Raw genomic sequence first — 562,721 nt, forward strand, 5'->3', positions numbered from 1 at the left:
TAAAATTTGTATGGAGACACAAAAGACCCCAAAGAGCCAAAGTGGTCTTGAGGGAAAAAAACAGAGCTGGAAGAATCAGGCTCCCTGACTTCAGACTATACTACAAATCTCCAGTAATCAAGACAGTATGGTACTGGCACAAAAACAGAAATATAGATCAATGGAACAGGATAGAAAGCCCAGAGATAAACCCATGCACCTATGGGCAACTAATCTATGACAAAGGAGGCAAGGATATACAATGGAGAAAAGACAGTCTCTTCAATAAGTGGTGCTGGGAAAACTGGACAGCTACATGTAAAAGAATGAAATTAGAACACTCCCTAACACCATACACAAAAATAAACTCAAAGTGGATTAAAGACCTAAATGTAAGAGCAGTCACTATAAAACTCTTAGAGGAAAACATAGGAAGAACACTCTTTGACATAAATCACAGCAAGATCTTTTTTGATCCACCTCCTAGAGTAATGGAAATAAAAACAAAAATAAACAAATGGGACCTAATGATACTTAAAAGCTTTTGCACAGCAAAGGAAATCATAAACAAGACGAAAAGACAACCCTCAGAATGGGAGAAAAGATTTGCAAACGGATCAATGGACAAAGGATTAATCTCCAAAATATATAAACAGCTCATGCAGCTCAATATTAAAGAAACAAACAACCCAATCCGAAAATGGGCAGAAGACCTAAACAGACATTTCTCCAAAGAAGACAGACAGATGGCCAAGAAGCACGTGAAAAGCTGCTCAACATCACTAATCATTAGAGAAATGCAAATCATAACTACAATGGGGTCCTCACACCAGTTAGAATGGGCAAGGTCAGAAAATCTACAAACAACAAACGCTGGAGAGGGTGTGGAGAAAAGGGAACCCTCTTGCACTGTTGGTGGGAATGTAAATTGATACAGCCACTATGGAGAACAATATGGAGGTTCCTTGAAAGACTAAAAATAGAACTACCATATGACCCAGCAATCCTACTACTGGGCATATACCCAGAGAAAACCATAATTTAAAAAGACTCATTCACCACAATCTTCATTGCAGCACTATTTACAATAGCCAGGTCATGGAAGCAACCTAAATGCTCATCAGCAGAGGAATGGATCAAGAAGATGTGGCACATATATACAATGGAATATTACTCAGCCATAAAAAGGAACGAAATTGGGTCATTTGTAGAGATGTGGATGAATCTAGAGACTGTCATGCAGAGTGAAGTAAGTCAGAAAGAGAAAAGCAAACATTGTATATTAACACATATATATGGAACCTAGAAAAATGGTACAGATGAACCGGTTTGCAGGGCAGAAACTGAGACACAGATGTAGAGACAAACGTATGGACACCAAGGGGGAAAGTGGCTGGGGGGGCTGGGATGAACTGGGAGATTGAGATTGACATGTATACACTAATATGTATAAATGGATAACTAATAAGAACCTGCTAATAAAAAAAAGAAAAAAATTCAAAAATTCAAAAATTCAAAAATAAATAAATAAGAAAACAAATTTGCAGAAATGTCAACAATGCCCCTCTTCTTACTAATTTTTTTGTAGTGTGGAAAATATAGTTATTTTAAAAATGTGTTATTTATATTAACATGTAATGTTTTTATTATTTTTGAAAATAAAAGTATAAATAATTTCTTTTCAGTTTTAACTTTGAATACAGTAGGTGTGGATAGATATAACCTACACAAACGTTGTTTGGGTCCTCAATATTTTTCAGAGCATAAAAGTGTTTGGGGGATATAATGTTTGAGAACTGTTGGGTGAAAGGATAACTATGATTTCCAATTAAACTTCTTTCAGAAAACTCATTCAGGCAAGCCTAGTTTCTTTTTGGCTTCTGACACCTAGACTCCAGGCACAAAGTGCAATATGAACTGGAGATTTAGCCATTGATGGGTACTATGATCAGCACAGTTGAAAACAATTTGTATAACTTTGGCCAAAAGTTCCTTTTGGGATCAAAATGAATTTGTTGCCTATTTTGATCAAATTGATCAGAAATGGACTGGCTCTATTCGTTACTATGTAGATACATAAAGCAATTGGGATTTTGTGTAGTGAGAGGTATCATTCTGGTGGCAAGCAACAGAAGGTGACTCAGGCTAACTGGGCAGAGAAGTTGTTTATCAAGAGGATCCTGGGAGCTCTCAGAGTTGTTAGGAGAAATGGAGAGCCAGGCTTGAAGCTGAGCTTCCAGGAGCAATGAAAACATCACTCCCTAGAACTGGACTGAGGGGGGATCACTGCCCCTTCTGTGGTGGAGGGACCACCAAGCCCCCGAGGAAACCACCACTGCTTCTGCGCCAGGATCTCAACCTTACAAATGTTGTCATCCCAAAAGTCAGACCTCTTGCCACCATTCTGCCAGCAAAACGGATCTTCTGGAAATTTCTTTCCTTAAGTTGCTCTTTTGGAATCAAAGTGTATAGGAGTGTGTCCGATTGGTGGAACCTGAGATGCATGTCTTCATTCAAGTTGCAAGAAAGGCTGGAATTTGCTTTGAGATTTCTAAGTTCTGCTTAGGAGAAGTGGGATGCACAGAGCTGAAATTATCCCAAACATAGCAAAATCATTTAACAGGAGCCAAGAAGTCAGAAAACACAACTGATTTTTGCAGTACGTGGTATAAGAAACCATAGAGTTGTGGTTATGTAAGAAGCTGCAGGGTTAGGCAGATTTGGGTTCAAATTCTGCCCCTGTTACTGCCATCAGCTGTAGAACCTTAAGAAAGTCACTTAAATTCTCAAAGCCTCAATGATCTCACCTGCATCTAAGTTAATTTCCTGGATGAAATAACATGTAATATAATATTGTGTGTACCCAGTAGGCACCCCAAAAATGATAGCCATTAATATTACCAATCTTCAGGCTCTGCAATAGACAGACACATTTTTCCCTAAAGGGGTAAGGGGAAGCCGAGGCACAGGGAGGCCAAGGGACTTGCATAAAATTTGAGCAAGAGCTAACTAACATCAGGACGTGCTTCTGAGCTCACTGATTCTGGGTCCAGCTCCCATCCCAGTTCCTAAGCCTCATCACCTCCTTCTGTAATCAAAATGTGGCACAAATAATAAAGATCTCATTTTAGCCAGTTATTTTTGGGTGGCTTTACTTATCCTTATATTTAAGGTGAGCTTTACTTATCTTTCTTATTCTTTTCCGCATTCTTTGAAAATTTACTAACGAGTACATAGTATTAAAAAAATTTTTAAATAGCCATAAAGATGATTTTATTCTGGGGAACAAAGATCTGTTTCAGTTTGGGTTCCCCTCAAAGCTGAGCCTAAAATGAGGATTTGGGATTTGGGGATAGTTTATGTAGGAGGTGATAGAAGTCTAAGTCCTGGTTTTCTAATGAACTAGAGATATTAATCTAGACGACTATTTCCCAAGGGTGGATCAGTGATCAAGAGAGTGCTACCAGAGATTATCTAAATAATAGGGTTCCATGGTGAAATTAATGTGGGAGATGCTGGGACAAAAAGGTATTTTTACCATAGGACTTCTCAGAGCCTTTGGCCTGCTAATGCACAGTGAGAGTCTCTGAGAGGGACTCGTAGCACCACTCCCCACTGTTATCCCAAAAGGACTTTGTAGGATTAATACTCTCATGAGTATTTTGGGAAATGCTGCATGATCTCAGAGGTCACTTCAAATTATATAGTTAGTAATTTCTATAATCTCATTTAATCTTCCTCCCAAGTCAGCAAGATGAGGAACCATGTTGAAAATCACTTGTCAACACCAAGAAGCCAGTTATGGGCATAAATGAAATCAAATCCAAATCTTTTGGGCCATTTTTTTTCTACAGAGTGAGAAGGGCAGGCATTATAGGCTGAAGTGTGCTCCCCAAGAAGATATGTCAAAGTTTAACCCCTACACCTCAGAATGTGACCTAATTTGGAAAAACAGCCTTTGCAGAGGTAACCAAGTAAAAATGAGGTCATTGTGGTAGGCCCTAATCCAAATGACTTGTGTCCTTCTAAGAAGGGGAAACTTGGACACAGGTGCTCCTAGACAGAAGATGGTGTGAAGCTACGGGGAGAATGCCATGGGGGAGGCAGAGATTGGAGGTATGAGGTCACAAGCTGAGGAGTCTCCAGAGCTATTGAAACAGGCTGGGACTTGGGACCCTTTACCGGAGTGCTTACACGTGGACAAACGTCTCCTCCGAGCAACAGAATACAAAGAAACTATAAGGGACTAAAAGTACTGCACGCGTCCACAGCTGGAGCAATTATGAACAATAAGATACACAAAGGTCACAAACCAACTGCCACTTCTGAGGTGCCAGGAGCAAAAGCAGGGTGCAACACAGGACCCCTGCACACAGGGGGTGGGCAGTCCACTGAAACCAGCCCTGCAGCCCAACCCATCCATCTGCCCCTACCCTCCTTCCACCTTCGGAACCAGCCCGCCCCTCCTCAGGGAGTGAACAAAGGAACCTGTTACTTGTTTTTGCTCCCTCATCCTGTAGCACAGGTCCCAGTAAAGCCTTGCCTGAATTCCTTGTCTAGCCTATCAATTTCTATTGATTAAAGAGTCCAAGGACCAGAGTCAGTAACACTATCAGAAGCTGAAAGAGGCCAGAAGGATCTTTCTCCTATACATTTCAGAGGGAATATGGCCCTGCCACCACCTTGATTTTGGACTTCTAGCCTCCAGAGCTGTTAAACAGTACATTTCTATTTCTCTAAGCCACCCAGTTTGTGGGTACTTTGCTACAACAACTCCAGGAAATGAACACAGCAGATGTGATAGAAGCCCTAAAATGATGCTTCTAGGCTCCTGTTAATCAGACCCAAGGCTGAGCTGCGAACACAGCAGAGCATAGCCAGCCTGTAGAGAAAGCTATTGGCCTCAGCCTGGGGGAGACAGTGCTTTTGTTTAACAGCTAAGAACAAGGAGATCCTCCATGCTTTCCTTGGACCCAGTCTCTCTCCTCCCTTGTCTTCTCACCTTGGCAACGAACAAGAGAACTTGGAGGCTCATAATACTTTTATAAACCAACAGAGCCCCTTTGATGTTCATTTTCCTTGTGTCTGAGCAGGGCTGTTTCCTGGTGCTGGGCTGCCAGGCTGTGGAATGTGCTTCTCTCCATGGAAAGAGCCAAGAGCAAGCTTTGCCAGCAGAATTGGCTGGGTCAGAGCTGCCCCCCGGTGCAGACACCTGTTACTCCAGTCTACTTGTGGAGACCTCCTGGGTGTTCAATGCCTCAGGCAGGACTCGAACCTCTGACTATGTGTCACTTCTGCATCGACATAATAAGACCTTTCGATTATGTGTCCCAAACAGGTTTCTGAGGTATTAGGAGCAGAGGATTAAATCCCTACACTGACTATAAAAAAGGGAGGGCATCCCCATTTTATTGATAGGCAAACTGAGGCCCAGGTAGCTTAAAGGACTTTTTCCAGGGTCACAGAACTAATTCATGGCAGAGCTGAGACTCCCCCGACAAATGAGCTGCACGTGGGAGGAACTGGATGTTTACGTGAGAAAACACAGCTGCAAGGCAATGGGTACTTGGTGGGTAGAGAAAGGGGCAGCTGCCCAAGGGAAGTGCTGAGAAATGGGAGATTGGTGGGCCATAGAGCCCCAGCTTTGGAGTAAGAACCAGCTTTGAATCTAGGTTTTGCAAAATACCAGCCGCAAGTTGCTCTCTGTGCCTCAGTTTATCTGATAAATGAAGAAAATACTTGTACCTACTTCATTAAGCTGTTCTGGCCATCAGATGACAGGACACATGTACTAAACTTGACATTCACCATGTGGGAATCGAGTCATTCGATAGATCACAAGTATTTTGGTGGTGGTGTTCATTAACAGCTCTAGTCATCCTTCACCTCTGCCTGGAGCTGACCTGGTAAATGCTGGTCCCCCTGTGGTAGGTAGGCTCAATTTTGGAAAGAAGATGACCACGCTGATGAGGACTTGGGTGTGGCTCCAAGCCAGGAAAGGCCCTCGGCAGCTCGTGGGAGCGGGGGAGCAATAGGAGATCCAAGACCGCAGAAGCCTATTCCTGCAGCTTACTCTGAGGGCCTGTGAACAAAACAAAGCAAAACCTGGTATGAAGTTTCCAAACAGTTCTCAACTGCTGCCAAGCCTGGATCTGTTTTCTGAGTCACACCGAGGCAGCTTCATCCCCCACTCCTTCCAGGGGCAAGGCCTCATGACCCTTGGGAGCTGGAATCCCCCCTGAGCAATGGAGCAACTGATGGCGAGAGCTTGTGTTCCCAGGGAGGCTCCTGGCTCTTGCCCCTGCAGCTCTCACGCTGAGCCATGCCAAAAGGTGGAGACACAGGGTTGCAATAAAATCCAGAAGGTCAACTCGGCTGAAAGTGAGTATTAGCCCCTCAGGTATTAAATAGGAGGGCGAGTCCTCAGACTCTTCACTCTTCTCACATAGAAATGTCTATTCCCTGCCTATACCCAAGCGTAGGTCTCACAGTGATATTTCCCTGCTTCTGAGCCTTCCATGGCTCCCTATTATCTGTGTCCTATAGGATAAACTTAAACTTCAAGACCCTTGAAGAACTGGCTTTGGTCTTCCTCTGCACCCTGGCCCCCCCCTTTTTTTTAAACATCTTTATTGGAGTATAATTGCTTTACAATGGTGTGTTAGTTTCTGCTGTATAACAAAGTGAATCAGCTATATGTATACATATATCCCCATATCCCCTCCCTCTTACGTCTCCCTCCCACACTCCCCATCCCGCCTCTCTAGTGGGACACAAAGCACCGAGCTGATCTCACTGTGCTATGCAGCTGCTTCCCACTAGCTATCTGTTTTACATTTGGTAGTGTACATATGTCCATGCCACTCTCTCACTTCGTCCCACCTTACACTTCGCCCTCCCTGTGTCCTCAAGTCCATTCTCTACCTGTGCATCTTTATTCCTGTCCTGCCCCTAGGTTCTTCAGAACCTTTTTTTTGTTTTCTTTAAGATTCCATATATATGTGTTAGCATACAGTATTTGTATTTCTCTTTCTGACTTACTTCACACTGTATGACACTCTCTAGGTCCATCCACCTCACTACAAATAACTCAATTTAGTTTCTTTTTATGGTTGAGTAATATTCCATTGTATATATGTGCCACATCTTCTTTATCCATACATCTGTCGATGGACACTTAGGATGCTTCCATGCCCTGGCTACTGTAAATAGTGCTGCAATGAACACTGTGGTACATGATTCATTTGGAATTATGTTTTTCTCAGGGTATATGCCAAGTGGTGGGATTGCTGAGTCATACAGTACTTCTATTTTTAGTTTTCTAAGGAACCTCCATACTGTTCTCCATAGTGGCTGTATCAATTTACATTCCCTCCAACAGTGCAAGAGGGTTCCCTTTTCTCCACACCCTCTCCAGCATTTATTGTTTGTAGATTTTTTTGATGATGACCATTCTGACCGTTGTGAGGTGATACCTCATTGTAGTTTTGATTTGCATTTCTCTCATGATTAGTGATGTTAAGCATCCTTTCCTGTGTTTGTTGGCAATCTGTATATCTTCTTTGGAGAAATGTCTATTTAGGTCTTCTGCCCATTTATGGATTGGGTTGTTTGTACTTTTGATATTGAGCTGCATGAGCTGCTTGTATATCTTGGAGATTAATCCTTTGTCAGTTGCTTCGTTTGCAAATATTTTCTCCCATTCTGAGGGTTGTCTTTTCATCCTGTGTATAGTTTCCCTTGCTGTGCAAAAGCTTTTAAGTTTCATTAGGTCCCATTTGTTTATTTTTGTTTTTATTTCATTTCACTAGGAGGTGGGTCACAAAGGATCTTGCTGTAATTTATGTCATAGAGTGTTCTGCCTATGTTTTCCTCTAAGAGTTTGATAGTGTCTGGCCTTACATTTAGGTCTTTAATCCATTTGGAGTTTATTTTTGTGTATGGTGTTAGGGAGTGTTCTAATTTCATTCTTTTACATGCAGCTGTCCACTTTTCCCAGCACCACTTCTTAAAGAGGTTGTCTTCTCCATTGTTTATTCTTGCCTCCTTTATCAAAGATAAGGTGACCATATGTGTGTGGCTTTATCTTTGGGCTTTCTATCCTGTTCCATTGATCTATATTTCTGTTTTTGTGCCAGTACCATACTCTCTTGATTACTGTAGCTTTGTAATATAGTCTGAAGTCCGGGAGCCTGATTCCTCCAGCTCTGTTTTTCTTTCTCAAGATCGCTTTGGCTATTCAGGGTCTTTTGTGTTTCCATACAAATTGTGAAATTTTCTGTTCTAGTTCTATAAAAAATGCCATTGGTAGTTTGATAGGGATTAAACTGAATCTGTAGATTGCTTTGCGTAGTATAGTCATTTTCACAATGTTGATTCTTCCAATCCAAGAACATGGTATATCTCTCTATCTGCTTATATCATCTTTAATTTCTTTCTATCAGTGTCTTATAGTTTTCTGCATACAGGTCTTTTGTCTCCTTAGGTAGGTTTATTCCTTTTCCTTGCAATGGTAAATGGGAGTGTTTCCTTAATTTCTCTTTCAGATTTTTCATCATTAGTGTATAGGAATGCCAGAGATTTGTGTGCATTAATTTTGTATCCTGCTACTTTACCAAATTCATTGATTAGCTCTAGTAGTTTTCTGGTGGCATCTTTAGGATTCTCTATGTATAGTATGTCACCTGCAAACAGTGACAGTTTTTCTTCTTCTTTTCCAATTTGTATTCCTTTTATTTCTTTTTCTTCTCTGTTGCTGTGGCTAAAACTTCCAAAACTATGTCGAATAAGAGTGGTGAGAGTGGGCAACTTTGTCTTGTTTCTGATCTTAGTGGAAATGGTTTCAGTTTTTCACCATTGAGAACAATGCTAGCTGTGGGTTTGTCGTATATGGCCTTTATTATTTTGAGGTAAGTTCCCTCTATGCCTGCTTTCTGGAGGGTTTTTAACATAAATGGGTGTTGAATTTTGTTGAAAGCTTTCTCTGCATCTATTGAGATGATCATATGGTTTTTATCCTCCAATTTGTTAATATGATGTATCACATTGATTGATTTGTGTATACTGAAGAATCTTGCATTCCTAGGATAACCCCACTTGATCATCGAGTATGATCCCTTTAATGTGCTGTTGGATTCTGATTGCTAGTATTTTGTTGAGGATTTTTGCATCTATGTTCATCAGCGATATTGGCCTGTAGTTTTCTTTCTTTGTGACATCTTTGTCGGGTTTTGGTATTAGGGTGATGGTGGACTCGTAGAATGAGTTTGGGAGTGTTCCTCCCTCTGCTATGTTTTGGAAGAATTTGAGAAGGATAGGTGTTAGCTCTTCTCTAAATGTTTGACAGAATTCACCTGTGAAGCCATCTGGTCCTGGGCTTTTGTTTGTTGGAAGGTTTTTAATCACAGTCTCAATTTCAGTGCTTGTGATTGGTCTGTTTATTTAATTTAATTTAATTTAATTTATTTTTCTTTTGTGGTATGCAGGCCTCTCACTGTTGTTGCCTCTCCCGTTGCGGAGCACAGGCTCCGGACGCGCAGGCTCAGCAGCCATGGCTAACGGGCCCAGCCGCTCCGCGGCATGTGGGATCCTCCCGGACTGGGGCACGAACCCGTGTCCCCTGCATCAGCAGGTGGACTCTCAACCACTGTGCCACCAGGGAAGCCCTGGTCTGTTTATATTTTCTATTTCTTCCTGGTCCAGTCTCAGAAGGTTGTGCTTTTCTAAGAATTGGTCCATTTCTTCCAGGTTGTCCATTTTATTGGCATAGAGTTGCTTGTAGGAATCTCTCATGATCCTTTGTATTTCTGCAGTGTCAGTTGTTACTTCTCCTTTTTCTTTTCTAATTCTACTGATTTGAGTCTTCTCTCTTTTTTTCTGGATGAATCAGGCTAATGGTTTATCAATTTTGTGTATCTTCTCAAAGAACCAGCTTTTAGTTTTATTGATCCTTGCTACTGTTTCCTTCATTTCTTTTTCATTTATTTCTGGTCTGATCTTTATGATTTCTTTCCTTCTGCTAACTTTGGGTTTTTTTTGTTTTACTTTCTCTAATTGCTTTAGGTGTAAGCTTAGGTTGTGTGTTTGAGATGTTTCTTGTTTCTTGAGGTAGGACTGTACTGCTATAAACTTCCCTCATAGAACTGCTTTTGCTGCATCCCATAGGTTTTGGGTTACCGTATTTTCATTGTCATTTGTTTCTAGGTATTTTTTGATTCCCTGTTTGATTTCTTCAGTGATCTCTTGGTTGTTAAGTAGTGTATTGTTTAGCCTCCATGTGTTTGTATTTTTTACAGATTTTTTTTCCTGTAATTGATATCTAGTCTCATAGCGTTGTGGTCAGAAAAGATAGTTGATATGATTTCAATTTTCTTAAATTTACTGAGGCTTGATTTGTGACCCAAATATGATCTATCCTCGAGAATGTTCCATGAGCACTTGAGAAGAAGGTGTATTCTGTTATTTCTGGATGGAATGTCCTATAAATATCAATTAAGTCCATCTTGTTTAATGTGCCATTTGAAGCTTGTGTTTCCTTATTTATTTTCATCTTGGATGATCTGTCCATTGGTGAAAGTGGGGTGTTAAAGTCCCCTCCTATGATTGTGTTACTGTCGATTTCCCCTTTCATGGCTGTTAGCATTTGCCTTATGTATTGAGGTGCTCCTATGTTGGGTGCATAAATATTTACAATTGTTATTATTTTCTTCTTGTATTGATCCCTTGATCATTATGTAGTGTCCTTCTTTGTCTCTTGTAATAGTCTTTATTTTAAAGTCTGTTTTGTCTGATATGAGAATTGCTTCTCCAGCTTTCTTTTGAATTCCATTTGCATGGAATATCTTTTTCCATCCCCTCACTTTCAGTCTGTATGTATCCCTAGGTTTGAAGAAGTGGGTCTCTTGTAGACAGCATATATACTGGTTTTGTTTTTTATCCATTCAGCCAGTCTATGTCTTTTGGCTGGAGCATTTAATTCATTTACATTTAAGGTAATTATCGATATGTATGTTCCTATTACCATTTTCTTAATTGTTTTCGGTTTGTTATTGTAGGTCTTTTCCTTCTCTTGTGTTTCCTGCCTAAAGAAGTTCCTTTAGCATTTGTTGTAATGCTGGTTTGGTGGTGCTGAATTTTCTTAGCTTTTGTTTGTCTGTAAAGGTTTTAATTTCTTCATTGAGTCTGAATGAGATCCTTGCTGGGTAGAGTAATCTTGGTTGTAGGTTTTTCCCTTTCATCACTTGAAATATGTCCTGCCACTCCCTTCTGGCTTGCAGAGTTTCTGCTGAAAGATCAGCTGTTAGCCTTATGGGGATTCCCATGTATGTTATTGGTTGCTTTTCCCTTGCTGCTTTTCATATTTTTTCTTTGTATTTAATTTTTGATAGTTTGATTAATATCAAACTATTAATATTGGCATGTTTCTCCTTGGATTTATCCTGTATGGGACTCTCTTCACTTCCTGGACTTGATTGGCTATTTCTTTTCCCATATTAGGGAAGTTTTCAACTATAATCTCTTCAAATATTTTCTCAATCTCTTTCTTTTTCTCTTCTTCTTCTGGGACCCCTATAATTCAAATGTTGGTGCGTTTAATTTTGTCCCATAAGTCTCTTAGACTGTCCTCAATTCTTTTCATTCTTTTTTCTGCTCTGTGGTAGTTACTTCCACTATTTTATCTTCCAGGTCACTTATCCATTCTTCTGCCTCAGTTATTCTGCTATTGATTCCTTCTAGAGAATTTTTAATTTCATTTATTGTGTTGTTCATCATTGTTTGTTTACTCTTTAGTTCTTCTAGTTCCTTGTTAAATATTTCTTGTATTTTCTCCATTCTAGTTCCAAGATTTGCGATCATCTTTACTATCATTACTCTGAATCCTTTTCCAGGTAGGCTGCCTATTTCCTCTTCATTTGTTTGGTCTGTTGGGTTTTTACCTTGCTTCTTCATCTGCTGTGTGTTTCTCTGTCTTCTCATTTTGCTTAACTTACTGTGTTTGGGGTCTCCTTTTCACAGGCTGCAGGTTCGTAGTTCCCATTGTTTTTGGTGTCTGCCCCCAGTGGCTAAGGTTGGTTCAGTGGGTTGTGTAGCCTTCCTGGTGGAGGGGACTGGTGCCTGTGTTCTGGTGGATGAGACTGGATCTTGTCTTTCTGGTGGGCAGGACCGCGTCCAATGGTGGTTTTTGGGGTGTCTGTGACCTTATTATGATTTTAGGCAGCCTCTCTGCTAATGAGTGGGGTCGTGTTCCTGTCTTGCTAGTTTTTTGGCATAGGGTGTCCAGCACTGTAGCTTGCTGGTTGTTCAGTGGAGCTGGGTCTTAGCCTTGAGATGGAGATCTCTGTGAGATCTTTCACCATTTGATATTACGTGTGGTCGGGAGGTCTCTGGTGGACCAGTGTCCTGAAGTTGGCTCTCCCACCTCAGAGGCTCAGGCCTGACACCCGGCCAGAGCACCAAGACCCTGTCAGCCACTCGGCTAACGTTTTAGGAATAATCCTTTGAAGAGCTAATTTACTGAGATTCCAGCCTGAAAAATATGATCTCAATCACTTCTTAGCAGAGATGTTCATGCCACGCTCATCCTGGGGCCAACCTGGCTGTTGACCCCCGCCTAGACCCCAGCATAAGCAAAGGAAGCAGCCTGGTCCTTTTTGGGCCCCACAGGAACCCACACTCCAGCCATATCCAGGACATGCAGTTCCTCAGATGCACCTGGGGATTCTATCCCACTGTGCCTTTTCTTGTGCCCATGAGAAAACTGATGTAGTGAAGACAAGGTAGGGGCTTGTTATATATCTGTTGAATCAAATCATACTTTATTTTTCCCTCTTGTCGTCTTTAAAAAGCACAACAAAAATAAAGACACAGATCAACATAGCTATGAAAACTGTACCTTAAACAACAGGGATAACTGAAATAAATTCCTGATGCTGACTTGTCTATCTTGAGCCAGGATTGCAAGAGGCTTGTCCTAGCACTAAAAAGGGCAAATTGGAGCTTTTGTCTTATCCTTTGTCTGGGGGCTAATAGCCCTGGAATGGAATATCCCCCCTAGGTTCCATCACTCTTTGCCCCTTACCCCACATTACTTTTACTCAAGTAGAGAACCGGAGGCTATGGAAGAAGCCTGTATGCCACAGAATATGGAGGTAAAACAACATTTTGTAAGAGGGCATTTGTCTTTTCTCTACTGGGGACCAATTCATGCTGCCCCTAATTTGGTGGCTAAAACCATTTTGTATGCAGGATTCTTGGGTTAAGAAAGACTCAAGTCAGCCCCAGTAACCTTATGGTGTTAGCTATAGTAGGGTCTATATTAGTTCTCATCCGGGGGCATTTTTGTCCCCCAGGGATACTGGCAATGTGCAACATTTGGAAATGACTCGGGGTGCTCTTCTCCAGATGATCCCATGACACAGCTCAACTGGAGCCTCCTCAGGGAGGTCTTCCCTGTCCATCTTACAATCAACATCTATGGTAATCATTTCATTTCATATTCTTCATAGCATTCAACAATATCTGAAATTAGCTTATGTATTTGTATACTTGTCTAAGTCCCTCACTAGAAAGTAAGTTCCATGAAAGCAGGACTCCCTCCTGTCTTGTTAACCCTTACATCCCAGTGCCTAAGGCAATGTTAGGCAGTAGGAAACTTTCATCCTTGGTAGATCAGTGAGTAACTGAAGCCACTGTTCCTTCCTGCCCATCCTCATCTATTCATCCTTCACTAATAGTCTAAAGTTCACACCGTAGGCCTATGTAACCCCTTCCTGTTTTTGACTCCTCCTAGCACTTTATAACTCTGATTGACTTTTATCTTACTCTGCTGTGCATTTGGATTCTGTGGCTGTTGTGCTGACCTCTCTGCCCTACTGTAATCTCCTCAAGGACAAGGAGTGGGCTTTACTCCTGGATGTATTTCCTGGTATCCTCCCAGAGTCTACACTGTGTAGAGTGCTGCTTAGATATTTGTTAGTGCCTGTTGCATTGAATTCCACTTGGATTGCCCCCCACAGGGCGGACAGGGAGCTTTCTTCTCCTCCAGCATCTTCAAGGTAGAGACACAGCCTTTAGCAAACTAGATTTCACACCTAGTGAATTTTCAAGCAGACGAGCAGTTTTTAAGGCAAGAGACTGTTGAGTCAGGCTACTGTTTGAGCTCCTCTATGTGTATATTCTCAGCAGAATCAGAGAACTTATGAAAGGATAAGTAGAGCACTGCAAAACGTGCAAAATTCCATGCTATCGATGAAATGTGGTTTCTGATCTCCTCTCAACTGCTCTTTTAAGCTGGCCCAAACAATGCTGAGATTCTCTTTTACTAGAATAATTCCACTGAAGAATAGTAACCATTACATTCAAGAGAGTTAGAGCTAGGACGGATCTCAGAAATAATCCAGCCTGACTCTCCTTATTAAGAGACGAGGAAGCTGAAGTTTCAGGAGTGGTTGTGTCCAACATTACACAGAAGTCAGGGGCAAATGTGGGATACCCAGGCAGGCCTCCTGACCTTTGGTCAGTGCTGTTTTCAACTCAAGTTTCATCCCTTTATCTCCGCAGCTCTTCTGATGCTGTCACGTAACATGTTTCTTCCCCCAAACTGCAAGTTTTAGTCTTTTCTGCACCCTGGCTGGTGGAATGGGGACTTGCCTCCATGGTCCGAGTTCAAGGACATCGGGAAATCTTCTCTGTTTCCTTCCTGCCCCCGTCTCCCACCCTAGTCAGTCACTGCTGCCAGAATTGCACCATAAGAGACAAGCTACTTTATGTCTGGACATAATCTGTCTTTAGATCGAAGGTTCAACCTCAAATGCCTATGGGGGCTAAGAAGGTAATATGAATGGTAAGTTGGCACAGGTGGGGCTCTGGGGGGCTGGAGAGCACAGGCCATGTCCAGTGGGCCTAAAGAGGCAGCTGTGGCTCCACTCCAGCCGGAGAGGCCATATCTTCTGTGTTTTCAAAAGAAGCTAGAAACGAGGATTTTTTTCATTGGAACTCTTCTGAATTTTAAGCACTGGCAACAACAACAACAGAAAAATTAAAGTACTGTCTGGCTAAAAAACAAACAAACAGAAAGACCTCTCCAAGCTGGACTTGATCTTTTACATAGGAGTGTGAAGCCACGTATAGATTTTTTCTAATGGATGGAGTTTGGGAGAGATCAGAGAAATAAACTATATCCTCAGGGACCAGGTTTAGGTAGCATCTGCAGGACCTGCAGTAGGATGGGGGGAATGACACACCCAGAGTGCAAAAAACACTGAACTTGCATGACCTGGAGAGTGATTGCCTCCTTCAATTTTGCACCTTGGGTCCCTCACTCACCTCGTCCTACCTGCAACCCTAAGCAAGGCAGGGGTGGGGTATAGCGGAGAGAGGTGATGTGAGTCAGGGGAAACCATATCTACAGGTCAGGCTGAGTGAAGCGGACAAAGTGGTGTGAAGGCCACTGAAGGCCAGTTTTGCAAGCTGTATGATGCTGCTCTGATTCCCCTGCTGTGGAGGCGGCTGGGGAGAGTGTGTCCTGTGCTAATAGCACCACTGTTTGCTTCCACGCTATTGCCAGACCTTCTGGAAGCCCTGACTCAGTCTTGCCCCAAGTGACTTCAGTGGAAATTGTGAGAAAGCAAGAAGCAGCAGTTGTTTTTATCTCCAAACCAAGCAGAGAAAACAGTTGTGGACACTGCCTGGATCTCAGGCCTCAGCCTTTTGACTCTCTGGGAGCCCCCAGAGCTGCTGGGGACCATTCCTGGCAGGTAGGGAAGGAGGTGGCAGGTAGGGAAGGAGGTATCAGCTAACTCAGAGGCCTCAGGAGCTTGCATAGGCCTCTACCTCCTGTGAGCCACCTCGGGGGCAGGGCAGACTTGTTGCCCTTGAGGTGCTGTCCTGTTTAATTGTGAAGAAGGGGAGGCTGGGTCTTTGCAGAACACAGCCTCCCTGCCTCCTGAGTGGAGCCCAGCAGGAATCTGGAGGAGCAAGACTCTGAGCAGCTCCTCCTGCTGCCTCTTTGGCTCCCCAGCCACACGCCTGTGGTTTGGGCCCAGCACTGGGGACAGCTAGGTTTGTTTTGGTGTTCAAACCAGGGGGGAGGGACATGATTTTAACATCGAAAAAATAAAGTGTTTTCAAGAGAGAGAGAAGGCTTCCAGTGGGAGCCTTTGAAGGCTCTAACCCCGCCGGCTCCCTCCCAATCTCAGAGAATTTAATGCCTGATGGGAACCAGCAGTTAGCAGCAGCTGTAGGGAAATGAACAAGCAATGCTGTGGGAGTTGGACCAGTTATCCCCAAGATGTTGGGAGGGTCCACATAACCTTTACAGTGGGGGTCTCTGTGACCTCCTTGTTTACCTGAATCCTTGCTGCTACTGGCTATTCTTAATAACTGCAGCACATATCTGGGTCTCCAAACCCTGTGGGGCTGCTTGAAGGGGTCCAGGGGAAGGAGGGATTTGAGGGGATAGGAGAGATGTGACAGCTGTCTGCAAATACTGAATATTGGAGAAGCTGTCAATTGGTAATCGGAAAAAACAGACTTTTCTGGGACCCCAGACTATAATTAGGGCCCGACATGGAGCTAAAGGAGACTTATCTTCCTATTAAAATAAGCAAAACAACAACAAGAAAAACCTCAAGTTTTCTTTTCTTTTCTTTTTTTTTAAACAATCATGGATATCTGCCAATTGTTGTATCTGGTCTCAGTCACCTCCTCAGACAAGACTTCGACGAACTCCTCCCCCTCTCTTCCTCCACTACACTTGATCCTCCCTCAGTTATTCTGTGCCAGCAATCTGCTTGTTTCCCTCAAGTTACTTATCAAAGTCAATAAACATTGCACCTACTGCCTGCTCACTTGTTCAGTTTCTGTCTACCAGTCTGGATGACAAGCTTCATGAGGGCAGAGATCTTGTGCCTCATTCATCCTTGCTTCCCCAGTGCCTAGCATGTGGCCTGGCACATAGTAGGAACTCAATAAACATTAGTTCTAACCAAAGCAATCTACAGATTCAATGCAATCCCTATCAAAATTACCAATGGCATTTTTCACAAAACTAGAACAAATAATTTTAAAATTTATATGGAAACATAAAAGACCCTGAATAGCCAAAACAATCTTGAGAAAGAAGAACATAGCTGGAGGAATCATGCACCCTGACTTCAGACTATACTACAAAGCTACAGTAATCAAAACAGTATGGTACTGGCACAAAACAGAAATATAGATCAATGCAACAAGATAGATAGCACATAAATAAACCCATGCACTGATGTTCAATTAATTTATGACAAAGGAGGCAAGAATACACAGTGGAGATAAGAGAGTGTCTTCAATAAGTGGTGTTGGGAAAACTTGTAAAAGAATGAACTTAAAACATTCTCTAACACCATACACAAAAATAAACTCAAAATGGATTAAAGACCTAAATGTAAAGCCTGAAACCATAAAACTCCTAGAAGAGAACATAGGCAGAACACTCTTTGACATGAATCATAGCAATATTTTTTGGATTTGTCCTCTAAAGCAAAGGAAATAAAAGCAAAAATAAACAAATAGGATCTAATTAAACTTAAAAGGGAACCACTGACATAACAAAAAGACAACCAAATGATAGGACTGATAAGGGGTTAATATTCAAAATATATAAACAGCTCATCCAACTCAACATTAAAAAAAAATCAAACCAATTATAAAATGAGAAGATCTGAATAGACATTTTACCAAAGAAGACACAGATGGCCAACAGGAACATGAAAAAATGCTCAACATTGTTAATCATCAGAGAAATGCAAGTTAAAACCACAATGAAATATCACCTCACACCTGTCAGAATGACTATTATCAAAACGAACAAAAATAATAAACGTTGGAGAAGATGTGGAGAAAAGGGACCCTTCATACACTGTTGGTGGGAACGTAAATTGGTGCAGCCACTGTGGAAAACAGTATGGAGGTTCCTCAGAAAACTAAAATTAGAACTACCATATGACCCAGCAATCCCACTACTGGTTATATATATGAAAAAAATAAAAACACTAATTCGAAAGGATACATGCACTCCAATGTTCATAGCAGCATTATTTACAATTGCTAATGGAAGCAACCTAAATGTCCACCAACAAATGAATAGATAAAGAAGATGTGGTGTGTGTGTGTATATATATATATATATATATATATATATATATATATATATATATATATATAATGGGATACTACTCAGCCACAAAAAAGAATGAAATTTTGCCATTTGCAACAACATGGATGGACCTGGGGAGTAATTATGCTAAGTGAAATAAGTCAGATATCACTTAAATGTGGACTCTAAAAAGTAAAACTAGTGAATATAACAAAAAGACTCACAGATATAAAGAACAAACTAGTGGTTACCAGTGGGGATATGGAAGGTGAAAGGGGCAAGATAGGGTTAAGGGATTAAGAAGTACAAACCCTTATGCATAAAATAAATAAGGTACAAGGATATATTGTACAACACAGGTAATATAGCCAATACATTATAAATAACTATAAATGGAGTACAACCTTTAAAAATTGTGACTATGTTGTACACCTGAAACTTATATATATATATTGTACTATATACCTCAATAAAAACCAAACCAAACCAAACAAAAACCCGTTAGTTGATTGATTGAATGAAGAGTGAACGAATACTTCAGGAAGAAAAGAACTCCCTACCACTGGAAAGATTTAGGCAGAAGTTGGGTGGTCAATAGTCAGGGATGCTAGAAAGCTCTCCTTCCTCCTATTTCCTGCAGTGGTAAGTCAGGCTAGCTGCTGGGACAAACAGACCCAAACTATATAATTGTTCAACTATCAAAGTGAGTTCTTTTTGCTTATGCTTAGTTTCAGCTGGGCAATTCTGATGGGTAGGCAACACCTCTCTAAGGGGTGGTTCAGGGACTTAGGACCCTTCCATCTTGTGGATCCATCATCTTCAATACGGTAGTTCTCCCCTTAACTGCAGTTTCACTTTCTGCGGTTTCAGATTCTGATAGTCAACCATGGCCCAAACATATTAAATGGAAAATTCCAGAAGTAAACAATTCATAAGTTTAAATTGCATGCCATTCTGAGTAGTGTGATGAAATCTCATGCTGCCCGGCTCTGTCTCACCTGGAACGTGTATCCTCCCTTTGTCCAGAGCATCCTGCCCATTATCACTTAGTAGCCACCTCAGTTATAAGATTTACTATCACAGTATCATAATGTTTGTGTTCAAGTCACCCTTATTTTATTTACCAGTGGCCCCAAAGTGCAAGAGTAGTGATGCTGGCAATTTGGATATGGCAAAGTGAAGCTATAGTGCCTCCTTTAAGTGGAAGGGTAAAAGTTCTCTACTTAATATGAAAAAAAAATCATATGCTGAAGTTGCTAAGATTTATGCTAAAAATGAATCTTCTATCCATGAAAATGTGAAGGGAAAAGGAATTCATGCTAGTTTTGCTGTCACAGACTACAAAACTTATGGCCACGGTGCTTGTTAAGTGCTTAGTTAAGATGGAAAATGCATTAAATTTATACACCAAGCTAACAAGGTTTGGGTCATGGCCCAGGAGAGAGAGGGGATGAGTTTGGTTCATAATCCGTCAGGCTGTGCTGTGCCTACATAGGCAGGAGGTGGGAGCAGATCTTTTCTGGAAGCCTCTCCAGTCCCCAGCATTTGTGTTTAAAGGTTTGTGTTTCCTTTTTGTAACAGCTTAGCACGTAAGGAAAAGTCCAGATACTTATCACCTCTCTTTCTTTTTTTCACTTTTTAAATCCTTTTTCTTTTGCTCATGAGTTCCCTTAAGCATTTCTGGTGTGTCATTAGGGACAGTGAGAATATTTGCTTAGGCAACCACAAAAATGCCCAGGTCTAACAGACCTGTCTAGGAATCCCAGCTTTATCACTCCCTAGGTATGTGGCACTGGACAAGTGATTCAACCTCTCTGTCCCTCTACTTTCTCCCCTGGAAAATAAGGACAATAACAGTAATACTACCTACTCTGTAATGCTGTGAGTTTTAAAAGAGCAGAGGTATGTATCATTCATGGTGCATTCACTCCAGGTTGTTGTCCCAGGTGCTTTATTTTTATCATCTTTTTTAATCCTTCACAGGAATTCTATGACTTACAGACTATTGTTTGTCCTAGTTTTATAGAGGAAAACACGGAATCACTGAGAGATAAAGCAGCTTGCCTCAAGTCATGCAGCTAATAGATTGGCAACACAGACTTGCACAAAGTCATCCAATTTCAGAGTCCACAAGGTTTGTAAAAGATGATAGCAATCATGATTACCAAGAGGATGATTTTTTTTGGTTGTTATCATTTGCTCTCGAGCCAGTTCTAGGATTACTTATAATATTAGTCATGAGTTGCAGAACATTTCACAGTCTATAAAGTGCTTTTGTGGCTCTTAGCTAGATAGTTCTTCACAATGACTCTGAGGTCCAATCACTATGGTACCCCTTTGATAGGTGATAGAAATGAGCCTCAGAAGGCATGAGTCACTGGCCCAAGGTCACACAGCTAGAATATGGTGGAGGTGGCTCTCAAGCTCGAATTTTTGACAAAGCTGTTGCCCTGGTTAAATTCAAGTTAATATGTCAGAATGGTGCCTGGCACATAGTAAGCATGATATAAATGTTTGTTAAATAAATTAATTAGATAAATATCACACGCCACTGATCTCCTCAACAAATATTTCTCTAGCACCTGCTATCATCTGGGAAGTGAGGGGGGGGTTGTAACTGTGAGCCTGGGTCTCTTGTCCCCCCACCCCACCCCCACCTCGTGTCCAGTGTCCTTAGGCTGCCTCTTGGCTGGGCTGGTCTGTTTCTGTTCACCTTCCGCCTTGCTCTGGTCTGCTCTTTTTGGCAGCTCCCTATGACCTGGGCTCCTCCCCACAATTAAAAAAAAGATTGGCTTCTCACTGTTCCTGTTTTTCAGGCCTCTGCTTGCTACAGTCTGACGGAATTGTCTTCTAGAAGGTGTTGTTAACTAACAGTGATCTGATGGGTCATAGTGCCCTCTCACATAACTGATTTACAGTGGGCTTCAATTAACCTGAAGGAATTATTAGTGGTGGAATTTCAGGCCTCTGCATAGGCAAGGGGGAGACAATTTGATGAGAGGGCCTGAAGTCACAGCACAGAAACCTGTGAAGCAGGAGGGCCAACACTGCTCAGGGTTTTTACATGAAGTCCACTCTGACTGGAAGACTGGTGATGCTTCTTTCACTCTGCCCTCTTTCGTAAAAGTTCTTCCTTAAGTTGCTTCGGAAGATTCCTAACATTCCTTGTCAAATGGAGCCCCACATGATTTGTAACTCATGTTTTTTATGGAACAGACCCATAAATTCCCAAACAATGAGGAAATAGAATTGAGAAACATGTGTACACTTAGTCAACAAGTTTTATTGAGTCTCTGTTATATGTCAGGTACTGTTTGAGGTGCCAAGGAGGCAAGAACAAGCAAGTAAGCCATGGGTTCCCAAGAGCTTTGAGACGGCCTGTAAAATGTGTTTCTGCCTTTTAAACCTTGAGGGGGAGTTGCACCAGGTGGTCCCCTAAAGTATCTTGGGCTTTAAGACCTATGATCACATGACATGACAACCTATTGCTTTGCTAGTTCAAAGAACTCCTTCCTTCTACAAGTAAAGACATCATGAAAATGGGGTGTGTCTGAGACTTCCAGTCACATCCTAGTATCCCTTCTTTCTTCACCTGTAGTAACAGAACTTCTGATTTATAGCTGGGCATTTGGCTACAGGGGATAAAGACTGTATTTTCCATCTTCTTTTGTAGCTGAAGGTGGCCATGTGACTAAATTCTGACCAAGGAGATGTGAGCAGAAACACGTGTGCAACTTCTTCTGGCCGCACTCTTAAACTGAAGGGATATGCTCCCTCCCATTTCCTCTTCTGACTCTCAGAGAGTGAGGATGTGGTGATGAGCCATCAAGGGCCATGGGGATAAAGGTATACCCTGGGGATAGTGGAGCAACAAGATAGAAGAAGAGATGTAAATAGCTTTTTTTGTTGTTGTTTAAGCTACTGATATTTGGGGGCCTCCATCATAGCACCCAATTAGCTCTATCAATTAGTGAAAGAGTGGAGTTAAATTTTTCTATTATGATTCCTGATTTGTCTATGTATTTCTTTGATTCTGTCCATTTTCATGTCTTTTGAAACTTTTTATTAGGCATTTACCTATTTATGATTACATGTATTTTTGATGAATTGACACTGTTATTTTGAAATGCCCCTATTTACCTCTGGTATCACTTTTTTGCCTCAAAATATATTTAATTTTAATTTAATATAGCCACTCTAGCCTTTTTATTCTTATTATATGCATGGTATAGTGATTTACTCCACGGATGTGCATGGGACATCCATCTACTTTCAACCTATATGTGTCTTTATGTTTGAAGTGTGAGTTGCAGGCAGTACATAGTCTAGTCTTGCTTTTACATACATTCTCATAATTTAGTTGAAGTGTTTAGTCCCATCACATTTTAAAAAATAAAATTTACATTTTAAAACAGTTTAAGAATTACAGAAGAATTGCAAACACCATCCAGAGAGTTCCCTCAAACTATCAGTACATACATAATTTCCCCTATTAGTAACATATTACATTAGTAGCCCGTTAACTTTAATATAATTATTGATGTGGCTGGATTTAGATCTACCATTTCAATATTTGATTTCTGGTTTTCCCTCTGTTTTCTGCTCTTGTTTTCTTTTGAATTACTTTAATTTTAGAATCCTCAATTTCTCTATTGGCTCTTTAGCTATACATCTTTGCATTACATTTTTAGTGGTTACTCTAAAGGACTACAATATAAAATTTTCACTTTTCAAAGTTTGATTAGAGTTAATACTGTGCCACAGCACATAAAATGTAGAATACTTGTGATGATATAATTTCATTTACTTCCCCATAATCTGCCAGCTTTTATGGTATAGTTGTCATATATAGTCTATTTACCTATGTTATAAACCCTGCAAGACAATATTATAGTTTTTCCTTAGACCGTCATATGCATTTAAAAAAATTAAGAGTAAAAAACAGCTTTTATATTTATCCAGATATTTATTATTTCTGATGCCCTTAATTCCTTCCTGAAGATTTGATTTTTCCTCTGGTATCATCTGCTTTAAGCTTGATGAATTTTCTTTATCATTTCTTGTAATACAAGTGCTCTGGCAACAAACTGTCTCAGTTTTAACTGAAAATTTCATTTTAGTCTCCTTTTTGAAGAGGTTGGGTATAGAATTGTGTCCCTGGATATAACAATATGGATTGATTGTTTTTTTGCTTGTAACATTTTAAAGCTGCTGCTCCCCTGTCTTCTGACCACTATGATTTCTGATAAGAAGTTCATGGTCATTTGAGTCATTGGTCCCTTGTATATAATGTGTTTTTCTCCAGCTTCCTTAAAGATTTTCTCTTTATATATATATATATAATATTTTCTCTTTTTATATTTATTTTCCAGCAACTTAACTATAATCTGTTAGGCATTGTTCCCCTTCTGCTTTGATTTTTCTGACTATTTTGAATCTATAAATTTATGTCTTTCAACAAAATTTAGAAAGTTTTCAGTCATTATTTCTTCACATATTTTTTCTATCCCATATTTTTCCACCTTCTCCTTCTGAGAATCTAATTACATGTATGTTAAATCTTTTGATCTTATCCCATAGTTTTCTGAGGCCATGGCCATTTTTTTAGATTCAGCATTTCTATTCCTCTGTTTTTCAAGTTTACCAATGCTTTTCTGTCTACTTCATTCTGCTATTAAACCCAACCAATGGCTTTTAAAAAAAATTCAGGTATTACATTTTTCAGTTCTAGAGTTTCCATTGGGTTTAAAAATATTTTCCATTTATCTGTTTAGATTTCCTATGTTTTTATTCATTACAAGTATATTTTCTTTTTTCTCATTACATGGTTATATTAGCTGCTTTATAGTCCTTGTATAATTCCAACATCTGGGTCATCTTGGAGTTTGATTGTCCTTAGAGAATGATTCACATTTTCTTGGTTCTTCATTTGCTGAGTAATTCTGAATTATATCCTGGATATTACAATTGCTACATTGTGATGACTCTGGATTCTATCACATTCCCTGAAAGAGTATAGATGTTTTAGTTTCAGCTGGAAATTAACTTGGTTAGACTCAAACTGCAAATTCTTGCCTGTGGTTAGTGACAACTCAGATCTTGGTTCAGTTCTAGCTGCAAGATGCTATATGTGTGATTTGCTCATGCATGGTGTATGAGTTAGCCAGACACTAGGGAAGAGTTTTTGCATAGAATTTGCAGCACTCCTTTTCTGGTCCTCTCTTTTCTGAGTTTTGCTCTCACTGTCTAGTAGCTGTGTTTACCTAGTCTCTGTTCTCTAGTTCTTCAGGTTAGAAAGATGGTGGATTTTCTTTGGGATTTTAGCTGCTTCATGCTGTATTGCTACTTAGGTCTCACCTGAGGCTAAAGCTATAAAAACTGGAAATTCTGTACTAGTACCTTCTTTCAAGTTTTGATTTTCCTCCAAATATGCCTGCTTTTGTTAATTTTATGGAGCCTTCTGATAGTTGTTTTTAAAAATGTTCTCCAGAGTTTACAGTTGTTGTTTGAAGGATGGTCAGTCTGTTAGGAGTTTAATTTGCTGCACTGAAATGGAACTCTGGAACTCTGAATGTATTAACTTTTTATACTTATGTTTAAAATTATTTGAAAGAATCTAAAAATTCTGAACTTACGGAACATCAACTTAATGGCGTATTGTGCAGACATTAAAATAGAGTTAAGACTAAGTAATAACTGAAAAAAATGGTACAAATGAACCTATTTACAAAACAGAAATAGAGTCATAGATGTAGAAAACAAACTTATGGTTACCAAAGAGGAAAGAGGTGGGGAGGGATAAACTGGGAGACTGGGACTGACATATACACACTACTATATATAAAATAGGTAACTAATAAGAACCTACTGTATAGCATAGAGAACTCTACTCAATACTCTGTAATGACCTAATTGGGAATGGAATCTAAAAAAGAGTGGATATATGTATATGTATAGATTTACTTTGCTGTACAGCAGAAACTAACATAACATTGTAAATCAACTATACTTCAATAAAAATCAATTTAAAAAAGACTAGCAACTAAGAAACATTTATGATTAAATGAAATTTTCATTATGTAAAATCATGTCTCCACTTTGATTACAGCTTTGTAAGAATTTGTGAATATGTGTAAAAAACAAACGGGAGGAAATGGGAAGAAAAGGAAAATGTTTTATTTTTAATGTATTCTTTATCTTTTAAAAAAGCATTTCTGTTGTCCTTGCAGTAAATTTCAATGCAGTTAAAAATAATTCAGGGAGAGAAATATTTGATTCCAATCCTATGCCAAATTTTGGATACAGTATTGGAGGAAAAGGAAGATGAAACAGATTATGGTTCTGGGCAGTGAATGAAGTGTTTCTGGACTGAGGCTTCCAAGAGAGGGGTGGGGAAGCAGAGCCCAGCCAGGATTGGAAACCACATGCACCTTGGAGCTTGGAATTCATCCTCTTCCCTTTGAGGGTCAAGTCCAGTGCCCTCATGGGAAATGTAACTTCCTGCTCTAAAGACAAGTAGCTCAGAGCAACTCCAAAAGTCATAGACTTTAAATGGGCCTTGCAAAACATGGAGATAAGTTTGAGGAAGTGAATTAGAAACATATGGACTATATTTTGCCTGAAACTACACAGAGATTTTAATACACAGAGAAGAACATTCTCAAGAGAACTAGCACATTTTAGCATTCCTTACCCAAATCTCAAACATTTCAGAGATGTTTTTGAATAACTTCTTTAAAAAACAAAACCCCAAAAGCCCCCAAACCCTCCTAGTTCCAGAACTTGAAAAGAAAGTTCTGGATTATTATGTCTTTTCCATAGCTTGTCCCAGTTACTCTTTCTCTATATCAAAGGATTTTCCTGGTATAATACTGCCTCAGAGGTAAAAGGAAAAAGATCTGTGATCTGCCATTTACCACCTCTGGGAACTGGGGGAGTTTATTTTAGTGGCATGAGCTCTAGTTTCCTCATCTATAAAACAGGGCTATTATATCTTCTTTGCAGAGTTGTAGATGAGAGATAATATCTATATACAATGTCTCTGTATAAAATGTCTGGCCCATAGTTAACTTTTGGTAAGCACCTAGCAATTATTATTACATTGCTAAATAAATCTGTCCATTCAACATAGGGTTTTTCTTATTCTCTAAATATACAGTAGTAATTTTTTTCTAGTTAAATTACTATTTAATTTATTGTTTGCATTAGAAGACAGGAGAAGATAAGGATTGAGCTAGAAAATGGGTTAAATATGCTATTTTTACATCATTAGCACTGGGTTAAAAATTTGCCTCTACTAGATATGGGCTATATGACTAAGTTAAGAAATTTAAATTCTTTTATCTACAAAATGGAAACAATAGCACTTACCTCTTAGTGTTGTGAAGATGAACTAAGACAAGGGATTAATCTCCAAAATTTACAAACAGTTCAAGCGGCTCAATATCAAAAAAAAAAACAATCAAAAAATGGGCAGAAGACTGAAATAGACATTTCTCCAAAGAAGACATACAGATGACCAAGAAGCACATGAAAAGATGCTCAACATCACTAATTATTAGAGAAATGCAAATCAAAACTACAATGAGGTATCACCTCACACCAGTGAGAATGGCCATCATCAAAAAGCCTACAAACAATACATGCAGGAGAGGGTGTGGAGAAAAGGGAACCCTCCTACACTGTTGGTGGGAATGTAAATTGGTACAGCCACTGTGGAGAATAGTATAGAAGTTCCTTAAAAAACCAGAATTGAGCTACCATATGATCCAGCAATCGCACTCCTGGGCATGTATTGGGAGAAGATCATGGTTTGAAAGGATACATGCACCCCAATGTTCATTGCAGCACTGTTTACAAGAGCCAAGGCATGGAAGCAACCGAAAATGTCCATCAACAGAGGAATGAATAAAGATGTGGTACATATATACAATGGAATATTACTCAGCCATTAAAAAGAATGAAATAATGCCATTTGAAGCAACATGGATGGACATGGAGATTATCATACTAAGTGAAGTAAGTCAGACAGAGAAAGACAAATATCATATGATATGGCTTACATGAGGAATGTAAAAAAAATACAAATGAACTTATTTACAAAACAGAAACAGACTCACAGACTTAGAGAAGGTTACCCGGGGGAAGGGGGGGGGAAGGATAGATGGGGAGTTTGGGATTGACATGTACACACTGCTATATTGATTTATTGATTATTTTTCCCTGTTCAGCCTTGATCTTTATTTTTTTAATTTAATTTAATTTTTTTAGAATCTTTATTGGAGTATAACTGCTTTACAATGGTGTGTTAGTTTCTGCTGTGTAACAAAGTGAATCAGCTATACGTATACATATATCCACATGTCTCCTCTCTCTTGCGTCTCCCTCCCACCCTCCCTATCCCACACCTCTAGGTGGACACAAAGCACTGAGCTGATCTCCCTGGGCTATGTGGCTGCTTCCCACTAGCTATCTACTTTACATTTGGTAGTGTATATATGTCCATGCCACTCTCTCACTTCATCCCAGCTTACACTTCCCCCTCCCTGTGTCCTCAAGTCCATTGTCTATGTCTGCATCTTTATTCCTGTCCTGCACCTAGGTTCTTCAGAACTTTTTTTTTTTTTTGGTTCCATTTATATGTGTTAGCACACAGTATTTGTTTTTCTCTTTCTGACTTATTCACTCTGTATGACAGTCTCTAGGTCCATCTACCTCACTACAAATAACTCAATTTCGTTTCTTTTTATGGCTGAGTAATATTCCATTGTATATATGTGCCACATCTTCTTTATCCATTCATCTGTCGCTGGACACTTAGGTTGTTTCCATGTCCTGGCTATTGTAAATAAAGCTGCAATGAACATTGGGGTACATGACTCCTTTTGAATTACGGTTTTCTCGGGGCATATGCCCAGTACTGGGATTGCTGGGTCATATGGTAGTTCTATTTTTAGTTTTTTCAGGAGCCTCCATACTGTTCTCCATAGTGGCTCTATCAATTTACATTCCCACAAACAGTGCAAGAGGGTTCCCTTTTCTCCAAACCCTCTCCAGCATTTATTGTTTGTAGATTTTTTGATGATGGCCATTCTGACTGGTGTGAGGTGACACCTCATTGTAGCTTTCATTTGCATTTCTCTAATGATTAGTGATGTGGAGCATCCTTTCATGTGTTTATTGGCAATCTGTATATCTTATCTGGAAAAATGTCTATTTAGGTCTTCTGCTCATTTTTGGATTGGGTTGTTTGTTTTTTTGATATTGAGCTGCATGAGCTGCTTGTATATTTTGGAGATTAATCCTTTGTCAGTTGCTTCATTTGCAAATATTTTCTCCCATTCTGAGGGTTGTCTTTTCGTCTTGTTTATGATTTCCTTTGCTGTGCAAAAAGCTTTTAAGTTTCATTAGGTCCCATTTGTTTATTTTTGTTTTTATTTCTGTTTCACTAGGAGGTGGGTCAAAAAGGATCTTGCTGTGATTTATGTCATAGAGTGTTCTGGCTATGTTTTCCTCTAAGAGTTTTATAGTGTCCGGTCTTATATTTAGGTCTTTAATTCATTTTGAGTTTATTTTCGTGTATGGTCTTAGGGAGTGTTCTAATTTCATTCTTTTACATGCAGCTGTCCACTCTTCCCAGCACCACTTATTGAAAAGGCTGTCTTTTCTCCATTGTATATTCTTGCCTCCTTTATCAAAGATGAGGTGACCATACGTGCGTGGGTTTATCTCTGGGCTTTCTATCCTGTTCCATTGATCTATATTTCTGTTTTTGTGCCAGTACCAAATTATCTTGATTACTATAGCTTTGTAGTATAATCACAAGTCAGGGAGCCTGATTCCTCCAGCTCCGTTTTTCGTTCTCAAGATTGCTTTGGCTGTTCGGGGTCTTTTGTGTTTCCATACAAATGGTGCAATTTTTTGTTCTAGTTCTGTGAGAAATGCCATTGGTAGTTTGACAGGGATTGCACTGAAACTGTAGATTGCTTTGCGTAGTATAGTCATTTTCACAATGTTGATTCTTCCAATCCAAGAACATGGTATATCTCTCCATCTGTTGGTGTCATCTTTAATTTCTTTCATCAGTGTCTTATAGTTTTCTGCATACACGTCTTTTGTCTCCTTTCCTAGGTATTTTATTCTTTTTATTGCAGTGGTAAATGGGAGTGTTTCCTTAATTTCTCTTTCAGATTTTCCATCATTAGTGTATAAGAATGCAAGAGATTTCTGTGCATTAATTTTGTATCCTGCTACTTTACCAAATTCATTGATTAGCTCTGGTAGCATCTTTAGGAGTCTCTGTGTATACTATTATGTCATCTGCAAACAGTGACAGTTTTACTTCTTCTTTTCCAATCTGGATTCCTTTTATTTCTTTTTCTTCTCTGATTGCTGTGACTAAAGCTTCCAAAATTATGTTGAATAATAGTGGTGATAGTGGGCAACCTTGTCTTGTTCCTGATCTGAGTGGAAATGGTTTCAGTTTTTCACCATTGAGAACAATGCTGGCTGTGGGTTTGTCATATATGGTCTTTATTATTTTGAGGTAAGTTCCCTCTATGCCTATTTTCTGGAGGGTTTTTATCATAAATGGGTACTGAATATTTTCAAAAGCTTTTTCTGCATCTATTGAGATGATCATATGGTTTTTATCCTTCAATTTGTTAATATGATGTATCACATTGATTTATTTGTGTATATTGAAGAATCCCTGCACTCCTGGGATAAACCCCACTTGATCATGGTGTATAGTCCTTTCAGTGTACTGACACACTGCTATATTTAAAACAGATAAACAACAAGGATCAACTGTGTAGCACAGGGAGTTCTGCTCAATACTCTGTAATAACCTAAATGGGAAAAGAATCTGAAAAAGAATAGATACATGTATATGTATAACTGAATCATTTTGCTGTACACTTGAAACTAACACAACATTGTTAATCAGCTATACCCCAATATAAAATAAAAATTAAAAAAACCACAATATATGTAACTGGCATAGCACCTGAATATAGTAATTGCTCTCAAAACAGTAACTGTCATCATCATCCTATCAATATTCTATCAGTTGGCAAATATTCTTTCGTTTCCTTACTCTTCCCTATCTTAAATATCCCAATCTAGTTAGATACCAAAAATCACCATCTACAATAAAACGCTACACACAAATATACTAGATTTTTGGTTTCTTCCATCCTTTTCTTCTTGGGTCAACTTTACTTAATATTATTATTCACAATTACCTCTTGGAAGCATTTGCAGCTATAGTTTGCTGGAAAGATGGTGTCTAACCACATATTCTTTACAAGTAGATTCACTACTAGTGTGAAATTGAAAGTTTTGGTGACGTAGTGAATGATCATTGAATGAGTCAATTTCATGTCTCTTAACTGAACCCCAAGATTCTCAGGCCCTCATTCTACAAAAAGAGCAGGCTACCCCAGGTATAATTTTACCCTCTGTATCTCCTTGAGAGGTCTGTTGGAAGTAGATATAGCATGTAAATGTGGAAAGGCACTTTGGAGGCAATCTTTTGACCCATACTTATTGATCACTTGCTCTGTGTTCAGTACTGTGCTAAATGGCATAAAAAGGCATAAAAAGGAAAATCTTTAAGGTACAGTCCCTAACCTCAGTGAGCTCACAACCCAAGTAGGATATTAAAGGCTACTAAAATGCAAAATTTCCCCAAAGATTAATATCTTCAGCAGGGGACATTAATTGACTTGGCCTAGGGAAGAAAGGAGGGGAAGACCTAGTGGTGCTTTGCATGAATTATCTCATTTAATTCTTTTAACATCCTATGACACAAGCACTTCATTATCCCCATTTAACAGATGAAGAAGACCCAGAGAGGTTATATAGTCTCTCCTACTAAGACAAAACAAAACAGTGAGCTGAGTTTATGATTGTGCTGAAAGTCAGAGAGAAATGATCCTTCTAGTTTAGGGGGGGAAAAAAGGAGGACAAACCTTTCCACTTTGCCCATCTGTAAAATGGGTTAATAGCTACTAACAAGCAAGGAAAAAGGAGACAAAGTGAAATCCTCTATGGGAAATATATATTTTTTATGGTTAGAATACTATAAAAATGTTACAGTTCAATTCAGACCTCTAGGCTCTTTCCTCTTTTTGTGACAACTTCCCTAAATCGAGTTGGCTTCTAAAAGAGTGCTCTGAATGTACTAAAACATCATCTCACTTCACATAACAAAACACCATGCAGCCTACATGCAGATCATTTTTGCAATAATGTTATAGTGACAAAAATCGACAAGTTTCTTGTCAGAACATCTTGGTTATTAAAAATACATTAATAGCTCATTTTTCAAGATACTGTACTAATTCTGCTCATTTCCTATTGAAACTTATTGAATACTAAGAGCCTAATCAACCAGAAGTAGTGTTCAGTGGCCACAAAGAGTATGCTCCATTAAAGAAAAAAAAGAATTATGACCAAAAAGGTAATTATAATACATTGTATTTATCTGGCGCTGCGATCCTCTAATGGTTGAAGGGCTTTATAATTCACATAGGAAAGGGTTGAAGATGTAAGGTGTCCAAAAGTAAAATTAAAGACAGTGGCAGGCAATAAGGTTTAAGAGCTTTTCAGAACTCTTCAGAAAAGAAGGTCTGCTTAAAGTGCTTTTGCAATGGGTTTTCCTTTTTCTGTTTTCTTCCCTCCACTATCTTAATATCTACATATCTAAATGATCAGAAACAACTACAAGCCACCTCGAAACCAGAAATTTCCACTCTACTACATATTAGCAGTGTGACTTTGGACATTCTCAACACTTTATTTAGTCCAAACGACATCAGATTTTAGGTGTCATTCTCTGGGTATCAGTAAAATCATACTGAAATAATATGTCATACCTTGCAGGGGTTGTGCTAAGACTTAAGATTAATGTATGTGGAATATAGGCACACTGTAGATACTCAATAAATTATGGTATTACTGTTCTTACTCCAAATAGATGAGACTTTTTAAGGGTGGGGATTATATTTTATTCAACTTGGTATCTACAGCACTAGCACCATGCTTGGCATACAGTAGATATTTAGGATATGTTTGTCACACTACACTGGAGTCCCAGATCTGAAGCAACGTCTAATCTTAAAATCCCTCTAAGCATCATGTTCTCTCTGGGTGCCCAATAAATGTTTGCTTTTGACTATTCAATAACAACTTAATGATTATTGATTAAATATTGAGCTTCATTTTTACCCTCAAGGATCTTAAAATTGATTTGGAAAAGCTAGGTTTATACATATGAAACGATGGGAGAACACAGCCTGCGATGGATCTTCATTTCTCTTCTCTGCCCAAACTCCATTTCCTCTTTTTCCTCTTTTTCTGGTAACACATCTTGGTTTTCCTTGCTGGAATTGTTACTCCACACTCCATGCTATTAGGAGCTGTTCAGCATTCTCCAGAAAATATATACTATTAAAGAATCTAACACTAGAGTCATTTTTGCCATGTGGAGCTACTCAGGTCATCATGTGACTCAGGCCAGACTAATTGGAGCATCACATTCCTGTGGCTACAGCAATTGACCCAGAGATGGGTAGAAAGTCATCAGAAGCTTGTCAAAAATGTACCCTCTGAACTGAATCTTACAGAAGTTACAGACTACTCTGATAAGCTCAAAGAATATATTATCAGCAGAATACCAGGAGACCACAGGCTGTAGGATGTTCAGAGACTTCAGCTGCTTGAGATGCTTCAGCTTCCCATGGAAGATGCTCTTGGGTTGGTGATGATGGAACTGGGCCCATCAGGCACAAGGTCCTGACAGTCTCAGGAAATTCCCAGTGAGGCATCATACTGTAAAACTGTAGCTTCGCGGTTGCAAAAACTGACTTTAGCAACTCTTGTCAATTTCTTCATTCTCCATGAACACCAGTATGCTGCATTGTGCACAAGTCATGCAATAATAACCAAGTGTCCCTATCCTGGTGCCACAGTTATCTAATGATGACAGTCATGGCCTGGGTCTAGGAGGAGGTGAGCACAGCAGACCAACAACAAGTATGTGCCCAATCAGACCCAATGATACTCCTGCATGGGAATTCTGTGGAACTGCTGGGAAAGAGGAAATCTGCTTCTTGCTGGTGTTATTGAGAGGACAAGATTCAACTTGGAGCTGCTGGCAGCTATCATGCCATCGTGAGGTGGAGATCTTGAGAAAGGAGCTCACCCAGAGGAAGAGGGAGTGCAGAAAATCAAGCTGAGTCCTGACGGTATCATTGAGCCTCAGGATCCAGTCATGCCTGAAGTAAGTTTACCCCTGGACTTTTCAGTTTTGCAGCAAACAAATTGTCTCTTTTTGTTTTTGCTTAAGACAGTTTAAATTGTAAACCGTCATTTGCAAGCTACCACACAAACAAATGCGTGACTCAGATGACAAATGTGATTTCAGAGAACAAAGCAGAAATTATTCCTAGAATAACTAGGTTAACTTCTTGAAGCACATGGAATATAGACTGGTTCTTTGCAAACTAGAGAATATTTGCGTTAGTACAAAAGGGAGGATTTCTACATGCTGAAACAGATTTTTAAAAACAACATTAAAGAGGATAAACGAAGGAACGGAATGTGGAAACAGTCTGACAGAAAGAGCACCAGAGGGTCAAGGTTCTAGTCCTTACTCGGCTATCAACCAACCTGATGGCCTTAGAAAGACTGCTTTTCCTCTTCAGGACTCAGTCTCCCCTTATGTCAAGCACAGAATTGGACTTGTAGGTCTCTAAGATTCTCTCCGACTCTACCTTCTAAGGGTCTATGAAATCATAAAAGGCTGTTCACAGTCCTGTATATTTAAACATCTCCACAGTCACTTACCCATTCTCGGAATATAGACTCTTCCTGGTCTTTTGTCTTTCCCTCCACCCCCCATTCCTTCATGTTCTGAATGAAATGGAAATAGACAAGCTACATTCGCTGAAAAGCCATGACTTTTAAGCTCTGAAAGCACTTGATTGTGCCCAGAGAAAGCTCCTCTCTGAGTGAGGGTGATGAAAGCAATGGGAAGGGGTCTCCTGGTTAATTGCACCTCTGTGGAGATTAAAGCGTGAGCAAGGAATCTGGAGGAACTTTGCTCTTTCTGAGTTGTCTTCCTCTGCCCTCTTCCTTTTCTGTGGAGAGAGGCTTTGGCATCAAGGTCCAAATTAACATCCAAGCTGTATTGTATGCAAAATAGATACTGAACTAGCTTATAACTGTGCAGCCTGTAGCATCTGCTAAAAATAGAGTCATGTATCCCCCAAAGAAACATTTTCATGTTCATAATCCAATGAAGATTGACACCAATTCTCACCAAGGCTTGCACTCTTGGTTGGAATGTGTTCTACCTTAAAACCATTGCAGGTAGCACAGGGAGATCAGTTCAGTGCTTTGTGACCACCTGGAGGGGTGGGATAGGGACGGTGGGAGGGAGACGCAAGAGGGAGGAGATATGGGGATATATTATGGGGATATATATATGTATAGCTGATGCACTTTGTTATAAAGCAGAAACTAACACACCATTGTAAAGCAATTATACTCCAATAAAGATGTTTAAAAAAAAAAAAACCTTGCAGGAAGATATGTAAAAATGATGAGAACTCTTCAGGCTGGATTTGAAAGGGGGGCTTACAAAGGCATATACCTTCGAATTCTAAGTGCCCAAGTCATTATCTAACACTATTATGCAAATTTATTTGTTTACTTACTGTCTGCCACCACCTTGAAGGCAGTGACTTCATCTTGTTTACCACTGAATACCGGAGCCTGGCACAGACTAATTGATCAATAAATGTTTATTGAATGAGTGAATGATCAAATTTTAAGTAGTAAAGGATTTAGCTCTTTTAATTAACCAGAAACATAAACAGTTGTTATCAGAATTTGGTGAGAAAACCACAGACCTGATATAATTCTAGCTTAAAGCAAAGACACCTGACATTGTATGTTCCTTCACTGTAGATAAATGTGTAGTATTAATCTGGCTTTTGAAAAGAGTTCATGGTCCTGGGGTTCAGGGAACTCAGTCTGGGCATCTTCGATGTCTCTTAACCTCTTCATTTTGCATTTAATGTATAGAAAAAGATTTGTGTTCTCAGCAGATGCTCGAGATTCCCGTTTAAAGTAAACCTGGCATTATTGAGACAATGCTTGGTTGGCTACACCTGCTTGGCCAGGGAGTCCCTGCAGTCAACGAATGTTGGCCAACCTCCAGGCTTTCAAGAAAGGGCCAGAACCGCTGCACCCAAGACATTTTGGGGTCCTGGGGGAAGGAGAGAGAAGAGACAGTTGGCCAATGGAGTGGGATGAGGGCAAGGCTAAACTGTGAGCTGTGACTCCTCCCGTGACCTCTCATGTTGTTTTTAAACTCACTACACCCATGGATTCCTAGCTGCACTTTCCTTTTTTTCTTTTTTGGATGCATGGGACCTGAGTTTCTCATCTGAGAATGTTGGTATGGGATGGACAGAGACAGGACTTGCAGATCCAAAGTCAAAAATGCCCATGATAAAGGATGCCCTTGAGGATTTGGAGAAATTGAGATCTGCCACAGGCAGCGGACGGGGAGATGTCTGAGTTGAGGTTATTTAGATGTCTGAGAGATGGCGGCTTCAGTGCCACTGGGGTTGCATGCAGTTGAGGAAGCCAAGGCAACAAGACATTGGTAAAAACAAACAAACATAACACAACAAAAAAGATTCTGGTTCTAGAGCCAAATGCCCTGTAATTGAGTTAGAATCCCAGCTGTCATAACTGTTCCAATGGGCCCTACTCAAGTCAAAAGCCCTTTGAGCCTCCATTTCCTTGGCCACTACCTTAGAAGGTTGCAGGAGACAAAGCTTATCAGCTCTTAGCACAGAGCTCAACAAGGAGTTCATGTTATTTTGAGTTGAAGAGATCTGCCCAAAGCATCCAGACCAGAAACGAAAACAAGGACAAGAACCTGGCCCTCCTGTCACCTCGTTTGCTGCCCTTTTCCCAAACTCTGAGGCTCCATCCCTATTTTCAAGGTAACAGCACAGATGCAAGCGCCAGCTTTGTGTTTTTTAAAGGCCCAGCTGCTTACTTGATGGAAACATCCTGCCCAATGTGACTTTATAAAAGTGAGAACAACATGACTACTTTAACTAATAGCAGTGAATTATGACTTCCTGTGTATTTATTAGGACAACACTATAAATGGGAAATTGTTGTGGTGTCCTTGGGGAGAGGAAGAATTTAATTCCATGGGAATCCCATTGTCTTTTCCCATCTGGGCTCTCTTTGCTGGGGAGAAGTCACATTTATCATCTGATGTCTAACATGACATTTATAGTCTTGTTGAAGTTGTTTGCAGTGTTGATGGGCTGCTGGCTAGAGAAGTCTGAGCTTGGAGCTTCACTGAGACAGTGAACCAAGGAGGAAGTCTGGCTGGATGTGGAGCCCAGCCATCTGTGTCCAAGAACCAACTCGATTTTCTGTGCAGACATAGGAAGATAATTTCCCATCTCAGCGCCTCAGTCAATGCAAGTGAAAGGTTTAAAGGTTTGGCTTAGACAAATTTTAAGGGTCTTTCCATCTGTAATATCACATTATTCTAATAATTGAAGCCAATTTCATTGCTGGTCGAAAGGGAAATCATTCCTTTGCTGACATTTGCTTTGCGTGCTCTTTGCGTTGGGTCTCCGTATGTCCACATGCTGGCTGCACAGTAGACAGATTTCTGTTTTCAAAGTGAATTTCCAGGCAGCTGAGCTCTCTGTTAATTTCAAATTGTCAGCTTTGTCTAGCTACCCAGTATCCTTCTCTTCACCCTGTGCTCTGCCCTTGGCATCTGCCTGGGCTTGTCCAAGGGGATTCAGAATTATGTGGAATTCATGTTGTCTTCTTTGAAGATGACAGACTTCTTAGGGCTGCAATGAGGAAAATGTGGGACTTGGTGTATGAGAAATTGTGGCGGTTTTAGATGATGTCATCTTTCTCCAGAGAAAACTTTATTTTCTTCTGGCCAGCAGTGAGAGGAAGAACAGATCCTGCCTATCCAATCAGGAATGGAGATGGGTCTCAACTGAGAGTTAGTAGGGGTTAGTCTACTTCCAGTTTGTCAATCTGTCTTTACTCTTGGTCTTAACTGGAGGGCTCCTCATTCTAACGTCTATGAACTTCACCTTTGTCTCTCCACCTCTGTGTGAGTTAGTTTTTTAGCTTCTGACCAGCCGCCTTCTGCTTGGTTTCTTGACCTTTCTCTCCCACCCAGTTTAGGATGCAACAAATTCCTTAAGGTAAAAAGCAGAGCAGAATATCAGGCTCACTTCTCTTAGAGTCTCTGTCCCCTGGAATCTCGTGCCCTCAAGTCCTGGCTGCCATGGTTGTTCTCTGATGCCATCAAACAGACTTTTTCTTTTGTCTTTGAATTTAATCTAGCTTTTATAGTTATTTTAATTAAGATTAATGGGAGGGTTGGTCTAAATCAAGGCACTCCACCATAACTGGAAGCAGAAATTATATAATGATTTAATTTTAACTATAACCTTCAAGAGGCAATTGTCTGCATGCTCTGGTTTGGAAGAACATCAGAGTCACATTGAACCCACTTTGAATGCCAATGATGACTTTCACTTATTCATTCAAGAAATATTTATTGAGTGCCAACAATATTCCAGGTATTGCATATCAGGCACTAGGGAGACAATGGTGTACAAAACACGAGGTCTCTATTCTTATAAAGTCTTCTTGGGAAGTATATACGTTAAATAATACATAGATATAGATTATAGTAAGATCTTTGAAGAAAAAGAACATGATGCCTAGTCAGAGAAATAACAAGGTAGAAGTAATTTAGAGGGAGATGGTGCTCAGGGAAAGTCTTTGAGGAGTCATGCAGGTTGAAAGCTGAAGGCTACATTGCAGTTAGCAGGATGGAAAGTGCGGGTGCCGGGTGGGTGGGGAGCATTTCAAGCATAAGGACCAGCACATGCAAAGACCATGAGATGGTCAAGTCTGATGAACGAGAATAACTAAAAGTAAGTGCATCTGGATGAAACACAGAGATCAAGGATGAGATGAGGTAGGACTAGGATAAGGACTAGGATTGCTGGCCTAGGAAAAAGTCCAGGTTGTACCCCAGGAGGACTGGGGAGCCACTGCAATATTTTTAAGTACGGGAGTGATGAGGTATGATTTATTTGATGAAGATTGCCCTGGCTATTTTGAGGAAAATGGATTTGAGCTGGGATAGGGCAAGAGTTAAGGAAACCTGATAGAAAGTGGTTATGATGATCCAGCTGAAAGATGATGGTAGCCTGAAGGACAGAAATGGCAATGGAGATGGAAAGAGGTGATGAATCAGAAATATTAAGGAGGAAAAGCATCAGTAGGATTTGGTGATGGACCAGACTGGAGCGGAAGGGAAGGGAAGGAATCAATAATGACACCCACATTTCTGACTTGAACAACCAAGTGGTCATGTGTGGATCCACAGTCACTAATTTGCCACAGCCACTATAACAACGTATCACAAACCAGTGGCTTAAACAAGAGAACTTTATTACGTCACAGTTCTGGAGGCTAGAAGTCTGAGATCAAGGTGTTGGCAGAGTTGGTTCTTTCTGAGGGTTGTGAGAAAGAATCTGTTCCATGCCTCTCCCCCAGCTTCTGGTGGTTTGCTGGCAATCTTTGGCATTCCTTGGCTTGTAGATGCTTCACCCCACTCTCTGCCTTCATCTTTACGTGGTGCTTTCCCTCTGGGCATGACTCTATGTCCAAACTTCCCCTTTTTATAAGGATACCAGTCATATTGGATTAGGGCCCACTCTGATGACCTCATCTTACTTACCTGCTTACATTCCCAACGACGCTTTCCAAATAAGGTCACATTCTGGGGTACTGGGAGTTAGGGCTTCAACGTGTGTTTTGGGGGAAGATGCAATTTGACCCAAATAGTCACATAGCATCTCTGGGCCTGTTTTTTCACCTGCAGACCGGGGACAAAAATACCTCACAGAGCTCTTATGAGGAATAAACAAGAAGATATGTTTAACATGCCAAGCATAGTATTTGAAACATAACGGAATTGAGGAATTGTTAGTCCCTTTCTGCTCCGTTGCCTAACCCAGATAGAATGGGGAACTTCAGATCAGAAGGGAGGAAAATCCATTAGGGAGGCCTCCTGGGGCACTTGGGGGTCTCAAAGTGCCCCCTAAATCATGCTCTGTTGGTGAATACCTCCAAAACAGGGCAGGCTTGATTCCCTGGGACTAGGCCAGCCAAGAGTTGGAGGAATGATTGAGACTCGACTGCTCTGGCCAGGGAAAGAGCACTGGCCTGGGAGTTGGATGCCTGAGTTCTAATGACTGTGTGAGTAACCTTGGGCAGGCATCTGCCTCCTCTGGGCCTGAGATTTCTATTCAAATTATCAGGCACTATTTATTTGTTGGCTGAACACATGTTGAATGAGTAAGTCACAGAGCACTTGCTGTGTGGCAGGCCCTGTGATAGATGGTTTATATCCATGCTCTAATTTAATGCTATCAAGAGCCCCATGAGATTTCATAGGTGGGGAGCCTTGGCCTTAGAGAGGTCCATCACTTGTCTAAGCTGACACTAGGTCTGTCCTCCCTTACCATCTGGGTTCTGAATTTCCCTGTTCCCAGGCTTTAATAGTTCAACATTCCATACATTCCCGCCAACATTCTCATGCTTCTTCCTCTGCCTCTGATGCCCCATGGATGAGGCTGGACCCTGGTACAGCTACAGGCACGTGACACCAGGGGGACCCAGAATGCGGCTGTTGCATAGTTTCCCAGCCTTGCCCAGGGAAGCCCATTAAACATGAAAGGAGCAATTACAAGCTGCAATCAAAGGCACATGAATCAGAGATTCCTTCCCTTTAAATATTTTGACTCACTTGCCACTTATTTGACTTCTAACCTACATTTTTGTCTCTGTCATTCTGAAACAGATTTCGAAAGGGATAGAAGTGGGCATGGAGATGGAAGTTTCTCTTTCTGAACAGTTAGCTAGGATTGTTTACTGCAGGCTGATTTTTACCCTTAGGTAATTTCGGGCTTCCTTCTTGTTGGCTCTAATAATATTAATTCTGATTTCTTCTGCCAATATTTGGGCTGTCCCTGTAATGATGAGGAATTGTGTGGTGATTCAGAGGCAGCAGCTGTGGCAGTGTCATTTGAATATTAGAACCTGAAATTTGCTCAGATGGGGTCCCTAGTATAGGATATGGCTTTGATGGGTATATGATCCTCATGGTGCTTTCTTTCATAATGGCTGGAGGAAAGGTACAGATGACAGTAAGAAAAGGACAACCACTTGGGTCTGACCTAGAGTACATCAAGAGCTCAGATCTGCAAAGGGAAGGTAAACCAATCGGGAACTTGCCTTTTGTGTGTGTGTGTGTGTATTTAAAATATATTTTAATAGAAACACTTTCTCACCATCTTTAAATAAAGATGATTTGCATTTTTTAATCTGAAATGCTCTGGCATTAGGACTTAATTGCTCCCTGGTCCACAGGGTTTAGATGCCATGCACTACTAATTCTCCAGTGTTCATGAGGCAGGCATTACGCATGTCCTCCTTTGCTGCAAGTCCTTGTGGCAACTTCAGGGACTTGATTCTTTTTTTGTTTGTCTGTTTGTTTCTAACAGCTTTATTGAGGTATAATAGACATACAACAAAATGCACACACTTGAAAAGCATATGGTGCTAAGTTTGACATATGTATACACCCATGAATCCATCACCTCAACGGGGACTTGATTCTTTTCAAATGTTCAACCACTTTCTTTTTTGCCTTCACTGAAGGGATATTCTTGTGAACCTGAGGAATAGGTGCTTTTTCTAATCCAAGCATCTTTATTGTAACCTTTTTCCCAAATGGATGTCTTTTCCTAGTTCTTATTCTGGTAACAATATGCAGTTTATGAAGGTGCTTTGGATCCCCACCATATTTTTCATGGTCTGCAGGTGAAGGCTGAAAAACTTTATCTGGAATTCTTGACCTGGTAAATTTGTGATGAATCAAATCTGTACAGATGAGAGGCTCTATACCTTTTGTCACTGTTTGCAGTCTGCCTGCTGGCCGCTGACCTACCGAGTGCAAAATCCCTGCAGTGAATATGGTGATTATTCTCTTTATAGGCCACTGAGGGAAAGCCAAGCAAAAGAAGGACCTTGCCTTTGTAATACTAACAATAGTAACCACCTTTTGAGAGTTTGCTAAGGTAGGTACTGTCATCACCCCCATTTTGTATATATAAAAAAAAATGAGGCTCACTGAGGATACATAATCCCAACTCACTCCTTTGGAAAGTGGCAGACTTGGGATCCAATCTCAAACTGTCTAAACTATAGCTCTTATACACTTGACCACTATACCTACAAACCCAGACTTGCAAAGTAAAGTCATCTAAGGTCCCAGGACTGCTGATGGGCATCTTGGAAAAACAGCCCTGCCCAAACCACAGCCATTCACAGGGCTTATGATGAACCATCACTGTACTTAATACACACTTAAATGCATTATTTCATTTAATTCTCACAATGTTCCTAATGAAGTAGGTACTATTATCATTCCCATTTTATAGGTGAAGAAACTTGGGTTCAGAAAAAAAGAAGTGACATCCTTGTGCCATGCCACTAGTAAATGGTACAGCTGTATTTTATTTTACTTTCATTATTCTCCTCTCAACATCAATGACTCAGAAACTTTTTACCAGCTGGAGATTTAAATTGGGGGCATTTTTATGAATCTAAAAGCAATGTTCTTTTATAATAAAGCATTTGCCGTCTTCTCCTCTGTAGGAATATATTCTGAGTGAGTCTTTCTTTAGCATCTTAAACCCACATGGCCCTAATAATCATCCATTTCCTGGGCAGCTACAGAGCTTTTTGCTAACTCTAATTCTCTTCCCTTCAGGGCTCAGATCACATCATTCTGTCCTCAGATCCTGTGAGGACTGGCAAATCCAGGTGGCTCAAATGGAGCCCTTTCTAGTGTCCTCTGCTCACCTGAACCCCAGGCATTTCCCTCTTTTGAACAACCTTCCTCCACACCAAACTGCCATCTACCCCCTTCCACCTTCCCTCTCTGACTCTCACTTATGCCCTCCATCCCAAACGTCCTAGTCTCCGTTCTTCCTCCTGTAAATAGTTTTTAATGGTGCACTGGAAAGAACCTCATGGTCCCTTAAAACCATAGTCAGATTATTGCATTCTTGCCTGGGGCGGGTCTCTTATTCCTTTCCAAAGGAGCTGAGAAATACAGAAAAGAAAAATGGCGAAACACGCTGTGTGATTATGGATAAAAGGAAAAGTCAGCACAATCATTTCCTGATATACATGGTGAAACCTCGACTAAATGAAAACAGCAGAGTGTGGAATTCTGGGTAAAGGAATTTTCTGGCTATTTCAGGATTAATCCTCTACAGTCTACTTTCCTGCTTCTGTCAGAGTAGCATGCCAGATAAAATGACCCTCTGTGGACTGAGGATTTTATACAGTCCTGACATCGTTGTTCTGGGCAGCCACGGCTTCCACAGTTCCTCAGGCAGACCCAAGCCTGCAATTCCCCTCCCCTTGTGAGACATGCTACATCTAAAGAATTTCGTCTTCTCTCTTCATTCCTGGCAACTGGAGATTTTCTTTCCTGATTTTCAGCCAATACATTTTGTGAAAAATTAAAAATAATATTTAGCTTGGTATTTCTAATGTTGAGGGGGCAGGGCTTCCTGCCTCTGTTCACTCTGCCATCTTCACGGGGACTGAAGTTGACCCCGTGTCTCCCGGCATCTAGTACTCAGCCATCAGGCCATTAACAATGGGGGAGAGCTCTCTTATTTGCCAAGATCTGTCCACTAGCCTATGTCACTGAGGTGAATCGGGAGGAGAAGGAAGGCACCTACTACTTACTTCTTTTAATCCTTACAGAAAACCAGAGACACAGGCATTTATTATCTACAACTTTAAAGCCTGGGGAAACAGAGGTTTGAAGAGGTTAAGCTGTCCAAGGTCAGTGAGGAAGTGGCTAAGAGAGGATTTGAATTTAGGATTCTCTGCCTTCAGTGCAGTTGCTTTTCCCACTAGCCTCCACTGGCTGGGATACAGTCCAAATCTGGAAAACTAATTCCTCCCAATTTGTAGCAGTCCTTCTTCCCTTAGGCGGTGGCCTTGTGCAAGGGTGGGCTATTGGGTGCCTGGCAAAGGTACATTCTGGAGGCCTCATCCTCCTGTAAGCTCTAACTACACCTACACGGTCATGGAATGGCCTCATCGAGAGCATCCCTCCCTTTCCTGACCTCTTCCACCTGCCCTCCTCCCTCCCCAGCAAATAAACTTTCCTTTAGTAAGGTCAGCTGGGGAGCCATTTTCTTATAATCTCTGATGTGAGTTCATTTGCCAAACCAGTGATGCCTGGCTATGCAGCTTGGCCAAATCTGGTAACATTTCTGAATTTCATTTACATCCTTGTATATAGGGACTCATAATTCCTCACAGTAATATACAGTGTCCCAAGAACATTACCATTCCTGTGGTTTTATTTTGTTTCCAGGAAGTTAAATTAATAGTACTTTTTTTTAAATGCTCACAGTTATTGAGCACTGAAGTGCCAGGGGCCAAATCTGTTTATATACATGTTCTCATTTATCCTCACAACTCTTCTATAGAGTATGCATTTCATTATTTCCATTTTGCGGACTAGGAAACTAAGATTAAGTAACTCATCCAAAGTCACATACCCAAGAAGTGAATGAGACTGTCTGAATTAACAGCTCAAATACGTGACTTCTATCTTACGTGACTTCTATATTCTGATCTTTATTAGATTATAAAGTGTTCTTTCCATTTTTCAGGTGTCAAGAGATATGTTTAAATTCACACATCAGCAGAATGAGGAGTAGATCTGGCCTGGGGCTTAGCTTTCTGGATGGGGCTTTTGTGACACAATCACATGGTCTCATAAGGATGTGGAGACTCGGAAATTGGTGACTCCATGAAACGAACTGTGTTTGGATGAAGCCTCTAGGCACAGCCTCCTCCCTGCCAAGGTCTGGAGGCTGCCTGAGGTCTTTCCTCAAGCAGCTGGCCCTCCCTGTCCACTGCTCTCTAAGTGAGCTCGCTGGCTCTGTGCCCATGCCCAGGCCTGGGACTTACACTCTGGGCTGCCCTCCCACCGCCTCCCGAGCCTGGACTGTGGCCTGAGGACCTGGCTCCCCCAGAAGGCATTGCTCCCTTCTGGCAAGGTGCCAACTGTGGGTGGGTTGGGCTAAGCCCAGGGCAAGGGAGGAACGAGTAGAGAGACAGCTTGATTCTGTGCCCTGAGAGATGCTTGGGGGAGTGTGAATCCCAGTGACCAGCCCCAGAAGCTTGCAGGGATTTTAAATTCCTGAGTTGGCCCTGAATAACCCCCTGCTGGATCTGCAGATGTTTCCATTGCCAAAAGGCCCAAGGATGACCCAAGTCCTCTCCCACGGAGACCTCTCATCCCTGAGCCCCCTGGATGTATACACTGGGGCCCTCCACACAAGGACAGTGTGCCTCACTCACGGAGGTCAACTGAGGCTGGAAGGACAGCTGGGGTCAACAACACCCAATTCCCAAGGGTTGATCGTTTTGTTTTATGCTTCAACTCCCCCTCCTCCCCTCTTCCTCCAACTTCTTATCTCTTTTCTCTTCTCTTCCATCACAGAGCCAACACATTCTGGGTTCAAACACCAGTTCCACTTATAATCAGTCATGTGTCTTTTGGAAAACTACTTAACCTCTCCGTGGCTCAGCTTTTTTTACCTGTAAAATAAGGGTGATAAAATCTTTGCCATTTCTAAGAATTGGAAATAGAGTGTGCTAAATGCCAAATACTTGATAAATGGTAATATGATAATAACTTAGTATTACTATTATGCAGTGTGGTAAGGAAATTAGCTAAAGGGATTTCACTGTATCTCCAAGTATACCTACCAGGTGTGTATAACATTACAGCTCAAGACTTTTAGGAATAAGCCCTTAATCAAGGTTCAAAGGCTTTTAAGAATAAAAATATGGGCATTACAGCTACGGAAAACATTGCAGAGACTGCATGAGGATCAATTGCACATGTCACCCTCTGTGTGCACAGATTTTTCTGTTCCTTCGGGTCTCTCTAGGTCCTCAGATACAAGTTCTTTTATCTGTCACTGCACAACACACACACACTTACAGACCACTCCCACTTTGGGTCCTTCAATCTTGAAGAGAGCAGAATAATGAACTATAAGTTCACTGCTCAAGAGAGAGCAAGAAATCTGCTGTGATGTTGGATGGGCTCAGCATCCCTGTCAGCAGAAGACCCTATGGTTGATGAAGCTGACCACGGGAAAGGCAGTCCTTGGGAAAGAATGCTGTCAAAAGTCTCTCGCAGGTAATTTACTGTCCCAGATTAGAGTCTACTCCACATCATGCCAAGCCCTCTCTTCTCCAACCAAATGGCTCTCTGTGTGTCACATGCTAGGAACAGATAACCATATCTAACAGATAACCAGATCTAAACTGGGAGATCAGAAGGCTAGCTCTCCAAACTGGGAGACTTTTGCAGGGTCGGGGGAGGGTGCTAAAGCATCAAGTGCAGGAGGCAACAAACAGACTGCATGTTCTTAATGTTCAAGACTAATTATTCACTAGAGTAAAAAACGCAAGAGATAGAAAGAAAACAAGCCTCTGATCTAAAATATCTAAAACTGAAATCCTTCCCCTGAAGAAGCACACATCTGGAATTCATTTTCTACTGCAGCAAGCCATGGACTAGCTCTCCACCAGAACCCTGCCCAGCCACTGCACGACGGCGACTGAATGCAGGCTGTGCTGCATGGGGGGCTGATAGAATTTTTCACAGATAAATATTCCTGCCAAAGTTAGTTTTCAAGCCACGGGTCATAAATATACAGTATTCCAGCAAAAAAGTACAGAATGTCCTCCTGGGGTTGACAAGCAAATAGTTTTATAAATAACCCTCTTGACACGTGCAAGATGTTAACATTTTTGAGGTTTTGGGTAGGGGCAGACGCAGATTTAATTGCTCGATTCAGACTGGAGCCACTCTGGACTTGGACGTTAGGGGGCCTATGGCAATGTTTTTCTTGGTTTGAGAGAGTTCATGTTGCTTGTCAGCACTGAGGACAAAGGCTTCTTCTCAGAAAATTCTGGGCCAGTGTGCTGCACAGGTGAGTCTGACCAGATCTGTAAGCGAGGGGACCTGCACTGGGGCGTCAAATAAATTGCAATCCCTTATGTAGGAGGAGGGCTAGGCTGAGCCACAGTGTTGACTGTTGTAGAGGCACTGAGTGCCCAGCCCAGGCAATGTGTACAGGAAAGAAGGAAAACGTTCCAAAGAAGCCTCATATTTTGATAGTAATTTTATTTTCTTTTTTAACAGCAAATTTTGGGCAGATCCTGGAGTGGGCCAGATAAACACTGAGTCTAGGGGGATTTTAGTATCAGAAACACCACTGGATCTTAAATTAGTGCGTGGGACAGATTGGGGTTTGTCAAATACGCTTTTCATACTGACCCTAACACATTGCTAGATTTCCCACCTCTGAAGTCCACTGGGGTCCAGCCTATTCACATGCAGAGTGTTATCTGGACTTAATGAGGACATTACACTCCTGAGCATCTCTCAATGTCATTTATATGGTGCTTTAAAGTTTTCCAAGCCCTCTCACATCCACAATTGCAACTGAACCCCAGAGTAGCCCTGTGAGATAAACAGGGCAGGCACTACAATTCCCGTTTTACAGATGGAAATGCAGAAGCCAGGTGAAAGGAAGAAAATTGCCCAGGGATCCCAGATAGTAAACGGCAGAACAAGGATTCACATTTAGGCCCTTGGCCTCTTGAAGCTCTGTCAACAAACTGCTTGGTTTATCAGACATGCTAGGAAAGCAGAGAGCAGGGCCAGAAGGAAATGAGCACTAGGACAGCAAGGTTTTGATGAGGGACAATAAGAGGAAGGCTCATGCTGGGGACTCTGTTCTGATGGGAAGCCCACAGTGTCCGACTTTCATTACACCTTAACCAGGAGTTGGGAAGATAACTAGTCACATCAGTAACCTCTCGCTCCAACTCTGTGGCTGAAGCTGGTGACAGATACAACATCGCCATGATGTTCTGAGGTGTGAGAAGGGCCTTTGCAGCTCTCAATTACAATACATCGACAGACTGCACGGCAACCTGATTCTGCAGGTAGTTCTGAATTTGCCGGTGAAGACAGGAGCTTCCTAAATTTTTAAAAGCAGAATAAGAAATCTCTCCTTCCTCTCACTTACTAGGCATACTGGGTTTCTGTACATTGACTAAAAGGTCTAAATCAGTTTGCAATGAATGTTAAGATAAAGATAATAGTAGTAATCACTGTCATCTAACAGCTGAGCCAGGCTGCAGTGCCTCAGTTAAGCACTTGACATACATACCCAATTTATTGAGTGGGCTGAACTCAAGGGAGGTACAACCAAGCAGTGGATGTCTTTTGCCTTCCAAACGCTGCATCCCCAATGCTCCGCAGACTCCCGCCCAGCCCCTTGATGACATCTTGGACAGTTCCATCTGCTGCTTTCTCATCAGTTTAAGTTATGAAAACAAGTTCTGTTTTGTTTGTTCACACTCAATTCAGGTATTAAATGGTCCCCTTGAGGTGAGATCAGAACTTCAATATCCCATCTCATTCACACTCCGCCTCCCCCCCTCCCCCACCGCCAACCTCTCCAACTCTAACTACAGGGACCTGCAGTGGGGATTTTGTGGGGGACTGTAATCTCTTTTATCACTTAACTTTCTTTCCTGTCCCTGTGACTGGCTGGCTTTTTCAGAGTCAGGGTAGAGGAGGGGATTAAGGGAAAAGGGACCCTCTTACAGGGCTGCTGGAATCAGTCATCAGTGCCCTCTCTGGCAGGTGCCTGCTTGGTGGCCTCATGGGCACACTTGGAGATTCTCAGAGGCTCTGGTTGTACACTCAGGCTGACCTCTTGTGACATTCTTAGCTCCTGTTCTGGTTGTCTGTGCTAGAGCATCTTATTGCTGGGGGCCCATCATGAGGGCTCAGGCTCTGCTGGCTTCTGCAGCATCCCCTTGGCCCATGGGAAACTCATGCATTCTTGCCTTAGCAACGGGTAGGCTGTTGTCTACCAAGTCCTATCTCCTGGCCCCAGTGTGGTGTGTATCACCACCCAACCTCCTGTCTTTTGTAGACCAGCCTCTGTGGTCACGAATGTCACCAAAAGCATGCCATGCTATCCCAGGAGTCCTCCCACTGTTCTTGGCCCTAGCCCCAAAACAGCACTGGATCCTGTGATCCTGCACCCTTTGTGAAGATGCGGCCAGGTGTAAGTGCCTGCCTCGGCTTCTTCTAGGCATCCCCAATCTCTGTGAATGTTTCTCTTGGCTGCACTCCCACCTCCAACACATTTGGGTTTTGAAGGGACACTCCTGAGCTGGGGAGGGGACAGCCAACAAAATCCCTTTCTAGACTCTTCCAACACCCTTTGAACCTCCAATCTTCTTTACCATTGCTGGTTCATGGGGTTATTTTGCTGAAATGGTTCTGCTCTCCTATTTTTTAAATTAAATCTGCCCCAGGGAACTAGCACCCCTGTTTAGCATATGGGAGTACTTACCGTTTATTGTATTCTGTGTGGGAGATATAACTGAATTTTAAAGACAACAGGAGGAATTTAAATTTAACATCCTATCTATATACCTAAACCTTACAAAAACACATGCCAGCTAGCTCTAATTATTCCTAGAGCTAGGAATACTAAACACGGGGACACTGAGGCTCGGAGAGTTCAGCGAGTTGCCAAACCACACACAGCAAGGCAGTGGACTGGGTCTCTCTCTGGTCTGTCTGACCCCAAAGCCAGTGCTCTTAACATGGAACGTGAGGATGGTGAGGAAGTCATTAGCCAAAAAGTCTGCAGACACAGCTAAAGACAGAAGTGGGAAGGACAAATCTCAAACCTGTGTCCTGTTTATACTTGTTTTCTTTCAAATAATTGTCATGTGTTAGTCCAAACAACGGTATCCCAAAGCCTTGACTTTGGTTGTCTATAAGCCTTGATTTCGGTTGTCTATAAGCAATGGTGGGGCAGTTAAACTTGTGAAAACTCAATCGCGCTGGCCTCAATTGACAAGCACAAATGGCTGTGACGAAGGTGAGGGAGCCAAGTGCAAATAACAATGCCATTAGAGTCGACAGCCGAAGTGCGATTAAAGAATGTGCTAACCAGAGTTCCCTGTGTGATGTCAGTCCTCTCACCATCTCCTGCTTGTAGTCAAATGAATAATTATACTCAACCTGCGAACACGGATTTTCCCTTTCAAAATGCATTCACATCTGTGACCGCTTTTTTTTTTTTCCATTGGAGTATGGATGCTTTACAATGTTGTGTTAGTTTCTACTGTACAGCAAAGTGAATCAGCTATACGTATACAAGTACCCCCCCTTTTTTGGATTTCTTTCCCATTTAGGTCACTGCAGAGCATTAAGTAGAGTTTCCTGTGATATACAGTAGGTTCTCATTAGTTATCTATTTTATACATAGTATCAAAAGTGTATATATATATCAATCCCCATCTCCCAATTAAACCCACCCCTCCCTTCCCCCTTGGTATCCATACGTTTGTTCTCTACATCTGTGTCTCTATTTCTGCTTTGCAAATAAGATCATCTACACCAGCAGTCCCCACACTTTTTGGCACCAGGGACCAGTTTCATGGAAGACAATTTTTCCATGGATGGAGGGGTGGGGGGGAGATGGTGCAGATGGTAATGCGAGTGATAGAGGGGGTGATTCAGGCAGTAACACGAGCCATGGGGAGTGCCAGGTGAAGCTTTGCTTGCTTGTCCACCACTCACCTCCTGTTGTGCGGCCCGGGGGTTGGGGACCCCTGCTCTATACCATTTTTTTACATTCCACATACACATGTTAGTATACAATATTTGTTCTCTTTCTGACTTACTTCACTCTGTATGACAGTCTCTAGGTCCATCTACGTCTCTACAAATGACCCAATTTCATTCCTTTTCATGGCTGAGTAATATTCCATTGTATATATGTACCATATCTTCTTTATCCATTCCTCTGTTGATGGGCATTTAGGTTGCTTCCATGTCCTGGCTATTGTAAATAGTGCTGCAGTGAACATTGGGACCGCTTTTAACGTGGCCCCTGCAATACGGCAGTTGGAGCCGGGATTGCATTATTGTCCGGTTGTCACATAAGAAAGCTGAGACCTGTGAAGATGAAGACATCCCAAGTGCCCCCAGCAGGTGAATGGCAGGGTAAGGACTGGAGTCTTTTGCTCAAGTGACACTCTTCAACAGTATATTCAAAGAGGCCTCAAGGAAAGCAACTGTCCTTGGCTGCCTATGAAGCTGCATTCCTGCCAGCTGCTTCTGTGGGCACAGGGGAGAACCCTTTCCACCTGCCTGAGTCTTGCTTTTGTTCCACCTTGCTGTCTGCACCCTCATGGTATACATTCATTTCCATGCATTTTTTTATTTTTCAGGAGAAAACAGAAGACAAATCAAAGGGCTAAAAACACAGGGACAAACTTGATCCTGTCCTATGTATCTTCAGGGGACCCACAGACCCTGCCTCCTGAATTCCCTACCCCTCTGTCCGAGGGAAGCACCGGGATGAACAATAACTTCAGTAATAACTCCTGTCTGTTGAGCACTTACTTTGTGTTAGGTATGGTGCTCAGTGTCTTACAAGCGCTTTTTCCTTCCCTTCAGGTCCGTAGTGTCTGCTCTAAAATTTTGAGGCCAGGTGTGTTTCCGAAATCAGTTTTTTAGTTGTTAGAAAGCTAAATGGTACACCTGCCATATGTTATTCTAAGCCCAGCAGCATCTGCAGCAGTATTTAATTATCAAACCCATTCATATTTCTGTGATGAAACACAGAAATAGTCATAAGAGGCATAAAATAAAAGCTGTAAACAGCCTCATGTCAATATATGTCAGCTTTTCCTGCCAGGTCACAGTATGCCAAACAGTGAAGAAACTTACAGTTTCAGAGCTCTTTGGATTGTGGAATCACAGATGACAAATGGTGGATCTGTATTATTATGCTCATTTTATAGATTAGATACAGATGTTCAGAGAGTTTCCATAACTCGCCCAAACCACAGAGCTGCTGAGGAGCAGAACTTGGATACCAACCCAGGCCTCCCAATTCTAGCACCTGCTCATCAACCTCCACATAGAACATTTGTCTGTGGAAGCAATTGACACAGACACTTCCACCAACAAGCAGCTGTAATTTCCATTCATCAAGGGCAGGGGCAGTAGAACCTTTGCAATCTCTCAATCCAGTTTTAAGAATAATCTACCATGTCTGGACACTGATCTAAAATCCTTGCTACTAAGGGATGGTCCATGAACCAGCAATATAGGCATCATTGGGAGCTTGTTGGAAATGCAAGATCTCAGGCCTCATCCAAGACCTTTGAATCACAAATACATGCTAACAAGCTCCCTTAGTAGTTTGCTGGCACAGCCTAGTTTAAGTAGCTCTGGCCTAAAACTCTTTTTTTGTATGATCTCATTTAATCCTCACAATAACCCCATAAGGTAGGTGCTATTGTCATCCACCTTATACAGCTAAGGAAAGTGAGGTCCAGAGAGGTTAATAACTTGCCCAAGGTCACACAACTGGTAGGTTCCAGACATGAATGCGGGTTGGCCTGACTCCAGGGCCCAGGCTGTTCACTACTACACTGTCCTTTTTCTTGCAGGCAGGAAGTGAGGCTCAGGGACATTGGATAAGGCTGCTCCTCTTGATTAGTAAAGACAGAGATGAAAATCAAATTGCAAATTGGTGGCTCCAAGGAGACTTCCCTCCACTGTCCCCATCCGCCCTCCCTCAGCTCCTTTATCTGACTACAGTAGTTGGCAGAGTTGTTTACACCTTTTCTCATTCTCTTCCTCCTGGACACATGGTATATCTTCACTTCCTTATCCCACTTCAACACAAGCAGGGCCATGTGACTTGCACTGGCCAATGAAACGTGAGTGAAGGTGCTATGCATCATTTCCAGGCTGGTGCATTCAGTTGTCAGTGCCCAACAGGGCAGCAACCCCTGACCCCTGTAGTGATCCTGGAAGCACTCGGGGAGATGAAGCCTTTATCAGCCTGGGTCCCTGACTGCTTACAAGGAGCAGAGCCCCTACTAAACCCACACTGGACAAACAGGAATGAGAAACAAACCATTGTGCTTTGAAGCCTCTGAGATTTGAGGGGTTGTTTGTTACCCTGGCATAACCTAGCTTATCCTGGCTGATCCTCTGACTCATCTTCCTCTGCTCTGGAGGGACTGATTTACCCTGTAGGAATGCCAGCCAGCAGCTCTGTGTGTGGGAAAAATGTACCTGTTTTTAGGTACCCAAGCTAATAACCTCTTTCTCCTTATTTCTTGTGAGAGTTCGTCTCCTTCTCCTCCTTTCTTTCTTGGTGCCAAATTTATTTCTGATTTGTTTTCCTTGTTGAACCTCTACAACTCCTTATTTTCCAAGGCTATTTTTAGTGGCTCCACTCTACCCTGAAGGAAATAGTTCACATCTTGGTGCCCAGGGCTTTTTTAGCTCCTTTTAATGGGAGAGGATAGTACATATCAACAATTCTTTTAGCCACCATGTCATTTCCCCAAGAGCCTCAGAGAAGAACACAATGTCTCCATCAGATGAGTTGTGGTTATTAGTCGCCAAACTCCTCACTGTACATAGTTCTCTCTGGTACAAATGAGATATTAACTTTCCATTGCCTCTTTCCTTTTGGAGGTTAAGCCTATGTTCCTTCTACCTGGTGATTTCCTAGTCCTACTGAATCAGTCTTTGGGAGTGGGGCTCAAAAATCTATGCCTTCTATAAACTCCTTGAGAGATTTATCTACAGACAATTTGGGGACAGGTGTTTGGGAGGCTTTGGGTTGACTACGTATCCTACTTACTGAGCCACATATGTTTGTTGGAACTCATCCTTGCTCATCTGGAAGTCATCATTGATTAGAAATATAATTAAAAACAACATTCCCCATGAATGTTTACAGCAACTTTATTCATACTTGCCAAAACGTGGAAACAATCAAGATGTCCTTCACCAGGTGAACGGATCAATAAACTGTGATACACCCAGACAATGGAATATTACTCAGTGCCAAAAAGAAATGAGCTATCCAGACATGAAAAGACATGGAGAAACTTAAATGCATGTTACTAAGTGAAAGACGCCAATCAGAAAAGGCTACATACTGTATGATTCCCATTATATGACATTGTGGAAAAGGCAAAACTATGGAGACAGTGAAAGGATAAGTAGTTGCCAGGGGTCACAGGGGATGGAGGGATGAACAGGTGGAGCACAGAGAATATTTAGGGCAGTGAAACTCTTCTGCATGATACTGTAATGGTGGGTACATGTCAGTATACATTTGTCAAAACCCACAGAATATACAACACCAAGAATGAGCCCTAACGTAAACTACAGACTTTGATGATAAGGATGTATTCATGCAGGTTCATCAACTGTAGCAACTGTTCACTCTGGTGCAGGATGTTGATAGTGGGGGAGGATGGGCATTTGGGGGGATGGGGGTATTCGGAAACCCTGTGTTTCTGTTCAACTTCGCTGTGAACCAAAAACTGCTCTAAAAAACAACGTCTATTAAAAAAATAATAATATTCTCTTTCATGCTTCTGGAGGAAATTGTGTCCCTGTGAGCAAAGCTGAGGGGAGAAGTTGAAACTCCACTTCTATGGATTTGCCATTTTCAGTGTCTTCCATCTTATCAGGAAGGCCGGTCAGGATAAAAAAGAAGCATCAGAGTGTAGCTGGGATCATGTTAGGAAGAGCTTAGGCCATGGACTGGATAACAAGAATGAGCAAGGCCCTGCTTGCAGCAAGTTGTGACCCATTTCTTGTCCAGCAATTTTCAGCCAGACTGCTAAGTTCTGTCATTTCCAGGGGGTGTTGGGAAAGGTATGGCTCTATATCCTCTGTATTTCTTCTGTGGGGGGAGGCAGGGTCATGATGGCTTACAGAGACTAGGTAGGAAGCTAGGGGGAATCAGGCAAAAGGGCAGCATGTATTGAAGGAACATCTGGAGGAGAGAAATCCAAGCAGACCACGGACGAGGAGTCAAGAAATATATGGAATTCGGAAGGTAGGAGATCAGAAGCCAGGGAAATAGACTGGGTAATGGATAGGAGAAAGGAGCACCTGACCAGTGAGAAAGCCTCTTATCAGCTTTCTTCTACAGGGGAGCCGTGTGAAATGGAGACAGCCACCCTGGGGTACAGTGGTGGCTGCCATGGTGAAGAACAAGTAGGGTAACCTCCCTGTACAGGGAGGGAAGTGCTCAGAGTCAAGGATGCTACTGGCTCATCACTGGAACATGTAACAACGAGCTTAACCACTTTTTACAAAGTCCTCCAAAATCAGCCACTGAACTGAGGGTCTCCCCTCCATGGGAAGGAGAAGAAACTGGTTAAGAGACAAAGACACGTGTCTCTATTAGACCACGACTCTATCTTGTGCTTATTATCCCCAAAGAAATCCTTTCCTCTTAGTTCCAGTTCTGTTTAAGTTAACTAGCCATCAAAACCTTTCCCTTTGAGAGTTTGTGAATATTTTAACAGAACATCTGTTGACACTTAGTAAAAACAAAAGGATCAGCCTCCTTATGAATAGCTGTGAAAACGTAATTGACACTTGAGCTTACATGTCACAAAGGAAGCTGAAATTTGCCAGGCTCATGTTTAGATAGTAGAAGCACACTAATGGTAACAGCAGTAGTAGTTGTTGTAATAATAGCAATAATAAAAAGATGTTAGTAACTGATGAACCGCTCTACTATGGTTCAGAGATTTGTGGCTGGGCAGGTCTGGATGGAGCCAATTATCTGGACTTTCCTGTGCTTTTCCAGCTTTCTTTCCTCTGTGTTATAATCCACCTTCAGCAAAGGATCTGGTATAATTTACACTACCATGTTAAAAAATGTGATTATCAATGTGATGCCTGTTTTAGGGGAGGTAGTCTCTAAATCTTATTATTTTTTTTCTAAATCTTATTTTAACGTGGAATGAAAGCTTTAAGTTTGCTGATGTTGGACTTTAAGGTTGAGGGAGTTGGGGTTAGAGGCAGTATTTGGGTGGGTGCAGCCTGGGTGATACTGGGGCTTGTTAGGGGTTCTCCCACAGTCCTTGAAACTGTACTTTACATTAACAAGTGAAAACCTTTGCAAGCTGTAAAGGATCACTAGATGCCAAAACAAATTATTTTTCTTAGTACAGGTGACCAAGAGCAGATGCTGACACCAGGGTAAGACCAGAAGGAACTGGAAGAGTGATGGCCGAAGGGTGAATAACTAACAATTTCAAAGTATTAGAGTGCAGCAGTTAAGAAACAGCTGTTCTCTATAGCCACCAAAGCCAGAAAAGTAAGTACTAATGAGTGCAGGAGGAGAAAGTTAAGAAAGATATAGAACAATACTAACTACAGGAGGGGGTGGGAAGTAGGACTCATTCATGCAGTCATTCAGCAAGCATTTATTAAGCACCTACTACGCAGCAAGAACTGGGCTAGGTGTTGGGAGTATAAAGGCCAAAGCCTCTGCCCTCAAGTGCTCACAGAATCATGAGCTCGCCTGACTGTAAAGCTCCTAAGGGCAGGAGCACAGCAGTCCAGTCACTACATCCCAGATATATGTCTTCCTCCTAGAAGATACCTCATAGATATTCCTTGCATGAACAGCTGAACTAAGATTGAACCAGTAGGCAAGACAAGGAAGTCATTAGGTATCACAGAATCTTTTCTCTGGCCTGCAGCTGATGTATTTCTGCCTGAAGGCAGGAGGCTGGCTGACAGAGCTCTATATTCAACTGAAGCCTCCACTTATCTTTAGGCCTGATTCCCTGGAGTGCTGTTTTTGGAGAACATTGCCCAGTCTTTGGAAAAAGCTAAGTTTAACAAGTCAGACCTGAAACTTCACCAACCCTCCAAGTTGAGTTCTTGGGCTGAGCATTTATATTTAATTGTATGTTGTCACCAGTCATCTGCTGCTCCAAGAACACAGAATGCTGCTTCCAGAGCAGATACCATTTTTGGAGCTGCACTTCTTGAATCTTGACAACTGGAGTCAAAACAGCGCCTGGCAGCGTGAATGACAACTGCACATCGGCGAGCGGCTGGAGTCACTCAACTCTGAGAAAGATCTGGAAAGCTTCCACCTCCCTGCCTGCCTCAATGCAAAGAGCTGGGCTAAGCATGGCTGCCATGAAATAACTCACACACCATTTGCATCTGGCTGGACATCTAATGGGTAGAGGTGGCAGCTTTGTCTGTGAATCCCAGCCTTCTCTCTTCTGTGTATCCTAAGCCGTCCCTGATTCCCTTGAAGCCCACTGGAAGACACCCACACAAAGGCCTTTCTGCCTACATGAGCTCCTCCCTGTTGCTTTGCATTCCTTTTTTCTAACATCTCAATAAACCCTTCTCATCTCATATTTATCAAATGCAATCACAAAGGGACCACTTAATTAACAGGCTGCCATTGTGTGGAAGATGACTTGGAAACTTAAAGCCATTTAAGAAACCTCATGCTGTTCCTGACGACAAAAACAGTGGGACGCACCATCTGGGAGGGAGCTTCCGCCGAAACAGATGCCAGTGTTTCCATGATTAAGTACCTAATATTATAACATCATAGTATGTGGTGCCATTTGGTTAGGAGAGACAGCCTTGTGAGCGAGTGTTCTCAGGTCTCGCCTGCTTGGATGCAGCCAAATCATTCAACACCACAATATTTGCTCTGGCAAGGTGCCCCGGTTTATACGGATCTTGTTATCTATTCCCTAATAGACCCTATGTGGGGCTGAGCACACTGAAAAAGCTCAATTAAAACTTGCTGAGGCATTTGTTGGCTGTGACTAGCATACACTGAGGTTATTATGGTCATTCTGTGCTATGATGGTGACTACAGGTGAATTAAGAGTTTCAACAGTTTGTTTCAAGGCTGATTGATTTTTGACATGAGGACCAGAAATTTGTTTCAGAATAAAGTGCCAGACTTGGCCTTCTATCATCCTTAATCCTATCTCAAATTATTTTATCGTTTAACTTATTTTATTGAGCACCTACTACCTTATTTTATTGAGCACCTACTATGTGCCCGGCATTGTGCTGGGCTCCACAGGACAATAAAAAATAATAAATACGATGTAGATGCTGCCTATGAGAACTGAAAAAGCTTATATGATCCCCTGAAAATATAACTGCTGGTACTTCCCCTATTTATCCAAGAAACAAATTTTCATCATGGAAAATTAAGAAAACACAGTCAAGCAAAAATTAAACAATAAAAATTACCCATAACCCTTAGAGATAAGCTTCTGAGAGCAAACTCTTTGTACTTTTCCTTCCAGTCTTTTTTTCTGCATTATGTTCTATGCAGGCAGTTCCTGCATTGCTTCTCTTTCAGGCCATTCTTTGTTTCATCTCTATACTGCTGATGACTTGCCCTTACGGGGAAAGCCTTTTCATGTCCCTTCTGGCTATCCAAGTCCTACTTTATACTAACTTCTGGCCCCGTCTTCTGGGAGACTAATCTCATTCCCATTAGAAAGATCAGGGGTTACAGAGACTGTTGTTTGGGTCTTCGACTTAGCAAACTGTGGAGGAGGGCAAATCACTTAACTTATTTGAACCTCAGGTTTCTCATCAAGACACTGGAGATTAGAAACTGGCAGAGTTATTGTCAAAGTTAAACGAGGTCAGAGGAATAAAGAATGAAGTCAGTAAGTGATGTGTCTCTGTTTCCTCTCTGGTTCTCTGCACACCCAGAGCACTTGGGGTGTGTCGCCCACAATTTCGCCCATGTTATACGCACTTCACGACCTCTACTGTTGCTAGGACACACTCCCCAGTTGTTATGGTGGTTCATAAGACCCTGCTGCTCCACAGCCTCATTTTGTCCCAAGCTCCCCCTCATTCTCCATCCCAGTCACCCTTCCCTCCCTTCTCTGTCTTGTTACCTATTTCTCTTTCAGACCCTGGCTCAGTTGTAACACCATTAATACTCTTGCCTGGGCTCTCCAGAATGGAATAATCCTCTCCCGCCTTTTCATGGCACCACATAACTATTTGTGGGTCTTATTCATTTATTTGGGTCTTTTTTTTTTAATTAATTAATTTATTTATTTATTTTGGGCTGTGTTGGGTCTTCATTTCTGTGCGAGGGCTTTCTCTAGTTGTGGCGAGTGGGGGCCACTCCTCATTGCGGTGCACAGGCCTCTCACTATCGTGGCCTCTTTTGTTGCGGAGCACAGGCTCCAGACGCGCAGGCTCAGTAGTTGTGGCTCATGGGCCGAGCTGCTCCGTGGCATGTGGGATCCTCCCGGACCAGGGCTCGAACCCGTGTCTCCTGCATTGGCAGGCAGACTCTCAACCACTGCGCCACCAGGGAAGCCCCTATTTGGGTCTTTTTTTACATTAATATTTTCTCTTCCAGAATTAGTCTCCATGAGTGTAGCCCACGTCCTTTTTTGTTCTCCACTGGATTTCTAATGCCTAACACAGAAACTGCCACATAGTAGGTGCTCCATACATACTGTTGAAGACTTAAGCAATTCTGTTTTCTAGTTAGTTGCTGGCACCAACGAATGGTAGTCTCTTAAGGAACAGGGCTGTGTCTTCTGCTTTCATGGTGTCATTGTGGGCTACTTCATCCACACCATAGACCCCACACACATTCAGGCCTAGAAGTATCATGCTGCATTAGCCCTGGTTCTGTGACTCTCTCTCTGGCCTTTCCAGAAGGTCTGTAAAGAGCTGGATGAGGTTCTATGTCATCCATCCCGCTTCCAAGATGATTCCTCTTGCTCTCTCCCCTTCCCCTTTCAACAGTAAGTCTATCAACCAGGCACAGCCTAAATGCCTCCTCCGCCATGTAGCCTTCTATGGTATCCCTTTCCCATCAGCATGGCATTTTTTTTCTGCCCTCTTTGGCACAAATAGAAATGATATCAATCTGCTCCTCATAAAAGAAGCTGGCTGTGTGCCGAGTTGTTAGCTCTTTTGCCCTCTGGCTAAGTCCCAAGTCCTTAGCAAGTTTCCCTTCCCCACCTGGCTCTTACTTCCTGTTTCTCAACACTCTTGCTTCTTTGCTCTCATCTTTGCAGGTATACTGAATGCTTTCCAGTTCTTCAAACCCAGCATGATCTCTCACATTTCTGGGCTTAGGCACACGCTGTTCTCTCTTACTGAAACTCTCTTCCCACCTCCTGTCCATATGCCTAACTTCCAATTATCCTCCAAGACTTGGCATCAAGTTTGCTTCACCAGGAAAGCTCCCTTGATTGCCTGGGTTAGGCTGGTTGCTCCCTCTCTGTGTTGTGTCCCTCTAGCCCTTGATGTGGCACTCCTTCCACCTTGTTCACCCATCTTCCCCAGGGGGTGTAAGCTCCATGAGGGCAGAAGCCAGTCAGGGTTACCTTGCTCACCTGGAGCATAGTAGGTGCTGAATAACTACTTGGTGGATGAACAGATGAATGAATTAAGGCTGCCACAGTCACCTTTGTAACCGTCATTCTGTCCCCTCTGCCACTGAGCTCTGCACACAGTAGGGCTCAGAAATGTTTGTGGAGTAGAAAGGGATGGAATTGAGTTCCCCCAGGTAAACACTTGTGGAAATGGCACAGAAAGAGCATCCGTGAGCTCCCCGCAGCGGGGTCCAAGCTCATCCATCTCAGTGCCACCAGCACAGGCCTGGGCATGCAGCAGGGGTTCCACAGTATCTGTCAAATTACAATTTTACTGAATATATTGAGAGACTTGGTTGTACCAGCTGTGTCATATCTAGCAAGTTCCTTTCTCTCTGGCCTTAGTATCCGATCTGCAAAGGAGAGATAAACAGGTCACCTCCCTTAAGGGCTGTTTTGAGGGTTAAGTGAATTAAGATCAAGAGAGTGCTTAGGAGAACGGAGTGTGAGCCACCTGCCATTTGCCACCTGCCACATGGGGCTCTTTATGCCACAAAGGCTGCCTCTGAGCTCGCAGCAGTAGAACCCAGGCTGGGCGGCCAGGCTGAGGCAGGGGAGTTGCTGCCGGCTCTGGGGACTCCCGGGCTCCCTCCCGACCCCGTGCCATGGTCCTAGCCACCGTGCTTTCGAGCCACACCTGGCCGCAGCCCGGCGCCCCGGGCGCCGCCACAGGTCTGCATCCCCGCCCCTGCGCCGCCAGCGCTCGTGGAAGTTTCCGCTGTGAGTCACTGCCCTTTTTTTAGCAGCAGCACTGGATGTGCATCATAACTCACGGCGGACCCCAGAGAGCCCGCGCCGCGCCGCCGCAGACGTCAATGCAGACGAGCAGGCAAGGGCCAGGCGCTCGGCTGCCGGGTGTGGGGCGAGCGGGTGGGCGGGGCACTGGAGAGGATGGGGGAGGCGATGCCGGCCCACGCCTCTCTGCACTGCCCCGCGGGTCACAGCACCATGGCCTGCGGGTCCTCAGAGCTCCGGGGCAGCCGGGATGCTCGTCAAGGAAGCTCACCCCTCGGGAGCGCCCTGGCAGGGGTCGGTGCTTCGAGGACTCAGGACTGAGGACGGATGGGCTACGGCGATGGAGGGGGAGAAAAGCAGCCTTCTGTGCGTCTGTCCATCTGTCAATCATCCATCCAGTTACCTGCCCAACTACCAGCCTTCCCATCTATCTGGGCCTTCCCCGCACACGAAGTCACTGAAGATTCTTCCTCCCATCCATCCATCCATCCATCCATCCACTCGCTCATCCACCCATCCACCCATTCCATCATTTATCCACCCTTCTGCTCCACCACTCAACCACCTGCCTTCCCAATCAGGCATCTGACATACTAAGTTACCTAAGGTCCTCCCTCCCCACATCCACCCACCAGTAATGCACTCATTTATTTATCTCCCACCAATCTGTCTCCGTCCATATTTCCATCCATCTATCCATCTACCTACTCATCAATTCAAATTAGCATCCACTATACTGGATGCTCAGAATTCAAAGATGGTTTGAGCAGCATCTCCACTCTTGCAGAACTCAGAATCAGCGTGGTTTAATGTGCCCCAGGAGAAAAACACTTGCCCTTATTATTCTCAGAATTAAATATGTGTACTAGAATCCTATTACAGCAGGATGCTAATATAATAAAAATAGTAGCTAATATTTATTGAGCATGATTTGCCAGGCAATGTTCTAAACTTTTCACATGCAGTATCTCATTTGATCCTCATACCAACCCTGGAGGTAGGTACTATTATTACACGCAATTTTCAGATGAAAGAAAAGAGGCTCGCAGAAGAAACTTCTGTGGCTACACAACTGTTAAATGACCAAACATTTAGAAACTAAACTCCGACTCTGAAACAAGTACTTCTAGTCGCTTTACTGGCATTTGTTACCTGGGAGAGGTAACACATTAAAAGGAGTTAAGTTGGATCAGCTTTGGTTTTCTTTTCTGTAAAAGTATTTTCAGAGATATTGTATATATTCAGCCTAGTATCCATTTGCAAGGACTAATGTATCTGATAAACTTGTTACTAGCCAAGATTAGAGAATAAGAGTGGGATCCAGGGGAAATGAGACTTATCTATTATTATCCATGCTCATTATAGAACAATTAAAAGTAATTTTTAAAATCTCTTGTGATTCTATTATCTAAAAACCACAGCTGCTAACATTTGGTTTGTGTTCTTTAAAATGTTTTTTATCCATATACACAGATGCATGTGTATATATTTTTCTTTGCAAAAATTGGATATTTATACACATTTTTTAAAAATGTAGTATTTGCCATGGACATCTTTCCAGAGGTTCACCATACTTTTAAGAAATCTATAAAGAGATTTCTTTAATACATACGCTGCCTTCTTGATTGCTGCTCCTCTTGTGCTTATTTTCCTCCTCCCCTCCTCTTTCTGCTTCTTCCCTTCCCCCTCCTTGATACTGGTTAGAGGTCCTAGTTCTAGGCAAAAGAACCCACTCTAGTAAGTTGTAATAGGAGGAGGTTTATTAATAAATAGATCAATAGTGTTTATTACTATTTTTGTTGTTAGGGGATTATTATTAAATAGTTCATACAATTATTGGATGGGCTGAATAGAGGACAACTCTGCAAATCACAGGACAGAAGTGGGCCTCCAACAGAGCTGCAAAATGAGAAACTGCCACTATGGCCACTGACCCTAGAAGCATGCTACCTCTGCTACCATTCACTTGCAAAATTATGTCTCTTAGTCTGTCCTCTCTCCTACATTCAGTTCCAGATCAAAGTCTTGTGCATATACATCTAATGGGCAGAACTTAAACCACATCTGAAGCCTAGCTAAAAGGGAGTCTGTAAAGCATAGATTTTAGCTTTCCAATTTTTGCACACTAGAGTGAGGTTGAAGAGGGCATCGAGTGAGCCAGTCCACAGGACCAGCTATGGGTTATTTTAGTAGAAGAGTTAGTAGGGCTCATCCTGTTGAGCACCCTCATTTTACCAATATGGAAACTGAGGCCTATGGGGGGGGCTTCCTCATAAGTTTATACTGAAAGATGGCTAGAACCCAGAGTTGAACCAGGATCACGTCATGGGACGTTGAGGACACTGGGGATCTATCATTTCCCTGGGCTCGCGTCGAAGACTTCATATGACTGGATCTACCCTGTATTCCTTTGGTCACCACCCCATCACCATATTACCTGAAAATTCATCCTTAAAATCCCCAGGGTTGTCAGCATCAGGGGAGCCCATGTGTTAAATGATTGTCATAATTGTTGCTGACATCCTCGTTTCCCACCCTCTTTGTTTCTTTGCCAGGCTGATATCATGGGATGTCCATCTGTACAACAACTCCACAAGGTTGGTACTACTTTCCTCATTTTAAAGATGAGAAAACTGAGGATCGGAAAGGTTGATTTAATTCCTGCAGGATAAAACCACTAATAAGCAGTTGAGTTGGGAGTAAAGCCCAGCTGTGCTAACTGCTGATTCTCATGAAGCTCTGCTCTTGTTAAACACATTTATCTGGCAGGCTCACCCCAACCTCTGTCTTTGTGCATGCCTTTCCCTCTCGTTATACAAACTATCCCTTGCATCTAGATTGAACACTTGATCTCTTTCTCTTTGGGGGTGAGGGGGTGGGAGAAGGGCTTATTTATTTTGAATGATAAACAAAAGCATTTGTAAATTGCAACTGCCAACTCAACCATTATGAGATGAAAAAAGAAATACCATAGTTGCTCTGTTACAATTTATTTATCAGATATTTATTGAGGGTCTTCTGTGTGTCAGCTACTATGCTAGGCACTGAGATACAAAGTTGAGGATGAATTAGACACAGACCCTGATCTCATGAACAGTGTGTGTTAGTAGGAAAGACAGTAATCAGACAGCTGCAATATAGTAGGACACCTGCTGAGCTATGACAGAGGTACACCAAGCTTGACATGGGAACACAGAGAAAAGGCACCTAACCTAGTCTGGAGGTCAGGTGTATTAGTTATTTATTACCAAAATAATTCTGTATAACAAATCACCCCAAAACTCAGTGGCTTCAACAAGCATTCATTTAGTTCATGAGTCTTTGGGTTAGCTGGCTGGTTCTTCTGGTCTAGGATGGGTTCACTCAAATCTCTGTGGTCAGCTCTAGGTCAGTTAGTTGGTCCAGCTGATCTTGGCTGGGCTCTCTCACACATTTGGGCATGGACTGGCTGTTGGTTGGTCAGTGATGGCCTTGGCTGGGGTCTGCTCTGCTCTAACTCTGCTCTGTTCCAGGTACCTCATCCTCCAACAGGCTAGTCTGGGTAGGCACTCATGGTGAAAGCAGAGAACAAAAAAGTGCAAATGCTTTTGTAGGTTTCTCTTTGTGGGACAACTGTTAAAACCCCATTGCCATTGGCCAAAGCAAGTCACGTTGTCATACTAAGAATCAAAATGTGGGGAAGTAGATTCTACCTCTTAACTGGAGGAGCTATTCAGCCACCTTGTAAAGGGTGAGAATACAGAGAGGAGTGAGGAACTCAGGCCAGTTTTGCCGTCTATCACATCAGGAAGACTTTCTGGAGGAGGTGGTAACTGAGCTAGTTTTAAAGAACGAATTTTCAGGTGAAAAGCTTTCGGGGTGGTGGGAAAGGGTATGCAGGGGAGATGTGCCAGCATGTTCAAATGTCCAAATGCCTTATTAGGGAATTGCTAGTGGTTCCATGTGGTTAAAGGCTAAGAGAGCAAGAGGAGGGTATCAGGAGATGAGGTAGGCAGAGGCCAGATCACGCGGGAGCTTACGTTAAGGAGCTTGGATTGTGTACTGGTAGTGGAACTTTATGAGTTTTAGGAGAATTAATGTTTGTGTTTTCAAAAGAAAACTCTGGACAACAATTGGAGACAAGAGTAGCAGTGAAGAGCTTGTGGTAGTAATCCAGATTAGAAGTAATGATGGCTCAAACCAAGGTATCAGTAGTAGAGGTGGAAAGAAGTGAATTTAGTTGAGAGATAGTAAGAATCAATAGGACAGGCTCATTAACTGGATGGGGGGATGAGAGAAAAGGAGGAGTCAAGGATGATGCCATGTTTCTGGCTGGCCCAGTGGGGCGGATGATGGTTCATCACCAAGATAGAGGCATCTCGGTTCAAAAGAGGTTGGACATGCTGAGTTTGACTGGTGTTGTAGGCAGAATAATGTCTGCCCTAAGACGTCCACATCCTAATTCCCAGAACCTGTGACTATGTTGCTTTACATGGCAAATGAGATTTTGCAGATGTGACTAAGTTAATGATTTTGAGATGGATTATCCTGGATTATCTGGGTGAATCCAATGCAATCACAAGGGTCCTTATAAGAGCAACGCAGGAGGGTCAGAGTCAGGGGAGCTATGACCACAGAAGCAGAAGTTGAAGTTTCAGAGTCACAAGCCAAGAAATGCAGGCAGCTATAGAAGATAAAAAGGTAAGGAAATGGATTCTCCCCTGAATCCTCCAGAAGGGACAAAGCCCTGCAGACACCTTGATTTCAGCCTACTGAGACTGATTTTGGGCTTCTGACCTCTAGAAATGTAATATTATAAACTTGTGTGTTTTAAACTATTATGTTTGTGGAAATTTGTTACAGCAGCAATAGGAAACCAATGCAAGAGGCCTGTGGGATATCCAGATGGGGATGTACAGGAGTTGAGAAAACATCTGGGATGCAGAACTGAACATGATGCGAGTCACTGGCAAATGGACTGGACCATAGCATCAGATCTTCCAGTAAGACAGCCTCAAGTGAGAGGTTAGGACAGCCTGGAAAGGGCTCAATTCAGGGGAAATCTTTGAAGGAAAGTGAAAAGGAGGACCTGGAGAAATATGAGAAAATCTAGTGATGGGAAATCGAGAGCAGAGTTTCAAGAAGGAAACCCTTCCTGTCCATCATCACAGAGCAAGATTGCTGGATCTGATCATCAAGAATACAGTCATGGTGTGAGCAGTTTAAGAGGCAGAAGAGGAGTGAAACCTGTCTGACTGCAGGGAGAAATAGTGGGGGGTGAGAAATTAAAGACATAAGGAGAGACAAGTTCCTTAGATCATTGGCTTTGATGGGGAAAGAGATAAGATAATAGCTGGAAAAGGATGGGGGATCAAGGGAGGACTTTATTTTTTAAGATGAGAGAGAGCTATAAGCTTAGTTGCTTCTGGGAAGGAGCCACCTAGGGGGCTGGGGGATGGCTGAAGATGAAGGACAGAGGGAGAGTTTATGATGCAGTCAGGTCTCTGAGGAGGTACGTGTTGGGGGTGGGATCCAAAGTGCCGGAGGGATTAGCCTTAGATTGAAGGAGGATGATCCTTCCATCAGGGAAGGAGGCAAAGACAGCTGTGGAGGTGTTAAGGTGTATAAGTAAGGATCGTATGGGGGACAACTTTCCATGTGCTAGTTAAAGCATTCCAACATTTTAGGACAATTCCTTTCTGACTTGCTATAGTGAATTGCCACCAAAATTTCACTACTCAGATCAAGAAAGTAGAATTTAGATGGAACAAAGAGACTGGGCTAGTGGTCAGTGGATCAGCATAGAAACCAAAGTAATAGCTGAGAAAAATTTTTATCTTAAGAATCATAACACCATAAAATATAGGAATTGCCATACTGGGGCAGACCCGTGGTCCACTCAGACTGACACGCTGCTGCCAACAGAGGTCCCATGGGATGGGCACCCAGAGGGCACAGTCATGCTGTACCCACTCTTGATCTTGCTTAAGAGACAGAGAAACCACTTCCCTCCTGACGTCAACCATAAAGGTTAGGTATATCCCAGCACCCATTTATGGCCCTGTCATGCATAAACATACCCAAACCCTCTCCAACTGCCTGCACCATCCCCCTTGGGGTTATGTGTTTCATTAGTTTATTTCCCACTGTGTGACACAGAATTTTGAAAAAAATCTATTTCTAGCTTATTTCGTTTGGGGTTTAAAGAGTGGCCATTTATCCCAGCAGGCATGAAATGTAATAGTGCAAATGAAGTACATTTAGCACATCATAAAACCTGACACATTATAGATGATTCATAAAGGCTAGTGATGATGATGATGATGATGATAAAGATAATGATGATGTTTCAATCCTCATTAACTCTCCTTGCTATGCATTATCTTCCCCTTTTACATAAGGGCAAACTAAGGAAGGCTCAGTGAGGTTACTAGACTTGATAAAGGAGATCGGGGAAGAAAAACATTGGAGATCAGAGAGCAGTTAATTGAAAAGTGGAAGCTTGGGGTGTGGGCTAGAAGCTTAAGGAGAAGCAGCTTGGAAACACCCTCTGCCGACTTCCTGTAACCCACCCACCCCCTGCCAGCCTGCGGCTGCATTTGCTGGTCAGCTTCCTTTACCATAGGTGGAAAGGCTGCACCCAGTTCAACCAAGCCCGGAGCCAACCAGCCTGACATGATCTTTCAGGTTCAGAGAGCAAAAGGATCCGGCTTATTTATTCTACCCTCGTGATGGAAACAGCCCCAGAAAATGTCCTTGTGCTTACCAAGCTATTTCCCTTCTAAAGCCTGCCAGAGAATGTTAATTATCTCATCCTTTTTTCCCCCTCCATGATGAATTACTGACTTCCAGTGCACGCTGTCATTAATTGTGAGGTACTCCAGAATGAGTAGGTTATCAAAAATGTGCAGAGGGGGAGAGCTTTGGTCCAGCCCTGGGAAGCTAAGGTGGGGAAATTTATCCTTATTTATTTACATGGTAATGCGATGAGATTTTGCCAGCTTGCTAATGGGTTCTTAAAGAGAAATAGGCTTCCTGTGGCCTAGTTAGAACGACTGGTTGCCTGCCACCACGTAAAACACCAAATCAAGAAGGCAGTGGCTCTTTTTTCTAAAAGTGTCTTCTGTTTGGGGGACTATATGAATTATTTGCATGGGAGAGGGATGTGTAATTTATAGTGGGAGGCAGGGTGATAAGGTGGACACAGCTGCTGCATGGTTTAAATGCACCAGCCCTTGGCTCTGCAACCAAACAGGTATTTGGACTCAGATGGTGCATTTAATCACCCCTAAGTCTCAGTTTTTCTATCAGTCACATGGGGATGGTTATGATTTGCACTAAACCAACTTAGCAAGCTTGTTGTAAAGACAAGATGAAAAAAAGTTGGTTTTAGGAGTGCTTAATGATTGTATTTTGTATCTCTGAGAAGCTCATGTGATTTTCCAGAAAGCAAGAGACAGGTCCTAATCACATTTAAAAATAAACCTTAGCATTTTCTAAGTACTTGGGCAATTACTCCAAATAACGTTCATTCTAGAGGCTGCTGGGGGTGGGAGGATGGAGGTGTGAGTCACGTGATGAATGTATGGGCTGGCCAAAAATTCGTTCAGGTTTTCCTGTGAGCTCTTACGGAAAATAGGCCAACCCAAATATTAGATTGTGGAACAGCCAGAGATGGGCTTTACAGGGTATCATTCCAAAATCAAGGAGGAAGGATCTAGGTCCACAGACAGCCACAAATCTCTCTCGCTGCAGCCACTGGTTTCTCTTCCCTAGAGATGTCTGGAAACCTCTCTGGGATCTTCCTACCTTGTCTTCTTTACCCTTTTGGACTTTTCATTGATTCAGCACGTGTTTGTTGAGCACCTCCTATGAGCCAGGCGCTGGGCTAGGCAATGAGTAGAGACACAGCCTGGGAGGAGGGAAGAATTTAAACTAACCCACAAATAAATATGCAATTACAAAGGGAGGTAGGACCATGGGCTTTCAGAGGGAAGGTAAGGGGCAGGGGCAGTTTACATCAGAGGGTCAGGGAAGGCCTCTCTGAGGTCCTTACATTTGAACCAAGGTGCAAAAGATGCACTGGTCAGACGGAGAGCAGGGAGAAGGGCATTCTGGTCAGAGGGAACAGCAGCTGTGAAGGCAGGTGTGAGTGGGGAAGAGCTTGGCACGTTGGAGGACTGAAAGTGGAGTGGGTGGTGTGTGTGACCGTGTGTGTGCAGGTGTGTGTATGTGTGTGTGTGAATGTGGTGTGTGTGAGCATGCACATGCAGATGCATGAATGGACAGTAGTGAGAGAGGGAAGGGTAGGGTCAGGTGAAGCAGAAGGGGCCAGGTAGGCCTGGGTTTGAATCCTGGCTCTGCTAACTGTTTTCCGTATAATCCTTGGTAAGTCACATCAGCTCTTTGAGCCTCAGTCCCCTCCTTTGCAAAGGAGAATGGATGACAAGTAGCTCGTGAGTTACCTGAGGTTCAAAGGTCAATCAACCTGAGGTTCAAACGTCTCCACAATAGCCTACGAGGGCCTCTTAATCTGGCCTATGTTACCTCTTGGACCTTCTCTCTGATTAGTCTCTCCCTCCCTCTTTCAGCTCCAGCCAAGTGGCCTCTTTGCTGCTCTTCATACACACTAGGCACATTCCACCCCAGGGCCTTTGCACTTGCTGTTCTCTCTGTTGGCAGTGCTCTTCATCTGCAAGTCTCACCCCTTCATTTCCTTCAGATCTTCACTCAAATACTATGTTTTCAGCTAGGCCTTCCTGATCACTTTATTTAAGATCATCACTCTATTCTTTTCCAAACATCCATCCCTGCTCCCTGCTTTATTTTTCTCCATAGCACTTAGCACCATCCAGCCCACTAAATATTTATTTTGTACATTATCTGCCCTCCCCATAAGAAGGGGGGTTCTATGAAGGCATGGAGTTTGTCCATTTTGTTCACTGCAGTGCCCCTAGCACCAAAAGAGAGTGCCTGGTGTATATTAGGTGCTCAGTAAATAATGATGAATGTAAAGATATGTGATAAGTAAATAGAACGGTTACATCACTTTTAGAAGCTTTTTTTGCTTCAAGGTCTCATTCAAGTCCCATCTCTTCCTCAAATCCTTCTTTTACTTCCTTCCCCAGGCCACGGGTATCTCTCCCTCCTCTAGTCACTTTCAGTTCTTATCTCTTAAATGAGCCTTATTACTGAACGCTTTGTGACATCTCCCATTCTGTCATTTAACCCTTTGATATACAGGTTCTTCTATCTATCTTCATCTATCTTCTAACCAAGACTTAAAACCCTGAATTCTAGAATTTTAGAGTGGGGAGGGATCTTAGTGATCCTTTTCTTCAGTTTTACACAGCAGGGCACTTTCTGCAAGCTCCTTGACGCACAGGGTTTTATGCTAAATTTCTTGTAACCCTTTTGTTAATTTATTTGGCAAGTGTTTGTTGAATGTTGCTGTGTGCCAAGTCATGGATTAGGTACCGTGCTATGCTGGTGAACCTGACACAGTTTGTACTCTCAATTTCTGACCTGTTGGAGCTCTGCACACAGTAGATGATGAATAAATTTGTGCTAAAGGAATGAATAAATGAATGAGTATTCATAGCCAATTTGAAGTTGACTGTGGTCAAATGACTTACAAATAATGAGGTTGCCTTTGTAAGTTATAGGATGTCAGGCTTTCTAGAAGAGTAAATATTACTCCATGAAGATTTGGGATGGATAGAGGTGTGGAGGGTACTTGAATGATATGGAGAGGTCTTGAATTAAGATTCTCAACAGGGCCAGAAGAGGGAGTTGAACTGAGCTCCCTGTGGGAGACACATCAAAGCTTGGAGGATGGGTGGGTATGGGGTGTGTGGTGGTTACTACTGGCTTAGAGGTGAATCGCCTCTTGATGTTAATAAGGTGAAGGTCAAGGATGCTACATTCTGGCATCTACTTGGGAAGACCCTGAGATCTACCAGGAGGTTCTAACCTTCTCACTGGGGACCCCTTCTCTGGAGGACAGAATTCTCTTACTGTCTTGCAAGTGATTGCTTATGGGAAACAGTTTTATGCTTGGCAATAGCAAACACTGTCAAGTCCATTTATTTCACTTCCAGTTTGCTTCCCGAGGGGGACATTGTACTGCCAAGTGGTTCAGCCTATGTGCCAGGCTCCAGTGGCTTCCAGCACCTGGGGGTCTGATTTCCAGTGATGCTACACTCCATCACTCAGCCTGAGAACATCTTAATTTAGCACAAAGTGTGACTGCCAAGGCTGAAAGCTGCTAAGGGCAAAGCGTTGTCATTGCTGGTCACTGCTAGTTGCAAATGTGGTCAATCTCTGGATCCAGGTTCCTTAGAGCCTGCTACCCATTTGGAGTTATTTCGCATTCCAATACTGTATCCTCCTCCTCCTCATCCACCACCACCATCATTATCATCATCATCAATCACCATTACAGATTAAGCCCCATCAGATAGGTTTGTAATTATCCTATAATAGGGGCAATTTTCTGGGTGAAGAATCGCTAATCAACAAAATCTGCTTGGCCCTACCACAACCTCCAAAATGTTTGTCAGCCAAGAAGGTGCTTCTATTCTACCAAATTCAAACTAGGAATCACAATTCTGAGAACAAAGCTACAAAACTGGCAAGTGCAGAAATGAAGTGTGGGGGAAACGTCGAGGAAGATTTAACAAAAGAACCTGAGCTAAGAATCAGAAGACCTGGGCTCTAGTCCAGGGATTTTGTTATAATTTGGGGACTCCCACTGAGAGCGACAGTAACTCAGCTTCTTTGGATTAAAGTTAATGCTTTTACCTACTGGGATCAATAATTCTTACCCTATTTTACTTCAGAAAAGTGTGGTAAGAATTGAGTATGTTACTGGATGGCCAGGTTTAGGAAGAACAAGTAAAAAGTGATAGTGTGAGATGTTCTTTGTGAAGCATGTTAGATGTTATAGTCAAGATGTTATACTGAAGTGAGGCTAAGGACTTTAACACTAAGGACTCTTGGTTATAAATGACAGAAACTCAACTCACAATAGAGTAATCAAGAAAAGGGACTTGATTGGTGTATGCATTTGAAAAGACCACAGGTGGAACTTGCTTTAGGCATAGCTGGATTCAGGACTCTGCTTCTGTGTGGTGCCATCCTTTTCAGGCTTTGCGTGAAAGAAAGGGAGCTGGAGCAAGTGCAACCTCTCAAGTGCAAGCCTGGTGCGGAAGTGTGCATGCCTCTTTCTTTTCGGTCTTACAAGTGAAGTTCGTCAATGAACTTCAAGGGAGCCTGACTAGTTTGGTGTGGGTCACACACCTATCCCAAAGTAATCGTTGCGGCTAAGGAATGGAGTTGACTTAGACCTTGGTGTTGGGACGCAAGTTTTATCCTTGGAGTAAGAGATGGGGAGGCCCATATGTATCACCATATGAAAATTAAGGTAAATATCGTGATGTTGGGTGGTCAAAACATTTCTAATGTCCACCAGGATGACTAACCAATCAGGAACTCTTTAGAGGAAAAAAAAGTGTTGATCAGTCATTACTACCAGCAAATAGTAATGTAATGTAACTAAAATCTCCTTATTATCTTACTAATCCTGACAGGTTGTGTGTTTGCATCTCACATATATGTGCTGTGCATTTCACATCTTAGGTTTTCTAGAATGGACCCAAACTCACCCAACATTTTCTCCTAATGACAGGAATGATCAAGGCCATAACTAATGTCTTCATGCTCTCTCCATCATTCTAATTCAAAGCACTCAGTTGGCAATTAACCATGCAGTGACTGTGATATAGTTTACATTATTATTTGTATTATTTTAGCTCATATAATTAAAAAAACTTTTAACGGGTTCATGTCTTCCCATCCAGACAGATTTCCTTGAAGGCAGAGACTATACCTCATGCTCCTTTGCCTAATACCGTATGCTCAAAAAGTTGGTTTCCTTTAAATTTAATATTCTAATTAAAGCTATAACCTCTAATAAACAAAAATACCATGTAAATACCACTAGAATCTTAGGCAAAGAAGCTCATTTTCATATTAAAAGTATAACCATGAAAGCTTATTTGGTGACTATAGAATGGGATGGTAGTTATTCAAAAATCCTTGAGAAGATGGCAAAATTATCAAGGGTATTTGATAAGTGCTACTCATTTTTCCAGGTCCATGGTAGCCAAACCTAATTAATCATGCCACTCTTTAAATCTGGATGTGGCTTTAGAATCTGAATGCGGTTTTAGCACTTTAGGAGGGCATTACTAATTGATGAAGGTGTTGGCCCAAGAAAGAAACCCGTTTGTCATCATGCAAATCCTGTTTTCTGTCCTGGGTTGTTGCCCTCTTTGCCCAAATTAAGAGCTTTAAGGGGAGCTAGATGGGATGAAAGGGACACTTGCTCAGTTAGCCAGAGAAGTCAGTGCAACTCAGCAACTGGAGGTGACAGAGGACAGAGCCAAACCACCCCCACAGTTGACATTAAACTATATACTCTTTATTACCATATAATCCTAAGTACTAAGATAAAGTATCTGGTAGTCTCTAGTAGGACCAAATTCTCTTTTATGTTTAAGAGTCCGATAAGATGCATTCATTCATGTGAGCCTGTCTTAGGAAACTCACTCGTTCATTGACAAATCTGAAGTAGAAATTACCATGTGCTACGTTATCCCAGGGAAACTCCTTTTGGAAGAGATCAGGGGAGCTGTTTTCAACTCGTCTTTTCAGGGTGTGTAAAACTTTTCCAGTGAAACACAGTATGTATGTAGGGAAGGAGGGGTCAGACTGTTGGTGTAGAGAGGATGGTAACATTTTTTTGTAATATTTGCAAAGGAAATACATGAGTACGACAAACAAAATACAGTTTGTGATTAAGGAATAATGAGTCATCAACTGTGGCTACGATGTAGGGTTCATGAAGAGATGTGTCAAGAGGTAAAGCTGAAAGAACAGAGTGAGATCCTATTTTGAAGATCCTTGAATATCATGTTAAGGAGTTTGGATTTATCCTATGAATAACAGGAGCCACTTATATTATTAAGTAGGAGAGGGGAGAGAGTGGGAATTAGTAGATGGGCTTGGATGCAGTGCACAGTATGGCCAAGAGGAGTTGCAAGACCAGGAAAATGGGCAGGGAGAAGCCACTGCACCTGTCCAGATAAGCAATTATGAGAATCTGAGCCAGGACAGTGATCACAGTATAGGGACAAGGGAAAAGAATAAAGAAAGTCATTGATGGGCTTCCCTGGTGGTGCAGTGGTTGAGAGTCCACCTGCCGATGCAGGGGACACGGGTTCGTGCCCCAGTCCGGGAAGATCCCACATGCCACAGAGCGGCTGGGCCCATGAGCCATGGCCGCTGAGCCTGCACGTCCGGAGCCTGTGCTCCGCAACGGGAGAGGCCACAGCAGTGAGAGGCCCGCATACCGAAAAAAAAAAAAAAGGGAATCAATTCTGAGCTTGATGATGCTTTTAACTGAGATAGAAAACACAGGAGGAGGACCATCTTCAGCAAGGAGCTAGTGTGGTTTAAGGCAATGTGAGGTTAAGATTTTAATGTGACACCCCAGTGGAGATATCCAGTTACTTGTTAGGTGTGCCAATTTAGGGCTTGTGAGGCATGATGAAATTGGCAGCGGATATCTGGAAGTCAGCATAAATGAGATGAAACCACAGAGTGGGTAAGTACACATAGAACGAGAAGAGTGCTGAAATGTAACTCTGGGAACACCAACATTTATAGTCCAGATTAAAACAGAAGAACTCCCAAGGAGATAGAAAAAGAGGAGTTACAGAGGTAGGAAGAGAAATATAATGGTGTCCTGAGACTATAGAAGATTCCAAAGAAGTAACTGCACCGAGATCAGATTAGAAGAGGGGAAAGTTGCTAAAGTCCTCAGATTTAATAATAAAAATACAGGACGCCCAGTTAAATGTTCATTTCAGATAAATTATATATATAATTTTATATACGTGTGTGTGTGTGTGTGTGTGTGCCCCCAAATAATGCATATAACTGGGAATTTTGTATTTTATCTGTGAACCCTACAAGTTGACCAAAGGATGACAGGAAATCACTGGCTTTGACAATCAGGAAGCTGTTGATGTGCTCTGCATGGGCAGTTTCACCACAGCAGTGTGAACAGAATCTGAAAGTTGGTGAGCTCGTGACAAGGAAACAAATACGGTGAGGAAGTGAGGTGGTGAGGAAGTGAGGTGGTAAGCAAGCAAGATTAGTGAGGGAGTCAATTCTGTGTAAGATTTTTGTGTCCAAGGAAGGTGAGAAATAGAAAAGTAGTCTGAGAAGAAGAGAAAATCAGGTAAGATGTTTTCTGTTTTGTTTTAGAAAAAGAGGGAAACTTCCACATTTGTAGGTGGACAGGGAAAAAAATGTAGAGAGAAAAATGAATGAAAGAAACAAAAAAGAGAAGGTAATTGCTGGAGTGGGATTCTGAAGGAGGATTAAGAGAACAGTGGAGAGATCAGCCTCGGACAGGAGATGGAACAGCTTTTCCATGAGCTGAGACGCAAGGAGGAAGGACGAACAATGGTAGAAATAAATCTGGGAATATAGGAGAGAAGTTGGAGTTCATGCATGACAGTCTCTCTTTTTCTTTGTGATCTAGGAAGGTTCATCATTTGATGGAAGCTGGTAAAAGGGCTTCTGTGAGAGCAGGATATTGAACCTAAGGAAAACAGTAAAAGAAAATGTCTTGAGTGCTGGAAAGGGGAAGGCTTAAAGGCATGGGTCTGAAAAATCAGTATCTGTCAGTGAGGCTAATGCAGACTGGAGTGGATAGACAGGAATGTGTGATGGATAAAAGGGCATCAAATTTGGAGGTATATAGGCCTGGGTAGGGATCCTGGCTCTATATGTATTTAGTAGCTTTTACTAGGGCATGGTGTATGACATGCAGCCCCCAAGTCTCAGTGGCTTACAAAAACATTTCCTTCTTTCTCATGTTGTGTGGAAATGGCTGCAGGTCAGTTGTCACAGCTCTTCTCCAGGCAATGGTTAGGGTTCAAATCCATTTCATACTCCAGGATTCGTGTTAGCAGAAAAGCAGCTACTGTGGCATGACTCCTCATGGCAGGGGACAAAGGAGCAAGAACCCAAATTGAACCAAGCAATTGCATTTAAATGTTTTTTCTTGGATGATTTATGTCGTGTTTGTTCATGTTCCATTGGCCAAAGCAAGTCAAATGGCCAAGCCCCCCACCTCCTAGAGAAATGGAAATAAAAACAAAAATAAACAAATGGAACCTAATGAAACTTAAAAGCTTTTGCATAGCAAAGGAAACCATAAACAAGACGAAAAGACAACCCTCAGAATGGGAGAAAATATTTGCAAACAAAGCAACTGACAAAGGATTAATCTCCAAAATATACAAGCAGCTCATGCAGCTCAATATCAAAAGAACAGGGCTTCCCTGGTGGCACTGTGGTTGGGAGTCTGCCTGCCGATGCAGGGGGCACAGGTTTGTGCCCCGGTCCGGGAGGATCCTGCGTGCCGCGGGGCGGCTGGGCCCGTGAGCCATGGCCGCTGAGCCTGTGCGTCCGGGGCCTGTGCTCCGCGGCGGGAGAGGCCGCAGCAGTGAGAGGCCCGCGTACCGCAAAAAAAAAAACAATCCAATCCAAAAATGGGCAGAAGACCTAAACAGACATTTCTCCAAAGAAGATATACAGAGTGCCAACAAACACATGAAAGGATGCTCAACATCACTAATCATGAGAGAAATGCAAATCAAAACTACAATGAGGTATCACCTCACACGGGTCAGAATGGCCATCATCAAAAAATCTATAATCAATAAATGCTGGAAAGGGTGTGGAGAAAAGGGAACCTTTTTGCACTGCTGGTGAGAATGTAAACTGATACAGCCACTATGGAAAACAGTATGGAGGTTCCTTAAAAAACTAAAAATAGAACTACCACATGACCCAGCAATCCCACCACTGGGCATATACCTTGAGAAAACCGTAATTCAAAAAGAGACATGTACGTACCACAATGTTCATTGCAGCACTATTTACAATAGCCAGGACATGGAAGCAACCTAAGTGTCCAGCAACAGATGAATGGATAAAGAAGATGTGGCACATACATACAATGGAATATTACTCAGCCATTAAAAAGAAACAAAATTAAGTTATTTGTAGTGAGGTGGATGGACCTAGAGTCTGTCATACAGAGTGAAGTAAGTCAGAAAGAGAAAAATAAATACTGTATGCTAACACATATATATGGAATCTAAAAAAAAAAAAATGGTTTTGAAGAACCCAGGGGTAAGACAGGAATAAAGATGCAGACATAGAGAATGGACTTGACGACACAGGGGTGGGGGAAGGGTAACCTAGGATGAAGTGAGAGAGTGGCATGGACATATGTACACTACCAAATGTAAAACAGATCGCTAGTGGGAAGCAGCCGCATAGCACAGGGAGATCAGCTCAGTGCTTTGTGTCCAAATAGGGGGGTGGGATAGGGAGGGTGGGAGGGAGACGCAAGAGGGAGGAGACATGGGGATATATGTATATGTATAGCTGATTCACTTTGTTATATAAAAGCAACTAACACACCATTGTAAAGCAATTATACTCCAATAAAGATGTTAAAAAAAAATGGCCAAGCCCAACATGTATGGGATAGGGAAATATTTTCCAATATGGGGAAAGGAAAGTGAATATTTGCAAATAATAATACAACTGCCATATCATCTAAAGATTTTGTAACTCTGGTCAAGTTACTGCAGCATTCTGGCCTTCAGTTTCCCCACGTGTAATATGGTGATATTAGCATCTGTTTCCTATGATTACTGGGAGGATGAAATAAGATTAATGTGTCTAAAACCTGCTATAGTGCCTAATACATAACAGATACTTTATATGTGTAAGATTGACTCACCTTGGTGCTAAAATTCCACAAATTCATGCTCATAGGAAATCAAATAAACTTTATGCTATACATTTTCCTTCTCCCAACTGACTGGGTGAACTGTAAGACCCTTTCTGGCTCTAAAATCTGTTCTAAAAATCTTATACCAAATAATCAAACAGTCCCTTACCTCCAAAGAACACTCTGGCTTAAGAGGAAATTATAAGATTTGATTTATATCTCATTTGGTTTATATCTCTTTGGCTCAGCCAATTACCAAGGGCAGAGAGAAGACTTGTTCAAATAAACATAAACCTATACGAACGAAAGTGTATGGTAGCCCATCTCATCATCCATTAGCAACACTGTTTAAAGCTTACAGAAAGTGTGATACTTCACAGAGAAAGATCAAGATATACTCACTTCACGTGGAGGAGTTTAGCCACCTTGAATAATAAGCTCTGAAGATGAGATGTGAAATCTGACAGCAAGTGAGGAAATAGTTGAAGAGGAGGCATTGGAAATGCCCAGAGGCTTCTCAGGTGCCACCTGCTGCCTTGAAAATGTGTGAAAGCCTTGAAATGGTGTCTGGCAGAGCCCCGGAAACTACCCACCATATATCACTGACTGTTTCAGACTGGAAGCAGGTAGAGACATGTCTGAACAATGTTTAAGTGACCAATTATATCAATTAGGATTGTGGGTGGCTACAAGGTACAGAGACCAGACCACAATGGCTTATATAAAACAGAGGTTTATTTTCCCAGCTAGCCATCCTTTGGAAGTAAATAGGCAACTATTTCAGCATGGTATCAATGTCATGGGAATTTCTGGTGTGCATTAGTCTAGAAGAAGGTTGGCATGGAACGTTTTACTAGTTGGCAGGTTGAAATTCAAGCTCAAACCCAAGGATTTCACAGGTGCATTCCAACTTTAGTGTATAGCTTAAGGGGGTTGACCAGGTGCCCAATTTAAATACCTAGCTTTAGGGCTTCCCTGGTGGCGCAGTTGTTGAGAGTCCGCCTGCCGATGCAGGGGACACGGGTTCGTGCCCCGGTCCGGGAAGATCCCACATGCCGCAGAGCGACTGGGCCCGGGAGCCATAGCCGCTAAGCCTGCGCATCCGGAGCCTGTGCTCCGCAACGGGAGAAGCCACAACAGTGGGAAGCCCGCATACCGCAAAAAAAATAAATAAATAAATACCTAGCTTTAAAACCAAGCAGAGTTAATTGGTCAAATATCTAAGTACTTACCACAGGTCCTATCCTGGTTTGGGTTTGTAAATAACAGAACAAAACACAAGATTCAGTCCAAGTTTAAAAGCAAGCAGACAACATACAGAGGAAAGAGATTATTACATTCAGGGAAAAGCTGGTTAAAAAAATTATTACAATTTTTCTCCCATCTTTGTCCAAATCTCTATTATTTTTAGTGGAAAAGCTATCACATTCTATCTTTCCAGTTAATCTAGTCTTGACACAGCAGTCAAAAGGATCTTTAATAAACATTAATCAGATACAACTTCTATGCTTAAATCCCTCCAATACTTCAATCGCATTTAGAGCAAAATCCAAACTCCTTACTCTGACATCCTTGGTAGGCCAGCCCTTCCTCTCCAGTCCTATTCTGCACTACTGAATTCTCATCCTCTCTGTTCCAACCACACTGCTCACAAGACTAGTTTCTGCCTCAGGGCCTTTGCATTTGTGATATCCTTCACCCAGGCTGCTCTTTCTGCAGAGGAGAGGGTTGGGTCTTTTCTTTTTTTTCCTTTTTTTAAATTTGGGGATTTTTTGGATCACCCATGTTCTATGTTCCTAAATGTTATCAAGCTAAACACAATTAATCTTCCATTTTTCATGGATGTAATAAACAAATGTCCAGGACCAGATGGCTTCACAGGCAAATTCTATCAAATATTTAGAGAAGAGTTAACACCTATCCTTCTCAAACTCTTCCAAAAAATTGCAGAGGGAGGAACACTCCCAAATTTGTTCTACAAGGCCATGATCACCCTGATACCAAAACCAGACAAAGATATCACACACAAAAAAGAAAATTACAGACCAATATCACTGATGAACATAGATGTAAAAATCCTCAACAAAATACTAGCAAAAAGAATCCAACAACACATTAAAAGGATCATACACCACGATCAAGTGGGATTTATCCCAGGAATGCAAGGATTCTTGCAAGGATTCTATACGCAAATCAATCAATGTGATACATCATATTAACAAATTAAGGAATAAAAATCATATACTCATCTCAATAGACGCAGAAAAAGCTTTTGACAAAATTCAACACCCATTTATGATAAAAACTCTTCAGAAAATGGGCATAGAGGGAACCTACCTCATCATAACAAAGGCCATATACGACAAACCCACAGCAAACATCATTCTCAATGGTGAAAACTGAAAGCATTTCCACTAAGATCAGGAGCAAAACAAGGATTTCCACTCTCACCACTCTGATTCAACATAGTATTGGAAGTTTTAGCCACAGCAATCAGAGAAGAAAAAGAAATAAAAGGAATACAAATTGGAAAATAAGAAGTAAAACTGTCACTGTTTGCAGATGACATGATACTATACATACAGAATCCTAAAGATGCCATCAGAAAACTACTAGAACTAATCAATGAATTTGGTAAGGTTGCAGGATACAAAATTAATGCACAGAAATCTCTTGCATTTCTATACACTAACAATGAAAAATCAGAAAGAGAAATTAAGTAAACAAGCCCATTTACCATCACAACAGAAAGTATAAATACCTACCTAAATGGGAAGGAAATCCAAAAAAGAGGGGATATATGTATATGTATAGCTGATTCACTTTGCTGTACAGCAGAAATTAACACAACATTGTAAAGCAAATATACTCCAATAAAAATTAATTTAAAAAAGAATAAAATACCTAGGAATAAACCTACCTAAGGAGGCAAAAGACTTCTACTCAGAAAACTGTAAGATACTGATGAAAGAAATCAAAGACAACACAAACAGATGGAGAGACATACCATGTTCCTGGATTGGAAGAATCAATATTGTGAAAATGACTATAGTACCCAAAGCAATCTACAGATTCAGTGCAATCCGTAGCAAGTTACCAATGGCATTCTACACAGAATTAGAACAAAAAATTTGTATGGAAACACAAAAGACCCTGAATAGCCAAAGCAATCTTGAGAACAAAAAACGGAGCTGGAGGAATCAGGCTCCCCGACTTCAAACTATACTACAAAGCTACAGTAATCCAGACAGTATAGTACTGGCACAAAAACAGAAATATAGATCAATGGTACAGGATAGAAAGCCCAGAGATAAACCCATGCACATATGGTCACCTACTTTATGACAAAGGAGGCAAGAACATACAATGGAGAAAAGACACAGCCTCTTCAATAAGTGGTGCTGGGAAAAGTGGACAGCTACATGCAAAAGAATGAAATTAGAACACTCCCTAACACCATACACACAAATATACTCAAAATGGATTAAAGACCTAAATGTAAGACCATATACTATAAAATTGTTAGAGGAAAACATAGGAAAAACTCTTTGACATAAGCCACAGCAAGATCTTTTTTGACCCACCTCCTACAGTAATGAAAATAAAAACAAAAATAAACAAATGGAACTTAATTAAACTTAAAAGCTTTTGCACAGCAAAGGAAACCATAAACAAGATGAAAAGACAACCCTCAGAATGGGATAAAATATTTGCAAATGAAGCAACAGACAAAAGATTAATCTCCAAAATATACAAACAGCTCTTGGAGCTCAATATCAAAAAAACAAACAACCCAATCCAAAAATGGGCAGAAGACCTAAATAGACATTTTACCAAAGAAGACATACAGATGGCCAAGAGGCTCATGAAATGATGTTCAACATCACTAATCATTAGAAAAATGCAAATCACAACTACCAGTAACACCTCCCACCAGTCAGAATGGCCATCATCAAAAAATCTACAAACAATAACTGCTGGAGAGGGTGTGGAGAAAAGGAAACCCTTTTGCACTGTTGGCGGGAATGTAAAGTGATATAGCCACTGTGGAGAACAGTATGGAGGTTCCTTAAAAAACTAAAAATAGAACTACCATATGACCCAGCAGTCCCACTACTAGGCATATACCCTGAGAAAACCATAATTCAAAAGGACACATGTACCCCAGTGTTCACCGCAGCAGTATTTACAATAGCCAGGACATGGAAACAACCTGAATATCCAACATTGTATGTACCAACATTGTGGTACATATATACAATGGAATATTACTCAGCCATTAAAAGGAACAAAATTGGCTGATTTGCAGAGATGTGGATGGACCTAGAGTCTGTCATACAGAGTGAAGTAAGCCAGAAAGAGGAAAACAAATATAGCATATTTACACATATATGTGGAATCTAGCAAAATGGTACAGATGAATCTATGTGCAGGGCAGGAATAGAGAAGCAGACGTAGAGAATGGACATGTGGACACAGCAGGGGAAGGGAGGGTGGGACGAATTGGGAGACTAGGATTGACATATACACACTACCATGTGTAAAATAGATAGCTAGCAGGAACATGCTATAAAGCACAGGAAGCTCAGCTCGGTGCTCTGTGACGACCTGTGGGTGGGATGTCGGGGGTGGGAGGGAGGTCCAAGAGGGAGGGGATATAGGTGTACATATAGCTGATTCACTTCACTATATAGCAGATACTAACACAACACAACATTGTAAAGCAATTATACTCCAATAAAAAAAATTCAGCTTTTTTGAGGTATAATGACATAAAATTGTGAGATATTTAAAGGTGCATCGTGGTGATTTGATATGTGTATGCAATGTGAAAGGATTCCCCCCAAGTAGTTAATTAACATTCATCACCTCACATATTTCCCTTTTCTTCCACCCTCCCTCCCTCCTTTCCTTTTTAGAGAATATTTAGGATTTTCCCTCTTATCAAATTTCAATTATATAAAACACATTAACCATAATCACCATGTTTTACATTAGATCCTCAGATCTTTTTTTTTTACATCTTTATTAGATTTATAATTGCTTTACAATGTTGTGTTAGTTTCTGCTGTACAACAAAGCGAACCAGCTATATGTATATCTATATCCCCTCCCTGTTGGCCCTCCCTCCTACCCTCCCTATCCCACCTCTCTAGGTCATCACAAAGCACCAAGCTGATCTCCCTGTGCTATACAGCAGCTTCGCACTAGCTATCTACTTTACACATGGTGGTTTATATACGTCAATGCTACTCTCTCAATTCGGGTTGGATCTTTTCAACACAAATGTCACCTTCCTAGAGATCATTTCCCCCATCACCTTATATGAAGCAGCCCTCTGATCCTCCTATCATTCTATTCCATTATCCTATTTTTTAAATTATTATTATTACTACCTGACTATATCTTATTTGTTTGTGGCTTCACTATCCTTAGTAGACTGTAAGCTCTCTGCAGGTAGAGCCTGGCACATGTATACACTCAGTGAGTATGTGCTAAATAATTTCATAATCAAGTGTTTCAGACTCTAATCATTCAGAAAAGAGGGATATTGTCATGATCCCTGAATCAGGGAACTTTTCATGGAGGAGAAGCAAATGGGTTGGCCTTGGAAGAAGAGAAGGATTTGGATTAGAGGTATCCAGGTGATGCCATGGGTGGGGTTTGTGGGGACTGGAGGCATGGCCTTAGTCTGTGGCAATGTCATTTCAGAACTGACAGCAAACAGCACCCACACCCCTGCCCCTGGCAGGTCAGAGAGGCCAACCTTTCTTAAGGAAATACGATCAAGGGCCTGGAAGCAAAATACTCTGATGACTTAATCAAAAGAAAACATGTGATTCTTGCATAGACCAAAATAAATTCCCAGACCGAGGGGGTGTGGCTGAGCAACAGTTCTTGAGCTGAACAGAAAATGCAAGACCTTCCAAAGCATTCTGTGAAAAATGCTCTTTGGATATAACTGCAAGTTAAAAATAACTTCTGTTGGGTGTGGAGAGAACAACTCAAATATTGGGCCCAGAAACCCAGAATGAGGGCCAAATTTGGGCTAAGAAAATGCTAGATTCTTGAGATCTTTGGAAAGCAATTCCCCTCCCATCGTTTATTTACAATGAACAAAGTTTCTTAGAAACAAATATGAGGAAACTGAAAATCTGTGATTTTTTAAAGTGTGAAACCAATATGCTAATAAATAGATCATCTTCCAGTGTGATGAGGGAAGAAAAATATCTGAGAAAGACAGGTCTATGACCCAAGATAAACAAATATGACAACACTGGAGAAAAAGATGGTATCTAGAATAAGGCCAAGGTGTGTGGTTCTGACCTTGGGAGCAAGGGACATAAGGCAGGCAAATACAGCAGAAATTGAGAACTGTCATGGGAAGCACGCTCACCTGGGGGAGAATTCACCTCTGCCACTCTTTCCGTGTGACCTTAGGTAACTTACTTCACCCCTCTTGCCTCAGTTTCTTCATCTGTAGAATGGAAAAATGTCTATCTACCTGGCAAGGATATTGTGGAGATTAAATGAAGTACTTCATAAAAACTGCCTCACAGAGTACCTAAACGTTAGAAAGCTTTAAAAATCTTGTAATTCTATTTCTGTCCCTTCTCCTGAGAGGGTTGGGGAAATTGGAGAGCTTCAGAATTACAATGGATAAGATATAAGACAAGATTTTTGCTTTCCTAGTTAGGGAGTATAATGCTTATCTTTTGCCACAATAGTGATGTGGAACAAACCAATAGTAAATTCAGTGGCTTAAAACAGAGAACATTTACTTAGCTCACAAATCTGCCAGTTGGCAGTTTAGTCTGGACTCAGCTGGGCAGTTCTTCTGGTTTAGGATCATCTGTCTGAGGGGTTGACTGACTATTGGTTGGTCTAGGGTGGCCTCACCTGGGGTAACTGACTGGTTGACTTGGCTTTCCTCCAGGAGGCTAGCCCAGGCATGCTCTCATGGTGAAGGCAGAGGAGCAAAAGTGAGCAAGCCCAGTTGTGCAAGTGTTTTTCAAGGCTCCGTTTATGTCACATCTGCTAACATACTACTGGCCAAAGCAAGGCACAGAGTCAAATCCAGAGTCAGAGCTGGAGGGCACTACAAGGTTGCATGTTATAGGATGCAGATATAGGACAGATAAAGAAATGAGGCCATCGATGCAATTAACCTACTGCAGGGAGACTGGACAGATGCATGCACAGATAATTAAATTTTATATAAACACATAATAAAATACATATATAATTAACACAAGATGGAAGATAATGGCTTGTAATCCCATAGCATTTCACTAATTCTAAAGAACTTTTTCCCAAAATCTTCTGCCTTAATCACTCCCTGTGATTAGGGAACAGGCATCACTGTCCCATCTTACAGACAGTAAAGAGAGAAACCTAGACGTGAACTTCTGATGACAAAACTCCCCTTTACTCCATGGCCTCTTAAACCAAGACTCAAACAAGTGGAACACACACAAAAGGGGCAAGGATCTCCATGAGCTTGGGTAGCCAAGAAGACTTTGTAGAGACCAAATCTACCTGGGACGTGGATATATGCACAATGATGAGTTTTCAACCTTTTAAATGCAGCAAACCCACTCTTTTTGGACAAATTTTTATGTAGAAATTGCCAACTGTACTGTATAAACTAAAAAAAAGAGCTATTTCATTAGCATACATTTACTTTTAGATTCACATGTATAACATTTACTTATTACCAAATCAATATATAAGGATGATGAGGTCATTTTTGGGGAACTCAGGAGTTTGAAATCAGGGACTGGTATCAAGGGGAGACAGTGAAGTCTTGGGGGAGTTTGCTTAGTCTGCCCAGTAGGATGGACTTCTGTCGTTTTGCTGCCCAGTCCCTATTCCTCATTTCCCATCTCACTTCTGGTCAAGTGGCTCTAGAGTGGCTGGTCCCACTCCCAGCTACAAAGGTGGGTCTGGGAGGCAGGGCCAGGGAGTGCTGGAAATGGAAGTGCTTCCCAGAAACTGGAAGAGTGTCAGCCTGGAGTTTCTGGGGACTATTGCACACAGACAACCCTGTCAAGGAAGCCAACCCAGGGGAAAGCTCTGCTAAGAGAAGGAGGATGTGGTGTCACCATCAAAGTGTCTAGATCTAGCTGGAACTTAATCCAGCCTGACCCTTGGACTTTTCTGTTATGTAAAAGACAATAATATCGCTTTTGTCTTTCAGGCCAGTTTGACTTAGATTTCTGTCTCTTGCAACCAAAACATTTCTGACTATTATCCAGTATTAAGGAAATCTGATTCAAACAGATAAGTAGTTGCAAGAAGTAATGGTTTTAAAAGCAGTTCATCTTGCAATATCAGGACATTCCTTCTAAAAAAAATAGGAGAAGCTTCATTCCAAATCTCTACCCACTCACCCATGAATGTTTAACCCAACAGCACAATTTTACATGATAGACTCAAAGGGCTAAAATTTAGTATATAGCACATTTGAGGAGATGTTTATTACATATTTTACAGTTGATTATATGTATTTAAAAATGAAACGATGAATTTTTTAAGGACTCAAGATGTCCTTTAGATCCCTTCGGTTGCCAGGATGTAGTTGAAAAACTATTGATAGAGCAGAACAGAAGGGGTCTATGAGAATATTCTAGGCCTCTGACAGTTGCCTTTTTAGCACCAGAATGAAACTAACAATGCCACCTAAGAAATATTAATTCACTGACAAGTCCCACTTAGTCGTTCTGATTGAAGCCAGAGCAGTTCTGTAATCATCTGGTGGACTGGATGTAGGGTGGTGGGGGACATAACCACTGCCCATGCCTTCACCTTTCTTTCATTTCACTAACTCTCATGTCCCATCCCAGGACAGGACACTCTTTCTGCCCCTGGGGGGTTAGGGTGGGTGGGTTTCTAGCAGCAAGAGCAAGTGACTAACTGGTGTGGCTCTGACCCAAACCCTGTGAATCATCAAATAGGGGGTAAAAAGGCTGAGTCTCCAGGGATGGGAACAACCTCATAACCTGTGAGATTGTTCAGAAATGTCCAATGGTAAGTGGGTTCAGGTAGAGAAAGCCCCATGCTGTTCTCAGCTTTGCTATGTGATTAAATCCCATCCTACCTGGCCGTGGAGGCAGGTGGTGCATCCTCCTCACCTTCCCAGGGAAAGGCTAGAACCTGTTCGTCTCTTTCTTCCCTCCACCTGGTCTCTCTACACTCTCCTGTGGACAAAGTCTGGCTTCTCTGTTTCTCCTGATCAGTGGTCCTTCTCCTCATACCACTTTCCTGCTACTTAGCATCCCTACCCTGCCGAGATCTGCCTGCCCTCCTGACCCCTGGATCCTTGCTTACTGCTTTTTCTTCACCAAAACTTAGCTCCCCTCTGTCCCATGCCCTCCAGGTTTTACTAGATGAGGGAAGTTAGTTCACAGTGCTTTCACTGGTATCATGACATTTGATCAGCACACCAATCCTGAAGGCAGGTAAGGCAACTAGGATGGTTTTCCATCCCACCTTACAGATGAGGAAACTGAGATTTTGACTCATAAGCCACAGAGCAGGGAAGTGAGAGAACTGACTCAAATCCCAAGTGTTAAGATTCCCACCCCCCGCCATTAGTACAGATAATAAGACACTAAGTACAAATAACCAGTTAATAGTCTATGTTTTTAGGATAGCTTTTTATAGTGAAATGGTACTTTGCATACGGTTGGTAGTCAATAAATATTTCTTGTCTGATTCTAAAGATCGGCCACACCCTTAACTCATTAATTCAGTCACATAGCAAACTTTTATGGAGCATTTATAATATCCTAGGCACTGTAATAAGCACTGGGGAACCCAAAACCTGGTCCATCATCACCAGTCTTAAGGAGGCACTAATCTGTTCAGGGGATGGATGGGAGTGAATCCCTAAAAGAAGAAGGAATATTAACGGAGCTCCCAGGAGAGAGAAATAAATCCACCCCATTTCCCCATCTCTAGGGATGGTATTGGTGACAAAGAACCAGGGGAGGAGTTCATGGAAAAGGTAACTTGTGAGTTATATTTGGAAGGGATTTCTGGAAGCAGAAAGGAAAATTCCTGGCAGAGGGCACAGCTTGAAAGAAGGAATGGAGGTGTGAAAGCACATGTGTGCTTTAGGGATGCAAGCAGCACAGAATGGCTACAGCACAGTGTATATGGAGATGGAGGGTGTGGGGTGGCAGGAAATAAAGCTGAAAACGTAGGTTGGAGTCTGAGTAAGAGGATAACTGAATGCCATGCTCATAATACAAGACTTGACCTCCTAGGCAATGAGACCATTAAAGCTTTGCTTATGGTCTGCTTTTCAGAAGTAGAAAGTGGGCATGATTCTATCTGTGCTTCAAAAAACAAAAATTGTCCAGGTAGCAATACGAAGGTTATATGAAAGACACAGTGAGTGGAAAGAAGGCATGTGCAGGGAGAGAGAGAAAATATGCCCCAAGTCATGTATGCAGTTACTTTCTTTGCCCATCAACCAGACAGCAAAGTAACTGAGAGGCTAGAAGTAACTGTGTGGTTAGATGTGCTGTTACCATCAGACCAGAGACTCAGTGATACCACTCCTCCTTACACACAAGGGTCTAGGTTAAATGGGAAACGCATGTACCACTTGATTATTAGCTGGTCTTGGGCCTGACACCCCTGCGCAAGCTCTTTGACAAATTGGGCTGGAACATTGAGCTTAGGCTCAAGACCATAGCTTTCTAGCACACATACAAGGACTTTGCCTACTGTTATTGAGACCCAATTAGCCTCCTCAAATGGGATCCATTAGATAATTCTTTTCTCCTGGAAAAAGGTGGACAGGGAGGTGCTGGGAGAAAAAGACTAAGACCTTCTCCTTCCCTCCTCCCCCCAAACCAGTAAAACCAGTGTTCTAAAAAGGTTTGACTTTTTTATTTTTGCAAAATATAGCTGGAAGCAGTGTTTGTAAGAACAGCAACAAAACCTTTGTTGCACAAGCTTTTCTTTTTCTTTTAAAATAAAGATACAGAAGTTTCTCTCCATTAATGCACATATCCAAAAAAAAAAGAGAAATTGTCTCCTTGAGGTGAATATTATTTTTGGGGTTCCTGAAGACTATGAGATGAAATAAATATAAAATCATGACAACCCATGCTGTTGACTCAGAGTATGAGTTCATGGAAAGCAGGAGCAATGACTGCCACTTTGGACGGTCTAATGCAGTCAAGAAAAAATGGAACTTCTTTTATAATAGCATTTGCAGGTCTATAATTATGAATATGTGAGTAGAGGATTCCAGTCTTGTTCTGGTGACCTCTGGAAGTCTCAAATTCAAAGGCATGGTGATTCAAACGCCAGGGATGCTTACTGCTATCTTAAGATAAGATTAATTAAAAGAAGCTGGGAGTTCTTGGGGAGTTCTTCCTGAGTCAGGTCTTAAGACACTAGAGATGGAAGGGATTTTAAATCTGTAGTCCAACTTCCTCCCACTATGGGATTCTTTGATCTCTTTTCAGCTCTGTTCATTGCTAAATGTTTTAAAACGATCTCTTATGTTGAGGTAAACCCTGTTGTGAAGAAATATAGACCCATCTTGCCAGAGCATACCGACTGTTTCCACCCCCAGAGACAGAAAGTGGGGTTGGGTCGATCATGAGGCAGGCACTTGTGGGATACATTTGGTGGTCTTCCATGCATAAGGGAGAAGCCAGGTCTGGACAGGGTCCTGTGATCAAAGGAGGACTCAAGAGTTCTAGGGGATTTGGGAAGATGAGAGTGGTGATAGAATCATTTTGAATTTACCCCAATCTCCACATAAAAACAAACAGAGCAAATACATAACAAAATCAAACCAGAATTAGATGGTGTTCCCATGAATCCCAAAATATAAGCTATGGGGACAAAGCAGCAACTGCTCCCAGGCTCACATGGTATCAGCGCCTGTTGGTGAGGAAGGAAGAAAGTGATGGGGTATCTGACAGCCCTGAGAATAGGAGAAATCCAACATAGGCAGCAGGTACTTACTGGAAAACACATGAACCAATCTGAGAGTGGCAGCTGAACCTGGGAGGATTTTGCCCAAGCCAGCAGTGGAGGAGTACAAGGGGTCCAGAGACAGGCTGGAGGGCTGGAGCAGTCTAGCCATCATGGGCTCCCAAAATTGACCACCAGGGATCCCCTTCCAGGACAGGGACCCACATTCGAGAGAAACTGCTGGGAGCAGAACAAGAATTGAGCAGGAAATGGACAACAGAGATGAAAAAAAAGAAGTCTAGTTAAAAGTTGGGGGTGAGGAAAGAGTTGGGAAACATCAGAAAACAAGCTAGAAAATTTGTAAGAGAAAGAACTGGAAGTGGAGGTGAAGTGGGGGCAGAAGCCTATAGATTAAAAGAGACAGAAAGCATCCTAACGAATAAGCAAAGCTAGCTATACTGTCTAGGAATGCACAATGGGTTAGAAAACTAAAAGGAAATTCAACAAAATTATTGCAATGGACCAAATGTTTGCATCTCAACCTCCCCCCCTCTCCAATTCCTATGTTGAAACGTTACCTGGCAATATGATGGTATAAGAAGGTGTGGCCTTTGATACATGGTTAGGTCATGATGGTGGAACCCTCATGAATGAGATTGGTGGCCTATGAAAAGGATCCCAGAGAGCTCTCTTGCTCTCTTTCCACCATGCAAGGACACAACAGGAAGTTAACAATTTGCACCCTGGAAGAGGGCCCTCTCCAGAACCCTATCATGCTGGCACCCTGATCTCAGACTTCCAGCCTCCAGAACCATAAGAAATAAATTTCTGTTGTTTATAAGCCACCCAATCTATAGCACTTTGTTACAGCAGCCTGAACTAAGACAGGTATTTCCACAGAAGTCACGATCACAGTTACTTTTGGTGGGAATCTGTGATTGGATGGGGCCTGTGTGCTTTATTTATTTTATTTATATCTGTGCTTTATTCTACCATAAACAAGTAATAAAAGGAGAGAAGGATTACGGAACCTGAGGTCCCAACTAAATACTGAACATTAATACTAAAGCCAATGTAATTCTAGCTCATATCTATTGAACATGTTCTCATACGCAAGGTGCTGTGCTAAGTACTTCACCACAGTGGTTATGTGCACTGAGTCTAGATCAAGTGGCTTAGTTAGTTTCCTATACTAGCTGTGTGACTTTAGGCAAGTAACTAATTCTCTTTGAGCCTCTGTATCCTCATCTGTAAAATGGGATAACAGTAGTATATCTCTCATAAGGCTGTTGGGATAAGTGAGTTTTGCTTGTAAAGCCCTTAACATAGTACCTAATTCATAGAACACGCTCCATCAATCGTAACCATTGCTACACCCCAGTGAGGTTGCTGTTATTACTCTCATATTATGGGTGAAAAAATTAAGGCTCAGAGAGGTTAAGTCATAGAATTATTCAGCGTTGAAGCTAGGCTCTCAACCTTTTCCTTTTGCTTTCCCAACTCATTAACTTCCTTCAAAAGAAAGATAGTGAAATGGCAAATGACAGTGACCTGGTCTGGTTCCACAGCTCTGTTCTGAAGGATATCTGGGGTCTTGTTCCCTCCCTTGCCCTAACACATGATGTTGCAATTTCACTACAAGACAGAGAATCCAGCAGCGCTGTCTGAAGCACGTCTTTCTGAAGCAATCTTGGAAAAGGGAGTAAGGGCGAGAAGGATGCAGGGCTATGCGCCCCCTTCAGCAGAGCCATAAGCAATCCCCCATTCCCAGAGGGGGTCAGGAGCCCAGTGAGGCAGCTGGCTGGATGCGTCACACACATCATGCCGAAAAAGAAAATAAGCGGCATTCCTCAGTGCTAAAGTTTAAGTGTAAACAAGGAGCAAGTAGTTTTCATGATAATTACCAAATATTAGAAATGTATTTGTTCCTTTCCCACTCCCAAGACACTTATAGGAGCTCCAGCTGTGCTAATAATGTTACGTGTACCGTTTCTGGGGCCAGAAGTATTGTTCCAAGACAAAGGCTCTTCATCTGTGTTTGTTCTTGTTTTCCATCAACACTTGAAACCTAGTTCACCTAGATTTTCTTAGGGCTCTGTGTTTTGTTTGGTAAAACAAACAAACAAACAGCATTTGGAGTTAAGATCTTAGTTTGGAGTTAAGGTCTTAATCTCTCTGATCCCCATCTATCAGAAGGGGAAGTAATATTTACGTGATAGAACTGACCAGAAGAGCCTAGCATATAGCTTGGCATATAGTAGACACCATAAATGAAGGTGCCTCCCTCACTCCCATGCCAGCACACCTTGAAAACAAGAGCCAGTATGGCAGATATGTAGCACATGTGCTTCTTTCCCCTACGGTATCCAGGGTAGACATTATTAATTGATCACAATATTTTTTCCTGCTTGGATTAGTTTTCTATTGCTGTGGTAGCAACTTACCACAAACTTAATAGATTAAAACAGCACAACTTTATTACCTTACAGTTCTATAGGTCTGAAGTCCCAACAGTTCTCACTGGACTAAACTCAGTTTTGGCAGGGTTGCTTTCCTTTTTGGAAATGCAAGGGGAGAATTCATTTCCTTGCCTTTTCCAACTTCTAGAAGCCTCTCTCCAGTCCACGAACATAGCTCCCTACCTCTCGGAATCAGCAACAAGGCATCAAATGCTTCTCATGCTGCTATCACTCTCTGACCATAGCCAGGAAATGTTCTACATTTTTAAGGACCCATCTGATTAGATTGGGCCCACCAGATAATCCAGGGTTATCTCCCCATCTCAAGATCCATAACCTTCATCAGTCAGCAAAGTCAGGAGTTGCCATGTCAGGAAGCATAGTACATGTTTCCGGGATTAGGATGAGGACATCTTTGGGGGCTACTGTTCTACTTACCCCACTTCTCAATGCACTGCAGCCACTACCTTTGGATTAGAATTTGACCTATGAGATCAAATCTATCTGACCTGTGAGATCAAATCTATTTATCCTGTGAGATCAAAGTTGTCCCTACTTTAGAGATTCACCAGGAAAGAAAGAAAGAAAAAAAAAAAGCAAAGCCAATCAGGGGATAATTGGTATCAAAAGAAAGTACCTACCACATGCTAAATACTTAAAAAAAAAAAAAATCTACCTGGATTCTCTTACTGCCACAGTCAGGAGTAGAAGCAGTAGCAGACCAGTCCTCAGCAGCTACAGAAGGGGGCATGTTCTTTTGGGGCTGCCTTTCTACCAGTGGGGTCCTAGAGTGCCACCTCCAGGTCTCTCAGCTTCGGGTCCCCTTCATGTGGGATCATGCATGGTTGCACATTGGCCTAAACTTTTTAAAAAACAGCTTCACTGAGATATAAATGACATATAACAATCTGTACATGTTCAAAGTGTACAAAGTGATATGTTTTGACATGTCTATACCTGTGAAACTATTACCTTATTCAGGATTATGAACATATCTATCCTTACCAAAGTCTGCTTGTGCCCCTTTGGTATCCCTCCCTATCCCCACTTGTTCCCAGATAACCACTGATCTGCTACTGTCACTATAGATTAGTTTCCATTTTCTAGAATTTTATATAAATGATATCATATAATAAGTATCCTTTTTTGGCCTGGTTTCTTATAGTTAGTGTAATGATTTTGAGATTCATCCATGTTGTATGTATCAATAGTTCACTGTTTTTACCGCTGAGTAGCATTTCAATGTAAACTGCAGTTTTGTTTATCTTTTCACCAACTATCAGAAATTTTCAGTTTTGGGCTATTACAAATAAAACTCTTACGAATATTCAGGTACAAGTCTTTGTATTGGGCATACACTTTCATTTTTCTTGGGTAAATATCTAGGAGCGCAATCACTGGGTCACACAGTAGGTATATGTTTAACTTTATAAGAAACTGGCAAACTGTTTTTCAAAATGGTTGTACCATTTTATATCCTCATCAGCAGTGTATGAGAGCTTCAGTACTTCCATGTCCTTGGCAGTACTTAGTATGGTTAGTCTTTTTAGTTTGGGCCATTCTAACGGGTGTATGGTAGTATCTCATTGTTTTATTTGCATTTACTTAATGACAATGATGTTGAGCATCTTTGTAATTTGCTTATCTGCCATCCATGTATCTTCTTCGGTGAAGTGTAAGTTCAATCTTTTATCCACTTTTCAAGTTAGATTGTTTTCTTATTATTGGGTTTTAGAGTTCTTTATATATTCTGAATACAATTCTCTTGACACATATATGATTTACAAATATTGTCTCTCATTTTGTGATTTGTCTTTCCATTCTCTTAACAGTGTAATTGAAAGAGAAGTTCTTAATTTTGATGTAGTATAAGATATTGGTTTTTCTTCATGAATTGTGCTTTGTGTTATATTTAAGAAATCTTGCCCAAACCTGGATCATAAAGATTTACTCCTATGTTTTCTTCTAGGAGTTTTATAGCTTCAGGTTTTACATTTAGGTCTATGATCCATTTTGAGTTAATTTTTGTATATGGTGCAATGTATGAATTAAAGTTCTGTCTCCCTAACCCTGTACTCATATTCAACTGTTCTAGCAGTATTTGTTGAAAAGACTTTCCTTTCTCCACTAAATTGCTTCTGCACATTTACTGAAAAACAGTTGTCCATATGTCTCTGGATCTATTTCTGGACTCTCTATTCTGATCCATTTATTTATTTATCATGACACTAACATCACACTGATGGTTAGTATATCTTTATAATAAGTGTTGAAATTAGGTAGTAATTCATCTGTAATGGTGGGCTCATAGAATGAATTGATAAGTATTCCTTCCTCTTCAATTTTTTCAGAGTTTGTATATTATTTCTTTCTTAAATATTTGATAGAATTCCCCAAGGAAACTGCCAAATCCTTGAGTTTTGTTTTTTTTCTGAGAAAGTTGTTAACTACAAATCCAGGTTATTTCTTCTTGAGTGAACTATGGTAGATTATGTCTTTCAAGGAATTTGTCCATTTCATTTAAGTTGTCAAATTTATATGCATTTATTAGTTATTTTATAGGCATGTTCATAATATCCTCTTATTATTGCTTTAATAGCCATAGAATCTGTAGGGTTGTTACTTTTTTCATTCAACATATTTAGCAATGTATGTCTCCTCTCTTTTATCCTATTCAATTTGGTTAGAGGTTTATGAATTTTATTGATCTCAAAGAATCAGCTTCTGATTTTAACAATTTTCTTCATTGTTTTTCTATTTCACTGACATGTTCATTTTTATTATTTCCTTTCTTCTGCTTACATTGGCTTTAACTTACCTTCTTTTTCTAGTTTCTTAAAGTGGGAGCTCATATCATTGATTTGAGACCTTTCTTCTTTAAAGCATAGGCATTTTAGTGCTATAAATTTCCCCCTAAGCACTGCTTTAGCAGCTTCCTGTAAATTCTGATATGCTATGTTTTTGTTTTCATTCAGTAAAAAAGACTTTATTTCCCTTTTGATTTCTTCTTTAACTCAAGGGTTATTAAGGAGTATTTTACATAATTTCCAAATACTTGGGGATTTTATAGATAGCTATCTGTTATTGATCTCTAACTTAATTCCATTTTGTTCAGAAAATATACTTTGTATGACTTGAATCCTTTTAAATGTATTAAGACTTGTTTTTTGTCCCAGAATACGGCCTATTTTTGTAAATGTTCCAAAGAGTACTGAGCACTTTAAATATTTTTTCATATTATAATCTTCACAACAATGCTTACTGTTTTATCTCCATTTTAATGAAGAGGAAATAGGTGATACTTGATACCTGGTTTAAAGAGAAAAGGCTGAGGGTTATCAATTTAAATAACAATTTAAGGCCAGACAGCCATTAAGTAGTAGAACCAGGATATGCTCTCAGGTCTGACACCAAAGCCAAGCTATTGGTATCACTCTTGTATAATTCCTCCATACCCATCCCTCATCCTGATAGGCAGGGATAACCACTTGTGGTCAAGAGGCTGAGTTTAGAAGTTAATTTCCTCTTTCTGAAAGTGTGGGGATCTATCTCCTCAATTGCTCCTTCCTAGCGTAAACACAATTGCTTCAACTGTTGATGCAAACATAAAGGTGGGTTCTGTCTGATGGTAAGAAATGCCTCAACCCACGACTGCTAATCTGAGTCAGAACCTTGCTACTGAGACCTGCTGCTGACTGATGCTCAATCACTAGGTCATTCCAATAACACCCACAACCAAAGACTGACATCAGGTGCTTTTGCCTCTTCCCAGCAGATAGCAGGGGATGGCTGATTATCCTTCAGAGCCAATGGTAACTCAGGAAGCCTCTGGACTAACAGACTGTATTTATATGTTTCCTGAATTTGCATAATAGTCTTCAAGTCAACCTGGATGGAAATGACTATTTCCTTACTCCTTTCTCGAATTTAACTGTCAGGTATCAAAGGCATGATCTTATTGCTAGTAAATGTGATTACAGTTCTTGTTCACTGGGACTGATGCCAATTTGGGACCTATAATTCAATTCAACAAAAGAGTTTTTGATCAACTGCAGCTCCAATTATCTAAGTGATCCAGTCCCTTTCTTCCTCCTACTACCACAGTCATTTGACTGGCCTGTTAATGATCTTTTTGGCTGCATCCATGGCCCTGCACAATGGTTATTTGAATAGATGTCTTCCAGGAGTTTATTCGTCTTACAAAGTCAATTTAACTTCCACAGTTATTTGCAGGATCCCAAATTGTCCATAATTGACTGCTTCCTAATGCCAATTAGCCTAAAATCTGAAAGGAAAAGAGTGTGTTGCCTAAGTGAGCTATTCATTCCGAGTGCCATTTCTTCACCACTTGAAATGCTAAATGGTCAGCACCAAAGAAAGGAAAAGAACTCCTGGGGATCTTCTTTGAGTACCTAAGCATCTAACCTTTCACTGAAGTAGACTGGCTTCTACATGCTAATTATTAGCCTGCAGATTACTAAGGAGTTAAAACTCTTTGGTAAGAGTATAGAGTCCCCAAAAGTTAATCTGTGGTGTGCAGTATCTGATTTTTAAAATTTCTTCTGATGAGTGATGTAAGGGATGTAGAATGGAAGAGTTCTGCATCAACCTCAAAGCCTAAAGCAGCCACTATTCTGGTTGATAGATAATACCTAGTTGATAAGATAACTGCTTAAGTCTCTACTTTCTCCTAAATGGAAACTGCATAGTTAAAGAAATCTTTCCATAAGATTCTGCAAACCTTTGACAAACTACTACAGTTAGAAATAGCAAATCAGTTTTAACTTATGTGTCAATTGATTGGTTGGCCTTAGATTCTTGGGATTCAGAGACCACACTCTTTTTTTAAATGAAATATAGTTGATTTACAATATTAGTTTCAGTCAGCATAGTGACTTAGTATTTTTATAGATTATATTCTATTAAAAGTTATTATAGGGGCTTCCCTGGTGGCGCAGTGGTTGAGAGTCCGCCTGCTGATGCAGGGGACACGGGTTCGTGCCCCGGTCCGGGAAGATCCCACATGCCGCGGAGCGGCTGGGCCCGTGAGCCATGGCCGCTGAGCCTGCGCGTCCGGAGCCTGTGCTCCGCAACGGGAGAGGCCACAACTGTGAGAGGCCCGCGTACCGCAAAAAAAAAAAAAAAAAAGTTATTATAAAATGATGGCTATAATTCCCTCTGCTATACAATATATCCATATATATATCCATGTGTGATTGATATATATATACGGATATATATATATCACATCTTCTTTATCCATTTGTTTGTTGATGGACACTTGGGCTGCTTCCATAGCTTGCCTATTGTAAATAGTGCTGCTATGAACACTGAGGCGGCATATATCTTTTTGAATTAGTGTTTTCATTTTCTCTGGATACATATCCAGGAGTGGAATTGCTGGTTCACATGGTAGTTCTATTTTTAGTTTTTTGAGGAACCTCCATACTGTTTTCCACAGTGGCTATACCAATTTACATTCCCACCAAAAGTGTACAAGGGTTCCCCTTTCTCCACATCCTCACCAACATTTGTTATTTGTATTCTTTTTGATGATAGCCATTCTGACAGGTGTGAGGTGATATCTCATTGTTATTTTGATTTGCATTTCTCTAGTAATTAGTGATGTTGAGCATCTTTTCATGCGCCTGTTAGCAATCTGTATGTCTTCTTTGAAAAAATGTCTATTTAGATCTTCTGCCCATTTTTTAATTGGGTCATTTGTTTTCTTGTTAGAGTTGTTTATATATTTTGGATTTTAACTCCTTGTCAGTCATATCATTTGCAAATATTTTCTCCCATTCAGTAGACTTTTTGTTTTGTTAGTGGTTTCCTTTGCTGTGCAAAAGCTTAAGTAGGTCCTATTTGTTTCTTTTTATTTCTTTTGCCTTAGGGGAGAGATGAAAAAAATACTGCTGTGATTTATGTCAAAGTGTGTTCTGCCTATGTTCTCTTCCAGGAGTTTTATGGTTTCAGGTCTACTTTAGGTCTTTAATCTATTTTGAGTTTATTTTTCTATATGGTGTGAAGAAATGTTCTAGTCTCATTCTTTTACATGTAGCTGCCCAGTATCCCCAACACTTTTTAAAAAAATAATTTATTTATTTTATTTATTTAATCTTGGCTGTGTTAGGTCTTCGTTGCCATGTGCAGACTTTCTCTAGTTACAGCAAGCGGGGGCTACTCTTCGTTGCAGTGCATGGGCTTCTCATTGCAGTGACATCTCTTGTTGTGGAGCATGGGCTCTAGGCATGTGGGCTTCAGTAGTTGTGGCTCATGGGCTCTAGAGCGCAGGCTCGGTAATTGGGGTGCATGGGCTTAGTTGTTCTGCGGCATGTGGGATCCTCCTGGACCAGGGATCGAACTCATGTCCCCTGCATTGGCAGGCAGATTCTTAACCACTGCGCCACCAGGGAAGTCCCAACACCACTTATTGAAGAGACTGTCTTTTCTCCATTGTATATTCTTGCCTCCTTTATCGTAGATTAATTAACCATAGGTGTGTGGGCTTATCTCTGGGCTCTCTATTTTCTTCCATTGATATATGTGTCTATTTTTGTGCCAGTACTATGCTGTTTTGATTACCATAGGTTTGTAGTACAGTCTGAAGTCAGGAAGGGTGATACCTCCAGTTTTGTTCTTTTTTCTCAAGACCGCTTTGGCAGTTTGGGGTCTTTTGTGGTTCCATATAAATTTTGGGATTATTTGTTCTAGTTCTGTGAAAAATGTCATGGGTATTTTGATAGGGATTGTATTAAATCTGTAGATTGCTTTAGGTAGTATAACCATTTTAATAATATTAATTCTTCCATTCCAAGAGCCCAGGGTCTTTCCATTTCTTTGTGTCATCTTCAATTTCCTTCATCAATGTTTTATAGTTTTCCAGAGTGTAGGTCTTTCACCTTTTTGGTTAAGTTTATTCCTAGGTATTTTATTATTTTCAATGCAACTTTAAATGGGATTTTTTTTAACTTTCTCTTTCTGATGGTTCATTATTAGTGTATAGAAAAACAACATATTTCTGTATATTAATCTTGTATCCTGCAACTTCACTGAACTTATTAGTCCTAATAGTTTTTTGGTGGAGACTTTAGGGTCTTCTATATAAAGTATCATGTCATCTATAAATACTGGCAGTTTTACTTCTTCTCCTCCAATCTGGATGCCTTTTATTTCTTTTTCTTGTCTGACTGCTGTGGCTAGGACTTCCAATACTATGTTAAATAGAAGTGGTGAGAGTGGGCATCCTTGTCTTGTTCCTGAAATTAGAGGAAAGGCCTTCAGCTTTTCACTGCTGAGTATGATGTTAACTGTGGGTTTGTCATAAATGGGCTTTATTATGTTGAGATATGTATACCAACTTTGATGAGAGCTTTTATCATGAACAGATGTTGAATTTTGTCAAATACTTTTTTTGGATCTATTGAGATGATCATGTGATTTTTATTCTTCCTTTTGTTAATTTGGTGTATTGCATGGATTTATTTGCGAATATTGAACCATCCTTGTGTCCTTGGAATAAATTCCATTTTATCACAGTATATGATCCTTTTTTTTTTTGCGGTACGCGGGCCTCTCACTGCTGTGGCCTCTCCTGTTGCAGAGCACAGGCTCCGGACGCGCAGGCTCAGTGGCCGTGGCTCACGGGCCTAGCTGCTCCGCGGCATGTGGGATCTTCCTGGACCGGGGCATGAACCCGTGTCCCCTGCATCGGCAGGCGGACTCTCAACCACTGCGCCACCAGGGAAGCCCTATGATCCTTTTTATATATTGTTGGATTTGGTTTGCTAATATTTTGTTCAGTATTTTTGCATCAAAGATACTGGCCTATAATTTTCTCTTTTGGTAGTGTCTTTGTCTGGTTTTTGTATCAGGGTAATGGTGGCCTCGTAGAATGAATTTGCGAGTGTTCCATCTTCTTCAATTTTTTTGGAATAGTTTGAGGAGGATAGGTATTACCTCTTCTTCATATGTTTGGTAGAATTCCCCTGTGAAGCTCTCCAGTCTTGGCCTTTTGTTTGCTGGGGTTTTTTAATTGCCAAGTCAGTTTCACTGCTAGTGATTGGTCTGTTTAAATTGTCTGTTTCTTCTTGATTCAGTCTTGACAGATTGTATATTCTAGAAATCTGTCCATTTCTTCTGGGTTGTCCAATTTGTTGGCATATAATTGTTTGTAGCACTCTCTTACGATTTTTTTATATCTTGGTATTGGTTGTTATTTCTCCTCTTTCATTTTTTTTCCTCTTTCATTTTTTACTTTGTTTATTTGAGTCCTCTTTCTTCTTCTTGGTGAGCCTGGCTAAAGATTTATCTATCTTGTTTATGTTTTCAAAAAAAACAGCTCTTGATTTTATTGATCTTTTCTATATATATATAGGTTTCTATTTTATTTATTTCCTCTCTGATCTTTATTATTTCTTTCTTTCTGCTAACTTTTGGGCTTTTATTGTTCTTCTTTTTCTAATTCCTTTAGGTGGTAGTTAGGTTATTTCTTCTGAGACCATAATCTTGGATCAATGGAAAAGTAAGGTGATTGATCAGTGATGCCTGCCACAAACAGTAATAAGGAATGTGTGCTAGACACTATGCCAGACACTGGGAATACAGCAGTGAACAAGATGGATTCAGATGATGAACTCACAAAGCTACAGGGTGGGAATGATAAAGTCACTTTTTATTTTGTTATTCTAAAATTTGATGGTCCTTGTTCTGCCCACCACTGTTAATGGATTATTATAAAATAGCCACAATGTCAATTAAGACCTCTTAGTACAGTTCTTGCAGGAAAACGTAACAAGAGGAAAGGTGTTTATCACAGCAAATAAGATGTGTCTTTCAGTTGTATTTTCTTTCTCTTCAAGAGTACACTGGCCAAGAAGACCTTCATCTTCATGAAGATGCTCCTTGCCAAACCAGTACATTTCTCCATGGTGGTAGGTAGCTGTAATCCTGGCCAGGGTCAACTCTTGCTAATGGAGAATGGAAAAAAATTAGGAAAAGATCAAGTGCAGGGGTGGAACGGTGAAGTACTGTCTTTTCTGGGGCCACATGAAAAGGTAATACCTGAGACAGAGCAATCAGATTGAGCAAAAGGCATTCACCTTCTTGCTAACTAACCAGCAGCTGTCCCCAGATGTTCCCCCCCATGCTGGTTATGTAAAAGGTATTCAGTCACATGCAGAGGTCCTCTTAACCTAGTCAGCGGATGCCATCAATGGCTCTTCTGTCTGGTGGGGACAGGCTCTCTCTGTGTGGGCCTCATAAGTGCAACTTTGAAATGCTAGCACCAAAGTCAGAGTCCTGAGTTTGCTGCAAAAGGCCCCCCTCCATGCACAGATGATGCAATGGATTGGTATCCTTGTCACCATGGTGACAGCAATTGACATGGAAACAGTTGTTCCTGCTTCTACACATAATCACTGTACCCTACTTAGGCTTGCAAAATACCAAAAATATTTGCCTGCCCAGTACCCATTTCTTCTATCTCTCGGAACTGTATAAAGATTATCTTTTGGGAAATCATCCTTTCCAAACATCCAAACCAGTGGTGCTGGATAATATCTGTCCCACCCTATGCCTAAGCCCAGCAGGTAACCAATACCTGATCAAGCTGAGTCACAGGAATTGGTTTAGGTATAGACATGTGGCCCATTCTGAGTCTATGAGTATCAGGTCCAGATTCTGTTAAAATGATTGGGAAAGTGACAGGGTTTTGCCTTTTGTTGTCAAGCTGACAGAGCATAAGCCTGAAGCTGTTGGCAGCTCCTTGCCACCAGCTGTGTAGAACATGCTTGAAAATTTAGAAGGAAGATAGAGTCAAGGGACTGAGAGAGATGTATTCCTGCTGATAAAATTTGAGCACTTGGATCCAGCTTTACCTGAACTTAACTATACCTTTGGACTTTTTCAGTTATGTGAACCAATTTCTGCCCTTTTTTGCTTAAGAAAGTTTGAGTTAGGTTTCTGTCACTTATACCCTCAAAAGTCTTGATGAATATATAATTTTTTTCCTTTAGAGAGATTTTCATAGGAACTGGGCAAAACTATAGACATGCCTCTGAAATTTCTAGCATTTGAACAACATATATTTTTCTGTAAGTGTTGCAGATGAAATATAAGCCTGAAGCTGTTAAGCCTGATATAAGTTCATCAGCACAGGACTAGTTAACAACAGTTACATGCCAACCACTATGCTGGGCACCATGGTGGGGAGGGAAGAAGTCAGCCAGGGTCCCTGTCCTCACAGAGTTTTTACAGTCTAGCCAGGAAGGCAAAACTAACACAAGTAAAAACCTTAGCAGAAGTTCTCACCTTCAGGGCCACAGTGCACTGGTGAGTCACCATATATTATGAGGTCTGCCACAAGGAATGTGTGACTCATGAAGCTACAGTACCAATGTTGGCAGATGATTAAAAAATAAACATGAATTAGAGTGGATTCAAGGTTATCACAATAATAATGTCACATTCATTCACTTAGTTCCCCAGAATGTTTTCCTCAGGGGAAGAGAAAGGGTTGGTATAACAGCTAACACCCACACACCCACATCCCCAGCAGTGTGTTGTTCCCAAGGATGCCACCCACCATGTGTCCCCAAGCAGCGACAATAATATCGATGTGAGGAAGAGGAGGAGAACTGCCAGTGCTTACTGTACACTGATTAGGTGCCAGGTACTGTGCTGAGTGCTTATAAGAGTTGTTCCATTTACTCTACGTGAAAAACCTTGGAGTAGTCATCTTCCCTGGTTGGCAGAGTAAAGAATAACTTCAGTGCTAAACAGTTTGAGTCTGTCTCTAGCACAACCTGAGTTCAGAGAAGGGAGAGATCAGCACAGGCTGGAGTTGTTGGAAAAGGTTCCAAGTAGGGCATGAGCTTGAACAGGGCCATGGAGGACAAGCAGGTTCCACACAACCAGGCGAGAAGGCAGGGCATGCAGGCTCTGGTATAAATGAGACAAAGGCACCACACCGGTGCCAGTCTCACATTCTGCACACCTCTGAGCAGGGACCAGGGTGTTGCAAGACAAATGCAACTGCCCAATACCCACTTGGCTATTCCATGCACTGCATCCTACCTCTGGGCCTTTGTCTGTGCTCTTTCCTCCACCCTTGTCCCATTCAGTTAAGTAGCTCCCGAGGGCTACTCTGGAAGCTCTGAGGTCCTCTCTACCCTCTCTTGAGAAGAGAAACTGCTTCCCTGAGACAACTAAAGCAAACTATTCCTCCCTTGGCTGCCGACAAAGTTCAGCTTCCCTTCAGGCTCCCCAGTGCAGTGCTGCCCGTAGGCCCAACCCCACCTGCAGACTTGTCCCCATCCTTTCCCTCAGCCTACCCCAAATTCTGGACCAGCTCCTCCTAATGCCAGAATGCAGCCACCCTGCCTTCCACTCCCTCAGTTTCCTTCACTCAGCCAGGCAGCTTGTCTGGGTAGCCACAAGCTGTATCCTGAAAAAAACAACCCACCAACAAACCAAGCACCCCTCAATTTAATCACTTCCCTTACCAAAACATTTATAGTTAATAATGAGCGTTTATTAACTGCTTAGTGTGTGCCCAGCACTGTTCTAAGCAGTTGTATGCATTATGTTATGAAAATTTTACAAGGAGGCTGTGAAATAGGACAAGTGCCACCTGCATTTTATAGATCAGGAGACTGTGGTTCTGGAAGTGATTTCAGTGATGCCCTGAGCGAGGACAGCAGCATGAGGCCAGGCAGACCAGTGCCCCTAGGCATGCTGCTCTCCTGCATCAGCCGTGGCCTTCAGGATCAACCCTCACAGCCTCAAGATGGCAGTCCAGGCCCTCCACCACCAAGACTGGGTTGAGTTCTCTAGTCTTAAATTCCCACGTGGCCTCATAGCGTGTTCCAACCACCAGACCAGATAACACGTAGCTGCTGGGCATACTCTGCCTTTCCCCATCGCCATGCCTTTGCTTATGCTGGGTCCTCTGTCTGGAATGCCATTCCTCGTTACCTCCACGTGTAGATTCACCCTTTAAAAGCTGCCTATTCCTCGAGGTTTTTCAATTTACCCTATCGCCTCACTGCTATCAAAATTAATCCCTGCCTTTCCCATGTACGTCCTTCATATCCCTTTCATAGTGCACTTCCCTTGCTTTACTGTTATTTGTGTGCAGTTACTTTATCATGAATCCCTGATAGGCAGGAACTGGGATTTCTCTTAGTGAGTTCCACTTGGGCATTTAGATCAGTGCCCTGCATGTGGGAGCTGCTCAAGAAATGTTTGCAGACTTAAGTTGAATGGCCACAGTTCTACCTTTCTCCAAACATCTTCCCACAGCAGCCTACCAAAATGCATGAAAATTCCACTGTTAGAGTCACTCCCTTGATTTAAAACCTTGCCTCCAGAAGGTCTCTGCTGAAATGTAGATATAATAGCTAGAAATGTAATGGATTGATTCATTAATACCTCAGGTTATTAGTTATTCAACCACTGGAGTTAAATCAGCACTGGTCTGGAAAGAATGGACTCATTTTCCAAGGTAAGCAATGCCTTATTTCTTGGTGGTGGACACAGGTCAGGAAACTCTCAAACCTGCCTCCTTCACCAGCAAAATGATTCCCAAGTGGTTGTAGGCTTCTAGCGCATTCCCTGTGATGATTCAATAGCTATTTACAGAGAGACAGCATGATCTTTCTGGTTCGAGAGGTGATACAGGTGAAATAAGGGGGATGCAATGCTCTCCAGGTTCTGACCATGAAGCCTGCTATATCTCACTCAAAAATCTTTGCTCAGAAACCCTGCAATGGAGGAGAGAGGTTAGGAAGGAACTGTAATGAGTTGAATAGTGTCCCTCCCAAATTCATGTCCACCTGGAAGTTTGGAATGTGACCTTACTTGAAAAAAGGTTCTTAGCTAATATAATTAAGATGAGGACATACTGGATTAGGATGGGCTCTAAATCCAATGACTGGTGTCCTTACAAGAATAGGAGAGGCGGGACTTCCCTGGTGGTGCAGTGGTTAAGAATCTGCCTGCCAATGCAGGGGACATGGGTTTGAGCCCTGGTCCAGGAAGATTCCACATGCTGTGGAGCAACTAAGCCCGTGCACCACAACTAATGAGCCTGTACTCTAGAGCCCGTGAGCCACAACTACTGAGCCCACATGCCACAACTACTGAAGCCCACGCACATAGAGCTTGTGCTGCTCCGCAACGAGAGCAGCCACCACAATGAGACGCCTACACACCACAACAAAGAGTAGCTCCCGCTCACCGCAACTAGAGAAAGCCCGCAAACAGCAACGAAGACCCAACGCAGCCAAGAATAATTAATTAATTAATTTAAATCAAATAAAATTAAAATTACTGGCTTAAAAAAAAAAGGAGGAGAGGACATGCAGACACATGGAGTAGAACAGGTGGAAATGCAGGCAGAGATCACACGGATGCGGCTAGAAGCCAAAGAATGCCAAGCGTTGCCTACAAGCTAGAACCAGGGGCAGGGAACAGATTTTCCCTCTGAGCCTCCAGAAAGAACCATTTCTGCCAACACCTTGATTTTGGACTTCTGACCTTTAGAACTATGAGAGAATACATTTCTGCTATTTTATGCCACCAAGTTTGTTATGGCAGCCCTAGGCAACTAATACAGTAACCAACTTGCAGAGATGGCCTAACATGTACCAGGCACTTTACTTTGGTACTACAAGACCCTCAAGAAGGGAGTTGTTACCACTTTTTTACAGACAAGAAAGACTGACACCCAGAGAGGTTAAGAACTTGTCCAATGTCACAAAGCTGGGAAAATGGCAAATATGGGTTTTGAGTCTACGAAGCTGTATTAGGTTGTAGGTGGTCTTCTTCTGTCACTGACACTCTCTTCATTTCTTTCCCTGAGGGCTTACTAAGTGCCAGGAACTCCTCCAGAAGGCCTACATGTTGGCTCCCAGCACAGGTGTCTCGACCTATTTTGTTCACAGATGTATCCCAAGTGCACAGGGCAGCTCCTGGCACATAACAGTTGCTTAATAAATATTTGCTGAATAAATGAATCCTCTCCTAAATCCCATGGGATAGATATAATTATTATACTTCTTCTGCAGAAGGTGAAAATGAGGCACAGAGGGGGTCAGGGACTTTCCCAGAGTCCTGACCCTTGGTATCAGATAACATGATATGATTCATTCCCTGACCCACAACCCAAGTGACACTGACATTTACAAACCCAGTTCCTTAGAATTAACTGCACTTCATCATCTTCACCATAGCATTTATTGAGCCAGTCCCAGGCTAGGTGCACAGGCTAGGTGTTTTGTAGACAGTCTCACCTTTAACCCTTATTATACTCCTATGCGCTAGTTACTATTAGCATCCTGATTTAACATACTGGAATCTGAGACACAGAGAAATTAAGTAATATTTTTGGTGTCACACAACCAGTAGGTGACAGGATCAGTGTTCAACGTCAAGTCTCTCTGATTCCAAAGCCTGTACTCAAAGCCATTAAGTAGACTGCCTCTCTTAGCAGGAGCCCCACCCAATGTCAAAAGAATGGAAGCTGATGCTGGTGATGGGCTCCGCTGCCCTGCCCTCCTAGCCTCCTCCAGGTTTCCTTCTTCTGTGGCCTGTGGATGAGACCTCCAACTCCAAGCAGCTCTGAATTGTCTCTGCTCACTCAACTTATCTTGGATTGGTTCTGTTCACCCTCTGCCAGAAAGCATGAAGCTCTTCGCAGGACTTCTCTCTAACTTCCTTCATCCAAAGCTAAGGATTGTTCATTTGCTTCTCTGTCAAATAAAGATGGGCTTAAAGATAGAAGAGGACCATGGATATACCAGGAATATAGCAGTGAAAAGACAAATGCTGTTTCTCCTCCCCAGAGACTTCATCTAATGTTTTCTCCCTGCTAGCTCCCAAAAGCCCTTATTTATTTCCCTTGGCAACTGCCAGCTTCACACCACAGTGAAAGTTTTTTAATGCAATCCCAAGATGCATTCCTCTTTAGAGCTAAGGATACTTAAAGCTAAGATTCTCTGATGATATTGCATTTTAACATGGATTCAGTCTTCCTAAATGATTATAATTTGGGAGAGTTTCTGTCATCAGGAAGGTGGAAGGGCCTCCCATTCCTGGAATTACACCATAGAGGTGGATGTCTATCCTGCTTGTAAGAAATCCTGGCTTTGCCTAGAGTGACCCTGTATCCCCTTCCATCTGTCTGAGTGTTTAAGAAGATCTTTTGAATATGATAGTGATAACAGTAAGGAAACCCAGAGAACATCTTGACCAGCCTTCCCAGTTCACTCATGGAGAAAATGGGACTCCCCAGAGGGAAGTCACTCTCCCAGCTGACAAGCACCAGCTGGCCTGAATCCCAGTACCTTCCCGTACACACTATTGGGCCACCACATCACTGGTCTTTCTGGATGTCCTTGAAATTCCCCAAAGTAGGAGGAAAGAGTTTGTCCTGTGAGAAGAGAAGGGAAGCAGGTTCATCCAGGCCCTCTCCTAGAACTTGCCATTTAAAATCATGTCAAGGTGACTTGTCACGGACTTGACCCTGGACCCAGGAATAGGAATGTGAGGAGGAAAGAGATTCTGGGAAGGGGCCTTAGTGCAGAGCAGGCAAAGGCAGCAAAGGTGGTGTTGAGTGACACAACGGCTTGAGGATTTATCATCCACTCACAGGCTGACAACAGATTGAGCAGAGGGCCTCAGCAGTTCTGCAAAGCATAAGGGCCCTCAGGGCAGGCTTTTACCACTGAACTGTGCATTCTCTGGAAAGAACCACCTAGCTTAAGAACAAAGCCAAGTGGTGTGCCTAGTCTAGGGCCATGTGGTAGGAGGAGGGGGCACTCCTCATCTCTCATGACCCCACTTTGGACGGAGTCTTGGAGATTCTAGAACCTCCTACATGCATCCCTACATCCAGGGTGAAATAGTGAATGTTCAATCAATATTTATTGAGTGAATGAGTCCCTTGGGAAGGATAATATATTAACATATTATCTGCTGCTAATAGCTTTGTGCAAATTAGTTTAAAATTAAAATGAACACTTCTTTAGTACTTTGCATCTTATTAATGTAGCACATGCAGAATCCCATTTAGTTTTCAAAGTATTCTTGGGAAAGGTGTATTTGTGACCTTGGGTAAAACATTTAACCTTTCTTTGCCTTAGTTCCCCCATCTATAAAATGAAATTAATAGTACCTACCCCACAGAGGAAGAATTAATGGATAATATCTGTAAAGCATTAGAGTCTTTCCATAGGGACTGTTATTTCTATGTACTGTGGCCTGTTCTCTATTTCTGGGAGACAGGCTATTTAAATGGTACCTTGGGACGTGGGGACAGAGCTGTGACTAATGTCAGCTGCTTCTCAAGGTCGCCATCCTGGACCCTGACCACTAGCAGACAGTTTCCCACCAAGACAGAATGTGGACTGGTGTCCACTCTGGCCTCACAACTTTAGCCCAGAATTTTGCTTTGGAAGGCATCAGAAATTCTTTCTTTGGTTGTTTACTTATTGTTCTCAGATCGTATGGAAAGCTCTCTGGAACCTTCGGACAATGTTATCATGAGACTGGAGAACTGATGAGGGAGAAGCTGAGAGGAAAATAAGAGAAGAGCATGGGGGCTGCTGGGGCCCCTGCCTTGGTGTTTATTTGCCACATTTTTCTAAGCTGGATCTTCGTAAGTACTCAGGGGCTATGGCCAAGCCAAGTTCCCTCACTGTACTCTGTTGCCTTCCACCGCAAGCCCCCAGCCTGAGCCTGGTAACCAGGTCTCCACTCTTCCTTGCCCCACCTTTCTTCTCTCCACTAACTCTGCCTTGCAAGGGAATGCAACTCTGTAAACATCAGAGCACAGAGAGAGCAAAAGAGAGAGAAACTAAACTAAAAAAAAAAAAACAAAAAGGAGTACATGCTGGGCTGTGTTTGTCTTTGGGGGGTGGGGGGGGTGGGAAGGGAGGAGGAGAGTAAGACAGGAAGATGAGGTCCCAGGAGGTGGAGTGGGTTCAGCCATCGATAAGGACTCTGAGCCAAGTTCACTTAACATCAAGTTTGCAAATAGCCAGCCTATGGGCTGAATCCAGCCCTAAAAAAGTTGGGGGTTTTAAAATTTGAAAAATTTCCCATAAAAACCCAAATATCCAGCTTGAACAACCTGGTCATGCAGGGTTCACATTTCATGGCAACAATGGACTGGAGCTACGGAGTCGCTCTCTCCTCTAGAAGGGGCACATGCCAGCCCTATTTGCCACATTCTCCACCACTCTCTACTGTGTGGCATTCAGCCTGGTTCACTTACTTAAATTATCTAAGTCCCCGTAGGTACCTGAGTTTGGGAGCCTTAGTTTTGTGTGTGTGTGTGTGTGTGTGTGTGTGTGTGTGTGTGTGTGTGTGTGTGTGTGTGTGTGTGTGTGTGTGTGTGTGTGTGTGTGTTTGCGGTACGCGGGTCTCTCACTATTGTGGCCTCTCCCGTTGCGGAGCACAGGCTCCGGACGCGCAGGCCCAGCGGCCATGGCTTACAGCCCCAGCCGCTCCGCGGCATGTGGGATCTTCCCGGACCGGGGCACGAACCCTTGTCCCCTGCATCAGCAGGCGGACTCTCAACCACTGCGCCACCAGGGAAGCCCGGGAGCCTTAGTTTTTATGTATCATTGTTTAGTACCAGTTGGTGAAATCACCTCCTTCTTACCCAGCTACCCCCAAAATACAGACCTGAGGGCAAAGGTAATAAGTGAAAGATGGTTTTGAAAGGCAGAGTAGAGAAGGGTGGAGACAGGGAGTAGAGGTGAAAAGGGAGAGAAAATTTGCAAGTGGGAAAGGAAAAAAATCCAGGTTGAGGAGAGGAAGGTTTGACAAATGGAGAGAGGGAGGAGTCAGAATTCTGCTTTCTCATCTGTCCCCACTGGCTCCCTGGATTTCCTTAAACAAGGCACGTAATCTTTGTGGGTCAGTAACTCTCCTCATTAGCACAAGGTTGCATCACCATGTTCATCATCAAATAATGAAATTTCCATGGAGCTCCTCTGAGAGTAAATCAGATGGTGATTCTTAAATAAATTAATCAACGATAACACACTGTTTATATTGGCTTCCCTGGATGACTGATTTAATATTTATCAAGCCTAGAATTTGTGCACCCGTATAAATGTTACCATTACTACCTTCTTCCAGTTTGCATTAATTTCACAAAACAAGGCATTTGGTCTCAAGCATTTCTAGGTTAAAGCTTTCAAAAGGGTGGTCGAGTTGTGTGGGTGGGGTAAGGAGAGAGAGAAAGGTGAGGTTTATTGTATGCTGTTTCATTAAAGCATCGATCTTAACCACCCTTTAAACAGCTCTCATCTCCCTGACTACCGGTGTTTGCCAATACTGCAGCTGATTTGCTGTAAAAATGCTGAAATTGTATGCTATTTCTGAAAGAAAGAGCTCTTATGCTAGAGAGATTTAAGGACTTCCTGTTTATTTGTTTGCATCTATCAGTATTAACTCTGATCGGTTTTTCCTAACCCAGACACCAAGTTGGTCTAGATACCGCACATTTCATTGATTCACTGAATAACTCTTGAGCACCAGCTACACACCAGGCATTGTTCCAGATGCTGGAACAAAGCAGGAGAGGCCTTCCTCTCATGAAGCCTCCAGCCTAGAAGGTGGAGACAGGCATTAAATACACCCACACAGATCCAGATTAATTCCCAGTGAGGGCTGGGAATGCAGTAGTTTAAACCAAGCCGAGTGAGGTAGTGTGAAGGGAGAGGGCTCTTTTAGCAAGGTGCACACTGAGGAATGAACATGCCCTGGCACCAGTAATGAGAAGGAAACTTCTCTGTGAAGATCTGGGGGAGGGTGCTCCTGGCAATGGGAACAGCAAATGCAAAGGTCTGGAGGCATGGAAGAGCTTGCTCTGTGCAAAGAAATGGCAGCACCAGAGCTGGGAGACATGGGCTTGCTGGAACCAGTGAGAAGATCAATTACAAAATATTTTAAGGGACATGCAGTGTTGTTACGTTTAAGCACCAATACTATTTGGAAGCAGGCTAATAAATAAGTGTACCATAGAAACCCCTTAGGGAACCTACTTTAATGAATAGAGAAGAAGTGTTTGTAATTATCATAACAGGGTTCTCTGTAAATAATTGCTTCTAAAAACACCTAATTTGACATTTTAAAAACAATTTGTCCTTTTAAGTAATTTAAACACACTGTTTCCCAAATGTTAAGACCTTCTATTTGCATTCTAACTCTTTTGTCTCCTTTCCCTCTTCCCCTCAAATAAGTTCTGAAGAGCTCTTAAGAGCTTAGAGTTCTTCATAGTTTTTACCTGACCTATCACAAATTTTTAATTCATAAAGTCTAGATTTTTTGAGGCATTCCTAGAGTGGTAATAGTTGATAGTTATTATATTAGTTATATCGATTTACAATGTGGATACATTATTAACTCCATTTTGCAAATGAAGAAAATGAGGCTTAGAAAAGCTATGTTACTTCATCAAGGTTACAAGGCAAGGAAATGGAAGAGTCAAGGTTAAAACCCAGGTCCTCTGAACTACGTACACATAAGTATAGTAAGTATCCTGTATTAGAAGTTAAGTGGCCTAGTTTCTAGTCTCTGCTCTGCCATTAACTAGCTCATGACCTTGGGTGAGGTGCTTAACCTCTCTAAGGGTTTAGTTACTTTATGGGGAAAAATGCTGTTCATGATACCTGCTTAGTCTAACTAGACTGCATCCATTCCACAGATGTCTCCTTGTGCCATGAAGTGTGCTGGGGGCTGCAGATAGCAGGGAACCAGTGTAGAGAAGCTGGCTTCATGGAGATTACCATCATGGGAAAGGAATAGATACTATTCAAATGATCCCACAAATAAGTATAAAATTACAGTGAAAGCAGGTGTTCTGAGTCCTTACATTGGTGGCCCTGCCTTGCCCAAAAGTCCAGTCATGGCGACCTGAGTCTGTGACTTTAGAACTAAGAGCTGAGTGTTAAGTGCAATTAGATAGATAAAGGGCAGGTTGTACTAGTGGTGCGGTGTGGGATGTTCCAGGAGCTAAGACAGCTTGTGCAAAAGGCCCTGTGGAGGGAGGGAACTTGGCCCTGAAATAAGGCAAGTGTGTCTAGGGAACAGGGTGTGAGGGGGTGTGAAGGGAGAGGAAACTGAAGAATTAGAGGTCAAGCATGCAGGGCCTTGAAGGACATGTAAGAGTCCTTAGGTATCTAACATTTTCCTGATTTTATGACTTCTTTGTGTTGACTTCTGCCTTTCTCCTTTCCAAGGACCCGGTTCCCCTAACCCTGCTATCCTCTTTTCTTTCAAAAGAATGGGAAGGCCTGACTAAAGGGGTACCATGCTGAGGGCCTTGGCATAGCTTCAGGCCAATCTTCATTGCAACTAGTCAACAACCAGCACATACAAGGCTCCGACCTGGCATCTGGTGTCTCAGGAACCTGCTGCAGGCCAGTGAGAGAGCACATTCCCTTCTAAGACAAGAAAGACCCTGACATTTGTTCTTTGGCAAAAAAAAGCCAGACCTGTCAGGAAGACTCGGTGGCCAAGGCCTCAAATGCTGGAAAGGAAATTAGTTTCAGCAAAAACACAGGGCTGAACATTAGGCCTTTCCACTACCTGCCTCAGATGCTAATCTGGCTGGTGACAGTGGTCCACAGGAGACAAAAGGTCCCATAGATACTCTGTAATGTATGCCTCCCCCCGCCCGCCAAACACCTTTTTTATTTCTGATGGTGTGATGAAGGACTGGGGATGCTGGGATCCTGCGTTAATCAGATTCATTCCACTCTGTTAGGGAGGGCTGTTCTCTGGTGTCTCTGAGGAAATAAGGATGATAAATAGAGGGAAGTCTCATACTTTATTAGCATGGATGGGCAGAGAGATCCCAGTAGTAATTAATCCCAGGATGTTCACAAATTTTTTCTTCTTTGTCAACCAAGAGTCAGAGTTTGCAGGTGTTGCCATAAAGGAAGAATGGAAGCTAAACAACCATGTCCTCCTCATGGAGTTGAAAAGAGAGATGGCAAAATACTGATTAACCATCCCATGATGCTTAACAAGTAGCAGTGTCCTACAAGTCAAGACCCTAGGTACTTAAGGTAAAACAAGTTTTAGGCATGCAGGACCCTCTTAGGACAGCTTAGAAAATCCTGTGGCTTAAGCCTGAGTTAGCAAAGACCTTTTTTTTTTTTTTTTTTTGATAGGGCAAAAGGGGATACAGAGAATGTAAGGGCCCCCCAAATGATGCAAAACAGCAATGAATGCTTATGGAAATTGGGCTGTTTGGGAACTTTTGTGTGTAATTAAGGGTGAAGCAGAAAATCCTTTTGCTCCAATCCTGGGATAGTTCAACATGTTTCCAGAATGTCCATGTTCTCTTTCTTACCTGCAGTAAGGACTGCAGAATGGCTAAAGGTCAGTCATTCCAGGACAGTCATTCTGGGATGATCTAAGCTGTTGTGAGGCTTTGGGAACAGTACTGTGAATATTAATTCTTTTTATGCTCTGACCTGAGAACAGGAGATTCAAGTTTTGGTTCTGGCTCCATAAAGCATGAATCATGTGACCTTGGGTAAGTCACTTCACCTCTCTGAACCTCAGTTTACTCATCTGAAAAATCAAGGTATTATGTTCTGGATAGCTTGAAATTTCTATGTTCCTGACTTTAAAAGTCTGCACTTACAGCAATTTTAGAATACTGGGCTGAGTATGTAATCAAACCAGGACAGACACCTCTCAGGCTTTTTAAATATATTTTAGCTGTGAGATGTGTATTTGTGGAGTGGTGGTGGTGGGAGGGCATTTATCTCTTTCTTCTTAAAGATTTTGGGGAATCACTAAAAATAAACAACTAAGTATCTCTCAAACTCTTCCAAAAGATTTAAGAGAAGGGAACACTCCCAAAGTCATTCTCTAAATCCACCATCGCCCTGATACCAAAACTAGACAATACCAAAAAAGAAAACTACAGGCCAATAACTTTGATGAATATACATGTAAAAATTCTCAATAAAATATTAGCAAAATGAAGCCAACAACACATAAAAAAGATCACACACCATGATCAAGTTGGATTCATCCCACGGTCACAAGGATGGTTCAACATATGCAAATCAATCAATGTGATAACCATATCAACAAAAGAAAAAACAAAAATCACATGATCATCTCTAGATGCAGAAAAATCATTTGATAAAATTCAGCATCCATTCATGATAAGAACCTTTACCAAAGTGGGTATAGAGGGAACATATGTCAACATAATAAAAGGTATTTATGACAAACATAATACTCAACAGTGAAAAGCTGAAAGGCTTCCTGCTAAAATCTGGAACAAGACAAGGATGTCCACTCTCACCACTTCTACTCAACAGAGTATTGGAAGTCCTAGCCACAGCAATCAGACAAGAAAAAGAAATAAAATGTATCCAAATTGGAAAAGAAGAGGTAAAACTGTCATTGTATGCAGATGACATGATACTATATATAGAAAACCCTAAAGACTCCACACAATAACTACTAGAACCGATCAATTCAGCAAGGTAGCAGGATACAAGATTAACATACAGAAACCTGTTGCTAACAATGAAATATCACAAAGGGAAAGTTTAAGAAAACCCTTTTAAAATCACATAAAATATATAAAATACTTAGGAATAAACTTGACCAAGGAGTTGAAAGACTTATATGCTGAGAACTATAAAACATTGATAAAGGAAACTAAAGATGATTCAAAGAAATGGAAAGATATCCCATGCTCTTAGACTGGGAGAATTAATACTGTTGAAATGGCCATACTACCCAAAGCAATCTACAGATTTAATGTGATCCCTACCAAATTACCAATGACATTTTTCACAGATCTAGAACAAATAATCCTAAAATTTATGTGAAAGCATAAAAGACCCAGAATTGCCCAGCAATCCTGAGGAAAAAGAAAGCTGGAGGCATAACCCTTCTAGAATTCAGACAGTACTACAAAGCTACAGCAATCAAAATGGCATGGTATTGGCACAAAAACAGACATATGGATCAACGGAACAGAATACAGAGCCCAGAACTAAACCCACACACCTAGAGTCAATTAATCTTTGACAAAGGAAGCAAGAATATACAATGGAGAAAAGACAGTCTCTTCAGCAAGTGGTGTTGGAAAGGCTGGACAGACAAATGTAAATCAATGAATTTAGAACACACCTACAAACTGTACACATAAATAAACTCAAAATGGCATAAAGACTTAAATATAAGACATGACACCATAAAACTCCTGGAAAGAGAACGTAGACAAAATATTCTCTGACGTAAATCATATCAATGTTTTCTTGGGACAGTCTCCCAAGGCAATAGAAATAAAAGCAAAAATAGACAAATGGGATCTAATCAAGCTTACAAGCTTTTGCACAGCAAAGGAAACCATAAACACCACAAAAAGACAACCTATGGACTGGGAGTAAATATTTGCAAACAATGGGACAAACAAGGCCTTAATTTCTAAAACATACAAATAGCTCATACAACTCAATAAAAAACAAAACAAAAGAAAGAAAAACAAACAACCCAATCAAAAAATGGGCAGAAGACCGAAACAGACGTTTCTCCAAAGGCAACATACAGATGACCAAGAGGCACGTGAAAAGATGCTCAACAACACTAATTATTAGAGAAATGTAAATCAAAACTGCAATGAGTTACCACCTCATACTGGTCAGAATGGCCATCATTAAAAAGTCTACAAGTAACAAATGCTGGAGAAGGTGAGGAATTCCCTCCTACACTAATGGTGGGAATGTATATTGGTACAACCACTATGGAACACAGTATCGAGGGTCCCTAAAAATGAAAAATAGAACTACCATATGATCCAGCAATCTCACTCTTGAGGAGACTATAATTTGAAAAGATATATGCACCCCAAGGTTCACAGCAGTACTATTTACAATAGCAAAGACATGGAAGTAACCTAAATGTCCACTGACAATGAACGGATAAAGAAGATGTGGTACGTATATACAATGGAATACCACTTACCCATAAAAAAGAATGAAATAATGCCATTTGCAGTAACAGGGATGGACTTAGAGATTATCATACTCAGTGCAGTAAGTCAGAAAGACAGACAAGGAGATTGGTTCAAGATGGCAGATTAGAAGGATGTATGAATACTCCCTCTTGCAAGAGCACTGAAATCACAACTAACTGCTGGACAATCATTGACAGGAAGACACCGGAAGTCACCAAAAAAGATACCCCCCCAAAAAAAAGATACCCCACATCCAAAGACAAAGGAGAAACTGCAGTGAGATGGTAGGAGGGGCACAATCACAATAAAATCAAACCCCATAACCGCTGGGTGGGTGACTCACAAACTGAAGAACACTTAAACCACAGAAGTCCACCCACTGGAGTGAAGGTTCTGAGCCTCACGTCAGGCTTCCCAATCTGGGGGTCCGGCAACAGGAGGAGGAATTCCCAGAGAATCAGACTTTAAAGGCTAGTGGGATTTGATTGAAGGACTTTGACAGGACGGGGGGGAACAGAGACTCCATTGTTGGAAGGCACACACAAACTGGTGTGTGCATCAGGACCCAGGGGGAAAGAGCAATGACCCCATAGGAGACTGAAGCAGACCTACCTGCTAGAGTTAGAGTCTTCTGCAGAGGCGGGGTAGGGGGGGTGGCTGTGGCTCACAGCGGGGACAAGGACACTGGCAGCATATGTTCTGGGGAGTGGTCCTTGGTGTGAGCCCTTCCAGAGCCCAAAGAGCCTGCAGGCTCCAGTGCTGGGTTGCCTTAGGCCAAACAACCTACAGGGAGGAAACTCAGCCCCACCCATCAGCAGACAAGCAGATTAAACTTTTACTGAGCTCTACCCACCAGAGCAACACCCAGCTCTACCCACCACCAGTCCCTTTCATCAGGAAGCTTGCACAAGCCTCTCAGACGGCCTCATCCACCAGAGGGCAGACAGCAGAAGCAAGAACAACTACAATCCTGAAGGCTGTGGAATGAAAACCACATTCACAGAAAGACAGACAAAATGAAAAGGCAGAGGACTATGTACAAGATGAAGGAACAAGACAAAGCGCCAGAAAAACAACTAAATGAAGTGGAGATAGGCAACCTCTCAGAAAAAGAATTCACAGTAATGATAATGGAGATCATCCAGAACCTCAGAAAAAGAATGTAGGTAAAGATCGAGAAGATGAAAGAAATGTTTAACAAAGATCTAGTAGAATTAAAGAACAAACACCTAGAAGAATTAAAGAACAAACAAACAGAGATGAACAATACAATAACTGAAAACTACACTAAAAGGAATCAATAGCAGAAAAACTGAGGCAGAAGAACGGATAAGTGACCTGGAAGACAGAATGGTGGAACTCACTGCTACGGAACAAAATAAGGAAAAAGGAATGAAAAGAAATGAAGACAGCCTAAGAGACCTCTAGGACAACATTAAATGCATGAGCATTCACATCATAGGGGTCCCAGAAGGAGAAGAGAGAGAGGAAGGACCAGAGAAAATATTTGAAGAGATTACAGTCAAAAACTTCCCTAACATGGAAAGGGAAATAACCACAAGTCCAGGAAGCACAGAGACTCCCAGGCAGGATAAACCCAAGGAGAAACACACCAAGACACATGGTAATCAAATAGAAAAAAATTAAAGACAAAGAAAAATTATTAAAAGCAACAAGGGAAAAATGACAAGTAACATACAAGGGAACTCCCATAAGGTTAACAACTGATTTCTCAGCAGAAACTCTACAAGCCAGAAGGGAGTGGCACAATATATTTAAAGTGATAAAAAGGAAGTACCTACAACCAATATTACTCTATCTGCCAAGAATCTCATTTAGATTTGATGAAGAAATGAAAAGCTTTACAGACAAGCAAAAGCTAAGAGAAATCAGCACCACCAAACTAGCTCTACAACAAATGCTAAAGGAACTTCTCTAAGTGGGAAACACAAGAGAAGAAAAAGACCTACAAAAACAAACCCAAAACAATTAAGAAAATGGTCATAGGAACATACATATCTATAGTTACCTTAAATATGAATGGATTAAATGCTCCAACCAAAAGACACAGTCTTGCTGAATGTATACAAAAACAAGACCCATCTATGTGCTGTCTACAAGAGACCCACTTCAGACCTAGGGACACATACAGACTGAAAGTGAAGGGATGGAAAAAGATATTCCATGTAAATGGAAATCAAAAGAAAGCTGGAGGAACAATACTCATATCAGATAAAATAGACTTTAAAATAAAGAATGTTACAAGAGACAAGGAAGGACACAACATAATGATCAAGGGATCAATCCAAGAAGGAGACATAACAATTATAAATATATATGCACCCAACATAGGAGCACCTCAATACATAACACAACTGCTAACAGCTATAAAAGAGGAAATCGACAGTAACACAATGATAGTGCGGGACATTAACACCTCACGTACGCCAATGGACAGATCATACAAAAGAAAAATAATAAGGAAACATAAGCTTTAAATGACACAATAGACCAGATAGATTTAATTGATATTTATAGGACATGCCATCCAAAAACAGCAGATTACACTTTCTCCTCAAGTGCACACGGAACATTCTACAGGATATATCACATCTTGGGTCACAAATTAAGCCTCAGTAAATTTAAGAAAACTGAAATCATATCAAGCATCTTTTCTGACCACAATGCTATGAGATTAGAAATCAAGTACAGCGAAAAAGACGTAAAAAACACAAACTCATGGAGGCTAAAAAATACGTTACTAAATAACCAAGAGACCACTGAAGAAGTCAAAGAGGAAATCAAAATATACCTACAGACAAATTACAATGAAAACACGATGATTCAAAACCTATGGGATGCAGCAAAAGCAATTCTAAGAGGGAAGTTTATAGCAACACAATCCTACCTCAAGAAACAAGAAAAACCTCAAATAAACAATTTAACCTTACACCTAAAGGAACTAGAGAAAGAAGAACAAACAAAACCCAAAGTTAGCAGAAGGAAAGAAATCATAAAGATCATAGCAGAGATAAATAAAATAGAAACAAAGAAAACAACAGCAAAGATCAATAAAACTAAAAGCTGGTTCTTTGAGAAGATAAACAAACTTGATAAACCTTTAGCCAGAATCATCAAGGAAAAGAGGAAGAGGACTCAAATCAATAAAATTAGAAATGAAAAAGGAAAAGTTACAACAGACACCGCAGAAATACAAAGCATCATTAAGAGACTACTACAAGCAACTCTATGCCAATAAAATGGACAACCTGGAAGAAATGGACAAATTCTCAGAAAGGTATAACCCTCCAAGACTGAACCAGGAAGAAATAGAAAATATGAACAGACCAATCACAAGTAATGAAACTGAAACTGTGATTAAAAATCTGCCAACAAAGAAAGGCAAGGACCAGATGGCTTCACAGGCAAATTCTATCAAACGTTTAGAGAAGAGCTAAAACCGAGCCTTCTCAAACTCTTCCAAAATATCTCAGAGGGAGGAACACTCCCAAACTCATTCTATGAGGCCACCATCACCCCGATTCCAAAACCAGACAAAGATACTACAAAAAAAGAAAATTACAGACCTATATCACTGATGAATATAGAAGCAAAAATCCTCAACAAAATACCAGCAAACAGAATCCAACAACACATTAAAAGGATCATACACCATAATCAAGTGGGATTTATTCCAGGGATGCAAGGATTCTTCAATATACACAAATCAATCAATGTGATACACCATATTAACAAACTGAAGAATAAAAACCATATGATCATCTCAATAGATGCAGAAAGAGCTTTTGACAAAATTCAACACCCATTTATGATAAAAACTCTCCAGAAAGTAGGCATAGAGGGAAGCTACCTCAACATAATAAAGGCCATATACAAAAAACCCACAGCAAAAATCATTCTCAATGGTGAAAAACTGAAAGCATTTCCTCTAAGATCAGGAACAAGACAAGGATGTCCACTATCACCAGTATTATTCAACATAGTTCTGGAAGTCCTAGCCACAGCAATCAGAGAAGAAAAAGAAATAAAAAGAATACAAATTGCAAAAGAAGTAAAACTGCCACTGTTTGCATATGACATGATACTATATATAGAGAATCCTAAAGATGCCGCCAGAAAACTACTAGAGCTAATCGATGAATTTGGTAAAGTAGCAGGATACAGAATTAATGCACAGAAATCTCTTGCATTCCTGTACACTAACAATGAAAGATCAGAAAGAGAAATTAAGGAAGCAATCCCATTCACCATTGCAACAAAAAGAATAAAATACCTAGGAATAAACCTACCTAATGAGGTAAAAGACCTGTACTCAGAAAACTATAAGACACTGATGAAAGAAATCAAAGACGACACAAACAGATGGAGAGATATACCATGTTCTTGGATTGGAAGAATCAATATTGTGAAAATGACTATACTACCCAAAGCAATCTACAGATTCAATGCAATCCCTATTGTATTACCAGTGGCATTTTTTACAGAACTAGAAGAAGAAATCTTAAAATTTGTATGGAGACACAAAGACCCCAAACAGCCAAAGCAATCTTGAGGGAAAAAAGCGGAGCTGGATGAATCAGGTTCCCTGACTTCAGACCATACTACAAAGCTACAGTAATCAAGACAACATGGTACTGGTACTAAAACAGAAATATAGATCAATGCAACAGGATAGAAAGCCCAGAGATAAACCCACACACCTATGGTCAGCTAATCTATGACAAAGGAGGCAAGGATATACAATGGAGAAAAAACAGTCTCTTCAGTAAGTGGTGCTGGGAAAACTGAACAGCTACATGTAAAAGAATGAAATTAGAACACTCCCTAACACCATACACAAAAATAAACTCAAAATGGATTAAAGACCTAAATGTAAGGCCAGACCCTATAAAACTCTTACAGGAAAACATAGGCAGAACACTCTATGACATAAATCACAGGAAGATCCTTTCTGACCCACCTCCTAAGTGAAATGGAAATAAAAACAAAAATAAATGGGACCTAATGAAACTTAAAAGCTGTTGCACAGCTAAGGAAACTATAAACAAGATGAAAAGACAACCCTCAGAATGGGAGAAAATATTTGCAAATGAATCAACAAAGGATTAATCTCAAAAATATATAAACAGCTCATGCAGCTCAATATTAAAAAAACAAACAACCCAATCCGAAAATGGGCAGAAGACCTAAATAGACATTTCTCCAAAGAAGACAAACAGATGGCCAAGAAGCATATGAAAAGCTGTTCAACATCACTAATTATTAGAGAAATGCAAATCAAAACTACAATGAGGTATCACCTCATACCAGTTAGAATGGGCACCATCTGAAAATCTACAAACAACAAATGCTGGAGAGGGTGTGGAGAAAAGGGAACACTCTTGCATCGTTGGTGGGAATGTAAAATGATACAGCCACTATGGAGAACAGTATGGAGGTTCCTTAAACACTAAAAATAGAATTACCATATGACTCAGCAATCCCACTACTGGGCATATACCCAGAGAAAACCATAATTTGAAAAGATACATGCACCCCAATGTTCATTGCTGCACTATTTACAATAGCCAGGACATAGATGCAACCTAAATGCCCATCGACAAACGAATGGATCAAGAAAATGTGGTATATATGTACAATGGAATATTACTCAGCCATGAAAAGGAATGAAATTGGGTCATTTTTAGAGACATGGATGGACCTAGAGACTGTCAAACAGAGTTAAGTAAGTCAGAAAGGGAAAAACAAATATCGTATATTAACGCATATATGTGGAACCTAGACAAATGGTACACATGAACCAGTTTGCAAGGCAGAAATAGAGACCCAGATGTAGAGAACAAAAGTATGGACACCAAGTGGGGAAAGCGGGGTGCGGGTGGTGGTGGTGGTGGGGATTAATTGGGAGATTGGGATTGACATATATACAATAATATGTATAAAATATATCTATTTTTACTAATATACAAATATATTTTTTACTAATTAGTAAAATATATCTATTTTACTAATAAGAACCGGCTGTATAAAAAATAAATAGAATAAAATTTTTTAAAAAAAGACAAATACCATATGATATCATTTTTATGTGGAATCTAATATATGACACAAATGAACGTATTTACGAAACAGAAACAGTCTCACAGACATAGAAAACAAACTTATGGTTACCAAAATGGAAAGGGGGTGGGGAGGGATAAATTATGAGTTTGGGAGTAGCAGATATAAACTACTATGTATAAAACAGATAAACAACAAGGTACTACTGTATAGCACAGGGAAGTATATTCAATATCCTGTAATAAACCATAATGGAAAAGAATATGTATATCTATGTATAACTGAATCACTCTGCTGTACAACAGCAAAATAACACAACATTGTAAGTCAACTATACTTCATGTAAAAAATTAAAATAAACAACTAAGAATTGTTTGTAATTTGTATACTGGATATTTAGGTGTTTCTAAAGAGTTTTACAGTGTTAAAATGTTTGTTCTCTTGGACACTTTAATTTTATTCCTCCAAAGAGTTTTTGTTTGGGGGGTTTTTTTTGTATACATTCTCACTTTGTTTTCAGACATTTTCTTCTTAAAAACATGGAGAGGTCAACCTCAGCCAACAGATTAAATATGTATACTGCATGAATTAAGGAAAGCTTCTTATGCTTTCTGGAGCTTTGAGCATCTCATGTTGAATCTTCTGAGTTCTGGAAAGCTCCAAATCCATTTGCTGAGGCAAGAAGAAGAAAAAATTTCTTAGAGGGTATCCAAAATAGAATTAGACTGCATTTCCAGTGGTCTTATGTTCAACGCTAGCCTTTTTGACTTGCCATGGGTCCTGCCCATCTCACTCTACTAATGAGAAAATGGCCAAGAAACAACCACAAGTTTTTAGCAAACAAACTCTACTTCACTGGAGATGTGCTATTATGCATTAGACCACTGGGCAAAGCTAACAGTGCCAAACAATTAGTCAATCAATCAATGGAAACAAGAGGTCTGTTTTTAACCATGTGAAGTGGGGAAGAACATCATTTTCTCTCTCTTGGGACTCAACCTCCACTGTGAACCAAAAACCAGAGTTCACCACCCTAATACTCTAAACCTATTGAACCAGATCAAAATCTCTGTATCTAAATATGCTGCCAGCTGAACCTGAGCAGAGCCAATATTTCATCTGGTTCAAATTCATGTTCTTTTTTCTGCTCACAGAATTACCGAAGTGATTTAGTAGCCAGCATTTCTCACTTGAAGAGTCTTCAGAAATGGTGCGTGCGTGCGTGTGTGTGTGTGTGTGTGTGTGTGCTATGTGGTGGTGACCAAGATGAGTGCTCTTATTTTTCTTAAAGTGAAATATCTATTTCCAAAGCCGTAGTTCAGGTTCCTCCTATCTTTGGTATGTGGTAGAACAAAATTTTGTGCATTTGAGGGTTTTCTTGTTGTTGTTTTTTTTGTTACAAAACCAACACAGCTTTGAGACTTTCACATACAATAACCCAAGATAGCTTCTGCTTGCCCAGTTCCCAGATAAAAGAAAAACAAAACGAGTGCGGGGCGGTTGATCATTTTTTTGAAACAGGATACATTTTTCCCACGTTCAGATCTGAAAATACTCAACTGTAATTTAATCTACCTTTATTAGATTACACAGTTATGTCCACAAAATTGTGGAAACCATCCTAAATTAGTAAGGGCAGGGAAGAAGCAGGCTGGATGTGAGAATTCCTGCTGCTCTTGCCTGACATGTCTTCTGAACAGAGAGGCAAGTCGTGGGCAAAGCACTCGATATATCAGGGACAGGGGAGCTCAGCACCCTTTGAGTGTCCCCAGTGGGAAGCCCACCTTCTACTTCAGAGTAACCCCAGCTCTCAAAGAGTATGTTGGATGGCTGTACAACAGGTCAGAAATGGCCAGGTCATCCAAAAGCCACCCTTTACTGGTCCAAATATGCTTTATGCTTACAGAGCCCTACATAGTGTTATTGAATAAAATGTAGCACACCCAATTAAATTTGTATTTTAGAGAAATAAAGAATAATTTTTAGTATAAGTATGTCTCAAATATTGCCTAGGATATACTAATACTAAAAACAATTATTTGTTGTTCATCTGAAACACAAATTTAATTGGGTATCTGTATTTTGATTTACTAAACCTTGCAACAAACTTCAAAGCACCCCAAAAGTTCATAACATCATTTATAACAGCAAATAAAATAACCCATGTGGTAGGTAAGAATCTTAGGCTGTAAATACTGTTGTGCAACTTATATAATCTTTTTCATCTTCTAAAGAGCAACCTTTTCTTCTTCCAAGTGCCCAAGCCAGCAGGAAATTCAGCCTCAGTCATTACGGACCCTGCACCTCTCCAGGGCCCCATGTCAATCCAGAACCTCAGGTGGTGTCCAAAGAGTAGGGGTACTGTTCCAAACTCCAGGCTATCATGGTGTCCAGTCGCTCAGTGGTCACTTTAGGTATGGGGCCTCTATCATGAGCTCCCTGTGGGGCTAGGGGAACTTTTTTTTTTTTTTTTTTTTGAGGCACAGCATCCCTGTACTTAGGAGCCACGTTTTGGCAAATGATTTTTCCATCCTCACTGACTTCTACTTAAATTCTGTGAACTCTCTTCCTTTTTCCTCTGGTTAACTTCAAAGGCATTTTTCTCACTTCCGGCTGACCTCAAACATATAGTTGCTTCAGTAATTTTTAGGCTTTTATGACGAACAGGAAAAGTTTCTGTCTTCAAGTATTTCTACTCCTGCTGCCTCTTAGACACAAAATAATCCCTGAGGAAGTAATCCCTTATGGGGCTGAATACCTGCTTGAAATGGAAGAAGGTAAGAACATGGAGACTGTCCAAGATAGGTTATTGCCCAGTGAATATTCTCTTTCCCTACCCCTATTCCACCTCCACTGGAGGGGTCTTCTTCCCTTACCCATTGATGTTGGGATTAATTTAATTAAATTTAATTAATTTAATGATTCAGTTCTAATTCCAAGAAGCTTTTAACTTAATGGGATGATAACTTGGTGTATTAATTAAAGTTCTTTTGGTTGCAAACACAAAAAGCAACTCTGCCTAACTTCCTTTAAGATATTAGGAAAACTCACAGAATCGTAAGAGTTGCCAAACAGGATTTGAAAGGAGCGAGGACGAGAGCAGCTTGTGGGATTTCAGCCCTGGGAGTCACTGAAGCTGCCACTCAAATAACTCTGCTGTGGAGATGTCTCTGTCTGCATCTCTTCATTCAGATTTCAGGTTCCTGGGATGGAGAGGCTGGTTGTCCTTGCTTAGGCCATGTCTTTGCCCCAAGATTATTCAGCCAGGGAAGACAGGACAGAGGTGCTATTGAGGAAACTGCTACGATCTGGGCAGCCACACTGATTCATGTCTCCTACATCTGGTTTGCAGTAGAGTCCCACCTTTGTGGGGGTTGGTTTGAAGTTGGTGCATAAAGCTGTAACTACCCTTCAAAGTCCATTACGCTTCTTTCTAGGGGTGAAAGATATTGCTTTTTCTTCTTTTTATCACCAAATAAAGAAGTTTTAAGACCACACTATAAAAAAATTCCCTGGTGGCACAGTGGTTGAGAGTCCGCCTGCCGATGCAGGGGTCACGGGTTCATGCCCCGGTCTGGGAAGATCCCACATGCCGCGGAGCGGCTGGGCCCGTGAGCCATGGCCGCTGATCCTGTGCGTCCAGAGCCTGTGCTCCGCAATGGGAGAGGCCACAACAGTGACAGGCCCGTGTATCGAAAAAAAAAAATTTCGAGTTTCCAGCACTAAACTCACACTTAGCCTGGAGAACTTTTGCAATTACTGCATCCCATGAAACCAATAAACATTTGTTCACGGGCCAGTGGAATAAAGGGCGGACTTGCTCACACTTTTCAAATCCTGTCTGCCTCTCTCCTCTTTTGCCAAATGCAGGCAGCTGAATTCAAAGAGTTTAATGTGTATTTGATGCAACTCCACTGTACACCAGAGATGGACTAATACAATGACCTAAACAATACAACAGCCCTACACAAACCTTAGAAGTAGGAGGCTAGTATCCCCCTTGTTAAAAAAAATTGGTGAGGGACTTCCCTGGTGGCGCAGTGGTTAAGAATCCGCCTGCCAATGCAGGGGACACGGGTTCGATCCCCAGTCTGGGAAGATCCCACATGCCGCAGAGAAACTAAGCCCGTGTGCCACAACTACTGAGCCTGTGCTCTAGAGCCCACAAGCCACAACTACTGAGCTTGTGTGCCACAACTACTGAAGCCTGCACACTCTAGGGCCTATGTGCCGCAACTACTGAGCCCACATGCTGCAACTACTGAGCCTGCGTGCTGCAACTACTGAAGACCGTGCACCTGGAACCCATGCTCTGCAACAAGAGAAGCTACCATAATGAGAAGCCCGTGCACCACAACGAAGAGTAGTTCCAGCTCACCACAACTAGAGAAAGCCTGCACGCAGCAACGAAGACCCAATGCAACCAATAAATAAATAAATAATTTTTAAAAATAAAATAAAAACTTGGGTGAGATAATAATCAAGAATCGTGTCCTGGAAGAGAGCTTTGAGGGGGCATTTTTTGGTCTTGATTCAAAAGCAATCTAAACTATATTTTTAAAAAGTCAAAACTGAGGTTTTCTTCTGCCTTCTGAAATTTCAAATTCAGAAGCAAATGAAACATTAAAAAAAAATTAAGCCCCCAAGGGCTTCACCACCTACTACTATGTTACACTGTGGGGCTTTATTTGAACATATTTTGCTTTTATTGCTTTGTTCTTTTTCCTCTCTATGATTTACAAAGCAGTGTGGGAAAATGGTTAATACCGAATAAAAGTTAAAATTAAAACCACTTTTTCCACTATGGTGCTGTCTCCTTCCCACCCCCTCATCCCTGGGGGCCTGTTCAACTGAGTTTAGTAGCACAAAGGCTACTGAGTTCCAGAACTATAGTCATAATATACCTAAAATGGATTGATTTCATAGCTCTAGGACAAGATAAATTAGTTGACTACATACAGTTGATAATGTGGAGAGAACTGATAAATAATGAAACAAGCTCATTTTAAGATACCTGTAGAACTCTGGAAATTTGTGCCATTTATTAAACAATTCAGGTTAGTTCAAATAATTTTGTTTGGAGCTGAGCTTGCTTTGGGGCCCAAATAGTTTCCAAGGAGAACAACTACTGTTTATAGCCCTCTGACATGAGACTTGTTAGACTGGCAGGAAAAGCTTGTTTCTCTCTGCCCACCTGAGGAATGACACCTAAATCTTTTCAACCTGAGGAGAAGAATCTGTCAGAGAGACATACACCATCCCAATCTGTGACCCAGCCCAGGCTCTGACAATCCCCCAAGTCTTTGTCAAATACTTATTATGTGCCAGGCACAGTGCTGGTCACTTTCATATCCATTTTTTGTTTAACCCACAAAACGTTTTACACATATTAAAATCCCATTTTACACCTGAGAATATTGAGACTCACAATGATCAAGAATCTTTCCTTTGTCAGACAGTTCTACTCCCTATAATAATAATAACCAAAGCAGACAGCAAAGAGGGTTCAGAACATGGGGTAAATGTGGAAGACAAAATTGGTATCCATGAGATGAGTTAATGCAGTAACAAGTGTGTCTGAGACATAGTGCTAGGTATCTTTAGGTACCATCTTTAATCATCACATCAAGGCTAGGAAGTAGGTGGTAAAATGGGCTCTATTTTAGAGCTGGGAAAATGGAGTTCTGAGAGAGGTTAGGAAAATTGTCAGTAACTGAGCATTGCATGGTAACTCCTACAGACACGCTTGTACAATAAAACAGATATTGGTGCAAAGGACATTGAGATAAGTCAGGATAGCTTCAGGCTGCAAGTAATGACAATGAAGACTCCAAGTGGGAAGAAAGGCCTTCCACTTCAGCAAGTAAATAGGTTGTAACACACTCAGTCCAGGTATTTGGTGGCATGGGCAGAAAGTTATATCTGAGTCACAGCTCAGTGGGAAGTCAAAAAGGGGAGGCTGACTGGTTGCCACGAGTCAGGGAGCTTCTCTAGGAGAAACGACATGCCACGTGCCCTGTGGCACAAGGGCACCTGGTTATGGCTTCTACTGCCAACCACACTGCAGTGTTTTCATGGGGAAGTCGGGAGGAGTGTTTGTGGATGAATAAGTCACCTTTATACCTGAACTTTTTCTCCACCACTACCATCTAGCAAGCAAAGGGATTCCATTTTTAAGTCAAACTGTGCATTGGGTATCTCTGTGAAACACAAGCTGTGTTGGATTTTTAAAGGGATCAAAGCCTTACAATAAAGCAATGAACTTTAATGAGTCAGTTAGTAGAGTGGCAGGTATCAGAGAAAGGAACAGTGGGATTTAGATAACAATCTCTCCCCAAGGTGCTGGAAAATACTGAACAGAGAGATAAAATGACAAGATTCCCAGTATTTGCTTCAAAATATTGTTAGGGGTGGGGGAGGGTGATAAGAGTAGCTGGGAGTATAGATAAAATTAGGTAGGCCATAGGTTGATAATTGTTGGATCTCTGTGATTAGTATGTTGGAGTTCAGTATACTCTTCTAGTTTATGTATGTTTGAAATTTTCTATTATAACTTTTTTTAAAAAAGAGAAGAGTATAGATATGGTCTAGTATTCTATTCCATAGAAAAACTGCATCCCACTGGGAATATAAATGTGACCAGGGGGCTGGCCTGGATTTTCTGCACAAAGTTGTGGGTTCCACCTACATCCAAACAACCTCTAGGTCCTATACCTCCAACCTCCAAAATTTATCTCCAATCTGTCCACTTCTCTCCATCTCCACTGCCACTACCCTAGTCCTGACCACCACCAACATTGCTTGTTTAGACAACTGCTGTGGCCTCCACATTTGCCTCCCTATTTCCAGTAGGATGTCCGTTTCCAATCTCTTCTGCCTACAGGAGATGGAGTGATCTTTTCAAAATGCTAATCTGATACTCCCATGAGAAACAAGCAAGATGCACAACAGTATAGATAACTTTGTATACGAAAGGGGAAACCACATACATGCTTACACACACATATGTATATACTAGTTGCTTATATTTGCAAAGGAAAATTCTGGAAGATAAACCAAAAACTTATCAAAATACAAGAGAAGGAAGTGCACAATTGAGGACATAGGTTGGCAGCAAAACTTGTCTGAATGTGTCCTCTTATAAATCTTGACTTTGGAATCATGTAAATGTTTACACATTCAAAAAATAACATTAAGTAAAAGTAAAATAAGAGATTTCTAAAAATTAAAACCAAATTAAAATGAAAAAAATAAAAACAACTTTTTATTAACCACACGAAGAAAATAATTATTTCAAGTAACTTTCATAAAAGTATTTTGACTTTACATTCTTATGAAATATATTTTAAGAATCAAGAAAAGTTGCAAATAAATCTTAAACTTCATTCAGTAGTCTTATTGTTAGTATTAGGTTGAACCATATGAAATTGCCAATATTTTACCATTTTTGACTATAAAATGACAATTTCTTACATTGCAAGTATACTAATAGGTTACTATAAATATAGTAATATTATTTTACACTATAAATCTAACATATTTTACATGTAATGTAAGATAATTCATATAAATATATTCTAAATATAGTATAAATTATAGCAATATTGGTATTACTTTTAGAAATATTTGGTACATATTGTAGGATAAAACAAATTATTAATCATATTAATGTTGTTAGAACAAAGATTTTTAGCAAAATAAGACAACTATTATTTTAGAAGTTAATAAATACCTTTATTTTTAATTGAGATATAATTGACATATAACATTATATAAGTTTGAGGTGTACAACGTGTTTGTTTGGTACATTTATATATTGCAATATGATTACTACAGTGACATAGTAATCATTATCTCTTCTTTGTGTTGAGAACAGTAAAAATCTAGTCTAATTAGCAACTTTGAAGTTTATGCTATAGCACTGTTGACTACAATCACTAAGCTGTGAATTAGATCTCCAGAACTTACTTGTCTAGTAGTTGCAAACTTGTACCTTTAAACGACATCTCCCAATTTCCACACCCCCCAACCCCTGGCAACCATCATTCTACTCTGTTTTTACACATTCAACTTTTTTAGGTTGCACATGTAAGTGATAGCATACAGTACCTGTCTTTCTCTTTCTATCTCACTTAGCATAATGCTCTAAAAATAAATTGAAAATATCAGTGTGAACTCATGATTCTTTTTCAAAAATACTTATTCCTAATCGTCCACTAAAAAGGCCTAGAAGCAATGGTGACCCAGGAATAATGAGTAAGCCCAGGACCCAGATTGTGGGCTCTAAATACCTTCCTACTAAAAGGAAGCAGAAATGCATGTAGAAACGGCAGGAAATAGAATAACTGAGTTGGGGATATGTTATTGTATAAGGAAGCAAGGAAACTATTAAAGAGTAATGAGGTCCAGTTAAAAAAACAAAGATCTGACATGAGGGACTTCTCATTGGCTAAAACAAGACGTTTTATGCCTCAAGAGAATTATGACTAAAATTGATTAAAACACATTGAATATATAAAAACCATACATTCAAAATGATACTCAAAAAAAGAGAAAGTAAAAAGAAAAGGAAGGGGAAAAAAAAGGAAAGAAGGAGAAAAACACATCATTGGACACAATTAGCAGTAACTAGGTCACCAACACCTTACTCTGCAAACTTGCAATTAAAGGAAAAGAAACAAATATATATCCTGCCTTTCCTGGAGGAAGTGTATTCCACAGTAGCATAATAGTCCTAGTTGATGCGGGAAATTTTTTATCTTTTAGGGAGGGATTCTGACTAACAAATGTGTTAGGAAGGATAGCATTAGAAATTCATCATTCTGCAATTCTTAATGAAATAATTGGTTCAGACAGTGATCATCAGTGGATGAAATCATTGGATTAAAGATTGATGAGGAAATTTACAATGAAGGGATGTAGGCTTTTACCCCTTTGAATGTTAAACCAATGTTGCTTTCCTAGGATAATTCTCACTTGATCATAATGTCTAATCTTCTATGACACGGGATTTGGTTTGCTACTATTTTGAGGATTTTTATGTCTATATTGAGGACATTGACCTAAATTTTTTATTTGTGTTATGCCTTTGGCTTTGGTATCAGAGTAATACTGGTTTCATAAAGTGAGTTGGGAAGTGTTGCTTCCTCCAGTATGTTCTGGAAGAATTTGTGAAGGATTGCTATTATATCTTTAAATGTTTGACAGGATTCACCAATGAAGCTATCTAGGCTTAGGCTTTTTTTCCAGGAAGATTTTTAATTACTAATTCAATTTCTTTACTTGTTATGGATCTATTCAGATTTTTTATTTCTTCTTGGGTCAGTTTTGGTAATTTGTATCTTTCTAAGAATTAAAAATTTTTTCATTTGGTCTATTTTTTGGTATAAAGCTATTCATGGTTTTCCCTTATCTTTTTAATTTCTGTAGAGTTAATGGTGATATCCTCTATTTCATTCCTGATTTGATGATATGTGTCTTTTCTTTTCCTTACTCTAGCTAAAGGTTTGGTCAATTTTGATGATCTTTTCAGACATTCAACTTATGATTTCATTGATTTCCTTAACTTTTTGTTGTGTATTTCATTGACTTGCCCTCTAATCTTTATTATTTACTTTCTTCTCCTTACTTTGTGCTTACTTTGCTCTTCACTTTCTAGATTCTTAAGGTGGAAGAGTTGGTTACTGATTTGAGATTATTTTTGTTTAACATAGGTATTTAAAGCTACATATTTCCCTCTTAGCACTGCTTTAAGTTGCATCCCATAAATTTTGATATATTTTGCTTTCATTGTAAATCAATTCAAATTTCCCTTGTAGTTTCTTCTTTGATCCATGAGTTATTTAGAAATGTGTTGTTTAATTTCCAAACATTCGTGGTTTCTCAAATTTCTTTCTGCTATTGATTTCTAATTTAATTCTGTTGTGGTTGGAGAACATACTTCGTGTTATTTCAATTCTTTTAAATTTATTGAGACATTTTGTGGCCTAGTATATGATCTATTCTGGAGAATGTTCCATGTATGCTTGAAAAGCATGAATATACCAACCAATTACTACAAGTGGGACAACTAGACATTATGCACCTTATGATCTAATGCAATATATTAGTCAAAATGGACAAGATTATGCTGCAATAACAAATATACCTAAATTTCAGTGATTACTTACCTAATCAGGGCCCAGGCTGATAGAAGAGCATCTCAACATGTCCTCCCATGATCACACTGGCAGAGGAAAAGGAAAAAGGCAAATCATATACTGGCTCTTAGAGCTCTTCCCAGGAACATATACGTTTTGCTTCCACTCATTTAATTAACCAAAACAAGTCACATGATCACAGTTAATTTTAATAAGGCAAAGAAGTGCTATTCTACCATACACTGGGAAGGAGACCTGAACATTTTTGGTGAAAAGTGCTTATAATTGGCACACTACTATGAAATATTCCTGCCAAAATCTGCTGAACCCAAATCTAATCAAAATTTTAGAGTTATCTTCCAATTTATAAGAAAACTGTGCTATAGAGGAACAAGTTAAATGACACCATAAATAAGCAAAAAGACAAATCTAATTCTTTTCAGAAAACCTGTGATATGGAAAAAAAAAGGATTAAAAAGACCAAGAGGCTTAAAATTGAATGTAATATGTAGGCATTTTTTAGGTCCTGATTTCAACCAACTAAGAAGACACTTGAGACAACTATTGAAATCTGAATATGGAGTGAGTGTTAGATAACACCAAGGGATTAGTAATGTTAAGAATGATAATGCCATGGTAGTCTTAAGAAAATATCCATATTTTTACAAGATGCATTCGTAGGCATGTAAAGATTCAGTTATGTCTGTGATTGTTTTATAATACTTTAAAATTCTTAAGCAGGGAAAAAATTGATAGATGAGGCAAATGGGGCAAAATCTAGATATTTATGGAATCTAAGTCGTATGTATATGCGAGTATATTAAAGTATGCTCTCTGCTTTTGTGTATATTTTAAATTTATTTAATAAAAATATTTTTAAAATTTAATCTGATCATGTCACTTCTTTGATTAAAACCTTTTATTGGCTTTGGTGGTTGAAGAGAAAGTCCAAATTCATCACAACGCTCTTCATATTCAGCATCTGTTTATCCTCCTCCTCCTCATCATCTTCTTCGTGGTAACACTTTTATTGAACACTTACCACGTGTCCAGCACTAAGCTGAGCCCTTTGCCTGCTTTACTGTTTTTTGTTTTTGTTTTATGCGGTATGCGGGCCTCTCACTGTTGTGGCCTCTCCCATTGTGGAGCACAGGCTCCGGACGCGCAGGCTCAGCGGCCATGGCTCACGGGCCCAGCTGCTCCACGGCATGTGGGATCTTCCCAGCCCGGGGCACGAACCCGTGTCCCCTGCATCGGCAGGCGGACTCTCAACCACTGTGCCACCAGGGAAGCCCTGCTTTACTGTTTTTAATAACACAATAACCAGAGTTATTTTGTCATCCACTTTTTGCAGATGAGGAAACTAAAGTACGGAGAGGTTCAACAACTAGTCCAAAATCTCATAGCTAACAGGTTGGGAAACTGGGATTTGAACCCAGGCAGGCTGACTCCATCACCCATGCCATTAACCCCTTGATTTTATGCCCACCTGGTATTTCTCTCTCTTGTATGCCCACAAATTAGTATGGTGCTTAGCACATGGTAGAGGCTTAAAATTTTTTTGTTAAATGGATGTTGTTAGCTAGGTTTCTGTCACTTTTTCAGTTTCCTTATCTTCTCATTAATTATCTTGTAAATAGTTATTTTCCTGTGGATATTGCATTGCTGTCAGATGACCCATAAGTACTTGCTGAAAAGGAGCATTACAAACATAGAGAGAAAATACCCCCCAAGTCCTTTCCTCAACATGGCCTTTACTTATGACCCTCTTGGGTTCTCTCAATGACTCTTGCTCTCAACATATTGCAATGTAATTCTTTGTTTATATATTTACCTCTTGTCTAGTCTATGAGTTCCGAGAGGCCAGGGACTCTATCTTACGTATCTCACCCCCCAGTGCCGAACACAGTAATTGGCATGCCCTGAGCTGTTAAGTTTATTGAGTGGATCAGTGCACAAGAGCTACTAAAGAACTCCTGTATATCCTTCAAAGCCTAGCTCAGATGTTGTTTCTGTAAAAACTTCCTGCTGCCTCCCAAAGTTAATCTGCCCTCCTCTGTGCCATTATTTTACCCTCTGAACACATTTATAATTTCCTTCATATTGCGCTGTACTTTTTTTTTTTGGTCCACTTGTCTTCCCAACCAGACCATGAGCTTTGCAAATCTGGGACCATGCTTTATTCATCTCTGTCTTACTAACACCCAGCAACATTCTTTGGCACAGAGCAGGGGCTCATTTTTTGTTCAAATGCAAAACTATCAAAACTTTCGAAATTACAATTATTAATATAGTCATATATTGTCCTTAGCAGATATTACAAATAAAGGAATGTTTTACATTCTGTCTTAGAAAAAATTTCTGATGTGACTTAGGAAATGGGACGTGCTCCTTAGTAGAATAATACTATGGACACACTCCTTAGTAGAATAATACTATCACCACCATTTCAAGTCTTCTGTCACTTTCTGCTACTTGCCTTTGAAATATAAGCTAGTCATGGTCACTTTGTATTTATGTTGCTGCTTCTCTGCTAAAGTTGCAATATGTCACATGCCATTAATTTATTTGTTATTTTTCAAAAGATTCCCATGTGGGAAATTTGATGACCATAACTGGGGAGATAAGGTTGGAGAAAGAATAAAGCAAATGAATACGGCGCTGTGGAAAGACTGGCAGCCTGCTTTTCCCTCTGTAACTTTGGACAAGCCATTTCCCTCCTTTGGGCCTCAGGTTCCTCATCTGTAAAATCTGATTTCACCAGATGATCCCAGAGCCTCTCCTATGTTCTAGAATCTATGACATCTTTACCTCAAATAAGTCAAAGAAAAGGCAACAATAGACTTCTGCAGCAGTCTGGTCTCGTGCACTGGAGAGATATCTGTTTGACCAGGTGATCACCCCACTGGAAGAGGAAAAACAAACACAAAGCTGTTATCTGGCTAGCACAGGACCTGACTTTGCAGCTTATCTTCTTATCACAGGTAGGATGGGGAGTAACCTGGAATGATGATTCACAGTCGTTCTGACCATGGGCAAAATCAAATACACCATGGAATAAACAGAAATACAGGGCCTGTCTAGGAAGAATGAGAGAGAGTACAATAGGTCCAACTTAACACTGGACCTTCCCACCCCTACCCCTGCTGCAACCACATGTTGGCCCAGTCTTCAAGGTCAGCAAACTTCTGCCTGTTGTCCATGGCAGACACTGCTAATTGATTACAGTACTATTTTCTTCTAAAGCCAGACTGGGAATCTTTCACAACACAGTGCTGCTGCAAACGCCAACAACTGTTTGGAGTTGGAATGTCAGCTGAGATCTATTTGCCATCCTGGGCTCAAATTTCCTCCTTATTCCGGCAAAGAAAAGTACTACAAAGAGGGTTGTAATTTTAACTAAATAAGGGACCTTGGGCAAGTTCCTTACTTTGCCTCTGATTTGTAAATGGAGAATTCCCTAGTCCCCTCCATTCAAGCATTCTGTGTTTCGGGGATTCTAGAAGTTCTCATCTCTTTTGGAAAATAGGAGCATTTATATGACACTGCTATCCCAAAGCTCAGCTTCTCCATGACATGGTAGCATTTAGGCAACCTGGACTGTATCTGGACACATCCAACATGACAAGTGTTAGGTGTCCACACAACTGCAGGGGCCATGAAGTATTATTTATTAACCCTCCCCAATTCCCAGACAAGTTCTCTGGAGTCATAACAATCAGATTAAACTCAAGTGAAGCTTGACTGACAGAGTCAAAGAAAACCCACAGGGCTGTCACCTGTTAAGCAGTCAAGGCTAGCATCTTCCTTGGCAAGAAAGTACATTTTCTTGTCTGGTTTCAGCCTTAAATTGCTTGTATTTGTCCTGGAGACTAGATCAATAATCTCAATCTCTCTCTCTCTCTCCCTGCTTGTAGATCTGAAATAATTTTATACGAAGAAAAGTAAGGCAAATGGCAGAGCAGCAGAGGTAGAAAAGTCAGTATGTAAGAATGCTAATAGGAAGAATAATACATAATATTTATTGTGTGCTTTTTGTGTGTCAAGCACTGCATTATCACATTTAATCTTGACAACCTAACAGATATGTACCATCATGTATCTCCATTTTACAGAGGAGGAAATTTAGGCACAGGGTGTTAATGAATTTTTCTAGGGTGCTATAGTGTTTTTGTTACAGAGGGAAATGTGAGTCAGGTCTCTCTGACTTCTTCCATCACACCACACTGACTCTCCCAATTCAACACTGAAGAACTTTCTCAAACCACCTCAGGTGCATTAGTCAAGTCTCATTCAGTGTAAATAACAGAATACTCAGTATCAGGAAACTGTTCTTCTTCATCTGTTGGCTCTGCTTTCACTCTATTCTTAGGCAATCTGTCCCTTCAAGGTGGCAAGATAGCTACCATCAGCACCAGACCTAGATCCTATGCCTTTAGCAACCCCAAGAGGAGAAATGATTCTCTCTCTCCTTGGTCCTAGTAAAGACCTAGGATTGTGTCTTTTTGGCCTGGCTTCCAGAGTCCCTACCTCTGAAGCATCACTATGGCCAACTGAAAAGAAATTACTTGATTGTCCAGACCTGCGTCAACTGCGCATCCCTGGAGGTAATGGGAGAAACACGTCTCCAAATTGCAGGGGCTAAAAATTCGGAGGGGATATTCTCCTAAGCAAACTTCAGGTATGGTGTCTTGAAGAAAAGTGGATGGGTATCACCAAGCAGGCAAAAACATTAGATGTCCACTCACTAAACTTGTATCTATGCAACACCACAATATTCCCAAAGAATTGGCCTTGTGGTCATGCTGTATATAGCAGTTAGAAGCTTTGTTCTGGTCAAATTCTAGAAGTTTAGAATTTCTCCTGGTACCGGAACTTGGGCCCAGGTGTAGTGTATTAATACTGTCATCCTGGGCAGCCTCTCCATTGTTCCTCCTTTTGCACCTCCAGCCAACGCTTCATAAACCCCCACATGCAGAAACAAGGGCAAGTTTCTCTCCTCATTCTGGAAGAGGTTGCACTTTTGCCCTAAGAAAGTTTTAAGTACTGCCTTGTCACTACACTGGGTGGTAGGAGGGACTCTACCTCCCCTTCAGTGACTTGCTACTCAGATTAGTTTCATTGGTCTTCAAATCCTATTTGTAATTCAAGGCCAGGTTCTCATCCACCTTCTCCATGAAGCTCTTTCCAGTCTTTCCACTGTAGCACTTATCCAGTTATCTCTCATGATGCAGGATTTTCTTTCTTTAAAAAGATTTTTTAAATTTCAAAATGTTTGACGCATACAAAAGAGTACTTGTAATATATGTGCAACTTGTAAAGCATAATTATAAAAAAAAAGTCCATGAACCTACCACCTGATGTAAGAATTCTCTCTGTTTTGGCTGGTGTTTAGGAATGCAATTGATTTTTACATTTTAATCTCACGTCCGGCCACTTTCTTATTCACTTGTTATTATCTTCCTATGACTCTGTTTTCTTCGTGTCTTACGGCTTTGCTTAGATATATAGAATATATGTTTCATGTGTAAAACATTATATTTCAGCTTCTGTATACACTACAGTGTGTGCACCACCAAAAATTTAGTTTTCACCCATCAGCATGCAGTTGACCCCTTTTACCCATCTTGCCCTCCGCTGCCCTTCCCCACTGGTAACAACTACTCTGTTCTCTGTATCTATGTGCTTGTTTCTGTTTGGTTTGGTTTATTTATTTATTTATTTTTGGTTGGTTTATTTTTTATAATTTACATATAAATGAAATCATATGGTATTTCTCCTCTTCCATCGACTTATTTCACTTAGCATAATACTCTCTGGGTCCAACCATGTTGTCGCAAACAGCAAGATTTTATTCTTATTTATGGCTGAAGAATATTATATTATATATGTATATACCACATCTTCTTTATCCATTCATCTATTGATGGGCATTTATATTGTTTTCATATCTTGGCTATTGTAAGTAATGCTGTGATGAACATAAGGGTGCATATATCTTTTCGAATTAGTGTTTCATATTCTCCAGGGAAATACCCAGATGTGGAATACCTGAATCATATGGTAGTTCTATTCTTAATTTTTTGAGGAATCTTAATACTGTTTTCCATAGTGGCTGCTCTAATGTACATTCCCACCAACAGTGTATGAGGGTTCCTTTTTCTCCACATCCTCACCAACACTTGCTATTTCTTGTCTTTTGGATAATAGCCATTCTCATGGGCGTAAGGTAATGATATCTCGTTTTGTTTTTCACTAATAATTAGAGATGTTGAACATTTTTTCATATGCCTATTGGCCATCTGTATGTCTTCTTTGGAACAATTCCAGACAATATTGAATAGAAACTGTGTTAACAGGTAGACTGTGGTGGATGATGTAATGTACTAGCCAGACAACCCTTTGAGAATCAAAGATTCATTTTCACAGCTGCTGGGAGTGCTGCTGGAAAATGGCCCTCAGTTGTGAGTCCTTTCTGGGGATCGCCTTGGTTGAAGAAACCTGTCACACTCAAGGTATGGTTCCTCCTAGGACCAACCCTCATCCAATGACTGACTGACAAGATGGTATAAAGGCCTAGCCTCTTTGTCCCAATTGGGTACACTTCTAAAGGGCCATCCTGGCTCCAGAATTCTGTGAGTTTGGTTGAGGTCTTCATTAGAAATGTTTCCTAGCTCAATTTCTCCCTCTGCCTAAGCCAGCTTTCTTCCTCTCCCTTCCACATATATCGATCTCAGGAGAACTCTTCAACAAGCATTTTGTAGGCTGACCTCTCTCAGGTTCTGCTTCCTGTGGAACACAGCCTGTGACAGCTTCCTTACCTGGGTCCTCAGTTGTAAGAGAATGTTAGTATATCACCACGAAGAATAAGATTGCAGTAGGGGTTTTGAGAGGTATCCTTTATTTGCTTAAGGGAATTCCCTTCTATCTCTCATATGCTGAAAGTTTTTATTATGAAGGGGGTCACTTTTCTTCCCCGCTGAAAGACAACAGTGGTTCTGTGATGAGGATGTGCTGGAGGTAAATTTCCCCAGTTTATCTGAAAATATTTTTTGTTTATCCCTCATTCTTGAAAGATAGTTTTTAACTAGCACAAAATTTTAGTCTGACAGTATTTACTCTCAGCACTTTGAAAACTGTTTTCCTCTGCGATTTGATACCCACTGTTACTACTGAGAAATCAACATCAGTCTTTATGGGGGGTACATATTTTCTCTCTCTGGCCATTTTTAAGATTTTTTTCTTTGTCTTTGATTTTTCTTCAGCTTCACTGTAGTGCATGTAGATATGAGTTTCTTTTTATTTATCCTACTTATTATACACTGTGCTTCCTGCATCTGTAGACTCAGGTTGGTTATCAATTCTGGGAAATTCTCAGCCATTATCTCTATGAATAATCCCCTCCTCTATTCTCTTGCCCTGGGTCTCTGTTAGACAATGCAAGGAATGATACTTCCTCTTTCTATTTTCCGTTTCTTTTAATCACTTATATTTCCCATCTCCTTGTCTCATTTTATTTATTTATTTATTTTTATTTTATTTTTGGCTGCGTCAGGTCTTAGTTGTGGCTCACGGGATCTTCGTTGCGGCATGCAAGCTCTTCGTTACAGTGTGTGGGCTTCTCTCTAGTTGTGGCGTGCGGGTTTTCTCTCTCTAGTGGTGCACAGGCTCCAGGGCTCGTGGGCTCCACAGTTGTGGCACACAGGTTCCAGAGCACGTGGCCTCTGTAGTTTGTAGCACATGGGCTCTCTCGTTGAGGCTTGCAGGCTCAGTAGTTGTGGCACGTGGGGTTAGTTGCACCGTGGCACGTGGGATCTTAGTTCCCCGACCAGGGATTGAACCTGCGTGCCCAGCATTGGAAAGCAGATTCTTTACCACTGGACCACCAGGGAAGTCCCTCCTTGTCTCTTTATGGTGTATTCTAGGTAATTTCTTCAGCTCCGTCGTCTGTAAAGTAAGTTTGCTTATTGTCTTTCAAGCTATTCTTACTATACTATTTAGCCCTAACACAGGCTTAGTAGCAATAATTATAATCTCTAAAATGTTCACTTTTTTCATAGTGGCTTGGTCACACTGATAGCTAATTCATCAAATAAAAATATTTCATTTAAAATATATTTTATACATAGTTATTTTATAACCTATATATGGTAATTTCAAAATCTAAAGTCCTTGGGAATCTAATTAAAATTAAATTTGGTGATTTTGATTACTTTTTACTCATGGTGGCTTATCTCTTGTGTTTGTGGTGATTTTTTTAAATTGTGAGCTTATATTTCGCTTAATTTAACGAGAATCATGGGATTAGTAAAGAGAGAAAGAGACATGAGCTCTCTTCTAAAAAAGAGGGAGAGACACGAGATATTGTGCATGCACCAAGGAAAGGCCATATAAGAATATAACCCCGAAGAGAACCTTCACCAAGAACCTAACTATGCTGGTACCCTGATCTCAGACTGCCAGCCTTCAAAACCAAGAGAAATAAATGTTGTTTAAGCCACTGTCTATGGTATTTCATTATAGCAGCCCAAATTGCCTGAAATGTATATATATGCTCAGAAACTATTTTCTGTTTTTGTTGTCATCCATCTTCTTATTTTAAGCAGTGTCAAACCTACTAGGTGCTAAATAAACTTTTTTTTTTTTAAATCAGTGGATCCATGAAAGACTTTGTAGATGAATCTCTTTGCATCTTCCTTACCTGGTTCTGTTTTAGCAATGATTAATTGTTACCTCTTCCTGCTCTGGGTCTTGTCCCTTCCCAGTCAAGAAGCTCCAGCATTTGGGATCAAGCCATGATTCATTTCTTTTCACTGATCTCTACTAATTTCAGAGTTGAACATATTTTAATCAGGGATCAGATCAGCTCCTTGCAGAGAGGAATTTCTATTCCCTTCTTTCAAATGTACATCCAAGGGCAGTGTTCACAAGAAGACCCCGAGGCAAAAAATGCTCCTCTGGCTTCCTCCCATGCCAAGAAGCTCATTCTGGTACAGATCCCATGTAAATCTCAAATCTGATGCTACCCGTCAAAAAATATCATTTGAATCTAGTGCTGCTTTAGCATGAGGCCTACTGAACTGTTGATTATATTGGCTGTCTGAACACTAGCTTTTACAGTTCCACTATGGGAAGCCTAAGAAAAATAACTCAGCAGAGTCAGGGAAGAGCAAGCAAGAAACAATGCCCACATAGACAATTTTAATGGGGCTCAGCTATTTTGAAAGTGTCTAGCAACTGCCGTGGGGTACTCCTGCAGTTCTGAATGGGTGTGTTCTAGCATTGCCCTGAAAGAAGGAAGGAAGACACTAGGGCCAAACTACTGACCCATTTTCCAAGGGCAAATCGCTTTATTGTGGGGGACACCGAACAGATGCTTTCTCAGGACAGCCAGCAGGGGTGGACAAATTAACGAGATGGTGGCATTTTTGCTTTTATCCTACAAGCTCCAACTGTGATATTTTCTTGGAATCCTCAGATAGATCCCTCTTCATCCTTAATCCAATCCCACGTCAACAGAACTCTGACCTGATTCTACCAAGTAGTGAGAACTTGCTTCTCTCCATCTTTGTTTTCTTGCCTGGCCAGCATTTTGCAGGACTGGGTTAAGATTCCTGGTGTACTCCCTGGAGCCAGATAATTTGCAGGCTCAATGTTGTCGAGTCTCTGGTCATTTCAAATGTCCCGGTGAGGGGAAATTAGAGGGACTTGTGTTTAGCTGAGAACGAAATCTCATCACATGGGAGAGAGGGAGGAGGATGAAGGAAGAAGAGAACAGAGCCAACAAAGTAAAAGCCCCAAGGCCATGGTTGGGCTGGAAAAGAGAATCAGCAAGGGGTAGTGGGTTAAGGTAAACAAAACCTCATTCAAATCCCAGCACTGCTCCTTCCTGCCTGTGGGACTTAGAGGAAGTTGCTTAGTTTCACTTTCCTCTTCTATGAAATGATATAAAAGGGATCCCTGGTGGCACAGAGGTTAAGAATCCGCCTGCCAATGCAGGGGACACGAAGTCCGTGCGCCACAACTACTGAGCCTGCACTCTACAGCCCGCGAGCCACAACTACTGAGCCCGTGTGCCACAACTACTTAAGCCCACACTCCTAGAGTCTGTGCTCCACAACAAGAGAAGCCACCGCAATGAGAAGCCCGTGCACCGCAACGAAGAGTAGCCCCCCGCTCAATGCAACTAGAGAAAGCCTGCATGCAGCAACAAAGACCCAACACAGACAGAAAAAAAAAAAAAAAGATATAAAAATATCATTTTGCTGTAAGAAAAGTGCAGTGCATAAAACATACTGACTGATCTCAGTAAATTATTACCCGTTATTATTATGATTATCCCTTCCTCTAGATTGGATCTTCCTGTTTTTCTAAGACTGAGTGCTAGCTACACATCACAGACACTATTATTGTTTTAGGTGATAATTTGGTATAATTTGAGGAAGCAGAAAAACCACCACCACCACCACCAAATAACTCCCTGACCAGCCAGGTGAATGGGGCCTGAAATTCCCACCTTTGGAGTTAATCCAATGGGCAGGAAATTTCCTCCACTACCTATTTGTCATTTAATATAAATATATTATCCAAGAGTCTATAGTATCCTAAGGCCAAGAATCTTAATTCCTGCATTACACAGTCATGTTTTATTCTATTTTCTTTCTTTTATTGGGGGAGGAGTGCTTTTCTGATTACTCTCAGACAATACAAAGTGCCCTGATGACTTTAACTCCTGGAATGCAGTCTTGCTTGGTCCTAAGAAGGTCAAAAGATCAAAGCTCCGACCTTCACTCGTATTTGTCACCTACCCTCAACTACGTTGGGGCTGTGGGAGAGGGACCAGTATCTTTCTTTCTCCATCCTCCCCACTGCCCACCTGGTTTTCCTCACTCATGGCCCATGTCTGGTCCACAGGGATCCCTGACTCTGGAAAATTCTGGGAGTTCCAGACAATCCCAGCACAGTCACCTCTCCTCAGCTTACTCATGGTTCTAACCAGTCCTTCTCTCACCGTTCAGATTCAGGCCCTGTGTGCCGTCAAGCCCCCTGGCTACCTTTCAAGTTGCAGGTAAAGGCCTCAGGTTAGAGGAAAGTGGACTGAAGAGGAGAGTAAGACTGCAGCTCAGCTTTCTCCAAAAAAATGCTCACCACAAATCCTCTCTCCCAGCACTTTTATACCCTCACTATGGGATTTAAGAGTCACCTAACCAATTCCCAAAGAAAATTTCTGCATTATGATCTGCCTCAACTGACTGTAGCATTTGAGGTCTCAGTTAAAACTTGTAGTTTAACACATTGTTACATAAACCTATCCCCAAGGGCACCACGGTAAATGTGGTGTGTCTTCTCAGAGCACGAATATTAGTCACAGATTTGTGGTGGGAAGGGTGGGGACTGGAGGAGGGCTGTACACGGTAGGGGTTTGACTGCTTTACCTGTTAAGAAATACAAATTAAAAATTAAACCAGGGGCTTCCCTGGTGGCGCAGTGGTTGAGAGTCCGCCTGCCGATGCAGGGGACATGGGTTCGTGCCCCGGTCCGGGAAGATCCCGGCCCGTGAGCCATGGCCGCTAAGCCTGCATGTCCGGAGCCTGGGCTCCACAACGGGAGAGGCCACAACAGTGAGAGGCCCGCATACTGTAAAAAAAAAAAATTAAATTAAACCAGATTATATTGTGGAGTAGAAAGCAAAGTTGAATGCATATTAAAGTATAACCTGAGACTTCAAAGAAATGTCTCACTTGTGGTGGCTTTTGCAAGCAAAGCCTCCAGCCCACCTCCACTCTCCACCACCTCCAGGAATGAATGTTCACACGTCCCTCCTATTAGTTGCTAAGGGTGGGTGGGAGGAGGCACTCCTTGCAGCTCTGCGTGAAGACATTTTCAGCTATTTACTAATTATAGTGGAGATAGTAATCAAGTCACCCAGAAGCTGCACTGGCCTACTGACATTCATTATCACATTTTTTGCAGACTTGTATATTAAATTATCAGGGATAAGGAAACAGAACAATAGGCTGTTGCTTTGTGTTTTTTGACAGAATATCGGAAATAGATTCAGAGTACGAAAAAAAACCTCTTAGAACTGTGCTGTCCAGCATGGTAGTCTCTAACCACACGTGGCTGCTGAGCCCTTTGTAATGTGGCCAGTCCAACTGAGATGGGCTGGCATGTAAAGTACAGCCTAGATTTTGAAGAACTAGTATAAAAAAAAGAAGGGAAACTATCTCATGGATAAGTTTTCATGTTGATTATATGATGAAATGGTCATGTTTGGATATACTAAGTTAAATAAAATATATTATTGACATTAATTTTACTTTAAAATAAAAGAACTTTAAAAAACAGTGCTATCAGAAAATTTAAAATCACATATATGACTCGTATTTGTGGCTTGCATTCTAGTGCTGTTGCATAGCTCTGTCTTTTGATGATCTAATCCAATGGTCAGCAAACTATGGCCTGTGGGCCAGAATCCAGCCCACTATCTGTTTTTGTCAATAAAGTTACAGTGGACACAGTTACACCATTTCTTTGCATATCGTCTGTATGAGTGTTTTCATACTATAAGATTTGAGTTGTTGCAAAGGGACTGTACGGGCTGCAAAGCTTAAAATATTTATTATCTGGACCCTTATAGAAAAAGTTTGCAGATTCCTGATAATCCAACTATATTTTCCAAGGGAGAAAGCAAAGCCCAGAAAGAGAAAATGACTAACCCAACGGCCCGTGATCACGTGAGGCAGAGGCAGGGCTGCACCTGTTCCTCCTCCTTGCATTACACTGTGCCTCAGCTTACTTGATGGGGCTAAGATGGAGGAAGTTATCTGTGTAGGAGGTTGAACTCAGCCTCCACTTCACAGTGAGAGACTCAGTTCCATCCCAGGGCACAGAAGGGCCCTGAACAAAAAAGCAAGGCACAAGGAAAAGGCTCACAGAGAAGGCTAGAGCCCACCTTGGGGCTGTGGGGCTGGTGGGAGTTCCAAGGCTAACTCTCCTACCATACTACTACTTTGTTTCATATTATTTCAGAAATATCTTCACTGGGTCACAGATTAGTGCTATTTCCACTACATCTTAAGAGAGTTGATGCAAAAAAAAAAATCCCACTCCATTTAAAAAATATTGAATTATTTACAAAATGCTTTTCAAAGATCTGACCCTTATATTACTCAATGGCCTTTAACAAGGATAAACCACATGACATATTTCTCCTAGGGCTTAGAGAAAGGAAAAATTTGTCCCTCCAGATGGACTTGCATAGGTTTTTAAATAATAGAATGAGAATTCTATACCTCAATATGTTGCTAATTTTGTGTGGGCTCCCAGGATGACTGGAGCTAAACCTGCTTAATTTCAGTTACTAGCTCATCCAAGGGGTCTTGTGATGGTAAATTTTATGTGTCAAATTGACTGGTGCATGGCGAGTCTAGATATCTGGCTAAACATTATATCTGGGTGTGTCTATGAGAGTGTTTCCAGATGAAATTAGCATTTGAAATCAGTGGACTCAGTAAAGCAGATTGCCCTCCCCCATGTAGGTGGGCACAATCCAATCTGAATAGAACAAAAGATGAAGGAAGGGAGAATTTGTTCCTTGTTGGCTGGGACATCAGTCTCCTGCCCTCGGACTGAGACTTACACCATCAGTTTCCCTGGTTCTCAGGCCTTTAGATTTGGACTGAACTACACCATCGGCTTTCCTGAGTCTCCAGCTTGCAGGTGGCAGATCTTGGGACTTTTTAGCTTTCATAATTGAATGAGTCAAGTAGGAGATAGATATATACATATATATATATATATATATATATATATATATATATATATATCCTATTGCTTCTGTTTTTCTGGAGAACCCTGACTACTACAGGTCTATTACATTATACCCTTCCTTCAGTCTCACCCAACTTTTATTTACTAGCACATTTCTTTCCACTTACTGTTACTTCCTTTGTGCTTTTTTCAACAAATATTTATTTAGGGCCAACTAAGAGCCATAACCTCGAAATACAAAAAGAAATCGTTTCTATTCTCAAGGAATTTACAATATAAATGCTAAAGTGAAGAAAATCACTTACCCACTGGAAATATAATCTATAGTGGCAACCAACCTTTTGAGTGGAGTAGGTGATACCTTTTACAATGTGATATCATGAACTGTGAAGAAGTCTCCCTGCTATGCTAAATAATACTGCTTTCTCCTACGAGCTGTAATCAGGAGGGTAGATACATGATTTATATATGGCCACTGCCAATTTCTGTGCCCATGGCAGATATCACAAGGTATCATAGCATTATTCTTCACAACCCTATTATATACAGGATATGACATGAATCAGACAGCCACTGACCATCTCCAAACATCCACAAATAAAGGATCAGTCATCGTGATACAATTTCAGCTTCTTATTAAAGAGTAAATAATTGTGGGAGGAGTAAAGCTAGATGGAAAGTGATATCAGCCATGAACAATTTAGTGTAAGTTAAATAAGTCTCTCTCTCTCTCTTTTTTTTTCCTCCCTGATAGCAGGTTCACAGTAGTTTGATTGACCTTAAAGATGCTGGCCTCCAGGGGCTGGTAAAGAAGAAAAAATTAGAGACCTGAGAAGGTTTTGGAACAAATATTGCTTACTCCATCATTCTGCAAATTAATTATATTCTACCTGAATAATAAAGGATACCCAAACTTTCTCCCTGGCCCTCAATAGGGCTTGTGCCTTGAACCTCTCTCTACCTTGTTCCTTTCCCCTTTGCTTTCTGTCTTCTTTCTCATTACACATTCCTCCTAACTGTAAAATTCCTGAACATATGTGTATTTAAAGGAGATTAATCGTTCAGATACCATAATTAGTTCAAGAATTGTGTCTTTTCGAGATGGAATGAACTAATTTTTTTTTTCTCCCAGGGAAACTGCTCTCAGATGTGAGCTAATTAGTGAGCTGCACATCAAAAGAAGTGAAGTGTATCTTGTAAATATGATTTTATTTAAAACAGATCAAAGGAAGATTTACCCAAATCACTCCCCCCACCCTCTGAGTTCTGCAAGCATCAGGCAGACAGCAAAGAGAACACGTCACCTCATGATAAACATAACTCCGAAAGAAGAACTGTGATGCCCAAGTCAAATATTAATGAGGAAGGAGAACCAAATATGTCCGAGAATGGAATTTCACCTCCTAGAACTTTTACAGTTGGGTTTCTGAGGTAGGCCAACAGGTCAGCAATCCATGTCTGTGATTCACTCTACGTGTAAAGCTAGAGGGTTGGAAATATGCCCTCTAGACTTGGTGCTCTCTGACTGAAAGCTGTGTAACCTTGGCAAGTTGCTTAACCTCTCCGGGATTCACTTTCCTCATCTGTAATATATGAATCCCAATCCCTTCTCTATCCACCTCTCAAGGGATTTGTAAAGATCAAGTGAGATGATTAATGTGAAAAGGGTTTGGAAAAAAATCTAAAATGGCTATACAAATGTGAAGCATTTTTGGCATGGTTAACAATGTCTCCATAGGCAGAATAAATTAGAAGAAGAGGAAAGTTTCCCAGATGATTTTGGCCAAAATTATAGCTCCTGAGGAAAACAGCATCCCAGTGGGCTGCCTCTGTAGATCAGATTCACAGCATAATTACTCAAACCTCCTTTCTTTTTGGATTACAGTTAGAAATTAGCTTCCAAAGAAAAAGCAACTCAAACTAAGGAAAGGGATGAAAAGATCCTTTTGTTTTCCTTTGAAGTTCCGGATTTCTGAACGTGACAGATTTCATAAAAATGAGATAACTTGCCCTTCTAAACCTTCAGTCACGTGTCTATCAGCCTAGAAGGGCAAATGGAACTGAAGCAGCTGGTGACTGACTGTGAAAAGGGCCCTTTGACTTGAATTTAAAATGCAAACTGATGTAAAGGAAATCAGTAACTACATTTTTTTACTACACAAATAGCTTCATGTCACTTTTTGGTGGTTGTCATTGAACACTGAGAACTTCAAGGTAGATGAGAAAGCAGGTAAGATGTTCCCTATAGAAAAACTCTTCCCAGAGAAATGAAGCCAATGTATTCCTGCAGATGAGAGCGTGAACACAGATGGAGAGGTACACTTTGATCTGGTGCTGGGCAGTGACTCAGGGAGCCGCTGGTGAAGAAGGAGGTGGCTCCGGGCAGCACTGTAAAGGCCTCAGGTCCCTTTGTGTATATGCAGTAAAACTAGTAACACTATAAACCCAGAGCTGCTAACTAGGTCTGTGGATAACCTTAAGTCAAAGACATGAAACAGTTTACTTCCCTTCCCCAACCCCACCAAGCTGGGAAGGCGCACCTCTTCTCAGAGGTAAGAGAAAATAAGAGAGAGAAAAGAAGTTCTGGAAGCTACCTTCTCGATGCTTCAGACAAGCAGAAGGTCCTGTTTAATGGGTCGAGGTGGGAACAGGGGCTGAAGGGAGGTGGTGGTAGAGGATGGTTAGCCCTACCATGAACAACAGTACTGTAGGCACTATGGCACTTGGCAGAGGCAATATATTTTTACTTTTCTTATTATTTTTATAGAGGAGAAATTCACATAATATAAAATTAACCACTTTATAGTACACATTTTAGTGGTATTCAGTACATTCACCATGCTATACAACTATCAGCTCAATCCAGTTGCAAACTTTTTCATCACTCCAAAGGAGACTCTATACCCATTAAACAGTCACTTCCCATTCTGCCCTCCTCAGAGGCAATACTTTTAATAGGGGCTTTCTATTGCCCACCCCCACCCAAATAACACCCAGGGCTCACTAGTGTCTTCTTCAAGCCTAGTTGCAAACACTCAATCATGTCAACTGTGTAGACACAGTCTTTGCATCTCTGGACTTGGCTCAAGCAATCAGAGGCCCTCCCCAAGGCCCTGTGCCTAGTGCTGTCACAGGCATCTTTGGCTGAAGGACCATATCTCTAATAGAGGATCATCGGGTCTTTGGAGAGGAGTTCGGAGGTGTGTGGTGACCAGCATTCACGCACATCTAAGGCTGGCTCTGGATCCCACTCAGGGGTGGAGCTTTACTTTTGACCATTATACAATTTCCAATTGGCTACACACTGCTTGCTCTGGATCAGTGCTTGAAGTGATGACAGACAGCTTCTTGAAGGACTTGACAGAGGCATATCTCTCATGATATCCCCACAAGGCCAGCACGCTATAGTAGGCGCTCAGTCAACAATGGTTGAATTACCCACTAGGAGGGAAGGCTGCCTAACGTTTGGGTACCAGTTAGCTCTGAGGCAAGGCCTGGCTTAGATTCACACTTCTGTTCCTGTGCACCCAGACCTTGGTGTTTCTGAGCCTCAGTGTCCTCATTTGCAAAATAAATCCATAATACTGCTTCTCTCTTAGGGCCCAAGTGAATATTATATAAGCTATAATAGATGTAAAGTGCTTAGGACAGCTTCTCCAATATTGGAGGCCTCTGCACACTGTAGGAAAGGATGATCTCAGTGGTAGAAATGAGGGAGAGGGCTAGAAGGTACATAACATTGTTGAAAAAGTAAAAAAGAGTCTTAGCTCAAGAAACAAGACTACGGATCAGCTGGGGGATACAGGGATGCTTTAAGCCCAACTAACAGGAAGCAATGTCACTTCTGCTTCTGGCTTCCTGAGTCCCAGCAATGATACTCTGGAAGACCTCTTCAAACAGCAGGGGGCCAAAGAAAAAGCCTGATGGGGTCTGTACTGTACAAACAACCAGCCCAGCCCTTGGTTCCATGTGCTCTCCCATTACTAAAATAAAAAACAAAAAACAAAACCCAATGACCTTTCTTGGTTAAACTTCTACGATAGGAATCAAATGTTCCATGGAGGCCTTGTCCCTTGGCATCCAGGCTGGGGTGTGAGAACAGAGTCCGTGTTAAGCCGCAAGAGGCAGATTCCGAAATACCAGGAGGAGCTTGTATTCTGATGTAGAGTTATATTCCCGCTCTGCAGATCTGGATTCCCATGGGACGCAGGACACAGCTCTCCCACTCCATGTATGCCCCTAAATTCTTCCTACATCAAGCTAAACAAACTGTTGACATGAGCCAAACCGATTCTGCTTCACCCAAGCACATTGTTTTCCAGGGCCAGGGCATGGTGCTTCCTGCAACTTGCCATGCTGGGAAAAGAAAAGTATTTTATTTTGGAGCTATTATGGACTTAGCTAAGACAGATCCAAGTTCTTTCTCCTTTTTGTTAGAGAATTGCTCTTTGTCCTGATTGAACCCTGCAGGTTCAATCAATTTAGGTATGACTGGTTTATTTTACCAGGTCAATCAAAAACAGAAAGAAAGAGAATGGAGATATAATAGCACTTGAATGTATACATGTGTGTAACTATATTGCACTTGGTATTTTCCCATTCCAGAATCAATTTTGTTGTTCACAACTGGAATCGACTAGAGAGTGATGTTTTGAGATGTACCAAGTACTCAGTTCTTGGCCCTTCCATTTTTCATTGATCAAAACAGACATGGCTTGCCCTTATGGATGGCATGAAACTTGAAGTATAACAGAAACTTGAATGAGAGAACCAAGACTGAATAAGATCCCAACGATCTTAGGATCGTTAGGCCGATAGGCCAAATGTGGCAAGATAAAATGTTATGAGGAAAAACATCATGTTATGAAGTTTAAAAAAAGTCAGCTAGAATGTATGAGGAAGGAATAACATGGTTTAACAGTTCACCTGAAAATAACCTGGAGAGAGAAAATAGTTTCATCTTTCATGGAAACTGCTGTCAATTTGTACCAGCTTCCAGGAACACTGTGTTGAGCAGGATTCTGAAATATATGCTGAGCTCACTGGACAAGAGGGTTCTGACTGATTTCCATTGTTGGCTGTGGGCAAGGAATGGGAGGGCACTGATACAGATATTGCCTATTTGTCAATAGTGGGACAAAATTGATGTGTATCCATAAAATGTGTAAAGTTACCTGTTGTTTTTCCTTGCCCAATATCCATTCACCTTTCTGCTGGGAAGTGAAAGCTGTTTTTCTCTGGATATACACCCCTCCGCCACTCTCAGTGCAAATGATTCCAGTGTTGCTGATTCTACTCCCAGTTCTGGTATAGAGAATACCAGGCTTGCCCCAATCAGTGTATCACATCCCCATGGCCACAATGATTATTTCAAAGATAATCAGGTTTCCAGCAGAACGAATCAAAGGCAATTCTGAGGTTTCTATTTAAAATGTTGGGCAAAAGGAAATCTCTCTGCTGAGCATGGTTATGGGGAAAGTAAGAAGTGACCCTGAAGCTGCTTGGCAGTCTTTTTATCGCCATGAGGGAGAAAGCAGCCTGAAAATAGAACCAAAAAGAAGAAAATAAAGAAAACAGAGAGCTCTGATGAAATTATTTAAGCAACTGGATTCAACTGTGCCTGAAGCCTACTATCCTTGATCTTTCAGTCATATGAGCTAGCTTTTTGTTTCTTTTTGCTTTTAAGACATTTTGAGTTTGTTTCCTAACACTTTTAACCAAAGAAACCTTAATATTGTGATTTAATAAAGGTAAATACACCACATTCAAGGAGGTGATGGTCTCAGTGTTTTCTGTGCTAGTCACAAAGTTTAAGGTTAAGAAAGGGATTCCGGACTTCCCTGGTGGCACAGTGGTTAAGAATCCACCTGCCAATGCAGGGGACATGGGTTCAAGCCCTGGTCTGGGAAGATCCCACATGCCACAGAGCAACTAAGCCCATGCGCCACAACTACTGAACCTGCACTCTAGAGCCCTAGAACCACAGCTACTGAGCCTGTGCACCACAACTACTGAAGCCCGTACGCCTAGGCTCTTGCTCCACAGCAAGAGAAGCCACCGCAGTGAGAAGCCTGCACACCGCAATGAAGAGTAGCCCCTGCTCGCTGCAACTAGAGAAAAGCCTATACGCAGCAACGAAGACCCAACGCAGCCATAAATAAATAAATAAATAAATATAAACAAATAAATTTTTTTTAAAAAAGAAAGGGATTCCTGGTTGTAGGAGGAGATGAGCATTACAACAGGAGCCAGTATTTACTGAAGGCTTACTATGTGCCGGGTACTGTCCTCATTAGATCTTCATTACAACTCTATGTAGAAATAGAAATTATTATTTCTCATATTACAGATTAGGAAACTGAGGCTTAAAGAAGCTAAGAAATTTCCTTAAAGTCACACAGTTGGTCAGTGAAGAAGCCAAATTTGCATCCTTGATTGCCTGGCCCAGATCCCATGTTCCTGACTTAAAAGCTGAACTGCTTGGTCCTCTTAAGACTTTTCTAATGTAAAATTCAGAGAAATATCCACTTGCCAGTACATATGTATTTGAAAAAAATACGTTTTTCTTCTGAAGAAGATGGGATCTGGTAACAGAAGGTCTATTTACTAGCTGAGGCCAGAGATGGATTTGACATGAAAATTTGAGAGCAATAACACTATAAGCCACAGTGGAACTGCTCCTCATGGTAAAAGGTTGAGGAATTTAGAGGCCAAGGAATGATCTGGAAAGAAAGAAAAGCCAGGAAAACTGAACACCGCAAATAAGAAATGGAGGAAAAAAAAGATTCCCTCCACCCCTTCTCTTATTTTCCCTTGTTCCCCAATCCTCCTTGGGAACAACAGAGATAAATGGACCTCAGAGATGAAGAATATCTAAGTAGTAATGATGGTCATTACTACTGTGTACCAAACATCTCTGCCTCTCCTTCCAGCCATATGCAGTCACATTTCCCTATATCCCTTAAAGTCAGGTGTGACATGCAACTGACTTCAGTCAACGCGACTTGTGCAGAAGCGAGGAGAAGAGACACGTGTTACTTATGGGCATTGTTTTTTCCCCTTGCTGAGGTGATCACAGAAGCACATTTCAAGATGGAATCTCTATCAGTCTTTCTCCCTGAGTAAGCACACTGAGCAGAATCTCCCTGTTGACCCATTTTGGGCATTCAATTTGAGTGAGAAATAAACTTTGGCTGTGCTAAGACCCTGAGATGTGGGGATTATTTGTTACTGCAACATCACCTAAATTTTCCTGACTGATGTAGAAGATTTCAAGTTTGTTCACTGTGGTTAAAGTCTCTCTGGCATCCTCCTGTGAGGTCCTCAGTTAATCCAACATTGTTCACTAACCCTTTGTTGTGAGGGGACTCCTCTGGGGAAACTCCAGAAAGATGAAGGAACTGCTGATGTCTGGATTTCATACATAGTTTGTATGCTTACCTACTTTTGCCTGTGATTTCAGTTTGACAGTTTTTCTCTTCCACCTAGTGTAACATAGGTCATTTTGTTTAATAGGTTCTCTAAATATTTGAGGACATTGGGGGAAACTGTATTCCTTATGAAGAAAAACTGCCATTGAATCTAAAGTGTTTTTTAGAAAAGAGAAAAAAATAAAACCAAACAAGAAAATCCAACAATTTACCATAATAACCGAAGAAAATTACTTTAAGATTTACTATTATTTTTAAAAGGACTTCTATTCCACAATTTACAGAATTATTTCCTAATTTCCTTTCAGCTTTACATTTCAACTTTTCCTCCTGCCCCACTCATTTAATAATTTAACCATTTTATATAAGTTCCTTCACATTTATCATTTCATTTGCTCCTGTAGATAATTCCCCTCTGAGGTGGTTAAGACAACTGTTCCTTAAACCTTATTTTTACATCCATTTTCTCATCTACTCCATCCAACAAATCTATGAGGTAAGCAATGCTTCTGTTATTATCTCATTTGACAGATGGGAGCACTAAGCCTGAGAGAGACCAAGTGACTTCCATGTGGCAACAAAGTGGTGGAGAAAGGCCCAAAAACTAAATCTCCTGGCTCAGAGCATTAATGAAAAAAAAACCCAGGAAGACCTAGATTACCATTTTTTTTTAAAAATTACCCTGCATTTGGGAAAAGACTGGAAAAGAACGGGAAAAATGAAATGAGTTGTGTAAGTGCCTACTGTTTGAAACATTTACTTTAATGTTTTTATAATGGTGGTTTAAATATGAATGAATAAAAATTGGAAAAAGGAAATAGAAAACTTGCTGAAGTTGCATGGAAAGTGGGCTTGTCTTCTGTATTCTTGAGAGGGAGGGGACCAATTTCAGCTCAAATGTTTCTGGAGTTCAAGATCCAGCCTGTGGTTAATTTTATGCTTATAAGTCTGCCAATTTTGAAAACAATCAGTAACTGATATTTATTGATCACTTACTGTGTCCTAGGCAGTGGACCAGGTGCTTTTCATGGATTATTTTATTGTATCCTCTGCAACGATCTGATGAGTTAGATAGGGTTATTAGTTCTATTTTAAAGATGATGACACTGAGGCTCAGTGAGGTTAAGTAACTTGCTCACAACTACAGATAGAAAACTGTAAAACAGGGACTGCAACCCAGCTAGCTTGACATCAGTGTTCATGTTCATAATCACTGTGCTATATAGTCCCTAAGCTGTTCTATTTGTCATTGCTGCAGAAGCCTGAAGACATAATGCTCACAATATTTTCTCAGAATATAGATTTGTCCCTTCCTCCTTATATCTAATTACATTACTCCCTTCTCACATCTGTTAGTTTTTTTCATGCTCAGGATGAAAAGTGTCATCTCTAATGCCACCCCCTATCGATTAGCAGTGTCTGCTAGAGTGTGGTATTGACAAGGATTCTAAGGCTACGAGAAAAATTGCCATGATTGATTTACAATGTCTGCTGTGGGCACAGGAGGGGGAAGTGTTGACCAAGTGCAAGCAATTTGCCCGCCAGCATCTGAAGGTGGAAAAAGGAAGCATTTGGATAGCAGGTCTAGGGCCATTGCTTCTGATGTTCCCCAAGTCATTGAAGGGCAACAGAAGTGATTTTGACTCCAAACCACTTAAAAGTGATTAGGGAGAAACCATGAGTCCCAGGTGAGTGACAGGAGCCTGGCCAATAACGGGTCTTCATTGCTCCCACCTCGCATTAGTGGAAGAATCTTGTTCTTTTTTTCTGTTGTGCTCACTTATTTACTTGACAAATACCACATGCCAAACAGTATTCTACCTACTAAGGAAGGAACATAGAACAAGATGGACATAATCTCTGCTTTCCTGAAGTTTATCTTCTAGTGGGAAGAAAGGCAATAAACTGGTAAAGAAGCAAACAATTTCATATAATATTTAAGTGCTGTGAAAAAGTCAAGCAAATAAGGGGATCTAGCAATGGGGCTAGGGTGCAGGGTGAGAGGTGGAAACTTAGGTAGGGGTTGCAAGGGAAGGTCTGGTTGTCCAGTTGTCAACTTCACAATGACACTGATACATTTGTACCCTCAGGCTCTCAGCTGCAATAAGTTGTATGTCAACATGCACAGCTTAGTAAAGGAGATGCCTTGGTTCCCAAATCTGTTCACTTCTGCAGTGTGGTCTTTGAATCACTTGCTATAGTCAGCAAATTTTATTTTCTTCATGGATTTTTTTGTGTGTGTATTTTTCAAATTTCTACAATGTTTCAATCTATATATTTTATCATTATTATTGTCTCTTCCTATGCTGTTTCCCCCACCTAGACTATGTCTCCCTCTTCTCTATCTCATGAACATGACTTATTCTTCAAGATCCAGGTTGAGTTATACCAAATCCACCCAAGTGAAGTTAGGTATCTCTTCCTGAGGTCACCATGACCGCCTGCACACTATTTTTTGGGTGTTCCAGTGACAACCTCTGAGACCACTGCGTTTCTGACTCCAAAGCTTCTAGTCGATTTCAGCTTCACCTACCCCAGAATTAGTGCTGTAGGGGCCTTGTTGAAGGTTCCTTTGTAGCCCCAATGCCTAATCCAAAGCATGATACATAGCAGGAACTCAACAGCTACAATATGGAGGAGAGGAAGATTGGATCAATGGGTCTGTGGGTCTGACACATGCTCTCTGCTTGACCTTCCACAGATCACTTAAGCTCTCTGAGCTAGTTTTCTCATCAATTTAAGGTAAAGACAAAAACCCAGTTCACAAGATGGTTATGAGGATTAAATGAGATGATTCATGCAAAACACTTTGTAAAATACTTGACACAAACTTAGCCCTCCATAAATGATAGTAATTAATAGTAAGTCCGAAGTTGAACAATTAATAGTTGTGATAGCAGTAGTACAGCTGATAGATAATGAAATATGGGTGAATGGATGGATGGGTACATGTTTCTGCTTTTGTGATTGTACTTGACTTGGAATGACTGTTCTGTTCTGAATTCCTCTGGCTTCATGTTCTCCTTGGCTGTTGACTACTGAACACCCCTTCTGTCTCGAGCCTTTGCCTTCAGTACCTTTTTGGAGGCTTAAAGTCTATTTTCTTAATCCACCACTGCTCATGGCTTGGGGTAACATCCAGAGGTTAAATAGGAGACCGACATATGCATTATATACAGTTGTGCTATTTTTACTCCTTCATTCACCTTCTTTTTCTCATCTACACTTCAAAAACTAGTCATTTATGTGGCATTTAATGCCTCATAAATGTTATGAGGCTTTATACAGCACTCACTGAGAGAGATATGGTGAAAAGAGTTTATTTGGTATTTTAAATCTAATTTCTCAATGTTATCCTTGTGTTTCCCCCCAGTGGTGTGCATATTTAAGTCCAGCACCCAGGGTTTTGCCAAGTAAATTGTTATTGATGTATGGAGTTAAAAAGGCAGGAACAAGAGGTTTCTTACTGTGCTAACTGGTAACTCTGCATGTCTTAAAATAAATCATGCCTGGAACTGCCAAGCCATCCTGGCTTTCTGCTTGCTGATCTGTGAAGAGGCTTAGACCTTTTCCTGAGTGTGTCTTACTCCCCGTCTGCAGGCTGCAGAGCCCTCCTGGCTCATGGGCAGAGGGATGAGCATCGGCAAGATGGCCTCTGCTTCCAACATCGCTGACACAGTCTCCTTCCTGGCTGGAAGCTGAGCTGTGGGGTGTAGGGCTGCTCACCAGGGCCCTGAACACTGAGACACAGACCAAGGAATACAGGTAGAAGCCAAGCATGACCACCCCAGCCCTTGGTATCCTTCCTGGTTCCAGAGCAGACGGTTCAATGAGGAAAGATGTCAAGCACTAGGAAGCACAGAGAAGTCAGTGGAAAGACATATACCCACACACACACATGCAGATTGTGCTGCCATTAAGATCCTGCTTTCAAAAATATATAACATGGGGGAATGCAACTGATATAGTGCTAAGAGAAAAAGGAAAGAACCTTATATATGTAGAACCTTATTGTGTATATATGTATATATAAATGATTAGAAAAAAGACTGGAAGAAAACAAAAATAATAGTCTTTTTTTATTTTGCGGTACGCGGGCCTCTCCCGCTGTGGAGCACAGGCTCCAGACGCACATGTTCAGCGGCCATGGCTCACGGGCCCAGCCGCTCCGCAGCATGTGGGATCTTCCCGGACCGGGGCACAAACCCGCGTTCCCTGCATCGGCAGGTGGACTCTCAACCACTGCACCACCAGGGAAGCCCAAAAAAATAATAGTCTTGAATTGGTTGTATCCCATACAAATGTTATGGCATCTTCATTTAAGATATTTTCTTTCTATTATCTTTTTATATCCTCCAAATTTCTACCATGTTCGAATATTATTTTCTTAAGATATTATTATTCAAGGCAAGGCAGTAAGACAAGAGACAGAATGAGAGAGGATGGGAGGCAGAATATTTTAGGCAAACTGCAAGAACAGAAACCTAATTAAAACTGACTTAAGTAAAAAAAATTAAATATATTGGGTTACCACTAGGAATCCAGGAACCCTGGGTTCAGGATCCAAGGACTCCAGCAATGTCCTAGGGACCCATGTCTCCCTCCTCCTCCCCCTTCCCCTCTCTCCCTCTCCTTCTCCTGTCCCCCGCTTCCTGTTCTGTCAATAGTGCTAGAGGCCACAGAGTGAAATGGTTGAGAGCACAGGCTCAGGAGCCAGGCTGCCTAGGTTCAAATTGTGCCTTCCCCACTTAAGAGCTTTTTTTAACCGAGAGTTATTTAACCCCTAAATGTCACAGTTTTCTCATCTGTGAAATAGGGATAATAATAGCAATAATAATGATAATAATGATCATTAAGTATAAAGTCTATGAAGACTGAATGAGTTAACATACATAAAGCACTTAGATTAGTTCTTGGCATATGCATGGCACTCAATAAATGTTATCCATCACCACCACTGCCACCACCATCATCACTTGCCTTTGTTGACTATATTTTGCAGATAAAATCTCATCAATGGCAAAATGGCTACCAGCAGCCATACACCTACATCCTCTGAGCGTAGCATCCTCAAAGGAAAGAGGATTTCTCTTTGTCTGTGTTCGATTGTCAATCTCAGGAGACCCTAAATGGCCTGGCTTGGTTCTATGCCCAGAAATGAGCCTGTCACTGTGGCCCAGGAGGTCAGGGACATGTGGGTGGGTCCAGTCTGGGTCACAGGTGTTTTCTATGGTGGGGCTGGGACACTGTAATTGACAGCCACACCAGGCCCTCAGAGAATGAAAGAGTTCCTCCAGAGAAAAAAGAAGACTGTGAATAGGCAATCAAAAAATTATTGCTATCAAAGAGGGACTTTCTTGAATTGAGTATTCTAAACTTCTTGCCAATCAATCACAAAAACCAGTGATTGAATCCTCAGATAATGGCCTCAAATTGGATTCCATAGGCGCATAACTTGCAGCAGAAAAGTGGGCTCTATCCCAGGTGGATTATAAAATGCAGACTGGGGTGGAATGAACAACTATGTGAAATACTACCCATCCCATCCTATGGGCACGTGACACCTAGATGCCAGAAAAGGATACCTTATCAGAGTTAAGGTGTTACAGGTTGGAGTGAGGGAGACCAGTTAGGAGCCATAGCTGTCATCCAGACAAGAGATTTTGGTGTCCTGAACCAAAGAAGTGGACAGATATGAGAAGATAGGGAGTAAGCTCAACAGCACTTAGGAGTAGGCTATGAGGAGAGAGAGGAGTCCAGATGGTGCCCATGGTTTCCTCTCTGGTCAAGTGGGTGAATGAGTATCATTTAATGAGATGGAATTACCTGGGGAAGAACAGGTTGGGGACAGTGGGAGATGGAGGAGTGATAAAGACACCAAGGCCATTCACTACCAAGTGGTATCACATGTCCCTTTCCCGGCAGACTGTGTTGGCAGCACCACTCAAAAAATGTTAAATGAACCCTGGCAATTTCTACATGTTGACATGGAAGACTGAAGACCAGCGTTTCATAAGCAAAACACCGTCGCTCTGGCTATAAGACCACCAAGTACTTCTTAAAGTTCATTTGCATGGTGGTGAGTCAGTAACAAAGGCCCTGGGCCTCACAATACATTTGCAACATTTCCAAACTCAGGAGAAAATCTGCAGGGTTTCAGTGATAAACATGATCAGCTCAAACAACCAATTTGTCATGAAGTAATCTGTGTAAATTACCATAGCGAGAATATTTTCTATCATCTGCATGGTTTCATGCAAAGCATTTTCTTCTATTATTTAATCCCTTGGGCTTCAGGGAACTGTTTTACAGTGATCTAATACAGCAGAAGCTGGGTTTATTTACAGGATTGTTAGAAATGATTCCACCTTCTCGCTCCTTGGCTTTGAGGCTAAAATAATGGATGCACAGAGCAAGTCTGGAGATTCTTGACAAGACTGGAGGACAAGGAAGTCAACATATAGCACAGACATCATTCACATTCTCAAGGCCTTTTAAGATTCATGTGCTAATTTTAAAGATGGGCATTAAAAAAGAAAGGCATGAAAACATATTCTACATTGGTGGGTCTTAACTCTTTGGGGTCTCAGGCACCTTTGAAAATCTTAGAAAACTATGGAACCTATGGCCAGAAGAATCTACATGCACGTGCACACATGTCATATACAACACAGCAAGGACTCATGGAATGCTTTAAGCCCATCTGTGGACTCTAGGTTAAGGATACCTACTATGTCCATAAGGACACCTACTATTGTCTATGAATTTTCATGGCCTCTCCTCTTCATTGTTCTCCATTTTAATTTTCAGTATGAGAACAATGAACAGATGAACAGCATGGTGTGTGTACGTAACACACACTTCTTGATTGCCCAAAGATTAGTATGTAGCAGGCTAAATTACCAGAACACAACTGAGAACCCCAAAGGAAGCAAGATACAAAACTACAGGAAGACCATGCACTAAACCTGAAGAGTTACTCTGGTGCCTGCAGGAACCCATTAACTCTTTGTTTTTCACAAAATTCTAGTAAGATTAACTATCTGCTCTCCTAGCCACCAGCAAATCAAACAGTGGAAAATGGGCTGCTATAGACAGGCAGCCTCAAGAGCTCAACTTATTGAGAACCTGACAGCAAGGATAGAGGGGGAAAAAATTCTCAATGTGTTGCCAAGGGCCTACTATAAGCCTGCCTTTGAGTTAGGTGCTAGGGATAGAAAGATGAATAATTTCCGGTTGATTTAGAAATTGGGGATTGGTGAGAAACAAATAATCAAAATGCAACATGGTAAATGTTTCAGTAAAAATATGTACAAACTGCTACGTTGAGAACAAAAGAAGAAATACCAGGCTTTGCCTTTTGAGTCTAGGAAGAGAGTAAAGGGAATAAAAGAGTTGAATCTACAAGGATGAGTCAGAATTGACCAGGTAGTTACAGGGATGAATGAATTTCAGACCAAGACATGTAGTGCAGTTTGGACAGATATATATGAGAACGTATGGATAGGCAGGTGAATATGGGCAGAGGTGGCTGAGCAGGTGTGAGGGGCAGATGGGCACAGGTGAGTACAGACGTGAAGTGTGGATGGGCAGGAATGAATTAGGATCAGGAATGGAGGAAGCCGTGCTGACAAGATCAGTGTAATTCTATAGCAGTCCTTGAACACTATACCAGGGGATTTGGATTTTTTCCCAATAGGCAATGAGGAGCCGATACAAGGGTTTTCTCACAGGGTAGGAGCTTGAAGGAATCAGATTTATGAAAGATAACTCCAGCAGCAATTTGGAGGATGAACTAGAGCTGGTGTTGACTGGACTGGCAAAGCAAGCAGTTAGGAAACTATTATAATGGCCTGACTGCAACCACCAAGGCAGTGGTTCCTGCCTTCAGGCAGTGGACCTGAACCAAGGCAAAGATAAATAGGAGTGTATGTGCACGTGGGTATGCATATGTGCAAGAAGAAGAGAAAAGGAAAGAGAAGGAGAGATATTACGTGTGTGTGTGTGTGTGTGTGTGTGTTGTATATATGTGTGTTGGCTGAAATATTTTTATGAACTAAGATGACTTGGTGAGGTATTGAGAAAGAGGAAGGAAGAGGAAGAAACTCAGTAATTTCATTGTATGTATAAGCACAATATTTATATCTTATCCCAACCTCACATATTGAGATCCTTGTCAGTTTAGAAGATATGGTTATTTGAGTAACACAATCTCAAGTTTGCCTTTGAAATATCCATGAAAACAGTGGTTACCAAATGCCAGACAATGGGTTTTCCATATTAGAATCCCCTGGGGTCTTCATTAAAAACAGATTCCTGGGAACTTACCACAGATCTAACAAATCACTCTGGGTGGGAGCCCAGGGAATTCATATTTTTAACTATCAGGTCAAATGACTGCTGGGAAGCTGTGATTGGGAACAACCACTTTTAACAACTCAACTATCAGTCAACTTGAAGAAGGATGTACAAATGCTCAGAGGAGTAAATCTCTCATGCAACATTCAAGAATGCATACACTACCAATATTTTCATTATACAAAGAGACAAAAGGCCCTCCATTTGATACCACTTTTGGGGGGGGGCTCATCTCAAAGTAACTGCATATGCTTTAGAATAGCTTATTGCATTTCTTTCGGCATATTCCTTAATTTAGTCTCTTCAGTAGTTTACCCTCAGCCTAATGTTTTGATAGATATCAATGAGTAACAGGCCAAGCTGAAGCTAAGCAGTCTGCAGAAAATATTCAAATGTAAGTCCTATTTCTTTTTCTCTTTACCTCCCACCCTAGGTGAACTCATCCAGTCCTGTTGCTTAAATAGCATCTATATGCCGATGACTCACAAATTTTTACCTCCATCCTGAATCTCTCATCTATACTTTAGGGTCATATATCCAACTGTCTCCTTGTCATCTCTAGTTGGCGTCTCATACGAATCTCGATTTTAAGAAAGCTGAAAAGTACTGAACTCTTAAATCACTCCACCTAACCTTTTCTTCCCCATCTCCAATCTTCTCAACCTCAGCAAATGGTACCACCATTTACCCAGTGGCTCTAGCCAAAATCCTCAGGGAGATCATTCTTGATCCCTCCCTCTTCCTAACCACCCCCTTCCACGTCAATTTCTAAATCTTGTGAATTTTACCTCCCAAATGTATTCCAAATCTGCCCATGACTCTTCACCTCTACTTCTATGACCTTGATCTGAGCCACCACCATCTTTTGCTTTAGCTAACAGAAGCTGGGACCATTTCTCTTCCAAGCCACTCTGACCACTGCGGCCAGAGGGCTCTTTAAAAATTACAGCACCTCATGGCCCTGCTTACAACCCCCGAGCGGTGTTCCAGTGCACTCAGAATCACATCTAAACCCCTTTTCAGGGTTTCCTTTCTCTTCCATCTCATCCAGGCCCTGTGTCCTTCCATCACTACCCTCCAATCAAATGGACCTTCCTCTAGGTCCTTGAACACACCCAACTGCTCCCCATTGCAGAGCCATCACTCCTGCTCCTCCCAAAGTATGCAACTCCTAACCAGGCTAAATTTTCGTCTTCCAGTCTGAGCTAAATCTCTGTCCCAAGAGGTTTGCCCTCTTCATCTAGGCTAAGATTCAGCACACCTTTTCTGTAGGGAGCCAGATAGGAAATATCTTAAGCCACACAGGCCATGTGGTCTCTATCATGACTACTCAACTATTTTTGTAGCAAATCATCCATAGGCAATATGCAAATGATATGCCTGACTATGTTTCAATAAAACTTTATTTACAAAAAAAGGGAACAAGCAGATTTGGCCTCTAGGCTGTGGTTTGCTAATTCCTGACCTAAACCAAAGTATTACTCTTCTGCTATTCTTTCTCAGAGCTTCTCATAAGTCCTAAACATGTGCCCACTGCCTGTGTCTCCCACTAGTCTCTTAGCTCCATGAGGACAGAAAGCTCAGGCTCTTATGTATTCCCCATCAAATATATAGTTCCTGGTAGAGCGCTTGCCGCAGTGTGGCCTCAGTAAACACTGGTCGGATAAAGGAAGAAAAGGACAGTTGAGGAAGGAAGGGAGAATTTCTCTTTGAAGCCCAAGTACTTTTTGTAAAAAGGCAGCAGCCATGTCTGGCCTGTACTTTTTAACTCCTTTCTCAACAGAGTTCCTGGGTGAATCACTTATTCATTTATTGCTTTGTTCATTCCATCATTTCTTCAGCAATGCAGTATTTACTAACATCTAAGATGGCAGGCTGAGGGCTCTTCCCAGATCTCTGCTCCCAGAAGCCTTCTTTCTGGTTTTCTGCTGGGAGGCCAGTGCAAGATTCAAGCTTTGTGAAGTGAGATTGAGAGGCCAAAGCAATTAGTAGAAAAGGCCAGCAGGGTCGCCTCTCAACCAGAAGGGAGCCCTGCCCTCTCTGCCCTGACTCATTACCCTAAAACAGCCCTCCCCACAACTCTTCACTGTTTCTCCACTTTGGCAGATGAAAAGCGAATAATTGTGTACCCTGAAAGTTTAGCATCAACACTGCTTTGAAAGAGACGCCACGCGACGGTTCCATGTCCCACTCCTCTCTCCCTCCCCCCGCAATCCCTACGCCCTTCCCCATCTTCCCCATCCTCCTCCAGGCTGACTGGAATGCCAGCAAGGAAGCTGAGAGATGGGCAGTCATTAAAGATCATCAACTATAGAGCTCTTCACCAGGCAGGATTATGTTTAATAGACAGCAAGCGTATTCCTGCTGGCTCCTGTTAAGTTTCATCAAAAGTGTGCCTAATTAAATTCTTCAATTAATTATGCTCTTCTGCATTACAAATTTTGATCAAATTGATTTAATTTGGTGCAGGGAGAGATGTTCCTTCACATGCAAAGTGAACCCGTCTGAGGTTAGGTTCTGTGCCCAGAAGCCTCTTGGGATCCCTCTAATCTGGATTGCCTTTACCCTCCTGCATCCTGGGAATTGGTGAATCGCAGGCGGCTCAGGGAATTGGCAATTGTTGCTCTGCCCACATCTGCAAGAGCTGTCCTGAAGCCACAAAGAAGCTGACAGCTGTCTTCCCCCACCCCCTCCCCCCTCTCAGCCTCCCTTTCCTCCTCTGCTTTAAGAAACACCCCCATCTTGGGAAAAATCGCACCCAATCTGTCAGTGAAATATGCTGTGGGACTGAAGTTCTGGCAATCTGTTTCCACTCTGGAGACAAATCTCAGCTTGTTAGTGGCCTTACAGAGAACTTTAGAGCGTCCTTAGTTCACAGAGCCCCAAAGCAAACAGTGCCCCCATCACCCAGGCCAAGGCATTCTCCCCCTCCTTCCACTTACGGTCAAAAGTCCTGCCAAGACTCAACTTCCCAACCCTTCTTTCTCCTTTCCAGGGTCCTACACTCCATCCTATAAGGCCCTGAGACCTGACATCCCCCAGGCAACCCCCTCCACCATATAGCCACTCGGCAGCCAGACCTTCCTGATGGTCTCACCCTCATCAAAACATCCCTATGTGGGGCCCCACTCACTCCCTAGGGCTTCTCCTATTAATTGACTAGCCAATCTGATGATCAAATTTCTTCCCAAACAACAAAAGCAATAACAACAAAAATTTTTTTTTAAAAAAATGCTCCTTACTGCATAAGCCAAAGTGCGAGCTCCCTTCCATGTGGGTGTGCCCGGGGTTAATTTGTCCTATGTAAAGCCACAGACTAAACGCTCCCTGTCATCCTACAGAGTCAGTTTTACTCAGAAATAATTTAAACTCTTATTTGTATACTGCAGAATAAACTAGAAAATTCACACGATGTATTAAGACAGAAGAGGAGACTTGAAAGGTAAGCCTTTTGGGGGCTGCAGCCCCAGGCCCCTTAGGTCTCAGTCAATTACCTCCATCTTGGGCAAAGAAGCATAGCATACATGGTCCTGGTGATGCCTTTCTCACCATGGTTAATGCGCGCCCCCTCACTAGGACCTCTGACACCAGAAGACTCTTACTTAAAGTGTGTCCATCCCCCCGGGAAGAATGCCTAAATCTACTTCTGCCTCGTCCTCTCCCTTCAACTCGATTCGGAAATTGTCAACTGCTTGATTGGACATTTTCATTTGCATGGTCTGCCACAGCCTTGAAATGAACTTGCCTACAATTCTAAACCTACCATTTCCTGCCAGTACCATCAAACCTGCTCTCCCTTGTCATTCCCCAGTTTCTCCTAATGGGGCCCCAATTTTCCCAGGCACTGGGTGGGGGGAAACATAGCAGACATCCTCAACATCATCCATCAAATAAGTAAATAAATAAATAGGAGTTGCTTTTAGTGTTGTTATTTCAAAACCATCGCATGACGAATCCTTACTTGTTCTTTAATGGGTAAATAGATTAGATCTTAGCGTTGCTGTTTTTTTTTAAACAAATATGCTTTTGGTTCGTGATTCTTTTTGAGCATGCACTCCATAATAGTTTAGAACTAGATGTTTCAACCCAACTTAATAATCCTCTATCCCCTAAGCAAGGCCATTGCCAAGTCCTGTCAGCACACAGTAGGGCTCAACAAATGCTAGGTGTTAATAGAAATAATAATAAATAAAAATATATCATAACATGGTAAAAGATGTCAGTGGATGGTATGCAGTTAGCTGCCAAGCGAGCAAGGAGAGAAGGCTAGGAAAGCAGAGAGAGAGCTGATAGGTCAGGAGAGAGTGGTCCCTCCCACCCCGACCATGTGGTGAGACGTACCATCCAGGGAAATTTAGGAAGGTAGCCAGGAGACTTTGAGGCCTGCTTGTGAGACAGACAAACCAGCTTCCCCAGAGCTTGTGGTTTATGCTTCTTTAGCAAGATGATGCTGACTGGAGAGCAGAATCCAGTGGAAGGAGGAGAGTCATGCTAGGGCAATGGCTGGTGTGGCACAAAGCCAGAAGGCCTGAAATGAAAAGTATAAAAGGCATTACAGAGGAGGCACTCAAGAATTTATGTAGTGAATTAATTATAACAATATCTTAATGGCTAAAACATTTATTGAGAGCTTGCTCTGGGCTGAGCAGCATTTAAGTGTTGTACAGGCATTACTTGTTTAATCCCTGCCATGGTCTGGAAAGGATCTTTTATTACGCTGATTTGATAGATGTGAAATGAACCTCAGAAAGGTTAAGTAATTTGTGCAAGGTTGCACAGCTAGAAAGTGGTGGAGTTAGGGTCTGAATCCAGAGCCTGAGTGTTTCATCCTCAAATTTTTCTTCCTCCTACTTAAATGTCTGCATTTTTATTTGAATTTCCTCTTTTTTCCTCTGACAATGTTACAACTCCACACTCAGTAAACTCTTTGAAGGCAGAGGTAGGGTCTCAGAGTTCTTCAAATTCTTCTCAATGCCTCACCCAATGCCTTCTATAGTAAATACTTAATAAATATGATTCATTTATTGATAGAAATATTTGTTAATGGCACAACGTTGAGAAAATCAGGCACTGTAACAAACAGGGGAAAACTTTCTAGAAAGGATCACTCAGTCTTATCTGGTGAAGCCTGTGTACTATCAACAGGCTGTATGCAACAGTCTCTCCTGGCCCACACAGCACTGCTGGTTCTGTTGCCTGGGACCCTCTTTTCTTACCTTCCCCCTTTTCCTGGTTTATTCCCTCCTGTACTATAGACCTCAGCATAGATGCCTCTTCCTCCAGGAAGACTTCCCCGACTCCCCCCAAATTTGGGTTAGAAGCTCCCACAAAATCTTATACTTCTCCCATCACAACATTTATCCCACTGTATTACAATTATCTAGTTCACTCTTCAGTCTTTCCCAAGTAGATCATAAGCTTGTTGAAAATAGGGTTGTCCTCACTACCTACCACATGGTATATATTTTTTAATATATATATATATTCTATATAAATACATACACTGAGTATACTATATACTTGTTGAATATATATTTATTGAAATAGTTGTAATGAGAGTTCTCTTATCTCACCCAAATCAAGGTCAATATGCCCCAAATCTTCAAGGCACAGTGGAGGAGCAGTGAACACAAATTTCCCTATTTCACAGTTTTGTCTAAGCCAGGACTCGCATTCTCTCAGGATATACCAAGGAGAAAAAGTGATGGAAAGAAGCTGGAAAGGTAGACAAGTTTACTGACCTCATCTACAAGACAGCCCCAGTTACCCGGGCTTTGTGATTTGGGGCAAGTTCCATACCCTCTCAAAGTTTAGGTGAGGAAGTGGTGAAGCACTCTGCCTCCCTCATGGGATTGTTGTAAAGATTCATTAAGACGTAAAACAGAACAGTGCCTGGCACACAGTATCTGCCCAGCAAGTGTCAGATGCTGTTATAATTTTATAGCATCAACTGGTATTTGAGTGTGAGATTTTCCATTTTTACTCATACGGAGTAACTCTGCCTGGACACTTTAATGTCATTGGTATATTATTATGTAATTAATATACACAAGTAATATTGCCCGTAATACATGCAATTAATTAAATGTTTGGAGATGCAGATGTCTTGGAAACAAAGTCAAATTGATTAAACCCAGCTGGTCTAACTGACCACAAGTGTGGTCTGACTGGCTACATGAAGCAGCCAGGCTTTGGCCAGACCAGAGGATTCATCAAAAGTCTCAGATCCCTGGCTCGGCAATAGTTCTCACTCCTCAGCACCTTTCCAATCCAGTTCACAAAGCTGAAAATTAAAACAAGTTAATAAGAACCATAAAATTTTGATACCAACAAATGTTCTTAAATTTTACTCAGCCATAAAGCTGTTTACGACAGGAGAGTAGAAAGTTTCCCTCTAATTTTTTAAGCTGTGAGCAGCAACATGAACAAACAATGCAGACTGTACATTCAAGAACAAAGTTTGGAACTGTGATCAAATACATCAACAACAAAAAGCAAATCTGACATATTTAATGATAAATCTTTTTATTGTGCTGTGCAGTAATTAGACAAAATGAGAAGTTCACGTAATGGCTGTAATTATTTAGTCATATTACTTTCATGCTGTCAAACCAAACTTTCATGGATTTTCTCTTTCTATTTTGTTAGTTATTCTGCATTTATAAAAAGCCCCTGTGTTGACTATTTTCTCTGATGCTACTTAAGATTTCAATGGACTCCTCATTGCACGAAGGCATAATTAGACATAAGCACACACCCACATGTTGGAAGACAGAGATCTAGGACCCAAGTCTCCATGTCCTGAGCTCCTGCATGCTTCTCTGGCTCAGGGCAATAGCTCCTGAGACCACCTATTTTCCAGCCTGTGAGGTCCAAACCTTCCCCTGTACCTCTCATTCTCTCCTGAGATAAGAGTTTCTGAATAAGAAGATTGCTATAGTCCCCTTTCCATAGAAGGATCATTAACCTCATTTGATGATGTTAGCTGCCCTAACAAATAGAACCCTAATTACAAATAGATCACAGCTTATTATGTTACATAACGGCTGTAACGTAATACTCGTGTATTTCTGCTCACTTAACAACCCAAGGCAGGTATCCCTGTTTGTCATGAGACTCTCTTCCACCCAGTGATTTGAGGACCCAGAACTCCTTCTATCTTGTGGCTTCACTGTTCCCTAAAGCTTTGTCTTCATTGTCTGCACTCATCTAGCAAAAGAGAAGAGCATGGATGAGATCTCGCTACTTCATAAAAACTTTGACCCTGACATTGCACCCATCACTGTCATCAGAACTTAGCCACATAATCACACACCCAATTTCAAGGGAGACTCCGAAATGAGATCAAGTTATTTGCTCAGGAAAAAGAAACAGGTTTTGATGTACAGCTTGCAATCTCCACCCTTCCTGAAATCAGTGTGGAAATGAGGAGGTAGAGTCAGCAAACCAGATGTAGAATTGGGGGGGGTGGGGGATGAAATGATATAGCAGGGAAAATAAAACAAGAAGCTATAAAGTTCATTACTGGAGAAACTGGGGAAATATGAATTTTTCCTGTACAATAGTATTATATTAATGCTAAATTTCCCAAGTGTGATAATTATGTTGTGGTTATGGAGGAGAATGACCTTACTCTTAGATGGTGGCTCCCAAAATACTCAGGGGTGAAGTACCACTGATGGCTTCAACTTACTCTCAAATGCTCCTCCAAGTGCACATACAGAAAGAGAGGGAGAGGGAGAGAAAGAAGGAGAGGGGGAGGGGGAGAGAGAAGGAGAGAGAAAGGGAGAGCTCAAATGTGCTTAAATGTTAACAATCTGTGATTCCTGATGAAGCCTATTCAAGGAGCAAAGGCCTGTAGGTATGACATAGGCCAGGAAGGACACAGTATGCTGAAGACAGGAAACCGGGCCAGGGTCGCTGGAGTATAAAATGCCCAGCAGTGAGGGCAGGAGATGAGCCCAGAGAAAGGTCAAGATCATGACAGGGTTTGCATAGTGTGAGGCTTGACTTTATCTTGCAGCCAATGAGGACACATTTAAGGGCAGGCAGGGATAGATCTGGTGGGTCTTTTAGGTAGAATGTGCTCAGGGGAGATTTAAGGGGAACAATTCTGGATGAAGTGATGCAGTTTCATTCACTTAACAATTTCAGGTGCCAGCCCTGTGCTAGAGGCTATAGATATGCAGTACCGGGATAGCCACTGGATATGCGCAAGAGCGAAATCAAGACGTGGTTCCTGCCTTCTTGGAGGTTAGGGTCTAGTGAGTGGAGACACACATAAAGTAATAATTGTAAGAACAAGTGTAAAATTACAGCTGTGACAAGAGTTAGGAAGGAGATGTTCGTGATGCCCTAGGAATCTGTGATGGCTGCACTTAGTTTGGTCAGGGAAAGCAGCATCTCCAAGAAACTGGTGTTTGAGATAAGACTCATAGAATGAAAAGGAGTTATTTAGGGAAAACTGTATCAGGCAGAGGAAATAGCATGAATAAAGGCTCTTTGGTTGGAAGGAGCATGGCATATTTGACTAAAAGAAAGACCAGAGTGGCTAGGAGGCAGTGAGTGAAAAAAAGTATGCCTGATGAGATTGGAGAGACACACAGTCACCAGCCCTTGTAGTGCCTTGTAAGCCATGTTAATGGATTTTGACCTTTACCCCATGTGCACTGGGAAGCCATTCAGAGCATGTAAGCGTGTGAGTGCTGAGGGAGGGATAAGTGACATAATCCTGTAGCTGCACAGTGGAGAATGGGTTATACTATAAATTTCGGCAGACCAGTGAGGAGGGATGATAAGAGATGGAGAAAGGGGATGGAGCCAAGAAATCCTTAGATCACGAAGTAAGTATAATTTGGTGTTTGGTGTTTGATTGGAAATGCCACAGTTATGGGGTGGAAATTGACAAAACCAGGTGATGGTGTTATCAAGTGAAAGAGAGAATACTGAAGAGGAAGCTCATGACAACCACAGGGAATTCAGATTGAGACAGGATGTGTTTGGGATGCCAAGTAGAGCTATCTAGCAGAGGATTAGATAAATATCTGAAATTTAGGAAGTAGTGACTTGGGGGTACTCAACATTTAGATTTAGATTGAGGTGATGTCAATGCCACAAGTACACCATCTTTTAAAGTCAGAGAAGACAGAGCCCATTTCAGATATAGGGAATCAAAGTTCAGAGAGAGACAAAAATAACCAGGAGACTATGGTATAACAAGAAGCTGGGTGTAGGGAGATTCAGACTGTCAAACGTCCAGCATGTCACTAGAAAATAGGAACTGAGGAACATCCAGGACCATGGTGATTAAGAATATCATTGCGTACCTCAATAACAACAGTTTCAGCAGAGTGATGGGGTAGAAGTCAGAAACCAGCTACATTAGAGTATAGGAAAAAAAGACAGTGGGCAGAAATCACTCTTGGGGGTAGTTTAGATGACAGAGGTCATAGAGAGATTTGACAGTGGCCATGGGGATTTGGGGTCTGGATTGGAGGCATTTAATTCTATCACTCACTCACCACACTTATCTTGAGTATATTTTAGTTGTCAGTCATGAAACAGATACACAGGTCTTCCCTGGTGGCGCAACAGTTAAGAATCTACCTGCCAATGCAGGGGACACGGGTTCGAGCCCTGGTCCAGGAAGATCTCACGTGATGCATAGCAACTAAGCCCATGCGCCACAACTACTGAGCCTGCACTCTAGAGCCCGTGAGCCACAGCTATTGAGCCTGTGTGCCACAACTACTGAAGGCTGTGCGCCTAAAGCCTGTGCTCTGCAACAAGAGAAGCCATGGCAATGAGAAGCCTGCACACCGCAACGAAGAGCAGCCCCCGCTCGCCACAACTAGAGAAAAGCCCATGCGCAGCAACGAAGACCCAGCACAGCCAAAAGTAAATTAATCTTAAAAAAAAGAAAGAAAGAAATAGACACACAAAAAACTAAGTCAGAACACCGCCCTCAAGAAGCATGTGTGCTGAGTGATTTTCAAACTCCATTCCATGGAACCCTGGGTTCTGGGGACACCATTGTGGGAGGGGAATCAGGAAAGGCTGAGCTCGTGGACTCTGTGACTCATATCCCTCCCCATATCACCCCTTATCTTTCTCTTTACAAAAATGCACTCTGTCGCCAAGTGAAAAGTTTATAAAGTAGTGCTCTGGGGGATACAACATTCTAGACCAGGGGTCAGCAACCTTTCTGCAAAGGAGCAGATAGCACATATTTTGGGTGTTGTGAACCATACGGTCTGCTCTAACGACTCTGCTGATGTAGAGTAAAAGCAGCTTTAGACAATAGGAATGGGCATGGCTCTGTTCCAATAAAACTTTATTTACGAAAACAGGAGGCAGATGACAGTTTGTTGACCCTTGTTCAAGATGTTGACGAGATGCAGCATGACTTTTCAGCTGATTATTCCTGAAAGTATTTCTATAAGACATAGGCTATCATAAAAGTGTAACTATGTTTTGGCCCCTCAGTTTTGCTAGTTTCCAGCATTCTCTGACCCTTAGCTGCCTGACTTCGCAGTCATACCAACTGAAGGGTCTGTCACCTCCCATCCCCTACTGAAGATTGCTACATTAGTCTTTTTCTCAACCCTGCCCACCCCATTTATCTTCTCGATCTACTGTCCATTTTATTTTTCCTCTCAATTTAAAAGAAGGAAGTTAAAGAAAAATATCGTTCCCTCAAACCAAACAAAAACAATCTTTCAAAATGTTGGGTGAAGACACACTGCCCTCATCAAACCCAGTACGCATGAAATGAGTTTTCATTAATGTTACTTTAGGGGAACATCCGCTTTGAGAATTCTGATACGATGAGCCCCATGTCACACCAGAAATCCGTAAACAGAAAAGCAGAGCTCCCTGAGTCAGGCCCTGGCCAGAAGGGAGGCTGCCAGCTCCCTGCAAAAGGAACTGGCGGTATTTAGGAAATCCATGGCAGCCATCTCAGATCAGAGTCGAGGTCGACACTCTCCGGAGCTGCGTAATAAAGTGACGAAAGGCCAGAGGAAGGAGACCTTCCACTTGCAGAAACACCCTGTTGCCCTATTTTGAAAAGTAAAGGAAGGGAGAGTACAGGAGTGAGAGTGAAGGAGTCTAGGAATCAGTCTGACTGGCATGAAAGCCTGCTGGCCTGGCTTGTGATGGCTACACAGGCTGGGGGGCAGGGATCCTTTCCCCAATATTATCCTGGCTGACCTGGTGCTGATGACTCATATTCCTCTACTGGAATTTTTCTAGGAATGTTTTGACAGAATGCTTTGATAAAATGATAAAATGCAAAAAATCTGTTTAAAAACAAAAGTTGAGTCTTAAGAGTGCCAGAACATACCAACACCATCATGGAAAGCGCCCTGGGGACAGGTAGCTTAAGAACTGGCAGGAGGGGAACCTGTTTTGGTAAAGGGTGATGATTCTGGAGCAGAGGTCAAAGGCTGCGGTAATGTGCAGCCAGACCCGCCAGGGGCCAGGTAAAAAGAGTGGACGGGATAGAGGAGAAGGGTGGGAGATAAAGGAGAGGGAGGATAAGGGTACAAAGACACAGTTCATTCTTAGGCCACAGGAAGTAAGGAAAAGGCCTGCAAGATCACATTCAACTCGCAGGCCCCCAACAACTTCCATTATTACCATGCCCAGTGACTCCCCTACTTTTAATATAATACAAATGATCTCTGGCATTATTAAAATGGCAGATTCCCTCCTACAATCCTGGAGACTCTGATTCAGAATGGAGCTCCAGAATCTTCCCTTTTTATGCATGCAGCTGGCAATTCTGAAAACCACTGCCTTCCAGGTTGTGACAACTGTGTTTGGCATCAGCCATTACAATGCACCGGGCTTCCTTTGGTTCACTGAGCAAAGGTGCTTTGGTCTGGGGATGCTGAGTGTGAGTATGCCATCATTAGACTGAAGGGGGAAAACACTGTCTCTTTATAAAAATATTGTGACTTCTAATATGTAATGTTTTATAAAGTTATTTCTCATGTGATCCTCCTGACCCAGTGAGGTAAACAGGGTGTGAATTATAGGCCCCATTCTACAGATGAGGCACTGAGCCTCCCAGTGACATTTGCCCAAGGTCACATGGCTAATAAATGACAGGGTAAGGACCGGAAACTGAACCTTCTGATACCTTATCTGTTATCTCTTCTCTCCATCCCACTACTCCTCACTGCCCCACCCAGAATCCTCATGCCTGGCAGACTGAGGCCACAGAGTTAGCAGTTAGCTGACTCAGGTTGCAATTGGCCCCGCAACTTATAAACTTATTAATATCACACTTTAATGCAGCAGTAGCAGGTTAGAACCACCCAGGCTTCTGTTCAACATGCAGATGCCCTGGCTCCAGTCTAAATGTGCTCAGTCAGGACCTGTGAGGGTGGGGCCTGGGAATCTGCAGTTTTGTAAAAGCGCTCCAGGTGATTCTGATGCTGAAATGTTTGTGACCCAATGCAACAAACTAAGTAAAGCAAAATCAACTCTCGACTGGACTCATTACCCAGGGAATGGTTTTCTCAGCATTTAGATTCTGTCCCCACTTTCACTCCCACCCTCAATTCTACATTTTCCCATTGTTTTGTTCATTAGCAGCATCTCTGAAGGGAAGAGAGAGGCATTATAATCTGGGTTAGCCTTTCAATTTGGGAGTGCCTCTGATGGTTTCTGCATAAGAAGACAGAAATTCTTCTCTCCCCTACCCCAAAATCAGGCGCAGTCTGTCAGAAACCTTAGAGGGGAAGGATATTGTTTAGAAACCTGATTAAACACACACCTGGCATGATTGCTCATTCTGTGAGGGTTCTGCATGGAAAAGATCAACACGCTCTCAAAACAGAATCTAGAGATACAAAGGAATCTGCAATAGCCTCACGTATTTGTGCACAATGCAATGTATCTCCTGGTATTTTTATTACCAATCAGAAGAGGCTTGTCACAGTCAGCCATCTGCTTGAGTCAATGCCCGGCTGCAGTGGCTGTGCCTTAGAGAAGGAACACTGAAATCAAAGCCTAGACTCATGAAGAGTCACAAAGCAGGGAGCCAACAGTGCCCTGCAAGCGACACCCTTCAGTGTCCTGAAGGACCCAGTCATACCCTACGTCAGGAAAACTCTCCTACACGCTTGGATTTTTAAAGAGAACAAGCGGCTGTGACATCAGGTGGAAGCTATTATATTTGTTCTCATGGAAATGTTCAATATTTCAAAGTGGTCTCTGCAGTCCCCTTAAAATTACAGACTCCCCCCCAACCACCGCCCAACTTGTGCCACTGCTTTTCCACATTCTAGTACAGGCTTCTGAAAGAAAAAAATGTGAGTGAGCTAGCATGGGATTTTTCTCCAGAGTCAAAGAAATCCTGACCTTACATCACAGAAATCATCTTATTTTTTCCTATTCTTTTTTTTCTTTCAATCAATGTATAAAATCCTTTCATGCCAATAGAAAATTTTCTGAATCTGAGATTACTGTCTGACTACGAAGTTAATAAAACGATTTAAACTCTTTTTTCCACATCTAATCCTGACACTGAAGGTTTAGGGAGCAGAAAGCAAAGACTTGCCAAACCAAGGGCTCTCCTAGTACACTGCACCGATGAAGATCTATAGCCTAAAGTAAAGGCTGTAAGAAAATAGGATTTTTAAAAATTTGTAATTCAACCAGCACCAAGGAGAAAGGTGTTTGGAGTTGGGGATCACCACAGAAAACAGATTAGGAAAAAATTATTCTGAGATCTGGAAACAAAGGTGAGCAGGTCCCTCCCCCACCCCGCCCCGTGCCCCTTGCCCCAAATAATAAGGGGTAGCGTTTTGAAAGATAAAGAAAAAGAACAAATGGCCCGTTGTTAACCAGAATGTAGGCAAGTTTTTGCAAATATACTGTCTATCATGGAGCACAGTGATGATCTCAGAGGGTCCTTAATCCATCATGTAAATGTTACTTGGCATTTGCTCTGGGTAAATCAAGGACAAAGTAGGTGAGGGAACATAACAGCTATTTCTCTAGAAAATTATCCGAGATTTGTGGGAGGAGGTCAAGGAACAAGCAGAGGGAGGGTCGGCATATTTCAGGGAAATGGCTGGCCCTGCATATGAAAACACACCATTGACGGAATCTGTTCTCAAGCCAACTTGGAGCCAGCCACAGAACTCAAGCTTGATGGCCGGGCTGATACCAGTAACTGTAGCTGCTGTTTCCTATACTTCTCCAGCCATCACAGCTAGGAGTGCTTCACATTTGTGCAGCCATAACCCTGAAACCTTTGTACAGCCAGAGAAGTTTTCTATTTGTCTCTTTTCCTTTTTAAAAAAAGGACTCCAAAGTCTATTTCAAGCTAACAGATAGATTTAATCATTCATTATTATCATCATCATCATCATTATTTCTTTGTGGTAATCATCAAGAAGCAAAAGACTAGAATGCAAGATATCAACTGTGTAATTTTAATTGTTTTCAAAGGAAGAGAAAATAAATGTCAGGTCCAACAAGGTCATGTACCCTTCAGCAAATAATTGTCTCCACAAGAAGCTTTTGATGTATTGAAACTGAAGTAGATTCTTAATGCCTTTCATTTACAGAGAGGAACTCAAGCCTCTGTAGCATTCTATAGTTTAGAGTCTAAAGCAAGCCCCCCCAGGCATTAGTCACTCTTTCTGGGTAATATCTAAATATAGGAATGGTCTTTCCAGCTACCCTTTGTAGTTGAAAATATGATGATAGAGGTGCCTTCTAATGTCCATTTCATAGATTCTCTGTGACCCTATTTTTTCTTTTCTTCTCCAAACTCTCATGTTTGGGGGTAAGGAAGAACCTTATATTAAAGGTTAAGAAAATTGGACTATGTTTCCTGACCTGTAGCTAAAACAGGATTTTTTGGTACTGTATAAACAGAAACCCACTCAGACAAAAATAAAATAGAGGGAGTTTATTATAGGAGTGCAGGAATGAAACCCTGAGAAAGAAAGTTCAAGAGGAATGTTCATGGGCTCAAGTGGAACCAGCAAATGGAAAGCCATTGGACACCAGGGTTACTGTCTCCAGAATGCCACATTCTCTTGTGTCTGTACCCATCTGCAGTGGATTCATCCTCTTCCTCTGGTCAGACTTTTTCCACACGCCATGGCACCATGGCAAAGATGGCTGCTCTATAGGCCTCAAGTTCAAATAACAATCAGAGACTGACTAGTGCCTCTCAGGATCAATTACAGATTCCCTGGAGAGGAAATTAGATGGCCTAAGGTGGGGGCTGGTGTCTACCTCTGTTCCAATAACTAGGACGAAGGAGCAGAGTAGTGTAGTACAAACATGGCTTCTGGGACCCACCAATTTAACATGCAGTGCTGGAGCAGTGCTCCAGAATGGGGGGGCCATGTGCAAGGTAGAGACCCCCAAAAGAACCTACTACAACCTATTACTAACTTCTTTCCTTCAACAGTTGAGGTTGAGACCTGCCTGTGACCTGAGAAATCCTGGTTTCTACTTAGGAAGCTGACACTTGAGCAAGGGACCAACACAGACAAATAAATGGAAGATTCAAGCAGCATGGTAAGTACTATGTTTCAAATAATCATAGATCAGGATTGCTCAGCACTCTCGACATTTTGGGCTGGCTACATTCTTGGTTGTGGAAGAGGACCGGTTGCCCTATGGATTGTAGGATGCTCAGTATCCTTGGCCTCTACTCATTAAATGCTCATAGCACCCTGCCCCAACACCAGTTGTGACAACCAAAAATGTCTCCAAACATTGCCACTGTCTCCCGGGGAGGGGACATTTTGCTCCCTGTTGGGAAATCACGGCATAGAGCAATATGAAATCACAGAAGAGAATACCAAAATGAGGCCTGTAGACCCAGAAAAGCTACCTGGGGAGGATATGCTGAAATGAGATGCTGAAGTTTTGAGAGGCAAGTAGGAATTAGCTGGAAGAACCAGGGCTATAGGATTGGGGAATGGCAGAGAGAATCCATGTTTCCTAATTTAAAGTTCTATCTATCTATCTATCTATTATTTTACTACACCAGAATTTGCAGAGCTCTGCTCCTCACGACACTAATCCTTCAAAGTCCTGCTAGATATGTGATGAACAGAGAGTTCCATGGTCAATGATTTAGATCCCCCTCTTGGAGGTTCTAATACATTTTATTTTATACAATACATTCTAGTACAGTAAAGGCTCTGAGAAGTCCTAGGGCAAGGCAATCTTTTTAGCTTTGCAGCATTCTTTCATAAAGAGGGCTGGCTTTGGAAAGAGACTTCCTTGATTTCATTCTTAGTTCTGCCACTTACCAGCTGTGTGTCATTGAAAAAGTTATTTAAACTGTCAAAACTTGGATTGCTTACCTGTAAAAATGAGATGATCATAGCAGAACCTATGTCACAAGGTTGCTGAGAGGATTACATGAGACAGTACATCTAAGGCACCTCACACAGTTCTTGTCTTATGAGATACTCAGCAAGAGTTAAACATAGCTTCAGCAGTTTCAACAGCAAGTTTTAAACAGAGTATTTCCCCCAAAGATTTTGACCAGAGAATCCAGTTTTCATTCTAAGAAACACATTGTAGAAAGCTCTACAGAGCACTCTGAGCCACTCACCTATTAGGGTCTAACTTCATTTATCTTTAACACACAGAACCTACCTGGCTACCTGGCAGGTTGTGAGGATGAAACAGGATAGAATACGAGAACAATAGAGCTTGGGAAAGGACACTGTATGGCAGTTGTGGCAAATGCTATGAGGAGCCCACCCCATGGTCATCTCAGCTTCCTTCCTGGTAAGAGAATCCTGATTTTGTTCAAGGAAGCACCTTTTCCAGGCTCAAAAAAAAGAAAAAAGAATCGTGATTGTTGTAAGCCAATCTTGACACACTTTCACTTTTACTAGTCAGCCGTTTTCCCGGTTTCACTTGCATCTAGGCATGGCCATAAGACCCAGTTTTGTCCAGGAATATATATGTGAAAGTCTGCTGGGAAACTTCTGGAATAGAATTTGGTTTTTATAAAAGATACAAGTAAATGAAGAGAGTTTGCTGGTAGTAGCCCTTCTTTTTCCCTGCCTTGAGCACAGATGTGATGTCTAGAATTGTAGCTTCCATTTTGCAATAGTGAGGCAACAAGCACGAGGGCACTTGCCAACAGTTAAGGATGATGAAATAAATAGAAAGAAACTAAATCTTTAACAGCATTATTGAGCTCATAAACTAGTTCAGAAGCCATTTACCTGTAGGCTTCTTGTTAGGTGAGGTAACAAATGTCTGTATTGTCTCAGCCACTGCTGATCCGGTATTCTGTTGTGTATGGACAAAAGTATCCCAACTGATAGAACACCAATGTGAGACATAAGTATTATCACTTCGCTGTAGGAACTCTTACTAAGCCAAAGTTGTGAGAGCCTGCAACTTATGGCTAGACAATTTTGAATTCTGGATAGAATTCTGAGAAATCCTAGGAATACTTAACATGTATGCATATAAAAGGAAAGAAATATTGTATCTTCCAAGAAAGTCTCAAAGCCAACCAAAATGATTTTTCTCTATTTTTCTCTATGACTTTCTGAGGCCAAGGACCACCATGCAAAGTGACAGGTGCACTCTACACGTCCTTTTCTCAGAACCTTTCAGGAAAATTTTCATTTCCACCAGTCCCTTTCCATGCAGCTGACTTCTCAAGCTGCATGCACACTTGCAGGGGAGGTCTTCTTCCCTAGAAGGTACTTATATAAATCAGATATGGAGGCAAAACTGCATAGAAAATAGGAACTTGTTTTGACTATAAAATTGGATCTCTTTCATTGCCTATGTTGAGAGAGTCAGTTTTCCAGCGTTTTATTGAGGATTTTTGTATCCATATTTGTAAAAGATATTAGTCTCTTCTTTTCTTGTGATGTCTTTGTATGTCTTTGGTGTCAGGGTAATACTGGCCTCATAAGATGAGTTCAGAAGTGTTTCCTTCTCTTCTGTCATTTGGAAGAGTTTGTGCAAAGTTGATATTAATTCTTCTCTAAATGTTTAGTAGAGTTCAGCAGTAAAACCATCTGGGCCTGGGGTTATCTTTGGGGTAGATTTTGATTAATAGTTCAGTCTCTTCACTTGTTATAAGTCTATTTAGATTGTCTATTTCTTCTCAAGTCCTTTGCAGTCATTTGTGTCTTTCTATGAATTTCTCTATTTTATCTAAGTTATCTAATTTATTGGCATGCAACTGTTCACAGTATTCCCTTATAATCTTTTTTATTTTTGTAAGTCTGATAGTGATGTCCTCTCTCATTTCTGATTCTAGTAATCTGAGGTTCTCCCCCCGTGCACCACCACCACCTTAGTCAATCTGGCTAAAGGTCTGTCAATTTTGTCAATGTTTCTGAAGAACTAGCTATTGGTTTCATTGATTGTATTGTTTTTCTATTCTCTATTTTGCTCTGATAATTAATATTTCCTTTCTTCTACTTTCTTTACATTTAGTTTGCTGTTTTTTTCCAGTGTCCTAAGGTTGAAGAATAGGTTATTGATTTCAGATTTTTCTTCTCCCTTAATATAGGCATTTATAGCTATAACCTTCCCTCTAAGCAATGCTTTACCTACATCTCATAAATTCTGGTATGTTGTGTCTTCATTTTCATTCATCTCAAAGTATTTTTTGATTGTCATTTTGACTTTTTCTTTGACCCACTGCTTAAGAGAGTGTTGTATCATTTTCACATTTATGGGTTTCCCATATATTTTTCTATTATTCATTTCTTTTTTTTTAATTTGTTAATTTAATTTTATTTTTTATACAGCAGGTTCTTTTACTTTAAATTTTATTTATTTTTTTACACAGCAGGTTCTTATTAGTTATCCATGTTATACATGTTAGTGTATACATGTCAATCGCAATCTCCCAATTCATCCCACACCCCAGCCACTTTCCCCCCTTGGCGTCCATACGTTTGTTCTCTACATCTGTGTCTCTATTTCTGCCCTGCAAACTGATTCATCTGTACCATTTTTCTAGGTTCCTCATACATGCATTAATATACGATATTTGTTTTTCTCCTTCTGAACTATTTGCCTCTGTGTGACAGTATCTAGATCCATCCACATCTCTACAAATGACCCAATTTCTTTCCTTTTTATGGCTAATATTCCATTGTATATATGTGCCACATCTTCTTTATCCATTTGTCTGTTGATGGGCATTTAGGTTGCTTCCATGACCTGGCTATTGTAAATACTGCTGCAATGAACACTGGGGTACATGTGTCTTTTTGAAGTATGGTTTTCTCTGGGTACATGCCCAGTAGTGGGATTGCTGGGTCATATGGTAATTCTATTTTCAGTTTTTAAAGGAACCTCCATACTGTTCTCCATAGTGGCTGTATCAATTTACATCCCCACCAACAGTGCAAGAGGGTTCCCTTTTCTCCACACCCTCTTCAGCCTTTGTTGTTTGTAGATTTTCGGATGATGCCCATTCTAACTGGTTTGAGACGATACCTCATTGTAGTTTTGATTTGCATTTCTCTAATAATTAGTGATGTTGAGCAGCTTTTCATGTGCTTCTTGCCATCTGTATGTCCTCTTTGGAGAAATGTCTATTTAAGTCTTCTGCCCATTTTTGAATTGGGTTGTTTGTTTTTTTAATATTGAGCTACATGAGCTGTTTATATATTTTGGAGATTAATCCTTTGTCCATTGATTCATTTGTAAATATTTTCTCCCATTCTGAGGGTTGTCTTTTTGTCTTCTGTATGTTTTCCTTTGCTGTGCAACAGCTTTTAAGTTTCATTAGATGCCTTCTGTTTATTTTTGTTTTTATTTCCATTCTTCTAGGAGGTGGGTCAAAAAGGATCCTCCTGTGGTTTATGTCATAGAGTGTTCTGCCTATGTTTTCCTCTAAGAGTTTTACAGTATCTGGTCTTATATTTAGGTCTCTAATCCATTTTGAGTCTATTTTTTTGTATGGTGTTATGGACTGTTCTAATTTCATTCTTTTACATGTAGCTGTCCAGTTTTCCCAGCACCACTTATTGAAGACACTGTCTTTTCTCCATGGTATATCCTTGCCTCCTTTGTCATAGATTAGTTGACCATAGGAGCGTGGGTTTCTCTCTGGGCTTCCTATCCTGTTCCATTGATTTATATTTCTGTTTTTGTGCCAGTACCATACTGTCTTGATTACTGGAGTTTTGTAGTATAGTCTGAAGTCAGGAAGTCTGATTCCTCCAGCTCTGTATTTTTACCTCAAGACTGCTTTGGCTATTCAGGGTCTTTTGTGCCTCCATACAAATTTTAAGATTCTTTGTTCTAGTTCTGTAAAAATTGCTGTTGGTAATTTGATAGGGATTGCACTGAATCTGTAGATTGCTTTGAGTAGTAGAGTCATTTTCACAATATTGATTCTTCCAATCCAAGAACATGGTATATCTCTCAATCTGTTAGTATCATCTTTAATTTCTTTCATCAGTGTCTTATCGTTTTCTGCATACAGGTCTTTTGTCTCCCTAGGTAGGTTTATTCCTAGGTATTTTATTCTTTTTGTTGCAGTGGTAAATGGGAGCATTTCTTTCATTTCTCTTTCAGATTTTTCATCATGAGTGTATAAGAATGCAAGAGATTTCTGTGCATTAATTTTGTATCCTGCTACTTTACCAAATTCACTGATTAGCTCTAGTAGTTTTCTGGTGGCATCTTTAGGATTCTCTATGTATAGTATCATGTCATCTGCAAACAGTGACAGTTTTACTTCTTCTTTTCCTATTTGTATTCCTCCTATTTCTTTTTCTTCTCTGATTGCCATAGCTAGGACTTCCAAAACTATGTTGAATAATAGTGGCGAGAATGGACATCCTTGTCTTGTTCCTGATCTTAGAGGAAATGCTTTCAGTTTTTCACCATTAAGGATGATGTGTGCTGTGGGTTTGTCATACATGGCCTTTATTACGTTGAGGTAGGTTCCCTCTATGACCACTTTCTGGAGGTTTTTATCATAGATGGGTGTTGAATTTTGTCAAAAGCTTTTTCTGCATCTATTGAGATGATCATATGGTTTTTATTCTTCAATTTGTTAATATGGTGCATCACACTGACTGATTTGCATATATTGAAGAATCCTTGCATCCCTGGGATAAATCCCACTTGATCATGGTGTATGATCCTTTTGATGTGTTGTTGGATTCTATTTGCTAGTATTTTGTTGAGGATTTTTGCATTGATGTTCATCAGTGATATTGGCCTATAGTTTTCTTTTTTTGTAGTATCTTTGTCTGGTTTTGGTATCAGGGTGACGGTGGCCTCATAGAATGAGTCTGGGAGTGTTCTTTCCTCTGCAATTTTTTGAAAGGGTTTGAGAAGGATGGGTGTTAGCTCTTCTCTAAATGTTTGATAGAATTCACCTGTGAAGCCATCTGGTCCTGGACTTTTGTTTGTTGGAACATTTTTAATCACAGTTTCTCTTTCATTACTTGTGATTGGTCTGTTCATATTTTCTATTTCTTCCTGGTTCAGTCTTGGAAGGTTCTATCTTTCTAAGAATTTGTCCATTTCTTCCAGGTTGTCCATTTTATTGGCACAGACCTGCCTGTAGTAGTCTCCTAGGATGCTTTGTATTTCTGTGGTGTCCAGTGTAACTTATCCTTTTTCATTTCTAACATTATTGACTTGAGTCCTCTCCCTTTTTTTCTTGATGAGTCTGGCTAACGGTTTATCAATTTTGTTTATCTTCTCAAAGAACCAGCTTTTAGTTTTATTGATCTTTGCTAATGTTTTCTTTGCTTCTATTTCATTTATTTGTGCTTTTATCTTTATGATTTCTTTCCTTCTGCTAACCTTGGGTTTTGTTTGTTCTTCTTTCTCTAGTTCCTTTAGGTGTAAGGTTAGATTGTTTATTTGAGATTTTTCTTGTTTTTGAGGTAGGATTGTATTGGTATAAACTTCTGTCTTAGAACTGCTTTTGCTGCATCCCATAGGTTTTGGATCGTCGTGCTTTTGTTGTAATTTGTCTCCAGGTATTTTTTTATTTCATCTTTGATTTCTTCAGTGAATTCTTGGTTATTCAGTACTGTATTTTTTAGCCTCCATGTGTTTGTGTTTTTTACAGTTTTTTTCCTTGTAATTTATTTCTAATCTCATAGCGTTGTGGTCAGAAAAGATGCCTGATATGATTTCAATTTTCTTAAATTTACCGAGGCTTGATTTGTGACCCAAGATGTGATCTATCCTGGAGAATGTTCTGTGCGCACTTGAGAAGAAAGTGTAATCTGCTGGTTTTGAATGGAACATCCTATAAATATTAATTAAATCTATCTGGTCTATTGTGTCATTTAAAGCTTGTGTTTCGTTATTAATTTTCTGTCTGCATGACCTATCCATTGGTGTAAGTAAGGTATTAAACTCCCCCATTATTATTGTGTTACTGTTGATTTCCTCTTTTATAGCTACTAGCAGTTGCCTTATGTATTGAGGTGCTCCTATGCTGGGTGCATATATATTTATAATTGTTATATCTCCTTCTTGGATTGATCCCTTGATCATTATGTAGTGTCCTTCCTTGTCTCTTGTAACATAATTTATTTTAAAGTCTATTTTATCTGATATGAGTATTGCTACTCCAACTCTCTTTTGATTTCCATTTGCATGGAATATCTTTTTCCATCCCCTCACTTTCAGTCTGTATGTGTCCCTAGGTCTGAAGTGGGTCTCTTGTAGACAGCATATAGATGGGTCTTGTTTTTGTATCCATTCACCGAGCCCATGTCTTTTGGTTGGAGCATTTAATCCATTCACTTTTAAGGTAATTATCGACATGTACGTTCCTATTCCCACTTTAATTGTTATGGGTTTGTTTTTTTAGGTCCTTTTCTTCTCTTGTGTTTCCCACTTAGAGAAGATCCTTTAGCATTTGTTGTAGAGCTGGTTTGGTGGTGCTGAATTCTCTTAGCTTTTGCTTGTCTGTAAAGCTTCTGATTTCTCCATCAAATCTAAATGGGATCCTTGCCAGGTAGAGTAATCTTGGTTGTAGGTTCTTCCCTTTCATCACTATAAATATATTGTGCCACTCCCTTCTGGCTTGCAGAGTTTCTGCTGAGAAATCAGCTGTTAACCTTATGGGAGTTCCTTTGTATGTTATTTGTCATTTTTCCCTTATTGCTTTCAATAATTTTTCTTTGTCTTTAATTTTTGTCAATTTGATTACTATGTGTCTCAGCATGTTTCTCCTTGGGTTTATCCTGCCTGAGATTCTCTGCACTTCCTGGACTTGGGTAGCTATTCCCGTTCCCATGTTAGGGAAGTTTTCAACTATAATCTCTTCAAATATTTTCTCGGGTCCTTTCTCTCTCTCTTCTCCTTCTGGGACCCCTATAATGTGAATTTTGTTGCGTTTAATGTTATCCCAGAGGTCTCTTAGGCTGTCTTCATTTCTTTTCATTCATTTTTCTTTATTCTGTTCCATGGCAGTGAATTCCACCATTCTGCCTTCCAGGTCACTTATTTGTTCTTCTACCTAAGTTATTCTGCTACTGATTCCTTCTAGTGTATTTTTCATGTCAGTTATTGTATTGTTCATCTCTGTTTGTTTGTTCTTTAATTCTTCTAGGTCTTTGTTAAACAACGTTTCTTGCATCTTCTCAATCTTTGCCTCCATTCTTTTTCTGAGGTCCTGGATCATCTTCACTATCATTATTCTGAATTCTTTTTCTGGAAGGTTGCCTGTCTCCACTTCATTTAGTTGTTTTTCTGGGGTTTTGTCTTGTTCCTACCTGGTACAAAGTCCACTGCCTTTTCATTTTGTCTGTCTTTCTGTGAATGTGGTTTTCCTTCCACAGGCTGCAGAATTGTAGTTCTTCTTGATTCTGCTGTCTGCCCTCTGGTGGATGAGCCTATCTAAGAGGCTTGTGCAAGCTTCCTGATGGGAGGGACTGGTGGTGGGTAGAGCTTGGTGTTGCTCTGGTGGCAGAGTTCAGTAAAAGTTTAATCTGCTTGTCTCCTGATGGGTGGGGCTGGGTTCCCTCCCTGTTGGTTGTTTGGCCTGTGGCAACCCAGCACTGGACCCTACCCGGCTCTTTGGTGGGGCTTATGGAGGACTCTTGGAGGGCTCTGGGATGGCTCACGCCAAGGAATACTTCCCAGAACTTCTGCTGTCATTGTCCTTGTCCCCACGGTGAGGCACTGCCACCCCCTGCCTCTGCAGGAAACCCTCCAACACTAGCAGGTAGGTCTGGTTCAGTCTTATGGGGTCACTGCTCCTTCCTCTGGGTCCTGATGCGCACACTACTTTGTGTGTGCCCTCAAAGAGTGGAGTCTCTGTTTCTCCCAGTCCTGTCGAAGTCCTGCAGTCAAATCCCGCTAGCCTTCAAAGTCTGATTCTCTAGGAGTTCCTCCTCCCATTGCTGGACCCCCAGATTGGGAAGCCTGACGTGGGGCTCAGACTCTTCACTCCAGTGAATGGACTTCTGTGGTATAAGTGTTTTCCAGTTTGTGAGTCAGCCACCCAGCCATCATGGGATTTGATTTTATTGTGATTTCGCCACCCCTACCGTCTCATTGCGGCTTCTCCTGTGTCTTTGGATGTGGGGTATCTTTTTTGGTGAGTTCCAGTGTCTTCCTGTCGATGACTGTTCAGCAGTTACTTGTGATTCCGCTGCTCTCGCAAGGAGTGAGCGCACATCCTTCTACTCCGCCATCTTGAACAAATCTCTGTTTTTGATTTCTAATTTCATATGGCATATGGTCTATCCTGGAAAATGTACCCTGTACACTTGAGAAGAATATATATTCTGTTGTTGGGTTGAGTGTTCTATAGATGCGTATTAAGTCTAGTTGCTTCATCATGTCGTTCAAGTCTTCTATTTCGTTGTTTATCTATTGTCTAATTGTCCTATTCATTATAGTGAAAAGTGAAGTACTGAAGTCTTAACCTATTACTATTGAATTGTATGTTTCTCCTTTCATTTTTGTCAGTTTTTGCTTCATGTATTTGGTGCCGTTATTACATGCATATATGTTTACAATTGTTAGATTTGCCTGGCATATTAAACCTTTAACCATTATAAACTGTCCCTGTTTTCTCTCTAGTACCATTTCTTGTTTTTTTTTTTTTTTTTGGTACGCGGGCCTCTCACTGCCGTGGCCTCTCCCGCTGCGGAGCACAGGCTCCGGACGCGCAGGCCCAGCGGCCACGGCTCACGGGCCCAGCCGCTCCGCGGCACGCGGGATCCTCCCGGACCGGGGCACGAACCCACGTCCCCTGCATCGGCAGGCGGACTCCCAATCACTGCGCCACCAGGGAAGCCCCCATTTCTTGTTTTAAAGTCTATTTTGTCTGACATTGTTATAGCCACTCCAGTTTTCTTGTGGTTGTTATTTGATGACATATATTTTTCCATCCTTTTACTTTCAATCTATTTATGTTTTTGAATCTACAGTGTGCCTCTTATAGATAACAAATGGTTGGATCTTGTTTTTTGTTTACCCAATTTAACAATCTCTTCCTTTTGATTGTATTGTTTAATCCATTTACATTTAGGGTTATTGTTGATATAATCAGATTTATGTCTGTCATTTTACTCTTTATCTTCTATGTGTCTCATGTCTTTTTGTTCCTCTCTTCTTTTACTGCTTTCTTTTGCATTAAGTATTTTCTGAGGCATTTAATGATTTTTTATTTTTTTGAGTTTTGTCTTTTATATGGTTAAATCCTGCTCTAGGATTATATACATCGTATTTGTTAATGGTATAAACCTAACAATATATTATTATAATTATTACTTTACCATCTATAGTCATTTCCTTTGCCCAATACAGCTTTGCTCCCACATCCTTCCTTTGTACTGTTATTGGCAAATACATTTCAAATATATTACATTTCTGTATATTACAGGCCAGGAATACATTATATACATATTAGGCTCTACAACTGCTTTTTCAATTGCTGGGGAAGCAGCCATTGCTTGATGTGTTGCCCTTCCCTGGGATTTCCCAAACAATGCCCTGAGTCTGGAACATTCCCTTACATGGTGGCCAGGTGCCAAGCTATTGCTTGGCCTCAGATTCTTCTTTCTTATGAGAAGAAATTTTTCTTCTGATTATACAGTGAACTTCCTTGTATTGCTTAAGTGTGTGCATCATATAGCACCTGGAACGCTCCCCTAGTATATCTTCCCCCAGGGGAGAGAACAGGTCTTCATCTGAAGCATGAGAGGTGTGCATGTAGGCCATCACTCTGTATCAGCTACTCAGAGGGACCCACTGGCCATGGGAGACAGGGCATACTGCAGATGATGATCTTGCTGCATCTTTTCTCCTTTCTGTGAGTAAAGTGTTGTTTCAACCAGAACTTGTATTGACTCCTCCTTGATGACTCCAAACACATAGAAGATGCAGTGGGCCAAGATTTGTGGGCTCCTACTACTGATGACTGGCATTGTTACTGTCTTTGCCATTCTTCACACAGTAGGAATCCTTACTTGGGATTGGTAGTTGGATTGTCCTGCTCAATATGCATCAGTTAACAGAAGAAAGGAGAAAATAGACAGCATTTATACTGTCTCTGATAATTACATAATCACTTTTGTTGGTGCTCTTTGGTTTTCTGTGTGTGGATTTGCATTACCACTCAAGAAGTACTTGCTTTCAGCCTGAAGAACTTCATTTAATATTTCTTATGAGTCTTCAAGCAACAAATTCTCTCCATATTTGTATATCTGGGACTGTTTAAACATTTTATTTATCTTGCCTTCATCTTTTTGAAAGATGGCTTTGTTAACTATAGGACTCTTTGTTGACAGTTTTTTCTTTGACTGCTGTGAATATGTTATCCCATCGTCTTCTGGCCTCCTTTGTTTCTACTGAGAAACAGTAGATTAACAACTGATTAACAGTTGTTAATCTTACTGTGGTTCCCCTGTAAGTAAGAGTCATTTTGTTCTTGCTGCTTTCAACATTTTCCCCTTGTTTTTGACCATCAGCATTTTTACTATGATGTGTCTGTCACTCTCCTTGTGTTCAGTCTGTTGGTATTCATTGTCCTTCCTGGATGTGTACATTAGTGTTTTTCAGTAAATTTGGGAAGTTTTCAGCCATTATCCTTCCAAATATGTTTGTTTCTTTCTCTCTCCTCTCATTCTGGCACTTTCATCATGTATATGTTGGTATACCTAATGGTGTTCCACATTTCTCTGCAGTTCTATTCACCTTTCTTCATTTCTCTATTTTTTGGATTGCATAATCTCTATGATTTATATTCAAGTTTTCTATTACTTCTGCCAGTTCAAGTCTACTGTTGCTTCCTCTAGCGAATTTTTCATTTCAGGTATTGTACTTTTCAGCGCTAGAATTTCCATTAGTACTTTATTATAATTTCTATCTCTTTATCAATATTCTCTATTTGGTGCAATAATGTCGTATCTTCCTTTACTTCTTTAACTATGGTTTCCTTTAGTTCTTTGAACACATCTATAGTAGCTACTTTGAAGACTTTTTCAGTTAAATCCAACATCTGGTCACTTCCTCAGGTACTTTCTATTGCCTGCTTTCTTTTCCAGTGAATGGATTATACTTCCTTGTTTCTCTGCATGTCTCATAGTTTTTTATTGGAAACTGGATATTTTAGATAATACATTGTAGTAGCTCTGGGTACTTCCTTATGCCCTGGTGCTATTAATTTTACTTATTTATTTGTTTAGTGATTGGCTGGATTATTTTAGTGAAGTCCATCCCCCTGCACCCCCACTCTGTCATAGTGTAAAGACTCTGATGTTACAATTCAGGGAAGCACAGTTTGGGGTACACACACAGTTATGCTGGATGACAATGATTTGTCAGAGTACTCTTCATCTCCTTCTCTGACCATGCCCAGTAAGGCTCTACTGATTGCTAGCTGATTACTCTATTGTTTTCAAGAAAGCCCTTGGGCATAAATTGCTCTGCAGACTAATCCAATCAGATTTGGGCTCCCCTGAAGAAACAGTTCCTGAGGTCAGTGTTTGATATTTGTTCTGACTAAAGGAGGGCTCCTCCCAGCTGCCTCCTTTCCTAGCTTTCTCCCACAAGGTATAGTCAGCCTACAGTTTAGCCTATATCTTCTTTGAATCTAAGAATCTCCTCCCAATTGCTTTTCACCACTACCCCCACTGTTTTTGAGAGTACCCTTTGGCTTGAACTCCACACTCTGTTGCAAACAAAGTTGATTCCTTTGGGAAGAGATTAGATGCTATCTGTTTTATGGCCTGTTTCTCCCGCAGGGAGAATCTTGAAACCAGAGTTCTGGAGCTGGGAATAGAGACAATGGCATGCTTCTTTCAGAGTAACACTCCCACTTTAGGAGCTGAGCACTCAGTGGAGGGGTACAATAGTCTCACAGGTCTTCTCAGTTTGCTTCTCTTGGCATGAAACCCCAAACTTATGAGCCAGGGCAAGGGCAACCAGGGTGCACACCATGCCCAAGCCAGAGCATCATTCCATGAGTGGGGAAGGGGCAGAAGAAGGAGCCTCCACCTCTATACCACACTTAACTGGAACTTAGTTTCAGCAACAGGTCACTGTGGACACGACAAGAAATGTTGAAATGCTCCTCCCAGGAAGAAAGCCCTCCAGCTGGGAGATGGGGGTAGAAGGAGTCCTGGGTTCTTGGCTGTACCAGTATGGAGTGAAGTTTCACTGACCTTGGAATGGGGATAGAGGCAATTTTTTTTTCCCAAAACCCAAAGATTCTCACTTTTCTTACAAAATTTTCATAGATTCTCTTGAACACATCTTTCTTCATTTGTTATATACTCTTAGGACCATTTCCAGAGGCTTTAAATGGTTGTTTTCAAATAATTTTCACCAGATTCACTGTGGAGTGAGTTCACAAAGCCCCTCATGCTGTCACTGAAGAATGATCCCATCTGCATTTCAGATCTTGTATTTGACAGGTTTACATCTGGGATATGGGACTCTTAATCATTAAAGAAGGCTTAGGCTGGTTTTCAAAAAAGGAATGATTCTATTCTTTTTTAAAATTGGGTTTATTAGTAGGAACCAGGAGTCTGAATATTCTTTACATGGTTAGTGAGATATCTAGTTCTACCAGCAGTTTATTTGTTCATTTAGCAAGTTGATGCCCAATGTCCAGCAATCCCTAGCACTACTCTAAATGCTAATGACACCAAGTTTAAAACAAACAAACAAACAAAAAAACAAGTTCTTTTCACCTCTGGAGCTTGAAATCTAGTGGGTGAAGACAAGCAATAATCAAATAAAGAGACACATAAGCAAGGTAATTAGAGATTATGTTAAGTTCTATGAAGGAAGTAGGATCACCAGACAAGTGCAAAGCTGTCTAAGTTGAGGAACAGGATCTGAGACTGGAAAGATGAGGAGCCAGTGATGCAAAAGCCAAGAAAGAGAATTCCAGGTAGAGGAACCAATGAATGCAAAGGACATGAGTTGGGCACAAGTATGGCTTGTTCAAGGAACAGAAACCAGACTAGTGTGGGGAGAATGGAATGAGAAGAGGCTGGGAAGGCAGACGGTAGCCAGTTCAGGTACAGACTTGTAGGCCATGGGAAGGAGTTTAAGTTTTATTCTAAGTGCAGCGCGAGGCCATTGGCAGGTTTTAGGCAGAAGAGTGGGGACAGTGAAATGAGGGATGCTGTGGGAAGCAGACTGCAAAAGTTTAAAATCAAAATATCCAACACTGAACTCTACCCTCAGCAAAATTCCATGTAAATTTTATATGTTTTTGACTCTGTTTCCTAAACATCCTCTCTAATTAATGGAAGTTGATCTGACTGTTTCTCTACTCCACTATCAGAGCAAGATGCACATTGGACTTCTCCCTGTAGAACCTTATTTCTGACATAGGTTCCTCTCTACTCTCAGGAAAAGAACGGCAGGTATACCTCCATTTTGGTGAAGGAAGTCCTCTTGAATTTGTCCTGTGTAATGCAATGCTCTTTCCCCACTAACTTTTATACCCAGAGGTATTTCTGCCTGTGAAGCAGCTCCAAAATCTATGATTACACAACGCCTCCCTGCCCCACTTCCGAGGAAGAGATTTCCCAATGATCACTGGAGGCTAGAAGTTCCCTAACACTCTAGTTGAATTTCTCTGATGCTGCCAAGTCCCTAAGTCAAGTAGTAAATTCCATGAAAACAAACACTTTAAGTGCTCCCAGTGGAGTGCTGGATTTAAACAACACTGTGTTTCTACTACAAGGAACTGCATCTACTTTATAGCTTTAGATTTTCCTTTACATGTCTTTCTTAAAGAAAGGCATGCCCTGAGCATCATTTTCTCCCTACTCACTCCCATGTTAATGGTCTGCAGCAATGGAGGCTGCAGAGCCATGTTTGAGAGTGTGGCCTTGAATTCTCGGGACCAGGTCCTGGCTCAAACACTTCACTTCTTGGGTCTTTGGACAAGTTGACTTCTATAAAATTTCCATGCTTGATATGTAAAATAGGGATAAAATAGTGCTGGCCACACAAGGCTGTTTTGAGAATTAAATGATGTGATTATGCACCCAGTAAGTGTTAGTATTCTCCTCACATAAGAACAAGTGACTAAATAAGTTTATTGACATAAAAAGACACATGACGTGGGGAGACAGGGAGAGAAAGCACAATCACCACACTCTGTCCTGACTGATGTCATGGCTCTGTCTGGGAACTAGGACACAGAGTTTGAGGGCAGATGCCAAGGCTGATGAGAAATGAGGATTAGGGAGGCTTCTGGAAGCTCTGAAATGCAATCTCATCTCAATCCCCGGGCAGACAACTAGGCTGAGGAATGCAGCTCATCCATTCTATCTAGGAACACTCACCCTGGCTGTCCTCACCACCCAAAGGGATGGGCTCATAGTCCAGACATTGTCTGATATGCATTTATTTCTCTCTCCAAGGAATAACCAATGTCCAGTTTGGTAGTTAAGTTTGGAAATTATAATGAAGAAACAGCACAGGGAGGCAGAAAAACCAGTGGATTCGGGATCAGAAGGCTTGAGTCCTGGTCCTGCCTCAGGTATTAGTGGCTGGAAAATTCTGGAAAACTCATCTCCTCCTGCTCAGTTAGTTTCCTCATCTGTATAACGAAGAAGTGAGATAGATGATCTTGAAAGACACCACTTCAGTTCCAATATTCTATGATGGTGAGAACAGAGTTGTCCCTGTGTTCCCAAATTCCCTAGCAGAGGCAGTAGAGGAGAGGATGGGGCCACCTACAACAGGAAGTGACCAGGAAAATGCCACGCAGTCTTGGAATTAGTACCTCACTAATGTGTGTTAGAACTCACTACTTGTGTTAACCCAAGAAACAAGCTGGCTAAAATCCTAATATAAACTAGAATGACTAAAATGAAAAAGAAACAAAAGTATTGGGAAGGATATGGAGACAACGGCACTCTTGTATATTAATACAATCAGTCTGGAAACTGTTTGGCAGTGTCTTCTAAAACAGAACCATACTCTAGCACCCAGAAATTCCTCTCCTCAGATTATCCCAAACAGAAATGCTCACCTATGTACACCAAAAGATACGTACACGAGTGTTCACAGCAGCACTATATGTAACAGCTAAAAACTGAAAACAGCCCAAATGCCTCTCTACAGCAGAGTGGATACACAGATCCTGGAATAGTCATACAAGGAAACACCTTATAGTCACAGGATGAAATGAACTACAGCTACATGTGACACCACGGATGAATCTCACAAACATGTCCAGCAAAAGAAGTCAGACACAAAAGACTACCTTTTGATTGATGTCATGTATATACAGTTTAAAAACATTCTAGGGAATTCCGTGGTGGTCCAGTGGTTACGACCCCACACTTTCACTGCCGCTGCCGAGGGCATGGGCTCAATCCCTGGTCAGGGAAGTAAGATCCCACAAGGCGCGTGGCGCGGCCAAAAAGAAAAGAAAAGAAAACATTCTGAACTGTTGTTTGAAGTCAGGAGAGTAGTTACCCACTAGGGGGAAATAGTGTGATTAGAAGGGGGTATGCGAAGGCTTCTGCAATGCTAGTCATGTTCTGTTGTGTGGGTGCCGGTTACATGGGTGAGTTTACTTTGTGAATATTAGTCGAGCTGTGTACTTCTGCTTTGATACATGTTCTACTTCTATAAATTTACCAAAAAGTAATAATAATAAATACAAGCTCAAACATGCAAATCATGTCTGAGCATATTTCCCCTCTGGGGAAAGAAAAGAGTCACTTTCCTGTGGCAGGTATACATCTCTCTGCTCAATCTTTGAGTGTAAAAAAAGCCACTTTGGGTTTTCTAAACTGAACTTCATTTATATTCTGGGTCCCTCTTCTCACCCTGCCCCCCAGTACACATCTCATTCTGCTAGAGGTGGAAGCAGTATCAGTCAAGCCTGCATCTCTCTGCTCCCTTGGTCTCCCCTGGATTGTGTCTGAGCTTCAGGGGTCTTGCACAGGCCACAGTAGGGCTGAGGAGGGCTCAACCTAGCGCCACAGCCCGGTACCCATGTGGCACCCACTGAGAGGGCCCTGTTCTCATCTATCTCTGATTATTTGCCCACACCGATCACTGCTCTGTTCTCTTCCTCCCATCGTAAGGCTTCTCTGCTTCACCCTGTAAACTCAAAACCAAGACCTACTTGTGCACTCTTCTGAAGCAATGAGAGCTGGCATCCAGCTGTCCAAATGTGAGGGGTGGCACAGGGAAAAGTGGTAGTGGTTACATAAAACACAGGGTAAAACTATAGGTCAACATTTCGAAGGTACAATCTCCTCACATTCTCACCTACTAAACATTGTGTTCATCTTGATGGCCTGCATAATCTATGTTGTGAGTACCTTTTCCAAAAGAAGAGGAATAAGAGGTGGGATGGTGTGGAAGGAGAGGGCAAGATAAAGGGTCGGTGTGTTAGTCTCTAGGACTGCCATAACAAATCACCATAAAGTGAGTGGATTAAAACAAATTGTATTCTCTCATAGTTCTGGAGGCTTGAAGTGTGAAGTCGAGGTGTTGGCAAGTCTGGTTCCTTCTGGAGGGCTCTGAAGGACAATTGGTTCTATGCCTATCTCCTAGCTTTTGGTGGTTGCTGGCAATCATTGGCATTCCTTGGTTTGTGGATGCATCACTGTAATCTCTACCTCCATTGTCACATGGTGTTCTTCCCTGTGTGTGTCTCTCAAATTTCCTATATAAGGACACCAGTCTTACTGTTTTAATTTGCTAAGGCTACTGTTACAAAGTATCACAAACTGAGTGGTTTAAACAACAGAATTGCACTGTCTTTCAGTTCTGGAGACTAGAAGTCCAAAATCAAGTTTTTAGTAGGATTGGTTCCTTCTCAAGGCCATGAAGGAAGGATATATTCTAGGTCTCTCTTTGGCTTCTAGATGGCCATCTTCTCCCTGTGTCTCTTAACATCATCTTCCCTCTATACATGTCTGTCTCTGTGTCCAAGTTTCCCCTTTTTATATGGACATCAGTCATATTGGATCAGGGCCCACCCCAATGATGTCATTCTACCTTAATTACCTCCATAAAAACCCTATCTTCAAATAAGTCACATTCTAAGGTACTGGGGGTTTGGACTCCAACATACCTTTTTTATTTTCCTTTGGCGGGGAGGGGAGCACAACAATTCAGCTCATAACAATCTACAGAGACCCTATTTCCAAATAAGGTCACATTCACAGGTACCAGTAGTTAGGACTTCAACATATCTGTTTTGAGAGACACAATTCAACCTGTAACAGTCAGATTCCATGAACCCCTGAGAACTGCCAGAGTGCTGACCTCATTACCCCTCAGGTCAGGATATGATTCTAGGGAACGTCTGATCGAGTGCTCTGAGCTGCTCCAGCAGCTCCCATGTACCTCTAACATAGTACTTACTACATCATGTTGAAACCTACATGAAATCTATTTATCTGTCTTGTCACCAACCCTCCTTACACTGGGCAGGACTGTGAGTTCCTCCAGGATAGGAACTAAATCTTATTATTCATCTTTATATCCCCAGTTCAGGGCCTGGCATAATACAGGTGCTCAATGAGTTTTGGATTGAACTGAATTGTGTGCCTATCACTTAGAAAAATTGTCTTGCTTCATACTTTGCCATCAAATATGAGCAAATAAGCAAGCCAAGTCTGTTCTTGGTTGATTATAGAAATCATGCAATGACAGGCTGTCAGAATTGGGGGGTACCCTAGAGACCTTCTAACCTAGGAATAGCAGATGGCAACATTCATCTCACCATTTCCAGCTCTGCACCTGTGCAGACATCACTAATCTATTATGGCATTCTTTCCCACACTAAGCTTGGATACAGCTTCAGAATCTTTCTCAATATGTAACTCCAAAAGCTGAAACCAATTTGCTATCTCTTGGGACGTTCAACTCTATTCCTCCCAACAGATGAGAAAATTGAGACCCATAGTAAAGAAATGTGTCCAAGATGATGGTGACGGAGCTAGAACTGAAACCCCCATCTCCTAATTCCTAAGGCCCTGTTGGTTCTGCCCTCTCCCTCATGGTTTTCTGAAATGCTCCAGTGAAACATGAATCACTGATATACTACTGCATTAAACAACACTGACTCACACAGTGAGGAAAATTGTTACTTTTTCAAACTTCCTGATCATATCAAAGAAGAAGTCCCAGTTTGATGCTATTGTTTTTAACATTGTTAATACCCCCCTCCTTTTTTTTTAAGGAAGAGGAGGTCCAAGACCAGTCTTCAGCAGGCAATAGTATCTAGTTAGAATTTAATATTACTATATTGTCTTCCTTTTCCTTATGATTATGATCACCATCCAATTATAACAAACTTTCCACATGTGGCAGTGATGACATTTTCCTGTTTAAATTAATTTATTTAAATTTTTCAAGAGTCAGTATAAAGACAAACATTAACGACATATAGTATAGGTAGCACAGAAATGTGGCAAAAAAAAGCAGCAGCAGCTTGGGAATTATTGTGTAGCCATGCAAGCATCCTTATTCAGGGCTCCTTGATATTCTCCCCTCTAAGATAAATAATATTTTCCCCCTTTCTTTACCAGATTTATCCAAAAATGTTTCATTTTGCTTTGCCTCCTGCCTCTCCCTGAGGTTTTCCTCCTGCTCCCAGCCTCCTCGCCACGTTCTCGCCTTCCAGCCCCCTTGCCTCCCCAGTTGCTAGACTCTGTCATTTTCAGCATAGCTCCCTCCATCTGCCAAAATCCAGTCTGTGACTGTCCCTCTGCAAACCATATGGCCTGGCAGACAAGGCAGCCTCAATGTTGATTCAAGAGTTAAAAGCAAATCCAGCTTAACCCCCATCCTCCCTTCTCAGCAGGGGAGGAAGCAGACTTTGTTTCCCATCTCTATCTTCAGCCAGATAAAGGCAGTTACCAGCTAGCTTGCATGGTGCCAGGTCCTACCTGACCTGGACCCTGCTGCCTCCCTTCTCCACAAGGGCTGTTTTTAGACCCTTCTGTGCCCTCTCTTAGAAAGGAGCATTTTGTGATCCTCATTGGATGGACTTTGAGCTGACAAACCTTCCGTGGATCAAAAGGGATGGGCCAGTCAGCTCCCTCATAGTTCAGGGCAGTGAAGGCCCACAGAGGCTTGCCACGCGTGGAACAGGGCCTCGGGGCAGGCCAGGCAGCCTCAAGGGTATGCACACTTATTCTCTGGTGGTGCTGATCCAGGGAGCCCCATGGCTGGTCCTGCAGGTTAGAATCACCATGTGTCCTCTGCCAATGGACAGAGTGAGGTAAAGTCACACTACCCCATCGGAAATAAGGAAAAGAAGAAGGAGAAGATGAATGAAGGGGAAAAGGAGGGGAGGAAGGGAAAAGAAGAAGGTGGAAAGGACCCACCCAAGACTAGGTATAGAGTTTTCTGAGACCAAACAAAAAGTGTCATAAAAGGGCATCACAAATCATAGTGGGTATGACTTGCCTGTTCACAAAGGTTCTTTGATGGTAGGAAAAAGCGCTGCCTGAGCCCCACCATGCACTGACTGGTTTTCATTCAATAAGCAACATTGAGTGTCTACTACCTGCAAGGAGCTGGAGCTCCAGCAGTGCACAAGACAGACAAGGTCCTTGTCCTCTAGGAACTGACACTGGAGTGGAATAATAGAGTCATGATGGCAATTGGGCACTGGAACCAGACTGCTGAGTTTTAAGCCTGCTGCCCTGCATCTTAGTTATGTGAACTTGAGTCTCCATTTAACACAAGTAAGTGTTCTTACCTGTAAAATGGAAATAAAAAGAGCCTCACTTAAAAGGTCTTGGTAAAGATTCAAAGATATAATTAATATATGGCATAGTGAACTTGTGGTGATATCTTACTGTAGCTTTAATTGAATTTCCCTAATGTCCAATGATGTTAAGCATCTTTCCATATGCTTATTTGCTATTCCAGTATCTTTTTTGGTAATGTGTCCATTCAAATCTTCTGCCATTTTTTACTGGGTTGTTTTATTACTAAGCTATAAGAAGTTATTTTACTGTCTGGATTCAAGTCCTTTATCACATATATATTTTGCAAATATTTTCCCCAGATTGTGACTTATCTGTTTTCTTAATGATGTCTTTCTAAAAGCAAAGGTTCTTAATTTTTATAGAGTCCGATTTATCAATTTTTTTGATAGATTTTGCTTTTGATAGCACATCTAAGAAATTTTTGCCTGACTTAGGTTTTATAGTTTTATTTCTTACATTTAGGACTTTGATCCATTTTAAGCTAATTTTTGTGCATAGTGCAAGGTAAGGGTCAAGGTTCATTTTTTTGCATATGGAAAATGAAATTGTTTATGATTCCCTTTTTACAGACTGAAAAAGAGACCCAAGGAGGCCAAGTAAGGAGCTCCAAATCACACAGATTATAAGAGATTGGGCTACATGGGAACCCAGACCTCCCGATTCCCAGTGAAGAGCAGTTTGCATGCTCCCTCCACTTGTCGAGGTGCCTGCACTTTCTTTAAGGTGGTGGTAAGAGCAGGCTCGGAAGCAGACTGACCTCATTTCAAGTCCTGGCTCCGTCACTCACCACAGGCAAGTTACTCAGACTTTCTAAGCCTCCATTTTTTCCATCTGTAAAATGGGACTAATAAGAGTACCTCCCTCATCAGGTTGTGAGGACTATTTAAAAGAATACACGTAAAGTGCATTGCACAAGCCTGGCCTTTAGCAGGTGCTTCATACAAGGCAGTGTATTGGGATGGTTTTTCTTACCCTCTCAGCCCTTGCCTTGACTGGAGCTCACACCCAGCCTTTTCTGAGCCTTGGAACACTCCAAGCTGGCATAGCAGGAGATCTGGAGTAAACTGAGAGAAGGGACAGACACTTTCTACCATAATCATCCACTGGAGTTGCACTGCATGAGTTGTTTGGCCTCAACAATAGGACAGTATATTTGACTAGTAGACATTCCACCTTGAAGCTGTTTTAGCAACTTTTCCCATCCCTGTCTCCCAAGCTACTGTTGCACAAGGTACAGACAGTAGAAGCTGTGGTGGACCCACTCCAAGATGTCCCCCCAACTATCCTTGCCTTCTAGTATTCACACCCTGTATAAGCTCTCCAGTGACCTGCTTCCAACCAATAGAACGGATGACAAAGGTATTGGGATGTCAAATCTGCAATTACGTTACAAAAGCTTGTAACACCAGTCTTGCAAAACAGACTCTGTCCTGCAGGCTTTGGTGAAGCAAGTGGCCATGATCAGAAGGCTCATGCAGCAAAGAACTGAGGGCAGAGCCTTCTACAAAGAAATGGCTAGATCCTGAGGGTAGCTTTCATCTATCAGCCAGCAAGAAACCTGAGGCCCTTAGTCCAGTAGGCCACAAGGAACTGAATTCTGCTAACAGTTGCATGAGCTTAAAAGCCAATCTTTCCTCAGTGGAACCTTGAGAAGAGATCACAGTCCCCGCCACACCTCAGTTTAAGCCTTGTGAAAGGCACCCAGCTAAGCCAGGCCTGGACTCCTGACCCACAGAAATGATGAGATGACAAATATGTGCTTTTATTAAGTCACCAAGTTTGTGGTAACTTGTTACACAGCAATAGATAACTGATCTAGAAACCAAGATAAAGAAGAAATGGAAGGCTAGGGTGAAGAGCAAAGGAGGTAACAAAGACCTGGGGAAGGAATAGGAGAGGGTGTCCCTTTATGCCATCTGAGGAGTCTCCCTCTATCCTTTTAAATATACTCAGTGACGCAGATGGAAACTCCAGCAGGCCCATGACTTTTTGTAACACTCTTGGGTAAATACAAGTCCTAACACCACCTTAACTAGAAAACATGGTCTCATTTGGGTACTTAAGATGCCTACTCCCTTGTGATAATCAAAAGTGGACTATAAACGAGACATGGTTTCTTTCTCCTTTCCTTCAAGTGGGGCCACAGCCACAGGCCGGCCTCCTGCCTCCTGAATGGGCATGGGGTCACCTTTTCATTTCTTTCTCTACTTCTCTTTCCTCAAACTGCTAACCGTGGCTTCTGTTTTCCCCATGGTTGGAGTATGGAAAGGGATGGAAGGAGGTCGATGGAGGAGAAGAAGGAAAGTACTTATTTCTCTGGAACCGTTGTAAGATGACTCTGGGATCTCTGGGCCCGCCAGAGGTTTACATCCATTCTTTATTTTCTGAGCACTCTGGCTCTCCAGTTGTGTCCCTCTGCCTGCTATTCTCATGATTCAGGCAAATTCTCTCCTTCATATGATTGTTCCCCACTGCCCTCCTCTGCTTCAGTTTATTTTCTGAAGGGACACATCATACAGGCTCTCTGTTGGGGTAACTTGCTTTCTGGAAGAAGCTTTTTGGGGCAAGATTCCTTTTTCGATAGCCCCATGCAAACATTCCTACCATGGATTCTACACCTGGTCCCCAGTAACCATGTACCTTTCACCTGCCAATGGTGGAGATAGCAGTTGCTCCCAACACACTAGCAACTCCCATTTCCTTCTGCCTTGACATCTCCCCCTAGAAATCCTTCAGATCTCTCAAGTGTGTATCAAACATTAGTCTGTCATGCCTACCACATCTCCAAGGGACATATACCACCATGCCAAGAGGTTCTGACAAAGCTCTCTCCTTACACTTGAGGTAAGGGGTAAACTACCCACCACCTCTCCCTCTGGAAGGTGGGACTCACCAAATAGCATCAGATCAATCCAAAGATGGTTTGTCACAAATGTTTCTTCCAACTCTACTCTTGATCATTCAGTACCCTGAAACTGATTATTTTTTTATGTTGTATTTTGGTTTATTATCTCACTTTGGAATTTCATTTCTCTTGTATTGTGGTCCTTCCTTGAAATGATCTCTGTTTAAAACCTTGTTATATGTGACATATTGGTCTGGTGGTCTCATCAACAGCCATCACCTTTTCTTCCCTGGCAGACTCAAGTGAACAGACCTAAGCTAATTTGACCGTTTGGCAAATATCAGATTCCTTTTAGTGTGTGTTGGTAGCCTCTGGTGGTTAGAGGCCGGAGGAGGTGAAAGAGTCCTAGTCCTGCAACCTTGTTCCATGGTGGCATCTTCAAGTAAAACCAAGTCTCAGGCAAAAATCACCAAGCATGCAGATGTTTATTAGCAAGAAGGCAAACACTCTGGTTCTAAGGAGAGACTACTCCTCTCTCTGCCTTTAGGTTCCCTGGCAAGCCCTTTGCAGGAGCGACTCCCTCAGAAACAGATGCCCTTCAAGCATAATCAGAGGCCTCATTACCAGACCAGGTAGGGGGCTCCTCCACAGAAGGATGCAGGCCAAGGGGTTCCAGAACTTCCACCTCTGGTACTGACAGCTGAGCATGTTCATTTCTTCTACCTTGTTCGTGCACAGTTTGTGGGTCTTGCTACCTCACTCCTAACTGATCTTAAACACAACTCATTTCACCAATAAAATATTATTCCTAACATTCCTTATGCTAATTAACTAACCCAAAGGTAATCATTCAGATAAGGACTCTTCATATACTAATTAACCACTCATTCCTAGAGTGCTGATTAATATTAACTTGCACACATACACATCACACCACTTATACTGAAGTATTTTAAAGTAAATTACCATGCACACAATATAGCACTAACTGAACCCTGATTTTGTTTGGGTTGTGAAGTACACAGCCATGGGAAGTGAATCATGATTGCTCCTGCTAATTCAATCATGGCAAACTCATACTCTTTTTGTCAGATACTCTCCAGCCTCTCCTTGAGGCCACATGATCGAGTACCGGTCTATGAAATGGAAGGGGAAGTATGCTGAGAAATACTTTTCTCCCTGATAAAGAGAGAGAGACACACAAGGCAATTTCTCAACATCTTAGCTGACTTTGTTTCTGTCTTTGTATGGTTAGAAGAAAATGTGATGCTTGTAGGTGAGGCAGCCACCTTGCATTCATGAGGCCTCCAGGATGAGGGTGAAAAAGTAAAATGCTGAGGATGGCAGAATGGAAAGGCTTGGCTTCTAATGACCTTGTTGTGTTACCAACCATCCCTGGGACTTCTACATTTTTCCGTGACAAATAAATCTAACTATGATTTTAGTTGTTGTTAGTTAGGTTTTCTATTATTTTCAGACCAAAGTATCCCAACTGCTACATTTGGCCTGGAATAAAGATGTAAGGGAGGGATCTTTCCTTTACAACTAACGCGCCAAGGTCACACACACATACTTCCCTCCCACCCCCAAGGCTGAAGACCTATTCTCCTCAGAAAGTCACTGCAAGTCCCTCATTTCAGAGTGTTGTGGTCAGTTCTAGCCTCCGTTTCTTCATCTCTAAAGTAAGAAGAGTAGCATCTTCCCATGGGATTAGGATAAGAATTATAAGGTAGTTTAAATGAGAGATGATTTAGGATGGTTCTAAGAAGCATGTACCCTGGAGCTAGACTGCCTGAGTTAAAATCACAGTTCCACCACTTGTAAATTGAATGAGCAAATTACTTCTCTGTGTCTGAGTTTCCCCATCTGCAAAGAGAGGATAAAAATAATACCTGTTTCAAAAGGATTTGTTAGGCTTTAATGACTTAATACATGTAAGGCACTTACAACAGCAACCAACAAAAGTAAGCACTATACAAGTATTAGCTATCATCATCATAGTTATTATTATTACATCTCAAAGGGCTTTGAAAAATATAAGTGCACTATGGAAAGCATAAGAAGATAATAAGATAACACTGATCACCCCAAGTTAGGAATAAAGGAATATTAGTGAAACCAACAGGACTTATGAGTATAGGGAAAGAAGGAAAAGAAAGAAAAAAAGAAAGGGAAGAGAAGGGTGTGGGATGTCGGAAGAAAAGGAAGAGGAGAGGAGAGAAAATGTATGGCAAGTGAAATTGCACAGAGTAGAAATAAGGGCTAAGTGACAAGAGCAGGAAGAAACTGCTCATTTTCTCTTCAGCAGGCATCACTGTAACTATGGGAGAACATCACTCAGAGTGTACCATTTCCCACAGAGAATAATGTAGCTTCCCCAAAATTTCATCAGTTGTGCCCAAGCTGCATTAAAAGCATCGAAGTCAGCCCTTCACCTTAGGGCACTGCCATGTGGTGTCATTATTTCCATGACAAACAAAATCTTTCCCAGGAAACAGAACAGAGAAAGTAAGTGAAATGTCCATAATGTAGTGAGAAATTCAGGGTCGCTAAGCATTCCACATTTGTGAGATTGTCCTACGTTCGAGATTCCCACTGTGGTGGCGCCTACGGGGTCCTATTTTTGAACAAGGAAGCAAGCATCAGCGTGTACATCATACGTGCGGGGGCCAGATGCCTCATTTCCTGGCTCCTGGTACACACTAAATCAGGAACAAGTAAATTCATTCCCAAGTCCAGCACTAACTACTTGGCTCCCCTCCTCCCTCAGAAAGACCTATTCCTCATCTCTATCCGCGTTCCCTGGCTGGAATCTTGATCCTGTGGTTCCCATGCAAACTCCAGTGCTACCAGTTTCCTCCATCCCAGTGTAAATACCCAATAAACATTTTTGCATTAAAAAAATTATGGTATGTAAAGGGCCAAGCAGAGCTCTTAGGGACACACTACATCCCAGCACTTAACAAATATTAGTTACCCTTCATTTCCCTTCTATAAATTAGGTCTTTCATATCATCTCTATGTCAACCTCTCAAGGAGGCAATAAGTACGATCTTGAAGGTTAGCTGGCTTTGGGCACTACAGTTGGGAAAAATCATCTGCAAGTGGATTATAACTTCATATATCATTAATCATCTTATTTTTAAAATAAAATGTGTTGTTAAAGGAATCTGTTGTTTAACTCAACAGAATCAAATTCGAGAATTCTACTATCAGTTAGGATACTGAGGTTCATAAAACACCATCTCTCCATAACAACAACAAAAACCCAGGTATACTAAAAAAAAAAAAAAAATCTTACTTCTCTTTAAAGCTTTGAAGTCTGTAAATGAAAAGAAAGATCTAAATAAACTGAAATGCAGACAGGGAGAAAAACTTTTTTTAGATGAGCACAGACTGGAGACCATTTCAATCTATAGGGAGTTGCTGAGTCTGGGGGAGAAGCAGGACTGCTATACGCAGAGCAGCTTTGTGGGAACAAGGAGAAATCAGGCAAGCTTTTAAAGGCTGTGCAAAGGCTGGCATGGCACACTGGAATCTGGAAGAGCCCCAGACTCAGAATTAGCCCTCCCCACTACCAATTTTCCCCCATGGGCATTTCATTCAATAAGTGGAATTATCAGAAAGCCTAGAATAAAGTGAGGAAAGCAGAGAGAGATCCCATGGTCTTATAGTGCTTACATCCCCAAACCCTGTTTGAGTGTAGTGGGCGTGCCAGTCTCCCTGAAGACATTTAAACCAGAGGTGAACTAAAACTAATTCTACTGGCCACCTAGTCCCAATTCAGCTCAAATGCTAATTAGATTGATGAGATCAGCCTCTAATAACAGCTGCATGTGAAACAAAAGGGTCAGCCCTTTCTGGAGGAAATGATCATCTACTTCTGTCTCTCCTGGTCTTTTACTTACTATGTTTGGCATACGATAAAAAAACCATGATATGTGAAGAGGCAGGAAAAGGTGACCCATAGTTAAAAGATGTAAAAACATATCAACAGACTCAGACCCACAGATGAGCCATATGATGAAATTTTCAGAGAAGGACTTACAATTATTACAAATACATTAAAGAATTTAGAGGAAAAAAATGAGTTAATGGGGTTAGAGATTGAGAATGTCATCAAATAAATGAAAACTCTACAAAAGAACCAAATAGAAATTCTGGAACTAAAATATACTGTATCTTAGGAAAAGGAAATTTTTGGATGGGCTTAACAGCAGACTGGAAAGAGCAGAACAAAGGATTAGTGAACTGGAGGTAAGTCAACAGAGGTTACTTAAGTAAAGAGAGAAAAATAAAGTGAAAAAAATAACAATATCAAAGGCCTGTGGAAAAATATCAATTCAACTAACATAAGTGTAATTGGAATCTCAGGAGTAAAGAGAGAGAACAGAGAAGAAAAAATATTTGAATTGATGATGGCCCCAAATTTTCCAAAACAGATGAAATACTTCATTCAACCCATGCAGTTTAAAAGCATGACAAACACAAAACAGAATAAATACAAAGAAAAACCACACTTAGGTACATTATAGTCAAACTGCTAAAATATCTAAAATAAGTAGGAAATCTTAAAATCAGTGAGAGGAAAAAAATCATTACATTTATGGGAATATCAACAACAATTACAACTGATTTCTCACCGGAAACAATAGAACAACATTTTGAATGTGCTGAAAGAAAAAGAAAACTGTGAATCTAAAATGTTCTACTCAGTGAAAATATCCTTCAAAAATGAAGGCAAGGGACTTCCCCAGTGGCGCAATGGTTAAGAATCCGCCTGCCCATGCAGGGGACACGGGTTCGATCTCTGGTCCGGGAAGATCCCACATGCTGCAAAGCAACTAAGCCCGTGCGCCACAGCTACTGAGCCTGCGCTCTAGAGCCTGCAAGCCACAACTACTGAAGCCCACGTACCTAGAGCCCGTGCTCCGCAACAAAAGAAGCCACCAAAATGAGAAGCCCACGCACCGCAATGAAGAGTAGCCCCCGCTCGCCGCAACTAGAGAAAGCCCGCGCACAGCAATGAAGACTCAACTCAGCCAAAAAAATAAACTAATTAATTTAAAACAACCACAATAACAAAAAAATGAAGGCAAAATTCAAACATGTTCAGACAATCAAAAACAGAGAATTTACAATCAGCAGATCAGCAGACCTGCAGGCTGAAGAAGGAATGATCCAGATTAAGTCCACAGCTGCAGGGAGAAATGAAAAGCACTTAAAAGGATAAGTATGTGCATAAATATAGAGGAAGATTTAAAAATTTTTCTCTATAAGACTATTTGTTTAAAGCATGTATAACAATATAGCCTCAGGTTTATATCAGAAGTAAAATAGATGACAAAAGGCAGAAGAGGGATAAACAGAATTATAGTTTTATAAGGTTCTAACATTGTTTACAGATTGGTATACTAGTAATTTAAGGTGGACTGTGATAAACTAAAGGATAAATATTATAATCTCTAGATGACTAATTACTAAAAATAATACAAAGACATATAGGCAAAAGCCACTAGAGAAGATGAAATGGAAAAACAGAAAATACTTGACCAACCCCAAAGAAGACAGGAAAAGTGGATGGACAAATAGCAAGATAGTAAATTATTGGTAACTGTATTAACATAAATGTATTAAACATTCCAACAAATGAATAATTTAAAAATAAAAACACAAAATTTTAAAATAGGAAAAAAACTATAGCAGGCATTTCACAAAAGAAAGTATCTGAACGGCCAATAAGCATATGAAAAGGATCAGTGATATTATCCATCAAGGGAATGCAAATTGGAACCACCATGAGAAAACACTCTACACAGGCACTAGGATGACTAAACTTAAAAAGACTAATGGTACCAAATGTTGGTAAGGACATGGAACAACTGGAATGCTCACAAATTGCTGATGGGAGCATAAACTAACACAACACTGTGGAAAACTGTCAGCTTCTCACAAGGTTAAACAGACACCAACTCTATGGCTTAGTAATTATACTCTTAGTCTGTACCAAAGAGAAACAGTGGATATAAAAAGACGTAAAAGAATGTTCATAGTGCATTTATTCATCACATCCCCAAATGTCCGTTAACAGAATAATGTTGCATATTCATACAATGGACTACTATTCAGCAAAAGGAGTGAACTACTGATACCTACAGCCACATGAATGAATTTTTTAAGTGTAGGGTGAGCAAAAGAAGTGAAACACAAAGGATTAGACACTATTTGAATCCACTTACATGAAGCTAAAGAGCAGAGGAAACTGGTCTATTGGGATAGAAGTGAGAATACTATTGACTACTTTGGGGAGTGTGGGGGAGAGTATATTAACTGGAAAGGGGCATGAGATGATTTTCTGGGGAGATGAAAATATTCGACATCTTGATCTTGGTGGTGGTTACATGGGTTTACTTGATAAAAAGACATGGAGCTGTATGTTCAAGATGTGTGCATTTTACTATGTATAAATTATACCTCAGTAAAACTACAGGAAAAAATTAAGTAGAAGTACAGGTGATGTAGGTAAACTACTCCCTTGGTGACACCATCTCTTCTGGATTTCCTCCTGCCTCAACCCCAGACATTCCTTCTTAGTCCCTTTTATGAGGTCTTCTCCGATTGATTGCCTTTCTAGGTGTGTGTATGTGTGAGATGCTTTTGTTTTATAAGTTTATTTTCTTTAAGAGAAATTCCTGCTTATTGTAACAAATAAAAGAGAATGGTTGTATATAAAGAAAATTTAATCTCATCTGCCATTCAGTACTGTCCCTTTAAAGAGGGATACAAACTGCTCTCAGCAGTTACTAAATTCAAGAGAATACCATCCATCTCCGATCAGATTCTACTGCAGAGCAGGAGAAACCCTGGACCATGAACTGGGTCTGACCACTTACTAAATTTCATCAGGCCACAGAGCATGAGACCCAAATTAAATGTCCTAACTGAGGCCCAGCATTAGGAAACTTAATAGCTGGCTTAGAATAGTATTAGAGAGTAATGCTACCCTCTGAAAATGTCTGGTATTACATTTATGCATTTGTGTCATCTGTATCCGTCTCATTTTTCACTTTTACTCTTTCTCCCTATGCCTTCTTCTTCCTCTTTTTCTTTTTCTTTTATTCTTTACTTTCTCTCCCACTTCCCTTCCATGAGGTATGCTTACTATGTACATATTTTAAATTTATCTTATTTATTGAATAATTATATATATACACACACACACACATATCCTTTTTTTCTTGGCGAGGTAAAATGTCTTACATTTTCTTTTAGAAAAATAAAGTGGATTTTTACTGTGACCCTTTGTTAATTTTTCAGGTGAGTCATATTGATCTTTGCTCTAGGATTACACATTAAATTAATTATTTCTTTTCTGAGTGAACTCAAGAGTGTGTATGTGTGTGTATGTATGTGTGTATATATGTGTGTGTGTGTGTATATATATATATATATATATATATATATATATATATATATATACACACACACACACACACATACACGCATATATATACTGTTCCCTCCCAATGGGAGCAAGTCCCAAGCCCTGTATTAAAGACAATAAATTTGTAAATTTCTCTAGCTTCACTTGAGTTCAACGCATTCTGAAGTGGCTGAGAGAAAGTAAATGGAATTGGAAACAGAATGCCTGGGTGGTGGGGAAAATATTCTATTTCTCCAGGGGAGGAATTTGAGACATATTTCAAATGGCTGATTCATATAATTTGTAAGTTACAATTGCTTGCTCATTTCAAACAAGAGGTACCAGCGATGTGCATGCATGCACACACTTGCACACGCTGTAGAATCTTTCAAGATAAACAGTCAAATATGTCTTATAACAAATTCTTTCTTGAAAATCTGAACCATTATCAACTTGTAGTTTCTGAGAGAATTAACTTTCCTTGGCAACCACATTTTCCATAAACCCAAGGCTGTCCACCCTGGTGTTCTCTGCAGTCAGGAAAAAAGTAGACCTGAGAATGAGGTGACCTGCCATTTGGGCAACACATTAGCTGTTGGAATGTTCTTCTTATCTTCCTGGCAAATTCACTGGAGAAACATTTCACCCTGGCCGCTCCACAGCACAGTTGCTGTCACTCCAGTGTGGTATGTGTGGAAGGATCCCAAGTGCACTTGGAAACTTGCCCACAGTTCGTTACCAGAGAGCCCAGTCTATTTTGACCTCAATCAAGTGAAGCTTCCGGAAGTGTTCATTTTGCGGTGAGTCCAAACTTTCTGTGTCACTGACCCTTATTCCTCTCAGAGAACCAAACTGGAGAAAGCTAATCATGATTTGGGTCCTGAGGTTTTTTTCTTCGATAGTAAAAAAGTCAAAGTAAATGCCATGCCACAGCCTGTCTTTCTATAATGAACAGCTGTTTTCCTAAGAAAAACTGCACTAACAAAATTCTCCCTATAATAAATTCTATTGTTTATTGACTGTTTATTGTCTGCTAGGCACTGTGCTAAACCTCACAAGATTATTTCACTGACTCTTCATAATCCCAAGATAAGCACTATTATTATCCTTATTTTACAGATGAAGAAACGGAGGCTGAGAGCTTAAGTTATTTTTACGCTATTCTTGATGGGGCCTGGATTCAAAGTCTAATTCAGAGAAGTCTAATTCATAGGGCTTTTTCATAACTACTATCCTTGACTGCTTCCCCTGCTTCCCATTTAAAACAAAAACACAAGAAAGTTGTAGCAGTGGAGAAAAAGAGATTAGGAATTAAAGAGCTTCTTTTACACAGTTTTATCCCCTTGCTATCCATTGTTAGCACAAAATGAAATAAATTGTAGCTGAATTCACAACTACGAAGGGCCAACAAAAGAAAACCCACACTGAGAAACTCAATACCCTGACTGGTAGCAATGTGCTTCCCTGCCTTGGGAGACCAGCTTTTCTCATTCAAGTGGTACCAATTCCCCTGTGGTTACATCAGAGCCCTAATGTTCTGCACAAACTGTATGTTTTAATTGATCAATGCCACATGGTCTAGTTTGCATTATGAAAACTCAAGCTGTGGGAGAAATATCTGTGAATACAAGATAGATTTTCCAGTATGAATAGGTCAGATCCCCTTAGCAAGCCCCTGAGTTTAAATCTTGCCATGTGTGGATCCCGGGCTTCATGGTGTATGGAATACAGTATTGAGTTCACTGCATTGACTTTTTCTTTAACAGTCTGCAACCTGCAGGGGATTGGGGGCATTTTGTGTCCTGGGAAATATCTACAGCCACATAGCCTTTTCCTTATGTCTCATACCCTCACCAAAGTCATTAGATGAATACTCAGTGTATGTCAGATTTCTGCTGTGATGATGCTGTGCAAAAAAACACCACCCTTCGCAATCTCACTGGCTTACAAAAAGTATCTATTTCATACTTTTTGGGAATGTGGGTTGCCTGAGGAGTGGCTCCTCTCAGCTAGCCTAAGCTAAATTGCAATCTATGGCTTAAATTTAAATCTGCTCCATGTGTCTTTATTCCAGGACTCAGGCCAAGAGAGCAATGGCTACCTGGAACTTACTCTTTACGGGCAAATTGTGAGATATCTGACAAAAACTTATTCTTTTCTTAAACTGTCTGCTTGGAACTGGCACATTGTGACTTTACTTCTGCTTAAATTAATTGGTCAAAGCAAGTCACATAACCAAGTCCCAAGTGAATGGGATGAGAATATATATACTGCCTACTCTTGTGACATGCACTGGAAAGTATGTGGCAGAGGGCATGGGAATAGTAATCCAATCTACCACTCTCAGTATTTCCCATAGCAATTTGCTCATATCTCTTTCATAGGATCTATCATATTTTATTCCAATTTGTTTACATATGATTCTCCTAGTAGATTGACAGGGTCACCACTCATCCCCAGCCCCAGGGCACTGCTTCCCCCATCAGCAGATATTCAATAAATAGCCAAGTAATAAATGTATGAGTGAAGACACGTATAAGCCAGGTATTATGAAATACATAAATCATTTAATTCTCAAAATAAGATTAAACCAGAGCATCACCTATAGCAAGTGGGTAATCACTAGTATAGAAAATAATTATATAGAAATCTTATTTTGAAATGCTCCAATTTTGGACCGTTTCATTCATTCATTCATTCAGTATATACTTACTGAGTGCTAACTATGTGCCAGATGCAAGGATACAAAAGTGAGTAAGACAGACACAATTACTGCCCTCACCAAGCTAGTGGGCAAGAAAGACAAACAGGAAATTATTACACTGAGTGATAAGTGGCATGGTTGTGGAAGTGTGGGAACACCTAACCAGTCTTCGTAGACCAGCAAAGGTTTCCTGGGCACCATGACTTTTAAGCTGAAATCTAGATAAGTAGGACAGGAAGGGGAGACAGAGAATTAACATTCAAAGATGAGGGAACAGTATAGAATGTGAGCTAGAAGAATTAAGGGTAAAACCCAGGTTTCAGATTTGGGCAGCTGGGTGGACGGCGATATGATATTTACTAAGAGGAAATACAGGAGGAAGAGTATATCTGTTGGATAGGGTGGTGCGATGGGGAGAGGGCTTTATTTTTAGACATTGATAGATTAGAGGAACCGTGGTATCCTTAAAAAAGACACCCAGGTAGCAACTGGATCTGAGAGTCTCAATTTCAGAGGAGAGATATGAGCTGAGATAATGAATTTGTGATTCATGTGTACATATGTGTCTGATATAATAAAAAATATATCTGGTCTTTGTCCCCAGTTCCTGGCACAAAGGGATAAATTGGGAGATTGGGATTGACATATACGTACCACTATATCTAAAATAGATAACAATGAGTACCTACTGTATAGCACAGGGAACTCTTCTCAATACTCTGTAATGACCTATCTGGGAATACAATCTAAAAAAGAGTGGCTGTATGTAAAACTGACTCACTTTGATGTACAGCAGAAACCAACACAACATTGTAAATCAACTATAATCCAATAAAAATTAATTAAAAAAAGAACTTGGAATTACCTGAATGACAGGAATGTCTTTGTTATGCTAATGAGATGATTCTTGGTGGGCTCTAGATGGTGTCAGGATGGGAGCTGGTCACCAGAAAGACCAAACACATGATTAGAGGGTTGGAACTTTAGGCCAGCCTAACCCCCAGTGGGGGAAGGGGGCTGGAGATTGAGTTCAATCACATGACCAGTGATTTACTCAATCCTGTCTACATAATAAAACTCCATTAAAAACTCTGGACACCCAGGCTCAGAGGAGCTTCCTGATTGGTGAGCACATTGCTGTAATGGGAGGTTGATGTACCTGGATTCCATGAGGAGAGGGCATAGAAGCTCTGTGTCCCTCCCCTCTCCTCAGATCTTGCCCTATGCATCTCTTGGCTGTTCCTGAGTTATATCCTTAATAATAAAACTACAACCATAAGTATAGCACTTCCAGTGGGTTCTGTGATTTGTTTTAGCTAATTATTGAATATGAGGGGGTCATGGGAACCCCTAAATTTATAGCCATTCAGAAGTGTGGGTAGTCCCTGAGACTTGTGGCTGGTGTATGAAGTGGGGGCAGTCTCTCAAAGACTTTGCCCTTAACGTATGGGGTCTGCACTAACTCCAGGTAGTTAGGGTCAGAATTGAAATAAATCACAGGACAGCCAGCTGGTATCAGAGAATTGCTGTCTGAACAATGTGGAAAATGAGACCATTTGCTACTGATAAGTTTACCCGTGGATACTATATAAAAAAGGCCATTTAGGGCAGAACCTCAAGAAATATGGGCATTTAATGCAATGTTCCCCAAAATGTCATTTCAATACCACTGGAATTAAGTTTAGTTTGGGTGATACAGAAATAAACGTTTGTTTATTTAATAGCTATGTATTTATTATACACATGCTGAGGCATACTTTTTACTTATAAAAAAATGATACTGGTTTTTCCATTAATAACAGTGATATGAAGTTTCCATGTAAGAAAATTAATTTGAGTTTAAAAAGTGAGCCAATTAAAATAAACATACTGGCAAAAACTGTAGCGGTGATACTCAAATGACTAAATTCATTCATTCAATGAACATTTATAGAGTCCCTATTATGTGCCAGGCTTAGGAATCCACTAGTAAACAGAAGACAAAAAACAAAACAAAACAAAACAAAAAAACCCTGTCCTACGTAGTTTATATTCCAGTGGGCGAGAAAGAGAATAAAGATTAAAAAGTGAAAAATATATAGTAAAGCAGATAATAATAAGTACCAAGGAGATAAAAAGGTGGGAATGTGTATAAGTTTGAGGAAGGAGAGTAGAAATTCTTGATTTCAAGGCCAAGGAAGTTTTCATCAAGAGGATGACAACTGAGCAACATCTTGAAAGAAGAAAGGAAACTTACGAATATTTGGGAGAAACGCATTCCAGCAAGAAGCAGTAACTGCCAAGGTCCTGCAGCAGGAGTAAGCCGGGAAGCAAGGAGGCTAGTGTGGCTGGAGGGGAATGAACAAGAGCATGGGAGACAGCTGAGAAGAGCCTCTCCACCTTTAATGTAGATGGAAGAAGATACCAGCGGAGAGGGAGAGGCTGCAAGTATACAAGAGAAGTGACAATTACTGGCAATCAACTGATCCAACATAAGGATGGGAGAAAGGTGCTCAGGGCACATGTGAAGAGGTGTGCCTTAGATGAGAAGGGTGTGGCTTCCATTGGAATAGGTGGAAAAACAACAAAGTAGGTGCTGCTGAGCCATCCTAGGGAGATCTTCAAGTTTCCAAACTAATTCTTTCTCCACTAAAAAAGCTACCCACAGGCCTCCCACCTCTATTGACCTCATCCCAGCTAATTCCATTCTCTCTCTAGTCTGTCTTGTTTGAGGCTTGGTGTCCTTAAATCTAATCCCTCTAATTAGCAAAATAGCTCTACTCATTTGCATTACTTAAGCAACATTTATCTAGGAAGTCCTGAAGGTGATATGCAAATCACAAGGACAGTCTGGAGATCCCAAAACTGAGGTTATAGAACTATAAGCTAATTAAACCTCATCTGGTTTGCGGCGCCACTGCAGAAATCCTGCTTCCCAAAGTAAAATAGAAAACAAAATCTACACAGTATGCTGTCGTCAGAAGGAACTCAGGGATCTCCTTCTATAGCCTGTCTCATCCCTCCCCACCCACTTCAAATTCTTTTAGGCCAGAGGAGCTACTAAGTACTCCAAGGCCATATAGTTCTTAATAAACAATGTTCAAGAACTCCCAGTTACCCTCCAGGCTTTTTAAACTTCTTCACCAAAGTTTTATTGACACAGTAGAGTATCAATTTGTATTGGGAAGGGGACTGGCACCCCAGGCCACAAAGCCTGAATTTCTTCATCTTCTAAACTGTACTTTTATCTTAAAGGTTATACAAATTTCGTATTATCCTTTATAACGTATCTGTGTTGTATGTTGGATTTAATGTACTCCTCCCACACCCAATTCTGAGTAAAACTGAGGCACCAGGAAAAATGATCAGCTTTAATTCAAGCTCCTTCTATCCCAAGATTCCAATTTGAGAAGGCCAGCACTGTGTGTGATGTCATCCTTGATTACACGAGCACCCTCTTCACATGCCTCCTCCAAATAATCAATGACACATCAGCTATATGCAGTACAGTCGTTTATCACCAATGCTTCTATACATAAACCTTAACCCCCCACTCAACTGTAAGATCCTGTGGGCAGATACACTGGATACAATGTTTACTCTTTGTTATGGACTGAATGTTTGTGCCCTCCCAAATTCATACGTTGAAACCCTGACTCCCAATGTGATGGTATTTGGAGATGGAGACTTTGGGAGGTAATCAGAGTTAGATGAGGTTATGAGGGTGGGGTCCTCATGATGGGATTAGTACCCTTTTAAGAAGAGATACTGGAGAGCTAGTGCTCTCTCTCACTCCCCTCCTGGGCTCTCGCACAATGAAAAAGTCAAGTGAGGACACGGAGAGAAGGCGGCTGTGTGCAATTAAGAAAGCTCTCACCCAAACTCAACCATGCCAGCAACCTGATCTCAGACTTCCAGCCTCTAGAACCATGAGAAATAAATGTCAGTTGTTTAAGCCACGCAGTTTATGATATTTCATTATGGCAACACCAGCAGATTAAGACAGTCTTCCAAGGCTTTCCCTCCCTCCTTTTCTGGGACTATGCTCTGCACTTTTACTCCCTTCCACAAGGGGAAGCTATCTTCTTAGTAGAACAGAAGCCATCCCAGGTCACAGCTGACTGGTTCACACTGAATGAGTACCTCCCTTCTTCCCCACCCATGCCATGGCTGACTGGTTCAGGGACTTGCACCTGACCTAGGTTAGACCAATCAGAGAATTTTCATAGGCTCTGGAGAACTCACAATGAGGAAGTCATTCCCCAGTGACAGAAGCAGAAAGTGTAAAATTAGGAAACATTGGTGGACATTTTTCTACCATGTTGAGAACGACGCCAACGCAGGGCATAGTTGATGCGAGGACCGAACAAAGAGTCCTGATATTGCTGAGTTTCTGCTTTTAGTTTTTCCAAGGCCCAGCTGTGACCCTGCCCTTCCCATGACTTGATATTCATGCTTGGATTTCTGGAGCCAATAAATTCCCCCTTTACTTAAGCAGATGTCTGTCACCTGCTCTAAGAGGAATTAAATGTAATACTTCTTCAGAAAGTGGAACAAAGATGAGGAGACTAATACTTGTTGATTGCCTGCTTGACACTTTTTGGCTTCAGTCTTGCTGAGAGATAACATCCTGGGAAAATATTGACTGCCATAGACTCCAACTGGGAGATGCAACCCAGACAATTCACATTTGCAGTACTTGTGAAATTCATGACCACTGACTAGCTGGGAGAGTGAAAACATACTAAGGGGCCTCCACTGGGAGCGGGAGAAATAGATGTCACACCAAGGTAACACACTCAAAATGATAACAAGATAAAAAGGAGCAGAGAATAGTCTGGGCCAAGGATCAGAGAACGTGGATCTTCATCCCGGGTCTACTTCGTTCGCCGTGTGCCAAGCTCTGTAGATGGCAGCCACCAGAACAGATCTACTGTCTGGGAAGAGTTGAGGTGGTCCTTCGAAAGTTCCTTCCTTAGATAGAGCCTTGGATATCACCAGTCTGGACCAGCCAGACTCTACAGGAGGGGACTTATGGGCCACCAAATTTACCAAGGAGAAGAACAGGGGCTTCTAAATCAAGGTGGCAGAGTGACAAGGCTGCAAGGACAGAGAACTGTGCCAGGCAGAACTGGGGGCTAAATGGAGAGCAAATGGCTGCTCCTGTTTGGCTGCTGCTAATAAGGACTTAGGGAAACTAGATCTTGTGATAAGAGAAACAAACAACAGGGCTTCCCTGGTGGCACGGTGGTTGAGAACCTGCCTGCCAACGCAGGGGACACGGGTTCGAGCCCTGGTGCGGGAGGATCCCACGTGCCGTGGAGCAACTGGGCCCGTGAGCCACAATTACTGAGCCTGCGTGTCTGGAGCCTGTGCTCCGCAACAACAGAGGCCGCGGTAGTGAGAGGCCCACGCACTGCGATGAAGAGTGGCCCCCGCTTGCCACAACTAGAGAAAGCCCACGCACAGAAACGAAGACCCAACACAGCCATAAATTAATTAATTATTTATTTTTTAAAAGGCAAAAGACAACATATTAAAAAAAAGAAACAAACAACAAAAGTCAGATCATCATGTGAAATCTCACTCCTTTAAAATGTGAGTGTCAAAAACAACAATAACCACAACAATAAAAACCCAAACTGAATGGGAGAAAATATTTGCAAATGAAGAAACTGACAAAGGCTTGATCTCCAAATATATAAGCAGCTCATGCAGCTCAATATAAAAAAAACAAACAACCCAATCCAAAAATGGGCAGAAGACCTAAATAGACATTTCTCCAAAGAAGACATACAGATTGCCAACAAACACATGAAAAGATGCTCAACATCGCTAATCATTAGAGAAATGCAAATTAAAACCACAAGGAGGTATCACCTCACACCAGTCAGAATGACCATCATCAAAAACTCTAGAAACAATAAATGCTGGAGAGGATGTGGAGAAAAGGGAACCCTCCTGCACTGTTGGTGGGAATGTAAATTGATACAGCCACTATGGAGGGCAGTATGGAGGTTCCTTAAAAAACTAAAAATAGAACTACCATACAACCCAGCAATCCCACTACTGGGCATATACCCTGAGAAAACCATAATTCAAAAACAGTCATGTACCACAATGTTCACTGCAGCTCTATTTACAATAGCCAGGACATGGAAGCAACGTACGTGTCCATCGACAGATGAATGGATAAAGAAGATGTGGCACATATATACAATGGAATATTATTCAGCCATAAAAAGAAACAAAATTGAGTTATTTGTAGTGAGGTGGATGGACTGAGAGTCTGTCATAAGAGTGAAGTAAGTCAGAAAGAGAAAAACAAATACCATATGCTAACACATATATATGGAATCTAAAAAAAAAAAAAGTTGTTCTGAAGAACGTAGGGGCAGGACAGGAATACAGACATAGAGAATGCACTTGAGGACACAGGGAGGGGGAAGGGTAAGCTGGGACGAAGTGAGAGTGGCATGGACTTATATATACTACCAAATGTAAAATAGATAGCTAGTGGGAAGCAGCCACATAGGACAGGGAGATCAGCTCAGTGCTTTGTGACCACCTAGAGGAGTGGGATAGGGAGGGTGGGAGGGAAATGCAAGAGGGAAGAGATATAGGGACGTATGTATATGTATAGCTGATTCACTTTGTTATAAAGCAGAAACTAACACACCATTGTAAAGCAATTATACTCCAATAAAGATGTAAAAAAAATAAATAAGTAAAAAATTATTTTAAATTTTAAAAAGATACATGTACCACAATGTTCACTGCAGCACTATTTACAATAGCCAGGACACAGAAGCAACCGAAATATCCATCAACAGGTGAATGGATAAAGAAGATGTGGCACATGTATACAATGGAATATTACTCAGCCATAAAAAGAAACGAAATTGAGTTATTTGTAGTGAGGTGGATGGACCTGGAGTCTGTCATACAGAGTGAAGTAAGTCAGAAAGAGAAAAACAAATACCATATGCTAATGCATATATATGGAATCTAAAACAAATGGTACTGATGAACGTAGTGGCAGGGCAAGAATAAAGACACTGACGTACAGAACAGACTTGAGGGCATGGGGTGGGGGAAGGGGAAGCTGGGACGAAGTGAGATAGTAGCACTGAGATATATACACTACCAAATGTGAAATGGATGGCTAGTGGGAAGCTGCTGCATAGCACAGAGAGATCAGCTCAGTGCTTTGTGACCACCCAGAGGGGTAGGATAGGGAGGGTAGGAGGGAGGCTCAAGAGGGAGGGGATATGGGGATATGTGTATACATACAGCCGATTCACTTTGTTATACAGCAGAAACGAACACAACATTGTAAAGCAATTATATTCCAATAAAGATTAAAACAAAAAAATAAAACAAAACAAAACCCCCAAACACTCTTAGGGCAAAAACTACACAACAACAAATAACTATGCCTGCAGACCGAACATGAACCATGGCCTTTTCAAAGTATGGTGTATATGTTAAATTATGACTCAAAGTCATGTAATACCTTATCATACCAATGTTGCCAGGAGGGCCACCATGTACTCCAGGATATACACATTAGAGTTGCCTGATTTGCAAAAATGTAAAGTCTGTGCCTTTACAGCTTGACAGGTGGAACTGATGGAGCCAGCATGTATACTAGCCAAACTAGTAGGGTGTACCAAGTATGAGAACCCTGCGCTTCCACGGCGCCATGACACTTGCTCCCCATGCAGGGCTCATGCTGTCCTGATGCTCTCCTGGTGCTTGAGGGTCCTGTCTCTGCCTGGGGACTCTGGACCTCACCCTAGATCCAATCCCCAGTGCTAGGCTGGGCGACTGCTGGAAAGAGAACTTCAATCCACCCTCACGTGGACCGTATCAAGCTCCCATGGAAAGGTTGAGGTACTGTGGCCTCCCTCTGTCCCAAAGGAATGTGTATGTGCCTATGTGACGGTGTACCTTAAGAGGAAGGTTTGGTTTAAATGAGATAGTTTCATATTGGATAATGTTTTGTTACATTCAATAATTTTATAAGAAATAGGCGTCATTTGGAAAGCATACCTCAGGTGTTTTGCACTTATTACACCAAAACCATGGAGCAAATGTAATGTTATTCACAGAAGGCCTTAGACCTCCAAACCTAAGCAGCAAGCCCCCCAAAAATGACAAAGAGAAATGAGGCTGGAGTACGTGTCTCAATGGACACTCTGATTTCCAGTTTCTTGATCTTTTATTCTTTCTCTCCCTCTATCCTGAACCCAACTCTATTTCCTGGCTCTCCAAGGTTAGAACACTCAAAGGAGTTCAAAGTCATTAGCGAAAATTTTTCTTGTGCAGAGAGAATGGTAAACTCATAAACAGACCAAAGAGATAAATAAATAAATAAGTGGTAGAAAATCAGGGGGTGGGCATTCTAAAATTAACTCAATCAACTATACTTAATTCTGTTGGTTCTTTATGCTGTTGAACATTTACTTTCCCTTTACTTCTGTTTGTTTTAATGATTAGGAAGCAAAATTCAGATGTTTTTAGTGCCTTAAGGGAAGGATATTACAGCCACCCTTGTAGCTAAGCCCCTCGGACATGCAGACACATATCTCAAGCTCAGTTCAGTGGAAAGAGATTGGGGATTTTCGCCACCTAAGTCCCCATTGTTAGGGGCTGTCAGCTCTAATCATCTATCTTGTTGATTACCAAGGTGCTTTGGATTTTTTGCTTCATCCTGTCCACTGCCTGAATCAGCACAACATCAGGTTATCACAATCTGTGGCGAATGAGGAAGCAAGGGAGAGGGGCCTTAAGGAAAAGAGCAGAATCACACTCTCCATGACGTTGGAAGGAGTCCTCTGAAAGCTTACCGCTGGTTCCTAAACTAGAGCCGCTCATGTTCTTTCCTCTCCAGCCAGGTGGCACCTGGGGACATCAGCCTAGGCAGTTACTGAGTGGTATAACTAGTAACCCCAACACCCTACTTGAACAGAGTTCTAGACTCTTCTTTTCAATCCAGGGCTGAAAGTCATCTGAGAGATGTAGACGTTATGTTAGACAAAGAAGTAAGGTAGGGGCCTGAAACCTTGAAAGACCAAAAAGTCATCTAGACAGCTTGGAGAGTGAAAGGAAGCACTGTTCATAGTTATGTGAGGACCTCAGCCATAAACTGGCACTGTCTGGTGTGCGCATCCTTCCTACGAATCACGGAGACAAGAAGTTCCAACCCTGTTTTGGTCACAGACCCCTTTGAGTATGAGATTAAATTTATGAACTTTCTCCCTGCACAAACGTACATTATTTGGCATAAAACTTCTGGACTTCCAGAAGCCCCTTTCACCCCATCCATTGATCCCAAGCTAGGAAACTTTTATAGCTAAGATAATAATCATGGCCTATAAAAGCACCCATTCCCTAGCCTCCAATAACTAATCGTAGGGATAAAGAGAGGACCCCAGAATTCTGTGTGCTCCTGAAAGACCGTCACCCCCATCTCGCCCCCGAATGCTCTCTGCCTCAACACTGTCAGGTCAGAACTAATCTCTTTATGCCTCCTATCCAAGATTTCTCCAGTCATCACAACCTGCCAATACTCCCAAGCCATTCCTTGTATCCCACACTGCGGTCCTCACACAGCTCCCACATGGGAGGTCAGGAAAATAAGCCAAGCCCACCCTACCATTCCACAGCACCCTCCTCTGCTTTGTGCTTGCAATAGCCCTTATTACCATGTAAGTTCCATTTACTTGTCTGACCCTTTAGACACAAAGGCAGGGATTCCTATCTGTTCGTTCACCGCTTTAGCCTCAGTACCTAAAAACAGTACTTGGTACATAAAAGGCAGCCCATAAATGTTTTGTGAATGAAAATCCAATGAATAGAAAGCTACCATTTATTGAGCACGTACTGCATGCCAGGCATGTAAGCACTTTTACAAATACTGTTTCATTTCTTCTTTGCAACAACCCAATGAGGGAAGCACTTTTATTACTTTCATTTTACAGATAAGGAGACTGAGACTTATGAAGGTTATGGTAGGTGGCCAAGACCACAGAGCAGTGAGCAGTGGAGCCGAGATTCTCCCAGCATTTGTGCTCCTACGTCCTGTGATTTAAAGTCATTACATGAAATATCCTAAGGCACAGGTTATTCTGTGTCACAAATGGGACCTCTTGACCTCTGTTTCCTGTTTCTGCCTGAGCTGTTTTCTGTTATTCTAACAGATGAGGAGATAGACCTGATCTGTTTTACACACACACACAAACACACACACACTTACATCACTTCTTCCCACAGCACATATGGCAATGCGATTCGGAACTCTGGACCTTGAAATATTTGATTAGAACAAGTATCTTCATGAAACTACAGGACATTGTTCACTGTCCACCACCCCTACACAAGCAATATCCACTAGATGAGAAGTCAGGCGGGAGAAAGCCAGTGGTCCCAACTGAGCACTCACGGCATGCTTGAAGTGGAAGCCAAGGAGCCCTGCACCTGCTCAGAATGATGCACAGCACCTGCAAGACTGCAATGGCACAACCATGTCTCATTCATGGGGAGAGTGGGACACCTCTGCAAAGAATGGGCCTGGAGCAGGCCACTGGGGATTGACCAAAAGGCAAGCAAGTTGTCAACTTGAAAGTATAGGACCACCTTTCAAAACAGAGCTCTCACTGCCTCGCGCTGTAGCTAAGATGCTGCTGTAAGGAGATAGATGTGAGTGCTTAAATCACCAAGCAGGAAAAAAATCATTTGTTCCAAATCTGCATTAACCTCCACATTCCCATAAATGCCAAACTTTTGTGTGCTAAGTAGAGTCATCCCTTACTTATTTGTATTAGTGATATTACAGAAGGTTCAAATGCAGATGATCCCCTTTTTCCCCCTCCAAAGCCACGGTGCAGCTAGAGATGTCCACATTAAGGTATTAAAGGTTTCTGATAAAATTAACTCATTTGGTATGCATAGACATGCCAGGAATTGATCTAGAGGACACAGGAATGGAAAAAAGAACAACAGACCTTTCGTCTCTTTCGTCTCTTCATCCTCCTAGGGCTAGACTTCAAGCAGAACAGTTATGCTAAGGGTGTAACATTAGGTCATTATCAGCAGTGTACCAGCAAAAACTGTGCTGCCACTGAGTCGTTCAACAGGACCAGAGACCCAGAGATGGACATCTCAAAGCATCTCAGTTACAACACTGATTACAGGGTTTTCTAGCAGAATCTCAGAAGTTGTGATGCCTCCCACTGGACCTAGGATACCTAGACCAGAATCACGGTGGGTTCTGGTCTAAAGGCAGATTCCTAGGCCACATCCTGTGTCTATGAAATCAAAATCTCTGAGGGCTCAACCCAGGAATGTATGTGCATGTTAACAATCTCCCCAGGAGAGTCTGATGCTGACCCTTCAGGTAACCACTAGCCTAGTGATCATGGCTCTAGATCCCTAAGCCTACAACTGAGATCAAGAGATTCAACTTGCGGGCTTCCCTGGTGGCGTAGTGGTTGAGAGTCCGCCTGCCGATGCAGGGGACACAGGTTCGTGCCCCGGTCCAGGAAGATCCCACATGCCGTGGAGCGGCTGGGCCCGTGAGCCATGGCCGCTGAGCCTGCGCGTCTGGAGCCTGTGCTCCGCAACAGGAGAGGCCACAGTACCGAGAGACCCGCGTACCACAAGAAAAAAAAAAAAAGAAAAAGAGAGATTCAACTTGTTACTTTATATTCTTTTTCACTTTGGTGATTTTTCTCATTGTGCTAGAATAAAACCATCTATTAAGAGCTAGTAGAAAATTTATTGAGAGCTTGGGATTTATAACTCAGGAGAGCCAGGTCCAAATCTGTCACTAAATAGTTACAGTAACCTTGGACAAGTTACTTAACTCTCTAAGCCTCAGTCCACTTATCTGTTAGATGGTGAGTGATACTTACCTGCTGGTATTTTTGAAGGGATTAATGTAATAATGCCTGCAAGGTGAAGAGTACAGTGCTTGAAAGGAGCAGGAAAATGACAGTGTTGGCGGCGGTGGTGGTGACATTGAGGCTCACAGCCAGAAGGAAGGGTCGCTGACAGAGCCATGAGGAGTCCTAGGTTTGGAATCTGAGAACCTGGGTTTGGAATCTAATTCTAGGGTTCTGCAAACTGTATCCCTTAGGTCAAATCCAGCCTGTTTGTAAATAAAGTTTTATTGGAACACAGCCACCCCATGTGTTTACATTTTGTCTATGGCTACTTTCAAGCTAAAATGGAAGAGTTGAATAGTTATAACAGAGACCATATGGTGCACAGAGCCTAAAATATTTACTGTCTGGTCCTTTTCAGAAGAAGTTTGCCAATCCCTACCCTTCTGGGTTGCAAGAGGGGCTTTTATGCCAGAAGAGGGGGCCCAAGAGAAGACACTGAAAAATGAGGAAGACAAAAGTGCAGCCTGAGCTGACTTGTGCCTCCCACCAACACTCCACACACACTACAGACCACACATACATGTGCCTGCACACACAAGCACAACATACCCCACACTTACTACCCGTGACACACACAAACCCACTACATAGCCTCTACACCTGCAAACACTCCACCTCCCCAGGCACTCCTACACATTCCACATGCCCCCACACACCCAACACATATCCCACAACTCATACACATGCCACACACTCCACACAAAACACACTCCCCCAACCGAGATGTAAGTGCATTCCTCCAACACCATCCACAGTCCCCTCCACACAGTACACCACCCACTTCCAGAAGATTGTTCAGTATTCTCCTTTTAAGAGTTTCTCAGGACACCCATCTCCCAGTCTGGCCAAAGGGAAGAAGCACAAAGCTGGGAGCCAGAACACTTAGACTCAGGCCTGCCCCTGCCATTAACCAGCTCTATGACCTTGGGCAGGTCATTGTATCTTTCTGAGCTTCAGGATCCTCATTTGTAAAATGAGGATGTTGGGATCATTGGGCTATTTACTAATGCTAAACATACCCTAAGTACAGGCATTCCATGCAGGGGTTACAGTCTTTATGCATCTGTTAGGGACAAAGTACTTGAGAGATAAGGAGTTGATTGGATTGCTGGATATCCCCTTGGTTCCTTTCAGCACCAGGGTTCAGGCTCATGCTCTGGGAATGGCATTCTTAACCTCTACCTTTGGACATAATGGTCATTATATCAACACTAAACAAGTGTCGATTAGTGTTATGAAATGAATTATGTCCCTTACCCCCAACCAAATTCGTATGTGAAGGCCTAACCCCAGTGTGAGGTACTGGAGACAAGGCCTTCAGGGAGGTAATTAATCTGATCTAATAGGGTTCATGTCCTTATAAGAAGAGGAGGAGATACCAGAGCTTGCTCTCTCCATGCTTGCATAGAGGAAAGGCCATGTGAGGACACAGCGAGAAAATGGCTGTCTACAAGCCAGGAAGAGAGACCTCACCAGAAACCAACCATGCTGGTGCCTTGATCTTGGAATTACAGCCTCCAGAACTGTGAGAAAATAAATTTCTGCTGCTGAAGACACTCATTCTGTGGTATTTTGTTATGGCAACCCTAGCAAACTAATACAGCTAGATTCCAGGCTTGGTGACTTTGTAAGGAATAACAATGACACAGTCCTTGGCTCAAAGGGATTTTTCAGTAGATGAAGATTAGGAAGGAGTAGTGGCAGACACTGAGTAGTATCACTGTGTTTCACCCCCAGTCTTGTTCAGTTTCATCTTAACTTTATTTAGACTGTGGGTTGATGGACCTGGTCATTGTTTCTATGACAAATAAGTGGAAAAAATGAAGTAAGGTGGTCTGCATTCCACTGTCAGCTCCACAGTATTATGCAAATTAAATCTAGCTTGGGGGCTTCCCTGGTGGCGCAGTGGTTGAGAGTCCACCTGCCAATGGAGGGGACACGGGTTCGTGCCCCTGTCCGGGAAGATCCCACATGCCCTGGAGCGGCTGGGCCCGTGGGCCATGACCGCTGAGCCTGTGCGTCCGGAGCCTGTGCTCCGTAACAGGAGAGGCCCGCATACCGCAAAAAAAAAAAAAAAATCTAGCTTGGGGTTCATCAGATCTGAGGTCAAAAACCTGTTCCACCTTTAGCTGTATGACCTTGGACAAGTTAACCAACCCTTCTGATGGACAGTTGCTTTTATTTATAAAATGAGAGTAGCATTAGTCACTTACCAGGTCACTGTGAAGATCAAATGCAATAGAGCATATAAAGAACTTAGCTCATAGTAGGTAATGCTATGCAATATAACAAATCCAGCTTACAAGTAGTTGGTTGCATTAGTTATCTTTTGCTATGTAACAAATTACCCTAAAACTTAACACATGTTGGCTTAATACAACATTTTAAAATATTTTAAAAATTGTCTTAGCTTATTGCCTCTGATACTCAGATTTCTTACAAGGCTACAATTAACATGTTGGCCAGGGTTACAGTTTCATCTGAAGCTTGACTGGGGAGGGATCTGCTCACTCAGGAATTGGTTCTTTGCTGTATCAAGGGTCTCATTTCTCTGCTGGAACTATCAATTCCTTGACATGTTAGCCTCTCTATAGGGCAGCTCATACCATGGTATCTGGCTTCCCACAGAGCAAACAAGAGAGTGAGGGAGAATGTCCAAGATGGAAGCCATAGTCTTTCTGTAACTGAATCTTGAAAGTGACATCTTATTACCTTAAGCCACATTCTATTTATTAGAAATCAAACATTAGGTCTAGGACACTCTCAAGGGTAGGGGATTACCAAGGGCACGAAGGCCAGGAGGTGAGAATCACTGGGGGTTATCTTAGAGGCTGCCAACCACAGCAATGTAAAGTGTGAAGAAGAGCAGAAAGATGCCCTGGAATAAGATTACAGCCAATCCTCATTACTAACAGATTCCATATTTCTGAATTTGCCAGCTTGCTAAAATTTATTTATAACTCCAAAATCAATACTCATGGCACTTTGCAGTCGGTTACAGACACGTGCAAAGCAGTGACCAATTTGAGTCACCCAACACACACATTTACAGCTGGTGTGGGACAACAAGAGGACCCTACCCCTGTATTTCCCCTAAAAGCAATGGTTCAGTATTCACTAACTCACTGGAGACTTTATAGACTATAACTATCATAAATAACAAGAATCAATTGTAGTGGGTTTGAAATCCAATTCCACCACTTGCCCAGCTGTGCTATCTGGGGCCAGCTTTTTAACCTGTTTTATTTTCATTAAGAGTAAAATGCGAATGACAGTAGACATACAACTGAGGGCTTTGGGGAGGATGAACTCTAATGTTCCCAGCAGAGTGGATAGCACAAAGTAAGTACTTAATAAATAGGAGATATTATAATTATTATTGTCTGAGCTCAGTTTCATCTGAATTACACCAAATTTTCTGGAGACTTCCTTTCTTCTATTCTGGGACAGTGCTGGGTACAGAATAGGCACTCATAAACTACCTGTTGAATGAAATAAGGATACCCTGACTCCATCAGGCAGAAGATCTAGAGCTGGAGGAGAGTGAAGACTTCTGTGTCTGGCCTCTGGGTTTGACATCATAATTGTGGCCAGTAGGGGTGAAAGCGTGTAAAGCATTATAAAAACTCGCACACCGGAACCCACATCAAGACACTAAATCCATAGTATTGACAGACTGTTGACTCACTGCCCCTGGGAACCAAGAGAATGCCTGGCAGATGGAAATGTACCCAAGATACAGCAACCATGCTATTTCCCCCACATTACCAGGAGTAAGGGCAGAAGTGGATTTGGCCATAGTACACAATGGGATCAATAATCTGTAAATAAGTCACCTACGTAGTTTTGGAGATGATTTTTCATCTCTAAATGCCAAGTCGTAGCCATAGGAGCTGAGATTTAAAATCTCTATGCCCTGTGGGTTTAGGATCTGACCTTGCTTTTGCAGTTCGCTCTGCAGGCCAAGGGCCCTGTCTTCCTGCAAAAGGGAGAGCATTGGGGAGCTCTCCAATACAGACTGTCTTGGAAAGGGGCCAAGGTGGATTTCAAGGGCTACCACCTCTAGCCCTCTCTTGCGAAGTCTGAAAAGTTATTTGGGAGGATTATTAGGATCACAGCTGAAAGGGGGTGGGCATTATATCCTGTTTCTTGAGGGCATCTTGCAGAAGCTATGTGACTCAGGTCCAGTTAATCTCTTTGAGACTTGTCGCCCTCCTAGGTGAAACAGGAATGGTAAACAGTGACTATTTTGGAAAGCCTATGAAGACTGACCTACATGAAAGAGAAAGCAACTTAAATATATTCCCAGTAGAGTCATTCATCACCCTCCTCTTCTCAGAGTTTAGTAATAGCTTCTAACAATAGCAAACTTTTATTGAGCACTTATGTCCCAGGCATTATCTTATCTATTCCTCCCCAAACCCTTTTATTATTCCCATTGTTACAGAAGCTGGAACTGAGGCACAGAGACATGAAGTAACTTGCCCAAGGTCACACAGCTAATAAGTGTCAGAGCTTACATCCACTTCATCTTCCACCTCCTGTAAAAGATATGTGGATTTTAACAAGAGTAACATTTTAACCTAAATATGCAGTAGGAATTTCAGGTGGTACATCCAGGTGGTGAGAAAGGCATCTGGGGAAGACAGGTCCTGCACTGCACTTTATCCATGATTATCTTACTTCTGTTTGGGAGCTGATCAGGGATTGGAAAATTAACCTCACTTATCATTTCTCCCTTCTCAGACATCATTCCTCAATCTTAAATAAGGAACTGTGATCAATTTGGTGCGTTAAGAGATTTTACAGTTTCAGAGTTTAGGGAGCTGAGCGGCCCCCTCAAATTCCACAGACACCTCCACTCCTGCTTTATTTTTTAACAAAGTATCATTTATCCCATTCAGGGCCAGGCACTGGACTCAGTACCTGACCGGCTTTATTGCTACCCCTCACAAAAATTCATGAGCTAGCTACTAAAAGTCCATTTTACAGATGAGAAAGTGAAGTCAGAATAGTCATGTGGCCTCTCAAGATAGATAACCAGTAACAGGTGATTTTGGGGTTCTTGTCCAGGGCTACCTAGCTCCAAAGCCAGACCTCCCACTTTGCTACACTATGATCCCAGAAAGCTTCCTTTATGATATAAACCTGCTCCTTGTGCCAAAAGTTTTCATTAGTCCAGCTGCTACTGGGTGGCAGCTGACACTGCTAGGCTGGATAAAGGCTGTTGAGCTTGGCAGGAGATGGAAGTGCCACATAAAACAAAAGCCTCTTTGGAAGCAGGAGATGTGGCCCAGAACACCAGCTAACAAATACTAGGGGTATAAAGTGACTCAGGTTGTAACTTAACTTTTATCACACCAAGGAGAGGTGAAACAGGAAAGGCTCATGTGCCAGGATTCCTACTTTGGATGTCAACCACAGCTCTTAATCTACCACAGAAAGTTCAACTTATAGGCCAGCACTACAAAAATCCCTTCAAACATGGAAATTTTTTCAAGCAGTAATACCTTGAGCTGGAAGCAATAGAGATTTTTTTTTTTCTTAAGTCATAGGACAGATTCTGACACCCAACTCTGGGCAATATGGTGCCTACTGAACCAAAATTGGCCGCAGCCACACAGATGGGCAGAAGTATAAATTAAAATGACATTTCTGGAGAGCAATTAAGTAATACAGACCAAAGAGCTTAAAAATGTGCATCTTTTTTTTTTTTTTTTTTTTTTTTGCGGTACGCGGGCCTCTCACTGCTGCGACCTCTCCCGCTGTGGAGCACAGGCTCCGGACGCGCAGGTTCAGCGGCCATGGCTCACGGGCCCAGCCGCTCCGCGGCATGTGGGATCTTCCCGGACCGGGGCACGAACCCGTGTCCCCTGCATCGGCAGGCGGACTCTCAATCACTGCGCCACCAGGGAAGCCCTGCATCACCTTTTATCCAACCATTCTGCTTACAGAATTGTATCCTAAGGAAATAATCAGAGATATGCACAAATGAGATTATCACAAAATTATTTCTTAAAGAAAATAATACAAATAATCTGCATGTCAAACAACAGGGATGGGTTATACTCACCCACTATGGTAAACTAGGGGGGTGCTGGCTCAAATCTCATGCCTTTCCCTCTCAATCCTGCTTCTGCTCCAGTGCTCCCTACCCAGTTGATGACACCCTCATCCAACCAGGTGCACCAGGTGGAAGTCTGGGAATGGTCTTGGATGCCTCTCTCTCCTTAGCTCCCCTAACCAAGTCAGTCACCAAGCCCTGTCCCACACAACTCCTAAAAGAGATCTCAAATCCATCTACAGATGATAAAAAATGCTTTACTTTAGTGCATTTTTTACCAACTAAAGGTTTGTGGCATCCCTTCACGGGGAAAGTCTATCAGGGCCAGTTTTCCAAAGGTATTCACTCACTTCATGTCTCTGTATCACATTTTGTCAATTCTCAAAATATTTCACACTTTTTCATTATTATTATATTTGTAATGGTGATCTGTAATCAGTGATCTTGATGTTACTGTTGTAATTGTTTTGGGGCACCAGGAACCACACCCACATGAGACTGCAAACTTGATAAATGCAGTGTGTTCTGACTGCTCCACCGACCGGCTATTTCCCCATCTCTCTCCTTCTCCTTGGGCCTCCCTATTCCCTGAGACACAATAATATTGAAATTAGGCCAATTAATAACCCTACAATGGCCTCTAAGTGTTCAAGTAAAAGGAAGAGTCACACATCTCTCATGTTAAATCTAAAGCTAGAAACCAAGAAGTGAAGCTTAGTGAAGAAGGCGTGTCGAAAACCAAGATAGGCCAAAAGCTAGGCCTCTTGTGCCAAACACTTAGCCCAATCTGTAAATGCAAAGGAAAAGTTCTTGAAGAAAATTAAATGCACTATTCCAGTGAACACACAAATGATAAGAAAGCGAACCAGAATCATTGCTGATATGGAGGAAGTCTTAGTGATCTGGGTTGATCAAACCATCCAAAATATTCCCTTAAGCCAAAACCCAATCCAGAGCAAGGCCCTAATTCTCTTCAATTCTATGAAGGCTAAGAGAGGTAAGGAAGCTGCAGAAGGAAAATATGAAGCTAGCAGAGGTTGGTTCATGAGGTTTAAGGAAAGAAGCTATCTCTATAACATCAAAGTGAAAGGTGAAGCAACAAGTGCTGACGTAAAAGCTGCAGCAAGTTATCCAGAAGATCTAGCTAAGATAATAAATGAAGGTGGCAGCACTAAACTATACACTTTCAATGTAGATGAAACAACCTTATATTGGATATACTGGAAGAAGATGCCATTTAGGACTTTCATAGCTAGAAATGAGAAGTCGTTGCCTGGCTTCAGTGTTCTAAAGGACAGGATGACTCTCTTAGGGGCTAATGCAGCTGGTAACTTTGGGTTGAAACCAATGCTCAATGACCATTACAAAAATCCTAGGACCCTTAAGACTTATGCTAAAGCTACTCTGCCTGTGCTCTATAAATGAAACAACAAAGCCTAGACAACAGCACATCTGTTTACACCATGGTTTACTGACTATTTTAAGACTACTGTTGAGACCTACTGCTCAGGAAAAAAAATTCCTTTCAAAATATAACTGCTCATTGATAATGCACCTAAGAGCTCTGATGGAGATGTACAATGAGATTAATGTTACTTTCATGCCTGCTAACACATCATCCATTCTGCAGCCCATGGATCAAGGAGGAATTTCAACACTCAAGTTTTATTATTTAAGAAACACATTTCGTAACGCTATCGCTGCCATAAATAAAGATTCCTCTGATGGATCTGGGCAAAGTAAACTGAAAACTTCCTGGAAGGATCCACCATTCTAGATGCTATTAAGAACATTCATGATTCATGGGAAGAGGTCAAAATATCAACATTAACAGGAGTTTAGAAAAAGTTGATTCCAACCCTCATAGATGACTTTGAGGGGTTCAAGTCTTCAGTGGAGGGAGTCCCTGCAGATGTGGCAGAAATAGCAAGAGAACTAGAATTTGAATTGGAGCCTGAAGGTGTGACTGAATTGCTGCAATCTCATGATAAAAATTTCATGGGTGAGGAGTTGCTTCTTATGCATGAGCAAAGAAAGTGGTTTCTTGAGATAGGATCTGCTCCTGGTGAAGATGCTGTGAAGATGGTTGAAATTACACTGAAAGATTTAGAATACTGCATTAACTTAGTTGATAAAGCAGCAACAGGGTTTGAGAGGACAGACTCTAATTTTGAAAGACACTCGACTGTGGGTAAAATGCTATCAAAGAGCATTACATGCAGGCTACAGAGAATTGTTCATGAAAGAGTCAATTGACGCAGCAAACTTCATTGTCATCTTATTTTAAGGAATTGCCTCAGCCACCTCAACCTTCAGCAACCATCACCCCGATCGGTCAGCAAACATTGACACTGAGGCAAGACCCTCCCCCAGGAAAAGACTACGACTCGCTGAAGGCTCAGATGATGGTTAGCATTTTTAGAAATAACCTATTTTTAATTAATGTGTGTACATTGTTTTCTTAGACATAATGTTACTGCATACTTAGTATATGCATTAGACTACAGTATAGTGTAAACATAACTTTTATATGCATTAGAAAACCAAAAAATTCATGTGACTCTCTATTGCAATATTCCCTTTATTGTGGTGTACTTGAACCAAACACCCAACGTCTCCAAGGTATGTATGTACTTCTCTCTGTGTGCACTTGCCAGTGTCCACTTGGCATGACCCTAGTCCAAACCACCAGCTCTTCTCTCCTGGACACTCTTAGGTTCCCTGTATCTGCAAAGGGTCACCACTGTGCCTAGAGTTCTCCTTTTAAAAGGAAATCTGACTAGGCTCCTTCCCTGCTTTCCTCTCAAAGCCTTCCCATTGTATTTGTGATTTAAAAATTTCACCACGGGCTTCCCTGGTGGTGCAGTGGTTGAGAGTCCGCCTGCCGATGCAGGGGACACGGGTTCGTGCCCCGGTCTGGGAAGATTCCACATGCCGCGGAGCGGCTGCACCTGTGAGCCATGGCCGCTGAGCCTGCACGTCCGGAGCCTGTGCTCCGCAACGGGAGAGGCCACAACAGTGAGAGGCCCGCATACCGCAAAAAAAAAAAAAAAAAAAAAAAAAAAAAAGTCACCACATGCCCAACTGCAAGACCTTAAGCAGAGGTAAGCAAACTTTTCTGTAAATGCCAGATAGTAAACATTTTAGGCTTTGCAGGTCACTCAGTCTTTGTAGCAACTATACATTTTCGACATCACAGCATGAAAACAACCAAAGACATTACATAAGTGAGTACATATGTCTCTGTTCCAATAAAACTTTATTTTAAAAAGTAGGTGGTGTGCTGGCCTTGGCCCAAGGACAGTAGTTTGCTAATACTTGCCCCATAAGATCTGACTCCTATTTCCCTCTTCAACTTCCACAAATCCCCCATCTAGTCACTGTCTCCTCATCAGGACCCCAGGAAAGCTATGCCCTCCACAAAGAGTCTTCCTGTTCCCTTCTGCTTTCTGCCTGCCCACTGCCCTTATCTCCTTGGCTCAACACATGCCTGCCTTTTCTGGCCAGCGATTTCTCACTATTCTGGTCTCAGTTTCAGGGTCCTTTCCTTAGGTGATCCCCCAGATGCACCACAGGCTAGGTTAGGACCCCCATCTTCTCAAAAGACTCAGGGTTTGTCCTTTGATGAGTTTGCCGAATTTGAGATTAAATACTTCTTAGTGCAGTTGTGTGTCACTTCTGCTAGACCCAAAGTTTCATGAGGTAAAAGATCATGCATATTATTCATCACAACTGTATTCCCAGTGCCTAGCAAGGTGCCTGATACACACAGAAGCATTAAATATTTGTGGAAATGTTGACTGAATAAGTGAGCACACAACTAGGGAAAAAACCCAAATGGATATATACTGAAACATTAGGTATAGGTGTAAGTGTATAGGTGATTTTTATTTTCTTTTTATTCCTCCATTTCTCAAATTTTTCACAAAAAAACGTATATTACTAGTATCCTCAAAAAAAATAATCAATGTCCAAAGAAAAAGAGGAGGGAAGAAAGAGACTCTGCTTCTGTCTTCAACTAAGCTGTAAGATGCCTATTTTTGGTACACCCCAAATTTTAGACCATCATCTTTCCTCTGCTTCTTCAGAGCTGCCTACTAAACCCCTCTACTTCCCTGCTTGTTACTTTTACCTGGCCATTCCTCATGTTCTACAGGTGACTCCATCAGATCCAGGAACACCTGTGTACCTGGGTAGTGATTTGAGTTGAGCCACCACTCCCAGGAATGCCTGTAACAGATGGACACTAGTGTACCCACACCCAGGAGGTCTAATTGACCTTCCAGGGTCTTCCAGCTCCAAGTTTAGGAAGGGGTTAAGTGATCAATTGCAGCCTTGTGACATGATTGGCACCAGTGGCTTTGCAATGCAGAAACTGTCCATGCAAATGGGAAGTATGACAGCTAACTTATTTCTTTCACTCCCCAGTGGCTCAACTTCAAACATCTGGTCATTTCCATGCCAGGCTGATCTCCAAATAGTACTCCGGGGCAACAGGCCACATGGCCACCACGTTCCTATTCTTTCATCCAGTAATTCCCTCCACATTCAAAAGGAAGCCAGTGAAGATGAGACTAATTATTATCTCCATTTAGAGATAACATTTTAGTCATCTTCTGAAAGAATCTGTGTGAGTGGAATAAATAAACAGAAACGTGTAGATTATGTGAAAGGCTGTGGGGCTACAAAGAAGTAAAAGGCGTTACCTCTGTCCTTGATTCAAAAAGTTTTCAGACTATTGGTTATTCAAAAAATAATAGAAAGACAACAATACAAGGGAAAGTAAATAGCAGCAATAGTTGTCAAACAAGTGACAGAGACAGGAAGTGACAGGCAGGTCACACTTGCCCCAGTTCTCACAAAATCAAGGCCATTATCTCACATCCTTAAGTTTCTCAGAATCTCAGATCATTATTGGTTATTCTGTTATTAGTAACAGAAAATTCCAACTCAAAAAGGACTTAGGTAATAAAGCAAGTATCACTTCATATTTAATGAAGTCCAGAGGTAGGGAAGGGATTGGTTGCTTAGCAGCTCACACAGTCATCCAGAATCCTGCTTTTTTTCCATCTCTTCACTCTACCATCAATGACTGATTCAACCTCAGACTTGGAAATAAAATGGCTGCAGCCATTACAGGCATGACATCAAGACATGGCAATCCCTTTGCTTTTCTGTTAGGAATGAGAACACTTTCCTTGGAAACCCTCCAAGAGATTCCCTTAGTATACCATTGGCTAGAGTAGGGTCATGTGCACCATGAAACAAATCCTGGCAAAGGGACAGTTGTGACCTTTAGACCAATTAAATCCACCAGTGGAGCTGGGGTAGGATCAGCTTCTCTTGAAGCATGTGGTTACATGGGAATGGCTGTTGTTAGGAAGGGGAGGAAAAGAATGCTAAGCAGGCTCCCAATAACATCTACCACTCATGGTTAACTCTAAAGGTAAAAGACATTTTACACCTGCAGAACCTGACATTGCAATTACCTTTCCAGCTTCATCTCTCACTACTCTACCCCCACCCCCCACACACACACCCTACACTAGCCAGAATGCAATTCTTGCAGCTCTCCGAAAGCTGTGTACTTTCTCATACCACTCTGGAAATTCTTCCTGTGTCTCAGCTCTAGGCTAATCACAATCTCTGTTTGCCTAGAGCAGTCCTGATTTACACCAGTTGTCCTGGATTAACTACTAACTGTGCCCCCTTCATTCTTGAAGTGTTCCAATTTAGACAGAAGCATGAAAAATATTAAGGAAAGGAAAAAAAGGGTTTGGGGGATTGGGTGTGGAGAGTCAAGGAGAGAGGAGTCTAGGATGACTCGCAGGCATCTGAAATTGAGAGGTTGGATAAGTGTCATTCATCACGGAATCAAAGAGGGAAGATGGTTTAGGGGGAGATGTTAATGAGTGAAGTTTTGGACTTCGGAGATAGTCGAGTACAGATGACCATGTAAAAGCTGACTAAGTTTACAATTCAAGAGAGAAAGCCCTTACCTGGAGACAGAAATCTGTGAGTCAATAGCATCTCAGTAACCTGAAGTCATGAATATAAGTGAGACAGCCCAAAAGAGATACAGAATTAGAAGATGGCCATAACAAGAACTGTGGTGAAATCAACATTTAGAAATTGAACAAAGGGAGAGGAGGCACTGATGGAGACTGAGAAAAACTGGCCCGAGAAAAAACTGGAGAATCAGGAGAGTGGAGGCACTGTAGCCCAGCAAGATGAGAGTTTCAAGAAGAAAGTAGTAGTTCATGAAGTTTTCACTTTACAGAGAGCTCAAATAAGGTAAGGATCAAAGACAGTTTACTGACATCAGGAATTCATTGGCCACCTTTCCTGGAGTATTCAGAGAACAGCAGAGAATCATAATTTTAGGGTAGAAGAGGGTATCACTGATGCCCTAGTTTTTAATAGGAAAACAGGTTTCAATGAGAAATCACAAGATTAGTTAAGTCTCAGCGGTAGAGCCTAAACAAAAATCTCCTGACACTTGACTCATTATTGTCTAACATATTATGCTGTCCCTTTCTGTGTGCTGAAACTGTAGAGATGGGTAAAAGTCGGAAGCATGCAGGATCAATACAAATCAGTCACTATTAGTCTAGGCAAACAGTTCTAGTTCTTCTGTCTTCACTACTGCTGCCTTGGTTGTGACCACTATCATATCAAGTCTGGACTGCTGCAGTAGCCTCCTCATGGATCTCCCCACTGCTTCCCATCCACTTCCCTCACATCAGTAAATACATCACATTCGGGCTTCCCTGGTGGTGCAGAGGTTAAGAATCCGCCTGCCAATGCAGGGGACATGGGCTCAAGCCCTGGTCCAGGAGGATCCCACGTGCCGCAGAGCGGCTAAGCCCGTGCGCCACAACTACTGAAGCCTGCGCGCCCTACAGCCCACGCTCTGCAATGGGAGAAGCCACCACAGAGGCTTGCGCATCACAACGAGGAGTGGCCCCCGCTCGCCGCAGAGAGGGCCCGCGCGCAGCAACAAAGACCCTACACGGTCAAAAATAAATCAATTAATTAATTAAAAAAAATACATCACATTCCTTCTCTGCTTAATATCCCTCAAAGAATCACCAAAGCAGTTCAAAAAGAGTACGGACTGGCACTGGAACAACTGGATAAACAGCTGGGAAAAAAAAATAAATTAACCTCTATATGGTCAAAAATATAATTCAAAGTGAATCATAGATCTGAATATAAAAAATAAAACTCTACTGCTTCTAGAAGAAAACTTAGGAAAATAATCCACAACCTTGGAGAAGTCAAAGCTTTTTTAGATACAAAACATAAAGCACTAACTGTAAAAGATAAAAGATCAAATGGACTTCATCAAAGTTAAAAATTTAATGCTCATCAAAAGACACAATCAAGAAAATGAAAAAACAAGTCATAGACTGTGAGAAGATGGATTAATATGTGTGTGACTGTGTGTATAAAAATAAATCAATAGTACAAAAACAAAAATCCCAATTAAAGAAACTTCACAAAAGACATATGAATGGCCAAAAAGCAAATGAAAAGGTGCTCTAAATCATTAGTTACCAAGGGAAGGCGAATTAAAATTACAGTGAGGTACCACTTCATACCCATTAGAATCCTGAAATTTAAAAAAGATAGGCAATCCAAATGCTGACAAGTTTGTGGAGAAACTGGAACTTGAATGCACTGCTGTTTAGAGGATAAAATCCACAACCACTTTTGAAATACTGCAGGCAGTTAAATATACAACTCTTCAAAGAAGAAAACTGGAGGACTTAAACCATACAATTTCAAGACTTACTGTGACACTACAGTAATCAAACAGTGTGATAATGATGTGGGGAGAGACGTATTAAACAATGGGACAGAATAATCCATAAACAGACCCACAATATGTGGTAAATTGATTTTTGACAAAGGTGTCAAGGTGATTCGGTGAAGGACAGGATAGCCTTCCAACAAATGGTGCAAGAACAAGTGGATATACATATACAAAAAATGAACTCAAAATGGATCATAAGCCTAAACATAAGAGTAAAGTTATAAGCCTTCTAGTATAAAATCTTGTGACCTTGGGTTAAGGAAGGATTTCTTAGAAAGGACACAAAACATGGACCATAAAAGGGAAAAATTTATAAATGTAGATTCATCCAAAAAATGTAATTGCTTTTGAAAGATACCATTACAAAAATTGAAAATATATACTGCAGACTGGAAGAAAGTGTTGGCTAAACATATATCTGATAAAGAATTTATATACAAAATACACAAAACATTCTCAGAACTCACTAGCAAGAAGACAAATAACCTAATTTGTAAAAAATGAAAACAGATTTGAGCAGACATTTCATCAAAAAATATAAGAATGGCACATAAGCACATGAAAAGATGCTCAATATTATTAGTCATTATGGAAATGCAAATTAAAACCAAATGAGGGGCTTCCCTGGTGGTGCAGTGGTTAAGAATCCGCCTGCCAATGCAGGGGACACGGGTTCGAGCCCTGGTTCAGAAAGATCCCACATGTTGCAGAGCAGCTAGGCCCATGTGCTACAACTACTGAGCCTGCGCTCTAGAGCCCGCACGCCTAGAGCCCGTGCTCTGCGACAAGAGAAGCCACCGCAATGAGAAGCCCACGCACCGCAATGAAGAGTAGCCCCCGCTCACCGCAACTAAAAAAAAGAAAGCCCACATACAGCAACGAAGACCCAACGCAGCCAAATATAAGTTAATTAATTAATTAATTTAAAAAAAGCAAATGAGGAAAAAGGCAGAGTAAGGATCTCTGAAGACCCTCTCCTCCATAAAAGCAATGAAAAACTGGCAAAAAAAAAAAAACCATGGTTAGAATCAATTTCTTCAGAACTCTGGAAATTAAACAGTCTACCAGAAATCTGGGGAGCATTTATTCAAGAAAAACGAATGAATGTCAACAAGAACACAAGCTTTGCAGCATTTTAACTTGCCTTGTTCCATCCCCACTCTCCAGCTTCAGATATGCTTGAATGCTAATAGTCCCAAATCATGGTAAAAACCAGCATCCTGGCACCCACTGAAGGAGGTATTGTGGGGTTGGAGCTACTTCAAAGCCCCATTCTCAAAGAACTGTCATTATTTGACATGTCTGGTGGTTCTCTGGAAGATCTCACTGGAAAGGCTGTATTTATTTGACCTAAGTCAGAACTCACCCAGTTTCTCTTTATGGGCATTTGTCAAAAAGAGTTACAAGGAATTGTTTAATTTCATGGTTGTCTGAGGTGGATGATAACACAATGAACTAACAAAAAGCTTAAAAGGAAAACTTGGGGGCTTCTCTGGTGGCGCAGTGGTTGAGAGTCCACCTGCCGATGCAGGGGACACGGGTTCATACCCTGGTCCAGGAAGATCCCACATGCCGTGGAGCGGCTGGGCCCATGAGCCACGGCCGCTGAGCCTGCGCGTCCGGAGCCTGTGCTCCGCAGCAGGAGAGGCCACAACAGTGAGAGGCCCACGTACCGCAAAAAAAAAAGTAATACATGGACTTCCCTGATGGTCAAGTGGTTAAGACTCCACACTCCCAATGCAGGAGGCATGGGTTTGATCCCTGACTGGAGAACTAAGATCCCACATGCCACACGGTGCGGCCTAAAAAAAAAAAAAAAAAGTAATACACATCACTTTTTTTCTCTAAACTTGTCTCAAGGACTTTTTCATCCCCACCAGTACTAACTTTCCAAATTAAATTAAAAGTTTCTAAGGGTAGGTGTCAGATTTATTTACTTCCAAATGGGACTCCCTAGACTCACTTGGTTTTATTTGACCAGGTACAAAAGCCCTACCTGCCCCCAAATTGTTCAACTTACCTGCTACTATGCCAGAGTATCAGAATCCACAACATTAGAGAACTTTGTTGGGTTCAAGATATAAATATCACTAGAAGCACAAACTACTACATATGAAATGAATTAGATATAAGGATGTAATGTACAGTACAGGAAATACAACCAATATTTTATAATTTTAAATGGAGTGTAATCTATAAAAATATTGAATCACTATGTTGTACACCTGAACCTAACATAACGTTGTAAATTAACTACACTTTAATTTTTTAAAAATTGCTAGAAGGCCCGTGTGGAAATACAAGTATGTTCTCTGGGTATATAAAATATTGTCATGTAGGTATAATTATTAAGAACACCCTTTTACTCTTAAAAGTGTCCTGGTTTTCATCAATGAAACAAAAAGACAACCTATGGAATGGGAGAAAATATTTGCAAACCATGTGACTGACAGGGGTTAATATCCAAAATATACAAACTGCTCATGCAATTCAGTATCAAAAAAACAAACAACCCAATCGAAAAATAGGCAGAAGACCTAAATAGACTTTTTTCTGAAGAAGACATACAGATGGCTAACAGACACATGAAAAGATGCTCCACATCACTAATTATTAGAGAAATGCAAATCAAAACCATAATGATCTATCACCTCACACTGGTCAGAATGGCTATCATCAAAAAGTCTACAAATAATAAATGCTGGAGAGGGTGTGGAAAAAAGGGAACCCTCCTACACTGTTGGTGGGATGAAAATGGTGTAGCCACTATGAAAAATAGTATGGAGGTTTCTTGGAAAACTAAAAATAGAGCTACCATATGATCCAACAATCCCTCTCCTGGGTATTTATCCAGAAGAAATGAAAACTCTAATTTGAAAAGATACATGCACCCACCCCAGTGTTCACAGCAGCACTATTTACAATAGCCAAGTCATGGAAACAACCAAGTGCCCATCAACAGACGACTGGATTAAAAAGATGTGTTACAGGGCTTCCCTGGTGGCGCAGTGGTTGAGAGTCCGCCTGCCGATGCAGGGGACACGGGTTCATGCCCCGGTCTGGGAAGATCCCACGTGCCGTGGAGCGGCTGGGCCCGTGAGCCATGGCCGCTGAGCCTGCGCGTCCGGAGCCTGTGCTCCGCGACGGGAGAGGCCACAACAGTGAGAGGCCCGCATACCGCAAAAAAAAAAAAAAAAAGATGTGTTACATATATAAATGGGATATTACTCAGCTATAAAAAAGAATGAAATAATGCCATTTGCAACAACATGGATGAACTTAGAGAATATCATACTTAGTGAAGTAAGGCAAAGACACATACTATATGATATCACTTATACGTGGAAGCTAAAAATAATACAAATGAATCTATATATAAAACCGAAACAGACTCATAGAGATAGAAAACAAACATGGTTACCAAAGGGAAGAAGAAGGGACAAATTAGGAGTATGGGATTAACAGATATAAACTACTATACATAAAATAGATAAGCAACAGAGATTTACAGCATAACACAGGGGATTATATTCAATATCTTATAATAACCTATAATGGAATACAATCTTAAAAAATAACTTAATCACGCTGCTGTACACTTGAAACTAACACAGTGTCTTAAATCAACTATACCCCAATTTTTCTAAAAAAACTGTCCTGGTTTGGACACTAAGTTCTATGGGCATCCAACCCAGCAGGAAACCTCATTGACACAGGGGCACACAGGAGAGGTAAGTTGTGGTGGGGGCTGACAGACAGGTGGCTAGCAGGTAAGACAGGTGCATGAACACAACAGGAGGTGCCAGGGATGCAGGCAGGCATAAGAATGGCAAATGGTGGGCAATGCAAGGGAACAGGAGACCGTAAGACAAAATTTTCTCCTTTACAACTTCATCAGGTACCAATTCAGCCTGCAACACTCAAAAACACGTTCACCTTTCCTTGAGGCAAAGGGGATTAGAACAAGTCTTGTCCAGAGGATAATTAATACACGTTCACAATTTATGTTCAACCCAGAATCTTTGTTTATTCTGGAAAAGGACTTAGAAGCTTCTCTTTCAACACTTTAATCCTTTGGCCTAATCATCTTCAAGCAATGGCTGAAACAGTGTACAGGGTAAGTGCTGAGGGAGGGCTGAAGGGGAAATCCTTCGTGAGTCTGGCAAGCAGTCAGATTCAGTACCAAATGCTGGCTAGACAGTGCCAGTTTCTCAGTCCCTCTGGGAATGTTACTGCAATTCCTACTAATGCCTACCTCAAGGTTCCCTGGCCTGACAAGCTCACTGTTAGCATCTATTAAGCAGGGCTGGTCTGTGGAGAAAAACTCCTTTTCTGACTTATATTTTCCCTGAGCCTGGAAAACAATCTTCTTCTTGCTGTGACCTCCGGCCATGACTATTGGCAGGAGGTGTAAAACCCAGGGCCCACCACCCAGAAAAACATTTCCAGGTGTTTCTATTCAAGGTCTGCCACAGAAAGGCCGAATTTACTTTTTTGCTCCATTCTCCACCATAAGCCAAAAATGTAAAAGGCAATCCCACCCCTGAGCTGTGTCACACCCATGCTCACCACATACCATGCAAAGGGGGAGAAAAAAAATCATGGTCTTCATGAACTGTAGAAACTGTAGAAACTCATACCCAGAATATGGCCACTTGGCAACTTTTTGGGTCCCCTCACTTTTTCCACCCCAGCTGGGTTCTTCCTCAGAATTGTTTTCCAAGTGGCAGCTTGTGTTTATTCTATTGGGGTTTTGGAGAACTTAGGAAAAGGAAAAATCAACAAAGTGTAGTTAAGCACATGGAAACCATATGCTTCATAAAACTGCATGTGTGCTGTGTTTAAGATGTAAAGAAAGATATGCAAAAATAAACACCTGCCAACTTCAGAATCTACCTAGATTCGAAAACTATGCAAAATATACAGCATGCTTTAAATTTCACAGATTGTTAAAGCTGTAAGAGCTCCTTCAAGGGTTGCAAATTCAAACTCCCATGGGGACCGGGAAGGTAATACAAATGAGTGAAGTGGGCCAGGTGGGGCCTTGGGAACTGGGAGGCGGGGGTGCTGCCTAAACAGGTGAGTTCTCCCGACTTTTTCAATGTTGTTCAGTCATTCAGTTTATTTTAAAATATTGTGGACTTCCCTGGGGGTCCAGTGGTTAAGACGCCGGGCTCCCAATGTAGGGGGCCCAGGTTCGATCCCTGGTCAGGGAACTAGATTCCCCCATGCCACAACTAAGAGACCTCATGCTGCAACTAAAAAACAGATCCTGAGTGCCGCAAGGAGGATCCGCGTGTAGCGACAAAGATCCCATATGCCACAACTAAGACCTGGTGCAGCCAAGTAAATAAATAAATATTTTAAAAAATATATTGTATTGGCCAAACAATACACATATGCATTAAGATTTGATCCATGGACTTCCAGCTTGAGACCTCTATTCTAGAAAGATTTCATAATTAATAGATAATGTGATGTAAAGAAAGATATTTTCTCAGAGTCCCATGGATTGTGAATCCCAGATGTGTCACCAAGGCTCAGTTCTTCTAATTCTCACCCTGATACTCTTTCTCCTCATTCTGATATTGTATGACCTGCTAAACACAAGAGGTTTCATATACAGGTATTCAGATGGTCAATTTCACTGTGTGTTTGTCCTGGTTATTTTTCATTTGCCAGTCAAGATCCATTCTGCATCCTTCTTTACCTTGTGTCACTGTGTCTCAGTAGGGTGACTTATATGACCTATGTCAATGGGCTCCTTTGTCCTCTGGTTTTTGGTTGAGTTAAGCCAATGGGAGGCCCCAGCAGGAGCTCAGAGGGAAGATAAGAGGAAATTGTTGTGTTTCTCTCCACTAAAAGCTCCTATCAGGCAGCACGCTCCACGGAGCTTATTTATTTAGCTTATCTGGGTTTCAGTAACCACATCCTCTCCTTGCCCCTTCAGGCTTAGGGGTGGTAATGGCTCCCCATTACTGTTAGGTTCAGGGTAGAGCATCCTTCCTTGTTGGGTTCCCCAAACTCTGTCCACAAGTTTATAAATGGTCCCTTTATTAAAAGTATCTTCAAGTACCAGCTGAAACAGTGTGACCAACCATCCTGGTTTGCCAGAGACTCTATCAGCAGTGAAAGTCTCATGTCCTGGGAAGTCCCTCAGGCCTGAGCAAAGCGAGACACTTGGCCAACCTATGTACAAGCTCTATCTGTATATTTCTTTAAAATCTTCTGCTTCTTTTTATCATACTATTCCTTCTCTCACATCTTTATTCATTTCAAATATACCTATTTTGCAGTCTCATATTTATGTCTATTATTTCTGATTCTTGGGGCACTAATTATCCTTTTGCTGTACTGCCGGCTCTCTCTCATGGTGGTTAATTTTCTTTTGTGCGTTCTTTATGCCTTGAGTTGTAAAAATATCCCAAATAAAATAGTTTTACAATTGCTTGGATTGTACCCTAGATGTCTAATTGACCTGAGCAGTTTGTGCTAACTTATCAGCAGTACACATTTGGATACCATACCCATATGTGGCACAGACCTGGGGTTTTAGTTTCTTGGATGTAACTTTTTTTCTTATTTTAAACCAGGACCCTAGACAAGTGGCAAACTTTCTTCTTTCCTAGACTCAAGTGTAGAGTTGTTGCCATTCCATGGGAAGTACAACTTGTCAAGGTTCCCAGCTTTATGCCAAAGCTTAGTTCTAGTTTTCCTACCTAGTGAGGGCTTGAGGTCACATCTCCTATACCTCTAGTGGGTGTCAGGTCCCCAACCTTCAGGTCTTGGAGCCTGTATCTGGGTCAGAAATTTTGCTGAAATGCCAGCCCTCCATTATTGTCCTGGCTTTTATTTGTATCTTCATTTCTTGCACCTGGAGATTTTTCTGTCTTTCGTGCCAGATGTTTTATAAAATTCTATTTTTTAATAGAACTACCATACGACCCAGCAATCCCACTACTGGGCATATACCCTGAGAAAAACATAATTCAAAAAGAGACATGCACCACAATGTTCACTGCAGCTCTATTTACAATAGCGAGGACATGGAAGCAACCTAAGTGTCCATCGCCGGATGAATGGATAAAGAAGATGTGGCACATATATACAATGGAATATTACTCAGCCATAAAAAGAAACAAAATTGAGTTATTTGTAGTGAGGTGGATGGACCTAGAGTCTATCATACAGAGTGAAGTAAGTCAGAAAGAGAAAAACAAATACCATATGCTAACACATATATATGGAATCTAAGAAAAAAAAAAAGGTCATGAAGAACCTAGCGGCAAGACCGGAATAAAGACACAGACCTACTAGAGAATGGACTTGAGGATATGGGGAGGGGGAAGGGTGGGCTGTGACAAAGTGAGAGTGGCATGGACATATATACACTACCAAACGTAATAGATAGCTAGTGGGAAGCAGCCACATAGCACAGGGAGATCAGCTCGGTGCTTTGTGACCACCTGGAGGGGTGGGATAGGGAGGGTGGGAGGGAGGGACACGCAAGAGGGAAGAGATATGGGGACATATGTATATGTATAACTGATTCACTTTGTTATAAAGCAGAAAGTAACACATCATTGTAAAGCAATTATGCTCCAATAAAGATGTTAAAAAAATTCTATTTTTTATTCAGTCTTTCTATGAATTTGCTCTGTCATACAGTCAGAACCAAAGACCACTTGGAAATACTGGAGTTCATACCCAGCATAAACTGGAGAAAGGCTTATGTGGTTCTGCTTCCATGCTTGCAGGGTCAGTGACAGAATTCAGCTGACAACTTGAGGCCAAAATGCAGCAAGTCTGGGGTATCTAACCAAGTGTGAGGCACTGCTGAGGTTATACTGGTCTCATTTAAGGTGACTGGCACCATGAGGCAAGGTGAAAATGAAATATTCATTGCCCATTCAATATTACCTAATTTGTGTGTCCAAGCATTGACAAAAGAGAAGCCTTTGCCGTCTACTTTATGAGTAATTGTAAATTAACATGCAACCCTGCACCCATTCTGGTGAGAAGAGAATAACTTAGATTTGCCAACTGTTTGATAACATGGCCTGGTTTCAACTGCAGATGTCACCCATCCTGTTTCCAACTGTTGGAAATTCAGTGGAATAGAGAGACTTCCTAAGAGACGTGATTTTGTATAACATGATGGAACCTGGAATCTAAAAATCTTAAATAATCAAAGTTAAAAGAAATTTTAAAGATGAGGCCCAACTTGTCTTTCAGGTTTAGACATTCCTTCAAACTCTTCCAAGCATGTTTACAGCACAGCCAAACACAGTCATTTTGCTCCTGCAGTTATTATCTTGTTATGTGGCTTGCTGGCTTTGTTTTCACTTGAGAAGTTGTACTGAACAGATTCTGGAATGTTTGATACCTATACAGATCTGGCAGGCAGGACTAGAGTGCTGCATCCATCAGCATGACCTAGGGCCCAAAGATTCTTCATTTGCTTAATACATTGGGCCCTGAGGTTCCCTGGGGCTCAGTTAGAAAGGAACTGCTCAGAGCTTTGACACTTAGCAAATGCCAACTTGAAGTCCCAGACATTCCTCCCAACATGTAGGCTGTTGGCACAAAAACCAGGCGCCCACAGGACAAAGCAGGTGCCTCCGCCACTCCCCAGCCAGAGCGCTCTCTATGGGGGATTCAGCTCAAGTCAAGAGCTAAGAGTGGGAGGTCATCTCTATGAATCTAATTTCTTCATTCAATAACAGGGGCAGGGGTCAATGGGAGAGGATCCCAGAGGAGTAAGGCAATGTGGTTGTGAGGCACACAGTAAAAGCATTACTATAATGGGAAAAGGAGGAAACAGTCATGATAAAACTAATACTGCTAAAAAAAAAAAAAAAAAACTAATACTGCTTACATCCTTTGCATTCCTTATTTAATCACCAACAAAAAAGCATGTTATGTCATATTCTGGGGTGCGCCATAGTTCAAACATAATATTTATCTCTTCCTTGTGAGCTTTCTTAGGCCTGCTCTCTTCTCTTATAGTTTTAGGTTTTAATAAAAATACATACTGAATACTTCTTATATAAAAGCACTTGGTTAAGTGCTTTATATGCACACATTATCTTTTATGCTCACAATCCTATGTGGTATTATTGTCCTCATTTTATTGATAAGAAAACTGAGGCTGAAAGGAAGCTAAGTTACTAGCCCAAGGTCACACAAGTAGTAAATGGCAGAGGCCACATTCAAATCTAGACCGTCTGATTTTAAAGTCTGAGCTCTCATTACTATGACCCTTGATCTCAAACATTAATGAATACCTTGGGAGTCTTTTAAGAAAGCAAATTCCAGGGACTTCCCTGATGGCGCAGTGGTTAAGAATCCGCCTGCCATTGCAGGGGACACAGGTTCGAGCCCTGGTCCAGGAAGATCCTACGTGCCACAGAGCAACTAAGCCCATGCACCACAACTGAGCCTGTGCTCTAGAGCCCACGAGCCACAACTACTGAAGCCCGTGCGCCTAGAGCCCGTGCTCCGCAACAAAAGAAGCCACTGCAATGAGAAGCCTGCGCACCGCAACAGAGTAGCCCCCGCTCACCGCAACTAGAGAAAGCCCACGTGCAGCAACAAAGACCCAACGCAGCCATAAATGAATAAATAAATAAATAGATTTATTTATTTAAAAAACTCACAAGATAGACCTTCCTTCTAGAGAAGCTGTAAAATGCACCCTAGCCCTGTCTTCTGTTTCCAGACCTCAGTAGGGCCCGGAGTCAAACAAAGAGTGTGCATTTGCCTAGGGTAGGGGGTTTCTAGAATTTTCCAGGACTCGCATTACTCTCCATCTCTTTAAAGAATGGGCTCACAAAAGGAATGAAGTGACAGATATTTTCACCAAAGGATTTTCTTATCGAGAGGAGGAAAAGAACAGAACTCGGCAATCAGATGGGAGATGGAAGAGTAGAACCAGTATCCCACAGGGGATGTGCTCCAGACATCCTGGTAGCAATTTACCTCCCATTAACACCCCACAGCTGGAAAAGAGCAAAAAAGCAGTCATGCAAAGGGCCTGGTGTGAGGTAGCACTTCCCGAGGGGAATGAATTTCCACTTGGTCTCATTCCTCATTATTGGTCTTCCCACCTTAGGCCTGGTGTTTCTGCATCAGCGACGAAGTTGGTTGCACCCTATAGCTGGCCTCGGTGCTTCCCTAACCCAGTACTTCCATCTGAGGAAGAAGAAATTTAAAAGCTTTTGAAATGAGTAACTCTAAAAGTAACTCATTTTTGTCCTAATGCGTAAGTAGGGTATTTGAGAGTTGAATGGAAAACTTCCTTTTCAGAGCCCTTCCCAGGCTCAGGAACAAGTTATTCCAAAGCCATCATGGGCAACTGCCTCAGCAAAGAGACAAAAACAGACGAAACTATTGCTATAATTATGACTAATTACAATCTCATGATTCCATTTAATCTTCACATAAGAAGTTCACCAACTGGAGAATGCCATTGATCCTCTATGCCTGAGCCAATTAGTTATTTTGGTCCAATCCAGAATGATTGCCCAGCCTTTGCCAGAATGAAATTATGTTCAGAATTTTATTTTTACAGCCTCTAAGGCATCCCAGAGTTTAACAGGACATTGGAAACCATCCATTTGTGGCACACCTGTTCCAACAAGATCGGCATATTTCAAACATCATTAAGAAGTTAATACTGAAACCCATTCTAACTTTCTCTCTGATGACAAGTTGTTTTTTAACGTTCAAGTGTTTAGATTTCTTTTAGAAAAATGAAAATGATTCTTTAATACCTTCGAATTTTGGTCCAGATAGTCTAGGAAGAAAGAGATTATAAGTAACATCTCAATTTTGGGCACCTCATTAGTCAGGGGGATTGGGTTTCTGATGATTGCTCTTCTAATTGACTAGCAGTGGACTGTTGCTCTCTGAGGTGTTGGAGAATTCCATGAACCCTGCTTCCAGCCCTCCAGAGTTTACAGAGACTGCAGTCTTTCACTGCCTGCAGTATCCCTGAGCCTCAAGAAATCATGGGAGGCAGCGGGCCTCTGCCTTTTTACCTACCCTGTAATCTGAAGTGAGTTATTTATCCCCTCAGACCCTCCACTTTCTCGAGGTATAAAATGAATAAAACACTACCTGCCCAAAAATTTGATGGGAGGATGAGAGGTACAATATGTGCTGTTCCAGGGCTGGGCACAGAGTCAGTGCCCAGACAAAACTGTTTATTTGTTTATTCAACCAAAAGTTAAGCACAGAGTGAGTGCACAATATACAGGCTCTACTTTCCTGTCTGTTACGGTCTGGTAGATAAAACAGGTATGAGTCAAATAATTACTCAATTTAATTTTTAAAAAGAGATAAAACAATAAAAAAGGAGAATTTAAAGCAGAGGGACTGCTAGTTAGGTGGGGATAGGGACAGGGGAGCGGGGGGTAAGTTAGGGAAGATTGAGGAAGTAACACTAGAACCAAGATATGAAAGATGGGGGTGCTGAGAGGGAGCCTGTTCGGGGCAGAATCAGGGAAGGAGGATCTCAGAGAGAACAAGGAGGAAGCATGGCAGAGATGGGGCTGAAATTAGTCACCAGCAACTTCACATAAATTATTAGCATGCTTTCTTCAGTGTAGCCTTTGATTTAAATGACAAAATTTTACAAGTATGTCTTAGGAACAAACTTTTAACCTTGTTATGAAATAATTTATTGACAGGAATACTTCATGATCCATTTCACTAATTTCTCTGAAAAACTGCCTAATAAATGTGAAAGAGAAAAAAGGGGAAAACGATATAAAGTTACACAGCTACATGATTACATGCAGTAGAAAGATAATACAAAACGAATGCATTATAATTTATCATAAATTATAAGGAGTGGACTTGGAGTTGATGAATGATCTGAGATAGAGGCTCACTGCTGGTTGTGTCAGCCTAAGCAAGTCGTTTACAGTTGTCCCTTGGTATCAATAGGAGATTGGTTCCAGGATCTCCTCAATCCCCAAATCAAAATCCAAGGATGCTCAACCCCTGATATAAAATGGCACAGTATTTGCGGATATCCTACACACATCCTCCCGTATACTTTAAATTATCTCTAAGTTACTTATAATACCTAGTACAATGTAAATGCTATGTAAATAGGTATAAATAAAATGCAAATGCTATGTAAATTCAAGTTTTGCTTTTGGAAACTTTATGGAATTTCTTTTTTCAAATATTTTTGATCCGTAGTTGGTTGAATCCGAGGATTTGGAACCTGTGGATATGGAGGGCGACTGTACTTAGGGTTTTCTCACAGCCAGACACTGTGCTAAATGCTAACATGACATGTATCATTGAATTGTCACAACCCAGGAAGCTACCAAATGTCCTTGTCCTCCTCATCATTATCATCATCTGCCCTTTACAGAAGAAGAGACAAGCTTAGAAAAATTGACTAGCATGCCCAATATTACATAGGTAGTAAATAACAAAGTTCGTATTTTAATCCTAGCAACTAGCTCCCAAAACTGCACTCTTAAAACCGTAGTACAAATCATTTGCTCTATCTAGACTGGAAGGTGGTTGTGAAGATGAAACAGTCATGAACGTCCGTTGTAAGAAACACCCACAAGACCCCCACACCAAGGTAAGAGACCACTGGGATGAACACCTCTGCTCTCCTGCCATGAAACCCAGACTCTTCCAGGTTCACTCCAACTTTATTCCAACTGTCCAGGCTGGAACTTCAGAAGACTTTTTCTTAGCACAGTGCTTCACCTGAGCCCAGGGGCCCATGGGTCCACTGAAACTGTTTGCAAAGTATTACACGCACGTTCACATGTGTATTTTTCATATGGTTGGTTACCCAAAATGTTTACGAACTTCTGGGAAGAGGAACATTCTTACTAAATTCTGATTCAATGAAGTTGATTCAGGACAATAAAGGACTGGGAGTTAAGGAGAGATTTTTAATTCTCTCCTGGAATCACCTGCTCACTAAATACTTCAGGTGGGCGTATAATGTGTGAATCCAGAGGTCTAGCCATAGTGGGGCTCCTTTAAAAATTACTCTTGTTTGGACTTCCCCGGTGGCGCAGTGGTTGAGCGTCCGCCTGCTGATGCAGGGGACACGGGTTCGTGCCCCGGTCCAGGAAGATCCCACATGCCGCGGAGGAGCTGGGTCTGTGAGCCATGGCCGCTGAGCCTGCGTGTCCGGAGCCTGTGCTCCGCAACGGGAGAGGCCACAACAGTGAGAGGCCCGCGTACCGCAAAAAAAAAAAAAAAAAAATTACTCTTGTTTACTCACTTTCAAAACAAAAGTCCTTACTTCTCCATATAAATTTGCATATTTAGGAGTTAAGTAAACTTGCAGGAAAAAAAGTATAAAACACATTAAACTCTGAACTATCTAAATCCTTCAAAATTCTGCAGTCTGTGCCACTGTACATTAAAATTACTTTAGCAGAGTTGCAATCATACACTCCCCTGTGCACTGGGTTTCCCCAGGGCTATTTCACATTAAACATTTTCCTGTATTGGCATAGCCCACACACTTGTGATTTTAATAATGTGAGAGAATCCCACTCTATTAACATATATTTAAAGCATTTAAATTTTAAAAAGAAAGAAACCCTCAATTTTAGATTCGCAACTCCTTGATTTTCACTTTAAGATTACAAAAACTGATATAGAAAATGCTAATAATGTATAATGTAATGATTTCAGAGTATGGGCTTTGGAATCCAACAGACCTGTATTTGAATCCCATTTCTGCCTCTCACAAGCTATGTGACCTTGAGTGAGTCACTTAAGCTCTCTGAGCCCCAGTTTCCTCATTGTGAAATGGGGAAAATAGCAATATCTCCCTCTTCAAAACTGTTGCAAGATTAAGCTATATAATATACTTAAAGTGCTTTACGGAGTGCCTGGTACATGCTAAAAGCTTGGTAAGTGATAGCTATGGGCATAATAGACAGAAAATAGAGAACAGGACCCACCCAGAGCATTTTCTTTCTTTTTTTTTTTTTTGAGCATTTTCTTTAGGAGGGGTAAATACATATTTTTCCAAGGTCATAAGGAAAGGAAATCTGGGGAAATAAGAAAGAGATGAATTGGCCACATGTTGGTATAGATTTACTGGGTTATTCCAAGTTTGGGTGCCTGAAACAAACATTTTCAGCCCTAAAATAAGGATGGCAACTTAGGGCTGGTGAGCATGAATAAATATAGCCACAGAATAAACATACCCTGCGTGTCCCTGGCACGGTGCCTCTGTTCAGTCTCACTGTTCCCCACCTCCCTGCAAAGCAAATCCTTCCAAGCCAAGTCATCCTTCCACCATCAAGGAAGGTTTTCTGACACTTCCCCTGACCAAATGCTAGAATATTCAAGCTAGACAGAACCATGGCAGTTCTCTCTTGTCCAACTCACTCACTTTACAGATCAGAAAATGGGGGACTCAGGAATGGGAAATAAATTTCCAAGGTTGCATAACGCCTGAAGGGCAGAGCTGGTATAGAACTCAGTCCCAAACCATCAGCTCAAGGATTTTCTAGTCAGTCATTTTGTTCCACCTTTGTGATATTTTATTTTACTGTGGAGCTCCTATACTCCTATAAAAATTTACTTATTTTTTTTTAAAATTAATTAATTTATTTGTTTTTGGCTGTGTTGGGTCTTCGTTTCTGTGCGAGGGTTTTCTCTAGTTGCGGCAAGCAGGGGCCCCTCTTCATCACGGTGCGCGGGCCTCTCACTATCGCGGCCTCTCCCGTTGCGGAGCACAGGCTCCAGACGCGCAGGCTCAGTAACCGCGGCTCACGGGCCCAGCCGCTCCGCGGCACGTAGGATCCTCCCAGACCAGGGCTTGAACCCGTGTCCCCTGCATCGGCAGGCAGACTCCCAACCACTGCGCCACCAGGGAAGCCCTACTTAATTTTTAATTATCTCTTTCAGGGAGACCTTCAAGACGGCGGAGGAGTAAGACGTGGAGATCACCTTTCTCCCCACAAATACATCAAGAATACATCTACATGTGGAACAACTCCTACAGAACACCTACTGAATGCTGGCAGGAGACCTCCGACTTCCAAAAAGGCAAGAAATTCCCCACGTAACTGGGTAGGGCAAAAGAAAAAAGAAAGAAAAGAGACAAAGGAATCAGGACAGGACCTACCCCTCTGGGAGGGAGCTGTGAAGGAGGAAAAGTTTCCACACACTAGGAAGCCCCCTCAGTGGTGGGGACGTGGTGGGGAAGCTTCGGAGCCACGGAGGAGAGCACAGCAACAGGGCTGCAGAGGGCAGAATGGAGAGATTCCCACATGGAGGATCGGCACTGACCAGCACCCACCAGCCTGAGACACTTGTCTGCTTGCCCACCAGGACGGGTGGGGGCTGGGAGCTGAGGCTCGGGCTTCGGAGGTCAGATCCCAGGGAGAGGACTGGGGTTGGCTGTGTGAGGACAGCCTGGGGGAGGCTAGTGAGCCACAGCTAGCCTGGAGGGAGTCCAGGAAAAAACCTAGGCCTGTCAGAGAGGCAGGAGACCTTTGTTGCAAGGTGCCTTGGGGAAGCATAGGAGCTTTCGGCTCTGTGCGCTCACAGATGGCAGGGCAACACCTACGGGAGCACGAGCACAAGCCGCAGCTGCTATCTTGAACCCCAGGGGCTGCTCCCACTGCCATCAAGGGTCCTGTGTGCAAGGCAGGTCACTGTCCACACCCTCCCAGCAGCCTGTGCAGCCCCCCACTGCTGAGGGTCCCGCGATCCAGGGCCAACTTCCCTGGGAGATCCCACGGCATGCCTCAGGCTCTTGCAACTTCACACTGGCCTCTGTTGCCACAGGCTCTCCCCACACATCCCAGGTGTGACTGCCATATTCCTCCCTCCCCCCGGCTTGAGTGAGCAAGTGAGCCATAATCAGCCGCTGCTTTCGCCCCCTCTTGCCTGGGCAAGGAACAGATGCCTGAGGGCATCCCACACACAGAGGCAGGGCCAAAACCAAAGCTGAACCCCAAGGGCTGTGCAGCCAAAGAAAAGAACGGGAAATATCCCCACCCAGCCACAGGAGTAGTATATTAAATCCCCGCAGTTGGCTTGGTAAACCCTGCATCTGTGGAATACCTGAATAGACAACGAGTGTTCCCACAACTGAGGCTGTGGACTTTGGGGGCAAGTACATTCAGGACTAAGGCCAGATCAGAGTCTGAGATGGCCCCAGAGTGCCCACAACAAGTCCAGAGACTACCTAGAAGTACTGGAGGACTTCCTGGGCAGGCAGGGATTAGCCATGGCTCACTGTGTGGGCAAGGACACTGAAAACTATCACTAATTCTTTTGTTGCTGTTCTGTTGTTCTTTTTTATTGTTCTTTTAATTTTTATTTACTTTTTCTTTTCTTTTTTATGCTTTTATTTTTAATATATTTCTTTTTTTCCCCTTTCTACTGTACTTTTTCATTATATTATGTTTTTTCCTTGTGTTTTGCTTTGTTTTCATTTTATTTTTAACTATATTTTATATTTTTCTATTTTTACTTTACTACTTTGTTGTTTTGTATTTTTTCTTTTGTTTTTGTCTTTACATTTTTTTATCATTTTTGTGTGTTTGACGCTTTCATTGCCTTTTTTTAGTTTGCTTTCTGCATTTAATTTGTTTCTGGTTTTATTTTTTTTGTTAGTTTAATTTTTAGTGTTTGCTTTCGTTTTGGGGTTTCTTTATTGGTTTGGTTGCTCTCTTCTTTGTTTTCTCTTTTTTTTCTTTCCTTTTCTTTTTGTGACTGCATGTGTGTATGTTTCTTTGTGTGATTTTGTCTATTTAGCTTTGCTTTTACCAGTTGTCTTGGGGTTTTGTCTGTTCGTTTTTTGTTTGATTTTGGTTTTTTTGTTTTGTTTTTCTTCTTCCTTTTCTTCCATGCCGTGTGGCTTTCAGGGTCTTGGTGCTCTGGCTGGGGGTCGGGCCTGAGCCTCCGACATGGGAGAGCCAAGTCCAGAATGCTGACCACCAGACAACTCCCGGCCCCATGGAGTAATAATCGGCGAGAGCTCTCCCAGAGGTCTCCATCTCAACACTAACACCCAGATCCACCCAACAGCCAGCAAGCTCCAGTGCTGGACACCTCATGCCAAACAACTAGCAAGACAGGAACGCAACCCTACCCATTAGCAGACAGGCTACCTAAAATCATATTAAGATCACAGACACCCCAAAACACACCACCAGACATGGCCCTGCCCATGAGAGAGACACTATCCAGCTCCACCCACCAGAACACAGGCAGCAGTCCTCCCCACCAGGAAGCCTACCCAAGCCACTGGCCCAACCGCACCCACTGGGGACAGACAACAGAAGTAAGAGGAACTACAACCCTGCTGCCTGTTGAAAGGAGACCCCAAACATAGTAAGTTAAACAAAATGACAAGGCAGAGAAATATGCAGCAGACGAAGAAGCAAGGTAAAAACCCACCAGACCAAACAAATGAAGATGAGACAGGCAGGCTACCTGAAAAAGAATTCAGAGTAATAATAGTAAAGATGATCCAAAATCTTGTAAATAGAATGGAGAAAATACAAGAAACGTATAACAAGGGCCTAGAAGAACTAAAGAGCAAACAGTTTTTTGTTGTTTTTTTAAAAATATATTTATTTATTTATTTTGGCTGCATTGGGTCTTTGTTTCTGCACAGGCTTTCTCTAGTTGCAGCAAGTTGGGGCTACACTTCGTTGCGTGGAGTGGGCTTCTCATTGCAGTGGCTTCTCTTGTTGCAGAGCACTGGCTCTAGGCGCACAGGCTTCAGTTGTTGTAGCATGTGGGCTCAGTAGCTGTGGCTCACAGGCTCTAGGGTGCAGGCTCAGTAGTTGTGGCGCAGGGGCTTAGTTGCTCCGCGGCATATGGGATCTTCCCGGACCACGGCTCAAACCCGTGTCCCCTTCATTGGCAGGCAGATTTTTAACCACTGTGCCACCAGGGAAGCCCAAACAAACAGTTTTAAACAACACAATAACTGAAATTAAAAATACTCTAGAAGGAATCAATAGAAGAATAACTGAGGCAAAAGAACGGATAAGTGAGCTGGAAGATAGAATGGTGGAAATAACTGCCACAGAGCAGAATAAAGAAAAAAGAATGAAAAGAATTGAGGACAGTCTCAGAGACCTCTGGGACAACATTAAACGTACCAACATTCGAATTATAGGGGTCACAGAAGAAGAAGAGAAAAAGAAAGGGTCTGAGGAAATATTTAAAGAGATTATAGGGAAAAGGAAATAGTTAAGTTCAGGAAGCGCAGAGAGTTCCATACAGGATAAACCCAAGGAGAAACATGCCGAGACACATATTAATCAAACTATCAAAAACTAAATACAAAGAAAAAATATTAAAAGCAGCAAGGGAAGAGTAACAAATAACATACAAGGGAATCCCCATAAGGTTATCAGCTGATATTTCAGCAGAAATTCTGCAGGCCAGAAGGGAGTGACAGGATATATTTTAAATGATGAAAGGGAAAAACCTACAACCCAGATTACTCTACCCAGAAAGGATCTCATTCAGGTTCAACAGAGAAATCAAAACCTTTACAGACAAGCAAAAACTAAGAGAATTCAGCACCACCAAACCAGCCCTACAACAAATGCTAAAGGAACTTCTCTAAGTGGGAAATGCAAGAGAATAAAAGGATCTACAAAAACAAACCCCCCAAAATTAAGAAAATGGTAATAGGAATATACATATCAATAATTATCTTAAATGTGAATCAATTAAATGCTCCAACCATAAGAAACAGACTGGCTGAATGGACATGAAGACAACACCCATATATATGCTGTCTACAAGAGACCCACTTCAGACCTAGGGACATATACAGACTGAAAGTGAGGGGATGGAAAAGATACTCCATGCAAATGGAAATCAAAAGAAAGCTGGTGTAGCAATTCTCATATCAGACAAAACAGACTTTAAAATAAAGACTATTACAAGAGATAATGAAGGATACTACATAATGATCAAGGGGTCAATCCAAGAAGAAGATATAACAATTGTAAATATTTGTGCACCCAACACAGCAGCACCTCAGTACATAAGGCAAAAGCTAACAGCCATAAAAGGGGAAATTGATACTAAGACAATAATAGTAGGGGACTTTAACACCCCACTTACACCAATGGACAGATCATACAAACAGAAAACAGATAAGGAAACACAAGTTTTAAATGACACATTAGACCAGATGCACTTAATTGATATTTATAGGACATTCCATCCAAAAACAACAGAATACACTTTCTTCTCAAGTGCACACAGAACATTTCCAGGATAGATCACATCTTGGGTCACAAATCAAGCCTCAGTAAATTTAAGAAAACTGAAATCATATCCAGCATCTTTTCTGACCACAATGCTATGGGACTAGATATCAATTACAGGAAAACATCTGTAAAAACTACAAACACATGGAGGCTAAACAATACACTACTAAATAACCAAGAGATCACTGAAGAAATCAAAGAGGAAATCAAAACATACCTAGAAACAAATGACAATGAAAACATGATGACCCCAAACCTACGGGATGCAGCAAAAGCAGTTCTAAGAGGGAAGCTTATAGCAATACAATCCTACCTCAGGAAACAAGAAAAATCTCAAATAAAGAATCTAACCTTACACCTAAAGCAATTAGAGAAAGAAGAACATAAAAACCCTCAAAGTTAGTGGAAGGAAAGAAATCATAAATATTAGATCAGAAATAAATGAAAAGGAAATGAAGGAAACAATAGCAAAAATCAATAAAACTAAAAGCTGGTTCTTTGAGAAGATAAACAAAATTGATAAACCATTAGCCAGACTCATCAAGAAACAAAGGGAGAAGACTCAAATCAACAGAATTACAAATGAAAAAGGAGAAGTAACAACTGACACTGCAGAAATACAAAGGATCATGAGAGATTACTGCAAGCAACTATATGCCAATAAAATGGACAACCTGGAAGAAATGGACAAATTCTTAGAAAAATACAAGCTTCCGAGACTGAACCAGGAAGAAACAGAAAATATGAACAGACCAATCACAAGCACTGAAATTGAAACGATGATTAAAAATGTTCCAACAAACAAAAGTCCAGGACCAGATGGCTTCACAGGGAATTCTATCAAACATTTAGAGAGAGCTAACACCTATCCTTCTCAAACTCTTCCAAAATATAGTAGAGGGAAGAACACTCCCAAATTCATTCTAGGAGGCCACCATCACCCTGATACCAAAACGAGACAAAGATGTCACAAAAAAAGAAAACTACAGGCCAATATCACTGATGAACATAGATGCAAAAAACCTCATCAAAATACTAGCAAACAGAATCCAACAGCACATTAAAGGGATCATACACCATGATCAACTGGGGTTTATCCCAGGAATGCAAGAATTCTTCAATATACACAAATCAATCAATGTGATACACCATATTAACAAACTGAAGGATATAAACTATATGATAATCTCAACAGATGCAGAAAAAGCTTCTGAAAAAATTCAACACCTATTTATGAAAAAAACTCTCCAGAGAATGGGTGTAGAGGGAACCTACCTCAACATAATAAAGGCCATATATGACAAACCCACAGCAAACATCATTCTCAATGGTGAAAAACTGAAAACATTTCCTCTAAGATCAGGAACAAGACAAGGGTGCCCACTCTCATCACTATTATTCAACATAGTTTTGGAAGGTTTAGCCACAGCAGTCAGAAAACAAAAAGAAAGAGAAGAAATGCAAATTGGAAAAGAATAAGTAAAACTGTCACTGTTTGCAGATGACATGATACTATACATAGAGAATCTTAAAGATGTCACCAGAAAACTACTAGAGCTAATCAATGAATTTGGTAAAGTAGCAGGATACAAAATTAATGCACAGAAATATCTTGCATTCCTATTCAGAAAGAGAAATTAAGGAAACAATCCCATTTACCATTGCAACAAAAAGAATAAAATACCTAGGAGTAAAGCCACCTAAGGAGGCAAAAGGCCTGTATGCAGACAACTGTAAGACACTGATGAAAGAAATCAAAGATGATACAAACAGATGGAGAGATATACCATGTTCTTGGATTGGAAGAATCAACATTGCGAAAATGACTATACTACCCAAAGCAATCTACAGATTCAATGCAATCCCTGTCAAATTACCAATGGCATTTTTCACAAATGTAGAACAAAAAATTTTACCATTTGTATGGAAATACAAAAAAACCCTAATAGCCAAAGCAATCTTGAGAAAGAAAAACAGAGCTGGAGGAATCAGGCTCCCTGACTTGTGATTATACTACAAAGCTATAGTAATCAAGATAATTTGGTACTGGCACAAAAACAGAAATATAGATCAATGGAACAGGAGAAAAAGCCCAGAGATAAACCCACACACATATGGTCACCTTATCTTTGATAAAGGAGCCAAGAATATACAATGGAGAAAAGACAGCCTCTTCAGTAAGTGATGCTGAGAAAACTGGACAGCTACACATAAAAGAATGAACTTGGAACACTCCCTAACACCATACACAAAAATAAACTCAAAAGACCTAAATGTAAGGCCAGACACTATAAAACTCTTAGAGGAAAATATAGGCAGAACACTCTATGACATAAATCACAGCAAGATCCTTTTGACCCACCTCTTAGAGTAATGGAAATAAAAATAAACAAATGGGACCTAATGAAACTTAAAAGCTTTTGCACAGCAAAGGAAACCATAAACAAGACAAAATGCCAACCCTCAGAATGGGAGAAAATATTTGCAAACAAAGCAACTGACAAAGGCTTGATCTCCAAAATATCCAAGCAGCTCTTGCAGCTCAATATCAGAAAACCAAACAACCCAATCCAAAAATGGGCAGAAAACATAAATAGACATTTCTCTAAAGAAGACATACAGATTGCCAACAAACACATGAAAAGCTGCTCAACATCACTGATCATTAGAGAAATGCAAATCAAAACCACAATGAGGTATCACCTCACACCAGTCAGAATGGCCATTATCAAAAAACCTAGAAACAGTAAATGCTGGAGAGGGCGTGTAGAAATGGGAACCCTCTTGCACTGTTGGTAGGAATGTAAATTGATACAGCCACTGGAGAACAGTATGGAGATTCCTTAAAAAACTAAAAACAGAACTACCATATGACCCAGCAATATGGAAGCATTAATGCTTTACTGGGCATATACCCAGAGAAAACCATAATTCAAAAAGAGTCATGTACCACAATGTTCACTGCAGCACTATTTACAATAGCCAGGACATGGAAGCAACCTAAGTGTCCAGTGACAGATGAATAGATAAAGAAGATGTGGCACATATATACGATGGAATATTACTCAGCGATAAAAAGGAATGAAACTGAGTTATTTGTAGTGAGGTGGATGGACGTAGAGTCTGTCATACAGAGTGAAGTAAGTCAGAAAGAGGAAAACAAATACCATATGCTAACTCATATATATGGAATCTAGAAAAATGGTACTGATGGACCTGGTGGGAAGGCAGGAATAAAGACACAGACATAGAGAACAGACCTGAGGACACAGCAGGGGAAGGGGAGGCTGGGACATAGTGAGAGTGTAGCACTGACATAAACACACTACCAAATGTAAAATGAATGGCTAGTGGGAAGGTGCACAGGGAGATCAGCTCAATGCTTTGTGATTACCTAGAGGGGTGGGATAGGGAGGGTGGGAGTGAGGCTCAAGAGGGATGGGATATGGGGATATATGTATACATATAGAAGATTTATTTTGTTGTAAAGCAGAAACTAACACAACATTGTGAAGCAATTATACTCCAATAAAGGTGTATAAAAAAACTATCTTTTTTGCTAAAAAAATGTAAAAGGAAACTTTATATTACGTGTACTGTTAATGGTAAAGACAGTATTACTTATAAAAAACAGTCATAGGGACTTCCCCAGTGGTCTGGTGGTAAAGAATCCGCCTTCCAATGCAGGGTACACTGGTTCGATCTCTGTCGGAGAACTAAGATCCCACATGCCACCAGGCACCTAAGCCCGCACGCCGCAACTGCTGAGCCTGCGCGCCTCAACAAGAGAGCCCGCGTGCCACAAACAACAGAGCCCATGCACTCTGGACCCTGCATGCTATAATTACAGAGCCCTGGGCCCTGGAGCCCATGCACCACAACTGGAGAGAGAAAACCCTCATGCCACAACTAGAGAGAAGCCCATGCACCGCAACGGAAAAGGTCCCACATGCCTCAACGAAGACCCCACATGCCTCAACTAAGACCTGACACAGCCAAAAAATAATAATAATAATAAAGAAAAGAAATTAAAAACACGGCTATTATTTGAAAAAAAGATAGTCATAAAACTTAATAGCAGAATAATGATATTGAATTCCAGCTAAAAATATACAGTATTCTATCAAAGGATTACAGCCCGAGGTACATGCTCCTCTTTACAAAAAAAACGAGATTAGCCAAGGTTCAAGTGGAGCTGAACGAGGACCACCAAAATGATTCTATCAAATGAAAATTCCATCACACTTTTCTGAGAATGGAAAAAGAGTGAAAAGGGAATAACTACACTGACTTGGTATGAGGGTTGTGAATCTGAGAAAATACCGGTCTGCTCTATCCTACTTTGTTTTACACACACTACCTTTCATCTGTCTCTCACTCTGGAATGGTCCCTGGAGGCCTTTTGTATTTTGAGGTTAATTCTAAGCTCCAATAAACTAAGCTCCATCAACTTCTTTGCTTCCTCTTACAATGGGAAGCCCTAGTCAAACCCTCAATATTCCCGCACAGTTAAATTGTTCACGTTCTCATTTGCAGCTAATCTCAGCTATGGGTTAGCCTTGTGTATATGCATTATCTTTTTCAGTCTTCATCAATACCTTTTTAAGTGGGCTCTACTAAAATTCACATTTCACAAATGGGAAAATTTAGGCACAGAGAAATTACTGAACTTGTCTAAGTTCTTAGCTGGTAACTTAGAAACCTAATTCCATAGTCTATGCTCTTAAAGACTGTGATATAGTGCTTTTCAGTCTAACTTCTGTTCATTTAATTTGCTTCAAAAATATTTTCTGAGTATTTCCGAAAAATGGTGGGAGCAGCTGGCAGCTCAATTTCGGGTTTTGTGGAAGTGCTTTTAAACGGACATTGTGCTAATCTCATCATCTTCTATAAAAGATTTAGACCGTTTACTTTGTGATGACTTTACACTTTCACTGAGGTATATTAGAAAGTAGCAGTAATAATAAAAAACAACAAAAACCATAATATTCAAGCCCTTGGCTCAAAAGTGTCCTCCAAGTAGACTCATGCAAAAAGACCAGGGCAAGTGAAGCCGATCATTTTGAAATTGAAGGTAGTTTAAAGGAGCAAATCAACAGTTCTAGAATTTGTGTACAGAGTCTAAAGGCATGACCTGGGAGGGAAGTCAGCGTCGTTTTGGCAGGAAGTGTGTGATCATGGGGCTGGACCTAGCTGGGACCAGAGCTGTGTGCCCTCAATCTCACAAATCACCTCTGGTGAGCTTCAGTGGATATACAAAATATGTATTTTTGTTGCACAGCAAAGGAAACCATAAATAAGATGAAAAGACACCTATAGACTGGGAGAAAATATTTGCAAATGATGAGACCGACAAGGAATTAATTTCTAAAATATACAAATGGCTTATATACCTCAATATCAAAACAAACAAACAAACAACACAATCAAAAAATGGGCAGAAGGTCTAAATAGCCATTTCTCCAAAGACATACAGATGGCCAAGAGGCACATGAAAAGATGTTCAACATCACTAGTTATTAGAGAAATGCAAGTCAAAACCATAATGAGGTACCACCTCACTTTGGTCAGGATGGCCATCATCAAAATGTCTACAAATAATAAATGCTAGAGAGGGTGTGGTGAAAAGGGAACCCTCCTACACTGTTGGTGGGAATGTAAATTGGTGTAGCCACTATGGAGAGCAGTATCGAGGTTCCTTAAAAAACTAAAAATAGAGCTACCATATGATCCAGCAATCCCACTGCTGGGCATATAACCAGAGAAAACTCTAATTCAAAAAGAAACATGCACCCCAATGTTCATAGCAGCACTATTTACAACAGCCAAGACATGTAAACAACCTAAATGTCCATTGACAGATGAATGGATAAAGATGTGGTATATATACACACAATGGAATACTACTCAGCCATCAAAAAGAATGAAATAATGCCATTTGCAGCAACATGGATGGGCCTAGAGATTATCATACTAAGTGAAGTAAGGCAGGCAGAGAAAGACATATATAATATCGCTTATATGTGGAATCTAAAAAAGAATAGGAATGAATTATTTACAAAACAGAAACAGACTCACAGACTTGGGAAACAAACTTATGGTTACCAAAGGGGAAGTGGGGGGTGATAAATTGGGAATTTGGGTTTAACAGATACACACTACTATATATAAAATAGATAAACAAGGACCTACCGAATAGCACAAGGAACTATGTTTAATATCTTATAATAACCTATAATGGAAAAGAATCTGTAAAAGAATAAATATATATAACTGAATCACTTTGCTGTACATTTGAAACACTGTAAATCAATTACGCTTCAATTAAAAAAAGTCTACACAATTATTCAGCCTTAAAAAGGAAGAAAATTCTGATACATGCTGCAACATGGATGAACCTTGAAGACATATGCTAAGTGAAATAAACCAATCACAAAAGGAAAAAAACAAAACAAAATTTAAAAACCCAAAACACAAACAAACAAACAAAAATATTTTCTGAATATTTCTTATGATTCCATCAATGGACTCAATATAGTAGGGGCTAGCAAAGAGGATATAATTCAGTCCTTGTCCTTAAGTTTTACATATCATTCATTATATTCAACAAGTACCTGTCGGCCTATTTTCAAGTTGTAATCTTGTTGAAGAACCAAGACATATACATATTAAAAAGTGCAAGAATAAATAATATAATCAAATACTGAAGTATAGAGTAATTGGTAAGAGTTATAGGGAGGTCAGGAAGGAGGTGTAGCACTATGGTCTGGCATTATTGGGGAAGGCTTCTTGGAAGACAGGACTGTTGAAAAGAGGGAGGGCATTCCAGGCAAAAGGATGGAGTGAGCAAAGGGCCCAACATGGCACCAAGCATCAGTGCAACAGGAGGCTCCTCTTGTTAATATCTGATAAACTAACAACAGAACAAACAAACAACCCAGCCACAGGACAGCAGGGGCTTATACATCTTAGCTATAATTTTCAGGAATCAACTTTGATAAATTCTATGAGAAAAAAGTTCCTCCACTCTTAAGAGTGTCATTGGATCAAGGGGGAGGTTTCCCAAGGACCTTTTAGTCTTCAACTGTGTTCCTGACTAAGGTCTGCTACAGGAATGGCCTAGAATATCAACTCAGGGGCAGGAAGCTTTCAGTCAGCCTGAACGCTGCAGAGGGAGGGGAAAAAACCTACTTATTAGGATTGTTCACCTCGGAAACCTTGAGGTACACTGGCAAGGCAAGAGCTTATGAAATAAGACTTGCTCCTTACAGCTAAGTGCCAAGTGCTGTCAATAACTTAGGGCTGGCCCATTATGGACCTATTTCAGCTAATCCTCTACAGGCAACAATCCTCCTCTTTTCAGGGACTACAGAAGCCTGGGGAAGGCTATTCCTTTTTCAGTCAGGTGTGAGGGCAAAGAGCCACCCATCTTTAATAAATCTCCAGGCTCACTGCGTTCTTCCTATTGTAGATAGTGAAGAATTTGCAGGTCTCTGAAATGTTCAACATCCATCCTGCCCCTTCCTGATTAAAGAACAACAATAACTGTTTATGAGACATCCTATCTATCCTATTAGATGGTGAGTTTCTAGAAGTGTCATCCACATATTCACTTACCTGTGCACTAATTCAATCAAAAACTGAATGTCTCCATTCTATGCACCTCCATTTTAGCATCTAAACACTAGACTGCACTGATTTCCTCTTGGGGTCTAGTCCATATCTCCATCTCCGGCTTCATCTCCCGCTACCCTGTGCCTAAAACTCTAGGCTCTATCCACAATGACTCTGCTTCCTGGTCTGTGAGCTGGGCCTCCTCCTTCGCATCATAAGGCTTTCACATATGCTTATCATGCCAATCTCAGCTCAAGTCTCACTTTGCCTGCCCCCCTCCAACTCTCAGACTAGGTCAGCTTCTTGAGTTACAGGCAATTGAATATCTGTTTCCTCACTAGTCTCTAACCTCCAAGATGCAAGGATCTTGTCTGTTTTTTTGTTTTGTTTTGTTTTGTTTTAATTATTTATTTTTGGCTGCATTGGGTCTTTGTTGCTGTGCACAGGCTTTCTCTAGTTGCGGTGAGCGGGGGCTACTCTTTGTTGGGGTATGTGGGCTTCTCATTGCTGTGGCTTCTTTTGTTGTGGAGCATGGGCTCTAGGCACACGGGCTTCAGTAGCTGTGGCTCATGGGCTCTAGAGCTCAGGCTCAGTAGTTGTGGCGCACAGGCTTAGTTGTTCCGCAGCATGTAGGATCTTCCCAGACCAGGGCTCGAACCCGTGTCCCCTGCATTGGCTGGCGGATTCTTAACCACTGCACTACCAGGGAAGTCCCTCTTGTCTGTTTTTGCTTCCCAGCACCTAGCACAGTGCCTGGCCCACTGTAAGCATTCAACATAAGTCTGTTGTTTGAGAGACTGAATGCATGAACAAATGTGGTCCTTTCTCCCAGGGTGCTGTCACACCCTTGAAGGCAATGATGGCATCTCATGGTCCTAGTGCCTAGCACAAAGCCTGGCATATAAGCACTTAGTAAATGTGTGTTGAAATGAATGAATGAAACTAATGTGTGCAAGCCACCACTTTAAAGTACTGTGAAGAACAAAAAACAAATATAAACATTAAAATGACAGACATATAAATACATGGTCCCAAACCTCAAGGAGCTTTCAGCAAAAGAGAGGAAAGGGGGCAAGTACACAAATAACCATAATACATGGTGAAGAGAAATAGGTGGCTCAAAAGAAGTGCAGACCAAGAAGCTCAGAAGTTCAGAGTCAGGGAAGACAACATCCAAGGAAGGGGTAGGAGAAGGGGGAGCACACAGCACACGAAAATGAATGGAGAGGTTTTAGGAAAGAAGGAACCCTGAGCTGCTTTACCTGTTTTACTGTTCTAGACTTTATCTGGAACCATATGTCCAGAGCTCTGTTGTGCAGGGCTATTCCTGGTCTAACCTGGGTGGAGGGGGTACCCTCTACCACCAACCCACTTCTGAGGCCTTTCTCTATTGATGAAGACGCAAAACAGGGCAGACAATTTAAAAACCTACAAGAGCCAGGAAGCTAAGAGAACCAAAAGGTATAGGTTGGCTGTAAAACTCCGGCCGATTTTCAAAGCACATCCCCTGCCTGACAAGCAGAGGCAGTTGTTGTCAGGTGTGAATAAGGGTTCTGTGTAGTGATGTCATCTCATTTTTCCCTCAAGAAAAAAAACCAGAAATCCAGATTCTTAAGTGAAATCTTCCAATTTTCAAATGCTGGCAACTAATTCAATTTTTTGGTTCAAAAACACCCTTCGGTCAAACAAAACACATCCATGGATGGCATCCAGACTGCAGGCCTCATTCAGCCATGCACAGCTGGTTGGCGACCTCTGGCCTAAACAGATGGGACTCATGAAAATTGAAACCACCATTTTGCACCCACGAGATTAGTAAATGTTAAGAAATCTGTTCAGATCAAATGTTGCTAAGGAACTGGAGCAACAGGAACACTCAGACACAGCTACTGGGAGTGATGATTGCCAACAGCCACTCTGGGAAATAAATGGTGTTCTCTTGTAAAGATAAAGATATGCCTATCCTATTACTTAGCAGTTCCACTGCTAGGCATATGCTCTAGGGAAATTGTTGCAAATGTGCACAAAGAAACATACATAGGAATGTTGATACATGCATTGTTTATTATAGCAAGAAACCAGAAACAAACCAAATGCCAATTGCCAGAAGAATAAATAAGCTGTGGCATACTCATAGAATAGACTGAAAAAAACAAAAGTGCTATCAAGTAACATGGATCTGGTATTAGGGCCATATAACCTCCAAGGTCTTTCCATCTCTAAAGTGAAACATTCCTGGATTTCACTAACTTACTGTTATAATATCTTACTTACTGTAACTTTTATTCATCCAGCAACTATAAGCAGCCACATGCCTGGCACTCTGCTGGGTGCTAGGGAAGCAGTGGGGAACCAAACAGATACTGTCCCTGCCCTCACAGTAAACAACCAAACAGGCAAATAGAGAATCACAAACGGTGAAAGAGCACAGTGCCATGAGCAAGCTCAATGGAGGAAGAACACAGTGCAGATGGAATGGGGAGGAGTACAGAGAGTTAGGGACATCTTCTCTGTAGAAAGGATATTAAAACTGAGACCTGAGAAGTTAGCCGGGACAAGAGAGCAGAATAAAATGTACCAGGCAGGGGGAACAGCCCTGCAAAGGCCCTGAGCCTGGAAAGAGCTTAGATGCTTGGGGAACCGAGCAGCTCAGTGTGGCAGGAACATGGAGCACTAACACTTGAAGGCTTACTAGCAATGAGGAATAATCTGTGTTCATCCTTTTACCCAATTTTCAAGATGGGTGGCAAGCCAGAATGATGTATGAAATCTAAATGACAGAACAAAACTAACTGGATTTAATCCACAGGTTCTTGCTGCATTAACATGAAATTCTACTAAACTACCCATTGGCTAGAAGGAAAAGAAGACTAAGTTCCAATTTCTCCCTTCTGCTCACACTGAGGGTTCAAGATAAGGTTAAGGCCCAGACACTCAGGGGATCAGAATTCATTACCCAAAATAGTTTCAGATATTGAAGACAGACAAATTCATGTGAGATACTCAGCTCCATGTAAGGAAGGTATTGCAATCATTCAGTGGTTGCTTTTCTCATGGTTTCTAATTCACAGATTGTTGCATCTCTATGCCATTTCCATATTTTTTTTAATTTTTATCTTCTAGGTTAATTATAAACAGGACAACAACAGGGAACCTTGCAAAAGACCACCCGGGGCCTCATAGTGCACACCACCACCTTTTAGGAACAGGCAGGCGGTCTTTTAATCTCAGTAGTGGCTTTTGCCAAAAGCCATCCATAACTAATTTTGCAGTCAGATCCCACAAGACCTATTTAGTTTGGCTAAATCTCATGGAACCTCTCATTTCATTTCAATTTTTCATTAGTTTGAATTAAAAATTAAAAAAGCTAACAAGCATGGCTTGCATGGATATTTCTAAGTTAAAACACAGAAGCATTTTCATTCATTCTGTTGTTTACAGGGCCAACTCCCACTCCCTTTTCTCCCCCAGTCTGAAACCCCTCCATATCCACAGCTAGTTTTGCAATGACCTCTCTGCTATCTCAAAGAGCATGACCCGATCTTGTTCCAAGCAAAAGATGTGGAGAATGACTTCTTTCCTTTCACATAATTCTTTGATAGTTCACATAATTCTAGGTGCATTGAGCATTTTCATCCTAAGCTCACACCGAACAGCTCCCATTTCTAAGAGATCCAAATGGAACTAGCAATCAAGGAAGGGTGGTGTTCAGAGAGGATACAGAGTAGAAGTGTCCTGGAACTGTGGGCAAACGAATTTCTCTTGCAGGATCCACACCTGAGTCAGGCGTCTGTGAAACTGTCCATGAAAAAAGGTAGTCCAGGGGCTTCCCTGGTGGCGCAGTGGTTGAGAGTCCGCCTGCCAATGCAGGGGACGTGGGTTCGTGCCCCGGTCCTGGAGGATCCCACATGCCGCGGAGCGGCTGGGCCCATAAGCCATGGCCGCTGAGCCTGAGCGTCCGGAGCCCGTGCTCCACAACGGGAGAGGCCACAACGGTGAGGTCCGCGTACCGCAAAAAAAAAAAAAAAAAAAAAAAGTCCACCTATATGTGCAATACACTTAAATGAGCTCACTGGATTCATAAAGTCTATTGTTTTCTGCTCTCAGATTCTCTTTGAAATTAGGACGTCAAATCTTCCTCGAGTTTCTGAACAATGTCTATCCTTTGATCTCCTACCTCCCTGATCATGTTCAAGCACTCATTCATTCAACAAATATTTGTGAGCTCCTGCTAGGTGCCAGGGATTGTACTAGGCATGAGGGTTACTTTGGTGGGAGGGGTAAGTTGTGGTTTGCAATCTTTCACCCTCACCCACATCTCTGTAAGAGGGTTACACATTCACTCATAGCAATGTAACTTGCTGTGCTTCCTGGAGGTTGCTTTTGGCTTGGCCATGTGTCAAGCCCTAGCCAAAGGAATGGGAGCAGGCGTGACATACGCCACACCCAGGCAGAAGCTTTCAGAGCTATCACCAATTTCTGCAGACCTCTTGCTCCTCCTCTCCTTCCTAATAGCAGCATGTCCCAGATAAAGACTGTTCTCTCCACTGAATCCTGGCACGAGAAAGTACATGGAGCAGATGGCTGCCTGCAACAGAGCTACTGTTGACCAACAGCAGAACATGAGTATTACAAAAGTGAAAAAGAAGTGTTTGTTGCTGAAAGCCACTGAGATTATGGGGTAGTTTGTTACTGTAGCAAACCTGATTAATGTACTTATTAATGCAGCAAAACCAGATTTGATCATTGCTCTTACGGATCTGAAGTCTAGTCAGGGAAGCGAGACAGTAAGCATATGAACCAACTAATAATTATGTAACTATCTAATAACATCTCTTTATTCTACACCAGCTTCTCTTCCTCACCCAACCAAATGTGGCTCTGGGCCCTCCTCTATTCTGGCTATTTTATCTCCCTTGACAACTTATCTATTCCCACAACTTCAGAGCTTCACATCTCTTCAACTGACACTTCAATCTATGTCCCTAGTCTGGCCTTTACTTATAAATGCCAGATCCACATTCCTCACAGACAGCTGGATATCATGTCTGCAGGATCCTTTTGTATACTCAACATGAGTGGAACCAAATATACCTATTATTTGTCATAGTTTCTGTGGATCAGGAATTCAGAAAGGGCTTAGCTGGGTGGTTCTTCCCTGGTATCTCTTAATAGTGCTAGAACAGTGAGGGGATGGCTGCACCTGCTGGGTCCATTCAAGCATCTCTCTCTTTCTCTCTGAGTGTGGTCTTGGGGTCTCTTTGCGGTCTTTCCATGGGGACAAGTTTGGGCTTTCTTAGAGCATGGCAACCTCTGAGTAGTCAGGCTGTTTACATGGTGACTGAAGATATCAAGGGTAAAATTATTCCAGACAGCATGGCAGAAGTTGGGTCACTTTTTATGACTTCCCATCAGAAGTCACGTATGTCACTTCCACCATATTGTTTTGGTTGCAACTGAATGATAAGCCCACTCAGATTCAAGAGTAGGGGAATTAGGCTTTATTTCTGACGTAGTGGGAAAGAAGATACTGTTGTGGCCATCTTTGTAAAATATAATTTGCCGCACAATCTCTCAGAACCTCTTCCCAACTTCTTTTCTGAGACTGGTACCAAACCTGCCATTTTACTTCCACAGCTGTCCTCCGCTTTCTATTCTAATAACACTGTCTTCACGATCAGGCTCCAATAACTTTCAATATGAGTTAATAGTGAGGTTAGCTGACTCTCTACTCCAATGTCTCTTCTTTCTCTCCACTGCTACCCAGTCTCTCTTTCTAAAGCACAGCCCTGATCATGTCACACATCTGCAGAGTGGATGGCACATAGTTGGTGCTCATTAAATATTGAGTTTTCCTTAAATTTTTTGAGGACCCTCCATTATCTGTTGAGCTGGGTACAAAGCCCTTGGTCTGACTTTGAAAGCCTTCCATAATATTCATTAATTTATTCAACGATACTTACTGAGCATTCACTCTGCCAGACACTGCTCTATGAGTTGGGGATAAAATGGAGATCAAGAACATGTTGCTGCCTTCATGGGGTTTCTGGGTAGTGGGGGAAAGGGGTAAACATTCATTCATTTATTCAAAAAAATTTAACGTTTTGAAGATACAGCTGTTTACCAAACTGACATGGTCCTAGGTGAAATGACATTAGTATAATATTAATGTGGCCACATTTTGTCATATTTAACACAATGAACTGAATTTTCTGATACCTGCCCTTTTGAAATACCTGCTCTGAAAGATCTGGACTTTCCATTTATTCCCCTTTTGTATCCAAAAGGTTTCCATTTCTACATTTTACTTTATGTTGGTTTCTTTGTCTGGAATTGTTCTTGTTCCTCCCCAATCTTCAAATTCTATCTCAAATCCTATGTACTATAAGAAATGTTGGGTTTCCCTGGTGGCGCAGTGGTTAAGAATCCGCCTGCCAATGCAGGGGACACGGGTTCAAGCCCTGGTCCGGGAAGATCCCACATGCCGCAGAGCAACTAAGCCCGTGCACCACAGCTACTGAGCCTGTGCTCTAGAGCCCGCGAGCCACAACTATTGAGCCCGAGTGCCACAACTACTGAAGCCCACGTGCCTAGAGCCTGTGTTCCGCAATGAGAAGCCACCACAATGAGAAGCCCGCGCACCGCAATGAAGAGTAGCCCCTGCTCGCCACAACTAGAGAAAAGCCTGTGCTCAGCAACAAAGACCCAACACAGCCAAAAATAAAAATTAATTAATTAATTAAAAAAAAAAAAAAAGAAATGCCTTACTCTACTCTCCAACTGAGTGTGGACTCTTCCTCCTTTACACCTCCACAGCATACTGTTTGCATATCCCCCAGGCCACTTTTACCTTCTAGTTTGTATGTTAGACACTTAAGTATGAGTCTTCGCTCCCCTGGTAGACTAGTAGGCAACTGAAGGCAAGGACTATGTCCTGCTCATCTTTATCGGTCTTTGTTACCTATACTTACGGTAGATACTCAATATTTATCTAAGTAATGGAGAGTCTAGGAACAAACTTGAGAAAATACCAATCTATTGGTACATTAGGAGTATTGCAGAATTGTTTATAAATTCTCAGAAATCCAACTCAAACTGGCTTCAGTGAAAAATGAAACTATTGGCTTATATAATTAAGTCCATGGATTGTCACTGTGTTGCTTTGTTCTCTGACAGGATCTCAGGTTGCCCTCCAGGCTTATATCCTATGAGTTTAGCAACTCCTTAGGAAAGAGAATAACCCTTTGCTAAGTCTCAAGAGTGAGTGTCATTGACTCAGATGAGGTCACACGCACAACCCCAGACCCATCACTGTGGCCCAGGGATGTGGTCCTCTACACCACCACATCCTAGGGGAGAGGAAGGACTGTTGAGGCTCTGGAGAAGAGAAGGGATGAACTGTCAGGCAGAGTTGTGAGAAAAAGTCTGATGGGAAAGTGAAGGGTGGACTGATGACAATGACAGATGAAAGACAGGAGTCAGAAATGACATTTTAACTCCAAGACTGGGACCTCAATTCTCCCTTTGCAGGAAAGATCAGCCAAAGCACAGGAGCAGGAAGCATCCTAAGAGACCTAACCTGAAAGGCCACGGGCAGCAGTTGGACGGAACTTACCATCAGGACCACACAGCAGTGAGGGAATCATGGATTGACGACAGAACAGGAGTCAGGACACTTGAGTGGTCTCCCTGGCTCTACCTCTGACTCTCTACATGATCTCAGGCAAATCACTTAACCTTTTTGGACCTCAGTTTCCTCATTTCTAAAATAAGCTGGGAGGACAGTGCGGTCACTGACTTCCTTTTCCGCTCTGACATTCTGCACTGTTATTTCTGGAGATGAGTAGAGCTCACCCTTCCTCATAATAGCTCTGGAATTCATTTCTCCCTGCCTAGTGGCCCAGGTCTTCACAGAGTCACTGGGAGTGTGACTTCTTCCACTCACCAGCTGAAGGATCGTGGGCAAATCACCCCATCTCTCTTTGCCTCAGTTTCCTTATCTACAAAACAGGGATAATAACAACCTTTTGGGTTGTTGTGAGGATTCAACTATGTGAATACGTGTAAAGCGCTTAGGATAGAATAAGGCATATTTTAAGTGCAACATAACTGTTAGCTATTATCAAAGTTACTATGTTGTTTCCTGACTTCTTAGGACGAAGGCTCTTGAAGCCAGGACATGGGACGATGGACAGTGTCTGATAGATACATCCCCTTGGTCATGCTTATAACTCAGAAATGGCCAAAATGACAGTCTCCTCTGGGCTTGAAGGAGGAAAGCAGTGCATTATGGGTATGGTGGCCATAGTTTTGAAGCCCCAAATTAGATCATATGTGTTCACAATTTTGATTTTGCTAATTGGGGAAGTGAGAAATATCATCTGAAACAAAATCTGTCCTACATTCCTGCCATAATTATGAGTAGATTTCATTAGTCTGAATCCACAGCCCTGTCTCTTCAACAAACACTTTAATATCGCAAGAAGAAATACCAACTGTATTAGACCCAGACCCAGTCATACTGTGCTCTTGCTCTCTGAGAACTGCTTTCCAGATGCTTCAGCGACAGAACAGAACTTAGGAACATAAATCAATTTCCCTCTCCCTCTCCCTCTCTCTCTCTCTCTCTCTCTCTCTCTCTCTCTCACACACACACACACACACACACACACACACACACCTCCTTTTTTTCTCCCAAAGGCTGAAGTTCTACCAATTTCAGGCACCTCCAGCAAACTCCAGATGAGTCATTTTCCAAAATGACTCTTGTCAGTACTGCCTCTTAGTGCTAACTTCCTATGTGCAGAAAATAAACATAAAACACAATAAAATAAGAAGACCTGAAATCGATGGGCTTTGGTTGGCTTCTGAAAACAGCTCCATTTCATTTACAACTGTTACTAGGAATTGTTTTCAAAACCCAGGGCCCTTCTACTACAAAGATGTCTTGAGGCTGTGGGCAGAGGAGGAGAGACTCTGATTGGCCCTGAAAGCTGAGGGCCTTGGTCAGAACAGCAATTCGCATCTGTGTTTTTACTTCCAAGGGCTACAGTGTCTATTATTACACCCATTTCTCACAACAACCCTGTGGGTAAGTACTATCATTTTACGGACATGGCTACTGAGGCTTAGAAAAATGAAATGACTTAAAAAAAAAAGTTCATGTTTCAACTGGACCAAAAATCTGTGTCTCCTCAGGCTTTTACTTCAGTGATTTTTCTCAAGAATAACAAATAGGATTTTCTTCATATGCCATTTCTACTCTATTGAGGGTGGCTAACCAGATATCTAACATTGAAAAGGATTCTAAAGTCATGCCTGGGGTTGTGATTGATTAGTAATGTCCAGCATGGCATGGATAAGAAACTGGTAGCAAATGTGCCAGCTATTTGCCATCTTAGGCTATGTGATGGTATCTATACTCTCACCTTCTCCCTGTGTTTCAGCAATGGATAGATAGATCATTGCATCTCAGAAGTATCTCTTTTCACTGCAAGTAAGCTCAAATAGACTTAAGCCAAAAAGGACATTTTATTAAAAGAACATGGAGTTGCATCTTAGAACCAAATGATTGGAAATGCTGACAGGCCTCTCCATGGACTGAAACCAAGAACCGAACTGTCATCAGGAACCCAGGCAGACTTTTCCTGTTACTTTGTCTCTGTCTGATTCTCTGTCTCTGACTCTTTCTGGCCCACCCCCAGCCCCACCCCTTCTTCTCTCCCCCTCCCTCCCCTCTCTCCCTCTCTTCCCCTCTCCCTCAATCTCTCTCTCTCCTTCTGGAGCCATATGTTCATGTGTATCTGCATCTCTCTTAGCATGTGCTTCATTCTTATTTCCCTATGGATCAGTTTTCTCTCTTTCTCCAGGAACATGTGACAAGATCAAGAGTAGCAATTTCCAAGAGAAATACAATGTGAGTCACAAATGTAATTTTAAAAATTTTAGTAGACACATTAAAAAATCAGTTTAAAAGTAAAATTATTTCTTAAATATAGCTTTCATCAATATATTCAAAATACAATTCAACATGTGATCAATATAAAAATTTTTAATGAGATAGTCTAAATTTTTTCTTCATGTCAAGTCTTTGAAATCTAATATGTAGTTTACACTTACAGAATATCTCAATTTGTACCGGTCACATTTCAAATGACCAATGCTTAGTGGCAGAAACTAGACAACACAGATCCAGAGCTCCTATGTCTTTGATTCTAGCAACCAACTGGAAATGGATGGCATCTCTGAATCTTCATTTCAATCTTTCAGGACAGAGAACTTGTTTGGCCCACACTGACTCAGGTGTCTATACCTCATCCTGTCAGCCTTGGCCAGGAAGACAAGGATCACATCCTATAAACATGGCAGCCAAAGGGAAGGCAGCTCTCAGAGAAGAGGATGGAGGGCTGGCCTGGGTCTCAAGGATACATAACACAACATTTACAGAGGACTTGTTCGGTAGCACCATCTAATGTCACCTGAATTCTCTGGAAGATTCCAGAAGTTCTCAGTAATCTTGCATTGGGGGGATATAAGACAGAGACACTCCCCAAGGCAAGAACAGCACAAGAAGAAAAGTCTGCTGCCACCTGGGCAAGATAAATTGATGGTGCATCCCTAGTTCAAGAGTGGCCCAGAGCTGCTCAGAGAGAAGGCACGGCCATGCAGGATAAACTCAGTGCTGGATCAAAAGTCTGAGCCAAAGGCTAGGAAACAGGCATTATTATGAACCTCAGGTTCAGACTCATCTTCAAGAACAACGTTAATCCAGAAGGACAATCCCTTGCAGCTTGGGAATCTGCCCTGGCCCTCTGGCCCCCCAGGCCTCTGGATCATGCCATTCGCCAACACCAAGAGCTCCCCTTTTACAGACGACTTTCAATTACACAATTTTCGTGGGAACATCCAGTAATCTCTGGTTTTGTTTATGGAAACTCTTTAAAATGAAGAAGGCTTAAGTCCTTAATGAGCACAGAGGAAACAGCTGTTCTTTCTCTCTTCAGGACACCAGGGACTCTGAAGGAGCGTACGCCCCTTACTTCATCAGCTACAACCATTTTATGAGGTGACTGTGTCAACTGTTTGTCACGGCGCCTCAGCCAAATGTGTCCACTTAGCACTCAGGTAATAACAGTGACGGAGAAAGATGACCACCACCGCATATGGTAGCTACCCTGAGAAGAGCAAATGATGGGGACAGGGTGGGAAGGTGATAAGGTGAGTTTCCCAGGAGACTGTTTCTTTGGCTAAGGCCAAGCCACACTATCAGTGTTTCTCAAAGTGTAGTCTAAGGATAATGGCTTTCTGCTGCTTCAAAACTTTCTAAAGCTTCACACTGCTCTTAGGATAAAATCCAAACTCACTATCGTGGCCTACAAGGTGTTACATGATCCCGCACCTGACTCTCTCTCTGACCTCATCTTGTAGCTCATTTTAGTCCAATCTTGGTCTCCTTTTTGCTCCTTGAACATGGCAATCCCACAGAACCTTTACCTAGAACCTTCTTCCCCAGCTTTGTGTATGGCTGGTTCATTCTCACGCTTCAAGAATCAACTCAAATGTCAGTTCTTCACAGAGGCCTCCTCTGATGCCAAAGTATAAAGTAATCCCTTACCCCTCACTGAAGGCCATTCTTCAACCCTACTTCATAACATTCTTCCCAATTTGGAATGATCTTACTCATCTTTATCTTCTCTGATAGAGATTACACTGGGATGTAAGCTCCTTACAGGTAAGGACATGTCTAGCTTATTAACTGCTGAACCCCAGTTTCCAAAACAGTAACTGGCACATAGTAGGATCCCAAGAAATATTTGTTGAGTAAATGAATCAATGACCTTGAGTGCTCCAGACCCACTAAATCATATCCTCTGGAAGCAGTGCCTGGAATCGTCATTTTTCACAAGTACCTAAGATGATTTGTATATACCCTAGGGTTTGAGAGAAACTGCATTATTTTTTCTTGCCTAGTCAACAGCTCACTTTTCCCCCTTATTCTCAACCTAAAGGCTCTGTCTTGCCTGAGACTCTGAGGCATGTTAGAATTTAAGGCTCCTCCAGCTCTGTGGCTCAATTTGTCCTTCCTGTGACTATTCATTGCACAATGATGCATTAGGGGTGTGGGATAACGAGCTTGATTCAAACAAGAGCCAGGTGGGTCTTCTTCATTGCTTATCCCCACACTTAGCAGAGTGTCTGACATACAGAGGGCCTACAGTAAATATTAAACAATAAATATCAATCAGTAAAGAAAGTAATGAGCACTAATATGAGTTCCAGGCAATGTGCTGGACACCAAATGTGACAGATCTGCATATAACCAAGTTGCTCAAAGTCTAGAAGGAAGACAAAAATGAAAATTTATAATTAGAATATAAGTTATACATACAAGGTGCAGTGGGCTTCATAGTGAAGGTAAACTTTAGCTACACAATGTTTTATTTTTTTCTGCATCCCCTGGATAACCTCTCATGTCAATTAAAAGTAGGTAAGATATTTTAGTTTTCTCGAGATATAGTAGAGAATAGTAACTTGTTTCATGGCTCCATCATTTTCCTACTAACTGTGCAAAATTAAGCAAACCTCACTAGGCCTCAATTTCATCGTGTACCAACTTCATAGGGCTGAGGTGAGAATTAGATAAATTAATACACATGAAAAGCTTAGCCCAGTACCTGAGACACAGTAAGCACTCAGAATATATCAGCTATTATTATTATGTAGTTTTAACTCCCTCTAAACCCCATGTCCAGGCTTCCACTTCATGCATATGGAAGAAACAAATCCATTTTTACAAATCCATTTACCAATAGCTAAAGCAAAAGGGAAGACCAGTCCCCACCTCTGCCAAATTTAACACAAATCCCAGGTTAGCAGAGTCTGAAATTAATTGGCTTTCTTCTCCTTGTGACATCGTAATTTAGAATGAAAGTCTTTTCTCCCTAGGTGGGAGAGGAATTTCTGTTACATCACACAGAACGGTATCCCCATGGCTTGCTGAAGCTTTTACAAAGAAAAATTCTAATATAATAGAGTCACACGTACAAACCAAAATCTTTTGTTATGTGAAACTTTGACGTAAGAAAGAACTCTTACATAGGTAGATTATTGTCCATGCCTTGGAGAGGCTTTGAACCCCATGGCACGTGGGGGCAATGGATTTGTTAATCTCTCTCCAGTAGCCAGTAAATTCCTGAACAATAGGATCTGGGCTTTGTGGTTACAGAAACCACACATCCTGGCTTACCAGGGATAGTTTCAGTTTATACCCATCATTACTGTTTAATTAATAATAGTACTTTCTTGCACTCTCAAAACTCCTCAGCTTAGGTGACAATTATTTGTTCACCCTAGTCATGGTTCTTTATATCTTCCCAGTGGAGAACCCAAGGTCTGATGTGAAGAAATAATGATGAAAAAACCGCATGTGCAAAGCCCTTGCTATGTGCTGGGCACTATGCTGATCACTCACCATGCAATTACTTCATTCACTCCTCCCAACGGGGTTCAGATAAGACTTCCAGAAGACTTGGGCACAGGAAAAATGACAGTGCACCCCCTCAACTATATTCAACGTAAAGATAACTACACGTGGCAAAACAAATTTTAAAAGCCTGAATACATTTTGAAATTAAAATAGCTTCTTTCTTGATGTATCTTTGCAAAATTCGCAATTCATTCATCAAAGCTGAACTTTTCACATTTCTTGTCCTTCTTCCCTGGTACCTTGAGAACATACTCAGTCTGCCTGTGCTCACAATTCTAGACCTGTTCACCATAACCTGGCAAGGTAGGGGTCCTTGCACCCATTTTGTAGATAACATACCTGAGGTTTGGAGAAATCGCCCCACTGTCACACCCTATTCCCTTGATTCCAAAACACCATGTTTATTCACCCTCACATTTTAACATCTCTGGAATAAAGATAATCTCGTAAATGATGTACATTTTTGGTATAGTGTATTTCCCCTGATCCATTTTTATTACCTTAATGATGTTTCTAATAACTGATAAGTTCTTAGGTTCCAGGATATATAATGAATGGGGGAAATGACATTCAAATCTGTTCCATCTGATTCCTTACCCTAACCACTGTACCACACTGCACTTAATGAATAATTATTTAATGTCATTATAAGTGAAGAGAAAAATTATTAATAACAACTAGCTGGCTATGCATGGTAGTCCAAAAGCACAAGAATCCCCATTTCCAGTTTCCAGCCTTTCAAATTCTCCTTTCTATCAATAATATTCTGTGTAACCAATGGGGGTGGGGATGGGGAGATAAAGGTGGGGGGTGGTGAAAAGGTAATAATACCAAAAGGGTGAGGAGAGGTGCCTATAAAAAAACAAGGCATGAGAACAAGGGTCCCCAAATTAGGCTTTCTTATCTCATATTTTGCAGGGAACAGACAGACACTGCAAACTGTTAGCAGATCAGGTCCTACCTGACTTTGACCCTGGTTAATCACTCTGTGCCTCAGTTTCATCATCTGTGAAATGGATATGATAAGTGTTGTTGTGAGCATTAAGGAATTACTAAAGGCAAAGCACTTAGAACAGGGCCTGGGACACTATAAGTCCTCAAGAAGTATCATCTATTCTTATTAGTCATCTCTTCAACCTCATTTGGGGCCACTTCTCCACCCACACCCCACACACACACACGCTCCCCAGCCATGTTGGGTTTTTTCCAGTTATTCCAACAAGCCAAGTTCTTTGACCTCTTCAGAGTCTACACACACACTGTTCCTTCTTCCTGGAATGTTCTTCCTCTCCTCTTTGATGGGCCAATTCATGCTCATGATATGAGCCTTTCCTAAATTATCATCTCCTCAAAGAGGCGTTCCCTGACCTCTTCAAATTACAGTCTCACTCTGCCTCTTCCTATTGTATTTCTCTGCTTATTTCCTTCTTAGCCCTCGTCAGAATCTAAAATGGTCTTATTTATTCATTTGTTAGTTTATGTACTTATTATGTCCTGCCACCTCCCCTCCCAGAGATGTTAACTGTCTTGCTAGTCTTGGGTCCCTGCACCTAGCACAGCGCCTGGCATGATGGATGCTCAATAAAGATTTGCTGAATTGCATTTCCCAAACTCAATAAATGAAAACTTCAGATTCTAAATCCAGGTCAGGTTACAGCCAGAGGCCCCACATGGAAAGGGAAATGCTTTGTTGTACAAACAGATTTCTCTCCCATAGGAACCCCAGTCAAGGTCAAGAGCTCTGAGCCAATGACTCGGCATTGTCCCAGGCACCCCTTCCCATTTATCTCCTGGCATGCATGCCTGGATAGTAGAGTTAGATTGCCATGTTCATGCATTTGATGATTTGGGTCCATTTCTGACATCCTGAGGGGAAGCAGGAGTCTTCCAATGTACATTTGCTTATAAAGCAATGAAAGCTGACTCAAAAAACTCTCATTATTTGTGCTGTTTGGGGAGCAACAGCATTATTGAAGGCCTCACCACATGGTTTCCTAAGTAAAACATTTTCAAACCGATGCCTGTGGGTTTTGGAGAACTCAGAATTAGGTTGGGGATTTTTCCTGTCCTTGACAGAGTGCAGGGTTATCAACTTTCTTGCGCATAAGAGTCACCTACAGATCTCAGTTAAAAATACACATCCCCGGGGCTTCCCTGGTGGCGCAGTGGTTGAGAGTCCGCCTGCCGATGCAGGGGACACGGGTTTGTGCCCCGGTCTGGGAAGATCCCACATGCCGCCGAGCGGCTGGGCCCGTGAGCCATAGTCGCTGAGCCTGCGCATCCGGAGCCTGTGGTCCGCAACGGGAGAGGCCACAACAGTGACAGACCCGTGTACCGCAAAAAAAAAAAAAAAAAAAAAGCACATCCCCAGCATCCCACTCCCTGAGAGTATGGAACTTTTGTTCTCTGTAGTATTCAGATATATAGATATACAGATGGGGCTACACCTTTTATAACTGCTAACACGCTAGGTGGTGTGGCAGGCAGCTTTCTATACGTTATTTGGTTTAATCCAGCTAACAACCCTATGATGGAGGCACTTCTTTCTCCCTCTTTATAAAGAACCTGGGACTGAGAAAAATTAAGTACTTTTCCCTAGGTCACACAGCTCATGAATGGAGCTAGGAAGCCTAGCTACTTCAAGTGTGGTCTGCAGTCCAGAAGCTTCAGCCTCACCTGGAATTTTGCAAGAAATGTAGACTCTCGGGCCCCACCTCAGACCTCCTGAATCTGAATCTGCATTTTTAACAAGATCCTCAACTAACTAAAGTGCACATTCAAGTTTGAGAACCCTGCTCTGGTTTATCTGACCCAAAGCTGACATTCTTTTTCATCTCTTCCCTTCTCCAGCAGTTCTCAAACATGAGTTGCCATAGGATTCATCTGAAATCCTTATTAAACAGGTAGTTATCCAGGCTCCACGTCCAGAAGTTCTGACTCAGTGGGTGGGTTGAAGCCCAGGCATCTGTATTTCTAACAGCAGCCCAGGTAGTTCTGAAGTGGGTGGTCTGAGGATCACACTTAGAGAAATACATGTAGAAAAGGCCATAAACTTCCCTTCCTTCTGCTCAGCCATCAAAAAGAATGAAATTTAGCCATTTGCAGTAACATGGATGGATCTGGAAGGGTGTTATGCTAAGAGAAGTAAGTCAGAGAAAGACAAATGCTGTATGATATCACTTACCTGTGGAACCTGAAAAACACAACGAACTAGTGAATATAGCAGAAAAGAAGCCGACTCACAGATATAGAGAACAAACTAATGGTTACCAGTGGGGAGAAGGAGGTGGGAAAGGGGCAGCATACAAGTTGGGGAGTAAGAGGTACAAACTATTAGATATAAAATAAGCTACAAGGCTATATTGTACAACACAGGGACTATAGCCAATACTTTCATAATAACTGCAAATGGAGTATAACCTTTAAAAATTGTGAACCACTATTGTACACCTGTAATTTATATAACATTGTACAGCAGCTATACTTCAATTTAAAAAAGAAAAAGAAAAGACTGGGGGGGAAAAAAGGCATCAGCCTCCCTTTCCTTTTCTGTTAAGAGTGAAATAGGAACATTTTTTAAATGAGCTTCCAGCTATAAAGACTATGCTATTAAGATGGGTTCCCATATTTGTGATAAGGAGAGAGGGCAGACCCCTCAAAACATTGAAACTTGAAGGTAGAAGGACTTTAGAGATCATGGAGTCAAAGCCCTTCCTTTTGCAGGTGAGAAAACTGAGGTTCACGGGTGACAGATAACCTGCCCATGGTCACGTGGCTCTTGGGGGCAGACCTAACCCAGAGCCCAGGACTCCTGATTCTTTTCACTGAAACACAGATCACCAAACACATCCCTCAGCAGCAAGAGCAACATGAGGACAATTATAATGCTCTTAGCATGGAGGAGGCATAGTTCTAAGAGCTTTTACAAATGAACTCAACAACTCACGAGGTAGGCACTATTATCCCCAGTATACTGATGAAAAAACTGAGGCACAGAGAAGGGAAGTCACCTTCTCAGCTAGTAAGCGGTAGAGCCAGGATTCAAACCCATGCAGTCTGGGGCTTCCCTGGTGGCGCAGTGGTTGGGAGTCCACCTGCCGATGCAGGGGACATGGGTTCATGCCCCCGTCTGGGAAGATCCCACATGCCGCGGAGCGGCTGGGCCCATGAGCCATGGCCGCTGAGCCTGCGCGTCCGGAGCCTGTGCTCCGCAATGGGAGAGGCCACAACAGGGAGAGGCCTGCGTACCGCAAAAAAAAAAAAACAACCATGCTGTCTGGCTTTAGAGTCCAGACTCTTAAGGCACTGAATAAGCAGAGAATGAATGAAAGAATGGCTGAGCTAATTAGTAAAATATCAAGTGCCTTCAAATTGTTCCAGAATATACCCTTTCTGTTTTATCCTTCTCTTTGTTCCCAAACAAACGAACTCAGAAACAGGTTAGAATGGAAATGCATCAACAGCTTGTGAGCATCTGAGGAAGAGCATGGGATTGGGAACTACAGATCTGAATTTAAACCCAGCTTTCCTGCTCATTAGCTGTGTAACTTAGAGAGTCACAAAACCTACTTAAATCTTCCTTTCCATATATACAAAACAGAAGTATTTAATAACAGTTACAATCTCCAAAGGTTGAGGTAATGAAAACAAGACAATGCTATTAAAATGCATTATTGTTTTAAGCACTGACACACATTTTTACAGCCCATGTTTGGTTTTTAAATGAACTTGCAGTTGTTTTTAATTGTTCTAAAGCCCCCTGAGGATAAAGGACTGCTCCATGAACTTCCTTATCATTGCCACAGTCCCCAACTGGATGCATTCATGAGCCCTTGCTCCGTGATAAGGCGCAGCCCCAGTCATGTTACTGTGTTTACATACCAAGGGAGGGAAGAAACTCTCTTCAAGGCATAGTTTCCCTGACCCATCCCTCACCCAGCTTCTCTTTTTACAGAGAGAATGCAGGAATGTACAGAGAAACTTCTACCAACTACAGAAGATGAACTTTGCTTTAGAGAAAAGTTACCTTGAAAAAGACTCGGGCTGGGCATCACCAGCAGACTTTTCCCATCCTGGTTTGTACCCTGAAGCAAATCACTTGCTCTCTCTAGGTCTCTAGTTCTCTCCCCCCAAAATAAGCAGGGTAGTTGCTGAGCTCTCTCAGGCCTCTTGCCAGTATTAACATTCTAATTCTTTGAATCTTTATGCAATGACTCAAATTGCCCATCCACCCCTCTTAAGCTTCACTGTAGGATACTGATGGGGAATGATAGGGTGTCATCAAATGGGAGGCACATAAAAATTAAATAGAGAATCTTTAGAACCATTAAAGCTACTACATATTGAGCATCTACTATGTGTCACATGCTGTGCTGGTACTTAACACACATATGTAACTTTCATAACAACCCTTGAAGGTGGATATTATTGCTCTGATTTTACAGATGAGAAACTGAGGCTCAAACAGCATAAGATACATGCCCAAGGTCATGTAAGAGACACATGTGGGATTTGAACCCAGTATTTTTTGTGATTCAGGATATATTATCAAGTGTATAAAATCATAAAAAGTATGTATAATATACTATAGTTTATCTGAGTGTGGATACAACTTAAACACAGGAAATATTATTTATCCACCTATATCAGTATCTATGCAAGAGAAAGATAAATCATACAATTTTAAGTGGTTACTTATAGCAAGAAGGTGGGAAATGAGTGGAAGTGGCAGGGACTTTCTAAAAAATATATCTTGTTGTACAAAGCACAAAATACAAGGTAAAATGAAGCAAAGAAACTTAAATGTATAACCAGTTGTTGGCATAGCCACAGAGAGAAGAACTATTCAAAGTGACTTTAAAGCATAGTTAGGTACGTCCCTGGTGGTGCAGGGGTTAAGAATCTACCTGCCAATGCAGGGGACACGGGTTCGAGCCATGGTCCGGAAAGATCCCACATGCCGCGAAGCAACTAAGCCCGTGCGCCACAACTACTGAACCCGCACTCTAGAGCCCACAAGCCACAACTACTGAAGCCCGCGTGCCTAGAGACCATGCTCTGCAACAAGAGAAGCCACTGTAATGAGAAGCCCCTGCTCACCGCAACTAGAGGAAGCCCACGCGCAGCAATAAAGACCCAACACGGCCAAAAAATAAATAATTAAAAAATAAAAAGCATAGTTAACTGACTGCACATCCCCCACTGAGACATATCCTAAAGACAAAAGGAACTGGGGGAAAAGAAGCTGTTTTTAGTAATTGTATTGATGCCAGTAGTGTTGGTATTGTTATTCTGAGACTGTTGTAGGAGTCGTCAAATCAATAATTTTGCATCATGGAAAACCAAGATTTTCAACATGGGAGAAAGGAAAGATGGGTGTAAGATAGATGCTAGTGAGTAAAAGCCCTGTAAATCTGAATTTGAGGGGTAGGATAGGGAGGATGGGAGGGAGGCTCAAGAGGGAGGGGATAATGGGGACATGTGCATGCATATGGCTGACTTGCTTTGTCGTGCAACAGAAACTAACACGGTATTGTGAAGCAATTATACTCGAATAAAGATCTATTAAAAAAAACTATCTGTATGATATATATCAGTATGATACATATTTCCTAGTTCTAGCCACGGAAAAGGCCTAAAACCAACAATCCAGAAACAATGAGCACTTCTGTGCCTAAACTGTTATCTCTAAACACCATTTCTCACTAAAAGAAACCAAGGCTCCTCAGAGAAATGACTGATTTCATGTCTGGGGCAGGAAATGTACAAAATGAGACTAGAAAATCTGTCATCCCAGAAAGCAAAGAAGCTATCAAAGATTATAACAATTATATCAAAAAGACTGAGAAGCCAACTTGAAGAGACTCCCATCAGCCAAAGATGGAATAATTTGAGCATCTGACCAACAAATCACATCTAATATATTTAAATTCATGATATGTAAAAACACTCATTAATCACCCATAGAGGTTGCTGTCGTACCAACATATTATTTACAAAACTGGTAAATTAAGGAAAATAACTGAGTATTAATTATATTTTCCTATAAGAACTATGCCTCACTATAACCAACGAGTTGAAGTTTCTCTGCATAGAGGTAGTCTAGCTAATAAAAAAAAAAGATGAAATATAGAATTAGTCCATGCAGAGATTGGTTCAAGATGGCAGACTAGAAGGACGTGATCTCACTCTCTCTTTCAAGAACAACAGAATCACAACTAACTGCTGAACAATCATCAACAGGAAGACACTGGAACTCACCAAAATAGATAACCCACATCCAAAGACAAAGGAGAATCCACAATGAGACGGTAGGAGGGGCGCAATCACAATAAAATCAAATCCCATAACGGCTGGGTGGGTGACCCACAAACTGGAGAACACTTATACCACAGAAGTCCACCCACTGGAGTGAAGGGTCTGAGCCCCACGTCAGGCTCCCGAACCTGGGGGTCCAGCAATGGGAGGAGAAATTCCTAGAGAATCAGACATTGAAGACTAGTGGGATTTGACTGCAGGACTTCGAGCGGAGTGGGGGAAACAGAGACTCCACTCTTGGAGGGCACACACAAAGTAATGTGCGCATCAGGACCCAGAGGAAGGAGCAGTGACCCCATAAGAGACTGAACCAGACCTACCTGCTAGTGTTGGAGGGTCTCCTGCAGAGGCAGGGGGTACTTGTGCCTTACCATGAGGACAAGGAAACTGGCAACAGAAGTTCTGGGAAGTACTCCTTGGTGTGAGCCCTCCCAGAGTCCACCATTAGCTCCACCAAAGAGCCCAGGTAGGCTCCGGTGTTGGGTTGCCTCAGGTCAAACAACCAACAGGGAGGGGACCCAGCCCCACCCATCTGCAGACAAGTGGATTAAAGTTTTACTGAGCTCTGCCCACCAGAGCAACAGCCAGCTCTACCCACCACCAGTCCCTCCCATCAGGAAATTTCCACAAGCCACTTAGATAGCCTCTTCTACCAGAGGGCAGACAGCAGAAGCAAGAAGAACTACAATCCTGCATCCTGGAACAAAAACCACATTCACAGAAAGATAGACAAGATGAAAGGCAGAGGGCTATGTACCAGATGAAGGAACAAGATAAAACCCCAGAAAAACAACTAAATGAAGTGGAGATAGGCAACCTTCCGGAAAAAGAATTCAGAATAATGATAGTGAAGATGATCCAGGACCTTGGAAAAAGAATGGAGGCAAAGATCGAGAAGATACAAGAAATGTTTAACAAAGATCTAGAAGAATTAAAGAACAAACAAACAGAGATGAACAATAACTGAAATGAAAAATATAATAGAAGGAATCAATGGCAGAATAACTGAGGCAGGAGAACGAATAAGGGACCTGGAAGACAGAATGGTGGAATTTACTGTTGCGGAACAGAATAAAGAAAACAGAATGAAAAGAAATGAATACAGCCTAAGAGACCTCTGGGACAACATTAAACGCAACAACATTCGCATTATAGGGGTCCCAGAAGGAGAAGAGAGAGAGGAAGGACCCAAGAAAATATTTGAAGAGATTATAGTCGAAAACTTCCCTAACATGGGAAAGGAAATAGCCACCCAAGTCCAGGAAGCGCAGAGAGTCCCACACAGGATAAACCCAAGGAGAAAAACGCCGAGACACATAGTAATCAAATTGGCAAAAGTTAAAGACAAAGAAAAATTACTGAAAGCAGCAAGGGAAAAACAACAAATAACATACAAGGGAACTCCCATAAGGTTAACAGCTGATTTCTCAGCAGAAACTCTACAAGCCAGAAGGGAGTGGCATGATATACTTAAAGTGATGAAAGGGAAGAATCTACAACCAAGATTACTCTACCCAGCAATGATCCCATTTAGATTTGATGGAGAAATCAGAAGATTTACAGACAAGCAAAAGCTAAGAGAATTCAGCAACACCAAACCAGCTCTACAACAAATGCTAAAGGAACGTCTCTAAGTGGGAAACACAAGAAAAACAAAGGACCTACAAAAACAAACCCAAAACAATTAAGAAAATGGTAATAGGAACATACATATCAATAATTACCTTAAACGTGAATGGCTTAAATGCTACAACCAAAAGACACAGGCTCGCTGAATGGATACAAAAACAAGGCCCATATATATGTAGTCTACAAGAGACCCACTTCTGACCTAGGGACACATACGGACTAAAAGTGAGGGGATGGAAAACGATATTCCATGCAAATGGAAATCAGAAGAAAGCTGGAGTAGCAATACTCATATCAGATAAAATAGACTTTAAAATAAAGTATGTTACAAGGGACAACGGAGGACACTACATTATGATCAAGGGATCAATCCAAGAAGAAGATATAACAATTACAAATATATATGTACTCAACATAGGAGCACCTCAATACATAAGGCAACTGCTAACAGGTATAAAAGAGGATATTGACAGTAACACAATAATAGTGGGGGACTTTAACACCTCAGTTACACCAACGAACAGATCAACCAAACAGAAAATTAATAAGGAAACACAAGCTTTAAATGACACAACAGACCAGATAGATTTAATTGATATTTATAGGACATTCCATTCAAAAACAGCAGATTACACTTTCTTTTCAAGTGCTCACAGAACATTCTACAGGATACATCACATCTTGGGTCACAAATCAAGCCTCAGTAAATTTAAGGAAACTGAAATCTTATCAAGCATCTTTGCTGACCACAAAACTATGAAATTAGAAATCAATTACAGGGAAAAAAGTATAAAACACAGAAATACATGGAGGCTAAACAATACGTTACTAAATAACCAAGAGATCACTGAAGAAATCAAAGAGGAAATCAAAAAATACCCTGAGACAAGTGACAATGAAAACACGATCCAAAACCTATGGGATGCAGCAAAAGCAGTTCTCAGAGGGAAGTTCATAGCTATACAAGCCTACCTCAAGAAACAAGAAAAATCTCAAATAAACAATCTAACCTTACACCTGAAGGAACTAGAGAAAGAAGAACAAACAAAACCCAAAGTTAGCAGAAGGAAAGAAATCATAAAGATCAGAGCAGAAATAAATGAAACAGAAACAAAGAAAACAATAGCAAAGATCAATAAAACTAAAAGCTGGTTCTTTGAGAAGATAAACAAAATTGATAAACCTTTAGTCAGACTCATCAAGAAAGAGAGGGAGCGGACTCAAATCAATAAAATCAGAAATGAAAATGGAGAAGTTACAATGGACACTGCAGAAATGCAAAGCATCCTAAGAGGCTACTACAAGCAACTCTATGCCAATAAAATGGACAACCTGGAAGAAATGGACAAATTTTTAGAAAGGTATAACCTTCCAAGACTGAACCAGGAAGAAATAGAAAATATGAACAGACCAATCACAAGTAATGAAATAGAAACTGTGATTAAAAATCTTCCAACAGGGGCTATCCCGGGGGTGCAGTGATTGAAAGTCCGCTGGCCGATGCAGGGGACACAGGTTCATGCCCCGGTCCGGGAAGATCCCACATGCCACGGAGCAGCTGGGCCCGTGAGCCATGGCCGCGAGCCTGCACGTATAGAACCTGTGCTCCGCAACGGGAGAGGCCACAACAGTGAGAGGCCCGCGTACGGCAAAAAAAAAATCTTACAACAAACAAAAGTCCAGGACCAGATGGCTTCACAGGTGACTTTTATCAAACATTTAGAGAGGAGCTAACACCCATCCTTCTCAAACTCTTCCAAAAAATTGCAGAGGAAAGAACACTCCAAAACTCATTCTATGAGGCCACCATCACCCTGATACCAAAACCAGACAAAGATACTACAAAAAAAGAAAATTACAGGCCGGTACCACTGATGAACATCAATGCAAAAAATCCTCAAAAAAATACTGGCAAACAGTATCCAACAACACAGTAAAAGGATCGTACACCATGATCAAGTGGGATTTATCCCAGAGATGCAAGGATTCTTCAATATACACAAATCAATCAATGTGATACACCATATTAACAAACTGAAGAATAAAAACCATATGATCATCTCAATAGATGCAGAAAAAGCTTCTGACAAAATTCAATACCCATTTACGATAAAAACTCTCCAGAAAGTGGGCATAGAGGGAACCTACTTCAACGTAATAAAGGCCATATACAACAAACCCACAGCAAACATCATTCTCAATGGTGAAAAACTGAAAGCATTTCCTCTAAGATCAGGAACAAGACAAGGATGTCCACTCTCACCACTATTATTCAACATAGTTTTGGAAGTCCTAGCCATGGCAATCAGAGAAGAAAAAGAAATAGAAGGAATACAAATAGGAAAAGAAGAAGTAAAACTGTCACTGTTTGCAGATGACATGATACTATACATAGAGAATCCTAAAGATGCCACCAGAAAACTACTAGAGGTAATCAATTAATTTGGTAAAGTTGTAGGATACAAAATTAATGCACAGAAATCTCTTGCATTCCTATACACTAATGATGAAAAATCTGAAAGAGAAATGAAGGAAATACTCCCATTTACCACTGCAACAAAAAGAATAAAATACCTAGGAATAAACCTACCTAGGGAGACAAAAGACCTGTATGCAGAAAACTATAAGACACTGATGAAAGAAATTAAAGATGATACCAACAAATGGAGAAATATACCATGTTCTTGGATTGGAAGAATCAATATTGTGAAAATGACTATACTACCCAAAGCAATCTACAGATTCAATGCAATCCCAATCAAATTACCAATGGCATTTTTTATAGAACTAGAACAAAAAATCTTAAAATTTGTATGGAGACACAAAAGACCAGAATAGGCAAAGCAGTCTTGAGGGGAAAAAAATGGAGCTGGAGGAATCAGACTCCCTGACTTCAGACTATACTACAAAGCTACAGTAATCAAGACAGTATGGCACAAAAACAGAAATACAGATCAACAGAACAGGATAGAAAGCCCAGAGATAAACCCACGCACCTATGGTCAGCTAATCTATGACAAAGGAGGCAAGGATATACAATGGAGAAAAGACAGTCTCTTCAATAAGTGGCGCTGGGAAAACTGGACAGCTACATGTAAAACAATGAAATTAGAACACTCCCTAACACCATACACAAAAGTAAACTCAAAATGGATTAGAGGGCTTCCCTGGTGGCACAGTGGTTGAGAATCTGCCTGCTAATGCAGGGGACACGGGTTCGAGCCCTGGTCTGGGAGGATCCCACATGCCGCGGAGCAACTAGGTCCGTGAGCCACAACTACTGAGCCTGCGCGTCTGGAGCCTGTGCTCCGCAACAAGAGAGGCCACCATAGTGAGAGGCCCGCGTGCCGCAATGAAGAGTGGCCCCCGCTTGCCACAACTAGAGAAAGCCCTCGCACAGAAACGAAGACCCAACACAACCAAAAATAAATAAATTTTTAAAAAAATGGATTAGAGACCTAAATGTAAGACCGGACACTATAAACCTCTTAGAGGAAAACATAGGAAGGACACTCTTTGACATAAATCACAGCAAGATATTTTTTGATCCACCTCCTAGAGTAATGGAAATAAAAACAAAAATAAACAAATGGGACCTAGTGACACTTAAAAGCTTTTGCACAGCAAAGGAAAACATACACAAGACAAAAAGACAACTCTCTTTGGGAGAAAATGTTTGCAAATGAATCATCGGACAAAGTATTAATCTCCAAAATACATAAACAGCTCATGCAGCTCAATATTAAAAAAACAAACAACCCAATCCAAAAATGGGCAGAAGACCTAAATAGACATTTCTCTAAATAAGACATACAGATGGCCAAGAAGCACATGAAAAGCTGCTCAACATCACTCATTATTAGAGAAATGCAAATCAAAACTACAACGAGGTATCACCTCACACCAGTTAGAATGGGTATCATCAGAAAATCTACAAACAACAAATGCTGGAGAGGGTGTGGAGAAAATGGAACCCTCTTGCACTGTTGGTGGGAATGTAAAATGATATAGCCACTATGGAGAACAGTATGGAGGTTCCTTAAAAACTAAAAATAGAATTACCATATAACCCAGCAATCCCTCTACTGGGCATATACCCAGAGAAAACCATAATTCAAAAAGACACATGCACCCCAATGTTTACTGCAGAACTATTTACAATAGCCAGGTCATGTAAGCAACCTAAATGCCTACTGACAGACGAATGGATAAAGAAGATGTGGTACATATATACAGTGGAATATTACTCAGCCATAAAAAGGAACGAAATTGGGTCATTTGTAGAGACGTGGATGGACCCAGAGACTGTCATATAGAGTGAAGTAAGTCTGAAAGAGAAAAACAAATATAGTAATATTAATGCATATATGTGGAACCTAGAAAACGGTACAGATGAACCGGTTTGCAGGGCAGAAATTGAGACACAGTAGTAGAGAACAAACGTTACGGAGACCAAGGGGGGAAAGCAGCAGGGGGTGGCGGTTGTGGGGGTGTGATGAATTGGGAGATTGGGATTGACATGTATACACTGATGTGTATAAAATGGATGACTAATAAGCACCTGCTGTATAAAAAAATAAAGAATAAAAAAACAAAAAGACATTCCCATTGTTGGGATGTTGGGATTATATACATATATACTAATATGTATAAAATAGATAACTAATAAGAACCTGCTGTATAAAAAATAAATAAAATTCAAAAAAAAGATAAATAGAAGTAAAAAATTTTAAGTGAACAATTAAAGAAAATAAAGAATTAGTCCATGCCACTTTGTAATATGAATGAAAGGATCTAAGCAATGATCAATGACTGCTCATATTGCAGAGACAATCAGACACTGTGTGCCTCCTGGTAGAAGAACAGAGCAGCACCAATGAAGCAGCATTGCCAAAAAAAATTGACTATAAATGTAATCAAAATTCAACATCCAACTACCAATTTACAGTAGCACAAGGGACAAGGAATCTGTTAAATGCCACCACAGAGATGTCAACCGTAAGATCAAGGTGGGAGAAACTCTACCGGACACCCCACCCAGTTTCTTCTACAAAAGTCTTGAAAGAAAAAAATTTAAAAAGAGAGCAATGGAGGGGAAACCTATAGATTACCAGGGACCTAAAAGGCATAATAGTCAATCACAGTGTATGAACTTTATTTGGATATGATTCAAGTGAACAAATTAAACAGAAACTTCTAAAATAAAACAATTGGGGAAAAGTGTACAAACATCTATTAATTATTTGATGATATCAAAGAATCGTCTTAATGCATAACACTGTATCATAATTAAAAATATATTTCCGACTGTTAGTTTCAAGCTTATTTTTTAAATTAAAAAGTCCCTACATTTTAAAAAATAGGATATTTACAGATGAAATTAAATGCTGTCTAGAATTTGCTTCCAAGTGATACAAATTGAGAGAGAGGAGGGGAGAGAGGCCATGAGCTGCTTATTGTTAGAGCTTACGATGGGCTTCATGATACTATTCTTTTTTCTGAATAAGTTTGAAACTTTCCACAATAAAAAAGTTAAAAGCAACACTCTCACCATGCCGCTGATGGAGAAACCTGGATGTGTGGCCCTTGTTTCTGTGGCTCCTGTGTCTCAGGGAGTTGACAGTGACTCATGCACCGCCTTGGAACAGCATACACTTGAGTAAAGAACCCTGCTCTCCTCGACCTCATCCTGTTCACAGCCATCGATCTCCACAGCCATGGTCTCACTGCCCCCAGGTAAGAACAGGATAAGAGGAGAGACTTGCAAGTGAAAATAAATGCCCCAATTAGAGTCTCAGCTGCAGAAATCAATATTCCTCTTCAGAACCTGAGGTGAAAGAAGGCGCCCCAGCCTGAACTACAGCTCTGGGGGTGAAAACAAGTTGTGTTTGCCTCTCCTGTGACTTTCTCTGAGATTGCCACAAGCTGCCTTCCAGGGTTCAGAGCCTTTTGGTTGGTCCAGACTACCTGTGTGTTCCACAGGCTCCCAGGGCAGTAGGAGCTGACACAAGAGGAACTGGCCACCAGTTCAGAGCCGTTTCCTTCCCACAGTCTTGACAGAGCTCCTCAGAGTTTTCTCTAACTTTACATCTATCATTTGGTCGCCACACTGCCACCAGTTGCCTGGACTACTGTATAGCATCCTAACTATCCTCCCTCTATCCCTCATCTATGCTCCTCCCACTTACCACCTACCACTCCAAACCATTTGATTCTCCATATTACAGTTAGAGTGACCTTCTCAAAGCCCAAACCTTATTAGATCATCTTGTCCTGGCTTAAAACCCATCACTCTGAAGCTGAAGACCCAAGACCTCAACACAGCTTCAAGGGTCTACAACGGGCTGTCCTCCTTTGGCCTTCTCTCATACCACACCCTCCATTTCTCCACTCTCTAGCCACACTGGTTTTCCTGCCACAGAGATTTTGCACATGCCCATCACTCTTTTATTAATTCATTCATTCAACAAAAATTAGTTAAGGAGCTACCATATGTAGGCATACAAACAACTTAAATGCCTTCACTGACTCCTCAGATCTCAGCTTGAGTATTAATTTTTCAGGTTAAGTCTTCTCTGACTTTCTTTGTTATGACTTTGTTCTCTGTTTTTATGCTCTTACAACATCAAACACCTCCCTACCTAGCCCTCTGATTTATGCAAGTACCTGTGTGGTTAATTGATTTCCTTCTCCTGCCACTAGACTATAAACTCACAAGGAGTAAAGATTATGTCTGATTTTGCTCACCATTAATATCCCCAAGAACCTAGCACTGTGCCTTGAACATAGTAGGTTTTGGTGAAGTGAAGATGGCCATAAATTCTCTGCAATTTATCATCAATTAAACTTCCCTTAAATCTGGACTAGCCCCACGACCTGTTTTGACTACAAGAATACTGCTGAAATGAGACTGTGTAACTCCTGAGGCTGTGCCTTAAAAAAGACCCACAGCTTCTGCCTTGGCCATTTAGAGGCCTTCATTTAGGAATCTAGCAGCCATGCTGTGAGGGAGCCCAAGCAGCCATATGTAAGGGATAAACAGTCCCTCGTGACCTACTGGCATCTGAGTGCCCTAGCTAGCACCATGTGAAGCAGAAGAACCTCCTCAACCTCAACCCATAAGATCTTGAGAAATACTCAATTATTGTTGTTTTAGGCCACTAAGGTTTGGCATGGTTTGCTAACAACAAAAGAAAACAAAAAAAACAGGGGTTCAGCAAACACCTGTAAAAATTACTGAATAGTCTCTTGTTCTCAAGTCTTATTCTTTAAGTCCAATAAGTGTTACATGTTCCATCTGTTGCTAGATGAGGTTAGAGTCCTGCTATAGCTTAGTCAAAAGACTTAGAAGCCTCTAATGAAGGAGTGGGAAAACTCAGTCAAGAGCCCAGAACTGAAGAGACCTCAAGCACTGGGAAAACAAGGTCAAAGAGGCAAGGCAGCCCAACTTCTCATCGCAAAGTTCTATGGGAAACCCTGAGCTCAGCAACACCATACCCTCGTCTCCCTGGGGTCTCTTCAGGCCCCTCCCAGCTACCCACAACACCCCTGAGACATGAAATAACCTCCATGAGGGAGCAATCATCCCCATGTAGGGGTTATTTGCTCAAACTGTGCAATTAGCTGATCAGGGTTCATATCCCACTTCTGCCACCACTCTTTGAGAGAATACTGCACTTTGTCATTCAAACTTTACCAAGGATGGCTCACTATTTCAGAAAATCAGTTCACTCTCAGCATCACTGGTCACAATATTTACTTCATTCCTTCAACACAGAGATATAAGTCTGCATCTATAGCTCTTGCATTCAAGGTGATTCTACATATATGTACAACCATCAACTACTTCCTAATGCTTCTAGAATAGTCAGGTCTGAGCATTTCCACTTTGAAAAATGTATTATTCTATTATAAATTATGTTTGTTTTATTTTTATTTATATTACAGGTGGGCATTATATTGTTTTTTAAAATTATGTATCTAAATGAATATCATGTTTGAATTTCATTTCACAATAATAAAGGAGGATTAAAAATATTTGTTAGGAAAGGGTGCTCTGGATCTGATGGGGCCAAGAGCAAGCCCTCTGTATCAGAACTTCAGCTGCATGGCTTTGAGTTACTCACCCTCCCTGGGCCTCAAATTTCGTTATCTACGCAACAACAGGTGCAATATCAGTGCCTACTTCATAGGTTTACTGTGAGGATTAAATAATAGTAATAGAGTTTTTTGGGGTTTTTTTCTTTTAGTAATAGGTTTAATGAATGTAATTATGATGATTACAATTATTATTATTAACTAATTACATAAAATTTCTCTTCACAGCTTGATCTAATTGAAACTGGGCCTTACCTTAGTACACAAGGTCTTTGTGGCCTGACCCCACCCACAACACACCACCATGAACCTTGTGGTCCAACTGCACATAAAAACTAGCAATCCCCTGAGTGATCTGTGCAGTTCCAAGGCCCCAGCCATGTGCATACTGTTCTCTCTTCCTAGAAGACCCTTTCTGTGACTCCACCCTTCCCAGTCTTCTCTCAAGACTCAATTCAACTATCACCTCTTCCAGGAAGCCTTCTCCCACCAACACATCTGATGTCACTGTTTCTCTTTTATGCTCCAAGCACCATGCTTCCTCCTGCACCTCCCATAGCTATATTATAATAAACAGTTGATTTACCTATCTTTCCTATTAGACTATGAATCCCTTGAGAGCATAGAGGGTTTTTTGTGTCTTTGAAGTTTGATGCATGCATTGGTGCTCAATAAATGTTTGTGGATTGACTGAATAAATGAGTAAGTGAACAAATGAATGAATGAACAGTACCATTTTCCCCAGAAACCCTCACAAGGGCTGATAAGTAACAGAATCAGGCCTGAAATCTAGGTCTTTAAACATCCAGTCTAGGGTGCCTTCTTGTAGTAACCCAGCTCGTCACAGCGGTTTGGCTTGATCAGCACTACAGAACAAATGTTTTCCCTCCTGGGAAACTTTACTTCCAATTCCAGGATTCCCAGGTGTCTTGAACAAAGTGCTACTTTCAAATCGATGAAGAGGAGTGATATGAAAATGAGAGGGCCTGGAAGGTGCAAGGGCTCTCCGGAATCAAACATCCACTGGGTTTCTAGTATACCGTTCAATTCTTCTTAGATTTTCTCCTGAGGGTTTGTCCTGGTGAGGATGCCAGCTTTCCCAGCACAGCCCCATTATTCCAGGCAATTCTGTCTCCTCAGGAGGTACCTGATGGACCATAAAGGCACTCACTTAAGATTCTAACTTAAAAAAAAAAAAAAAGATTCTAACTTGACAACCACCATAAATTACCAGGCCCAACCAAGACTTGGAAAAACACCAGCAGTTTTGCTTTTCCCAAATCTGTGGCTGTCAGGTGACTGCTCAGTAGCAACCAGCTCCTTAGTGAAGAGGATCAGAGTCCAGGGTCCCAAACTGGGGACCACTGGCAGAGTGGACTTGGACGTTGGCTTCCCCAGGTCCAGATGCTCCTTTTAAGCATTCATATTCTGTGTCTGGCACCTGGTTTATATTCTTGCCTTGCTTCCTTCCTGGGGAAGTAGAAAGAGTGCTGAACTGGTAATAGTGGTTCTGCCACTAACCAGCTGTGTGACCTTGGGGAAGTCACACAACCACTCAGGGCTCCAGGTGTCTTATTTGTAAAAGGATGGGATTCAAATTTATCTCTAAGGTTGCTTCTAGTTTTAAGCACTCTACAACCTTGCTACACTGTATTGTCCACAGACCAGCAGCGTCAGCATCTCCTGGGAGCTTGTTAGAACTGCAGGGTCTCAGGCCCCACCCAGCTCTCCTGAATTAGCATCTGCATTTTACCAAGACCCTCCAGGAGATTCCTATACTCTCAAAGTTTAGGAAGCACTGCTCTATGAGACCACACATTTAACAGCTGGGCCCTCTGGAAAGAGTTTCCCCTTTTTCCAGAAAAGTACTTTTGAATTTGCACAAGAGCTGTGTCTAGTAGGAGATTAATGTCACTCAGAGGAGGAAGAAGGATGGCATTTTGAACAGGGTTTGTTCAACCCATACTACCTAAGTCAATTGTAAACCAGATTCCTTCTCTCCCTCTTTCCTTTCTTCCTTCCTCCTCCTTCCCTTCTCTCCTTCCTTCTTTTCTTTCCTACTTGGAAAATGGAGAGAAGAAGAAGAAAGGTCCTATTATCTTCCAACAAAAGAATTAACCAACTTCCGTTTCCCCAGGAGCCCTGGTCCCCTCTGGGATAATCCCTGCCCTAGAAGGCAGCCCCCTGGAGCACCCAGCTGAGGAGGCAGAAGAGAGGCCCTGGCAATAAGAAAATGAGAAGCAGGAAAGAGGAGCAGGGAGGGCTCTGCAGGGAGCCAGGCCCCACTGAGTGAGTTTCTAAAAACAAGCACTCTGGATGGCTTTTCTCTACTCTTGCCAAAATTTCCCTTCTGGGAATGAGGCGACAAGGACCCTCTGTGGCCCCATCCTCAGGCAGCCTCAGGGCAGATTCAGAGACCAAAGCTACCCCCTGCTGCGTGCTTCGGGGGTATGCCCAGCCCCTGATAGAAGATGAATTTCCACTCGTCTGAGGAGTAGACAAAAATGAACAGAATGAGTATTCCCAGTCCTCTCTCCCTGTCCTTGAAAGAGGAGTCTGGCTTTGCCTGTTTAATGTGTTCCTCTCAGGAAACAAACCCTTTCAGGGAGGCCAGATGCATTCTCTGGCACTTGCACATGGCAGGAAAAGGGAAAGGGGAAAAGAGGTATAAGGTTTAGGGATCATAAAAGAAGATGGGTTTCTAGGTGAGTTTTAAGGACAGATCCTGAGAACAGCTAAGGGATGTAAGGGTCGTTGATGGGAGAGAAAAAAATTGATAAAGTGTCCTTTAAACCAGTGGTTCTCAAAGTGTGGTCCTAAGACCAAGAGCATCAGCATCACTTAGGAACTTGCTAGAAATGCAAATTCTCAGGCCCCATCTCAGACCTACTGAATCAGATACTCTGGGGATAGGGCCCAGCAATCTTTTTAAAATGCTTTCCAGGTGATTCTGATGCCTGCTCAAGTTCAAGAACTGTCACAAATTGTGTGTTATTTCCACAGTAAATGAGAACTGGAAGTAAAAAACTTGAGTTCATTTAAAATTTTTACATTCTTTCTTTGGCCACACACTCTGGCTGTAAGACTGACATGACAGGTTACACTTTTCTTCCTGATACTCATTGCATACAAGAGTGGTCTGATGCCATGTATCTTCACTATGCTCTTATGCAGAATCACCCTACAGTCACCAGACTTCTTTCTTGTCCCTGCATGGGCCAGTACTCCTGCTTGGAAAATAAGTCATAGGATGTAGTCAAAGCACTGCCCTTTCATCCTTGGGGTACTGTATTCAAGAACTGACACCTGCAAAACGCTCTTTTCCTTCAGTAATGGATGGCACATTTAACTTCTGCCCCAAACTACAATCCTACCTAAAACTGTAACCAGAACTGGCCAGAAGTTGGGGGGCTGGAGATAAAGCATATGTATCACTGTGATCCAAGTTTTCCTACCTGCCACCAGTTTGTAAGTACAGAGGAGTTTCAACACTAACCCAGACATTTCACTGTTTTTGTTCTACTTTGTTCACAGAAGACCTCAGCTTCCCAAGCCTCCCACCAGTATCTCATGTGATGTCATAAATCAGGCTGGCATTGCTACATGTCATCTGGCCCATGCAGAGGTGTCCTCTCCTGGGCCCTACCCTAACCAGTAAGTTCACACTCATATGGAACACAGACATGTAAATAGGTTATTATGCTATAGGGAGATTTCTGTAAACCTTTCCAAAAAAATAAAATGAAGACATGCAAATCATTTTTTAAAAAACATGAATAGAAGTGTATGAAACAAAAAGTAAAATTGTTTTCTCTCACTCCTTACTATCCCATTCTCAAAATTTTTTTGTATCAATCTTTCCAGAAGTGTTTTATGCATACATTAGCATATATATTTTTTTATTCACACAAATGGGACCATTTTGTGCATACTGCTCTACAATTTGCTTTTCTCCTCTAAGAGTTTGGAAATGGCTTAGCACATTCTTTTTAATGGCTGCAAAATACTCCATCACGTGAATATGCCATAACTGGAATAACCAACCCTATTTATGGCCCTTTTACAAACAATGTTGCAAGGAACATTCTTGTAGCTATAATCTGGTATATTTTGTGAATGTATGTGTGGATTAAACTCTTGCCCATGGATCAAAGGGTATATGCATTTACAATTAGGAATGATATTGTCCAAATGCCCAACTAAAATAGTACATCCAATAACATGCTCATCAACTGTAAATGAGTCTCTGTTTCTTTATTCACTCAACAACATCGGGTATTACCAAACTTTTTAGATTGTTGCCAATCTGATACATGAAAAATGGCATCTCATTGTTTAGATTTGCATGTATTTAATTAGAAGAAAGTTGAACATCTCTTTATACATTTATTGGCTATTTGCATTTGCTTTTGTGTAAACTGCCTTTCATATCCTTTGCCCATTTCTTGGTTGGTTTGTTCATATTTATTTTTATTGATCTGTATGAGCTTTTTGTAAAATAAGGGAATTACCTCTTAGTCTATTGTATGTGTTACAAATATTGTGTATCATTTTATTGTTGTCTCTCGGCTTTGTGGAATTTGCTTCCATAAAGACATTTGAATTTTTATGTAGTCAAATTTATTAATTTTTTGCTCTATGGAAACTGATGTGATGGGGGAAGAGTAGGCAAAGAATAGGCATTTACTTGGGCAGTTTGTCCTTTCTGGTGCCAGAGACTTGGAGTTGATATGAGGCTGAAAGAAGGGTGGATGGAAGGTTGTGGGTTGTGTTTCCACCTGTTGAAAGTGCCAGGAATGATGCTGGGTCAGCCTCTCCCACAGACCCAAAATGACACCCCTTTTGTGTCTCACCTTTGATTCAAAAGACAGCCCATCTATTCGATCCTCCTTCACACTCACAGAGAATTCTCTTTCTGGGGCCTCATCGCCCTTTGCAATCTGACTATGGTGAGGTTACTACAGGCCACTGGGCAAATTTCAAACTCTGAGCCTCCAGGAGATTAAGGTGGAGTTTCTATGTCTTTCTCCCGGGGGGAGCAGGGGGGCACTGTGCTCCTAACCATATAAGGACAAAGAGCTCAGCCATCTTACCCCAGAAGAAATCAAGGCTTCTTCATACTAGTGGAGGGGTGGGTAATGAGTCCCAGATTCAACCAAAATGTCCTGTTACAAAAATTAATGAACCAACTGATCGCCCCTCAAGCCTTCCAGAGGAATATGACAACAAAATTGAATCTTTCATTGGTGGCATTTTAAGAAATATAAAAAGGGAGGTAAATAACATACAGGTTCTATGGGAAAGGATACTTGTGGGCAGGGTAGAGGGAGGCATGGGCACCTCTGACCAGGCATCACCAGCAAAGCCCATTAAAAATTCCTGGGGAATAAAAATAGAATCCATGTAATAAAATAGTCTAATCTGTGTGTGTGTAAACGTGTGAATTGGGCAGATCAATTTCACTGTCATGCCAATGGCATCAGGCAACTTCAGGTATCTCTCGATACTAGTGGACATGTTTTCAGGGTGGGTAGAAGTATTCCCTGCTAGAACTGAAATGGCAGCCAAAGTGGCTAAAGTATTACTAAAAGGGATAATGCCTAGGTTTGGACTCCCAGGATCCCTACAAAGTGATAATGGCCCAGCATTTGTGTCTCAGGTGACAAAAAGGATAACAAGTTCACTAGGAATAAAACAGACCTTACACTCTTACACTCAGCCTGGAGACCCCAATCAACAGGGAAAGTAGAGAGATCCAATCAGACCTTAAAATGAACCTTAGCCAAGCTGAACCAGGAGACTCCAGAAAATTGGATTAAGTTTACTCCCAGTTGCCCTGCTCCACATGAAGTTAGCTCCAACAGATAAGTTAAAGGTAACTGCATTTGAACTCATGTACGTTAGACCCATTCCCCAAGCCTGAGAGAAGGGACACCCTTGAAATGGAACAACTCAAGTATACCTCTAGGTAGGAGAAACCATGAAAATCCTCACAGAATACGGTAACCAAGTGCTGCCAGCACCCACGGACCTGGCTTTCCACTCCTTCTGGCCAGGTGGCTGGGTGAACCTAAAAACCTGGAAAACCGGCAGCCCACATGACCAACTCACTCCTAAGTGGAATGGACCCTACTTGGTGATCCTAACCTCTCATTCTGCCCTGAAGTTGCAGAGGATGACTTTGTGGGGACATCATACTCAAGTGAAGAGACCCCCGCCCCAAGCCCCAAACTCCAGAAAGACATACTGTGGCAATGGACCCCCCCTGACTACGCGTATGAACCTCTCCCTGACCTGAAGCTTCTCTTCCAAACAACAACAAAAGTGTGACCAGGGATACTGAGGAAGGCTAGAACGTCACTGATCTGTCATGCCCAACCTGAAACAGGGAAGGACTACTAATTGCAGGAGTCACTGCACTCATAGGGGTGCTAGTGACCTTGGCCAGGGGAACCTTACATAACACTGTCACCATAAAAATAGGTAACAGGGCTTCCCAGGTGGCGCAGTGGTTGAGAGTCCGCCTACCAATGCAGGGGACACGGGTTCGTGTCCCCGTCCGGGAGGATCCCACATGCCGCGGAACCGCTGGGTCCGTGAGCCATGGCCGCTGAGCCTGCGCGTCCGGAGCCTGTGCTCCGCAACGGGAGAGGCCACAGCAGTGAGAGGCCCGTGTACCGCAAAAAAAAAAAAAAAAAAAGGTAACAGCCACTGTGGCAACGGTGGCAAACAAGACCGGCCTTACTTTCAAACTATTCAGCATAATTTGGAGCGGGGTGAAAGAGGCCCTCCTGGCATCGCTTGGTTTTTACCTTTCCTGGGCCCCTTAATGACCACTAACTTCTTACTAATATTTGGGCCACGCATCCTAAACTGTATGCTATCCTTTGTCTCCAAAAGTTAGAACCTATAAAACTTCAAATGATGGTCGTTCAGGGCTACAAACAGGGCTGAGGCCTGGCGACAATCAAACACATCTAAAGGCTGCCGGGGAGAAGCTCTGCTCCTCTATCTGGGGTTATGACGACACCCGAAATCAGCAGGAAACATTTACAGAGATGGGCCATTGCCCCTCAGCGCCCCTCAAGAATGAGGAGCGGGACAGAGGAGGGACTTGTCACCAGAAAAACCCATTAACAATTCCCGCGGAATAAAACAGAATCCGGTAATAAAACAAAGTCTAACCTTTTTTTTTCTTTTCCTTTGTGCTTAGTCTGGTTTCACTCGCTCCCAGTTGGCTGCGTGCGGAGGCCTTGCACCCAGCACTTCAGACCAGAGTTCCTAGTGCTAAAGGGCGGCACCTCACTCCTCAATCCAAGATGGCGGCGGCAGCGGCTGCGTGCAGACGCCGCGCGCGCGAACTGGAGCTGGAGCGGGAGCAGCACAGCTGTGCCAGCCCCGTGAGGACTCCGGCTCCTCCCCTCCCCGCTGACGAAAGCAGCCCCGCCCACGGCCTGTTGCGGAGAGCGCGTGCTCTAGAGTGCGAGCTCGCCTCGTTTCTCCATTTCTTTTTTAACATCTTTATTGGAGTATAATTGCTTTACAATGGTGTGTTAGTTTCTGCTGTATAACAAAGTGAATCAGTTATACATATGTTCCCATATCTCCTCCCTGTGCTATGCGGCTGCTTCCCACTAGCTATCTATTTTACATTTGGTAGTGTATACATGTCCATGCCACTCTCTCACTTTGTCCCAGCTCCATGTTTAAATCAAAGAATAAAGCTTTCCTTTGTTGAAGCTTTACTCCCTCAGTCCCTCAAAACGTGACTGTATCCAGAGATAGTACTTTGAAGAGGTAAATAAAATAAGGCCATTAGGTTGGGACTTTATCCAGTCCGACTGGTGCCCCTGTAAGAAGCGGAGATCAGGAGACACGCACACACAGAAGACCATATGAAGACACAGGGAGAAGACAGCCATCTACAAGCCAAGGAGAGAGTCCTCAGAAGAAACCAACCCTGCAGACACCTTGATCTTGGACTTCTAGACTCCAGAACTGTGAGAAATAAATTTCTGTTGTTTAAGACTCCCAACCTGTGGTACTTTGTTATGACAGCCCCAGCAAATTAATACAATTGGTGACTCACTTCTAATGAGTAGAATGCAGTTAGAGTGATGCTGCAGGACTTCCCAGGCTAGGTTAGAAAAGGCGACACAGCTCTGCCTGGCTCTCACTCCCACAGTGCTCACCCTTGGAACCTGGCCACTATGTGGTGAAGAGGAAGCCCAGGCCACAGGAAGAGGTGTAGGTGTGCTGGCTGGCAGCCCCAGACAGGGCCCCAGAGGGCAGCCAGCATGAATTGCCAGGCGTGCAAATGAACAAACCATGAGAGGATTCCAGCCGCCCCAGCTGAGTGGAGAGAGAAACACACTGTTCCCACCCAATCCTGGCCAAACTACCAATCCATGAGCAAAATAAACATTGTTGCTGTTCTACGTCACCAAGTTTTGGAATGTTTCTTTAAGCTGCAATAGATTTAAAAAGAAAAAAAAAGTCTCAAGGTATCAGCAGCTTCTTCTGCCTCTCTCTAGTCTGAAGAAATACTTCCTATCTCCTCCTCCCCATTTCCAAAGAGTCCATATAATCTCCTTCCATTTGACTTTAGCTAAACAATATTGCTTCTATTTCCAAGGAGTAAGGGTGGGAGGGGGAGAGGTTTATGCCAACCAGCTTTTCTTATTAATTCACACTAATACAGCAATCTGAGTACTTTCTGCATACCACTTTTTAAATTTCATGTGGAGGGTGAGATCTATATAATTAAGCAAGCTACTGCATCTTTATACAATAGTGATCAATACATGCAGGGTTCCCTTTGACTGCCTCTGCTCTTGCTTAATGCCAACCTTGATTTTACATTCGTACTCTGCCACATTCCCCAAAACAAACCCAATTCCCCATACCTTGGAGATGAATGCAGGTGAGTTGAATTGGGGAAGGTCAGAGGTTTATGTCACACACTACACAGGAAATCTGTTAGTCTACCATAGCATCACTACTTTCTCCAGTCTTCCCACAGTCTATTCCCTCTCCGCAGCCACCACGTCACTAGGGCTCTTGTCTCCACCCCTACCCCCGTCATTGAAATTCTACCTCCCTTCTGTTAGTGTATTACACCCAGCAGAATAAAAAACCCTGGGCAGCCAAGATGGAACAGCGATGTTCCTGAAGGCTTTCAGGAACCTGTCCCTAAGGCTTTCAGCTCATTCCAACGCAACCCAATCTCATTTTCATGTTGTTACTCATGTTACTTGTTTCTTTCCCTTGGAGCTCAAGGAAATTGGCAAGAGTTGCACTGTTTTCTCTTCTCTTTGCTGCTCTGAGGAATGCAACCATGGCAGCCCTCCACCAAAGTCCTGAATGCCAAAGTCAACAATGGGGTGGAGAACCCAGAGCCAGTTACCCTGCATGTGGCATCCCAGTCCTGCTATGGCAGCGGCCTCACCTGCAAAAGGTACACAGCACACAGTTCCAAAATAGCAAGGAGCCAAGGCAGACGCAAGAGAAAATGCTCCCAGCATGTCCATCTTTATTTTATTTGCCAGATAATGAGTACTGGAGTCTTGTCCTTAAGCCAAAGGTAGGCAAACTGTAGCAATCATGCCAGTGGGGGGCACCATAGATGGTGGTTGGTGAAAGCCAACCACCTCCCAGACAGGCACAAGACATAACAATTATAACAGGAACTCACAGCTACCATTATTTCAGCACTTATTACGTGACAGGCATCATGCCAAGCACTTTATGCACTATCTCAATGAATACACAGAACCTAGAGGCAGGTACTATTGTTACTCCCATTTCACAGATGACAAAACTGAGGCTCAGAAGATGTTAAGTGGCTTATCCAAGACTACATAGCTAATGAAGTCAGGTAACTAATGAGCAAATGAGGACAGGTCCCTTGTCTCCTAGTCAATATCAAAGGAATCTGGTCCAAGAGGGCAGGGACCATCATGCCCCCCATAAGGAGAGTTACTATTCCTGAGTACACGTGTGCTGACCCTTGAAGGTGAGGTCTCTCCTTTACCGCTCACATCAACCCTAGGAGGAAGGTGTGCTCACCATCCTCATCTTACTGATGAGGATTTTAAACAAGGAAGTGATGTGACCTGATTTATACTGTCAAAGGCCCTCTCCAGGTCTTTGTCCAGATCCCTAAAGTCACTTCCTGCTGTGTGGATAAAGGATCCACAGAAGCAAAAGCAGAAGCAAGGAAAGCAGTTACAGTGTTTGTAGTTGTACAGGTTATGAGGTGAGTAGCAGGGAGAAGACAAGGGGACTGATGAGAGATGCATGGTGGAGGTGGAAAACACAGGAATTCGGATCACTTGGATGGGGGTTAGGAAAATGAAGAACTTGAGGAAGTCTCCTGGGTTTTTGAACTGAGCACATGTGGAGCCAACCGCAGTGGGTTCAGTGGGTGGGATGGAATCAAGAATGCAGGTGTGGACAGGTAAGGTCGAGAGGTCTGTGAGTCATCCAAATGGGCTTACAGGTAGTTTTTTAAGGTCTCCAGTTTTCAGGGGTCACTCTTCCATTTCGATGAACAACAGTCTGAAACATTCCTCCTCCACTTGACCACACACACGTGGATGAGTCATTTTCAATTTCTTTCCCTTGTTTTAATGCCACTCCCTGAAGAATGCTTACTGATTTGTCCAAATCCCTACAGGTCACTTCTTATCATCTTTAGACATTAGTTTATCTTGCTTTGCCTCCAGTGGAACTTTCTACAGCATTCAAAGCACAACATCAAAGTTCGCTTTCCCAGAGTTAACACCATGATCCATCCCATCATTGGTGCGTGAGAACCAGGCTCACCTCCTTGTAAGACAGTAAGGTGCCCCTGCCACTGTGTGAATGCAGCAAGCCCTGATGAGAAGGCCCATCTCCCATTTCACCACAAGCTCACAAGCACTGGGTAGTAACATCTTCGCCAAGTGAAAAGTGAATTATATTTTAATTGGCATTGCAAAATATATCTTTTACAATGCAAAGCACAGTATAAACTCAAGTCCAACACATAAAGTCAGCTGACTTGCACACAGTCTACATGGTGACGATGTTTAGGACTGTAGGGATAAAGTGACATTCACTGGGCACTTGCTAACTACCAGGTACTCTGATAAACACTTTATATACCTCAGTTAGCCCTCAGAGTCACCCTCTGAAGTAGCTGCTGTTATTGTCCTTTTCCAGACAAGGAAGCAAAGGATGAGAGAGATGAAGAAACTTGCTCTTGGACTTATGGCTACCAGTAACAGAGCCAGGATTGCCCCACTGCTAAGGCTGGCATTTAGACTCTCGGTCCCCCTTCTGCCACTCACATTAGTGTGACGTGGGCATGAGATGTCCTTTCTACTCATCTTTAAAAGGTTGGAAACACACAAGGTTGGGAGAGGGAGGAGGGAAAGATGAAGAGGGAAGCAAAGAAGGAAAGAAGAAGGTGAAAGCCCTTGATTAACAGTGAGCTGTGTAAATATTTCATATTCTGATTATTTTCACCGAAGACACTAATTCAAGTGAATTCTGGGCAAGGCAGTCACTGACTGTGGGTATGGAATCTAAGCCTGATCACTTCCCACTCCTTGGAAGTCTTTGTAAAAAGAACGAGACTGGTCATCCCTTAAGAGCCGATGGAGACTTCCGGGAAGATGGCGGAAGAGTAAGACGCGGAGATCACGTTCCTCCCCACAGATACACCAGAAATACATCTACGCGTGGAACAACTCCTACAGAGCATCTACTGAACGCTGGCAGAAGACCTCAGACCTCCCAAAAGGCAAGAAACCCTCCACGTACCTGGGTAGGGCAAAAGAAAAAACTAAACAGAGACAAAAGGATAGGGACGGGTCCTGCACCAGCGGGAGAGAGCTGTGAAGGAGGAAAAGTGTCCACACACTAGGAAGCCCCTTCGCGGGTGGAGACTTCGGGAGGCGGAGTGGGGGAGCTTGGGAGCCGCGGAGGAGAGCACAGCAACAGGGGTGCGGAGGGCAAAGCGGACAGATTCCAGCGCAGAGGATCGGGCCGACCGGAACTCGCCAGCCGAGAGGCTTGTCTGCTCGCCCGCCAGGGCGGGCGGGACTGGGAGCTGAGGCTCCGGCTTTTGTCGGAGCGCCGGGAGAGGACTGAGGTTGGCGGCGTGAACACAGCCTGCAGGGCGTTAGTGCACCGCGGCTGGCCGGGAGAGAGTCCGGGGAGAAGTCTGGAACTGCCGAAGAGGCAAGAGACTTTTACGTCCCTCTTTGTTTCCTGGTGCACGAGGAGAGGGGATTAAGAGCGCCGCTTAAAGGAGCTCCAGAGACGGGCGCAAGCCGCGGCTAAAAGTGCGGAGCCCAGAGACAGGCATGAGACGCTAGGGCCGCTGCTGCCGCCACCGGGAGGCCTGTGTGCGAACACAGGTCACTAGCCACACGCCCTTCCGGGGAGCCTGTGCAGCCCGCCACTGCCAGGGTCCCGGGATCCAGGGACAACTCCCCCGGGAGAACGCACAGGCGCGCCTCAGGCTGCAACGTCTTGCCGGCCTCTGCCGCCGCAGGCCCGCCCCACACTCCGTGCCCCTCCCTACCCCCGGGCCTGAGTGAGCCAGAGCCTCCGAATCAGCGGCTCCTTTAACCCCGTCCAGTCTGAGCAAAGAACAGACGCCCTCCGGCGACCTACACGCACAGGCGGGGCTAAATCCAAAGCTGAGCCCCTGGGAACTGTGAGAACAAAGAAGAGAAAGGGAAATCTCTCCCAGCAGCCTCAGAAGCAGCGGATTAAAGCTCCACAATCAACTTGATATACCCTGCATCTGTGGAATACCTGAATAAACAACGAGTCATCCCAAATTAAGGAGCCCTGTGGATGAAAGGCTCTTGGGGCTGCAGCCAGGAGTCAGTGCTGTGCCTCTGAGGTGGGAGAGCCAACTTCAGGACACTGATCCACAAGAGACCTCCCAGCTGCACATAATATCAAACAGCAAAAATCTCCGAGAGATCTCCATCTCAAGCCAGCACCCAGCTTCACTCAACGACCAGCAAGCTACAGTGCTGGACATCCTATGCCAAACAACTAGCAAGACAGGAACACAACCCCACCCATTAGCAGAGAGGCGGCCCAAAATCATAATAAGTCTACAGACACCCCAAAACACACCACCAGACGTGGACCTGCCCACCAGAAAGACAAGATCTAGCCTCATCCACCAGAACACAGGCACTAGTACCCTCCACCAGGAAGCCTACACAACCCACTGAACCAACCTTAGCCACTGGGGACAGACACAAAAAACAACAGAAACTACGAACCTTCAGCCTGCAAAAAAGGAGACCCCAAACACAGTAAGATAAGCAAAATGAAAAGACAGAAAAACACACCGCAGATGAAGGAGCAAGATAAAAACCCATCAGACCTAACAAATGAAGAGGAAATAGGCAGTCTACCTGAAAAAGAATTCAGAATAATGATAGTAAGGTTGATCCGAAATCTTGGAGATAGAATGGACAATAGAATGGACAAAATGCAAGAATCAGTTAACAAGGACCTAGAAGAACTAAAGATGAAACAAGCAACGATGAACAATACAATAAATGAAATTAAAAGTACTCTAGATGGGATCAATAGCAGAATAACTGAGGCAGAAGAACGGATAAGTGACCTGGAAGATAAAATAGTGGAAATAACTACTGCAGAGCAGAATAAAGAAAAAAGAATGAAAAGAACTGAGGACAGTCTCAGAGACCTCTGGGACAACATTAAACGCACCAACATTCGAATTATAGGGGTTCCAGAAGAAGAAGAGAAAAAGAAAGGGACTGAGAAAATATTTGAAGAGATTATAGTTGAAAACTTCCCTAATATGGGAAAGGAAATAGTTAATCAAGTCCAGGAAGCACAGAGAGTCCCATACAGGATAAATCCAAGGAGAAATACGCCAAGACACATATTAATCAAACTGTCAAAAATTAAATACAAAGAAAACATATTAAAAGCAGCAAGGGAAAGACAACAAATAACACACAAGGGAATCCCCATAAGGTTAACAGCTGATCTTTCAGCAGAAACTCTGCAAGCCAGAAGGGAGTGGCAGGACATATTGAAAGTGTTGAAGGAGAAAAACCTGCAACCAAGATTACTCTACCCAGCAAGGATCTCATTCAGATTTGATGGAGAAATTAAAACCTTTAGAGACAAGCAAAAGCTGAGAGAGTTCAGCACCACCAAACCAGCTCTACAACAACTGCTAAAGGAACTTCTCTAGGCAAGAAGCACAAAAGAAGGAAAAGACCTACAATAACAAACCCAAAACAATTAAGAAAATGGGAATGGGAACATACATATCGATAATTGCCTTAAATGTAAATGGACTAAATGCTCCCACCAAAAGACACAGATTGGCTGAATGGATACAAAAACAAGACCCATATATTTGCTGTCTACAAGAGACCCACTTCAGACCTAGAGACACATACAGACTGAAAGTAAGGGGATGGAAAAAGGTATTTCATGCAAATGGAAACCAAAAGAAAGCTGGAGTAGCAATTCTCATATCAGACAAAATAGATTTTAAAATAAAGACTATTAGAAGAGACAAAGAAGGACACTACATAATGATCAAGGGATCGATCCAAGAGGAAGATATAACAATTGTAAATATTTATGCACCCAACATAGGTGCACCTCAATACATAAGGCAAATACTGACAACCATAAAAGGGGAAATCGACAGTAACACATTCATAGTAGGGGACTTTAACACCCCACTTTCACCAATGGACAGATCATCCAAAATGAAAATAAATAAGGAAACACAAGCTTTAAATGATACATTAAATGAGATGGAGTTAATTGATATTTATAGGACATTCCATCCAAAAACAACAGAATACACATTTTTCTCAAGTGCTCATGGAACAATCTCCAGGATAGATCATATCTTGGGTCACAAATCAAGCCTTGGTAAATTTAAGAAAATTGAAATTGTATCAAGTATCTTTTCCGACCACAACGCTATGAGACTCGATATCAATCACAGGAGAAGATCTGTAAAAAATACAACCACATGGAGGCTAAACAATACACTACTTAATAACGAAGTGATCACTGAAGAAATCAAAGGGGAAATCAAAAAATACCTAGAAACAAATGACAATGGAGACACGACGACTCAAAATCTATGGGATGCAGCAAAAGCAGTTCTAAGAGGGAAGTTTATAGCAATACAATCTTACCTTAAGAAACAGGAAACATCTCGAATAAACAACCTAACCTTGCACCTAAAGCAATTAGAGAAAGAAGAACAAAAAAACCCCAAAGTTAGCAGGAGGACAGAAATCATAAAAATCAGATCAGAAATAAATGAAAAAGAAATGAAGGAAACGATAGCAAAGATCAATAAAACTAAAAGTTGGTTCTTTGAAAGGATAAACAAAATTGATAAACCATTAGCCAGACTCATCAAGAAAAAAAGGGAGAAGACTCAAATCAATAGAATTAGAAATGAAAAAGGAGAAGTAACGACTGACACTGCAGAAATACAAAAGATCATGAGAGATTACTACAAGCAACTCTATGCCAATAAAATGGACAACCTGGAAGAAATGGACAAATTCTTAGAAAGGCACAACCTGCCAAGACTGAATCAGGAAGAAATAGAAAATATGAACAGACCAATCACAAGCACTGAAATTGAAACTGTGATTAAAAATCTTCCAACAAACAAAAGCCGAGGACCAGATGGCTTCACAGGCGAATTCTATCAAACATTTAGAGAAGAGCTATCACCCATCCTTCTCAGACTCTTCCAAAATATAGCAGAGGGAGGAACACTCCCCAACTCATTCTACAAGGCCACCATCACCCTGATACCAAAACCAGACAAGGATGTTACAAAGAAAGAAAACTACAGGCCAATATCACTGATGAACATAGATGCAAAGATCCTCAACAAAATACTAGCAAACAGAATCCAACAGCACATTAAACGGATCATACACCATGATCAAGTGGGGTTTATTCCAGGAATGCAAGGATTCTTCAATATACGCAAATCAATCAACGTGATACACCATATTAACAAATTGAAGGAGAAAAACCATATGATCATCTCAATAGATGCAGAGAAAGCTTTTGACAAAATTCAACACCCATTTATGATAAAAACCCTGCAGAAAGTAGGCATAGAGGGAACTTTCCTCAACATAATAAAGGCCATATATGACAAACCCACAGCAAACATCGTCCTCAATGGTGAAAAACTGAAAGCATTTCCACTAAGATCAGGAACAAGACAAGGTTGCCCACTCTCACCACTCTTAGTCAACATAGTTTTGGAAGTTTTAGCCACAGCAATCAGAGAAGAAAAGGAAATAAAAGGAATCCAAATCGGAAAAGAAGAAGTAAAGCTGTCACTGTTTGCAGATGACATGATACTATACATAGAGAATCCTAAAGATGCTACCAGAAAACTACTAGAGCTAATCAATGGATTTGGTAAAGTAGCAGGATACAAAATTAATGCACAGAAATCTCTGGCACTCCTATACACTAAGGATGAAAAATCTGAAAGTGAAATCAAGAAAACACTCCCATTTACCATTGCAACAAAAAGAATAAAATACCTAGGAATAAACCTACCTAAGGAGACAAAAGACCTGTATGCAGAAAATTATAAGACACTGATGAAAGAAATTAAAGATGATACAAATAGATGGAGAGATATACCATGTTCTTGGATTGGAAGAATCAACATTGTGAAAATGACTCTACTACCCAAAGCAATCTACAGATTCAATGCAATCCCTATGAAACTACCACTGGCATTTTTCACAGAACTAGAACAAAAAATCTCACAATTTGTATGGAAACACAAAAGACCCCGAATAGCCAAAGCAATCTTGAGAACGAAAAATGGAGCTGGAGGAATCAGGCTTCCTGACTTCAGACTATACTACAAAGCTACAGTAATCAAGACAGTATGGTACTGGCACAAAAACAGAAATATAGATCAATGGAACAGGATAGAAAGCCCAGAGATAAACCCACGCACATATGGTCACCTTATCTTTGACAAAGGAGGCAGAAATGTACAGTGGAGAAAGGACAGCCTCTTCAATAAGTGGTGCTGGGAAAACTGGACAGCTACATGTAAAAGTATGAGATTAGATCACTCCCTAACACCATACACAAAAATAAGCTCAAAATGGATTAAAGACCTAAATGTAAGGCCAGAAACTATCAAACTCTTAGAGGAAAACATAGGCAGAACACTCTATGACATAAATCACAGCAAGATCCTCTTTGACCCACCTCCTAGAGAAATGGAAATAAAAACAAAAGTAAACAAATGGGACCTAATGAAACTTAAAAGCTTTTGCGCAGCAAAGGAAACCATAAAGAAGACCAAAAGACAACCCTCAGAATGGGAGAAAATATTTGCAAATGAAGCAACTGACAAAGGATTAATCTCCAAAATTTATAAGCAGCTCATGCAGCTTAATAAGAAAAGAACAAACAACCCAATCCAAAAAATGGCAGAAGACCTAAATAGACATTTCTCCAAAGAAGATATACAGAGTGCCAACAAACACATGAAAGAATGCTCAACATCACTAATCATTAGAGAAATGCAAATCAAAACTACAATGAGATATCATCTCACACCAGTCAGAATGGCCATCATCAAAAAATCTAGAAACAATAAATGCTGGAGAGGGTGTGGAGAAAAGGGAACCCTCTTACACTGTTGGTGGGAATGTAAATTGATACAGCCACTGTGGAGAACAGTATGGAGGTTCCTTAAAAAGCTACAAATAGAAGTACCATATGACCCAGCAATCCCACTACTGGGCATATACCCTGAGAAAACCATAATTCAAAAAGAGTCATGTACCAAAATGTTCATTGCAGCTCTATTTACAATAGCCCAGAGATGGAAACAACCTAAGTGTCCATCATCGGATGAATGGATAAAGAAGATGTGGCACATATATACAATGGAATATTACTCAGCCATAAAAAGAGACGAAATTGAGCTATTTGTAATGAGGTGGATAGACCTAGAGTCTGTCATACAGAGTGAAGTAAGTCAGAAAGAGAGAGACAAATACCGTATGCTAACACATATATATGGAATTTAAGAAAAAAAAAAATGTCATGAAAAACCTAGGGGTGAAACAGGAATAAAGACACAGACTTACTAGAGAATGGACTTGAGGCTATGGGGAGGGGGAAGGGTAAACGGTGACAAAGCAATAAAGAGGCATGGACATGTATACACTACCAAACGTAAGGTAGATAGCTAGTGGGAAGCAGCCGCATAGCACAGGGAGATCAGCTCGGTGCTTTGTGACCGCCTGGAGGGGTGGGATAGGGAGGGTGGGAGGGAGGGTGACGCAAGCGGGAAGAGATATGGGAACATATGTATATATATAACTGATTCATTTTGTTGTGAATCTGAAACTAACATACCATTGTAAAGCAATTATGCTCCAATAAAGATGTTTAAAAAATAAATAAATAAATAAATAAATAAATGGAAATTTAAATGGAATTAAAAAAAAAAAAAAAAGAGCCGATGGAGCTAAATGATGTGTCATGTTTGGGGTCAGTGTCCAGCCCCTACTCTCTTGATTCCCCCTTCCCTTGTCCTGTCCCTGTCACCGGCCAGGCACCAGGTCAGCAGGTCGCTGCAGCAACAACCTGCTGCATCTACAAGCAGAAAACCCTGTGGCTGCTCAGGGTGAAGGCTCAGCAGCCAACAGCGGAACTTCACTGAAGTTGGGGCAAGGTCTTTGGTTTTCTTTAGATCTTGAGTCTGTGTTTATTAACCGATCTCATGCACCAGGGAGTAGAATTCTCAGGGAATGACCACTCTATTACCTGTTCCACAAAAAAACAGCAGGGAATTTTGCACTATTCTGTCATTGATACATTTAGGATTGATCTTAATTTCAGATGGAGCGGGCAATGGCGTCTGTTTTATTTCAAGAGTAGTAGGAAAGCATTCCTTCTTCCCCCACACAATTCTTTCTTCCCCAAACCCATCAAAGAAGATTAACTTGCTCCCATCATCAACTCATTCCTTCAGAGTAAGCTCTGACCTCTTTCTGAAGAACACTTTGAAAATACAAACCCAATGATGGAGATAATCCATTAAATCTCTACGTCCTTCTGTAAACGACCATCAGACTGCTAATTTTAATTATTCAGTCAATCAGGAGGAAATCACCTTGACTCTCTGTGACTCCATTTTCTCAGCCTGGAGTGGGAATAGCAGCTGTTGTCAAGATTAGATGGCACACCCCACATTCAGGGCACCATGCCTGGTACAAAGTCAACACTGAATCAGTGGCAGGTGGTGATGCTGGTAGGAATGCCAGTAGCCGCAGCGGCAGTAGAAGGAGTTAATATTGTCTATGTCAGAAGAGATGAGGAAAGATCAGACCACACTGTACCTGGAAGGGAAAGGTGTGTTCAAAGGAAAGGTAGAAGACAAAGTCACCAACTGGGCCATTTTGCTGAGAGTGATCCTTGTGACCATGTGGTAAACAGAAAGAATGATACTGATACCAACCACCAACTTAGTATGTGCCAGGTCCCAGGCACCTTGCTTCATACATTGAATTCATGCTCTTTGGATCCTCCTAAGAACTCAGTGAGGTAGGTCCTACTAATATCCTCCATTTATGATTGAGGAAACTGAGGCTCAGAGAATGAGGCAACCAGTCAGGAGGCAACAGAGCCAGGAGCCAAACCATCCTTGTCTGCCCCCAAAGCCCAGGGAGTGAACTCTGCACTGCCCCCTGGGAAGCGTATTGGTTTCGAGCAGCCCATTCTGCACCCCCTCCACATAGAGGAGGCTGAGAGGCGGGGGGAAGGGGAGCACACTCAGCTCTTGTCTTTTCAAGGTCTGGAGATCATGGCCTTGCAGCAAGCAGACAAGCCCCAGGCCAGGCAGGGCCAGCCCTGCTATCTCCTTTATTTCATCAGGCTGCTGGAGGCCAAGCACAGGAAATTAAAAGCAACTCATAGATCACAGAGCGAGGCACCAAGTGATCTCAGACAGAATCTGTCCCCCTTCCCTCCCCCTTCTCTTTCCTGCAAGAATTTGGCTCTTAGCAATTGGCTGCTGAACTTCTGCAGGGAGCCAAACTGTTCTAGTTGTCAGTACCCCAGAGGCAAATAAGGAGGTTCTGCCCTCAGAGGGCTCAGAGTCTGGGGAGCAGGCCCTCACAGTGGCAGCTGTAGTGTGTGTGTGTGTGTGTGTGTGTGTGTGTGTGTGTGTGTGTTGTGCAAGGAGACACAGGAAAGAGTGGTGGCCTCTATGGGACAAACTGAGCTCAGAGGTGAAGGGAAGCCCAACTGTATCTTCATACCTTCTTGCATGTTGAACTTTGTACCAGGTGCTTGTGTTAAGTATTTTTACAAACAATACATAGAGCAGCAACATCTCCTAGCTGAGGTACCCTGTGAGTGTGGACATTTGCTATTTCTGCTTGCCCAGCATCCCTTCCTCTGAGCTTAGGCGAAAGCACCCCCTTTCCTTTCTTTGAAAAGTCTCCTCTTATTCTCTCAGAAGACAGTCAATGATGACGATCAATGACTCCATGTTACTGCAGCCAAGTAGGGGGATGGATGGTAGCACATGTGACCCAGACTCCTCCATAGGACTTCCTCTCTCTGAGGTCTGATCTTGGTGGGAACCTCACTAGCATGGCAAAAAGCTGGGCTGACTCACCTCCGTGGGGATGCCTGAAGAGGTATCCTCTACTTCCTACTCAGTGTGACCTGACTATTCAATTTTCTCTTCAGTTCTGTGAGCTACACAGAATCCACCTAATAAAGTCCTTTAGTTGTTTTTTAGCCAAAATCCATTTCTGTTACTTAAAACCAAAGAACCCTAGTGAATGCTGCTGTTCTTTGAAGGTCAAATAAAAAATTGGTTTGAAACCCCATCCTACACGTGATGCACAATACTCATTCCTACCCACCCTTCTGAGGATATCTATTACCTCTTGTCTTAATCACCTGCTTCCATTGAATTATTTTAGTTTATAGATAATCTCACCATCCTGTGTGAGCTGTTTGTGCCAATACAAACAAGAAACTCAGCAATTTTTCTGCAATTTCTTTCTTTTCTCCTCCCACCAAGACCCACTTATACAGGGGTGTGTGTAAGTATGTGTGTCTCTTTACTGAAGACAGAAAATTTACAACACTCATACACAAAAAACACGCAGTCAAAAATTACACATCCCGGGCTTCCCTGGTGGCGCAGTGGTTGAGAGTCCGCCTGCCAATGCAGGGGACACGGGTTCGAGCCCTGATCCGGAAGGATCCCACTTGCCGCGGAGCAACTAGGCCTGTGTGCCGCAACCGCTGAGCCTGCGTTCTGGAGCCCACGAGCCACAACTACTGAGCCCATGTGCTGCAACTACTGAGGCCCACACGCCTAGAGCCTGAGCTCCCAAACAGGAGAGACCACCACAATGAGAGGCCCGCACACTGCAGCGAAGAAAAGCCCCTGCTCGCCATAGCTAGAGAAGGCTCACGAGCAGCAATGAAGACCCAACAAAGCCATAAATAAATAAATAAATAAAATTACACATCCCTGTTCTTAAAATTTCCACTAATGCAAATTTCAACTTCCAATATTCCCCTGCTGGGTCCTCTCCCTTCTATTTCCTCTCTTCTTTCAAATTCCTTCTTGCAAACTCCCTATTTATTTTTATGCCAAAAAATCAGTTCTCTCTTCATCACTTTGTCCCTGCCAACTTTGTCCTCAGGGTCCCAAGATAGTTTTCCTCCAAAAAAGAATTCTGTGGCCAGGTGTTAACATAGTTCCACCCTATTACAATGATTTCTACAAACAGAATATTAGAATCAGGACAAATGACCTGTTCCAGCTCCTTCCAATAGTAAGAGCAATGATTCTGGGCTCAGGAAGGGTCACAATCCTTCCGTCTACTTTATTTCATGTTGAATTAGATGGGGCAATCATCTTTGCAAGAACTCAGGGCTCTTTCACAGGCCACATTCATTTCTACCCAGAGGCAGAGAGCCCTCTGAGGAAGGGAAGCTGTGGGAATCAGAGCCACAGGGGGGCTGAGGACGTGGCCAGGGACCAGCAGTGATTCTGGACAGGGTAGGTGTCTGGTTGGTGCCTGACTTCTCTCTCTGCTGTTTCCCATGTTAGTTTGTAAGCATAAGCCGATCACTAGACACTCAGCATCCTGAGGACGTAAGATCAACATGGTATTTACTCACCATGGTGCCCACTCAAGCAATGATCTTGGTGGTATCTGCATGGTGGGTGCTTGATCAACACCTGCAGAATTAGCATATTCATTCCCCAGAACTCATCCTTCTCACTAATGACTCATTCAATAAACATGTATTAAATTCCTTCTCTGGACCCAGCAATGGGGACAAAAGCAAAATAAAACCCAGCTCCTGTCTACAAGCATCTAAAAATCTATTGGGGGATCTATAGGGATGAAACAGGCAGTTATTCAAAAGTAGGTAGGTTCTGGGTCATGCGTCCACTTTTCAAATAGCTGTTGAGCATCTTCAATATATCAGGCTTTGTCAGTTACTTGAGATTCAAGGGAAATAAGACACAACTCTGAAAAGAAATCTGTGAGTTTTAGTATGTGTTGGGTACCTGGAGGGCAGGGAAAGTGGGCAGGGAAAAATTCACAAGCACCTAACACAATGCCAAACACACAGAATCCCCCAGCAAATATTCATTAAATGAATGGTGACTAAAACATAATTACAGAATATGATACATGCCACAGCAGAAGCAAAAGGGTATTGTGGTTAACTGCTTGGAAATCAGAGAACATCTTTCAAAATGTGATGGCACCTGAATCTTGCCTGAGCAGGAATGTGTGTTGAGTGGACCGTGAGTTTGGTGGGGGTGATGGGGAAAAGTGAGGGATGAAGTTGGAAAAAAAAAGTCTGGGACTGTGTTGCTGATGGCTTTGTATGACATACTAACAACTGAAAAACAATCAGCCCTGTCTTCTAGGCAGGGCTCTGAGCCTCTATGTATCTATGTTTTCACAGCAGAAAGTAGAAGGCACCACTCATCCACTTGATAACAGAGTAGACAAGAACATAGGGTTTAGAAGCAAGCAGACCTAGCTTCAAATCCCAGCTTTGCCACCTTTTTAATAGTGAGATGCTGGGCGAGTAACTTAACCTCTCTGAAGGTCAATAGTTTCATCTCCAAAACAGAAATCATAACACCCACCCCAGAGGAGTGTTGTAAAAGATCAATAAGCTAATGTACCATAAAATAGAGTGCCTGGTTTAGAGTGCGTATTTTTTAAATTAAATGGCTGTTTTGTTATCACTATTGTAACAATTATTACTACTGTCATTATGTTTGGAATAATGTTGCTTCTCATCCATCCCCTACTGCCTACAAAGAAAGTTAACTGTGAGGCCTACCTTTTCCAGATCGGTCATCTCAACACAGCAAGTGAATTTAGATCAATCATTTGATGGGAGGTGTGATTACTCACCAAGAGAAATCCTCCAAGAGCATGTGACCCAAGTTCCCTCAATGTACCATAAGGAGACTGAGGCTTGGCCCTGGTCCCACAACTGCTTGGAGAGAACTGGGTGAATCCCTGAGTCTCCAGACCTCTATCCGGTACCCCTCTGGGTACAGTTCACTGCCTCCCAGTTTACTCTGTTGCTGTGGAGACAGGGCCAAGATTAAAATCAGCCTCAAATGCCAATCCTCCAATTCCAAGTCCTCCTCACCAAGCCCCCTGTGTAGGGGCTGCTTTCCTCACACTCTCTGCAGCCCCTACAGGCAGCTGCTCAGTGTCTGAGAATAGACTCTGCCCCTGAGCCCTCCTGAGCCCTTGAGGAAGACGTGAGAGGCCCCGCTCCACCAGTGTCAGCTTACAGTGGGAACAAGGCCTGGGGACACGGCCAGAGACAGGCCGCCACCAGCAGCGTTACTGCTTCCCCAGGCTCTCATCCCCAGCACAGATGGCTGCTGCGCTGGCTGGCTGGCCTCCCCACGGCATGGGCTTGTTTCTCACCGGCAGGCCTCAGCAGGTCACTCTGGAGTCAGCCATCCTCTGGCAGGTACTCAGGCTCCCGTGGCTTCACAGAATTCCCCCCTTGGTCTGGGGTCACTGCTCTCCTCTGGATGAGAAGCCCAAGGGGAGACCCTCAGCAGGACAGGAATAGCTCAGCTTTTCCTGGAGCTCCCCCAGTAGTTCTCCAAACCCTTCCCTGAGGGCTCAAATGGCCTGGACAAGCCAAGCTAAGTGCCAGGCTGCTATTCTGTCCCCTTTGTGAAACTCAAGAACTTGCTATCCCACAGTCAAATTAAACAATTCCTTATGCAAAAGAGTTATTTTCTGCATCACAGATCCCTACCCGCAACTGGCCTGACTTACTGATAGCCGAGCTGTAGACTGGCCAAGGCCCCGTGGGAGTCAGCGGCCTAGCCAATGGGACTCTCCTGGACTGGATGGTGACTGGCCAGCTGAACCAATCAGATCCTCCTTCATGCCCTGCTTTATTCCTATATACATGTTGGGACCTTCTATGTTCCAGGAACTAGGCAGGGTTCCAGTGATACAAATGTAAAAGGGGCTTTGTAGATCCTTTTGCCCTTAGTAGGAACTCAGTATATGACTCTATGCCTTATCAGTAACGTTGACTGGCTGTCAGATTTTGTGGTGACATATACACGTCTCATTTATAAGGTAGCCGTTAATTTAAACAAACCGATCAATTTATTAGGGGGCCTGACTTCAAGAGGAGCAGAAACCAAACCCAATCTGGCTTAAGGAAAAACCAGAATTCTCTGGCTCATATCTTAGAAGGTCAGGAGTAGTATGTCCTCAGGAAATCAAATGATGATATCACCTCTCCCACCCTTCCCCCTCTCTCCTCACCCCATATCTCAGCTCCCTGCTTCTCTCCATGTGTTGGATTCATTCTCTCCTAAGATGGAAGAGCTTTATCCACACAGCAGGAGACCAGGCAGAAGCACCTCCAGGCTTCGTCAATCCAGATTAGCAACGCCCAAGGAGAAAGAAGATTTCTCTCTCCCAGAACCCACGAGTAAAATTTCAAGAGAAGGACACCAATAAACCAAACTTGGATCACGTGGCCACCACTGAGCCAACTGCTATGGCAAGGGAATGAGATACTACAATTGGTCGAGCTTTGGTCACATGACTCTCCTTAGCCCCTGCCCCCCCCAGAACCAGATGCTGTGAAAGAGGAACAGTTCCTGAAAGGGAGTGTGCCCTTTCCACGGGAGAATGGAACAGATGCTGAACTGGATAGAGGGGAGAGGGCAAGGGAGAAATGTCTGTACACAAGAAAGAATAAAAGAAAAAGGCCATGTTCTATAGAAGAAAGAGTAGGGAAGGCTTAACCAAAGAGCAGTTAGCTTTAAGTTTGTTTCTAATGGCCAGCTGCTTTAGAATATAGAAAGCATGAATATATTTAAAAATATATAACAGATTGGCAACTTTTATAGGACATATAAATGTGGTGATTCATCCCAGAGCTTATTCCCAAGGGGACAGAGGACAAACCAAATATCTTTTGAGGGGAGTAGGAGAATCCACATCTTTTGAGTATCTGCTGGGGTGCTGGGCCTTGTGCCTCCACATTACTCATGAAGCTATAGGGCCATCCTACGAGGCAGGTGCTATTGTTTCCCTCCATTTTCAGGAGAGGAAAACCGATGCTCAAAGAAGTTTGAAAAAAAGAAATCATCTCACTGGAGGCCCCACAGCAAGTAAGCAGTAAGAGCCGGGATGCGAACCCAAGTTTATCTAATTCCAAATCTTGTGCTCTTTCCACAAGTCCATTCTGCCAGCCAAAGGCAAAATATAGCCAGATGAAAGGTGGAGGGGCAAACAATGAGTCCCTCTTCTATTTATAGACAGAGAACAAAATGAGACAGCCCCAAAAGGCAGAAGTGCCAAACAGCTTTTCCAGGTCCTTCATGAGGACATTCTTTGCTTCCAAAATGGAGATGGCACTCAAAAGTAAGATTACACGTTAAGAAGTGCTGGCAACGGCCAGGAGAACGTGACCAAGAAAGAACAATGGATTCAGCGACCCAGAGGTCATGAGTGGCCGGCGAGAGGCTGCTTCAGTGGAGGAGTGTGTCCGGACCCCATATTTAAAAGCAATTAGAGCAAGTAACTGGTCTAGACATGGAGGCTTCAAAGACTGACCTCATCATTTGAAAAATCTGGCAATAAATGTGAAGATATCTGCATATTTTAAAATTACAGGGAAGCAATGACTGAAGGAGAAGGGTTAAAAATTCAGATTTTGATGAAAACAAGTGTTTACCTTATTTACAGACTGAAAAGTACTAGAAGGAATATGCCATTAACAACAGGAATAAAAACCCAAATTAATTTGACCAGCTGAAATCCTAGGCCAGGGACACAGTGAGTCTGAACACAGTTCTTTGTTGGTTTATCTTCCTGACACTATCTTCCAGTCCTTTTCTGTGGGTGCCAGGTGCAGCCTGTTACCACATAAGGTGCCATATAAAGGGTCCGGCCTCTCTTACACTTTATTCCTCTAGATGCAGTAGTTGATTGATTTGGTGTGACTCAAGCCAAGTCAGCCAGTCCCTCTCTAGGACTGACATATGGATGTTAGGGAGAACAGTCCTCTCTCTCCACGAGGTTAAGCTGGGATCACACAGCAAGGGACAGGTACAGGCAGCTCCCAGACTCATCAACCCAGATTAGCTGGGCCCAAGACAAAAGAGGACTTTTCTCACCCAGTATTCACACATAAAATCCAAGAGAAGGCATGGACCTTGTGAAGGGAGCCCATTTTTAAGAGAATGAGGCCAGCCCAGAGAAGGAGAGAGACAGACAGACAACATCCTTCAAAACTCTGAATTCAACCATATCTCCTCTCCATCCTAGACTCTCCCCCTTTTTTAATAGAGTTTGAATTGAGCTTTTGTAGCAACCAAAGTAAAGCTCACTAACATGACTCTCATCCAAGCGTCAATTAACAGGATGGGGTGTTCTGTGAATAGAAATGAAAATTATGACCTGCCAGAGCCACTGAGAATGAAGATAATTAAAAAAACAAAAAGACACGGGTCCCTGTCCTCAAGGAGTTCATAGTAGTGGCAAGTTCTTTTGCTCTCCTGCTGTAAGTAGGAAACCTCTCAGAAATGTGGGTACTGTACTATCAGCGTGTGTGTGGTCGGGGGGATGACAGGAAGAGTCTTATAGAGTTGCAATCCTCTTCCAAAAGAAAAATAATAATAGCCAAGCTAATGATTGAACTTGACAAATACACAGAGAAGCCAGGGGGGTGGTACACAAAGCTTTGTATTTGAGACACCTCAGGGCCTACGGAGCCCCTCAAGGGGCCTCTAGAAGTCTCTTCTCTCTCACCTATCTGCTGCTCTTTCCTGGGGCTCCCTTATCCTCTCGGCTGTGAGGGCCCCTCTGCCCTCCTTCCTGAGCTTCCAGAAAACCAGTTCCATTCATTCCCATGAGCAGCTGGAGGGAGTCGAATCAGATTCCCTTGAGGAAGAGGCTTCAGGTCACTTCATCAGAAGCCTAACAAATTTTTCTCTACCTGATAATGCCACCTCTCCTCTTGTAGCACCTCTTCCAGGAGATATTCCTCTACTTTACCAAAAACATTTTCCCAAAGAAGAGAGTTAGAAAACAGAAGAGAATTGGAGAGGGATGAATACTCAGGTTCGTCCTTAGAAGTCAGCCCCCTGAGAAGACCACAAAGTGAAGAATTCTGGTCAGTCCCCCCTCCCTGTCACCACAAAACAATGCCAGCTCTTATGCTTGGCACATTGCTTACAAATGATAAAACCACACTTAACACCTAATAGATATCATTTTTTTAAATCCTACTATAAAAGATTTTTTTAACATACATAAAAGACCTACAATAAGGAGAGGTTTTAAATTGATAGATTTCATTGGGTTATAGAATTATTTTCAAACTCAAAGACCCCCTGCTCTGTCTCACATATGTCTCACATAATAAGGATAAAACCTCTGTGGTGGGCCATTTGGCAATGTGCTTCAAAAGCCTTGAAAATGTTCATGTTTTTTGATCCCGCAATTTTAATTCCAGAGCATGGCCTCTCTGAGCCTCAGTTTCCTCATCTCTAAAATGAGGGTGATAATAGTAGGTACCTGATAGGCTGGTTGTGAAGATTAAATGAAACATATGTAATGCCTTAGAATAGTGTCCAGCATATGGTTATATACTATATGTGTTAGCTAAGTAAGTGATCACAGATAGGAGTAGAAATACATCTCAGTATTATTTCAATCAGCAAAATTTTAGAAAAATGTCTAATAATAGGTAATAGGCTAAAAATAATTATGGTGCATGCATAAGATGGAAAACTACACAGCCACTTTTAAAAATCATGTCATAGAAGAATCTTAATGATTTGGGAAGATGTTCATAACATATTGTTAGGCCAAAGAAAACAAAATCAGGTTTCTTTTTTTTCTTCTTTTTTTTTTGTGGGGGGGGCCACACTGTGCAGCTTGTGGGATCTTAGTTCCGTGACCAGGGATCGAACCCACACCCTCAGCAGTGAAAGTGTGAAGTCCTAACCACTGGACCTCCAGGGAATTCCCAAAATCAGGTTTCAAATGGTATATACAGTATGATCCAAATATAAAAATAAAAAATACAGGAAATACTTCAAAGTGCTACTGGCAAGTATCTGTCAGTTGATTGTTCAGGCTTGCCTGCACACTGGAATCACCTCTGAAATTTAAAAAAACACTAACGATACAGGACCCCATCCATAGTAATGCTGATTTAACTTGGCCTGGGATGTTGTTGCCTGGGCCTCAGGATTTTTATTTTCTTCTGTGTGCTTGGTTTCTTTCTGCAAACTTTTTTCCCGAAATTTTCTAATATAAACATGTATCCCTTTTATAATTAGAAATTAAAACCATAAATGCTATCCAAAAACATTTCAATTACTCCCAAGAGTAGCTGACTAAGCAGCTATGCCAGTCCCTGGTTTACCAGGTTGTTTTCTTCCAGGGAGGGCTGGGATGGGACAGCTAGGGGAGCTGCAGTTGGCAGAAGACTGAGAGTAGGCAGATTCAGAGGATGAGTCACTGCCCTGCAGAGCAGACCTGGGAGGGGGCGCTCGACGGCGGTGGGGGGGGGGGGGCAAGGTGAGGATGCTGGACACTTGAGGGGCTGGGGCAGGAGACAAAGAGCCCATGGCCAGCTTTGCTAGCTGAGCAACTGTGCACAGACAGCTCTGTTATTTATGGCCCTTCCCGTCTGAGGCCTTGCTCGGTGCCCATTGTGATACTGGGGTTTCATTTATGTATGTCAGAATCATGCTTTCTCTTTTTCAGCACAGGCTTTTGGTAAGCACTGAAAGGAGAGGGCACAACAAGGAGAGGAAGCAAAGGAAGGTCCACAGCTGAAAAAAATGATACTGACAAAAAGTCCAGGGCTACTGGTATTTTTTTCTCTCTGTGTCTAATATTAAACGTTTTGGGTCTGATGATTGAGCTTCTTCAGCCAGTATAGCATTTTTTTTTTCCATTCATTCAGCAAGTCCTTATTGAACTCTTACTATGTGCCAAGCCCTGTGCCTAGTACTTTTCATCATGTAATTCTTATCTAGAGCTTTAAACAAATGACCCAGGTGCTGTGGTTAGCTTGCCTTGTACAGATGAAGGATTTGCAGCTCAGGGAAGTTAACGGCCTAAAATCGCCCAGCCAATGTTACTCATCACCATCATCATCAGAATGGATGGCTACCATTTACTGAGCGCCTCCTCTGTGCCAGGCACTATACTAAGAACTTTATACTCATTTTTCATTAACCAGCCCACTCCCTTACCCCACTCCACCTCCACCCTGCCCCCCAACAATAGCCCTATAAGACAGTGGTTATTATTATCCCCAATTTACAGAAAAGTAGGCACATAGAGGGAAATTTACCCAGCTTTTAGGCAACAGCAAAGGATTTATATCCAAATGTCAAACTCCTGGGCTCTTATTCTTAAGCCCTAAGTTATGCTGCTTCCACAATTTAGTGACCAAGCTTCAGAAGTCAGGCCACCACAAAAAAAAAAAAAAGAAGTCAGGCCAGGCTTGATGCCCTCAGTAGGCAGTATATTAAATGTCCATCGACAGATGAATGGATAAAGAAGATGTGGCACATATATACAATGGAATATTACTCAGCCATAAAAAGAAATGAAATTGAGTTATTTGTAGAGAGGTAGATGGACCTAGAGTCTGTCATACAGAGTGAAGTCAGTCAGAAAGAGAAACACAAATACCGTATGCTAACACATATATATGAAATCTTAAAAAAAAAAATGGTACTGATGAACCTAGTGGCAGGGCAGGAATAAAGGCGTAGACATGGAGAATGGACTTGAGGACAGAGCGGGGAGGGGGAAGCTGGGGCGAAGTGAGAGTAGCATCGACATATATACACTACCAGATGTAAAATAGCTAGTGGGAAGCAGCCACATAGCACAGGGAGATCAGCTCGGTGCTTTGCCACGACCAGAGGGGTGGGATAGGGAGGGTGGGAGGGAGGCTCAAGAGGGAGGGGATATGGGGACATGTGTATGCATACGGCTGATTCACTTTGTTGTACAACAGAAACTAACACAGTACTATGAAGCAATTATACTCCAATAAAGATCTATTTTAAAAAAATAAATAAAGATACATCAATTAAAGATGTTCACCTGTCTTGGCCTGTTCTCAGTACCTGAGACTGCTACATCCTACAAGCAAATAGTGTGAGAAGCTGGAAATCTACTCCAATCTAACTTGCTTTTTTTAAAAAAAACTCTAATTCTCCTTTTAACTACTATCTCAGGCATGTGCCCATTATCATCCGAAAAGCTGTGGCAGAAGAGAATTATGGGAAGATGAAAGAGAAGGCAAGAAAAGGGCACCTGCTGGTTGCCACGGTGAAATGTTCACAGGAAGCAGAAGACAGCCATTAGCATTCAGTTTAATGGTGTGTTTAGCCCCATCCATAACTGGAAGTGTGTTTACTGCTTCGTATTTCCTTTGTGACAGGGAGCCACAAATCTCATTCTCCATATTGAGAGCAAGTTAATGGTTCGAATTATGCATCCACTCACACTGTTCCTCAGCCAAAGGATGGGGCAATCAGAGTTCCCCGCTTACCCCAGGCTGTGCAAGCAGATACCTCGAATCCTGGTCCCAAGTGGTTATTGATGATCCAGAACTGCTAGGGATGTGGCCCAGAGTACCACCACACTGAAACTGAAAAGCCCCAGGAACACTTCATCCCAATGCTTTCCATTTAAATGGCATTTTACAAGCTGTTTATCTACCCAGCACCCTGCAGTGTTGTCAAGCTCCACTGCCCACACACTGCAAATGGGGATACTGAGATAAAGGTACACCACCTGCAATGTGAATCAGCCCCTTCCAAGGAGGAAGTGGAAAGGTTCCTAACCATGAGGAATTTGCTAACCCCCTCCTGACTTTCTTCTGCTGCTCCGGTGGTCCTCAAGCTTGGAAACCTGTCAGAACCACCTGCGAAGCTCCACCTCCATCCAAGATCAAGAGCATCAGAGTCTTTGGGGGTCAGACCAGGCATCCCTAGCTCATGAATGCTCCTCAGGTGATTCAGATGTGCAGCAGGGAGTAAGAACCACAGCTCCCATCCCTCCATGGTTTCCACTGCCCCTGACTTACACATCTGGCATTTTACTCCCCCTGCCAAACAGACATCTTCATCAAGCCAGAGTTTCCAGAAGACAGTGTGGTCTGGTGGTTAGCATGTTGCTGCTGAGGCCCGGCTGGCCTGGGTTTGAATCCCAGCTCTGCCACTACCTGGCTATGGACAAGTAACTCAAACATACTGGGCTGCAATCGTCTCATTTGTAGAACCAGGATGGGAATAGTGGCTGCCTTAGAGGGCTGTCAAGAGCATAAAGTTCCAGCACACACTTAGTGTTCAATAAATGACAGCCATCACCACAGGTAACCGCGATCTAAGCCATTTCTTATGGAAAATGAGGGGAAGGAGGGCTGTCCTGGCCCAGTGGGTTTCCATTGTGGGCAAATGAAGCAACGCCCAACTTAATATTCTCAAAGCACAGTTTTCAGCCCGCAGTGGGAGGATGGATTTTCCCCTTGTTTAGAGAGAGGCCTGACAGCAGCAACAAGGACCTCAGACTGTGTATTTGAACACAGTCTGAACAACCCTGCCCTTCTCTTTTCAGGTCCTGAAAATACTGAGGCTGGGTATTCAAAACACCCAGATGTAAACTAGGGGAAAAAACAAACAAAAATGAAAAACCATCAATCACCTGGTTTGGGGCAACACAGATAGATTCAGATAACTGCCCTGATTTTCCAGTTTCCACATAGGCATATAGGTTCCTCACAGACAATAACAAATATGCATTGAGTGCTTGCTGTATACCAGAGCCAAATTGTTCCCTTCCACACGTTGTCTCGTTTAATTCTCACAATAGGCCCCTAAGACAGATGCTATTTTAAGTCAGCGACCAAGGCTCAAATAGGTTATATGATTTACCCAAGGTTACACAGTAAGTGGCAAACTTGGGACCTAAAATCTACAAGCCCCAATCTTAAACAATATACTGTACCCCCTCCCAGGTTTCTGTTGGGCAGAGTAAATACATGGTGATCACCCCATGACCAGTGGGTTGTAAAGCCTTACCTGCAACCAGGCACCAATCCCCAAAATCCAGCTCAGCAGCCTGACTGTCACCTACCTCCCCACACTCCCTGCTCCCTTTGTTCACTGAAGGGCCTTTGGGAAATAATAACAGCACATTTGCACAGAGGTATTGGAGTCCCACAGAAATAACACATTACCTGAGGACCCCCCCATCATCACGATGTCAGCTTATGAAGCAATATCTCAACCTCTGCTTGCAAGACCCTTCAAAGCTAGTTCCTACCTCTGATTACATTCCTGTCCTCCAAACAATCCTGTAGGTAGCTGTGTTCCCATTGCAAAGAAAAGACAAATGCAAGAAGGAGTGAAAAACTAGGGACAGAAAAGAAGCCAAGCACTCTGCCTCCTAGTTGTTCTCTCTCTCTTCTTTTTTTTCTTTGCCTCTGTTGTACATCTTTAGGGAGGTGATATCATATATTGTAAGAATGGCAAATAGACAGCACATGTACCACTACCACTAGACATCCCATCTCACCCCTTGCAGACATTACTAACTGATCTCAGCATTCTTCCCACTAAGTCAGGAAACTGCTTCAGAATTCTTCTAGCTAAAGGGCTCCTGGAAGCAACCGCCAGTCAATTAACGCTGGCACTGCAGATAAAGCATATTCTATTCCTGGCATAGTGATTAAGAGCCTATATACTTTGTCAAACCCATATTAGAATCCCAGCTCTGACTGTGTGACCAGGAACATGTTACTTAACCAGTCTGAGCTTTAGTTTTCTTATCAGTAAAATAAAGATTGTCATACTTCCTTGAGAGAACTATCATTAAGAGGAGAAATGCATATACATCTCTGGGCTCCTTGCCTGGCGCAGAGAGAGTGCTCAGTAGACGTTATATATCTACCCCATTCCTTAATGAACATTTTTTGAGCATTACCATGTACTACCCTGCCAGGAGCTGGAACTACAGGAATGAACAAGTTAGATAAGGTTCCTGATCTCATGGCACATTCTAGTGGAAAGAGCAGGGGTTTTTGTAAATAATTGCTTATCAAATAATTTCAGCTTGTGATAAGTGGTATGAAAGAAGAGGGCTGAGTGATGAGATAAAGAACATCAGAATGGGGTGGGCAGCAACATAGGGGGAGTCTCAGACGCTACAGAAAGTTTCACCCCTCTCAAGTGCCAGCCCTTGAGTCCCTGGCAGAGGAAAAAAAACGTGGAAATGGGACCAAGTGTTATTTTGAGGCACTGTGATGTTAAAGGAGGCAGGTTATTCATGGTGCCTCTCCCCGCCACCTTCTGGCCCTCTCCTGTTTGATTGGCTCTAGCCCCAGGATGAGAGAAATAGAACACTCAGTGCTGTATTCATGTGCTCTGATGAGGCCCCTTTTAAGTCCCAGCTAATCTGTTGCAATCAGCCTGCAATCTGCAGTGCAGACCCAGCTACCCCAGCAAATCAGCCCTGGCCCCCTGGAAGCCAGCCTGGCACATGACCCCCTTCCTCTCTCATCCTCCCTCTCCCTTCCCTGCTCCCACCTCCACAAGTTCCTCTCTCCACTTTCTCTTACCCTCCTCCTCTACTTCCCCATGCCTGTGGGTGCACAGCCCTCTGAGGCTCTGCAGCCCCTTTGACAACTACTCGCTGCAGGATTGGATTTCATTCCCAGGTATGGGCTCGACAGCCCGAGACAGAGATAAGAATCAATGCCCAAGAAAGGGACATCTTAGGGAGATGTAGGTCTGGGGGCCACCAAAGGGTGACCCTAAAGGTATGTGTTCATTCAAAGGAAGGCATAACCAAATAATAATCATCTGCATGTGTGTGATGCTTGACAAATCATTTTCATAGCATCTTTCTTCCAGCAACCTTGAGAGGCTTTAGGCAGGTGGGGAAACTAGAAGCTCAATAGTACCAAGTCTTGCTCAGGGATTTTCAGCTGGCCAGTGGAAGAGCCAGGACCAAAACCTGTTTTGTTTTGTTTTTTAAACAATCCCTTCCCCAACACACACACACTCAAAAATCCAGAGTTTTCTCCCGCTGCATCAGTCAGGGTTCTCAAGGAATTAGTTCACATGATTGTGGAGGCTGGCAGGTACAAAATCTCTAGGGCAAGCCGGCAGGCTGGAAATTCAGGTAAGAGTTGATGTTACAGTCTTGACTTTGACATCCATAAGGCAGGCCACGCAGATTGGAAACTCTGGGGAGGATTTCTATGTTACAGTCTTGAGACAGAATTCCTTCTTCTCTGGAAAACTTCAACTGATTGGATAAGGCTTGCTCATATTATGGAGGGTAGTCTGCTTTCCTTAAAGTCAACTGATTGTAAATGGTAATCATATCTACAAAATACCTTCACAGCAGCAACATCTAGACTGGTGTTTGACCAAACAACTGGGCGTCATAGCCTAGCCAAATTTACCATTAAAAATTCACCATCACATCCTCCTTGGATCATGTTCATGCATCATTTCACTTAATCCTCACAATAACCTATGAGGGGGCTGCTTTGCATTTTACAGATGAGGAAACCAAAGAGATATCTCTTTATCTCAAAGAGATAAAGTCACTTACCAGGTCTCTCACACAGCTCAGGTGACTAAGCCAGGACACCACCTCCCATTACAGAGACTTCTCAGGATCCCAATTTATCCCTAAGGAAGGCAACAGTTTACACCTAATGTCAGATAACTATAAAATAATGAGACTTGTATTTGGCATAAACATATCAGAATTTATATACAATGTAGTGAAGTGATCCTGAAAGGCATTCAAGTAATGCTTCACTTATTTATATTTTAGTATATGTGCTGCCGAAGCGAGCACTTCACTTATTTACAGATGCCTCTCTGGGCCTTCTTCAAGACATTTAAGGGATACACAGAGACTGTCTGGAAGAATACATACAAAACCTGGAAGGAAAGCTGGGTGGCCGGGGGACAAGGATGGGAAACAAGCTTTTCACCGCTTATCCTATAGTGCCCTTTGAAATGTGAACCACGCAAATGTGTTGCTTACTCAATTAATGAAATTAAAAATAAATAAGTAAAAAACACAACAAAAAAATTGTAAATGAGCCTACAAGGACCTCAGCCTCATGACTGCTTACTTGCACTTTGCTCTAGACACAGAAAAAAGCATGAGGCAGGCAGCCGTGTCAGCCAACCTGCTCATCAATACTCAGCTCTCAATGACTCTGGCTTCTTCCAAAAATCAGAACCACTCTTAAAGAATGAGGATTTGCCAGCGGTGAGGATATTCAAAGAATCTGCTTCAGGCTCTGAAAACAATTCCAAGAGGAGTTTGAAAATCCTTTTCAGCAAAAGCAGTATCGTTGGAAAAAGTGTGCAACACCCCCAAGGTGATTCTTTGAAGGACAAGAATTCACTGGGCTGTGTAAATTCATGTTCCATTCTTTTTCTTTTCTTTTTTCTTCTTTTTTTTTTTTTTTTTATCTGTCACACTACAGTCTTCAAGTACCTGATCAAATACCACATGAAAGAATTAGACCAGAATTGCAAAATCAAATCCCTTCAGGCAGGAGGCATAAATATTTGAAGCTCTCAGGGAATATGATAACAGGGACTTGTGGAGACCACAGGGAAAAGACCCTGCCTGCCCGCCTGAAGCACCCACGATCGACTGTATTTAAAACAGTGTGCTGGGCAATGATCTCATCTCGGACCAGATTTGGCCATAGTCTACCATTTTACCGCCAATGAACTAAGGATTTCTCTTTATGGACACGAGAGAACTGAAGCCAGCAGAGAGTTACAAGGAGGAAGATTTCAGATCGCTGTAAGGACTATAAGTTTAAAAAGGAGACAGCAGGCCCAAAATGGAGCCACTTATACTAATCCCAAGTCACCAAACCGAGACATAATACCTAACTTAATTACAGTTTCAACCTCTTCCAGGAGTGGGATCTTAAACCAGTCAAGACTCTTGCTGTCCCATAAAGGAAGGTGATTTTGCCACAGACAATCCACTCTTTGCTAGTAACTTGTCCTGCCCCCTTCTGCCTGTAAAAGTCTTTCATTTTGTACAGCTCTTCAGAGCTCCTTTCTTTGTGCTCGATGGGAAGCTGCTCAATTCATGAATCACAAATAAAGCCAATAAGATTTTTAAAATTTATTCAGTTGAATTCCTGCTTAAGGATTGGATCATGTGATCCAGGCCTGTGCAATCATTGTAATTTTATCCCAGGGGGCCGCAGTGATTGGTGCAGGGATGTGCACATGACATAAGGTGGTGCAATCAGAGTGAGTACAGATACCTGTATGGTAGTTTCAGGAAAACAACCCTCTTTTCCACTAGACTTGGACATGGAAGATGTAGATATAGAGATGCTGGCAGCCATTTTGCCACCATATGAGCCTAAAAATGAAGAATACCTGGAGGACAGAGAATGTAAGAGATGGAGAGAGACTGGGTCTAGAGCCTCCAGATCAAACTTTCTCCGGATTTTTCTGTTATGTAAGATAATATACTATTTTGCTAAAGTCATCCTGAGTTGTGTTTTCTGTCATTTATCACCAAAATAGTTCTAATGAATATATGTGCCAGTAGTAATGTGTTCCTTTGGGTTTGAGAATTAAGAGATTCTAAATCTTCCAAAATTCCCCATGAGGATGTAAACACTTTGGGGAGGGAGACTGATAGAAGGGGAAGAATCTAAGACTTATAAAGATGGCAGGGGCTTCAGGAAGTTCCTTTTCAAAAACCCCAGCGATTTTCAAGTTTTAGTTCAACAACAAAATGCCTTCTCAGAGAATGTCATGCACAGAATCCTAGATAGACGTGAAGCTATCTTTTCCTGCTCATTCCACTCTGGTTGCACAAGTTCAGTGGGAGTGCCATTAGGCCTTCCCACATGCTGTTTCTACTATCTAAAGACTTTTCCTGCTCACCATTTTCCCCCACTCACCCTAAGCCAGTTCACTAAATAAACTATCAACCTCTGGATAATGCAGCTTAAACGTCACGTCCATTGAGATGCCTTCTCTGAAGTGTGAGGTTGGGCACCCTGCTAACATGCTCCCATATCACCCTTTACACCCCCACTATAGCACACAGAACATGCTGAGTTGCAAACTCACATCTTTATCTGCCTGCCCACCTGGAATTTGGCTCTGAGGGTACTGATTGTGTCTTGCACACTTCCATGTATGACATATATCATGCCCAGAGGTATTTGATAAATGGATGAGTGAATAAATGGATGAATGTGATCTTGTGCCCCCAGGAAGCAGTAGCCATCTTCTTCTTCAGATCAAAGGTCATGTTTTAACCTCAGCTCAGATGCTGAGTTACAGAAGTCACAATTAAGAGCAGTCGTCCCTACCTGCCCACAAACTGTCCTTCCCCACTCTGTGTGTGACAATTCTACTTGAAAGTTTCATTTCTTTGAGTTAAGGGATAGCAGTCTCTTCTCTAAGCACAAGCATCCTTTGGATGAGTGACATCAAATCCCGTTAGGATGTAAGCTCCTGAAAGCAGGGATTTTCTTGTCTCTGTTTTGTACACTGAATAGTGTCTGCCCATAAGAGGGGCTGTATAAACCTTTGTTAATAAATACATGAATCAGAGAGCATTCAAGTTTGAGGGAACTTAGAGAGCAGATTGTTCAATGATTTCCAAAGGACTGTTCAATTTTAAAGATTTACAGTGCACATTAAATAGTAAAAGCTGGGCTTCCCCGGTAGCGCAGTGGTTAAGAGTCCGCCTGCCAGTGCAGGGGACATGGGTTCAAACCCTGGTCTGGGAGGATCCCACATGCCACGGAGCAACTAAGCCCATGCACCACAACTACTGAGCCTGTGCTCTAGAGCCCGTGTGCCACAACTACTGAAGCCCGCTCACCGCAACTAGAGAAAGCCCGCGCGCAGCAACAAAGACCCAATGCAGCCAAAAATAAATAAATAAATAAATTTATTTTAAAAAAAAATAGTAAAAGCTAATAATTCCTGTGGTAATGATGCCTGTTTAAGTTTGTTCAGCCCAGAGTTTCCTAAATTTATTTCACCACAGAACATGTTTTTGTTTGTTTGATGGCTTTAGTGCAATACCTATTGACATCCCATGAAACTAATGTTCCAAGCAACACACTTTGGGAAACGCTACCCTAGTCCAATCTGCTCATTTTTAAGTGGAGTCAAAATGGTTTACATCTATACAATGTTTGTTCGTTTTTTTTAATTTCAAAGGCTTGCTTTGGTACTATCTCTTTTAAGCCTCACAAAATTCTGAGAGATCACTGAGATAATATCCCTGTTTTGAAGATAAGGAAATAGAGGTCCAGAGGTTAGGGATTTGCTCAAGGTCACACAGCTAGTTAGTGACAGAGATGAGAAGAGAACCCAAGTCTCATATAAATCCAGTTATCACCAATGAACACCTTAGCAGGTGTCTAGCCAATCTTTTTCCATACCAGGAAAGCATGTTGAAAGCAGCATCTTTCTCAAAGAAACCCGGAATGGATCATTTTTGCTTGAGGAAGACAAATATTCAAGAATAACAGAATTCTTGTTAAGAATTTGGATTGATTTTCCTCCTTACTGACAACCTCAAAATATTGAGGATGACCCCAAGAATCCTGCTTACCCTTACTGTCTGTCACATGCATTCTTCAAGCCCAGAGGTGGCACCTTCATGGCATACATGCCATCCCGGCCCCTCCCTTGACCTAATTCATACCAGCCACTAAGGCTGGGCATGGCCTGAGACTTTCTGAATCAAGCACTTCAGGCAGCCACTATGGACAGATCAGAGCTGGCCCCAAGTTGAAGTCTATTTGGCATCTTTGATTCTTCCTTCTATACTGCCTCCTCAGGCCAATGGACTCTGTAAAGGTATTCCTCAAAATGTCAAGCAGGGTTTCCTTTTTATTTGCCTGGAATATGCATCTTTCAAATTTCAAGCACTGACGCTTATTCTTATAAGAATAAAGTGATACATATATAAATGAAAGAGCTTTGGAACCAGAGAATTATACTATTAAAGGCATTATTATTATGGTTATTGCTCTTTTGATTCATCTGTATAGACTAGTGCCAGCATACTTTATCTTCCTACTTCCTACTTCTAATTTAGGTCCATATGTTCTAACTATTAGATGCTCCATCCCAAGTAGCCTCAAATAATTTTTAAAAATCAAAACTAAACTGAGCATCATTTTAAATAGGCCCTTGATTAGTGCAGCATTTATAAATGTTTACTTAAAGTAAAGGGTAACTAGATACAAGCTGAAGAGCAAACAACACTCAGTTGAATTCCAACTATCATTGGATTTAGTACCTCCTTTAGACCTGGACAAGAGGGGCCCTGCCCAGGCCCCTGCACTTTAGAGAGGCCTGTCTGCTCCCTCCTCTGACCACACCTCTCCCCATGGAGTGAGGACTCCCAGGGCCCTAGGGAACTTGTCTACCTAGCTCCTGCACCCACCTCTTTCTTGCCTAAATAGCCCTGAGTTCACTTCTGGGACCATGCAGACCTCTTACCCAGGGTCCACTTTCCTGAGAGGGTATGGATGTTGCTTGGTGTAGGGCTGGGTGTGCACTCACCTGCACTCAAGGTCCCTTGTGGTTCAGGATGGAGAATGGAAGAAAAGGAGGGGCACCCAAGTCAGACTCTCCTTACCCCACCATGTTCTACAGGGGAACTCCTCTGAGGTGTTCAAGAATTCCCAATTCAAAGCCGGCCTTCCAGAGCATTATGAAGGTCTACTTATCAAGGTAGGAGGATGGAATATATTTTATTTAGCAGTCTCCTGGCTTGGTTTACACATTTTTAAATATTCATACATATGTAAGTGAACCTCTATTTGCAGGTACTCTCACTCTGGGCCCAGAAAATCTTAAACATGGACCTGATTGGAACTTTTTGTACCTTTTAGTTTTCAAGACAGCCTTACCTGATTTTTTTAAACGTGATCTGTCACTCAAGGTCAATCTGATGTATAATCCTAACTCTAAAGGGAACATGCAGTGGTAGTTCTGTCTCAACACTGCACTCAAACAGGCATTCATTTATTTACTGAACACCCAGAAGATTCTTCAGCTTTATGAGGGCTTTAAAATTTATCCGATGGTTTACTTTTTTTTCAATCAAATGCTATAACATAGGTAGAAATCCTTGTAAACTGCAAAGTGCTATTCAAAGGTAAGGGATTTTTATTTCTGTCTTTCAAAAAAAAGATCTTACAGAGAGGACAGGCTATGATTTCCTTCATCACTATATGACTGGGGTTGTTAGAGATTTCATTTGTGATTCTAATCAGAAGCATGGAAAAATGAATGACTTTAAAAACTACCCTGGTTTTCCCATGTTCTTCTCATAAATGTGTTTATTTGGGGTCCTTATCACTGAGGAAACACACTTGCTTAAGTTAAATGATTTTAATTTCACATCCCACGGGAGAATGTATAGAAAGCCACAAGCAGTACTAGCAAATGTATAGCCTTTGTATGTTTCCAAATTTCTAGATTGTCTCCAAACATCCGGGCAGGTGCTCAACTTACCCTGAAGCCTGGAGGCATATCAAGGCTGAGGAGAGCGCATCACTGCAGAGCAAATCAGTCAAAACTGACTGAGAGCCCTTGTGAGTTTCCAGGGGGCAGCAGACTTTGCAGACTAGGAGAGCCCAGGATAGAAGGAAAGAACTTCGCTAAAGAGTTGCTTCTCAATTATCCAGGCAGTGAAGCATAGGAAAAATAGAAACCTGGGGAGGACACAAGTTTTATTCCAGTTGAGAGTTCCTACCCTCTTCTTCCACTAAACCCTTCTAACTCAGACACTGACAAGCAGGCCGTAGACTTGAGAAATTGCATTTCGCAGAACCAGTTGCTGTCTATTGATCTCTTAGGGCTCTTGGTTGGAACAGATTTACTATTCTATATATTTTTATTGAGCAGCTACTATGGACCAGGTTCTATTCTGAGCACTGGGAATAATGGTGAATAAGATGAATATGGTCCCAGCTCTCATGGAACTTTTTTTACTCTTTAAAGAGTGGCCTCGGGCTTGCCTGGTGGTGCAGTGATTAAGAATCCGCCTGCCAATGCAGGGGACACAGGTTCGAGTCCTGGTCCGGGAAGATCCCACATGCCACGGAGCAACTAAGCCCGTGTGCCACAACTACTGAACCTGCACTCTAGAGCCCGCGAGCCACAACTACTGAGCCCGCGCATCAACTATTGAAGCCCATGCGCCTACAGCCCATGCTCTGCAACAAGAAAAGCTGCGGCAATAAGAAGCCCGCGCACCGCAGCGAAGAGTAGCCCCCGCTCGCCACAACTAGAGAAAGCCCGCATGCAGCAATGAAGACCCAATGCAGCCAAAAATAAATAAATTTATTTTTTAAAAAAGTGGCCTCTTTGAGATTCCTTCTCTAAAACTTCACTTCTCCACACTTAACTCCTCCCCACCCCCCCCAAAAAAAATTTTTTTTGACAGATACCAGAGTGCTACCAAGGAAATAAACAAGGAGGTGTAATAAAGGGTTGACTGGAGGGGGCACTGTATTAGTCTAGGTGGTCAGAGAAGGCATTTCTGAGGATGTAAGCTCTGAACTTACACTTGGATAAAAGGAGTAGGCAGGCAGCTCTCTGGGGTGGAAGCCCTTTCAGAGTGGCTGAATCCTGCCTATCCTCTATTGTGCCTACCCAGCCCACGGGAAACACATTCATCCTGTCCCACAAATGACACAGGACTGTTGCTGCCACTGCTCCCCTCCCTCCTGACTCCACATCGCAGACAGTTCCAGCCAGCCTCCTGCCTGCAGAGTGTTCTAGGCAAGGGGATGCACCCTCAGTACCTCCAGATATTCATTCTAGAGTTCTCTTATTTGTCTGGAAGTGGTAGTGGTGGGGGGGAAAACCAAAGTGCTCTCCTAAGACATCCCCTCTGTTAACCCCATCTTCTCCAATTTCTGGTCTTCCTCTTATGTAGGCTGGAAGTAAGCAATAGACAGGAGGCACCATTTTTGCTGACTCTTAGTAATTCTCCAGGGATGAGTCTAGTGTCTAGCACATTTTTTTCCCCAGAAATCATGAGTACTTATCACTCACTGCCCTCAACTCTGGGGACTTAGTTAAGCCTCTGAGAATACAACGAAAATCAATTTAACATCCTGGTACATTGGTTGATGAGCTTAGAAGCACTTGATTTTGTTCCATCAGTCATATCCAAGAAGTAACAGGATCTCCTTTCCTCTCCAAGAGAGGTGACTTCCCATATGGACAAGCTGGTTGACACCTTGGGGCAGGGAGAGAGATTAGGTTCTTCCTTGGATGTCTGACTGGTGTCTCAGCAGGAACGAATGCCGTCTTCCATTAGTGATGTCTGCTCTGGGTTTGGGAAAGACAGTTGAGGCTCAAGTACCATGTATTTGCTATCCCTGGACTAGGGTCTTATATTTGTAAAAACCTCATGTATTGATAGCCTCAGTAAATGCTAACCTCTGCTGGACCATAATGAAGTCCCTTCCAGACTAGCATGAGAATATGAACCACTCCATCACTGTATATTTTTCTGCACCATTCATGTTAATGAGATTTGCTTAAATAGACAGATATAAATGTGCATACATTTTCAGTCTTTCTCCAGGGGAAATGTGTTTGGGGGCATTTTATCTGCAGAATTGGATCTGATCCAATTCTGGGCCTTGCCAGGTAGTTACTTAGGGAAAATTGAAAACAATTCTGTGCTATGTAAACTTTTCAATAAGCTGAACATCCCCTCACAGAAAGGTTACCCCTGCCCACTGTCCCATGAATGTGCACCATCGTCCGGACCTGAGACCACATGGTCATGACAGCATCCAACCAATCAGAGCTTGGCACCAACCTGGCTGCCTGCCAAGCAGACACCCATTGATGGTTGTTCATGTCAGTGATCCAAAATCTCTAGTCCAGACTTATCTCTAGTCCTCGTGAACGGAATACTTAATAAGCCACATAAGCCCATTTTAAAAAGTGACTCACCCATGGTTAATGACCAACAATAAAATAATACAGTTATAACCCATTGCATAAACGTCTACAAGTAGGAAAGAACTTGACAAGGGCAGAACATTAGAATCAAATTATGCAAATAGAGGAAAAAAGTGGCTTTCTCTGGAAGAATTTAGTTTGTTTTATGCCTGACTTTTGGCTAGTCCTGCAGGCCCCAGAGAAGCTCTGAGCCCAAGGGTAAGGGGAAAAGACACGTGTTTAATGATTCAGTTATTTCCTACCTGACAGCAAAGTGAAAGATATGGTTTGAGTACCACTGCCAATTGAAGTCAAACAATGTTGAAAAATCCAAAGTAAGTAACTTTAGAATCTTTGGCTATCAGAAGAGAAAGTTCCCTTAAGATCCTATGGCCCACTCCCTGGTGAAATCCAGAGAGGTGTTAAGTGGCTTCTCCAACACCAAACAGCTAGTTGATGGCAAAGTGGGACTAGCATTCTGGGGCCCAGACTTCTCCTTAAGTGCTTCTTCCTGGACCCCACTTGCATCCTCTTGATGGAAGCCCAGGTCCTAACATTCTTCATGCCTGTCAATTTCTTGCTAAAAGAGATGTTCTTCTAAGTTGATAGAAGATTCATGAAATATTTCATCACCTCTCTGGGTTTCATATTCATCCCAGTTTAAGGGCTGCTGGACTTACATCACTGCCATGGCTCTCTGAAAGTACCTACTTCTGGAGATGTGCCCTCACCTGCTGCCAGGAGGTCTGAGAGGAAGATGCCCAGGACAGCAACAGCCTCAGAACCTCACCTGCAGAATTCAATCCTCTGTTATATCAGACGCACTCACTGCTTTGTAAACAGTTCCCTTCCAGAATGGAAAAAGAAACAGCTTCTCTACAGCGTATTAAAAGCAGCAGCCCCTGAATTAATCAAATTAATGGGGAAGAAAATCAATAAAGGTAATTACTTCAAATAAACTCAAGAAAATAAACAACTTATTTACTGAACTGTTTGCTGTGCTACTAGGTGCTTTGACTTCAAAATGTAATTTTAAAGAGGTACAGGCTGAATATATGAGTACAGACTAGAAAGGAGTGAACATGAAGGTTCCCAAAAACGATAATGCCCAATGTGGGGCACAGAAAATGGGCGCACTCATACATACCACACTCCAAGAGTGAGTTTAAATTGATACAACTTTTCAGAAAAGTAATTTGGCAATAGGTATCAAGATACTTAAAAATGTTCACACTTTTATTCAGAAATTCCATTTCTAGGGAATGTATTTTTTTTTCCCCTAGGGAATGTATTTTAAGGAGATAATCAGAGAGACGTTCAACGATTCTGTAGAACATTCAATAGTTTTATAATACAAAGGAAAAAGGAAACAACTAACAATAAACATCCAACAATAAGGAGGTACTGGATATTCCTGGGGTTTTTCTGCTAGCCATATCCTAATGCCTTTCCTGTTTGGGGAAGGCCCTATTGGCTGAGTCTTGATGGGACACAGGGCCCCACTTCTTATTGTAAGTCTGGTGTAAGACTTACAATAAGTAAGTACTTACAAAAGACTTACAATAAGTAAGTACTTACAAAAGTAAGTAAGACTTACTTTCTAGGCTTGGTCAGAAAGATGCTCCTTCTCAGAACACTGACACCTAAGTATCAATAAATGCTAAAGGCATTGTTTCTGTGGTCAACCCTAAATACAGTTCCCAGTGCTGGGTCTATCTTGATTCCTGCTCTTGTTCTTAGCCTATTTTCCCAGCCCTTCCATAGATTCTATGACTACGTAATATTATTCCAGTAAATTCCTCTTCCACTTAATTTAGCCTGGGTTGGGTTTTGTGGCTTGGAAACAAAAACTCTGATGAACCCAAAGAGAATGATCAAATACATTATGAAACATCTACTCAATACAGTATTATTCATCTATCAAAATCCATGTTTTCAATACATATTTAAAAGCATGGAAAAGACAGCACTGAAAGATCCAGAGATTATGATCACAGTTCTATAAACCTATGTATATCTGTATAATCATTATTATTACCATATCTATATATCTACCTACCTGTCTGTGTATAGAAAAAAAACACTAGAATAAAACACACATAAATTTTAACAGTTCTTTTTTTTTTTTTTTGCGGTACGCGGGCCTCCCACTGTTGTGGCCTCTCCCGTTGCAGAGCACAGGCTCCGGACGCGCAAGCTCAGCAGCCATGGCTCACGGGACCAGCAGCTCCGCGGCATGTGGGATCTTCGCGGACCGGGGCACGAACCTTAACAGTTCTTTTATCTGAGAAGGATAGTAGGTGATATAGGATGCTTCTGCACCACCCAAGCCATTTTATCTTCAGAACTAGACTATCTGTCACCACTTCCAGAAAGCCTTTGCCAACCAAGGTTAGGCCTCCTCTTTAGTGCTTTGAGAGCACCTAATTCATCCTGGTATCATACCACCAAATTGTAATTACCTGTGTCCCTGACCATTTTTTATTGCTCACTCTCTAACCGTTATGCTCACATACTGCCTGTTCACGGTAGACGTTCAGCAAAATCGGTAGAATAGATACATGCAAGAATTATTATAATTTTAAAAATGATGGTATTAAAAACAAAGGGCTAGGAACAGAAGATATTTAGGTGAGTAGTAAAGAGAGACAGAAAACTATTACTGTATAATGAGTAAATTACATGTGACAGTAAATTGACTATTTTGGACCCAGTGAAACAGACAGATGTTGTGTTTTCTAGTATATTAGACTGGTATAGACAGATACACCATGGCTTTTTCTTCTTGGTCTAAACCACTGCAATAACTGCCTCCCCTCTCCATTTTTTCTTTGCTCCCAGAGATACTGCCTGTTCATCCAGCGGCTTCTGTCCTCATCTCTCATCTTCTGAGATTATCATCAGCTAAATATTGCACTGTCTTTGGGTGATTTTCCTACATTGTAATTCCCCATCACATTTCCAATGCTTTTCTAGTGCCAGATATGCTACAGACTGTGAATTTACTCTTGCATTTGCCTTGCCCAAGGAAATTGAAAATAAACTTTAATTTCCTAGTTGAGGGTTATGAGTGCTTTGTGTAGTTCAGAGAAAAGAATAATTACTGTTTGATGGAATTAGGGAATATCATGAGAGTTTCTGAAGTTAGTGAAGTTACACAGTATTTGATCACTTGTCCACATATTTGGAGTTCACTCCAGTGAGCAGAGGTTTTGTCAGCATCTGAGGTCTGTTTGATACCTGGCCTTGATCTGTCAATCACTCAGTAATCATATTCATAGACTTCAGATCTGAATTTTGAATTCCATCAAAAGCTTTCAGCTGGCCTTGGAGATGCTACTGAAGTCATTCTTATAGTTAGTTACCTCTCTGACTACACAAAATGAAAGAAAAACTTTCTTTGGGGCAATTCAACAATCTCTGGAAGAAAAATAAACAAGGGTGCTTTCAGAATTTCAGAAGCCCAAGCCTGAGCATCTGGAAGTAAAAGAAGAGTGGATAAGTCTTTATTGATAAATGTGACTGCCTGGAAGAATTTAACAGATGTCTTTGGAGTTACTCAGTGAAGTCCTAGAATGAGTCTAAGTGTGATGCTAAGCTGACTGGAGAAAGCAGAACAAATTGTTATTTCTGCAAACACATTAATTTTCAGCAGTTTGGATTTTTTGTTTTAGCTTTTATTCCTTCTTTGGGGAACTATTTTATTGTAAAAATGTATAAAGTTAGCAATAAAATAGTCAACAGGTATTTACTGTACCTGCTGTGTGATAGGAACTGGGTTCTATACACTAATGAACATGAAAGAAATGGCCCCCACATGCACACAAATATGTATTTATTATATGTCTTTTTTATACCTATTTGCAATCATTTCTTGCATATAAATGTTTTCTTTTTCCGCAACATTAGTATGTCCCACATTTTCCTGTGTTTCTCCATGATCTTCATGGTCAACAATTTAATTCTGACAAGTGACCATTACCCTTCTGTAGGACAAATTGCTGCTACAGTAAATGAGAGCAAGAAGAACACTTTTGAGGCATACAGCATTTTTTTCTTCCATTGTAATTGTTTCCTGGGATAACACCTTGGAAATTAGATTCTTGCATCCTTGAAGAAGACAAATATAGTGGATATATACCACCATGCTCCATTTTGATGACACTGGAATGCCTCCCTGTATCCATTATAGCACTGCTTCTGGCTGAGCCCAGACACTGCTTCAGAATCCTTCTTAACACAACACTCCAAGCACCCTTTAACATTCAGCCTCAGGAACCACACCTGGCAAGTAAATTTATGATTTTGATATGTACTGCCACACCAAAATATTACCTGGACCACGTCACTTTTATTTACTTCCCCCTCCTAGGAAATCAGCAGATTTCCTTTCAGCTGACCCCATCTTCCCTGTGGTTCTTGTGGTCACTCTCATGTTTCTAAACATTCAATACCCTCCTCCCTGTTCATGGGTTCCATCAGAGCCCAATGTGCCATGATGCAAACTGCCTTTCTGAATGCAATGAATTTCTCCAGGGTTTAAACAAAAGCACTAAATTTCCTTTTCGTAAATTGGCAGCCTTCCTGACAGCTGAATGACCACCAGCAATGGGAAAGAAACCTCCTAAAGCAGTGAGAAAGAGGCCCCGACACATTTGTCATTTAAGTTAGAGAAAATAAGTTTAACCCAAGAAGCCACCAAGGGTCAGTATCGTGCTCCCTCCAGCCAGGCATAGTCTGCTGACGTTTATGTAGGAAGAGGCGTGACTGGCTCTTGCAGTCACTTTCCCAGCAATGTCAGGGCCTGGCCAATGTCTTACCAACTTCCTCCCCATCCACACCTAAAGCCTCTAGCACCCTAAAGAAATCTTTAGGTATTGCCATCTACTTCAGAATTTCTCCACATTCTGCCAAACCTTACTGCTCATTTTGTTCTGATTTCCCTCGTGTGCGAGACATCTGCTGCTTTGCTTTATCTAATCTCTCTCCTCTGGTTCATTGGATAACAGCCTCCCCACACACACACCTCCATTCATGGCATTGCTGCTGCTTCACTAGGCTTCCCTTGTTAGCCTGGTGGGACTGCCAATCCAGTTCCATCCCTCCGAAATAATTAGTATATGGCCCATCCCCATTTCCCTGGCTGGAGAGACTGGTTCAAAGACAGGGCAAGGGACCCAAGACAGAGTAATAGAGTCTTTTCCGTTGTTCTAAGTCTTCTGAACTCTAAGTCCTCTGTTTTTCTCCCGAGGTTGCTAGGTTTGGTGACTGTGCACTTGGAGGTGACTGTGGCCATGCCCCTATGTCCTCTGTCACATGGTAGAAGCCCAGCCACAGCAGAAGAGAAGGAGGCCTGCCTACAGAGATGGGGGGAGGGTTCTGTTGGCAAATGTGGGGCTCTACATCTGGTGGCCAAGGGAAAGGCATAGATTCTAAGTGCCTCCTTTATCCCAAAGCACTCAGAGCCTGCCCTTGCCCCAGCAACAAAAGTGTGAGGTTGGCATGACCACCCTAAGAAAGAACTAGGTCACTGGTATAGATTTCTTGACTGGGTGGGGTGAGAGAAGCATGGTCTGAGCTAGGGCCAGCTGGTCCTCTTAGTGTTTAAAATGCTGGCTTCTGTGTGGAGGTTCCTCAGAAAACTAAAAACAGAATTACCATATGATCCAGCAATCCCACTCGTGGGCATGTACCCAGACAAAACTAAAATTCAAAAAGATACATGCACCCCTATGTTCATATCAGCACTATTCACAATAGCCAAAACATGGAAACAACCTAAATGTCCACTGAGAGATGAATGGATAAAGAAGATACAATGGAATACTACTCAGCCACAAAAAAGAATTAAATAATGCCATTTGCAGCAACATGGATGCAACTGGAGATGATCATACTCAGTGAAGTAAGTCAGGAAGAGAAAGACAAATACCATATGATATCACTTATATGTGGAATCTAAAATATGGCACAAATAAACCTATCTACAAAACAGAAACAGCCTCACAGACATAGAGAACAGACTTTGGTTGCCAAGGGGAAGACGGGGGAGGGACAGACTGGGAGTTTGGGATTAGCAGATGCAAACTATTATATATAGGATGGTTAAAGAACAAGGTCCTTTAAAAAACTAAAAATAGAACTACCATAAGATCCAGCAATCCCACTACTGGGCATATACTCTGAGAAAACCATAATTCAACAAGAGTCATGTATCATAATGTTCATTGCAGCTCTATTTACAATAGCCAGGACATGGAAGCAACCTAAATGTCCATCAACAGATGAATGGATAAAGAAGATGTGGCACATATATACAATGGAATATCACTCAGCCATAAAAAGAAACGAAATTGAGTTATTTGTAGTGAGGTGGATGGACTTAGAGTCTGTCATACAGAGTGAAGTAAGTCAGAAAGAGAAAAACAAATACCGTATGCTAACACATATATATGGAATCTAAGAAAAAAAAAATGGTCATGAAGAAGCTAGGGGTAAGACAGGAATAAAGACACAGACCTACTGGAGAATGGACTTGAGGACACAGGGAGGGGGAAGGGTAAGTTGGGACAAAGTGAGAGCGTGGCATGGACATATATACACTACCAAACGTAAAATAGATAGCTAGTGGGAAGCAGCCGCATAGCACAGGGAGATCAGCTCGGTGCTTTGTGACCACCTAGAGGGGTGGGATAGGGAGGTTGGGAGGGAGGGAGACGCAAGAGGGAAGAGATATGGGGACATATGTGTATGTATAACTGATTCACTTTGTTATAAAGCAGAAACTAACACACCATTGTAAAGCAATTATACTCCAATAAAGATGTTAAAAAAAAAAAAGAACAAGGTCCTACTGTATAGCACAGGGAACTATACTCAATATCCTGTGATAAACCATAATGGAAAAGAATATAAAAAAGAGAATGTCTCTCTGTGTGTAACTGAGTCACTTTGCTGTACAGCAGAGATTGCCACAACATTGTAAATTCAACTATACTTCAATTTTTAATTAATTAATTAATTAATCAATCAATTAATTAATTAAAATAAAATGCTGCCTTCTTAGCAGAGGCCTGAACTGAGCAGGTCAGTCTAAACATTGTTTCTCACAGGCACACAGGGGCACACTTGTTGGTCATGCACAATTTTTAGGAATATCCCCTAAGCACCTGTGAATTCTTGTCAATAACCTTCTGCCCCTAAGAAGACAGTTTCTCTGGGAAACCAGCATCAAATGCTTCCTGTAGACAGAGCGGCGGAGTGATTAATGAGCAGATTAGCTCATCCGCCAATTGGGTGTGCTCACCACCCCCTGGATGTCTCTTGTCCAGCTTTTCTCCGCACTCAATTCTCTCACTCAGTGTGCTTCCTCCTTCCTGCCATTGATTCCAGGGACATTCAAGTTTTTCCAGTTGTGCCACTTGTCATCCAAAATCCATGTGTGGGTGTGCGCTGGCTGCTGGAGTGATTTACTGATCAGAATGGTGGGTGAGGGACTCCACAATTGGTATATGACTTCTGGATATGATTCAGTTGTTAGTCAAGGGTACATGGAAGCTTTATTGAGATTTATTTTTCTTTTTGTCAGTAATCCTGCAGAAGGTCCTATTTTTATGAGGTAATTTTAGTGGGGTGAAATTTAAGGACATCTAGATCATATCACTTATTTATATTCAACTTCAGTGACAATTACTAATGGATCCAAAAGTTCCAGCCAACACCCAACCGAACTGATGACAGATAATTTTGCTCCCATGGCCATAGACCTCCATAGCTACTTAGGGAGACATTTTAATTATACAATCTCAGATGAGCTATGCCCCAGTCTCAGGCCACAGAGGGATGGGGAAGATGACTCTAGGTGACCCTCCTCCATGAAGCCTTCTCTGAGCTCCTCTTTGTCTTGTGTTTCTTATTAGCTTCTGATCATTTGCTGCTTCTCATTCATAAACATTTACTGAGCAGACACCAAGCGCCAGACACTCTGTTAGGTATTGTGGGGCAGCCTTTCCCCTTCTCCCTCCTGGAAGGACATGCTTCTGTCCCCCTCTCCATCCCCTATCTACTCCTCCACACAGGAAGAGGGGAGGATAATACAACTGACCATCCCTGAACATTTTACTGTGAGCAGTGTTACTCCGGCTGGTTCTCCTGGCCCATCCCGGCTGGATAGTGGAGGCAAGCTTGCCATCCCGGTCCACGCTGCAGGTTGGGCAAATGGATGTGGGATCCGCTGCATGTCTCCCACTGCTTGTCAGCATGCCTGAGTATGTGGTCCCCAGATTTAGATTCAGGACGCAAAGAAGAGGCCTAATTAGCCTCGAGCCTGAGCCGTATATTCTACTCCAGCTTTAACCAGATCTTTTGCACATGGATATTGGGCACTCACTTGGCTGCCAGGACTGCGACTCCCATCTACATATTGAGACTTGCATGTCTGTCCTCCCTTGGTTAGGCAGACACATGTGTTGAGTGGCAGATCTCCAACTGCCAATCCCAGGCCGTACTGGTAATTGCAGGGTGTTAGGGTGACAGGTGAGCATAAGAAAGACTAAATCACCCAGAGTTTAGGAAAAGTACCCATCTCAAACTATTTTGTGATAGTCTTGTCTGGGCCACGGGACCTGACCAAAATTCCTTGAAGAGGATGGGGTTCGCCCTGAAGAGAAATAGCATTCCCAGTACTCCTGGGAAGAGACCAGTCCTTATACAGGCATGAGAAGAAATACTTTCTGCTCTCTGGGGTTTGAAAGATACCTAGAGCACTTCCAGAAAAGAGGAGGTCAGAAGTGGAAAGTCTCTGCTCCAGGTAACACAGAGGTAGGCTGTGAGCAAGGCAGATCTGCCCTAGACCCAGAGGCAGTTCTATCCTGTGCGGTATTGCTCTTGCATGTGTGTTCCTCGTCCACTGTCCCTAGCCATCGTTATGTTCCCCTTAGAAGTTGCCTCCTGGCTTCTTGGCGCTGTGAAAATTGAGGGACCAGGTTTCTGCTCAGCCCAAAGATGGAGATGTACGGGGAAAGCAGATACCCCATCCTTAGAGCCAGAGAGGGTGTAGCAAGAACAGGCAGCAGTAGATGACAGCACAGTGACAAGACAAGGGGGCCGGGAGGAAGAGCAGGGATGTGGTGCTAACACAGCACACCACCACGAATAGCATCTCTTCATTTCTGTGTTACTCTCAAGAGTCAAAGCTCTGGGCAGAGGGGTGTCAAGCCTGGAGCATGTGCCCATACCCTTGCTGTCTGGGGTTGGGGGAAAACAGAGAGGAGTTCCACGGGGAGCGCAGAGCACTACCTCGCACAATGGGGAAGTCCCTCTTCTGGAACAAGAAGCAGGGTTAGGAAAATATTTATACTGGAAATTCTCTACACAAAAACAATCCCTTCTACCTTCTGTGAAAGCACCTGGAATTTTCTCATTACTAGCTCATTCTTAAAGTTATATGCTTGTTATTTAATCTTCAGGAGTTATCCATTAAATTGCAGATATGTCTGGGAGGAGCCATAATTTATTAAACCCTCACTGATTGATACCTGAATAGGAGTTTGGACATGACACCCAATGGTGAGTCAGCTGAAGGGAAGCCCCAAAGCAAAAGGGGCCCTGAGGGCTGGCTCTCCCACTCACAGGCAGTGCTCTTTCCCCAAAGTATAAGGTTGTAGTTGTGATTACTGAAACATACATTCAATAAAATGTATTAGTATTACTAACCTCTCTAACATGGAAAACGTATTGAAGATACAAGTGAAAAAGAAAATGGAAGAAAATTTGCATTAAGACAACTATCCAAAGATGGGAAGATTAAAAATTATATTTTTTATAGTATGCATAGAAAAAAAGGCCAAAAGAATATTCACCGAACTACTGACAATTAATATGTAGAAGGTGAGATTAGAAGATCCTTTTTTCCTCTGTTAAATTTAAGTTTCAATTTATCAGAGCAATTACTATAAAACCTTTAAAAAGTCAAATATTTCCACGGGGCCTTTGCCAGAAAAACAAGAGTTCCCTTTATCAGTCTTTGTACCCCTGATTCCCTCTCCAAGGCCAGTGACTTTCAGCTCTTTGAAATGCTTCTCCAGATATTTATTTTCATACATGAAAATAAAATTCATGAACCAGTATTTCTTAAATGTTCCATTTTAGACATTTTCTATAGACTTCCCACCGTGGCCTTGACCTTCTTCCATGGTTCTCCTCCCCATACGCCCGTCCTCTCTCTCCACTCGCCTAACACATTCTGATCACGATTTTGTTAACCATAATGTAGCACTTAAAATGATATAACTGTGTGTGTATTGCTCATAGAAGTGGCCATGCTATGACTTCATTTTCTTTCTTCCACAAGTTTCTGATTTTCCTGCAGTTGTCTTGCCTTATTTTTGTTGTCATTGTGACTGAGATTATTGTTTGCTTAGCTTTCTATGTGCCTGTTACTAATTTATCCCCAGACATTCCCGTGGAATTCTAAGAATTTCTCTCAGCATACCCAAATCCATTGGCAATCTCTCAAGGACATTTTTGCTTAGGGACACCCATCTTGGAACCCTCCATCCTTTAGTTCCAACCTGTACTGGGTGCTCTCTAGACCAGCTAAGCAGCTGTCATTTTGGAACCTCTTTCATCATCTGCCTGGGAATTCCCTTCAGCTCTCATCTGTGTTGGATCCCCTATTTCCTGTATGCCATGAATTTCTCTCTCTTATTGTACTTCTTCAATAGGGTAGAACACAAACTGAGAAAGGCTGCTATGGGATGTAAAATTTTTGAGATCATACATGTCTTTTTTCATTCCTCACAACTGATTCACAGCTTGTCTGGGAAATCAATTCCAGAATAAATGTCGTTTTCTCTCAACAATGTAAAGACACTTTTTTCCTAACTTCCAGCTTCCAGTGTAGCTATTAAGAAGCCCAATGCCATTCTGATTTCTCTCCTTCGTACATGACCTGTTTCTTCTCTCTGGAAGCTTTAAGGTGTCTGTTTCTGGCATTCTGGAATTTAACAATGATGCACCCTGTGAGGGTCCTATTGCTGTCTTTATTTTGAACACTTCGGCGGACACTTTGCATCTAGAAACTTAGGTCCTTCAGTTACAGGAAATATTCTTTCTTTGACATTATCTTTTCCTTTAGTTTCCTTTTCCCCTTTTCTAGAATTCCTATTAACTGATGTTTGACTTCCAAGATAGATCCTCTATTCTCTCCCTGTCTTCTCTCTTTTCTCTCCTTTCCACCAACTTTCAGGGAGATTTCCTCTACTTTATCACACAGTTTTTTATTGAAATTTTTACTCTATTTAACACATTTTTAACTGTTAGAAAGTTGAGTACTTTTTACAACATCTTATTCTTGTCTAGTAGATATAACTTCTTAGCTCTCCGAAGATACTAATTTTTTTTTTGCGGTACTTGGGCCTCTCACTGTTGTGGCCTCTCCCGTTGCGGAGCACAGGCTCCGGACGCGCAGGCTCAGCGGCCACGGCTCACGGGCCCAGCCGCTCCGCAGCATGTGGGATCTTCCCGGACCGGGGCACGAACCCGTGTCCCCTGCATCGGCAGGCGGACTCTCAACCACTGCGCCACCAGGGAAGCCCCTGAAGATACTAATTTTTTAAGCCGTTCTTTTTATCACTGCATTGTCTTAGTTTCCTCCATATTTTGTTTTCCCCATTATTTTCTTTCAGTTTCTGTGTTTCTGTTTAGAAGCTATCCTCAGTATTTGGCTATAATGAGAGGAGGCTGCTATAGTCTGAATGCTTGTGCCCCCTACAAAATTCATATGTTGAAATCCTAATGCCTGATGTGATAGGATTAGGAGGTGGGACCTGTGGGAGGTGCTTAGGTCATAAGGATGGAACCCCTCATGGGTAGGATTAATGCTCTTATAAAGAGACACCACAAAGGGTTGAATCCCCTTCAACCATGTGAGGACACGGCAAAAAGGTCCTAGCTATGAACCCAGAAGGGGGCCCTCACCAAACCACTTCCCAGCCTCCTGAACTGTAAGAAATAAATTTCTATTGTTTATAAACTACCCAGTCTATGGTATTTTGTTAAATCAGCCCAAACAGACTAAAAGGCTTTGACTGTTCATTCACTTACAAGGGGAGCACTGACCAGGAAGGACCCAGTAGCTGTAGGATTGTTTCTTGCATTGGTCCAGTCCCCCTGAGAACCACCATCCATCTTACCTGTGTAGAGGTGTGAGGCTGACCACAGCATTCTGGGAGCTGAGTGATGAAAGGAATCTGAGGCCCTCCATACTCAACGAAGAGCCTTTCACTTAATACCCATTTCCAATGAAGCACATCACTTCTGCGCTCAGCTGTGTCCTAAGCCCAGAACCTCTCAAGTTCAACCTCTCCAGAGAAGACACATTCTGTCTTCAGCTGGGATGAAGAAGGGAGAGTTGCCCAGCTGCTCAGACTGGGAGCAGGGCCGTGGGGTCTAACTGCTCCTTAATCAGATTTTAAACTCATCCTATGTTCGGGACACCTGCACCCTGGCTTGCAGAGGAGCCCAGTGCCTCCAATTCCTGAATCTCTAGACATTCTGTGGGGTGAGTCAACATGCTCTTTACAGCCCCCCACCTTAAATGTTCCTAGGTCTCAGCTTCCCTAACTCTTTAAGAAGCCCCTTATCACTCCTACCTCCCATCTTCCAGCCTGTTGACTTCTCTCATTTTCTTTCTTTGTCTTTATGGGTTTTACCATCTTCAGTTAATTAACGTCATTTTAGCTGGGTTTGGGGAGGAAACCCAGATTAATAGAGCTGTTCACTCTACCACACTTAAATGGAAGTATTCACGGTACCTTAATTTTTTATGTTAAAGCACCTTTTTAATGTTATTTATTTTATGTTCAAATAAATATATTTTATTTCCTATTATAATTAGGAATGAATTAGCACCTTAAAGAGCTTTTCTGAAATCTGATTAGCTTTGGCCATATATTTTCTCAAATAAAACAAAACAAAAAACACACAGAGGGTACACTAAAAGTACCATCTCTGCTCATGACAGCTTTTTTACATTAAAAAACACAGCCCGGAATGGAGATATATACACTGCCAAATGTAAAATAGATAGCTAGTGGGAAGCAGCCGCATAGCACAGGGAAATCAGCTCGGTGCTTTGTGACCACCTAGAGGGGTGGGATAGGGAGGGTGGGAGGGAGACGCAAGAGGGCAGGGATATGGGGACATATGTATACCTATAGCTGATTCACTTCGTTATACAGCAGAAACTAACACACCATGGTAAAGCAATTATACACTAATAAAGGTGTTAAAAAAAAGAAGGTGTTAAATAAATAGATAGATAGATAGGTAGATAAATAACACAGCCTGGGCCCCGGAAAGGGCTAGAGTTCCCTGGCCTGTAGGGCCAATTCAGGTTGGAGAAAGAGGGAGAGCTGAGTGTGAGGGGCAGCGGAGGGAAAATACAAAGTGCAAGGGGCCTGGAGGGGACGGAGAGTGCGGAAGAGTGACTCAAACCAATCCAACCACCTTCACAGTCGTTCCTGGGCTCAAGGCCTGCCCAGGAGAACAAATACCATCTTAACGAAAGTCTCTCCAAAACAAAAAGAGTTTGAAAGCCCAGCCGATGCTGAGCCTAGCACAAATCAATACCACAAAATCCCAATAGAACTCAAGAATTAGGGCAGCCCCTGGTAATTGGTTGTGATGGGCAGTGACCCGCCCGCGTACCTGGCTTGGTTGGCAGGGAGGGCTGGCTCACTGGACCCGGGCAAAGGAAGTCATGGTTGTCTCACCTCCCTCCCCACACCCTCCCTGTTTCTCTGAGGAAATTTAATTTTCCTGCTTGTTTTTTTTTTTCCCTGACAGTATCCATTATTCTTGGTGAGGCCACAAAGAGCTTCACCTCATTTCTTTTTGCGTGGGTTCCCTGCTTTCATGTGCTTAGGCAGAAGCCGTATCTGAAATCCAGTTACCGTTATTCATTTGACTATTGTTTGAAAAGGCAAATAGATAGATCCTGAACCCTATTACGTCCTGTCTATGTCTCCTCCGGCCTCGGGTCTGCTGGAATGCTCTGCATCACCTCGCAGGATGACTTCCTATTAATATTTACTAGACACTGTTCTCTGTCTAATCCTCTTACCCTCCAACGCATTTTAGCCACTTGCTGCAGCGTGAAAACACGCCACGGTAACTATGTACTTAAGAGCCTGTGTTCTTGGCCCTTGATTCTGAACCAGAGAGGAAACCAAATAATGATCAACTCATAAAATGAAATGCCCAAATTAGATTTTGTTCTTCCCGAGGCCCAACCCCCAGGATTATGGGGACTAATGCAGCAAACGGAGTGAAGCACAGAGATTTTAGGCCCTGGGGGAGAGCCCGGCCTTGGCAGCAAGTCAGATGGTCATAGACCCAAGGAGGGGGTCAGCTTGGAGGGGTTCTGCCCTGAGCTAAAGCCATGTGGGGATGTCTGGAAAGTATGAAAGTGGTTTTCTCATCCAATTCCATCTTAAAACCGCTGGAGGAAAACCACAATAGGTGGTTTTCTAGCCTATACTTGCTCCTAGAAATGGTGGCTCAATTCCTATGGTGCTAGCCCCATGCAGCCCCAGCATCACACTTTAGTAGAGTTAGAAATCAAGGCAGTGGTTACGGTGGCCAGGAGGGGGCAGTGGTATGATAGGAAGGGGTTGAGAAGCACCTTCTGGGGTCCTGGCAGGGTTCTGTTTTTTGATTTGGGTGCTGGTTACTTAGGGATATTCAGATTGTGCAAATGCAGCAAGCTGTGCACTCATAATATTGCACTTTTCTATATGTATATTATTCTTCAATACAGTGAATTAAAATTACATCAGTGGCTTGTACCTTTCTGGAGTCACAGAGCCCTTTGAGAATCCAATAAAGGATGTGGGCCCTCTCCCAGGGAAACTTGCAAACACTCTAAATTTTGCATCTAATCTTAGGAGTGTCTTTGATGACCTGAGGTCACAGATAGAGGAGAGCCCCAGGTTAAGAGGCCCTGCCTTCCACGGTTCTCTGCTGACTCCCTCGTTTCTATTTAACTGCTGAGTTCCAGGCATTGCTCCTAGAGACAGACTGCCTGTCTCCATTTCCACACTGCCAGCCTGGCCCAGCTCTGCTCTCCACTGTCCCTAATCCATACGGAGCACCACTGTTTTCATCACAAAAGGTTTCCATTCAAAAGCCTACACTGCCTTCTCTTGGCTAACCGGAACAAATAGAAATATCTTACCCCAGATCTGTAGACCCTCCAACAGTCACCTCTTTCTTACCTACCCAACCCCATCTCATACTCTTCTCCAATCGTAACATGCAATTTCAGTGAAGTTCCCAATATGTCAATTCATTCCTGCCTTTGAAACATTCCATTTTCCTCAGCCAGAAGTTTCTCCCCTTTTGTTGAGCTTACAAAATACTACAATTACAATCTTGCCTTCCCCAAGAACCCTCCTTGACTACATCAACAAAGAGCTCTCCCTCCTTTGAACTCTATGGCAGTCTTCTCTCTACCTTGATTTCATTACATGATCCTGTATCATTCATTCATTTATTCACTCATTTATTCTGTCCAGAATATCATTTATTTTGTTTGAACTCTATTAATTTTCTACTGCTGTTATAACTATCACAAACATAGTGGCTTGAAGCAACACAAATTTATTATCCTACAATTCTGTAGGTCAGAAGTCCAAAATGAGTCTCACTGGGCTAAAATCAACTTATCAGCAGGGCTGCATTCCTTTCTCGAGGCTCTAGGAGAGAATCTATTTCCTTGACTTTTCTACCTTCTAGAGGATGCCTGTGTTCCTTGGCTTCTGGTCCCCTTCCTGCATCTTCAAGCCAGCAACAGTGAGTTGAGTATTTTACCCATCACGTCATTCTGACATCCTCTTCTGCCTCTGTCTTCTCCTTTTAAGAACTCTTGTGATTACACTGGGCATACCAAGATAATCTCCTTATTCTAAGGTCAGCTGATTAACAACCTTAATTCCATCTACAACTTAAATTCCTCTTTGCTATGTAAGGTAATATATACTCATAGGTTCCAGGGATTACGATGGGGACATCTTGGGGGGAGAGGGAGCGGTGTGCATTATTCTGCCCTGCCACAAATTCTATAGCGCTTTCCTCTCAATATCTGATTTTATTACTTGGTCCTATATAATTTATTCATTCACACATTTGTTCATTGTATAGTGAAACTCTACTGTTTTGTGGTCCAGCATCCAAAACCCCTCTTCTAATACAGTACCCCAAATTTCCCCATGGGAATCACTACCTCTCTTACTCTCCGTTTATATGCTGCAGGAGAGGAAACCTATACCTCAACTTCACCCCTGGCCATAATGACTCTTTCAAGAATGAAATGGCGATAATAATATTGATAACTACCTTGAAGGGTGGTTTTGAGGATTAAATAACACATATCAAGTGCTTAGGATAGTGTCTGATATATGGTAAGGACTGAAAAAGTGTTAGCATTTATTGGTACTGTTCTTATTCTGATTGTTATTATAATTACAACGCCGCTCTAAAGCTAGATAGGTAAAATCCCCACCTGCCATTGAAGAAAAGGAAAATCTGGGCCTGAATTACCTCAGAGATTAGGACAGCTGTTAGTCAGTCAGCAAGGTTTCTGGGGAGCAAGTCCTCTGTACTAGGTGTTGTTTACAATCTAGGAAGATTTAAAAGCTTGAGGAGCTTATGTTCTGGTTATAGAGGCAAGACTTACACTTGGAAAACAAGCAGAGAGCCTTTTGCCTCCTAACCTTTGCACATACGCTTCCTTCTGTCTGCAACACAATTTATCATTACCTCACCCCATTCCCACTGACAACGATTAGGAACGTGAGGCACAATTATAGACAGCAAGACGTGAAGAGAAGTCTGATAGGAATCCTTGCAGACCAAAGCAAGATACAGGAGAGGCACTCCCTTATCTGCCCCTGGACATTGTCACCGGCATACAGTACCTAGAATTGGGGCTACCATCTGGGGGCCATGAGGGGAGCCACCTAAAAGAACAGGCTGACAGACTAAGGATGACAGTGTGGAAAGATGAAAAGAAACTGTGCTCCTAACAACGTTGGTGAGTTGCTGAATTAGCCAACCCTGGCACTGCCCTCCCTCTGGCCTTCTTGTGATAGGATAAGCTGCATTTCTTCTAACCTAAGAGGCCATCAGTTGTAAGATGAACCACTGCATTGTGTCCAACTAGAAAGAAAAAAATGCTGCCAAGTAGGGCTTCCCTGGTGGCACAATGGTTGAGAGTCCGCCTGCCGATGCAGGGGACACGGGTTCGTGACCTGGTCCGGGAAGATCCCACATGCCGCGGAGCGGCTGGGCCCATGAGCCATGGCCATTGAGCCTGCGAGTCCAGAGACTGTGCTCCACAACGGGAGAGGCCACAACAGTGAGAGGCCCGTGTACCGCAAAAACAAACAAACAAAAACAAGAAAATGCTGCCAAGTAAACTATGACACTATACTGTGATCATTTAGAATTTTTATATTATACTTGGTGAAAGAGTGCATTTAGACTTACTTATTCCTAGATTTTTTCTACCACTTATCACTCTTATACATTGATTAAATATATATATGAAGTAAATTAGTCAAGGTATTCCTAAATCTGCTTTACACTTAACGTCTAATCTCTCCTGAATCACTTCTGCATTGAGTCATCAATGTTCAAGTTTTTCCATACATGATTATCCTGTTCCATCAAGAGCTTTGGTGATACAGTGTTTCTCAAGAGGGTCACTCTCTGTAATCTTTTAGTTTGGTTTCTGTTACTTGCAGCCAAAAGCAGCCCTTCTGATTCACTAAGATCACCAGTATCATAGGTGGCAGAGCTCAGGTTCGAACCCAGTCATTCTGACTCCAGAATGGCTACTCATCACTGTGCTGAACAACTTTTGTTTCAGCCAAAGTGACAGATCTGATTTATGGATAGCAACTCCCTGGAGCGTTGTGTTGAGAGGGATTCTGAGGCCATGATCTATTATCTACGACTGCCATGGAACCCTGTATGGTGAGTTGTATTGTATAAGCCACATATTTACCTTTCCTAGATAATTATCTCAACTCTCAACTTTTATTCAAAGCCATGATTCCTTCAGCTGAAATAGGACGAGCTTCAGTCTAAACACCTCAGGACTAATAGGCCGGACTGCCACAAAGGGCCATGCAGGTTGTGTATTATGCAGCTCCAAAGAATGCTTATTCACACATTCACTATGGTGTAAATGGCAGCCCCTGGTTTTGTGCAGTATACAACCTGCACAATTGTACCTGGAAGCTATTCATTTAAACACCATGAATACAACCTTCACAGCTGATTGCAATCATTTACTCTGTTATTTTATACCCAGTAAAAAGGTCAAGTTATTTTTATGGCTAATTAAATTTCTCCTGTTTAAAATTAAATTCTCTTCCTGAATGACACAGACTTAAGAATAATACAAAGCAGGGCTTCCCTGGTGGCGCAGTGGTTGAGAGTCCGCCTGCCGATGCAGGGGACACGGGTTCGTGTCCCGGTCCGGGAAGATCCCACATGCCGCGGAGTGGCTGGGCCCGTGAGCCATGGCCACTGAGCCTGCACGTCCGGAGACTGTGCTCCGCAACGGGAGAGGCCACAGCAGTGAGAGGCCCACGTACCGCAAAAAAAAAAGAATAATACAAAGCATTTAGTCTGGCTCTGTAGGGGCTCAATATTCATCAAATATAAGTGAATCATTAAAAATCCTTCATATATTTGAAGGCAATAATTTAAGTCTCCTGTTCTCATTAGCTTCTCCAAGCTAAACAAACCCAATTTACTTAACAAGCTATTATCATGTGCCGGGAACTATGTTCAGCACTTTAGTTCATGATGTCATTTCATCCTCACTGTAACCCTCTGAGGTAGATATGTCATTACTCCCATTTTACAGATGAAGACTGTAGTGACTGGGAATGCAGGTGCTGAAGTTATACTACCTGGACCCATGTGACCTTGGGTAAGTCACCTAGTCCCTCTGTGCTCCAGTTCCCTCACTGTGAAATGGAGATAATGGCAATGCCTACTTCATAGGATTGCCTCAATATTTACAAAATTTAGCATTATGTCTCACCATCAGTAAATAACCAACATTATTTTGCTGCTGTTGTTATACATATTTCCAACATCCCAGTAAAGGAAGGGACTGAGCAAGAAATTGAACTCCAGGATGCCTCCCCCAATTCCTTACATTTCTAACTCTATCACAGATTTGAAAAGGACCTTGAGGCTGTGTCATCACCTCCTCATTTTGCAGACGAGGGGCTTGAGGTCCATTGTGGATCATTATCATCCACTTTGCTAACTGGGAGAATCTGACTCTCAGTATAGTCACTCCTCTCTGCCACCTGCTACCTATCTTAATGCTTTGAACCTGATCTCAAGGGCCAAGTTTTTAGCCTCCCATTGTGATAACCAGAGAAATTTTTGAGAAAAAATTATCCAACTCATAAGGGATCACTTGGAGTCATGTTCTGTTTCATGGCACTGAGAGAGATCGTCCTTCCACCACGCCAGGCTGGTCAAGGTTCCAGGGAGTTCCCAGGCCTGGCACCTCCATGCAGACCTGGTACCTCACCCAGCCCAGGAGCCAGCACATACTTGGACACTGCAGAGACCCACAATAATTACAGTGCACCACTCATTTGCCCCGGGGACTTCTTGTATGAATTAGCATCTCCTATTAAAAATGAAATCCAAGGGACTTCCCTGGTGGCACAGTGGTTAAGAATCCACCTGCCAATGCTGGGGACATGGGTTCGAGCTCCGGTCCAGGAAGATCCCACATGCCGCAGAGCTACTAAGTCCAGGCACTACAACTACTGAGCCTGTGCTCTAGAGGCCGCGAGCCACAACTACTGAAGCCCATGTGCCTAGAGCCTGTGCTCCACAACAGGAGAAGCCACCGCAATGAGAAGCCCATGCACCATAATGAAGAGTAGCCCCCGCTCTCTGCAACTAAAGCACACGAGCAGCAACAGAGACCCAACGCAGCCAAAAATAAATGAAATTAAAAAAAAAAAAAGAAATCCAAGATAATAAATTGTCCTGAAGGGCGCAGATGTCTTTAATCATGGTTTATCTTCTCCCCCAGGCCCAGTGACTTCTAATGAGTTCCAGCTCACATCCTGGATGAATTATCGTTGGAGGAGTGTGTGCACTCAGTGAAAATAAACCAGCAGTGAGACTTGTGTTTACTCTTTAATTCACTCTATCCAAAAATAGTTTCCTTTTTAAAGAACATTTTTCAAATAGAGACATGAATACTCATTAACCCTTTGCGCTTCGTACCAAAAAAGAAAGGGAGAGAGACGTATACCAACTGTTGGATTTATGACTATTGATCGATGGAGTAATGTGAACTTGAAACATCTGGGACTTTGACAAGTTTCTTCACATCCTGGGCCTTGTTTTACTCATCTACAGTATGAGGACAATAATAGCTACCTCTTACAGATCTTGTGAGGATGCATGCAAGTAAACTATCAAGTTCGTTATATAAAGTAAATGTTAGGTTTTGGCAAAAGCTATTATTTTATAATGCTATGCAAAGTTGCATATACATTAAATTTGGGAAGTCCATCCTGCTTTCCCATTGATCTACATAATTTCAGAGGTACTTCATCTTTTTTCTTCATTCCTCCTGGATCTATAGCAGACAACGCCTCCTAACTATTTTTCTGCTTCCCTCTGCCTTCCATCAATAGTCACGATCTATAAGCAAATTCCTAAATGCCTAGGGAGCAACTGCTCAAAGGAATCACAGGCTGAAGCAAAGCAGTTGCCTATAAAGTGCATAATCAGCTCTTAATTGATCTGGTTTGTAAATTGGTATATTGAGTTTCTGTAAGTTGAACACACACCGTGGAGGTCACCCCATTTCAATGTCCTCGGCACCCTCATTTGGTGCAAAAGAAATTAACTGGAATTGCTTATACTCCCAGGAAGGGAGTAGGTTTTTTTGGTTTTGTTGTTTTTTCCATAATTCCTTCCTCTTCCTGCCTCTGGAAGAGGCAAGGGCCTTAGGGCAGGGTCATTGCTAGCTGTTGTGGTGAGGAGTGGTTTTGTATGTGAGTGTGTGAATCTAACAGTGGGTGTTGGAGAAGGGAGCCGAACTTCTGAGTTGGAGCCTGGGTCTGAGTAAAGATGGAGCCCCTGACAGGAAGAGCCCCTTGTTCAAAATAGCCACCACCTCTCTCACCAGCACCTCCTGCCCCTTCCCTTGTGCCCTCCTCACTGGGCCACCTTGATCCTACCTGGAAGGAACCAGAAGCCAGAGGGACTCTAGTCAAAGGCATCATGTCTTCCCCCTCAGCTTTGAAGGGTGAGTCATCCTCTCATTTCTCCATTGATTAAAAGATGAATATGAAATACATGTTCCCTCCGGGAAACCATGGAGTGAACAAATGAAGCCTCAGCCATTATTCATGGATTTAATATCTACTTGGTCCTGGCAGGCACTTCAGATTACGAGGAGGCTCTCTGAGAGGAAAGCCAAGAGTAGAAGACTAGAAAAGGAAATATTTGAGGATGTTTTTACCTAAATTCCTCTTGTGGATATAAACTTCTCAACCACAGTTTTGGAACCACTCTTCCTGCAAATGGTGAATAAAACTCTTAATCTTTCCACTTTAAGATAACACCAACACTTCTCTGGCCAAAGCCCGTCTCTTTGGGGTAATTTATTTCCACTGAATTGAAAGTTCTCCCCTCTCTCTCTCCTTCTTGTCTCCCTTGAGGGGGAAGCTAAATTCCCAGGAGGATTTTTCCCACCCTCCTGGCCTCATGGGAAGGTCATCTGTTCCAGATAAAGCCTGTCATCCTGGCAGGTCCAGGTACCACCCAACATCATGGCTGGCCTCCACTGAGATTCTTCATCACTCTGGGCTTGGGTGTTGGCTTCTCCCTTGTCACACCCACTTCTAAAGTGTTCACAGCTGATGTAATAGTGGCACAGTAAATGCAGGTTGTTCTCCGTGTGACTCAGCATCTCCTTGGCTCTGTTGATCCTGAGGCCCCAACTATGGCTCATCCATACAAAGACTCTGCCATGACATCACCTCAAACCACATCACAGTGACCCCATGGCCGGCATCTGGCTCTGACTTTTTAACTTCCTCTCCCCTATCAAGGGACATGGGGACATTTTTAGATCTCATCTACCCACTCTGGGCTTGAAAGAGACTCAGAGGCAAGGTGTGGGAGAGATATCTCGGGCCTCTGCCACCCAAAAATGCTGCCATTTCTGCTCTACTGAAGTCACCCCATGTTGGCAAAGGCCACCCCACCAACAAGTGGTCTCTTCCCAGAATTTCAGACCCTGACTTCAGATTTCCAACCCTCTCCCTTCCCTCGTGGATTCAACAGGAAGAAGGAGGTAGGGGGTGGGGTGGAGGAGATAAAGGTTAGTTATTCTACCTTCCACCTGTCTCAGAGTATTGATGTAAATCCTCAGAGGAGAAAAATTAGGTATGGCATTAAGCACAGGGCTTGGCACAGAGAAAGTGCTCTATCAGTCTTTCTTACAAAGATGAAGATAGCCCCATTAGCTAGCACAGTCTAATCAAACATTGAGTCAGTTACTTAACTGATTTAATATCTCTGTGTTCTTGTCACCCATACCAGCATAGTACTTTATACATAATAAGGGCTCAGAAATCATTTGCTGAATTCATTCATTTTGAGGGATGAAATCTAATCTGCTTGAAGACAAATCCTTTCCTTTCCACTGAACTGGGAGAAAAGGGGGTACTGATCGCTCATTTGGGGACCAGGAACATGAGCTGGTGAAAAAAGGGGCATGTATGTATGGGGCTTTCCCACCCACAGTAGTCCTACTTCATGTTCTTCTCTCTTAATTATTTGTCAGGGCTCCCCTTGAAAGCAAGGGGCTGAGTCGAGATTAGGAAATGGTTTTGAAATTGATGGGCTCAGGGAAGTCCCCTTGAGTGAAAACCTAAAGAAAGTGAGTACTGCTGAGCAAAGGAGCTCATCTTGACTCAGGATGGGAAGAAGTTGTGGGAAGGGACACAGGATCGAGTGGTTCAAACTCAGCATGGTGCCTAGCACACAGCAGGCACTCAGTTGAATGAATGAATGAATGAATGAGTGAATACTTGATTCCATATTGGCATTCTAAACCTTGCTTTTTATCCCGCTCTTTTTCAGAGAGTGACCACGATCCATGTTTACTAGACCACATCTTGTCCATCTCCACTCTGAAAACAAATGTGGACAAAATAGCAAATGACCCAAAGAATGTGATTCATTATCGCACATATGTGGATAAATCTCTGGAGTACCAAATCCCCAGCCATACTAGCAACCTCACAATACCCTACAGTCTATTCAACATGAGCATCTACTATGTGTCAGAACCAGTAATGAAAGCTTTGAGGCAGGGATGCAGGAATAAAACGTAATTTCTGCCCTCAAGAAATTTATCATCTTATTGAGAGAAAAAATAAACACAGAGATATAAATTTAGTCATACCAGGAAACATATGTTAAATTACATTTGAGTAATATAGTAAGTTTCGTGCTACAGGTTTTCAAAAGAGCAGGTGATGCCTTTGAGGACCAGAGAGATGAGGGAAGACTTTGTCTAGGAGCTGAGATTGCCTCATTATGAGGCATGAGTCAGATTCACACGAGCGGGGGCGGGGGGAGTCCCAGGACAGTGGGGAGCCTAAGTCTCCAATGGCCACTTTGCTGGGGGATCCTCCTTGGGGAAGACATTGGAAAGAGTCTCAGGTGGTAATGATAGTTACATGTCAGGCAATGGGCCAAGAGTTTGACATTTCTCAGGGAATCCTCTCAGCAATCCCCAAGAGAGTGTGGCAGATATGCTGGGGTCTCCCCCTCTTGCTTCCTCACAGGACCTCAGTTTTGTTTGAGGCAACAACACGTCCAGTTAAAATACTGATATACCAGATTCCTTTGCAGGTAGCGTTGGTCATCCCAGCATAGCTGTGGCCAATGAAGGGTAAGATGGAGTCACTAAGTAGGGCTCTCCAGAAAGCTCTCCAAAGTGGGACAGACACAGATGGCCTCTTACCACTTTGCCTGGAACTGGAGTAGCTACCTTGTGGCCCTGGATGCTGGGGCAGCAAGACCCTGGATCCTTGAGGAGTCCCTTGAGCACTGGTACCAACTCCAGATTGCCCACCTCTGAACCACTTTTTCCATGAGAAATGTAAGTTTTTGTTTTGTTTTTTGTTTTTGTTTTTTTGCAGTACATGGGCCTCTCACTGTTGTGGTCTCTCCCATTGCGGAGCACAGGCTCCGGACGCACAGGCTCAGCGGCCATGGCTCACGGGCCCAGCCGCTCCACGGCATGTGGGATCCTCCTGGACCGGAGCACGAACCCGTGTCCCCTGCATCAGCAGGCGGACTCTCAACCACTGTGCCACCAGGGAAGCCCGAGAAATGTAAGTTTTTATTCAGTTAAGCCACTGTCATCTGACCTTTGTTATTTGCAGCAGAACGCAATCTTAGCACATACAGAGAGGTGATATTAATATCCTGTTACAGACGAGGAAACCAGCCTCAGAGAGTGTCACTACTCTTAAGTAGTAAATCCCACAATCAAATCCAGATGGATACAGAACAAGGCTGGCTGACTCCAAAAACTACACTGAGAGTGTATGAAAATACTCCAGAATCACATAAAAAATAAGTTAAAAAAAGAAAGCAAACTTCAGCAACTTTTTAACCTCTCAAGTAGCCCTTATCACCGTCTACCTTTTATTAGATCCTGGTACGTGTCTCTCTCTCCCCTTGCACATCACTGTGGAATGTCCTGGAAGGCAGGACCAGGACATAATCATGCTGAGAGCACCCCCTCTCTCCCGTGCCCTCAATGCTTGGCTCAGGCTAACTAGGCACCCCAAAAGGCTGGTTGGCTTGAGTTTAAAACAATCACTCAGGATAATAACTGTTCCTGAGAAAGCCCATACCTTTGTGCACAGACGTGTATGGTTGTGCTGGTGTGTACTTGAGGGACACGTGTTTGCGTGTCTGAGAGGGAGGGCCAGAGGAGGAAATATTTTATTGCTGTCAAAACCCATCCTCCCCCGTCTTGAATCCTACAGCCCTGCAGTGACAGCACCGATGATTATATTAGTGATAACTAAACTTTTGTGCACGACCTGAAAATTTAATTTCCTTGTGGAAAGCTATAGAGAACTAAGCTTATTTAGAGCCAAGAACCCATGAACTTCGCAGAAAAAGAAGAGGAAATACCAGAAACAGCCACTGGCCTCTAGATTTTCTTGAAAAATTAAAAACGCAGCAGCTCATTTTTTTAATGTCTCCTTTAGAAATAGCTCTAGATCCTTTTTTTCTCTATACCTACCCTACAGCAGAGTGGGTGGGAAGATACAAGTAACCCTTGAGAAATGTCCAATTCATTCCAATTTATTCCATGATTGTGATTTTTTTTTCTCCATTGTTTAAAGAAGTATAACTCCATCAATTATTTTTTCTCAAGTTGCTTGGATGGTCAAGACCCTGATGATATTTACTGAGTGTTCACCATGTTCCAGGCACATGCTTCTGCATGCTTTAACTCATTGAATCCTCCCATTTTAAAGATTAAGAAACTGAGGCACAGAGAAGACAAGTAACTTGCCTAAAGTCACACAGCTAAGAAGCGGCAGAGCTGGGATTCAAATCAAGCAGTACAGCTACAAAGTTCAAGACCTTAACCACATCACCATATGGCCTGGTAAGTCTGGAACCCTCCTCCTGGTGTTCAAGTGTATCAGTTTTTGAATGCATGCAACAAACACTACCTCCTATCAACTTAAGAAAAAAAAAGGTAGAAGGCAAGGAGAGGGGTACATTTCCCATCGCCGGTGGATTTGAGAGGCTGATTCCCAGAGACAGTCTGATCATCTCAGCCTGGGTCACAGCTTATTCCCCAACTAGGGTTGAGGTAAGCATCCCTAGTCTGCTTCCAAGGAAATGGAGGGGATGCTACCAGATCAAGGTGGTGTGGATACAGGGTGGGAGAAGATGACGCAGGTATAAGCTCTCGTGCCTCTCAGGAAGGAACAGGTCTTGATAAATTTAATGAATCTGGGGTTGAATCCTAACATAAACTTGGCACCATGGGATTTTCTAGGTGCCCCATCCTTAGAATTCATCCATTCACACAGTTGCACAGATATTCATTCACCAGATAGTTCCTTTTATGTGCAATCATTGTGCTGGGAGATTCACTGTTCCCAAAGACATTTATGGCCCGTGAGAGGACATCAGACATATCCACCCACTCATTTCCCAAGCTCTGTTGCACACCATTGCAAAGCAGGCACAGTGGTAGGCACTGGAAACAGGGCAATGAACAAGTTGGACACAATCCTTACCATATGCTTAATCTCCCAATAGATACAATAAATTAGAATGAGCATTATGATGGGGAAATGCAGTCACTCCGCTGGAGTGGCAAACAGCGGAGGTACCTAGTTTGGGACGTGCTGGATATTTTCCATTTGCCACTCCCAGATCCATTTTCAATCTCTCTCCATCGTTTGTGCCCTCGGGAGGCTGACATGTATGGATTGTTTCAACAGGATCTCTTGTCCTCTAGCTTCCAGTTAGATTCAGCCAATCAAGGCACTGGCAGGAGATTGGAGAGGAGGAGAGAATGAAGGCGAGATATTTACTTTCCCAGCTCCTTCCCTGGTGGGCTAGCTGCCTCCCTCTACCTGAGGTCACAGGTCCTGCCAGGCAACCTCTACACAATCCCTACAACTCCCACCACTTTCTCCTGGCCCCAAAAGCTGCTCCCACCCCTGCCTATTCAAGTCCAACAGAGGTAAGGCTGCCAGCTCTTGCTAGCTCCAAGGAGGCATCAACTTCCCTGTTGGAGTCCCTTAACTCTGCCCTTACCTTTGGAAAAGCACCCTTCATTTACCTTGTTTGAGTGAAGGGAACATCGTTTTCTATAGGGGATCAAGTAAGGTTTACTGAAGAAGTGACATTTAAGCTGATACATCCCATTTTAAGCAACAGCACCAGACAAGGATGCATTAGGTGACCTGTAGAGTGACTGGCCCCAAAAGAAACTACCACGTTGATCCTGCTAAAGAACTTTTATCCTGAGATTTATTAATTCAGTATTTTAAATGATGTGTTAAATTTGGGAGATTTGCCAAAGAAATACCCTAACATGAACGTGATGAACCTCTATAATGTGCATTTTGGGGTGATCTGCCCAACCTTCACAGCCAATTGTCTGAAGACATGCATGTACAGGTGAGCCTGCCTCCTGCAACAGCTGACTGAAGCACAGACAGGCAGACACCTGGCCCAGACTGGACCGATAAGTTTCTTTCTCTCTGGGGGCTAGGACTCAAGAATGTTGATTTTTCTCTGTGACTGCTTCTGAGGATAACTGGAGGCATCCTTGCAGTCACAGCACACAACTCTACAAGTGGTTCACTAAACAACTCTAGAGGGGATATTTACATTGTGGTCCTCCCTTATATGTGTGTTTTTAAGACAGTCCTCAGTAGATGGTTTCTGTGAAACGGCAGCTTTTCTAATTGGTACAAAAGCACCATTTGAGCTAGAGGCAGCGCTGGGGATCCACATGTCATATGCCCACCACAGCCATGAAAGACATTCCTGAGAGAGAGGAGTCAAGTAGACATTCCTCCACTCTCACCACTATTACTCAACATAGTTTTGGAAGTTTTAGCCACAGCAATCAGAGAAGAAAAAGAAATAAAAGGGATCCAAATCAGAAAAGAAGAAGTAAAGCTGTCACTGTTTGCAGATGACATGATACTATACATAAAGAATCCTAAAGATGCTACCAGAAAACTGTTAGAGCTAATCAATGAATATGGTAAAGTAGCAGGATACAAAATTAATGTACAGAAATATCTTGCATTCCTAAGTGGTGCTGGGAAAAGGGGACAGCTACATGGAAAAGAATGAAATTAGAACACTTCCTAACACCATACACAAAAATAAGCTCAAAATGGATTAAAGACCTAAATGTAAGGCCAGTCACTATAAAACTCTTCGAGGAAAATATAGGCAGAACACTCTATGACATCAATCACAGCAAGATCCTTTTTGACCCATCTCCTAGAGAAACGGAAATAAAAACAAAAGTAAACAAATGGGACCTAAGGAAACTTAAAAGCTTTTGCACAGCAGAGGAAACCATTAAAAAAACCAAAAGACAACCCTTAGAATGGGAGGAAATATTTGCAAATGAAGCAATTGACAAAGGATTAATTTCCAAAATTTACAAGCAGCTCATGCAGGTCAATATCAAAAAAAAAAAAACCCATCCAAAAATGGTCAGAAGACCTAAATAGACATTTCTCCAAAGAAGACATACAGACTGCCAACAAACACATGAAAGGATGCTCAATATCACTAATCATTAGAGAAATGCAAATCAAAACTACAATCAGGTATCACCTCACACCTGTCAGAATGGCCATCATCACAAAATCTACAAATAATAAATGCTGGAGACGGTGAGGAGAAAAGGGAACCCTCTTGCACTGTTGGTGGAAATGTAAATTGATAATAGCCACTATGGAGAACAGTATGGAGGTTCTTTAAAAGACTACAAATAGAACTACCATATGACCTAGCAATCCCACTACTGGGCATATACCCTGAGAAAACCATAACTGAAAATGAGTCATGTACCACAATGTTCATTGCAGCTCTATTTACAATAGCCAGGACATGGAAGCCACCAAAGTGTCCACCGACAGATGAATGGATGAAGACGATGTGGCATATATATATACAATGGAATATTACGCAGCCATAAAAAGAAATGAAATTGAGTTATTTGTAGTGAGGTGGATGGACCTAGAGTCTGTCATACAGAGTGAAGTCAGAAAGAGAAAAATAAATACCATATGCTAACACATATACATAGAATCTAAAAAAAAAAAAAAAAGGTTCAGAAGAACCTAGGGACAGGAATAAAGACACAGACGTAGAGAAGGCACATGAGGACATGGGGTGGGGGAAGGGTAAGCTGGGACGAAGTGAGAGAGTGGCATGGACATATATACACTACCAAACGTAAAATAGAGAGCTAGTGGGAAGCAGCCGCATAGCACAGGGAGATCAGCTCGGTGCTTTGTGATCACCTAGAGGGGTGGGATAGGGTGGGTGGGAGGGAGGGAGATGCAAGAGGGAAGAGATATGGGGATATATGTATATGTGTAGCTGATTCACTTTGTTATAAAGCAGAAACTAACACACCATTGTAAAGCAATTACACTTCAATAAAGATGTTAAAAAAAAAAATGTAGACATTCCAAGTGGGGCAGAGATGAGAGACAGCGGCACCCAACACAGTGACAACGGTGAGAGCGCCTTCCTCCAAGCTTCCGATGCTGCCTGGCTCCTGATCCCCGTCCTCTGTGACAAATTTCTACCCCTGCCCTCCCTAAACTTCACTCTTACCATAAACTCCCCTAATGTGCTCAGACTGGCTTGACCAAGTTTGTATAACCTGTGTAGTGGGATTACATTTCTAAAACATGCACCGATGTGCTTTTTCATTCTGGCATTTCCTCATACCCCTGTGCCTCTCTCCTTTCTTGTTCAGCCCGGCAGTCTGCATTCCTTCCCTCAAGGAAGCGATGGCATAAAAGAAAGCAGAGGAAAAGAGAAAAGTTAATGACTAACTTCGAGCTTCCAAAGCCTAGGCACAGGCGAATAAGAAGGGCTTGCGCATAGACAATATATTTGAAAGAATATAAGTAAGGGTGAAGCTACCTCTTCCCAGAATAGAAAGGTGTCCCTAGACTAGGGACTGAGGTGGGGAAAGAATGGGGACCAATTAGGACATAACTTGCAGGATCCAAGGACAAGGTGGAAAAGCATCTGGGGGTGGCTCAGCCTCCACTTGAGTCAGCACCGTCTTTTGATACTGCGCAGGAGTTACGCAGAGAGCTGCAGACATACCAGAGTCCATCTGCCGTGTGCCATATGTCACCTGAGCAAAGGCACCTGGTGGATATCCCCTCACAGGACTTGGCATCTCACCACCAACTGCAAAAGTGGTGCCCACTGGGCTCTGGGACTGGGTTCCATCCACTCTGACCCACCCACCCACTGTGGGGTCCAGAGACAACCACCCAGTGACCATCTGAGCAAGCACCATACACAGTGTTGCTAATCTAGTAGGATCAAGCAATGTGGCCACTTAGAGAATTTGTAGTTCAGCAAGAAATTAGACATGACAAAAATATCATTTCATCCTTGTGGGCAAGCTAGAAAAATGTGGGTTAGATGGCAGTACATTTAGAGAGCTAGGGAGCCATCTAAACAACCAAAATTCTAGACGCCTGACTAATTATGCCTCTTAGAACACTGTCTCTGTCCTATTCAAGAGACAGTTGATCAAATCTGAGGCCATATCCAGACTCAGCAGGAAAAAGACTCGTGATCAACTGCAATGCCAGCCACGGGCTTGGACGTGGGATGTGGCACAAGCTCCCAGTGTTTGCCTTCTCCACACTCTACCACTCACGACATCCATGCCACACCTCCTTCCTGCCTACCTGTGGACTGCCCAGAAGTCAGTCCATGGCTTACTTTTTTGGCTGCAAGTAACAGCAAGCCACTCAAACTAACTTAAGAGAAAAGGGAGGGTATATTAGAAGCATAGAGGGTATCCCCAGGTACCCAGCAAGGAGGAGCTCATCTGGGTTCTTTCTCAAGCAGGAGACGCCAACAAGCAAAACCTAACAAACTGCACAATGCTGTCATCAGATTTGTTAAATCTCCAACTGCACCCATCCTAGATGGGTAGGAAAGCAGCTTGAGGCTAGCACCTGTGGTAAGAACACTTAGGATTTGACTCAGGATGAGTCAACCGTGTGATCTGACTGCCAAAAAAAACAATGAAATCTTGGGCTGCACTAACAGAAGAGGAGGTGATGGTGCTGCCTTCAGTTCAGGAATCGTGTATTCAAGGCACAGTGAACAGAGAAGAGTGGCCAAGATGGACTCAAAAATTAGGCTCTCTGGGAAATGGTGGGAGTACCTGGGATACTGCTATCTGGCCTCCTTTTGGGGGATTGGTGGGAATTTCCAGGACTTGGGCTCACCAGTGTGGAGTCTGGAGTTAGACTACCTGATTGAAACCCCAATTCAGCCACTTCCTAGCTTTCCCCTACCTGCTAGTAATGTCCTAAACACTTCACATGAAATATCTAAATTAATCCTCACCACAACCCTCTAAAGGAGTGCCATCTTTATCCCTGTTTTACAGATGAAAAAACTGAGGCACAGAGAAGTTAAGTAGCTTGCCTAAGGTCACACAGCTAGCAAGTTGAAGAACTAGGCTTTGAAGGCAAGGAGAATATACTTTCCTTGCTCTGCCCCTAACCAACTGTATGTTCTTGAATCTTGTCACCTCCCTTTATTGTGCCTCAGTTTGCCCAGCTAGAGTATGGAGTAAATAATCCCTGTCCTACTCCATCCTGGAGGCATATGATGTGGCTGAAATGAGATTATTGATATGGAAGTGTTGGGGAAAGTTTAAAATGATGTAACAAAGGACGTCTTATTACCTTAGCCTACAGAGGGCTCGCAGGGAAGAGATGAGGGATGAACGCCCCTTCCTAAGCTGCCACATACAGGGCTTTCATCCTGGTTGTCCCTCATTTGCACAGTCCAAACCTTCTGGTCTCAGATGATCCAATTAGCCTTTATTGCCACTCATTAACTCCCAAACAGCCAATAGGAGTTGATACACTTTTTGGACACACTCAAAGGTCTGGGAGCTGGAAGAGCTGGGGCTCTACCTCTGAGGGGTCTCCCCACATGCTCTCTCCAGCATGGCGGCCACAGGGTAACCACACAACTTACGTGTTGGCTCATGGCTCCCTGGGCATGTGTCTCAAGACAGAGTGAGAGAGCTAGGCAGACACTTTTATGACCTAGCCTCAGAAGTCACCTAGCATCACTTCCATCATACCCTGTTGGCCAAGGTGATTACCAAGGTACATCCTGGTTCAAGCAGAGGCAATCTAAACCCAATGGTCAATGCAAAAGTGTCACCATCACATGAGAAAAGGAGCCTGTGGGATGGAATAGATATTGTCATGGCCATCTCTGGGCAGTACCATCTGCCACGGACACTTACTATGTTCCAAGCATGGAGCTAATTATGCCTCATTATCCTTAAACTCACTCCAAAGTCCTGTTCCAGTGGGAGCTATTTTCTCATTTTACTAAAGAAGGAAGACTGAGATACAGAGAGGTAAGCAACTTGCCCAAGTCATATGCCAGCCCGTGGGAGGGAGCTAGGAATGAGCCCCGGGTGTGTTTGTGAGGCCAGGGAAACAGGGGAGGCAAAGATCTGCCTTCCACAAATGAACACACTGGGCAGCAGCCATGTGACAAGGTGGGAGGCTTGACATCAGCCTGCTGGGCTGATCATCCAGGCCCCTCTACTTCAAACCACACAACCTCGCACCAGCTCCGTCCCCCTCCGAGCTTCCGTGTGTTCATTAGCAAAATGGGCACAACTACAGTGTCCAGCTGTGAGGATGAATTGACACGGCGCAGGTAAAATGCTTTGCACATCGGCTGGCATCCAATGAGGACTCTATACATGTCAGCTGTTATTATTTTAAAAGCAGTCCAAGAAAGACATCTTAAAAAGACGAATGTGCTATGACTACCAAAATTATGTTATGTACCCTCAAAGCCCAGCAAATGATTTTTGTTCACTGGCATCATTATTGACCCTGTGTAGACCAGACACTGCATCTCACTGGCCTGGGAGTCACACCCCTGCCCTCCCGCCCCTCTGATAAACAAGGCAGGTGGTTCTCCAAGAGCTACTTGGAGCCCTTCTCAGCAGGGGGACCTGGGCTGACTCAGCTAGGAGGGCATCCAGTGACTCATTAAGTCTCAAGAGCTGATTCCTCTCGGGCCTCAGGAAGGGAGCTAACACCCAGGAGACCCAAGGATCTCTCCTCATCCCAGGCCCCCAGTGCCTCCTCAGACAGGAGAACATGGGCATGAAAATTAGCAGGGTTTCCATATCAGCAGAGCATTAGTTATTCTGGGCACACACATCTCCAGCTTTAACAAGAAGAGTTTTCAGCTCACTTCCGAATATTCAAACTTACAGCCAGTACCCCTCCTTCCTCCATTCCGTGGCTTCAATTACCCCCCCAGAGCTAATGAGTCCCAAATCCATGTCTCAGTCCAGCTTTCTTTCCAGAGCTGGAGACCAGCCTCCACTCAGTCAGATGTCCCACCGGCCCCTCAAAGTCAGCATGTCCCCACCACCACCTTGGACCCATCTCCGACCCCTTCACCTGGACCAAGCTCTCCTCCAGGACTCTCAGTGACGATTTCCACGGTGCAACCAGGAGTCCAAACCAGAAATCTAACTCACCTTGCCAGCCTCTCCCCCAGGTGACCCATCACAGGTTGTTGTCTCTACCCCCTGCACCTTCCCTCTGCCAGGTTCTCTTAGAGAGCATCCCCAGCACTTCTGAACCCATCCCTGTCCTTCTCCAAGTCTTTCCCCTCGCTGCCTCTATAAGAACTCTGTAAAATGCAAACACGAGCATCGCCACTCTATGCGAGACTCCCTCTTGCCTTCAGATGAAGTCCACACTCCTTCACGCAGCTCCCGGGCCTTTCTTGATCTAGCCACTGCCCATCTGCTGTAGGCTGAATTGTGTCCCCTGCCAAATTTATATGTTGAAGCCCAGCCCCCAGTAACTCAGAATGGGACTATATGGCCAAAAGAAAGCCATTGTCTCATAAATCTGTGTTTCTTGGGCCTCCATATGGACTGTGAACATAGGAGATGCTTGTGGGCCCTAAATAGAAGGTGACTGACGCTGATTTGGCTTAGATACCAGAGCCCCGTTTAACATGTAACAACCTGATGGGCTTATAGCCACATTCTGGGTTTATAGCCTCGTGTCAGGGAAAACCAAGTCCCAGAATTCCCCGCCGCGCTAGCTGCCTGGCCACCTCCACAACATCCAGCAAGAAGCCCTCTGTTTCTCTGGGGCACCAGGACACGTGTCCATTCTGCGCTTTAGCACTGAGATCCACTAACAGAAGTACTGTTCCCACCCGCACCATTTGAGGGGGGCCGGGTTTCTGGGCGCACCCCCTGCACCCTGTCAGCTCAGCTCTGTGCACTGGCCCCATATGGAGCAGAGAACAGCTTCACCCTTAAGTCCCTCTTTGGCTCTGAGTGTCTCCTGCCAAATATTGGACTTGTCTGCATTTTACCTAAATGGAGTGAATCTGGGTTCTCTGAATAATGACCTGCTTGATTAGAAGAAAGAGAACCTGATTCTAGCTCCATCTGGAACTAGAATGAGGGTGCATGTGCAGACAGAATCCAACCCACCAGCCCTTCCTGCCCCCCTTCCCCGGTTTGTTTTCATCCATGTCACTTGTCACCATCATCTAATTTACTACGTATTTGCTTTATTTGCTCACCCGTGCCCCCCTCATTTCCAGCAGAATGGGGGAGAGGGGACCACGAGGGCAAGGATTTTATCTGTTTTATTCCCTGCTGTTTCTGTAGCACCTTCAACACTGCCCTGGCACAGAATATGGTGTTCGATGTGTGTATGTTGAGTGAATGGATGAATAACTGACACGGAGGTGGGTCTCCACCCTCCCCACTACCTTGGGAATCCCCTCCGGCGCCCCTCACCCCTCACCTTCCTCTAAAAGAGATTTCCATTTGCACCTGGTCCCTCTGTGGCTATGCCCCTGCCCTACAAATGTCCCTCCAGGGCCAAGGCGGTTTCTCGTCACAGATGTGAAACGAGTCAGGGTTCCATGGATCCTAAAACCCACATAAACAGATCTGCCAGTGGCCTGGGGTTCCTGCCCCCTTAGGCAGAGTTCTCAGGTGACAAGAGCCTGAGGCCAGGATCTCTGGTGGTGTTGGGGACATTCAGGGTCCGTGAGCAACTGCCGCCTGAGGACAGACAGGAGGGAGCGGTAGTGCCTAATGGCTCTGAGGGCTGGAGGGCAGGGGCAACAGAGAGAGCACTGGGCCAGGGGTGAGGATCCGGCCTCCCAGTCTGCTCAGCAGTCTCAAGCCCGGCAAGCCAGTCAGACTCCCTGAGCCTCAAGGACCTTTCTGGAGCTGTTGTGAGACCAGGAAGAGAACCACCAGGGAGGGAAGCAGGAGAGTGGTGGCTGCACTTGAATCTTCTACGTGACCCACAGGTTTCTAAACCAACTTCCACCTCTTACCGCATTATTATATCAGGCTCAGCATGTGGTTAATGAGCTATTATTATTATTCAGTGTAAAAGAATGCAAGAGAGTAACCGGATGCCAAGGCAGAGGAAAAGAAAGGCAGGTGTGGTGCAAAGGTACAGTCTTACTATAGTTGTCCTGCTCCCCAGTATTCTCCAGTATTCTCCCCTCTCCTGGCCCCCACCCACTTCTAGGTGGGGTACACATTGGTGGGCTGCCTTGGGTGTGGCAGTGCTTCTGGGCCTGGAATCCTTCCAGAAGCTGCAGTCTCTTAGTGACTAAGTTGAGATCATATGTGATCTCCACGTTAAAGAGGTTCTAGAGTCAGTCAAATGCCAGGTCTACTACTTAACTGTGTGACCTCAGCCAAGTTAATTACCCTCTCTGTGCCTCACTTTCCTCCTCCATAAAATGCAAATCATGATAGGTAGCACCAGCCTTATACGGTGATGCATTACTGAAGACATCCATGTCCCCCAAACAAACCCCATGCTTGCCCGCCTCTCTGCCTTTGGTCTTGTTGATTCCTTCACCTGTAAAGCCCTCTTCCCTCCTCACCTCTGCCCGCTGGAACCCTACCTAATCTGCAGGGCACTGCTCAAATGGCACCACCTCCATCAAGTTTTTCTGGGTCTCTGTCACATGCGCCCTCTCCTTCCCTTCAACTTCCCTGACACGCTACACCTCTCTGTGACCTCAACGTGGAGTGGCATGAATGAGGCACGTATTTTATTCCCAGCCCCCTTCTCAATGGCAAGCTTTGGAGTCAGACCTGAGTTTGACTCCAGCTTTCCCACCTAATAGCTGTGTGATCTCAGCCCCAGTTTCTTAAATTCTCTGATCCTCCATTTCCCCATCTGTAAAAAGAACAGAACAAAACACCTACCTCACAGGGTTTGCAATAAGAATTAAAGAAGATAATGCGTATAGGACATTTAGCACAGTGCAGACCATATCATATGTGCCAGCAAATGTTATTATAATTATAATGATTATTAGCACTAAGTTGTAAAGGTCACCATTTGAAATTCTTTCCTCTGGGTCTCTCTCCCAATTCAGGTATCTCCTAAAACACAAATCTTGGGGTGAGTTGGTGGTAGACCCAGGGAGGAGCAACTAGTTAATTCTCACTGAAGACTCAGCTGTTCTTTTGACAACAGAACTTTTTGTGCCTCATGCAAAAGGAGAAGAGAGAAGGGGAAGGAGCAGAAGCTAGAAGGAGTTCCCAAGGAGACTTGTGCCTACTTCTTGGTCTTGACCTTGGTTCCAAGCAAAAGGGGTGTAACATGAAAGATGGCTCCCATGTGCTAAGGGCTCTGCCTGAGGCACCAAGGTGGGACCTTTCCCCGTGTTCTCTTTGAACCCCCATGACAAACCTGCAATATCATCCCTCTCCCTCTTTACCAGTTGATGACTCTGACCTCCAAGAACGTAAGTGGCACACAACCAGTGGCAACATAGCCCAGATTCAAAGCCAGGTCTATCTTACTCCAGGGCTTATTGGACAGGAGAGGGGGTGGGTGGAGTAAGGGGAAAGAATGTTCATCCACTGAGAGCACACACCCCCCATGATAGGGCAGAAAAAGCAATCTGTGAAAATATATGGTTTTATTTACGGAAAATGAATTCAGCATACAACTTCATCATAATGCCATTTCTCGAAACATTAACTCCCATCAATGTTGTAAAAGCCTGGGAAGCTACAAAACATCTTTTTTTAAAAAAAACTCCCTATTATCTATAAACATCCACTTTTCAGGGCAACCAAGATGTGGGGCCCCCCTCCCCTTGATCTGTTGATTTTAAATCTAGAAAGGTCAAGGTGGCCACACGTGTTCCTGTGGTTTTGAAAAAGGTTCTCAGAAGCCTGCAAGCCCAGGGGAAAGCAATGCTGACTTTAATTGCTCTGTGAATTAGAGCCTCCCCTTTTGGTTTAAATCCACACCACAAACGTATTATTTTCTCCAGTCTTAGAAACAGTGGTGAAGCCACTGTTTTCTCTTGTCCAATCCCGCCCTCTAGTGGTTCCAACCTAATTGAAAAATAGAGAAAGTAACTCCACCAGAGAGACAAGTGTGCCACCCAGACCCCTTCACTCCCTTACTCCCTCACCCACCCAGCCAGCCAGCCATCCCTATGGCTACTCATTTAGGCATCATTGCTTGAGAACCTACTATGCGCAAGCAACAAAGATTCTGGATGCCCTAGGTACTTAGTGATTCATTTGCTAATGTGGAACTTGAGGGTCTGGGGGAAATAGGCCAGATCTGGAGTCCAGAAACCAGGGTTGGAATCCCAGCTCTGCCCCTTAAAGCCTGAGTGACCCCAGGGACGAAGGTCAGTTCCCTGCTGGACTTGTTTCCTCCCCCCTTACCCATCTTCAAAATAGTATTACATGCACCCCTTAATTTTTATTTAATTTTCACAACCAACCTGCCCCTCTATTCCTGGAGCACACTTAGGTTTTCATCACAGAGGAAAGGCAGGAGAGCCAATGCATAAGCCCAGACCATGGCTTCAGAAGCCCTGGGTTCAAATACCAGTTCTGCCAGTTACCTGCCTTGTTACTTTGGACAAACTACTTAACCTCTCTTAGTCTCTTTTTTTTTTCTTGTCTGTAAAATGGGCATAAACATAGGGTTCAACAAGATAATTCACGGTCTCACATTTCAGTGTAAGCAAAAGCCCCTGGGGATTTTGCTAACAGGACAGCCCCTTCTCAAACTTACTGGTCCAGAATCTCTGAAGATGGCCCCAGGCATCTGAGCCAAGCTGCCCAGGTGATCCCGATGTACAGCAGCCTTTGACAACAAATGGAATACAGCTGGCCCCCTGGTCGTCAAGCTTGGCCTCACGTTGGAATCTTTAAAAATACCTCCCTCTCTAGATTCTGATAGAATGGGTGCGGGGTGGAGCCTGGCACTGGGATTTTTAAGAATTCCTGGAGTGATTCTCATTTGTAGCCAACGTTGAAAACCACTGCCTTAGTCCCATGCCTGACACAGAGAAAGTCCTTAACACATGTTAAAAGAAACCCTACCAACACATCCACGTCATGCCTCAAACACTGTGCCTTTATTCAACAACTACACATAGTGAGCCTCTGTCTGGGGCCAGGCACTGGCAATAGAGCAGCCATCCAACCGAAACAGACAGAACTCTGCCCTCAGGGGGGTCACAATAATGCAGGGGCCAGTGTGTCATCTTGTACTGGGCCCCAAAGATTATGCAGTCCACCCAGGGAGTGGGGACTGCATTTCACACAGGGCCTTGTGGGTCACGGTAAGAACTTTTTCTCTTTGAGATGGGAAGTAGTCACACCTCCCACAATTATCTGCCTTGGTAAAGAAGAGATTTCAAGATGCAATTTCACCTTCAAAAAATGAGACCATCCAATAGCAAGATTTCCGTCGGGGGTGGGGGGGACCTGGTCGGGGGGAGACACATTGGTGCAGTGAGGCCTACTCTGACTTATCCTGTCCTGTGTGTCTGTCTGTTCCCCTTCGAGTAAGGCAGTCTGAGCAGGAGATGGATGACCATAGCCTGGAGCTTCCCCTGCCGCTGCTGTTCGCGGTCCTGCAGCCGGCAGCCTCCTTCCTCCCAGCAGACGCAACGGGTCAGATGTTTCCAGCTGTACAGGCAAATGGAAATACTTACTGGTAATCAGGAGTTGAGCTTTGCTCCTGCTCCCCTTGGCGGCTGAGCCTACTTCAGAGGCCAGGGGGTGAAGGGGAAACCCTTTTTTAATCCCTGCAGCTACTCAGCTAACCCCCAGCTGCTCGTTAGCATCCATGAGTGAGGCCAGGGAAGCCCCGTGAAATCTTGTTAAATCACTGAGAGCGAGCCAGGGAGGGAGGGTGGAGAGGCCTCTCCAGGTCTTCCAACTAAAATAACTGACTCAGTCACTCACTCTCCTCTCCCTGCATATCTTTATTCATAGTGCCTATCACAAGCTGACACTTTATGTTTGTTTACTTCTAGTAGTCGGCCTCGCCCCCTGGAATGTAAATTCTGTGTTCATCACCAAGGTGTCCGCAGCGCCAAGGGATATGACACCTAGAGGGAGGTTTGTTGAATGAATGAATGTCTCTTTTTCAGTTGACTCCAGTTAATACCAACGTTGCTGCTACTAAATGCTCCAGTGAGAAGAACGGGGCTGGGGGAGAACTAACTGACAACAGCAGTTCTGTGTAAGCAGGACAGGAGACTATCTTTCCCTCATAAAGAGAGAGGATTCGTTAGTTGAGTTTGCAGGGCTTTTTCCCTAGGAGGAGGAGGGGGAAGGGAAGGGATCAAATGGGATCACAAATGGGAATCCCAAGTACAGCCATCAGAAGTCCTGTTGGACCTGCAGGGTGTTTTTGTTTGGTTGGTTTTTGTTTTTCCTCCAAAAGCATGGTTCCACATTAAAAACCCAACCTCGGGCTTCCCTGGTGGCGCAGTGGTTGAGAGTACGCCTGCCGATGCAGGGGACGCGGGTTTGTGCCCCGGTCCGGGAAGATCCCACATGCCGCAGAGCAGCTGGGCCCGTGAGCCATGGCCGCTAAGCCTGCGTGTCCGGAGCCTGTGCTCCGCAACGGGAGAGGCCACAACCGTGAGAGGCCCGCGTACCGCAAAAAAAAACAACAAACCAGGCTCCCTGGAAAAGCCTGCTGGCAATGACGGAGCCCCATTCCTTCAGGGGACCAGCAACCTGCTGCTGTGGAGCCACTGCCCCTTTACCCAGGCAGGGCTCTCCAGGATGCCCCCTCTGAGCTGCCTACTCCTCACACTCCCTGCCTGGCTCCAGGGCCCTGTATCGCGGGCCTCTCCTGCTTCTGCCCTTCTGGCTTTGCTCCTGATCTGGGCCTGGGGGCTTCCTTGCCCACTCCCAGTGACTGAACCCAGATTGTGCTGGGCAGTGGACTTCACCTGGTGCTCTGCCCTCCCATGGCTGCCAGGCAGGGTGCAGCCTCCTAGACCTGCCTGCAGAGCTGCAGCCCTGAGCAGCCAAGGTCACCTGGGGGACGCCCAGCATCACTCTTTTGTAACCACAGGGCCAGCCAAGGGGGATTATTCTTTTTCCTTCCCTCATATGGGAATTTGGCCAGCAGGGTGATTCTATTCAGGTCACCTTCCCCAGCTCAGAAACCATCAGTCCCCTCCCCCTTTTTGCTTAGCCTGGTAGACATAAACCCCCAGCCTTCATGATCTCTGGCCCCCTCTCCCCTTTATCCCCCCACCTTAAGTATTTCTCAACCAATCTCATTCCTTTTCATTTCTTTCTGTGGCCTCAATCCTCCAGCCCTGCAAATCAACTCAACTCTCTCTGGCACACAGCCTGTTCCTTCTTGTTATTAACAAGGCTGAGAAGAATGGATTATAAATAAGACCTTGCTTTCAAAGTGCTTTCACACCACCAACTCACAGTCTCCCACGACCCATACAAGGTAGATACTGACAGGCAGAGTTCAACTGACTTGTCTACAATCAGCAGCTAGTTAGTGGTGGAGCCACGTCAGGAACTTATTTATGTCTTATCAGGAAATTATCATTTTAAAAAATAAGTGAGTGGAAGAGACAATCCAGATTTTAAAATATGACTTTAATATACTTCAAGGGCAAGATTTATTCCCCCTCCTTAGTACTGTAATTAAAGTAAATGGAATAAGATTTGGTATTATATTTGCCTTTCAAACAACCTTTCAGAGGCGCCTGCATTGCTCTGCAAAAGGAAAGCCATCTGCTCATTTATTCACTGCATTAAACACCTGCTCATTCACTCAGTCAACAATTTTGTGTTGCACTCTTACTGTGTGCCACGCCCTGGGCTTGACACGAAGCATGCAGTGGTGAGCAAACCAGCCCCACCCCTGTCCTCATGCACTTAGAGTCCAGTGGTGAAGTCAGGTGTTAAACCAAGATTCACACCAAGAGTGTATGATCAGATAGGACCACCATATGATCTAGCAATTCTACTCCTGGGTATATATTTGAAGAAAATGAAAACACTAATTCAAAAAGATATGTTCACCCCAATGTTCATAGCAGCACTATTTACAATAGCCAAGATATGGAGGCAACCTAAATGTCCATCAACAGATGAATGGATAAAGAAGATGTGATACATATATACAATGGAATATTACTCAGCCATAAAAAAGAATGAAATTTTGCCATTAGCAACAACACGGATGGACTTGGAGGGTTAAATGCTTAGTGAAGTAAGTCTAACAGAGAAAGACAAATACTGTATGTTATCACTTATATGTGGAATCTAAAAAATAAAACAAATGACTATAATAAAACAGAAACAGACATAGCTACAGAGAACAAACTAGTGGTTACCAGTGGGAAAGGGTGTGGGGAGAGGCAAGATAGTGGAAGGGGATTCAGAGGTACAACCTACTAGGTATAAAATAAATAAGATACAAGAATGTATTGTATAGCACAGGGAATATAACCAATATTTTACAATAATTTTAAATGGAGTATAATCTATAAAAATATTCAATCACTAAGTTATACACCTGAAACTAATATAATACTGTAAATAAACTATACTTCTCCAACACTATGTTAGTCTGAGCATCCATCTGTCTCACCTGGACTACTGTAGTCACCTCCTAACTGGTCTTCCAGCTCCACCCTTGCCCCCGTACAGTCTATGCTCCACACGGCAGTCAAGGTGCACGTGTTCAGTTTGTGCACATAGAGTCTGACCTAGGTTCAGATCCAGGCTCAACCCTGCGGCAAGCCACTTAAACTCTCAGCTTCCCCATCTCTCAACCAGGAGCGATAAAACCGATGTCACAGTATTGTCTGAGCATTCGGTGGATGGTGTGTGTATCACACTCAGCCTGACTCCTGGTTCATAACAAGTGCTCCATAAATGTGAGTTATTGTCACACTGATCCTGGATTCCCTCAAGGCCAGCTCTGCATGTTGAGCATCAGTTGATGGTGATGCTGGTCAGGAAACCAGGCAATGCCTAATTCATTATATGCCAGCCTCTCAGCTCTTCCCCAGCCTTTGGTGGCCACCAAACAACGATTCCAGCTCCATCACTTGGTGCCTGTTACTCATCAGGGATGCACACCGATACCATCACCTTGAAGCAGAATTTTGAAATGTGGCATGCGATGGGGTTTGGACAGCAGTTTTCTCCACTCAGAATGAAACCACTTCCTGAAACACCTATTCCCCAGACCCAGAGGGGAGCCCTGACTTTTGCAGGCTCCAACTCTGAGGCAAGATTTTGCTGTCACATCCTGAAAGCAGTCTTGGCCAAGAGCGGAGGTGGGTGTAGCTGGGGCAGAGCCATTGCTCATGATGTTTGTGTCCTACTGTGGAATTTCCAAACCATGAAAACAAAACTCATCCTTTTGAAGATAACGGACCCAAACATCACAGGCTGGGGAACACCTGCCCTGTGGTGAGGGATTCCAAGCCGGGCCCCTATATTTACCTTTTCCTATCTTTTCTCACTCCTTCCCCTTCCTGGGAGGCAGGGTTCAGGCTGCAGAGTCTGACGGACGTGAGTTCAAGTCCCAGCTCTGCCACTCGCTTGGCTGTGTGACCTGGGGCAGCTGTGAATACTCTTTGAACCCTGGTTTCTTCATCTATGAAATGGGAAATAATATAGGAGCTATGATCATTGCAAAAATAATAAACATCATATCTGAAAATGGAGAAGCAGCAGAGGACAGCAGTTAAGAGGATGGGCTCTGGAGTTTGAATCCCCCTCTTCCGCTCACTGGCTGACCCTTGAACAAGTTACTTAATCTCTCTGATTGTCTCACCTGTAAAATGGGAATAACAACTATTCTTCCCTCAATGACACACGGTGGGAACTAAAGGTGTTAACACAGGTAGAGCCTTGAACAGAGGCTGACACTTAGAAAGTGCCCACCCTCACGGGTTCGTGCCCCGGTCCAGGAAGATCCCACATGCCGCGGATTGGCTGGGCCCATGAGCCATGGCCGCTGAGCCTGCGCGTCCGGAGCCTGTGCTCCGCAACGGGAGAGGCCACAACAGTGAGAGGCACGCGTACCGCAAAAAAAAAAAGAAAGAAAGAAAGAAAGTGCCCACCCTTGCTGTTATTTCCACCCAATTCCTATAGCCCTCAGACGACTGACTGTGTGAGGAGCTTGGGTGGAAGCGAGGTCCCGAGATCAGGTGTAAACCCGTCACTCTCTCCATTACAAGGAGGATTCATTGCAATCTTCCTTGTTTCCCAGAATGCTTTGCCACTAGTCGTGAACTGACTCCTAAAAAAGAGGCAGCTGGGACCTAACCGGGACAAGCCTTCCCATGGACCTGTCAGGGAAGACACAGAGGCAGGCACAATCTTTAAAGGGACAGTGGACTAACACAGACACGTGGAAGATTGACATTTCTCCTGCAGTGGTGCCAGGATACGTGGTTTAGGGCCTCTCTGTGAGGTCCTGCTCTCTAGGACTACGTAGAGGCCGAGGTCCAGCAGGGCAGGAAGGGACGTCTCATCGGAGGGCATGGTGAAGGCCGTTCCTGGGTCACACATTGTGTAGTGACAATATTAGGGCTTGAACCCAGGGCTTCTGACTTAAATTGTGGTGTCCTTTCCACATCTGACCAGCATCCAGTTTGAGTGATATTTAGCCCCCATGTTAGAGAGCTCAAAAACCCATAAGACATTTTCAGTCTAGTAATCGGGTTCTAGACGTGGCTTTGCTGCAGTTTGAGTCTGAGCAAATCACTTTCCTCTCTGAGACTCAGTCTCTGCATCTGTAAATGCAGAGGATTACACTGGAGGAGTTTAAACTTTTTCTTTAAAAAAAAAAAAATTTAAGCAACCACACCCTTTCCCCAAGTGAAACCTTATGAGGATTCCCCATTCTATGCAACATCTATTCGAAAGCAAAGCTGCTCTACCCACCAGAGCTAAACACGCAGCCACCCCACGATACATCCATGAGTATACACTCGACAGAAATGCGTTCATTTGTCCACCACCAGACTTGTGCGTGGATGTTCATGGCAGCTATGTTCATAATACCAAAACCTGGAAACAACGCCAATGTTCATCAACAGTGGAAAAGATCAATAATCGCGGTGTAGTCATACAATTCCACACAGCAACAAAAAAGGACAGGCTACTGTTACCCACAAAAACGTGGATGAATCTCTCAGATATAATTTTGAGCAAAAGAAGCCAGACACAAAAGAGGATAAACCTTGTAATTCCATTTACATGAAGTCCAAAAACAGGCAAGATCAAGTAGGTGGTTACCTCTGGGGAGGATACTGACTGGGAGGGGACAGCACAGAGCCTGCCCAGGGGTGCAGAAAGTGTTCTTTATCTTGATCTGGGTAGTGGCTACACAGATGTATACATGTATAAAAACTCATCAAGCTTTATCTTTGAGATTCCTGTGCTTTATGTCATTTAAGTTGTACCTCAAAAGAAAAAAAGAAAAAAAGTGCAATTCCTATGGCTGAAGTAAACAAGAGGGTTTTGAAGATCCATTTGTTAAGCCTTCACCCCACAACCTCCATCCACCCACCCCTTGGGGGACTCTAAGGGACCACCGGACTAGACCATCTCTAAGGAAAGAGTAGATCCAATAGATTCAGTTTGGGAATTCAGCTTCAGTCGCTTTACCTCAACATCATCTTACAGGTGACAGCTGCTTCAAACACCCAACTCCCCATTCCATGGGTTTCTTGTCTTACCCTTGTTCTTGTCACCTTCTTCCCCACCCTGCAATGCCCAAAGCCCACGTGCTGCCCCCAGGACCAAAGCCCCCTATGTACCCTCCCTAAGTATCACCACCTCCTTCCAATTTCCCAAGAAGGCCATGCAAGCTTACCTCCTGGTGGTGAGCACAAGCTCCCAGGTCCATCCACCGAGGTTCAGTTCCTGGCTCCTCTACTTGTAGCTGGATGTGCTTTTTCTTTGTGCACTGAGGTTGTTAACTGTACAGACCTCATTAAATTGTTAGGAGAACGAATGAAGATAGTACATGGAGAGGACTTAGCACAGTGTCTAATCCATCCTGGGCGCTCAGTGTTAGTTACTGTTCTGATCACTGTTGTCTATTCTTCGGTTCTGTCATTGCTTGTTCATGACTAGAGAATATATAGTTTTAAAATATTAAAATAGTCTTGTGAAATATTTACCACATGCTTTGTTGGACTTCATCCTCACAGCCTAGACTCCTTTTGAGTAGACTGAGGTTAGGTTTCCAAAGTCACACAACTGATCAATCAGTGATGGAGTCAAGACTCAAACCCACTCCCTCCTGACCCCAAAGTCCATCACAGTCTGAGCTCTTGGCTACTTGCTTAGTGAACCATGTAACGGAGTTGACAGAGAAGGTACCCAATCCTAAAAGAGTGAATACATACTGGGCCCACTGGTGTGATAGAGTTTGGAATCAAACGAATCCAGGTTCTAATCCTGGGCTGTGTGGTTTACCAGCTGTATGAACTTGCTCTAATTGTTTTATTTCTCCCTGCCTCAATTAGCTCATTTGTAAACTGAGACACAGTAGTGGAATGCATTAAATGAGATTCCTAACTCTAGCCAAAAGGAAACAAAAGTTAACCCCGGGGATTTCCATCATCATGGGATACTGAGGAGGAGTGATTTGGGGAAGAGACCCTATATTTCATCCATGTTCACCCAGTTCAGAACAGAACCACTTATCTAGGGACAACCCCTCCTAAGACTAGGGAGTTTTTTAACGATCAAATGATTCTGAAGTACGAAATGTTAACTTTGTTTGTGGTTCTGGTCTTTTTTCCTCTGTTGTTAGTTTTAAAAAAGTTACTAAAAACTAACGTCCCCTCTCAGTCTATCTTCCTCTTCCTGTTTCCAAGACAGAGCGTATAATAGGCAGTTTTGGTTTTCAAATAGCCCATCTTTCTAATTCTCTGTTCCTGATTTATCAGCCATGATATTACTTTCATTCTACTCGAAAGGGACAGCTATGCCTTGAGAGGAATTAGGGTGACATCCTAGACCCCATGATTTTAGGACTTCAGGTTGCTGTGAGAAACAGGTGGCTGGAACAGTGACTCAGAGTCAGAAGGGAAGGATTTGGCAATAAACATGGGTTTAAAAGGTCTGACATTCATACACACTCACTTCATAACTTTTCATCACCCCCAAGAGGTAAGTGGGGTAGTCATGCTCTGTCACTCACTTCCACACAAATTACTGAGGCTGCAATTTCTTCTGTTGACAGCCCCCCTTCTTTCCCCTGTAGCATTTGCCTTTGATGGCCAATGGATCAAGATTGCAGCTCTCCAGGCCTGAAAGAACATCATCATGTGAAGTGGGCACATTCAAGCAGCTGGCGGGAGTCCAGTCTACCTGGAAGGGCATTTGGCCATCAGAATTGAGTCTTTAAAAGGCTGATACCCAATAACTCCAATTATACCCAATTTATTAAGGAGCCTCAGATTGCCAGGGTTTCAAACACAAACATCACCAATTGTGTGCTCTCAAACCCTGTTTAACAATGCTTAAAATCATCTTGGTCCAATTGTATTACAGGTTATTCAGTCCCATTTTATTTCTATAGAACTCTGTAGAATTGGATGTTTTTGCTGAGGGAGGATCAGAGAGAGTTATAATGATCAGATGTCAATGAGAAGTAAACCCCCCAAAGGATCTAGAAACCTGGGAAGAGAAAACAGAAAGGTTAGAAGGGGAGGCTAAGAAGCGATAAGAATTTCCAGAAGGAGTTCAATTAATGCTGTCATCCTGGGTGAGGAGCAGTCCTGGGCTGGCCCCCTTCTCAGGACAGCAGAAGGAACGCAGGCAATGGTTAGGAACACTCTCCCTGACCTGGGGTGTGATTCCCAGCTATGCCATTTGGACAAGTTACTTAATTTTCCTTGGCCTCAGTTTCCTCATCCATTATATGAGAGATGATAATAACATGTACAACATTTGGGATGCTATGGGGATTAAAAGAGGTACCACCACTGCAGTGCCTGGTACACTGAGGGATTTCAACAAACAAATGGTAGCCACTGTTATTATCTGCACCCTGAAATTTCTGAATACTTAATCGTGATTGTGAACACTTGAATGATTCTGTGTATTGCAGTTTACACAGAGAGAGTGCTTTATTGTTTAAAAGCACATCTTTGCAATACAAATTGAAACGCGTCACCATCTATCACCTATCAAATTGGCAAATAATACTGCCCGATGTTGGTGAGAATGTGGGGAAATAGGCCTTTGCTGTTGATGGGAAGAGCTTTTTGCCACTATGTATCAGGTCCCTTAAATGCGTCCATGCTGGAACCAAGCAGGATGAGGAGAGAAGTCATGTGGTAGCAAAGGGTTGGGCAGAGATGGGAGCAGGATGTCTGGTGGAGGCGAAATGTAGAATCTAGGACGGATCCATGGAATTCACAGACATTCACAGAATGTCCCAGACATTCCAGGGAAGAGATATAAAATGTGTGGTCAAGCAAATCAACTCTCACGAGATTGCTGTTTGGGTGTTAGAGAGAATACTAACCCTTTAAGACTGGAGACATACAAAGAATATATCTCCAGCTGCCAACGGCACATCCCCACCTGGAGGTGTCACAGGCATCTTCGCCTCAGCACACCCATGTTGGACCAACTGACTGCCCACACTCCCCACACTCCCCACCCAAAACTAGCATTCCAGTCTCTACAAACAATGTAAAAGATACCACAACTTACTGGTTGTTCAAGCCCCAACCCGAGAGGTCATCCTCGATTTCCGCTTTCCCTTCACCTAGTACCACCACCAGCACGACCCCAAATGCCTACGTCTAATCGCTCAACAGGTCCTGTTTCTTCTGCTTCCAAAATATATCCTGAATCCAGTGACTTCTCTCAGTCTCCATGGCTACTACTGTCTGATCTAGACCACCATTATTTCCCACCTGGACAAGGCTTGTTGATTATCTTACTTCTACTCTTAATCCCTCCAAGTCATTCTCCAGGTAACAGCCTGGATGCTCTTTTAAAAATATAAACCAGATTGAGTCACTGGATTGCCCAGATGAAAACTCATCAATTTCATGTTGTCAACCTCTTCATCTTTGTCTACCATCCATCTTCCCCTCACCCACCACCCTGCAGACACACACGCCTTCCCTCTGTACCTCGAACAGTGCACACTCATGGCCTTTGCCCCTTGCTCTTCCTTTGGCCCAGAAGGCTCCGTCGGTGGCTCTTCTCATCCTTCAGTCTCTCCTCAAAGAGGTCTTCCCTTGCTAGACCAGCCAAAAGAGCCCCTCTAGTCATTATCACAATACCTTTTTCAATTTCCTTCACAGGACTTATCTCCAGCTGAAATTCTTTTATTTGTTGACTTGTACATTATGTTCCCCACCACCTCATACCACTAGAATGTGAGCTCTGTGAGGGCAGAAGCCTGCTTACCTCGTTCATTGTTTATCCTCAGCAACCAGTGCATGGGAAGTGGTCAATAATTAGTGGGAAAACAAATCAGTGAATGAACATCAGGGTCACGCAAAGTTGTGGCACCTCCCACTCCAGGGTCCTCTGGTCATTATGACTTTGATGTTGGTGGTGGGAGAAAGGGGCAGAGTAGTGACAAAATAACAGGTCACCAGTTCTGATGGAAGGACAAGAATGAGTGCTTCTTGTTTAACCAAGGGGAAAACCAGAGGAGGGCTCAGGATTTGGCCCAGGTTACAGAGCAAGTTGACAGCAGGAGGAGAAGCTAAAGTTTCTGGATCCTTGGCAATTGTCCTGTTGATTGCTCCAGGTGTGTCTTGTCACTATGTCTACGGGGTAGTTCACAATGGTATACAATGGGTGAGAATTAACTCCATCTCAAAGGAAATTCTCTTGGGACATCTGGTCACAAGATATGTAGGAAGTTGATTAATGAATAAACATTCAAATGATGAAATGCTGAAACATCACTAGCTGGTACCTGGCACAACAGAGATCCCTTACCTTAGTATTCAAGGCACACCACTCTTCAGCTTCTTTCCAGATCTGGGGTCTCTTTTGACCTTGATTTCCCCATCAATGGGAAATACAATGAGAAGCAAATAATCAGCAAAGTCCCTTCCAGCCCTGATATTTTAGAATGCTTCCCTTGGACATGAGTTCCTTCCTCAAGCCAAACTGATTTACTTATTGTACTTCCTGTCCCCTACCTATACGTAAACTTAAAAATATTCACTTTTGTCTATACTGGCCCTCTATTAATAATGCTGCCATGTCCTCTCTGCTCTTTGAAATACTGTGTAGCCTTCAATGATCAACAGAATTTCTACTCCCACTCTTCTTTCTTATTTGTCCCAGCTGAAAATATTTGCCTTTTATAATCTCTTGGGCATTTATTGTCGAACCCAGGAGTTGGTAAACTATAGCCTGCAGGCCAAATCCAGGCCATGGGCCAAATCTGTTTGTTTTGTAAATAAAGTTTTATTGGAACACAGCCATCCAATTCATTTGTATATTGTCTGTGGCTGCTCTTGAGACACTACAAGACAGGGTTGAGTATTTGTAACAGAAACGGTATGGCTCACAAAGCCTAAATGTTTACTGTCTGGCTCTTTACAAAAAAAAAAAATGTTTGCCAACTCCTGGCTAATCCATGCTTCTCAGACTTGAGTACACAAAGATCCAGGCTGGGATCCACATATAAGATATCCAAGGTCACTGGTCAACCCAGGGTGTCTTCTTGGAGCATTAATTTTACTAGAAGACTGGGGAGAAAAAATGGTTAATAGAACGTAAATGTGGACATTAAAGCAAACATATTTATATTAAGAAGTGGATTCCAGCATTTGCATGAAATAGTATGTGAAAATCCCAAATGTGACCAAAATTCCAAGCTTGGGAAGGGCTGCTTCACATTGTTGCTGCTCCTCCACTGTTACAAACATTTTGGTATAAAATTTGGGGAGGTACCCATCCATGCCATTTAATTTGAGGTTAAAAGTATGTATCTTATATGGTTTTGTATCCTCACCACTTCTAACACAGTGCTTGACTATAACAACTCCAGAAAGTCTGAAGTCATTTATTTAGATAAATCCTAAAAGGTCCTCACCTGTCAGGATGGTTAATGGGGTCCTGCCTAATGGCAGAGGAATGGACCAGAGGACTTGACCAGCAGAGGTCTCCTTCGCTATGGGGGCAGGGCAAGGGGCTTATTAGTGCTTTGGCTGTCTCTATGGCAACAAAAAATCTAATAACATTCTGTTACCTTAACAATATTTGCAACAATACCATCACCAATCCAAACCACTAATTAGTTCCTTCCTGAGCTGAAGGCAGAACCTATCTTATGATGACCTAGTTGCTTTTTGTTTATATTTGCCTTTTCTTTTCCTATTTATTTATTTTGGAGGAGAAGGGAGAGGAGATACTAGAAAGTTTACTCCAGCCCTGGCTGCCAACACCACCACTGTTAGCGTTCCCCCCAACCATTCCCCTCACCCCAAAGAATCTCTCTCTGACTTCTAAGGGCAGAATAATCCCTATTACATAAAATGGTGACCACTCAGTTTGTTGTTGAATGTTGTTGCTTATCTTTGTTTTGTTTCTTAAAGGCAGATGTCCCTAGGAAAGGATAACACATAAAGTTACTAACCTTTTAGAATCGGGAGGTGTTTTGGGCACTGGGCGAGGGGGTAGAAAGGCAGCCAGGCTCCCAGTCAGGGTGGAAAGATCTGAGGTCAACCCCAATTCTGCCACTGACCTGCTGGGCCAACTACTTGCCATTTTTGCACCTTCAGTTTTCTTTCTTGTAATGTGAAAGTTGAGAGCTGGGTAATCCCAAGGAGCGTTTTCAGTTGTAAGATCCTACAGTTCAAGGCAGCATAATTAATAGAAAGATTAAGGTCATGACCACACAGATAGGCCTCGAAAACATAAAGCAAACTGGAAAAGGTTAGTGGCAGAATGACATGTACTGTATGATACCACTCTAACTTTTTAATTTAATTTTTGGAATAGGTAACATAGTACATCCACACTGTTCAAAAAAATCTTTAAGGAATTCATTTAAATATGTTCCTTCCCTCCTCTCACCCCTCTTTCCTCCCACATGCAAAATTGTTTCTAGTTTTTTGTATGTAAAGTTTCAGACTGTCTTTATGCACATACAAAAACCAGTGGATAAGCAGGCTCATTTTCCCCTTTGCTGCACAAAATGTAGCATACTATACACATTCTTCTGCACTTTTTTTGTCTTCACTTAATATGTATTGGAGAAATTTCCATATTAGCATAGAGAGTGTCTTCATTCTTTTTTAGAACTGCAGAGGATTCCATAAAGGGGATGCCCCACAATTTATTCAACCAGTCACCTATTGATAGATATGTGGATTTTTTCTAGTCTTTTTTATTACAAGCAATACTTCAATGAATAACCTTAAACACATGTGCTTTCGAACAAGCACAAATGTATCTAAAGGCAAATTCCCAGAAATGGAATTTCCTTTGTAATTTTCTGCATTTGCTTTTATGATAGAGATTGTCAAATTACCATTTATAGAGATTATACCAATTCACTCATGCACGATCAGTCTGAGTGCCCCTTTCCCCACAACCTCTTCTATGCACTGTTTTACCAAATCTTGAGTGCCTGTACTGACCAACTTGACAGGTTTAAAAAATATCTCAATGTGATTTAATTTGTATTGCTCTTTTTTTTTTGTATTGCTCTTTTGATGAATGAGACAGTGAATCTCTTCTTAATAGTCATTTGTATTTCTTTCTGTGTAAATAAATACTTTTAGCCCTTTTTCATATACGTAAAATTTTAAAACACACCATACTATATAATATTTATGGCCATGGACATACATAATGAAGGACTGAAGTGACATTCACTAAGGTCAGTTGACAGGTTGCCTCTAGATAGGAAGGCAGGGGGATGAGACAAGGGAGGGACACAAAGGGAACTCCACTAAGTGCGTGACATTTTTTTTCTTTTAAAAGAAGACATTAAGCAAGCATGGCAAAATCAAAATAGAAGAGGAAGAAAGGAAGGAAGGAAGGAAGGGAGATAAGGAGGGAGGGGAGAGGGAGGGAGGGAAGGAAGGAAGGAAGGAAGGAAGGAGAAAATAAAGTTTAAAATCAATGAACCTGAACTTGAATCTCAGCCCCACCACACATGCTCTGTGGTCTTTGACATTTCTCCTAATCTCTCTTTCCCAACTTCAATATCTGTAGGGTATAGATAATGCCTACCTTGCAGAGTTAGTGTAATGACTAAAGATAATCCATGTAAAACCATGATGGTTTTTGACATTTCTCCTAATCCCCCTCTTTCCCAACTTCAATATCTGTAGGATATAGATAATGCCTACCTTGCAGAGTTAGTGTAATGACTAAAGATAATCCATGTAAAACCATGATTAGCACATAACTGTGCCTCAACAGTCATATTATAATTCTTGATATTAATTTGGTTATTATGGCTCAAATATATAAAATACCTCAAGCCGAAGAAAGTTCTAGTAGCTTTTCTTGGCTCCACTATCTCTTTTTCCTTTGGGTTTCCCAAGGAGTATTCTTGAAGACACCACAGAAACGGTTTCAACCCCTCTAATGCCTTTTCCAAATGTCCTGCCCAGAGCTGCCTCTGTTGGAATGATTTGTGTGACTGGGTGAGAGAAGCCAGGGTGTGGTCAGGGAAGTTTCCTTCCTGGAAACTTCCTGGAAACAGGGTGAGGGGGGAGTTTCCTCTGTGTCACAACCTCTGTTCCCAAGAGCTGTGACCTCTGTTAACACTTGATGAGACTCTGGCTTCCCACTGTGCAGAATCTAGAAGGTCCAAGCCCAACACATAACTTCTCTGGGAACAAACTGTGAGCAAGAATCTCCCCACCATCCCTCTCCAGGACGACATGTGGGAGAATTACAACCACGCTTTACCTGAAATCTATAACCACCTGTGGCCTCAGAAGTGGCCATTTCCTCCCTCTGGCCTTAGTTTGCATTACATCAACAGGCAGCAAACTACCACCCACTCCCCAAGGCAGTGGTCCTTCAGCCTCTTATTGCCTCATTCCCCCAGAGAGAACCAGGAAATATATTCCTTTGCTATAAACTCCTTTTATCAGAACAGGGAAGATTACAGCAGTAAACTTTGTTTTTTGGGGGGGGAAATTATGCTCAGAGTCTGAGACTGTCTTGTCAATATTTAACACAGGTTCACTGCAGGAATTATAATAATTTCACAAGTTAATAGCATACAGGATAATATCTCTTAGTAAGCCAATAAAGAAATAACATACTCCAAACCAACAATAGATTAATTACACTATTGTTCCAGGCAAGAGGAGATGAAAGGAAGGAAGTCCCAATTTAACTGAGGTGTGCCTTTCTACATGAGTTGGTTCCTGGGAGAGTCAGCTTAACCAACTGAGAGCCTGACATCCAGCTACCAGCAAAACGCAAGTTCCCTGTTGCTGGAGCACGTTGCTGGGGAACCAAGACGCCGGTGTTGACGAGCAAGATGATCTCCTGAGAGAGGCGCTGCATCACTTTCCCCACTGCCCTTACCCTGTTACCCACACAGTAACTAATGCCCCAAGGTCTTCAGAGAGCTGCTTAGGTCAGCAAAGGGTCACCCTGCCCAGACCTAAACTCTCAGATTGTCCTCACAAACTCTGGGTATTTATAGTCTAAAGGTCCCCTGGCCATAGATGCTTCTTCATATTATTGCTAAGCCCCCAGCGGCGCCCCTGGGCAGCTGAGCTACTGAGGGCTTATCGGCAGCCACAGATGTCAAGAGATGTCATCCTGATGCAGCTTCTTCATATCAAAACAACTTTACTTATAAAGACAACTTCATTCTTATATCAAAACAAACTTCCCTCTTAAAAACAATTTCATTTTTGTCATAAGCAAGTGGATTTGATATCATATCAAACCACCGCACAACAACTTTGCACACTTCTTCTTTTTCTTTTATAAATTTATTTATTTATTTTTGGCTGTGTTGGGTCTTTGTTGCTCTGTGCAGGCTTTCTCTAGTTGCGGTGAGTGGGGGTTACTCTTCGTTGCGGTGCGCAGGCTTCTCATTTTCGTGGCTTCTGTTGCTGCAGAGCAGGGGCTCTAGGCACGCGGGCTTCAGTAGTTGTGGCACGTGGGCTCAGTAGTTGTGGTTTGCAGGCTCTAGAGCTCAGGCTCAGTAGTTGTGGCGCACGGGCTTAGATGCTCCGCAGCATGTGGGATCTTCCTGGGCCAGTGCTCGAACCCGTGTCCTTTGCATTGGCAGGCGGATTCTTAACCACTGTGCCACCAAGGAAGCCCCTGCACAGTCCTTCTTACACCTTTGGATTATTTCCTGAGTTGAATTGGTTTCTGTTCTTTTCCATTATTTTGATCCTAAAACAACAGAAAACTAGAAAGAAAAGAATAGAGGAAGGAGAGAGAAAGGAGGATGGCAAAGAGACAGAAAGAAAGAAAAAGACTCGAAACAGACAGCATCTTAGCAAAATAACTTACTGGACTCTGTGGAGAGGAAGATCCAGAAATGATGTAAAGGTCTGTGTCACACACCACCAGGTCCTTGATTAGTGGCTGAGCCCACTATAGGAGCCAATGACAGCATTCAGAGCCAATGCCATGAGCTGGGTGAGCCAAAGTCATGCCTGCTCTGATAACATCTGGAAGCTTCACCAAGCCAGCAAAGAAAACATCCTTCAATTATTGGTAACAATGAACCAATAACAACCCATCAATCAACAAATTAAAATCATGGGGCTTCCCTGGTGGCGCAGTGGTTGAGAGTCCACCTGCCAATGCAGGGGACATGGGTTCGTGCCCCAGTCTGGGAAGATCCCACATGCCACGGAGCGGCTGGGCCCATGGGCGTCCGGAGCCTGTGCTCCGCAACAGGAGAGGCCACAACAGTGAGAGGCCTGCATGCAGCAAAAAAAAAAAAAAAAAAAAAAAAAAAAAAAAAAAAATCATGGGGCAAGGTATTAACGGTTATTCATGGCAGGTGAAGATTACTTCCTCCTTGGTAGAACAGATCAGAATCAGAAAGGAAACTGTAAGGCACACAAAGTTTAACTTTCTGGCATTTGTTAAGTATTTCTTTCTTCTTTGAGCAACCTGGATTCCATGAAGCCAAGAACCTCTTTCTGTCGCATCCCTCACAGGCCTGCTAACACATTTATGGCCAATGCCTCATCTCTCTTCCCTTTATCCAAAATTCCCTTTCACTGGCCTCATTTCCCATAGCTCTTTGCTGAGAGAAAATTACCTGCTCTGAGAAGCCAATCCTTCCAAAGTGATACTGGATGCAGTGGTAGACAGAGTAATAACCCTCCAAAGATATTCATGACTTAACCCCAGAATCTTTCAATTTTTCCAGGGGATTTCATGAGTGGGATTAAGGTTAAGGACCTTGAGATGGGAGGAATAGCCTGGATTATCCAGGTGAACCTAATCTAATTACTTGGCTCCTTAAAGATGGAGAACCTTTCCGTGCTGGGTCAGAAAGATGAGAGGGAAGAAGAAGAGTTGCTGACTTTCAAGATGGAGGAAGTGGACACAAATCAAGGAATGTGAGTGGCTCTAGAAGCTGGGAATAGTCCTCAATGACAGCCAGCAAGGAAACAGCATCTCAGTCCTACAACCACAAGGAACTGAATTTTGCAAACAATCCAAATGTGCAAGGAAACAGATCCTTCCCCTAGAACCTCCAGTAATGAACACAGCTCTACTGACACCTTGATTTTACCCTGCTGAGACCCATGTCAAAAGTCTGACCTACAGAACTGTAAGGTAATAAATTGGTGTTGTTTAAATCACTGTATTTGTGGAAGTTGTTTTCTAGCAATAGAAAACTAATACAGATGTTAATATGAGACTCAGTCAGCAGGGCTTTCAGTTAGTTTGCTTTCTGAAGCAACTATTATGGTACCAGATAACAAAAAAAAAATCTCTCACATATTTTGGAACAGGCAGATTGTTTTACAATTCATGGCCAGATGTGTCATCCACTTTGTTCATTCACCTGTTCCATAAATATTTATGGAATGCCAACTAGGTACCAGGTACATATTTCCCTACACATATGGCTCCTTCTAGATCATGTTTACTACATAAGCGGATCCAGTCAGCAAGTCAATCAACAAATGTTCATTGAGCATCTACTGTGTATTAGGTACAAGGGCAACTCAATCAAGATGGTGGATGGACCTAGAGTCTGTCATACAGAGTGAAGTCAGAAAGAGAAAAACAAATACCATATGCTAACACATATATATGGAATCTAAGGGAAAAAGAAAAAAGGTCATGAAGAACCTAGGGGCAAGACAGGAATAAAGACACAGACCTACTAGAGAAGGGACTTGAGGATATGGGGAGGGGGAAGGGTAAGCTGTGACAAAGTGAGAGAGTGGCATGGACATATATACACTACCAAACGTAAAATAGATAGCTAGTGGGAAGCAGCCACATAGCACAGAGAGATCAGCTCGGTGCTTTGTGACCACCTAGAGGGGTGGGATAGGGAGGGTGGGAGGGAGGGAGATGCAAGAGGGAAGAGATATGGGGACATATGTATATGTATAACTGATTCACTTTGTTATAAAGCAGAAACTAACACACCATTGTAAAGCAATTATACTCCAATAAAGATGTTAAAAAAAAAAAAGATTCACTGAAAGGGTCTTTTAGCTGCCTGGGAAGGCTGGGAAGCCTGAGATTCCAAATTGTGCAGTGGAATATTGGAATAGACAGCCTCTGAGCCTGTCTACACAGAGCTAGGAGGTATTACTGTCACCCTTTTACATATGCAAAAACTGAGGCTCAGAGAGATTAACGGCCAAATCACACTGCCCGTACGTGATGGAGCTGGAATTTAAAAATTTTTTTTAATTATAGTAAAACACAAATAACATAAAATTTACTATCTTTTACCATTTTTAAGTATACAGTTCAGTAGTATTAAGTACATGCACATTACTGTGCAGCCAATCTCCAGAATTCTTTTCATCTTGCAAAACTGAAACTCCATGCCCATTAAACAACTCCCCATTCCCACTTCTTCCTAGCCCTTGGCAACCACCGTTCTACTTTCCGTCTCTCTGAATCTGACTATTTTAGGTACCTCATGTAAGTGGAACTTTAAAGTATTTGTTTTTTTGTATCTGGCTTATTGCACTTAGCATAATACCCACAAGGGTCATCCATACTGTATCATGTGTCAGAATTTCCTTCCTTAACATGTGCCAGAATTTCCTTCCTTTTTCAAGTCTGAACAATATTCCATTGTATTTATATACTACATTTTGTTTATCCACTCATCCATGAATGGGTTGCTTCCATTTCGTGGTTATTGTGAATAATGTTGCTATGAACATGGACATACAAATATCTCTTCGAGACCCCACTTTCACTTCTTTTGGATATATACCAATGGAGCTGGAATTTGAACATAGATCTCTCTGACTCTGCTGTTCATTCTCTCCCAGGGTGCCACACACCCGAGGGTGAAGTTATGGCTTTCTGTGCTGTAGCTAACCAGATACACGAAATTTTTTGCTCACGGTCCATTCTACATAGAGCTAGTTTTATTCTATGATTTTCCAGTGATTAAAATACAACCAGATATTCTGCACTAAGAACAAAACTCAAACTCCTTGACCCTATATGATCTGGCCCCTGCCTATATGTCTAACCTCATTTCCAACCACTTGCTATACTTTACTCATACTGTCTCTGTTTCTACTCTTCAAACACAAAGAGTTGTTCCTACCTCAGGGTCTTTGCATTTGCTGTACATTCTCCCTGGTACTTTGCATAACTGGCTCCTTCTTATCATTCAGGTCTCAGCTCAAACGTGACCTCTTCAAAGAGACCTTCCCCCACCACACTTTATAAAGTAGCACCTCCTATCACTATCTACCACACTGTTCTCCTTTATTTTCTTCATAACTATCTAAAATTTATTTTGTTGTTGTTGTTTTCTCGTTTATTATCTATCTCCCTCACAAGAATGTATTTTCCACACAGAGATCTTATCTATCTTATTCCTCCAGTATCCCCAGAGCATAGAACCATACCTGGTACATAACAGATGCTTATCAAATATTTGTTGAATAAAGGAATGTATAAGGAACTTCACTGCAGTATTGTTTATCATATCCAAAAAATGGAAACAGTGTGATTTGAATCAAACTGATTTTATAATTTATCACCTAGTACAGGTCACTTAGAGAATGAAAGAGGTTATTGTTAATAATTATGCCAGATCTATAGGCAAAACCAGGACTGCATGACGGCTCTACCTTAATCATTTATTCCAATCCCCTCAATTTGCAGATGCGGACACTTAGGAGACCCAGAGAGGGAAGGTGACTTGATGAAGGTTGCACAGCAAGTTAGGTGCAGAGGTGGAAAAAGCTTCAACTGCTGACACTCAGGCTGGGGCCCTTGATTCTTCACTGCTTGGTTGCTCTGAAGCTCAGCAAAACATGCCCCCCGTCTGCCACTGTGCCCTCACATGACTCTGGGAGAAAACAGCTCATTTTTCTGTCCCAAGAAGCATGCGGTTTGGAGCTCTTCTCTTTCTCTTACTTTTTCTTCCTCCTTTTTGTGGTCGTATACTGGGCTGGCTGGAGGGGAAGCACTTAGGTATCGTGGGATTTCACTGCTGTTCCATTACATAAGTGAAAGCCTTACCAAGGGGAGAATGAAATGCAAAGCAGGGCCATCTGACCACTTCCTTGGCTGGTCCCAGGACTGCCTGGGTCACCCCAGGGCTTGGTTCTGGGAAATGCTCATTCAGTACATTCCTCATCCAACAACTATTTCTTGAGCATCTTCTAGGTTCCAGGCTATACTGTGCTATACACATGGTATATAAGAATGGATCAGCGCTTCCTGGTAGCACAGTGGTTAAGAATCTGCCTGCCAAGGCAGGGGACACGGGTTCGAGCCCTGGTCCAGGAAGATCCCACATGCCCCGGAGCAACTAAGCCCGTGCACCACAACTACCGAGCCTGCGCTCTAGAGCCCGTGAGCCACAACTACTGAAGCCCATGCGCCACAACTACTGAAGCCCGTGCGCCTAGAGCCCGTGCTCCGCAACAAGAGAAGCCACCACAGTGAGAAGCCTGTGCACCGCAATGAAGCGTAGCCCACGCTCACCACAACTAGAGAAAGCCCACACGCAGCAACAAAAACCCAACACGGCCAAAAATAAAATAAATAAATAAATAAAAATAAATAAATAAAAAAGATTGTCTCCTATAAGTTGTGCTCAGAGATAGATACCAACACATGTACCCAACCCCAACAACACAAACACTAAATGAAAAAAAAAAAAAAAGAATGGATCAGCAAGACATGATCGCTGCCCTCATGGGGAGCCCATTATGGAAAAGGGTGAGTGTTGGATAATAAACATATACAGACAAATTAATTACAGACATGGTTAGTTCTAGAAAGGAAATAGAGCACTCTGATGAACAGTAATAATAGCTGACACCTACTGAAGTCATCTTTGTCTCTACCACTTTGTGAGATAAATATTATTATGATCTTCATCTTATACATGTGGAAACAGAAGCACAAGGAGTTTGGGTGACTGCCCAAGGTCACACAGCTGGTATGTGTCAGAGCTGAACTTGAACCCCAGAGACTTGCTTCAGAGCCTGAGTCCTTAACCACAAGCTATCTTGGGCAGGAGAGGGTCAAAGGGGAGTGCGTGCTTTCAATAGGGCAGGGAAGGCCTTTCTGAGGAAGTGGCATATAAGCTGAGATGAACTGTAGGAAGAACTGGCAGAAGAATGTTCTAGGCAGAAAAAGGAACATGTGGACAAAGGTGGGGAAGAGGCTGGTGTGTTCTATAGTCCGTCAGAAGGCCTGGGAGATTGAGGCGGAGGGTGGATTTTATTCTAGATGCCCCTCACAAAGTGTCTTTGCAGACGTATATTTTCTCATTTGATCAAACAGCCTGGTCAGGCCAGTCGAGCAAGTGTTATCATCCATGTTTTACAGAACACTGTACATCGTTTCTGGGAACTTGGGGTCAGAGGTGGTCCCAAGACTTTGAACTTGTGTCAAGTGCTCTTTCTACTCAACCTCCCTGCTGAGGCCCCAGCTGGCCCTTCGCTGCCCCTATCGTCGCTAACTATAATGTACCCCTGTCTCCCCAGCACCTCCTCCTCCTCTCACCTCAGAATTTACCTCTTCGGCTGCCTTAACACCTTAATTTCTAGGGGAATCGGATAAACACATCTGTTCTTATCTGCTAATGGGGAATAAAGCCCTGTAGAAACCTAGAGTGAACTTGTTTTTCTATCCCTATGAAAACGTACGACAGCCTTCCTTTCTTCCAGTCATAAGATCAGCCTCCAGCTATTAGCATTCCCTTTCTGCCAAAGTGGCCATCATTATATGATTCATGGCCTGTTCCCAGAGGAGCCTGGCAGAGTTTGAGCCTTGGGCCTTTGGTTAACAGGTAGCAGCTGACAGATGCCAATAATCCAAGCATTGTTCAGATCAGCTAATTCCTTGTCTGTGAATGTGATCACACCCACCCTCAGAAACCATCCCCAGGAGATGGGGCAGCAGGGCTGTGGGTTCCTCATCATGTCACACAAGCTGTCCAAGTCCCAAACACTGCCTTCCTCTCCACCTCAGCCTGTCCTGCTTCCTACCTTGACCTTGGGGCCCAGACGCACCAGACGTTTCTCACCATGAACTCTGAGCACACACCACGTGCTTTCACACCTGCGTGCCACTCGCTCTGCTTGTGACACCCTCCCCACCTTCTTTACCGGCTCCCCCCTTGGCCTGAATACAACCCAGATACTGCACCTCGCTGAGCCTCACACTCCCGTTCTCCGTGCTTCCAATCTTAATGAACAGCATTCTTTGAGTACCTGTCATACACCACACACTCTGTTAAGCTCGTTACACGGATCATCCCAATATGAGAGCATTTTAAAGAGGCAGATTCTCTCATCCTACTATTTTACCACTGAAGAAACTGAATCATAGTAACGCACCCACGGCTGAGCAGAAAGTGCTGCAGGTGGGATACAACCCAGGCAGACTGCGTTCAGGATCTGCATCATCACCATCTCCTGTGTTCACCACCACAACTAACACCTATTGGACACTTACAGTATACCTCCATAGCTCTAAGACATTGGCGTACACCTTCTCATTGAACTTTCATGAGTCCTATAAAATTTAGTCACTACAAGGTAGGTGTTATTATGTCCATTTTAAAGGTGAGAAAACTGAGGCCTAGAGTGTTTTCATTATTTAGCTAAACCACACATTGAGCAGAATGCATGGAATACACCACCACGCCCTGAAACTGCCCAGATTAGCTGAGGCTGCTAGCGATCTACCCAACACCCCTTCTCCTCCTCTTTTGTAATATCAAAGACTGTATTGTCAGAGATAACAATCCAATTTAAGAAAAAAATAAGATAAACGAAACCTCTCCCAGACCCCTCTGCAGATAGGGTAGCTTAGGAAACGTAAGTCAATACCTTGGTGTGGGGCTTCCAGGAAATCATTCAAAGAGGGTATACTCTGCTATTATGTACCATTTGCATTTGGCCCTTTCTCCTTCTTCCTGTTTGAGACACGAAGACTGGATCTCCAACAGTCATCTTTTGACCATGAAGCAATCCTATGGGAAAAAAAAAAAAAAAGGATCAGAAGAAAAGAAGGAACCTGGGATCATGGTGACACCATGTTGACAGAGCAACCAGACCAGCCTTGGGCCATCCAGCTCCAAATTTCACGGAATGTGGAAGAAACAAAAGACTTGTTTAAACCCTGTTGCTTTGATTCTCTGTAACTTGAAGCCAAATGCAATTCCTAACTCACTTACTTTGCTATGTGGCTGACCAACCATCCCACTGAGCTGTGTGGTCCTCAAGAGTGAACTCAAAGTACCGCTTGCCTCTGTACCGATGTCAGGAGCACAGCACCTGGGTCACTGTATTGACCTCGACCAACTCTGACTTTCTTGCCATGGAGGCAAAAGAGATGAAGTTAGGAAACAGACATTTCTGATTCCATGGCACAGAATGAAGGGAAGGGCGAAGGAAAGCGTGAAGAGAAGTTGGCTCCAGCATGTGAAGCGCAGACACTGGGGAGAACCGACCCAGCCTCCAACCTGCTCAGGTGTGGGAGAGCAATGCCATCTGAGTGCCAGGCGCTCCACTTGCTCCTCTGCTTCAAGCAGTGATGGTGCCATTTCCATGCCTGGGAAACCCAAGGCCAGGAGCCAATTTAAACCTGGTAAGTGAAGTCAGGAGAGTACCTGAACCAGAGCTGGCTGTCAGCTTGTGCAAAATAGCCAGCCTCTCCAAGTACTGCAATTTGAGGAATTATCTTACATCTCCACCCTCTCCTCACCACACCTGAAATCCAACCACAAGACTGTTGATGCCAATGAGGTATAAGGCTTGCCATGCCAATGCCCCTAAGACAATGAGTGCACTGGCTGTTGGGAAAGTCAACCTCTGGGAACCTCAGTTTCCTCATCTGTACAGTGGAAATAATACTGCCTACCTCTGTTTCCATATGGGGAGTTGGTAAGAGGATCAAATATCATGATGAACAGGAAAGCCCTTTTGTAAACAGTAAAACATTATACAAACCCAAGATAGTGCACGTATTCATTTTTCTGGGGCCTCAGCTTCCACAATTATGGAAAATTCCTTCCAGATCCCTCATCCTATATATATTTTTTTTAATAATTTTCTTTTTATTTATTTATTTATGGCTGTGTTGGGTCTTCGTTTCCGTGCAAGGGCTTTCTCTAGTTGTGGCAAGCAGTGGCCACTCTTCATTGCGGTGCATGGGCCTCTCACTATCGCGGCCTCTCGTTGCGGAGCACAGGCTCCAGACGCGCAGGCTCAGTAATTGTGGCTCACGGGCCTAGTTGCTCCGCGGCATGTGGGATCTTCCCAGACCAGGGCTCGAACCCGTGTCCCCTGCATTGGCAGGCGGATTCTCAACCACTGCGCCACCAGGGAAGCCCCCTCATTCTATATTTATTACAACGTTTTCTACACTCAAGTGTATACAGCATAAAAAAGTTGTTGAGTGAGTAAATCCTAAGAGTTCTCATCACAAGGAGAAATTTTTTTCCTTTACTCTTTTCTTCTCTTCTTTTTATTGTATCTCTATGAGAAGATAGATGTTAGCTGAACCTATTGTGGTAATCATTTCACGATCTATGTAAATCGAACTATCATGCTGTGCACCTTAAACTTACACAGTGCTGTATGCCAACTGTTTCTCAATAAAACTGGGGAAAAATGACTTTAAAATTGTCATGGTTCCCCCACCCCTGCCACCTCCCACCCACTATGGGGCCACCACATAATACGGAAACCAGAGTTTTTTGTCCAATCATTAGGCTCTGGCCATTTTATTGATGCCATCATTGCAGGGAAACAAAGCTGGGTCACATGTCAGTTCCCGTCCAGCCCTGTGCTGGGTGCTGTTCCCAGGGTGTAATTGCAGGGAGTCTGGGTATAGAAGTGTGAATTCCCACCATTTGTCAGTCCCCCAGGTCAAGATCAGAAGGGAGGTGCTTTAATCCAATTATGGCATTAAGTCATGGGAAGAGTTCCCCATTAGCTAATTTGCCCACAGTAGTGATTAGCTAATCTGATTAGCTCATTACCACCACCCACTTCTACCAACAGAAAGCAGAGCCTGAAGAGAATAGAAAAAGGATATGCTAGTTTTGATGGGAGGCAAAAAAAATTAAACATTGGAACTCAAAATGACCTAAGAGATGATCTAGTCAGGATGCTGTAAACTGAAAAACTCTGGCTTTATTTATCCTGTTCACCGCTATAATGGTGTGTTTTTCTCACACCTGAATGCCTTTATATGCACTTTTCATTATCACTCTCCTCTCCCTGTTATCCTTCCTGACTGCCACCCATAGCCATGTTATCTGCTTGGCCCACGGAGTGGCCCTGCCAGGGCTAGTGTCCAGCCTTTTGGTACCTATCCTGGTGCCCTTTGGTTAGGGCTAAGCATCTATAAGTATACAGGCACCTAAAGGAGAAGGGGATGGAAAAAGGAGTGGAAGAATTGGACAGACAATACAATCTCTCCAAATCTTAGAAACCTCTGAATATCTCTTATAAAATGGAGTTAATACTGCCTATCCTTAAAAAAATCTGATCAGAGAAGGCATGTGAATTGCCTGGGATACAGTATGTCCTCATTGAATGTTTCTTTCCTTTTCTTCCCAGAAGACTCAAGATGCTTTCCAACGCTCTTGCCTTGTGACTCTACATCCCTTACCTAAAGAGGTAGGTAAGGAGCACATGTGGTTATGGTGCTTCAGAAGGGTGAACGGAGGCAGAGAATCAGGAAGTGATCTGCCCCTCATCACTCAAGGCAGGCACTTCCACTACAACTGTCACCCAGTTACCCAGCCAACTCCTAATAGCGGTAGGAGCTATGCCGCCAATGCTACCCATGACCTGGGTGCTGCATGGTGTCAATACTACTGCTTTTGGCCACTGATTCCACACAAGTGAACCAGCCAATGGCAGAGACCAGTAACAACAAACAAGCTAAGAGGTTTCTCACTAGTTTCTTTTCCCTGCTTTATTCTTTTGAAGAACAATGCCTCCCCCAGTCAGATTCTTGTCTTTTGGGTTGTCCCCTGGGTCAGCTCACTGTCAGCCCATGGAGCCCAACCCAGCCAGTCATCTCAGCAACCTAGCTAAAACTTCAGTCAACAGGGGCAAAATGATTCTCTGACATCATGGAAAGCCACCACCAAGGGGCTGGGCACTGTCTGGCCTCATGAGCTGGGTGCCCAAAAGGACTGCCCAGCTCCAATTAGCTGGTCCACTGGTGAGACTCCTGTGCCCTGGGCCAGTCTCCTAATCTGTTTGTTCGTGACTATTAACCCGACTTTCAATGACACCATTAACTTGACTTTCAATGACTAAGTCAACCAGATCACAATAGAAACCAGGGGGGTCCAGCCCTGGCTGAAATCTTGGCATTTTGGTCACTAGTAAGCAGTGACCTTACAGCTGAACTCCACCTCCTCTTTCTCTCTCTCCTCGTGGTATTATCTTTCTTTGGATTTTCCATGGAGTTTCATTGCTTAGCAGCTGGCTCCCTGGGTTTTATCATCTTACACTAACTTCCTCTTTGTCTAAGTCCTACTCTCCCTCTGCCTCTGCCTCCCTCCACATTCCTCTTTCTTCCTCCTTCTCCTCCTCCCTGTCTCCTTTCTGTAAACATTCCTGGAAATGCTTGTGCTCCTGATGAGAACTGAAGAAATCTGTCGAAGAGAGAGAGCTAGGAGAATTTACTAGTTAAAAGCAGAAGCTCTGGGGACTTTCCTGGCAGTCCAGTGGTTAAGACTCCATGGTCCCACCACAGAGGACATGGGTTAGATCCCTGTTCAGAGAACTGGGATCCCACATGCCACGCTGCGTGGCAAAAAAAAAAAAAAAGCAGACTCTTTGGTATCAGCTTTGAGTTTGAAGCCAAGATTTGCCACTTAGCAACTGTGTAAGTTTGGCCATATGATCTAGCCACCCTGAACCTCAGTTTCCTCATCTTGACAACAGGTGTAACAATACTCATTTCATGGGGTCAAGGGTAACACTGTGTTATGTAAACTGTTTTGTTAGCAACTTGCCTAGCATATGGTATACTCTAAATAAAGTTTAAATTAACACAGTCTTTGTTCTGTATTGTGGTTTAAGTCAATAAGGTTCCAGCTGGGTTCCTTGAAGGTCTGAGGCTCTAACACTTGCCAGGGATGGAGAGGTGTGTGGTGGATGGCAACAGGTTGAGCCCTACTTACTCTCCCACTTTCAAAACAGATCCTATTTTTTCTCTTTTTCATGTTGGGTCTCTGAAAAATATTCTGAAAAAAGGATTCCATTGCCGTGAGAAAAATTCTGGAACTGGCTTAAACTGATTTTCCACCTGTCCTTTTCCTAGTATTTTCCTCTTTGTGTTCATTCCAAAGACACTTAGAACCTCCTAAATCATTGTTCCACTCCCCGTTGCTTCCTTGAACTTGAACCTCCCTCTGTCCATGAAAAATTGTAACTGACATTTCTATTCTGTAAAGAAGATATCGAGGAGTTTAGCCCACTCAGCAGACTTTCTTGGGAGTTTGTTTCACAGGCCTATCTCATAGTGAAAGACAGTTATTAGGTGCTTGGTTTCATTTGAAAAAAGCTGATTGCCCATTTTCTTTACCATTTGAGAAATGTGGTTACACCCTGAATTTCACACGAGAGCCTGTGGTTGTGAATTAAATCTGAAAAAGTGCTCTCCATACTAGGCAATGTTGTTTCACTACCTTAAAAAAATTCTCTAAAAAAAAAAAAACATGACCTTACAGATCATAAAGTCACCTTTATGATCTGTAATTCCCTCCATCTTCCCCTGGAGGTAGAGGCCCGGGTAACCTGATGCTCACAAACGCATTCAGGCTTCCAGGAGGTTCTAGGCTTCTGGCACATAAGCTCAGAGGTCTCCTTCTCCCACCTTATCCGTTTTGCATGCCCCCATTTGCATCCCTTGCGTTTTGCCGAGAGAGGTAGGATGTTGCGGGTGCCTACAGAGGAAAGAATCCTACGTGGTTACTCGCCCCAGTGGTGAGCCCACATGAAGATGCATGTGGTTGAGATGAACCAGTCTAGGATTAATGTTCACTAAAGATCATGTGTACAGACAGCACTGTGTGAGGACCCAGGAAACCAAGAGGCACATTTGATTGAAAGTTCAATGGTAGCAAAGTTCATGACAATATCATATATCAGTGTAGTCCCAGGGCCAAACACACTGCTGACACATAACAGACACTCAAGAAAGAGCCACTGAATGATGAATGAATGAATGAATGAATAAGAAAAAACAGCTTAGGAAAGAGCCATTCTCCCTTACCTCCCTTGCCTATTCCACAGTAGTTCACAGTGAGGCTGATGGCCTTTCTGCTTCCCCTCCAATCCATCTTTCCATGCTGCAGCAAGAGTGAGTCATCTGAAATATAAATAGTCTTGTCACTCCTGTGCTTCAAACCCTCCACCTAGGACTTAAAATATAACCAAAATCTTTGCCTTGGTCTACCAAGCCTGTGTGGTATGGTTCCTGGCTAGCTCAGTGACCTCATCTCCTTTCCTCCTATCCCCTTAATCTCTGAGTCACTCTGACCTATTGCCTGTTGCCTGGACAAACCAAGCTCAATCCTGCCTCAGGGCCTTTGTACTTGCTATTTCACTAGCCTGAAACACTCTTCCTCTAGATTTTTAAATGAAAAGGTATTTTCTTGTCATTCAAACCTCATGTCAAATGATACTCCTCAGAGTGGCCTTTCTTGAGCACTCAATCTAAAGTAGCCACCTGTTGGGGCTTCCCTGGTGGCGCAGTGGTTAAGAATCTGCCTGCCAATTCAGGGGACATGGGTTTGATCCCTGGTCCAGGAAGATCCCATGTGCCGCAGAGCAACTAAGCCCATGTGCCACAACAACTGAGCCTGCGCTCTAGAGCCCACAAGCCACAACTACTGAGCCCGTGTGCCACAACTACTGAAGCCCGCTCGCCTAGAGCCCGTGCTCCACAACAAAGAATAGCCCCCGCTCACCACAGCTAGAGAAAGCCTGCGTGCAGCAACAAAGACCCAACGCAGCAAAAAATAAATAAATAAATAAGTATTTTTTAAATTTTAAAAATAAAGAAGTAGCCACCTGTTCATTCTCTATCACATCACCATTTTCTTTTTCTTCATAATAATAAGCACTTGGAAATAGTTTCGCTCATTTCTTTGTTTTCACAATTATTGTCAGTCTTGTGCTCTAAAATGCAAGTTCCTTCTATTGTGTGCACCACTGATAACTCTCCAATGCCTGGAACAGAATTGCACCTGCAGGTCTTGATGGATATTTTGAATGAATTTATAAATGCAGCCTTGGCATCCTGAGGGTTCTGGGCAACACCAAGTGAATTCTCCCAGGGGGCCAATAATTCAGAAACAGAAGATAGATGCCTCCAATAGAAGGGCCAAGGAGGAAGAAATTTAAATGATAATAGCTAACATTTGTAGAGCACTTACTATATGTCAGATATTTTTCCAAGCCCTCAATATTTATCTTTTATAATTCTCACAACCATCCTTGGAGGTAGGTCAAATTATTCTTATTTTATAGATAAGTAACTGGTACAAAGAGAGTAAAAAACATATCCTCTGACAAAGGTGGAAAATGGAAGATCAAAGAAGCAAACCAAACTATGAACCACTATGCTACAATGCTTTTCTCAAACTGTCTTACTCAGAGCATACATGGGCTAACAGCCACCCTTGGGGAGAGACTGTAGGAGACAAGTAGAAATATGGAGCAAGTCATAACATCACTAATCATTAGAGAAATGCAAATCAAAACCACAGTAAGGTATCACTTCACACTGGTCAGAATAGCCATCACCAATATGTCTACAAATTTGATTACGCTGTAGAGGGTGTGGAGAAAAGGGAACCTTCCTACACTGTTGGGAATGTAAATTGGTGCAGCCACTATGGAAAACAGTATGGAGATTCCTCTTCCTGGGCATATATCCAGAAAAGATGAAACCTATAATTCTAAAAGATACATGCACCCCAATGTTCATAGCAGCATTATTTACAAATAGCCAAGATATGGAAACAACCTATGTGTCCATCAACAGATGAATGGATAAAGAAGATGTGGTATGTATACACAATGGAATACTACTTAGCCATTTAAAAGAATGAAATAATGCCATTTGCAGCAACATGGATGCACCTAGACATTATCATACTAAGGGAAGTAAGTCAGATAGAGAAAGCCAAATATCATATGCTATCACTTATATGTGGAATCTAAAAAAAATGATACAAATGAACTTATTTATAAAACAGAAACAGACTCACGGACATAGAAAACAAACTTATGGTTACCAAAGGGGAAAGGCAGGGGAGGAATAAATTAGGAGCTTGGGATTAACAGATACACACCATTATATTAAAAATAGATAAACAATAAGATCCTACCATATAGCACAGGGAACTATATTGAATATCTTGTAATAATCTATAATGGAAGAGAATCTGAAAAAGAATGTACACATATATGTGTGTGTGTGTGTGTGTGTGTGTGTGTGTGTATATATATATATATATAACTGAATCACTTGCTGTACACCAGAAACTAACACAACATTCTAAATCAACTATACTTCAATTCAAAAAAAAGAATTTGCCAATGAAAAAGAAAGAAAAATGAAATATGGAGTAAGGCAGGTATTGATATCAAAGTAAACACAGATGTACCTCCAGGCTGGCAAAGTCTAAAGCCATGAGTAAACCTAATGAATGGTCTCATGTTGATAGAAAATGCTCTGGAGTCTGCCATTTAGCCCTTTGACCAAAAACATGCCTGGTAAAACTGCATGTCCACAGTTGTAGCAGTACCTGGGCAGTCTCTCTGCCACCACCCAGGCTTGTGTGGCCTATAGGCTGACAGCCTACAGACATGTTTTGCTTAATCCTCATGGTATGGCCTAAATAAACATTTTTAAAAATTATACCTGTGGCCAACCTTTAAAATCAGGATACTTCACATTTAAGTTCAGATTTCTGGCTTCCATCAAAACATCACAAGAACTGGTAACACTAATCTTGGTTTTGCACCTGGCACGGTCAGCCAGAACTGAGTCACAGCTGTCCTTCTGGAAAGGAGCATGTGCATCCAGTTCACCACGGTCCCCATCACTCCCTAGTTTGTCTTTAATACTGAGCCGTATATTTCTGCCTACGTGTATTCACTTAAATGAGCCGTGTATACTCTAAGCGTTTGAATTAATGATCCCTGGTGGGCATTTAACACCATACCCTGCACTGCTGGGACAGCTGTGACTGGCCTCCCAGCCTCCAGTCTTTACCGCTCCACAGACATGCTTCCCAGTGCCACCAGATCCCACATAACAGTTAGGGAAGGGATCAGCCACATAGCCATAATTCAAAACCAAGTTCATCCCTGGCACTGTGTTGCTGTCCTCCCCTCCCCACACTTTCCTCACCTTTAAAATGGGAGAATAATAACACCCACCTTGGATGGCCAAAAAGCATTTTAAATACTAACAAATTCCATGGCACATATGCCATCCTGGGCATCATTTTTTTTTTTTTTTTTTTTTTTTGCAGTACCCGGGCCTCTCACTGTTGTGGCCTCTCCCGTTGCAGAGCACAGGTTCTGCGGCCATGGCTCACGGACCCAGGCGCTCCGCGGCATGTGGGATCTTCCTGGACCGGGGCACGAACCCGTGTCCCCTGCATCGGCAGGCAGACTCTCAACCACTGCACCACCAGGGAAGTCCGCATCATATATTATTTATCTCTGTCTCTATTGTTCTTTTACCCAGAATGTTCAGCAATTTATTGAAAATAATAAGAGACACAAAGAAGCAAGAAAAAAAAATACCCTCCTGTCAAGAGATAAAATATGCAACAGAACCAGACCCAGAAATAACCTAGATGTTAGAAGCATCAGACAGGGACATTATAACTACTTTAATAAATATGTTAAAGGACTTAGCATTAAAAAGGTGGACGAGGGCTTCCCTGGTGGCGCAGTGGTTGAGAGTCCGCCTGCCAATGCAGGGGACGCGGGTTCGTGCCCCGGTCCGGGAAGATCCCACATGCCGCGGAGCGGCTGGGCCCGTGAGCCATGGCCGCTGAGCCTGCGTGTCCGGAGCCTATGCTCTGCAACGGGAGAGGCCACAACAGTGAGAGGCCTGCGTACTACAAAAAATAAATAAATAAAATAAATAAAAAGGTAGACGAAATGTATGGATCATGGGGAATTTCAGCAAAGAGATGGAAGCTATTAAAAAAGTGTCAGATGGAAATGCTAAACATGAAAACACAACATCAGAGATGAAGAACTGCCCAGGCAGTCTTATCAACAAATGGGACACAGCAGAAGAAAGGATAAGTGAATTTGAAGATAGAGGTTATTTTTACAAATATGAAAAGAGAAGAACAATCAGTGGGAAAACACCCAGGAGCTGTGAGACCATATCAAATTGCCCAACATAAATGAAACTGAGTGCCAGAAGAAGAGAGAGAATGGGGCAGATGAAGTATGTGAACAGATCATGGCCAATAAGAGAAATAGACAAATCAACAATTATAGTTGGAGATTTCAACTTTTTTCTTGTCAATAATTGATAGAAAAATTAGACAAAAATTATTAAATATATAGATAACTTGAACAATACTATCAAGCAACTTGACCTAATGTATAGAATACTTCATCTCAGAGAATTTACTTTCTTTTCAAATGTTCATGAAATATTCAAAAGTAGACCATATTCTGGGGCATAAAACTAATCTCAACAAATTTAAAAGGATTAAAAATACAGAAAGGTATATTTTCTGATGACAATGGTGGTCAACTATAAATCAGCAACAGAATGACACCAAGAAAATTCTTAAATATGTGGGTAATAAACAGAACACTTCTAAATAACCTACAGGTCAAAGAGGAAATAACAAGGGAAATTAAACATATGTTTAAATTAAAATGATAAGAAATCTTAAAAATTTGTAGGATCCAGCTAAAGCAGTGTTTAAAGAGGAATTGATGGTATTAAATGCTCATACTAGAAAAGAAGAAAGGTCTAAAATCAATTATCTAAGTTTCCACCTTATGAAACTAAAAAATTAAGAGCAAATTAAACCCAAAGTAAATAAAAGGAAGGAGATAATAAAGATAAGAGCAGAAAACATTGAAATAGAAAACAGAAATTAGTAAGCAAAACAATGAAACCAAAAGCTGGTGCTTTGGAAAGATCAATAAAATTGGTAAACCTCTATATATACAGATCAAGAAAAAAGGACAGAGACCCAAATTATCAATGTTATGAATAAAAGAAGGACTGTCACAGCAGATCTATCAGATGTTAGGAAGGATAATGTTATTTTATGAACAACTTCCTGACAATAAATTTGATAACATAGATGAAATAAACAAATTCCTTACTAAGACTCATTCAAGAAGAAAGGGAAAACTTGGGTGGCCTTATATCTATTAAAGAGATTGTATTCATAGTTAAAGTCCTTCCCACAAAGAAAAACTCCAGTTTTACTAGGGAATTCTACCTAACATTTAAAGAAGATACAGTATCAATTCTACATGAACTCTTTCAAAAAATAAAAGAGGAAAAAACACTTTCCAACTTGTTTTACCAGGTTGGCATTACCCTGACATTAACCACACAACCCAGCAATTCTATTCTGAGGAATTTACCCAAGGGAAATGAAAACATACGTCCTCCCAAAGATTTATACAGGAATGTTTATTGCATCTTTATTCCTAATAGCCCCAAACTGGAAAAAACACAAACGTCCATCAGTTGGTGAGTGGATAAACAAATTGTGGCATATAGTGGAATACTACTCAGCAATAAAAAGGAACAAACCAGTGATTCATTCAGAAACATGGATGAATCTCAAAAGCAATATTCTAAGTGAATAAAAAGACAGAAAAGACTACATACTGTATGATTCCATTTAAAAGACAGTCTAGAAAAGGCAAAAGTATAGGGACAAAAAACAGATAAGTGGTTTCTAGGGGCTGGGAATGGGGAGAGGGGGTTAACTGCAAAGAGGCATGAAGAAACTTCTTGGGATGATAGAAATGTTCTATCTTTTGATTGTGATAGCAGTTACTCAGCTGTATATATTTGTCAAAGCTCATCAAACTGCACACTTTAAAAGAGTGATTTTTATCATATCTAAATTATACCTCAGCAAATTTTAAATCTCTTTAAGAATGTTACCATTAGGGGAGACTGGGTAAAAAAGTACACAGGATTTTTCTGTAGCATTTTGTACAGATGCATGTGAATCTACAACTATAGCAAAATAAAAATTTTTTAAATAATAAAAATTTTTTAATTATAAGAGACTTTAAAATCTCTTTAAGAGAAGGATGGAGCAGAAAACGTTACTTCTATTCATTAAAATAAGAAGAAAAATGTTTACACTATAAATCAGGGCTCAGAAAGAATGTAGATTACACCCCTAGGTAAAGAGTTCAAGGTAATTTACCCAAAGTCATATTCGTGTGAGAGAGGGTGATGGCTTCTCCCCCTGAGCTTGCTCAAGTTGCCATCAGAAAGCCACTGCCAGTTATGATTCAAAACGTTCCCAAAGATTAGAAGGAATCCTGCAATCCTCAACAACAAACTTCAGCTTGTGATCTTACCAAAAAAGCTCATGGTGACAGTCGTGCCAAGAATCAAAGTCAAACAGCAACCATTCCAAATCTCCCAGCTGTACTTTCCACCAGTAGAGAAGGCCAAGACAGGACAAGTGACCTTTGCCTAATGAGAGACTGGTGAGCCACAAAAATACTTCCCCAAAAGTCCACGGGGCCATGAAGTGCTAGAGCTGTCCACAGCAGTTGGTGAAGTTCCTCTTTTGGGTTCCACATCTGCCTGGCAGACTTCCTCCATTTGGTCTGGCAGACCAGGTTCCAATAACCACAGGCTGGCATCACTATGGACCAAGCAGGGGATGAGGCATTCTGGGAGGAAGCAAAGGGGCAAACGGTCAAGGAGGGTCTGAATTTTGGTTTGGGGACAAGGCCCTCCATGCATTCCTCTAGAAGCTGGAACTTGACTTTCATCAGAGGACTTGAGGTTCATCCTGGCTTGGTTATTGTGGGACCTTGTGAAAATTCTTTAACCTCAGAATTCTCAACACTGATGGTCATAATACTTCATAAGAGAGATATTAAGATGTAATGAGGTCATGGTTATTCAAATGTTGGATTTCTTTTTTTCCCTAAGCCAGTGTTTCCCAAGGTGTAGCACCAAGGGGGTACATCAGAAAATTTGGGGTTATAATAGACTTTTTCACTTTAATACTTATAAACTTAATTTAAAGGGTATTAGAAAACTAGAACTAGCCCATCTACCTTGCTAAGATGAAATTAAGTTTAAAATGGAATCCAAGGGACTTCCCTGGTGGCACAGTGGTTAAGAATCCGCCTGCCAATGCAGGGGACACGAGTTCCGGCCCTGGCCCGGGAAGGTCCCACATGCTGTGGAGCAACTAAGCCCGTGCGCCACAACCACTGAGCCTGCGCTCTAGAGCCCGCAAGCCACAACTACTGAGCCCACGTGCCACAACTACTGAAGCCCGTGCACCTAGAGCCCATGCTCCACAACAAGAGAAGCCACCGCAATGAGAAGCCCACGCACCTCAACGAAGAGTAGCCCCCACTCACCGCAACTACAGAAAGCCCACGCACAGCCATGAAGACCCAACGCAGGCAAAAATAAATAAATAAATTTATAAAAATAAAAAAATAAAATAAAAATGGAATCCAAGTGAAACGTATGTTAGAAATATATTAGGTTAATAATTTTTTAAATGTAGATATAGCAGAAATTATAAAGATGATTAAAATTTGAGAAATAATACTGCCAGGGCTGTGAATCTCATCCTTGGGTCTCCTGGAAGGAGCACTCGAGGCCTTTTACATTATATAACACAGTACTCTCTTTGTAAGAAACCAGGGACACGTTGTTTTTGGTCACAGGATCAGATGCAGTTGTACTTCTCCCAAGGATTTGCTTTGGTTTATCTCATGAACATTGCAAACTGTGTAATCAATTAGGTTTCCCTGTTTGCACTGACAAGAAAGCTTAAAGCCTAAATTGGGGAGCAGTTATCACATAATGTATAGGATTGTATCATATTCATTGTTTACGAGCCTCACTCCTAACTCTTATGGTCATTTATTTTTTCAGTTCTCTTCTACGTTTAACTTATTGTCTTCCTATATTTTCATATCCTTTAAACCACCTTAAATCTTATTTGAAATAAAAGAGGAGATAAATTGTTAAATGTCCTAAGTTCTTTTTCTTTTCTTTACTTAAAGATGGCATAAGCAAAGTTTGTCCTTAAACTCCAGGGATTGTTCTTTCTGCATCTCTTGGTGTCCCTAGGTTAATATAGATTCAAGCGTGCTTTGATAAGAGTGAGACAATCAGCATTCAGTTTCATTTTGAAATCAGCCCTTGTCAAAAGCCATCCTTGTCAGTATTACATCCCTGAGGTACAGAGAGTTATGACTGACTTCACACCTGGGTAACCCCATGGACCTTAAGTAAAATGGGGAATAGGTGCTGTGGTGGAATTGGGTTTCCTCCTTTTCCCTCAAAAGCCAAGCTTTTGCTGACAAAAAAACAAAAAACGAAAAACGCAAGCTAAAATGATACCAAATTCGGCGTCAGAGCACTTATAATACCCACAGCAATGGAAAGCTACTTTATTCATAGTTTATACACTGAGTTTCCTAAACTAGCAGACTTTTCCTGCCTGCATCTCCCTGTACCTACCAGTGTTTTCTCCAGTGTGAGAAATTTTGGATCAACCTCTCATATTTTTCAGTGTCTTCACTACATTATATTTTCTGAGCCTCATCTTCTTCTCTATGAAATAAAGATAATCTCTTATTCTACCTATTTCAACATGAAGTTACAATAAAACAAAATACAGTATTCGCCGGGACTCTCTTAGTTGCATGTGACAAAAATTCAACTCAGACTAGCTAAGGGCAAAAGATAGATGGGGGGTCGGGGGGTGGAGTGGGGGAGGAGATTATTTAGAAATTATTCATATGAAGATTGAATAACCACATCAGTGCTTAATGGTGGATCTCAGAGACCTCTGGAATCAGAAACTTAAATTCCACCAAGACCCTCTCTGTGTGTCTCATGTGTTTCATTCTGTAGGTCGACTTTATTCTTTCTTGAACTATATTCATAGCTTCCGTATCTCAAATCTCACAATACACAAACCCACAGAGGAACTGAGACTTACTTTCTCTAGTCCCAAATTCAAAAATCCTACAAATGGATCTAACTGGCTAATCTTGGGTCAGCTACCCACCACTGAACTCATCAACTATGGCTGTAAGTTTGGGTATTAGGACTGGCTCATATCAGATTAAGTGCCTATCTGTGAGCCATTAAACATTATCTAGGACAAAGATCTTTAAAAAGATGAAGCTCCCACTCAAGTCACATTTTTTAAATTAGTGTAGAGAAAGAAGAGAAGAGAATATGGAGAAAGATAGACTGTTACAGGCTGAAAAAAAAATAAGAGAGAATTACTACAGAGTGTTTAGGAAATCAGGATTATGAGACAAACATATGGTTTTCAAGTCACCCAGGAATTCAAGACTCATATCAAGTGCCACCTACTCCAAGAAACCTCTCCTGATAATTACTGCCAATTATGAGACCCTTCCCTCACTGGCCTACCCATTATGTTTATGTGAAATATAACTTCCACTAATTATATTTAATTTCTCATTTGAGTATATACTACATTAAATTACCTTCTAGCACATTGACTATTTTAAATTTTGTCTTCTCTGCTTGATTATTCCCTGGTGATAGAAATTGGCTGTTTCTTGCTGATGCAGTCATAATGATTGGTGTTAACTTATTATTGCTCCCAGGAAATACATTTGCATTTTAACTGGGGTCTGCCACATGCAAAGTCTGAACCCAAAGGAGTAATTATAATGTTGGGAATGTTACACATACAACAGGACACCTTTGGCAGTCTAACTTAGGCCCAAATGCTGTCAAATCAAATATAACCACCACCATATTACTACATTTATCATCATCATGTTGTCATCATCAATTTTGGTTTGTTGATAAACTTAACGGCACTTATACATCCAGGACGTACTATCTGGAAATGGGGAGGGGTGGGCAGCGCTGCATTATGGTTAAGATCATGGCCTCTGGAGCCAAGCAGACCTGAATTTGGTCTAAGTTCTGCCACTTAGTTGTGTGACTAAAGTCAAATTACTTCACACTGCTGAACATCGGTTCCTCACTATAAAGTGCGTACAACAAGAGTACCTACCTCAAGGAGCTGTTTTCAGAATTATAATAAATGAGATAAGATGTCTAAAGCCCCTGGTACCTGGGAGTGTACCTGGTACATAGAAAGTGCTCAATAAATGGTAGCATTTAGTTAAAGTTCTAATTCAAATAATGTGTCCCATTCCCGCATAAACATATATATTCATCAAGATACACCACACACACACATACACACACACACAAAAGATATATGACACAACTTTTAGTTGGAGAATGCAATAATTGCATCTAAACTCTACGTGGAAGGGGCTACAGAATCACAATAGTATATTCAAGTATATTCCTACATAAACTCTAAAATCTTCTGCCAGGACATAGGACTGAAATTATCCTATAAAACTTTATTAAATTTATTAAAGTTGTTTAATTCAGACTTCCTACTAAATCCCACACACAGACATATATAATAACACAACTATTCCTGCCCCCATCTCCTGGAAGGTAGCATGGACTCACAGCATACTTTATATGGACAAGAAACTAACCTTTTCTTGGTCACGCTACTGAAATTTTGAGGTGGTTTTTTTATTGTAGCATAACCTATCCTTACCTGACTAATAAAAGACTTCTTAATTTTTTCCCCAGTGTGCACTTAAAACTGCCCTTCCAGAACTTCCTCTCCCCATGCTTCAGATCTTTACTTGCTGCTTTCTCCATTGAAAAACACCTCTCCTATATCCCATGCCTTCAGGGACAATGAATTCTATGTGAATTCCTGCTGACTTGTTAAAGCTACAGAAGCATAAAAATGTTATCCTTTCCAAGAAACATACTTATAATTCAACTAGAGCCAAATGCAACAAAATGCCTTATCCCAAAGGAGTGAATTTTTAATAGCATGGAAGTCCAAAGAGAAAGAAATTTAAACATGTTAAGACATTTCTGACTATCATATTAAAAATGTCTCATTATAATTTTATACTTCATAAGGAACTTGTATATTCAGTATCTCAGGGCAACATTATTATCCCCATTATACAAATAAAGGAACTGGCGCTAAGAAAGTTTCATTTGATTGCTCAAGTTCACATGGCTGATAAATGATAGATTCAGAAATATTTAATCCAGATCTACTCCAAGCACAGAGTCCATTCAATCAATGAATAATTGTATATTATCTACTATATTCCAGACACTGTTCTAGACTTTGGAGATACAGCAATAAATAAAACAGAAAAAAGAAAATCTCGCATCTCAGAGAGCTTACATTCTAGAGAGGGGAGATGAGGAGAGCCAAACAAAACAAAACAAAAAAACAGATAATTTGGTGTCAGTTGGCAAAAGGCATAATGAAGAAAAATAAACAATGGTAAAGAGGACAGAGTATGCTAAAGGGTGCTATCTTATATAGGTAGTCACAGAAGGCCTTTATGAAAAGGTACATTTCAACAGAGACTCGAATGAAGGAAAGCAGCAAGCCAGGCATCTATTTGTAGTATAGGCTTTCCAGATATGGGTGGCAGCAAGTGCAAAGGCCCTGAGACAAGAGTGTATCTGATATTTCCAAGGAACAGCAGGAGGGCCAATCTGGGATGAATACAGGACTGAGTAAACAACAGGAGATGAAACCAATGAGGAAGTAGAAGGCAGATCACGGAGGGACAAGTGGGCCAATACAAGGATTCTGGCTTTCTCCTGAATGAAATAAGAAGCCTTTGGAATACTTTGAACATATGGGAGACTGGGCACTCTGATAGGAACTGGTGATGTAACAATAGATAACCAATAATAATTAATTAATTTGGGGGCACCAATTAAGATCAAGCTTATAGGGAAACTTACAATCTTAAGACCCTTATATTAAGAAAGAAGAAAGGTCTGTCATACAGAGTGAAGTAAGTCAGAAAGAAAAAGACAAATACCGTATGCTAACACATATATATGGAATTTAAGGGGAAAAAAAATGTCATGAAGTACCTAGAGGTAAGACAGGAATAAAGACACAGACCTACTGGAGAACGGACTTGAGGATATGGGGAGGGGGAAGGGTGAGCTGTGACAGGGCGAAAGAGAGGCATGGACATATATACACTAACAAACATAAGGTAGATAGCTAGTGGGAAGCAGCCGCATGGCACAGGGATATCGGCTCGGTGCTTTGTGACTGCTTGGAGGGGTGGGATAGGGAGGGTGGGAGGGAGGCAGACGCAAGAGGGAAGAGATATGGGAACATATGTATATGTATAACTGATTCACTTTGTTATAAAGCAGAAACTAACACACCATTGTAAAGCAATTATACCCCAATAAAGATGTTTAAAAAAAAAGAAAGACTGAAAAAAGTCAATGATCTATGCTTCCATCTCAAGAAGTTAGACATGAAATAACAAATTAAACCCAAAGAAAGTGTGGGAGGAAAAAAATGGTAAGAGTAGAAAGTAATTGAATAAAAAACTTATCCCTAATGAGACAAATTGAGATCAAAGAGAAGACAAAAATAATCAATATCAGAAATGAAAAGGGCATCACTCTAGATATTTTAGACATTAAAAAGATCATAAGGGACAATATATTGAAACATATTTCTAAATTCCAAATTTTTGAATAATCAAATTCCTAAAAAAATATAAATTATCAGAACTGACACAAGAAGAAAGAGAAAATTAAAATAATACTATAACCATAAAATAAATTAATTACATAATTTAAAACCTTCCCAAAAGAAAACTGTAGGCCCAGATAGCATTACTGATGAGTTTTACCAAACATATAAAGAAGAAATCATGTCAGACTTTACAATAAATAAAATGGAACCCTCATCAACTGGTTTTGAGGCCACCATAGCCTTGACACTAAAAACTGAGGAGGGTATTCTGAGGAAGGAAAATTACAGACTAATCTTACCCATGAACACTGATACATCAAAGCCAGCAATATGTAAAGAACAATGTATCACAATCAAGTAGAGTTTATTCCAGGAATGTAAAGTTGAGTTGACATTTGTAAACCTATACATGTAATTTACCATATTAAAAGAGTAAGCAGAAAAATCATGATTATCTCAAGAAAGAAGGGAAAAATGTTGAGTAGTTTGAAGAGGAGAAAAATGTTCATTCATCATATTTTTCATATGGGTAATGTCGCCTATGTCATTTCTAATTTTATTTATTTGAGTCCTCATTGTTTTTCTTGGTAAATCTAGCTAACAGTTTTATCTATTTTATCTTTTCAAAAACACAGCTCTTAGTTTCATTTATCTTTTCTATTGTCTTTTTAGTCTCTCACTTATTTCCACTCAGATCTTTGTTATTTCATTCCTTCTGCAAACTTTGGGCTTAGTTTGCTCTTCTTTTTCTAGTTTCTTAAGGTGTAAAGTAAGATTATTTCTTTGAGATCTTTCTTTTTACTTAAGGTAGGTGTCTATCACTATATACCTCCATCTTAGAGCTTTAGCAAAAGCAACAAAAGAAGAAATAGATAAATTGAACTTTATCAAAATTTAAAACTTTTGTGCCTTGAAGGACACCATCAAGAAAGTAAAAAGACATTCCCTGGTGGCACAGTGGTTAAGAACCCGCCTGCCAATGCAGGGGACGCGGGTTCGAGCCCTGGTCCGGGAAGATCCCACATGCCGCGGAGCAACTAAGCCCGTGCGCCACAACTACTGAGCTTGTGCTCTAGAGCCCGCGAGCCACAACTACTGAAGTCTGTGCGCCTAGAGCCCATGCTCTGCAACAAGAGAAGCCCCCGTTCACTGCAACTAGAGAAAGCCTGTGTGTAGCAACAAAGACCCAAAGCAGCCAAAAATAAAATATAAATAAATAAGAAAGTAAAAAGACAACCCACAGAATGAGAAAAATATTCACAGATCACATACCTGATAAGGAATTAGTACCTAGAATACATAAAGAACACATATATCTACATAATAGAAAGACAAATAACCCAATTAACAAATGGGCAAAGGATCTGAATAGACATTTCTACAAGAAAGGTATTAAATGGCCAATAAACACATGAAAAGACACTCCATGTCATTAGTCATGGGGAAATCCAAATCAAAACCACAATGAGATAACACATCACATCCACTAAAGATGGCCAGAATCAAAAAGTTGGGTAGGGGCTTCCCTGGTGGAGCAGTGGTTGAGAGTCCGCCTGCCGATGCAGGGGATGTGGGTTCGTGCCCCAGTCTGGGAAGATTCCACATGCCGCGGAGCGGCTGGGCCCGTGAGCCATGGCTGCTGAGCCTGCGCGTCCAGAGCCTGTGCTCCGCAATGGGAGAGGCCACAACAGTGAGAGGCCACGTACCACAAAAAAAAAAAAAAGTCGGGTGAACAACAAGTGTTGGTAAGACTGTAGAGAAATTGGAACCCTCATATACGGCTGACGGGGATGTAAAAGGGTATAGCCACTTTGGAAAACAGTCTGGCAGTTCCTCAAATGATCAAGCATCGAGTTACCATATGACCCAGCAATTGCAACCCTAGGTAACAACCCCAAGAGATATTAAAACATATGTCCACACAGAAACTTGCATACAAATGTCATAGCAGAATTATTCAAAGCAGCAAAAAGGTGGAAACAACCCAAATATCCATCAACAGACAAATGGATAAACCAAATGTGATGCAATCATACAATGGAATATTATTTGTGCATAAGAAGGAATGAAGCACTGACATATGCTATATATGGATGAAGCTTGTAAACAAAAGAAGAAAAGAAGCTAGTCACAAAACACCACATATTATATGTTTCCATTTGTATGAAATGTCCAGAACTGAAACCTATAGAAACAGAAAGTAGATGAGTGGTTGCATAGGGAAGCAACCAGGTTATTAGGAGCATAACAGCTAAAGAATATGGGGTTCATCTCAAGTTGATGAAAAAGTTCTAAACTTGACTATGGAAATGGTTGCACATATGTGAATGTACTAAATATCATTTAATTGTATACTTTAAATGGGAGAATTGTATGGTATGTGAATTACAGTTCAATAGAGCTATGTCTTATAAAAGGAGAAAACGTTAGATTTCAAGGACTGAGTACAAAAAGGAATGTAAGGTATCTCATTAATTTTTTTTTTGGCTGCGTCGGGTCTTCGTTGCTGTGCACAGGCTTTCTCTAGTTGCGGCAAGAGGGGGTTACTCTTCGTTGCAGTGCACGGGCTTCTCATTGTGGTGGTTCCTCTTGTAGAGCACGGGCTCTAGGCGTGTGGGTTTCAGTAGTTGTGGCACATGGGCTCAGTAGTCGTGGCTCACGGGCTCTAGAGCGCAGGCTCAGTAGTTGTGGCCCACGGGCTTAGTTACTCTGCGGCACGTGGGATCTTCCCAGACCAGGGCTCAACCCCGTGTCCCCTGCATTGGCAAGTGGATTCTTAACCACTGTGCCACCAAGAAAGTCCCTCATTAATTAGTTTTAACATTGATTATATTTTGAGACGATAATGTTCCAAGTTGATAAAATATATTATTAAAATTAATTTCACTTGTTTCTTTTCACTTTTTTTAAACATGACTACTTGAAAATTCAAAATGACATATGTGACCCACATTATATTTCTATTGGATGGTGCTGTTTTAGAGATCTTACTTAAAAGACAAACTCTCTGAGCCTCAATTTCCTCATTCTTTATGAAGCAGTTATAATAGTACTGACCTCACAGGGCTGTGGCAGGGATTAAATGAGATAATGGTTTTAGAGAATTTAGCATGTGAACCTTAACTCTTATTTTAAATGCTGGGTCTTTTTATCAAGGAAGCCCCTGGGTATTACCGCATACAGCCATCATATCAAAAACCTCTAGCAGAAACTTTGAATTTATTTTACTATCGTAAACTTATTTTTAGAACTAAAAGAGATCTTAGAAACTACTGCATCCAAGAATTGCCAATTGTTATCTTGCAGATTTATTGTTTAGACCACACCATGGTTTTTAGAAATTGGATCTGAATATCTTTATTGTGAGACTGTGCTCTCCACTTGGCCACAGGCCCAACCACTCCCAATTCCCTCGGCAGAGCCTTACCTTTGGGTCACCTCTTTGGTGCTGAAGGCATCTGAGTTTGGACTTCGTCTTCAACTGGTCCAAGCCCCTCACTTACCTGCTGAAGAAACGGCAGCCCATGGAGGAGGACACTCGGCGGGTAGGTGCAGAACCAGGACTATAATTCAGTCTGCAGAGAGCCAGGCCAGCACCTCCTCCATACACACCAACGTGTGGAAGATCCTGACTGAGGGGGCAGGAACACAAGATGTCCAGCTGTTGTTAGAACATGCAACCCTTGGAGGCCCTGGTGGGACTGTGAGTTGTTCTTTAGTTTATCACTGGAGCAAATCAATCATTACTGTAGGCTATGATAACTTTACTGGAAACCAGTGGGTCATTCTGGTGGGAAGAGAGAGAAGATGGTACCTGGAAATCAATACTTCCAAATAGCCTGGTCTAAGATGCCCCAAATCCAGCCCTCAGTAAATCTGCCAACTAGCCCTCCCTGCACCATTATTTCCTTCCTCACATTTGTTTAGCAAATCAACAAAACTTAACAAAGCTCAATCATTTGATTCCCAGAGTAAACCCACTGAGAAAAAGGTGACCTGGAATAATTATTTCCATTTTATTTTTGAGGAGACTGGACCGACAAGAGGTCAGAAATTGTAGCATGAAGCAAGGACCCAAAGATTTCCCAAAGTTCACTCCATGCATATTTTGTTTTTACCATATCCAAATGCCACCTGCACTATTCCATTTTGTGGGTTTTTTTTTTTAAATGGGCACTTACTAATTTTCTTAAGTCAATTGATACTGAGAAGAAATTTTACTTCATTACCTGAAATAGAAAACCATCACTTGCCAAAAATAGATTAATAAATACAATGTAAAATTCTAATCAGAAACCGTTGCCTGGAGAGTTTTTAAAAGTCCCAATGCCCAGGCCGTACCCCGGACCTACTAAAACAGAATTCCAGCGGAGGGAGGAGGAGAAGACCAGGCAAAAGTAATTTTTTTTTTTTTTTTTTTTTTTTGGCGGTACGCGGGCCTCTCACTGTTGTGGCCTCTCCCATTGCGGAGCACAGGCTCCGGACACTCAGGCTCAGCGGCCGTGGCTCACGGGCCCAGCCGCTCCGCGGCATGTGGGATCTTCCCGGACCGGGACACGAACCCATGTTCCCTGCATCGGCAGGCGTACTCTCAACCACTGCGCCACCAGGGAAGCCCCCAAAAGTAATTTTTAAAGCTCTTTTCAAGAAATAGCAGTGTGAGCCAAGGATGAGACCCTCTAGAATTGATACTTCTGCCTTCTAAAACCTCTGCACCTGAGGCCCACTCTCTGTTAAAGAGATCAACAAGTGGTGGAGAGGCATTAAAGACACATCTAGCTCCAAACTGAGACCTCCTCCTCGATGCCTTCAGAAAAACTATGAAATGGAAAAACGTTCTCGTTTGTGATTTGTAACTGTTTAATGGGTTGTTCCCTTACAGTCTAAAATTACCTCACATAGCACTTGCCCTTTGGAAAACACGGGACTGGTGGTCTGGTTTCTATTTCTGCGCACGTTCCACTCCCACTTCCCAGCCAAAGACTCCATCAAGGTAATTCTGGAGAACCCCTACTCACCTCTGTGTGTTCTCCAGGAGGGACTCCAAATGACTGCACTTACATCACACTTTCAGGCCCATCTTTCTATTTCAAAATGAATCCGTCCAGCAGTTCACATTAGAAAATCTTAAGGCAAAACCACATCTCTGTCTTCTTTCATTTCCTCCCAAGAAGCCCCTCATTTTCACCCAGGAATATCTGGCCCTGGAGATGGTTTAAGTCAGCTGTGCCCTTTTGGATCTTAAACGGAAGTATCAGCAGGAGAGATGGTGCAGAAAGTCACAAGACTTGCAGAGGGCCTCCTGCTATTCAGTTTCTTTTCCTCCCTTCATCTCTGAGCACACACAAGTACTCAATGACAGCCTGTCCTGATCAAGGGATGAGTCTAGAATGAAAGCTGGACTTTTGAGTGGAGACTCCTGATCTCCAAGACGTTTCCTCTTCTGGCCTGGGCAGCACCCCTAGAACTGGGTACCTGGCTGCACAGACTCAGGTTTGCAGAGCTGCCCCCAGAGGACAGCATGGCCTCAAGAGCAGGCAGCTTCGTTCACAGACAGAAAATTGAACAAAGCTCTGATCTCCCTCACTGCCTAAATTTAAAACTCAAATGCTGACACACTACCACCAGCTGAAACCTTCTCTCCTGTTTCCCTTAGAGCCTATGATCCAGCCTCCAGGTCTCCTCCCTGATTCTCTATCCCAAAGCTGCAAAGCTCCTGCTATGTCCGTAAGTCTAAAATGTCCTTCTGCTCCATCCCCACCTGGCCAAAGCCCACCCACCCTCAAGGCTGATTGCAAATGTCACCTCCTCCATGAAGCCTGAGATGACTTCTCCAGCCAAATAATAATAATAATAGAATTAATAATAATAATATTAATAGCTAGCATTTATCAAGTGCTTGCTATTGGCAGGCACTAAGCTAAGAGCTCACATGTTTGATCTTGACTAAATCATACACTAGACAGTATCTCATTATCCCTGCCCTGCCATTTTCTATCTCTGTGACATCTGTCAAGTTACTTTTTCTCTCTATGCCTCATTTTCCTCAGACATCAGTGGGGATTATAATGTATCTTCCTCATAAGGCTGTTGTAACAATAAAATAAATTAATGCACATAAAGCATGACACATGGTTTTTACTCAGTAAGTAGCATTAGTTCTTGTAAGAACATTACAAGAAGTAAATAATAATGCGTTAGTATTATCCGCATTTTACAGGTGAGGAAACCAAGGCACAGAGAGTTTAGGGTAAACAGCCCACGTTCAGTGAAGAGCAAGAATTTTACTTCTCTGTCTGGTCCTAAATTGGGCTTTGCTCATAGTGCTCAACTGTTCTTGTCAATTATTTGCATACCTGTCTGCCGTCATCTTTCCAGCTTCATTGTTTCACTTTTCCTCCTGTGGACACTAAACTCCAGGGTAGAACAAATGGGTGTCTCCTGGACACTGGGCCCCTGCATTTTCCTAGCCCTCCCCGACTGACCCTCTTCTCCTGTAACAGTACAGCCTCTCCTTCAAATCTACTGTGACTCCTCCTCCTTCATGTAATCTTGCCTTCAACCTCCCAAGTGGGCGTGGTCTCTCCACCCCTTCTGTTCCCCTAGCGGTTCATTTGGACTGTGAGCCTTCTCTCATCCTGTCCGGTTTAATAGACATCTGAGCCCTTGGCTTATTTCCACCGCTAAACTGTAAACTCCTTATGAAAAGGGATTAGGGACTTCCCTGGTGGTGCAGTGGTTAAGACTCCGTGATCCCAATGCAGGGGGCTGGCCAGGGTTTGATCCCTGGTCACGGAACTAGATCTCACGTGCATGCCACAACTAAGAGTTCACATGCCACAACTAAGGAGCCAGTTAGCCGCAACTAAGGAGCTCACCTGCCACAACTAAGACCCAGCACAACCAAATAAATAAATTAAATAAATATTTTTTTAAAAAGAAAAAGAAAAGGGATTTACTTTCAACCAAACAATACACTAGGAATTCAATAAAAGTTTGATGGATGAAGGAATGGCTGAATAAATAAATAAATAAATGCACTTGTTTTCATGTTTCCTTGGAGAGGATCCCTAGCTTCCTGGATGTGTTTGGTACCTGCATTGCATAGAAAACACTTTTGTCCTGAGCATTTTGAAGGAGATAATTGTTCATTCATCGTATTTTTCATGTGGACCAAGGAGATATCAAGAGAAGTTGTATTCACTATGATTCCTAGTGTAGAATTCTGAGCTGTATTATACCTCGGCAAGTTTTATGCACCCTTTCCAGAGGTTATGATCAGTCAGTACAGTCAATTCCACCCGTACACATGTTTGTTGTACTGATTACAATATTGTTTTTAAGACTGAATTGAGGTATAGCCACTTTGGAAGACAGTTTGACAGTTTCTCATAAAACTAAACATACTCTTGGGCTTCCCTGGTGGCGCAGTGGTTGAGAATCTGCCTGCCAATGCAGGGGACGCAGGTTCGAGCCCTGGTCTGGGAAGATCCCACATGCCGCGGAGCAACTAGGCCCGTGAGCCACAAGTACTGAGCCTGCGCGTCTGGAGCCTGTGCTCCGCAACAAGAGAGGCCACGATAGTGAGAGGCCCGCACACCGTGATGAAGAGTGGCACCCGCTCGCCGCAACTGGAGAAAGCCCTCACACAGAAACAAAGACCCAACGCAGCCAAAAATAAAATATAAATAAATTAATTAATTTTTTTTTTAAAAAAAGAGTAGCTCCTGCTCTCCACAACTAGAGGAAGCCTGCACGCAGCGGCGAAGACCCAACGCAGCCAAAAATAAAATATAAATAAACATACTCTTACTATACAAGCCAGCAATCATGCTCCTTGGTATCTACCCATAAGGAGTTGAAAACTTATGTCCACACAAAAACCTGCACATGGTTTTTATAAAGTTTATAGCAGCTTTATTCATAGTTGCCAAAGATGTCTTTCAGTAGATTAATAGATAAACTATGGTATATCCAGACAATGGAATATTATTCAGCACTAAAAAGCAATGAACTATCAAATCATGAAAAGACACAAAGGAACTTTAAATGCATATTTACAAAGTGAAAGAAGCCAGCCTAAAAAGGCTACATACTGTATGATTTCAACTACATAACATTCTGGTAAAAGCAAAATTATGAAGACAGTAAAAAGATCAGTGGCTGCCAGGAGTTGAGGAGGGGAGGGATGAATAGGTAGAGTACAGAGGATTTTTAGGACAGTGAAAACACTCCACATGATACCACAATGATGGATACATGTTATTACAGATTTGTCTAAACCGACAGAACGTACAATGCCAAGAGTGAACTCTAATGTAAATTATGGGCTCTGAATGATAATGACATGTCAACGTAGGTTCATCAGTTTTAACAAAGGTACCACTCTGATGGGGATGCTGATAATGGGGGAAGCTGTGCATGTGTGGGGGGCAGGGGGTTTATGTGAAATCTCTGTACATTCCCCTCAATTTTGCTGTAAACCTTAAACTGATATTAAAAACGAAGTCTAAATTTTGAAAAATTGAATTTGAATGCATTTAGATGTGACATGACTGTCCTAGTATTCTGATGTCTCCAGGACCATCCAGAACCATATACACGGCATCCTTCACTTGTTTACTGTTTTTTTGTTTTGTTTTGTTTTTTTGCGGTACGCGGGCCTCTCACTGTTGTGCCCTCTCCTGTTGCGGAGCACAGGCTCCGGACGCGCAGGCTTAGCGGCCATGGCTCACAGGCCCAGCTGCTCCGTGGCATGTGGGATCTTCCCGGACCGGGGCACGAACCCGTGTCCCCTGCATCGGCAGGCGGACTCTCAACCACTGCACCACCAGGGAAGCCCTGTTTACCTTTTCTACCTGGCTCCTAAAAGCCCTAGATTTTGTCATCCTGCAAGTTTAGGCTAATAAGGGGTTTTTACTTCAAGCCTTAACTCCAAAAAGTTCCAATAGAACAATGAGATCATCTCAACAAAGACAGAATACAATATTCAGGACTTCCCTGGTGGTCCAATGGTTAAGAATCGGTCCTGCAATGCAGGGGATGCCGGTTCGATCCCTGGTCTGGGAAATAAGATCCCACATGCCGCAGAGCAACTAAGCCTGCGCACTAAAACTACTGAGCCTGCGCACTCTGGAGCCCGTGTGCCACAACTAGAGAGGAGCCCACGCACCGCAACGAATGATCTTGCGTGGGGCAACTAAGACCCGACTCAGACAAAAAATAAATAAATATTTTAAAATAAATAAATACAATAGTCAAGTGGATATTGAAGAAAATGAGATATGAGCATCTGGAACTGTAATCAAGGACTATCTTGGTGTGTTTGTTAGTTTTATGACCAAGTACCCTGAGAGCTCTTGCAACTTTCAGAAGTGCCTGAGTATTCACTGGGAAATATTTTTATAAGTTATTAATCAACAGCACCAATTCTGTGCTCAACATTGTTCTAAAGATTGAAGGACTTACAAGAGAAAGAGAAAATAGGCTTCTTGACTCAAAGAACCTTATAATCTATTTATCTAGTCCTGGATGACAAGAGTCTCAAAAAAAAAAACAAAGAAAAAAAAACAAGTACTGAATGTCTGTTGTAAGCCAGGTCCTGTTCATAGAGCATATGAATCCTCTTTGTTCAGTATCTCCTCCAATCTTCACAACAGCCCTTTGTGGTAGGTACTAGAAAAACCATCCCCATTGTAACATGAGGAAAGTACAGCACAGAAAGATCACGTACCCTTCCCAACGCCATATAAACAATAAATGGTAGTCGGTGTTTAAGCATCTGGGCTCTTAGAGACCATTACGTTTAACTATGCCCTATATTCCACCTCAAAAGGTAGCACGAGCTTACTTTAAATGTAATATGTAGTGAGGAAAGGTGGCTCCAGTCCAGGTCATCCATGTTCGAAGGGATATATTGCTATTTTCCATCCCCACTCCCAGCCTCCAATAAAGCCATGCTTTTTTAATTTTGTTAACTGACCACTGGAACCACTCTCCATGTGGCAAACCGTGACAAGTCAGTGGATCCAGGAGGGAACCCAGATGACTACACCTTGCAAAGAGAACTTGGACCCTTCAATATGCCAACAAGTGCAAAATTTCCAAGGCTAGGGATTTCCCCCAGGGAAGTATCTCTCTCTCTCTGATCATCTACCAGATAGAAGGAGATGGCCTAAGCCAACCTAAGAGCGCTTCTTCATTCAGAGTGGATTTTCTCATGCCTAAAGTGTTGACCAATGAGGACACATTTCACCTCTGAGTGATACTGTGGATTCTCCAGCTGATTTCCTGGGTCCAGCCATCACAAGGATGATATAAGGTTATCTCCATGCAAACTGGTTTCATCAGTGTCTCAACCAGCCTGGAAAATTTGCATAAATGATGTCATGCAGAAAGAGAAAGTTAAACTGCCTTAAAGTCAACTGGTTCTACTGGCTACTGTTCATTCATTGAAACAACACAGTGCTTATACTGCATCAAGGTTCTGGAGCATTCCAAATACAGGTCTGCTCATCTGCTCACTAATCCTCACACTTTCTCTCAGTCACCAAGAATGGCATCCATCTAAAGAAACAGATGAGGGCTTCCCTGGTGGCGCAGTGGTTGAGAGTCCGCCTGCCGATGCAGGGGGCGCGGGCTCGTGCCCCGGTGGGAGGATCCCGCATGCCGCGGAGCGGCTGGGCCCGTGAGCCATGGCCGCTGAGCCTGCGCATCCGGAGCCTGTGCTCCGCAACTGGAGAGGCCGCAGCAGTGGGAGGCCCGCGTACCGGAAAAAAAAAAAAAAAAAAAAAGAAACAGATGAGAGCAACCAAAGGAATGTGTTGGTAGAGCTAGGTGTTGAATTCCTTTTCTGCATGTTCTATAATCATCTTCTGGCCGGATGTTCCTGATTACGAGGGGCAACGCCCCAAGGCTTAGCCAGTTTAACTGCGGGTTCTGACAACAACCAACCCTTCAGAATCCTGGCATTCATTGCTTCATCAGGGGCTCCCAAATCTCTATTGCACATTGCATACTCATTTCCTCTGTTCAACAGCACATGCTTTCATGCTGTTGCTGAAGATCTGTACTCATTTCTCACCTTTCCCCTCCTCTCCTCTATCCAAAGCAGCCAGGCTGGCTTAGCACTCTGGGGCCACCCCTATTGATTTATGCGCAAATAGGACACAATTTCCAGAAAGGTGGTGATTTTCCTTCCTGGAATTCTCACACATAATGTTACTATGTGCTCAAATATGGATTTGAGAAAGGATTTAGTGGCAAAGGAATATCTTCGTTCCATAGTCTGAAAGTAATATGTCTATTTCTGTGGTCCCCCAACTGTATACCAAGTCACCCCAAGGCACCATATAAATTCACGGAAGTGCTAGGAGCTACCTGAAATTCCCTAAGGGAAACGTGAAATACTCAGCATCTGTTGAACACTGCACCAATTTAGGGTTGTTCAATGTCAACATTACATCATGCTGCATTCCTTTCAATGATGGCATAGCTTTGCAAAATCATGTTTTCTGCAGTAACTGTGATTAAAAAAAAAAAAAAACCAAGTCCCATAAGGAAGTCTGTGGAACAGGAAATGAAGGTGGCAGCGTCCAATCTAATTCCAAAGTTTGAGTTGTTGTCCAGTGCCCAACAGGCATGTGCATCCCATTAGTAACCAGGTGATTTAACAATGCAATAAAAATAGGATTATTTTCTTTCAATTTATGAGTATCATTTTTTCAAATGACTGCTAAAAAGTTGTTAGGACATAAAGACATTACATTGTTTGGAACTAACTACTTAATAAATGGAACCATTATGTATTTCTTTTGGCCTAAGGGCACCATGAAAAAAATCACTGGGGTACTAAGGGCTCCATAAACTGAGACGGTTTGGAAACCTCTGGTCCAGTCAATAATGCTTTGCAGCTCTCAGGGACCTCATTTGTACCTGATCTTGGTTTGGATGCTGGGGCTGCTTCAGTTCAGTGGCTTTTCTACCTTTTGGTGCTCAAGGTGCCAGTACACAAGGTCTTTGTGATATAGCATCTAGCCCAGGCCTGTCTCAGCCTTGCTGGGCGTCCCTCCTCTCTGTCCTCCATGCTCTGCTCACATTGACCTCCTTTCAGTTCCTCACACACAGCAAGCCCGTTCCCATGATGGAGACGTCTTGCTGGCACGTCTTGCTGCCTCTTATCCTGGTTTACACTCAGGTCCCATCTTAAATTCCACCTCATCAGAAAGGCCTCCCCTGACCTTTTTTTTTTTTTTTTTTTTTTTTTTGGCCACACTGTGCGGCATGTGGGATCCTAGTTCCCTAATACGGGATTGAACCCGTGCCCCCAAGATTTGAAGCACGAAGTCTTAAACACTGGACCACAAGCCTCCCCTGACCTATTACAGTGAGGTCTCCCTGTTATCCTGTCTCACCCACAGTTCATTTCCCTCATATGATTTTATCCTCTGCATATACATGTTTACCTCTGTGGGGACACAGTCTGTCTGCTCACAGCTGTGTCCACTGAACTTAGCACAGTGACTTAGCACGTAACTGTCATTCAAGAAATCGCTGTGGACATAAAAATGTGTAGTGGGGACGGCGGGGAAAATGGCGGAAAAGTAAGACGCGGAGTTCACCTTCCTCCCCACAGATACATCAGAAATACATCTACACGTGGAACAACTCCTACAGAACACCTACTGAACGCTGGCAGAAGACCTCAGACCTCCCAATAGGCAAGAAACTCCCCCCCGTACCCGGGTAGGGCAAAAGAAAAAAGAATAAACAGAGACAAAAGAATAGGGACGGGACCTGCACCAGTGGGAGGGAGCTGTGAAGGAGGAAAGCTTTCCACACACTAGAAGCCCCTTCGCGGGCGGAGACTGCGGGAAGCGGAGGGGGGAGCTTCGGCGCCGCGGAGGAGAGCACAGCAACAGGGGTGCAGAGGGCAAAGCGGAGATATTCCCACACAGAGGATCGGTGCCGACCAGCATTCACCGGTCCGAGAGGCTTGTCTGCTCACCCGCCGGGGCGGGCGGGGCTGGGAGCTGAGGCTCAGGCTTCGGTCGGAGCGCAGGGAGAGGACTGGGGTTGGCGGCGTGAACACAGCCTGAAGGGGGTTTGTGCACCACGGCTAGCCGGGAGGGAGTCCGGGGAAAAGTCTGGACCTGCTGAAGAGCCAAGAGACTTTTTCTTCCCTCTTTGTTTCCTGGTGTGCGAGGAGAGGGGATTAAGAGCGCTGCTTAAAGGAGCTCCAGAGACGGGCACGAGCCGCGGCTAACAACGCGGACCCCAGAGACGGGCATGAGACACTAAGGCTGCTGCTGCTGGCACCAAGAAGCCTGTGTGCGAGCACAGGTCACTCTCCACACCTCCCTTCCGGGGAGCCTGTGCAGCCCGCCACTGCCAGGGTCCCGTGATCCAGGGACAACTTACCCGGGAGAACGCACAGCGCGCCTCAGGCTGATGCAACGTCACGCCGGCCTCTGCCGCCGCAGGCCCGCCCCGCACTCCGTGCCCCTCCCTCCCCTCGGCCTCAGTGAGCCAGAGCCCCCGAAGCAGCGGCTCCTGTAACCCCGTCCTGTCTGAAGAACAGACGCCCTCCGGCGAAGAACAGACACCCTCTGGAGACCTACACGCAGAGTCAGGGCCAAATCCAAAGCTGAGCCCCGGGAGCTATGCAAACAAAGAAGAGAAAGGGAAATCTCTCCCAGCAGCCTCAGGAGCAGCGGATTAAATCTCCACAATCAACTTGATGTACCCTGCATCTGTGGAATACCTGAATAGACAACAAATCATTCCAAATTGAGGAGGTGGACTTTGAGAGCAAGATTTATTATTTTTTCCCCTTTTCCTCTTTTTGTGAGTGTGTATGTGTATGCTTCTGTGTGAGATTTTGTCTGTATAGCTTTGCTTTCACCGTTTATCCTAGGGTTCTATCCATCCTTTTTTTTTTTTTCTACTTTTTAAAAATTTTTTTTCTTAATAATTATTTTTTATTTTAATAACTTTATTTTATCTTACTTTATTTTATTTTATCCTCTTTCTTTATTTCTACTTTTTCTCCCTTTTATTCTGAGCCGTGTGGATGAAAGGCTCTTGGTGCTGCAGCCAGGAGTCAGTGCTGTGCCTCTGAGGTGGGAGAGCCAACTTCAGGACACTGGTCCACAAGAGACCTCCCAGCTCCACGTAATATCAAATGGCGAAAATCTCCCAGGGATCTCCATCTCAACACCAACACCCAGCTTCACTCAACGACCAGCAAGCTACAGTGCTGGTCCCTATGCCAAACAACTAGCAAGACAGGAACACAATCCCACCCATTAGCAGAGAGGCTGCCTAAAATCATAGTAAGTCCACAGACACCCCAAAACACACCACCAGACATGGACATGCCCACCAGAAAGACAAGATCCAGCCTCATCCACCAGAACACAGGCACTAGTCCCCTCCACCAGGAAGCCTACACAACCCACTGAACCAACTTTAGCCACTGGGGACAGACACCAAAAACAACGGGAACTACGAACATGCAGTCTGCAAAAAGGAGACCCCAAACACAGTAAGATAAGCAAAATGAGAAGACAGAAAAACACACAGCAGATGAAGGAGCAAGATAAAAACCCACCAGACCTCACAAATGAAGAGGAAATAGGCAGTCTACCTGAAAAAGAATTCAGAATAATGAGAGTAAAGATGATCCAAAATCTTGGAAACAGAATAGAGAAAATGCAAGAAACATTTAACAAGGACATAGAAGAACTAAAGATGAAACAAGCAATGATGAACAACACAATAAATGAAGTTAAACATACTCTAAAAGGGATCAATAGCAGAATAACTGAGGCAGAAGAACGGATAAGTGACCTGGAAGATAAAATAGTGGAAATAACTACTGCAGAGCAGAATAAAGAAAAAAGAATGAAAAGAACTGAGGACAGTCTCAGAGGCCTCTGGGACAACATTAAATGCACCAACATTCGAATCACAGGGGTTCCAGAAGAAGAAGAGAAAAAGAAAGGGACTGAGAAAATATTTGAAGAGATTATAGTTGAAAACTTCCCTAATATGGGAAAGGAAATAGTTAATCAAGTCCAGGAAGCACAGAGAGTCCCATACAGGGTAAATCCAAGGAGAAACACGCCAAGACACATATTAATCAAACTGTCAAAAATTAAATACAAAGAAAGCATATTAAAAGCAGCAAGGGAAAAACAACAAATAACACACAAGGGAATCCCCATAAGGTTAACAGCTGATCTTTCAGCAGAAACTCTGCAAGCCAGAAGGGAGTGGCAGGACATATTTAAAGTGATGAAGGAGAAAAATCTACAACCAAGATTACTCAACCCAGCAAGGATCTCATTCAGATTTGATGGAGAAATTAAAACCTTTACAGACAAGCAAAAGCTGAGAGAGTTCAGCACCACCAAACCAGCTTTACAACAAATGCTAAAGGACCTTCTCTAGGCAAGAAACACAAAAGAAGGAAAACACCTACAATAACAAACCCAAAACAATTAAGAAAATGGGAATAGGAACATACATACCGATAATTACCTTAAATGTAAATGGATTAAATGCTCCCACCAAAAGACACAGACTAGCTGAATGGATACAAAAATAAGACCCATATATATGCTGTCTACAAGAGACCTACTTCAGACCTAGAGACACATACAGACTGAAAGTTAAGGGATGGAAAAAGATATTCCATGCAAATGGAAACCAAAAGAAAGCTGGAGTAGCAATTCTCATATCAGACAAAATAGACTTTAAAATAAAGACTATTAGAAGAGACAAGGACACTACATAATGATCAAGGGATCGATCCAAGAAGAAGATATAACAATTGTAAATATTTATGCACCCAACATAGGAGCACCTCAATGCATAAGGCAAATACTAACAGCCATAAAAGGGGAAATTGACAGTAACACATTCATAGTAGGGGACTTTAACACCCCACTTTCACCAATGAACAGATCATCCAAAATGAAAATAAATAAGGAAACACAAGCTTTAAATGATACATTAAACAAGAGGGGCTTAATTGATATTTATAGGACATTCCATCCAAAAACAACAGAATACACATTTTTCTCAAGTGCTCATGGAACATTCTCCAGCACAGATCATACCTTGGGTCACAAATCAAGCCTTGGTAAATTTAAGAAAATTGAAATTGTATCAAGTATCTTTTCCGACCACAACGCTATGAGACTAGATATCAATTACAGGAAAAGATCTGTAAAAACTACAAACACATGGAGGCTAAACAATACACTACTTAATAACGAAGGGATCGCTGAAGAAATCAAAGAGGAAATCAAAAAATACCTAGAAACAAATGACAATGGAGACACGATGACCCAAAACCCATGGGATGCAGCAAAAGCAGTTCTAAGAGGGAAGTTTATAGCAATACAATCCTACCTTAAGAAACAGGAAACATCTCGAATAAACAACCTAACCTTGCACCTAAAGCAATTAGAGAAAGAAGAACAAAAAAGCCCCAAAGTTAGCAGAAGGAAAGAAATCATAAAGGTCAGATCAGAAATAAATGAAAAAGAAATGAAAGAAACAATAGCAAAGATCAATAAAACTAAAAGCTGGTTCTTTGAGAAGATAAACAAAATTGATAAACCATTAGCCAGACTCATCAAGAAAAAAAGGGAGAAGACTCAAATCAATAGAATTAGAAATGAAAAAGGAGAAGTAACAACTGACACTGCAGAAATACAAAGGATCATGAGAGATTACTACAAGCAACTCTATGCCAATAAAATGGACAACCTGGAAGAAATGGACATATTCTTAGAAATGCACAACCTGCCAAGACTGAATCAGGAAGAAATAGAAAATATGAATAGACCCATTACAAGCACTGAAATTGAAACTGTGATTAAAAATCTTCCAACAAACAAAAGCCCAGGACCAGATGGCTTCACAGGCAAATTCTATCAAACATTTAGAGAAGAGCTAACACCTATCCTTCTCAAACTCTTCCAAAATATAGCAGAGGGAGTAACACTCCCAAATTCATTCTACGAGGCCACCATCACCCTGATACCAAAACCATACAAGGATGTCACAAAGAAAGAAAACTACAGGCCAATATCACTGATGAACATAGATGCAAAAATTCTCAACAAAAACTAGCAAACAGAATCCAACAGCACATTAAGAGGATCATACACCATGATCAGGCAGGGTTTATTCCAGGAATGTAAGGATTCTTCAATATATGCAAATCAATCGATGTGATACACCACATTAACAAATTGAAGGAGAAAAACCATATGATCATCTCAATAGATGCAGAGAAAGCTTTTGACAAAATTCAACACCCATTTATGATAAAAACCCTGCAGAAAGTGGCATAGAGGGAACTTTCCTCAACATAATAAAGGCCATATATGACAAACCCACAGCCAACATCGTCCTCAATGGTGAAAAACTGAAAGCATTTCCACTAAGATCAGGAACAAGACAAGGTTGCCCACTCTCACCACTCTTAGTCAACATAGTTTTGGAAGTTTTAGCCACAGCAATCAGAGAAGAAAAGGAAATAAAAGGAATCCAAATAGGAAAAGAAGAAGTAAAGCTGTCACTGTTTGCAGATGACATGATACTATACATAGAGAATCCTAAAGATGCTACCAGAAAACTACTAGAGCTAATCAATGAATCTGGTAAAGTAGCAGGATACAAAATTAATGCACAGAAATCTCTGGCATTCCTATACACTAATGATGAAAAATCTGAAAGTGAAATCAAGAAAACACTCCCATTTACCATTGCAACAAAAAGAATAAAATATCTAGGAATAAACCTACCTAAGGAGACAAAAGACCTGTATGCAGAAAATTATAAGACACTGATGAAAGAAATTAAAGATGACACAAATAGATGGAGAGATATACCATGTTCTTGGATAGGAAGAATCAACATTGTGAAAATGACTCTACTACCCAAAGCAATCTACAGATTCAGTGCAATCCCTATCAAACTACCACTGGCATTTTTCACAGAACTAGAACAAAAAAATTCACAATTTGTATGGAAACACAAAAGACCCCGAATAGCCAAAGCAATCTTGAGAACGAAAAACAGAGCTGGAGGAATCAGGCTCCCTGATTTCAGACTATACTACAAAGCTACAGTAATCAAGACAGTATGGTACTGGCACAAAAACAGAAAGATAGATCAATGGAACAGGATAGAAAGCCCAGAGATAAACCGACGCACATATGGTCACCTTATCTTCGATAAAGGAGGCAGGAATGTACAGTGCAGAAAGGACAGCCTCTTCAATAAGTGGTGCTGGGAAAACTGGACAGGTACATTTAAAAGTATGAGATTAGAACACTCCCTAACACCATACACAAAAATAAGCTCAAAATGGATTAAAGACCTAAATGTAAGGCCAGAAACTATCAAACTCTTAGAGGAAAACATAGGCAGAACACTCTATGACATAAATCACAGCAAGATCCTTTTTGACCCACCTCCTAGAGAAATGGAAATAAAAACAAAAATAAACAAATGGGACCTAATGAAACTTAAAAGCTTTTGCACAGCAAAGGAAACCATAAACAAAACCAAAAGCCAACCTTCAGAATGGGAGAAAATATTTGCAAATGAAGCAACTGACAAAGGATTAATCTCCAAAATTTACAAGCAGCTCATGCAGCTCAATAACGAAAAAACAAACAATCCAATCCAAAAATGGGCAGAAGACCTAAATAGACATTTCTCCAAAGAAGATATACAGAGTGCCAACAAACACATGAAAGAATGCTCAACATCACTAATCATTAGAGAAATGCAAATCAAAACTACAATGAGATATCATCTCACACCAGTCAGAATGGCCATCATCAAAAAATCTAGAAACAATAAATGCTGGAGAGGGTGTGAAGAAAAGGGAACACTCCTGCACTGCTGGTGGGAATGTGAATTGGTACAGCCACTATGGAGAACAGTATAGAGGTTCCTTAAAAAGCTAAAAATAGAACTACCATATGACCTAGCAATCCCACTACTGGGCATATACCCTGAGAAAACCATAATTCAAAAAGAGTCATGTACCAAAATGTTCATTGCAGCTCTATTTACAATAGCCCGGAGATGGAAACAACCTAAGTGCCCATCATCAGATGAATGGATAAAGAAGATGTGGCACATATATACAATGGAATATTACTCAGCCATAAAAAGAAACGAAATTGAGCTATTTGTAATGAGGTGGACAGACCTAGAGTCTGTCATACAGAGTGAAGTAAGTCAGAAAGAGAAAGACAAATACCGTATGCTAACACATATATATGGAATTTAAGGGAAAAAAATGTCATGAAGAACCTAGGGGTAAGACAGGAATAAAGACACAGACCTACTGGAGAACGGACTTGAGGATATGGGGAGGGGGAAGGGTGAGGTGTGACAAAGCGAGAGAGAGGCATGGACATATATACACTACCAAATGTAAAATAGATAGCTAGTGGGAAGCAGCCGCATAGCACAGGGAGATCAGCTCGGTGCTTTGTGACCTCCTGGAGGGGTGGGATAGGGAGGGTGGGAGGGAGGGAGACGCAAGAGGGAAGAGATATGGGAACATATGTATATGTATAACTGATTCACTTTGTTATAAAGCAGAAACTAACACACCATTGTAAAGCAATTATACCCCAATAAAGATGTTAAAAAAAAAAAAAGAGTTACCATCTATTGATCCACCTTGTACGCAAAACATAATTCGATCCTGATAGCTCCTCTGAGGTAGGTACTATGAGCATTGCCATCTTCCTCAGATGAGGACACAGAGGCTTAGAGAGTTGAAGGAATTTGCCCAAGATCATCCAGCTAGTAGAACAGAGCTGAGGCCAAAACACAAGACTGTTCAACTCTAGGGTCTGTTTGCTGTGCTGCTTCTTGCTATACTTGAGGATGCTGTTTTTCCTTTTTGCTAAATTTCTCTGGCCTCTCAATGCCTACAGAGTGGTGTTTCATCACCACTGGTGCTTACACCACAAACATGATAATGCCTTACGCATAAATTCATTTGGTTACTAATCACCCACTCAGTGCCTTGCCACATTTTTGTCTTGGCATCATATAACTTTCATGCCTTATCAAGTCTACCCAACATGAGCATAACCTGTTGGTGGCAGTGCCCAAGTCTTACAATTCTATCTCCCAAGGCCTAAAAGAACATGTTTCACCTGGTAAAAAAAACATAAATAAAATTAAGTTTCTGTCTATTTGTTTGTTACATATTCAAGTACAATGACTAAGAGACTATCCCCAAATGTGAAGGGTAAGTTTAGCACAGCCTCACTTGGCTGTGGTATAAACAATTTCACACTGGGGAGTCCAGGAGGCACCTCAAGAAAGTAAACACATTTAATAACCTTTGTACTATTTGATTTTTTTAAACCAGAAGCATGAGTTATTTTTTTAAAGCACCATCAAAAATAAAGATAGATAAATAGAATTTTTAAACCCAAACATTGGCGAGAAAATGACAGGGCAAGAGACTAGGGTCAATAGTTATCTTCCTGAGCAGACTTCCAGAGCAAGATATAATAACAGCCTAGAAGAATATAAATTCCTGTGAATAGAGAAATGAATGTAGCCTCAAATGGGAATTTCAAATCAACAGTCACAATGGAAGATGCACCAAATCACAGGCCCTGATTTTTAGTCATGTTACTTCTTGGTTAGAGGATTCTGTGTGCACCAGGATGAGTAGCAACAGGAATATGCTTTATTAAATGGTGGTTTAACAATTCATCCTACAAATGCAGGGGTGGCCAGCTGATATGCAATAATTGTCTTTTGGTTTGAGTTGATGTAGAAAGGGACCATCAGACCGTAGATGGTAGGGCTTTGCCCCAGATGCCTGCCCTCTCCACCTTTGTCCCACTTTGCCTTGTTCTACCTTGTCTCTGATAACTGCAAGACCAGACCAACTGTCCCCACACCTTTCTAGCATAAGCATTTAAACACCTCAGCAATTCTACAGCCCAGGACACACCCACTTCCTTCCAGTTGTCCACACACCCATTCCTTTCACTGGGATTAACATAAAATTGCACTTAGAGAGGAAGAGAAAAAGATTTCCATATTCAAATTGAAAAATCAATTTCAGAGTGGAATATTTGACTTACTTTGCAGTCAGTCCAGTAGAGCAGGTCAAAGATGCCCACTTGGATGATGAACTTCAGAAGTGACTACATCTGACACCTGCTGCCTTCAAAGCACAGGCCAGGGAGAGAAGGATGACACTATAGAAATGTGATCAGAGTCATTGCTGAAGGGGAGGTGGCTGGTGAAGACATCTTAGTCTCTGTAAAAAGGAAGCTGACTTTAGGGATCTTTTACAAAGCACTAAAACAAAAAATAGGCATTTGAAGGACACTTGAAATAATTGAATGAGATTACTTCAGGCAGTCTTCTGCCTCTAGGAAGCAGCATACCTAGGACAGATGCCTCTCCATCACTACCCATAAAGCATAGCACTTCACAGTGACTTGGCAAATTTCATCCCAGGAGAAGGTTATAATCCAGGAGCACATTCAATTATATTTGACATACGGATCATGTTCTAACCCAGGTCTGTCTGGCTGTAGAAGGCAAATTCCTAACCACTAAACATTCTGCCTTTTTTGTATATTTCATTCATCTCTTTTTTCAATGACATTTTTCCAACTAGAAAAGTAATACAAGTTCATTGTGGAGATATTGGCATATTTAGGAAATCACAAAGAAGAAGACAAAAATCACATACAGTTGTTACCACTCAGATATATAAATATACGGTTAAATTTTTGTCTATAAAATCTTCCAGTCTTTTTTCTGCAAGAGCACACATTTCTGAGATGGCAGGTGGGAATTACTGACAATGCCTTTAAACTCCAAGTGTCCCTTCAAAAGCAGCTGACCATTTGGGGGAAGAAGACTTGGTCCTCATGAGCCACAAAATGGCCATATTTCTTCACTTCATTGGCAGCACTAACCAGTCGGGCTCACCTATGAGACACATTTGACTCTTGCTGCACTGCCATTTCCACCTCACTGGAGTATCCACTCCTGTGGGATCTGGATCCTCTAACAGCTCAGGGGCAAACCTGACTTGGCTAACACTTTCATTGTACGCCCATTGTACGCCCATCCTCTTTCTCAATGATTGACTCAAGGGGACCAAGCAGACAAGGAGAAGGCCATGGGAGCTTCTGGGACAAATTCTTTGCTCCTAAGGGAGACACACCAGAAAAGACAGTCTTTTATTATCCCAGATGCTGTCCTGTGTGGATTAATGCCTGGAATTGAAGAGCCATTTTAGGAGCCTGAGAGAAGCCGGCTGGGGAACAAAGCCTGAAGCGATAGAATATTCTAGATGACCTGTAGGAAGACATAGGAGGCCGCCGGACACAAAACAGACTGTCACAAGGAAAGAGCAATTTGCTGAAGAATATGTACAGTATGATCCCATTTAGATAAGGAAGGAAGGGCGGGAGGGAGGTAGGGAGGAAGAGGAAAGAAAGGCATAGAAAAGAACCAAGAGTAGACTCTGGAGTAATATACACCAAAGTGTTGGCACTGGTGACCTCTGGGAGCCACGTGAATCAGGACCTCAACTTTTTATTCTACCTTTATTTGTATGGTTTGAAGTTTTTACAATAGCATGCATACATGTATTGCTTGTGTAATTTTCTAAAAATATTTCAATTTTAAAAAGTATATGTGGCTTCCCCTTTATTTGAAACTTTAGAAGTTCGGAGCATTCTTCTAGGAAAAAAAAGGTTTGTGGTCAAAAAATTCTTCAAGTTATTTTCAGTTTCTAGGGGGATCCTCTCTATCTTACAGCTCAGCACTCCTGCTGTTTGTCAGCAGAGCTTCCTTTCCCACAGGAAAAGCCACAGGGAGATCATGAGCTTTGGTTCAGTTTGCCTGGGGTCAGTGTCTGAATGGTGAAGTGGGACAGGGCGATAAACCTCTTCTGTGAAATCAGGACATGGGCATTTGGCTAACATCACCAGAGTGCTGGCTGGCCTTGTAGGGTATCCAGAGATGAGTAATGCATGGGATGTATCTCCAGGCACTACAGCACAAGGGTTGTGTAACATGTCTCAAAGTGTGGACCACAGTCCCCATGTCAGAATCACCTGCAAACTTGTTAAAATGCAAATTCCTGCACCCCACTCCAGATCTACTGAGTCACCATCTCTGAGGGTGGGTCCCCCAAACCTGAATTTTTTTCTTATCTGTAGATAAAGTATGAGAACTACTTTCCTCAGAGGGTGAAGTGGCCTCATCAGAATAGGTAGTCAATCCTCTGGGGCAGAGGTGGCGCAAGTACAGGTTCTTCTTCCTCATCCTGGCTACCTGGATGCTCAGAGCCAAAGTAATGGCCCAACTGTAGTCATGTGGTTTCACGGCATGAGGACGATTAGGAGCCCTAATCCTCGTTCCTCACGTGAATTCCCTGACTTCTTTCGTTCCTCTTGCCATCTTCGATGTCCCCTAGTGAGTTACCTGGGACAAGCAGGGTAAATGAATAAATGAGTAAGAGCAGTGCTTTATTAATCACTCAGCCAGATGCTGTGCTAAGTGCATTGCATCGTACCTCATTTAATCTTCACAACAAACCTAAGACCAGGTACTATTATTAATCACACTTTACATATGTTGGAACTGAGGCATAGAGAAGTTAGGTAATTTTTAGAGCAGGTGCTGGAATCCAGGTCTCTAATTCCAAAGCCTATGTTCTTAAACACCTACTACTTGCCTACTTGGCATTGGTGAACAATGGTGGGCCCACACTTTTCATATAAGACTCACCCTGGGGCTGCAATCTCACTGGAAAAGCGGGGGCCAAGGCTAACCTTGAAGTTTTTTTTGCATAACTAGCATGTTATTTTCACTTAGATTTTATGTTTCAGATCAATTTTTTAAAATTTTGAAGATGCTTTTATGAGCACATTTTTTCAATGTTTTGTCTTATTTTACATATGTATATATTTACGGAGGGTCACAAAAGGGCTCATCTGTAGTGGTGCTACCATTGTAAATGAATTAGTGGAACTATTTCATGTCAAATTCATTTAAAATTTTCTGTTCAGTAACCGTTGATGATTTGCAGGGGGAAATGAAAGCATTTTTACAGAAAGAACCCCCCCCAACTTGGTACATATTTTGATACATATTTAATAGTCTGTGTATCATATAACAACAACAGCAACAACAAAAAGTCAAACTGTGAAAAGGTCCCATCACCTCCTAGCTATACTCCTCAGGGACGCCCACTGTAAAAAGCGCATGCGCTTGCTCGCTCACGCGCTCTCTCTCGCTCTCTCTCTCTCTCTCTCTCTCACACACACACACACACACACAGGATCATACCACCAACATGCAATGCAACCTACTTTGTTCACATAATCAAATATCTTAGATATATGACATTTGCTTTGTTGTTTAACTTGAGAAGAACTTCCGTTCCCCCTTCAAGCCTAGAGGGCAGAGGAGACAGGAGAAGGCCCTCTGAGCTGGAGGTAACGTCTCCGCCCAAGCCAGAGCTCAAGGCCGGATAACCAGTGGGACTGCCAGCTAAGCGGGCCCCCGCCCTCCCACGGCCCGGACAAATGGCGGGAGGGAGGAAGTGTGCAGCTGGGAAGCTCCGCCGCTCTCGCCCGGGTTCCCCGTTTTCCCCGACTGAGACTGCGAGGAAAGTTAGTGCGGAAATCTGCACCCACCTTAAACCCGGCCGGTCCCAGGAACTTCCCCCGCCGCTGGGACCAAAGGCCGGGATGGAGAAGTCACCAGAGGGCGCGCTCCCGGACCCGGGTCGCCACGCGGGGACCGCCTCGCTGCAGCGCCCTCTGTCGGCAGCGTACGTATTTGAGTACGGCCCGCATCTTTCTGCCTGTAGTACTTGGTGTAGGTGTTCGTGTTAATGTTCCTGTTCGTGTGCAGATGGGTGTCGGGTGTTTAACGCCGGTGTACGCCTTTGAACTCCTCTTAGCAATGTCAAATTCAGCTGGAAATTTCTAGATAGTTCTGCTAACTCTGTGCATCTGTGTAGAGCTCCTAGGGACATAGATTTGTGTGAAAATGAGTGTGAAGATATAGTCTGGGTGCCCAAAGTGGTGTGCCTTGAGTGTGGCATCAGTTGTATATATGCCTGTGGATATTTCACTTTCTGCTCCCATCCATCTATGAGTGAGTACCTATGAGCATAGGCAGTATTCCTACAGATTTGAATGTTATTAGTAATACACACATTTATCATCTTCCGAAGGCTGTGTCTGTATGAATATGCATGTGTGTGTGTGGCACATGAAGCACAAGGGGTGGTAAAAGTGTGTTTCTGAAATCCAGATGTTACAGGAGTAATGTGGGGGGAGGATGCTCCGGACATACTAAATCTTTTGCACTTCATCTCATCCTCTTTAACCTCAGGAGAACCATAGATTTTGCTTTTGGACCCTCTAGCATACAACTGCTGGATCCTGTCCTGAACTCATCCTCCTGTGTGACCTCTCCTTGGCCTTCTTTCTCCTCTCGTCTGTGGAGCCCAGGGAGGCTGCCTGTTACTGTCTCTAACCACCTTGGCCATGATGTCAACCCAAAGAAGTGACCATCCCATCTCCTTCCTTTTTCCCCACCCAAAAGTCATTTCCTCTTAGTTCATTACCTGGGATTTTGATGCCTGTGTTCCCTCTGCCTTATTGATACACACAGAGAAAAAAAAAAGGAACTTCTTGAAATTCCCCAGAAGGTTGTGAGAGTTGTTTTCAGTGTTGCAACTTGGAACAAGTCAGTTTCTAGTTTAAGTTTCCATCAGAAAGCTTGGTAGGAGTAGGGTATATAAGCTCCAATAGTAGCAGCAGCAGAAGAAACAAATGGTTTCAGACCCAGGGAACACTGCAGCCTGACCAGAAGCAAGGTAAGCACTTGCCCAAGCCCTCTCACCCCTTCCACAGGCCCACAGGCTGTCCAAGGGTAGACACCATTCATGCGCTACCCCTGTAACCAGGCATTGTGGAGTGGGTGAATTCCTAGAAGCATTCCTGGTGACTTACCTGCTGGGACACTAGTGAAAAGTCAGTGCTTTGGGGATTAATATACAAAGTATTCATTTTAAAAGTCAACTAATAATAATTGTATATTAAGGTCTGTGAACAAATGCACATTTTATAGAAAGGTTTGTCTTGTTTTAAAGTGGTATGTATATAAAAGTGTGTTCCTCAATATTAATGCTCATAAGTTAAAGGATTGTATAAAGTGAGTGGTGCTTCCCTTATTATTGTAAACTTTTTAAAAGCCCTTTATTCAGTAAGTAATAATGAATCCAATAAGTAAATGAATTCATTCTTATACCTCATAATTGAATGTTATAAGCATAGTTGGTCCCATATTTGTCGTGGGCTTGTGACTGTCAACTGGATTGACAGTTAAGTTATCCAGATCTTTTGGATTAACTAATCACTTAAAAACTGGAAAGCAACACCAATGTTTAAAACTACTTTCTGAAGTTTAAAATCTGTGAGAAGGAAAAAAAAAAGATAATCTTTACTGTGTCTTATAGTTGCCTAGGTAAATCGTGTGCAATAATTTTCAGGTTAAAAAAATAATGATCAGTTTAAAATATCATTTTAACAAAGAGATTACTAAACCTGAGCTGATGGCCCACTTTTTTCAATAAGGAATTTCAAGGTATTAGAATTTGGGCAGCCTCTTAGAGTTCATTTTACTGGAGTCTGAAATTTTACTATTTCTGTCCATTCATTCTTCTAATAATTAATGAAATCCCTCTGAGCTAGACTCTCCCTGCTAGACTCCAGGGACATAGTGTGGAATAAGACAGACATGATCACTGCCATCAGAGAGCTCAGTGTGGTGGGGAAGACAAACATGAAAGAAGTAACTATATGATTGCAATTGTGTTATGTAAGCACTGTCAAAGGAGGAATGGGGCTTTGAGAGGAAACAGCCAGGAGTCCTGACTTCATCAGGGCACCATGCTGGATACTTTATGTGAATTCTTTCATTACCTCTTCATCACAGCAGCGTTCCCATTTTACAGATTAAGAGTATGAGGCTCAAAGACATCAAGTGACTTGTCCAGAGTCACACACCTAACAAGTGGCAGAGCTGGGATACCAACACAGCACTGCCTGTCTCTAGAAATGGGACCCTTTGCATATGCTACACAAGCCTTCTGTGACTATGTCTTTTTATTTTTAAATAATAATTCTCTTTTCTAATTAAAAAGAAATGAACAAAATAAAACTTAAAAAAGAGATGCCTAGTCAAGTGTCACTGGCATGCCCATGTTGGCACCAGAGTTAGGGAGCCTTAACATACCACAGGACCTGGGGTCCCTGCGTCCCTCATACAAGGGTTTCAAGAGTTTAGAAAACCTATGAAATTACATTTTAAAACGTTTAATCCTTAAAACTCTCAAATTTAGCAGGCCGAGAAAATGTGATCTGTGGGATACAACCAAACAACCCTTTGAGATGGGTATTATGTCCATTTTACAGCTGAGGAGACTGAGGCTTAGAAAGTAATTTGGCCATTATCATATGATTAGTGAGTGGTCAAACCGGAATCCAAGCCCTTGGTATCAGATGATCTAGAAAACAGCAGGGTAACTGCATGCTGCCCCTTTTTGGTTTCCCCTGGGTTTGATTAAGAAAGTGACCCACCACCATCTCTACCTTCTGCCAGTGTCCTGTGGTTTAAAATGTAGGTGATACAAAAATGGGAGCTGTTTCTTAGAACCATCACCAGGGCTCCCTTGACCCTAAAGTGTTGTTCACCTGAAATTCTCAGATGCATCTGAGGCCCAGAGGGGAAGTGCTGGGCACTTAGCCAAAGGGAAAACCACAGTGTTAAGAGAGCATAAAGGATTCACCAGGAGGTGCCAGGAATCTCTACCATTTCCATTCCCAGAGTGCTGACATCTGAGTTGTATAGGCCTGTGCAATTGCAGTACCTCTGTGGGCATTTCCCTACAGCCAGGCATGACTTTTTTGTTTATCCATCACAGACAACACAGAGAGAAATCAAATTTTTCCTTTATCTCTTCTGCTGGGTACAAGCTAACACATTTGGTTGGCTTCTATAATATGTCATCTCATTGCATTCTCCCAACAACCCTTTGAGATGGGTATTATACCCATTTTGTAGATGAGGAGACTGAGGCTCAGAGAGTAATTTGGCTGATCTCACACAACTAATGAGTGGTGCAACCAGAATTCAAGTCCATGCTGCTGGACTCCAAGCCTACAAATGTACTAACTGGTGCTCCATGGCAACTAGAACTTTGCTACAGTCATAACTTGGACTAAATTGATAGATGTGCCCTTGAAAGTTGCATGCTGCAGTGACAAGAGTGCTGACAAGAGTGTACGGGAAGGCCTGACTTCTGCTCCTGACTCTGCCACTCACAACCTTTATGATATAAGGGAATAAAATACGTGGCAAAGTTGCCCTAGGATTAGCAGCAGTTCTGACAAAGCCATGATTTGTCAATATTCTGTTACCCCAACCAAGGGATGCTTATTTTTAAGGTATTTCACAGAAAACTGTGAAAAGATTCTTGTTCTTCATATAGCCCAGTGGTTTCTGAAACCATGTTCCTACAGAACGTCGGTGTTCTCCAAGATGGAAGGAGGTAAATCAGACTGAAAATAAATAATAATCATCTCCACCTAATTCACAGGTGGGGTGTAATTGTCAGTCTGAAGATTTTCATAAACCCTGGATACTAATCTAGACTGAGTTTCATTATAAGTGAAACTGATTTAGCACAAAAGTATGCATTTCATTTTCATGTTGAATATATCAATATTCTATGGTCTTCTTCCAAAGAAGGGGCTCTGAACCTTGAACATGGATTAAACCAATGGATCTGAAAGAGTAGTCCTCAGACCAGCAATATCAGCTTCCCCTGGAAATGTACAGGAATGCAGACTCTCAGGCCCCACCAGACCTGCTGAATCAGACATTCTAGGGTCAGGGTGGGAATGGGGGCCAGCAATCTGTGCTTTAGCAAGGCTTCCAGGTTATTCTGACATATGCTCAAGTTTGAGAACGACTGGTTACCTTATGTGGGAGGAAATAATCTTTGTGTTTGGAACAGTTACAGTCTTAAGCAGGGAGAGAAAGGAAACCTCACCAACAAGGGCTGGACTCACTGCCAGAACTTGAAAGATCACTTCAGTATTACTCCCTATGCCCCCCAACCCAAGTCCTTTAGTCCTGGGTGTCACCGCATATACTGCCTTGTGCTGCTGTAATTCGGGTATGTAGCTCATCTCCCCTACTGGAGGGTAGGCATTTAACACACTGACTTAAGAAATATTTGTTGAATGAAAGTATTTGCTCCTAAAAGTCGGGGTCCAGGTAAAAATCATTTTTCACTCTCAGCTGCTCTAGCTCAGTGCCCTTTACACAGGAAGTACCAAGTAAATAATGACTGAATGTTGATCTAGACAAGTCATATTCCTTCTCTGAGCCTTAGGTTTCTCATCTTAAAAATAAGAGCATCATATCAGATAGCTGGCCATAAGGTCTTTCAGCTGCAGATCGTCTGCGCTTCTCTATTTGGAGATGTTCTTACCCAGAGACTGGCAGAGGGCTCCTGGAATTCACTGAGTATTAACCTGACAGTGTAGAGAAGAAAGAGGAAGATAAAGATTAAAGACAATGTACATAGAATGTGAATATGGTTTCCAAAGGTGATTGCATAACTACTGACATTCTCTCTTCTCTTATCCCTCCTCTTCTTTCTCTTTTCCTCTGTCTCCTCCTCTGTTTCTCCCCCTCCTGCAGATGTACCCTCAGCAGTTGGTTGTCTCCTGGTTTTCCCTGGTTTTGCTGGCATCTCCCATCATGGCTATATGGGAACTGGAGAAAAATGGTAACCAGCCTTTCCTGATTCTCTATGAAGGCCCCAGGATCTAAGATAGGACTGTCAGGCAGCCCCTGCTGGGAAATCAGACTGAAATGGGCGGGCCTTGGGTCTTCCTAGTGAAAGCCATCACTCTGGGATAACACGGGCCCTATGTCCTTGTTCTACCTTTGAGGGTATCTATTATTGTATGGCTTGAGGGTATCTATACTGTTTGGCTTTCATGTTAGATGCCAGAGAAGAAGATTTTTATGGACTATGGTGGGAAAAGAGATATGGATTTTGCCAGTATTACTAAAAACCAGCTGTATCATATGATTAAGATTCCAAAGTGAAAGATTAGAAAAGTATAAGAACTATGTTCTAACATCTTCCACTCCACCACGCAATATTACCCCCTCAGTTGGCACCGAGATGACTTACCTCTGACCAAGCACTTTGGGGAAAGCATGGAATTTAGACCCACACTGACTTGGGTTCAAGGCTGATTCTGCCACTTATTGGTTATGTGACCTTGAGCTGGGTCACCTCTGAGCCTGAGTTCCCTCGACTGTAAACTGAGGATTACGAAGTGATATCTACTACATAGATTATTAAATGTACTAGTGAATGCAGAAGACAACTCAACAGATAATGAAGTGATAGTAAATGTTAATTAGTATTATTGTTTTGTTTATTTAAAATAATGTCTCTGGTGATTCAGGAGAACCTGTTGACTTTCCCAGTGATCAATAAAAATTATTAGTAGAATAATAGATAGGTATTATTAGAATAAGGTGCTCCCTCTATCCTTCTAGTATCTCACACACGGTAAGTATGTATTAACTGATTGTTAGTTGTTCCTGAAAGACTCTCAGATATTTCTCATTGAAGCCAACATAATAATGTTGGCAATTACTGTCTTTAATAATAAAATAATAATAATAGTTGATATTTATTGAGGCCAGCATCTCATTTAATTCTCACCACAACCATAAGAGATAGGGACTGTGTGTACCCCATTTTACAGATATTAAAAATAGAGGCCACAGAGATTAACTAACTTACCCAATTTCACATACCTGGTAAGGGTAGAACAGGAATTGATCCCAATTCTGTCTCACTTCAACGCTTATGAACTTAAGTATTTGAAGAAGGTTTTACCAGAATGACATGAGCAATCGTTTCCTCTGTCCTTGGACAGCTGAGCAAGAGGAAATAGGCATACATTTAAAATGAAGACATTGCAGCTGATGATGAGAAATGATCTTTCAATAGTGAGGAGAATACAACACTAAACTGGGTCCCTGAAAGAAATTTGGGGCTTTTCCTCCATTCTTAAGAATTTCTGGAAGATGACAGTCCAGCCATCCCTGCTCTGCCCCAGGAGGTTCTGAGTGTTTTAGACCCTCCCTTGAATAAGGACAAAGCCCTGAGCCAGATGATTATGCCAGATTCCTTCCAACCTTGGGATTTTTAGTGAGCTCAGGAGCTTTGGCCCTTTCATAGTACACCCTTAGTTACTTCTGATTTAGTAAACCACAGAAATTCCAGAAAGTCAATATGAGAAACACTGAGAGGGCGTGCAGCTTTGGAGACAAGATGAGATGCAGCTAAGCATTAGGTTCTAGATGTGCCTCATCAGGCTGCCGCCTGCAGCTGTTTCCCCTGCCCTTGGGCAAGGGTCTTCGGCTTCTGAATCTTAGTTGTGACAGGAAAATAGCCTTGCTGGTCAGTCACCAGTGGGACACAGAGAAACCAGAGAAAGCCAAAGGTGCCACATGGTTTTATGTCAGCACAGCTGACCATTTTCCAAGAGTTGGGGCCCAGATGCTTTTTACCTCTTGTCTCTGTTACCCATTCAGTAGTTTTAAAGCCCTTTGATGTCAAGTGGGAAGTTTATATTACACAACAGCTTTACATTTGGACGCCAATCACAAGAGCTAGCAGTTACAGCTCATTTAAGGGCAGTGTCAAGCTCTTATATAAATTAGCTTATGTGATCCACATCTCCACCTTCTGGATCAAGTACTAATATGTTGCTTATTTTAAAGATAATGACCCTGAAGCTTAGAGTAATTGAATGCCTTGCCCAAGGCCACAGGCCAGTGTAAGAGACACAGCTGAATCCTAACTCAGACCTGTGTGGTTCCAACATCCAGGCTTTTCACCGCTGTGGCTCTCAAACTAGAGTGGGTTTCAGAATCTTCTGGAGAGGTTAAAAACAGGTCACTGGGCCCGTCTCAAAGTTCTTGATTCAGCGACTGAGAATTTGCAATGCTAACAGAGTCTCACGTGATGCTGGTAGTAGTTGGATGATCATGCTTTGAGAAGTACTGCATTAAACAATTCTATTTAATTAATAATTGGTGCATGAATGAATGAATGAAGATTTGATGTGAAATACTCTTTGAAATACTATATTAGGCCATTCCTCAAGTGCCAGTTTAGATACTGGTATTAAAGGTTCAATGCAGGGAATTCCCTGGTGGTCCAGTGGTTAGGACTCTGCACTCTCACTAGCAAGGGCCGGGGTTCGATCCCTGGTCAGGGAACTAAGATCCTGCATGCTGCACGGTGCAGCCAAAAAAAAAGATCCAATGCAAACCTGCAGAGACAGAAGTTCTGAGATATAACTCTTGTGCTTCTCACTTGATGTAACCTTGCTTAACCTCTTGGTCTCAGTACCCTTCTCTATAAAACGGAAAGATTAAGATCTACTGAACTGCCTCTAAGAAGGTAAAATAGCTTTTAAAAACACAGAGAGAATGAAAATCTCCATTGGTGAGTTTCACGCAGTTGGAAATAAATCCTTCAATCCCCGTGGAAAATTGGAAGGCATTTTCTCATGCAGTTGTCTGACCTTTGGTGTGTGAATAACAATAACAACCAATGCTGAGTGATAGGTTCTGTGCTAAGTGTTTTACACGCTTTTTTCATTTAATCCTCACAGCCAAACCTACAAGGCAGATACTATTATTATTGTCATTTTACAGACAAAGAAACTGAGGCTCATGGTAATTAAGTATCTTTCTCCAAATTCCCCAGCCAGCTATTGGGGACAGGATCTCAGTCCTGGTCAGTCTTTCTCAACACTTATTCTCTCTGAATGTGAACTGTGCTGGAAGTTTCTTACATCCACCAGGCCTTCGGGAAAGAATATTGTGCTGTTTGCATTTTTCAGTATATCAAGGTTTTCCTCATCTGCCAGCTAATCAGAGGTTAATTATTCACGGCAGCCTGGCAGTTAATGAGCTTATGGCAGCTATTAAACTCTTTGCTTCTCTCTTCCACAACCTTGAACTCAAGTGGTGCCCAAAAACCTGAGATCATCTTACCAAGCATTTGCTGTTATGAGCAAGGTTGTGCTGCTTTAGCCATCCAGATACCGAGTAATCCAAAAATCACAGTCTGGTTCTCCAATCCCTGTGCTCTCCAGTTTATGTTGTAGAATTGGATTGGTATCCTGACGCCCCTGGAGAAATGGTGGTTCTCACCTGCGATACCCCTGAAGAAGATGGCATCACCTGGACCTCAGACCAGAGCGATGAGGTCTTGGGTTCTGGCAAAACCTTGACCATCCAAATCAAAGAGTTTGGAGATGCTGGGCAGTACACCTGTCACAAAGGAGGCGAGGTTCTGAGCCATTCGCTCCTGCTGCTTCACAAAAAGGAAGACGGAATCTGGTCCACTGATATCTTAAAGGACCAGAAAGGTAATTCCATTCCCTTGGGTAGCATCAATTTTCTCTTTTGCTCCATAAGAGATAAAAAAGTTAAAAATTTAAAAGGCAAGACATGGTTAGTATAGTTAATGAAGTAATACCAAGTGTCTTACTGAAACCACCCGAAACCTACATTTTCCTTTGCTGTACACTTTGGGTTATCAACCATCAAAATCTCCTGTTGAGAGAGTTTCATGGGAAGTCTAGATGCTTTTCCTGAGGTTCTTTTTAAGTAACAGTGATATTATTGGATGGCTAATGGGAGTTAGTTAATGTGCATAGTGTGTAACTCAGCACTGGGCTGATAGCCTTGAAATATATTAATACCCCCCTCCGATATGTTGGGTGTGTGGCATACAGAATCAGCATCCTATTGGGACATTCCCAGTCCTCGCTGACTGTCTGCCTGGGGAACAGCAGATTTTCCAAGGAAATAATGGAAGATCTTCACTCTTGTACCATTTGGTGGCCTGTGATTCATCGCAATAAAAATCTTTGCAATTTAAAAGAAAGAAAACCCCTAAATATTGAATTCTTGTTCTTTTCAAATCCAGAGCCCAAAAATAAGAGCTTTATAAAATGTGAGGCAAAGAATTATTCCGGACATTTCACCTGCTGGTGGCTGACAGCAATCAGTACTGATTTGAAATTCAGTGTCCAAAGCAGCACAGGGTAAGTGAAACCATTCGGGTTTCTCAGCATTTTGCTAGAACTTTCTCGATAAGAAAATAAGGGCAACCTAGCAATGGCCCATCAGTTAATGATAAGGGAGAAAATAAAGCCAATCCTATATTTTTAACCCCCCATCCACACACACACACCCTTGTCTAAATTAGGGAGAGAACATGGAGATTTAAGCTAATTGCCTGAACAAATGTATGCATTAGAACAGGATATTATTGGGGCCTGGGAAGAGCCTCTGCTGTGTTTGAACCCACTCATCCAAATTGCCTGGCAATGCCTCATTAAGGCTCATAGCACCACGGCAGGGGTGGGGATGGCGGTGATAAAAGGGGAAATTGAAGCTGTGAAGGACTTGCCGAAATTGCACCTCCAGTCGAAAATAGAAACAAGAGCTCTAGGCATAGATCTTGCAAGCCCTGAGGCTGACTCCAAAACTCTGTGAGGCCTCTAGAAATTTTCCCAGGGCCACTTCAATTCCTTTTTCTTCTGCTGACACCACCAATCTGAAGTTCACTGTTTGTCCTATGCAGCTGGGCTTACCCCGAGAAACCAATTCCCTTAGTACAGAACCTACATTAACCCGCTGTGTGACTTCCTTCCCTCTCATCAAAGTTCCCAAACAGTGTAGGAAAACAGAGTAAACCCTAGGTGATCATCCTGACCTGGCCACTATTTAACTGAGTAAATTAACCTTTGGGGTCTTACTATTCTATCTTTAACATGAAAATGCTTACTAAAGAAATGCTTATACAAGTGCAGAGAGACATAGATGCAAGAGTTCATTGTGGTGTTCTTGGTGATCAGCAGGGCAAATGTTAAGTAAAGTGTGGTACATTATACCCCAGCTTAATGTGCAGTCCTCAAAGTGAATAACCCAATCCATGTGGTCTGTCATGGAGCACCCCCCATAATATGTTCAGAAGGGGGAAAGATGGTTGCAGAATTATGTACACCAAATTTTATATATATATATATATATATATATATATATATATAAAATTTGATATTATTTCATAAAAATAAAATCTATGTGTGTATATATAGATAAATATGTGTGTATGCATATATATTGATACATGTGGATATATGATTGCTTTGAATATTCACAGAATAATGTCTGGAGGGCTACAACAAGCCAGGAATAGTATTTATATCTAAGGAGTGACATTAGGGTTAAAAAGGGGATTAGGGTTAAAAGAGACATACACATTTCATTTATACACCATCTTTATCTTTTTAATTTTTTAAAATTGGTATGTATTGATTTTGTCATTAAAATCCAGAAAATGAGTTAAAAATTTTAATAAGGAGATTTAACCAGGAGCTTTGGATCTAAAAGTTTTCAGATTCATTTAAGCCAGAGGCAAACATTTGTATTGGGTTGGCCAAAAAGTTCATTAGGGTTTTTCTGTAAGATCTTATGGAAAAACCTGAACGAACTTTTTGGCCAACCCAATTATTACCTCTCAAAGCAACGCTTGTTCTCATGGGGAGGGCAGCTTCTTACCCCCTTGAGAGAAATCAAACCAGTTGGAGAAATTTTGTCCTCAGACAGCTGTCTGGTTACAACAGGTAGGGACGTGCCTGCAATCATGTGACACAGGATAATATCTGTCTTTGATTTCAGCTCCTCTGACCCCCGAGGGGTGACGTGTGGAGCAGCGACGCTCTCAGCAGAGAGGGTCAGAGTGGACCACAGGGAGTATAAGAAGTACACAGTGGGGTGTCAGGAGGGCATCGCCTGCCCAGCCGCCGAGGAGAGCCTGCCCATTGAGGTCGTGGTGGAAGCTGTTCATAAGCTCAAGTATGAAAACTACACCAGCAGCTTCTTCATCAGGGACATCAGTGAGTTTGCTTGATTATATGTGCTTAATAAAGATAGACGCCGGTTCATCACATGTTAACAATGCTCCATGCACTGGGGTTAGGGGTTTATACGCATTCTCTCTTTTATTCTGCATCCCGCCCCGAAAAATAATTATAATGTAGATACAATTGTCTGCATTTTAAGGAAGAGGAAATTGAGTCCTAGCTAGGTTAAACAACTTGCCCCAGAACTCACACATAGCAATTCAGACCTGGATCTGCCCCGCTAGAAAAAGCAGGCTCTTGGCTACACTTCTATTCTGCTGCTCAGGCCCCTTCCATGATGAATTCAAGAGCAGCCCCTCAAGCATAACATTCATATGCAGAACCAGAGCTTCCCCTACTAACTGCAATTATTCCCAACCAATCTTTCTGTAGCATTTGAAAAAGAGATTTCTTTATTGGAATATAAACCCCTCCAAAATGGATGTCTGTTTTTTTCCGTTGGAAGATGGAGATTTTTGCCATTTGTCATTTCCTTTACCATTTATCCAGTGAACATGCATCATGAAATAAAAAGTGATAGAATCACAGAACCTGCTCTAGCATTTGTGGGGAGATTGCCTTTGGTGGAAAGGAGAGGGTGGGGTCTTGTTCACATAGGGTACCAAGGAAGGTCTCTATGAGGAGGTGGCATTTAGCTGAGTCCTAAAGGAAAGAAAATGCCACTGTGTTGAGAAGAGGAAAGAATATTTGTGGAGCATCTGCTAGGAGTCTTGGTCTTTGTGTGGAGATCTAGCTCTGGAGAGCTAGATCCAGAGAGCCCAAGCCCATTCCATGGACTCTCTCCCCTCCCCCTCCCCTCCTAGAAAAATGTACACTACTCGAGGACAGAGTCTTTCTGACACTCACTGTTGTGCTTTCCATGCACAGTCCAGTGGCTGTCACATAATGGGGGCTTTTTATTGAATGAATGAGTGACCGAGCATAGAGACAATTTGGCTGTAACTGCCATAGGACAAGTCGGTGTCAGATTCCACGAAAGGGCTAAAGAAAGAGCACTAAGTGGAAAATCTCTCATCTGGTCCCCAGCAAGAGGCTCAGCCCAATTCCGAGTTTGGTGCAGAGGGGGATTGATTACAGAGAGGGTGGTCCTTCACTGCAAGCCCAGACGTGAGTGTCTTGTCTCTAAGAACTTTCCTCTGAGCACCACGCAGAGGTGGTTCCACCACCAGGGCCCCTGTGACTGCGCAGGGATGAGAAGGATTCTGAGCCTCTCTCAGGTTCAGTGATAGAGGAGGCAGCAGTTGGTGACGGCTGCCTTGTACAGGCACCAGCGTGAGCGCCAGCCGCAGGGGTGTCTCACGTCTGCCAACCAGGTGCTCAGAGAAGTTAAGTAACTATGATATGGACTCAGAGCTGGTCAAAGGCGAAAGTGGGACCAGAAGCCAGAACTACGTTACCCCAAAGCCCCATTAGCAAAATAAAGGGTGTTTCTTTCTCTTCCACAGTCAAACCAGACCCACCCAAGAACCTGCAGCTGAAGCCATTAAAGAATTCCCAGCATGTGGAGGTCAGCTGGGAGTACCCTGACACCTGGAGCACCCCACATTCCTACTTCTCCCTGACATTTTGTGTTCAGGTCCAGGGCAAGAACAAGAGAGAAAGGGTAAGATGTGATTCAGGTGCTGTCTATTCTGCAGTCAGGTTTATGTAGGCCCACATCAAGGAGATTAATGATGATAATAGCAGCGAATGTTTATTTGGCACTTTCTATGTGCCTGAAACAGTGCTAAGGGTTTTCCCTGCGTATCTCACTTAATTCTCACAGTAACCCTAGAAAGGCAGGCAGTGTTACTCGTACCACTTCACTAGTGAAGATTTTGAAGCTCAGAGAAGTTAAGTAACTTGCCCAAGGTCACCCAGCTAGAAAGTGGCACAACCAGGACACAAAGGCCATGCACCTAACACCCTACTGCCACCAGTATGGTTGAACATTATCTTGCTCTCAGAATTGGTCCTGATATAGGAAATCTGGGCTCTAGGAGCCTAAAAATGTTTCAAATTGACAAATATAATGGGTGATAGAACATTCATGCTGTGTCTCATCCAAAATAGATAATTCCCGGCTGTTCCATATATTGTGGAATTATCTTATTGAACAGAATGTTGGCTAAGACAATGGCTTTCAAACTTTCTTGCCTGAGCATCATAATCCCAAGGTTCTAGAGGCCCTCTTATAGAGCCTGAGACTCCTTGGATGCCAGTTTTAGAAATCACTAAACAAAGGCCTTATTCGGCACAGTGTTTAGCACGTGGTAGAAATTCAGTGATTCAGGTACTCCCTGAGAATTTTTTTGTGGAAGGGAAGGGCTATTCTGGAGTAGATTTTACCTAAAAATTATTTAAAATCTTGATATGTACTTCCCAATATAAGATCTATATTATTAATAGGTAGTATTTATAGAGCACTTTCTGCATGGTTAAATACCTTGCTACTTGAACTTTTACAACTCTATGAGGGAGTAAGTATTATTATCCCTCTCTTACAAATGAGGAATTGAGAAACAGAGAGTCTAAGATATTCTCCTGTGTCCACATAGCTAATAAATAGCAATGCCTGGGCTTGAACACAGATTTTATTCTGATAAAAGGATCAGGATATGGAATTTCAGAATATCCAGGGGACAGCAAATCTGTCTCAGTCCCACCACTGACCTAGTACTGCGGTGAGTGCACATGGGGCCTTCATGCAAGGCAACTGTGCTAGAAAGATGAAAACTGGACCAAACAATTTCTCCCTCAGGGCTTTGGACTTATAAAGTAGAAAAGCCGCATCTGTGTTGAGAGCTGGTGTCAGTAGGTGGCACAAGTTCTACACACACCCCCTATGAACTGCGAGTGTGGTGCCCTGAGACCAAGGTGTGGCTGTTTTGGGAGATTGTACTTTGCCAAAATATGCCCAGCCCACCTTGTGATTGCGTTGCCAAAAATTTCCCTCTCCTTTGCAGAAAGATAAACTCTTCACGGACAAAACCTCAGCCAAGGTCATGTGCCACAAATATGCCAACGTCCGCGTGCAAGCCCGGGACCGCTACTACAGCTCATACTGGAGCGAATGGGCATCTGTATCCTGCAGTTAGGTGAGCAAGCCTGCGAAGCCCAGCCCAGCCCTGCACACTCAGTTGTACCCAGGTGCAGGACAATGGTGGGGGCTGTGTGGGACAGGAAAGAGGGGGTGGGATGCCCAACACGCAGTCACCAGAGGCAGAAACATACATTTGTTCATTAACAGATACTTATTGATGCCCATAGTATTCCAAGCAGTATGCTGGGCACGGGGACACTGCAGTAAAGAAAGCAGGCACAGGTCCTGCCCTTCCGGAAGGGAAGGCAGTGGGAGAGAGAAGTAGCCAAGAGTCAGAGCATAGGTGTCCTGCAAGCTGTTTCCAGGAATTAGAATCTTATCTGGAGACCACTGGGGGCCACTGAAGGGCTTTAAGCAAGGAAATGACATGATCAGATATTCTTTTAAGAAAACTCTCGAGGGCTTCCCTGGTGGCGCAGTGGTTGAGCGTCTGCCTGCCGATGCAGGGGACACGGGTTCGTGCCCCAGTCAGGGAAGATCCCACATGCCGCGGAGCGGCTGGGCCCGTGAGCCATGGCCGCTGAGCCTGCGCGTCCGGAGCCTGTGCTCCGCGACGGGAGAGGCCGCAGCAGAGAGAGGCCCGCGTACCACAAAAAAATAAATAAATAAATAAGAAAACTCTTGAGACTTCCCTGGTGGTCCAACGGTTAAGACTCCGTGCTCCCAATGCAGGGGGTATGGGTTCGATCCCTGGTTGGGGAACTACGATCCCACATGCCTCAATGCACGGCCAAAAAAAAAAAAAGAAAGAAAAGAAAAGAAAACTCTCAAGATAGCCTCTGGTAAGCATGGTATCAGCAAAATCCTAGGCCACATAAGAAAGGGCTGGACCCTTCTGACGAGGAACCCCCAAAATCCAACTGCCCCAGATAATGTGTTGTGTGAAATAAGAAGGGTTTGCTACTGAATTTCAAATCCTCATAGACACTCGCCATTCTTTTTCAGGTTTTAACCTCAGGATGAAACTTTGGAAGAAAAGTGGAAGACATTATGCTAAATTTTTAAAAGGTGCAATGGAACAGGACCCTCCCCCTAAAGATATTTTCTACCAATTTGCTTTTTTTTTTTTTTACGATTATAAAGATATCTTTGCTGTATTTTTATATTTAAATGCTAAATGCCCACCGAAACAATCAGCTAATTTATTTATACAGTTTACAGCTAGCAGGTCACAGCTGACTTTTATGTTATTTACCTATTTAAGTAATTTATGTATTTATTAATTTATTACTGTTATTTAACATTTGTGTGCCAAGATATATGTTTCATATACTCATGACCTGATTTATAAGGAATGGGCCCTATTATGCAAAATGTGAATTTATGTGTTATTTATACTGACAACTTTTCAATCGAGGCTGCAAGTGCATCAGTTTTATGGCAACCAGTTTTATGGCAACAGTGTTCTGATGCCAGCGCCATAATATATTTGTAATGGATTAGAACACAAGAGATAGTTAAATAGACATGGAGATACAAACTCTTTGAGGAGGTCCTGGAGAGCAGATATTAGTTCCCGTGTCCATGAAGACTTCCTTGAAGTAGTGGTGATAATTCAGAGCTGTTTGCACCTCTAAACAAGTTTAGTCTTTGGATGCCTGAAATTAGAAAGAGCTAAAAATGATGATTGGAATTGAAATTCAGCTTCACCCTTCCTGGCAGCCCCTGCCCCCTTCTATCTGTAAGACGAAGGAGAATGACGTGGAGATATCGTAAGTGTCTGGAAACTAAAAAGATCTTATGATTCAAGAGAGAAGACAAGTGTAGTTATGGCTAAGGACAAAATTGTCAGAATTGCCAGTTGTTCCTTAATAGGCACACAAAGAAGCAGACAGATGCGGAGAAAACAGCCATGAATCTCTTACTTGTTAGCATGAGGGAACACGACAAGCGGATATGACTAGAAAGTTCCGAGCCATTAAAATGCTACTTTTAAGTAATGAATGTGCTTTTTGTAAAATGATTCCATTTATTTTCTGTTTACTTATTTATTTTTATATTCTGATGGTGAATAAAAATATAACTCTTCTTTGCAATAATATTTTGGGCTTTCTCAGTTGACTGGGTATCCTGTTCCCACGCTTACCAGGGCTGTGTTATTTTTCCCTTACCATTGAAGGACTGCCCCACCATGAAGCAATTTCATTTCTGGTTTTGCACAATGGGCCCTTTCCCTTTATAGGAAAGTCAGTGTCTTGCCAAGCTCAGGAAATGTCCCTGTGATCTGACCACGGGGGACTCTGCAAGGGCACTAAACTGCATTATGCCCCTTCAGGGGTTGGATACTCTTGCTTCTGTCACCTTCTAACCTGGAGTCAACTCTACTGGTTTCCAAAGCATCATGAAACAAATTTCCCACCTGATAGAGCCATGGGCAGCCCATCCCATAGGTCCAACTCCAGTGTTTATGGAGGGTTTGCCATCTGTCTGGCCAATGGCTAGGCCCTGGGGTTGAGGAGTTCCAAAACACTTTGGGTTTGCCACCCCGAAACAGTGCCCACTCCTGGCAAAGCCTATAAGACTGGGATGAAAAGTTAACTTCAATACCACGAAATGTGAAAATATTCAGTGTACATGGTGTATATGGTGCCCTGGGGTAAAAATGAAGAAGGATCAGTATAACCTGGAGTCACCCAGGAAGACTCGACAGAGAAGGGGAGGTGCCCACTTTGGGCTCAAAGGATGGCCAGGGCCTGCCAGTTCCTTGGAACTGGCAGGCCCTGGCCACGAAAAGAACAAGTGGTGGGATCAGAGAGAATGGTGTCCATTCTCTGCTATCTTCAAAAGCCAAGTGCACACATCTGGCTTCCTTGCAATGGCAAGGTAATTATAATAGGGATGTTTGTTTACATTCCTTATTTTAAGTGTCACCTGGACCCCTTATTGCACTCTACTCCTGGCCTGGAGGGATAGTGTAAAATTTCTATCATTCTAATCCAACATTTGAAACATATCATCTTGTGTTAGTAAACCCACACTTGATAGCACATGGGTGGTTAGTAACAACTATGCATTCTTCTAAGGGCCTTTCATCTAGAGATACCAAAATGCTTACTGGGCACTTAATGAACAACAGTAAACAAGAAAAACATAATCGCATTTCATAAGCACAGAGACCTGGGGACATTTCCCAAAACTTCTGGCAAGCCTGGGGCACCGCTCAGGTGCCCTGGCTCCACCAATGCCCAGTGCTTTCCTAACACAGCCTCTTAGCAGTTGATTAATTTCAGTTACATGTAAGCAATGGAGAGTTTTTCTCTTTGAAAAATATTCTCCAGGACAGTCCTTTCTACTGGGAAACTAGCCACTACAAATGCATCAAATGTCCTAGCAAAAGAGCTCAGGATGGGGCACCAGGAGCCTGGGCCCTGGGCCTACCCAGCCCTGCTATGTGACCATGTAACCTTCGGCAGGTCACTGGACACAATCAGTTCTCACTCCCAACTGCCTTCTTCCCTGATGTCCCTCCTCAGCTCAAAGGTTGGGAAGCTAAGTAATCACTTTTCCAGTTGCTCTTGCTGCCCAGCAAGGTCATGAGACCCAGTTCTGGCTCATGAGATGTAAGAAAATTCTTCTGGGGGTTTTTCTGTTAAAAGACAGAGCTATGGCTTACATCACCCTTCCCCTCCTTCTTCCTCTCTTCAGCAGATGAAATTTAAGAAGTCTCAGAGGATGCCTTGCACCCAGGATAGAAGCCATCATGCTAAGACAGGAAAGATAAAAAGACTCTGGGACCCTAGTGATATCATCAAGGAACTGAACCAACCCCTGTGAGTACCTACCCCAGCCGTCTTGTTGTGTTAGAAAAGCAGACCCATATTTGTGTTTTTTTAATTGTGGTAAAATACACACAACATAAAATTTACCATTTTAACCATTTTTAGGTGTAGAGCTCAGTGATATTAAGTACAGCCACATTGTTGTACAACCACCACCACCATCCATCTCCAGAACTTACTCTTCTTCCCAGACTCTGTACCCATTAAACAACAACTCTCTGTTTTTAAAATAGAAAATGAATAAACTGAAAATTGAATAAAGACATCCTCCTAAACATTCAGATCCTCATCTATGAGAGGCTGTTGGCCAAGTCAGAAAAAGGAGCCAGGCCAGCACAGGAAGGGACTGACATCAGAAAATCTGGTTCTGCCCCTTACAGCTGGTGCGACCTTGGGGAAGGCCTGGAGTACTTGATTTCCAACAATGCCAGGTTGGGTTCTGGTGATACCCTACCTGCCTGCAGAGAGGTAGCCATGGTCAGGAAGCCTGCTGCAAGGGCAACCTGAGTGTCAGGAGGATTCACATGTGTTGGTGTGTGTGTGTTGAGGGGTGGTCTGGGCAAGTAGCTCCCATAGGACAGACACCTTTGCTGTTCCTTCATTCACTCCACAAACATTGTTCATCACTCTGCCCCTGGCACCATCCTCTACTTTCTGGATACAGGAGTGAAAAAGACCTTGCCCCCACGTGGTTTCCAAAGGCTTAAGCTTTAAATTCTAAGCACTGGAGGCCACTTCCTGAGGGTTAAGAGCACTATGAAATGAGATCACCGGTTTAATGTGATTGGCACAATTCCTGGTCCATAGTAAGTACCCAGAAAATGGTAGCTATTTCCACTGACTAGCTCTGTGATTTTGAGCAACCCAAGCCCCCAGTTTCCTCATGTGTAAAATGGGATAATAACAGTCCCTATCTAACAGGGTAGTTGTGAGGATTAAATGAAATAACACTTAGAAAATGCTTAGAAAAATACCTGATCCAGGGCTTCCCTGGTGGCGCAGTGGTTAAGAATCCACCTGCCAGTGCAGGGGACACAGGTTCCAGCCCTGGTCCTGGAAGATCCCACATGCCGTGAAGCAACTAAGCCCGTGCGCCACAACTACTGAGCCTGCGCTCTAGAGCCCGCGAGCCACAGCTACTGAAGCCCGTGCGCCTAGAGCCTGTGCTCTGCAACAAGAGAAGCCACGAAAATGAGAAGCATGCACACCATGCACACCGCAAGGAAGAGTAGCCCCTGCTCGCCACAACTAGAAAGAGCCTGAGCACAGCAACGAAGACCCTACAGAGCCAAAAATAAAAACAAATAAATAAATTAGTTTTTTAAAAATACCTGATCCATGGAAGTACTCAATAAAAGCTTGGTGTTAATATTCTTAGCATACTACTTATCACCTGAAAGAAGCATAACTCTAGACCCTGTGCTTTTGGAGGGTGGGGAGATGGAGGAATCATTGTTAGGAGGCCCCAATGCCTCTAAGAACTAGGTTGGGATGGAGGCAGTATTAATCAGCCAAGGGGGAAGAAAGAGACAGCTCAGTCCCTTGAGATTAAAAAGCCTCTGCAGTGTAGAATCCCTTTCTTATAAATAAAATTGCCCAAGATGCAATGAACCCAGTTCTTGCCTTCGGGGATTGTACAGTCTAGAGAGAGAGAAAAAGGGGACAAACATGGTGGAATATATTAAAATATAGCCTGGCTGGCATAAGAGTACGTGCATCCTAAATATTTCTTTTTATAAAGGTTTCCAGCTCCTAGGAAGAGGCTGTCATTCCCTTTCACCTTCCTGGATGCAATAATTTGGCTTAAATCTTCCAATTCACCTTACCTATAAATCAGGTCTTAATCATCTCTTTCCATTTCATTTCAGTACGGCCCCTCTTCCAGGACAGAATCTGTGAGCAAAATATATTTGGACAAGATTACTCCAGAGGCTCATATTATACCAAGGAAATGAATTCCCTCTCTCAAGCTCATAAAATGCAAAAATAAAATCAGCATTCAGGCCAAAGGGGGAGGAGACCAGGTACGCATACTGAAAAGCCTCCTTCTGCAGGAAGCAGAATTGATTTGCACTTTCCTCCACGCAGGCCTGGATCCCGGGGCCTGCAGTCGTGCTCATCCTCTCACCTGGTGGGGGCCCGTGCAGGATGGGCCGCAGGGCTCTGCAGCTTCTTGCTAATCTCCCATCTCCTTTCATAAGGAGCACAAACCGGCTCTCCACTGCCCCTCACTCGAGCCCACCTGGCGTCTTCCCTGGCTGCTTGCTAACCTGAGCGAGGGGAGCTCCAGGGAACTGAGCATTCTGCCCATGGCCCTGGAGTTTGAGGGAGAGGGAAAGTCATGGGGGATAAATCTTAGACAAACCACAGTGTCCAGTCAGCTCTGCCCTTCCTACACCCAGCACTCAAACAGGTGGGATGGAGTTAAGATGGCAGCAGGCAGTGCCTGGACGTAGTAGCGCAGAGTGGTGGGGGTGGGGTGCATCTGGCCCTGGGCTCAAGTCCCCACACCCTACTAACCAGTGATGTGCCCCTAGGCAATTCCTTAACCTCTTTCTGCCTCAGTGTCCTCACCTCTAAAACAAGTATGCTGGCAGTGCCATCACCTCCCAGGGATGCTGTCAGGGCTACCTGAGACCAGGCTCAGAGCACCCAGCACCCAGCAAGTATACAACAAATGTTAGTTGCTTTTGCTGTTTTTCTGAAGTCAGGCCCAAAAGAAGCAGTCCTAATGCCACCTCATCTTCCCTCCCCATGGAAATGAGGGCAGGTTTGGGACATGTACACAAGCCTTTCCATTCTAACTCATAAATCTATGTCCTCCCACCCACCAGCCCTCTCCTGGGTACACTGCCAGTACACAGCAGTGACATTGCCCCCAAATTACAGCACCCAGAGCAACACTGCATTTCAGCAAACCATTGCATGGGTTTCCACTCAACCTTGTGGAACATTCTCCAGCAGTGGCTTGCCCTTTTCTCTGAAATCCCCCTTTTTTGCACTTTTGGGGTCCTTAGAGGCTAACCAGACCAGTGGTTCTCTAACTTGTTTGAGCCAGGATCCCTTTGTTCAAATGGAAATCTTAAATGAATTTCCAACATACAAGGGGACTGGGGAGGATGGGTACCAAAGGGGCTTTAATTGTGTCTACAATGTTCTAATTCCTTACCGGAAGGATATATTAGTAGATTTCCTGCATAATTAAAAATTAATTTTTTATAAAGTCCTACATGTAAAGCAAACAAAAGCAGAACTGCTCTGACTGAAGCTTCCCACCCACTCAGTCCCACCTCCCTATTCACCATTGAGAGCCCTGGGGTGGCACCTCAACATCCCTAAAGTCTGCAGGACACAGTTTGAGAACCTCTAGGTTTGTGTGTGTGTGTGTGTGGGGGGGTGGGGTACACGGGCCTCTCACTGTTGTGGCCTCTCCCGTTGAGGAGCACAGGCTCCGGACGCGCAGGCTCAGCGGCCATGGCTCACGGGCCCAGCTGCTCCGCAGCATGTGGGATCTTCCCGGACCGGGGCACGAACCCGTGTCCCCTACATCGGCAGGCAGACTCTCAACCACTGCGCCACCAGGGAAGCCCAGAACCTCTAGTTTTATAGGTAAGGAAACTGAAAGCCAGAGAATGTTGCTGCCTTACCCAAGCACTCAGAGCCTGATTAATGCCAGAGCTGACGCTTGAATTTGGGTCTCCTGACTCCCATTTTGGCAGTTCCTGTTATATTAAGTTATAATTTCCAGAAGACTGGTGTTAAAATGACCAGCCTATTGCCAGAGAAGGGCTGCACATTAAAACCTAGGAGCTCCACAAGCACTTTAGTACTAATCAGTTTCTCAAAATAGTCACTGCGCTCATTGGAACATGGTGTTCAGGACCCAAAGAGGATCCTCTGCTTCACTCCTTGGGAGAGTGGAAAACAAATGGCAAGGGCATGCACGCTATCAGAAAAGAAAAGTCAGAATTTACGCTGCCACAGTACTGCTACTAGCCTAGAGTACCTTATCGCTAATAAGAAAAAAAGTGTCCTTTCCCCTGGGCAGGCATGGCCCCATGCCAGGTTGCTGGCTTACCAAGTGGAGAACAGGCTAGATTTCAGCCCTTATTTGCCCCCTAGACCAGGGACTCTTGTGCAGGACACAGCCTGCCCAACCATACATGGCAGCCCTTGTCATAGTGAGAGTACTTGGAGTAGAAGAAATTGAAGGAGAGGGAGAGCTTTCACTCATTCATTCATTCAGCCAATAATTGCTAGGTGTTTACTGTGCCAGGTACATAGGTGCAGGAGAGAGTACATGAGCAAGGTGGGCAGGTCAACTAAAAAGTGGCTTGAGCCACTAAAAAGTGGCTTGAGCAATAACAAACAATTAGGGCAACCTAAGAAAAAGCCTGGAGGTAAGTTGTGGTGGGATGTAACTCAGTAATTCAATGATGTCATCAAGAACTCTGACTCCTCTCAACTCTCTTCTCCACTAGCTCCAGTGTGCTGGCTTTTGTCCTCACGTGTGCCCCTCGAGATGGCTTCTACAGCCCCCAACATCATGTCCTCATAGTACCATGGCTGAAGATCAGAAAGGCCATTCTCCTCTAAGTTTTTTTTTTTAATCAGAGAAGACATCTTTCCCAGAGTCCTCCGGCAGATGTGCACATGCCCTACCTAAAAGAGAGTCTGGGAAAGCAAAAACCTGGCATTTTCACCCTCTAAAGTGAGAGGCAGGCTCTGATAGCAGGAAAGTAGCTGAGAGTGGGAAATAGTTATTCATGAGGCAACCAGCAGTGCCTGCCACTGGAGCAAAAGGGAGGGACACAGAACCTAGATTTGAAGGTGGGCATCTGTGATAGGCAAAATAATGCCTCCCCCAAGATGTCCATGCCCTAGTCCTTAGCACCTGTGGCTACGATGAGATTATCCCAAATTATCCAGGTGGAACAAGTGTAATCACATGAGCCCTTAAAAGTCAAAAAGATGGCACTAGAGGGAGAAGTCACAGACTTTTGAAGAATGAGAAAGGTTTGACCTGCCATTGCTGGCTTAAATATGGAGGGGTCACATTTCCAGGAAATGGGAACCTCACTGCTACAACCACAAGGAACTAAATTCTGCCAAAAACCTGAAAGAGTTTGTAAGCAGATTGTTCCCCAGAGCTTCCACAAAGGAATGCAGCCCTGCCCTTGTGAGACACTAAGCAGAGAACCCAGCCAAAGCTACCTAGACCTGTGACCTTCAGATCTGCAAGATAATAAATGGGTATTACTGCAAGCAGCTAAATATAGGCCATTTGTTGCAGCAAACTAAAACAAGATCCCAAAGTACCCAGGCTGTGGCTTTAAGAATTAAGAGGAATTGCCAGGTGAAGCAACTAACATGAGCACAAGTCTGGAAGAGGGAAAGATATGTTTGGAAACCAGCAGAAAATTCATTTTAGCTGAAGCAAAGTAGGGGAGGAGGAGAAGGAAAGGAGAAAGATGAAAAATAAGGATAGGGAGATAAGTAGGAACTAAATTAAGTGGGTCCTCAAATATCAAGCTTGGGCTTCATCACGATGACAACAGAAAGTCATTGAAGGGTTTTAGGCAGAGAAGTGATGGGGTCAGATTTCTGTTTCTACCAGTTCACTCAAGTTGCTACATGGAGAACAGATTGGGTGGTGGCAAGAGAGAAGCCAAGAGGACCAGGTAAAGGTCACAGTAGTGGTCCAGGTGAGAGATTGTGACAGTTTGGACTGGGAAAATGCTGGTAAGGGATGGAGATGAGAGGACTACTTTGAAAGAAATGATGGAGAGAACTGACAGGGCCTATGGGTTGGACATGAGTGCTAAGAGAGAAGAATCAAGGATGCAAGAATGAAGCCCATTCATTCATTCGCTCATCACGTCGTTATTAGTATCTTCCACAGTACACGGTCCAAGACTGAGCTAGACACAGAATGTTGCCTCAGCATAAACAAACAGTCCTTACTTACACGGAACTGAGAGGTTTCTGACTTGATCAATTTGGTCACTGTTGGTACCATTCACTGAGAGGGGAGGAGGAGGATGGGGAAGGTACAAAGATTAGGGAATAAAGATGATGAGTTCCATGTTCCATCTGTGGACATATATATGGGACAACCAATTGGAGCATCCAATAAACTTTGGATATATGGATCTGGAGCCTGTAAGTGAAATTTGGCTGGAGATAGGGAGCTGGGAATCACTAGCATGTAATAGAAGAAAATTAGCTTCAGTCGTTCAGAAAACAATGCCTATGAGGAGATGGGTTACGAATTGAGAAACGGGGATTTGTTTTCAAAAGCTTTCACCTCCAGCTTTTTTGCCTTGGGACCAACCCTGAATGAGAGACTAACTGAAAGCTAGGACTGTCTTCTTTGTCAGTTTATGCTGGCTGAGCCCGGCGCCAAGAAGCCCAGGGGTGCTCAATAAACGTTAATTGAATGAAGGAATGACTCAAAAAGGCAAACAAATGAAACCCAGTGGGCAATTCTCTCTCAGATTCTTTGCTTTAAAATAGAGGAAATGTTTGCTCTCCACTTTTTTTTAAGTAGCTCCACTGCCCCAGAGTGCAGTCTCCCATGTATCTGAATGACTGAGTTTAATCCCAAATATTCGCTTAAATTAGTTGCTCACATTCAAAATGGAATCTCTCCTTAATGACTAACACTCCTTTCTTGGGAGAACTAAGACATAGGAAGTTCAGTGTTTCCAAGGAGGCAGACATTTGATTCCACCAGGCTGGGGTGGTTGTGGAGGAATGGGTGGTAAGGAAAAGGATAGGGTACCCACGTGTGCACTTGACTATTTTTCATCTCTGGAATTTATATATGATGTACAGAGAGAAATTAATCAAAGGTAACCATTTCACATCCCATAAGAAATCTTTGTCATTGGAATCCAGAAGTGTGTGCAGTGGATAGGAATATGCTGGTGTCAGACTATAGAGGTTTTAACCCACCCCGCCATTTGCTAGCTGTGTGAGCCAGGGCAAGTTACTTACCCACTCTATGCATCAATCCTCTCAGCTATAAATTGGAAGCAATAATAACGCCTTCTGCAAAGGGATGGGGTGAAGATAAAATGAGATAATGCATGTGAAGAGCTCAACGTTCTAAGTTCTCAATAAATGCTAACTAGTGTACTAGTTTGTTAGGGCTGATGTAACAAAGTACCACAAACCAGGTGGCTTAAACAGCAGAAATTTACTGCCTCACAGTTCTAGAGGCTCAAAGTCCAAGATGAAGCTGTTGGCAAGATTGATTTCTTCTAGGGGCTGCAAGGGAGACTCTGTTCCATGCCTCTCTCCTAGCTTTTGGTGGTTTGCTGGCAATCTTTGGCGTTCCTTGACTTCTGCTACATCACCCCAATCTCTGCCTTAATCTCCACATGGTGTTCTCCCTGTGTTCCTGCCTGTGTCCAAATTTCTCCCTTTTGTAAGGACATATTGGATTAGGGGGACACCCGACTCCAGTATGACCTCACCTTAATTACATCTGCAGTGACCCTATTTCTAAATAAGGTGACATTCCTGAGAGTATTACAACTTCAACCTGTGAACTGGAATGAGGGACAAAATGCAACCCATAACAGCTAGTATTACTACTGTTAACATTATTACTATGCTTAGTTCAGATTACCAAGTAAATACACCTATCTTTTTTTGAGTTTTTATTTTGAATTCATTTCAGACATAGAAAAAAATTGCAAAAATAGTATAAGAGTTGCCTTATAACTATGACCCACCTTCTCCTAATGTTAGCATCATCCATAATCTTAGTACAAGTATTTAAACCAGGAAATTAACGTTGATACAAGACTATTAACTAATCCATAGATGTTATGCAAATTTTGCTAATTGTCCCACCGATGTCCTTTTTCTGGCCCAGGATCTAAACCAGGATCCAACATGGCATATAATTTCATGTCCCCATCATCACCTCAAATCCAAATTCCTTGATCTTCCTTAATCATTCGTTATCAGTACATTTTTGAAGAGCAGCTATCAGTTATTTTGTAGAATGTCCCTCAGTTTGGGTTTGCCTGATATTTCCTTATGATTAAATGTGGATTCTTGGACTTCCCTGGCGGTCCAGTGGTTAAGACTCCACGCTTCCAATGCAGGGGGCATGGGTTCAATCCCTGCTTGGGGAACTAAGCTCCCACATGTTGTGGGGCATGGTCAAAAAAAAAAAAATGTGGATTCTGCATTTTTGCCAAGGATCCCACGCAGTGATATTGTGCCTTCTCAGTGAATCACATCAGGTGGTCCTCAGAGTTAATGCACAGATCCTCAGGACTGGTGACGTTAACTTCGATCACCTGGTGTAGGTGGTGTCTCCCATGATTCTCCACTGTGAAGGTTCTGTTTTTCCCTTGAGAATTAATATAGCTATCTTGTGGAGAGATACTCTGAGGCTGTGTTAATATCCTCTTTCTCATCATACTTTCACCCACTAATTTTAGCATACAGTGATGACATCTGCCTGCAGCAATAGTTTTGCCTAATGGTGATTTTCTATTTCCATCATTCTTTATATATTAATTTGAATTCTACAACAAAGAAGGCTTTCCCTTCTTCCTATATTTTTTTAAATAAATTTGAGGTTATCAGAGGCCATTGAGTTAACTTCCCAGGATCCCTATAATCTGATTCTTGGGTCTACCCACTTCTGAGGTATTCAGTTGCGTGCCTGCATAAAGAAAAAAAATCTTTTATTTTGCATTTCGACCTCATGATTTCAGTTCCCATTAATAAAATCTTTGAGGGAGGAGTGTGCTAAATGCTTTGTAGGGTGAAGAGGATGTTTAAATTATTCAAGAGAACTGCTTTCATACAATTTGGATGTACCCATTTACACATAAAAATTAATGCTAATTAGATATAATTTTCATCTATTCATTAAAAGAAATCCCAAAGCATTCCAGAAATCCTTAGTTAGCCTAATATCATTCTAGGTACTTGAAAACAAAATTGCTTTTCTTAAAAAAGAAAAATCATGACTTCGTCTTTTATGAAAACATTTATTAGCACCAATGGTGGGGCCTGCTGGCTCCTCTTTCCAAGTATCCACAACCTTTCCTTCTCCTAATCAATCAGGCATTCATTCAACAACCGCACACTGAGAACCTACCGTGTGCCAGCCTCTTCTCTGGGACCAAAGTGGTGAATAAAAGTGCTGGGACCAGCAAAGTGCTGGACCACCAAAGCAAAGGACCACCAAAGTGCTGGGACCAAAGTGGTGAATAAAAAGACCTGAACCCCTGCCCTACAGAGCTTCCAGTTTCATGGGGGAGATCAACTACAAACAAAATAACAAATCCTGTAAGTGGTGGCTGCTTCAAAGAAACATGAAGCCAAGAGGGAAGAGAGAATAACAGTGGCAAGGGAACCTCTATTCAGATGGTGTCAACGAATAGGATGACCTCTCAGATGAGGTAGAGGTAAGACTTGACAGAGACGGAAAGAAGTGAGGGAGAAGCCCGGGGTAGGGGGATGGAGAACGTTCCAGGAAAAGGAGCAGCAAGTAAGTGCCCCAGGTCTCAGTTCTGTCTTAGGAGCCATGATTGGGCCACATTTGCTAGTGGGAGTGGTTGTTGTGTGTCCATCCCCAAACTGGTCCATTTTTGCTATATATAAAACAGTCTTCTTCTGCTAAGTCTTAAGCTTTTTGTGCCTTCCAATTTACCCCCCACTTAATTTTTTTTAACATGTAGTTTTGAATATCTTTCCTCATCTGGAAGAATACTTTATATAACTAGATAGATAGATAGACAGACAGATATTAATATATATATACACACACACACACAGAGAGGTCGTTTTTTTTTTTGCGATACGCGGGCCTCTCACTGTTTTTGGCCTGTCCCGTTGCGGAGCACAGGCTCCGGACGCGCAGGCTCAGCGGCCATGGCTCACGGGCCCAGCCGCTCCGCAGCATGTGGGATCCTCCCGGACCGGGGCACGAACCCGCGTCCCCTGCACTAGCAGGCGGACTCTCAACCACTGCGCCACCAGGGAAGCCCGAGAGGTCCTTTTTTTGTTGATTGACAACCGACAGCTTTTAAGCCTCGCCTCTCCCTCTTATCTCTGCCCCCCACGCACACCTGGGCACGCTGGTAAGAGAGGCTGAGTGCTCCCTCCTTTGGTACAACATTGGAACCAAATTTGAGTGAAGGTTCACAGTGCGCACGTGTGTGTGTGCGCGCACACACACACACACACACAGCCTTGAACTGTTCAATGTTACAGGCACTGACCACACGTGGCTACTGAGCACTTGGAATGTGGTGAGATATACTATACAAGCAAAATACACACTAGGCTTCAAATATGGTATGAAAGAATGTAAAATATCCCATTAATTTTAATGTTGATCATCCGTTGATATGATATTTTGTATATATTAAGTTAAAGTACTATTTAAATTCATTTCACCTGTTTCTTTTAACCTTTTTTAATGTGGTACTAGAAATTTTAAAATTACAAGCACAGCTCATATTTCTAGTTCATCTTCTCTTTTTGTTGGACAGCACTAATATATACTAAAGTGATAACAGTGGGTATATCTTAGTATGTTTTTTTAAAAAATATCTTTCTTTCGACTTCTCTGTATTTTTCGAACATGTATTTAAAAATTAAAAGACACTTTCATGCAGTTGTTATCAGTGGAGTTAAAGGGGGCCGCTTAGGGGCTTGGAGGAGGAGTGATTACCCTGCTCAAAAAGTCCAGAAAGTAAAATATTTTCCAATTAGCCATAATCTAAAACTGAAGTCCATCCTCTGTCCACACAAGCTCTGTGAGGGACAGGCAGCCTCTCCATAAGCCTTGGAGGACATGACTTTCTAATGGTGATTCTAGAGTCTGCAAATGCATTGATGTGCCCTGGCCTATAAGCCCTGGGTCCTTAGAGGCAGAACCTGCTAGCGCTAATATCATAGGAAATGTGAGGCATGGCTGTCCCACTTCCCTGTGCGCATCCCTGGTGTGGCCATTTGTGCTTGATCCAGTCCATGGTCAACTCCATACAAGCCTTCAGTATTCAGATCCTTGTTCACAAACCACGAGAACCAAGCTTGGGATGCTGTCTAGGCACAGACCATCCTGCTTTGCAAGGTAATGTTTTGGAACAAACAGTGCAGACTTAATCATGCAAAAATGTTATTGTATTGAAGAGGTCAGACTTCAAAACATGCTTGCCTGGCCCAGCAACTGAATTATATTGCTACCAACTCTCACCCCAGCCACTTGTACTTAGACAGCCTGCTCTTTCTACCGGAATAATGGATAATAAGAGAAGACGGAGCAGGGGAAAAAAGTGTAACCAAGCAGGACCCTATGGGGCCTTCCCCCATATCCTCTGCTTTAGCTCCTCTCTGAAGTACTTAGATAACAGTATTTGATGCACATTTGAAATCGCTAGGTGGCATTTAGGGGGCTCAAAGAAGCTCTGGTCCTTTATGTCTCAGTGCAGAAAGAATTCAGTGAGAGGCAAAGTGATAGGTAAGAAGTGATTTATTAGAATAGGATGCTTTTGGGCTCCCCTGGTGATGCAGTGGTTAAGAATCCGCCTGCCAATGCAGGGGACACGGGTTCGAGCCCTGGTCCGGGGAGATCCCACATGCCGTGGAACAACTAAGCCCGTGTGCCACAACTACTTAAACCCGCACACCTAGAGCCCGTGCTCTGCAACAAGAGAAGCCACTGCAATGAGAAGCCTGCACACCGCAACGAAGAGTAGCCCCCACTTGCCACTAGAGAAAGCCCACGCGCAGCAATGAAAACCCAACTCAGCCAAAAAAATAGGACACCTTTTACAAGTGGGAGGGTGAGAGGGTGCCATGCCCTGAGAACTTAGTGGGCTACAGTTTTATAATCAAAGGAAAAGTAGGGAGAAGGCCACCTTCTTCCTCATTCTTGGGTAGATGTCACACTTCCATCATCAGCTCCTCCTCCACGTCAGGCAGGGGAGTTTTCTTGTCCTTACATGGTCAAGCTGGGACTGTCATGGCACAATTGAAATAAGCAAAAAGGCAACAACATATGTTAAAAATAGCAAGTCATCTCAGGTTTTAGTATATTGTCACCTTTTCCTTATATTTTTTTTTTGGTGTGCGCAGAGGAGCATGTTCTAGGAATCGTTAACTTACTAGCTCACTGGGCAGGATGTGGGTCTCATGCCACCATTGTTATATTCTTTTGGGGCATGTCTCATACTTCTGTTGCATGGTTTTGTTGCTAAGCAAGACTGCTTGGTTTTGTGGTTAAGCTTTCTTCAGTAATCATTAATTTACAGGGGTCTCCCATACTTTTTTCTTTAATTACAATCCCTTAGTGGGACTAACTATTTAATCACCTACTTTGTCCCTTTACTCTGTCCCTATCATATTCACTGAGTTGTTTTACAGATGTTAAAACCCCACCAAATGAAAGAAATTAACTACTTGATGACCATGTAGCCCCCAGACCTACTGGAGCCTAAGGATTGATAATGTTAACCCCTGTGACACCACCCTGTTACCTCACCATCAACTAGTCAGAGAATTGTGTACAAGCTGATCACATACCCTGGGACACCCCTCCTTCACCCTGCCTTTAAAAATCCTTTGCTGAAACCCATGGAGGAGTTTAGATCACTAGCTGCCCTGGACTCCTTGCTTGGCACCCTGCAATAAACACAGCACTTTCCTTCACACAACCTGGTGTCAGTAGATTGGCTTTACTGAGCAGGCAAGCAGACCTAAATCTGGTTCAGTAATAAAACAAAATGGATTTAACTGGATCATGACATGAAAACTACAAATGTTGTATCACTTGTCAGAAAAATTCACTATTGCCTTCAAATGCTTTTGGTTTGTATATTTTCTGTACATAAATAAATTCTGAAAATTAAATCTGAATAATTTCAATTTTGTAAATTTTTAAAAATAAATTTATTTGTTTTATTTGTTTATTACTTTTGGCTGTGTTGGGTCTTCGTTGCTGCACGCGGGCTTTCTCTAGTTGCGGTGAGCGGGGGCTACTCTTCGTTGCGGTGCGCGGGCTTCTCATTGCAGTGGCTTCTCTTGTTGCGGATCATGGGCTCTAGGCGCACGGGCTTCAGTAGTTGTGGCTCGCGAGCTCTAAAGTGCAGCCTCAGTAGTTGTGGTGCATGGGCTTAGTTGCTCCGTGGCCTGTGGGATCTTCCCGGACCAGGGCTCAAACCCGTGTTCCCTGCATTGGCAGGCGAATTCTTAACCACTGCGCTACCAGGGAAGCCCCAATTTTGTAAATTTTGAAACTGAAACCGAGCAGGACCCTGTGGGACCCTCTCAGGTACAAATCCTTTGTGTGTCCTCCATTTCTCGTTTGTAGGAAATAGGCTTCATTCAGCCTCCTAGACTTTCCCTTAGTTCCAAAGAGCAGATTCAAACAGTTGCTAATCGGGGAAAGTGAGGGAATGCAGAAACAAAGGAGGAGCAATCAAGAAACAGTAGTGCAGCTATTAAAGCAGGGTCCTGGTTCCTCCTCAAGGGATATACATAACAGTATCTTTGAATTCTTCTGCAGTAACTAAGGCCTCCACCCAGGTGCAAGATGGTAACTATACATGCTGAGACTCCAGACTGGTTGAAACCAGAAAGCTGATGATTGACAATCCTGTAACACCCCCTATTACCTCACCACCAACCAATCAGAAAACAGTTACACACCCTCCAGCCCTCACCCCAAATTTTGCCTATAAAATCTTCTCCCTGAAAACCACTGGGGAGTTCGGATTTTTTGAGTGTGAGCCACTGGTTCTCCTTGCTTGGCCATGCAATAAACCTTTTGTAACAGGGAAGAGCAAATTCTGACTCCGTGTTGGTTCTGTTTCTTTTACTTTAACCTTTGCTTTTGTTATTATAATCACTGTCTATAGCCATAAGCATACATAATGGCCTGCCACAGGGAACCCTGTCCCTCTGCCTGACTGTTAAACTAAAAGGCCTTTGTTCAGCTCACAGAGAGACATTCTGACCCTGCCCACCTGCGAATGGCTGCAGAAAAGAAGAAATTAATACATCCCCTCCCCAATGAGGGCCAAGTGAGGAGATATTTTGCAAGATAAATGGCCTTTTTACTTTACTTCCTCACCTCCTCCCCCTCTCTGTTCTATAAAAGAAACGGGCATCCAGACCCCAGTAAGATGGTTTTTTGGGTACACTAGTCCACCATCTTCTCGGTCTGCTGGCTTTCTGAATAAAGTCGCTATTCCTTGCCTCAACACCTCGTCTCCCAATTTATTGGTCTGTCGTGTGGTGACCAGAGTGAATTTGGACTCAGTAACACTTTCTCTGACCCAAACTGTGGCATTTCAGTTTGTTTGGCCTCACTGCGTGTCAGGCACACAAACTAGTGTTCGGTAATAAAACTTCATTGGGTAAGAGAAATACTGAGTACTGACCCCCAAAAGGCTAATATATACCAATAAGGAAATTGTGAGTTTACATTCAGCCCTAGATCTACAAAAAGGAAAACATTTCACTTTTAAATAATGAAAAAGTTATTCAAATACATAGAAACAAACTCTCATCTTAGGCTTCACTTTTCTAACTCTATAAACTGAAGCTACTACAATTTAAATATCAAGTTTTTTTTAACAGCTATAATGAGTACAATTTACACACTATGTAACTGACCACTTAAAGCATACAATTCAATGGCTTTTAGTATATTCACAGAGTTATGCATCCATCACCATAATCAATTTTAGAATATTTCCAATACTCCAAAAAGAAACCCAGCACCGCTTAGCCATCATCCCCAATCCCAACATTTCTCTCCTCCACTGGCAGCCCTAGGCTACTACTAATCTACTTTCTGCCTCTGTGGGTTTGCTTATTCCATTTCATATAAATGGAATTATATGATAAGCAGTTTTTGTGACTTCCTTCTTTTCCTTAGCATAATGTCTTCAAGGTTCAAACGTGTTATAGCATGTATCAGTATGGATTCTTTTTATTGCATTGCATTGATATGCCACATTATATTTATCTATTCATCAGCTGATGGACATTTGGGTTGTTTCCACTTTTTGGCTATTTATGAGTAATGCTGCTATGAATATTCATGTACCTAATTTTAAACTTAAGTAATTCTTGCTTTAGGGCTTAGATGCATCCAAGGAAAGTGAGTATTAAACAATATTTTCTTTATCAGTGATTGCCACTCATAAATCATCTTTTCCCAAGGAAAATATTCCCTAACAGCCTGATTTAAAGGCATCAAGAAAGTCCCTCCGAAAACTGTTTGATCCTTTAACAGATTCAAACACACACATATTTATTGCATGGCTACCGGATGCAACATACCGTTTATGATGGATTGATAAATTTGAAATATTAAACATTTTTTTCCCTGTATTTCTTTGCACTTCTTGCTCTTCTCCCTCATTCAGGCATTCATTGCCTTGGGGAATGGATACCTCAGAGAAGAGGAGAGAACAAAATAATTGGCTTTGGGCTTTTGAATCTCAAAAGCCATGCAACAAATTTGGGAACATAGGTGATGAATTAGATCAAAGCTTCCTCCCAAGAAGATTAGGTTCTTTGGAATTGAGGACGAGGGAGTGTATGAGGAAAAATGAGCCCAGGAGGGGAACATGGAGAATTATCCATGAAGGTTCATGAGATCAGAGAGCAAAGTGAAGGCATGCCTCACTTCTTAGGTAGTGCCCACTAGAGGTACCATGATCTCAGAGAAGAAATGTCCATGTGGTGTGCCTAGGCAGAGAGAATCTAGACAGTCTCCCAGAGGCTCAGCTTCCTCTTCTGTGAAGGAAGAAGGCTGAAATTATGAAGCCTTATGATAGCACAGGGTTTTAGCTTCACAGAGTGATTCAAGGCTGAGGAAACGCAGAAATTCTGTGCATTCAGCAGAAATACGGAGCATAACAAGGAACATCCCTGGACCTGACTTGGAACAAGGGTTGAGGTGGCAATGACCCATGTGGACCAGTGACCAAGGTCCAGAGTAGATTTCAGAGACTTTAGCAGATACCAGTGTGGCTAAGTGACAACCAAAGACCAGACCCTTCCCCATCTTAATCCCATGCCCCAGGAATGTTGTCAAAATCCTCATTCCCTGGATCACAAGATTTTATCCCTTTTCTGGAGATGGCCTATCTGTTTTCTCTGGCCGCTCCAAATTTTGCTACCTTCATGTCCTTGCATCTGACCTCACCTTGAGAGGGAAAGGGAGGGAGAAGGGTGCAACCATTAAAAGAATGACAGAGCTATTGAGAAAAACAGGATACAGCAAAAACTGGTTAGAACCAACTAGGCCCAAGATGGCAGAAGATGTGACTTCCAGTAGCTTTTGAGCCTCATTATATGCTCACTGTAATACATTAGCATGCTAAATGACACACCCACCAGAGTCATGACAGTTCTGAGGCTGACCATAAGAGGCAAAAAAGTGGGCAGTGGCCCAATTATTTGAGGGAAGGGGTGGAAATCCCCACCCCTTCCCTCAAATAATTAGGATATTCCTCCCTCTCGCTAGCATATGAAATTACCCAGCTCGTAAAAACTAACAACCCCATATCCCAGGGCTGCTCTCGCCTTCTGAGACAGACCACATTCTGCCTATGGAATGTGTATCTCTCTAAATAAACTTGCTTCCACTTTGCTTTGGCTTGCTCTTGAATTCTTTCCTGGGCAAAGCCAAGGACCCTCACATGGCACCCATTCTAGGGACTCACCCAAGACCAGGGACATGACCGTTCTCTTGCTCCCCTTGTCCTGCAACATACTCACTCTCCTCCCTACTATATTAGGTCCTCCTATAACACACACCCCATACTTGGAATTATTTAATGCCTGTTTAATGCCTGTAATCTTTAATTGACTATAAGGACCATGAGGGAAGGTAGCATATCTGTCTTATTTACTCAGCACTTAGCACAATGTCTGATATGATACATAACAAGCTGTCAATTAATGGTTGAATAACTTTTTCCTACAGGAACACACAAATGTACAGAATATACATAGAAGGGTGTTGATTGCAGCACTGTTGGTAACAATATAGATTCAAACTAAATGTCCATCAATAGGGAAGGAATGAAGTAAATTAGAGTAATTAGAGTTCCTCTGTAATATGGAATAATTTGCCTAAGCAAGAATAATCAGAAAGAAAAAAAAAACCTTACAATTTATTTCAAAGTCAAGTTAGATATTATTCCTGAATTTTGTACTGCCTTAGGTAATCAATGCCATCACCATCCTCCCCATATCACATAGACAACTGACTTGACACTCTCCTTTGAAAAACATAAGTTCAAAACTTGAAATTCTGTATACTCTCATGAGTTCTTACAAGGGTCCCCATGATTTAGGAAGATTGTAAGCATTTATCAGGATAGCCATTGGTTATCACCAATGATTGTCACCATCATCATCACTGACATTTACTGAATGCTTACTATGTGTCAGGCACCCATGCAAACACCTGCGACATGTTATCTCATTTTGAATCCGCATAACCACCCTTATTTTTATACCACTTTACAGATTAGGCTCAGGGACTGTGGCAGAGAGACCATAAAATAATTCAATGATTCTACCTCCTGGTGTTCACACATTTGTGTAATCTCCTCCCCTGAGTGTGGGAGGGACCTGTCACTTGGCTCTAACAGAACATGGCAAATGTGGTGGGGTGTCACTGCCGTGATTACCTCATGTCACATAAGACAAGTCTGTTTTAGCAGGCTGCACTCAGAGACTCTCCCTGCAGGTTTGATGAGGTAAGCAGCCATATGGGAGAAGCTCATGTGGCAAAGAATTTCGGAAAGCCTCTAGAACCTGAGGGCAGTTGACAAGCACCAAAAAGTGGGGGACTTCAGTCATATATTCAGTCATACAGCCTCAAGGAAATGAATTCTGACAACAACCTGAATGAATTTGGAAGCAGATTCTTCCCCAGTAAGCTTCCAAATAAAATCCAGCCTGGCAGATACCTTGTGGCAGCTTCGTGAGACCCTGAACAGAGAGGATCCAACTAAGCCACGCTCAGACTCCTAACATCATGAGGGACTAAACGTGTGTGGTTTTAAGCCACTAAGTTTGCGGTAATTTGTTATGCAGCAATAGGAAATAAATACAGAGAGGTTAAGTTTCTTACCTTAGACCCCACATAAGTTGTGGGACTGGATATCCTACTTGGGTCTGTCGACTCCCATGTTCGTCAGGGCCAAGCCCTGCCCTGCTCCATCTACGTGGTGCTTTCAAGATTGTTTCAGATCCAAGAATGGGGATCATCAGAAAATCTACAAACAACAAATGCTAGAGAGGGTGTGGAGAAAAGGGAACCCTCTTACACTGTTGGTGGGAATGTAAATTGATACAGCTACTATGGAGAACAGTATGGAGGTTCCTTAAAAAACTACAAATAGAACTACCATACATACGACCCAGCAACCCCACAACTGGGCATATACCCTGAGAAAACCATAATTCAAAAAGAGTCATGTACCATAATGTTCATTGCAGCTCTATTTACAATAGCCCGGACATGGAAGCAACCTAAGTGTCCAGCGACAGATGAATGGATAAAGAAGATGTGGCACATATATACAATTGAATATTACTCAGCCATAAAAAGAAACGAAATTGAGTTATTTGTAGTAAGGTGGATGGACCTAGAGTCTGTCATACAGAGTGAAGTAAGTGAGAAAAATAAATACCGTATGCCAACACATATATATGGAATTAAAAAAAAAAAAAGGTTCTGAAGAACCTAGGGGCAGGACAGGAATAAAGATGCAGACGAAGAGAATGGACTTGAGAACACGGGGAGGGGGAAGGGTAAGCTGGGATGAAGTGAGAAAGTGGCATGGACATATATACACTACTAAATGTAAAACAGATAGCTAGTGGGAAGCAGCCACATAGCACAGGGAGATCAGCTCAGTGCTTTCTGACCACTTAGAGGGGTGGGATAGGGAAGGTGGGAGGGAGATGCCAGAGGGAGGGGATATGGGGATATATGTATATGTATAGCTGATTCACTTTGTTATACAGCAGAAACTAACACAACATTGTAAAGCAATTATACTCCAATAAAGATGTTAAAAAAAAAAGTTGTATCACCTTTGGACATCATCTAGAAGTCATTCTTCTTCACCATTTGAATAAAGGTCACCTTTGTATTCCATGAGAAAATAAAAATGTAATATTTAAAATAAAATAGATAACCAACACGGGGAAAAAAAAAAGATTGTTTCAGATCCAAGCTTGCACTCCAACACATGACTCAGCTGAGTTCCTCTAATCACTCAGACCAAAGGACCTTCCCTGTCTTGGATCACCTAGCAGACCTCACTACCTTCTCATGCAGGCTACAGCTGCGTGATGGAGCAATGATAATACGGGCCCATCTTGGGCCCTGTTTGATAAGTGTCAGTGATTAGTGGCCCTGGAAGGACTTCCTAGAGACATGGGCTCCCATGCACATTCCCTTGGTCCCACAGTGGGGCTGGATGTGGGGATGCTTAGTTAGTTACTCAGTGAACTGGACGGCAGCAGGCATACTGTGGCACTTTGCTTTTGATGATTTGCTGCTCAGTGGCATTAGTATGATACCTATCAGTGTACTCCTAATCAGAACAATCACCTAGTCTTGAGCTCCCAGAATTCCCTATCAATTTATGAGAAAGGATTATGGCATTTAGATATGGTACTGTGTGCACTTCTATTATTGCCTGGTGAAAGCATTTGTAAACTACATCAATCAGGTTACTACTACACTAAACAATGTACCTAAGAAACAAATGAAACTCTCTCTCGTATATCATGAGCCATAAAACTATAGCAGTTTAACCATCCAACATCACATCAGTAACTAGAATTTACAAATTTCTTCTTTACACTAAGCTTTCATGAAAATATTTTCCTTATTTCAATATATCCTCCTATAAAGGTAGATGGAAAAAATCAATATGCAGGGATGCAAAAAGAAAAGGGAAATAATACCTATCTTGTATTGTCATGAGTCTTGTTACAGTTGGAAGCATTTAAAGAAGCAAATGTTTAAAATAATGACATTATGTAAGTGCATAGTTTATAGCTTGTTTACACATTCACCAGTTTAACTCACATTTGTCATATATCCACCAAGAACAGAGGCCTACTATGTACCTGGAAAGAATTCAAAAGAAAAAGAAATATGGTCTCTGCTTCCAGAGGCTTTCTAACTATATGGATCTGAAAACAACCACATGGGCTAATTCAAGCACAGAGAGCCACAGAGGCAATATCTTGTCATTCTTTTACATGTATTTCACCAGCACACATGAACACAGAGAAAAGCTTGGAAGTACATCACAATGTTAATCGTGGCTATCTTTAGGTGGTGAGATTTTATATAATCTTTAAAAATTACATTTATTTCCTAAATAAAATAGCCCTTAAAAATAAAAATAATCATGCATAGCTATTAAAGATCTTTTAAACCACTAGGTCTAGGGAATTCCCTGGTGGTCCAGTGGTTAGGACTCAGCGCTTTCACTGACGTGGTTCAATCCCTGGTCTGGGAACTAAGATCCGACAAGCCTCAAGGCCAAAAAAAAAAAAAAAAAATTAACCACTAGGTCTAACGTTAACTAAACAAATCCTCCAAAATAATGATGCATATCCATTCCTCTCTGAGCAAAGAACCATTTAGGGGAAAAGAAAGAATATTAACAGTCTCATATTCTTTTTTTAAAAGAAGACGTCTTGGGAATTCCCTGGAGGTCCAGTGGTTAGGACTTCGCACTCTCACTGCCAAGGGGAAAAAAAACAAAAAAACAAAACCAATAAAGTAGACCAAAAAAAATGTCTTTTAAAGTTGAGTGATACATACAATAGTGCTTAAGTGTTCCTTCATTAATCCCCCCAGTAGAGGGGAATAAGTTCAGGCTTATTTTTTGTTTTTGCTTTGACTAAAATGTCAAAAACTTTATAGAAGTGCATGTTCTGAAAGATCTGATTGTAACACAGCACCTTTGAATCAGTTTGCAGGATATGAGCCCCCAGAAGGCCGGAGGAAGGGGTTCAAGGGATTGGGAGTTAAGGAAATATCTGGCAGAAGTCAGCCACAGATTTAGGGCACACACTGTAACCCCATTAGATACTGGGAAGAAGTGGCAGTATATTGAGCACGAAAGCAAGATACTCTGTAAATGATTTTCTTGGCTGCCTGTGTATTAAATGGCTAGAAGGGGATGTTCTCACTGCGACTCCCCAGAGAAACAGAAGGGGCGGGGCCACTGATCTATCTTCCTGAGCACTCTCCCGACACTGTCACAGGCCACTCACACTCATGCTGGACACTCCATCCTGGGTCCACTTCTGGACAGCACAGAGGGCTTTTTCACTGTGGGTGGCGGGTGAAGTGAGAAAGGCTCTTTATATGTTGACTTTGATATGTGAGTTCTCTATTCTTCAAATGAAATCTCTTAGCAAGTGGTGAAGCCCAAAGGGCTGAGTTTGCTATACACCTCATTCTGAATCCACATAACCACCCTGTGAAATAGGTTATTTTTATACCAACTTTACAGATTAGGCTCAGGGACTGTGGCAGAGAGACCATAAAATAACTCAATGATTCTGCCTCCTGGTGTTCACACATTTGTGTAATCTCCTCCCTGAGTGTGGGAGGGACCTGTCACTTGACTCTGACAGAACATGGCAAACGTGGTGGGGTGTCACTGCCGTGATTACATGTCACATAAGACAAGTCTGTTTTAGCAGGCTGCACTCAGAGACTCTCCCTGCAAGTGTGGTGAGATAAGCAGCCTCATCAAACCTGCGAGGAGACACAGTCCATGCACTGCTGCATACTCCACAGGGCGGGGGGGATCACGGCTAACATCATCTTCATCACTGTAGACCTGGTTCCTGCCATAGGGCTCAGCACAAAACAGGGGCTCAACAGGTAGTTGGGAAATGAGGCAATGAAGGAGTGAAAAAATGCCAACTTTCCTTCGGTCACTTTGAAAATCTCTCACCTGGGTTAACATCAGTAGCCTCCTGACCTTGTCCTTTATACTTTCACTCCTCTATAATCCATTCTCCACTCAAGAGCCAGGATGATCTTTTAAACAACAAATCAGGTTCTAAAATTAGATCATGGTGATTGTTGCACAACTCCGTAAATGTTAGAAACCACTGAACTGCACACTGAATTCAAATGGATGAATCTTAAGAGTACGTAAATTATATCTCAATTAGATTGTTTAAAAATTGTCATTTCCTTAAAACCTTTCACTTGTTCCCATTTCACTTAGTCACTCAGAATTCACCAGGTTACTTACAATGACCTACAGAATCCTACCTATCCCATGGGCTCTGCCACCCTCTCCATTCTCAGCTCTCATCACCGCTTGCCTCCCACTAGTCCCTGAATCTGCCCATCTTGTTCCTGCCTTAAGGTCTCGCACTTGCTCTTAGCTTTGTCCGATACTCTTCTTCATCATATTGTGAGCGATGCCTCTTACCGTTCAGGTTGTCCCATGTTAGCACACGCTATTGTCAATCACCACTCTACAACTCCACCACCCCTCACACTTTCTATCATATTACTATTTATAGCACTTCTCACTCTTTGAAAAAAATTTTTTTAATTGTTTTCCTTATTGGAATATACACTCTTTGAGAGTAGAGAATCTTGTTGCTTACCTCTGAAGAACATGACTGAAACACACAGTAGGTACTCACAAATACAAGTTAAATGTTGATTGCCTGGTTCCTGCATAGAGAGTTTATTCTGCCAAGGCTGTCGGGGAAAAAACTAGTATTTACCTTAGTGTATCTTTATAAGAAAAAAAGATGTTTTAAAAAATGCATTGCTTTGGAACGATTTGTTATTTTTTACATAGCATGGCAAAATTAGCAAGCTTCTAATTTCAGTGAACAGATTAAAATAATGTTAATATTCCACTATACAAGACGTATTACAACACTGTGAAATTTTCAAACATATACACCCCTATGGGGCGGGGGGGTGGCAGCAGATCTTCCATCCAGACCATTATTAAGTGGCATTTGCAGACTTAAAAGCATTTGGATATTTACAAAAACACCTAGATCATAAGAGTTTCCTCATTCTACTTTCCTTGATTGTTTAGAACTCTTAGAAAGCCAAGGTAATATTTGTAAAAAATATACTTAAGAAAAGTTTTCCTTTTAATACTACACTCCTGTTAATTATAATTTCAATGATATAGTTCAATCATAGCCACATGCTCTAAACTACTTTTAATAACATCTAATTCACACAAGACTTTGCTGCTTCAAAGTGCTTAAACATTGTCTCATTTGACCTTTGCAACAGCCTATGGGTTATAGCATTAGCACTTTCGTGAAGAAGGAAAAGTTCAAAGAGTTAGAGACACTTGCCCAAGGTACCACCACTCATAAGGAGGGATTCTCCCCAAGTGTTTTTCTGACAAATCGCTTGCCCTTTCCTCTTAAGGCCTCATCTCGGAAATCATCACTGTTCTCCTTACAAATTATACAACAAGAAGTGATAGCAATCTAAAGTACTCCAGGGAATTAAGAACTGGGAATAGTAAATAATGCAACTATGAACACTGGGGTGCACATATCTTTTCGAAGCAACCTAAGTGTCCATCGACAGATGAATGGATAAAGATGGAATATACAATGAATGATGAATGGATATACAATGCAATACTACTCAGTCATTAAAAAGAAGGAAATTTTGCCATTTGCAACGACATGGATGGGCTTGGAGGGCATTATGCTAAGTGAAACAAGTCAGACAGAAAAAGACAAATAGTTTATGATATCACTTATATGTGTAATCTAAGAAATACAACAAACTAGTAAATATAACAACAAAAAAAGCAGACTCAGAGATACAGAGAACAAACTAGTGGTTACCAGTAGGGAGAGGGAAGGGAGGAGGGCAATATAAGGGTAGGGGAGTAAGAGTTACAAACAATTAGGTATAAAATAAGCTATAACGATATATTATACAACACAGGGAAGATAGCCAATATTTCATAACTATAAATGGGGTATAACCTTTAAAAATTGTGAATCACTATATTGTATACCTGTAACTCATAAAATATTGTACAGCAACTCTACTTCAAATAAAAAAATCTCAAAGGCATTATAATGAGTGAAACATAAAAAAGAACTGTAAATAGAATTAAGTGATTGGCATTCAATCAAAAATTACTTCATTTTGATAATCTATATATTCCTGAAAAGTCATCAATTTGGCCTTTAGCATCACAAATTATACACAATCTAATCTGTGTTTGTTGTGGCAATATTGACTTATGGAAATATCTTTGTTTTTGGTATTTTTAAAGACTGGTTTCCCATAGTTTTTATCAATACAAACTACAGGTTCAACTTTTAAAGCTTTTCAGAAGGAAATCAGTGTTTTAATAAGTAACACTGTGTATCAGGAAATATCCTTATACTAGCATTTAAGAAGTGCTTGCTTACATCCAGAGTTTTAAAAAATCATTAGCATGGGAGGTTTTTAAGATTTTACGTTCTACGTGGAACCTCGCTGACATTAAATGATTGACACCCTTTTCTAAATCTACGGGATGTCTGATACTGATTTCTGTTTCAATTGTTAAGATGCATTAGTTTCTCAGAGGTCTCTGATAAATCTATCCAACTAATCTTCAAGGATTTCTCCTTAAGCTCTATATACTTAGCATTCCCACACAGCCCCACACAGCTTTTCCAAGGCAATTCTAAAAACCAGTATATCGGGCTTCCCTGGTGGCGCAATGGTTAAGAATCCACCTGCCAATGCAGGGGACACGGGTTTGAGCCCTGGTCCGGGAAGATGCCACGGAGCAACTAAGCCCGTGCACCACAACTACTGAACCCGTGTGCCGCAACTACTGAAGCCCGTGCGCCTAGAGGCCATGTTCCGCAACAAGAGAAGCCACTGCAATGAGAAGCCCGCGCACCACAAGGAAGAGTAGCCCCCGCTCTCCGCAACTAGAGAAAGCCTGAGCGTAGCAACGAAGACCCAACGCAGCCAAAAATAAAATTAAACCCACCATATCCTTACATAAATATCTAAGCACTTAATCTCTAGAGACACCACTTGGGCTGCTATTCCAGCTAATAAGATTAATAATTTTTTTTTTTTAGTTTTATTTATTTGGGGCTGCATTGGGTCTTCGTTGCTGCACGCGGGCTTTCTCTAGTTGCAGTGAGTGGGGGCTACTCTTCGTTGCGGTGCACGGGCTTCTAACTGCGGTGGCTTCTCTTGTTGCAGAGCACGGGCTCTAGGTGCATGGGCTTCAGTAGTTGTGGCACACGGGCTCAGTAGCTGTGGTGCACGGGCTTATTTGCTCTGCAGCTTATTTGCTCCGTGGGATCTTCCCGGACCAGGGCTTGAACCCGTGTCCCCTGCATTGGCAGGCAGATTCTTAACCACTGTGCCACCAAGGAAGCCCAGATTAATAAATTTTGATATATCAATACTTTAGGGAAAACTAACAATCTGTTCCTTGAGAGAGTTCTGTTGATTGCTTGGGATGAGAAAAATGCTCAACCAGTTTATTCACTATTCACATATTTTATTACTATTCTTGGCAACTAACTCATTAAAAAACCAAGAAAAACCCTATATAATTTGCATTTTCCCATGTGTTGTTGTTGTTTTGCATACCCTTCCTTACCAACCCCTATTCCCACACAGCTCCACCTCCTCCCAAAAGACAACCATTTTCCTTTCTATGAATGAAGATCATGTTGCAGTTCCTTACTGTAATGACCTGCTTATCTATTCTTTACCTTTAAAACTGAGTAAATCCTACAGCTATCATTAATCCAGTAACTTGATTTTCATAAAGGACCTGAGGGGCTACCAGGTCTCAAACTGCCTTCTAAATCAAAGATTTAATGATGTTCTGCAGTTTTTAGATTAAATATACTTTATTAGGCACTAATTGTTTGCAAGTCTGGAACATATACATCATAAAATTAATTTGCTATTTCACTAAAACATGCATCTGAATTAAGTCATCTCCTGGTTCTGCTGTGTACGCCACATACATAGAAATACAGAGATAGATCTGTTCAATAAATTATGAGACACATAAGACACATTAAAATTCTCACACTCTATGAATGTATTAACCACACAAAGACATGTGATTTCAATAAGCTGACAATGTTCTCCTAGGACTGCTTAATTTAGCATACCTGCTAATAAACTTTGGTTTGGGCACCACCTAATGGCAGAAAATATATTTTTTTTAGAACCTACTTTGCTTTGCTTCCTGAGGCTTGCTAATTTTTGCAGTTCAGTTTATACTGATTTAGAAAATGTTTGCTCTTTATCAACCTATATAAATAGTTTTAAGTGTTCAGTTTTTTAAAAAGGATAAAGCCTTCCTTACCTTGGAATAATAAACTACTTTTCACACTGGGAAAATGTGCCAATGAAATGCTTTAAAAAATTCTATTCGATCCTTAAATATTTAAATTGAGCCTCATAATTAAGACGTTTTCATTGAATCATCTTAATTAGGGGTTCCCAAACTTTTAAAACCATACACATTTAATTTTTTTCAAGAGATGCCTGCCTGAACCTAGTGTTTGTTTCATGATTCAACAAAGAGGCAAAATATTTGGGATAATACAGAGCAGATAACTGATGTTTTAAGAAAAGGAATTTATTATTTACACCACTGAAATAGTCCCCCGTAAGAACAATACATACCATGTTTATTTGAAAGAACCAGATTCCTTTCAAATAGAAGAACTGTATAAAGCAATACTGTCAACACAAAACAGTGGTCACAATACATATCTGCAGGCAAAAGCATTGCAAACAAATTTCGTTAATCTTATGGCTAGATATTTTCACTGCAACACAGTGTTTGCACTTAGAGAAGACAGAGCTGGAACAGAACAAAAACTTTTTGTTCATGCTTTTTAGGACTGAACCAGTGATACGTCCCATTTTAAAACGTACTGCCTTTAACTGCTTTTAGGACAACGGTTTTAGGCAGGAGTGCTTCTACTTGGCCACCACAAAGAAACACACTCTTGTTCCTTAGTTTCATTCCTCAGTCTCATGTTTTCTATTTGTCACACTATGACATATCTGTATCAGAGCAGACGTTTTCCAGTTTTACTCAAATAACACTGACACACATACACACCAAACTGAGACAGCTCAGAATTTAGAGATGTAGGTAGTGGAGTAATAAGAGAAATTGTGTTTATGACAAAGGAATAAGAAAAACTCTCAGTGGTTTTAAGCATACTAAACTAGGTTCCTTACTAAAAACTTTTCTTTTTTTGGTTTTAAAAACAGTAGTTTCAAGGTGGGTTTGGGCTTAGACAACAACACAGTGAGACAAACACACAAGACATACTTATTTCCAAAGTCACAAAATGACATTGTTAAGCATACATTTTTGTCCACTTTTGTGTGTGTGTGTGGGAATAAAACTCAGTACTCTATGTTGGAGAAAATATTTTTCAAGAGTTACAGTATATTCATACAGGGGGAAAAAGGTGGGGTTTTCTTGTTTTTTTTTTTGGCGTATTGCTATGATCTTCAAAAAATATAAAATTAAATTTACAAAAAACTGGAAGACCAAGTATAAGCAGTCTGATATTTGCTGCAGTGTCCAGCACTATCATAATGATCTTTAGCATAAAAGCAAAAAGAAGTTCATGGATCTCAAGTATCTTCAATAACTGCCAGTATAGCTTGTAACTACTGTCCTTGCTTCTTTGAGAGATACCTGCAAGAAATAAAATAAGATGTCTAAGCTGTATCACACTAAATTTAACTTAACAATCTAACTCTCCTCCCTAAAGAAAGTTGTTTATTTTAATAACAAAACTTTTCAAGGTAAGTAATAACTGTTAATAATCGCTAACATGTGTTGTTTATGTGCCAAGCACTGTTCTAAGTACATGCATTAATTCATTTAGTCCTCACAACAGTTCTGAGTGTTCAGTGAGAACTTATTTCTATTTTACAGTCACAGAGAGGTTAAGCAGTTTGCCCAAGTTCATACAGCAAGAAAGTGGCAGAGTTCAGATTGAAAACAAGGCTCTGGAGGCTACACACTATCACTCCACACTGCCTTACTTCCAAATGTGAAAGCAATATATTAACTAGTATTATAATTTCCCCCCAAAACTAAAAGTCCATTTGAAGATCTTCTTGCATAAAGGTAGTGAGCCAAAGCTGCTAAAGAACTCTGATCAAGAGTGTAAAGATGCAAAGATGTTAATTCACCAAGCAAATTTTTCTTCATATTATTTTATAGGAGTCTACCAACAAATTAAAATTTTTACATCTCTATTTCTCACATTTATGAATTACTATACACTCAGAGCTATGGGGGTGGGGAAAGAGTTCTTAAAATCAGGAGACCTGGACAAGTTTTGATGGTAAAACTTGCTCAAACTGTGGCATTTACTATCTCTATGACTTAGTTACACCATCTACAGGAAATGTGGATAAAAATGCCAGCCTTGGGCTTCCCTGGTGGTGCAGTGATTGAGAGTCCGCCTGTCAATGCAGGGGACACAGGCTCGTGCCCCAGTCCAGGAAGATCCCACGTGCTACGGAGCAGCTGGGCCCGTGAACCACGGCCACTGAGCCTGCACATCCGGAGCCTGTGCTCTGCAACGGGAGAGGCCACAACAGTGAGAGGCCCGTGTACCGCAAAAAAAAAAAAAAAAAAAAAATGCCAGCCTTACCCTCCTAATGGGATTATGAGACTCTAATAAGAAGTTTATAAATAAGTATTATGTAGGTATATAAGTACATAAGTATATGAGTGATCTGAAAAGCCAAAAGTGTAATTTGAAAAGCCAAAGTGTTATATTACATGAAGTTTCTTTTGTTGCTGTATTGGTGAAATCAGCTCTTCAAAGATTTACTTCCAAAAAAGTACTTGCAGTACATAATAATCCTGTTCACTTCTCCAGAGGTCTTTCCTGCCTCAAAATCTTGACGTTTACATGCAGTCCATATGTAGATTTGTACTTATGTTTGTGCTCAGAAAAAAAGACTAGAAGACTAGACACCAAGCTGGTAACAGTGGTTATCTTTCATAATCACAAGTAACTGTTTCCCTAAAGGAATAAATTTTCTATTTTTTCTGCTACACAGAGGTTACTTGTAATTTTTAACAGAAAACTTTTTAGTATATTTTATTTTATCCTGACATTATTTTACAGTATGAGAACAGATTCATAAAAGAGTGACCCATTTAATGTCACAAAATAATTAACAGGTAGTATCACAAACATGTACTAGTCTCTTAAATCCTCTCTAGTAGAGAAGTATTAAAGATCTTAAGAGATGTGGGTTTATGAACAAGTTAGAGGTTAAGAGAAAGGGAAAAATACTTCCAGGGTAGATGTCACTGGATTAGAAAATAGCTTTAGAATTCACCCATTTTAAACAAAAAATAAGAGTTATGTGTATACCAGAGCTGCCAGACAATTTTTCATTCATTAATGTAAAGAAGAAATGAATAAGCAATTAGCACTTACCTTTCCCAATATTTGTGATTTAGGTCCAAAAAGTCATCTAATTTTGCTATTTCCTTGAGGTACTGGGTTAATTTTAAAAGTTCTTTGTCTTTATCTCGATTTAGGTGTGCTTTCATAAAAGGTCTTATCTATTAGAAAACAAACGTTATCCAACACTTCACATTGTAGTAAGAAAACTAGTACAAATCTACACTATTTTATCACTTAAATTACAGTTAATGAGATTAAAATATCACCAAGGCTGTCAATACTAAGAATTACTTTTACATTATCTCACTGACAGTCATGGTATGTTTACAGTAGTTCTTCCACTTAATTTACCTTCTGTTATCTTTTCAGTCTGAACCTCACAACACCAGCTGTCTTATAGCACTTGAACCTTATGTGGCTTCTCTACTTTGCAAAACTGCTTAGACTTTTCCCCCTTCTATCAATCCAGTTGCTTCTTACTAATTAAATAATCTCATTCACATCACTTCATTCATAAAAAGGTACCCAATACATGCTGGATCTACAGAGGAGTGAGATAAATTTTAACACTGATGATTTTACATCAGTATTTTCTATGAAATTTTTATATAGCTATAATATTACACATTTGTATAACCTACTTTCACTCACATTTTATCATAAGCATTTTTATCAGTAAAGTCTCCATTAAAATATTTTTAATTATATGAGTTTTCCCATAAAAATCAGCCATATTTTCTAAATTTTTAAGTTCAATGTATTTTATGATAAAAAGTATTCATTTCAAAAGCATGAAAGTCAGGATGGTGGACAGGGTTGAAGACTATAATTAGTAAGGGCTTTTACATCTTGACTTGAATGGTAGTTACATATGTTCTATGTAAAACAATTTGTTAAACTGCACATTTTATGCACTTTTCTTTATGTTACACTTCCAATAAAGAGTTCTACTTTTTTAAAGACACCAGCTCATCTATATAGCACTCAAGACAGCATTTCAAAAACTTTTAACTAATTTTAGATGAAATAATGTATCTGGGATTTGCTTCAAAATATCAAAGAGAGGGAAGTAGGTAAGGTATAGAGCAAACATCCATGAATTAACAAGTTGTTTAAACAGGATAATGCATACAATGGGGGTTAGTTTATACAATTCAATGTAGTTCTTTTTATGTTTGAACTTTTCCATTATAAAAAAAATATATCTTTTAAAAATCACACATATGCCTGTAAGTACTGAATAAATCATTTTAGTAAAGCATTAATATATCCTTATTGTGATTGGGAGAAAATGCAAACCGGTCACTTTTACATAGTGACATTGAAAAACAGATGACATTTAATCATTGTCACCTGTTGAGAACAATGAGCCCATAGGAGTCGTTACCGTATCTATCAAGAGCAGAGGTTTTAAATATTTTTTTATTTACTTCTCTGTCATTGGAAAAACACACCACCAGCTTGAAACGGACAGAAGAAAAGTTTCCCATACGTTCCAGGTTCTATTCACATCAGAACAGTTTAAGGCCAAGGACCTCCACAGCTGTTAGTCACTTGAGCTCTGGCTGAAGGGCACCAATAAGAGCTGTCAGAGTCTGCACAGAAGCAAACTCTTGTAGGAGATCCTAATTCCAAACAGGCAGTGCGGGCAGTGCTGCTTCACAGCAGCAGCAGTGACTGCAGGAGATCAAGAAAACTCTCTGCAGGGACCTGCTTAAGCCCTACAGCTAGGTGTAAATAGGCATGATATCAGAATGTAGTGAAATGAGTTTCAGTATAATCCTGGGCAATATTGTAATGTTTTAAAGTACTCCCTCATTTAAAAAGATTGTAAAGGCAACATATTGACTTCTAAACTATTAATATACAATGTACCAAAGTGATTCCAAGTATAGAAGCAGAAGGGATTAGACTGAAAGGGAAAGTACAGAGTCAGTGGCTGGTAAATAAGATTTTCAACCCAAGGCCCTGCTAAGTTACTTTTACTTTCTAAACATTTGGTCTTAAGCACTATTAAATAACAAAACTAAAATACCCCAAAGATTCTGGATCTAAAAGTTAAACTAGTTAAGTGGGAAAAATTCACCTAACTGACTTTAATTGTTTCAGTATAATCACTGTTCCATTCTTCAATGATCTAAGTGATCACTAGAAGGGCAGGCAACATATATTACCACCTCTGTCTCATATCAAAAAACATTTTTAGGAAATTAAGAATGTTTAGATTATCTGCATTCTCTTAAATCACCATTTCCCTATATAGATAATAAAAGTGAAGTTCAGAGTAACTACTGATTAATCCATGACCAAAATTCAAGTTCCTTTAGTTCAGTACTATATTCATAATTGACAAAGCCTCCTATGTTATATATTTCAAACCTTATGATTAGCAAGCTTATATTAGAAGTTAACTACTTTAAAAATAAGCAGTCTTTAAGATCTCTGTGAAATCTCTGAGATTTCTACCAGAAACATTATGGAACTGTGATAACAAAACAGAATTTAGAATATTTCACAATTTCAAAACCACTTCTATGTCAATGTGGGCAGATCATTAATTACTACCTTCTTAAAAGAGGCTTTCAAAAGGAGACATGCGAGAGATTACCTGTAGAATGCTTAAAAATACCTCTCCTGAATTAGAATTTTTGGAGGCAGAAACGTACATATTTTTAGGAATTCCTTCAATGATTCTACTGAGTACTCTGCTAAAAAACAAACAAACAAACAACTTGCTCTAAAGTAACATGAAGAACTAGAAGTTTATATCATCATCTGTCTGCATCCAGAGATGAGGAGGGCCCAAATGTTGGCTGGGAAAATAATGTTTCTTCTAAAAACACACATGAAAGTAATAATTTTTTTTTTAAGTTAAAGTTCTTCTCAAAAATCATTCCCTGTCTCACTTATATGTAGAATCTAAAAACAAAAACAAGAACAAAACACATACATAAAGCCAAGCTCATACATACAGAGAACAGAAAGAACATACTGGTGGTTGCCAGAGATGGGTGGGTGGGAGAAATGGGTAAAGGGAGTCAAAAGGTACATACCTCCAGTTATAAAATAAATAAGTCATGGGGATGTAAGGTATAGCACAGCAACTATAGTTAACAATACCATATTGCATATTTGAAAGTTGCTAAGAGAGCAGATCTTAAACGTGTTTATCCGAAGAAAAAATTCTGTAACTATGTATGGTGACAGATGTTAGTTAACTAGACTTACTGTGGTGATCATTTCACAATATAAACAAATATCAAATCACAAATTATGTTGTATACCTGAAACTAATATTATACCTCAGTTAAAAAAAATTAATCATTCCTTAAATACCATGACTTTACCTCCTTTCCAGTACAGACACCACTACTTTCATACAAAATTTGGCTTAGATCAATTGAATCTTTCCTCAAGACTGAAGAACATACTTTTGTACCTTATACCTCGTAAACTACACACAGGAAAAGCACTTCTCCTAAAGCCTCAAACAGAAATCATTTTTAAAGGACAGAATAATCACCAGTCTACCCCAAGTACTTTTCTTCCAAGTCAACAGCTCTTATATTTGTGACAATTCACTACCTAGATTAATATTCAGTCCCTAAACTATCCTCATTGTACACTAAAGACGACATCAACAGTCTGTATGGAGAGCTTCAAAAATCTACCTTCTTCAAGTTTTTCTCTCGTCTTTTAAAGTTATCAAGAATTCAGCTGGTAGTGACTTCCCTGGTGGCAGAGTGGTTAAGAATCTGCCTGCCAATGCAGGTGACACAGGTTCGAGCCCTGGTCCGGGAAGATCCCACGTGCCGTGGAGCAACTAGGCCCGTGTGCCGCAACTACTGAGCCTGTGCTCTTGAGCCTGCGAGCCACAACTACTGAGCCCACGTGCCACAACTACTGACGCCCATGCACCTAGAGCCCGTGCTCTGCAACGAGAAGCCACCGCGATAAGAAGCCCACGCACCGCAACAAAGAGTAGCCCCCGCTCACTGCAACTAGAGAAAGCCCGCGCTCAGCAACGAAGACCCAACGCAGCCAAAATAAATAAATTAATTAATTAAAAAAAAACATAAAAAAAAGAATTCAGCTGGTGGAAAAGTTCAGGACTGAAATTAAAAGTATCTTAGTATCAGGATTTACACTTCAAATGGAGACTCCATTTGCACTGTACCATAATATAGAGCTATCTTTTCCATTTTCATAATGTATTTACACATAGGCAACCACAGGTACCAGAAATTTTAAGTTTCAAATTTCTCTCTTACCAATTTTACGCTGCTACCAGGGTTAAGTATCACTATGATGCCTACATAAGATTGCATGTGACTTAATGCTAAGATCAACACTGGCCTAGAAACCAAGTTACTTGGGTTCTAACTCAAATTCTATCATTAACCAGTTACAATCATGACCTTGGGCAAGTCATGAACTTTCTGATCCTCAGATTGTTTCTATAAAAGATGACTGAGGTTCCTTCTAGCTCTAGCATTTCATAATTCTAAGCTCTCCACTTACACTATATGAATTTTCAAAAACCTTTTATTAGTTTCAGTTTAAAAAGGAAAATCAGGGCTTCCCTGGTGGCGCAGTGGTTGAGAGTCCGCCTGCCAATGCAGGGGACGCGGGTTCGTGCCCCAGTCCGGGAAGATCCCACATGCCGCGGAGCAGCTGGGCCCGTGAGCCATGGCCGCTGGGCCTGCGCGTCCGGAGCCTGTGCTCCGCAACGGGAGAGGCCACAACAGTGAGAGGCCCGCGTACGGCAAAAAAAAAAAAGGAAAAATACCCTTATTGCCAGCTTTCCAGCTAACTAGAACATCAGAAATTCAAGATTTGTATCCCTAATAGAATGTCTGATGCTTTCACTTTTGATGCTAAAAGTCAATGTCAGTAAGCGCATGTTGCTCCACAGAGCTAACTGAAAATAAAACATCTGGATGGGGGCTTCCCTGGTGGTGCAGTGGTTAAGAATCTGCCTGCCAATGCAGGGTACACGGGTTCGAGCCCTGGTCCGGGAAGATCCTGCATGCCACGGAGCAACAAAGCCCATGTGCCACAACTACTGAGCCTGAGCTCTAGAGCCCATGAGCCACAACTATGGAGCCCACATGCCACAACTACTGAAGCCTGTGCACCTAGAGCTGGTGCTCCACAACGAGAAGCTCCCGCTTGCCACAACTAGAGAAAGCCCACACGCAGCAACAAACGCCCAACACAGCCAAAAATAAATAAATAAAATAAATTTATGTAAAAAAAAAATTAGAAAAACAAACCATCTGGATGAGTTGGTTAACTAAGGAGATACCAAGCAAAAAGAGAGAATGCTCAATTTTATATGAATTTTTCTAAACACTTAAGCTTTTCTTGACAGGATAATACACTACTTCCAAAAATTTATGAAATTCAATAGTGCTAACGTTCTACTACGTAATCCAGCATATGTGAGAATAGCAAGTAAAATTATGTCTTACCTTTAGTCCATTCTGTGGGTTCATTAGAAAATTTCTTCCTATGTCGTCAAACATGATGGTGTTTTTTTTGCTGTAAAACTCCGAAAACTTTCCCCATATAACACCAAGAGGCTTTACCTTAGAATAAAAGTTTAGATTTAACTCAAGTTTCATGAATAGTTCATCCTTTCTTAAAAGCAGAAATACTGCAAGATGCCCTGCACAACTATGCCAGAGCGTTCCTTTACCATGAGGCAGTCAGTGATGGCTGGCTTTGTGAACAGAACAGAATCAAGATGCAACACACTGTAAGGCACAACATATCTCTCAATGTCAACTTCTGAAAGGTCTGTTCGTGTCTAATGGAACTAAGCCCATTATAAGACTTCCTATAATTTTAATATGAAGATTCAGGATCAAAAAAAGTATTTAATTTTTTAAAAATCTAGTATTTGTTTAGATGTCTGCTGAGCATTCACATGTCCCCTCAGGGCTTGAGGTTTCACATGGGGTCTGTTTTCAAAACTAGAAAACCTTAATGACAATGTACCTGGTTCTTTTATTACAATATTTAAATATTTTGTAAAGGAAAAATGGACTTTCTCCTTAGTTCAGTGGTATAGGTGCACAATTTCTAGGGCATCTGATTATTTCACTTCAAAACACCGTAATTTGTAAATTCTTGCTTTTATTTCTGAATTCTTAAAATGAGCCTCCAAAAAGGTAATTTTTCAGTTATTCATATCTATTGATACTTGCATAAATTCTCTGCAAGATCACACAAGAAATAATAGTGATTGCTTGAAGGAAAGAAAGTTAAGTGGCTGGAGGGTCCAGGAGGGAGGAATACTTTCCACTATACACTTTATTTGTGAATCATGTGAACATATTTTACACACTCACAAAAATATTTTAAATACATTAACTTTTAGAAGAAAAAGTACATTTTGCTGAAGGCAGTAGTCTCGTTGACGGTAATGTGCGATTATATGATGATAATAATAATTATATGAGATTAAATGGTAGGAAATAAATGGTGACAAGCGTTGTCATTAATTTTAAAATGTTTTTTCTCCTCTATAATTTCTTTTAATACGGAGAAAGCCTTTTTCTTAGTGTCCTCATTACTGCAAAAAATGTTATTCAAATATTTTAATTTCACTAAAATTTTATTTGCTGTATTTGTTTGCACTATTTGTTTACTACTGAAGCAAACCCCCCAAATACTTGAAGCCAAATATACAGAAACTGACACAATAAACCAGATTCTTGGTTTTCTTAGCCAACATAAAGCCTCAAAAAATATAAGAGCTTTATGACACCCAGGGTTAGAAATCCTACATCTTCTTAAATAGTGCTGTCATTTTGCAATTAGGTCAAGCACCATATGTTCTCCAAAACATGAGCTACCTTGTTTTCTATTAGAGAAGTAATACTGCTGACTGTAGAAAAAAATCTGAAAACACAAAAAAGCACAAAGGAAAATATTTAATTACCTATAATCCAGTTAGTACCAAAGAATGCAACTAGATATTCTGATATATTTCTCCAGTCTTTCTGATAAACAGCTGCAACCTCAAGGAGTTCACAGATCTTTTGTAAAGCTAAGGGAACCCCTGAACCAAACAACGGTTAAAAACTACTTTCTAACAGTTTGCAAATACTGCTAAAATACTTCTTTAACTTTAATAACGTATCATGAAAAATTTCTGAAGCACTAAATACTGCATCAAATAATTAGCTGCGGGGCTTCCCTGGTGGCGCAGTGGTTGAGAATCTGCCTGCCAATGCAGGGGACACGGGTTCGCGCCCTGGTCTGGGAAGATCCCACATGCTGCGGAGCAACTGGGCCTGTGAGCCACAACTACTGAGCCTGCGCGTCTGGAGCCTGTGCTCCGCAACAAGAGAGGCCGCGATAGTGAGAGGCCGCGCACCGCAATGAAGAGTGGCCCCCGCTCGCCGCAACTAGAGAAAGCCCTCGCACAGAAACAAAAATAAATAAATTAATAATAATAATTAGCTGCATTCCATTAAATGGACGAACAAAAATGTGTACAACCAACTCCCTACTGTTGTAGGGATTTGTTATTGAGGATTTCTTTTTATTCCTTTAATTTTTCATTATTATAAACACTCCTGTTTAACACTTCCCAAACTTCTTTTTACTGTTTAGACTTTGTACATGTACCACTTTAGTAGGTAATAAATTATACTTTTCCTTGATGTACGCAGTATTTCCTTTATTGAAAACTCTACACACACATAATTCTATTCATGACTTTTATGACTTTGACAATTTTAATACTGTCTTCCCTAAGCTTTCCTAGTTTGCTAAGTTCTCCCCAATTCCTATTAGTCTGTGTTTCCAAAAGGTACGGACCATGTCTCCTCATCTCTTTATTCCCAACAGTGCCCATTACAGGGCCTTGCAGATCGCAGAAGTTCATAATATGACTAGTTACTTGACACGTAAACAAAGTGAAGAACCTTAATCTTTTTAGCCCAACTCTTTCTTGATGGTTCTTATTGCTTTCTCTAGGGCTTCACGTACATAACCCCGAAGTACATGCATCATGATATACCTGCTTTTATTTATCAGTTTCATAGAGGGCAGGGCAAGTGTGTCCTGGTCTGTTTCTAGTATCTTCCTTGACAACATTCAGTATTTTTTCACACCTACTCTGTCTTTAGCAACACTGTGCTGTTATCATCACGGGACAATTAACCATGACCTTTCTTGACAGTCCTTCCTCAAGATCCTTAACTTTGTCACTAAAATTCATATCTGTTAACCTGAAATACATCTTATGTCAAAACTCAACTGATACTTTATTATCCACTCAGATGTATTTCTAAACTCTGTGTAGTTTATTCCATCAATATAAATATAAAAGTACACCAGAAAACAAGCAAGTCTTTAAATAAAAAGTAAAATGGCTTCTTACATCTATTAATCCTCTCCTTGGAGTATGCACTGTTATCATAGCAGCACTGTCCAACATGAAGGTAATCTTGTAATTTGCATTTGTACTCACTCCCAGCTCCTATAAATACAAATATTCATGTGGTTAAAATATAATAATGTGGAAAATCCCAGGCTTTATGAAAAGTCCAGCTATAATTTCCCATAATGCCAACTTTCTACCCCCTGGCTACCACACCTTGCTCAACAACTAGCAACATTTTAGTTTCACGAAGCAAAATTGATAAATGATAGTCCAAAGAACCCTAGTCTATTTAGCTCTAAAATGAGGGGCCCTTTTCAATGTACTACCAGAAACAGGTTACTTCCCAATTTAATATTTTAGAAGAGCATCACTCCTTTAAGTATCACACACCAGAGAAAAGAAGGAAAAGAAAGTATTAGCGTAAAATGGGAGAAAGAGGAGAGGAAGCTTTGCTGTACTTTTTCTTGAAAAAGACATAGGTAATCAATGCAAACCACCATTAAGCAGACTTTAAACACACCTCTAACTCCTGATACTGGCATTTGTTTTGCTACTAAATGCCCTCCAATGACAATGAAATTAATTCAATTCGGAACTTTCTAAAAAGACAAATGCAGTTTCAAAACGTTCTTAAATGGACTGTTTTCTAACACTTACTTTCATTTTAGCTTCAATCCACTTCATATTTGTTGCAGCTAAAACATGAGGAATGATAACACAATATGTATGAAAAGCTTGAATTTCATTTAAAAAATCTTTCTTCTGTATAAATTAGTTAAGTTTTCTAAGCAAGACTATAAGTTCAAATACATCACAAATAATCCCTAGCATATTTATGGTAAATTCCTTTTAACTGTTTATAAAAATAAACTTATTTTAGTGTGTCTTCAAGACAATAACATTTAAACAACTTTTATCTAAAAGATAAGGTAACCAATGCTCAAAAGAACTCTGAACCTAGGAATTCATAAATCAAGACCTAACCACCCTTTTAAAAACAGCCCTAATACTGTTCTCTATCAGTTCTAAACTTGAATTTAGGGTGCCTGGATCTCCATTTTCTTCTGCGTTCCTACTGCCAGGCAACACACAGGTATATATGTCAATATAAGCAGATTAATGTTATGTGTCAAAAGTTTATGTTGAAGACTGCTAGGCTGAAGACTGTCGAAAAATGCTAAAGAAAATTAGCATTTTGCCAGGCTCAGCAAACTTAGTGCTCATTGAGTCCAGCAGCTTTTAACAAGAAGTCTGAGGCAACTAAATTCACAAACCCTATCTATGTCACGTTCCTGCTCACTGTCACACACCAACCACTTCTGAGAACACTGATAAAAATTCAAACTTCAGTTTTATGTGCCCTACTCATCTCAAGTTATTGGACTAAACTATATAGGTATTACAAAGTAAAATGTTTAAAAATGGAAAAAGGAGTTCAATTATTCAAAGTGTGTATGAGTGTGTGTATATTATTTTAAGGGCAAAGAGGGAGCTGAGTCCTCAAAATAAAAATCTTTAGCACACATACAAGAACCAAAATCACCTTACATGCAAAACTGGTCAGTTGAACTAAAATTTTAGAGAGTGATGTATCTACAATGACAACAATCAGGCGACAGGGAAAAACAATTTTTTTAATTCAATATATATTTTGGGACTATAATCCCCACATGAAAAACAGAAAGATTTACAGCTAATAAAAAGAGTTTCTAATTATTAAGAAACTATTACATGTCAGACATGTTACTAGTTGTTATACCAATATTTTATTCTTACAACTACCCTGTAATGTAGATTTATTTATCTTCATTTCTCAGATGAGGAAGCTAAGTCTCAGAGCAATTAACTGACCTGCCTAGTGTCACAAAGTAAGGTCAGAGCCAGGATTAAAACCCTAGTCTATTTAGCTCCAAAATGAGGTGCCCTTCTCAACGTACTACCATGAAATTTATTTAAAAAAAAAATTTATTTTAAGCATATGATTGTAAAATGTCCTCAAAGTCCCTAAGTCTACTCTAATAACATTTAGAGGATAAACTTTTTTCTCAAATGTCATCTCAGATGTCAGAGTTGCTGAACAAAAACCTATTTCCCAGAAAGCTTTCTCCTCTGTATCTTAAAAACCAGAAAATTATGTATTTAACTATGTATTGAATTATAATGGCTATGTACTCATAATAACACTAAACTATTGAGATACTCTGATAATAAAAGAAAATACAAAGGAAATTTGCAAACTGCAGAACAACTATGTGGCCTCTCATCAAAAACCTAGTACGATTACCATCTTTAGGGATTTTATTTAATTCACAATTAGGATAGCTCTTTTCTGCTTATGACATTGCCAAGACGTAACTTTAAATGTCTGTGGGAAGGTGAGATGTAAATCAATACACTCCCCTTCCCTTTTCAGAAGGTCGTACCACAAAAAGATTGTCACCTGAACTAAACAGTGAGTTCAGTAATGTAGTAAATTTACTTTTTGGAGCAAACTCACTGTTACCACAGACCTGTAAGTTCCTGGAATGGCAGACCACAAGTTGAGTAACACTGCTTTAGCCCTGCTAAAGTAACACTGCTTTATTTATTAAATAAATAAAATTTAATAAAAATTTTATTAATTTTCCTTGAGTAAATTCATATTGCCTTTATTTCTGAACTACATCACGGTAAAATTTTTTTAAATACATATCTTTCTCCAAGTGTTTTGAGACTAGAGTGATGAAGAAAGGAGAAAGCAACAATATACTAAAGCATCAAAGATTCTACAGCAAAGATCAGAAAGAAAAGATCCTAATCAAGGTGGGGTCTTGTGAAAATAAGGCCATTTTTTTTTCACACCATAATCTACTCTCTTCCTATATTTAATTATTTCAGCGGTATTTGGCAAATGCACATAAGTTTATATTGTGATGCAAGAAAGTCAAACATGCTTCATCAGAAATTTGCAAAATATAAAATTTAAGTCACATTTTATAAAGCAGAGTAATATAAGGAACAACTTATTTTCATGGAAATCTAAACAAGAAATATAGCTTACACCAAATAACAATGTCATAATCCTCATATGCAGATGTTAGGAATTCATGAAGATATGGCCGCATTAATTCTACCCCAGTCTCTGCACAAGACCTATGGTCTAAAAGAAAATCAGTTAGAGATGATGATTAGTTTATTATCATGGACAAGTACCCAATATCAATTAAACTTCTGAAATGTAATATAAACACTCAAATGCAAACTACTTCAGACTAACTTACATCAGCTGACAAAGGGATGTCTTCAAAACACACAATTCAATATTCTTGCAATCCAATTTTAGTTGATCAATTCTGTTCAATTTGCAAAGACCAATATCCAGAATTCAGGCTTATATAATAAACAGTAAATTTTTTTCTCATCTAATCTCTAAAACGTAGATGTTATTTTAGGATATGAAAAACAAACTAGGGCCACATATACTCAATTTTTAGCCATTTACCTACCAAATATAATCATATTTCACCAAAATAACAGGTTTGATTAACTTAATAATCAAATTTTTAAAAAAATTTACGCTAACTTATGACATGTACTTAAAGTTAAGGATTAGAGGTAAATAAATCCATTCTAATATCAGGAGTTAACTAATCATTTCTGGCAATATTAGAGGATGAAAGAACAAATTGCTTTTTTTGTTGACATGAAATTTTAAATTCAAGAATCTGCCTTGGGGCTTCCCTGGTGGCGCAGCGGTTGAGAGTCCGCCTGCTGATGCAGGGGACACGGGTTCGTGCCCTGGTCCGGGAAGATCCCACATGCCGCGGAGCGGCTAGGCCCGAGCCATGGCTGCTGAGCCTGCGCGTCCGGAGCCTGTGCTCCACAACGGGAGAGGCCACAACAGTGAGAGGCCCACGTACCGCAAAAAAAAAAAAGAAAAGAATCTGCCTTGAACATAATTAAATAGAAAACCAGGAATAAAATATCAAAAATGATTTTTAAATAATCATAAAATGTTAAGTGTTAATCAATAGGGAATCACTTGATTAAATTATCACACATCCATAAACTAGAAAAGCGCCTGACCAAAAAATACATATATTTAACTCACAATGAATGTTAAATGACTGTGATGTTCAATATATCATTAAGTAAACATAAAAAGGACATACATACAAACACCCTGGAAGATGCACATAAAAATATGAGTGGTCATCTTTGGATCTTGGGATTACGGATGACTTCTTTTTTCCCTTACAATAAAATGATTTACTTTTAAAATAAAAAGAAAAGCTTTCAAATATTTAATATTGCAAGGGAAAAACAAACAAATAAAAGGGGAAAATGCCATTGTGGATAACAGAGATGGAGCACAGTTTTAGGTGACTTACCAAATAACGTATAATCAACATCTAGTACCAAAAGTTTTTTCCCTTCCCTGGGAGGATTCAAAACTTCCACTTTGTACTCTTTTACTCTGCGGGAAATTTTCAGTAGGTTTTCCTCCCTAACGAAAAATAAGATCAGATGAAATATTCACTTTTTCTCAAATTACAACCAATTTCCTTTGATGATGAAAAGTACTCACCTATTTTCTACTTCAACTACTTCATCTTCAATATCAAAGTCGTTAATAACATCATCATTGTCAGGAGGTGGACCTAAGACATCTTCCTATTAAGATGAAAAATAGTTTTGTTTGGCCATATTATCATTAACATAACAAATACATTCATAGCATAAAAAACAAATAAGAGGTACGATTTGAGTCCAAGAGTCTTGCAAGCACACACTACGGGAAAACTTCCACATTTTATATTTCGTTACATATGTTCACTGGGCAGATTTACCATGTTAAATTTGACCATTAGCACTACTACTACACTTACATCTAGCTATACACTAACAAATTTCCCAGTATTTGGTTTCTGCTGAGTTAATAACACATTCATTGTGCAGCTTTTACTTTTCACCGACTGCTAAACTGACAATTTTACCACAATTAAAACTATGATACAACAGTGTGATATAAACCATAATATCTTCAAAGGGACAAATGGTAACAAAAGTAAACATTTACCAAGCTCTCCTCACGAGTTCCCATCATCATGATTTTAGTATTTGGTTTCAGTTTGAGAGCTCCAAGCTTAACATCATTTTCTGCAGGTTTGCCTACAATACAAGCAAATGACTGTTTTCTCACTAAAGTTCAGGTGCTGGTTTCACTATCCCATTACACAAAACCCTAACATTAAAAGGTTTGGTACAGATTCCACAGCAAGTTTTTTTCCTTAAATTAACAAACTGTTACTGCTGAATTAGCAATTTCTAACACACTAAGAAGTAGTAATTAACACAAGGTTGGAATTTTTCCCCAACTCTTAGAGGAACACCTTTAATTCAACTAACTAAACAAAATAAATTCATGTTTTATTCTGTTGTTCAAGATGAAGATGACTGTTTTCCAGAAAGTCCTGAAAATTGAGTGCCTGAGATAACTGTACATTTACTGCTACTCAGAACTCAACATTCAATGATAAGACAAACACCGTGAAAATGCCTTTTAACTGAATGTGAACACTGCCTATAATTTACAAATCATTATTACTTTTGAAACAGAAAAGATAATTTGGGGAGAATAAAAGGCCCAAACTGTAATGAAAAGGCTGTGCTAGAAGACAGATACTAGAAATTACACTGGGGGCTTCCCTGGTGGTCCAGTGGTAAAGAATCTGCCTTACAATGCAGGGGATGCGGGTTCGATCCCTGGTCAGGGAACTAAGATCCCACATGCCGCAGGGCAACTAAGCCCGCGCGCCACAACGACTGAGCTCGTGCGCCTCAACTAGAGCCCGCATGCTACAAACTACAGAGCCCATGCACTCTGGAGTCTGCGCGCCACAACTAAAGAAAACCCGCACACCAAAGCTAGAAAGAAGCCCACACACCACAAAGAAAGATCCCGCATGCCTCAACGAAGATCCCGAGTGCCGCAACTAAGACCAGACCCCGACGCAGCCAAAAACAATTTAATTAAATAAATAAATAATACATAAGTCTTAAAAAAAAGAAAGAAAGAAAGAAATTACACTGTTTACCTGGGACTTCCGTGTCACAGGTTTAACAAGCAAACATCAACTGTCAGAGGAAATCAAAAGTAATCTTAATAGTGGTGGTATTTTCAGGTATCCTTAAATATTCTTACTTGTACCATCAAAAAAAAATTAGGGATATCCCTATCAAAGAAATCTCCAAGGGGAAAGACTTATTAAAGTGAACAGATAATAGCTAATATAAAGATTCATAAATATATCAATGCAATAAATTTGAAGAAGGGAGAAGATTACCTTTAACTTTGAGTCCAAGTAACTTCTGGCGTTCTGGTAGCACTCCCGTAAGGGTCTTGAGAAACTGTTTGAGATCTAGCACAGTATCATCTTCTGAAAGTGTGGTCACTGAATATTCCTGTCCACCCCATTTTACAATGATAGGAAGAGCCATCCTTGAAACATACGATGAGGCAGCTTTTGTTCAGAAAGATACCTAGAAAGAAAGGCATACACAAGTTAAAACAGATATATCAAAGATGTATGTAAACTTGCAACTTTAAGTTTTATAAACTGTCATTTGAGTCCTATTTTACAACTTGATGATAGAGAAACAGGATTTTCTACTTACAGAAATGTTATCAGAATGCCAAAAGTTATCGGGAGTCAAAGTTAAAATTCTCCCACCCTCTCAATTTTTGGCTTAAAGTTACAACTTCCTAATATTCTATCAGATTCTCCTGGTTCAAGTGGAAAGCTGCAATAAATGAGCTAACTATTCCTCCCTCTCTGATCAGGTTTATGCTACTGGCAAGTTCCTCCATGATGGACCGTCCATGTTCATTTACCATTTGCAAGGTAGGACAATGAGTTGTTAAGAGCATAAACTCTAGAAACAGATTACCTGGGTTCAGAGGTCAGCTCTCCCTCTTATTAGCTATTTAACCTTGGAAAGCTAACTGACTCTTAGTGCCTAGGTTTCCTCATCTGTAAAACAGGGATGCTAATACTGCCTAATTCTCAGGGTTCTTAAGAGGAATAAATTAATTTTTGTAAGTCACATACTACCTGGCACATAGTAAGCTCTAAACAAGTAAGTACTGGTTACATAAGTTGTTCTAAAAACTAGAACTGAAGTGTTCCAGGCACTGCGCTAAATAGTAAATGGCCATTATTTGTTTCATATTTAATACACTGGACAGTTTTTACTCAATCTCCTTTAACAAGGTTGTTTGATAAGAACTGTCCCTCTTTTACAATTAAGGAAATAGGGTTCAGAGAGGTTATGTAATCTGCTCATCGGCACATAGCTGATAACAGAACAAGTCTTCTGACTAAATCTCATTTTCTTCCCTTACACAACTGTCTCTCTTGAATTGCACCTACAGGAGTTAAGGCACCAAATATCAGTAAATACAAAACCTACAGGCACAGATATAAGTACACAAAGATTATATAGCAGCTGCCACTCATCAACAATAGCATGTAGGTCTCCTCCCCCCATAAAGCTTTCTACCAGTTTTCATAAGTTGGTTCCCCCAACAGGTCAGAGAACTAGATTTTCTAATCTCAAAGTAGTGGTATTTCCAAATGCTGTCATATATTTAATACAACATTTGACTTCACTCTTCAAGTATTACAACCAACTGCAAGAAAGAAGGCAAATTATAAATCTTAACATGCAAACGTAATTTGAAAATTTAAGATGTCTTCAACATGCCCATTAGAAAAGAGCACCGTAAATTCACTTACATTTATTCTATGTTTACAACCTGCTCTACTAAAACTTTAAAGAAGGTGTGTTACTTTAGGGCAATGTATTCTATTTGGAGAGAACTTGCTCTAACAAACCTTATAATCCTCAATAAAAAGCCAAATGGCCCTTTTGAGTCAAACTGAAATATCATTTAAATATTATTTTTCTGAGAGAAGTGGAAATAAAACTGAAAATTTACAAGAGCTAGGAATGCAAATAGCACTAATACAGCATACTGTGCTGGGCAGAGCAGAACATGTGAAGTGAGATCACCTGAACTCTAGGTAAGCATGGACAAGTCACTGCACCTCTAGACCAGTGTTCTCAAAGTGTGGTCCCCAGACCATCCAACAGCATTGACCCCACTTGGTAACTTGTTGGGAATGTAACTGGGTCTGGAGAGAAGAGACCTAGCAATTTGGGTTTTAACAATCTCTGTCTCCCCCTCCCCCCATCTCTGAGGCATGCTAAAGTTTGAGAGCCAGCGCTCTAGGCTCTTCAATTTTCTCAGCCTTAAAAAAAAAATGTGCCAGATGGCATGGGCTCTATATGCTTAGTAAAGCAGTATACAAATATCATCACCCATGCCACAAGTGGGATCTCCAAGTTGACAATTGCTCTAAAGGACCAAGCACAACAAAACAAACACCATAAAAAATTTTACCGCATAAAGTCCTTAAAACTGTTTTTCAGTTACTGAACCTCATTCCTTCAATATTCAGATCATTAACAACAATGGAGCAATGCAATGCAAATGCATGAGTCATTTTATGTTTTCACATTTAGCCTTCTTTCTTACACAATTTTAATGTTTTGTATCACTGCGGACCCTATCAGATTTATAAACTGAAAAATGATTTTAGGGGTAAATGTGGCAATCAAACCCGAACAAGTAAGCAAGGAGCACACCTTTATGGTGAAACTACAGTCAAGAACGGCTGTTTGGGTAAATTCTTCTCCCTAACATACAGTGGTGACTTGCCTAGTCAGGGCAGGAATGTTTACTTGACAAGAATAGTGTTAATCCCTGCGATAACAGCCGTGACATCACTTTGTACACTATAAAAAGCAATACGAATGGTGGTGAAGATAGGAAAATGATAACATGCTCAACAACTTAATTGAATAATCTCATTTAATCTTCACAATCCTAAACTGACAACTACTGTCTTCATTATACAGACCAGAAAATTGAAAAAGAGGAAAAACAAATTGCCCGAGACCACACAACTAAAAAGTAGCAAAGGCGGTTAATTTGAAAGTAACAGCAGCAAAAGTTAACACCTTGGGAATTGAGGGGAGGGAGTTAAATTTAAACACGCCCAGTAAAGGGTAACTGTTGAAGTACTGTCAACTCCTCCTCGGGAGAGCAGGGCAGCAGCAACTGCGAGGGAGTGCAGAGGAAAGAGCTGTGGGAAGTGATTGGTATGAGACAGCACAGAAGGCAGGCAGAGACCCCAAAACCCGAGAGGGCCGGAATCCGTTCAACAGGGAGGAGGAAGAGACGGACAAACCCCAGAAGAGGGAGGAATAAAGGTTTGGGGACGCAAAATCCACTGAGGCGCCGGAAGCCCTCCACCTAGGCGACGAGGCTGGATGGGAGGGCGTCGGCCCCTGTGAAGAGCCGGCCGGGGCCGGAGGCCTGGGCCGCGAACATGGGCAGCCGCGGGCGGGGCCCCCACGAGCAGCCACCAGCCCGCCCGCCCGGCCACAGTGGAGGCCGGGTCTCGAGACAGCAAAGCTGTGGTCCCCCAGCCCCACGGCGCGCCGGGGTGCCCCGCGTCCCCTCACCTGGAGCGCGGCGGAACCGGCAGGAGCGGACGCAGGAACCGACCGCAGCGGAATCCAAGGCGACCGGAAGTGAGAGGCGGGGACCGGAACCGGCTAACGAACCGGAAGTTAGGGTTTGAAACGGAAGCGCGCCAGAGAGCGGAAGGTCGCTTCCCTTGTTTCTCTCCGGGCAACGATGTTACATAGACGTTGCCAGGGACTTCCTCACCGCGACGAGGGAACCAGGCCTTTCCGAGAATGTGACCGCTGTACGGATGCCTGCGAGTCTTGGATGGCTTCCGTCCCTCGCCCGTTCTGCGCATGCGTCCGCTGGCGGGTTTTTGAGTTGGGTAGGCCCTGCCGGGGGTATGATGTCTCTGGTATTGTTTCTCCAAAGTCGGAGCTAGGTGTGCTGAGATCTTCCTGGGACTCGGGCCTAAAACTTGTGTGGCTTTTTCATGTTCCGAATGAGGCCTGAAAGGTGATATTTGAGGTCTTGAGACTTGAGACTTGAGAACTCTACCTGGCACCAGGGGCCACCAATTCAGGAGTTTAGAATTCTACCCGTTTTACCCAATGGAAGAGGAAACAGGATCGTCAGGGAAGGGGCAAGCCCAAGTCTCAGAGAACCAAGGAAGCAAATCTCATGAGAGCTGCATCGAGATTACTGTAGTCTTGTATCGAATTAGTCTCCACCCGCCCGTTCCCAGGTCCATTCCATCTTCCTGCAGAATGCTAAGAAAGCCAATTACAAACCCTGACAAAAGAATTCCAGGGTTTAATGGAAATTCGGAGCAGCCGCTGTCTGGTACAGCGAACTCCCAACGTGCATCACTTTATGATAGGCAAGAAAAAGAAGTTAATAATTGCCCACTAGATTGTTGTATGTGGCGGCAAAGAAAACTTAGGTTTTGAAAAGGAAGGGAAAGGGAGAAAATAATATTGGCCCCAAGTATGCACTAGGTCCTTGAATTACTTGTATTTTTCCTTCTACTTGACAGCAGTGTTACTGATCCATGTTTCCCTTTTGGCTGTCATGGAATGGAAGCAAAGAGCCAAGTTTTGTGTCTTAACAGTTTTTTAGTTAAGACACACAAACTATTTTACGTTTTCCTTCCCTCTTTTGGTAATTTTTATTGCGCTAGTAATGTATGAGTATCTGCTCATTTTTAAAAATGAAACGTATTTTCAGTAACAAGTATTCCCGCTATCCTTCAAAAAATGGGAAACGGAAAACCCAAAGTTAAAAGAATTTGTACAAAAGTCACACATTAGCAGTCTAGCCAAAGAGATGGCCAAAAGACAAGGGACTGGACTCCAGAATGAATTTTCTTTCAAACCAATCTTTTTTGCTTTGTTCACGTGCCAAATAGCTTCTTGGCGACTTTATATTCTTGCTGTTGTGGTTAGAGAAACTTGTTTTTGTTAACAGAACGGTGAACTAAAACATTTTTAAGCTTCACTAATTCTAAACAACAGGATACATAAGGAGATTCCTTTTAATCATGGAATAGCCATTGTACAAAGAGTCTGATGATAAGTCTGGTATTACTAGAGTGTAAATAATTTAATAATTACAAATTATCTAGCCAAGTGTTGAACAGTAGTATTTCTCAGAGAATAATGGTAGCAGAGACTTACCAGATGATTTTAAGTTATGCCCAAATCTCAGTTCCTCCAAGTCCATTTCTAGACTTGGTCCATTTACCAGATGATTTTAAGTTATCTTATGCCTATATTTCAGTTCCTCCAAGTCCATTTATATTTAACTAAACATTCATTAAATCAAAAATAATGTTAAGAAAACACTTGGAGTGGATTGAAAGATAACATTGAATAAAAGAACTGGACTCGTGGTAACTAAGAATGTATATAAAGTGGACCTAAAAAGGGGCTCACAGCCACTCACAACTTCCAATAAGAGAAAAATTAAACGTCTGCCTCCTGTTGCTCACTAGAGCCTTTTTCTAATGTGTGGAGGATGATATACTTGTGCTTCACTCATACTTCTCTGCAGCAACTAAAGGTGCCTGGGAATTCCTGCATAGGGTTTTGATAGGTTGTCACGTCTAAGTGATTAAAAGAAATGTGGAACAATTTCAAAAAATCAGATGGTACGGGCTTCCCTGGTGGCGCAGTGGTTGAGAGTCCGCCTGCCGATGGGGGGGACACGGGTTCGTGCCCCGGTCCGGGAAGATCCCACATGCCGCAGAGCGGCCGGGCCCGTGAGCCATGGCCGCTGAGCCTGCGCGTCCGGAGCCTGTGCTCCGCAACGGGAGAGACCACAACAGTAAGAGGCCCGCGTACCGCAAAAAAAAAAAAAAAAAAAAAAAAAATCAGATGGTAAACTGCTGATACCACTGTGCCCATGTTTGGATTGGAAGACAAAAGGACATTCCTGCACCCCAGACAGAAAGCTACTACCCCTCTGCATGTATCTTCATCTTCCCCTGACTTCTTTACTTCATTCCCTTTCTCAGGCCGTTTTCTTCCTGTCCTTCCAGTTGAAAAACAATCCTCTTTCTAATTTTTTTTTTATTTAGTGCACTACAGCACTTTGTTTCTCTCTTTTAATGTTTATACCCTTGTTTTTTTCCCTGACTGCAATTAACTAAAAATGTTTAGAATCTACCCCATAGAACAGACTCTGCAGGCCCTTAACTCACCCTGGCCAGTGAACTACTGCCTTTCTCTATTCATCTTGCTTTCCCAAACGACTACTTAAAACGTCAACTCTCTTCCAACCTCAGATCTTCCAGTTTACATCCTTGCTTTTGGCAGATGACATTGTCTCATATTTTGTTAAGAAAATAGAAAGTCTCAAAGAGGAATTGCCTGAACTTCAGACCTCCAAATCTACAAACTAAGTTATATCTGCACTTGTCCTCACTTCTTTTGCTTGTTTCAATGCGGCAATTTCCTTCTACCCGAAGTCAACCCTTATATTTGTGCTCTGGCTCCTTCCCTCTCAGGAAACTTTGTATAAATGCAGTATCCCTCTCTCTTGCTCTTGTATTTTTAACCTCTTTCTCTCTACAGGCTCATTTCCATCAATGATAAACATGCTACAGTATCTTGCCGTCATAACTACTATCCTTTCTTTCACAGTTGGGCATTTCAAAGCATTGTTTGCATTTGTCTAAACTTGACATAATCGGTAATTGTCTATTTCAGACAATTTGTTTAGTGACAATCTTTTACTATACTGTAAGCTTTGTGAGGAAACAGACCATGTCTGCTCTATTCACCACTGTATCCTCAGAGCATAGCATGATGTTGGCTAAAGCAGGTACTCAATACATATTTGCAAATGGATGAATAATGGATGAATAGAATGTAGAGAATAGAGAGATTATATAATAATACATATTATACATATAATAACATCGGTGATTTATAATGATTACAATTTGTAATTGACTCTGGATGTGCGGGAAATTTCTGAAATACACAGCAAATGTTAACAGTTCATGGCACCATAGGATGCACTCAGTAAGTATTTGTTAAATGAATGAAAGAAATTATCTCTCGATGGCATCATAGAGCAGGTGAGTTTCACCTTGTTTATATTTTTCTGTATTTGAATTTTTTACAATAATTTTGCATTCTTTTTCTCTTTTTTTAAAAATAGTACAAGGCGGCTTCCCTGGTGGTGCAGTGGTTAAGAATCCGCCTGCCAATGCAGGGGACACGGGTTCGAGCCCTGGTCCGGGAAGATCCCACATGCCGCAGAGCAACTAAGCCTATGTGCCACAACTCCTGAGCCTGCACTCTAGAGCCCGTGAGCCACAACTACTGAGCACACGTGCCACAACTACTGAAGCCCGCGCACCTAGAGCCTGTGCTCCGCAACAAGAGAAGCCACCACAATGAGAAGCCCATGCAGCACAACAAAGGGTAGCCCTCGCTCGCCGCAACTAGAGAAAGCCCGTGCACAGCAACAAAGACCCAACGCAGCCAAAAAATAATAATAACTTAAAAAAAATAGTACAAGACTTCCCTGGTGATCCAGTGGTTAAGACTCCTTGCTTCCATTGCAGAGGGCACAGGTTCAATCCCTGATCGGGGAACTAAAATCCCACATGCTCTGTGGCATGGCCAAAAACAACAACAACAAAAATAGTATAAACATATCCTTACCAGTATTAATTTTTAGGCCTATCCTTGAAAATCTTTTCTGTGCTTTAGATATATACACGTGTATACAGTTTATACATATTTTAAAATAATTATGTATACACAGGAGGTTGCAAAAAGAGATTATGTGTACACTCACTTTTTTCTAATGATCTCATGTCATTATAGTACAATATCAAAACCAGGATATTGACATTGGTACAATGTGTGTGCATATAATTGTATGCCATTTTATCACATGTAGATTCATATAGCTACCACTGCAATCAAGGTACAGACTTCTTCCATCACCACAAAGATACACCTTGTGCTCCCTCTTTATACTCAAGCCCACCCCCATTTCTCTCACCATTCCTAACCCTTTGTCACTAATCTGGTTTCCATCTCTATGATTTCGTCATTTCCAGATGTTATGTAAACGGAAATATATGGTATATGCCTTTTGAGATTGGCCTTTTTCACTCAGAATAAGGCCTGTGAGATTTATTCAAGCTATTGTGTGTATCAGTAGTCCATTTCCTCTTATGGCTGAGAAGGATTCCCTGGTATGGATTTATCACAGTTTGTCTAACCACCTATTGGACATTGTGGTTGTTTCCACTTTTTTTTTTTTTTTTTTTTTTTTTTTTGCGGTACGCGGGCCTCTCACTGCCGCGGCCTCTCCCGTTGCGGAGCACAGGCTCCAGACGTGCAGGCTCAGCGGCCATGGCTCACGGGCCCAGCCACTCCGTGGCATGTGGGATCCTCCCGGACCGGGGCACGAACCCATGTCCCCTGCATTGGCAGGTGGACTCGCAACCACCGCGCCACCAGGGAAGCCCTGTTTCCACTTTTTGGCTTTTACAAATAAAATAGACCATTTGTATGTAATGCAATTATTGATATTTTAAGGCTTCAGTCGGCCACTTTATTTTCTGGTTTTGGTTTTTCTATTTTCTTTTTCCTGTCTTTCTGTTGGTTACTCAAAGATGAGTTAAGAATTCCATTTTGATTTGTCTGTATTGTTTTAAAGTGTATCTCTTTGTATAAATTTTTAGTGATTGCTCTATTATATATACATAACTTAGCAGTCTACTGGTGGTAATATTTTACTAGTTCCAGTGACGTATAAACATCTTCACCGCTAATTAAGTTCCTTTCCTGTCTCTAGTTTATAATTGTCTTAAATATTTCCTCTACGTACATTGAGAACCGTATTGAACAACGTTATAATTTTTGCTTCAATCATCAGATACAACCTAGAAATTTCAAGAGGGAAAGTGTTGTATTTACCTATATTTTTATTTTTTCCATTGTTCTTTCTTCCTTATGTCCCAAGATTCCTTTTTGTTTAGAGAATTTCTTTTAGTCATTCTCTTAGGATAGGTTTGCTAGCAACAAATTCTTTCAGGCTTGCTTCATTTGAGAATGTCTTGACTTCTCCTTTATTACTAAAGCATATTCTCACTGCTTATAGAATCTGGATTGACAGTTCTTTTCTTTTGGCACTTGAAAACTGTGCGACTTCTTTCTGGCCTCCATAGTTTTAGAAGGGAAATCTGTCAATAAAATTGCTTTTTCCTGGGCTTCCCTGGTGGCGCAGTGGTTGAGAGTCCACCTGCTGATGCGGGGGACACAGGTTCGTGCCCCAGTCTGGGAAGATACCACATGCCACGGAGCGGCTAGGCTCGTGAGCCATGGCCGCTGAGCCTGCGCGTCCGGATCCTGTGCTCCGCAACGGGAGAGGCCACAACAGCGAGAGGCTCGCGTACCGCCAAAAAAAAAAAAAAAAAAAAAAAATTGTTTTTCCTGCTGTTTATAAGCTATTGTTTCTCCTGCTGTTTATAAGCTATTGTTTCTTTCTTGCTGCTTTCAAGAATTTTTGTCTTTGTCTTTAGCTTTCAGAAGTTTGACTATGCTGTGTCTTGGTGGAGATTTATTTAGGTTTATTCTATTTGAGATTCACTCAACATTTTTATTCTATATGTTTATGTCTTTTGCCAGTTTGGGAATTTTTAGACATTATTTCTTCACATACTTTTCGTGGTTGTGGTAGAAATCCAAGCTCCTCATTAGGCCTCCTTTGACACCCCATGTGGGCAGGAAAGGGCACCCCATTACTCTTGTACAGGGGTGAGGGTTCAGGTTCTCCACCAGCCTCCAGTGATACCACCCAAGTTGGGAGGTAGAGGGGTGCTTCATCACTACACCCCACATGACCTCCACTGGAAGATAGTAAAAGTTCTGGCTTCCCACTCAGTCTTCTCTGACACCATCCTGGAAGGGAGTTGGAGTACCTCATTATAGCCTGGCAAGGGTGAAAGGCTAGACTTCCCACTGGGCTACTGCTGACAGAGGTGGTGGAACCACCACTTTTTCTTGTGATATTTGGTTGGAGTATGGCAATGTGTCAGTGGTCTCCAAGAACACTCCTTTGTTCAATGATTCACCAGGAGGACTCACAGGACTCAATTTATTGTTGTATTCACAGTTGAGATTTACAGCAGAAGGTTACAAAGCAAAATCAGCAAAGGGAAAAGTTTCAAGGAATGAAGCCTAGAGGAAACAAAGCACAAGATTCTAAGAGTTCTCCCTAAGTGGAATGGCCCATGGTGTGCTCAGTTTTTCAATCAGTGAATTGTGACAACACATATGAAGGGTTTTCTCCTGGGAAGCTCTGTAGAGATTCTTTACCCAAGGTTTTTGGAGGTCTGGTCATGTAGGTACTCACTTGCTAATATCAATTTCACACTCCCAAAAGGAAAGCAGGTGAGCAGCATAAACCACGTGGTTTCCATGAACAATCTAGGCACAGTGAGACACTCTTCTCATTTAGGGAAGGTTTAATATTAGTGCAGAAAAATATCAGTGAAGTTCCCAGATGCCAGCCAAGGGCCAACCTCGCAAACAGGACTTTCTGGCGACAACAGGCTCAGGCCTCCCACGTTGACTCCTTTCTGCACAAGTGGTTATTAACTAAATGTTTTCTCCCTTGCTAGGCTGTGGCTTTCCTGGTTCTTTGTCTAGAGAGAACAGGCTTTTGTCTGAGCCCACTGACATTTCCAGGTTGTCAGTATCTCTAGCACCCCAACTATGAAGTAAAAAGAAAACTCAGAGAACTCACTGCCTTGTCTTTCCAGGTAACTAGAGAACTCACTCCCTTGTCTTTCCAGGTAACTAGACAATCTGCCTTCTCTCCACCTTTCAGTCTTCTTATATTTGTTTTATAGCATCCAGGGTTTTTAGCTGTACTTGGCAGAAGGAATGGGGAGAAATGCAACTACTCTGCCTCATCCCGGAACAGGAAGTCTCTGTATTACTTTTAAAATCAAGAAAAAAGGGATTTTTAAAATTTTCATTTTGAAAACAGAGTATATATATATATATATATATATATATATATATATATATATCTCCACACACATACATGTATAAACAAAACATATACACATATATATATATTAAAAATAGGCTTAATTTTTTAAATTGGATTTAGAACATAACATGGGATCTATCCTCTTAAAAAAAATTCTAGATATACAGTACACTATCCCTGCAGGCAGTTACACATGCAGAGTGTTAACTGTAAAACCTGTGCTTCTGGTTTATATCCAAAGTCATGTGCATAGGAGACAATATCTTCTTAATCATGTGAGAAATAATTACAAATTTCCCTACCCACACATTCTAGACTAATGAACTATTTCTGAGATGAAAAATTTAGTATGATATACTGCAACCTAATCAACATTCAATTTGAAATCGTAAACAAGAACATCAAATTGTTATTATGTTGCAGTATTGCACATTATGAGGGCAATTTCATTTATTTGTTTTTTATATCCACAGTGACTCATAAGTGGATAAATTAATGTCTCCCAACTTCAATAAATATTAATGAAATGTCTAGACTGTTAGAATCTAAACATTTACAATGTGACAAAGCAAGTTTTGATCACCAATAAGCTATCTGTAATGAATAGTTTACCATTGTTTTATTCATTATACTTCTAATTGTCAGGAAACATTTCTTTAGCAATGTGTTAATGTCCAAAAAGCATTAGATGGGGTTCTAGAGGCAGGCTTGCCTAAAATTATCCTGACTTTGAGGTAATCAATTTCCCCTGACCTCAATACCTGTTTATAAAAATGAGCTAATCGAATAACCAAAAGATGCTTTTAAATTATATATTTTAAATCTCTAGGGCTTCCCTGGTGGCACAGTGGTTAAGAATCTGCCTGCCAATGCAGGGGATACGGGTTCAAGCCCTGGTCCAGGAAGATCCCTCATGCCACGGAGCAACTAAGCCTGTGCACCACAACTACTGAGCCTGCATGTAGAGCCCGCAAGCCACAACTACTGAACCCATGTGCCACAACTACTGAAGCCCGCGTGCCTAGAGCCCATGCTCTGCAACAAGAGAAGCCACCGCAATGAGAAGCCTGTGCACCACAGCGAAGAGTAGCCCCCGCTCACTCCAACTAGAGAAAGCCCGCGTGCAGCAGCGAAAACCCAATGCAGCCAAATATAAATAAATAAGTATATTTATTTTAAAAATATATATCTAGGGGACTTCCCTGGCAGTCCAGTGGTTAAGACTTTGCCTTCCAATGTAGGGGGTGCAGGTTTGATCCCTGGTCGGGGAGCTAAGATCCCACATCCCTCAAGGCCGAAAGAACAGAAAACAGAAGCAATATTGTAACAAATTCAATAAAGACTTTAAAAAATACTGGTCCACATCAAAAAAAATCATTAAGGGCTTCCCTGGTGGCGCAGTGGTTGAGAGTCCGCCTGCCGATGCAGGGGACACGGGTTCGTGCCCCGGTCCAGGAGGATCCCACATACCGCGGAGCGGCTGGGCCCGTGAGCCATGGCCGCTGAGCCTGCGCGTCCAGAGCCTGTGTTCCGAAACGGGAGAGGCCACAACAGTGAGAGGCCCGCGTACCACAAAAAAAAAAAAAAAAAAAAACTCTAGGTTTTAATTCAATAGTTCTCAAACAACAGCTTATGGACCTATTTGTGTCATGGTTTCCATCAACCTTTCACTTTCAAAATTAGAAATATAAAGATCACGTAGTGCATTTTCATAAAGCCAAATGGAAAAATCATGTTCTTTTTCATTGATAGCTTTTATTACTTCTCTCAGGTCTGTGTTTATCCTTCCTGGAATTTCCAGAGCTTCATTATTCGTAGTGAAATAAATTTCATAGAGAATTTACATTTAGTATTTAAAATTTCATTGATAACATCAAAGTGATACATTTTTTTCTTGATGCTGTATAAGTATTACCTCAAGTGATTTGTTTTGAAATATTATTTATGGTGTTAACTAACAGAAACTTAATCAGGCTAGCTTGTGTTAAAAAAGTGGGGACTGGGGTGGGGAAGAAGGGAAGTATTACAAGGGCACAGTACCTGACAGAGGGTATTAATTAAATGTTGCTGAACCAGGTACCAAGACAAGTTTAAGATCTTTCACAATAAATCCACAGACCTTATCATTAGAGTACTGCTATTAATATGACTCTGACTCCCAGTCTCTGTATCACTCAACTTCAAATCCCCAAATCCTGGGATCAGATCTTGTGGTGGCGTAACTTAGGTGACATGTCTGTCTCTGCACCAGTCAACTTCTTCAATGGCATCAGGTTCTGCCTAAGCCTGCCTTGGCTACTGGGGAGGGTTCTCAGGGAAGAAGGCCTCCCTGTAGGTCAAACAGCCACTCCTGAAGTATCTTCTATACTGATAGTTAAGGGTGTTAATTCTCTTCCTGACAGGTCTCAATATTATTCTTTTTCTCTTCTTAACATTCTAGTTAATTCAATATTTATTCATCCACTCTATTCTTTAGTAATAGTCACATTTTATCTGTAAGCAAATCATTCATTTTCATCCTCTCCATCCATATCTCAGCTCTTTGGATTTACACTAATTTTATTTTATTTTGTTTGAACGAATATTTATTTTACGTTTTCTTAACACCATAAACTTCACCATTTTAAACTGTACAATTCAGTGAATTTTAGTATATTCACAACCGTCATCACTATCTAACCTCGAAAATTTCCATTACCCTGCAAAGTGATCCAATATTTGTTCGGTGTTCCATTTCCCTCTTCCTCTAGCCCTTGGCAACCACTAATTTGCTTTCTGTCTCAACCGGTTTGCCTACAATGGACATTTAATATAAATGGAATCATACAGTGTGTGGATTTGCGTCTGGCTTCTTTCACTTAACATAGTGTTGTGGGGTTTTTTTTAATTTTATTTATTTATTTATTTTTGGCTGTGTTGGGTCTTCGCTGCTGCGCATTGACTTTTTCTAGTTGCGGCAATCGGGGACTACCGTTCGTTGCCGTGCACGGGCTTCTCATTGCGGTGGCTTCCCTTGTTGCAGAGCACGGGATCTAGGCGTGTGAGCTTCAGTAGTTGTGGCTCACGGGCTCTAGAGCGCAGGCTCAGTAGTTGTGGCGCACGGGCTTAGTTGCTCTGCGACATGTTAACCACCAGGGAAGCCCATCATAGTGTTTTAAAGGTTCATCCATATTCTCATCTGTATTAGTATTTTGTTCCTTTTTATGGTTCTATTGTGTGACTATGCCACATTTTGTTTATTCATTCATCAGTTGATGGATATTTGTGTTGTTTCCACTTTTTGACCATTATAGATAATGCTGCTATAGACATTTGTGTACAAGTTGTGTGGACATACATTTTCAATTCATTTGGGTAGGTGCCTAGAAGTGGAATTTCTGGGTCATATGGTAATTCTATTGTTTAACTTTTTGAGGACCTGCCAAACTGGATTTACACAAATTTTAAATTCTACCACCTGCAAGTGTATTTTATGCTATCATTGCTACTAACATATGAAGAAATATTAAATAGTTCCAAATTAGTTCATGGTTCTCAAATATTTTTAAAAAATTAACACAAATCTCTCCATTATTTTCTTCTTAGAATTGCCCCCTCAGAATTTGATTACATTTGAATAACTCTGATTTTGACATGAGTCACAGTTACTATTCCCTTTTTGGTATAGTGAATCTAAGTATAACTTCTTTCTTCATTACTTTCCCATAATAATATTGCTAATTAACAATGACAATGGTAACAGCTATTGTTTGTTCATGTAAGCACCTTAGTTGTATTACTTCACTTAATTCTCATAACAAACTAAAGAGCAAACTGTATATTCTGCATTTTACTCATTGTTTGAGAAAATCACGGGCAGCTGTCTGTTTAAAAGCACAATTTGTTACTTGATGTTCTACTTTTAACCTTGGTTTAATTCAGTTTCTGATCCCTCAACAAGGCTGGAGAATGCAAACTTAGGACTCCAATAAACAGTCACAGACATATCATTAGCACTGCTTTTTAGTCGTATTGATTATTATTTCTAATCAATGGTCAGCACATCTGATATCTGGTACTATTCTCTCCAGATGTCTTCTGTATCAACTGATTTGGACATGGTGCTTTTATGATCATGAGAAATGGAACTTCAGACATTACTTAATTAGGTGCCTCTTTGCTTTCGGTTTTTGTTTGTTTGTTTCAATAAGCTGCTCCAGTGATCCTTCCATTTCTGAGTTATATCCCACTTCCAATTGTGTTTTCTGAACTGCTCACCCTTTGATCATTCTGCTGTTTCCCTTATTATTAAGTTACTAACCGCTGACACCTGCGCATATCAGCATGTCTAAGAAATGCCTCTAACAGGTTAAGTATTATCATTACACCCATTGTGCAGATAAGGAAACCGAGACATAGTGAAGTGCTTAAGTCATACCAAGGAGTTAGTGGAAGATTTGCACCCAGATAGTTTGACTGCACAGCAAAATTATCCAATAGAAACATAATTTGAACCACATATGTATAATTTTTAATTTTCCAGTAGTCACATAAAACAAGTAAAGACAGGAAATATCCATTTTAATACAATTTTTATTCAACCCAATATATCCAAAATATTATAATTTCAACATGTAATTAATATAAAAAATTAATGAGATATTTCATCTGCTTTTCTTCATACTAAGTCTTTGAAATCCATTGTGTCTTTTCATTTCTCCAAAGAAGACATACAGATGGCCAACAAATGCATGAAAAGATATTCAACATCACTAATCATTAGAGAAATGCAAATCAAAACCACAATGAGGTATCACCTCACACAGGTAAGAATGGCCATCATCAAAAAGTCTACAAATGATAAATGCTGGAGAGGGTGAGGAGAAAAGGGAGCCCTCCTGCACTGTTGGTGGGAATGTAAATTGATACAGCCACTGTGGAGAACAGTATGGAGGTTCCTTAAAAAACTAAAAATAGAACTACCATATAACCCAGCAATCCCACTACTGGACATATACCCTGAGAAAGCCATAATTGAAAAAGATACATGTACCGCAATATTCATCGCAACATTATTTACAATAGCCAGGACATGGAAGCAAACTAAACGTCCATCAACAGATGATTGGATAAAGAAGATGTGGCACATATATACAATGGAATATTACTCTGCCATATAAAGGAATGAAATTGAGTTATTTGTAGTGAGGTGGATGGACCTAGAATCTGTCATACAGAATGAAGTAAGTCAGAAAGAGAAAAACAAACACTATATACTAACGCATATATATGGAATTTTTAAAAATGGTACTGATGAACCTAGAGGCAGGGCAGGAATAAAGACACAGACATAGAGAACAGACTTGAGGACACCGGGTGGGGGAAGGGGAAGCTGGGATGAAGTGAGAGAGTAGCATTGACATATATATACTACCAAATGTAAAATGGATGGCTAGTGGGAAGCTGCTGCATAGCACAGGGAGGTCAGCTCAGTGCTTTGTGACCACCTAGAGGGGTGGGAGGGACGCTCAAGAGGGAGGGGTTATGGGGATATATGTATACATATAGTTGATTCACTTTGTTGTATAGCAGAAACTAACACAACATTGTAAAGCATTTATACTCCAGTAAAGATGTGGAAAAAAAAAGAACTCCATTGTATCTTTTCTACTCAGAGCACATCTCAGTTCATACTAGCCATATTTCAAGTGCTCAGTAACCACAAGTGGCTGGTGGCTACTGTACTGGGTAACGTAGCTTTAGAGTATGCCTTTTCAACCCTTTATTCTGCCTCTCCCAGTACTTCTCTGTACTATTATATCTTCGTTATGATTTTGTAAAAGTTTCTTTGCCTTTCCCCATATTTTATTGTATTGGAATTGAAATAATCCATAACTTGGGCATGGAAATTTTTACAATCACACCACTCAAAAGGAAAAATTTAAACACCCCTTCCAAATACTTAGAATGCTATTATTGCATTCATAATTCATTTGTGGGGGAAAATGAAGTTGTTGGTATTCTTTAGTCTTTAAAACATCATAAAAAATAACTATAATTAGTATCTGTGGGTTCAAACTGGAATTTAACTCACTCAACATTTGTTGTGCACCTGCAGTATCACAAACTACCAGCTGGCAGAAGGAAGAAAAAATGCCCTGAAGGAGGGCAAGTATATGGGAGAGATGAGATCTGAGTGTAAACACATCTGTTACCTGCTTTTCCCGTCTCCTCCCTAGGGAAATTGCAGTCTTAATTGTCAGTGTGCACTGTAAGTCTTTTTTTTTTCTTTTTATGTTTTACATCTAATTTCTCATATAACAATAGTGTTATATACTGAATTTACTTATACTACCAAGACAATCTTGGCATTTTGTAAATACTTTCTTTTTTAAAAAATTTTCTAGGGCTTCCCTGGTGGTACAGTGGTTGAGACCCCACCTGCTGATGCAGGGGACACAGGTTCTTGCCCCGGTCCGGGAAGATCCCACATGCCGCGGAGCGGCTGGGCCCGTGAGCCGTGGCCACTGGGCCTGCGCGTCCGGAGCCTGTGCTCCGCAACGGGAGAGGCCACAGCGGTGAGAGGCCCGCGTACCGCAAAAAAAAAAAAAAAAATTTTTTTCTAATTTTATTTTATTTTATTTTTATACAGCAGGTTCTTATTAGTCATGAACTTTACACACATCAGTGTATACATGTCAATCCCAATTGTCCAATTCATCACACCACCACCCCCAACCCCCCGTGGCTTTCCCGCCTTGGTGTCCATACGTTTGTTCTCTACACCTGTGTCTCAATTTCTGCCCTGCAAACCGGTTCATCTGTACCATTTTTATAGGTTCCACATATATGCATTAATATACGATATTTGTTTTTCTCTTTCTGACTTACTTCACTCTGTATGACAATCTCTAGATCCACAAATGTCTCAACAAATGACCCAATTTCATTCCTTTTTATGGCTGAGTAATATTCCTTTGTATGTATGTACCACATCTTCTTTATCAATTCGTCTGTTGATGGGCATTTAGGTTGCTTCCATGACCTGGCCATTGTAAATAGTGCTGCAATGAACATTGGGGTGCATGTGTCTTTTTGAATTATGGTTTTCTCAGGGTATATGCCCTGTAGTGGGATTGCTGTATCATATGGTAATTCTATTTTTAGTTTTATAAGGGACCTCCATACTGTTATCCATAGTGGCTGTATCAATTTACTTTCCCACCAACAGTGCAAAAGGGTTCCCTTTTCTGCACACCCTTTCCAGCATTTATTGTTTGTAGAATTTTGATGACGGCCATTCTGACCAGTGTGAGGTGATACCTCACTGTAGTTTTGATTTGTATTTCTCTAATGTTTAGTGATGTTGAACATCCTTTCATGTGTTTCTTAGCAATCTGTATATCTGCTTTGGAGAAATGTCTATTTAGGTCTTCTGCCCATTTTTGGATTGGGTTGTTTGTTTTTTTGATATTGAGCTGCATGAGCTGCTTGTATATTTTGGAGATTAATCCTTTGTCAGTTGCTTCATTTGTAAATATTTTCTCCCATTCTGAGAGTTGTCTTTTCGTCTTGCTTATGGTTTCCTTTGTTGTGCAAAAGCTTTGAAGTTTCATTAGGTCCCATTTGTTTATTTTTGTTTTTATTTCCATTACTCTAGGAGGTGGATCAAAAAGGATCTTGCTGTGATTTATGTCAAAGGGTATTCTTCCTATGTTTTCCTCTAACCGTTTTATAGTATCTGGTCTTACATTTAGGTCTCTAATCCATTTTGAATTTATTTTTGTATATGGTATTAGGGTGTCTTCTAATTTCATTCTTTTACGTGTAGCTGTCCAGTTTTCCCAGTACCACTTATTGAAGAGACTGTTTTTCTCCATTTTATATCCTTGCCTCCTTTGTCATAGATTAGTTAACCATAGATGCATGGGTTTATCTCTGGGCTTTCTATCTTGTTCCATTGATCTATGTTTCTGTTTTTGTGCCAGTACCATATTGTCTTGATTACTGCAGCTTTGTAGTATATTCTGAAGTCAGGGAGTTTGATTCCTCCAGCTCGGTTTTTTTCCCTCAAGACTGCTTTGGCTATTCGGGATCTTTTGTGTCTCCATACAAATATTAAGATTTTTGTTCTAGTTCTGTAAAAAATGCCATTGGTAATTTGATGGTGATTGCATTGAATCTGTAGATTGCTTTGGATAGTAGAGTCATTTTCACAATATTGATTCTTCCAATCCAAGAACATGGTATATCTACCCACCTGTTGGTATCATCTTTAATTTCTTACACCAGTGTCTTATAGTTTTCTGCATACAGGTCTTTTGTCTCCCTAGGTAGGTTTATTCCAAGATATTTTATACTTTTTGTTGCAATGGTAAATGGGAACGTTTCCTTCATTTCTCTTTCAAATATTTCATCATTAGTGTATAGGAATGCAAGAGATTTCTGTGCATTAATTTTGTATCCTGCAACTTTACCAAATTCATCGATTAGCTCTAGTAGTTTTCTGCTGGCATCTTTAGGATTCTCTATGTATAGTATCATGTCATCTGTAAACAGAGACAGTTTTACTTCTTTTCTAATTTGTATTCCTTTTATTCCTTTTCCTTCTCTGATTGCCATGACTAGGACTTCCATAACTATCTTGAATAATAGTGGTGAGAGTGGACATTCTTGTCTTATTCCTGATCTTAGAGGAAATGCTTTCAATTTTTCACCATTGAGAATGATGTTTGCTGTGGGTTTGTCGTATATGGCCTTTATTATGTTGAGGTAGGTTCCCTCTATTCCCACTTTTTGGAGAGTTTTTGTCATAAATGGGTGTTGAATTTTGTCAAAAGCTTTTTCTGCATCTATTGAGATGATCATATGGTGGTTTTTTTTATGTTTGTTTTGTTTTTGCGGCACGCAGGCCTCTCACTGCTGTGGTCTCTCCCACCGTGGAGCACAGGCTCCGGACGCGCAGGTTCAGTGGCCATGGCTCACGGGCCCAGCCGCTCCGCAGCATGTGGGATCATCCCGGACCGGGGCACAAACCCATGTCCCCTGCATCAGCAGGCGGACTCTCAACCACTGTGCCACCAGGGAAGCCCTATCATATGGTTTTTATTCTTCAGTATGTTAATATGGTGTATCACATTGATTGATTTGCACATACTGAAGAATCCTTGCATTCCTGGGATAAATCCCACTTCATCATGGTGCGTGATTCTTTTAATGTGTTGTTGGATTCTGTTTGCTAGTATTTTGAAGATTTTTGCATCTATATTCATCAGTGATATTGGTCTGTAATTTTCTTTTTTGTAGTATCTTTGTCTGGTTTTGGTATCAGTGTGATGGGGGCCTCATAGAATGAGCTTGGGAGTGTTCCTTCCTCTGTAATTTTTTGGAAGAGTTTGAGAAGGATGGGTGTTAGCTCTTCTCTAAATGTTTGATAGAATTCACCTGTGAAGACATCTGGTCCTAGACTTTTGTTTGTTGGAAGTTTTTCTTTTTTTTTTTTTTTTTGCGGTATGTGGGCCTCTCACTGTTGTGGCCTCTCCCGTTGCGGAGCACAGGCTCCAGATGCACAGGCTCAATGGCCATGTCTCACAGGCCCAGCCGCTCTGCGGCATGTAGGATCTTCCCAGACCGGGGCACGAACCTGTGTCCCCTGCATTGGCAGGCGGACTCTCAACCACTGAGCCACCAGGGAAGCCCTGTTGGAAGCTTTTTAATCACAGTTTCAATTTCATTACTTGTGATTGGTCTGTTCCCATTTTCTATTTCTTCCTGGTTGAGTCTTGGAAGGTTCTACCTTTCTAAGAATGTGTCCATTTCTTCCAGGTTGTCCATTTTATTGGCATAGAGTTGCTTGTAGTAGTCTCTTAGGATGCTTTGTATTTCTTTGGCGTCTGTTGTAACTTCTCCTTTTTCATTTCTAATTTTATTGATTTGAGTCCTCTCCCTCTTTCCCTTGATGAGTCTGGCTAATGGTTTATCAATTTTGTTTATCTTCTCAAAGAACCAGATTTTAGTTTTATTGATCTTTGCTATTGTTTTCTTTGTTGCTATTTCCTTTATTTTTGCTCTGGTCTTTATGATTTCTTTCCTTCTGCTAACTTTGGGTTTTGTTTGTTCTTCTTTCTCTAGTTCCTTTAGGTGTAAGGTTAGATTGTTTATTTGAGGTTTTTCTTGTTTCTTGAGGTAGGCTTGTATAGCTATAAACTTCCCTCTTAGAACTGCTTTTGCTGCATCCCATAGGTTTTTGGATTGTCGTGTTTTCATTGTAATTTGTCTCTAGGTAGTCTTTAATTTCCTCTGATTTCTTCAGTGATCTCTTGGTTATTTAGTAACGTATTGTTTAGCCTCCATGTGTTTGTGTTGTTTACGTTGTTTTCCCTGTAATTCATTTCTAATCTCATAATATTGTGGTCAGAAAAGATGTTTGATATGATTTCAATTTTCTTAAATTTACTGTGGCTTGATTTGTGACCCTAGATGTGATCTATCCTGGAGAATGTTCCATGCGCACTTGAGAAGAAAGTGTAATCTGCTGTTTTTGGATGGAATGTCCTATAAATATCAATTAAATCTATCTGGTCTATTGTGTCATTTAAAGCTTCTGTTTCCTTATTTGTTTTGATTTTGGATGATCTTTACATTGGTGTAAGTGAGGTGTTAAAGTCCCCCACTATTATTGTGTTACTGTCGATTTCCTCTTTTATAGCTGTTAGCAGTTGCCTTATGTATTGAGGTGCTCTTATGTTGGGTGCATATATATTTATAATTGTAATATCTTCTTCTTGGATTGATCCCTTGATCATTATGTAGTGTCCTTCCTTGTCTCTTGTAACATTCTTTATTTTAAATTCTATTTTACCTGATATGAGTATTGCTATTCCAGCTTTCTTTTGATTTCCATTTGCATGCAATATCTTTTTCCATCCCCTCACTTTCAGTCCGTATGTGTCCCTAGGTCTGAAGTGGGTCTCTTGTAGACAACATATATATGGGTCTTGTTTTTGTATCCATTCAGCAATCCTGTGTCTTTTGGTTGGAGCATTTAATCCTTTCACGTTTAAGGTAATTATCGATATGTATGTTCCTGTGACCATTTTCTATTTTTTCTTTTTTTTTTTTTTAAGCGGTACGCAGGCCTCTCACTGTTGTGGCCTCTCCCGTTGCGGAACACATGCTCCAGACGCTCAGGCTCAGCGGTCATTGCTCACGGGCCCAGCCGCTCCGTGGCGTGTGAGTTCTTCCCGGACTGGGGCACAAAACCGTGTCCGCTGCATCGGCAGGCAGACTCTCAACCACTGCGCCACCAGGGAAGACCCCTATGACCATTTTCTTAATTGTTTTGGGTTTGTTTTTATAAGTCCTTTTCTTCTCTTGTGATTCCCCCTTAGAGAAGTTCCTTTATCATTTGTTGTAGAGGTGGTTTGGTGGTGCTGAATTCTCTTAGTTTTTGCTTGTCTGTAAAGCTTTTGATTTCTCTGTCAAATCTGAATGAGATCCTTGCCAGGTAGAGTAATCTTGGTTGTAGGTTCTTACCTTTCATCACTTTAAGTATATCATGCCACTCCCTTCTGGCTTGTAGAGTTTCTGTTGAGAAATCAGCCGTTAACCTAATGGGAGTTCCCTTGCTTGTATGTTGTCATTTTTCCCTTGTTGCTTTCAATAATTTTTCTTTGTCTTTAATTTTTGCCAATTTCATTACTAAGTGTCTCAGCATGTTTCTCCTTGGGTTTTTCCTGTTTGGGACTCGCTGAGCTTCCTTGACTTGGGTGGCTATTTCCTTTCCCATGTTAGGGAAGTTTTCAACTATATTCTCTTCAAATATTTTCTCAGGTCCTTTCTCTCTCTCTTCTCCTTCTGGGACCCCTATAATGTGAATGTTGTTGTGTTTAATGTTGTCCCAGTGGTATCTTAGGCTGTCTCCTTTACTTTTCATTCTTTTTTCTTTACTCTGTTCTGCAGCAGTGAATTCCACCATTCTGTCTTCCAGGTCACTTATCCGTTCTTCTGTCTCAGTTATTCTGCTATTGATTCCTTTTAGTGTATTTTTCATTTCAGTTATTGTATTGTTCATCTCTGTTTGTTTTTAATTCTTCTAGGTCTTTGTTAAACATTTCTTGCAACTTCTCGATCTTTGCCTCCATTCTTTTTTTGTTTGTTTGTTTGTTTAATTTATTTATTTATTTTTGGCTGTGTTGGGTCTTCGTTTCTGTGCACAGGCTGTCTCTAGTTGTGGCGAGCAGGGGCCACTCTTCATCGCAGTGCACGGGCGTCTCACTGTAGCAGCCTCTCCCGTTGCTAAGCACAGGCTCCAGACGTGCAGGCTCAGTAGTTGTGGCTCTCAGGCCTAGCTGCTCCGCAGCATGTGGGATCTTCCCAGACCAGGGCTCGAACCCATGTCCCCTGCATTGGCAGGCGGATTCTCAACCACTGCGCCACCAGGGAAGCCCCTGCCTCCATTCTTTTTCCGAGGTCCTGGATCATCTTCACTATCATTATTCTAATTTCTTTTTCTGGAAGGTGCCTATCTCCACTTCATTTAGTTGTTTTTCTGGGGTTTTATCTTGTTCCTTCATCTGGTACATAGCCCTCTGCCTTTTCATCTTGTCTATCTTTCTGTGAATGTGGTTTCTGTTCCACAGGATGCAGGATTGAAGTTCTTCTTGCTTCTGCTGTCTCTGTAAGTCTCTAAAGTACATTATAGGCAGACTTTTTCCCTTTATTTTAAAGATATATTTTGTCTTTAATTGGTATAAGGTTGTAATGGTAAAAGAAAACCCAGGAGATTCCAGCGCAGAGGATCGGGCCGACCGGAACTTGCCAGCCGAGAGGCTTGTCTGCTCGCCCGCCGGGGCGGGCGGGACTGGGAGCTGAGGCTCCGGCTTTTGTCGGAGCGCCGGGAGAGGACTGAGGTTGGCGGCGTGAACACAGCCTGCAGGGCGTTAGTGCACCGCGGCTGGCCGGGAGAGAGTCAGGGGAGAAGTCTGGAACTGCCGAAGAGGCAAGAGACTTTTACGTCCCTCTTTGTTTCCTGGTGCACGAGGAGAGGGGATTAAGAACGCTGCTTGAGAGAGCTCCAGGGACGGGCGTGGGCCGCGGCTAGGGGTGCGGAGCCCAGAGACGGACGTGGCTAGGGCCGCCCAGAGCGGCTAGGGCCGCTGCTGCCGCCACCGGGAGGCCTGTGTGCGAACACAGGTCACTGGCCACGCGCCCTTCCGGGGAGCCTGTGCAGCCCGCCACTGCCGGGGTCCCGGGATCCAGGGACAACTCCCCCGGGAGAACGCACAGGCGCGCCTCAGGCTGCAACGTCTCGCCGGCCTCTGCCGCCGCAGGCCCGCCCCACACTCCGTGCCCCTCCCTACCCCCGGGCCTGAGTGAGCCAGAGCCTCCGAATCAGCGGCTCCTTTAACCCCGTCCTGTCTGAGCAAAGAACAGACGCCCTCCGGCGACCTACACGCACAGGCGGGGCTAAATCCAAAGCTGAGCCCCTGGGAGCTGTGAGAACAAAGAAGAGAAAGGGAAATCTCTCCCAGCAGCCTCAGAAGCAGCGGATTAAAGCTCCACAATCAACTTGATATACCCTGCATCTGTGGAATACCTGAATAGACAACCAATCATCCCAAATTAAGGAGCCCTGTGGATGAAAGGCTCTTGGGGCTGCAGCCAGGAGTCAGTGCTGTGCCTCTGAGGTGGGAGAGCCAACTTCAGGACACTGATCCACAAGAGACCTCCCAGCTGCACATAATATCAAACAGCAAAAATTTCCGAGAGATCTCCATCTCAACGCCAGCACCCAGCTTCACTCAACGACCAGCAAGCTACAGTGCTGGACATCCTATGCCAAAAAACTAGCAAGACAGGAACACAACCCCACCCATTAGCAGAGAGGCGGCCCAAAATCATAATAAGTCTACAGACACCCCAAAACACACCACCAGACGTGGACCTGCCCACCAGAAAGACAAGATCTAGCCTCATCCACCAGAACACAGGCACTAGTACCCTCCACCAGGAAGCCTACACAACCCACTGAACCAACCTTAGCCACTGGGGACAGACACAAAAAACAACAGGAACTACGAACCTTCAGCCTGCAAAAAAGGAGACCCCAAACACAGTAAGATAAGCAAAATGAAAAGACAGAAAAACACACCGCAGATGAAGGAGCAAGATAAAAACCCATCAGACCTAACAAATGAAGAGGAAATAGGCAGTCTACCTGAAAAAGAATTCAGAATAATGATAGTAAGGTTGATCCGAAATCTTGGAGATAGAATGGACAATAGAATGGACAAAATGCAAGAATCAGTTAACAAGGACCTAGAAGAACTAAAGATGAAACAAGCAACGATGAACAACACAATAAATGAAATTAAAAGTACTCTAGATGGGATCAATAGCAGAATAACTGAGGCAGAAGAACGGATAAGTGACCTGGAAGATAAAATAGTGGAAATAACTACTGCAGAGCAGAATAAAGAAAAAAGAATGAAAAGAACTGAGGACAGTCTCAGAGACCTCTGGGACAACATTAAACGTACCAACATTCGAATTATAGGGGTTCCAGAAGAAGAAGAGAAAAAGAAAGGGACTGAGAAAATATTTGAAGAGATTATAGTTGAAAACTTCCCTAATATGGGAAAGGAAATAGTTAATCAAGTCCAGGAAGCACAGAGAGTCCCATACAGGATAAATCCAAGGAGAAATATGCCAAGACACATATTAATCAAACTGTCAAAAATTAAATACAAAGAAAACATATTAAAAGCAGCAAGGGAAAAACAACAAATAACACACAAGGGAATCCCCATAAGGTTAACAGCTGATCTTTCAGCAGAAACTCTGCAAGCCAGAAGGGAGTGGCAGGACATATTGAAAGTGTTGAAGGAGAAAAACCTGCAACCAAGATTACTCTACCCAGCAAGGATCTCATTCAGATTTGATGGAGAAATTAAAACCTTTAGAGACAAGCAAAAGCTGAGAGAGTTCAGCACCACCAAACCAGCTCTACAACAACTGCTACAGGAACTTCTCTAGGCAAGAAACACAGGAGAAGGAAAAGACCTACAATAACAAACCCAAAACAATTAAGAAAATGGGAATGGGAACACACATATCGATAATTACCTTAAATGTAAATGGACTAAATGCTCCCACCAAAAGAAACAGATTGGCTGAATGGATACAAAAACAAGACCCATATATTTGCTGTCTACAAGAGACCCACTTCAGACCTAGAGACACATACAGACTGAAAGTAAGGGGATGGAAAAAGGTATTTCATGCAAATGGAAACCAAAAGAAAGCTGGAGTAGCAATTCTCATATCAGACAAAATAGACTTTAAAATAAAGACTATTAGAAGAGACAAAGAAGGACACTACATAATGATCAAGGGATCGATCCAAGAGGAAGATATAACAATTGTAAATATTTATGCACCCAACATAGGTGCACCTCAATACATAAGGCAAATACTGACAATCATAAAAGGGGAAATCGACAGTAACACATTCATAGTAGGGGACTTTAACACCCCACTTTCACCAATGGACAGATCATCCAAAATGAAAATAAATAAGGAAACACAAGCTTTAAATGATACATTAAATGAGATGGAGTTACTTGATATTTATAGGACATTCCATCCAAAAACAACAGAATACACATTTTTCTCAAGTGCTCATGGAACATTCTCCAGGATAGATCATATCTTGGGTCACAAATCAAGCCTTGGTAAATTTAAGAAAATTGAAATTGTATCAAGTATCTTTTCCGACCACAACGCTATGAGACTCGATATCAATCACAGGAGAAGATCTGTAAAAAATACAAACACATGGAGGCTAAACAATACACTACTTAATAACGAAGTGATCACTGAAGAAATCAAAGGGGAAATCAAAAAATACCTAGAAACAAATGACAATGGAGACACGACGACTCAAAATCTATGGGATGCAGCAAAAGCAGTTCTAAGAGGGAAGTTTATAGCAATACAATCTTACCTTAAGAAACAGGAAACATCTCGAATAAACAACCTAACCTTGCACCTAAAGCAATTAGAGAAAGAAGAACAAAAAAACCCCAAAGTTAGCAGGAGGAAAGAAATCATAAAAATCAGATCAGAAATAAATGAAAAAGAAATGAAGGAAATGATAGCAAAGATCAATAAAACTAAAAGCTGGTTTTTTGAAAGGATAAACAAAATTGATAAACCATTAGCCAGACTCATCAAGAAAAAAAGGGAGAAGACTCAAATCAATAGAATTAGAAATGAAAAAGGAGAAGTAACGACTGACACTGCAGAAATACAGAAGATCATGAGAGATTACTACAAGCAACTCTATGCCAATAAAATGGACAACCTGGAAGAAATGGACAAATTCTTAGAAAGGCACAACCTGCCAAGACTGAATCAGGAAGAAATAGAAAATATGAACAGACCAATCACAAGCACTGAAATTGAAACTGTGATTAAAAATCTTCCAACAAGCAAAAGCCCAGGACCAGATGGCTTCACAGGCGAATTCTATCAAACATTTAGAGAAGAGCTATCACCTATCCTTCTCAGACTCTTCCAAAATATAGCAGAGGGAGGAACACTCCCCAACTCATTCTACGAGGCCACCATCACCCTGATACCAAAACCAGACAAGGACGTTACAAAGAAAGAAAACTACAGGCCAATATCACTGATGAACATAGATGCAAAGATCCTCAACAAAATACTAGCAAACAGAATCCAACAGCACATTAAACGGATCATACACCATGATCAAGTGGGGTTTATTCCAGGAATGCAAGGATTCTTCAATATACGCAAATCAATCAACGTGATACACCATATTAACAAATTGAAGGAGAAAAACCATATGATCATCTCAATAGATGCAGAGAAAGCTTTTGACAAAATTCAACACCCATTTATGATAAAAACCCTGCAGAAAGTAGGCATAGAGGGAACCTTCCTCAACATAATAAAGGCCATATATGACAAACCCACAGCCAACATCGTCCTCAATGGTGAAAAACTGAAAGCATTTCCACTAAGATCAGGAACAAGACAAGGTTGCCCACTCTCACCACTCTTAGTCAACATAGTTTTGGAAGTTTTAGCCACAGCAATCAGAGAAGAAAAGGAAATAAAAGGAATCCAAATCGGAAAAGAAGAAGTAAAGCTGTCACTGTTTGCAGATGACATGATACTATACATACAGAACCCTAAAGATGCCACCAGAAAACTACTAGAGCTAATCAATGAATTTGGTAAAGTAGCAGGATACAAAATTAATGCACAGAAATCTCTGGCATTCCTATACACTAAGGATGAAAAATCTGAAAGTGAAATCAAGAAAACACTCCCATTTACCATTGCAACAAAAAGAATAAAATACCTAGGAATAAACCTACCTAAGGAGACAAAAGACCTGTATGCAGAAAATTATAAGACACTGATGAAAGAAATTAAAAATGATACAAATAGATGGAGAGATATACCATGTTCTTGGATTGGAAGAATCAACATTGTGAAAATGACTCTACTACCCAAAGCAATCTACAGATTCAATGCAATCCCTATGAAACTACCACTGGCATTTTTCACAGAACTAGAACAAAAAATCTCACAATTTGTATGGAAACACAAAAGACCCCGAATAGCCAAAGCAATTTTGAGAACGAAAAATGGAGCTGGAGGAATCAGGCTTCCTGACTTCAGACTATACTACAAAGCTACAGTAATCAAGACAGTATGGTACTGGCACAAAAACAGAAATATAGATCAATGGAACAGGATAGAAAGCCCAGAGATAAACCCACGCACATATGGTCACCTTATCTTTGACAAAGGAGGCAGAAATGTACAGTGGAGAAAGGACAGCCTATTCAATAAGTGGTGCTGGGAAAACTGGACAGCTACATGTAAAAGTATGAGATTAGATCACTCCCTAACACCATACACAAAAATAAGCTCAAAATGGATTAAAGACCTAAATGTAAGGCCAGAAACTATCAAACTCTTAGAGGAAAACATAGGCAGAACACTCTATGACATAAATCACAGCAAGATCCTTTTTGACCCACCTCCTAGAGAAATGGAAATAAAAACAAAAGTAAACAAATGGGACCTAATGAAACTTAAAAGCTTTTGCGCAGCAAAGGAAACCATAAAGAAGACCAAAAGACAACCCTCAGAATGGGAGAAAATATTTGCAAATGAAGCAACTGACAAAGGATTAATCTCCAAAATTTATAAGCAGCTCATGCAGCTTAATAACAAAAGAACAAACAACCCAATCCAAAAATGGGCAGAAGACCTAAATAGACATTTCTCCAAAGAAGATATACAGAGTGCCAACAAACACATGAAAGAATGCTCAACATCACTAATCATTAGAGAAATGCAAATCAAAACTACAATGAGATATCATCTCACACCAGTCAGAATGGCCATCATCAAAAAATCTAGAAACAATAAATGCTGGAGAGGGTGTGGAGAAAAGGGAACCCTCTTACACTGTTGGTGGGAATGTAAATTGATACAGCCACTGTGGAGAACAGTATGGAGGTTCCTTAAAAAGCTACAAATAGAAGTACCATATGACCCAGCAATCCCACTACTGGGCATATACCCTGAGAAAACCATAATTCAAAAAGAGTCATGTACCAAAATGTTCATTGCAGCTCTATTTACAATAGCCCAGAGATGGAAACAACCTAAGTGTCCATCATCGGATGAATGGATAAAGAAGATGTGGCACATATATACAATGGAAAATTACTCAGCCATAAAAAGAGACGAAATTGAGCTATTTGTAATGAGGTGGATAGACCTAGAGTCTGTCATACAGAGTGAAGTAAGTCAGAAAGAGAGAGACAAATACCGTATGCTAACACATATATATGGAATTTAAGAAAAAAAAAAATGTCATGAAAAACCTAGGGGTGAAGCAGGAATAAAGACACAGACTTACTAGAGAATGGACTTGAGGCTATGGGGAGGGGGAAGGGTAAACGGTGACAAAGCAATAAAGAGGCATGGACATGTATACACTACCAAACGTAAGGTAGATAGCTAGTGGGAAGCAGCCGCATAGCACAGGGAGATCAGCTCGGTGCTGTGTGACCGCCTGGAGGGGTGGGATAGGGAGGGTGGGAGGGAGGGTGACGCAAGCGGGAAGAGATATGGGAACGTATGTATATATATAACTGATAAAAAAAAGAAAAAAAAAAAAAAGAAAAGAAAACCCAGATCCCCAAGAATCCATATAGCATGATTGACATAAGAAAATTGAGAATGTACCTTTTTCCTAGATTGCCTCTTATAAGTCATACAGAAGAGGAAATTATTTTAACACAGCTTTTTTTTTTAGCTAAAATTTGTTTTGATAAAGACATTAGTCTTTAATTAGAGTAAATTCAGCCTCTGGTATAAAGAACTAGACTTTGAATTTCAAATGTCTCTATGTGTTATAATTGCTCATGTAAAACTCTTACTACAACTACAGTTCATGTTATTGAGGACTTTAAAGTAAACAACAAGAGTTGAAATACTCTTTTCATACTGTCTACAGATAGAAGAAGATGGCATTCATTTTACATAAATTTATAAACACTATTTTTAAAATTACAATTCCATTGATTTTCCATTTGAGCAATTGTGTAATCACATAACTACAGCAGAAAAACTAAAGAAGAGAACGCTGAGAAATACTTTAAGAGAAAAAATTATTGTGTTTTGCTCGACCAATAGAAGAGACTTGTTAAATAGCAACATCAAAAAATAGTATATGTAGATATTGAATAAAATGGAAGCAATTTACTAATAAAACTCCCATTCATATAATGTATGTGTGTAAAACATCCTGAGAATATTTCTATCATGCTTCCATTTGAGCACTTTTATATCAGTTAACTAATAGCAATGAAACTAAAAGAGAATATAATCAAAATTATTTTAGAAGACAAAATTCTTACTGTGTTTCTGGATTATTTTAGTGGATGTGTCAACAACAAAAATACTGTAATTACTCTACCTACAAATATAATAAAATGGAAGCAATTTACTTTTAAGATTCACATTTAAATAGTCTACAGTTGTAAGACAGTATCTTAAGAATTATAATTCTATCTTCCATTTGAGGCTTGGAATGATCGTTTAATAGGAATGAAGCCAAGAGAGAAAATATCCAAATTACTTTAGGAGAAAGCAAAGATGTATTTTTCCTATGATTCTGATCTTCAGAAATAGGCTCATTAGAAGCTGCATCACTTCTGTTTTCAAGTTGTGTGGACAAAAACCAAAATCCAGCACTTGTCTAGAGATGTTTATTGTTGAAGTGAAGGATGTGCTGGGCCATGCTGTGAATGTAGTAAAAGACATTGAGCTGGGCTTCCCTGGTGGCGCAGTGGTCGGGAGTCCGCCTGCCGATGCAGGGGACGCGGGTTCGTGCCCTGGTCCGGGAGGATCCCACATGGTGCGGAGCGGCTGGGCCCGTGAGCCATGGCCGCTGAGCCTGCGTGTCTGGAGCCTGTGCTCCGCAACGGGAGAGGCCGCAATAGTGAGAGGCCCGCGTACTGCAAAAAAAAAAAAAAAAAAAAAGACATTGAACTGTAAACTTTAAAATGATTAATATGGTGAATTTTATGTTATTTGAATTTCACCTCAATAAAAAATTTTGTTAATATTCTATGAAATCTCCACTGTCTGAAACATTCATTATATCCAATTCCAAGATCCCATCCATGTTCCTTTCTCCAAAGACAGCAGCCCATTCTCCCATCTTCTCCAACCTTTTCTGTTTATTAAGTTCACTCATTCTTTCCTTCTAGGATTCTGTCCTTGGTCCTCTTTCTATCTCATGTTACTGGGTGACTTTAGTGGGTGATTTCATGACTTTCAACTTCCCCTTAAGTAGTGATGATTCACAAATTTGTGTCTTTCCTAAACTCCAGACCAATGCTGGTGTCTTTCCTAAACTCTGAATATAGCTATTCATTAGACCTTTCCACTTGTTGGTTCTGTAATGCCTCAGATTCAGTTTACCTAAAACGTAACTCATCACCAACCAGATTCACTCTCCCAGTATATTTTTCCTGAATTTTACTCAGTTGCTCATAGACAGTATTTAGAAATCACCCAATACATTCCTTTCCTCTGATCTCTTTCCCAATTATAATAAGGCACCCCAAGTCCTGTCAGTGCTACCACATTTACATCTCTCAAAGAGGCACTCTAAAATTTTATTAAACGTATATAAAAAGTATTAAAGATATGATATGAGTTGAATTGTGTCCCCTCAATTTGTACGTGGGAGTCCTCACATCTAGTACCTCGATGTCACCTTCTTTGGAAACAGGGTCATTATAGATGAGGTCATACTGGAGTAGCGTGGCCCCCTAATCCAATATGACTTGTGACCTTATAAAAAGGGGAAATTTGGACCTGAACAGGCACACAGGGAGAGTGCCATGCGGAGAGTAAGGCTGAGATCGGGGTGATGCAGCAGAAGGCAAGGAACGCCAAAGATTGCCAGCAAACCACCAGAAGCTAGGAGAGAGGCATGGAGCAGATTCTCCTTACGGTCCCCAGGAGAAATCAACCCTGCCAACAGGTTCATCTTGGATTTCAGGCCTCCAGAACTATGAGACAATAAATTCCTCTTGTTTAAACCACCCAGGTGTGATACTTTGTTTCATCAGCCCTAGAAAATTAATGTAGTATGTGTGCTCTTTGACCAGAGTATTCACACCTAGTAATTAATCATATGAACATAATTGCACAACTGAATAAAGGACAACAACAGTGTTTATAATTGTATAACAGAGGAAACAACCTAAGTGTCTTACAGTGGAGACAAAGTTCATAAATTATGGCATATTCAAACAATGGAATGTCATGTAGCTCTTAAAATTGATGATGTGCATATAAAGCGTAAGACAGAAAGAAATTCATAATATAGTTAAGTTGCTTGAATGGGGCTACAAAAGTATATATATTACGAAGCTATTTTTTGTCATTTATATTTTGTGTGTTATAAATAGGAAAAAGTCTGAAAGTATATCAATGTGTTTACAGTAGTAGAATTTCAGGTAATTTAGTTTCCTCTTTTGCTTATCCATATTTTCTTAAGAGATGTGGTTAAGAAATTAACCTTTAAGTTTTTCTAGTTTTCTCTTTCCCCACTATCCTCTTATAAAGGTGCTGCTCTCTTTGCCCGAGTAGATTCACAATTCTTCTCTACCTTGGGAGGGAGGAAGGAAGAAAAAGAGAAAGAGGAGGAGGAGGGGAAGAAGGAAAGGGAAGTTAAATCGATCTACTAAAAAACTAAGAAAGAAAGATTAGGGAATTTAGAAAGCAAAATATCAGTGCAAACTGTAGGTATGAGGAGAATGTGGAAGAGAGAAAAGCACAGAGGAAGAATGTTCCTGGAGGGTTAGAAGATTTTTGAGCAGTTCAAGCTAAAGCTCAGAATTTCATTTGCATTGTTCTTAGCTGTTTGGATTGTACTTCTTTGAACACAATGTCATATAGTGAAAAGAGCCAATGAGTCTCAGATTTACAAAGTTTACGCTGTTTTTTTTCTATAATAATAAACATATGGATTCCAGTGCACAAACTTAAATATGTAAGAAATGTGACTTTATTTTTCTATATTTGGACCTTAATTTTATTTTTTGTTATTATTTCACCCAGGGACAAAAACTTATCCTTAGGTAATGTGAGTTTTTCTGAGATAATATTTAAGTGGAGGCAGGGTGGGGGGCACAGGCTGAAGTAATGTTGAGTCACATGTGGGGAACATCTGGGCCCCAGCTCTTAGAAAAATGGCATCTTCTGAGAGTGCCTCATCCCACCTTGCCTTTGGTCATCCGTCCACCTAGGATCCTGACTTTTCTGGTCTGGTGAGTCTCTTTGGTGGGCACACGCTGTTTTTAAGGCAAGGGAGACACTCACCGGGCTCCTGAGCCATACTGGGCCATGTCTACTTTATTCCCTTACACCCTGGCCTGTGGGTAAACTCTGGGATCTTGTCACCTCCTGGGCTCAATATGGGACTTGGGTAGGGAAACCATAGATCCACTTAAGCCATATAATGAGAGTCTGTAATTCTCAAATGCTTCTAGGGTTTTTGCCATTGTATTCCCAACCTTCTAGCCACCTCCCAATACAGATACCGCGAGTTTGACCTCTTTCCTCAAGGACACTTACTGATATTTAACTCTCTGGAATTATCTTAGATTCTCTCTCTCCCCTTGGTCCTGGGAAGTCTTGCCACAGTTTTGTGCTATCCAGATTCTTCTTAGGTCTTTGAGCATCCCTTCACTGTCTCTTTCTTGGACTTTTGTTCCATCTTTTGCCCATGAAATTTTCAGCTTCTCAGTGTTCCTTCTTTGGCCCACTGTCTCTCTCAGTTTTTCCAGGTTACCTCTTCCATTCCCAAAGATTTAACCACCACCTCTAGGTTAATGACTCCTGAATCTACAGTTCCAGTGCAAAATCTATGTCCAGTTGCTATATATCTCCTCTTGATCTCCCACAAGCCAATAACAACTCAACTAATCCCGAACTCTATGTATCTTCTGGAAACCTTTCTCCTGCATTTTCTTTCTCTCTCCTTCATTTGGTAGATACGATTATAAACTGCTAAAGTTACTAAGGAAAAGTGTTTAGTGCTCTGAGGATGTTCACTGGAGGTGCTCTTCATCTGTCTGGGATGGTGAGTAGGGATAAAACAAAAGGTTCTCTCACTGACATGTTACTGCCACCAGGATCTCTGTATCTGCATGGGTCAGGAAGCTGATTATGTCACTTCCTTGCCCCAGATCTTCAGGAAAAACACGCAGTGGTGCATTCAGTGGGGTGGCCACCTTGAAAGAAAGGAGTGTGTTTTATTATTGTTTAGAATTGTTGGCAATTTAATCATTATTGCTTTCAAATACCCCACAGATAGTGCACCCCCTTTTTGCCTGCACCTGGGGCAAACCACTCCAGTTGCCCTCTCCTTGATATACCATTGAAAATTTGAAAGTCTCCAACCTCCTCACTTATTTCATCTGCCTTTCAGGTAAGGATCTAAAGCTGCATCACTCTGTCATTTCTCACTTCTGTGTCTTTTGGCATGCTCTCCTCTCTGCCTGGAATTTCCTCACTCCATACACACACTTCACCTGGTTAAGATGAAGTTTAAGATTCAGATTAACATCATCTCCCCAAGAAGCTGCCTCTGTTCTTCCAACACTGAGTTGTGTGCACTGCTTGGGTTTCCGTAGTATCTTCTAAATACTGAATTCCTTCATTGTCCACATTGTACTCTAGTCTGTTTATGACTCTATCTTCCCCAATTAGTGTGCCCAAATTATTCATTTTCCTATCTCCATGATCTAGGGAACTACTTGTCACATGGAAGCCTTCAACAAAGTTTTGCTGAAAGAATTAAGAAATAACAAAATCATTATCACTTTATTTCTTTATTTTGGTTTTTTTCCAGTTCTATTGAGATATAATTGAAATACAGTACTGTATAAGTTTAAGGTGTACAGCATGATGATTTGACGTACATACATCATGAAAAGATGACCATAATAAGTTTAGTGAACATCCATCAACTAAAATAGATACAAAATAAAAGAAAAAAACATTTTTCCTTGTGATGGGAACTCAGGATTTACTCTCTTATCAACTTTCATATATAACATACAGCAGTGTTAATTATATTAATCACCTTCTACATTATATCCCTAGTACTTATTTCTCTTATAACTGGAAGTTTGTACCTTTTGACCACCTTCATCCAATATCCCCTCACCCCCACCTCTGGTAACCACAAACTTGATCTCTTTTTCTGAGTTTGTTTCTTTGTTTTTGAAGTATACTTGATCCACAGCACTATGTTAGTTCCTGATGTACAACATAGTGATTTGATATTTCTATACATTACAAAATGATCACCGTGATAAGTCTTGTTACCATCTGTCACCATACAAAGATAGTACATTATTATTGACTATATTTCCCATGCCGTACATTTCATCCCTGTGACTCATTTTTGAAACTGGAAGTTTGTATCTCTTAATTTCCCTCACCTATTTCCCTAGTTCCCCTCATTCCCCTCTCCTCTGGCTACTACCTGTTTGTTCTCTGTATCAATGACTGTTCATTTGTTTTGTAGACTCCACATATAAGTGAAATAATATGATATGTGCTTTCTCCGTCTGACTTATTTTACTTAGCATAATATCCTCTAGATCCATCCTTATTTTTCCAAATGACAAGATTTCATTCTTTTTTATAGCTGAGTAATATTCCTTTGTGTATATATTATATGTGTATATATATTATATATTTTATATATATATTATATATATGTATAAAATATCACATCTTATTTAACCATGCATCTGTTGATGGGCAGTTAGCTTGCTTCCATATCTTGGCTATTGTGAATAATTGTGCAATGAACACAGGGGTGCATATATCTTTTAGAATTAGTGTTTTTATTTTCTTTGGATAAATACCCAGGACTGGAATTGCTAGATTGTATAGTAGTTCTATTTTTAATGTTTTGAGGAACCTCCAAATGTTTTCCATACTGGCTGCACCAATTTACATTCTTATCAACAGTGTAAGAGGATTTCCTTTTCTCCACATCCTCACCAACACTTATTTGTTGTCTTTTTTTTTTTTTTTTTTTTTTGCGATACGCGGGTCTCTCACTGTTGTGGCCTCTCCCGTTGCGGAGCACAGGCTCCGGACGTGCAGGCTCAGCGGCCATGGCTCATGGGCCCAGCCGCTCCGTGGCACGTGGGATCCCCCTGGACTGGGGCACGAACCCACGTCCCCTGCACCGGCAGGCGGACTCTCAACCACTGCGCCACCAGGGAAGGCCATTTGTTGTCTTTTTGATAATAGCCATTCTTACAGGTATAAGGTGATATTCATTGTGGTTTTGATTTGCATTTCCTTGATGATGAATGATGTTGAGCATCTGTTGGTCATCTGTATGTCTTCTTTGGAAAAATGTCTCTTCAGGTCCTTTGCCCATTTTTTAATTGGGTTGTTTGGTTTTTTTGGTGTGTTGTATGAGTTCTTTATATGTTTTAGATATTAACCCCCTTTATGAGTTATATCATTTGCAAATATCTTCTCCCATTCAGTAGGCTGCTTTTTCATTCTGTGGATAGCTGCCTTCACTGTGTAAAAGCTTTTCAGTTTGATGCAGTCCCATATGTTTATTTTTGCTTTTGTTGCCCTTTTCTGAGAAGACATACCCCAAAAAAGTATTGATAAGACTGATACTGAAGAATGTACTGCCTATGTTTTCTTTTAGTTTTATGGCTTTGGGTTTTACATTTAAAGTCTTTAATCCATTTTGAATTTGTTTTTTAATGTATTTTATATATTTATATGTTTTTATGTAATTATATTTTTAAGATTAATTAGGAGTTAACACATTTAGTACCTCTGAAATGCTGGATGTATGAGTTTATGATAAAGGGTGTTTAGTATTATTCTTGGGACATAAGTTTTCAATTCTACAGAATACTTATTTTCATGTAAAAAAATGTTTGGAGCAATCCCTTAGTATCTCCTTCTACTTCCTTGGCTGATGCCCTTTAGAAGCCCTTATGTGAACTTTCCAGACATCTATTTAAAGCCAGGGTTTGTCTCCACCCATGCTGCCTTGATTCTGAGACATCACAAAGTGGAAGACGTTTTTGAGTTTTAAAGAATGTTCTTCTCCAGATCTCTGCAGAGCTTTTGTTTTGGCAAGACAGCTACACTCAGTGACTCAAAGTTTGGGATTCAATTATCATTCCATTCATTTAATTCCACCAGTAAATGGTGATAGAATTCAGAACTCTGAGCTACAATAATGTGGAATTTTAAAAAGGTACTTAAAATCCTTGACAGCTGAAGCAGGAACATTTAAAATACATATGACAGGGAACCAAACTGTGTAATGTTCTCTCTGTTATCTTCACCAGATATGGAAATGATTCCTTATTCCAGGTGATAAAATACAATCTGTTCCTCTCTTCCCATTGCTGCCATTTATAAACCATCAAATCTTACAGAATTTTTTCTTCCCAGTGTCTCTCATAATTATCTCTTTCATTTTAACTATAGCAGCCTTGTGACTGTTCCATAACTTCAAACCATATCTTATGCACTGATTCTATAAATAGTATTCTAGTGCTGAAATATCAAAAAGAGCTGGAAGGAGTGGTATGCTGGTAAATGTATCACAACCAATTCTTTGGAGAAAGAAGCTCCATTTGTAGCACTTGCCAATTTCCATGGTTTAAATATCCCGACCAAGACAGATTTCAGACTATTAACTTGGTGTCACTGAATGAGGAATTAAGGAGAAGTGTACACAATTAGCTTTAATGAGCCAGTGTGTGCTGCTACAGATCAGCTCTGGCCTGCCACTGGCTGGAAGATTAATTTTTCTGAAGCACATTTAGAACAGGTTGCTCTCAAATTTAGGAATCTACCTGAGCTTCTACTGCCTACCATGGAAACAGCAAATATGATCTGGCCAATTTTCCTTATCACAAATATTATGCTAGACCACTTGATTGAAGACTGCATTAGCCATTTAAATGAGCTCCCTGCTTCCACTCTGGCCCTATAATTCTTTTCCACACAGTACCCAGAGTGTTCTTTTAAAAACCCTAATTTTACTGTGTCACCTTCAGGGAAGCAATGTGCCACACTAGGGACTTTTTCACCAGTGTCCCATGGAGTGGTACAGTGCCCATACTCAGCACCTATGGCCTCTCTTTAAAATCCTCAGTGGTTTTCCATTACATTTAGGAATTTGTATAGTATTTGTATTTGTATAATAGATGACTTAACATGACTTCCGAAGGTCTGTATGACCAGGCCCAAACTCCCTCTCCATCCAGCCCCATCTGTGTTTCTTTCCCTCTGATTCATTTTGTTCCAGGTACACTGGACTTGTTCAGTTCCTCCACTCCACGAAACTCTTTCCAGGATCCCACCTGGAACTCCCCTCTCCTTGTTCTTTCCCTGGTAAGCCCTTTTTCTGAGATTTCTGCTCACAACACATTTTCTTAGAGAAGCCTTCCTTGAACCCCTAATCTAAATTAAACTCCTTCAATTACTCTCTTTCATGGCATCATACTCTTTGTCTTCAAGGCACTATAGTGGGTTGTGTCAGTGTGAGCTTTTTGGTGGCAGTTTTTGTGTCTAGAAAAGATTAGCAATGATTAGTTTGATTTTGAAATTTAATACTCCACTTAAGGTTATAATATCAAAAATCTATTCATCTTTAAGCCTGTTGACTGAAGAAAAATGAACAACCTAAAATTTGCGGGTTATGTTTTATTCGGGGATCTTACTACGGACTATAGCCCAGGAGACAGCCTCTCAAATAGCTCATAAAACTTAAGGGAGGAACCAGGATATATAGGAGTTCTGGCTGAAAAAAAAAATAGCTGTCAAACATGAAAAGATTGTTGCTAATCTTAAAAAAAACAGACATTTCAAGTTAATGATTTTAGTGCTTCTCTAAGTATGGGAAGATGCAAAAGTCTGAGCTCACTGAAATCATTCCTTAGATATGCATCTTAACTATCTAGGGCCGGCATCCTGTTTTCTCCATCATGAATTCCCGTCAGGGTGTACCGTTGGAGACACCTGCAGTGGCTGATGGCTTGATTGTGGGCAACATTTGTAGTTTACTGGAATGGCAGGCAACATTCTTTGTTTACTGAAATAGCTGGCAATATTTTTTGTCCACAAGCCTCTGAATTCAAAATAAAAATACATTGCTCTATTTATAAGTAGACTTTTTTTTTTCCATAAATAAATTTATTTATTTTTGTCTGTGTTGGGTGTTCATTGCTGCGCGCGGGCTTTCTCTCGTTGTGGTGAGCATGGGCTACTCTTTGTTGTGGTGCCAGCTTCTCATTGAGGTGGCTTCTCTTGTCACGGAGCACGGACCCTAGGCGCACCGGCTTCAGTAGTCGTGGCACGTGGGCTCGGTAGTTATGGCTCCTGGGGTCTAGAGCGCAGGCTCAGTAGTTGTGGTGCACGGGCTTAGCTGCTCTGCGGCGTGTGGGATCTTCCCGGACCAAGGCTCGAACCGGTATCCCCTGTGTTGGCAGGCGGATTCTTAACCACTGTGCCACCAGGGAAGCCACTAGACAAGACTTTTTGCATTTACTTTTAAGGAGACCTTCATTAATGTGTGAGGTCATTTACAAACTTAATTTTAGCTTCTCAAACATTTTAAATTACATTTATAAATTTAGTGTAATTGTTATTTTGTCATTCAATTGTCTAACAAAAATAATTTAAGTAACTAATATATTAAACACATAAATATGGTGAATATTAGATTCTCTTAAGTATTTCAATACTGTCTTTAAATTTAGTAAAATGTTCTTATTAACTGAACTTAAAATCACAAATCAAATGATTGTTCAATTTATACTACAATTTGAAATCACAGGCAATTCTGTTTGATTTGCTAATATACAAAATTCTCCAAAACACTACAAGTATTCTAAACAGTAAGCATACCCCTATTACTCCTCTACTTACCACAATATATCAATATAATAAGTTTGAATTAATCAGTTATCATCATTTACTCCATTATCTCTAATTGCAATTCTAAACCTTCCTGGAATTACTTAGAGAACGAACTTATGGTTACCAGGGGCAAAGTGTGGCAGGGAAGGATAGTTAGGGAATTTGGGATTGACATGTACACACTGATATATTTAAAATGGATAACCAACAAGGACACACTGTATAGCACAGGGAACTCTGCTCAATATTCTGTAACAACCTACAAATTCTTTTGAGAAAAGAATTTGAAAAAGAATAGATAACATGTATATGTATAACTGAATCACTTTGTTGTACACCTGAAACTTAACACAACAATGTTAACCAACTATACTCCAATATAAAGTAAAAAGTTTTAAAAATATATATGACAGTTCAGAATGCACCCATACTTTTATAAATAAAAGACAGTCATAGGACTTTCCTGGTGGCGCAGTGGTTGAGAGTCTGCCTGCCGATGCAGGGGACACTGGTTCGTGCCCTGGTCCGGGAGGATCCCACATGCTGCGGAGCGGCTGGGCCCGTGAGCCACGGCCGCTGAGCCGGCGCGTCCAGAGCCTGTGCTCCGCGGCGGTAGGGGCCACGGCGGTGGGAGGCCCGCGTACCGCAAAAAAAAAAAAATCTTCCTGGAATTAAAATGGGCAGATGAAGCAGACAGTTACACTAAACCAAGCAATTTGGGGTTATCTTTCAGGCAGGATGGCAATTAGGATACAAATTGACCCATGATTTGTCTGGGACTTAGGCTTTTGTGTTCTCCCAGCACACTGAGGCCTGTTTGTTCATTATAACAGGGATTCCGTAGCCAGAAAGGGTCCCATATCCACTTCCCTAATTCTAACCAAATTTGAGTCTATAGTCCCTCACCTAGGTTGTTTCACTTTATAACTGAATTTATTTAATCTCTTAAACTATCTTCTAAGTTAAATTATTTCTAAATTATCTTATTCTTCCTAGCTGGTCCAGCTCATCTCTTATTGATATTTAAATAGCATCCAATTGGATTTTCACATATCTCGTACAGTTTCTACAGCCCTGTTTAATGACAGAGATGGTTCTCAATCTACAAACTCAGTTCTGAAAAAACTCTTACTTTTTAAAAATATAACTGACCTTAATTAATAATATGAGCCTCCATTCAACCAGAAATTAAAAACAATATTAGAATCATTACTCACCCTCCTTTTCTTCCTGGGGTCCCAGGGACTTACTTAGCGCCACGACATTAGGGGAGGGGGAATATGGTCCTTGATTGTCATTCATTCAGGCTGATGACTGCTGTGAAGTCCCTTGTCACCTCAGTTTCTCAGTAACAGACTACACTGGCCTCTTCTGTCACCTTCTGGCTCCCACCTATAGGACCCTCCAGGTACAGCTCTGCCTGTCTTCTTCCATTTATCCCTTAGGTGTGGGGCAATCCATTCTGCTGCTCCTGCACCACGCTAAGTTATGGAAAATTCTCTGTGTGTATTATAATAAAAATATATATATATATATTTGGTTTATGTTCCTGGTTCCTGGCAGAGAACTCCTAAAACCCTGGGAATTTCTGATAGGAATGTCTTTTGTTATTCATAACAAGCCCCTTTCCTGCATACCTGAAATTATGCTCATGAGGTGATTCTTGGCTTCTAGATAGCTTCAGGATGGGGGCTGGTCACTAGAGGAACCAACCACATGATTAGAAGGTTGGAACTTTCAGCCTCACCTCCAACCTTGGGGAGGGAAGAGGGGCTATATAGATTGAGTTCAGTCACCAGTGGTCAGTGACTTTATCAATCATGCCTATGTAATGAAGCTTTAATAAAATCTTCGGAGCAACAAGGTTTGGGGATCTTCCAGGTTGGTGAACAAACACATCCATGTGCTGGGAGGATGGTGCACCCAAGGAGGACATAGAAGCTCTCTATGTACGCCTCACACCACCCCCACCCCTTGCCTCATACCTCTGTTCCATTTGGCTGTTTCTGAGTTGTATGTTTATAATAAAACTGTAATGGTAGGTATAGAGCTTTCCTTAGTTTTATGAGTTGTTCTAGTGAGTTACTGAACCTAGGGAAAGGGGAAGAGTGGGAATTCCCAAATGTGTAATCAGCTGGGCAGTTGTGAGTAGCTTGGGGATCTCATTTGTGGCTGGCATGCAAAGTAGGGGCATTTTTGTTGGACTGAGCCACAAACTCCCTTAACTTATGTGTAGGCACTAATTCCACATAGTTAGGATCAGAATTGAATTGAATTGTTGGACACCCTGTTGGTATCAGAGAATTAGAGAATTGGTTGTTGTTGGAAAATGACAGGTTTGCTGTCAGCAAAACAATACTAAGCTTTTTTTGAGTTTTATTCCTCCGTGCCCTTGGATCACTTTGCTTTTCTGCACCAAAGAGAAGCACTGGCGACTAAGTGAGGCTTCAAAAGTCAAGTGCCTAGACCTATCACAAAGCCATTTCTACTCTGAGGTTGGTCGGCTTGCTGGGCTCCATGTGAGAAGGGGACCACCATTCTCTTCTGGTTTCATGCACCACAAACCTACCTTGGATTTCTGTCATTCACCAGATCATGGGCTGGCAATGAGAGAGGATAGAGGCTCCTTTGCCCAGAGATCCAGCAACATCTAAGCTCTAATCACTTCCCATCTGATTCTCCTCTTCTCCAACCTGGAAATGTGCTAGTCTTTGGGCCAGGAAGATTTGCTTTGACTCATCAAGTATTTTCCAAAATCACTCTTCATGCCAGAGTTATATTCTGTGCCTCCTGAAGACTGGGATTTTAAAGACAAAAGCTGGGACAAGATTACTGTTAGTTATATATTGGGTTCTGCTGTGTCATACCTTTTCTGAGTCATTACATACAGAATACTAAGCTGAGTGAATGAGTAAGGACCAAAGGGGAACAGAAAATACTGGGAACAGAAACCACATTGATTAATGTTATCAAAATATTAACCCAGCATACACTTTCATGGTTTATTTGGCAATTGCAAATGTTTATGGAATATTATTATTTGATGTCAATCTTCCACTAGACTGTAAACACCATGAGGACAGAGATTATATCTCTCTTGCTCATGATTGTATAAAAAGCACCTAGATGGTACCTAGCACCCAGCAGAAACTCAATAAATATCTGTTGAAGGCGTAAATGAATTTAAACTCCTTAAGTTGACGTTCAGTATGATTAACCAAATGATGATGACTTCCTGCTCTGATAAACTAATTTTACTTGGGTATTGACCAACTTTCCACATCACCTGAGTTAGTATGGTTACTAGCCTCTGTTTGTCACTTATTCAAGACTGGATCACTTCTTTGAATATCTTCTTTGCTAAAAATGTCCTTTCTCCACTCTAATAATTCATCATCTTCCCTACTTTCAGACTATGATTTAAAACTGACCTCCAAACAGCCTTCCGTGATTGACCTCACTCATATATTCACTCATTTTCATTCATTCATCCATTTAAAAATATATACAGAACAGTTGCTATGCCTTGGACACCATTCTAGGCATTGTGGATATAACTGTAATTAAGACAGAGGATGTGTCTATTCAAATAAACAAATATATAAATAAGGTATTTTCAAATAGTGATAAATGCTATTAAAACACAAACATAGGGCGGTGTGATAGAGAGTGACTGGGGAACAAAATTAAACAAGGGTTCAGAAAAGGACTCTGAGCTGAGACCTGCATAGTGGGAAGACGATATTAGGGTAGAGCATTTATGACAGCATTTCCAGCTTGAAGATGAACAGGTAAAAAGGACCTGGTACAGGCACAAGGTTAAGGTGTTCTGGAAAAGCAGGGGTGAGGGCGTGCCTGGAGCTGCATGAGCAAAAAAGAGAGTGGTAGGATTGAGGGCAGAGTGGTGAGCAGGGCCAGATCAAGCAGGGACTTGTAGGCTAAGAATAAGAGTGTGCATTTTATTCTAAATGTAAGCAGGTACTTTGGAGGCTTTGAAACTTGGGTGTGTCATTCTATTTATGTTTCAAAAAACTAATTTAGCTGCTGGATTACAGATAGACTACAAAAGTGAAAGCAGAAAGACCAGGTAGAAGGTAATTGCAGTAACTCGAGAGATGATGATAACTCAGTGTGAGCTGGAATGGTAGTGAAAATGTAGAGAAATGGACAGATCAGGGATTTATTGATTGATTGATTGGCTCACTGATGGATTTGTTGGGGGTGGTAATGGAGGAAAGGGTGGATGGGGAAAGAGCAGAATCAAATTTGATTTCTACACATTTTAATTTGAGCAACTGGGTGTTGGTGGTGCCATATACTGAGATGGGGAAACAGGGAAGGAAAGATTAAGCTGGTAGTTTAAGATTAAGGGACATTCTATTTAGTTCATGTCTAAGATGTCTATTATAGACATCTAGGCGCAGATGTCAAGTGTATAGTTGAATATGTGAGCCTGGAGCCCAGTAGAAAGCCAGAGTATATAGTGGTCAAGAGAGAAGACTTTGGACCCAATTTACCTAGCTTCAAATCCTGGCTTCTCCTTGCTATGTGGGCTTGAACAATTTACTTAACCCCTTTGTGCTTCAGTTTCTTCATCTATGAATTAAGGGATAAAAAGAGTACTCAACCCATAAGTTTATTTTAAGGATTAAATGAATTAATACATATAAAGCACTTACTATAGGACCTGGCACATGGTAAGTATTCAATAAATGTTAACTACTATTATCAATATGTGGCTGGGATTTGAGTATAGGTGAGGGCTGGAGCATAAATTTGGGAGTCATCAGTGGAATTTCAAAATCATGGTATTAGATAATATTGCCTCAGGAGAGAGTGCATTTAGAGAAGGCAAGGAGACCCTGGGCCAAGCCTTGGGTGGTTGCAACATTTTGAGCTGAGGCAGGGGAAACAAAGTTGCTACCAAAGAAGAGCAAGAAGAAGCCAGCCAGGAAGTAGGAGGAAAGCCAGCAGACTGCACAGTCACAGAACATGTACTGGGTTGAATAGTGTGTGTGTGTGTGTGTGTGTGTGTGTGTGTGTGTGTCCCCATCCCCCCACCCCCCGCAGAATTCATGTCTATCTGGAATCTCAGAATGTGACCATATTTGGAAATAAAGTTTTTGTACGTATAGTTAGTTAAGTTCAGATGAGCTTTTTACTAGATTATGGTGTGCCCTGGATCTAAAGACTGATGTCCTGTATGAAGGCCATGTGATGATGGATACATCATCTATAAGCCAAGGGACACCAAGGATTTCTAGGGGCTGCCAGAAGCTAGAAAGAGGCAAGGCGTGAGTCTTCCCTAGAGCCTTCAGAGGGAGCATGGCGCTGTCAATACCTTGATTTTGGACTCTCAGCCTCCAAAACTGTTAGGAAATAAATTTCTGTTGTTTTAAGGCACCCATTGGTGGTAATATGTTACAGCAGCCCTGGAAATTCAATGCAGAAATCAAGAAATGGAAGTGTTTTCCAAAGAAGGATTGATGGACCCATGGGATGCTGCTGAGAAGTAGAATAAGATGAGGTCTGACAAGGGACCATTGGATATGACAACGAGGAAGTCTTTGATGCCCTTGCTTGGAACAGTTTCAGCTGAATATTTGGGATGGAATTCTGATTGGAGCTGATTGAGGGGAGAATGGGGGGTAAGGAAGTTGAGACAGTAGCTATAGACAGCTTTTCAGAATATGTTCACTGTGGGGATGATGGTAGTGGGGCGTGAAGTCAGGAAAACGTTTTTCTAAAGATTGCCAACCTAAGTATGTTTATACTGCTAGTGGCAATCATCCAGTAGGGAGAAAAGTTGACGGTACAGAGGAGAAAGGGAATTACTGCAGATTTTTAAGTCCTTAGAAAGCCAGGGAGGCTGAGATTCAGATCACTGGTAGAGATCTGGTCTTTGATAGGAGCAGGGAACTTTCTCCCACTGTAGGGAGAAGGAAGGCCCAGAATATCATTCTAAAGCTGGTAGATTCCCAGTGGAAGGATGAGGAGTTTGATAGATTGTTTCTATTTTCTCAGCTACTCACTCAGCTGAAAGTGAGTGGAGGATGGGTGGTATTGGAGGTTTGAGTAGAAAGTAGAGTGAGCCACTCTGGGGAATGAAGAATAACTTATCAGAATAATGCAGCGGGCTTGTGGAGCAGTGCTGAGGGCTAAGCTTTGAGATTAGTGATCGGTTGTGCAGTTTATCCAGCAATATCAGCTTCTCAGGTGCAGAGCTGATAGAGGGGAGAGAAAGTTAAGAACATTTACAGGCAAGAATTTAAATGGTAGACTATAGAATTTATGGTGAGTAAAGAGAGATGTAAAGACCTAAGAGGGGTATATAAAGAGTTGGTCTGCTCAGTGGATTGGAAGCTTGATGCTGAGAAGAACACGAGTGTAAGCACTATAAAAAACAGAATCAGAATGTTTGTAGGAGTGACCAGAGAGAAAGATGCTTGAAATAAAGGTTTTGGAAGTTGATGTTAAAGACAATTTGAGAGGTAACTACGGATGTAGGTGGGTTGGAGAAAAAGATCATTTAAGTGGGAGGGTTAAACTAGGAGATTGGGAAGGGGAGAATGGGAAACAATTGTTTAATAAGTATGGGGTTTCCTTTTGGGGTGATGAAAATGTTTTGGAACTAGGTAGAGGTGGTAGTTGTACAACATTGTAAATGTCACTCAATTTTTCACTTTAAAATGGTTGATTTCATCATATGTAAATTTCACCTCAATAATAATTAAAAAAAGAATAAAAAACACATGGATTATCTGTGTGGTTGTTGAAGTCACCAAGAATGAGGACATAAGCAGAGACAGAGAGGGACTCAGTGAGCCAGGTGTAAAGTTATCAGTGAATGGGGGAGAGAGACTAAGCATGAAGTCATTCCATTTACACTGTCCCAACGGTGTGTAACCCTATAAATTTGTTCCTCATTTGCTTCATGTTCACTCAACCAGATTTTAAAAGACTTAGCTATATACAATATCCTAAGCGGAAGGGAGAGAAGGTGAGAGATTCAAAAGAAAAATAAACATTGGTTCATAGCTTGAAAGAGTCTATAATCAAGCAAAGGAGAAAATACACACAAAGTAAATTTAATACAAGGTATCATAGGTAGTCCATCCATCTAACATCAATAAGAGGCTTGAAGGCAGGAATTATCTGTTTCATTTATATCATACTTAACATCTGCAGGAATTGTGTGTTCTGATTCATTTATACCCTATCTACCATCTAACAAATGGCTATGAATGTGCTTAATAAATATTGACTGACATTTCGTATCTTTATATCTTTGAATAGTGAAGTTATTAGCAAGATGAGCCAAAATAGAAACAACAATAATAACAATAACAATAGTTACTGCTGCTTTTCTTGTGCTAGGCCTTGTTCTAAGCAATATATGTATAGTGCGTGTGTGTGTGTATAAAATTTAATCTACAAGGTAGGTGTTATTACATGGGAAATTAGGCACAGGAAGGTTGAATAACTTGCTCAAACTCACACAACTGGGAAGTGGCAGAACCAGGCTGTGAATCCAGGTGGAATAACTCCCGACTCCACTCTCTTAACCACCATCTCTATTTCCTATTTAAGAAAAGGCAATTTTCCACACTGTACTCTGAAGTCTATGGCCCAAGGCAAACTTTCTCAATTTGTGCAACCTTGTACAGACATCAAAGAGTGCTCACGGGGAATACTCCTGAAGTGTTACTCTCCTTCCGGTTTATATAGATAGTTTAGGGAAAACTAATACCAATGTATTCATTACCAAAGGGAGACCAGCGGAGTTTGTGTTCTAGACTCTGAGATGTGCCTCGTGAACAAACTCAATTAGCTCTCTGGTACAGTCAGTCCAACAGAGGTCAGGGTACAGTGTGGTCAGGGACACAACACAACCAACCCAGATGTGTCTGCGTTGAATCTGAGCTCTGTTCTTTTTTTTAACATCTTTATTGGAGTATAATTGCTTTACAATGGTGTGTTAGTTTCTGCTTTATAACAAAGTGAATCAGTTATACATATACATATGTTCCCATATCTCTTCCCTCTTGCGTCTCCCTCCCTCCCACCCTCCCTATCCCACCCCTCTAGGTGGTCACAAAGCACCACTGAGCTCTGCTCTTGACTACTTAGTTGTGTGACATCAGGCAAGTTACCTGACCTCTCTCTACCTCAGTTCCCTCACTTTAAGGATGGAGATAATTATCCTATCTACTTCCTAGGGTTTTTGTGAGATTAAGTGTGATAATTCATGTAAACCACCTAGTACAGAACCTAGAGCAGAGTGAATGCCCAATACAAACTACTCTCCTGCACAAACTCCTCAGCGGTGCTCCATTTCCTGTTAAAGTCCAAACTCCATAGTATGGCTTGGAAAGTCTTTCCTTAACTCCCAAATAGACCCCAGTTTACCTTATCTCTCCCCACTTTCCCTCTGTAAATCTGAGATCCTGTCATAATTGTATGCTTGTCATTTCTTGCATGTACTTCACTTTCTGGGCATACCTAGCAATATTCGTGATGTAGTCAAAGCACAACCCAATTTTGTCACCCACTAGCCCTTAGCATTTTTATTCAGAAGAGCTAATTTTGCCCTGCCCTCCAATGCAAACTTGGGCAAATCCCAAGACATCTTAATTAATGGACAGTGCTACTCATTTTAGGTCACAAATAACAGTCTTGATTTGTAATTAGAATGTGTCTAGTTAAGAGATTAGTTAAATACCTCCATCTCTGTTCAAAAAGTGAGAGTTCTCTCCATGTGTGAAGGCCTGTGGTCAACCAGCAGCTACATCAGACCCCACCTGGGTGGAGGCCACCTGAAGCTTTTTATTGAAAAGGATATATGGACATATAACAGAAAGTGATATAATTGATAGAAGAGGACTCACAGTATCACTGATTCTCTAATCGCTCTGGGAAACTACTGCATACAGTGACTAGAATAGGGCCCTGGTTGCAGAGTGCGCAGGCTGCTTCCACACTGGTTACTAGTTATTTTGTAGAATCTGAACAATCAGCACCCTACTGCTACTGCTACTTCAAGTAGAGGAAGCTAGCTGGCTTTTTTCGTTTTGTTTTGTTTTTTAACTGACTTATAGTTGATTTACAATGTCATGTTAGTTTCAGGTGTATAGCAAAGTGATTCAAATATGTATATAGATTCCATATATATGTGTTAGCGTATAGTATTGGTTTTTCTGTTTCTCACTTACTTCACTCTGTATGACAGGCTCTAGGTCCATCCACCTCACTACAAATAACTCAGTTTCGTTTCTTTTTATGACTAAGTAATATTCCATTGTATATATGTGCCACATCTTTATTCATTTATCTGTTGCTGGACACTTAGGCTGCTTCCATGTCCTGGCTATTGTAAATAGAGCTGCAATGAACATTGTGGTACATGACTCATTTTGAATGATGGTTTTCTCAGGGTATATGCCCAGTAGTGGGATTGCTGTGTCATATGGTAGCTCTATTTTTAGTTTTTTCAGGAACCTCCATACTGTTCTCCATAGTAGCTGTATCAATTTACATTCCCACCAACAGTGCAAGAGGGTTCCCTTTTCTCCACACCCTCTCCAGCATTTATTGTTTGTAGATTTTTTGATGATGGCCAGTCTGACTGGTGTGAGGTGATACCTCATTGTAGTTTTGATTTGCATTTCTCTAATGATTAGTGATGTTGAGCATTGGAGAGTCTTGGAACTAGTTGACTCACATTCCTTTTATAAATTATGGCCATGGGGGAATTTGCCTTATACTTATGCTAGTCTCTGAATCTGTTGTTTTGGCACCTCATTTGTCACTGAGGTAGGAAGTGTTCCATCTTACCATTCTGAAATGTGTGTGTGAAGTATGTTCTCTCCTCCCCCTCTGTTTGCCTTACCTTTTACTCACCTAGCTGACCCTTGTCTATTTTCAACACTTAGAATGTCTCTCCCTTCCTCTCACCCCATGACCCCATAGAATGGGCTAATCTCTTTTATTTGTATTTCCATGGTAACCTTTGCCTACCTGTCATAACCAATGCAGTCCACTTCGTATTAAAGCCATTCTGTGTTTGTCCTTAACCTCATGAGACTGGAAGTTCTGGAAGGCAGGGACTCTTGAGATGTACTGTTATATCCTCAAAGTCTAACAAAATACAATTTAAATTATCATTAGTGATAGCATAAAAATCCTCAAATATCTTAGGAATTTATGTAATAAAAGATATGCAAGACCTCTATGCTGAAAACTTAAAATCTCAGTGGTGTCTTGGAAAACTCAACAAGCCAAAATTCCAAATTTGACTCCAAAATTGATAAGAAAATGCAAAGAGCCAAGATCCTCTTGAAGAAAACAAAACAGAAGAAAGGAAACCTGGTGCGAAGACTTGTTCTACCACATATCAAGACTTCGTCTTTAGCCAGAGTAATTGAAACTGTTGGTATTGGCACAAGCATAGACAAACAAATCAGTTGTTTGGAACAGAAAGTTCAGAAACAGAGCTTCTCAGATATGTACACTTGATTTATGACAGGGAAGGCTCTATGGAGAAGGAGGAAAACACACTTTAAACAAGTATTAAACATAAAAATATTAAATTTAAATGAATAAATTATGTTCATCAAAAAAAATACCACTTAGAGAATGAAAAGGGAAGCTACAGAACAAAAGAAGATTTTTGCAGCATATATAATTAACAAGGGGTTTGCATTCAGAATATACAAAGGATTACGAAACAAAAAGCAAAAGATAAATAACCCAGGAGAAAATTGGGTAACAGACTTGAACAATTCACAAAAGAGGAAATATAAAAGGCCACCAAATATATGAAAACATACTTGACCTCATCAGCAATTAGGGAAATGCAAGCTAAAAACTCCCCTGGAATGGCTAAAATTAACAGGACTGACAATCTTTTTTTTTTTTTTTTTTTTTTTGCGGTTCGCGGGCCTCTCACTGTTGTGGTGGCCTCTCCCGTTGCGGAGCACAGGCTCCGGACGCACAGGCTCAGCGGCCACGGCTCACGGGACCAGCCGCTCCACGGCATGTGGGATCCTCCTGGACCGGAGCACGAACCCGTGTCCCCTACATCGGCAGGCGGACTCTCAACCACTGCGCCACCAGGGAAGCCCAGGACTGACGATCTTAATTGCAGTCTAGAATGTAGAGTAATAGGAACCCTGACAGAGTGCTGTTGAGAGTGTAAATTGGTGCAAACATCTTGGAAGACAGTTTGGAGTTATCTAAGAAAGTTGAACACCTGCGGACCCTTGGGCCAGCAGTTCTCTTCAAGAGAAATGTGTGCACATGTGCACCAGGAGACAACTGCAGAAGTGTTGATATCAGCATCATTCATAGTAGCATCAAACTGGAATTTGGGTGTTCCTGAATCCAAATGTTCATAAATAGAAGAATAAATAAATAATAGTGTTATACTCATAAGATAGAATTCTATACTGAAGTGAAAATGAATGAACTGCAGTTTCACCCAAGAATATAACTGAATCTCAAATACAATGTAAAGCAGAAAAAGCTTGACACAAAACAACAGTTACCATATTATTTCATGTATAAAAAATTCACCAACAGGCAAAGGAAACTACAGTATTTAGGGATTCATACTTAGGTGGTCAAACAAAGAAGAGAAAGTCACTATATTACATCAGAAAAATGGTTACCTTTGTGGTTACTGAGACAGTTTTGAATAGGAAAGACTACATGGGAGACTTCTGAGTATTAGCAAGGTTCTATTTCTGGATAGTAGTTAAATGGCTGTGTTTCTCAATAACTTGTTCAGTTGTACAATTGTGTTTCTTTGTACTTATCATCATCATTTTTTGTAGTTACTTCCTTATCTTCATAACAGCATATTATACTGATCAGCAAATTAAAAGGATTGAAGGCCTTGGGACTTTTTTCACTGCAGATAACAGAAAACACAACCCAAACTGGTTTAAGCAAAAAAGATAATTTATTGACTAATATAATTAAAGAATAGGGGGTGGACATGCTGGCTGCAGATGAGGCTTAGATCAGTGCTTATACACTGTGACCAGGTCCTGGTTTCTTTTTACGCCTCGGGTTCTTTTACTTCCTCTGGAAAATTTTCAGACTGGCTCTTCCCTTTTGGATCCAGGATGGCTGCCTGTAGTCCATGAAATTATAGGATTCCTTCTTTAGGTCTAGCAGGAAAGAGAAACTTTACTCTCTCAATAGTTCAGTCATAAGCCCTATTGTGTCTTCCCTGATTGGCTTGACTTGGGTCATGGATCCTTCCCTGGACTAATCACTATGGGAGATAGGATAAACTGATGGATCCATCCATGGCCAATAACCAATAGGCTACATGGCTAGAACATTCAAGGTAGTATTAAAAAAAGAGAGAGAGAGAGAAATAGATATTGAGGAGGCAAAATAAGTAATGTCTACGACAATCAATATCCATTCTGTTTAGTTGGATATTATCATGCTTCAAAAGTAACACACAGTTTTATACTATTAACCATCTCAGGCTTACTCAGAATCAAGACAAAGAAGGTGGCTGGGTAGGATAGAGGTACACCAGCTGAACTTAAATCTTAAAACAACAACAAAACATTTTTTTTCTCTGCTGATGTTAGAGATTCAAAATAGTCACAAGCGCTCAGACTGATTAAAAGCAAAGCTGGCTTGTAAGACATAACAATAAGGCAATGAGTGAAACTTGATTGGATCTAGGTTAGAAAAGATCTTGACTGGATCTTTGTTCTAGTTATCTGTAAAAGATATTTCAAGGAGAACTTGGAAAAACTGAGTATTGGCTGGACAGTAAAAGATTTAGGGACTTATACCTTATCTTCTTAAGTGTGGTAATGGCATTTGGTAATATTGGAAAAAGCTCTTATTTTTAGAAGAGGCAGGCTAGAGCATTTAGGGGTGCAATGTGTTGATGTATGCAACTTATTCTCAAATAGCTTAACAAAAGACACACACATATAGATAAAGCAAACGCTCAAAACTTTAACAATTGTTGATTCTAGATGGTGAGTGTGTGAGCGATGATTGTAATATTCTTTTAATTTTTCTGTATATTTGAAACACTTCAAAATAAAAAGTTGGGGAAATAAAAAAAAATGTTTGAGGGAAAATCTAAAAAATCTTGACCAAACAAAAAGCTGATGTGTTTCTATGCTTTTTCCTCCTGTAGTCTAGGTCTTAGTTCCACAAGAGGTAGAAAAAAATAAATTTATTTTGGTATTAAAACAATATACAGGGCTTCCCTGGTGGCGCAGTGGTTGAGAGTCCGCCTGCCAATGCAGGGGATACGGGTTCGTGCCTCAGTCTGGAAGGATCCCACATGCTGCGGAGTGGCTAGGCCCGTGAGCCATGACCGCTGAGCCTACACATCTGGAGCCTGTGCTCCGCAACGGGAGAGGCCACAACAGTGAGATGCCCGGGTATCGCAAAAAAACAAAACAAACAAAAAAAAACAATATACAAGTGCTATTGCTTTTCCAACTATCCATGAAAAATATTTACTCAGCACCAACTATGTGTATGCATCGCATTGTTAATAGGGAGTTATAATTTTATCTCTATCTGACTTTATTACAGAATAAATGTTGCCAACCAAATACCAAAGGCAGAAGGAAGGGAACTAATAACGTTTACTGAGGGCTTACTTTGTACCAGGAATATTAGCATACATCGTTTCATTTATTTTTCATTATAACCTTGTGAAGTAGATACTATCATTATTCCTGTTTACAGATGACAAATGGAGGCGTTTGTATACTTGGTGCAGGGTCCCACATCTAACAAGTAGGGGGCATCTGAATCTAAGAGTAAATCTTTCCTTGTCACTGCTGGTGGGAATGTAAAAATGGAGCAGCCACTTTGAAAAACAGTCTGGCATTTCCTCAGAAAGTTAAACATTGAGTTACCATATAACCCAGCAATTTAATTCTACTCCTAAGTATATACCCAAAGCAAATGAAGATTTGTTCACACAAAAGCTTATAGTACATGAATGTTTATAGCAGCTCTATTTCTGAGTCAAGAAGTGGAAACAACCCAAATGTCCATCAGCTGACGAATGGATAGATGGAATGTGGTATACTCAAACAATAGAATTTTATTTGGCAATAAAAAGAAATGAAGTACCTATATATGCTACAACATGGATGGACCTTGAAAACATCATGCTAAGTGAAATAAGCCAGATGTGAAAGGCCACATCTTATATTACTTCATTTATACGAAATGCCTAGAATAGGCAAATCTGTAGAGACAGAAGGATTAGTGGTTGCCTAAGGCTAGGGGGAAGGGAGAGTGACCTCCTAATGGATGCAGGGATTTTTTCAGAAGGGAGATAGTGATGAAAATGTTCCAAGATTGATGGCAGTGATGGCTGCACAACTCTGTAAATATACTAAAACCCACTGAATTTTACAATTTAAAATAGGTGTAATGTATGGTATGTGAATTATATCTCAATTATATCTCAAAAAGAGTGACTCTCCCCTTTACTGACCCATGTTACCGGAGAAAACTATAGTTTTTCTCTTAGAATTGGCTTTCAAAATCAAACTGTGGAGGTGCCAGGTTGAATGAGATTTTATATATCAAGACTCTGCTATTCTAGAGAGTTAACTCTTTGAATTGGACAGAGAAAACCCTTGAGGTTCCCAGAAACCATCAGGAATGAATAAAGTGAGTGAATAAGTGAATTCATGAAAGTTTTCCTTTCCCCGTATTTCCAATGTTGGCTATCCAAGTTCTTTGGATTTTGGCCCCATTATGTGAAGTCTGGTATATGAGCTTTTATCTCTGGATCTAAAAGGCAGGGCATAACTGGCCACCGCTTATCTGCAGGTTGGAACCAAAGGAGTATTTCTATGTGATTATTAGCAAGAGTTGGTTCTATAAGGAATTCAGAGACTTGCCTTTTGGAATGGCTTCAACTGTAAAAAATATGCGCTCTTCCAAACTTGGAACTGACTTCCTCCTCCATGTTGAATACAGTTAGTGAACAGTAAGATAACCTTTAGAAACCTGAACTGTTTATGACTATTCCATAGTCATTAACACTCCACTTCTTTCCTTCTAGCACATGAAGCTAATTCCTTCTATGACTAAGCTGTGGCATTTGGGTATTTCCTTAAGCTTGGTTCCAGGTACTTACCATGTTTTTCTCCTGACCTTTCCTGATTGTGTGGGTTTGGGTGCCTCTAGAAAGTACTTACTCTGCACTGTGATTGCTTTCTTTTATTTGAGCAGTCCTCTCTAATACCCCACCCCCCTGTTCTTTTTCCCTCTGCTTTTCTCTTTAGTTTGATTTGGTTACCTGTTTCTGGCTATGTGGAGCTTTCCCAAAACTGGATTAGCAGCAATAACAGCAGTAACCCTTTAATTACCAGAGTAATTTTCTTTGCTTGTTTTGAGCTCCAGCGTTTTACAGGAAGCTGCTGTAAAAATCAAATGTGAAAAAGACACGTGACTTTTTCCTGCTTTTACCAGTCCAGAGAACTTACAGTGAGGGTTATAGGGCTTCACACCAATGTGTTTTTCCCTTTAAAAAAGGAAAGGTGAGAGCTGAGGTAGGCATCTCCTCCATTTAAACAAAACACACAAATCCAGTAACAATGCTAAAATAATACTGTCAAGATTCTGTAATTCACCCTAGTAGAATAAATAAATCCAGTTCGAATCTGTTTATATAGGTTTTGACTTCATTGTAATCTTGTTTCTGGCCTTATGTTTTCTTGACTGAGTCAGTAGTAAAATTGTTAAAACAGGGAGGAAATCAAAGGAAAGGCCTTGCTATCTTGGGCAGTTTCCTACTCCAGTCATTAGTCATGTGGCCTCTGTAATTTCTCATTTACCAGGCTATATAAAGAGACTTATAAAACTGCCTCCTGGCAATGTAGCAGGCTTCACGATTAATCTTAAGTAGTCTAAGGCACCAGGATGAAAGGGGGCTATAAAGAGTTAATGCAATTCCCAGGAATTTTAAAAACTTGTTTTCTATAGAGATATCAAACTGGTGGAAGGGAAGTTACTCTGAATTTGATTGATTGATGCCTACAGGAATTACATCTGCTAAATGTTGAGTTTGCATTTACAATTTTAGCCAGATACAAAGGTTGCTCAGGATTGGGGATTTATCGTTTAGAGTACAGAAGCCAGAGGCTTGAATTTCCAAGGAGAGCCGGCAACACGAATCTAGGTTGAAGGATGTTAATTTCTTTTCTAACACACAGAAGTTGAGGCTTTACAATTTCAAGATGCTCCAATCTAGTGGCAACATTTTATCCACTATTAGGTGTGTATCTTCTGTGTATGTAGGCATTGCCAACCTCAAAGGCCAGACTGGTTTCTGGTAGCAACTGGCTCTCTAGGAACTAACCAAAGACAAAGCAAGGAACAGTGTAGGGGTATTTTTGGGAAGGGGCCGAGGGAGAGGGCATTTGTGGAGGGTCGTGGTGAGGCAGGAAAGTAGAAAAACTGGAGAATAAGGAGTCCTGCCAAAGCCCAGAAGACCAGCAACATCCTTGATTCATTCTGTGCACAACGTGTTTCAGGCTTTGTATCCTGGGTAAGTGTGGAACAGTTCCTGCTGCACAAGGTGTGTTCACATTTAAATTAAGGTAGGAATGCTGGTCAGTGCTAGGGACTTGGACAGAACAAATGGATTTCCTAACCTTGGGAAGGGGGTGTGTACACTAATCTGTTTTTAACTGTGGACTAAAAGACAAACACATACTACTTGATTTCATACTACAGTAAAATTCTTTGAACAAATTCTTTAAACCAAGGGGTCGGAATTTTAAAATTACAGATAGTGAATAGGTCTAATTCATTTATTCATACATCCACTCACTTATTCAACAGAAGTTTATTGAGCGCCTATTCTGTGCTAGGCACTGCTGAGCCATCACAGATGTGGTCTCTGACGCTAAGGAGTTGACAGTCTAGGCCAGTCAGTAAGGGGGTTAAAAAAAATTCTGGCATCATTGCTACTCTGCGGCTGCATCGGGTGAGGATCAACCCTTCTAACTAACTCTCCCACGTGGTCCTGTCAGGTAAATATAGGTGTGAGCGCGTGTGGCTCCTGATGTTTGGGGAGTGTGAAAGAGCACGTGTCAGAATGGCGCGTGTCACAGTGCGCGTGCAGATGTCGGCGTGGTACGCGTCTCCATTGCGGCGGGAGCCCGCCTGTGTGGGCTGCGGGAGGCTTGTGTCTCCCGCCCACTTACCGGAGGCGGCGCGGGAACCACCCGGCCAGAGAGACTGCGAGTGACCGCGTGTGCGCGCGCGCGCCCGTGCGAGGGAGGGGCGCGCCGCGCTGGCAGCGCCGCGCGCAGGCGCAGAGCGCGAGAGCCCGGCCACAGCCGCCGCAGAGCGCCGGGGGCTGGAGGAGTGAACGAAAGAGGCTATGGCCGCCGCCGGCTGCTGAAGAGCTCGGCCCGCGAGCGCCTGCCGCCGCGTACGATGGTGACCGCACGGGTCGGGCCGCTGCCGCCGCCGCTGCCACCGCCTCCCAAGACGCTGCATCCAAGGCCTGGCGCGGAGGAGCCGCCGCTGTGAGCCCCGCCGTCCCGGCCCCCGCCGCCGCCGCCGCCCGAGGAGAAGAGGAGGGCAGGCGAGAGAGCCGGGGAGTTGCGGAGTCCGTCTGTCCGCCGGCGGCGCTGCCCCGCGGGGAAGGAGGCCGCAGCCTGAGGTGACCGAGCCTTCCGCCTCGGCCGGCCCATTCCTATCCCGGTGCCCGGTCCGCGTGCCACATCCTCTCTTACCCCGCTTCCCCTTCCCTCCTCCCTTCCCCCATCCAGTCGCCCGCTCTGTCCTCTTCTCCCCCTTCTCCCCTTCCCCCGTTCGCCTCCCTCCTCTTCTC

General features: G+C 41.8%; 2 protein-coding genes, 4 long non-coding RNA genes and 1 pseudogene across 10 annotated transcripts; 2 read left to right on the forward strand and 5 right to left on the reverse strand.

Annotated features, from left to right (window-relative positions):
• Positions 1–5,762: 5,762 nt before the first annotated feature.
• Positions 5,763–318,281, reverse strand: LOC137220899 (uncharacterized). Its single transcript, XR_010941838.1, has 4 exons — positions 317,916–318,281; positions 165,820–166,006; positions 131,948–132,003; positions 5,763–6,061 (listed from the first exon to the last, which is right to left on the reverse strand). It is a non-coding gene; the product is annotated as an uncharacterized lncRNA (long non-coding RNA).
• LOC137220591 (large ribosomal subunit protein uL30m-like) lies at positions 40,608–60,366 on the reverse strand (annotated as a pseudogene).
• A 58,035-nt stretch (positions 318,282–376,316) lies between the features above and the next one.
• Positions 376,317–389,008, reverse strand: LOC137222161 (uncharacterized). 2 transcript variants are annotated; one of them, XR_010942362.1, is made up of 5 exons: positions 386,778–389,008; positions 382,666–386,675; positions 382,086–382,252; positions 380,283–380,436; positions 376,317–376,466 (listed from the first exon to the last, which is right to left on the reverse strand). It is a non-coding gene; the product is annotated as an uncharacterized lncRNA (long non-coding RNA). The 2 variants fall into 2 exon arrangements; XR_010942361.1 differs by having other exon boundaries at positions 382,666–389,008.
• Positions 389,009–390,113: 1,105 nt separating this feature from the next.
• Positions 390,114–442,170, reverse strand: LOC137220900 (uncharacterized). Of its 3 annotated transcripts, none has more exons than XR_010941840.1 (6): positions 442,068–442,170; positions 438,483–438,661; positions 404,733–404,828; positions 399,317–399,459; positions 392,298–392,465; positions 390,114–392,177 (listed from the first exon to the last, which is right to left on the reverse strand). It is a non-coding gene; the product is annotated as an uncharacterized lncRNA (long non-coding RNA). The 3 variants fall into 3 exon arrangements; XR_010941841.1 differs by adding an exon at positions 411,074–411,394 and having other exon boundaries at positions 390,114–392,465; XR_010941839.1 differs by having other exon boundaries at positions 390,114–392,465.
• Positions 442,171–447,156: 4,986 nt separating this feature from the next.
• Positions 447,157–456,571, forward strand: IL12B (interleukin 12B). Its single transcript, XM_067730163.1, has 6 exons — positions 447,157–447,244; positions 450,654–450,929; positions 451,493–451,610; positions 453,250–453,467; positions 454,940–455,097; positions 456,440–456,571. Exons 1-6 carry the CDS (start codon positions 447,157–447,159, stop codon positions 456,569–456,571), a joined length of 990 nt encoding a protein of 329 aa, XP_067586264.1.
• A 30,450-nt stretch (positions 456,572–487,021) lies between these two features.
• On the reverse strand, positions 487,022–507,983 carry UBLCP1 (ubiquitin like domain containing CTD phosphatase 1). The gene is made up of 11 exons (XM_067732973.1): positions 507,841–507,983; positions 504,594–504,789; positions 503,327–503,418; positions 502,835–502,920; positions 502,638–502,753; positions 501,308–501,406; positions 498,925–498,962; positions 498,265–498,363; positions 495,341–495,457; positions 489,897–490,024; positions 487,022–488,125 (listed from the first exon to the last, which is right to left on the reverse strand). Exons 2-11 carry the CDS (start codon positions 504,745–504,747, stop codon positions 488,098–488,100), a joined length of 957 nt encoding a protein of 318 aa, XP_067589074.1. The 5' UTR covers positions 504,748–504,789; positions 507,841–507,983; the 3' UTR covers positions 487,022–488,097.
• Positions 507,984–508,033: 50 nt separating this feature from the next.
• On the forward strand, positions 508,034–519,218 carry LOC137222163 (uncharacterized). 2 transcript variants are annotated; one of them, XR_010942364.1, is made up of 4 exons: positions 508,122–510,109; positions 511,451–511,716; positions 514,935–515,075; positions 516,141–519,218. It is a non-coding gene; the product is annotated as an uncharacterized lncRNA (long non-coding RNA). The 2 variants fall into 2 exon arrangements; XR_010942363.1 differs by lacking the exon at positions 511,451–511,716 and having other exon boundaries at positions 508,034–508,169; positions 516,141–519,215.
• The last annotated feature ends 43,503 nt before the right edge of the window (positions 519,219–562,721 follow it).

The sequence above is a fragment of the Pseudorca crassidens genome, chromosome 3, assembly GCF_039906515.1.
Source record: "Pseudorca crassidens isolate mPseCra1 chromosome 3, mPseCra1.hap1, whole genome shotgun sequence".
Classification (NCBI taxonomy): domain Eukaryota; kingdom Metazoa; phylum Chordata; class Mammalia; order Artiodactyla; family Delphinidae; genus Pseudorca; species Pseudorca crassidens.

What these genes read in the sequence shown, in the direction of transcription:
- IL12B (XM_067730163.1), top strand. Translation starts at nt 447,157, where the DNA reads ATGTACCCTCAGCAGTTGGTTGTCTCCTGGTTTTCCCTGGTTTTGCTG. An exon ending in TATCTTAAAGGACCAGAAAG is followed by an intron (nt 450,930 to 451,492) that starts GTAATTCCATTC and finishes TTTCAAATCCAG; the next exon opens with AGCCCAAAAATAAGAGCTTT. An exon ending in CTTCTTCATCAGGGACATCA is followed by an intron (nt 453,468 to 454,939) that starts GTGAGTTTGCTT and finishes TCTCTTCCACAG; the next exon opens with TCAAACCAGACCCACCCAAG.
- UBLCP1 (XM_067732973.1), bottom strand. Translation starts at nt 504,747, where the DNA reads ATGGCTCTTCCTATCATTGTAAAATGGGGTGGACAGGAATATTCAGTG. An exon ending in ACTTGGACTCAAAGTTAAAG is followed by an intron (nt 503,419 to 504,593) that starts GTAATCTTCTCC and finishes CTTGTATTGTAG; the next exon opens with GCAAACCTGCAGAAAATGAT. An exon ending in TTATGACATTGTTATTTGGT is followed by an intron (nt 498,963 to 501,307) that starts GTAAGCTATATT and finishes CTCATGTTTTAG; the next exon opens with CTGCAACAAATATGAAGTGG.